The 576,716-nt window shown below is 35.7% G+C and overlaps 1 protein-coding gene and 1 pseudogene across 1 annotated transcript; both read right to left on the bottom strand.

The window, feature by feature from the left end:
• Positions 1 to 191,296: 191,296 nt before the first annotated feature.
• On the bottom strand, positions 191,297 to 564,053 carry FSTL5 (follistatin like 5). Its single transcript, XM_088132701.1, has 15 exons — positions 563,630 to 564,053; positions 532,358 to 532,498; positions 488,112 to 488,145; positions 418,685 to 418,933; positions 358,381 to 358,577; positions 350,019 to 350,139; positions 310,174 to 310,340; positions 279,921 to 280,041; positions 259,806 to 259,967; positions 255,708 to 255,842; positions 240,760 to 240,878; positions 226,683 to 226,832; positions 214,222 to 214,329; positions 212,620 to 212,744; positions 191,297 to 193,878 (listed from the first exon to the last, which is right to left on the bottom strand). The coding sequence occupies exons 2-15, from the start codon at positions 532,478 to 532,480 to the stop codon at positions 193,176 to 193,178; spliced, it is 2,514 nt and encodes an 837-aa protein (XP_087988827.1). The 5' UTR covers positions 532,481 to 532,498; positions 563,630 to 564,053; the 3' UTR covers positions 191,297 to 193,175.
• On the bottom strand, positions 483,884 to 484,453 carry LOC103063582 (glutathione peroxidase 1 pseudogene; annotated as a pseudogene).
• Positions 564,054 to 576,716: the final 12,663 nt, after the last annotated feature.

Here is a 576,716-nt window from a genome sequence, read left to right as displayed (position 1 = left end):
TCCTTTATAGTATATTGTGTCATTTACAGTCCTGGAAATGAAACAGAATAAAATATAACATGGCAATACTGACTAATGAAAAACTTCATAAAAACATGAATATTTATGTAAAATCATAAATATTATTCAGTTCTCAGATATGAATTCAGAGCAGCCGAATGTAAATGCAATAACACCCAGCTGCTGTCTGATGATATGACTGGGAGTGGTTCTGGACATACACATGAAAAAGCAATAATAAATTTAATTAGCCAAGTTATGGTGTGGTGGTAATGATTTCAGGAGATTCAAATTGCCTGATAATCAATTTCATTAGAGAATAACAGATGGCTTGGGACCGAAGACAAGCAACTAATTCATCGGGGAGTCTGAGAAGTTCATAAAATTCAACAGCACTATTCTTTTGGAATAGAAAATGTTTCTAAGTGGCAATGTTGCTGTAAAAGAAGATACTTTTGAGCTAAGCATGGCAAAATAACATATGGAATAAAGTTATGAACTGGGAAAAAAGATTGCTGAAAAGGTATTCAAGGAAAATTTTCCAGTACAATAGTGATTTAATGAATAGGAAAGATGCTACCTATAAAGTCATCTACAATAGGTTTGAGTTAGCTTAAATTTAGTATAGTTTTTTAAAGTTACTTTATCTTTATAATAGTACACAGTTCCAACTCTATATATGCTTATCTAATACAAATGTTATTCAAGTACATAAATATTTCTAATAGACTTATATGACTATCCTTTTCTTTTTAACCCAGTGTATTTTGTAATGGGGATGACTGTCTCATCCCCATTACATCAACCTGTCCCACCCGGTCAGGCAGAGAGGGCATGTTGCGGACCCCGCCAGTGAGAGAATGTTGGCTGGTGGAACCCAGGAGAAGAGCCTTCTCTGCCGTTATCCTCACCCTTTGGAATATTCTCTCCCCAGATGTGTGGTGGGCCCCTACCTTCCCAGGGTTCCAGAAAGGATTAAAGACCTGGCTCTGCCAGCTTGCATGGGGCGATAGGAGCTCTAATTGACCCTGGGGTGCTCCCTGAATCATTCACCAATTCTCCATCATTCTTGGAATTTCTTTATTATTAAGATTGTTTTTATATTGTATTTTAATTAATTTTATCTCTGTTGTAAACCATCCAGAGTCATTCAATGAGATGGGCAGTGACAAATTTGATATATCAAATAAATACTTGTCCATACAAACTCTCTGTCTATAGGAAATCTGCTCATAAGTAGCAAGTGTAATCAGCTCTTCAGTCCATTGATTAAATTGGGCCATACATTTATCTTTCCTACATTGCAATATCAGCCTTTTGGCCATAGGAAGGGCATGGAGAATCCATTTACGTTGTCCAGTTGTCAAGTTCCATGTATTAGGTATATAGTTCAAAAGAATATTATCCTCTGAAAATTTTAGCTTTTGTCACATAATCATATTTATATAGTCCAGTACTTTCTTCCAAAACTAAGTATAGGACATTGTAAAAACAAACAAACAAACAAAATTGATGATGATGATGATAATAACAACAACAACAAATAATAATAATAATAATAAAATAATAATAATAATAAAAAATACTTTTCCAAGCAACTGACTCTACAGGTTGTGCTAACAATGTTAAAAAATTCTAAGGACAACTGATCTTTTTTGTCTTGTTGGAGATCCTTTTAAACTTGAATAGCAAAGGTACAAGATTTCCTCAGATGCTATTTACACTTCTTGCCTACCTGTCGGCCACCTTAAGCCTTTCATCTCTCCCTCTGTCCCTGCATAGCCTATACAGTTCTAAGGAGCCACACTCCTTTTACCTTCACTCTAGCTGATTCTTAAGCAATAACACATAAACTAGGAAGGGTGTCCCATCAAATATTTCTGCCTCCCATATTGTTTGCATTAAATAGATCCTCTCCTTGTGCTATCTGGATTTAAATGTGAGAAACCTCTGTGCATAGCGTTATGTATAGGGAAGCCTCTTTTCTGTATGGCTGTACATGTCTGCACCATACACACTGACATCAGGGGAAGAGACATATTGAAGTGCATAACATTGCTACTTGGTATAGCCCCTTCTTTATTCACATGTTACATTGAGATAAGCAAGCTAAACAAATGCCTGAGGATAGCAATATTCATAACATGGACGTTGACCGGCCTTGACTAGAATTCAAAGTGACATGTACCTAACATAAGACTAAAAGAAGTATCTGGATGTTTATCTCACAAATTGCAGCTCTGTTATAAGACTACCACCACCACCACCACCCAAAAATCAAGCACATCTGAAAGCTATGTTGGGCTATTTCACATGAGAGATTCTGTTTAAATCAATAAATAAAATTGAAAATTTTGAAATTATTTTTCCTTGAAAATAGAGGAACCCACTAAAAGAATACCAGTCAAGCATCTAGAGTAAGACAAGTTTATATTTTTCATGGATCTAATACAAATTGTACATGAATATATTTAATATATATTTTGGTCTCATATTTAGCATTGTATGTATGTATGTATGTGTGTGTGTGTGTGTGTATAGATATAGATATAGATATAGATATAGATATAGATATAGATATAGATATAGATATAGATATAGATATAGATATAGATATAGATATAGATATAGATATAGATATAGATAGATATAGATATATAGCCACATTCTACTTTTTCTTTAACTATAAATCATACTTCCAGGAAAATTTTCTGCCATAAAGATGCAACTTTTTCACAGATCCACCACATATGAAGAATTGTATCCTTCTGTTTACATTCCCTCCTACATTCTGTTGAGTAATTACTAGATATGTACATTATTCCTATTGGGATTACATTCCATCTATGAATTACCTTCAACTGCAGTTCTTGCATGTAAGGTGATAGGTATTCCTCTGATTTCCAGAGATTCTCCTACTCTCTCTGTTTCATTTGTTTACTCAAATCTTTAGCCCACACTCCCACAGTGCAGCTAGGGAATCACCTGTCCTTATTTCCAATAGCAGCTTGTATACTCTGGAAATTGTTCCTTTCAGTTGTGAGTGATAAATATCTATTAATTTCTCAAAATTGCTAAAAGGATGATTTGTTATTTCTGTGACCATTCTATCTTTTAAAAAAGGTTTAAGTTGAAGATGTGTTAACCAAGTTACCTACATTAGAGTCTATCTCTTCCTTACTGCATAACAAACTGTTGTTATAATAACCTTTCATTCTATATAAACCACATTGTCTCCATAATTAAAATGGAATTGTTCCAGATGTTTTATAAAATCAGGATTAACCATCAGAGAATGGAGAGATGTCCTTCATCAATTCTGGACTTCTCTTCCTCCAAAACTAAAAATAGCTTTAGTAAATGCTGTGTGTTATTTATATTATTTACTTTTATAAGATCCTTTGGAGGGAAAAAATAACATTTGACTTGTGTAACTATCTAACTCTTGTACATCTACTATCTGTATCCATTGTTTTGCTCCGTGTTCCAATATGAATGGAATCACATGTCGCAAATGAGCTGCTTGATACTGTAATATAGTTTTAAAGATGGGATCCCCAATTTCTCCTTATCTCTGTGATCTGTAAAGAATTTTCCTATTGACGCTTGACTTTCTAGCATTAAAACAAAGGATTTTTTTAAAAAAAAATTTCTAGCATTAAAACAAAGGATTTTTTTTTAAAAAAAATTCTCTGCCACATTGATAAAGATTTTTTTCTGAAACTTTACTTGTTAAGACTTGGAATAATAAATTTATTTTTGAAAGTGCTATTATTTTAACAGCAGTAAGTCAACCCAGTATATGCAAATATTTTTTGTGCCATCTTTTCATTAATTTTTTTTTCCAAATAGGAATAAAGTTATTTTTGAATAATTTATTAATATTTTAGCAATATTTGAAAGATGTTTATGCCACTAGTACACAGGATTTAATATACTGGATTAAACTCCTCTTTCTGCACTTTAGGAGATATGTGAAAGAATATAAACTGAGACTTCTGAAAGTTTACTACTAAGTCTGATACCTCTGCAAATTCTTCCAACTTCATTCTAATATGTTTTTCAGAATACCAAGTATTTGAAAGAGACAGAATCATGTCTCAGCAAACTAGTTTAACAAATACATTTTTCTCCTATTTTTATTCCTTTCATTTCCTTGTTATCATGTAATGCTACCATTAAGGTTTCTGTAAGAAGATAAATAACAATGGTGATAAAAGGCACCTTGTATTGTGTCTCTTGAAAGTATAAATTATTCTGAATCATAGATATTAATTCCTATTTGAGCTGAAGTATGATTATAGATTTGCTCTATCATGTTTAGGAAATAATAAAATTCAAATTTCCACAATGTTTGCTTTAAAAAGATTCCTTCAGCACAGTCAAAGGCTTTGAAAATGTCTAGTGAGTATAATGATAGAGATAACGTATTAATTTTACAATTGTTAATTATATCCAACAATTTCCTAATGGGGACTGATATATTCCTTTTGGGGATAAATCCTGCTTGATCAGGATGTATAATTTTTCCTACAATTTATCTAATTAGCTAAAATCTTAGTATATAATTTATAATTTAAATTAAATAGAGATATTGGTCTACAAGAGGATAGTTCTTGTAAATCTTTATCTGATTTGGGGATTAAAGTTATTTTGGATGTCTCCCTGGGATTAATTATGGATGAATGTCAATCTCTTAATAAGGTTGAAATACCTTTCTAGGCTATCCTGCGGATTCATGTGTTGCTGAACTGTAGTAACATCTACAGGAAAAAGGAGAAAGCTCAACATAAATGGCATCATATGTGGCCTATTAATTTTTCTCAAATAAGCTGTGCTACCTTGACTCTTCATTTTAGTAACCCAACTTTCCTGCACTCACTATAGTTAGATGAGGTGTTTGCTATGGATTACACCACTGCTAAATCTTTCTGTTATGGGAAACTTAATGCATTGCTGCCATCTCAAAAGAAAAGAAACGAAGTGTAAACTTGCAGTCATAGGTGTTAACACAGAAGTCAGAAATTTAAGACACACACGTAACGTTGCAATAACATATTACCATGGAAAGACAAATTGTAAGAACTTTGCACTAGAAAAAAATGGGTCTGCAGGGGATTTATATTTCTCAGTACAAGTAATAAAGAATTTTTAAAAGATAGATGTACATTGGTAAATCTATGTAAGAACTTGCATTTTGAAAACTTCCACTTACAGTATTAGCATAGTAATACATTATTTATTCTATCTGAAAATATAGACTTTATGTACTGCAATTCCATATAATACTTGATGTGTACTGTTGCAACCACGTTGGTTGATTATCAGCCTGTTCATTTTCAACTGAATGCTGCAGCCATCTGTAATGTGCTACTAGAAATGTTCACCTTTCTATAGGGACAGTTATTACTCCATGGCACTAGGTACTCTTTATGAATATCAAGACTGGTCTAAAATTAGTGAGTAAATGCAGAGCTGAAATTTGTAATCCAAAGAACTGAAAACTTTATTGATTGGAATTTATCATTATGGAAATTGCATGGACAGCTTAAAGTGATCCCACAATATGCCTATGTATGTAAGTATATATGTACTGTATAGCTATGATTTATTTATTATCTCAATTTATATAACTCCCCATTTCTAATACATGACTCTGGATGGCTCACAGCAATTAAAACTATACATATAAAAATATAAAAACAAACAAAATAAACCAAAACACACACACACACACTTAAAAAAAAAAGATTACAATCCGTAGCTGAGGTATACCAAAACCACCACCAACAGTCTACATAGCCACTATACAGGGTCCACCATACACTTGAGTTTCCAAGTCCAATAGCAAAACCAAGTCTTAAGGCCTTACAGAAAGCCAGTAGAATCAGGGCCAACCTGATCTCCAGGGAAATGATTTCCAAAGGGTAGGTGCTACAACAGAAAAGGCTGCCTTCCTGGACCCCACCAGATGGTACTCCCTGGCAGATGGGACCTGGAGCAAGCCTCTCCTGCCAGAGCTAATGAGAAGGGTAGATATAACTGGGGAGAGGCTGCCCCTCAAATAACCCCAGTCCCATGAAGGTCTTTACAGCTTATCACCAGCACCTTAAAATGAACATGGAAGCAAATTGATGATCAATGCAGCTCACAGAGCAGAGGTATAACATGCTCTGATCTGAGAGCACATATAACCACCCACACAGCTGCATTCTGCACTAGCTGAAACTTCCAAATATTCCACAAGGGCAGCATCATGCTACTACATTGCAGTAGTCCATATGGGAGGTGACCAAGGCATGAGTGACCATGAGCAGGGCCTCCCAGTCCATGAACAGGCACAACTGTTGCACAACACACAGTTATACAAAGGCCGCCCTAGCCACAACTGCCATCAGTTCCTTGAACAGGAGCTTTTTGTTCAGAAGGACCCCCAAATTGTGCACAGGTTCTGTTTGGGGTAGTGCAACCCCATCCAGAACAAGGGATGGAACCAGGGGGCCTAAAATCCAAAGCTACTCTGTCTTACTAGGGTTGAACTGAAGCCTATTGTTCCCCATCCAAACCCCAAAACCTTCCAGAGAGCAAGACAGGACCTCCACAGCATCACTTACTTGGCCAGAGTTAGAGATGTAAAGCTGGGTATCATCAGCATACTGATGGTACCTCACCCTATTATGTCAGATGACCTCACCCAGATGTTTCATGTAAATATTAAGCAAGAACAGAGAAAGTACTGAACCCTGGTACTCGGGTTTCATAGAAAACTTGGGGTTGTTTCTGAGCCTCTGATTCATGGTTTGACTGAGACTTTAGTTGCTGCTTGAAATGAAGGACAAGCAGTGATCCTAGAGTGAACCACATTGGCATGGATTCTCTCTCTGGGAAAGCTCCCTGGTTTTCAGAGAAACTCCTGAAGAAGAAGTAGAAGAGATGCTAGAGCACTGTTGGAGGAAAACAAAAAAGGAATCTGATCGAGCAACTGTAAAGGTCTTTATTAAGGATTACCTTGCAGTGATAAAGTGACAAAATATAATTATTTTTCCATTCTTAACATGTCTGCGAATTGCCAGCCAATGGCTCTGTTCAAGATGACTAGTCCCTCCTGGGCAGGAATGTAAAGAGCCAAGGAGATGACATTGGAGAAATGAGGCAGAGATTATGGTTGAAAAACATGCTTTAAGCCTGGGAAACAGAAAATATGAAAAAAAAGCTAAGACTGAAACCTCATTAGAGTGTAAGAAGGATGAAGGGGAAAGCTCAGTCAGGTTTTCAAGAGTATGTTGCTATAGTCTATATCAGTAAAGGTCCAGCAAGACATGTAGAATCTGGTTCCTGACCTAACAGGGTCTGAGGAACATCAGAAGACTATTTGAGGCATGTGTCAGATAATCACTTGGATCCACTCTGAGTTGAATTCAGGCTGTGCAAGTCCTTTGGAGTTGACCGAAGAATGGTCTAGTGTGATTATTTGGGAAGAGATGGAATTTCTTGGTCCCCAGGAAGTAGACAGTGTCCTCATACCTGTACGTATAGGCACTTGTGTATTAGATCCATGTCTTTTCTGGTTGGACAAGGCCTCCTGGGAGAAGATGTGAGGTTGGATCCAGGCAATGGTGAATGCATCTTTGAGAGAAGGGGGTAATTCCACTGGTTCTTAAAAAGGCAGTAGTCCAGCCCTTCCTATTTAACATCTACATAGACGATGGATGGTGAAGTCATCCACCAACACAGGGTTAAGTATCATTAGTATGCAATGATATTCAGCTATATATCTATACCCTAGACTGGCCAAGTTATGCCATCAAAGTTGTTTCTCAGTTGTCTGGAGGCTGTGCTGTCTGGATGGAGAACAAGTTTTGGTTCAACCCAAGTAAGACTGAGCTGCTCTGTTTTTTAGGTTCCCACAGAGGGCCTAAAGATTGAGGTCTAGAGACTCTATATTTAGTACTGTATGGAATTGCATTACCCAAACAGAACTGGTATATAGTTTGGGGGTTCTCTGGACTTGTGGCTCCTGCTTGAAAAGCAGAGGAATTCAAAGCTTTTCAGAAATAATAATGTATGCATCAAAAGTCTTCATTTGCTTGCTTTCAAAGCAATCAGAAAATCGAATTGGCTGTCCACATGGCCAAGAGATTATTGAAAAAAGCCAATAAAGCTCAGTCTGATCAATAACACACTGTTTTGGATAATTGGAACACCTCTCCACAAGATATGGTCAAAGTGTTGTACAAGGATTCATAGGCTGATGGATGGAAACATTGTTGAAAGAAGAGTCAGGTAGCATTCATGACAAAAAACAGACTGTGACAAGACCAAGTATTTTAATCAATTGACTAAAGACCTTCCACACTAGTCAGTGTGGATATAACTCAGAGAAAAACCAAGAAAGGAGTAAAAGAAAGTCTAAAAGTGTACACATGATTTTTTTAGGTGGTAACCCCAGAAGGAATTGGTGGGATGGGATATTGAAGAAGAACCTTTGGGGATTGCTAAGGAGCCTATAGAAGATTGTGTCCCTTCATCTATATTTGTCAAGGATCAGATTAGATCTGTTTTTGTTTAGTCTTTGTTTATTTGTTAAAGTAATAAAATAAAAGATGTTCAATATAAGTGGAACTGAACAATGCAGGCAGGAAGATTTAAAGTAGTATACAGAAAAAATATGCAGACTGAAGGAAATGTTACAAGAAAGTACTTTTTGCAGACACAGAAACAAATGACAAAACTTAGACTGTAAAATAATATAAACGTTAAGTTAGCTAATAAAATAAAATACTGTATTTCAATTTAAACTGGCCTAAGCATTTTTGACCTAAAACAGCATTCCATTTGAAACAGAGGTGCCTATAAATACTGCATATTAGTCCTTCTCCTTCCACTCAGTCATTGCTAGGTTTGCTATTAATACCTAGTAAAAATGAATGTGAGCATCTGGGACCTAGAAATCTGGGACAGCCAACTGATGTTAACACCTATTCTATAAGTTGGCTTACAGGGTGATTGTTAGAAGGATGGCTAATAGCAGCATATTGTTTTAATTGTGGAAAATGATGATATAATTCCACAATGGTTATTAAAAAAAATCCAATAGTGATGTATCAAACTTCTTCCTTCCCAATCTTTGCTAAATATATGATGAGGTTTAAGAAACTCTATTATTCTTCAAACCATTAAGAGAGTTTATTGCCAACATTTAACAGTGATTAAAACTGATTGATGGCACCAACAATCAAGAGAGGTGTAATGTGAGAAAGCTATTATAAGAGACAGAAGCACAGCAGTATATTGATTTCCTTCAGGTTGTCTCCCAATTGAAATCACCTCTATGGCCTTGATAGTTATACTCTGGATTGAAGAAAAGAGATCTGTAAATGAGAAAACAGTTGCTATCTCCCAGCATTTGGTTTTGACTGAAGGTGCTGATATAGCTTGCCTTACAAGTGGGTGGCTGAAGAAGACAGAATGAACAAATCTCTCCCAGCTTTGTAGATTCCTCTTACATCTATAGGTAAGATTAACCCCATCCTCTCTCATTGAACTTTGAATGTCTACATCTGAATTTGAAAGAATACAGATTTTGTTGATGGATTGCCTTCCTTATTTCCCTATATCATCCCTTAGCTACCTGGAACGGGCTTAGATGTGATATACTTTGGTTTGTTCATGGCCTCCAAGGCAATTAAATCATCATCAAGATCTCTCATTCAACCAAGCATGTTGGCTCTGTTTTTTTTTTTTTTTGTCTTAAATAGGGGTAATTTTCCAGCTATCCTAGCAAATGATTCTGTCAAAACCATGGTTGACCATTGGAATGGGATATATGATATAATTAAGTACACTGGCCTGTAGGTACATTCAAATAAAACTGATTGGGTTTCCCAAAAGACTTTACAGAAATGAAACTAGAATGAGCAAAAAGCCAGAACAAATCAGACTGAACAAGAACTAACGTTCATTTGAGGTTCATGCTTTCAGGGTAATGGCAGTGAGAACATTGTTTTCCCTTATGCTTGTATTTGTAGAGTTATCTAATTGAGGGTTTTGGAGCTGCCAAAATCCTTTTGTATCTGAGCTTGGAAGAAGGAAATGTTAGCCACCCAATAATCTGATACGAAAAAATTGCATAACGCTTAGCAAATAAACCTTTTGCAGTAGATAATGCAATTTTAAAAATCATGGTTGGGCCAGTTCATTACGTTTCTAACTTAATGTAATACAATACACTTTCTCCTGTCAGGAACTCTCCAGGGACCAGAACCAATGCAATGCCAGTAGGAGAGGACATTATAAATGAAGATCCTGGTGGTTTGCCCACATATATGAGCACATTTGCAACATGATGACAAGTATGGCAGATGGCATAGCAAATTTCCAAGAGTTCTTTGCCAGTTCAGTGTTGAATATATTCATCCCCTTCTTTGTTCAGTAAGCAATTTTCTACATGAAGGATTTATTGGATGATTTATTATGGAGTGTGTTGTGTATTACTGAAAACTACTGTACATGCTAATCATGTGGGGCATTTTATATCATAAAAGAAGTGACTAAATGAACCATGGTAAGCTTTGGACTGTCAGGATTGGTCATTTCCAAGCATAAGTAAGACAGCTGCTGATCTATCTATAATAGCAGAAGATTTTTAATCAGGAAAGTGGGCAGATCCTAAGTAGCATTGGCAGTCAAAGATGGGCATGTCCCTTCCCCCCAACACAAATGGAGCATTTATTCAACCATTAATTCCAAATGCTAAAGACCCCCCCCAAATAATAACTTTAGCTCAATTACAGGGAGATTTATGGGGTAGAATTGGAATGCAGAAAACTTTCAAAAATGTTTTGGTTTTATAACAAAACATTTTACAATCCTGGAACAAGAAAAGATTCCTATTAGAAGGCAATCATGCTGCTTAAAATGATGCTAATTAAAAGGAAATGAGTGCTATCAATATAAAGGAGATATCTCCATGCACTCATTGTACAGTTGGTTTGCCAATTGAAATAATGTGCAAAATCGCATACTGAAAGTCCAAACATTTATTCAAATTATAGAATTAAGCTGGGAATTGCATTTATTTCTACTTTGCCCGTTCTTCAACATTTTACAGAAGGAAAACATTTACATTTGTTTTACATAAGGGTTCATTTCACAGTAATGGAAACATTATTTCTGTCCACGAGTTTTATTTTATAACACAGTCTGTGCAACACACAAACATAGATTAACAGGATACACATTTCAATATACAGAAAGTTATTTTGCATTGTTGACAAGTAGTTCAGTTCCCAAAAATTCATTTAGATACTCCAATTAATCTTTGGAGATTAAAATACACAGAACTATAGCAGCCAAATCCAAAAATGCTAGGGAATTCCTGGAAGCTTGGCACTCAGACACATCAGCCATCAATAGACACATAGAGATAAACCACATTTACACACCGTTCAAAACGAACAACAAGAAAGCTAAGAAAGAAACAAAAAGATCAGAACACATTCTCTCCAGCAGCAATACCCAGATAAGCAGAGATTAACACCAGAGAATCAAGCAGAAAACAATGCCCTAATCAAGGAACTCCCAAGGAGAAAACCACACCTCCAATCAGCACTGGAAAGGCAAGCTACTATATATAAAAAGGGAGCAAATCCCACATTCACAAGCACTGAAGATGCTACCTGGTCAGGTAACGAAATGTTTGCAAGAAAACAACCAAGCTCAGAGAACACCAAGGTCTCCACAGTTCAACCCTGAGCTACATATATTCTCTTCTATTGATACATCAATCTACTCTGAAAAACAACAGCAACAATCAATGCTGATTTGTATTAAAATGGCCATCTCACAGTTTTTTAAAAATTATTTCATAGTTAGTATTATTCTCTAGAATCAAACCCGCCTTGAAATAAAATTGAAATCCAATCACTTGATATTTAAAAAGGCCTTTAAAATGCTACTTTATATCCACAATATACATTTATACTAAGGTTATGCTAGTGTTAGGAATGTTTTATATTGATTAGCATACTGTATTAGAGAATGTTTATATTGATTATTGTACTGTTTTATTGTTATGCTGGATCATACTGTATATAATCTTTATCTACTTGCAGTGCATTTAGTTAGAAGCACACACTAAATAAAAGTATAACCATTAATGCCATGAAATGTATTTTCAATTTCTTTATAAGATTGGACCTGAAATACTCCCAAGTTATCCATAATTTTATATCAATTTTTGCCCTCTCTCTTAAAGAAAGATGGAGAAAAACATTTCACTTCTAACTTATTGCCTTTCAAAGACCAGTAAAAGATTAGCTACATCCAATCCACCAGGAAGGGGAGAGTAAGGGTAGAAGACAGTGGAGATCGTTGGAAAATGGATGGGATGAAAGTAGTCAGCAACTAATCCAGCAACACAGCTGCACAGAGAAAGTAGTATGTGGTGTTGCTGTTATCAATGCGTTTGTATGAAAAATGATTGCATTATTGGTAGGACGTTACATGGCCTGTTGCCAGGTATCGATACCCACTATTAGTGAAGCAAGTTGATGGGGATGATAAAAATATACAAAATAAATATGTTAGATATGAATTTGCAGTTGCCTTTTTTTGAAAAAAAAATTGTTAACTTGGTCTAGTTACAGTCACTTATTAGTTTAATTTATTCATTTGTTTTGCTATTTTTTAAAAATAAAGCAAATAATACTAAGTTATACTGATGTTCCTGAAATGCAGCATACACAATACAGTACAGAATGAATGATTTTGCTTTGTTTTCTAGGAGTAATATCTTGGGACATTCTGCGAACAGTTCTCTTCTGAAACACTGTTTCAGAACACATATCTTCTTGACACGATATTGTTTTTAAAAATGATGTTGGCTAGATCTTTTATATCTAATTAAACCAGTGTTCCAAGTAATGAAACAATTTCATAGCAAGGTAATTCACAGGTAATGAAAAATAGCAATTAACCAAGTACAGAACAAAATCATGATAACCTGATAGTTGTTCTAAATGAAAATATATATTTTATATATTCTAATCATTGATTTTATTGGCTTGCTTGTAAACTTTGCTCCAACACTGCATAACCCAGTTTCAAAGATCAGACAGATTGCCTTTAATTCCTTTTAATATATGACTTTGGTAACATTCTGAAGAAATCACGAGTCAAAGGAAATATATTTTTTTCATTAATACAATGGCAATTCTCTGTTGGCCTTCTTTGCAATCATTGCCTAGTTTTTCATAGACAGCAGCTTCATTAACACTGAAGTTTTTAGATAGTAAACAATGGTCTGTAATAATTTGCTAATCTTAACAACTTGCTAGATCTTTGGAAATAGCATGTAGGCAAAGTACATATATTTGTTATTCCATCTGAAATAAAAAAGAAAGCTTTCTAAGTTTGTTATTTTGGCGGGGGGGGGGGGGGGAAGACATGCAAACTGTCTGTATTTTGCTCTTTCACTTCCAGAAGAAAAGACAAACCAAGACAGCTGGAGCTTAAGAAATATTTGGTAGCATCCATATAAAAAATGACCAAAACATTCATAGTATTTTTTTAGCTACACGAAATGGGGATGCACTGCCACCAGCACACACAGATTATGGTGGATTGAGCCCCAAATCCTCCTGGTGTGACCCTACTGAGCCCTTTTACAACTCCTCAGGAAAAATTGACCAGGTATTACTGCCACCAGCCACTTCACTTCTTAGAATAGTCCTAGTTTACAAGGACACAACAAGTGGGAATACTCTTTCCTCTAGAAGCCTAATAAGAGAGTTTGTTGTCATGGATGGCAAAATATGGACTGCAACACTGAGCAGGAAGATTACACAACTTAATTGAAGCTATGACCATTAGGTTCCAGTTTACAGAGGAAGAGAAACGTAACTCAATAGAAAGGTAGGATTTTTTATAGAAATTTCAAAGTGTACAATGGAAAAATTTTGCTGATTTTCTGCCATAATTTGGAGACCATAGAAGTAAAACCAGATTTATTTTGTCTATGTAAGGAAATCCACTTTATTGTTAAAGAAAACTCTCGTAGCAGCACTGGAAACAGCTAACAAGAAATGAAATCTTGATGGGATTAGGCATGTGTCTCCAATTTACATGGAGCATTTAAGGTTTTGCTGAGTTACATTGTTCACCTTCCCTTATTAAGATTGCCACAATTACATGGTGATGAATCTCCACTGACTTTTGGGGAAGTGATGGCAGATTGAAGATGGCTCTGCTGAGAGCAGAAACGACTGCTGTGGAACAAGGAGCCAGTGAATGGATCGGCTCCTTGAAATTCCTCTCTGGATAAAGGAGAGGACCTGGGATCACCCACAAGTGCTCCATACAGTGGCTTCCCATGAGGAAATTGTAAGACAGTGGTGTCCAGTGGGTTTCAGAACTCTGGGAGCTGAGAGAAAGTCACCTTTGCCCAAGCCATGGTTTGAAGCCTTCAAAAGGACACTGAGTTCACATGCTTCCTTTCTTAATCATAACTGCTAATGGCTTTTTGGATATTAAAACCTTTGGAAAGGTAAGTTTATTACACCTTATTACAAGTATCTTTCAATCCTTGGTGAAAGAAGTTTTATGCAAATTTAAGGACTTAAAAATTCTTATTTTGGAATAAACAGCAGAAGGGTGATTAGAAAGTTGATTTTAGAAAGTTATGAACAGACTAAGGGGTCAGATGGATTTGAAATAAGATTTTGAAATAAATTATAAGAATCCTTCCTGTGGGTTGTTTAAAATTCTCAGTTCATTGTTAAAGGAGGGAGTGATTCCACCATCTCTCAAGGAGGTAGTGCTGTTCCTCCTCATCAAGGGGCCTTCTCTCAATCCAACTGATCTGGACAACTTTTGTCCAGTTTCCAACCTTCCCATCTTTTCAGGGAAGATGGTGGAGAGAGTGGTAGCGTGGCAGTTGCAGTGAACTCTGGATGAAAAGGATTATCTGGACTCCTTTTAGTCAGGGTTCAGGCTGGGGTTTGGGACTGAAATGGCATTGATCACATTCTTGGATGAGAGTAGGATGGGGTAGTGCATCCATCCTTGCTCTTCTTGACCTCTCAGTGGCATTCAATACCATTGATCATGATATCCTTCTGAATCAGCTTTCAGGAGTTGGGGGTAGGTGGCACAGTGATGTTCTAGTTTTCTTCTTTCCTCCGGGGTCAATTTTAGTCAGTATTGATGGGATGGGGAGAGATCCATCCCATAGCCCCTATTGTGTGGGGTGACTCAGGGCTCAGTCCTTTCGCCACTCCTGTTTAACATCTACATGAAGCCACTGGGTGAGGTGATCTGTCAGTTTGGGGTGAGGTACCATCAATATATAGATGATACCCAGGTATACAGTATATCTCCACCCCAGGCCCATTGAGTGATGCTGTGGATGTCCTATCCCAATGGAGGCTGTAGGGGCCTGGATGGGGTGCAATGGTCTCTGACTCAATCCAAGCAAGATGGAGTGGCTCTGGGTATTTGGTCCTCCTGGGAACAAGGTTTTTTATCTTTGGCATTGGATGGGGTAGCACTGCCCCAGACAGACCCAATGCACAATCTGGGGGTCCTCTTGGACTCACGGCTCCTGTTCAAAGAGCAGGTGGCAGCCATGGCTAAGAGGGCCTTTGCACACCTTCAAGTTGTATGCCAGTTATGCCCATTCCTGGACCAGGAGGCTCTCCTCATAGTCACTCATCCCCTTGTTACCTCCCATTTGGATTACTGCAATGTGCTGCACATGGGGCTGCCCTTGAAGAACATTCAGAAGCTTCAACTGGTGCAAAATGCGGCTGCACAGGTAGCAAATGGTGCTGGATACAGCACGTGTAACACCACTACTATGGGAGCTGCCCTGGTTGCCAGTGTGTTTCCAGGTGCAATTCAAGATGCTGGTTGTCACCTTTAAAACCCTGCATGGCTTGGGAACGTGTCACCTGAGGGACCGTCTTCTCCCAATAGTTCCTACCTGTCTAATTTGGCCTAGTTGATTGGGGATGCTGTGGATCCCATCAGCCAAGGAATGTCAGCTGGTGGGGACCAGAAGGAGTGCCTTCTCACCAGCAGCCCCTGCCCTTTGGAACACTCTTCCTTTGGAGCTCAGGGTGGCCCCGACCCTGCTAGCCATTCATAAGGCTTTAGAAACCTGCCTATGTGCCGGAGCTTGGGGTCCTGAAAATGTCAGGGGCCCTGTTACTTGGTTGCACTATGTAATTATGATGATAATTCTCAGCTGCCTATATGTATAATTGTAATTGTTTTAATGGCTTTAATGATTGTGAAATTGTTTGCCACCCAGAGTCACTTGGATTGAGATGGGTGGCTATAGAAATTGAATGAATGAATGAATGAATGAATGAATGAATGAATGAATGAATGAATTTCTATTAAAAATATGAAGATTTTGAAACTAAGAAGTTTTTCTGTGGGAAAATGTTGTAGATTAGGGAAAACCATGATAAGATGGGACTTTGAAGGTTGGACACTAAAGGGAATCAGAAAGAGCTAAATATAATTAAAGGAGAAGACACCCACTAATGAAGAATGGAGCAAAATATTTTAACTTTGGAAGGATTTAAGGATGTTTGGGAAAAATGCATTCAGAAGTTTCTTTTAAGATTGTGTGCTTGAAAGGAAAGGAGAGGAATACAATGGTTTATTTGATTAAGGTTAAAATACATATGTTATTAACTCTGAATGGACTTTTGCTGATTAGGATTGAATGACGAGGCTTTAAAATTTGTTTAAAGATAAGAGATGAGATATGGGAAGAAGATAACTTTTACTGAAATGTTAAAGAAGGTAATAAGTTATTGAAATTTTTTTGTACTTGTCTTGATGAAGGGGGAAGTAATTTCTTTATATATCTTTTTTCTTTACTATTTACTATTTATTATTTTTCTTTTAATTTTTTTTCTCCGTACTTTTTCTTTTTTCTTTTTAATTTTACATTCTCCTTAATATGCATAAGTTTTTTATCTTTGCATTTGTAAACTTTAATCAGAATTCTTCTAAAAAAAAGGTCTCCACTGATTCAAGTCAGCTATGTTCAGCCTTTGTTAAGGTAAGTAATATTTATTTGTTAAGCAAAGGATTAAGAGCTTGGTCTTGGGAAGGGAGTGGTTTCTTTAGACATGTGTTATGTAAGGCAAGAAATGGAGCACAACTCTCCATTTCTTGCCTTCACACACACACAAGATCACACACATTACTGAAGCAACAATTGTTGAGTTCCAATGTACAAAAAAGAGAAACAGAGAAAATTAGAAAGGTAAGTGTTGAATTCTAGAGAGGGAAATTCCATGGCTGTGATTTGCTGCCCCAATTTTAGGACCATAGAAGGAAAACCAGACAAGTTTTGTCTAGGTAAGGAAAGCTATTTCATTGTTAAGAAAATCCATGCTTTTTAGAGGTAAGAGCAATGTTGGAAATATCTATTATATCTTTGTTAATGAGTGGTAGAATGTTCATGGGATTAGTTCATGTCTCCAATTTACAGAGAATGTTTGCGGTTTTGTTAAAGCTGAGCAACACTTCTTTCTCTTCCGCGAGGAAAGGATTAGGGGGCTTTGTTCTAGGAAGTAAATAGTTTAGAATATGATGAGATTATGCAAATAGGGAAGCTGAACCTGGTCTCTGTCACATCTACAAAATTCTCTTTTTATTTCAGCCTTAAGAGTGTGCCAAAGTATCCCTTTTACAAGAATGAGCAGCACTGATTCATTCAAAAGAAAAAAGTAAAAAAAAGTTTACCATGGCTTCTGAAGATAATGATCTCAGACAGTTGCTCCATCAGCCCCAAATCACCCAAACTTGCAAAGTTACGCATTCCAGATTACTGTTCACCAAGTAAAACAAAATTTTTATCTTGTTTAGCTTCACTGATCCTAATTTGTGGTCTAATTTTCTAGTTTCCAACCTGAATTTCTAAAGGTTGTGTGTGTGTGTTATATCTGGCTTTTAGCCAAGCATGGAAGAAAAGAGACTATCATCTGTCTGTCTATCTGTCTGTCTATCTAATTTTTTTTTCACCAACAGCTGTCTGAATGCTGCCTTTTTTAAAGAGAAAGGTATTGCTCCGTCACTCAAGGCACAATTTGTAACATTCAGGATCCAACTGGCTTTCCCCTCCTTATTAGATTAATAAATCAATATGGGTAAGTGTCAAGAATGCAAGAGTTTGGGTAATTCATGCAGGGATCTTTTATGCATCATCAGGGCTGAAGAAGTAAGATGTATCCAATATAAACGGACATGACTGTGGTATGAATACCTCCATTAATTAAAGTACACTAAAAAACCCACCAAATATATTTTTAAATAGCAAAAGAGCTATGATGTCCCAGTACTTCAGTGTGAACATGTAGACATCACACATACTTAGGCATCCCTATATACTTCTATAAGGGGGGAAGGATCAAATATTCAAGAGATGGGTACTGCCCTAGTTCTTGATGTGAACTGGAAGGCTTCATTTTAAAGCCTCTGGAATTCCTAAAATTAGCTTTAAAATAAGAAGAACATTTCAGACCGGTGAGCTTACTTCATGAAATACAGAATATAAATTAGGAAGTGGCCAGTATGTGAATCTATGGTTTTTAGGTGCAACTGGAGTTCATATACCTCCAAAGAAAGTTATATTGTGCAAAATGAAGAAATCATATTAAGAATGTACAAAATAAAGAACAGATTCATGCTTTCCCTATCATCTTGTTTAAAGTTTTTAAAAATATGCATGCAACATGAAAACAACACTCACATCCTCACAGCTGGAGTATTAAACTTGAACGCAATGGATAAGTAAATAATTTATATCACACCAAACGTAAATCCTAAGCTGTGATTGAAATATAGGGGTGTGTGCATATTTAAACTGCACTACATTCATACAATGCTAATATTTACAAAGTTGTGTGCTGCGCAGAAACAAATGTTTAGCAAAATCTGTTCAGCTCAGACAGTATGATGCAGTATGAAGAAACACATCCCCCAGACATACTTCTGGTCTAGCCAGGAACCCTGCAGTCATCATGCCAAGAAAATGAAAGGAGATGGGAAAGGAAATGATATTAGGAATCTGGTGCTGTGCTTCTGATTGGGAAGCTCGGCAACTGGCTCAGGTCCTTTTCCCACAGCTTGTGCTATCAGTGTAAAATTTGCTGTCCCATTGCCAATACCTATCCTACTTCTAGTGCTTCTGTTCTGGCTTGCCCCCTGGGGCTGGTGTTCTGATATGTGCAGTGTGCACCAAACAAAGCCATTGGTTAAACCCTCTGGTTTTGTTGCATTCATCCTTTCTGAATATTATCACCCATAAGTCACAAATGATTTTGACAGATGGCTGGACCCACAGGTATAGCCATTTATCCAAGCTTGGTTCTTCCCCAGGTCCACCAGATCGGAAGGTCATAAAGCAGGAGAAGCAGTCAGAACAGGCAGTCTCTCAGCCCTCTAGACCTGCTGCCTAACTCATTATTTTTTACAGCTGTAGTGTAACACTGTAAACACTCACCATCAAAACAAGCTTGTTGGACAGCTGGATGCTAGATTATCATCTGTGTGGTGGCATAACTTTCCATTGAAGCCAAAAGAATTATAGCTGAAGAGAGTGCCTAGGGCTCAAGGTTAGGAGGTATGTCCTACTGGCCTGAAGTGGTCAATAGGCATTGGGCTGTTCCCATTTCCTACAAGTCACCTACAGCATTGCAACAGACTGGCTGGCTAAGCATGTTGAATTTTACATATTTAAAACTCCCTTGGGTTAATGTTAAGCCTGTCTCACTCGTGGGCTCAGAACAAAGTTTCAGAGTTCTTTTAAGTTGCAGTGACAGTTAACAGAACTTAAGAAGCACCATGCTGAATTGGACCAAAGGTTTAAATAATCCAGAATTTTGCTTCCTGGAGAATCCCAAAATTCTGGGAAATTTATAAAAGGGTACAAGTGACATGGCACTCTCCCATTCACATTTCCTAACAACTGGTGTTGAAAATAATATTTCCTTTGATTCTAGTTATAATATGGAACCAACCTGAATAATAGCCATGGATGGGCTTATTCTCCATGTAGCTGCATAATTCTCTTTTAAAGATATTGAAGTTGGAACTTGTCTGCCCATCATGTAGTAACAAATTCAATAATTTAACTATGAACTCAGAGAAGCCTTCCTTTAGCTATTCTGAATTAATCAGAATGTTTATGACATGGTTGTTTTTTGTTTGTTTGTTTGTTTTTTTGCCATTGTATATGCCCTTTGTCCCTCCCTCCCTTCCTGTTCATCTCATAAATACACAAACACACATTACTTTGTGTGGTTCATTTTTTTTTCTAAACTCACTTTGCATAATAAACATTTCACTAAAACAGAGAATCAAATAAATCTTACCTCTCTTGAGTGTACTCAAAATATTTGAAACCAGGGAAACAGGGAGCTGCAGAATCCCTGTAATAAATACTTTTCATGGCTACGGATGAAACACTCTGTTTTTTCTGTTGTTTTACTGTAATCTCCTCTGAACCTCTGTGAGCCATCCTTGAAATCATTAGCTTCTCTGGGACAGGAATGTGCAGAAGAAATGAGAATATAGCCTCCTTTTCACATCATTCCTTTTCAGCAAAATGAACAAGGCTTCAAGGATCAGATTAACTCAGGCAATTCTCTGGAGCTTTCATCTGCACCTGGAAATTTTAGATTAAAATAAGGATGAATATGAGTAGGAATGTCATGAGAAGAATTATCTATTCTTTGAACAATACTTTTCAAACGTATATTTTTCTCACAGGTTTTTCTACAAGGCTGTTTAGAACCAGACCATATCAAGACAAATACAGGGAAGGATACAAGCTGAATATGTACTATATGTATCAGTTTCTAGGTAGAGTTTTTATGGCTTCTTAAGAGTGAATGCATTCTGAAGCTTGTACTCGGTGCTAGATAAACAGAGCAAGATGTAATGAAGGTTCATTTTGATAAGTGCATAAACTAATTCAGCAGCCATCCTGCTTTCTATTGTAAAAATATGCAGTGGAAAGATATCTGCACCATTCACTTCTAAATGGAATCTGAAGACTGTAAAATCAGTATCATCCAAGATATACATTTAAGAATCCCTGAATAGTCTGTTCAGACATCAATGTTGGATTCAAATCTTGATTTTTTTTTTCCTAATCTATACCATTGTAACAGATGTGTCCCCTTCGGGGTTATTTTGATATCATCTATTCTTCCTGTGGATTTACTGAATGTATGTTTCACTCAAGGGAAACAAACTTGAAGGGAACTGCATACATCTCAGATTCTATTCAAAAAGTAGGAAATAGCAGAAGATAATATATTTCCAGATCCAGTTGGAATGTTTGCCTAATTCTAATTAGAATGTGACAGAAAATTCAGAATATCACCAACATCAGCTTGTTCCACCTCAGCTCTACAAATACGGATCCTAAGGTCAATGAATTGAAGAAAGTTCATAGAAAGAAAGATTCCTACTCTTTTCTACCTCTGGAAATTATATGAACCTTCTGTTCCCACCCCCACTCCCCCCAAAAGTTGTATCTCTGAACAAAATGAGATTTGTCTTGAAAAGACATAGAAAGAAAACGGTAGAATCACTCTAAATTGGGATTTGGTGTTAAAATAAAATAACTTTGAGTCAACATCTCTCAATTTTAAAATATAGGCATTCACATTTCAGTGCAAGCTACTTAACTCTCATTTTGGCAGCAAGTGTACCACTACTGAGTTAGGGAAACTGCCTTTAAGTAAATTTAACACTGTCCCCAGAGTTATACTTTTGGGATGTTTTAGATAAATAACAAGCAGGCAAATTAAAAATGTCCTACCTCAGACAAGTACCAATTATTGTTTCATGTTTCATTTATAAATCTTGTGGGCGGAATTAAATAATGTGATGAGCAGCAAACATGCAACATGCTGAACATCACATCATTTGATGATTCAACAACAAAGTACTCATTGTAAAGTACTTTGTTGCTGTACTCAAAGTACCCTGTAACAAACTATAATTTTGTAATGTCAAAATGGTGACACATATGTTATTATACAATCATGCAAATGCTGCAATTACATACTTGTTGCAAATATATAAATTGAGGCACTTATGTGATAACTTCATCCTATGTTGTCATTCTTCCCCCCCCCCCATTCCACTTTAAATTTTGCAATTCAGAACCTCGCATTTTTTTTCAGTGGAGAATCATAAAAGTATACAACTATAATAATCTCCCACAAAAAATAGGGAAACCTTTTGGAAGGGATTACTTCAGAAATATCTCTAAACTTTATTTGCATTCGGAATAGTTTCCTAGATCAGTATTCAGTCTTTTCTGTTAATATATTATCAAGAATGAAGTTTAAAGATATAGACAGCCAGTTTGTAGTGGTTAAGGCACCAGGCTAGAAACCAAGAGATGGTGAGTCCTAGTCCCACCTTAGGCGCAAAGCCAGCTGGGTGACCTTGGGCCAGTCACTCTCTCTCAGCCCTTGAAAGGAGGCAATGACAAACCACTTCTGAAAAACCTTGCCAAGAAAACTGCAGGGACTAGTCCAGGCAGTCACCAGAAGTCAACATTGACTCTTAGGGACAAGATAAATAAATAAATAAATAAATAAATAAATAAATAAATAAATAAGTGGTATAATCATTCATTGTTTGTTTTTAAACTGTTTTTTTTTTTAATTCACAGATATTAAGCTATTCTGAAGGAGGACCTGCATCTTACACATTACATAACATTCCTAGCCTATCCTGACATCAGACTGTGAGCTGTATTTTTTATACAGATACAGGCATTTCTCATTTTTCATGTTCTGTCTTCTAATTGTTCAAAGAGGCGAAATAGAGTAGGAAGGCCATACATAAGAAACACGGTCAAAGAAAAGCAACAGCATATTCGATCAACATTTAATTTCTTCAATGTCTATACTTGTGTAACAAATTTCTCATTAGATATTTTTCCTGTCTAACAGATGGCGTTATGCTGTTATGTAGAAAAATAACAATGTGCTTGGAATGTGAGTATTTTGGGCATAATAATGCAATACCAAATGAAGCTTCCCAACTCAGACAAAATGTTTTCTCTGGTAAGTTGAGGAAACTGTATGGCAAGATCAGAATTTAGATTTTCTTTGGATGCTCCAACTTCAATTCTTAACTGCTCTGCTGATATCCATATCTCATAATAAAAATGACGTAATTCAAAACATTAAAAAGAAACATATTTTTTTCACTATGAATAAAAATCAGCTTACAAAACAACACACTCTACAGAATAGCACTAATCAGTGTCTGTAAATTATGATCTACATAATAATCTACTTTAAAATTGACCAGTGTATAAGGCATTAATAAAAAATCTTTATTATCAGAAATGATAACAAGTAATTTGACACTGAGAGCCTTATCAAAACAACTTCTGCTATCCACTTATTTAATCCTGTTATTTGAAACAGTTGCTTTAAATTCTTCCTAAAAATAATCATTCAAATGATTTAAAATAATTATTTAATATAAATATAGAAGAGGGATCGTGAACTGCATTTTTTTTTCACTGCAATAAATTATTCTATATAACTAATTCTCTACCAAATTGAACACAGCCAGACTATGTATCATGGTGTCTACCGTTCTTGTAAATCTCCTGATTTTGCAGGCTCAAAAGATGCTATGTGCATATTCCTCCTAATAAGTTCAGCAAGCATATTTTGGAAAATAAATTAATATTAGATCAACTTTAGAATTGGCATAAATCAAAATTAAAATGTTGCTTAGGGATATCAAGCCATGGTAAAATCCATGGGGTACTCATATTAAACTAAATATTACTGTTTCATATGTTAACTAGCAAAATACAATGCACAGATGGGGAGGGACGTCCTTCAGAGGCAAAGCACATGCTTAATTTGTTTTTAGTTATTTCAAAACTTGCCACTTCCAATTAGGAGGATCATCAAGCAGATACTGGAGAGATCTCTGCCTGAGAGCCATTTGCATGTAAAGCAGTTAATAGAAGAAGAAAAAAAAGAGGTAATTTTCCTTTTACATTTTTTATTTGTTTTTTCATTTTTCCTCTTGCTGGCCATTATTTGGCCCCTTTATTCATAAACTCAGTAAGAAAATTTACTGAAAAATGTATATACTAATTTGTGTGACCTTCCAATTACATGTCAGTTTTTTAATGTGAATGAAACAACTCTGAATAGGATTTAAGTTCTGTCAGGTTTACCTCCAAAAACCTGAGGTCTTGACCTCCTTTTATTCAGGATGACAAATGCTCCTATCAGAAGTGAGATTCTATGCCTCAGAATATCTATGGGCTTGATTTATATATACGAATGAAACCTTTTCCTTCATTTCAATTATTTTCTTTCAAAAATAGGATTAGGAATAAATGCAATGGAAAAGTGAGAGCGTAGAATAAAAACTAAAACGAATCAAAGATTTCTTTAATATAGTTCCACTAATATATTCTTTAGAGAAACTTGGTTATCTATTACAGCACGTGCTTGGTAATAGCAGATAAGGAAAAAGTAAACTTTTTTTTTTCATTATCTTTATGCCCCCTCTCCTTGCTTTTTTAATCAAAAGGTCACTTCGGCCACTTTTTATCTTCCAAGGACTGGATTTAGTCTTTTCTGAAAAGCAAATTTCATGTTCTGATTAAAAAGCAGGGCTTTAGAAATGGTTTGGGAAAGGTCCTTTTGAGTGCACTGGAGCATGAACAAGCAGCTACTGTGGGCAGAGATTGAAGAGTTATCATGTGCAGCTGCCATGGAATGCAGGACATGATGCAGCTGTTTTAAAGAGAAATAGATGTTACAGTCACATCCTCACGTTTTAGTGCACCTTTTCATATAATATCTAAACATTTTACACTCCTGTGTAACAGGAACAGTTCCTCAAGTGCTCTTAGAAAGTCCATCTAGCACAGCATTGATTGATTGATTGATTGACTGATTGATTGATTGATTTTCTGTCTTTATTTTATACAACTTCAGGGAATGTGGAATGGGCTGAGAGTGACTGGTCCAAAACCCAATCAGCTTTCAACAACATTATTTTGATGTAGCGGGCTTCTTCCAGTCTTTTATTATGCTAAGAAAAAAAGAAAAGGAAAAGTGTCTAAGTGTCACAATCCTAAATCTATCATGGAGTTAATTTCATTTTCATTTTTATCAATTGCTGCTTAAGGCAATTAGATTATTATTCATCAGTAGCTAGATTTAATGGGGCATAAAAGCATTAATTTTCTTATGCAATGCTTCAAGAGTAAACTAATCTTTTCCAATGTGTGTAATTTTATATCTATTTTTGATATTTCTTTTCATTATAAACCATGTTATAAAATCCTGAAAAGTGTGAATTTTGGCCTATGCCTTTCACAATTTGTTTATACATTTGGGTCTGAAATTAATTTATATGTATAAAAATAGCCATGGATAGAATTTCTCATTCGGTCTCATTCTCTATGAATACTATCTTGATGTTATGTTAGACAACTATATATTTTTTTAAATTGTGATGCAAAAATGTAAACTTAAGAACAGCAACAGCAAGAAGAAGCTTTAGTGGCTTGGGTTCAAAGAAGATATAAGCAATTATCAAGGTGCCTATATAGCTATAGGCACTGTTGGACATGATCAATTGTTCAACTTTCTATATTCTGCTTCAAACCTTTAACCCTTTACTCTTAGTTATCTCCAATACTACATCCTCCAACCATAGCTGACCAATTCAGTACATTCTTCCCATTAGAAGCCATTAGTAGTTCTTTACTTGCCTGAGCTGCAGGGGGCTGGGCCCAGAAACAGTGTTTTTCAGTGATAGCAATTGTTTTATGTGACAGAAGTTATACTGGCAGCTATGATGATGGCATTCTGGAAATTGGTAAAGTAATTTTTTTCTGGACAGCTTTTGGAGAATGATGGGGTTGGCATTACTTTGTTACTGCAAGTGATTATTTTATTATCAAGATGTACGTTGTTCTGTTCTATTGATGCGTATTTCATGTTTTTATGATGTTACCTGCTGGCAGTTTGTGTTGATTGTGATGGTATAAAAAAAATAGTAAATATGGACATAAAGAAATGGTTGCCTATTCCATTCCACAGCATCATTCTGAGGGCAAATGATGAAGGCAGGGGAAACATATTGGTGTAATGGTGTGTGGGAAGGACCTTGAGAGACAGGGGGAAGAGTCACAGCTAGGGGAACATTTGGATGAGGGAGATCAGCCTGCAGCAGGAATATGCACATGGCAAACATCTCAGAAGGGACTGTCCTTAGTTTCTTGGGCTGAAAAGGTGATGGGGGAGAAATGTACTTTCAGACTTGCAAGATTCTGTTAATATAACCTTACAATAAAGTAGAATTAATTCATCCGGGTGTGCTTCTTGACTGGACTACCTCACAAGGCTGACAATAGGGCTATAGTACAGATAAGGGAAATTCATTATAATTGTAGAACTCCATTGTATTATATCCTGGAGTCAATCCAGCTATATTGATATTATATTTAATTTATTATATTTAATTTATTTTAAACTAAATTTAATATTACATTTAAAAATTAAAACAGTGGTATTCAGTCATAGTGATGTATCCTATCAGTTCAAGTATGGTTTTCACATAGGATGGACTTTCATACAAACCACAAACTATACACAACACACACACAAATTACTGGCCGAATTCCATTATTTTTGCGCTTCCAACATTTCCCTGAATATTAAATTGTTGAATTGTCTGAACTTCAGAAAATTGAATTTAAAATGGCTGTACATAGCTTTGGGCACTATAAAGTAGAAGGATAATTTCTAAGTGATATAATGAACTTAGTAAAAAAAGAATTTTATTGTGTGATATAAAAGGTAAATAATATGTAACAATTTATTTTTTCATTGTTTGATCAAAATATTTGCAGTGTTTATCTATGGTGTGATGCCACTGTTATGATGGGGCAGAATGCCTAAGGCTTTGTGTTACTTAGCTTCTATCCATTTATTTTATTTTTCTGAATAATGAAATGCTTCATGTTCTTGTATCTGGATTGTGGGTAATTAACAGAACAGTCCAAAGCATATGTTTTAGTGCTCTGACTAGCTGTAAGCCCAGCTGGATACATAACTATGGGGCAGGGAAAATTGTTTTCAGTTAGAAAAAAAAATCTGTCCAACTTGGCAATCAGAAAAATTATTGAACAGGTCTAAATGTTACCGTTAGAGGCAAAGAGATCCAGAAAATTCATAGACTTACCTGACTTATCTTGACCATTCCTCCTTTGAAGGTCTTGGAAAAAGATGACCTCACTGGTCATCTGATGGGAAATATCCAAGTTTAAATTTTCTTTCCTAGGCTGAAGTTTTTTTTCTGACTTTGGTAGGAAAAAGCTGGCCAGACATATGTTCTCTGGGTCTTAGCTCAGGAACCTTAAATGGTTCTGGATGATGGAGCTTCTTTAAAAATGGAAATGAGGAGTTGTCTAGGATGACACACAAAAGATGTGTATAGAATAAGTAAAGAAAGAAATATTTTTTCTAGTTGTCCCTGCATGGCTATGTATCACAGTCTTAGAAATGACTTTGCTGAGTTTAACAGTATCATTAGACCTGAGTAATAATTTGTGATAAATATACATTCTTTCTTAAACTGAAAAAAGGAGAGCATCATCGCTAAAAAGACCATATTTCAGTCATTTTTTGATAAGCAGCCAATATGGGCCATTGTCCTAAGCGTGTATCTAGTTGCATATTGAAGATTAGTCAGAAATTACAACAATGTACTGTATTTGTACAGTAGTATCGAATTATACAATAGAAATAGTATTCATTCATTCATTCATTCATTCATTCATTCATTCATTCATTCATTCATTCATTCAAACTTGTATGCCGTCCATCTCCCCCAATGGGTGACTCTGGGCGGCACACAATGATAAAAAAGAAGAAAAAACACAGGTCTCTCCAGACATGAATACAATCTATAAATAATTTAAAAGCATATATTAAAAATGCCCTAAAACCTCCTATGATTTTAGCCCTAAAAAACCTGTAAGATGCTTTGGGGGGGGGGGGGCAACCCATCACCCCACCAGCCATCTCCACAGGTATAGTAGCACTGCAAAGTAGCAAGAGCATATGAACCTGGATATATTAATGCATTTGGATGTTCATAGCTCAACCTGTTAAAAACAAATTGAAAACAATCTCTTCACATTAAACAACCATGTGTAAGGTTTTTTTTTTTTTTTAAGAGTTATATGAGAAATACCATGCACAAGCCAAAAAGAAGAGTTTCATCAACTGGCAGGACTGACACAGAAGGTCAGCTTAATATTGTCACCCTTTTTATATGAAAAAAAAAAAAATCAGAATGATTACTCAAGCTGCACATCATATTGTAACAGGTACAGTATATGACAAAGAAAAGGAGCATTAACCTAGAAATAGGTGCCAGTGATATAACATGTTCACTCATGTTTGTTTGGAGCAGGTGCTGAGGTTAAGAAAGGATGCATCTTGGAAATTAAAGACAGGAAGTGGTGGCATAAAAGTTTTACTATTCTGTTACAACAGCATCTGTTACAATTGTCACACTTTCCATTCTAATCCCATTTCGAAAAAAAATATGATCTGGTATTAATCCATATTAAGTAGAAATCTACTAAACAAAGTAGATACAGATACAAACTAGATACTCTCAGCTGCAGTACAAGTGATTGAGAGCTGGCTGGTGTGGGTCTTCCGGGCTGTGTGGCCGTGGTCTTGAAGTTTTGTGAAGGATCCCCTCACCGCCTCAGGAGTATACCGCATACCATGCAGTTGTGGGCAAGTATACATCGGGACCACAAAACTCAGCATCCATACCAGGATAAAAGAACATGAAAGACACTGCAGACTACAGCAGCCAGAAAAATCTGCAGTAGCTGAACATGCTCTCAAGCACACTGGACACAAAATCCTATTTGAAAACACAGAGATACTGGACAACACCAACAGCCACTATACCAGGCTATACCGGGAAGCCATTGAGATTCACAAACACCAGCATAGCTTCAATAAAAAAGGGGAGAGTCTAAAAAGCAACAAAACCTGGCTACCAATCCTGAAAAATACAGCCTGCAAAAGGTCAACGAACTCAGCTCAACCACCAGGACATGTGAACAGTTCACGCAATGAACGTGCTAATCACCCCCAGCAGCCCCTTGTTAACAATTCAATAGAAGAAAAAATCCTGCCTAATCCCCAGGAAGATACACACAGATGCTGACACCAAAACAAGCAGCCACTCAGTAACCCAACCCCACCCACACACACCCAACCTCCCCCCCTTCCTTCCCCCCCACTCAGATCTCTATAAATACCCACAAAAAAGGGTCACATCACCCTGGGCACAGAAAGAACTGCTCCTGTCTGTGCTCCTGCACTCTGAAGATGCCGGTCACAGGTGCTGGCGAAACGTTAGGAAACAAAACTTCAAGACCACGGCCACACAGCCCAGAAGACCCACACCAGCCATCATATGCCGGCCGTGAAAGCCTTCGACATGATTGAGAGCTCTTTGCAGATTTACACTAACATTGATTTGTTCCCTTATTCCAGAGGCTTTTATGAACACTGATTTGGCATCGGTACTTGCTGTACAGCTGAGTTATGCACAATAAGACACATATTTTTATTAACCTCCAATTTTAGAAATGTACTGTATTTTACTTGAATATATTGGCAAGTGCATAAAAATGGAAATAGTTTTACTAAAGAAAAACTCATGTACTGCCAGCAACTCTAAAAAAAGAGCAATTTTGCTAAACACAAAATAATTAAAGCTACACATTCAAAAGTTAAAAAAAAAAATTTTTTAAATTATCCTTTTAAAATTAACATTTTAGTTTAAATGTTATGATATGCTAAGTACAGTAATGCATGCTTTGCACATAATGTGGAAAAATGCTTTAAGAGTAGATTTTTTAAAAACTGAATTTTTTAGCCTAGAACAGAAGCACACACGCACACACACACACACACACACACCGCACCCAAAAGGTCTGGTTTATTTAATGGATAACAGATAGGAGCTGGGCTTGTGCTCATGTGGGACTGAAAACACTTTTTCCAAATTGTTTTCATAGCGATGACAGCCCTACTATAATATGCAATGAGCGCCATGAGATATGGTTAATTTAAATAAGAGTTTTACAATACTGGTGATACTTACACCCATGCCAATGGATGACCTTACCCAACAGCATTATGCAAATGTTAACCAAAACTGGTGAAACAGTAGAGGCTCTCCACACAGCAGGAAGCTGGAGCTGGCAACAGAGAAAACAAAACAACAACTGTGACATTGTGCCTCCCACTGCCAATCAACTGAGCCAGTCAAGAAGGATCCATTGAAGGCCACCGAGAGAGCAATGAGACCCAGAAGGGATTCACTCTACCCATCCCTAGCCTTCCACAGGTCATCAAAATGTGCAGATGGTGCTTTCTCAGTGCTGTATCTTGATTTAAAGTCAAGATGAAAAGGATTCAGGTAATCTGTTTTTCCATGTCCATTTGAAGCTGCAACCCAATCACCTTCTGTAAGAAGGGAAATTTGAAGCTTGAAAAATTTTCTAGCTCTGGCAGATACATTAGTGGTTTTTGAGGAAGGAGCAGACCACCATCTTCTTCAAAGCTACCTTATCTATCAAGGATGCATTCACCACCAAATGAATCTAAAATTTTCGTCTTCAGGAGTCCCTGACCAACCAGGAGCAGCATGGATCCCAAGCATAGGTGGCTGCACTTACAGCTCCAAGGACCTTGTCCACTTCCTCAGAACTAACAGGCTCAAACTCATAACCAAGTTAGACAATGCCTTAATTCTATAGGACCCATGTAACTGGCAGTCAACTCAGAGAAGATCCAAGCAACTTTATCTGCCAGATACCTAGAATAATCCTTACAACAGCCCTGGAAGTGCTCCCTCATGCCTAGAAGTGATTAAGTCACCTTAAATAAGCTACTGACTGGCAATATTCAGACACAATAAAAGCAGAGAAATACTTCTGTTTCACTGGTCATATCTCAATGAGCTGATCCTCTAATTCCTGCTTGGTTGGGTTCATTCTTCATCTTCCACTAGCATCACTCTAGATGTCTTTCTGTCATTTCATCTCCTGGAGCTCCTCTGAAAACCAACGGGCATTCAGGGATCCATGGATAAAGAGAATCAAGTTGGTGTGACCTTATCCAAGACAATCATTGCCTCTCATTCCAAGTAGTGGCTCAGGTTTCAGTTAAATTGTACACCAGGACTTCAGGAACAACTCTATGCTCCCTCTGAAATCCATCTGGGTCCCTCTGTTGGGGACTCAGTTGCCAGTCCCTCACTGGCATCTAGGGAGGACCAATGAAACAGGTCCTTCCTCCTTGAGGTAGGAAGCAGCCACAGAAAACTTCAAGGCTAACAGGGAGTGATCTGCCCATGACAAGGGACTAATAATAATATCCCCAGTTCTAGTTCACAATGTTATTGCCACAAAACAAATAAGGTAGGCTTTATGACAGACCAGCCTGGCACTAAGTCACAGCAGCTGGAGACCAGGACCGCCAAAGTTCTGCTGAACAAAGGCAAAGGGGGCTAAAGTACAGAATCTACACTAAACACTGAGACACAATAGCCTGTCCCTGGCTCCTACCATATCTCTCCATGCCCATCACTGCTGTGATGTTACTGCCTACCCTTAACCTGCCTGGTATACATTTTTTCTCCAACCCCCACCATCCCTCTCCCATGTCAATAGGACCCATCAATCCTCCCTCTGCTGATGGTCCAGGTATCAAGGACACTTCCATTTTGTATTTAGTGTCCCAAATCTGGCCATTAACCACCATCCACACACCAATATATCCTCACCAATATATCCCCTTGATTATCTGTACTCTCATTAAGCCAATCAGGGTAAGAAGAATCGTAATCTATAATAGGTTAACTAGGTTATGCCCTTGATTTCCCTTCTATCTTCCACCCAGAGGGAGAGCAAACAGCAATAATCCCAGTAGCCCCAAATCCACAACAACTTCCTCTATTGCCCCACCTAAAACAAGTTGATTTCAGTTCATGCATCTTGTTGATCTGCTTCCTTGGAATAAAATTTGAATAAAATTCAGAACCACAAACATCTGTAAATAAGCAGTCCAGATTCTGTCTGTCCTCCAAATCCTGCTGAAACACACAAGGAGCATGGTGGCTATTGCCTCCAAAGAAGTTCATGTGCCAGCTGAAGGATGCTGGCTGGTCCTCTAACAAGACCACCTGCCAGTTCCTGCTCCTGCTGACACCCAGTTCTGGCACCCATGTAATCACACTCTCTGTAACATTAAGGGCAGACATACCCAGATTGCCATCGTTAACTCCACCCAGGTAGGAAACTGAGGTATGACAAGCCTGTTGTCATTTCTAGCTTCTGTGAGATATCTTCATGCGCTCTACCATCACAGCTGTGTTGTCATACTTCAGCTGTAAAGTGTGTGGTGGGGAAAGGGACAATCCATCTTTGAACTGCTCTCAGCCAGCCATAATTGTCAGCCCTTCGAGATAGTTCAGATGAGAAACCAGTACCATGAGCACTAACCTTCATTGTAAGGTTACAGCAATGTTTCCCAACCTTAGTAACTTTAAGATGTCTGGACTTCAACTCCAAGAATTATCCAGCCAGCATCCTGCATGGGGAATTTTGGGAGTTGAAATCCAGACATCATAAAGTTGCCGAGTTGAAAAACACTGGGTTACAGTAATAGAATCTTGCAAGTCTAAAAGCACTATTCCCCTTCCTCACCTTTACTTTCCAGAGAACTAGGGAGGGCGCCTTCAGAGATACTTCCCATACCCCCATTCCTTCTGTGGGCTGAGATATCTCTTGTCTGACCATTGCCTAGGCTGTGACTCCCCCTCCTCCTGCCTCCCAAGGTCATTCTCACAGACCGTTACAATAACCCAGACATTCACCTGTATAAGTATAAAGAACAGTGTACTACACAATTAGTGAAGGCAACGATCTATGGGCAACAGTGATACCCCATTCATCTCACAAGATACACTTCCTTGCTGCCTTGACCTTAATATTCTACTAGTGCAAGTGCCTTCACTACACCCTGATTGATACATGTATCAATTGTGGAATGGAGTTTCTGATAATTATATATAAGGCTTGCCTGACATTCCTCAAGCATACATGCCAATTGACAGACAAGAATTCTGAAAGAATGGATACATATTATTACTTCTTCATGAAACTTGCTACCATGATTCTTCTTTTGTTATCTTTAGTTTCCTGTCAAGTTGAGAACTGTTCAGTCAGATGTGAACATGAAAAAGGAGGTAAAATCATTGTGAAAACACAGAAATAGAGGAAGAAATAGACAATGAAAGCAACATGGTAAGTATCAATGTGCCATTTACGGCTTCTACCACTGTTGGCAAAGAAATGTCCTCTTGTTGTATTGCTGGGAATTAAGCCAGTACGCTCTCAGAATTTTGTTTGTGTGTGTGTATGGGGGGGGGGGGGAATGTTTGCCTTTTCATTATTTCTTTGCTCTTTGCAGTTAGTTTAATTTACTACTCTTTTTTACCTATGTAAGATATTGGTGAGACAGATAGGGGATTAGAAGGAATTCAGGAACATTGATTTAAAGCACCTTGATCTGTTTACAAATGCACAAATGAGGAAAGATATTATGCCATTAAAAGAGTTTGTTCCTTTGTCAAGAAAGAGGTAATCTGCCTAAATAATAAGATTTTTCAGCTTGAATTTCTTAGAATAGGAGAACTATAAATGAGCTATTTCCCATTTTAAACTGGCTGCCAAGGTCAGTAGCAAAGCAGCAACATGCAGTCAGTGAGAAGTTTTACTTCTTGCCCTCGTTATATGCACCAGGATCAAAATTTAGTGCCACTATACATTAGTGCTTTTTTTCCTCCTTATTCTGACAAATAATATTCATCTGTACAATGTTTAAAAATATAATAAAACATTTCAAAACCAAGATACAGTTTGCCTGAATCCTTCTTAAATTATATCCAGACCTGCACCCAGTAATCAGGGTGTACATCACATGAACCTGGGCCTTGACATATTCCAACTCATCCATGTTATTAGTGACAGTTTTAATAAACAGTGACCCTGTACTTCTCTAAGCCAAAAGATAAAATGTACCAACTGTTGAGATACAAGGACAAAGGACTGATCTTTATCTAAAGAGTGGTATATCACAATTAATAATATAAGAGCAATGAAAAAGTTATAAATAGGTGTGTTCCATTAAATTCTCTGCTTTACAAAGCATACCTTTTCATAACTTATTGCTAAACTAATACATTTTGTAGCACTGTGTCTGTGTCTACTAGGAACATCAGAAATAACAGTAAGCAAGGCAACACTTTTATAAGGCAATATAGTCCAAATATTGTGATTTGAAAAAGTGGCTACTTCAAATTATACTACATACACAGCATTGCCATTTGGCATTTTTTTTCTCAGAAAATCCCTTATTACTTCATTTTAGCCTGTTATCAAGCTTAGGGTAGACTACAGTCCATCAAAGTTATGCTTACTGTGCTTTCTAGGGTAACAAAATAGTAATGTCAAAATAGCTATATTTCTATGTCATTTTACATTATTCTATTATGACAGTAGTAGATAATACAGAGATAATATTGTGCCTTCTGAAGGAATCATTCCATATTCTTTCTTCTTTCTTCTTCCTTCTCTGGTCCTTAGAATAAAATGAATAATGACTTACTCTAATTCTCCAACTGGTACTTTCAAAGAAAGGAAACTTTAATTATGAAGCTGTAACAATATGTATCTTATTTTATTAAAAGCAATTAGGGATTGGGGAAACAAGAAACTGCTAGGCAGCCATTTTCTTATTCATTGAAGCAAATTACCCCTCCATGCATGAATCACAGAGGTGGCATAGTGTGATTGCTACGTTGATGGCAATACTATTCTCAACCCAAAATGTTCACATGCTGGTTTGCACTGTCTGCATCCAGAAACCTATGAGTAAGCAGCTACTCATATATAGATTTTATCAGTTCAGATATCTATACCAAGACATGGATACGTAGCAATGGGACTTGAGGATTGATATCAGAGATAATTCAAACATAATTGCATCGCTGGTCCATCTTTTCATGCATAGAAATTACTTATATAGCATGAATGACTAAGACTTGATATTTTAATTTTCTTAGATTAATGCAAGTAGCTCAGTTTACATACAATTCATCTTAGAAGACATACATAATTTAGAAGATATCTCTTTACCTTTCTTTGAGAAGTAAGCTATTATAAGAACAATTCATCAGTTGTTCATAATGATGAAAGGTTTTAATATAGATTTTGGGAAGTATAGAGGGAAAAAGATTTAAATCAATACATATGTATTGTATTTTTAAAATGGGATGTGTATTTTGTTGCATGTATGGCTTTACAAACAGGTTGGACATTAACTCATCACTGCAGCACAATTCAGAAGTTGGAGAATTTGCCAAAATATAAATCTCTATTATTACTGCTGCATGGTACTTGCTTAGACTTGCATTATGTTGGATATAACAGCATATTATCATTTTATTTTAGAAGCAATGGGAAATGATTATCAGATAACTTATAACTGGCTTTAATAAAATAATTTAACATTTGACTGTTTTTAAAGCTCAGGCACAACTGTGTCTATTTTGTTTCAATATTCTGAATAATATTATGTGGGTCTTTGCAACTGATGATGCATCTGATCAGCCTGAATTACCTAATACATCCCATCCCCACCAAGAAATGGTGTTCAATTAAAAAAAAAAATCCATTTTGAAGAATGTTATTAATAAGAGGATAAGTCAGAGTAGCCAAAATCTTCAGTGAAGATAATTTATTTTGGCAGTTTAAAATGACATTTTAGTCAATTACCTGGTAGGCCTTCCAGATATTAAATATTAGGTTTTTTGACCAAGTAAAAGGAATCAGTGTTAGCGACACAAGGGTATTTGACACACCTGAGTATGATTTCACTTCCCTTTCCGCTGTGCTCCTTACATTGGTTTTTAAAGTAACATGCAAGAAAGGAATAGTGTAAGAATGCAAGAATGTTAAATAGACCCATGTTACATCAGGCCATACGTATCTGGGGGGAAGAGAAAAAAGTCAAAACATGTGTCATTTAATGAAAATTGGTGAGAAAAGTATTAAAATTACTCAAGGTAAACTACCAGAAACCTTTGATTTGATGGACAATTTAGGGTTGGTTGGTATATGGAAACAGAAGAATGATAATTCAAGGGAGTACACCTATTTTTCAGAAAGACATAGATCCTTTTCAAGAATAGACATGATTTGTACTTCAAGAGACTTGGCAACTAAAATTTCTAAAGCAGAGATTTTACCAAAGATCTTCTCAGATCATAACCCTGTGAGTCTGGTTTATAAAAGAAAATCTAGCTCTTTCAGATGGAGCATTATTACAGAAAGCACATATTTTATTCTTGCCTGACAGTAAACTTTTATTTCTGACAATTAGTTTCAAGTGCTTGGTGAAAACTGTGTAATGGCTAAGATTTTTTTTCTGTTGCTTCATGTTTTTTCAAGTAAAAAATTAAAAATTTTGTTTCTTGGATTCTCGTAACCCTTTTACATTTAAACAAAATAACTTCATCCATAAATTTTATTTTGGCCCACGTATCAATATTCTCCCAATACCAATTCATTTTATGACCTGTACCTAGTAATACCTAGTAATAAACATTTCTATATTTAAATATTTAACATATTTTCTAGTATTGCTTAAAGATGTAGAACCTTCATAAAGACTCAATTTAAACTTCAAATACTGTTCTTTTACATATATATATAGAATCTATACTTAAAAGGAAAAAGCAAACAAAATGTAATTTTAGCATATTTAAAACCATTAAGGGCAGATATTGCTTATCTACAAGAGACTCATTCAATCAATATTAAGTAAAAAAAAAAAAAGTCTTCTCAGCCATGTTATAATATTTATATAACATGATTAGGACGTAAAGGAGACCTTTCACTCAATTTGGAAAAAAAAATACTCACAAAAGCCAAGTCCAAGTTTTGATTAAGCAATCCATAATTTTACCTGGATCTGATAAAAAAAAAAAAGATACAGATAAATGTGATTAGCATACATTAGCAAGAGCAGTTTAAAGTTTGTAATTGTTGCAGATCTATATCTCAGAAAGAAATGGTCTGATCATGATAAAGAATAGAGGTAAAATCCCACATGTTCAGGCCACAGCCTAGGTCCATTGAGCACCTAGTCAAACTCTGGAATGCGAAGGAAGTTAAACATTTGGCAAAATTGCCCTGGGTGAACATTCTCTGTTCAGTGGTAGAGTGTGAACAGCTGGATCTGGGATGCAAATATCCCTTTACAGTGGTACCTCTAGTTACGAACTTAATCCATTCCGTGACTCTGGTTGCAACTCAAGTTGGTCTCAAGTCAAGGTAAAGTTTCCCATAAGGTTCAATGTAAATCTGGTTAATCCGTTCCGTCCTTCGAATTTGGTCGCACCACGAGGCAAATTTCCCCATAAGGTTCAATGTAAATACGGCTAATCCGCCCTCCGAATTTGGTCGTACCCCGAGGTAAATTTTCCCCATAAGGTTCAATGTAAATACAGCTAAACAGTTCTGAAACATATGCATTTTATTTTTAAATCTCAAAACCCTTCCAAACGCCACAAAAACCTTCCAAATGCCACAAAACACACCACAAGCCTCACCGAACGTCTCCTTGCTACCATGATCTCACCCACAGGAAGCTGTGACCATATGGCAGCAGGAAAAATGGCCATGGATCCGGTTCATAAGTAGAGGCAAGTTCGTAAGTAGAGGTAAATTTTTGGGGCTGGAGCTGGTCGTATCTCGAAAAGTTCGTAAGTAGAGGTACCACTGTATATGAAGAGGTGCCAATCAGCTTGGAAGAAGCAGTAGGACACTTGGATCCAGGTATTTTAGGCAGCTATTGCCCAGTCTCTAAACTTCCCATTTTAGGGAAAGTTGTTCATTGTAATCTCCTAGATAAAGCAGATTACCTGGATTGCTTACAATCAGGATCCAGGCCTTGGCATGGGATAGAAACTGCTATAGAACTGTTGAGTCCTTTGGGAGTCCTTACCAATGATTTTAGCTTTCTCAGTGGCCTTCAATACCATCAAACATGGTATTCTTATGAGACACCTACAAAGGTTGGGGGTAGGACACTGTTTACTTTGGTTCCACTGTTTCCTGAGTGGGTACTTGCAGTTGATGGTGGTGGAGGAGGAAACATTCATCCAGCTGTTAATGCCTTGTTGAGTGCCACATAGTTTCTTCAACTCAGCTTTTTAATATCAATGTGAAGCCACTGGAAGAATTATCTATCAGTTCAGAATACATTATCATATATATTACAATATATTACATTATAGTACACACAGACACACACACACACACCCCTCACACATCCCTAGCCCAAGATGTCAGCCTTGACCTGCTACATGAAAGCTGTGAGGCCCTGGCAACAGTAATTTGAACTGTTCTCATCTCTAGGATTGATTATTGCAATGAGCTGTACACCGGGCTGTCTTTGAAATCTGCCCAGAAGCTGCAGTCAATGCAGAATGCAATAGCACAACTATTGGCGAGTGCCTGCCTCCATTGCCAAAATGCCCATTCTGCAGTGGTAGGATTGGCTTCCAATAGGCTTCTTAGTACAATTCAGGGATCTTTGGCACTGCTTCCTTCAGGTAGAACTAATCTAGGCAGTCTGCACCTCCCAGGAATATTGAGGTTTCTTCTCATATGTATGATTCATGGTTCAGAAGAAAATGCTTTTTAGTCTTCATTTCATCTCTATACCGGGAATTTTGAATTAATCCTACTCTGATGGCCTTATAAAGGTGATTAAGGCAAAACCATTACAAAGGGCATTTTAATACTACATAGCAGACACCAAGGTTGCATGATTTCATAATGTTATTTGTTTCTTATGTATCTGTCTTTTTACTGATTTTGTACAGAATATTATAAACTGCCAAGAATGGAGTTGGTGGTATATGAATATGGTAAATATAAAAGAAGGAGGAGGAGGAGGAGGAGGAGAAATAATAATAATAATAATAATAATAATAATAATAATAATAAAAATACTACTACTACTACAGTGGAACCTCGGTTTACGAACTGAATTCGTTCCGTGACTCTGGTCGCACCCCGAATTGGTCGCAACCCGAAGGAAATTTCCCCATAAGGTTCAATGTAATTACCGTTAATCCGTTCTGGCGTGGAGGACAGGGAGGCGGGTATTGCTTGGAGGGAAAGTCCCCCTCCCTATGACCATGTGTCAGGGGCGGAAAAATGGCTGCGGAGCACATGTCAGGGGCGGAAAAATGGCCGCGGACCACGTGTCAGGGGCAGAAAAATGGCCGGGGACCACGTGTCAGGGGTGGAAAATGGCTGTGGACCATGTGTCAGGGGCAGAAAATGGCCGCGGACCACATGTCAGGGGTGGAAAAATGGCCGCGGACTGTGTCATGGGAGGGAAAATGGCCACGTATCCTCTTCATACCCCGAGGTGGAGTTTGCAAACCGAGGTAAATTTTTGCGGCCAGAGCTGGTCGTAACCCGAAAAGTTCGTTAACAGAGGCGTTTGTAACCTGAGGTACCACTGTAATAATAATAATAATAATATTATAATATAATATTTATATATAATATATATATATAATATATATTTATATTATATAATATATTTATATATGTTATATTTATATATTATATTTATTTATATATATTATATAATATAAATATATATATATAATATATATTTATATTATATAATATATTTATATATGTTATATTTATATATTATATTTATTTATATATATTATATATTATATATAATATATTATATATAATATTATTATATATAATATATTATTATTATTATTATTATTATTATTATTATTATTATTATTATTATTATTTTCTAGATGTGGGAAGGACCTGTACCTCAGAGGTGGACCACATGTTTTGCATGCAAAAGATTCCCAGATTAATTCGTGGCATATCTAAGCAGAACTGGAAAAAAATCATGCTTAAAATGTTGGAAAGCTGTTTCTTTAATTCTTGGTCTCCAGTTGGGTTTTAATCTATATCAGGGGCACAGGAGCTACTTACAATGCCTGAAAGGAAGGGTCCCATTTAAATACGCAGAACTTGCAATTGTGACCTTGCAATTGAAAAAAAAGTTGATCCCTATTTCCATACAAGGTCTCTGGTTTAGTTGATTTTGTTGTCGTGGCTGCCACTGATGTTAAGGCAAAAGAGAAAAAGGAAGAGAGACAGATTAGACAACATTGTTTAATACTATGAATACAGAAATAATGTAGTTGTTTTGAACAGCAGCTGCAAGGCACTTACTATAGATATATTTTTAAGTAGCAAGCAGAACTATAACAGTCTTCTGCCAAATGAAATGTTATTGATTACTCTTCAGTGTTGTGAACAGATTTAGGTCCATGAGCTGTCAGTTGTACCTATCATTTGCCCATGACCAGAATAGATTACATTTGAGGGAATGTAGTCCTTGGCAGAAAAAAATGGCTCCTACCTTGGTCTAAATTCTAGGCCAAATAATAAAATTGCTCTTCAGGGCCGTCAGATTCTCAGCAAAAAAAAAAAAAAAGATTATTTCTATCAAACATGAAGCCTGATCAAGCACTGCAGTTTTATCCCTTTCATTTCTAAAAAAAAAAAAAGATCTCCTTGTATGCACATTTTATCTCTAAATATACATCTTATGTTGAAATTTTGAATGATCTACATAAATGTAATACTGTATCATTTCCATCTATTTTTACGAACTGCCCAGTTGATCGTGTTTTGACAAGTCTGCTTTTCTGCTTTACTACATGTAGCCAAGAAGGAAAGGTACTTCAGCCACATGTCAAAATTCACCATGTCTGCATATCCCATTTCTACCGGATTCTGCATATGGGGTAGTAATGCAGATGATTTCCTGTAAGCTGATTATATCCAGAAAGACGGCTGTCAATAAAGCCAGAATGTTTAACAAATTATTGTGCTTAAGAGGATCTGTATCCCAAATCAGGGTATCATCATTCTATGGAAAGCTAAAACAGAAATAATATATGAAGGCTTAGGAATCAGTAACAGGAGTAGTATTTTTTAAGTTGATACAGCCAACTCAAAGATTAGTACATAGCATTTCAATCTAGCAGTGTGCATATTTTCATTACTGATTCTGCACCTGTTCAGCTCTGTCCACAATGTTAATCTGATATGCACTGACCAAATCTATTTATAGTATTCTGGGTACACACACACACACACACACACACACACCCTATCAATTTAATCAAGAATAGGTCAATGCCTAGAAATAGAATTCTATGCTGAGCTGAACAACTGGTTTCAATTCCATAAGCACTTTCCACAAAATGGTCATTTAGTTTTAGGCATTTCATTTTTGAATGGCTGAAATCAGGAGTTTATTTGGGCATTCTGTTCCATTCTTTCCTATCGGTCCTTCACTTAAGAATCCTTCATAATCTCCATTGAGATGACCTTAATCCTCTGGAAATAGAACAACCAGAATGAAAGTAAACAATGTTCTTACATCCCAAAGAAAATGCATTGTAGCAGTATATATAAACCTATACTATATGTTTGTAGGATGCCAAACATCTTGCATTCAGAAAATAAAAAGTTAATGAAAAATAAAGTTTGCAAGATGCAACCTTTCTTGTAGACTCCAGGAAGGAAGCTGTCAGTTTCTTAATTCAAATAACCATGATAGTGTAGCTATCTCCCAGCATCCCTCATCACTGGTTACAGTGGCTGGAGCTTCTGGGAATTATTGTTCAGCAACTTCTGGAGCGTAGGCATACAGAGAGGCAAGGGACAGAAAATGATGAAAAGTGTGTAATCTCATTACAAAAATTCTGCTACATATATCCTAGTGTCACATTCAAGATGAAAGTATGTCATGAAGACATTTACATGATGATATCACTGTGTGAGTGGTATCATTTTGCGGTTATTGTTGCCTGCTGCAGATACTTGTTGATCTGGATGACCGCAAGTTGCTCTTCTTGAACTAAGATATCAGGTTAAAAAATTTCATCTATTGCAATATACTGGATTTTTGGGAGTATAACAAGAAATGTGTATTACAAATCATTTAAGCCCAAGGGCACTTCAACAATGCAATAATCTATAAGAAATAAATCAGGAGTTTTCACATTTTAGACCATGGAACCTGTTAGTGGAGGAAAAAACAAGAACAAAAAACCCTGACTCCTCTTTTCTATCACTAGGCAAAGCCTTAGTGATAGAAAACCAGCTGCATTTGGATGAACATTTTTTTGCTTTTCTCCTTAGTCTCTCATGAAACCCTAAGGTTCTATGGAACACAGTTTGAAAAACCCTGGTATAAATAACTCCAAAAAATGTTTACACTAATATGTGGCTGAAATGTATGAATTTTATGTGAGAAACATATTTTATAAGTTGAGAGGGCCATATACAACCCCCCCTCTTTTTTCCACTACACTACTTATCGCTACTTAAACACAATGTAAAACAATTCACATTGTGACTGATGATAATGCCAGTTTGTGTCAAAATATAATATATAACAATTTATACAGTAATGGATCCTGAACCAAAATGTTGCAATACATCCTTGGATTAACCTGTTACCTTTATTTCTCCAACATTTAATATTTTTACATATAATTATGTTGTCCTGTTTAGTTAATAAGTTAGTAAGTTATAAAAAAAAAACAAAAACGAATTCCTCACTTCTATATACCAACACAGTATAATAGGAATAGCAATCCTCGCAATAGGAAGACTATGTTGTACTTGCTTGCCACAGAGCTCCTGTCTTAATGAACAAATGTTTCACCTTCTTTTTCTATATTTAAATCTTTTTAAAATGTATCCATTAATTTTCATCTAAAGAGCTCAGGTTAGTAGATATGGGGTCATCCATCATTTCATCTTCCCTGCGACACTGTTGAGTCAAGAGAGACTAGTCATCAAATCATCTCCATGGTATAGTGGAAACTGAATATGGATCTCCTTAGTCCAGGTCAAACAGTCTAACCACCACATTACACTGGTGCTCTAGGATTTTTTAAAACCCATTTAAAATATATGTGTGAAATTAGAGAAATTATAACTAAACATAAACCAAATTAATTAATGTCATTCTTCTTATTTTTGAAATGCTTATTAAGGCTGTCATCCATTCATGCCCTGATTTAGCAATGTCGGTTCACAATGGGCTACTCTGAAAAGATTTGTCTCTAGAGAGTTGGGGATTTTTGAAAACATAGGTTCCTCTAAGGAAGAAGTTCCTTTGAATTATTTTTCAGTGCTACTACTTTGTTCAGTTTCCATTTGCTGTCATCACCTCAAGTCACTATTAAAATATGTCATTTAATTATTAGGCATATACTTATAATGATTTACGGCAGCTGTTAAATAAAGTATTTTATTTAATCTAAAATGATAGAGTGCACATAGAATTAGAAATGACATTATCACTACTTTAATAAAATAGCCACACATGTAGTTTTAGTTAGCTAAAGTTATCAGAAAAGAAGTTTAATTCATGAAGAACTTAGAAGAATGTAAGTCATCTTGCAGAGTAGAACTGCCATAAATAAAAACAGCAAAACTTAACATTCATTTATATAGTTTCAATACATTACTGAACCTTCAAAGGATATTTTGCTCTGTTTTAATTGAAAGAGACATTTCTAAATTCCAGTGAAGATGAGTTTTCATTCATTTATTTATATTTTCTAGCAATCCATTAGGTACATAAACAACAACAATAACCTTTCTGAACAAATCTGCAGTAGTTGATTGAATGTCACTCTGTAATTGGACAGGCTCCTAATGTACTATAGCTAGGTTTAAATCCAGCTGGAGAGATTGTTTCTACCTCTTTAAAATTTATAATGCCACCAATGTTATGACTTTAAATATCTTATATTTTCATGTGTCACAAAATTAATCTCATATTTTATTCACAGAGCTTTTGGCTGATTCTATAATTTGGGAATCAGTACGTGTAGGACAAGATGATAATGAAGCATTGGAGAGCGTGCAAAGTAAGTAATGTATAATCAGAAACAGAAGCAGCATACACTTGGCATTTGAAAATGGCACACATGCTGAACTGCTTAAAACATACACCTATTTATTTAGATGATTATTTGTGATTTATGTCACTTAATTAGGTTACTTGAAAGTATCAGCACCAGTTTCTGTTGTGTTCATCAGTGGAGATTATTGGTACTCCCATTGATTTTCCATGGCCCACTGAACTAAGCTTTCCAGTTTATCAGTTTCTGCCTTTTGTGTCATCCAAGCTTCATTCATACTCTTCCCTACTGAAACTTTTGAAAGAGAAGCAGTCAATACAATTTAATGATGGTATTACTAATTATTGCTGTAATAAGTGCTGTCCTAGAATCTAAGAGAAAATATATTATTTCAGCATAGATCCTTACAGAGTCAAAACTGTACATCTATGGCCCAAGAATACCCAGAGTCATTGGGAGTTGAATGGTGTACAAATTGAATGAATGTATGAATGAATGAATGAATGAATGAATGAATGAATGAATGAATGAATAACAGACATATTATAAGAATGGAGAAACACCAAGATTTGCCAAACTATGTAAAGTATTTAGAAAATATTGTATAGAAATGAGGGGCACTTGTAAACATAAATCCAAATACTGGTTGTATTGTGTGAAGACTAACTGAAGAATGAAAAGATGTGTGGGAAAGGAAATGGATGGGTATCCTGAAAACAAGCAAAATTTCCTGGCTGGATAGAAGCTCAAAAAGAAATACTGTGCATGTTAGCATTTTGTTGCATGTTCTTTCCTCCTTCTCCTCTCCCTTCTTCATTTTAATATGATTATTAATCATTATTTGCCTAAAACTTTCTAAGCACTATTAGAAAGTCAATAAAACCAGAATGACTACGAAGATTCAAGAAAGCAGGCAACTTTATTATCTCATACATGTAAAAAGGCCACTTTTAACAATTTTGTCCTGTAACTAGGAAATTTGACTGGAGTCATCTTTGTGATATTAGGTAAAAGCCAATTATATTTCAGAGAAATAGGTTCAAATTACCTATATTAAACCTACAGTTTAAAATGAACAGTTCTGTTGCTACAGTATTTCAGCTTTATAGTCATAAAGCCATTCTAATAGGCGCTCATTCTAGACTTAGTGTTCAGCAGCAAAGACTAATCAATTTTGATTTTTCAGCCACTTTTCCTATGCAATACCTTTAGCTGATTCGCCAGCATCAACAGAACCAGATAAATTGAGAAACATTTCAAGGATCCAAGTAGGCCAGTGACTTTGAGCCAAAGGCCAAGAGCCCTTTATATTTGCCCCAATAGCATATGCTAAAGGCAGTGCAGAGGTCTTATAACAAACTAAAAGTAGCCTCATTTTGGATCCAGAAAAAAACTGGTCATGACCCCTTCTGATTCAAGCCTTCTCCAAATTCCTTAGGGTATTTATTGCTTTATTAATAAACAAACAAACTTATACAGCTGCTCATCTACCAGAATAAACTTTGTGCAGCAAACAAAATAAATACACAGTATAGTTAAACAATTGTTTAAAACAATAAACAACACTGAGGCCCCAATAAAACTCATGTACATCCACCAACCACCCTGTGCTAGCAAAATCCTGCTATAGTCAATGAAACGCATGCAAATATTCAGGGATCCATCTCACATCTTCAAGAATGATTCTTGATCATTGACCTTTCTTAACCCTGCTGGAATTTCAGACAGTTCTTACTCCAGGTATGGTTTTAGTTTCCTTTCAATGTTCTTAAGCAGAATCTTGCTTGTGTGTAGGATCAGGGTAAATGTGCAACAGTTTCTGTAGTCGGTTAAATCTCCAGTGTTCAGTATTGGTATGAACACTGATCTTTTCCAGTCAGTTGGCCATGTGATTATCTTCCAAATTTCCAGGCAATTTCTTGTAAATACATAACAGCTGCATCTGATTGTATAGTATTTCAGTGAGGATGCCATCAATGCCCAGAGCTATGTTTTTTTTATAAAATATAAAACTTTCAATGCCTCTTTATCTCTTTTTTCGTCCCCAATGGTTTCTGACCATAAGGTACAGGTTGAAACAGCTATTGATCCACTTTACAGTTTAATGACTTGCTGTATTCTTTCCACTTTTTCTTCATCTTCTGAGTATCATACAGCATGGAACCTTGAGCCTTTTTTTAGCATTCTAATTTGAGGTTGGAATTTTCTCTTTAACTCTCATGGCTTTTGAAAAGCTAATCTTGTCCTTCCACTAATATCTCCTAATTCTATTTCCTAGTGTTCATTCTTGTATTAGTTCTTTTTGTCTCATCTTGCAAGACATTGGGAATTTTAGTTCAGTTTTGCAACTGTCTCTCCTGCCTTTTTGGTTTTTGCTTGTCTATGCTTCTGAGTAATTTTGAGTTTCTTTGGTCATCCATTTTGGCCACTTTCTTTAAGCACAATTTTCTTGATGTCTTTCCATAATTCTTCTTGCACCCTGTGGTTAATATCCAGGGCAGCAAATCAATTTTTCAGGAGGCCTTTAAATTCTGATGGTATGTTCTCAACATCATATTTGCTACATTTATGGTTGTCTTGCTCTTTTTCAAGCTACCTTGATTTTGCATATTAGTATATAGTTGGTGTCTGTACCACAGTCTGCTTCAGGTTTTGTCTTTGTTGAAGTTATAAAAGGTTTTCCATCATTTTCTTCCAGAGATGTAGTCGATTTGATTTTTGTAGCGTCCGTTGGATGAAATCCATGTGTGCAGTCACTGCTTGTGTTATTGGAAGAAGTTGTTTGTGTCATGAACAGATTGTTGGTCCAATTCAGTCAAATATTTTCCAACTTCATTTCTGTTGCCAAGGCCATATTTCCAACCACATGGCCTTCTTTTTTATTCCTAACTTTTGCAGCCCAGTCATCCTTAACTATCACCATATCTTGTTTGCATGTTCTGTTAATTTCAGCTTGTATTTGTTCATAGGCTGGACAATTTCATCATTTGTTGTGGGAGCATATACCTGAATAACAGTCATGTTGATGGGCATTCCTTGAAGCCAAATGAAAATTAAGGATTTACTGACTGCATTGTATTTCATTGCAGCTCTTGCAAGCTTCTTAATTATGATTTGTTTCATTTCACTGTTTTTTCTCTGTCTTCCATTTCCAGATAAGTATACTATGTGATTATCAGATTCGAAGTGCTCAATCCCTATAGAATTTTATCACTAATTCCCAACTTGAGTGTGATCTATTTTATACTTGACAATTTCCAGTTCTCCTTGCTTCATCCTTCGTTCATGCCAAGATGAGGGGCTCATCTTCCAGCACTATATCACAGTTTGTTTTGTTGTGATTGTCCATTGAGTTTTTATAGCAAGATACAGAAACATATTGCCAGGCATTTCTTCCACACAGGTAATACAGTGTTGCTGCCCTTGTCACAGAAATGTAATCCTTCACTGCCAACTGTCCCATATTGCTGCTGCCCAGATGGTGGTTTTTCTTAGTCTGGCACTTCAGCTAAGACCTATTCACTCTGAGAGACCCTGTCAGTAGTCAGTAGTCTGATGGCATATCTCTCAGCATCTCTAATACATGCAAGCTCTTGCGGTGTGTCAAGCTACAAACCAACTAAGGGAAATTTATAACTTAGACTTTCAGACTTCTCTGAAATACATAACACTTTTATTCTTTACCTAATACATTTACCCTAAATTTCATTCAAATTTAAAAAGGTAAATTGCCTGTATTTTATAGGGGATATGAGTGTTTGAGCTCTTCTAGCAGAAATTCAGAAAGGAAACAGACATGGTAATATTCAGGCAAATTTTAACATGTGTCACTTTCTTGATCAATAGCAACAGAATTGCCTGCCTGAGTCAGTATAAAAATGGAGGAAATTCATGGTCTTGAATGTTGTAGAAACCAAGGCAGTAGAAAAGTATCATGTCTTCCCAACTATATCTCAATCTCAATCAATGTACACAAAGAACTTATTTTTATTTAGAAATAATGGGAATGTTGGTATGTTGGTACTCAGATGTGATTCATTGCATTTTCTTTTATTTTTTTAAATAGAAACTTCCAATATAAAAGTCCTTAATTTCAAGAGAAGAATTAAAAATTAAGTTCTGATCAGGCTAGCAGTGGATGGCATGCACATCTCTACCCCCCACCTCTTTCTCTCTCTTTCTCTCTCTCTCTCTCTCTGTCACACACACACACAAACACACGCACACCACAAATCAGAGGTGTCTGATAGCATTTCTCTTTGCATTCTCTGATCTTCCCTGTTATATTAGCATGGCAGAAAGATGACCAAATGATTGCAAATCAGCTGGATTGCAGGAAAAAGTAGACAGGCCTGCAAAAGCTGCACAGAGAAGAGCCATGACTTATTTGGTGCTGAGGAAAACAATGTGTGATTTTATATGAAGAAAATGAAGGAAGAGAGTTCAAGGCAAACAGAATAGCACTAAGGTCTTACATTTTAAGCAAACATAACTGTTGATGCTGTCTCTGCTAGTTACCTGCTATGGATATAAGTAACTTTATAGCTAGGTTATCTTAATTTCATTATGAATTTTTAGGAGTCTTTCTTTGAAAAAATAGCTAAAATGCTTTATTCTACTTTCATATTGCATGAAAAAGCTTAATTCCATAATTTCTTTTAAGGAAATGCCCATGCAGTGCCTTTGGCATTTTGGCAACCTTGCCATTATCTGCAAATGCACATTCAAAGACATTTATTTGCATTTCTGCAACATTTGTTAGCAACTTCAATCATCATCACAAAAGCATAAATGTCAGCTGAGAATTCCACAACAGCTTGTTGCCATGGGTAACTTCAACAAGAATGTTCCCCCAAAAGTCAAGATGTAAAATAAATCTGAATGGCAACATTTCCATCTTTATGGCCTTGGTAAAGCTACTTTGTTCTTCATAACCTTACCTAGTTTGAACAGAGCACTGTGGAAATTCAGAAACTTCAGTATAATGTGCATGCAATATTATACATTTCTGGGTTAATGGAATACGTCCAAGTATCTAAAAGGTCACGTTTGCCTACTTTATTGGATTTTCTAAAAGATTTTTTTTTTAAAAGATAAAGGCACTTTCAAGTCAAGCTTGATTCATAATGATTGCATTCATGTGGTTTTCATGGCAGCGTTATAGAAATTGTTTGTCACTGTCTCATTCTGAATGTTTAGCTGGAGAGATGAGAAACAATGCTGCTAATCACCCACAATAAAAAAGAATGTGACATATAAGCATAAAATGTCATCTTATCCCCTAACTTATACTCTCATAGGCTAGAACCAGGACTCTGCATTCTGAATGTCAGAAATATTCTTCTTCATGATTTGACTGTTTTCATTCAACTTAAGGAAAATAAAATGCTTAGAATTTTGTTCAAAGGAGTTAGATCTTTTATTGTCATGTTGGAAGACTTTAGTATGGAAATTATCAATAAAAAAGTGAGAAAAAGTTTATTCTTTACTATACAAAAGTCCCAATACTTTTCAATGGATTATCTCTATCATGGCTTAAAATAAGGAAACAAACAAATGAAACTACATATTTACAATATATAAAACAAGTTTCAAATGCGCCTGAAATAAACATGAAACATACATTAATCTATCTAGAAATCTAGAAAAAACACATATACATATATATGTATCCAAACGAAGGAGGAAAAAGAAAAGGAGAAAAATGAAGAGACTGAAAAACAAATGCAGAACATAAAAAGGCAAAAACACAAATGACAGATCATTTTCATTGGGAAAACAGTTATATAGAATATACCAACAAGAAACAGAGTTTAAGTTGAAAGAGAGAAAGAAAGAAGAACCATGAAATTTGAATAACCATTGCAAAACTGAGAGTTACAAATCCCTGAAAAATATAGTGACATAGAAGAATCAACATTGTTACTATGGTATTAAAAATCTATAGTATTAAAAGCCACAATAAACACACCAGACAATCAGCTAAAAATAAAATAAACATAAAGTAGAATGAAATAAAATAGTTTGTAAAGGATAGAAATACTCAAACTGTGAGCTGGAAGAATACAATAAATTGATAATAGAAAAAGCAACCAAACTCTTTGTACATTTGAAATTACTATCTTAGAGTGGATGTTAAAGACATTGATCCTGTAAGTAATGATATGCATGAAAGCCAGCTGGATGATTTTGGGCCAGTCACACTTTCTGTGAGGCTAACCCATCTCACAGGACTGTTGTCGTGGGGAAAATAGGAGGCAGGGGTATTAGGTATGTTTGCTGACTTGAGTTTTATATAAAAAGAGGTGGGATAAATCATCATCATCATCATCATCATCATCATCATCATCATCATCATCACCACCAATTCTTGCATCAAGCTATAAGAACCAGTAAGAAAAAAAGGGAAATGGCCAGCATTCCATAATTCTTTTATCTCAAAAATTATTAGAGTAATCAGAGTCTAGAACCAGGTGATCCAAAGATCTTCCAGATTTGTAAATTTCAATGTGATGGAGAAGTGAAAACAAAAACATATTAACTAGACATGAGTGATAGTATTAACTGTACTAAATGAAATGAAAATATAATACATCAGTTTGATTATGAATTATCAACTTTTGGAAGTTATTTAAGGTTAATGTAAACTAGTCTCTGTGCTGGCATCCTGGGAAACTTTCTAATTTGCTTGCTGTTTCAAGGTAATTTAATTTTCTTGCCCTAATTCTACTCTACTCTTGCTGGCAAATTTCTTTCTACCATTGGCAGAACATGGAATCAGCTGGCAGAAAGTGCTTCAAACTGACAGTAATGGTTTTTGCCAGCAAAAGTGACTTGTGGTTTATCTTTATCCTGTGCAGATGGCACATTTTAAAATTAGGATCACACCCTAAGCATCTGGACTTTATTTTTAGTTTTTCTTGGTGATTAAGCTGTGTTAATGAGCTCAGAACTTTGTCCAGCACCCAGCTGTCATTTTCTCTCCTCTTTCTTCCCTCTCATCACGTCTGGTGTCTTTGTATGTCTTGCTTAAATATGCGTATATGAGCTGTGGTAAAAGATTATCCCATTCATAAACATATATAATTATCTGTTTTGTGGACAGACTGTTAAAGTGCCATGCCTTCATTTAGGCATTCCTCTTTTTTGGATTAAAATACAATATTTAAATAGTGAAAACACAGAGTTTGCAATTCCCAAAATATTGAAGTGGTGTCTTACCTTAATAATCCCCAGCAATTTAGATGCTTGCAAGTTATTTTGCACCTTGCTATAAAATGACACTGCTACAACTTTTTAGGGTGTTAACAAAAGTGAGCAACACCAAACTGGCTTTAAAGTGAACCTGTGTGTGCCCTTCAGCCAAAACAGAAGAGTAAGGTTTCCAGCAGCACAAGCAAATCTTTAGCTTGTGTGTGTGTTTCTTTCTGCATTTGATAACATAAAAGTTCCTCTTTATAATGACTTTATTATTGTTTAAACACTGAACTCTAGAACAGTGAAGACAGGAAAAGGAAAAAGGCGAAGAAGCCATTCAATAAAATATTGCTTCTCAGGACAGAGTTAGCAAAAATTCACAACTCAAAACATACTTACATAGGCAAGCAAGCAAGCTGGATTTTGCTGAATTCTCTGTTCTTTACATTAATTTAAGGTACTTACATGTATCTTCTTAACCTAGCAATTTCTGGCAGTTGTCTAAAACAGAAAATAAAACCATAACAAAGCAAAATAAACAAAGTATGTCAGAGTCCTAGGTTGCTTTCAGACCAATGGTCATAGTGATACTTACTTTTCTGTTTATTTTGAGGGCAAGGGTAAAAATGATGCACCTATGGGAAACATAGCATTGCTCAATGGATGGAATGCATGGAAGAATGCATGGAAGACAGGAATAGATGGCAAGTAAAATTCTATGGTAGGGACACTGAGTAACAAAAAGACATAATCTGGAAGGTTTGCAACCTCCTCCTGCCTTAGAAGATTATCATTTCATGTTATGTCCATCATAATTACACTCTTACATCAGATGGCAGCATTTAGCTGATTTTGGCTGACCTAAAAACACCAAGGAGGCTTGCATATCATGAATACTTGGGTGGGTGGTCAACAGGGAATCTGAGAGCTAAAGACTAGTCTGGGAACTAAACTGACAAAAATGGACATGTCATGTAGTATCTGGGTGTTGAGTTAACTTTAGTTAATCTTACCCTTTTTTATTCACAAAAATAAATAATGATGATGAGATAACATTCTGAGAAATTATATTACAAACTATTGTATTTTAATTCAGGAAGGCGATTTTGAAATTTTTCCTATGTAAATATAAACCCACATTAAGCATGGATAATTTCTTGGGCCAACAGAGTTGCTATATGAATGCATACATGTAAGACCAGTTGCATATTTTAAAAGAGCTCTGAATATAATGGGAAAGCCAAAAGCCAGCTTTTGGAATTTTGTGAATATGATTTCAGCTTAAAGAAATATGCACAAAATGCATGTTAGGAAAAAGCACATACAACAATGCATTTCCATACAGAAAAATGGTTTTTTTAAAAAATACATAACTAGGAAAAGGACATGCAAATATCCACCCATTTTGAAGAAATATGCTTCAACATGCATACAAATATTTAGTATCGCTTATTTAACAAGTTTTAAAAAAATAGAATGCATACATCAAAAGTACATTAAAAAACAATAACCCTATCCACCAGGATATCTTTTAGTTAGTAACTGTAAATATTCCCTTTAGGCAGCTTAAACATCCATTGTTGAATGGCTGTTGCAGTGTGAAGAATCTAGCAATTCTTCTTTTATGCCACTGTTATCTTGATCCAAAAGTAGATAATTGCACACTGCTCTCCCAGTTTCCCTATCCCTATCCATTTATCTTGAATCAGAATTATGCAAGTCAACCAATTTAAATCTTTCTGCCAGATCTATACACCGCAGGTGTGTCTGGAAATCTGGTGAAAATAAATGCATAAAACTGCTTATTTCTAAGCCAAAAGCCCAATATAGTAGCTCTCTTCCCATCATGCTAGTTTTAACATTGCTGAAAGCTTTCAGTAGGAGCATACTAAGAACCTTGATTCTCACACACAGTTGGACCAGTGTGCTCTATGATTTTACCTCATTTCTGGCTGAAAACCAACTGCTCTCAAATTGATGCCATCCAGATATTTTTCATTACACTCTCATCAGCCCCACGCTGACGGGCTGATGGAAGTTATTGTTCAACAAACATTGGAAGGTATCAGTCCGAGAACTCTTAGACATTAACAATTAAATGCCAACATACATAATTAGTTTTTATTTTATTAGTAGTCATATACTATTTGTATGTTTAATCATGCCATTGTCTTGTTTTTAATCTTCATTTCTATTTTTTCTCTTTTTAAAATACTGTTAGTCATGTACAGTCTTCTTTAAATGGAAAAGAGACACAACAAACAAGCAAACAAATTAATAAAATAAATTGAAAGTGTTGGGTTCCTATATATCAGGCTTTCCCAAACTGTGAGGCGTTCCTTCCTTTGGGGAGGTGCAGACAAAGTCCAGGGGAGGTGCGAAGAACCTGTTAGTTACATTGTTGTAATAAATCTACCTTTCCCAAAGTTTTATTGTATTGTTTTCATTGTTCATTTGTGTTCATTTTGGTGTTTGGATTTTTAAGGGATATATGTACATAAAAATTGCACTAAAGGGAGGTGTGATGGTAGAAAGTTTAGGAACCCCTGTTTATATGATTGCTTTGCTATTAGACTATTACCAACACATTTCTTTCAAATTCCAATCAATGGATCTTCTTCTTCCTCTATCCCCTTTGGAGCATTTGTCTGAACGTACAGAAAGCTGAAAGTAGAGAAAGAAATTGATTATGAACGTAGTTGGCCCCTTTCTCTTTCTAACCTCTGTGCATTCAGGTGGTTTGACTGGAGAGGAACTGCAAGACACAAATCAAACAGGAACCTGGAGAGAGGCTGAGGCCAGTTCTTTTTCCATTTTGAACTGAACAGAGTTTAAAAATTGGAGTCTTTCTGTCTCTCTATATTGTATAATCTAAAACCATCTGATCTGGGTAACAAATGGGATCCTAAGGTGGAAATAGCTGGTATTATCTTTTTGTCACCATTAAGTTCCTAATGGAACCTATTGACCATGCCTACCATTTGTGCTGGGAAAGTTCCTATTAACATCAATGGATGCTAACAGTAAAGGCAGTTTTGGTGGGATTTTGTCTAGAGCCATCTTAAAGGGAACTAGTTAAACTGTGTTTCCCACCACATCACAGTTCCTATTTATCTCTGGAATGGGTGTTGATAAAAAGAAAAAGAAAGAATTCATCCACCCAATTCTAAACCATGATACAAAATCACATCTGCTTTGGTTTTATATAGGTGAATAATAACAAACAATGGTTAGGTTTAAATCTTATGTACCTCCTGAAAGTGGAATAGTGGAAGCAAGTTCCAAGTCAAAATGTAGTGGAAGAACTTGTCACTTATTGCTTAAAGGAACATACGAAAGAAACCTTGCCAAGCACAATATTCTGCAACCAGAAACAAATGCCCTAAACCAGCAGCATCAGGTATATTAAGCATAAGACTTAAGAAAACTCTAAGCAAATAATATTCCTCTGTGTGGGGGGAAAAGAGGGAAGAATAAAAGGGGTGGTGATGGGACAGACTAGCTTCAATATTCCCACGGAAAATAAATTATTGACTTTAAATTCTCTTTCCATTTTCTCTGGTTAGTTTCCTACTTATAAGGATATCCAGACAGATCGATCATTGATTTGGGCTAATTTGTTTCTATTTCTTTTGTGTGAGGTCTAAGCTTGTGTTATTCTTTAAGAATGCTACATCAATATGAAGACCATTTACACTGAGTCTGCAGGATGTCAAGACGTACATGACTGAGAATAGTTCGGAAAATATATTTTTGTTTTGCTCTGTCCTGGGTGGTACTCAATGTAATTAATTCCTTCACAGGATACATCTCTCAATCTTCAAATGATTAATATCTTTGGGGGAAAATACAGAGTGACTGCAAACATGGAAAGATTTAATCTCAGAGTGGGTACAAAGTACATTATACTTCTAAAACATTTAACAGGAACAACATGGAGAATCAGTGGGAAAAATTGCAGAAGGGTAATGGTTGAAATCCTAGCAATAAAATTACTTCCTGAGTAAGATATACATGTACTTTTCCTTTAATATCTTGCTTCTTGCTATATAAAGTAATGCTGCTTTCACAGTCTCAAATATTGTTTTTTTACTTTGACAGCTTTTAGCTAGGATAACTTTGGAAGTAAATTTGATACAATGTTATATTTTTCTGCTGTACAAACACCATTTCAGTTTCTTTCAGATGAAGCACTCCAATATCCTGTAGCTGTCAAGGCAGTTTTTCTAGAAACAGATAAGAAAACAAGTAAACACACAGTATAATATTTTTATTTTTGAATGAGGGGAGAACACATAGATACATTTGCCATAGATCTGACACCAGTCAAAAAGGATAAATAATAATTAAAATATTATTTGTTTGTCCTTTGCACTAGTGTTTGTCTAGTGGAAAATCAACAGTTAATAGCTTACTTCATTATTTAATAGTAGGTTTCATTATTGCTGTCACCAAAAATGAAAGATGTCTTGTTAAGTGCCTTATTTATGAAGTGAAAAACAATTACTCAGGAATGACATGTCTAAAAATGGAAGCCCTTGACCTGTATTACTTAAAAAAGAAATGTGTATAAAATAATTTTGCTCGTTGCTTTCATGTTACTATAGACTAATCCATAACATCACTGTTCACTAAACTCTGATATTTTTCCAGGCTGTGATAGTCACTAGTTTCATAAAAGCCGTCACTTATAAACTTTTATGCAGGACCAGCTTTAAACTAAGGCTGAGTAGGCACTGGTCTAGGAAGCCAAAGCTTAGAGGGCACCAATGCCACTCCTCCTTCCAAATCATTTTAAAAATGCAAATCTTTACATCGGTGGGAGGTGGTGTTATCAGTCAATGTTGTCTAGGGGCACTTTATACCCTAGACCGGGCACTGCCATTATGGATATGGCTACCATTAACCGTTATGATAAACCGTACATCCATTAACCATTATGGATGGATATGCTGCACTTTCAGGGAAGCAATGGTGAACTGAAGACAGCTTTGTGAAGTGCGGAACTAACAGCTGTGGTGGAAATAGAAGCCAGTGAATGGATCAGCTCCTCAGAACTCCTCTCTGGATTAAGGAGAAGACTAGGATCACCCACAAGTTTGCTCCATGCAGAAGCTCCCAACGAAGAGATTGTAAAATAGCAATATTCAGTGGGTTTTAGAGCTCTGGGAGCTGGAAGGAAAATCATCTTGCCTAAGTCATGGTTCAGTGCCTTCAAGAGGGCACTGAGTTCGCCCACTTCCTCTCTTATCACCTTAGGAAATTGCCTATTATTGATTTTTTTAATATTAAGAACCTTCAGAAGGGCAAGTTTCATTACACTGGGAGTTTCCTTCTATTCTTGATGAAAGAAGTTTCATGTAAGTTTAAGGATTAAAAAGAAACTTTTTACTTTTAAAAAACAACAAAAGTGGGACTAGAATGTTCATTTTGAAACTTAACAGACCAGATGAACTTAAAAGCATATTTCCTGTGGATTGTTTAAAATTTTATAAAAATATATATGAAGAGTTTGAAATGAACTGTAGGAAATCCTCCCATGGGAAAGTTTTGCTGCCTGGAGAATAAATATAGGATAAGGTTGACTAGAGGGGACCAGAGAGAACTAAAGATTATAATTAAAGGAGAAGACACCCACTAATAAACTGGAGCAGTACTATTTGACTATAGAAGAAATCAAGGATATTTGGAAACATTGTACCCAGAAAGATTTAAGATTGTCTGCCACTATAAAAATGGATTTAACAGAGGCTACAGAAGAGGAACAGATTTTACTGGACAAAATAGAGACTGAGGCTGATCTGAATATGGATCTGAAAATGAATTTAAAAATGCTAGACTACAAGAGTAATATGAAAAAAGATGCCACATTGGATTTACAAATGAAACTGGATGATGTCTTAATCATTAAAGGGGCATACACATAATAAATCAGAAGAGTGACTTGCAAATTAAATTTAAATTTAAATATTTTAAATTAAAATATATATGTTGTGGTTTCTGGTAGCTATTAAGGGAATTTTTTTTAAAAAAAAACAGGACTGAATGACAAGGCTTTAAAGATTTATTTATAGATAAACAGATAATATATGGGGAGAGATTTCTTTTGCTTTTTTTTTTTAAGTGATAAGTTGGAACACAAAATGGATTTATTTGATTAAGGTTAAAATATGTTATTATTCTGGTAGCTCTTAATGGACTTTTGCTGATTAGGACCTAATGACAAGCTTTTACAATTTGTTTATTGATAAAACATGATATATGAGAAGAAGAGGTTTTTTAGTGAAATATTAGAAAAGGTGTTAAGTTACGGAAGTTGTTTATACTTTTCTGAGGGAGGGGGGAGTCATTTCTTTATATATCTTTTTTTCTTTTTTTCTTTTATTATTCTCTTTTTTCTTTTCCTCTTTTTTTATTACTGTTTATATTCTTCTTAGTTTGTATTAGTCTTTTATCTTTGCATTTGTAAACTTTAATAAAAAATATTATTTAAAAAAATGGATGAATGTCCTGCACAAACACAGATAACCAATAGATGGCAGCAACGTGTTAGTTCTTTCTACTGAATAGAACTCTAAATAGACTTTCTACATCAGCACCCTCTTCCACAATGGCTTTCTCCTCTTCTGCAATAAAGCAACCCAAACCAATATTATATTCATTTAGTTCCCAATAATATATTTCAAGAAAAATGATCAGGTTGTATACATAGAACTACTGAGACTAATACACGCACACACAATGACTCCAGGCTTAAAGATTGCTCTTACTATTTAGCATTCCATTTTAAGAACTGCCTCTGAGAACATCACAAACTGGGATTGCAAATCACCATATTTAAAACTTCATCCACCAATCATTGTCTATCCCCACTCACTGGGCATTCACTGAAAACATAGATTCCATGTAGCTGTCATAGCTAAGAGTCATTGTTCAAACTCCCTTCCATAAATCCATTTATTCTAGAAATGCATTTCTTCCAGTTTTCAGTCCTACTATAGCCTATCCAATTTGTCCTGCAGAATCTCAACTGAAGCATTTCTCTCCTCTTAAAGTCCCTATTTCCTACCTAAAGAACACCTTAAAACAGTTATTCTTCAGAAATAGGATGATATCTGTGCAAGTTAGGAGGGGCTTAGAAATTCTCCTTACCCTGCCATCCCAGGAAATGGTCTGATCCTGAAGTCAGATCCCGTTTTTTCAGATTAACTAAACTTTTATACACAATTTTAGGATCATTCCCACTTCAATCCCACTGATAAAACAATTTGGCCAGTGACAGTTTACCATCCTTACAAAGCTATACTTATGAATGTGGTGACAGCCAGTTCTTATTTCCCTAGATGACACAAATCCTCTAAATCTCATCAGTATGGCTTTGTCTTTAATTTTTGCCAGTAAGTAAATTTCATCATGTTTGTAAACACCAACAAATGGACAGGAGAGGTTCAACCCTCTGGATTCATAGTCTTCCAATTTTTATGCTATAGATCCTTTGCCATGTTGCGAATTATTACTATTTTATACTGTTGATCAGCTATTCTGGGGCTACTAATCAATAGAAAGGTTAAAAGGCAAATTACCTGTGAACGTATAAAAAAACCTCTTTCAAAATGGAAAGGAAGATCCATAATAAACATTCACTGAATTTATCTATGTTTATATATTTCTAGACAACTCCAGAACTGAGATCAGTCACATTGGTAGGCTATAGTCAGAAGAAGGGTGAAAATCAAAATAAGCAGCAGCTGTTTTTGTTTTTGTGCCATTCAACACAGCTGTTTTTGGTCCCTTTTTGTTTTGTGGCAGGTGTGAATAGTCCTATTAGCTTCATGTCAGTATAGCTTTATGTAACTGTACCTTTGCTGCTGAATGTACATTTCTGTGAGGGTCAGATTCCTCATTTTGATATATATGAAATGTATGACTGATCTTTTCATTTTGTTCATTTATTGGGAGGAATTCCAAATGGAACATCATGAAGGAAGTTGAAGCTTATCCATATGCAGTTCAGAATCCATCTAAAATTAGGCAATTATCATTCGGTATGCATGTATGTATTTATTTATATTTCAAATTTAGGCACCGCCCATCTCACAAAGAAGTGACTCTGGGCAGTTCACAATAAAACAACAGTAAATATTAATTAAAATACAATAAAAACAGTATAAAAATACAGTAAAAATAGAATAAAACCAAACACATACACAAATAATAATATCTTCCAAGACATTGATGATCAGTAATTTAGGTCAGAATCCATGGCCTTACAATAGTGTTTTCAAAAAGTGAAAAATTCACCTTAGTAACTTTTATTACAACATTTCGTTATATGTGAAACATATGTCTGACCCTTTCATTTTATTTTATTTTTTTGTTTTGTTGAAACTGCTTTTATTAAAGGAATTCTGCATGGCAGGAAAGAGAAATTCCAAATAAAGCATCATGGAGGAGGTTAAAGCTTTTCCATCAATATGCAATGATTCCAATTTAAATCAGAATCCATGGTCTTACAATAGTGTTTTAAAAAGTGAAAGCTTCACTCAAATGCTCATACATAATATAATGTATAGCTTAACCCTGAGATTTCATTCAAGAACATGTGTGTGTGTGAGAGAGAGAGAGAGAATATACATATATCCTCAATGCTTTTCTCTTTTCATATTGTCAAAAGTATTCATGGCATTAAGTAATTGCTCTTTAACACTGAGATAAGTCTGAAAGGTTTTATTCCCCACAGGGCTTCAAAACCTGTCTCACATTAAATCCCTACACAGTTACCTGACTTTTGTCATTTCTGGTTCAGGTGTTCCTAATTGAAGGAAATCAAACTAGCTGAAAAAAAGACTTTGCTTTGTAACATGAAGGTCAAACAAATTAAGCAGAAGAGTCCAAGAAAAGAAAAGAAACAACCTGCTCTTTGCCCTATTCTTTAAAAATTAGGCAATTATCTTTTGGTATGTATGTATGTATGTATGCGTGTATTTATTTATTTATATTTCAAATTTAGGCACCGCCCATCTCACAAAGAAATGACTCTGGGCGGTTCACAATAAAACAACAATAAATATTAATTAAAATACAATAAAAACAATATAAAATACAGTAAAAAATGGAATAAAACCAGACACATATGCAAATAATAATATCTTCCAAGATGTTGATGATCAGTAAGTTGTTAACATATGGGGGCATCTTCAAGGTGCTAGCCAGCCCCAGGGTTGGTTGCCCCTTTTTTCACTCCATGCCAGTTGGCAGAGCCAGGTCTTAACGGCTTTCCAGAAGGACAAGAGAGTTGGGGCCTGCCTCACCTCTGGGGGAACAGTATTCCATAGGGCAGGGGCCATGGCAGCAAAGGCTGTTTTTCTGGACCCTGCCAGTCAACATTCTTTCATTGATGGGGTCTGCAGCATACCCTCTCTGCTTGACTGGGTGGGATGGGTGGGAATAATGGGGGTGAGACAGTCCCTCAGGTAACCTGGTCCCACGCCATATGGGGTTTAAAGGTGATAACCAACACCTTGAATTGGACCCGGAAGCAAACTGGGACCCAGTGCAGCTCACACAGCAAAGGTGTGACGTGCCATCTTTAGGGCACCTAAAATTGCCTGTGTGGCTGCATTTTGAACCAGCTGAAGCTTCCAAATACTTTTCAAGGGTAGCCGCATGTAGAGTGTACTGCAATAGTCTAAACAAGAGATGACTAGGACATGAGTAACTGACTGGAGGGACTCCCAATCCAGAAAAGGGCATAACTGGTACGCAAAACGTAGTTGAGCAAAGGCCCTCTTGGCCACGACTGCCACCTGCTCCCCAAGCAGGAGTCATGAGTCCAGGAGGACCCCCAGATTACCCACCAGGTCTACTGGGGCAGTGTGACCCCATACAGAGCCAAGGATAGTAAACTTCCAGATACAAAGGAGCCCCCAACTCACAGCCACTCTGTCTTACCAGGGTTCAGCTGAAGCCTGTTGTTCCCTATCCAGGTTCCCACAGCCTCCAGGCATTGCAAAAGGGTAGTCACAGCATCACTCAGATCACCTGGGATGGAGATGTATAACTGGGTATCATCTGCATATTTATGATACCTCATCCCATGGTGGTGGATGATCTCGCCCAGTGGTTTCATGTAGATGTTAAAAAGGAATGGGGAAAGTACTGAGCCTTGTGGCACCCACAAAGGAGGGGCTGCAGGCTGGACCTCTCAGTCCCAATCAACACCGATTGGGACCGGCCTTGGAGGAAGGAGATAAACCAGCACAAGACTGTGCCACCCACCCCCAACTTCCAAGCCAACCCAAAAGGATACCATGGTCGATGGTATCAAAAGCGGCTGAGAGGTCAAGAACAGCAAGGATGGATGCACTACCCCCATCCTGCTCCCACCAGAGATCATCCAAAAGTGCAGCCAATGCTGTTTCAGTCCCAAATCTGGGCCTGAAACCCGACTGAAAAGCGTCCAGATAATCCATTTCATCCAGGATCCTCTGAAGCTGCAATGCCACCACCCTCTCAACCACCTTCCCTAAAAAGGGAAGGTGGGAGACTGGATGAAAATTGTCCAGTACGGTGGGATCCAGCTATGGTTTCTTGAGGAGGGGGTGTACCAATGCCTCTTTAAAGGCTACTGGAAACACTCCCTGTCTCAAGGATGAATTCAACATTGCCTGGACCCACCCACACACCACCTTCCTAGCTGCCTTAACCAGCCAGGAAGGGCATGGATCTAATTGACAGGTGGTAGCATTTACAGCCCAGAGGACCCTGTCCAGTTCCTCAGGTCCAACAGGATCAAACTGTTCCCAGATAACAGGGTAAGTATATACCCCAGGCATCTCCACAGGCCATGCCACATGCTTGGCATCCAACTGGGAATGTATCTGAGTGATTTTATCCACCAGATGCCCAGAACACTCCTCTGCGAGGCCCTGTAGGTGGGTCTCTGGGCCCACCTTTCCCAGAAGAGATTGAATGATCTTAAACAGGGCTGCTGGGTGGCATTCTGCAGATGCAGTAAGAACAGAGAAATGCTGAATTACCCCTTCAGATCACATTGCCACTGCTCAGACAAGAAAACCAAGTCTGGTGTGAGGCCACTGTCCTGAGTTGGGTCGCAAATAATCTGGGATAGGCCCATGGATGCCATGGTGGCCAGGAACTCCCAGCTGCCTCCGAGGCATGTCCCAGGGACAGCAGATCAAAGTCCCCCAGAACCATACGTCTGAGGAACTCTACCACCAGCCCTGAGACTGCCTCCAGCAGCTCAGGCAGGGAGGTTGCTATGCAGCAGGGAGACTGGTACAGTAACAACAATCCCAACTGTTCTCATGAACCCAGCTTCAGGAACAGGGTTTTACCACTGGCCACTTGTGAAGCAGCACCCCTGAAGGCCAATAGAGAGTCCTGGATGACAACCACTACCCTTCCTCCCCTGCCCTGGGATCTCAACTGGTGCCAAACTGTAAACCTGGCTGGGCACATTTGTGAAAAGGGGACCCCCCCCTTCAGGGCCTAACCAGGTCTCAGTAATACATGCCAGGTCAACCTGCTCCTCAGTGATCAAATCACATATAAGGGGGGGCCTTGTTAACTGACCTGGCTTTAAGCAGCAGCAGCCAAAAGCCAGGGACACCACGGATCTGCTGTCTGGAGCCTGGGTCTGAGTCCAGAGGGCTGGAATATGCCACCGGTAACAAACACCGGGGGTGCCTTCCATGAGAGTGGCCTGCCTTTTGACTCCCATCATAACATCCCCTGCTCATCACCCACCCTAACTTCCCCAGAGCCTCCACTTCCCCCCAATCTCTAGCCTCCAGTTTCCCTGGTTAGGGGGCCTTCATTCCAGTCATACACCAAGACACACCTCAATCAATCAGAGGGTGGTGGTGGGCTCCTTAGCACTTCAGCTACTGCTCTCAGCACCGTCAGAACCCTAACCCTCACCCCCTTCACCCACTATCATCCACTGTGCCCCCTTCACTGGCCTCTGTCACTAGCTGGCAGGGGATACCCAATCCACTTTCCCTCCCTCCCGACTCTCACTTGGGGGGCAAGTATCCTCACAACACTCACACTCTCATTTACACACTATACATTTACCGTTGGGCTCCCCTCCCTGTCTCTTACACTAAGGAGGGGCAACCCAAACTCCTACACACAGGAGGGACCCCCACCCCCCTCTGCCCTCTCTGCATAGGCTATAGGGCCGGTTGAGTTAACCATCTAGGCTGCCCGTCAGGTTGCACCTCAGACTGAGTCTCTGGCCAATTTCCTTGGGCCATTGCCGCTAATTCTTTGGCTATTGCCCCCAGTCCCATTTGAGGTATCACTATTGCTCCAGTGCCAGTCTGGTAAACCTTCAGTCCTTTGAACTGTCCCGGCCCTACTTCAGCTGTTCTCCAGACTGCTGCAGACCAGGCCTCCCTTTGGGGGACTCGCTGCATTGCTCATCTCAGTCTGCTTGCTCTGGTGTTCCCAGTGCCACTCAGTTGTGCAGCCTGGCTCTATCAGCCTCCAACAAGCCCCTGCCAGCCTGTGCCGAGTCACACCAGCCTCCACCAGCTCTGCCAGGCACAATCTGCCATCCCGAGCCACACGTCATGCCACTCAATCCAGGACGCCTGCTGCGCTGTATCTTTAGGATTGGGGCCACTTGCCACACCCCTGTTGCGCCATTCAGCTACTCATCTGAGTATTAGCTACTCTGCTCTACCAACAACCTAGAAAGCAGCTGAGTTGATTTGCTGAACAAGATGATTGTAAACCAGAAAGAGAAATAGTTATTTTGTTCACACTCCCTACACTGTAAATCAGCACACATAGGAAAAACAAAAGCCAAAACAATCAACATAAGTTAGCTGTGTCCCTTCAATTAAGGTGGTGACAATGTCAAGATACTGGTGGGAAGGAACTCTATTCTGTGCCAAAACAATGCACCATGCTGTGAATTAACTCATTTTCTATGACAAAATATGAGGTTGAAGGTGCTGTGGATCTGAAAACAGTACCGCCCACCATTTCATTTTCATACTGCAGAAAGATTTTGGGAGATGAAGAATCATCTAATGCAGAAAGTTGGGAAATTGGCCCAATTTGCATCCTCATCCTGTACCAGCAAAATTAGCTAGATCAAGTTAGCAACAAAAATCGAATGGTTCTGTTGAGTTTCACTCTAGGTTACTTGATCCTGAATAAAATCATAAAGAAAATTAAAACTGCTTTAAGGCCAGATTGAACTGTTTTTGTCCACTGAGCATTTGTAAAGTTAATGATCTTTTTTAATCACTTTTTGAACAGGCATCATCTAAGAATTTTTATAAAATGATGCTCCCATCAACTTCCGTATAGACTAGTTGTCATAGGAAGATACCATAATCAGTGGTACTGAATGCTTTTAAGAAGTCTGGTATAACATAAATATATTTTCCAAATCCTATGATAGGGTCTTCACTAAATATATTAAGTTTATCTTTCAATGTAGAATGTAGATTAGAAAGAATCAAAATAATTAGTTTCATCTAATAAAATCTTGATTGATGATTCCAGAACTCACTGTACGACTTGACTCAAAAATTAAGAACGGTCAACTAATTTTAAATGAATGAAGTCATTCGTGGAAAATAATAGAATGAGTCCAATCAAGACAATTGCTTTGCATTTTGCCAAAAAGCAGCTATTTCTCCATAAGTAGCTTCATAGGTGTCCACTGCTAGATGCAGTGATGAAAAATGACATGTGCTGTGATATTAGGACACAAATCTTCCCTTTTGTTCTTGCATGCCAATATCAAGCACAAGTTCATAAATCACATCACACACATGCTTTTTCACTTGTCCTCCTCTGCAGATTCCTAACAGTAACTTTGGAGTTATGCAGTGTTGATCTTTCCTATAGGGTTTTAATCTTTACAATTCATAAAAAGTGTATATCTCTTGTAAAAAAACAATTGGTAAGTTCACTCAGATCCCCACAAAAAGGCACTTTCCCCCTTTTAATTTTGTAGATTGTGTGATATGTCTCAGAATCTGCCTCTTCACTCTGAACTTCTGAATAGGAATTTTGGATATCTACCACACTGAAGATCTCAGGTGCCATGTAGGTGTAGTTGCAGGCTACAGTCTACTTTTTTTCTTTAAATTTTCTGAGTCATATGATATATCTATGAATTCATGTTTCCTCTGGAACCTCCTGCTGGTTTTTTGGGGAGGACGGATCTCTACTATTCAGGTGCTGAGATACCTAGATAACTGTTTTTCATAGCCATATATGGCTTGTCATACAGTGCCCAAGCCACTCAGGAGGAGGACCATCTGGATTAAGGGTACCTGATAGTTTACACTGAAAAGCAACATGAAATCCACTATTTTTTACAGTATTATAAACAAAGTTTTAATTCCTTTCCCTTGATGCAAGGCTTCCTTTCTTGACATTCTTATTGTCTTTGAGGACAGAGCAACAGGATCAGCATGGAATTTTCTGTGGTGGGTGGTCACTCTGCATAATATTAAGAACAAAAAAGTAAAAGAGGCAGAAAAGCTCAGCATCAAGAAAGCCTGTGGGGGGGGGGGGGGAGCAGCAACTGGATGGCTTTCAAATTAGGATGGTTAGATGTGCCATAGACCAGCCAGGTATCTAACCTTTTGAAATAGCATCTTCAGGACGTATATCAGTTCATTAATCTGTGCAATCTATATTCCAATAGATATACTGATGCTTCAAAGTGCAATTTAGAGAAAAAGATTTTAAAAAGAAAAAGAAATAAAGGGAACAAAAAAGAAATAGAAAAGAAGTTTGCAGGCTATTCAATATTGAACAAGAATAAGCCAGTATGATAAGAATCATCAGTAGAAATAAACCATTAATAGGCATTATAAAAAATATGTCCTTATAATGAATCACACAAGTCCTAATATTTTAATATTTATTTTCTCTTCAGAGAAACCAAAACTTCAGATGTGGCTACAAGTCAATGTGCAGTTAAAGGCCATAAATGGTTTCCAAATTAAATTTAGTATCCAATTTATTTTTTCAAAATACATATTTATGACATGGAAGTTTCCTGTCATTCTTCTGAAAAAGGAATTATGTGTAATTTCCAGTAAGAAGTATAAATTTATCTTAGCAGCTTTTTTCATACACGGAACTAACTTCACATATTTTGCAGAAATATGAGGCTTAGTAATGTTTAACAGAAAACCAGGGAAGAAAAAAATGTATATATATGGTGATTTGATGATTTGTTACAGAATAAAGATATATATATATATCTGTATATCTGTATATATATATACAGCTTTATTCTGTAACAAATCAACTTACATAATTGTTTAGTTTTATGATATTGCCCACAGTATGAAAAGAATAATCTTTTTTATATAAAAATTACATATTTTGGATATCAACACTAGGGTAATATACCAGAGAAAAAAATCTTATATTACCTTCAATCTTTTCTGAGTATGCGATTTACAGTAAATTTAATATTTATCTTCTGTTGATATTGCCGTTGTTCCATATCAATTGTCCTGTTCAGAATCTGCATCTTTTTAATCATATAATCTTTGGCTTCTTCGTTTTTCTTAATTACATTTCAGTAACTACTTATAAATAAGTCCTTGCAGGTGTTCTGAATTTGTATTATAAGCTTTTTAAATTTGGTTAGGTCTCTAAGTAGTCCACTTTGTTTTTGTAATTCCTTTTGAACTATATTGTTTATTTGAAGATAAGTGAGTCATTTCTGACAATTCCTCCAAAATATTTTTCTAAAATAAATAATCTTCGTTTGATTTAAAAAAGAGATCTCGCAGTCTACACAGATTATTATTTCTCCACTGATTATTTTTTGTATATTTAGGTTCATGAAAATAATTTTTAGTATTGAAGCAATAGTACAATAGTACACAGTAATGAGTTCACAAAAGATTTTTTTTCCCTTTACTCTTTATTATCTAGTGTTTGCTGATTTTATATTCAGCGTTTGCATATATTATCTCCTCTATTCTTTCGTTTCATCATTCCTTTTGAAGATTAGAATATGCTGACAGGAAAAGCAGTGAGAAATGGCGTGTGTGTGTGTGTGTGTGAGTGTGTTGTAGGGAGCTCTGCCAAAAGAATTCAAGTGTTAAAAGCACCTTTCTAACAAGTCTGACAAATTTGCGAGTAGGAATATTATTTTCTATAATAAAAATCTGACAGGAAAATAATACTGTTTGGAAACAGATGCCTGCAATACTTGGCATTAATATATAAAGCATGGCATAGTGTCTTTAAATCTCATCTTTCCCCCCTTTTTTTATCACATCTTAGTCTGTAGAAAATGAAACTACAGCATGGCAAAATGATAGAGTCTGATGAAGTATGTCAGGCCAACATGATGCAGTGTGAAGTGACTTTAATCAATAAGATCTTAGCACAGAAACACATCAAAAGTTACAGGACGTGATTTTAATATGATCAGCTTATGAGGGAATGCAATGCTTTGATATACCAAGTGAATATAATTTTTTTTTTTATGTAAGAGGATTTGATTTTATCAACAAACAGAAGTGTTCAGCTTTGTCATGACTGAACATTAGATTACAATATAATATTGCATTACACAACTATTTTCTATTACCGATGAGTAGCAAGGATTCTGCTACCCAAGAAAATTGCTGGGCAGGGGACAAAAGAAAACATGCATGAGGGAAAAATTCCAGTTCATGAAAGAGGTCTGGACTCAAATGGCTTTCCAAAAAGGATAAAGTCTGGCAGGAGGGGAAAGAGCTCAAAGCTGCTACCAACTCTTCAGTTCTCCTTAAGAGACTTCAGCTACTTTTTCTTCTCTTTTTGACTGGCCAAAAAATCAGGGTTTTTATGCTGCAACTACCCAATAAGGCCCAGGGGCAAGTTCACAAAACATTATCCAGCTCATATTGTCCTAAAAAGTAGCCATCTTCTTCCTTTTGTATTCAGGATAAACAGCACAGATGAGATAATCTACTTTTTAACAGGATCCAACATGTTTGGTCCACCTTGCCATAATGGAAGTTTCATTCCTATAGGTAGCACTAGTTTTAAATTGAGCACTGTGGGGTTCCCCAGGGCTCAACACCCCTGCTACTCTGTTCAATATCTACATGAAGTCACTGGATGAAGCCATCAGATGGCACAGGATCAGGTATCACTAATAAGTTGGTGGCTGGACATGTTGATTACCCATTTGGGTTCAGGTACCTCTTTGCTTCTAGGATTTAGTTTGAGCAGTTTGGTTTGGAGTTCTGTTTTCCTTTTTTCAGCTTGTCTTAAAGATGTCAATTGGATGGTGTTTGTCAGCATTTTTGGGTGTTCTGGAGTCATGGTTTGTTCCATTTGCTCCTTGAGCTTATCTATGGTGTGCTGGTATTTGTTTAGTCGGAGGTGAGCATCTATGATCATTATCCATATAATTTTTTAGCTGCTTTGTTCAGCTATATTCCATCCAGCTGTGCAGTTTATTGGAGGTTTGTATCTGACACTGGTGGGCGGGGCATGTATGTTGTAGGCATTCATGCAGAAAGAATAGTTGTTCCTTGGTGGAGGTTTGCCTAGATGCAAATTTCTCCCATCTGCATGCTTTCTGAAGCATTTGACAACCATATGTGGTTCCAATGGAAGATAATTGTTTAAGTCTGTTTAAGTAAGTGTGTTTAATTCTGTTTAAGTCTGCAATGGTGCTGTACTGGGATTGATAGAATCTCTCAAGAAAAGCTGAAAGGGAGATTTTTTCTTCTTTTTATCATACTGGAAGCTTCATCACAAAAATGAAAGATGGATGTAGTATATGGTGTCCATATTTTCTTGGAAAAAATAAAGAACAACCTGAAAAGGGGCAAATCTGAAAGAAGTTTATAAGGGAAAAAAATTGTTTATGTTTATAACTTTGTTTTACAAAGGGAAATTCAAGAGCAAAACCAAGAAAAATGTTACAAAAATACATATTCTATTAAAAATAAAATCAAAGGCAATGTAAATTTATTTTAAAAAGACAATTCAATTTCCATATTTTTCACTTGCATGTGAAAGATTGTCTATTAAGTGGTATGATTTGTATGGTAAAAATTAAATGACCGAAATAAAGGGCAAAAGTGAGTTTTTGAAAAATAAATAAATCTAAAGGACGGCTTTCTGAAATAAAAGACTGTCCTTTGTAATAAAGGATGTATGGTCACTGTAGTCTAGTAACAACCTCAGACTACATACCTACAGTATTTCTTCAGAGAAAGTGCAACCCCCTGCAGAGCAGATTATCTTTTCTAATTCTTGCTACAAAATACTTTGATATCTTATTGGTCCTCAATAATACAGTATGAACCCTGCTTGTTCTCATATGATGAATCCATAATCTTCATCAAAAAGCTCTGTTATGTCCCACAACCAAGAATGGTCAGGTTGGTGGATATTTGGTAGGTCTATTTCAATAGGATCATCCTGATAATAGAACTTTATGTCAAAGGAGAACAAAGTAAATTTGAGATATACATTAAAATCTGTATAGTTTAGTCATAACTTCAATGGATTTTTATTGATCTTTATTACATTATTCTTCTTATTAAATCTTATTAAATCTTATTAAATCTTATTAAATAATATTTATTATTATTACTACTGATCTTTACCTTCCTATTGAGACTTCTTTTCCTTCTAGTTACCTGAAGCAGTTGCAAAAATCCCTGATACATTTACTCTTGGAGATTATGGTATCTCACAATGTCAGATGTCACAGCAATAAGTAAAAAATAAATCCTTATATGGTTTACACATAGTTTCACTAAGAGAAATCTGCTACGATTAAGTCAGATAGACAGACAGACAAACAGGACTTTATTTGTCAGGGAAGATAATGTCAAGACAGTACACTTTCACATGATTTCCACATGCACTTGTCAGTGTCTCCTGTCACGTGCATTGCTTTTTAAACAGAATAACTGTGAGTTTAAAATATGAATCAATAAAAGATTCAGTTCACAATCTGTAGCCAGCAACTGCCAATAAACAAGACTGCCAGCTTTGAAGAATTCCAACTATTTGTTAATGTACAAGAGAAGGAGGAGTATTTCTCATGAGCAGAAGGGTATTTGATCAGTATGCGCATACACTGTTTCATTTTGCAAAGTCAATTAAAGGACGTTGTCACCCCAACTGATCTAACACTGGCATTAATTGGAATGCAGCTTTAGCAGCACCGAAAGAAACCTGATAATGTTCTGTATTTTCATTCTGACAAAGAGCTAGGTTGTGCATAGGAGAGAGAGAACTGTGGAATGCATGTGTTAATTATACTGCTATAATGAACAGGAAGAAGTTAATAGTAACAGCTTCACCCCAATGAGCCAGGCATTTTATTTAAGAACTTTCTGAATGTTTAAAATAAAACATTCCCTCCCACATGTATTTTTCTGTACCCACACATTGCTCCCCCCCAGCTGCACCAACTGTTGACAAATGTGATGTTCTCCAAGTTGTCTGAAAAACAGACACTAGCATTAATCACACAAAAAAGCAGCTTTGTTAGGGATAATCCAAAGAATCATAACTAGGAGAGCGAGTGGACTCTGCAGCAACATTAGGATTCAGAAGCCATGCTCAAATTATTCCTGCTTTCACAATTTAGTCAAGGGTAAAAAGAAGTTTTGAATGGAAATAGGAGGATTGTTTCATAAGAAATATTCACTCCAGTTAACAGCATATGTAGCTACTTTGTCCCAGGAATATTTGGTTAAAATGAAATTCTAAGGGAATATGAAATGTTCTTCAGATGAACTACCTATGGGATTTTAAGGAAAACCAGTGGCATGTTGATAACTGTAGAGAAATTCTCAGAATTTTATCAGGAGTAGGTAACATTTTTGGGCTACTGAACATTTCCTAAATTCCGAGTGGATATTCTAGGTGCTGTCACAAAATGGCTGTCATAAAGAATTGCCTATTCAAGTAGTGACTGCCAACTATTTATCAGAAGGCAAACTCCTGAGGATACTCTCTACTACCCCCTTAGCTTAACTTTGATATTTTCAACAGGTAGGCACACTTCTAAACATAGGGCTAAAACCATCCACCACTTCTATTTTTCAAGAATACCTACGGAAACAAATGCAGTTTCGCTTTCAGTTGTTAAAAATGATAAAATCAAAAGGTTAAAATATTAGGCAAGGCAGATAGGTACATCCAAACTAATTTCTAATCTGAAGATAAAAATCAGTTCTGGGGTGATTCTTTTCTTTAAAGAGGAACAATTCATGTTGTATTCTTTCCAATAAGTACAATTATACTTGTGGTGTGTAAGTCTGAAATCAGCAGACATAGCTACTGTCTCCTTCTGCTATCTTCTTTTTCTTTTACTGGCATATTATCAAGCTCCAGGTCAAATGTTGTTCACTTCTGCATTTTGTGATAATGAGCAAATCTCAGGAAATCTTCCAGTACCCAAACTCTACAGGAATGGTTTGGGCTTGTAGAAGTGCTCAAGTTACAGAGGAACAGAAAAAACCATTTTTTTTAAAGTGAATATTGGCTACAGCTTTTAGAAAGCCATGGGTGACATAATTCAGTAAAACTGAGACTCGGTTGTTGATTATTGTGAGTGTAATTAAGTTTCATTATCAGCACTATCTTTTCATAATTCAATACAATTTCCAGCCTTCTATCATCATGACAGTGTAAATTAGCAGTTGCACTAAGTAGCTCAGTTTTGTCAAGAATCTTGGTTCATGCTGCAGGTATCAATGTTAAAGAAGGACACAACTGACAGCTGTGGCTTAGCAGCGTGCATGTACATGGAGGATGAAGATTTGACTGTTACAGGTCAAGAAAATTGATCTTATTGAAAATATGGGGCTCTCAAACCTATAAAAACTTGCCGATAAATTATTAGTATTACTACAGGAGGCAGAGAACTATTTTAATATAAAGTTGCATATGATCAAAAATATAGGAAAATAAAAACAAATAAGAACAATGTTTTAGACTGTTAGCTATACCCAATTCCATGTGATTTATTTCTGAATAGATATATAAATGATTGCACTGTTATTAATGAAACTGAGATGTAACTGTTATTTGTCCAGCAATTTAAAATAATATACAGAGGTGAAGAAATTAGTGTAATTCATTGAAAAGCCTGGATGAACATCTATCAAATTCACTGAAGTAAAAGTTGATGGACTTGTTTCAATTAGGACTCATCCTCATATCCCCTTAAGTGCAGGATGAACACACACTGTTAACTGTTTTATATGGCATGTTCTCATGACACTGCCTTCATCTCATCCCCATCCCAAGGAAGACAGCATAAAGTCATATTTAACTATTCCAGTTTAAAGTAGTATTTCCCCTCTTCTCCTGACACAATTTTTGTAATAGACATGATTTAGTACAGTTCATCAGTAGTTAATGATGCAGTCTGGAACTGGAATGTAACCAGATCCTATTTAATTCTTTAGGTGCTACAGGCACATGGTCTCCCATCTGGTTGCTGGGTGCTGTCCCCAGGGCCATCAAATATCAGGGTGTAATATTACTGATAAAATAATCAGTTACCTGGGAATTTACTTCAATATTATCGAAGAAGAGCCAGTTTGGTCTAGTGGTTAAGGCACGAGGCTAGAAACCAGGAGTCTGTGAGTTCTAGTCCTACCTTAGGCATGAAAGCCAGCTGGGTGACTTTGAGCCAGTCACTCTCTCTCAGCCCACAATGTCAGGCTCAGGTAACAAGCTGGCCAGTAAATTCCTGTCACAACAAATGGATCAACATTCGGTGGAACCGGAAAAAAAAAAAAAAAAAGCGGACCCTGCACCTGCAGGAAAATGCTAGCAAGAAAAAAAAAGTTTTTTGAAAAATAACTGCTCACAGAAAAACATAATGTCTGATATTTTAAGATAAATAAAGTTGAATTTCTGCTGCCTAAGCATAATATCAGCAGCGAAAAGGAATATTTTACCAGGACTCAACATTTTATTTCAAATTATTCCAATATTAATTGAATATAACATATTAAATATAACTAATTTATATGGTCAAACAAAATACTAAGATTTACCCTAAGAGGTCACAAGACATAAATGAAAAAGCTGGATTGGTAACACCAAATTTTAAACTATATTATCAACCCAGCTGTCTAAACTTGGATTACAGATTGTATTATATAACCTTATGGCTGGGTTACTTCTATTGAAGACAGCAAGATTCCCAGATAATTTTGTATAAATATATTTTGCTGGACACAAACAGAAATGCACAACTTATAAGATATTATTCAGTCATAAAAGCACATTAAAAGTATGAAAGACAGAAAATTAATTTGCTAAGACTCATCACTGCCATTTTAATATAAAATATTCATTTTCATGAAGATTAATGTACAAAAAGATTGATCAGTGGAGAGATAAATCATATAGATTGCAAGACTTCTTCCTTAAAACAAAGATGAAATCTGTAGAGGTTTTTTCTTTGAATGGTCAGAATCACCTCACTGGTTTCAGTATTTTCAATTAAGTACAATAGTGCAGAAGAAATTAGAAAAACAAGGCTGCATACTTAGACACTTTACTGAATTAAAAAAAGAAAAAAAACACCATTATAATACATAGTTTAGAATATCTCCTGGGACTTACTGACAAGTTGTTATTGAAATATGACTCAGAACTGAACAAATTAAAGACTTTAGACAAATTAGACAAATTAAATGGATGTAGAATCTAAACAAGACAATTGATATTTAACAGTGGGAATGTTAATGGAAGACAAATATTATATTTACTGTTAATATCATGCTTAAAAACTGGAACAAGATGTTTTACCATTGCTGCATTACTGCAATTACTTAAAATATGTAATTCATTCTCTAAAAAACAGTTGGGAATACAATAATCAAGTCAGATAATTATTTCACATTTGGTGGCAATGTCATAAGGATCAAGAATTCTGGAATTTGTTATAGAAGGAAACCAAATTTAAAGATAGAATTTTCTTTCCTGACAGATGTTCTTCTGTCAAACATCACTAACCCTATAATCCTACAAAGTATATGGAACTGGTTTTGTATATCACAACAGCTACCAGAAAGGATATTTAACCTCACATACCTCACATTTAAAATGTGAAAGATTTATATGATCTGAAGATAACCAGAATATTTAGTATATTTAAGAATCTCAGTGTGATATTGAATTATATTCCTAAAATATACATTTAGTTATCTTATGAAGAGCTTTGGTTTTATTGAGCTTGGGTAGAACAAAGGTGAAAATTTTACCTAACAGGAAAGAAAGTGTAGAGGACTACAGAGGCAGCCTGAAAAAGACATGCAGCATCCATTAGGAAGAAAATGAACATAGCCCGGGAAAATGACATGGGTGAGGAAGAAACTCTGCCCTACCTTGACTCTCTTGAGTATAAGGGAGTGAAGAAGAAACACTGCTAGTTTTTTAAGATTATGATATTATAGCCTCTATCAGTAAAGACTTGCTGGGAGTTGGATGGTATATAAATTTAATAAATTATTATTATTTAAGTAAAGTTCTAGTATTAATGGTATTTTTCCCAAACTGCTTCCTGCTCCTATTTGCATGAGTTCTCCAGTGCTGGAATCCAAGGAGGCCACAGGGAGAGAGGCTGGGAGCTGAGGGTGACTATAAAGGCTCTGTTACACATGCTGCTCCCAGGTTCGGCTTATGGTCACTCACTCACACACTCACAGCCTGTTGGGGCATGTGGATCTTGTCAGCCCCCCTTGCTTTCTACCTGGGTTTTCCAGATAGATGCAGTGGAGCAGACAGACACACAGCCCTGGTCAACAGCCGGGAAATAATTAGGGATACACACAAATCACTTCCAACCGAACACTGAGGCACAAGAGGTTCTTTATAATACACTGAGACCCAGTGAATTTAAAATAACAGCAAAACTTTATTGGTTGCAAGGTACATTTGCTCTTTCTCATACACTCACACACGCTCATCCACACTTACCCAGGTCCTTCCCAACTAGGCTGCCAGGCACTAGCTAGAGGGATGGAAGCCGCCAAGTCTGGATCCAAAGGTGACTCAGAGGACTCAGAGTGGGTGGGCTTTGGGACCCCTTTTATCCCCAAAAGTCCTTGCTTTGTTGATTCACAAGTCTGGCAGTTGTTGATGGGATTGGGGTTTCCATGTGCTCAGGCCCAACTTTTTTTTTCTCTGGTTCAGGTCCTTTGTTTTTTTCCTTAACGACTTGCTTCCTTCTTATCTACCTCCCTGAAGGGATCTCATAGATAAGTTTTCTGGCTTTTGTCCTCTCTGCTTACCTGCCTGCTTCATCTTTAGGTTATGGCAGCTTCAGCCTAGTCTCACAGCTCCTCTCCTTACCATTTCCTTAAAGGGCTGACATCAGTCTTGAAAGCTTCAAACTCTCTTTTGGAGAGGCATTAAATGGCCTTAGATTGTGGTGATGACATGCAATCCTTGTGACATCCCACTGTCCACTGAAGAACTTGCTGAAGCATATTATTACAATACCAACAGCAAGTGGATTTATACATAACAAATTTGCACAATGCCATGGTACAACTAATACAGCATTTAGGACAAGGCTTGCTTCAGTCAGCAGCAGTACAGAAGCCAGCAGGCCAGTCAATGTTTCTCTGCTGTCATGGAATGTGCCAGAGAAGTTCAGAGAAGCCTAAGATCAGTTTCTAGCTTTCATAAATCAGTGTGAATTGTTTATGGTGGGTTGACCAGCAGAATTTCCTACAGATTGCACTTTTGTTCTGAGTCTGCTAGAAGAACAACCAAATAGGTTGTGCCCATCATTGATGACAATGATCCATTACCAAAATTCCTTGCAAAGATTTAGAGCTGCATTTCACAATTCACCAGTTAGCAATTTGAAACTTGTCGGTAAGCAAATAATTGGTGCTGCCCCTTTTGCTGGATCTTTCATTATCAAGTAGATTTTGCCAGATGTTAACCAATATTCAATTCACTTCCTTGCAGTATGTTGTTAAACTGGCTGGCAATGAGTGGGTGCAGACCAGTCAGATGATTCAACCAAAAACCATGCAATTTGTCTTTACCTGGTGCTGACCAATTCTTGATCTTACTTGCCCTTTTCTCTATTATTATTATTATTATTATTATTATTATTATTATTATTATTATATAATTCAGTGCTAGATGAAATAAATTTTCATCAGATAATTAGTGAAATGACATCCATTAGCTCTAAAATACTCAGAAGTGACTGACTGACTGAACAACAATAATCAACTAAGGGAGAAAACTTCAATTTTCCAGCTGATTATTGTTTAAACTATGATTATGGAATTGCCAAACATTTCAAGTCTTTCCAAACAACTTCCTCCAATGAAATAATCATGGGTTTAAGAAAAGTTCCAAGATGTTGGTATTGTCAGATATATTGACCTACAAATTCTATCATTTCTGGCTGGGATATATGTGTGTTAAAATACCTGGAGGAACCCAGGTTCAGTGATTACTGACCTAAAAACAAGTTAGCTCAAAGTTCTTTTGAAACTCCTTCACTCAGACTCTATGAATAGATTGAAAACATATCATGAAGTACTCAGTGAAGGCTAGAAGATACCATGGTTGATGTACTTACAGATTGCTGGAAGGATAAATTCAGATCTCAAGAAGGAAGGAGCGATATTAAGAAAAAAGATAGAATTTGAAATACTCGTACACAACCAATGCCATCTATTAGAGCACATATATAAACTTTTACTTAGATATGATACAGAGACAGAACAAACAAATAACTGTATGAAAAAATGGATACAAAAATTTAAAGAAACAGTTACAATACAACAATGGGAAGAATTATGGACTAAATCTATAAAATTTACATGAAGCCATACCTTAAAGGAAAATTTGACTTCTGGGTGGAAACATGGCAGACTAGCCCATCTCTACAAAACAGCAGCAATGACACAGAGGCAAACACTGAAAGTTGGGTGATATGCCTGAGCTAATGGAGCTTCTCTGGCAAGGAGAAGAAATGAGATCCCCCACATGTGCTCCAGGGGGGCAGCTCCTTGTGAGGAAGCCTGCAGGGTCCCTACAGACCCCACGGGTGACCTGCAAGTAGAGCACAGGGAGCCGCAGCAGAAGACACCATGCTCACAGCATCACATGGAGCCTGCTTAAAGGACACTGAGTCTACCTGATCCACTTTCTAAAGCACATTTAAGTGGAGCAAATTTAAAGTGCAAAGAGACCTGCAGAGCAGCAGAGTACTGTGACAGGTTCTTTTTTAAACCATGCCCAGTTGGATTGACTCAGACTCAAAGGAGACACAAAAGCACTGGTGTTTTTGTTTTGTTTTAATATCTCCCTACAAGGGTTGGAGAGATGTTTTATTTTGTAAAAACAAGCATATAAAATTGATATACGAGTGCTTCCTATATTCTGTTATATTGTTATCCCTATGCTACTTCCAGTAGTAATGTATGGCTGTGAGAGCTGGACCATAAAGAAGGCGGAGCGCCGAAGAATTGATGCCTTTGAACTGTGGTGCTGGAGAAGATTCTTGAGAGTCCCCTGGACTGCTAGGAGGTCAAACCAGTCAATCTTAAAGGAAATCAACCCTGATTGCTCATTGGAAGGATCGATAATGAAGCTCAAGCTCAGATACTTTGGTCACCTAATGCAAAGAGAGATCTCTTTGGAGAAGACCCTGATGCTGGGAAAGATTGAAGGCAAAAGGAGAAGAGGATGGCAGAGGATGAGATGGTTAGATAGCATCACTGAAGCAATGAGCATGAAACTGAGCAAACTCAGGGAGGCTGTGAGGCCTGGACAGGAAGGCCTGGCGCAATATGGTTCATGGGGTCACGAAGAGTCGGACACGACTTAACAACTAAACAACAACAATACTATTACTACAATAATTACTATAACAATGTTTATACTATTACTATTGCTCTATTACCTCTTACTCTGTTACAATTACCTATATACTATGCTCTATACCATACTAAAAATTGCTGCTTTACTGGCAACTCTGTCAGTAAGATGATGCTGGGGGAAAGGCTTAAATGGGAGGGAAAGAAGGCAGCACAGCTGCCTGTAATTTTGCTAAGCAGCCTGTTCTTCCACAAGCATCTAAAGCCACCTGGGTGAATATACCTTTGATTCAGGGAGGATTAAAATAAAAAGGAAGGAACCAGTTATAAAAATTTAAGAAGAATTAAATGTGAAAAGCTTACTGGGATTTTGGAAAAAGAAAGTCAAAAAATGGACTAAAGGGACAGTTCAGTTTGGAATATTGCCTCATTTAAGATATTTTGTGAATTAAATTAAATTAAATATATATATTTCCATGGAAAAGAAGAATGTTTAAATTTGTTAAGGAAGCTGATTCACTGACTGTGTTAAAGAGATAAGTAGAAAAAGAAGGGAAATTGAAATTCTGAGAACTAAAATGTTATGGAAATGGTGAAAAAAGCCTCCCTTTTATTTTTTATTCTCCTTTTATGGATTACAAATTTGAAATAAAGAAAAATGTATTACTAAAGAGTGAAAAAGGGAGGAGAGGATTGTTGGACCACTCCAGAATAGATTTGTTTACAACAGACAAATTCATAGAAGTGGATACTATTTTATTGGCCAGCAAGATATTATTATATGTGTATAAAATGGAGATTTGTTTATTTATTTAGTTATCACATATAGCCACCCATCTCACACAAAGCGACTCTGGGCAGTGTACACAATTGAAGGTACTGCGCAGAACCCTCAAACTCCCAAGCCTCTGGTAGAAGACACAAGATTGAGAAAGACGCATACCACCCATAGGGTGAGAGGGCATGTGTGTGTGTATGTCACAAAACTGTTTTTATTTCCCAGTAAGACCTTTTTTCTAGGTTTAGAAATTTATATTCAATGAAGAGTAGACAATATTAGGCACGAAAGACAAGTCTGACAGCATCCTATGATGAAAATATTTCACTTTGTGGTAATCAGTTATAACAATTACAAGATAATATATTAAAGTTTATGGGACTTAAACTAAAAGCTCTGACCTTTGATAAATTCCACCATAACCTTACAGAAGACCATCTCTCTTGGGTGAATGAGCATTTGTGAGCATGAAAAGAAAATTTCTAATAAGCAATAATCTTTTTAAGAAAACCGAGTTGTATTAAACTTAGGTGATGGTCTCATAATTGGGTTGTTCAATATCCACTCTAACAATCTTTCCTTGCAGTGCTGATTTTTCTGAACTTTATGAGAAGGTAAGGTCATTTAATCAGAATTGTTAATCAGAATTAACTTTGTGATTAACAGTTTGTGTATATCTGACAAGCTGTATCCAAATTGTTTCCTTTAAAATTTTATTTTTGTATTCCCTCATTTGACAACAAAAAAAGCTAGAACCTTGGTTACTTGAATTGCCTGGGATATAGCTAAAATATTAGAATAGCAGGAAGTTTATTGAGATATTAGTAGTATAAATATAGTATTATACAAATGTTACTCTATGTTCACATTTGGAAACTTAGAAATGAATTTTATTTGCATCACATTTCGGTAAATGTGGTTTGGAAAATAGCAGCTTTATTTTTTTAACTCAACTATTATTTCTAAATGATTTCCAGGGTGGATATTTGTAACTCTATATTCATCCTATTTCCTATCCATTAATTTAGAATGTAATCTATTTAAAAGTCTTTACTTAGCAGTGACCCCAAATTTCATGTCCTTAACATAAAATTAAACCTTGAAATGTGGATTTGATGCTAAGCATTTCAAGTAGAATCTTAGAATTATCTGCTTTCCTTCACAGCAGGTGACTAATATGTACTGATCCAGAATGCTGATTTTAGTCAAACAGCATGCACATTAACTTTTAGACAGATATTTAACAGTGCCCTTAATTTCTCTGCTTACTACTGCTGCATGCTGTTTCAAACAGTTATTTAATTAACTGATAAATGAATACAACTCAACTGCTTCAACCCACAAAATTTATGTGCACATTTTACACACAGACTCCCAGTGAAGCAAATGCCCTTGTTCATTATAGAGAACATGTATGTATGAATTTGCAAGTTTAGGCCTTAACAGCGATATTCATTCTCTTCAGTTACTGGTAACATTGCCCAGATTGTCCACTCAACTGGACCCCAAATGACAAATAACATTGATGTTACCTTTTCAAATCTCCCAATCTGGAAATCTCTTCTTTATGACAAGGCATTACCTGTCTCACTTTTTATCTTTTGCCAATAGGTGAAGACAATTGTGTTTTTGTCTTTGCTTTGTTGTTTAACTTGTTATCTGAGGCTGCCTCTGATATATTAACAGACTGCCAGGCTGTTTCTGGTAGGTTTTTCTTTGTTTCTAATTATTTTACTAGAGTAACTTTAGATATTTATGTTTTTTTGAAATACCATGTGCTGCCTTGAATACTGTTCCATTTCCTTTCAATACTCTTATTGAAAGAGATTTAATGTTGAAAAGCCATGTGGATATTCCAGTGATTTTAAATAGGAGTTGAAGACAATTCAGGAAAGTTGGGAAAAATATTAATGTTGTTATAATTGTTATAATTGTAATAATAGTATTCTGTTTCAGAAAGAAGATATGTATACAACTAGAGCAAAAATAAGTTTGTTGAGTATCAAATTGAGAATTTATATATAGCATTTACTGAACAGTCAGTAACACTTTTATTTTTCAGAATAACTTGGCTAGCCCTCCATTCCCATCCTTCAGATGCATTGATTTATGAATCCCATAATTGTCTTCAGAGGGCATGCTGGTTAAGATTCAAAACAATATAGCTCTGCATATCTAGAGAATACTACATTGTAGAAGGTTAGAAATCAAGTGAAAAACTTTATTGCAATGAGATTATCAACTACACCAGTAACTTTTCTGATATATACAGTAGATATACTGAAAAATGAATAAATTAAAATTCACAAATTGACTGAAGAAGGCATACACATTAAAGCCATGAAGAACAATTCAGGCAACAATGAGATACATTTCGTTATTATGTAGCATCATTTACATTTGGGAGTAGAATTTCATAGCACTTAAAACTTGAATTGCTTTTCAATATGTTACATGAGCATATTTAATGTCTGAAGAAATAAAAAGAAAAGCAATATGGAGGAAGCTCTTGAATTACTTTCTGAGGTGGGACCAAGTGGAGGCACACAAGAACCAGTGCCAATACATTTTAATTACAGTACTTTTGAAGAACAAATAACTATTTTTTAGCACTGAGTAATTCCATTTAAAGCAGGTGCTTAATTTATTTCTTAGGCATCTGCATTTTCATGGAGACAGTGCATAGAAATGTTGCAAATTACTAACATTTTTCTAGCTCTCCCAAGCATGATGCTTAATTGTGAGAGCTTTGATCTGCTATGCTAATGCATTATGAAGTTTGCAGTTTCTGAGATGTATCTTCCAGAACTGGGAGGACTGTCATATGAATTTATATTTTTGAACAGATCACAGAACTGATCATTCAATAACTCTTTAATCTATACAGTACCTTGTAGTTTCATCTCAGGTTAACTTACTTTGGTAGCAATGTTATATTAACTAACCACTCATGATAATTGAGCTATATATGTACATCCCTTCAAAACTGAATAGCTATATTTTATGTGGAAATAATGGGGAAGTTCAAACAGTTCCCTTGCTGAATCATCTTATTCTGTATCTATGTTGAGCTCCATATGTTACAATAAAAACATGTTTGTAAATAAGTCATATGCATGGTGATTAATGGTTGACAAGTATTTGTCAGGTCTGGATCATCAGGCAGAAATGGAAAAAGACACTCACTGGTGCCCTAGATGGGTTCATTCACACTCCATAGGAAGAGGGTAAAAAAACTAAAGATGGTGTCTGTGATTGTGCCATAGAGCTTTATTCTGTAATAAATAATTTTATTTATTTATTTATTTATTTGTAAAATAGAGTACAGTTGTAGGTGGTGAGTTCTGTGTAAGCATCTGAATATTCCTATTGGCAGGACATCTGTAATCCCAAATCCCAGACACAAAAAAAGTTCCAATATTTTCAGCATGGATAAATCATTGAATATTATACAATAGGTGAAAGATTTATACAATTTGAAGAGAAACCAGAATATGTATTATAGATTTATTCACATTTGGGAATAGAATATATATAGATATATACATATCTCTTCATTAGTAATTGCAAATTGCGCACAGAGGGCATCTTTACTTTTTATGCATCATATAAATATTCCAGAAATGAAATAGCTGAATGACTTGAAAAATAAGCGTTTTTGCAAGTCTTTGCAAACTTCACTTTCAGAAAAATTGATATATCGTGAACAGAATGTATCTTGCTTTTCTATTTTCTTCTGATCTGAATGGTAGAGATAGTTCCTCAAATAGAATAATATTTCATTATCGCTCAGCATTTATTGCATCATCTAAACACTAATCATAACTCTTAGCTTCTATCTATTTCTGGTTCTATATCTTGGATTGGAAATGCGGCAGACTATCATGTTGACTGAAATGGACACTTCAGTTGATTACTTCCTCCAAAATTAAAAGACATTCATAAATAGCCTAAATATCATGACATATCCAAACATAGAATCGCATCAAATGCCTTTGCTCCACTAATGTCTGTACATTTGATTTTTATTGTAAGGCCCATTGTGCATGTGTATGTAGGTCCTCATACACAGTATACAAAGGCTGAATGCAGGATTATTGGCTGTAACCAAACATATAATCACTGAAAACATAGCCAGCAGATATTGAATCTTAACCACACAATATGCATATACTTCTCTGTGAGAGAATTTTATAAACACGATATAACCCCTAAGAAGGCACTATTATTGTATGAACTGAACCTTGTCAGCTGATCTTACATGCAGCTTGGGTGATATTGGAGAAGCAGAAGCAGTGTGTAAATAAAAGTTGGTGCAGAACATTGTCTAGAGATATATGGATCAGTCTAAATCTATTCCACATCAGGTTCCCCATATTTACTTATTCTAGCAAGTGGAATATTAATTATTTTGTCCTGACAATTAAAAAATTCAAGAAAACCCACATAAGTTTTCATATGTAATATTCCCTAACATTTATTTCTTCTGTATCTTGTACAGAACTATTATAAATGTTGTTTCTGTTGGACTTTCCTTAATATACAGAATTTTTAATGGAACTACCTCAACATTTTTTTTTGTCATAAATACTGTTCAAATATTGCATATGCTGTTTTCTGTGAAAAGTTTGAGCTGAGAGCAAAGGACGTTCACATACCCCAAACATTATGGCACTCTATGAGACAACAGACTGTGTTAGAGGATGTCTCCATATCTTTTATATCATTTATTTACTCCATCAGGCTATTGTTTCCTAAGTGTGATTCACCAAGGGCCAAAGGAGTTCCAGAAGACATTGCTTATACAGACTTCTCAAGACATGAACTAATTCATAACATTTTCTGTGGAAATTCTAACAAAACTCGGTCTCTTCCAAAAGTTCACATTATTATCACAAGAGGCAAATTACTCAGTAAACAGCTGAGAGGTAATTTTGTTTTATAGACCAAAACAAGAAAACAAACAAAATAAAAACAAAATAATATAAAACCTTATGACTTAACTGGCCACCAATATCTATTATATTTAAATTAAAAACTCTACTTAAAATAGCTGGATTACTTGCAAAGCATTTTCACATTCCATAAAAAAAAGTTAATATGCATGAATGAATGAATGATGTGCTGCCTTAATGAGAAAGCTTGCTATCATGGGAGCTAATATAACAAATGGATTTTACTGCCAACTTCTACTGGAACAGTATTTAAGCCTTGGGAATATGTATAATATTAAGATTTCTGGTGGTGGTGGTGTGCATAACTGAAAGTTCAGCAATTTCTTTAACTGAAAACTATTATATCGGAGACCTACTGAGATTTTTTTCTGGAAGAAAAATTCTAGTTGTGATGTTTGATCTGCAGCTGTCCAGAATCATGACGGACTGCAAATTTCATAAATAAATAAAGCCAAATGAAAGTGGGGGGTCTTATGCACATATTATTTGGTTTAGTGCCTTCTTAGTGCCTTCTTTGGGACATATTTTTCTCCTTTAGCTATAGGCAAACATGCTCGGCCATCTCACTATTCAGACTAAGCAAAAGAAATTAAAGACAGGAGATTGGAAGTTTTCCTAGTATAAAAGTATGTTCAGAGCTGAGAAGGTTCCATTCTATCTGGATATTTCTCTCTTACCATTGAAAAGAATGTCATATTTGCCAGTTCACACAGAGGGTGTGGTTAAGAGGAAGTTCTCACCTGAGCAGGCTGGGAAATAAAATGGCCCTTAAAAGTAAATAATTTGGAGTTTTTAGATCAATGTCAACATGATTCCAGAAAATTTGTTGAATAAACAGATAAGCTAACTCAGCGGAGCAGAGGAGGTGATGAAAGGAAATGAAATAAGCCATTTTAGAAAAAGGAAACTACTACCAGAATGTCATTCAGGCCCTTGAACAGCAGATCAAAGTCCCAAAAGACTCTGTTTCAAGGCCTAAAGGGAGGGGAAGCTGCACTAATCCAGCTAGCTAGTTCATGGGAGATTTGGCACAGTGACAAGTGTGGCTAGTAGAAACTAAAGCCTTGATATCTGCTCTAAGAAAAAGTCACCAAAAATTGTGGAGATAGAGATGGATCGTTTTAAGGAGTCCAAAATTATTCAGCTGGCTGGTTGTTCTGGCAAAGGTGCAAGACTTCTTCCCTCAAGAGAAGATGAATGCATAGCCAGTACTGATAGAATTCTCTCCAATCCCAAGAAGAGGAAGAAGGAAGGATAATGGGCCTCCTGAAGTTCATCTATCTGAGCTCACACATACAATTTCTGCTTTTGCTGAGTTCGGATTCAGTCAGTACTCAACAGACTGAGTCAGCAGGGGGTTGCCATTCTGTCCCCAAGACTTTCTGGGTTTAAATCTTTTCAGGGGAGCAGACATTTAGCTGCTTTGCTACAAATTGAAACAGAAATGCATTTGCCTCATATTTACATTTAGGTCTGTCTGGATGGAGTCCTGATAGATCTCACCTTAGTAGCTTTAGCTTTTATGATTGAATAACATTTCATCCTTTATCATTAGAAGCTACTTTAAGACATAGCTTTGGCAGCTAAGTGTAGTTTGAATTGAGTGATATTTTTCAGTGGCCATTTGAGAAACTTATATAGAGTTAGGGCAGAGATATTGTAATTCCTGGTAGTGCTATGCAAATATTTCAAAAGGGATGATATGGAAATGCATACAGAATACATCTTTTTTAATTGTTAAAGCAATCACATCTTTTTTCAGGCTTTCACAAAATGCATGCATAGTCATTTTGCTTTGTATATCTTCTTGTGTACTTAAAGCATATCTTTCAAAGGATTTGCAATCCCTTAATATCGATATGGCAGATTCTCCCTCCTTCTCTTTTTCTTACATATACTCACACATTTAGCTACACTACAGTAGCAGTAAGACATTGCATGCAATCATGCAAGAGGCTCAGGAGAAACAATAGTGCAGCAAATAAAACAATATGTCAAACAAAACAGATGGAGAACATCTGGATGTCAGTTATGACAAGAAGAATTACATGGTGCCAAACCAAGCATTGGATTTGTGATAAATCCAGCAGAAATGACACCATACAACATGACATGCATGATGAGGGAAGTATCAGAATTTTACATGCAGCAATCAGAGTGGCAGGTCAATATATACATCAGCTAGAATGATTACTGAGTACAGCATGCAAGACATAGCAACAGTAATGACAGGATCACCCGTAGCAGTATGAATAATGGTAATGAGTGCAGGCAACACTACTCAAGCAACAGAAATAACAACAAATGTAACTGGGGGCACTACATGCAAATCAGGAAAGATGCCACAAACAGTAACCGAAATAATGGGTGCAGCAGGATGTCATGTATAAAAACAGAAATTATTGCATTCAGTACTTCTAACCAACACTTTCTCTTCTTCCTTGTTCTTCACATTCTAACTAGGACAGTTCAATCTCATACCATATCATCTATGCAAATGAAAGCCTATTGATGGTAGCATCATAATTTATTTTATTCTTTTTATTTGTTTATGGTCATGATCATTCTTTCTGTTGCTATTTATTGCTTAATTTAGTTGAGAATGATGAACCTGTGGCTCTCGAGATGTCTAAGTACAACTCTCAAAATTCCCACATCACCATCATTATGGAGTTTCTGGGAATAGTAATTCAACAATATCTGGCAGATCATTCATTCTCTACTCCGTCTCTAAAGGAAGAATAAGGATAGCATTGTTATTACTTATCCTGAATCATCAATTACAATGTAACTTCAGAAAAAAAAATCAGTTTTAAATGAAAGTATTGATAATATACTCTGTTGGAAGTGGAACTCTATAAAGAAATATTTGACTTGACTGCTGTCAACATTCTTGTTCAGAGAGTAGAGGAAGGCACAAAATTGTGAGTTGTTCTTAACGTGATACTAGTCAACAGGGAAGATTTAATTAAGAAAGTGGTTGCAGCAACATAGCCAGAAATTCACTACATAATGCTTAAATTCTTGAAGCTAAGAGAAACTGAGAGTAAGGGAAACATGATTTTAAGGGAAAGCTGAGTATAAAGGAATTCATTCTGATTTCAAACAAGTACATTTTAATAAATAAGATTCAATTGTACAAGAAGCCAAAAGGGAAAGGAACTATACACAATGAAGTTTAGCAATAATCTAAAAAGAAAACCCCCTTCATGGATCACTGCCTTGTCGTGGCGAAGGGGCTTGCGTAACTCAGTGAAGCCATGAGCTATACCGTGCAGCGCCACCCAAGACGGACAGGTCATGACAGAGAGTTCTGACAAAATGTGGTCCACTGGAGAAGGAAATGGCAACCCACTCCAGTATCCTTGCCAAGAAAACCCCATGGACAATGTTAAAAGGCTAAAAGATATGATGCCGGAAGATGAGCCCCTCAGGTCGGAAGGTGTCCAGTATGCTACTGGAGAAGAGCAGAGGGCAATTCCAAGTAGCTCCAGAAAGAGTGAAGCGGCTGGGCCAAAGCCGAAAGGACGTTCAGCTGTGGATGTATCTGGAAGCGAAAAGAAGGTCCGATGCTGTAAAGAACAATATTGTATAGGTACCTGGAATGTAAGATCTATGAACCAAGGCAAGCTGGATGTGGTCAAACATGAGATGACAAGATTGAACGTCGACATCTTGGGAATCAGCAAATTGAAATGGACGGAAATGGCTGAATTTAATTCAGGTGACCATTATATCTACTACTGTGGGCAAGAAACCCTTAGAAGAAATGGAGTTGCACTCATAGTGAATAAGAGAGTGGGAAAGGCAGTAATGGGGTACAACCTCAAAAACGACAGAATGATCTCAGTGCGTATCCAAGGCAAACCATTCAATATCACAGTCATCCAAGTCTATGCCCCAACCACTGATGCTGAAGAAGCTGAAGTTGACCGCTTCTATGAAGACCTACAACACCTTCTAGAACTAGCACCAAAAAAAGATGTCCTTTTCATCATAGGGGATTGGAATGCTAAAGTAGGAAGTCAAGGAGTAATCGGAATAACAGGCAAATTTGGCCTTGGAGTACAAAATGAAGCAGGGCAAAGGCTAATAGAGTTCTGTCAAGAGAACAAGCTAGTCATAGCAAACACTCTTTTCCAACAACACAAGAGACGACTCTACACATGGACATCACCAGATGGTCAATACCGAAACCAGATTGATTACATACTTTGCAGCCAAAGATGGAGAAGCTCTATACAGACAGCAAAAACAAGACCAGGAGCTGACTGTGGCTCAGATCATGAGCTTCTTACTGCAAAATTTAGGCTTAAATTGAAGAATGTAGGGAAAACCACTAGACCACTCAGCTATGACTTAGATCATATTCCTTGTGAGTACACAGTGAAGGTGATGAATAGATTTAGAGGATTAGATTTGGTAGACAGAGTGCCTGAAGAACTATGGACGGAGGTCCGTAACATTGTACAGGAGGCAGCAACTAAAACCATCCCAAAGAAAAAGAAATGCAAGAAAGCAAAATGGCTGTCTGATGAGGCTTTACAAATAGCTGTGGAAAGAAGGAATGCGAAAAGCAAGGGTGAAAGGGAAAGATATAAGCAACTGAATGCAGATTTCCAGAGAATAGCCAGGAGAGATAAGAAGGCCTTCTTAAATGAACAATGCAAAGAAATTGAGGAAAACAATAGAATGGGGAAGACTAGAGATCTCTACAAGAAAATTGGAGATATGAAAGGAACGTTTAGTGCAAAGATGGGCATGATAAAGGACAAAAAAGGCAGGGACCTAACAGAAGCAGAAGAGATTAAGAAGAGGTGGCAAGAATACACAGAAGAACTATACAAGAAAGATCTTAATGTCCCTGATGTCCACGCTGGTGTGATCACTGACCTTGAGCCAGACATCCTAGAGAGTGAAGTCAATTGGGCCTTAGGAAGCATTGCTAACAACAAAGCTAGTGGAGATGACAGTATTCCAGCTGAGTTATTTAAAATACTAAAAGATGATGGTGTTAAAGTGCTGCACTCAATATGCCAGCAAGTTTGGAAAACGCAACAGTGGCCACGGGATTGGAGAAGGTCAGTTTACGTTCCAATTCCAAAGAAGGGCAATGCCAAAGAATGCTCAAACTATCGCACAATTGCACTCATTTCACATGCTAGCAAGGTTATGCTCAAAATCCTACAAGCTAGGCTTCAGCAATACATGAACCGAGAACTACCGGATGTACAAGCTGGGTTTCGAAGAGGCAGAGGAACTAGAGATCAAATCGCCAACATTCGCTGGATCATGGAGAAAGCACGAGAGTTCCAGAAAAATATCTACTTCTGCTTCATTGACTATGCGAAAGCCTTTGATTGTGTGGATCACAACAAACTGTGGCAAATTCTTAAAGAGATGGGAGTACCAGACCACCTTACCTGTCTCCTGAGAAATCTGTATGCGGGCCAAGAAGCAACAGTTAGAACCGGTCATGGAACAACCGATTGGTTCAAAATAGGGAAAGGTGTACGACAAGGCTGTATACTGTCACCCTGCTTATTTAACCTATATGCAGAGTACATCATGAGAAATGCCAGGCTGGAAGAATCACAAGCTGGAATTAAGATTGCAGGGAGAATCATCAACAACCTCAGATATGCGGACGATACCACCCTAATGGCAGAAAGTGAAGAAGAACTAAAGAGCCTCTTGATGAGGGTGAAAGAGGAGAGTGCAAAAGCTGGCTTGAAACTCAACATTAAAAAAACTAAGATCATGGCATCTGGACCCATCAATTCCTGGCAAATAGAAGGGGTAGAAATGGAAGCAGTAACAGACTTCATTTATTTGGGCTCCAAGATGACCACAGACGGAGACTGCAGCCATGAAATTAAAAGACGCTTGCTCCTTGGGAGGAAAGCTATGGCAAGCCTAGATAGCATATTAAAAAGCAGAGACGTCACCTTGCCGACAAAGATCCGCATAGTCAAAGCTATGGTTTTTCCAGTAGTAATGTATGGCTGTGAGAGCTGGACCATAAAAAAGGCCGAGCGCCGAAGAATTGATGCCTTTGAACTGTGGTGCTGGAGAAGACTCTTGAGAGTCCCCTGGACTGCTAGGAGGTCAAACCAGTCAATCTTAAAGGAAATCAACCCTGATTGCTCATTGGAAAGATCGATAATGAAGCTGAAGCTCAGATATTTTGGTCACCTAATGCGAAGAGAGATCTCTTTGGAGAAGAGCCTGATGCTGGGAAAGATTGAAGGCAAAAGGAGAAGAGGACGGCAGAGGATGAGATGGTTAGATAGCATCACTGAAGCAATGAGCATGAAACTGAGCAAACTCAGGGAGGCAGTGAAGGACAGGAAGGCCTGGCGCAATATGGTTCATGGGGTCATGAAGAGTCGGACACGACTTAACGACTAAACAACAACAACAAAAAGAAAACAAGTCACATGTAAGAAATGGAAAGAGAGATGGGTCAGCCAGGCAGCCTGAAACTGTAGCATTGTGTCAGGAAATCCAAAGCTCAGAATGAGGTGAGTTTGATGCAGGATGCTAAAGACTTCTTCAGATATGCAGAGAAATAGGAATTAAAAAAGAATAGTATCGGTTGATAAGTGAAGATAACAAAATGCTAATGTATAACAGCAACCTCAGAATGATTTAATTCCTGTTTTAGCTTAGCATTCTTTAAAAAGAGAAGTTCAGCTAAGCAATTGTGAGGACTGAAATTTTAGAATGAAATGGATTTAATGCTCCAGAGTCAGATAAATTACAGCCTAGTGTACTGGAGAAACTTGCTAATGGCATGGTTGATCTTTTTTATACTATCTGATCCTGGAGAACGAGTGAATTGCCAGATGACTGGGGGAGGACAAATGTTGTTCCTATCTTCTAAATGGCTTGAAATGAAGATTGAAGGAACCACAGATTAGTCAATCTGATATAGGTATCTGGGCAGATTCTAGATTAGATCATAGACTGATCCGTAAGGGCCTCAAAACATTGCAGCAATTAACAGAAGTCAGCCTGGATTTATCAAGAATAAGTTTTGCCAGGCTAACATAATTTCACTCTTTTTGATCTGATAATTATCTTAAGGGAATGCCATAGACAACATATATCTTGATTTAACATTTTAAATCATTTTAAAACATTTAAAGTATTTAACATTTTCATTACCTAGGTGGTTAGTGTAATAATAAGTAAATAGATGGATAGCTGGTTCTAAAGTTGTACTTAAAAGTGATCATCAATGGTTCCTCATCAAATTGGAATAAGGTATCAATTGAGTGTTTTCAGTTTCAATAAAGGGCCTGTACTTATCAATATTTCAGTGATGATTAAATGCAGATATAGAAGGAATGCTTGCACAAACTCAGACATATTGGAGGCAGAACAGGTATGAAACTCTTTCAGCTTCTAGCCAGCTTGCCTGTGGCAACAATTGCTGACGTTCTTTACAAAGCTCTCCTTCCAAAAAGATAGATATACCCTTTAGTATAGTACTATGAATGTAGATTCTGAAAGGTAAAGACAATTAAAACATATTTCAGTTTTATGTGTTATAAAGGCTTGGATAAAAAAACAGGTTGATGATTGGGAAAGTTCTAAGTATTTATTTTTGTGGTTTCATTTTTCCTTTTAATATTGAGGTCATATTATCAATCTCTTTTTGAATGTGAATGAATTTATACTTCTTTTACAAAAATCTTTTACTAATGAGTATTTTAATTATGATTTTCCTCCAAAGTATTATTCTCATTATGAAGCAATAGAATGAATTTAAATTTGATTCATTTTCCATATCCCTATTAAGTATCAATAAAATTGTCATTAAAATAAAATCAGCAGGCTTTGTAAGTCATCCAAAAGAAAACACAGCTGAAGTATGATTAGAAGTTGTGTAAAAATATACGAAAGGTTTACCTTTCTCAAGAGTGCATACTTCTGATTTTTCACAACTTTTCTTGTGATAATAGAGACTTCATATGGGTGAAGTCACAATTTATTTTGAAACAAAATGGAATGTAGTGGTAACTAGAACAGCTCCCTGCTGTTTTGTAGACATATTTTAGAAAAATAAAAATAAGTACTTCTACTTAGCAGACTTTACTTTGTTAAATACATACCTTCTGATTGTCTAAATTCATATGAACTATGCAAGCAGTAAATTAAAATTATTTATTTAATTATTTATTTCTAATGGTTAAAAAAAGAAAATATTAATAATGAACTCCAATATGATGCAATGAGTAATACATGCTTTTCATTTTGACCTTTTGCATATCTTCAGGTTGTTAATGATCTTGTACAAAGGAGAGGAGTACACAGTGAAGACAACCTTTGTTGATAGGTGATATTGTTATTTGGCATGTCTATGATGGATTCATCTCCAAACAAATTATTATAGTAATTTGCATACAATTTAAACTGTAGCTTGTTCTTGTCACAAAAGATGACTAAGACCTTGCTATTCAGCAATGAAGTTATAGTTATTGTAATTAAACTGTACAACTTCTCAAAGGAATTCACATTACTAGAATCCTAAGTGTTTACATCAGTAGTTACACATTTGAATAGTTAATAAGCTTCCATTTATGACATACCTTGAAAAGATAGGATGGCACAAACTACTTTACACAATCATGGGTAGGATAGAAAAAATAAAGTTAAATTATAGTTAATTTTACTTTTGCCTTTGTTTTTTAAACCTCACATTCTTTCCATTGTATTTGTGTAGACATCTGCAAATTTGTAAAATCTTTATGTTTAAAAAAAACCCCAAATCAAATAAAATTTCCTTATGTGTAATCTGGAATTTACCAAAGAGTCTCTTCAAAAAAACCATCTTGTTTCTCATGTTTCAGATCTCGTTGCTTATATAACGGTTCTTGCCTATTTCCCTCAAGGTCATCTCCCTGATTTTCTATAGTGAAGCAGCTGATATTTTTATAAAAGCTCAGAGTGGATCATGGGAACCTGGAATAGCTTCTTTAATTTGCTTTCAGTTACTATAAATTGTTGTACAGTATGAATCTGATACTGCTAGAAGTGGTAGAGGGGGAACTCAGATAGAACAGTCAAGGCAAACTTAATAATGAGAAGAAGTCCCTTAATACATCTGCTGGTATATCTAAGACTGCCTGATAAAGTCAGACTAAATACATTACATTTATTACACAATATGTAAGCAATTCCCTTCTTTCTTTACTTCCTGAGTTAGGAACTCGTAACTCTCTAAAGTTTGCTAAACTACAAACCAGAATCCCCTCATTTTTAATCATGCTACCAGCTAAGGCTGTTGGAACTGATGATTTAGCAGCATATGGAGAATCAGAGGTTCTGATGGTCATCTGCAGCAATTGCAATTTTCATCAAACTGATAAAACATGTTCTGCTTCTTAAAAACTTGCACATGTTATCACAATGCACAAAAGACCACAAGTGTATGTTGCAGTATTGCAAAGCACTTTTGTCATTCCCTTTCTCTGTCCTCCTTCTACTGACTGTGGTGGTTCCTTCCCTTGACCTAAACACATTGTATAAGATTTTTTCTCAAGGGATGGGGGTTGTTCCAGAGCTCTAGGAATGACTTGATGCAATCTGAGTTCTTCTAGGAGTAGATCTAACTCAGTCCCCAGCTCTCAAACAATTTTCAGAAAAATAGAGAGCTGTTTTCTCATATTCTAACAAGGTTACCAAAGTTACAAAATTATGAAACTTTTATACAGTAGGCTTTAATGAAAACAAGATAAAATTAGTCTGTCAATTTTCATAGCTATTAATGGATGTTTTTAGAACTATACTTGCCTAAATCAGTATTTTTGAATGGCTTGTACCTTGTTTTGGGACATAATGTAAGGAAAATTGCAGCAATAACAATATGTATGGTCGAGAAAAATCCATGTCAAATTTCAGAAAGATCGATTTGGGAAGCTTTTTTGAAAATGGAAGGGGTATTTATATAGAACAATTAAGTCTCTTCTGAATATAGTAGAACTTATTTTCAGAGTTTCAATATAAGTATAAGGAATGAAGTTGTGGGTTTTTGTTTTTGTTCTTTTTCATAAAATGAGTCATCCAGTAAGTCAGATAAGACCAACTCATCTAGGTAATGCAGTTCAGAAAAAGGTCAGATTTAGAAACAAAGAGCCAGAGACAAATGTAAAGTCCATCTCTCTCTCTCCTTTCTTTCTTTTTTTAAACAACTTTTGGTTATGTTGTATTTAGGATTACCAGGATTACATTGAGATAACCAGTGGCAGTCAGATCACAACGTACATTCTGATTTGAGAACAGAACTGTCAGCTGTTGAAATGTAATATTTCTCAGTTATTTCCCTCATTCCCCCAACCTTGCATTTTATGTTAAAGGCAAAATTTGTTGTTGTTTTGCCACTGCTGCTCTATTGCCACCCTAGTTCCAGATGAACAGATTGGCAGTAGAGCTTAATTGCGGTCTGGAATTGGAATGCGATGGATTCACACTTTCCTGTTCCACCCAGGGAAGTGAACATCTATTCTGAATTGTCCTGCTCCCCCTACTTCAGCTTCAATGAAATTAATACAATAATAGATGCAATAATAATAAACATGTTCTAGTTTACGCCTTTGTTACTCAAATTTATAGAGGGAAAAGGCCTCCAATGGAGAGGAAATCGAGCATCTAACAGGGAAAGTATTTGTAGGATGACTTCCATGTTGTGAATCATTTGTAAAGTGAATTAAAGCAAATGGTTGGGTATAGGTATGTGCATGTGTATGCAGCAACAGTCATGAATCTATTAATGTAGCAATGATGTGGACAATGACAGCAAAAATGCTGCATTATGCATAAAGTTTATGATGGCAATTTGCATTTAGCTAATTTGTATAAAGGAAAATAAAACCCTTGGCCACACAATTATTTAGTATATAAATTAAACACAGAAACAAGTTTTATCTTTGGCTGTGAACAGCAGAAGGACAAACCTTTTAAGTAGGACACGTATAATATTACTCTGCTAAACAATTTTCTTTTCACTATATGCTCTCTCATGTACTGATGGATCAGGAAGCATCAGAACGAGCTACCTGAAGACTTACGCAACCCGTTCTTTGCTTAGCACATGAAAAAACATATGTTGGAACTGTTTGTATATGTTAGTGATTTAGAAAGCTGTAAGGACTTTCCATCCTAAGAACAGAAAAGACATCTGCATTGCCTTAATCAAAATATGGATTTTTTTTTTTTACAAACAATAGAGGTAGGTGTTGGATGTACCCTCTTAATGGAAGTGGTAGACTGTTATTAATTTTGCTTGTCATCCACATAATTTTAACTAGAATAACAAATTAGCTTCAGATACCCCATATCATGATTGAGATTTGGGTTGCTTATCTGGAGCAGCCAACATATTAGGCATAAGATCCATACATCCTATGAGAAAAGAGAAGTTTATAGTTACTTATTTGGGTGGCAAACTCATGCCCTTCTACTTCCCTCCTTCTGAAATAGAAGAAATATTCAAGCTCAAGATAAAACAACCTTACTTTGAACAACCAACAGATGAATAAAAATTTACTAAAGTTATTTAAAGCCAAACAAATAAATCAGTAAATCAACAGGAAGCCGAAAGAAACAAATAGAATGTAATATTTTTAATTTATTTACTAAAAACAATGTTACGTATGAATTACACATTCCAAGTAGGAAAATCATAGAGATACACATACTGGGATTTACATTGTTGTGTCGTTCCCTGCTCTTGCAGCCTATTCATGATTTCATCACTTGAATCAAGAAAGAGTGGGAGAGATACAGTAAAATATATACTACTTTCAGTGAGGGAAAATGCAACTTTCAGTAAAGGGTTATAATGAAATATTTCTGCACCAAGATTTCATTGAATTAAGATTTGGACTTAAATAAGAAGGAAACCATAGGCTACCTGTTGCTTTAAAAAGGGGGAGAGAGACAGATTTTGGAAGTTTTGTTTTGTTTTGTGCTTTCAACTCTTGATTTGTGACAACTATATGGACAAGTCCCTGCAGTTTTCTTGACAAAGTTTTTTCAGAAGTTATTTGCCACTGCTGTCTTTCTAAGGATGAGAGAGAATGACTGGCCCAAAGTCACCCAACTGGCTTTGTGCCTAATGCAGGACTAGAACTCGTATTTTTCCTGTTTGTAGCCCAGTGAATTTAACTACTATACCAAGCTTGCTTTCTTTGGAAGCAAAGTTATTACAAAATGTAATCTGAAATATAAATGTTATTATTTAATATTTTAAGTTCCTCTTCTGATGTACCAAAAATATTCTATACAACAAGGAATGAAGTAAATAAATATAGAGATGTCCATGTAATTTTCTTGGCAACAATATGAAGTCCTGGGACATTTCTGTTTCTGGGATGATCCTTCTCCCCCTTTTAATTTCCCAGTCCAACCTTATAACCCTGGAATTTCTGGGTGGACATCCTTCCAAGTCCTTACCAGGTTTGACATAGCATAACTTTCTGCGATCAGCCAAGATTAGGTGTTCTAGAAGGTGGGATCCAATATATGGTATGCTCTTGCCAGGAATCTCATCTAACTCCCACTTTACTATCTCTTAATACAAAGTGAAGACATCTTTCTCATCCAAAACATTTTCAAGTTTATTTCTTTAGTTTTATCATTTTCAATCCCTTTAACTTTATGGAAACTTTTACATATTTTTAATTTGCTGTTTATTATTCATCTATCCATTTATTAACCTGCCCATATAATTTTTGTTATTAAGAATATAATATGTACATAAATAAAATTAATATCACTGTATAACTGTTAATTAAAACTACTCAATTCAAGTGCATGAATTAATTAATTTAGTATGATAATCTACACTATAATTAAAGTAGAGAAATCCATGCACATAATATTAGAGTTCATCAGGTTGGCTACATTTCTCTCATGCTATCACATTATTTTTAAATTTAAACATAAATCATAATTGTCACTGTAAGTAACACAAGGCATACACCCATTAAAACTTGTCAGATCAGGACCATCAATTCTAGTATAACTTCTTATACAAAAGGTCAATCTACTATATAAAATTATGGACACTATAAATACAGTGAAACATGAACTTTCACTTGTCAACATTATTTAGAGAAATTCCCTTTGCTTCAAACACTGTTACTTTATAGCCATAAAACTCAACTGACTCCAAATATCTAGCCTCAAATGTATGACTTTGGGGCATATCTCAATTTCTTTTTTAGTGCCAAATTTAAGAATATCCTATATAGTTCACATTTTTTCTATGTTTCTTTTTTTCCTTCTTCTTACAGTGTAACCTCATTTTGATAAGTCCATAAAAAGTTATTTAAGTTTTTAATTTGCCAGTTTTTCGTCAAGCAGGATGTAGTACAGTTTTAATAACATACAGAACTTCTGAACAAAAACACAATGCCAATTTTTTTTCACAGCATGCATTTCTATTTTTAATTTGTTTTATTCAAATATTAAAACACTTATTTATCATTATATTCATATATATGGGAGTGGATATTCTATTTGTATTAAATTTTCCTTAAATATAAGAGAAAACTATGCCAAAGATAATAGAAAGGCATTCTATATAAATAAATCCCAGTAGCTTGGGTTTGACATAATGTACAAAAGTTCAGTGAGAATTATCACTAAAATAAATTTGTAAGAAGTTATTATTGTTATGGTTATTATTATTACTATTATCTTGATTAAAAACAAACATGGCAATCCATTAAATAAAAACCAAACTTTACCTGTGATCATGGAGAACATATGAATTGGATGGAGGAACGCCATTTATTAATTAGTCACTCCAGCTCATTATTATGTGGACTTTATGTTCCTTTGTTAGAATCACAAAAGACTGCATATCTTGCTTAATTGCATTGATTGTAAACTTTGGAATTTTTAACGGATGGACTTTCTGTTGTTCCGTCAGCCCCTGGCATCATTTAAGGGGACAATTTTAGGTTGGTAAAATAATCACATAGTTTAATATTGTGAAATACTTCTGTTTTTTAAAATTCACTCATAGACTAACTGTATTTTAAAGAGTTGTTTATTTGTTTATTTTTCATTGCCGCTATGCTAAGGTATTAAAAACATTAGTTGCATCCTAGTACTGGAGCACAACTAAATTATAGTTTGAAAGTAGGTTGAATGTGCAGCTTCTGTTCACAAATGGAACTTATTAAAATTAATTTCAATTGTACCTGGAAATTATTATTTTCTGACATTAGCAGATGTTGTAAAATATCTAAAGAGTGTAATAACAAAACAAAAACAAAGCAATTCAATTTTATTTAATCCAAAAATTACAAGAATGCCTCAGAAATAGAACCATACTATTTATGGTGGGCTTAGTGCTATTTTACCCCAGTATATATTGTGTATATACTGTAAGTTACTGGGGGAACATCCAGCAATGTTTCATGGGAGGGAGAGGAGAAAGTCAAGAGCAGCTGGATGGATGAAAAGAGCATTGTGCCACTGTGATGCAAGTCCCACCCTTTTGTACACGCATTACAATGGTTCCTGCATGCTCAAAAGTGGCAGAGTTTATGGCACAGTGGCATAATTCTGCTTTCATCAGTTTTATAAAATCATGAGGCTTTTGTGGAAAACTTCATAGTAGCAGATTATAAATAATCATAATTCGCTTGAAGCAGACCCATTAATCAATTTCTCATCATTTTGCTTGTAAATTCTTCTCATTATATTCATCTGAACCTAAAATGTATAGGAAGAATAGGGCTAGTAGTCAAAGACTGAACTGATGATTAGGAAATATGAGTATTAGTTAAAATACAAATCATCACAGATTCTTCCAAAGTTCCTAGGGCTCTACTCTGTTCCAAAATGATGGTATTTCCTAACAATAAGAAACTAAAGATATGTGATCTGGAATAGGAATTGCAGTAATTAAAAAATGAATAATGCCAACTACCTATGAGTATATGAACACAATAGTCTTGCATCCAGGCAGTCTTCTCAAGTGATTCTCTCTAAACCAGGCGTGAGTATTTGGATTTCTGGATGTTACAGAATTACATTGTGGTACATGATACATAGCTGGCCATGTTGAATTTGAGTTGCTGGAAACTGAAGTTCAGTGCCATCCAAAGGAATACAGGTTTATTTACTTTCTCTGTCTCTTTTCCCCCCCTACATTCAGCCATCAGCATTTTCTATTGTAAATGCTGCAAAATGGTCTTTTTACAGTTCTTTCTGCCCATCTGCTCGGTATTCCAGGATTCCAGGATCTCATGCCCAGACCATATGCTGTATTGCATTTTAACTCAGAGCATATCATTATTCATCTATAGTGCTCAGGAAAAGTCAAACATATTTTTAAGTCAGATCAGTAAACTGGAACTTATTTAACCTTCACAGGTTAACCTTGCTTAACCTTCACAGAACAAGGTTAAGCAAGGTGCTTCAGACAACATATTTTAGGGAGATAGCTGAAGGCAAGAATTCTGCATAGTACAGGAGAATAGGGGGAGTAGGAAGGCAACATTTGGTGTTCCAAGTTAGAGAGCAAGATGTCTTGACAGGCAAGTTAGTTATTCACGTGGTGCTCAGTGTATATTCAGGTTGGAAGAAGGCCTAGCCTAGCTCAATACTTCTTCCAAAAACAAACAAAAGCACCTTCACAAAATAAACTTCCATGTAAAAAAGGGACTTTTTCTGAAATGTCTATTTTATGTGTGGAATTTGTTTATACTACTGAAGAAGAATGTAATAATCTCTTTTCTCAGCTGCACACTGAAAACAGGGACAGGTTTCTCATTTTAATGGAAACTAGGTCTCAAAGAATTACATGGATCAGTCATCCATGTAAATCAGTTATTTGAAAAAGTCTCAGAGGGTCTTTAACTAGGGTCATTTAAATGGCATCAGTGTCATAAAAGGCAGGAATATGAATGAAAGGAAATTTATTTGGAGCTACAGTACATAGTTCTTGTAGAACTTCTAGGAATCTAAAGTGATGGTATATTACAAATACAGTGATCGATTTAAACTCTCTTAAAGTTCTGGTGAATAAAGGAATACATTTTTTCCAATAAGTTATTTATAATATTTCTCTTTTTCTGAATTCTCTTCTCTTCTCACCCACCCCCTTTTATTTTTTTGCATGATAAATACAAGAAAGACACTGTAGTTCAATGGCACATGCTCTGCATGGGGAGGGGGAAAACACCTCTGAAATTCAATTCCTGGCATTTTCTCATAGGATTAAGAAAGATATCTACCTGAAATGTTGGGAATTGCTCCAAATCAGGGTAGACCAGGTTAAAGAACTGATGCCTTCAAAATATTTTGGACTATGATTCCCATAAATCATAGGCAGTATACTGGTATAGAACAGAGACAAGGAAGGAATTCAAGTGGACCATTGATGGACCATTCAGTTTATTAACTTTGATGGACCATTCAAATTACTAAATATATAATCATATATTTATTAAGGATATGATAGCAAAAAATGATTACTTTTTTATGATGCAAAGACCATCACCCCAGATTTACTTTATTAGATTAATACTATGTATTCACTCCTTTCCACTGAAGACTGTTTCATGTTACTCTGTGTGGTCAAGTTTTAATGCTGTGTTCATTGAAAACTGTTCTATTTTTTCTATTTTTTCTATTCTAAAGCCTATAAGAGGCTTTCTGCTTATTTTTCCTTTTTCTGTATTTTTAAAATTTCTATCTTTGCTTTAGGTCATCTGAAAATTGTTGTGAAGTCAGAAAGTTTTAACAACACAATGGCAGAATGTCTTTTTTATTATCTAGTCTGTCTTATAACTGTACCACCCAAGATGCAGTAAAACCTTTGTCAGGCATACAAAGCTTACATCTTATCTGCTCAGTGTGATATTTTTCTGTAACTGCTTCCTTTTATACTGGTGTGAAAGGTAGCCCAAATGAACCATAAACATAAAACAGTTTCTACTTAAATTCTTTGTGCTAACTGGCAGCATTTAAATATCTGTAACTCTAACATAAGCCAGAAAATAAACAAGAATTACATATATTGACAATTTGTATGAAGATGACAAGGAAGAAAGACTTAAAGCCTTAAATTAAAACATTTCAGTGTGTAAAACAACACATCAACATGCAAACATGCTATTGTAAACAACACTAAAAGTCACAGGGCCAAGTGAAGTTTGACATATCACATTCATGTGTGTGTGTGTGTGTGTATCCATCCATCGAAAGACTAGACTTAGGAACACTATGTTGGTAATATATTGCTCCCATTAGACTTCATTAAAATTCCTAGAAAAACATTTAGATTTGTTCACACCCAGCATAGCTTTCAGAAAGAGCTAGTAGATATATCCAATCACTTGTCATAAACTGTGATTGTTTTCAGTTCCATCCTGTGTTTGAACCCCAAAGCTGAGTTCTATAAATCTATAAAACAATGCTCACTTAGCACCTGTGGGCTTTTAGCAAACTGTTTCTGGGGCTTAAATTAATGAAAATAAACAAACTGAGAAGTTTGTTGGTAATGAAGTGGTTATTTCTTGGAATTTGGGCTGCCTAAAATGAGGATGATATATAAAGAAAAGAAGCAGACATATGCAAGGAGTTGAAGATACTTAAAATTATTCAAGCAAAAGAGAACATTTTCTTCTCAACAAAGATTTATATCTTGCCTTATATAAGTTTACAATTATATAACTGTCTGGAACTTTCAAAAAGTCTGAATTCACCAACCTAAAAAATCTACAATTACTGCATCTAAATGTCTTTCTATTTTGCTAGACCTATTACATTTGACCTAGAAATTATAGAACGGTGTTATATTTCATAGTTCAGTTGTAGTCATATTCTTCCCATTATCTCCCACCAGCAGTTTTCTGGATTTTGTTTTCCCCATTAAATATTTTGACACTATAGGATATGCTCTTTAGCTGTTTGTAGTTGGGAAATTGGCAACTGCCCAGACACCTACACATATATACACTTCTGCAAAGTCTCTAGATTTTTTTTACTAGTTTCCAATGGCTCTATTTTGCTCCAATCCTATCAGCAATTACTAGTCCAATTTGTATTTTCAGGATTGATACTATTTACTATTGTTGCCACAGGCTTTCAGCACTGTTTCTTGAAGATCTGTCTGCCCTGAAGGATTTGGGTGGTCAGCCTGGAAACAGCAAACAGTCCTGATAGCGAATATTCAGGTGGTTTGTAAAAAAACAGTCTCTGTGAACATTTACCCAGAAGGTCATCAAGTTCAACAGGACTTATTGCCAGTTACATTTCCTCAGCACAGACTATTGTCTTTTGGTTGTCACAGGAAGCAAGCATTTATTGTGGCTATGGGTCATAACAGATTGTTGTGTGCTTATTTCTAATATACACAGTGGGCTTAACTTAACTAACTATACATACATTTCTTGACATATTTTCTTTGTAGAGCTTTTCCACTTTCTTAATTGTCTCACCTCCCACTACTCTAATTCATACAGATGTTCCTTTTTACAACTTTGATTTCCTCACTCCATTAGATGTTTTCAGTATATTCACTTCTTGGGCTTGCTTTTAGTCAGCAATAATAGGAAAATAAGACAAAAAGTCATTTGCTAGTCTAGTATTCTTTTTTTCCCCTCACTGACCAATGAGATGCTCCTGAAAAGACCAGAAAAATAAAATCAAGACCTTTCCTTTAGGTATAGGCGGCCCAGCAACAGTTTTCGGTATTGTACCACCACTTAAGATAACGGTTTCATTTAGTCACTGTGGTAATGAAATAAAAACTGATTATTTTTTATATCATTATAAATTACTCCAAAGGATAATTGCATATAACTTCAAGGGAACTTTAGTTTAAAGCAATAATTCCAAGGAAACAATTTCTATCAAATCCCTTTCTTGGGCTCAAAGTACTAATCTATGTATTATGGGTTAAGTCTTCTCCTGTTTCAAGCCCAGCACCTATGCCTTTCTTGCCATGCCAGCATGAACATTGATTACAAGTTCGTTTTATGGAAGTTCTCTACATATTTATATAAAGGTATGTCTGAGAACCTTTTTCATGTTCACCAAATGTGTGGCTGATTGCAGATATGATGAGTACAAAGTAAATGAGCATAACTATTAAACTAGTTTTTTTCCTTGTCAATGCATGAGTGATGTTTTACTGAACATTTCTATAAGCTAACTGTGAAAATACATGTATATAGGGTTCTTCTCATTGAAGCTTAGTGTGTGAAAAGCCCTGCCAGTGCATCAAAATACTTCACAGCCTTGCTTTGCAGTTAAAAATAATTTTTTTAAAAAAGAGTTGAAGATTCATGTCAGCAGCAACATAATATATCTAATTAGTATGAAATAAATGCAATTACTGAGAATGCTACTGACCATTTTAAATAGTTTCCTTTCTTTACTATCTAGTGTTGCTAATTTTGCAACCACACAGATGGTGCATGAAAAGAATATGATGACACCTTGGCTATTTGTAAAAAAAGTGGAGCCAAGGACTTTTTCTACTCTCTTCAATCACATACGTAACTGTGATCTTAGGGCAACAATAAAAGACAGAGACTTTTCAATTCCCAATGGGTATTAATAGATATTTTAAATGCAAAGCTTTCATTTTACTAACTATGGCCTAAGGCGATAATAAATCATTTTCAAACAGTGCTTTGAATAAAAGATAAGTATAAACATCACTAGGATCAATAGCCTAGGGTTTTATCATTGTACTATAATTGCCAACATAATTTAACTCAAATGCTATCTAAAACTGAGTTTAATTGCCTAAAGAGAACTGAACAATAGGACATAGAACATAAGCTAAAAGTTATTTTTTTGGACAGAATAGAGACACAGCTGGAAATATTTAGAAATCTGTTTAGGACTTTTTAAGAGCTACTTGAATTCACAATACTATTTTCAAAGCACAAATGCTGCAAAGGCCAAGGAATTAGCAACAAAATGCTAAAAATGTGTAGAGAAAAATATTAATTGTGCCTATACATTTTATATCTTAGAATAACCCAAGCATTAGTTCGTGCAAATTCTTGAATGTTGTATCTTTAATTTTCACAGTAATTACTGGGAATATTTGTATAGTTCTGTTACATATTTTAATATAAACAGAATGAAAACATCAGGATTCAGTCTATGTTGCATTCGTTTGGATGCTTACATTATGTATTTAATGTTGCACCGCAATGCAGTAATGCTTTGGATGTTGCATTCACTGAGTTTGGATGCTGTAGCAGCTAAAACAGAAATGTAAACATTTAGGTTGAGATCTGCCGCCCTTATAATTGGTCAGATGTACAACTGATGGATAGAATTATTTCCAGATTATACCTATTTAGGTTTCAGAGCTGAAAATCTAAGCAAAAATCTAAATGTATAGCAGTTTGCACAGAATGCCATCTTACATATACCGAGCCACTATCATTTAGTCCATAGAGTTCTCATATAAATATATCATGTTGTTGATGATGTTGTTATTTATAAAACAGGAGTACTCATGATCATAAGTAGGATCAGCTGAGATACTTTGCTGCCTGAGATCAAGATGGCATTCCCTCTGCTATTCCAAGTATAGAAGCTGACTGGTTTGTCAATTCAATCTTATTTCATTTCTGGTATGGAGCTAATATTCACCACTATATATGAGCAAAATAAAGGAAAAGGACCGCCCATGTTATATATGTAGTTTTCTCTTCTAACAGAAGAGAAGTCCAGAAATAACTAGGAAGGCTATAATTATTTCTTCTTCAGCTTCTGTATTTTGAGATAGTTACCTTATTATGCTTAATGAGAGAGTGAGTTCTGACCACAGAGAACAGGGAAGAATATCCTTTTGGGATTCCAGATCTAACAAAAGTGACCTCTATGGAATCTGCCGTTTGCCTCCAGAATGAAGTTCTTGTTGGCAGTACTCCCCATTCATCATGATCTCAGTCCTGCTTTTACTGCTGCTTTTTTTTTTTTTAAATACTTAACATAATTGCACATTTAAAGTAACATGTAGCTTAGTCCTAAGGCAATACAACCATGAATGAAAAGAAAGCAATTGTCTAAGAATACATATTTGGCACTGAAAGGCTGTTCAGAGATGCCGTAAGATTGAAATTCTAAAGAGTATCACAACATGATTTACATTATGATTATATCTATTCGAGTTTTGAATGGCTGACATTTTCTGACGTCTACTTGCTTGGCTTTAGGAAGCCTAGGTATACTGAGGAGACTTTATAAAGCCTCTCAGTAGCATGCTACTCTAGTTTCTATCAAGTATATGTATATAATACTAAAGATACTGTACCGAGACATGGTTTATGACCCATCACATACCTCACAAAAATACTCTATAAAATCTAGATCAGAAAAAAGCAACTGGATGTTCTTTATAAGCTTTGGATTGCAATTCCCACATGATGGAGAGAGAGTCCTGATGCCTGCAGCTTATGGCGTTTATAGTTCAAAATATATAGAACTTATCACATTATATAGCTCTTACCTAGATGCACCATAGCAGCTAAAATAAGAATTTCCTGCTAAACATGGGAAAATTTAACTTCAAAAATTGTAAGAACTGAAGTGGGAGGGGTTTTTATGGATTTTTAAAATATTATTTTAGTTTATAAACAACTGAGAGAAAAGAGACTGTTTCTTTTTGTACTGTGATTAACTCCAACCTTAGATAAATATTTTTAATAACTTTTATTGAATTAAAAAAGTAATAAGAGACAACACAAACTAAATTCAGAAAGGAAAAGAAAAATAAAGCGAAAGTACAGAGTGCAAGAAAAGAACAGGGAAAAAAAAGGAAAGAATGAAGAGGAAATGAGAAAAAGAGAAAAGAAATATTTAATGAAGTGACTTTTGGTTTTCATCACAGATTCTTCACACCCTATAAGGTTAGATAAATATTGAACAATACCCACAAAATATAATATCCACATTCAGTTCAAATGATCCTTTCTATGAAATATTCTCCATTTACTGTTATACATTTAACGTAACTTGAAATATGTGTCATTTTGTCATAAAAATACTAGACATTTCATCTGAAAAGGAACATATGAAATACATACAAATTTTTATTACTTCATAGAAATGAAAGAGAATAAAGACATACTAATTTTTATTACTTCATAGAAATGAAAGAGAAAGATGCAGACAGATTGCATCAGCTGTAGCTGAACTGTTATTTTAAGAACTTTTTTTTCAAGCTAGATCATCTTTATCAGGAAATTAATTTTAAAAGGTCTTACTTTTTTGAAACATGCATTTACCTATAAAATGCTCTATAGGGGGAAAATGTGCCTTTTTAATTTCTCATGAGCACAGATGGCTGAAAGCTTTAAGTACATCCCTAGACAGACACTAAACCCAAATAAATGGTCCATAACTAAAGGGTTGAGGTTGTCAAATGCTGTATTGTCATAATACCTTTCTAGTCTAAGATTACAACAGTTATGTTATTGCACTAAAAAAAATTATCATAGAGAAATTCTTAAGTTTATAATTGGAGCAAAAGCATACTCGGATAAAAATAATCTGATCTAATCACAAGGACAGAAGAAAAAGACTTTATGGGAGCTGAGTAAGACCAATGAGGAAATGACAGTAATACAATGAACCTCAATTCTGAACAAGTCTTATCTTGTACTCTTCTACTTCTCTGCTTCACGTATAGGTGTGGTGAAAATTAAGGTTTAGGACTGAAGGACAAACCAGAGAATCCTAAATCTGCTTCTGTTATATATACATCCAGAGTTAAAGCTGTAGTCCATGATTATCTATGTGTTTAATCCAAAATCTGATTCCATACATATTATGATATACATGTTAAAATATAATAGGAGTCAAAAATGACTCAATAGCACATAATCAATCAAGCAAATACTAATATGTATATTATTATATTATATACTATAGTATGGTATAATAATATACATTTTATAGTATAGTATGTATAAATTGCAAACTTTGAGAACAATGGCAGGGAATTATTGCTTTGGAAGGTTAAGGTCTTAAGCTTAACAAAATGATTTAACTATAAATTTTATATAAATTTTTAGCTAAAGGAGATGCAATTACAGCTACTCATTTTCTCTATCATCACTGTAAGAATTATTTTACAAGGTCAAGTTATGGGCTTTTCCATATAATGCACTTTTCTTGGGTACCTACACAAGCTTGAGACATTTAATTTAAGTCCCTGAGATGAAAAGATAGCCTACAGTATACACATAATGTTTTTCTTATTATCCATAACCAATCCACAGATTAATTTACTGTAAATGAGTTAATTGATCAATGAATTATCAATATAATGTGTATTCAAATCATATCGCAGTTGCTAGTGGAACTAATTGCAGTTTAAGGCTGCCAGGAATAGTTGCACTGCTTATGAGAAGCATACAGAAATTTACTAGGAGCCTCAGCATGAATGTATATTCATAAAAAGAATTTGCAGGACAGCGGTGTTGGCTTCATTAAACTTAAAGGAAGATATATTCAGAATATACAGTACTTTGAAGAACTATTAGCAGTTGCTGACTTTCAGTGGCTATAGCTTCGCTAGTATCTATTTCTGAGTTTTTAATTATCATGCTGACCTTTCATCTCTTGACTTTTAGAAAGACTTGCCAGATTATGCTCCTGGCTATTAACTTCTATATTGCACAGTGCAACTTTGTCTTAGAAGGCTTACTCTGTTCATCAGTCAGGCAATTTGCTGTTTTAATATATCATCTTAATTCTGTCCTCTAACAATATACATTCATGCCAATCATATATTCACAAAATATCATTTAATTACTTTCCACCTGGTTTTAGGTTTTTAATGACCGTTCCTGCTATGCACTTCATATTTTTCTGCTCTAAATTATTTTTTTCTGCATAAGCACAACTATCCTAGCAAAGAATAGGTCTTTTTAACATAATTAAGCTTCCTCCAATGTATTTCTTAGATGAATATAACAACTCTAGCCGTATTTTTATTTCATAAAGAGTGAAAGAAAAGTACCTGTGCGCGCACACACACACACACACACACACAACAATCTTCTTAATTGTTTTCCAGACAAATGATTACTGTATAAATTAGAACTTGATTACTGTATGAATTAGAACCAGATAGAGAATCCAAAGGTCTTTCTCAGTGTCCAGCTGAAAGTTTTCTCAATCTTTGCAGTTACAATAAGGAAAAAAGATGCTATATTTTCTCTACTAGTTATAGGTATAGTTCTTTATTATGGTTACTGACCTGGATTCTGTAGGTTAATAAAGTAAATATAAGTTTGTGTTTCAAAGAAAATAAAAGATGAATATAAAATTGTAACTATATCACTGTGGCTATCGAGACATGACAAGTTTTAGAGGAAGTATAACAAAATGTTGCCACATTCAAGGAAATGTGGTACTGGTCTGACAAAGTCAGAATTCCCTGGGTACTTCACCAAATGGAAAGTTATAAAGTCCTTTCTGTCCTTATAGAAAATGGAATATAAAAAACAAGGGCTATAGAGTCAATGGATCCTCTAATAATTAGTCATATTTATTCATACTAGTAAAGTATTAAATGTTGGTTAAAATACCTTAGAGCTATTCAATCTTTGAAATTAAAAATATAGCTTACCTCTGTGCACATAACTTCCTAAACTCCAGTAGTCATTTCATCTTCAGTGTTCCCCATTTTCACTGAAAAGAAAAAAAAAAGGGGAGTTTAAAATTAAGAAGAGAATTCTATCCTCATATTTTGTTATCTACTAGTTTTGTTTTGTTTTGTTTACACAAATGCTTGCATTATATCATAAAACTTTATAATATGGAGTTTCATGATATAATGATAACAGTTGTTAAGTTGTAAAAATTATAATTTCTCTGGAAAATGGCCAGGTGTTCGCTAATGCCTTATATATTCATTCTGTCATTTAAGAAGTTTCCACTTCAATGTCATTTATTGAAGGACTTTCTTTGCTAGCCTAGGACAGGTAGCTTCTTTCAATTATCTATAAACCCTAATGTAATATAATTTATTATTTTCTTTAAGCTACTCCCTGTGGAATAAAAGGCATTTCTCCCATTCTAACGGAAACCAAGGTTCAGGTTTCCTATTAAACTCCAAATATAATTCTGTAGACCTGCTTCCCAGAGAAGTTGGAAACTATGAAAAGTTTCAGTCATATCCATAATGTCCTGTGCTGACTCCAAATTCCCCAGCACCTGTGTTTATGGCCTATGGCCTACATGAGTTTGTATTGACAAACTACAACTAGGTTAGCTAAATAAGTACAGGTAGTTATCATTTGGCAACCACAATTGGGACCAGCAATTCAGTTGTTAAGCAATGCTGTTACTAAATGAAACTGTGACTGTGCTTACGAGCTTCAGATTTTCTTTACTTTACAGACCTGTGAAGGTTGTAAATGTGAGGACTGGTGGCAAAGTTACTTTTTCATTACTGCTGTAACTGCAAACAGTAGCTAAATAAGATATAATAAACAATAACAATAACAGTAGCTAAATAAATATAATAAATAATAACTCGCTAAACAAGGACTATCTGTATTCATTTTTGGCACCTGATATCAGGTGATGGGAAAAATAAAATTGGAAAAAGGCAACTGCCTGCATAACTTGTTTGTTTCTTAGTGTCTGCAGTGTGAGTGTTCCTTGTTAGTTTTGTGTAAAATAATTAATGTCACACCAAATTCTACTTCTTACAGTATTTTGCTTCTTTTTACTCTTTGTTAGAGAATTGAATAATTCTTTAAAACTGTACTATCACAGGACAAGAGCATTGTATTTAACTTACTAAGTTTATAAATCTTCTTTATTTACAATACCTTGGATGCTCACAGGACTCAGTTCAAGCCTTCTCATAGCACTTCCTAGACTGTCCATGTAACCACAGCATTTCATGTAAAAAAAGAAAAGAGACAGGGGAAAAAAAGCCTCATTGGCTACCTAGCATACTTAATTTGCAACTTTTAATAAAATTCTTCTACTTCCCATTCTCTTTCACTATTCTTTTTGTCTTACTCATATGAACAGCTGAGGGAAAAAGCAAGGTGTGAAATATTCATATACCATTATGGAAAAGTGACTGATTTGAAAACTACCAAACTCCCTGTGCCAACTCTTTCCCTCTTGCATCCAAGCAATTATCTGGATACTATGATGAGGAGTACATTAACTCAAGTCTTCCTTAAACCCTTAATATAAATAGGCATGAGCTTTGATGTTTTCAGGTATAAGTATTGAAGCTGGTATAATTCTTGGGCAGGAAGTCCTTGCTCAGAGTCACTCATGACTTGGTCAGTTCCCAGTTGGACTATTGCAATGTGCTGTACATGTGGCAGCCCTTGAAGACCACCCAGAAGTTACAATTGGTCCAGAATGTGGCAGTGCGCACAGTGTTGAGCGCCTCTCAGTTTGCTTATATCACACCTCTGTTGCGCAAGCTGCATGGGTTCCTGTTTCTTTCCTGGTGCAATTCAACATGCTAGTTATCATCTTTAAAGAGCTACATGCACAGGGCCAGGTTATTTGTGGAACTGCCTCTCACTGAGGGTATCTATCCACCCCACCAGGTCAGATACAGTGGGCACACTCCAGGTCCCTTCACTTAAGTATTGTCATCTAGTGGGGACTAGGAAGCATTCTTTTTTCTGTAGCAGATCCTACCCTGTGAAATACCCTTGTCCCAGGGATCTGGCAGACTGCTACCCTTCTAGAAGGCCTTCCAGAAGGCCATAAAGACCTGGTCTTCCCTCAGGTTCTGGGACAGAATGAGATGGGAGCCTGCAGATGGTTTGATGGAGGCATCCTAGAAGGAGAATTAAGGTGCTGGACTTTTGGTTTTTATGGTTTTTTTCCTACTTTGTGGTTTTATTGTTGTGAGCTGCCCAGAGTTGTGCTCTGACGGGCAGCTATACAATTCTTATCAATTAATAAACAAATAAAATAATAAGAGAATATATTAAATATAAAAATAACTCTAGTCACAAAAGGAAGAAAACCATTTGTGTACCTACCTACTATTAAAAAACATGATATATGAATATATATGAATTATATACATTAACATGCAAAATTTTAAGAGCTAGACAATCAAAGCCATTTCCCTGGATGGATGGGTTTTTAATTTCAACATAAGAACATAAACAGTGCCCTGCTGGATCGGATTCTTGGCCCACCTAGTCCAGCGGTTTGTTCTCACAATGGCTGACTAGCTGCACAAAGACATTCGCTACCCTCCCAGCAAATAGCTTTCAGAGGCAGTCACAGCCATCATGGTCATTTAATAGTCATTTAAATTTTGCTGGTACACATGTATTTTTAAGTCCTTTCCATCCCATTTATGAAGACATTTGTACATTTTGACAAACTCTTATTTTTTTAAAAAAGAAAGAAATGAATTTGTCACCATCTTTATTACCTATTGCTGAATTCAGAATAGAAGTGACATATTGCAATAGACAGTGCCTTTATTTCTTGGGGACAAAAAAAAAACCCTGATGATTGGGTCCTAATTTCCTTAACATTGGAAGAATGAGAAAGATCATCCAGATGTTTCAATGTTGTTGTTATATAATTTTATCCAGATGACTCCTAAAACTTATTCACCTAGATCAGTGTTGTCCAAACTTGGCCACTTTAAGATGCTGGCTGGGGAATTCTGGGAGTTGAAGTCCACTCATCTTAAAGTGGCCAAGTTTGGACAAGATAGTTGACCTAGAAAGTTCATCCTATAAATTGTATCTTTCAGTAACACAATTGCTATTCTAGGTTGGGCTAGTTCTATGAATGCCATAGCAATAAAGTAGTAACTGCAAACAAGAAGCAGCCTCATGGTTCTTATCATTCATTTCCTGCACAAATGAATAAACCCTCAGTGCTGCTTTGTGGACAATTCTTCAAGAGAGATGTATGCACTATATAAAGTAGATTTTGGGAAAGTGTTGATGCAGAATGATACTTAAAGTTGAGAGTGGAGACCAACATCTGCTTTGAATACTATGATTCATAAATCAAGATAGTATTATATATATTTGTATTTAAGCATGATATACCTATTGAAGATTTTGCATACAGTGGTTAAGAACATTCTTTTACCATAAGTGTGCATTATTGTACTCTGCTAAAACACATGGCAGATTGGAAATGATAGTGCCCCACATGATACACCAGCTGATGAGGTTACTGGTTGTGTGTTGTTTACTACCTTGTATGTGTTATTATGGAGCTGTGGAAGTTTTACCCCATCATTTGCAAATCCTTCCAAGTTTAATACCATCCATTATGGACTTGCTTACTGTCTTATTTGTCACTGTGGATCCTTGTATTGACCATAATTGCATGATGATCCTAAGCACTATTACAATAGTGTTTGAAAATCAATATATGCATATTAAGCATTCTCCAATCTTTTGCTTTTGGTCAATTTTGGTCAATTGCTCTTACATTTTCTTTTATTTCAAACAAATGTAGATGATGCTCATTAAACAGATTCAAATGTACGTCCATCACAAAGTATAAACTACTTTGTGACCAACCAAATAGTGAAAATAATTAATTAGAATCACTAATTAACTCACACATTAAAAGTTTGAGGTTTTTTTTTTTAGCAAATAGCATACTACATCTTGGTCACCTGCAGATCAAAAATACCTTATTTCTGATTGCTTTATTCTTTCACCTTTTTAGGTGAAAATTAAGTCTATACCTTGCAAAGAATGGTCTAGAACTAATATTTCCAACTTGCTGGATATTTCTCAAATCTATTTCTTAAAAATTAAGATTAATGCTTATTTAGAGCAGTGTCGTATGTTAGTTTCATTTGTTTATGACACAGGAAGCATAGAATATCATGGTTCCTCTTTAAACTATACTAAGCTACCAGTACAGCTGGTGTCCAGTGAGGGCTAAGACATGCTGAAGTGTAACATCAAAGATCCGTAGTTCAGTTTTGGCTCAGCCATGAGCTCACTGGATTCCATTAAGGGAATTGTTATCCTCATAGTCTCAACATTAAACACTGTAAAAAAGAAACAAAAACACTGTTAATTCCAATATACTTGAACTACCTGGGATGAATGTCACCTTACTTCCCTAAGTTGTCCTGTACTAAAACTCCTAATCCCTTCGCTGTTATTTATTTATTTTTATTAAATAAACTTATATAGCTGCCCACTTATGAGAAAGAACTCTGGATGGCAAACAAGAATCAAAACCATAATATAATTAAAACCAACCAACTAACCACAACAACATAAAACATTTAAAACAATGTTGAAGCCCCAACAAAACTTCCATCCATCAACCACACCATGCTGGCTCCATCAACACCCTGGCCCAAGTGCTTGAGGGGAAAGCCAGTTCTTCATTACTTTCCTGAAGGTCAACGGAAATCATCTATAGAGGGGAGGCTGTTTCATTATGTAGGTGCCATGTTAGACAAGGCACACTTCTAAGATCCCACCAGGTGACAGTTTCAGTGAGGGTCTCAGAGCATGCCCACCTTACTAGATTTGAAGGACAGGCAGAAACCACAGGGGATAGACAGTCACCCAAGTAACCTGGCTCCATGCCATGTAGGGCTTTGAAGGTAATGATCTGCACCTTGAATTGTACCTGGGATCCTAGTGGGAGACCGTGCAGCTCATACAGCAGTCATGTTACAAGGGCTTATCACAATGTGCCCACTACTGACTATGCTACTGTATTCTGGACCAGTGATAGTGTGACAGAGATCCAGGGTTGGGAGAAATAACCATCCTTTTGCATATTTCCCTGTTCTCTGTAGTAGGTGAAAGAAGCTTCCTGACTCCCACTTCAGTGTGATGTGGACAAGGCATTTATGACCGGCTGGAAAAATAAACTTTAGGTGTTAGAGAGTAATAAACCTTTGTAACTAGATAAGATCGAGGGAAAGAACCCCAGTTTGTATCCTGCATTGTAACCTTTACAAACTGTGTTAAGTAATTCTAAGTGGGGCTCTAAATTGTTAACACCTGTGGAGAGGGGTGGAGGCCAATCTGGGGGAAGGTATTTACGATTAGCCCTGGAGGAGTGAAAAAGCAGATGGGTGGTGAAGTGAATGTCTACCTTGAGTTGTTGCTAGTTTGCCTTGAACAGGTTGCCTGAGAAAGCTGTGATCTCAAGCCTTTCCTTGGCCGTGTGAAGGGAAGTTTCTTTGTGCACTCCTCTCGCCACCAAAGCACATTTATGTAAGGCTACTTAGGTGAAGAGGGTTCATAACCCAGCTTTTACTTCTATATGTTGACTGTCTGCTCCTATGGAGAAAATTTTAATTTGCAGCTTGCTTTACCATAATCCTTTTGAGCATTAAGTAAAGCCTTGGTTGAAAAATTTTCTACTTGCTTCCTGAGTTATTCTGTCATCACGATTGCACACAACCAGAAATGAAAGAACCCAGAGAGAGAGAAAGAACTAAGGATACTTCACCCTGTGGGTCTCTGTCACAGATAGCTTCTGAATGCTCTTCAAAGATAGCCCCATGTAGAACACGTTGCAACAGTCCAATTGGGAGGTGACTAAGGTATGAGTGACCATGAGCAGTGCCTACTGATCTAGGAAAGAACCCAACTGGCACATAAGATGTATTTTGCAATGTATGCAAAGGCTCTCCTAGCCATAGTTGCCACTTGTTACCTGAGTAGGAACTGTGAGTCCAAAAGTACCCCAAGATGGTATATCAGCTTTGACTAAGGGAGTGTAATCTCAACTAGAGTTAAAGATGGTAAACCAGTAGATATAGGGAACCCTAAAACCCACAGCCACTCAGTCTTGTCAGGGTTGAGCCCCCATCCTGAGCCTGCCAGAGGTCATCCACAAGTGCAATCAATGCTGTCTAGATACTATATCCCATCCTGAAAACTGACTGTAATAATCTACTTTCTCCAGAGCTCTTTGAACCTACAGGACTTCCAGCTTGTCAATAAACTTTCTCAAAAAGGGAAAGTTGGAGACTGGGCAAAAATTGTCCAGTACTACCAGTGATGATCTCTTGAGACAGAAGACCACTGTTTCCTTTAAGGCACATTGAGCCACCCCAACCACAAAGAAGCATTTGCCACCACCTGGACCCAGCTACATGTCACCTCCCACCCATCATAAAATATGACCACCAGATACATTTTCCTGCTGTGGTTTGAAAGTATTGCTTTCTTCTTATGTCACCTTGAATGCTCTTTTTCATTTTGACTTCAGTACTTTACCTCTTTTCAGGCCAACCCCATTCATTCATTGGCTACTTCTCAAAGGAAGAAACACTCTTTCACTTCATTTTCAAAGCATTTCTTCAAGAAGGACTTTAGCTGCCTCTGCTACAATCTTTGACCTAGCAGATGTTTTCTTTTTAAAATTACTATTTTTCTTTCCCTCTCTTGCCTAATTTCCCTTGGGCTTTTTTTTTCTTTTTTCTTTTTAGTAAGTCAAATAGTACATGTGAATGAAAAACAGTAATCATTATCATCATCAACATTGTCAGTGTGTCATGTTTTGTCAGTAACCATTTGTATGCTAGGCAAGGGTCATGGCTACTGCATTATTTAAGTACTGCTGTTAATAGAAGCTCTCAAAGATCGAGGAGGCAAGAAAGGGGTTTTTGTTTTTAAGGTAATTGTTGTACTTCCATATTGGTGTATGTTGACGCTTTAATTTTCTATTAGTAAATTTAACTTGATTTTGTACATACACAAACAAATCTTTGTTTATTTGTCAAATTTATATGGCCGCTGTGGAAGAACAGGCTGCTGCAACAAAATTGGAGGCACCTGTGCTGTGTTCTTTCCCTCCCATTTGAGCCTTTCCCCCAGCATCAGCATAGCAGAGTTGCCAATAAAGCTGCAACCTTGACACAGATGTGGGAGGAGATAGGAGGAGACGAGTGTTTTGGAGCTCTGCAGCCACCAGCAGAGCACAGCAGCCAAGGCATTTTTCCTTCTGAAGGAGTGAGTGATCCAAAAGAGAGGAAACGCAGCCCAGCAAGACAAAGCACAACATAAAAAAGATGCAAGAGCTCTACATGCTGGCCATTAACAAAAAAAGAAAAAGAAATCTCATAGATAGGGGACTTAAGACAAAACAGGCTGAAGAAAGAAACATATCAATCAATTTATTCATTGTTCTGACCACTGGTTGTAACAAATAACATAAAACCTGCACAGAAGTGGCTGAGCATTAATAATGCTACAAAACAAATTAAAAACAATAAACATGAATAAAAACAAGACCACGACAGGGAAATTATTACATACAATGCAGCCAATGTGTGGGCTCCCTATTACCAGGGAATCCCCAGGCTTGCTGAAAAAAATGTTTTGAGGGCTTTGTGGAAGACCATGAGGCTTGGGGCTAACCTTACCTCAGGAAAGATGATGTTCCAGAGGGCACGTACCATGGCAGAAAAGGCTCATCTCCTAGGTCCCATCAGGTGGAACTCTTTTGCAGATGGGACCGGCAGCGTGCCTCTCCTGCTGGACCAGATGGGAAGGGTAGCTCTGTCCCTCAGACCGAGATATATCTCTCCAGTAGAAACTGCCTACAAGAGGGAAAGCAACTGGCAATTGCAGAAAGGTGGGAGTGCACAGTAGCAAGGAAACTGCCAAATGGGAGGACATGGTAGCCTGCAATCCAGGCTAAACATCTTGCGAGCTTGTCTGGACACCTTAGTCCTGACAAGATTTTCTTAAGCTGGTTTATAGGATAGGACATGAGCAGTTTAAAGATATAGTGTGATATGCTCCTAGAAATAAAATTCTATGGTGATACACAGAATATGACATTATAGATTGCAAAGAAAAGAAGGAATATTAATAATCTGGGCTAAAAAATCAAAACCATATTGAAGAATACATTGAAGTAAAATTGTACCAAAAAATAGCTTTTGTTCCTGCAGATAGCATAAAATATGACTGACCTGAATTAATACAAGTATAATATTACCCTCAGGGTTATATACCCTGTTTCTACCCACAGGACATAACCAACAGTGATATCTCGTTCAATATAGGATAACTAGCCGTCTGGATAATGCAATCCACCATAAAATAATAAGATCATAAACAATGAGAGAGAGTGAGAGGGGGGAAAAAACATTCTACTGCATGAGCCAGCAAACAGTTAGAATCAAAAAGGGGCATTTTCTCATTAAATAATTATTACCAGATTTGACACTGAGCCACAACAGTTAAATGACAGAATAAATAGGAGTCAGAGGAGCAATGTGCTGAGAAGGGAATGAAGAACTATGAAAAATTAAAAATCTAGTAAGCTTCAGCAAACCCTTTACTTTTTTTTTTTTTACTTTTTACACTTCAGTTTCCATTGTGCTATTCTGGCAATACATGTTTTAATATTTAATTTGGACATTTTAACCTACTTTTCCTGATTTTTTATAATACCCAATGCAATATAAACAAAATAATTCCTACACGATTATATAGATATGAAAGAATTATAAGCCAGATAAAGATGTAAAACTGTCAAGCTATATATTGGTCTGATAGCCTAGGCAACATTTCCCACATTTTTTCTGGAAAAACATGCCTTCCTTAAGTTTACTCCAATTGACAGAACAACTCTACTGCCTAGCTGAAGTGCTCTGAGCCTAGAGAGCTCCAGCAATTCCAAATGTCCTGCTGGAAACAAACTGAAAGGGTCACAGTAGGAGGGAACAATATTAACTGACCTTCCCATGTGCTATAAAATAAAATTCATCCCATTTGTGTGATGGGAAAATAAATTTAAAGCTGGACTTCATTTTTCGGGCATTTCAGGGTGTGGGAGAGAGCAAACAGACTTAGCATCAAGTCAATCTTCAGCCTTAGTTCCCCTGCTGCTGCCATCCTTACAATATCCCCACTTGCAGATTCAGAACTGTAGGTTATCAATTTGATGTTATAAGCCTATGCTGCATTTCTCAAGGGCAGTAGCAACATCACATTCACATTGTAATATTTTTAATCTACTGTACATAATGTACGCACCATGGCCTGAAATATGTTTCCATTTCTTCTGCCCAGAACCACTGAATATTTTTCTCTAGTCAGAATTTTTAAAACATGCTGTATTTTATTCCTGTTTAAACTATAATAGAAGAGAAAAGAAAACAGTAATTCATGATACTATCAAAAGTCAAAATATATAAACTAGATTATGACTAAAATGTAGAAGGAAAAAAAGAAAATTAAGACATTTGTTTTAAAATAAAGTTAATGCATATTGGAATAATGAAATATATATTGGTACTCAAATCTTAAACAATAAAATAAATTTTGACAGACTCATATTGATCAGATTTCTCAAAGTATCAAATCAGTCTATTAGTGTAATCAAGTCTTCCAGCCAGGGTTTAGATTCTTTCTATGAAGTAAACAATCTTCTTAGCTGCTGCCTACATAGAACAAATCCAAAGTTCTTCATACTTTGATAGGCTGCACATTTTAGGAGCATAATTCACATTTTGTATTATTTGTTTTATGAGCACCTTGTTTATAAATTTATGACTATTAGACTAAAACAATGTCAAAACAGAAAAGAACAGCCACAGGGAGGTAAAAAATTCAGTATAACAGCAAACACCATGCAAGTGAAGTTCTGCCCCTTTTTGACATGCATCTTCTGTGACACACATAAAAAAGGGATAAGGTTACAACTGTGTGGTCATGGCTGCAAACATGACTTGCTTGACCCTCCCCCCACAGACTCCACTGGACATAAGCAGACCAAAAACATGAGTCAGACACCTTTTCAGAATATTGTACTTCCAACCCAAGCCTTCCTATTGGATATCCAATATATTCAAAAAGAATAGCTTGTTGAATTAATATCATTTTAAGATCTTATAATATTAATGTAACATCATTTTGGACCCTAACCCATTAAACAGGATATTCCAAATCATTTTTCCAAATTTCCCCTATATATCTTAATATACAGTTGTTGTTGTTTTCAGTTGTGAATGAAATTCCAGAATAAATAAATAAATAAAACTATAGGTTTAGGAACTTCAAATACTTTTTCTAGTATTAGTAATTTAGAAATTTTAGTGACAGCTAATGCATCAGGTCCAAACTGTACAGTCAATATATGTTTTATTTGCCATACGTTGCTATTGGACTATAAGTAGTTCAAATTGGTTTTGCAATGAAATTTTGCAATAAAATATGTGTGCCTTTATTTCACATGAATTTCAAAAAAAATTATTTGCCAGCAGTCTTACTTGGTTGAATTATCCTATAATGTCAACTTCTCATAAGAAAGTGGATCAAAGTTAAATGTTCTTCCCAACATATTCCAAATGGTCTTACAGCTTTTAATGTGAGAAAAACAACAGAATTACATCTAAAACCAGAGCCAAGAATTTGTCAAAATATAAAAGGGCAATATTTCTAATAGTGGGCATAATTCTTTTTAATAAATAAGTTGAATTCCAAGAAGCAATAAAAGTCAGTACATAAGCCTGATGTTATAACTGTAATGGAAAAATTAAGCCCATCCAAATCTTCATGTGAAAATAATAATTTTGATAAGGAAAATCTAGGTGTCTGACTTTCTTATAAAACTTTATCAGTAACTTATCTGTTTAAAATATTTTAACATAAGGATTACTCCTAAAGATATTTATTTTTACCCATGAGAAGATTTTTTTGATATTTTATTTACAGAAGCAAGTTGTCTGAACCTGCTGAACTGCTCTCTGAACTTGCTGAATTGCTGTAAGAGCTTTCCTAAACAAGCACATGCTTTTTAAGAAGCCAACTCTCCAGTCCCTCTAAAGATTTTTGGAGCACAAATTTTAAAACATGGTAATGTACAATTAAGAGTGGGGGAAAAAATATTAGTTTTTCTTAGGGATAAAGAAAAAAATCCCTTATATATTTATTTCAAAGTAAATTTTCTAATCACCAGTAAGGATTCAGTCATAGCATTGACTGCAGGAGTACAGAGCCTACTGGCACCATTTACTCTCAGTTCAAATATCTGAAGAAAGAGAGAGAGACAGAGACAGAGACAGAGACAGAGACAGAGACAGAGACAGAGACAGAGACGAACAAAAGAAGCACAAATCAGGAAGACTGCATACAAAAACATATTTTGGGAATAAAATTTAGGATAGTTACAAACAATGTATTTTAAAGAAAGTTGCCTCCCTCCCTCCCAAATTAATAAGAAAATTTTATGGAGACTTATTATAAAGTCAGTCTAAAAACTGCTATACAGAGGTCATATAAAATATTACCCAAATAATAAATAAAGGCCTGAACATTTCCCCACACCATCTTCAATATGGCCTCTAAGAGGATTTAACTGTGGGCCCACTGGAACCTGAGATACTCCTTTGGCTTAGTGCTGTTAAGAGTTCTTTTTTTCTGCTCTTGACAAGAACCAAAGGAGCTTCATGTTGCATCAGCAAACAAAAAAGGAACAAACCTAAGAGCAATGTAAATGAGCGAAACAACTGGCAAATACTTTATTACAACACTAACAGCCATTGCACAAACACTAAGATCCATTGTATAGCTCGCTTTTCTCTGGGAGATCACTATTTAAAGTGCCACAGGGAACCTCTTCAAATACTTTGCCGAAAATATCCCTATGCCAAAACATTTATTAATAGCTGCATGGAGGGCTTTGGATTGGCTTTTTCATATCCATAGCTATCTCAACCAAATAGATACCAGCCTTTGAGCGCTTCTAAATGTTACTGAACTAGAATTATCCTTATATTGGTTACAGCTAATGTCAGTTGTTTATAGAATTTTAAAGGGACACTAGACAACCTGTGACCCATTGGGTCATCATTTCAGAGATATTTCTTTACCTTACCTAAACAGAGGAACAGAATGACCAAGGGAAAAAAAAGCAGTGGGAGTGGCAGTGACTTGTGACCTGTTGTCTTTGACGATCCCTTGAGAATGCATTGACGATGCCTTGAGAATGCATTGACATTGAATTTGCTTGTGGGAAGCTGGAAGGGAGCATCAGAAATCTCCCTCCCTCCCACAGACCATGAGGAAAACTACCCCCACTCCCCATTCCAGCAAGGGGATTTACCAAGGGTCGCTCCCTCGAGAGAGGAAGAGGGCTCACCCATTGACCACCAGTGACCCCAGCCAGCCCTACCTGGCCAACAGGCATCCAAGTCACTCCTTTGTCCTTCCCTCACCACCAACTGCCTTTAAGAGATTCCAAATTTCTGCCTTGATTCCAAAGCAGCCAATTGCCATTGAAAATAAAGCTTTGACTGAATGCCAACTTAGTAGTGGTGGTAGTGGCCATAGACAAAAGCAAGGCTTCCAGAATGAAGTAGGTAAAGTGAAATCCCACCCCACTGCTCACACACTGTATCCATAGATGTTCCTAGCTGTCTGGTGGAAGTTAGGTTTTGCAGCCAGCAGGATGAATGAATTTGGATCCAGGCCCAATGTTGTACAAACTTTGCCCTAACTCACAAAATTAAGGTCAATCTATTTTCAGTTCTCCCTGTTCTCCTCCTCCTGCTCCTCATCCCCTTGTCCTTCTCCTCCTCCTTCTTTGACTTGTGATATACTGATATTTTTTTGCATCCCCTCAGATGCTGGCTGCATTTAGTTTGATCCTTCATAAACTATTAGGGCCAAGGGTATATTATTATTATTATTATTATTATTATTATTATTATTACTACTACTACTACTACTACTACTACTCCCTTGTCAAGGCATGGTATATATTAAAAAAAACAAAAACACCACAATAGGTGTGGATTTATTTTTCCAATATTGTATGATAATTGTTTTGCTGCTCACGCCAGGTATGAAGACTCCAAAAACTAGTCTTAATTAAAGAGTATAATTATGAGGCCCCATTTGTTGTTGTTCAGTAGTTAAGTCGTGTCCGACTCTTCGTGAGCCCATGAACCATATTGCGCCAGGCCTTCCTGTCCTTCACTGCCTCCCTCAGTATGCTCAGTTTCATGCTCATTGCTTCAGTGATCCTATCTAACCATCTCATCCTCTGCCATCCTCTTCTCCTTTTGCCTTCAATCTTTCCCAGCATCAAGGTCTTTTCCAAAGAGTCCTCTCTTCGCATTAGGTGACCAAAGTATCTGAGCTTGAGCTTCATTATCAATCCTCCCAATGAGCAATCAGGATTGATTTCCTTTAAGATTGACTGGTTTGGCCTCCTAGCAGTCCAGGGGACTCTTAAGAGTCTTCTCCAGCACCACAGTTCAAAGGCATCAATTCTTCAGCGCTCAGTCTTCTTTATCGTCCAGCTCTCACAGCCATACATTACTACTGGAAAAACCATAGCTTTGACTATGTGGATCTTTGTCGGCAAGGTGACGTCTCTGCTTTTTAATATGCTATCTAGGTTTGCCATAGCTTTCCTCCCAAGGAGCAAGCGTCTTTTAATTTCATGGCTGCAGTCTCCGTCTGCGGTCATCTTGGAGCCCAAATAAATGAAGTCTGTTACTGCTTCCATTTCTACCCCTTCTATTTGCCAGGAATTGATGGGTCCAGATGCCATGATCTTAGTTTTTTTAATTTGAGTTTCAAGCCAGCTTTTGCACTCTCCTCTTTCACCCTCATCAAGAGGCTCTTTAGTTCTTCTTCACTTTCTGTCATTAGGGTGGTATCGTCTGCATATCTGAGGTTATTGATGATTCTCCCTGCAATCTTAATTCCAGCTTGTGATTCTTCCAGCCTGGCATTTCTCATGATGTACTCTGCATATAGGTTAAATAAGCAGGGTGACAGTATACAGCCTTGTCGTACTCCTTTCCCTATTTTGAACCAATTGGTTGTTCTGTGACCGGTTCTAACTGTTGCTTCTTGGCCTGGATACAGATTTCTCAGGAGACAGATAAGATGGTCTGGTACCCCCATCTCTTTAAGAATTTGCCACAGTTTGTTGTGATCCACACAATCAAAGGGTTTTGCATAGTCAATGAACCAGAAGTAGATTTTTTCTGGAACTCTCGTGCTTTCTCCATGATCCACCGAATGTTGGCAATTTGATCTCTAGTTCCTCTGCCTCTTCGAAACCCAGCTTGTACATCCGTTAGTTCTTGGTTCACGTACTGCTGAAGCCTAGCTTGTAGGATTTTGAGCATAACCTTGCTAGCATGTGAAATGAGTGCAATTGTGTGATAGCTTGAGCATTCTTTGTCATTGCCCTTCTTTGGAATTGGAACGTAAACTGACCTTTTCCAATCCTGTGGCCACTGTTGCGTTTTCCAAACTTGCTGGCATATTGAGTGCAGCACTTTAACAACATCATCTTTTAGTATCTTAAATAACTCAGCTGGAATACTGTCATCTCCACTAGCTTTGTTGTTAGCAATGCTTCCTAAGGCCCACTTGACCTCACTCTCTAGGATGTCTGGCTCAAGGTCAGTGACCACACCAGCATGGACATCAGGGACATTAAGATCTTTCTTGTATAGTTCTTCTGTGTATTCTTGCCACCTCTTCTTAATCTCTTCTGCTTCTGTTAGGTCCCTGCCTTTTTTGTCCTTTATCATGCCCATCTTCGCACTAAACATTCCTTTAATATCTCCAGTTTTCTTGAAGAGATCTCTAGTCTTCCCCATTCTATTGTTTTCCTCGATTTCTTTGCATTGTTCATTTAAGAAGGCCTTCTTATCTCTCCTTGCTATTCTCTGGAAATCTGCATTCAGTTGCTTATATCTTTCCCTTTCACCCTTGCTTTTCACATTCCTTCTTTCCACAGCTATTTGTAAAGCCTCATCAGACAGCCATTTTGCTTTCTTGCATTTCTTTTTCCTTGGGAAGGTTTTAGTTGCTGCCTCCTGTACAATGTTACAGACCTCCCCATCAAACTTTCACACAGATGAAGAGAAGAAGGGACCTACAATTGATGACATGCAGCTGATGTCCAGAGTCAAAGGGCATAGTCCCCCAAAGCATGGAATCTGGAGTTCATGACCCTGGAATCTGGGACAGAAAGAAGATTCTAACCAGAGGAACATAAGGAACAAACATGGTTGTAGGGAAAATAAGGATTGACAGATACTGAGATTGTGACTGAAGAGTTCCAAACAGAAGAACCAATAGTTTGAATTGGGCTCTGGCTTGAATAGGATGCCAGTGAAGAATCCTGCAGTGTAATAAACCATGGTAATAGCATGCAAGGTTCAGAACCACTAGACAAAGATCAGGGAATGGAGAGAGGAATCAGGAACATCATCCAGGAGAATACTGCAGTAAACTAAATGTTACACCACTAAAACATATACCAATGTTGTTGTAGTTTCCTCCATCAAACACTCCTGGATTCTATGAATACTCATTAGATAAAAGACTGTGACCCTTGCTGTAAGACCAATAAATGAGTGAAAAGTCATCAGTCAAGACCCTTGATTATGGGTCTTGAGCAAAGGTATCTGGAACAATCTAGGAGCCTTGGAGACATAGAGGATAAATCCAAAAGAGAAAAAAGAAGATTTATCAGATGAAAACATGACAATCTCCATCTTATTCATATTCAACTTGAAATGATAAGAAGATCTGAGATGAAACACTAATGAGACATTCCATCATGGTTGACCATGCTATCATCATGAAGAACCATAAAAGGCTTACGCATCATTGGTGTAATAAAGGGTAAACAAAATAGGAGCAAGGACTGATCCATGACTGACACCAGCTACAAAAGGATGGGGTATATGCACATAATAACTCTGAAAGTGTTCTGTACATGAAATGCTTTAATGTTCACATCCTAACAATTGTTCAAATAAAGGATCACATACTCAATTTCCCTTCATTGCTTTTGCTTTATTTTCATGCCTATAGATGGAAATAAATGTATGACAATTTTCTCTGTTATCCCTTTCTAAGAGGCAAGTAGCATTAATATGTGTCTAGCTAAAATAAAAGCAATTCAGCTTTACGTGGGCAGGCATTATTTTGCTGTCAGAATGTGTTGCTTCTATGCCTCATTTGCTGTTCTGAATCAGGCTGATCAAAACAGAATCTATGGCCTTAACATGTAAATATTCCAATACTACGGATTGTTGTTTGATGTCTCAATCTGCTTCATTGTTAAATGTTTCTTCTTTTCCTTCCTTAACAGATGCCTTTTGAACAAAATTGTATCATTATTTGTTATACCACAAGAGTGTATGTTGCTATTAAATACAATATGGATTTTTTTCATTCTTGAGATACTACAATTTTTTTAAAAACCCTTCATTTCAAAGTGCTGAGTCCAACAATTGCTTACCACTTTCAAGAAACCAACGTGCTCTCTTTTAACCTGTTATATTTGATACTTAGATTGAAAGTAAAGCTAGTAATAGTTTAATAAGGTATGAATGAGCCTACAAAAGCCTTGGGTGCATGAACTTTTTCTCTACTCTACCTACAATGCAATTAGAAATATCAATTTCGTATTTACCCTAGATATACTCAAAAAGACAATATTTTGCTAATATAAACTTTGTTTTATAATTCATGGAGGTCGTTAAACATAGTTCAGTCCTGGTTTGTTTCAAAAATCTTATTTACCTTAAACAGAGTTTCCATTCTTTAAAATAATTATTCATATTAAAAAAGGAAGAAGAGAAGGAAAATGAGAAAAGATTGAAAAAAAGAAGAAAAATAGAAATAGAAATAAAAAAAGTAAAAACATTCTGTATTATATGCAGAGAAAACCATTCAGCTCATTTTTTGAACACATATTTAAATTTTGATTATTCTTTCTATTGAAAATGTGAGGTCACAGAATGAAAAAGCTACATCTGTTTGTACAAGCAACTCCTAGCCAGATGGTTTTACCTATAGGGGCATTAATACTTCAATTTCTTCTAAACTATTTGCCAGCCTTTACTTGCCTATTTTTCCACAATGCTAGGCATTACCTATAGAATTGTAAATTGGTGTTAAACCTTTTGCTAATTAATAGTTATCTTCCTCTCTACAGACTTCAATGGGATCTGTCTGAGGAAGGGCTACTTGACTTGATAGTTCAATATTAAAACTCAAGAATGGTCCTACAAGGTGATTTTAATGCCAGGAGGGGCCCAGATGATGAATCTCTTTTTCTGACATTTTAATACCCCATATTTCACTCAGTCCATTTTTCTTTAGATCTTGCTGTTCTGAGAACAAAGGCATTAATATTGGGGGATGGACAGATGGGACAGTCATATTTGGGTTACTGATTCTAAATGATGTGACATATTTCAGGTTTAAGGAAGAACTCACTTTCTAGGGAGGGGAGGATAACTATATAAATTTAATAAATTATTACTATTATTATTAATACTTGATTGCATGCTAATAACTCATAAACTGTCTGCTTATTTCTGTTCTTCAGTATGCTGATGATGTCATAATCTTATTTGTCCCTAATCAGCCTCCAGTGAAATTTATGTGCACTAGCATCATACTGTTATAACATAAAATTAGAAAGTAATCTAAAATGAAGGTGATTGCATTCTCTAAGTATTGCACCAAGAGTTCCCATAACTGGAAAGTTTATTAGTCAAAGTGAGTAGATTAAAGTGTTTAAATATCTAGGCATTTACATCTAATTTGCTACCAGTTGAAAGAGCAAACCTGTGATCTTGCAGAATGGATAGAAAAGGCTATTAACGGTATTAGATATACAAATTGTATAAGCAATAACTGTGTTCCTGCAGCCAATTATTTAAGGTGAAGGTGGTAAGCCTTGTGAATTATAATGTTAAAAACATTGCACTTATAATTTAGAAGGAATTCAGTTACAGTTCTTGAGGACTACACTCATGTCCCTCACTCAATAGAAAATGCATTTTTTCAGGTAGAGTCAGCTATGCCCCTGTAGAGATCCTTATGGGATTCTGTTGTCTGAAATATTGGTTGGAATAATTATTTGGAGGGCAAATCCCTGGCTCAGCATATTCTGGCAAACAAATAGATACATAGAATAGGTGACATACACCCAAAGATGCATTGATTCTCTCTTAGATCCAGCCACTCGTACTCTACATTATAACCAAACTGGCTTGTCTCATTTTAGAGCTTCAAGAAAGACTGTTTCTAGTACTACCAACTGAAAAACATTACGTAATTAGTTTACTTTTCCATCCTTTGTGTTTACCAGAAACAAAATTCTCTTTTTTTAATAATAATTTTTATTAAAATTTAAAAATACAAAGATAAAAACTAATACAAACTTTAAAAATATAAAAAGAAAAAGCACAGAGAAAAAAAAGAGAAAAAATATAAAGAAAAAAGTATATATATATATATAAAGAAATGACTTCTTCCTTCATCAACATAAGTACAATTTCAATAACTTATCACCTTCTCTAACATTTCACCAAAGGATCTCTTCTTCCCATATCTCTTATCTATAAGCAAATGATAAAGCCTCGTCATTTAGCCCTAATCAGCAAAGGTCCATTAAGAGATATATTAAAATATATCTATTTTAATCTTTATTAAATAGAACAAATAAATCAGTTGCATATTCATTTCCTTTTACTTTTAACACAGTAACTCATCTTTTTTTCTAAAAATACAACAAAGAAATATCTTCTTCCATATCTTATCTCTTATCTAGAAACAAATCTTTAAATCCTTGTCATTATCCATTCAGAGCTACCAGAAACAACATATTAAGATTCTTAATCTTTAATTCCTTCAAATAGTGTCCTACTATTAATTTGTTACTTATCATTTTTTTTGTCTCCTCTCAGAAACTCCTTACATACCAGAAACATATGAAATAACAACACCTATATTTTAACCTTAATCAAATGAATCAATTTTGTAATCCTTTCCTTTCCTTTAATATCATAGCTTATCACTTTCTCTGAAGATACAGCAAAAAAATCTCTTCTTCCCAAATCTTTTCTATAAACAAATTTTTAAAACCTCATAATTCAGTCCTGGTCAAGAAAAACCCATTAAGAGCTACTAGAAAGAACATCATATAAATTTTAACCTTGATCAAATAAGCCAACTTTATATTACTTCTTTACTTTTAAAAATCTTGATGTTTAATCTCTTTAAATAGTGTCCCAAAAGCTGACTTCTTTTTAATTTTTAATTTTCTCTTTGTCTTTTCTCAGGAACTCTTTAATGAGTATAACACATCTCTTTTGTAAGTCCAAGATAAAAGAGTTTCCAACTTTTGATTTATTATTTGTGTGTCCCTTTTGGTTATTAAGACATCAGCCGGTTTCATTTATAAATCCAGTGTAACATCCTTTTCCATATAATTCTTGTAACTTATCATTTTTAAATCCAAATTCTGATTCTCTCTCCTATCTCCACTTTTCACCTAATTTTTATGGTGGCAATGCACTCAATTTCTTAGTGCATTGTTCCTAAATATCCTTGAATTCTTCAAAGTTAAAATACTTTTCTCCATTCTGTATTTGTGGATCTCTTCTCCCTTAATTATAATCTTTAGTTCTCTCTTGTTGCCTTTAGCATTGAGCCTTCAAAGCCTCCTCTTATCTTGTTTTTCTCTAATCCACAACATTTTCCCATGGGAAGATTTCTTACACTAAGATTCAAATACTTCATATATATTTAATAGGATTTTAAACAACCCACAGGAAGGATTCTTAAAATTAATTTCAGAATCTTATTTCCAATTCATCTGGCCACTTAGTCTGGTTATAACTTTCCAAAATCAATGTTCTAATCACCTCTTTGCTGATTATTTCAGAATAATAATAAAAAAAAGTTCTTAAGCTTATATAAACTTCTTTTGTGGAGGATTGAAGGAGAATCACCCAGTGTGATGAAACTTGTCATTCCGAAGGTTCTTAATGCCCCAAAAGTGGTTAACAAGCAATTTGCATAAGTGATTAAGAGAGGAAGTGATTCAACCCAGTGTCCATTTGAAGGCTCTGAACTGTGACTTGGGCAAAACTGATTTAATCTCGGCTCCTAGAGCTATAAAACCTGCTGGAGACCACTGCTTTATGGCCTCCTCATGGGGAGCTTCTGTATGGAGTGCTTATGGGTGATCCCAGCTCCTCCCCTTTATCTGAAGTGGGATTTCAAGGCACCAATCCATTTGCCAGCCCCTCATTTCACCCAGTCATCTTCAGTCCATCATTGCTTCCCCAGAAGTCTTGGAAACAAAATTTTCCATTGCTTACACCCATTGGTCCCAAGCTGGCTCATTTTATAGAAAATAACAAAAGGAAAAGGCAGCAGCACACCAACCTTTTAATGTAACATAATTTGCTCCACAAAACTTTATTTTTTAAAGTATTAGGAAAGTCACAAGAAATACATTATTCCATTCAGCAGTTTCACAGTGATAGTATGGTAAGCCTGCAAAAACAATCCCATATATCCTCTGAAGGTCTTTTTGAAATTCTCATTTGCTCCTCACCCAAGAAATAACATGAAAGAAGTGGTCACAAGTGTTCTATGTTTATCACAGCTTTCTGCATCCTCATTCCATGTGTCAGCTGTCAAGTTATATTAACTACACATTGTAGCAATGCACTCCTGTGTAATGGTACATTAAAAAAAAAATGCTATGCTTAGTTCCCTGTCTCACCATTTTCAGTAATGATATTGAAATCTGTCTCATAAACCAGGCTTTATGAGAAGGATTAAAAATGATTTTAGATTTTAACTCAGTTTTAAATATATATATATATATTTTGTCAATTGGCCACCTTGAGCATCCTAGGGATGAAAAGACAGGATGAAAATTAAAATACTAAAGATATCTTGTCTCTTAGAACAGAATTATTGCTACAGTGTTTAGCACATACAAACTCCATCAGCAATACTGCAATTTTTGTATGCAGATATGCAGACCCTTTCTGAAAATAATTAGGGTAGAATTCTGTATCCATGACAGAATGATACAGTAACAATACAGTTGAAAACTCTCCCCCCGCTCATTCTATATGTGTGTGAGATAGACACAGAGAGATAAAAAGTCTGCTATCCCTAAAGATAAATCTGAGGTCTCACTCTTCTCCAGATTATACATTGGAGGATTAATGTTTATATAATATTTATTTTTTGTATTAGGCTTGGAGTTATTAAAAAGCAACATCAAGTTTTATCATTAAACAAAGAAGAATAGTAATTGTCTCTACCAGAGACGTTAGATCTCTTTCTGCTTAACTGGGATAGTCTTCAAAGAACATGTCTGAAATTGTTCTCACTTTCAATTCCATCATCTAGCTATTTCAAAAGCGTAAGCTATTTGTCATGTTAGAAATGAAAGCAGACACCTATCAAACACTCTGCAAATGGAACTTTGCCCCCAAGGCTTTCATTTCAGTTTTTCAATCTGATTTTCTAGTATCTTGTACCAATTTTGTGCTAGTCTGATTTTCATTGCACTGTGCAAATATCAGACATACCATTTAAATAGCAAGTCTGCCATAAAATCATCAGCTTTAGGCACTCTGCAACTATGTTCCACCTGTACAAACTGTCCTGTTTCTATTTTATATAAGCAACTAGTAAGCAGAAAGAGAATGAAAACACAAGAAAATTGAAAAAAGTATTAGAAAAGGTAGAAAAGGTTCTATCTTTCCATAACATTTGATTATAATTGCATAATATAACATTTTAACATCTTAACCACTGAACATTCATTATTGTTACCTATGTTATAATATTTAGTGTCATGTCATATTTTGAATAAGTATTCCATTACAAGCTCAATATGTATAATACGCTGGATCTGAGTACTAGATATTTTTATCCCTGGACTGAAAAAAAGAATAGGTTCTGGGGTATGCAGCATTTGTTATAGAAATTAACTTTGCACATACAATGTTACATTATTCTATTATTATTATTTTCATAAAAATTAACATCACAATCTAATTGAAGCATAGTTGATACCAATGATTCCAATTAACCAAAAACCTAAGAGTATGCATATGATTGGATAAAAATTATTGGATAAAAAAGTAAACCAACTGGTGTGAGAAGGAGTGGAGAAATTCATTTGCTCCAGGAGGCATTGCTTGACAAGTCGAGGATCAGATAGTGAGAGGAGTCTAACCCAATATTTAAATGCACCCCAATTTTTTTAGCTTTAATTCAAAATGTACCCATTTCTGCACAGAGAAAGGGAATAGGAGTACCATTGGGTACACCTAAAATAGTTCTGAGAACCTTATTTTGAATAAATATCACAAGGGGTAGAAATTCCCCATAACTCTGCTGCGTATGAAAAATAAAGGACTAGCTTGGTTTTTAGGAACATTAGGATTGGGGCAATTTTTTGGCTACTGCTTGTATGCCAGAACTTCATTATTCTTGCCAAAGCTTCCTCAGTTTTTTTGGGGGGGGGCGGGGCTGGTAATGAGAATGCCAACTACCTGAAGTGATAAAAATGATTCCCAAGTATCTGTAAGAGAGAATTTGCTCTATATATGTTCTCCAATTCTCCACTTGTGTCTTTTCCTTTGTTTTTTCAATGTTCATGATTAAACAAATTGAGGAGCAATAGCTGTCCAGTGCTCTTAACCGTCTGCACAAGCCTATCTGAGAATGGGATATAAGCAATAAGTCATCTACATAAAGTAACATAGAGAAGTTACTATTTTCCACCATTACTGGAATAAAAAATCCACTCAGGGCTGGAACAATACCAGTAATAAATAGATGAAATAATAGAGGTGCATGTACACATCCTTGTATTACCCCTTTTAAAAAGTCTTGATCTTATCTGTCACGTGTTCTACTGAAGTGCACCTAACCTGAATTTGGGTATTTGTATATAAAGTCATGATTGAAATTAATAACCTTCTATCCAAATTCAGCTGATCTAATTCAATCCATACTACTGATGAATCAAAAGCTGCATGGAAATCCACAAAGGCAACAATAGTTTCCTGTTGGCGTGTTTTATATATTGATTTATCAGATGAGCCAATACAAAACCATGATCAGTTGTTGAGTATCCTCCTCTAAACCCTGCCTGTTCCTCTCCAAACACGTTATTATCAATGGCCCAGTCCTCTAATTTATTAGCTAGATGTTTTGCATAAATTTTATAGCCGTGATGTTAACCAGGCAAATTGTTCTATAGTTCTCTGGTCATCTTTTTTTGCATATTGGGATCATTATGCTTGTATTCCAGCCTTGGGGAAGTTGACCAGAGGAATTAATGTTTTTAAAGAGTATAATCAGAATAGGCTTCCACCAAACAATATTAGCTTTTAATAAAACACTAGGTATATAGTCTTCTCCTGGAGCTTTGACACCACCAGGATCAGAGATTCAATTTCTTTTAGAGAGACGGGACCAAGACTTAGATCAATTGGAGAATTAACAGGAGTGAGATAGGGACGAAACAATCTAGTGTAATGGATCTCTAATTTCTCTTGGACACTCTAGCTTGTAGGATGTTCCTATCTTCACCCAAATTGGCATATTCTGTTCTGTTCTGTTCTGTTCTGTTCTGTTCTGTTCTGTTCTGTTCTGTTCTATCGGTTTCCAGAAAAAATGTTTTATCTTTACAATCTATGGCAGTCAGCAGTCAGTACCAAAGAGTCAATAAGTCATAATGTCTTATTGTGCTTTAGGAGAAGCTTATATTCACTTTTCTTCCTAAGCAGTTTCATGATTACCTATGGGGAACAACTATCCTTTGCTCTCCTTATCAAATTCCTAACCATACAATGTGCTTTTCTACATTCTACATCAAATCAGTGGTTATGTTGTTGAAATGAACTTAATTTAGAGCTGTCCTGCCTTAATTCTGATTTTAAATGTTCAACTATTTGTTGACTGTAGTTTAGTATAACCAGAGAAGCTGAGTCAGCATTAATCAATTTAAGCTGAATATATGTCTGATGGTTTGAGTGAAGTATTGCAGATTTTATCAGCTAAGTTAACAGACCATTTATTCTTTTTTGGCCCAAAACTTTTAGTGCAAGTATGCGATCATTATATATTTTCAGCTGTCTTCAAAGCCAGTATATTGGAATGTGATAGGTTAGTGGATCACTACAGCCTCGTGGGATAACCTCCATATTTTGAAATTTTCCTATTTTGGCAGAGGGGATACATACATAGTCAATTATTGCTGTTCCATTTGTTTGTAAGTATGTAAAATTATGGGAAAATCTCTGGGGTGAGAGCTATTCAAAATTTAATAATTCCATTTGTAAAGTAGTTTTAGAAGTTTAAGCCCTGCCAGGTTTACTTTGGAGTCCTTCAAAGTATGAGGGAAAGTAAGGTAGAATTCATCAATGTCAAGTTTCAACCATTTTGCAATTTTGTGCTTATCACCCCTATTAAAATCACCCACTAAGATAATAATATCTAGTGGGAATTTGTCCTCTAGAGCATCAGTTGTGTTTTTGAGCATAGTCCAGTGGTCCTGATTTTGAGATTTAGCATCTCTGAGAGCCATATAAACATTTAATATTATTACGGCAATTTTATTCACTGTAATAAATCTCACTATCAGGAAAGAAGGTTTACAGTCCAGATTTATTTGCACTGCCTCCAGATTCTACTTCCTATTTAATAAATAGCTAACCCTCCAAAAGGGCACCCGATAGAATGTAGTTTCCTTGCTGGAGTAACCCATGATGTAAAACCAGCTAAATAAATTGTGTCAGACTGGTTTTCTGGGGTCCAAGTTTCTTAAAACACACTATGTCATATAATTTTAATAACTTTAGGGAATCCTTGTCAGTAGCTTGAACATTCCATCCTGCTATATTCCACACTAGGATCGATAGGCTACCTACAGATTCCTGACCCAGTTGTCATTTATTATGTTCAGGCCTCCTGCTGTTTATAAAACCAGAAGGACATTTCTCATTTATAACTTGGGCATTATTATTGTCAGTTTGATTTAACACATGAGCAGGTTTGTTTTTATTTATTTTTTGAATACCAAAAGTTTCATGTCTTGGGTAAAATCAGCCATTGGATCAGGGCATGGTGTTATTTCATCTGAGATGTTTCCGGTTAGTGTGACCACATTTGGTCATTTCAGCTGTAATAAATCAAATGACCACCTAATGGCAAACTTGTTAAAAACCTCATGCTGTTCTCCGAAGGCTTCCATAATCTTTTGCAAACAGGAATCCTGCGATTCTCAAATCATTTGCCTCATTTGCCAATAAGGAATCCCAAGTTATATGGCTGGAAGGGGTTGAAACTGCCTTGGTATGGGCCCTTATTGTTACAAATTGAGTTGTTATTGTACATGGTTGTATCACAACTATGCTATTGTCCATGTGTTTTTCTGTAGCCTCAGAATTTAGCTGTCTGTCAGCAACAGCTATTTCCTTGGCAATATTTCCAACATTGGAGGTTCTCTTATCTCTAATGTTGGTAATATCTGTCCAAGAGTGATAAGGAGCAAAAGACCATTCACATGGCATGTTGTTTTCCTTTCCATTTTCTTTCATGTCACTGCTCTGGTCATCAGAATTTATTGGGGTTACACCTCTGGAGAAAAAATCGGTAATCCTTGATTATTTTTGAGATTTAATGTACACCTCAATATCTTCAGTTACTGGGCACAGCCCCTTTTGTTTGTAGCCATCTCTAGTGAGGACCACTGTTTCAGTGCCTGAGCCTTTCCTTCATTGGCTCAGTTTATAAATATCTTTCCATAAGTGCTTCTACAAAGAACTTCTACAAAGAGGTGAGTATTACTTTAAAAGTGTGGCTTGAAATTGCAGATTGTCTCATAATATTTCTGTATAAAAACCTGTCCAGTTTAGGTAGCAAACTACAGAAATTTCCAATGTCAGTGTTCAAAAAAAAAAAAAAAAAAGTGTTCAGTTGTAACCTCCAAAGGGAGTGTGTAAGTATAACCTTCAGGTATGCTGATACGGTACCAAAACTAGGTTTTTTTGTAGGGGCTTCAGTTCATTTACAAGCCTTTCTATTTCTTTTACTCTGTCCTCCCTCTCAGCAACCCAGGACAAATTTTCATAAATAATTAGCTTTAGAGATTATACTCCAAAAGAGGATAAATATAATTTAAAACTCGAAAGCTCGCATAAACTCTGGCTGTCTCTTCCTCCACATCCACTGGCTATTAGTCCCAATTAATTAAAGTGTCCAAAGGACTGCAGCAGAGAAGAAAAACCCTAATGGGAAAACAGAATGGGATGGAAATCTAAAGTACTCAAAGGATTTCTGAAATATAATTTAAATTATAATTAAATATTCTTCTAGCCTGGAATGAAATGGAGAATAAAAATAAAAATAATAGACTATAGAACAAAAGTAACAATGTTAGATTAATTAATTAATTAAACTTTTTGTTATTAATAACTGATAACCACAGCAAGTTTACCAAGAAATTTCAAAACTGAATGATATAGCCAGTTGTCTTCTTTATGTGTTTAATAGTGGTTCGACTGATAATCCAACAGGAAACCAGAATAATATTACAATCAGGATGTTCCTGGCATATCACTTTTTTTAAAAAAAGAAAAGGATCTAAAGAATTATTAATAATTAATCATAAACACGGAAACTACATTGAATGAAACAGCAAGAGACTGAAGTTGTGTGTATTTTGTTGTATACACACATTAAGGCTCTTATAACTGATGGGAAATATTTAATCATCTTGTTCACCTTTTCCTCTTGAGATGAGAAACAAAGATGAAGAAGAGGAGAACTCTAACTAAATATAACATTTTGAGAAGAAATATGGACTATAAATTTAATGGTCTTAACTTGCATAGAATGAATGAAATTAAGTTGGAATCCATCTGTAATTGATTTATTAATATGGCTACAGACCCTCATTGCTGCACAATATCATGACAATAATATTCCTTCACTGAATAGTCTATTAACAATTGGGGCTTTTCCAGTTTGTAAGCATTTTATCAGAATGGGATTCTTGTGTCTCCAATAAAAAAGGAGGATAAGCAAACTTGACAATCAACAATATGCTTCCTACTTTGTATAGTAATATCAAACTTACTCCAAATTCTCTACCCCACTATTTAACTAACTTTCCACGCCACAAGTCTTGCATCAGGAAATATGTGATGTTGCAAATTGTTCTTCTCAACAAATACATATTTTCTTTTTCAATGAAGAACTGAATATTAAGCCTGGTAGTCAAGCATACATCTCATTTCTGTTCTTTCAAATCTTCCTTTGAACAAATAATACATTCAGGTCAACCTTTTAAAGGTTTACACTATAATGCCAAAACAAAAGCTAAAATAATACACAGAACATATGCCAAGATTTTAGATTCAATAGAAATAAAAGTCTTTAATATAATATTAAAGGTGGTCACACAACAGCTTCAAAGGATCCTGGAGGAAACGGATTATCTGGACCCCTTTCAGTCAGGTTTCAGGTCCAGTTATGGGACAGAAACAGCATTGGTTGCACTTTTAGATGATCTCTGGTGAGAGAGGGATAGGGGTAGTGCGTCCATCCTCGCTCTTCTAGACCTCTCAGCAGCTTTCGATACCATCAACCATGGTATCCTTTTGGGTCGGGTGCAGCAGTTGGGTCTGGGTGGCACAGTTTTGTGCTGGTTCAGCTCTTTCCTCAAAGGCTGACACCAATTGGTGTTGATAGGGAGCGAGAGATCCAGCCCATGGCCCCTACTTTGTAGGGTGCCTCAGTGTTCAATGCTCTTGCCTCTCCTTTTTAACATCTACATGAAACCACTGGGTGAGATCATCTGGCACCCTGGGATGAGGTATCATTAGTATGCTGATGATACTCAACTATATATCTCCATCCCAGGTGACCTAAGTGATGCCGTGTCTACCCTTTCACAGTGCCTGGAGGCTGTAGGGGCCTGGATGGCAGACAACAGGCTTCGACTGAACCCTGGTAAGACAGAATGGCTGTGGATACAGGGAGCCTCAAGATCTAGGAGCTTATCATCTCTGGTTCTAGATGGGGTTGCACTACCCCAGACAGACCCGTTGTGTAATCTGGGGGGTCCTCCTAGACTCACGACTACTGTTCAAAGAGCAGGTGGCAGTCGTGGCTGGGAGGGCCTTTATGCAGCTTTGTGTTGTGCATCAGTTACACCCTTTCAGGGATCAGGAGGCCTTCCGCATGGCACTCGTGCCTTGGTTACCTCCCATTTGGACTATTGCAATGCACTCTACATGGGGCTACCCTTGAAGAGTATTTGGAAGCTACAGCTGGCACAAAATGCAGCAGCACAAACAATCTTGAACGCCCCTAGGGTGGCAAATATAACGCCTCTGTTACATGAGCTGCATTGGTTGCTGGTTTGCTTCCGGGTCCAATTCAAGGTGTTGGTTATCACCTTTAAAGCCTTTCATGGCACAGGACCAGTTTATCTGAGGAGCCGTCTTGCCCTGGTTATATCTGCCTGCCCCACTTGGTCCGGCAGAAGGGGCATATTGCGGACCACACCAGTCAAGGAACTTTGGCTGGCGGGGTCTAGAAAGAGGGTCTTTTCTGCCATGGCCCCCTCCCTGTCGAACAGTTTGCCAGCTGAGGTGTGGGCTGCCCCCACTCTCCTGGCCTTCCGAAAAGATGTAAAAACATGGCTATGCCGGATGGCCTGGGGGCCTGATGGGGACTCACATCGCTGGAGCTGGCTCGTGGGATAATTGATACTGCTTCCCCCACCTTCTTGATTTGTATATTGTTTTTATAGATTTGTTATTTGTGTTTTAATCAGGGGGTATTTATATTTTTATTGTTTTAATGTCTTGGTTTTTAATTGTAAATCTCCCAGAGTCACTCTTTGGGGGTGATGGGCAGCACATAAATTTAATAATAAATAAATAAATAAATAAATAAATAAATAAATAAATAAATAAAATAATATTCTGTTTGGAAATGGTATAGTTATGAATCCAAGACTGATAGCATGCATTCAGGTTTAGCCAAACAAAAAACAAAAACAAGACCACCTTGCCATAGAAGAAAACTAAACCTCTAAGTACATTGAGATATCCTGTGCTTGCAAATCTGGCAATGGCTATCTTGGCAATTTACAATAAAGGAGAAAAGTAGATATAAAACTAGAGCAAAATGATACATTTAAAATCAAAATGAATAATCAAATAATTATGCTTTCTCCATTACCATGGGGAGAATTGGAGTTAAATGCACCACAGTGACATTCCATAGCCTGGGAGCTACACAGGAGAAGGGCCTCTACTGCATAGAGAATAGAATAGAATGAAATGGAATATTTCTCCATAATATATTCCCCTTATAGTGCTGGCAGGGTTTTGACCAACAGACTTGTTTGACGTATGAATTTCCTCAAGAAAGAAACATTTAAATGTTCTATGAAATGCTATATTTCTTCAAATGCTTCACAAGGAAAAGAAACTATTATATGGAGAAGAATCCTTGGCTTAGAGAATTGCAATGCACCACCTCCTAACTGCCCCTCTTTCCTTGCTTCCTTTGAAATTTCCTCAACATTTCCTCAATGTTTTAGCCTCCATCAATATTCTTGGATGCCTTGTTCAAGCTAGATTTCAATAGTCAGTTCAAGCTAGATTTTAATAAATTCATTAGAATTTTAAAGGCAATATTTCCTTGAGATAAGGTCAGGATAAAGCTTTTTGTTTGTTTGTTTAATGAACAGGCAATTATTGTGGCATTTAACCAAAAATAATTATTTTTTATCTTTTGTATATAATTGTGGAGCAAATTCTGTAAACTCTCCCCAATCTGATTTATCCAGCTTTTTTGCAACATCTCTACCAAATACTTTTATATTTCTTTTCTATGTAAATGTTTCTAGAAAACCTAATAATCTATTTCATCAATGACTGATAGTGCAATAACAGCTTACTGGAATGTGCTAAAGATTATTATGATTTATGTCACTATTTAAGGAAATAGATGCCTCTTTCAGAAATATGAAATAGGATTCATATGAACTGGGATGGTTATGTGTTGCAGTATGTCTTTCTGATTTACTGCTAACATTAAAAAGATACTTTTTCTCCTAAATGCTCTACTTTCTTTGAGAAGATTAAATAACTGTCTATCTAATTCATTTATTGTAGCGACATGGTGTTGTAGATCCCATATATTTCTCTACAGTAAACATAAGATAAATTTATTTAAAAGATAAAATATATCTTTGTGCAATTTTTAGAGGCAAGTCTACTTGCATGTTTAAATACAGAATTAATGTTTCATTTTTAACAATGTTTATGGAATAGAGTATTCTTACTAAGATACTTATATCTTAATCACCATCCATATTGCCTGACTGACCCACTGTGCAAAGATGCTCTGAACCTGCAAATACCTTCACAAAAATAATGTCAAGTTTATTTCTCAACTGAAGCCAAAATACCATTGGAGAATAATACTGGAGGGAAGAGACATGCCTACAGCAGCCTGAATCAGCCAATAGAACCTTGGTGGATGCCTGACCTCTACTGTATCATTACCAAGATTGTGAATTGTCATTCATTCATATACCAAGACTTTTGTTGGGACAAAAATATTTTTAGTTTATTTTAAATTTATTTTAAAACAGAACAGATAAGGATGAATTTAAATTGCCTCCATGGTTGGGTCGAGACAAAGGGTGTGTTGTGAGACATCCTGTCTAAAAATGCTTAATTTTTGTACTGCAAGTTAGCAGGATGTGCGTATGAGCCAACAGTAATAGCCACAAGCACTTCATGAAACAGAATAGGTATCCAGTGAGGGTGGAGACACAAGGACACACTTGTCAGCCTTCTTAAGATCTCAGATGCCTGCAGACTTTTCTAGAACTGTCTTTCTTCATGAGAGAAAATGCTCCAGCAACTCTCTTCTGTCGTATGTTGTCTGAGTCCCTAATCATTCCCTGCCTTGTAATCCTGATGTGACCCTGCTTTACATTACTGACTCCTTTTCTTCCTGAACTCTGAGTCAAGCCAGAACACAAACAGGACCACAGATTGAATCACTGCACATTCTGTATAACATACCCAAGGACTGGATGAATCCAAGAAGTAAGCACTTACAAGATTTCAGGTTCAGGTTGAACCCCAATGATCTTGATCATAAAATAACTTGTTAGTTAAGACAATAGTGGGGATAGTTCACACACATGATGTACAATTGAATTTGTGGATTGCCTTTAAGGGGTGAAGTTTGCACTTGACAATGGATGGTTAGATGTTGATAGTGTTTCAGAAGTTCTATAGCCAAATGTTTGAGGAAGATTCTTATAAAAATCATAATGTCTGTTTGAGGACATATTTTTTTCCTGACTAAGCCCTTTGTACATTTCTAAGTACAGAAAAACTCCATTAAGTTAAATTAAATTAAAACTCCATTAAGTGTGCTTGAATTCATATTCAGCAGAAGGAAAAAGAACTTCCACTGCTTTAATAGGATGCCTTCTATTGTACAGGTGACTTGTCCAAGACTGCTTTGAGATGCTGAGATAAGGCACTTCAAACCAAGAAGGTGATAAAATGCTTTTTTTTTTTTTTTTTTGCTTTAATGGATTACCTTGTTTCCTCTCACAGCTGGCACTTGCAGTGCTTGAGGAGGCTGCAGAGGACAACTTGGTGCAGTGTGAACATGGTTGCTTCATTTCACTGTTAGAAGTGAGGACCGTATTGCTTTATGAAGCAGCTTCAACAGAATGTTTCAGTTAGAGTTTTATTGAAGTGAATCATAACCTCAATGGTCTGCCAGTCCTTATCAGAACATTGATTTCTTTGGGTGATGGCAGCATAGGAAGCTAGTATGTATTGAGCAGCATTACATTTCTAATATCATACTGTCCATCCAAACTGTCTTTTTATATATTTGGCACATAATGAATCTCCTCCATCAGTCCATGTGGTATTTAGGCTGAAGGAATACCACAAGAAATGAAAAAAACAAAATAAAACAAAACAGGACCTCATTATTGCTTTGAAAGTGGTTTTAATATGGTGGCACAGCTTGGTATTAGTTTTTAGATCTCTAAATTCTTACCCTTGGTTCTTTGTAGAAATAGGGAAGTATGTACAAAATAATAGTAGACTTGGGAAATAAAATTAAGGTTACATATTTACTCTAAGGTAAAAGAAAGACATATTTGTGGAATGCTAAAACAGAAAGAATATTTAAGGGTTCCTTAAATATTTTTTGTGATAAATGAGATTAAAATTTATGTGACTGCTCAAAGTTGCTGTATTAATTTGTTTATTGGATTGCTTTCCCCCTCCTTTCTCCCAACCTATCAACCTTTTCTTTCAGCACTGTGAGACATTTGCAACTTTGTTTTGGTCAGCCACACTTCATACTTCTGTATATTCAGAAAGTCCCAAACCTTATAATAGGCTAAAGAACCTAGCGAGTATTACCGTTCAATATATTTGTTTTTAAATGTGATTTTTGACATGTAACAGCCAGGTATTCTTGAATAGGAATAGATTCTGTTAGGTCATAGTTGATGTAATATTTTACAGTATTTTAACTTCCTTTAGTTAAGCTGGCCTCTTAGTGACTACATGGACATATCCATATTGTTTTCTCATTAATAATGGGGAAATGGCTTGTTGCTGCTTCCTTCCCTTCCCTTCCCTTCCCTTCCCTTCCCTTCCCTTCCCTTCCCTTCCCTTCCCTTCCCTTCCCTTCCCTTCCCATCGATTTTTGTTTTGTTTAAAATTTTTAAGTCTACTATCCTGTAATTTTGTATTAGTCTTCTATTTGTATACAGACCAAGTTTTGTCCCTGCTTTTGAGATTAGGAAAGGTTGATTTGGTGCTACTGATAATTGTGACACTTTCTTTATATGAAAATAAAGGTTTTCCTCACCATCTTTCTGATGCTCACAAGATGGGCAAACCCTGTGGCGTTTGGTAGGAATGAATGGAGCATAATGGCATATGTGATCCAAAGAACAAAAAGTTTCATTTGTGTCTGTCCCCTATAAATTTGATAATTATTTCCTTATATTTTATTCAAATCACTTATAAAGACAGTAATAAAACTGGGCTTAGAACAGAACTCTATGGCAAACAGTATAATTTATCTCTTGGTTGGCATAGACGCTGTTTGGAAAAAGTCTAACTGAAGATTCACTTAAAGTTAGCATACATTTATATTTTATTTATGTGTCAACAGGAATAAAAGGTGGAACTTGTTGAAAGCCTTTCCTTGATCCACCAAGCCAGTAAATATTATGCAATGATATAAGAATAGCTTAGTTATTAAAAAAAAAGCATATGCCAGGTATTTATAATTACACATTTTTAATAGATGCAAAATACTGGCTGCTTAATCATCTGTTCTAAAATCATATTAAACTGACATGCCAGTAGCTACATTGGATCTTCCCATTCACCCATACTGTGTTGCGATTTTTAAATTGGGAAAATATTTGTCTTTCTCCAGTTTCTAGGTATTTTATTGTCCAGAGAATTCTCAAAAATTAAAAGACAGAGGTTCCGAGATAACATTGTCCACCTCCTTTACAATATGATTAATCTAATCTTATTTCTTGTGATGAGTGAAAGTGGGTGTGTAAAGTGCTTTTGTTCACTTTATTATACGGAACTGAGAAATGGGAATATGAAGAGATACATAAACATTGAATACAATAGGAATGGGGTACTCACGTATGTGTGGTCTTACAGAGAGATGGAATGAGGATCAAATGTGTGAAGAAATAGTCAATGGGTTGAGAGGAAGAGGAAGACTTAGAAAGTCATGGCTTACTACAGTCAATTCTCAAAAGTAAAAAAGTGAGAAGTAAAGGTAGTGCATGAGCTGGTGTATGGATTTATGAAAGCAAGGATAGAAAGAGTTAAAGAGGTATGGTGAATGGTATTTGTGCAAACTAGATTTAGTTACATTTTCTTAACTTGTCTTATGCCTTTAATTTCTTTGAGTTACTATTTCTCACTTATTTTCTGTGCTTTGCATAGAAGAGCACATTGGGTTTGTATGTATGAATTTATTTCTAGAGTGGCTGGAATATCCTGTAACAGCACTTTCCCTATCTTGGGCTCTGTTCCTTGAACTATTTAAGTCAGATCAAACCTGGTTTCATTTGGGGGAACATAATAAATTCATAGAGTTAGAAAAATTATTCTTGTGGGAAATAAGACCAAAAGTTCATGCTCAAACATAGTACAATATTGCAGAGGTTAAACCAAGTTTTGTGATCAAAATAATAATAAAAAATTATAAAAAGGGCAAACTACACAAACTCCTAATAAATATCCCATGTGAGTGCATTGCTAAGCTGCCTATTTCTCCAGAAAGCCTAGTTTAGCTAGCCATAACTGTTATCATGGATAACATTTTCTCTTGCCACACTTGGAAGTCCCATAATGCTTATATTTTTCATAAATAATTTGCAATAATGCACACTTGCTATAATAGATGTTTATGCATGCCTACAATATTAAGGCTTTATGTTTTGATTTATTGAAGTTTATACCTAACAGGGAATCATATTTTTATATTTAGTTAAACTGCTTGTCATAGTATTTCCATTTTGTAAAAAAAAGAGTATTTTCTGAAAGCTAAATATCATAGAATTGATTTGTAGCCCTAGTTCTGGAATTAATTTGTTTCAGGCAAAAGGGGATGAAAACAGTACCCAAAAGACTCTCCATATTTATCAAGCAGTCATAAAGCTAAAAGGTTTAACAGCTTTGATTTTATTAGTCAACTCAGACTACATAAAAAGTTCAATTTAATCATGGTATTTTTTCAAAAATGTGTACAATATTATTAGAATGATGGTGCAATCAAATCATCCCCAATTCACTGAGTTTATTCTTTAGGCAGGATTGAATGTCTTTTTGGAACAAAACCATTAAACATTTTTTTCTTAAAGCCCATCACAAAAGGATCTAAATAAACTTAGCAGTCATGGTCCAAGAAGACAGGTTTCTGGTACAATAAACAATTGTTAAGAATAGGAAATTGACTGTGAGGTGAATGAAACACATTTACAATAGTGAGAATGATATTGGGAACCATGCTACTTATTTATAAATTATCCAGAATGAGAGGTGAGTACCCAGGAGAAAATTATTCAATATAGTAACAATTAAGATGAGGTAACTATATGAGAAGATGGAATCTGAAATGAAAACTGAGCTTTCCTGAACATGATGTCCTGAGTGTGAATCACATATTGAAACTGAGGTTAACTTCCACCGTATCTACCATCAGGATCTGCTATGAAACATAGGAACAACAGTTCCAAATGCAATTCCAAATAAAGTAGCATGGTGCAGATAACTTTAGCTGTTGTAGAAGGAGAGATGCTGGCCTGGGCCACCACAGCATGCCTACTTTGTGTGAAGCAGCACCAAACTATAGAAAAGGCTATGTTCTAAATAGAAAGATGAATGTCTTCTCTGCCACCTCAGCTGCCAGTATCCAAATGGTTGGGTCATTCTAATCGCAAATTAAATAACATTCAAGGCACAAAACTGACCTACTAAAATGCTGTCTAGCCCTTTGAAGCCCTACAGAGAATCATAAAGTATAAAGACTAGAAGCAGTCTTTAAAATCATCTTGTCCAACATTTTACCCAGTGTAGGAATTCACATCAGTGGATGCTATCTATTTACTGGTATGCCTCACTGGTGATTGCACCTATCTTCCATTTCCTATACATGTCCCTTTTAACTCATTTATTTATTTATTTCAATTTATATAGCCGCCCATCTCGCATATGTGACTTGTAGCCTAGACAAAGGCTCCCTATGCATTCACAGTGTTTTCCTAAGTCCCTCCTGCCCTTTTTAAAAAATTTTTCATTGGAACGGTATACATCCAGTATCTTATTTTTGAGAAGTTCTCAAACCTGCTGTACTCCCTTGACCTAAGGATTTCTGTTTATGGGATTCCCCTAGTTCTCTCTAATCTGTTATCCAGATAGCCACTTTTATTTGCACTTTACTATGCAAATTATATACTATTTCCATGGCCAAGCTTCACTGCAGCTCAGCAATGAGGCCATCCCATACCACTGATCTTACCATTTTTAATATGGGGTAATTTTAGGGCAGGAATTGATGCATTTTCAGCTGTCCTTTCCTTTTCCATTCAGCATCACCTACCAGTGGGAAAAATAACTACCAGTTGCTCAGCAGAATGCATAAAACAGGGTTTGGAGAACTCAGGATTTTCCCTTCAAAGCACTTTTTTTGGGGAGGGGAGGTAGTTTCTCCCATTGGTTTATCAATTTCCTTTTAAATCAATAGTTTGGGGAATGGAGGACAAAAAACACAGATACAGAAAAATTGAAAAGCAAAGCCCCCCAAGATAAGAGAACAATTGAACAGAAAATAGTGCAGATGCTTCAAATGTGCGGAATACTTCTCTGACCCATTCACCAAACCTCCCCCCCCCCCATATTAATAGAGATGGAGATGGAGATGGAGATGGAGATGGAGATGGAGATGGAGATGGAGATGGAGATGGAGATGGAGACAGAGATAGATATCCTGCTTGAAGCCAGCAGTCCATTTGAATTTGAAACATGACAGTCTACCATGAGATTGATAGACCTATGTTTCAAAGAAAAAAGAAAAAAGAAAAAAGAAAAAAAAAGGAGGGGAGAGGAGAAATTTAGTACTGGTATAAAATTGTTAGCTAGGGATTTCATGGGAACATTGGCCCCTTTTCTAACCACCAAAAGTTCAATATTCCCAGTAAGAAAAGAAAAGAAAAGAAAAGAAAAGAAAAGAAAAGAAAAGAAAAGAAAAGAAAAGAAAAGAAAAGAAAAGAAAAGAAAAGAAAAGAAAAGAAAAGGCTGACCAATCTCTTTCAAGGCCAAGAAAAAAATGTCAATAGCATTGCAGTGTTCAGTGACAGCAGAGATGTATGGCTAATAGGATTCAAGTGGATCACTGTCCCAAGCCAGTTCATCCTCAGGCCTATTATGAATGCATTCTAGATTGCTTTATCGCAAGTTTTGTGTTGGAAGAAGGAAAGTGCCACTTTCACACTGGAACAATTAACAGTATCTCTAGATGAGATGAAGGCAACATCATGAGAAAATGCTTTAATAAGATTACTGAACCATCTTCATACCACTGTTGTGGCAAGCAAAATGAATGTCTGGTTCTATGACATTTTTTACTGACACTGGAAATGTGACAAGGACTGGGTCCAACTCCCCACTTTACATAATCCTATTAAACCCAAAGGAACAGCTCTGTGTCTTAGACAAAGCTCCCATTTACCCCTCTGAGCCAAAGAACAGGGAAATATTAGTCATCCCAATACAGTCAGGATAACAAAAGTGGTGGAGATTCCCCATGAAACTGCCTGAGGCAAGTCGATAAAGGGAAAGGCAATAATATAATAAGACCACAAATGTTCCATTGTCAATTAAAGACACGCAAAGCTAGAAGTGATGACTATTTCTAGTCTCAATGCCATGTCAGAAAAGTGGTTTTCTCAAATAATAAAATGGTTCTGTTTGCATAGAATAAAAATATTCCAGTTATTGACCCCAAGATCCTAACAGCAAATCAAGTCCTAGAAATTCCCACTCTATAGTTCAAAATTCCTGTAAAGAATCCTACCTTTCTACTAGGTCTCCTCCTTCTCCTTCTCCTTCTCCTTCTCCTTCTCCTTCTCCTTCTCCTTCTCCTTCTCCTTCTCCTTCTCCTTCTCCTTCTCCTTCTCCTTCTTCTGAAAGTTGGAACACAATGATCTTTGTCTTAATAAAGTATGTGTGTGATCTTCCTTCTCAGAGCTGTGCTCCATCTTTCACATCCACAACAGTATTCTGATCTAAATGGTCTCAGCTCAATCCTAATGCTCAGATTCTTGAATCTGTATATTTATGTACTTTCTTCACATATAATACCACTCCTTCTCTATTCTCACCTATTTCTTTAGAATAAGTTATATTCAACAATCAAGCAGAAAACAATACTCTAATCAAGGAACTACCAAAGAGAAAACCACACCCTCACCAACACTGGCAAGCTGCTGTAAATGAACAGGAAGCAAACCCCACACTCACCAGCACTGATGTTCCCTAGTTAGGTAATGAAACATCTGCAAGCAAACAACCAAGCTCAGAGAGCACCAAAGACTCCACAGTTCAACCCTGAGCTGCATATATTCTCTTCTATTGTAGTTATATCCTTTAATCCTTGCTTTATGCTTGTGAATATTGCCTGATTGGTTTTAATAAAGGGAAGTTACATTTGTGTGTAAATGTTAGTTCAGTCATGAAATTATAATTTTTTCTTAAATAACGTACAATGGATCTTTCAATAGAGAGTACACACCCAGAAGCACTATACATGTGAGATTAGACATGGACTACAAGTCTATTTATGCTTATTTGGATTTAAGTCTCATTGTGTTAAAAGGAGCTTAATCCATAATAAATTCTTGCAGCTGAAAAGAAACACAAATCTTTCACTGAAAAGCCTGACAAATACTAACATAATTCTCAAGGAATTTAGAAAGGACTAGTGCCTTGTGTGATAGCACTTATTGGAGAATGAAATGAAAGAATGCTACTGATCCAAGTGCCCATGTATCTTATTGCGTGCTTTGAAGTAGAACATCAAATTCATTACACAGAGTTTAGATCATTTCTTTTTCTTTCTTCTTTAAAAATTTCTTCTCAAAAGCAATTATGTAAGTTCATAAGAAAAAGATGATATTTAGCTACAAATAACATTTGGTAACACATAATTCTTGGTTTTCAAGAATTCAGTGGTCAGGTCTGAGTGTAAAACACACACCTTAAGTGACAACAAGGTGGCAACAAGTTATTAGAGGAGACTAGTAGTTGCTTTTTGGCTCCTGCAGATAGCCTCCAACCTTCTGAAATGCTGCCCTACCAACAGTATTCAAGACATATTTAACCACCAACAAATTGGTTTTGACTCATTGAATGGAAGAGGCAACAAAATATTTCTGGACTGGCAGAGCACGCTGTAGCAATTGATCAATAATGTTAAAGTCCAGTGGCTCTCCAGGCAGAATTAACATTTCAGTAAGTTAATGAGATAGAGGAGCTCCAAGACTAACTAAAATCTCCTTGTCCTCATTCCACACAGAAAAAGAAAAAAGGAACACATTTCTCTACCCATGTTTAGATGTCCAGTTCATTTATCTGGCCATTTTGCAAAACACCTGAGTTGTTGGGGTAAGAAAAAAAAAAAGGCTGGTCATCAAGACCTCTGCATATAAATTATCATTGGAAGTTGAGATGATGGTTTGACATTTATGGTTTACCTATAAAGATAGTGATAGCCTTGTATTTTTTCCTACAACTGCAACCATGGTTTAGAGCCTCTGTTTTTGTAGGTGGATTGGAAAATAATGGATTGGAAGCTGCTTTTCTCCCTCTCTACCAGTGACTACACTTCAAAAGACTCTTCTGTTAAAGTTTTGAAATATGCAGATGATACCACTGTCATTGGTCTAATTCGAAATGGAGATGAGTCAGCATACAGACAGGAGGTTCAACAACTGGTCTTGTGGTGTGGTTATAACTTGGGAACTGAATACACTTAAAACTGTGGAGATGATTGTGGATTTTAGGAAGAACCCTTCTAATACCCCTTCCTTACCATATTCGACAGCCCAGTATCAGCGGTAGAGTCCTTCAAGTTCCTGGGTTCTATAATTTCCCAAGACCTGAAATGAACACTTAACATTACAGCCATCATTAAAAAGGCACAACAAAGGATGTTCTTCCTGCGTCAACTTAGGAAGTTTAAATTATCTCAGGAGCTCTTGGTACAGTTTTACAGGGGAATCATTGAGTCTGTTATCTGTTCCTCTATAACTGTCTGGTTTGATTCTGCAACCAAACAGGACAGACTCAGACTCCAACAGATAGTTAAGTCTGCAGAAAGGATAATTGCAACCTGTCTGCCTTCTATAGAAGAACTGCATAGTGTGAGGGTCAAAAGGAGGGTGGAGAAGATATCTGCAGACTCTTCACATCCTGGATATAAACTGTTTCAATTTCTTCGTTCAGGGTAGCACTATAGAGCACCGTATGTTAAAACATCTAAACACCAGAACAGTTTTTTTCCCTCATGCCATGCCTCAAACACTACATGATATGATATATGCTGGACAGTGGCTTCTCCTTTTGAAAATGAACAGGTGTTGGTCCATGGTGGTAGTGTTATTTTACTGTGTAGCATTACTGCTTATTATCATTCCTTCTTTTTGCCATTATCCAAACACACTGTTGCTCTTGCTGTTTGTTTTTTCACCGAAGATAAATTCCTTGTATATATTTTATACTTGGCCATTAAAGTATTCTGTATTCTGTATTCTGTAATGGTTTGCTTAAGCACAGAAACAAGGAGCCAGAATCAGTAAAAAGTCAGTCCCGGCTGTTTATATAAACAAGGAAAAATTCCCTAAACCCCAGAAAGCTCTAGTGTTCCAAAACACAAATTTTGCAACAAAAGCCAGACAGTGAGATCACTGTTATGACAACACAGAGCACAACACTAATGCTACCATTTTTGATAGCATAACAGAATAGATCACTAGAACTGCAACAAAGAGGATAAGGCTATATGCAGTCCATAAACTGTGGATTGCCCAGGCATGTCTTACATTATACAGTCTTTGTGACTTGCCTTCCGATTTCCTGAAAGAGTTTTTTTTTCTCTGAAAAAGAGATTCCATATTCTCAACTTCATTCTCTACATGTTTTAAAATTTCTTTAAAACTTGACTAATATACTTGATATAAATATACCCCACACATAATAATTTGATTGGCAGTTTTCTCTGTGAAAAATTATTACCCAACAGATTGTTTTTTGTCAAGCTGAATGAGAGCAGTCAAAAGAAGTGCAGAAATACACCTTCATAGCCACAAAGGTGGTGTATATTTTATTGTTCCACTAATATGTGCTGTACAACATTTCCTTGATACAACTTTTAACTCTACGTATCAAAGGAAGAATTGTTTTTGTGTTTTTACATTTGACAAGTAACACCAAGTGAGAACAAAAGCAAATATGTGCTAGAGAATAAAAGTACCTGCTTGTGAAAAGTGCTTATGGGAGAAGTGTTTTTTTTTTTATATAGATCTAATGAATCTCCTTTGTGTGCTAAGCATGTCAGAAATAAAGCTCTCTTGTAGGATTGTGGAGTTGCTCCCTTATTCCCCAGTTAGCAGGGGTCAGAACTGACAGCTCACTTAACTTCTTATGGAGACAGAGTATCTCTGACTCCTACAACTAAAGAAAGCCTTCTGGCAGCGTATAGAAGAAAGGATCCACCAGGAGACCAATCCTTTCCTACCTACCTGATCTCTCTCTGATGCAAACCTTCAAAGGTGGCAAGATAAAAACAGATAAAAGAAAATGCTCCCTCCTGAGCTTTCCATCCGATGAATAGAGACAGACCATATGTTGAATCCCACCTTTGATTCAAATATATAGCCTCAATACCTGATTCAACCACATTCATGCATTGTCAGTCCTAGATGACACTTAAAATTGCAAATTTACATATAATTCATTTTTAAAAGGGGAGAAAGAAAGAAAGAAAGAAAGAAAGAAAGAAAGAAAGAAAGAAAGAAAGAAAGAAAGAAAGAAAGACATTATGTCCTTATAGACTATATATAGTCTGTAACTACAAGAACAATATCTGGTTAGTGGCATTTACATATAAACCATTTACAAACATAATTTTTAATATGGAAGAATCCTTTCATTATTCTGTCTCTGTATGTATAGAGTAAGATTAGGAATTTCTCCAGAGGCTGGCAAAGATATTTTACTATACACTAGAGAGTTTTGTCATTAAAAATGAAGAAGATTTGCAGTTTTATAGAAACCATTAGGAAGAAATGATTGCCAATCAGAGTCATTTGATGAGAAGATGGCACATCAATCATATTTCAGATCTCTCATGAAATTTAAAGATTCATGTTTTTCACACTCCTGCATTTATCTTATGGACTTTACTCTGGAAATGTACCTGATTGGATTTTGTAGAACTAACTTCATTTTAGGGGTCATAGTCAGCCTAACTAGGTAGCCCAAACCAGGGAGTCAACTTGACAGGAAAGTAAAACTACTTTTATTGAGAATGGCTATAATAACAGAATCTTGCAAGTCTGTGCCTCACTTAGTCCCCCTTCTTATACTCCAGTGAATCAGGGAGGCATCTACCTGGGCTGCTTCTGAATGTCACCCCATTTCTCTGGACTTAAAAAATGTTTGAATCCTTTTAGCCTAGGTAAAGATTCTTGCATATTTACATCAAGGTCATCTTCCTTACTCTTTATACCACCTCCCCTGTTAGCCTCAGTCCCCATTCCCACATGCCCAGAGAACTCTGGATCAGGGTCATGGGAACAAACTGCAGATTCGTTTTTCTCTTATTTTGCTGGCAACTCCCAGAGATCACTAGACAAGTCCTGTAATGCAGCTATACAATAAGTGGTTACTTCCCCCCTGCCCTCCACTTCCTGCTGCTGTTTTGATTGAGTTTCTTCATTCCTTTCTGGCTGTTCCTGCATCCTATTCCAGTCATTGTACAACCCCAAAGTAGATGGAGCTGGTATCCTGATACTGCCCCCCAATATTTTATTTTAGCATTAAAGCAATTCTTCCAAAGTTGAAAGTTAATGAAACTTTCTGAAAAATCTTTAAGTCAATAGTTGAACTGAAAGTTACTGACTCAAAATCTCCCAGTGACTCTTGCGGTCAGATGAGGATTGATTTTTCTCACCTACAGCTGTACCTTTACCAGTCAGAATACAACAATTGTTTGGTTCAAGACAAGGTTCTCATTTACTAGGTGGTATTCATTATAACCTGTGACTCTGCAGTTTGGTTCAGTTCAAAGATCAGCAGTCTAAGTTTGACAAGTTAATTCCTAGAAATTTTTCCAGTTGTAAATTCTACCAGCATTTTGTTTTACACAAAGAAAATCGTACAAGCAAATAAACTGAAATCTTAAGTCTTCACTGTAGCTGATATAGCGATCTAATCAAGTGCTTCAGGAACAAAAGCCAAAGGGAATTCAAAGAATTGACTAAATTTTTAAACAACTGAGTAAGCTTTACAATGGAAAAGAAGGTGAAAAAGATGGGATCATGAAAGTTTATCACCCCCTTTTCCTAGGGCACATTAAAGCATATATGGAAGGCATTTGAATAATACTGTACGTGATGTTGCTGTTGTTCCACATAGAGGTTCTAATGCGAGAAACAGTGATTACCTCCAGTATCTTGTGGGAAAAAGAATTTCTCTAGACAATGGGAAAATAAGTCATCTTGTCAATGGTGTGGACTGTTTAAAATCTTAACTCCTTTATGATAACTGATACATGATAGTCTTCATATGCACTCTGCTTTGTGAGCACTATTCTTTCAAAGGAGTAGAGTACTTTTATCTTAGCTGGTTTTCTTTCCTCAGTGCATTCTGTACATTTTGCCTCCTGCTGTAAAAGGTATGCCCCTTAATCAGAATTTTAAAAAGAACATTGCATGTACTATGGGAAAAATGCCACAAGGAAGCCTTTGAAATTATGTATTCCACCTGGGATATTGAAATATATTCTTTAGTTGCTACTTCCTTTCTGTAGTATAAAAAGAGAAAGCGAGGGAAAGCCTATCAATATTCTGTAGAGGACATTGCACATTTCCATCATGAAAATTTAAAGTTCCAATAGAATATATTTCAATACTAGCTATTCAGTCCTTTAAGGGAAGAAACACAATAAAAAGGAAATCCAATTGGTTTCTTGGCTGGAGGCAAATCATTTGAAAAGAGATTTTTAAAAAAAAATGAAGGAAAGAAAGAGATCTCTACATTTTAAGCCCAAATGGATGCTGCTTAGGAATAGCATAGCCATATCCAAGACCACTAAGAAAATGGACAAAATTTTGGTGTAGTGAAGTGTAATAAAGAATAACTACAAGCATACAGTAAAAATAAAAATTTGCTTTAAAATGTTGGAAGAAAATGGTATTAAGGAGCAGTGTGTCAGCAAAGAATACCAGGAACATAGTTGTTTTTAAGAGAGAAAATGCTGTTGCCAAGTTATGTCAATAACTTTAGGATTAGGATTAAATTTAGTTATAGTTCAGATGTCAATGCTGTTAAATTCACATGAAAGAAAAGCAAGCATACTTCCTAAATTTTACCCTAGGTGACCTTCATGCCTATCATCAGAGGTTGTTGAGTTTTTTTAAAAGCAGGAACCACTTGGCATCTGCCTCTTTCAATTGAGAGCCACGTTGAGTTTATGGTGCTCCACCCCACGCATTTACACAAATAGTTTGGAAGAGTTAAAAGGTATTTTTGTAGTTCAAGAAATGATATCCCCTTTAAGAAAGAAAGAGGTTCTTGTGGGATCAGAAGATAGGCTGCCAACATCCAGCTTGGACAAACAAAACAGCAGAAAATACAGCAACAAAAGTAATTTAAGTTACTTAAAGACTGCAGTTGCAAAGGCTGTACTTGAAAGTCTCTTAAGATAGCCCTCAGCTCCTCTTCCAAAAAGAAAAAAGTGAATTGTATTTTACCATACTGTATTTTTTCAAGTCAAATCACAATTCATTTAAACTCCTGCCTTCCCCTGGTTTCATGATGTTCCACAACATTCCCAAAATATTACTTACAAGTGATTGTTGATTCTTCAACAAGAAAAAGTTCTCCCTTCTGGTTATCACCACAGCCTTGACATCCTGATCTTCAGTTCCTTCTTTCTAATCATTCTGGCCTCGAATAAGAATCTTTTTTCTTCACATCTCAACTTTCCTCAATAGCAAACTTGTCATTGCCATCTCTTCTATTTCATTACTTCATTTTTTTTTCTTTGAAGATACAGATTACACAGCCAGTCAATGTAAGGCTGTACTAAACACTGGGGCACTGTCCTGTCCTGGTCCATAACCACACTACTGCAGTAGACAAATATTTCATTTTCACCGCATTCTATTTCATGCCTGCCCATTTACTGAACATACAACAGAACTAGAGCTTGCAAGAAAACAGCAAGAACATCATTAACAAGTATCTGGAAGACTGTATTGAATGACTGATATTAGTTTAAGGAAAACTGAAAAGGAAAGAGATTGGCCATGTGGAGCCACCCTTGAGCAGATTGGCTGCTGTTTTATGGAGACCTCAAAATAAGGTAAATGCCATTGTTCTTGATAATTAGATTCAAGTGTAACTCTACCTGCTTGAAAAATGATAGAACAGCTAGGCATGAGGCACTAAAGATTGCTTGTGTTGGCTATATATATGGAAGAGTTTGAATAGAAACTACAACTGAACAAATGATATATAAAGAGATTGGAACTCAGAAGACAATATATGGACATTGCACATTCCTTAATTATTCTGTCTTAGCAATTATTATTCTTTGTATGTCTCTCTTTGTGTGTGCTTTGCATAATATTGCTTACACCAAAAACAAATAATGTGATAGGTATGTATGGTGTTCAGAGTTAAAAAGAAAAACATTTGAAAATTATGGCTGCCTCTGAAGATTATAGTCTTTTACTACTAACAAAGATGTCATCAAGTTAGAACTCTGGGACATATACAGTACAGGTAGTCCCCCATTTAAGAATGAGTTCCATTCCCAAAGTCTGTCCTTAAATCAAATTTGTATGTAAGCTGGAACAGTATTATTGTATAATACTGTATAAGTAGTATTGTGTAATTAACTTGAACCATTGTGTATTTAATTCAAATTTTGCTACAATAGGCTCTGATCTGAACAATTGGGTCATCCTTAAACTGGATCATCTTAACCCGGAGAGTACCTGTATTCAAAAGTTATTCCTTTCAACAGAATGACCCAGCAGAAGCTTTAATAAATCACTATAGCGGACATTACACTTCTTAGTTTACTCATTTCCAAGCATTTTCAGTGACGCCACTGTTATTCATGAAGTATAGGATGAAAGGAGATGCTAACCAGTCAACATTAAATAGTAAAAACGCTTATACTTTATTAATTCAAATCAGTCAAACTGCTTGTTTAGCATTATAAGCAATTTAATATTTGCAGATTTTTCTACAACCACTCTATAATCTGATAATTCTTTCCAAAAAGGCACAGGGCACATCATGTTCCATCATTCAGTCAATCATAAAAGCTCTAAATTTCATCATATATTCTCTCATATTTGTACTTACATTAGATATCCGTTTTCCTCCTGCCAATATAGTTATGGACAACTTGGAGAGTCAGGGTATTCAGCCCTTCTTTGAGAAGGGATTCTTTTTACTCTCTTTGAAAATTTAACTTTATACAATGATTGAAACAAAGAATCAACAAGGCAGATGGAGAAAAATGGAAATTAGAATTAGGAAAGCCAAAAATAGAATGCTTAGTGTAGGAGACAAAAACAGTATCTATGAGTGAGGAAAAGAGACTATTATAAATTTCAGTCATACTTACTATTAAACTTTGGGATAGAAGAAAATTCCAAGGGACATATCTGCAGCTTGTCTTTGTAAATAGGCATATCTTGGTTAATAATGTTAAAGTCTAGCATGAAACATTCTTCTGGGTGTCCAGAATTCTTTTAAAATTCCCTGGCAGACAGCTTCTGTAGAAACAGATTCTCTTGTTGTCAACTGTATTACATTCTCTCTCCCTGTTTTTCCCTCTTTGAATACCAAACATATATATTTTTCTTACTTCAGAAGAAAACAACTGCTGATTCTAGCTATTCTGGAGGGACAAAATTCTATCTTAACTAATCAAAGAACATGGAATAAATCAAGAGTACTTATCTGTTTACTTCCTCTCTTTCAGCCTCAAAATTTAACCTGGGAATTTGTACTCCATGACAATAAGAGTCCTTATATATAAGAACAGAATTTAAAATGCATACCATATCCTCAACTTTACAAATACTTCAAAGACAGGAACAAGTTGTAACACAAAATGCTTTTCAAAATTCTTCTAATCCAAAAGTTATTCTCAATTTTTAAATTATCTGATGTCATTTTCAAAGTTGTTGTTATTGTTGCTGTTCAGTCATTAAGTCGAGTCCGACTCTACATGACCCCATGAACCATATCGTGCCAGGCCTTCCTGTCCTTCACTGCCTCCCTGAGTTGGCTCAGTTTCATGCTCATTGCTTCAATGATGCTATCTAACCATCTCATCCTCTGCCGTCCTCCTTTTGCCTTCAATCTTTCCCAGCATCAGGGTCTTTTCCAAAGAGTCCTCTCTTTGCATTAGGTGACCAAAGTATCTCAGCTTGAGCTTCATTATCAATCCTTCCAATGAGCAGTCAGGGTTGATTTTCTTTAAGATTGACTGGTTTGGCCTCCTAGCAGTCCAGGGGACTCTTAAGAGTCTTCTCCAGCACCACAGTTAAAGGCATCAATTCTTTGCCGCTCAGCCTTCTTTATGGTCCAGATCTCACAGCCATACATTACTACTGGAAAAACCATAGCTCTGACTATGCGGATCTTTGTCGGCAAGGTGATGTCTCTGCTTTTTAATATGCTATCTAGATTTGCCATAGCTTTCCTCCCAAGGAGCAAGTGTTAATTTCATGGCTGGAGTCTCCGTCTGTGGTGATCTTGGAGCCCAAATAAATGAAGCCTGTTACTGCTCCCATTTCTACCCCTTCTATTTGCCAGGAATTCATGGGTCCAGATGCCATGATCTTAGTTTTTTTAATGTTGAGTTTCAAGCCAGCTTTTGCACTCTCCTCTTTCACCCTCATCAAGAGGCTCTTTAGTTCTTCTTCACTTTCTGCCATTAGGGTGGTATTGTCTGCATATCTGAGGTTGTTGATGTTTCTCCCTGCAATCTTAACTCCAGCTTGTGATTCTTCCAGCCTGGTATTTCTCATGATGTACTCTGCATATAGGTTAAATAAGCAGGGTGACAGTATACAGCCTTGTCGTACTCCTTTCCCTATTTTGAACCAATCGGTTGTTCCATGACCGGTTCTAACTGTTGCTTCTTGGCCTGGATACAGATTTCTCAGGAGACAGGTAAGATGGTCTGGTACCCCCATCTCTTTAAGAATTTGCCACAGTTTGTTGTGATCCACACAACAGAAGGCTTTTGCATAGTCAATGACATTTTTCAAAGTAGAACCGATCAATTAGGAATCTTCCCTTCTTCCACTTTTAAATTATTCAATGTCATGCAAAGTATTTACAAGTACAGGATGCTGTCTTTTAAAATCTTTCTATGCGTTTGTATGCTTTCCCTCTTTATCACTATGTTAATATTGCAAAACTGAAAAAAAAAAGTTCATGCAAATGCTTGCATCACATTTTTCTTTATATAATGTGTTACAATTTGCTGAACTGCTTAAGTACGTTAGTAAAATTCTGCATATAAAGAATGTTGATACAATTGGAGTAGATATTCATGTCCAGAAATGGGTCTTGTAGGTTTAGAAAAGCCTTCTGAAATGAAAAGTGAATTTCAAAAGTCCATAAATCCTCCTAAATGCAGGAAAATCTCAATTCGCAGTTAATGCTGGCCTGTGACTTGAAGAACACCAACCTTCCACTTGGTCCTCTGGTCTTCCATACCAGCCCTGCATGGCTTACCTTCCAAACAGGAAAGTAGGAGGTAAATTTCCTTAGAAACAGGAAGGTGAAAAGTAGGTTTCCTTCTTCTACCTTTCACAGCAGTCAATCCCAGTAAGTGAGGAATGATGAACTTCTGAGGAATTTATAACTGAAGCAAATCTAAGCTCATGTTCCATCAGCCACAGCTACTGAGAAAATAATGCATCTTCATCACAAGGTTTATACTCCTAGAAGCTGCTTACAAGATGGAAGGTGATGGGTGTATTTTGACTGGTTGGCAGGTAAAGAAAGACAGTGGATAGAGTAGAACACACTGTATGGGCCCCATCTCAGAATAATAAGTAGGATTTTCCTTCGGGTGGCAAAGATCTCAGATCACTTCCACTAAACCAATAAAGAATATCTAGAACATCACCTTTCTAAATATAGAAATTATTCATAAATAATTAATTCTTACTGATATTAGAGGATTTACTCCAGATAACTGTATATAGGAATACAGCTGTACCACTGTAATTTACTGACCATCCAATGGTACATCCTAAAGCGAAATTCAGACTACAGACTAAAATAGAGAAAATATATCTAGTATCTCTATTTTACTTGTTAACCATTATGCATATTGGGTGTTGTTTTTATTCAAACCTCTGCAAGTGCCACAAAGGGAAATCTTATGGTTATATCTTTGTGATTGTGTATATATAACTGTATAAATCTCTAGTAGCATTCTGATATATTGTTGTTTTCACTAATAATAAACAAATTGTATTTTGAAAACAGAATGTTTTTAATCAATGTGCATGGACTTGCTTGAAGGCTAGAAATATGGGGTCCTTTGTATGGCTAATTATTTTTTCATCATTGGAAAGTTTATCTCTAAGGCACACTCATCTATTTTCAAGAGATCTAATTTTATACAGGAATTTCTGACAAAACATCTAGACATTAATAATTATATTGTTAGGGAATAATAAATAGCAGTCCTTTTCAACAGATAACCAACATATTTTTAGCTGTGTCCAAATTGCATAAATTTTTATTTTGATAAAAATTGCAATTGCTTTACATAAAACTTAGTCTTTCTTTTTATACTGCAGGCACAAAATATATTATGGCAAAACATACAGGAAACAAATTTGTCTCCAAGACAAATGCAAGTTATCCAACTGATCCTGCTAGTTAAATCAGAGGGATTATCTGAATGGCTTGTTCTGATCTCAAAATTATATATATATGTATGTATGTATGTATTACTGTAACTTGCCTGCTATTAGTTTTGAGTGCATTTGTTTAGAAGACTATAATATAATTAATGAAATCTGTCATATGACTAGTCTCGTTTGCTAAGCATGTTAAAACTTTGCTATAACATGTTAAAACCAACATTTTCTCAATTTTGTCCTCACCATCTGTAAATCTAAATTACTTTAAATAGGATGTTGTGTATATCTTTTTGTGTTTGAAGCTCACAGAAAGCACTTTCAGGCAAATATTTCTCAGTGTGAGCTAGTCAATATCTGAGAACAGAGAATGTCAGCCAATCATTGCTCATTGGTGTGTTTCCAACCGGCTAATCATTGAGTGTGCTATCTCTAAAGTACTGTCATGAATTAACAAATAACACTTCCACCTTCCTTCCCACAAAGAGAAGCAAATCATTGTTTCACACTTCTTCCTCTCACTGGATACGCATTTATCCACATGTGTTCGTCCACATTTCTCCTGATAGGTTGCTCTGGTGTTGATTTCAAGGAGCTAACAGGCAATCTCTCCAAATGAAAACAAATTTCTACAAACATGGGGTGAACTTCTGGGAATTGTTGTAGGCAGTTGTATCTGCCTCTGAGGAGAAAATGCAAATATGCTTTTTTGAGACTGCTGAAGAACTGGAGGTTTTGGAAATTTGTTTCACATCAGTGTGTACTAAGAATATGGTGCAATTGATGCCGATGCCGAAAAAACCAATATAAAGAAAAGATGATTAATTCTAATGTACAAACTATGATACATAGTACTGAACATTTAACACTGTCATATTGCATTACTAACGGAATAATCATTTGTTATGATAAAATAAAGGTAGATGCCAAGGAACCAGAATTATAGTGTTTGTATGTGTATAATGCTGCTCAGACTATAAAACAGCAAAATATAAAATTGGGCAATTTCTTGAATACTCGTTATCTAAAGATAGCTTTTAGACATCAAAAGGTCTACCTTTCTTTCTGTTTTACATCAGGTACATTTGCACATAAAACTAAGCATTCCTGGATTGTTTCAGAAAGAAAAAAAATGGCATTCCTGTCGAATGAGATTGGCATGAATAAATACCTACTGTTATTTCTTTCTTTATTAATTGCATTAAATGGTTTTAAAATCCATTTGGATATGTTATTGTTTCTTCAACAATATTAGCCTTTTGATTTAAGAATTTATTTTTTTACTGAGATAATTTATGCTTTGAAATTAGTCTAATCTAATCGTTAGCCAAATTACGTGAGAAAGAAGTGGATTGCACTTAGAGCTTTGCCACTTATTAATTAATGTCTTCTGTCATAGAAGTGAATGTAACCATGAAGAAGTACACTATTAAACTGGAATTCCAAACAGTATTTATCTTGAATGAAATAGCTTTTGGAATCCTATTTTGTAGGAAAAACCTTACATTTAAATGTTCCTGAGCAATGGAATACAGCCAATCTCCCCTATCCACAATTTGATGTGATGGCTAAAATTGAGACGCTGAAGTTTACATGGGCTCACATTGTAAATTAATCAGGGCTGTCTTCCAATGCTACATCAAACATACAAAAAACATTGTCTTGATTATGCAGAGATGCTTTTGGTTAATGTAGTGGTTGTGTTATATCCCCGGTATTTATATCACGAAAAAGTTTAGACCAGATATTAAACTTATTCTACATGTTGAGAAAAACATTTGCATGATGCAACCCTTTCCAATCCAGAGGCTTAAGTCTTTCTATCGTCCATCAACAATTCTATGAAAACTAAACAGAAAGGGGCTAAATTTGATATGTCGGCATACTTAGCAAAAATCACATTTGAAAGTATGCTTGGTTCCCACTTGGGGCTGTGAAAAAAAATATGCCAGGTATCCTATGGGAAAGGAAGTTGAGCAGCTGTTTGAACACTGATAGCTCCTAGGCCACCTTCTCTCTTCCTTCCTGGACACATACCCTAGAACAGAGTGGATGCAGCCAATCCCATGCAACTCAGTGCACACATGTACACAAAAAATGCAACACAAGAGGAGAACATGAACCCATATCGAAAAGGTCATCATATACACACATATCTTTTTTAGTTTCTGGAGATAAAGTTCATGTATATATACATATTGTCCACATGTGCACACAGAGATGCAGCACATTGCTACATTACACACAAATATATATATATATATACCTCTTAAGCTGTTGCTATAAAGGAGTTTAGAAAGAATTCAAGTAGCCATGCTACCTCGTTATTAGTTCAATTCAATGGAACGTTGGGAAATAAAAACAGATAAATATAAATATATCAATGTAAATATATATAGGGTTATGACCCAAACTGCCTGTCTGTCCATCTACAGTATCACTCTCTGAACACTGAACAAAATGGGACCAAATGGGGAAAGAAGGCAATAAATTAATGACTGAATCTGAAAATGAATCAGATCATGCTGGTGCTGTGGAAAAAAAGAAAAGAAAACTCTCCAGAAAAAAAAATATTGTCCAAAGTATCTTTATTGGAGAGGTAATTAAGCAGCAGCTCAGAATGCATCCAGAACAGTGCTATTATTAAGAAATCGGGGGGGGGGGGCATACAAAACATGCTCTGCATGCTATTCTGATCTTGTTGAAAACTAGAAAAGCCAGACAGAAAACTAATTATTTCCTAGCCTCGTCCATTAATTTTGCTCAGATTTGAAATAGGTGGGGTTTTATACAAGAAACTCTTTAATAATATAGTTATTCTCTATAGCAGGGTTCCTCAACCTTGGCAACTTTAAGACGGGTAGACTTCAACTTCCAGAATTCCCAGAAAAGCTGGCTGGGGAACTCTGGAAGTTGAAGTCCACCCATCTTAAAGTTGCTAAGGTTGAGGAACCCTGCTCAATAGAATCAATCTTCCTTTCTGACAGCAAAGAGAAAATGAGTGTGCAAAGAAAGCCTGTAGAAGACGATGAGGTGATCTCCGAGTCTTTTTCTGGCCAGTAGTAATAGTGTATACTAACTTTAACAGTGCCTTATCTGTTTGTTTAATTAGTGACATCATAGAAGTAAAGAAACCCCACGTGACGCAGATGTCACCAGGTCATGACCAGAACTGGATATCACGTGCATACTCCCTCTCCATGTGATGTTGGAGTCACAAGATCATGACACCTACCACACATGACATATTGAACCTAATTTCATCAAGAAAAGGGTGACAGTCAATCCTGGAGGGTATGATTAGCTTAACCCCAAACCTAGCCCTAATCCTATATGGATTCAAATCAAAACTAAGTAAAGTGAATAAGGAACAGAACCCTAGACTGCACTGCATTTGGGAAGCAAACCCTATTTTGTGGATTGTGAAATAAATAATAGCCTAATGATGCTTTTAATTTTTGTAGAGTTTTAAAATCAGTGCCTTGAATGCTTGGACAGGAGTCCCTAAAATGTAGTCACAGCCTGCATTTGTTCCCTTTTTTAAAGGTTTTATTTCTATCCAGTTTTAAAATCACTCCCTCAAATGCAGGAAAAAGTACATTTTTTAAACCACAGCAGCCCCAGAGTGATTAATTTAACCCTAATCCTAACCTTAATCCTACAGGGATTCAAATAAGGCCTACATAATGTGAAAACTGCAGACAGCTTTACCTTTTGTAAAGGTTAAAGACACACAGTCTGCAAATTTTAACCTGAAAATACACATACACATGTGTGCACACACACACACACACACACCCAACCCCAATCCTAATTCTATATGGATCCAAATAAGGCCTAAGTGAAGTGAAAAAAATATATCATTTAACAATAAATAGTTATTATTCTGCATATAATTATCTAATACAAATATTTGTCAAATACATATATATTTCTAATACACTTATATAACTATCATGTTTTCCTAACCTACTGTATTTTGTATCAATGAGTCCCATATTTCATTATACTTGTCCATACAAACTCTCTGTCTATAGGAAATCTGCTCATAAGTAGCAAGTGTAATCAGGTCTTCAGTCCATTGACTAAATGGGGCCATACATTTATCTTTTCAATGTTGCAATATCCATCTTTTGGTCATAGTAAAGGCATGGAGAATCCACTTATGTTGTTTATGTTATGTTTTGGTCAATGTTGCAATATCAGTCTTTTGGTCATAGTAAAGGCATGGAGAATCCACTTATGTTGTCCAGTTGTCAAGTTCCATGTACTAGGTATATAGTTCAAAAGAATATTGTCCTCTGAAAATTTTACTTTTTGTTACACAATCATATTATATAGTCCAATACTTTCTCCCAAAACTTGATAAGTATAGGACATTGTAAAAACATATGTTTTAAAGAAGCATTGTCCTTATTACATCTCCCACAAAATGCTGTTTTTGACAGTCCTTTTCTATACATATGTAGTGGAGTCCAATAAATTCTAAATATTATTTTTTGTTGTATAAGTCATAATTTAAGGTCCATTGACACTCTTGGTATAGAAGTTAAGACACTCTCCCATTGTCTAGGCAATATAGAAACCTCTAATTCTTTATTCCACTCATCCCTTAGCATCTGCATGTCAAACTGATTTATTGATAACAAATATCTATGCAAACTAATAGTAGGTTTTTTTAGTTTTAAAGGATTTAACAGGTTGTTCTAATATCTCAGCTGTCACAGAAGCTGAAAATGCTGCTGATCCAAATAATGTTGTTAACAAAAGTAATTGTAAATATTGCCATTGGGTTACATGTGATAGATGATATTTATCTCTTAACACAGCATATGTTAAAAATCCATCTTCATAATCTATCAGTTGGTCCAAAGTCAATATCCCCACTTCCATCCAATTTTTTCATATCACCATCTTTTTCCCAATTTTTAAAGTTGGGTTTCCCCATGAAGTCAATTTCCCATGGGGAAAAAAGGGTCCAATCTCTTTTTACTATAGATTACATTCCATAACTTTCTAACTGATGTGAGTGTTTCCAGAGAAACTAGTTTTAATGTATTTAGTTCCTAATACTGTCCATCCAAAAAAGTTGCTACATATGCATATTCCAAAGTTTCCCAAATTGGAAAATTGACACCAATTGTTAGCTTCCAATTTTTAATACTTGACAGTAGGTAAGCATGATAATATAGTTAAAGATTCAGCAAACTGAATCCTCCCTAATTAATTGGTAATTGTATTTTCTGTAAAGATATTCTCAGAATCGAAGAACCATACCAATTTTCTAAACAAAGAATTTATTTTTTGAAAATATTTTCCAGATATATATGAACCAGTGAAACAGAGCTTATTGAAAGCCTATGCTGTAGACTTTCCAGACCTGAGGCCTTCTGGATCATCATAAGGATTTCCAAGAAACTGGATAATTATATTTCATGTGAGACACCCTTGGTGAATCCAATGCCTTCATACGGTGCATCGAGAAGAACAATAATTCACTTTCAGCAATGTCAAATGTTGAGGCTGAATTGCCTGTGGCTCTGAAGAGGGTCATATCAGAAGAAAGGATAACAAATATTTGATTTACAAAACTTCAGGCGAAGAATTTAACTTAGCAGACTAAGAAAAAAGAAAAAAGAAAAGAAATGGGGTTATTTTGTATATTAACCCCCAACTAAAACCAGATCTTGTACTGACTAATGAGCATGGTAGATCTGTTGGGGCTGAACTTAATCTACATGGGGCTAAGACAATGGTGTTGGGAACTTATGCCCCAAATGAGGACTTAATTAAATGTTCTACAAAAGACTTATGGAAAGGCTAATAGGTTTTTCCTATGAAAATTGGTGTTTGATAGGGGATTGGAATGGAGTGATTTCCCTGCAACTAGATAGAATGTCTGAGAAAAATATTTAAATCACTCAGGGTAAATTACCAAAAGTTTTATTTGGTCCCATGGACAATTTAGGGCTGGTTGATATATGGAGACAGAAAAATGGCACTTCAAGAGAATATACTTATTTTTCAGAAAGACGTAGTTCTTTCTCAAGAATAGATATGATTTGGATCTCAAAGGACTTGGTTACTAAGGTTTCCGAATCAGAGGTATTACCAAAGAGTTTTTCAGATCATAATCCTATGAGTTTGCTTTATAAAAGTAAACCTAGTTCCTTTATATGGAGATGATCCGTTGTTACAGATAGAAGGAATAGCGGAGGATTGTAAAAAGAAGTTAAAAGAATTTTTTGAAACTAATTTAAATAAAGGCACTGACTTAAGAATGGTATGAGATGCAAGTAAAGTAAAGAGTTAAAGAAATTCCCAGGGAAGATAAGTATCTCCCAATAAATTAAGCTGTTACAGCAACAGCTATCTATGTTAAGAGTAAGAGAAATGGAAATAAAAATGAACGATGTAAAGCAAAAAAACTTTGAATTTGCAAATAAACCAGCGAAATGGTTGGCATATAAAATGCAAAAAGAAAGGGAAAAGAAAATGGTATTGAAACTTCAAGAGAGAGATTTGTTTATTTATTTATTTATATTTCAAATTTCTCACCACCCATCTCACTACAGAGTGACTCTGGGCGCTTTACAGTAAAAACAGAATAAACATTAACTAAAATAGATAAATATTGATTAATTAATTAAAATATGCTAGAAAACAAACTTCCTAAATGATACTTCCAAAAGGCTGATGTTCATTAGGTGTTAATAAACTCAGGGAGCATCATCAAGGCACCAGCCATCCCCAAAGTCGGTTGTGTCTTTCCTTGCCCCACGCAAGTTGGCAGAGCCAAGTCTTCAATTCCCTCTGAAAAACTGGGAGGGTAGAGGCCCACCTCATCTCTGCAGGGAGAGTATTCCATAGGACGGGGGCAACAGCAGAGAAGGTTCTCCTCCTAGGACCTGCCAGTTGACATTCTCTCACTGACGGGATCCACAACATGCCTTCTGTGCCAGACCAGGTGAGACAGGTCAATGTAATGGGCCTGAGATGGTCCCTCAGTTAACCTGGACCCCTGCCATGTAGAGTTTTAAAGGTGATAACTAACACCCTGAATTGGACCCAGAAACAAACTGGAACCCATTGCAGCTCCCTCAGCAAAGGTGTTACATGTGCCATCCTTGGGGGACCCAAGATTGCCCGTGTGGCCACATTTTGAATCAGCTATAGCTTCCGGATACTCTTCAAGGGTAGCCCCATGTACAGTGCATTGCAATAATCTAAACAAGAGATAACCAGGGTGTGAGTGACAGACCAGAGGGACTCCTGATCCAGGAAGAAGCGTAACTGGCACACAATGCAAAGTTAAGTAAATGCCTTCCTGGCCATGAGTGCCACCTGCTCCCCAAGCAGGAGTCATGAGTCCAGGAGGACCCCCAGATTACACACCGGGTCTGTCTGGGGCAGTGCAACCCCATCGAGAACCAAAGATGGTAACCACTCAGATACAGAGAAACCTCCAATCCACACCCACTCTGTCTTACCAGGGTTCAGTTGAAGCCTGTTGTTCCCTATCCAGACCCCTACAGCCTCCAGGCACCACAAAAGGGTGGTCACAGCATCACTCAAATCACCCAGGATGGAGATGTATAATTGGGTATCATCTGCATATTGATGATACCTCATCCTATGGTGGCATATGATCTCACCCAGTGATTTCATGTAGATGTTAAAAAGGAGTGGAGAGAGTACCGAACCCTACGGTACCTCACAACAGAGGGGCTGTGGACCAGACCTCTTGCTTCCAATCAACACGGATTGGGACCAACCTTGGAGGAAGGAAGTGAACCAGCACAAAACTGTGCCACCCACTCTTAACTCTCTAAGTTGGCCCAAAAGGATACCATGGTCAATGGTATCAAAAGCTGCTGAGAGGTCAAGAAGGATGAGGATAGATACACTACCCCCATTCCGCTCCTGCCAGAGATCATCCATGAGTGCGACCAATGCTGTTTCCATCCCATATCCAGGCCTCAAACCTGACTGAAAAGGGTCCAGATAATCTGTTTCATCCAGGATCTCTGGAGCTGCAATGTCCCCATCTTCTCAACCACCTTTCCTAAAAAGGGGAGGTGGGAGACTGGATGAAAATTGTCCAATATGGTGGGATCTAGGGATGGTTTCTTGAGGAGGGGATGCACCAGCACCTCTTTAAAGATGAATGGAAACATTCCCTCCCTCAAGAATAAAGTCATCATCACCTGGACCCACCCATATCTCACCTCCCAAGCAGCCTAGGGGCATGGGTCTAGTTGACAAGTGGTGGCATTAACAGTCTGCAGGACCCTGTCTACTTCCTTGAGTCCAACAGGATCAACCTGTTCCCAGATAACAGGGTAAGTCCATAACCTGGGCATCCTGGTAAGCCATGCCCCATGCTTGGAATCCAACTGGGAATGGATCCAAGCAATTTTATCTCCCAGATGCCCAGAAAACTCCTCTGCTCAGCCCTGTAAATTGGCCACTGGGCCCTCCGTTCCCAAAAGGGATTGGCTGATCTTAAATAGGGCTGCCAGACAGCATTTGCGGATGCAATAAGAGCGGAGAAATATTGATGTTTCGCCATTCTTACCACTACAAGGTAGGCCTTAATAGCAGCTCTAGCCTGTGTTCAGTCGGGTTCGGTCCTTGTTTTCCTCCAGCAGTACTCTAGACATCTCTTAATCCTTTTCAAGACCCTCAACTCCTCTGTAAACCATGGAGAGTGTTGGGCTTGATGGGTCAAGAGAGGTCACACAGGTGTGATCTTGTTCAAGGCCTCGGCTGCCTTCCGATTCTAGACAGTTGACAAGGCCTTCCCTGGACCATGCAGCAGATCCTCAGGTACAACCCCCAGCTCCCTTTGGAATCCAGTTGGGTCCATCAGTCACCTGCAGCAGACCAGTTGAATAGGTCCTACCTCCCTGAAGAGGGGGGTAGCATGGGGGCATCTCAAGGTTACCAGGGCATGATCTGACCACGACAATGGGAACAGATGGAACTCCCCCTTCAGATCATCTTACCACTGCTCTGACAAGAAAACCAAGTCTGGTGTGAGACCACTGTCCCAAGTCAGGCCCCGAATAATCTGGGACAGGCCCATGGCCGCCATGGTGGCCATGAACTCCCTGGCCGCCTCCGAGGTATATCTCAGGCATGGCAAATTGAAGTCCCCCAGAACCATGAGTCTGGGGAACTCCACCGCCAGCCCTAAGATGGCCTCCAGCAGCTTAGGTAGGGAGGTTGCTATGCAGCAGGGAGGCTGGTACAGCAGCAACAATCCCAACTGTTCTCACAAGCCCAACTTCAGGAACAGGGTCTCACAACCAGCCACATGTCAGTAGGGGACAACACTCACACATTCACCCACACATTCACACATCCACCCATTGGCTCCTTCCCTGTCTCTCATCCTCGGGAGGAAGACCCAGCTAACATCTACTGGTAGGACCCAACACTCTGTTTGGAATTGAACCTGCTGGCTTCCAAGTCCTTCAGGTACCCTCAGGGGGCCAGAGCCACTGTTTGGGTGCCAGATGCCAAGCCAGTTGTTAGGCCAATGCCAGGCCTCAGTCTTTTGCCACTGGTTCTACACAGACCACTCCAGCTGCAGCACAGGTCACCACTAGTGCTCCAGTACCAGTCTGGCCAATTTTCAGGCCCTGTGCAGTGGTCCGGCCTCAAGCTCAGGTGAGTTCTAGGCCACTGCGGCCCAGATCTCTCTTCGGGCTGCACACTGTCCGCATCGCCTGGCACAACTGCAGAACTCCTCCCGGCCCCCACCACATTCCAGCTAACCTCCACTGAGCTCCATCAACCTCCATGAGTCTGGGACTGAAGCATCAAGCACCCCCAAAGATCCCAGACTAGAGAGAAAAGTTCTTTTTGTAGCCCAAGCTCTCCTTGAGCTCATGCCACTTGCCTTGTGCACTTCTTGCCTTGCATGCTGCTTGCCATGCCTCTTGCTTTGCATGCTGCTTGCCACACTGCTTGCCTTGCGCACCACTTGCTGCACGGAATCTGACTTAACTGCAGGGGTCTGCCCAGCCACGCCAGCCACACCAAACTCTACCATAGGGCACCCCCAAAATCTACAGTTACTGTAGGTATCCAAGCTTCAGGGCACACAGGAAACTCTCAGGGCATTCAGGCATTCGGGTAAAGATTAAAAAACCCATAGCAACCATCCTTTCACCTGGACTAGCACAGAGGCCGACGCTCACCCACTCCTGGTCACCATCTTAGATTTAGAGATACTGTATTAATCGATAATGTAGCTATGCAAAAAGTTTTTCATCAGTATTATTCCAATTTGTATATAGGACAGGACATTTCTTTGGAGATAATAGATGAATATCTTCAAAAACAAAATTTACTGAGTATTACAGAGATAGAAAGATGAATTATGAATGGACCTATAACAATAAGGGAAGTTTTATAAGCTATAAAAAAGATAAAACCAGGAAAGGTGCCTGAACTAGATGGATTATTGGGTTTGTACTGTAAGTGTTTTGAAGACAAGTTTTTGCAACCTCTACAAAATAGAATGAACTTTATCCTACAGAGAGGTAAAATGTCACAGATTGGAAAGATGCCAATGTAACATTAATACCTAAAGAGGCACAAGACTTGACCTTAACAAGAAATTATGGGCCAATATCATTATTGAATAATGACTATAAATTGTTCACAACAATTCTCCAGCAAGATTGAAAATTATTTTGCAATAATTTATTCAGGAAGATCAATGTGGGTGTTTACCTAATGGGAGGATGACCAGATCTTTGCAGCTTTGCCAATGCCCACAGATTGGTGTTACATTATTATGAATTTTGCGGAAGTTCTAGTGCTTCTGTAGTTTTATCCGGAGCCATATTGCAAAAAAGCAAAAATGCATAGTGAGGGATTTCCTACAGGCTCCCCAGATAGTGTTACCAGTGCAGAATAGTCTATGCCAGAATCTGAACCAACAGAGGAGATAAACTATTCTATGCAACAGTCAGAGGGGCCAAACTCAGTAAACACACAGAATCTGTTGAAAGGATACAAACATGGCAGAGACCTATCCCAAATTACAACACAACAGAATACTACCAACTACAGATTCATAAACCTTGGTTGTATCTGTTCATTCACACATGCTATAGATGTTATTTGTAATGAGATACAGAATCTTTGGAATAATGTTTCTAGAGACATAAGACCAAATGATTTTTGTCCAACTCAGAATGGATACAGATGGTCTAAATCAACCTCTCTTTTCTATTAGAAGACATAGGGAGAATTTAAATGCTGATGAATTCCTATGTTGAAAGTGTGCTACAGAGAAATGTTGATGTGTTGTGGAGTGGTGATTTACAATTAGTGGTCACCATCATGAAGAACAGAGAGAGGGGTGGACTTAGGAAGTTAAGTACAGTGATATTCACCCAGGTCCTGGAGAAAAAAAAGACACCATCTGTTTTATTTCAATGTAGAGGGAGAATTTCTGTGTTTTGCTGGCTGGCTGCTGTCTTTGTTAAACAGTGGGTCATTTACAAAGCAAGAAATCATAACTAGAGCCAAGGATCTCACATCAGACTGAGTATTTCCACAGAATACAGGATTGACTTTTCACAGATATATATCTTTGAAGAGTATCTCGGTATAACCATAGAGATTTTGTTTTATAAGGAAGGAGGATGGCGGGTTTTTTTTTTTTTTTGGTCACAGGTAGATCCCCAACAAGAAAAACTGCTGTTTATATTATTACACAACAAATATTACTACAGAATCAAAAATATCAAGGAAATCCTGTGCGAATGCTATTTCTGTGAAATCTGTCACAGAGCCTACCACCACAAATTTAGCCATGGTTTTCAATACTCCTGTTATGCATGCTTGAAGCATGTGTGTCACGAGGTAGTTGTAGAGCAGACAAGCGGCAGTAAGTACAAATTGTTTTGTCATTCTAAGGACTACCTTGAAAGATTTTGTGACTTGTGATCACGTGGGGAAGGGGAATGCACATCATATACGGTCAGGGTCATGACCTGGTGATGTCTGCATCATGTGGGGTTTGTTTACTTTGATTACATCACTGATTAAGCAAACAGACAAGCCACCTTTAAAGTTAATATGCACTATTACTATTTTGGCCTATACAACATGAGAATCTAAGTGTTGATACTGAAATTAAAAAACAACAACAACAACAAGGGAGAAGAATAGAGAAGAAAAATAGCACTGTTCTCTTCCATATCCCCTGCTTGGACTGTAAGGTTGAAATGACATGGAATAGTGTTGAAAGCAGACAAATGATCACTATAAATGGGTTATTAAAAACAAGATTGAAATTAATCTTTGTACAACAAAATATAATTTCCATCTGTTCATGAAAACCAAGTAATAGTGAAATGAAGCTTGAATTCAAAAATGTTTTATTAGATCTCTGGCTTGGAAAAAAACCCTTGCTTAATTGAAAAGAGGATTGAGCCAACCTACAAAACTCTTAAGAGATTAGAATATTAGTTTATTATTGTAGTATTTGAAAACTGCTCATATTTATTGAAATGGTAGCCTAAAGAAAGTTGAAGAAGTATTCCAGAATAATATGCACTGAGAGATAATTATGTAGTTCATATAAATATTCATAATGTTAGGATCACTTTAACAATGTTACAAAAACAACATAATATTAATATTCAGAATGTTCCTTTGGGACAGCCAAGTTGAAATGTTATTCATATTCCGAAGAGAGTTCACACAACCATTTTTGCAACTTTATAAGAATCCATGTTTGATCCAGAACTTTTATCTCAGTACTTGGGGTATTATTAATCTATAATGAATGAAATGAATGGATGAAATAATGAATGAGATTGAATGAAAACTAATGCCTCAATCTCCATATAATAAATGGGGATATGTTAATAAATAAAACAGGAACATAATTCTTGAAATTAGTACTTTTTGTTACCCATATTTACTTCTCCACATATTATCATCATTCATTACCCCTTCTGCCAACAATGGACAAGCCACTTAAAGCTGTTACAACTTTGGGTCTTTATGGGCCTTTCCACCTCTTTATTTGAGTCAAAAAGATGGCCACAATGGTATTCTTTCAATTCTGGGAAAATATAGGTTGTATGGTCCTACATCTGGACTGTATGGTGGATAAGATAAGATGGTGAAATCTAACTTTTCAATTGTCTCTGTGTAGATTATGAGCTATGAGACCTAGCATTATCATATTGCAGCAACATTTCCTTATTGTGCTTCTGAACACTGCTTAATCATTGTTTCAAAATTGCAATGTAGTGTTTTGAGTTGATAGTTGTGCCAGGTTCAAGATAGACCATGTGAAGAGCACAGTCTGCATCCCCAAAAAACGGTAACCATGAATTTTCCTGCTGAAAGCTAGGTTTTGTGAAGCTTTGTAATGATATTCCATGGACTGACTTCATTTTTGGGTCATAATGTTTTATCAGCTGTCATGATGCTGTGAAGAAATTCTTCATGTTTACTCTCATAATATGACAAAATTTGCTGACAAATGTCAGCTCTTGAGAAGCTTTCATCTCTGCCATCAGCATGCTAAGTACACATCTTGCACAAGCCTTCTGATATTGAAGAACATCAATAATGTGACCCACGTACTCTTGTAAAATGCCAAACAATTTCACTTTGACAGCAATTTCATTTTGACTGATATGCTGATTTTCCTTAATCAGTTCATCAATCTTCTTCATGTTAAACTTGTCTTTTGCTGTCACAGGTCATTCGCTTTGTTCAGATCACACAAATCAGCTATTCCAAATTTACTATATTTACATTTTTTGGCTCAGCACTGCACAGTACTCATGTCAACACAGTCATCACCATAAACAACCTATGAAGTGTGAATTTAAATTGGAAGGCCTTTTTCAGCAGTCAAAAATTCAGTCACAGTGTGTTACTTAAAGTGCACTGATGAATACTCACTACAGGCTTCCATTTTATGAACAATAACAACAATCTTTTCTCACAGCAGCTTCCTGCCAACTGAAATGAAAGAACAGATGCTGAAAAGCTTTTGGTGCATCATTTGGCAACTTATAATATTGGATGCATTGCTTTTCATTCCACCTTATATAAATAATATAAAAAAGGATAAGAGAGGATAAGAGATAAATAGAGATTGAATATGGATGGCATTTTATGCAAAATTTTAGTCTTCAAAATAAAATAGGAATAAACAATCCAGCAAGTATTTCTTCATAGAGAGAACAAGTAGGTATTAGTTACCTATTATAGGCGACTTGTCTGAGCCTAGAGTGGGGGGTAAGGTTTTCAATCTATTAGTTAAAGGATGATATACACTTGTTCTTTTGTATTGCAATGCAAGTCTCTTTCAAACCTTAAGTTCTTATTTAAGCTATCTATACTGATTATTAAGGAGAATCAGAAGCACAGAATGCAATTCTGCAACACACATATATATGCAAACTTTAGTTGTTTCTGGAAAAAATTGAGAGGAAAAAATATCTGTGTCCCCCAAAACAGCTGTCACCAGTCTGGGTTAATATTTTGATCAGACGGATACAAATGGGTTCTACAAATACAAACAACAATGTTTGTGTTTAGCCTCTTTTTTTATTGTATGCATTTGTGCGTGTGTGTGTATGTGTGTGTGTGTGTGTATTACCCTTTGAATCAATGCTGACTCCTGGCGACTGCCTGGACAAGTCCCTGCAGTTTTTTTGACAAGATTTTAGAAGTATTTTGCCATTGCTACCATCCTAGGACAGACAGAGTGACTGGCCCAAGATCACCCAGATGGCTTTGTGCCTAAGCCGGCACTAAAACTCACAATCTCCCAGTTTCTAGCCTGGTGCCTTAACCGCTACACCAAATTGGAGCTTTCACTTTTAAAATTGTATTTATGAATTATTCTGTCCATTTTGGTATCATTTTCTCTTTTTAAAACTTTTTGTGTTATCCCATTGACATAGTGATATATAGGTTCCTTTGTACATATTTGTCCTAATGTACAGTTTTATACACCTTTTTTTCCTTAACATGCCTATTGTTTGCAAGCTATTAATCTGATATTTTATTTTAGGTGCTATTTTGTAAGTGTTTATGTTTCTCTACAATATATATTTTGGACCTTGCTTTATTTTTTAGAAATGCAGTTTTGGAATACACATACTTTTCAGACCATCCCTTGATTCAAACCAAACTAATTTACACTACACAGAGATATTTAAATCAAAAAGCAGTCTGCCTATAGGGAATTTTCCATTATAATTCTTTATAGGAGAATGTTCTGCTCATCTCAATTCAATTATGCATCAACTAACAATGATCAAAACTTACCTATAGAGATATATAAATAGTTATCCTAATTAAGTCCTTCAACAGGGATGTAGAGGAGTTAGACCATGGCTAATAAAAGTTGTCAAAATTTGTTTACTCTTATATTCTTAGTTTCGAAAGTCACTAGGTTATGCATCTTTTGCAATTCAGAAAATGGATAAAACCTCTACTAAGTCATTTCCCCCCCACTAAATTTATTGGTTTCCAAATGTTGGATCAGGATGGCACCTGATCTTAGCAGAGTGTCATGTTAGTATGAGATTAAGAATCTGACTTGAAACTGCATGCTAGCATATTCCATGACTCTCAACTAGCAGGAGATTAGGTAAAACTGTATATATGAATACAGTTACATAGCAGGAGATTATGAAAACTGTATATATGAATGCAGAATATCAGAGTTTCAGAGAGAAATATTCAAAATTAGTCTGTTAGGAACTGTGGGAAATGAGAATGCTTTATGATAAAAGCTAAAATTATGGACACATCCACGCAGTGCAGACATACATATAAACACTAGGCATTTGGGTTAAAGAACATTCATAGTGTGACAAGTCAATGCCCAATTAACATCTGTGGAACTAATCACATCTAAATCAGAATGATATGGGTGTGTGTGTATGTGTGACGTTGTCATACCATATAAATGCTCTCTAATTTGAATGCATGTTTTCCTGGGAATGCATGGAATATCATGTGAACCCAGGAAATGTGTGACATTTTTAAGTAGGTGATGACAAGTGCAGCAGTCATGCCAATGCCCCCTCTGAAGTATCTGTTTTAATTTGAACCCAATAGCTGCACACTACTAATTAGAATCCACACTTTATCTTCCAAAGCAGTCCTCATTAAATAAAATAGTAATTAAAAAGATAATCAGGCTCTGTCATAAAGATTATATCCCAAAATGTAATATTCACAAGGAAAGCTAAGAGGAAACAGAAGATAAATTCTTCAACCAGAATAAAGTAGCAAACCATACAAATCATTTATATTTAGTTCAGATAATGCAAATCTTCTTTCCCTTGCTAGAATAATAATTGGTAAGTTTGTTCTCTTGATTATCAGATTAAGACAGACATTCCTTCATTTCAGGTACTGGACTGAAATTAGTATACACTATTTCCATTTTGTAATTGTGTGCTGAATTTAAGTGATGTGCTTTAAGTGATGCCAGTTTAAGTTTAAGATTTATTCTTTGACTGCCTTTATTTTTTATTTATTAATTCATTAATTATTCCTGTTTGATGATACATTACAGTCCAAAGTTGAGAAAATAGAGAAACCCAGAATCATGCCCACCTCTTTATCTGAGCATGTACATCTTCTCAGAGGTGAACACCCAAAAGCTGAATTTACTCCTGACCAACAAGAGAATGTAAAGCAACAGGAGAAGAAAATTATGTGGAGTTGCTTATCTCTTTAAAAGCTCTTTTTCATGATATACACATGACCATGTTGTTCATCTAATTGCACCATTCAGGAAATAATAGGTACTATTAAATCTATATAAAAAAAGAAAAGCTCCTGGTTTTGATGTTATCCTAGTATAAGACATATATTGAACTTTTTTTTCTTCCCTCTCTTGTTGGAGGTTTATAATTATGCTTTTCTCATTTATGGGTTTTTCCAATGTCCTTGAATTATGCCTACTTATATAATTGTGATTTTGTAGGCTTGTAACAATTCTGATTGTATAAGCTATGATCTGATTTCCTTGTTAAACATTGATGCCAACATTTTAACAGCAGCCCTGGCATATACATCACGTGCAATAATATATTTAATTATCTACTCTGCCCAACTGGGTTTATAAAATGGTGACCAGTCTTGGATAACATTAAATTGCTAGTTGGTATTTGTTATGTGCATTAAAAAACTGAAATGATGAGCGGTGGTTTGTAAAATGTGGAAAATGTCTTTGATATGGTGCAGTTCAAACTTTTGCGACACATTTTGACTAAATGTGAATTTCCATATTTTTTTGTATTAATTAGACTACAACAGTACTCTAATCCCTCATTTAGGATTACTATATGTGGAATTATTTATTTACATTTCAAAATGTCTTGTGGCATTTAAGGATAATCTGGTCTTATATTTAATTTGACATTTGAATCCTTTATCTGATTTCAGGCAATGGAAGGATATTATGGGCATAAAAGTGGCTGCTGTTGACCTCAAGTTATTACATGTGATTATTCTATAATATATTATTGATAACCATGGATGTCCTTCATCAAAATGTATTGATATACTCCCACAGTTTGGTCAAATGTCAGGTTACTCGGTTAACTGGCATACGTCTCATATACTTCTTATATGCTCTTTTGTGTCTATGAAAACAATAAAAATTGGGGCTTTGTATTATTTTAAAATATATTGGAGTGGGTACTGCTGTCAATAAATAATTTATCTGTAGATGTAAATATTTCAAATTGCATATCTCACATTAATACTGATATAAATAGATGGTTAAAAGTCCATGTCATTTTATGGGGAAAGATAAATACTATAAAAAATGAACATTATTTCAAGATTGATCTATGTATTTGGGATTTGCATGTTAATACCTTTTAAGTATTTCAGACAGATAAATTATTATTAAAGTCATTAAGTACACCTGTTCCTTCTTTGAACATCCCCTAATTCTTTGGCTCAGAGCAAAATGTGTTGCCTTTCACAAATTCATGACACAACTACTACTTCTTTCTCTCTTTCTTTCCACTTTGATGTAAGATCCTTTGGAAGATAAAATGTCTATGATAAATGGATTCATGGAATATAAATTATGAATGAATGAATGTTTCTTTTTTCATTTAAAAAAAAAACTTAGGCATATTCCAAATGGCATAAATGTAACGAAAGTTTAAGAGTAGAGATGGATGTAAGAAGAAACTACAAGGTATGGCATTTTTACTGAGGTTTTTCTTACTGTCAGAGAAACAATGTGTTATTTTTAAACTAGATTGAAATTTGAAATTTTGAGGCTATAACATTCAGTGAGGTGTTCATAATTCTGTGCTGATATGTTTATTCTTGTCAGGGAACTGATTACTTTTATAGGGATTTTGAAATAGGGCCAGGGCAAGGGACCTGAAGGGTGCTAATTGCACACCGTTGTGCTATGTACATGTGTTTATAATCCCCACTACGTTGGATACTTCCTGCCTTTTGTCAATAAAGCAACTGTGTATTTATTAGGTGGTATGATTTTCACCCTGCTTACTCCAGAGTTGCTGTCAATACTGTCTTGCCTTTGTCCCTCAGCTTGACTATTTTTCACTTCACTGCTCTGATGTTTATTGTTCTCAAGTCATTGCACTTATTGCACAAGACTGTAGTTAATTTTCTTCTTGGGCAGCAAATGGATTTCATTTTGCAAAAGAAAAATAAAGCCATTCTGTCTCAAGAACCTTCAGCAGAGAAATACGTGCTTTTCATTATACATTCAATGGACATTTAATTAAAAGGTAGAAAAATTACTTCAGATTTAATTATGCAGGAATAAATTAGAATGAAGGCAAGCCAACAGTGATAGATCTTTGCTCATTTTGGATCTTCAAGATATATAACAGGTATGGCCATCAGGAAGATTAAAAAATAGGAATAATAATAATCATCATCTAATAGTAACAGTATTTTTCATTTCTACATCAAGAAGAATGTAACATTCATTTAGATACTATGGTCTTTCACATGCTGATTCTAAATATACTAAAATGATGTCAGTTCACTTCAAGCTTCTATTAGAAAAAAAGATTGCCAGGCCTGTCAAGTGTAGCTCAATTGGAAGTGTTCATGTGGAAATAATCTTTCATATTTTTAAAAGCACTGATGCAGTCAATAGTACAAGAGATATAAGTTGACTAGACAAATGGACTTAAACATAATATATATGAAGGGGAAAATATTCAGATCTTGACAATGAGTTTTATAACAATATTTATTTGGTTTTTTTAAAAAAGTAGATTGTATTTTTCAATAACGAGATCTTCACCTTAACAGGTGGAAAGCAGCTGTCCCATATTTTTATCTTTAAAATAAACGAGCTCAGCACTGAAGTCAAACAACTGCATTCATTTTAGTATCTGGAATAAGAGTTGGGCACCAGTTGCCAGTCAAGAAGTAGGAATATTGAATGTGACTGGTGCTTTAGAATTTGTTGATATTAGATCTCACCTTCTCATTTCCCTCTGTTTTCAAACTGGACATCCATAAAACTAGAGGCTAAATAATAGGTTTATGTCTGTCGTTGTTTCTTAATTTTGTCATATTGATTAATATTTTATTTGAATATTTACATACTAGTATTCCTTTAGTAATCTAGAATAAGTTGCCAGCTAGTGGTCAAATACATACAAATTGAGCTTCAATAATGCTGCATAACTGAATATTCTTAGAAGTTACATGTGTGGCTCTTTACTGATGGTCTGGAATCTTGTATACTCAGATAGGTAAGTATATAACTATTGATGAACTATAACTATTGATGAACTACAATTTCCAGCCACCCCAACTGGTATGGTCAATGATTAGAGATGTTGGGACTTCTAGTTCAACAATAACTGCAATGGTACAGGTTGTTTTCCATTGTCATACCATGCAAGTAAATTCAAAGTACTGGTTTTAAACTTTAAGATTGAGTTTAAAGACTATTTGCAAACATATTAATTTGCTTGGACTGGTCTTTGAGGTGGTCATGAAGGTTCTACGCAAGAATCAGGTGAGTTGGGATAAAAATGAGATGGGAGATCTTTTTATGGCCCTTCACTTAAGAAACTCCCTTCTCTAAGAGATATAGTTAATTCCATTTTATTTTCTTTTTAAGAAATCATGAGTTTATACTTACTTTAGTCTATATTTTCAGTAGGATGTGGGACTAGTTTAATTTTTATTGCATTTTTGGTTAACTATTTTACAGTGTTTTATGAAACAATCTGTTAGTTGTTATAATGTTCTTCATATTGCACTTTTAATCTTTAGATTTTATAATAAAATATAGCTATTTTAGTGCTTTGTGAGTCACTCTGGAAAGACTTATAATCTTAAACAGAGGCACGCATGTGCTTTAAAACAAACCAAGAAACCAACAAACAAACCCAAACTTTTGATCTAAACACAGACTCACATATTGTACATTTATTCCCTTTGTATATAAATAGCTTTTAGTTTCTGATCTCTTTGTAGATGTTCTTTTTTAACTTTATTATATTTTAGCTTTAAATTGCTCTCAAATGGAAACTTACTCCATTCTTCTCTGGCCATTTTCATAAAACAAAAAGTAACATTGTTTTCAGCCCACAGTCATGCAATGTAGATATTGGTACTTTATTAACTGACTGTAAAATTACATCACAGTTTGGTTTTGCCTTCGTGTGTATGTGTGTGTATGTGTAAATGTGTGTGTGTGTGTGTGTGTGTATATATATATATATACTGTGTATGTATTTGTGTGTGTGTATGTATGTGTGTGTGGGGGTGCATGTATATATGTATGTGTGTGTGTGTATATATATATATATATACACGGACACACACATACACACATACATACATACACATACACACACACAATACTCTTTCTAGCTACACTATTTAAATTACATAATTTTCTTAGTTTTCTCTTATGACATTTTTTCCCATTACCTCTATTCTATTAAGGAATTGTTGATCTCCAAGAACCAAGAGCTTAGCAAATTACTGAAATAATTGAGATTTTCTCCAAGAGCCATAAGAGCTCTTCAATGTATCAAGCACTGCCTTTTTATTCTGCTGCAACATGAAGATACGAAGAATGTTGTGCTATAATATTTCTCTAACATTTTGATTTCTATCTATTTGCTTCTTTACAATTGGCTCACTGTTGTTGGATTACTCTTTTTGGCTTGATCTGATATTACTTTGGCAAATACTGGAATAAGATGGACAGAACAGAAAGATACAGGATTATCTGGTGAGAATAAATCATATACCCTTACACAAATGCAGCTGACCTTCTGAATATATTGTTGAAGTATGAAAGAAAATGCAGAAAAACAGTTCTGTTGGAACTACAAAATCTGTGCTAAAACCCAAAGTTGTTTGACCAAAAGCCTATACGATAAGACCTTCATGTGGCAAATATTAGTGCACTCTTGTAATATGCATGGACTTAAGATGGTTCGATGTTGCTGCCCTCATATGATTAGTATGTAAAATGTTTTGGTGTGTGATATGCCATGTTTCTGCTTCCCACTGTTTATCTGGGTCTCCTAAAATGCTTTGTGTTTACAGGTTGGCCCTAAAGAATCCAATAATGATATCTTTTTACCAGGATATTTATTACTAATCACCAGGTAAAAATGACTGAAGCAGCACTTGCTGCCAACCTGCTTAAAATGAAAATCAATAGGCAAAATGAAAGAGAAAAGAGAGTTCAATAAAGCTTGAGCGATTTTCCAAAGAAACGAAGGTTATTTCTTCATGTGAAAAAATAATAATGATACAGTAGATTGGAGCCAATAGTCAGTTTACAAATTAACTTTGAAAAATCTTCTGCTATGTTAACATTGATAAAGAAACTACTTCCAGATGGATTTAGATATTTTGGAGTATTTATTATAAAAGATTGGCAACAACAAAATAAAGCATTTTTTAAAAAATCATAGCTGAGTTCAAATGACTTTCTGCAATCCTATTTTTATACAGTCTCAAGTCATTGCCATCTACTAGGTTTCATATATGACAAACAGGTTTTTACCCCTTATTTATACATACCTATAAAATCAAGGATTAGGCTGGTAGCATCAACAAAAGCAGGATAGGGATTTAAGCATATTCATTATTTAATATTATTTTGATGTGTTTTAATTAAGGTAATTCATATCATTAGGAACTCTAATTATGTTTAACGACTGTTGAGTTAGCACTGGATTTCTTATCAGCTAGTATAGGAACACTTATCCCTGATAATAAGAAATTAATATCTACTAGTTAAATATTTATACCTTTCTTTTGAAACTTGGGGAAAATGTGGCTAATTTTTTTCCTGTCCTCCCATTCTTAAATTATTTTCTTTTTAACAGTGTGTGTGTTTGTGTGTGTATATTATAAGATAGATGGATATGGATATGGTATGGATATAGATATGGATGGCTTCTGGTGGGGACAATGGAGCCTTAGTCATCTCTCCATGATGGAGCCTTAGTCATCTCTCCATGAGAGGAGAGACAGCACTGCAGCTGTCTGGATTGGTGGCTGGCAGCAAGTGCTGGCTGCCCAACTTGCTCCGGATCAAGCAGGAAGCGAGAAATCAACCCATTTAGTCTCTAGGACAGCTGTTCCTCATAAACTAATTGCAGAAGTGGAAGCTTCTGCAAATGGCTTGCAAGTGAGCGGTTGGGAGGCGGGGAATCCATCTTCGTTCATAGCTAAATATGGTCGCTAGAGCCAGCTGAACCCATTTCTAACCCACTTGGGAATATAACTATTTTTTAACATAAGAGAGACCTTCCTTTGCAACAGATAAGTAATTATCTTGGTGTTTGTTTGTTTTTTCAATATTTCTGGGACTATACATTTTTTTAAAAAATTATATTTTCATTTGAGCAGCTTGCAAAATCCTGGAAGATAAGGAGAATACAAAAAAGAAATAAAAGTGACTTATGGTGAAAGGGAAGATTTATTTGTTATAAGTTTAATTTTATGAAACCAGTCTATATTAATTGGATTTGATTTTTCCATGGGAAAAAATTTTTTTTCTGTGATATGCCTGTTAATTGGCTGGATTTTCAAACCAAAGAGAGTAATTTGAGCTTTCTGTGTATTCCCTGTTGGTGCATGCTTCCAATTATAGCTTGAAAGGCACAAAAGGTGTGAACTGTCCTCTTACTTTCACTTGTACAATACCTATGGTTGCTTCCTTTGGGGGAACAAAAAACACGGCTAGAAGAGGCCTTTCGGAGCAGCTGTTAGAAGATAAAATGACTTCTTTAAGTTTACTCCAATCAGTGTTTGATGAATTAGAAGCTAAATTCAAATCCCTTGAAAAAAAAGATAGAGGAAAGATTGAATAAGATGATTAATTTTGAAATGGAGGTAGAGACTGACTTGAATATGAATTTGGAATTCAAAAAAATGCTGGATTATGAAAGTGGTATGAACAAAGATGTGGATCTGAAAATGGATTTCAAAATGCCAAAGGATAAGGGTGATATGCAAAAGGATGACAGAATGGATTTACAAATTAAACTAACTAATGTTACAATGATCAAAGGGAACATACAAATAATGAGAAAGAAGAGTGACTTGGAAAGACTTCTTATTTTGGATTTTCAAAAGGAATGTGTTGAATCAGTGAGGCTGTCCTGGGAAGAGACAAAAAGAAATTACTGGGGCTGTTTCTAGGAAAACACAAGGAAAGAATGATGGGGAATCAACTTGTGGGACACTATTTGAAAGGATTAAAGAATAAGCTCTTTAAAAATAAACAGAAGGTTTACAAAGTGAACTTACTTGATTATAGTTTATATATACTTTTGGTAATTATTAAAAGGATCTTTTTCTGACCAGGCTTGAATCCTGAGGCTTTAAGGATCTATGTGAAGAAGGGGAGAGATATCATTTGATTTTTTTCTTTTTAAGAAAAAATGATAAATTGGATTATAAAATGGATTTATTTCTGTTCAATGGTAAAATATATTTGTTATTAAATGTATGGAATTTTTAGTTCTTATATATGATAACTGCAGTAAGATTTTTTAAATAACAAAGGTGGAAGGATATTTACCTAAATTAGAGCAATGGATAGTGAAACTGATGGAGTTGGCTGAGATAATGAAATTGATGGCTTTGATTTGAGAAAAGATATTGTGTAATTTTAATACTAATTGGAAACTTTTTTTGGACTTTCTGTGGGAAAAAGGAAAAAATGAAATTATGTATGGATTTGATTATTAGAAATAATATGGGTTTATAGTATTGTTACAACTTAGTTTATATAAGTTATATATAAGTTATATTACAGTAAGTTATATTATAAACTTAGAGCAAGAGATTGATATATACTGTTATTTATATCTGTTGTGAGCTGGGTCAGAAGTCAATTCTTTTTCTTTCTTTTTCTTCCTTTTTTTTTTTTCACTTTTGACCTTGGTCATTCTTTTTTCTAATTTTCCTTGCTTTTTCTTATTTTCTTCCTTTAATATTAGTTTTTGTTAGTTTTTACTGTTTCTACTTTAAAATTTAATAAAGTTATTTAAAAAATATGGAAATGGATATGGATATGGTATATCTATCTATTTGTCTATCTGCAGTATATATCTATTCAATATAAGGAATGGAAAGATAAATTTTTAAAGAATTAGAGACTTAATTATAGATGAAAATCTTGTTACAACTGAATATATTTTGCAAATATTTATAAGCATCCAAATGATGTTGAATGCATTATCATGCCATCAATTTGTTTCTAGCCTAAGAGAGACATTTGGGAGCACAAATATGAAACTAAGGAATTTGGACTGAACAGATTCCAGAGAACTTAATATGGAACATAATAGAATATGGACTGAGGGCTGCTCCAAATAATAGTTGTGCTAAAGCCTTTGCCTGATAAAATCTAATGGCTGCGGGTAAGTACCTATTGCCTTATGCATTGTGGGATCACTGCAGTAGACTGGTAGCATAATCAGAATGAGCACTCCTTCTGCTGCCAGCAATAAAACCCCAAGATATTTAACTATTTTAACTTGTTCAATTGTATGGCCATTAATTGTCCAACTAATGTTTAATTTTTTTAAAGGATTATTGTTGTTGTTGTTGTTGTTGTTGTTGTTATTATTATTATTATTATTATTATTATTATTATTATTATCTGTCGTACATTCCTTATGACAGAATAGGACCAAGACAGTAATACCATTCTTAAGGCCAGTATTGATTAACTGAGAGCAAATTGCAGCATAAACCTCATAGACAAAGATTGAGAGATGCTTATTTCTCATCTAAGGAGCCAAAATACCTATAAATTTTAACACCCGAATAAGAGAGTTAATATAAATATTAAAGAAAGTGGGTGCTAAAATAACATCAGCAAACAACCTGAATGTCAAAATTAGTTTAGACAGAAAAGCAGCTTGGTTGTATTGAACCCAAGAAGACCCTTCACATAGCTTGTAGACACAGCAGAAGGCATTTGCCAGTTGAAGTGTTACTCAGTTTGGACCATAGCAAATTGTGACAGATAGAGTCAAATGCTGCTTTAAAATCTACAAATGTGGCAAATAATTGATTCTTAGATTTAAATACATATTTTTCAATAAGATGTTGCAAGACCAAATAATGATCCATAATTAATCTGCCTGGCCTAAAAGCAGTTCTTACTGAATGATCCAGTCTTCCAGCTTAGTTACTAGATTCATGACATACAACTTTACTGATGATGTTGAGCAAAATAATGGACTTATAATTAGTGGGGGTCATCCCTGATTCCTTTCTTGTGTAATAGAATAATAATGGCTAACCCCCTGTCACTGAGGATAGATGCTGTTTTATTAATATATATAAACAGGGAGGCTAGAACTGGCATCCACCAAGAGAAGTTTGATTTAAATAAATCAGGGGGAATGCTGTCAGGCTCCAGTGCCTTACCTGAGGTCAAACATTCCATTATCTGTTTGATCTCAGTGACTGAAACTGTTGGCTATTGCTATAGAGAATCAAGTGCTAAATTTAGTGAAAAGAAATAGGTGTCCTGAATTTCATAAAGAGTGGTAAAATACATCTCCTTTTAACCTTTTAAAAATATATTTTAACAAGTTATTTGGAAGTGACCATGATTTCAGTAGGTAAAGCTATTCTCTCTTATAAATTTATAATTATGTTGATAGAAGAAAATTCACACATATTATAAACTTAGGTGCTAATGCCCAGCTAGTCAATCCCTAAATTGCATCAGCTTCTAACTCCACCTGAGCAGAGCTCAGTTTTCTTGTTGGGCTTGCAGAGAAACAAAACACTTTCTTGACTGATGACTCTGAGAAGTTAAAACAGGCTATTTGACCTCAGACGTTCAGTAGGGACCATGGACTACTTGGTCTGTAAGCTAGACTTGGAAGTATGGCAATCTGCATCTGTACTGTTGCCAAGAAAATTGCATGGATATGTAGTTGAGGTCAGTTTGAAAGATATCTTAAATTAGATACAAGTACATAGTGTGGCTATGTCTTCATTTTTGTTTTATTATTCTCTTTAACTGCAGAATTTAATAAAAACTGACAGTGTCCTAGTGTAACTCTGTATAATGTATAACCAATTTGTAAGTTTGAGATGCTGATTACCTCCAAATTTTCCCAAGCAGGCTCTTTTTCAGCTCTTATTTATTCTGATCAATCTTGCTGACAAAAACTTCTACTACCAAGGGGTCTCTAAGGTATGAATTCTCTCCTTCCTGGAGCATCCAGTAAGAAAAAGAAAAAAAAATCTAATCTCTTCTTACAGCTTTACTTACATCATTAGCAAAGACCACGCAGACACATGAACAGTATTATTGTTGGAGGTTGAAGGATTCTATGTGTATGTATGTGACAGAGAGAACATTACTGAGAATAGGAGTCCCACCTGAGTACTGATTAATCAAGCAGGTGTTATAAGTATAAAATAAAGGTTATTTATTTACAGGAAATACATTTATAGGCAAATCATAGCATCTAGCAAACTACATGCTAGAAGAAGCCTGGGAAGAAAAGCAGAAGTAATACAGGCTAGATATTCTTATACAAAGAACAGGCAAACTGATAAGCAAAGGGGGAACACAGGACAAATCTTTAAGATTTTATCAACATTTTACTAGATCAAAAGGTGTAAAAAGTCAGAGTCATTGCATTCATACATCCAGTAATATCAAGATAGAGTGAAAACTTTAGACAACATTAAGCAATATATAGATTTCAGTAGGAAAAAATTATTCAGTGTTCTGAAGGGCTTGAATTAGCAGTTGTCTTCTCACACTACAGACTGTGCCCTCTCCTTAAAGATGCAGTACATTTCAAATGCCCAGTATATATTAAATCAAACTATCTCTCTTCAGTCTTCCACACAGTCTGACATAGCTGTTTTCTGTTCCTCTTTTCCTGGCACCTTGTTCCCCCATACATGAGTTTGACTGCCTTCCCTCTGGCCTTTCTGAATTCATTTGCTCTTTCTCCTCTTGGTTATCCAAGCCTTGATTCAATCCCAGTTGATTCCTTTATGGGTGAAAATTCCAGCTTCATATGTTCCACATTGGCTAAACTCCAGAATACTTTGTACCCCATGCTTTTTCCTTAATAACTACTGCTTAAACACAACAGTCTTGCTGCTTGGTGTGTGTATGTATGTGTGTGTGTGGTGGACGGGAGATGAGGGGATTCCAGTGTCTCCTTCAGATGAGCAGCATATGAATGATTCTTTCACTCAAAGAATCACTAACAATCTCCCAGATCAAAGCAGTTATTTCTCCACCAGCTTCTCACAAGCCAGGATGAGTAGGGTTGAAGACAAATAGTGAAGGACAGCACCCTATCCATTTCCTGAGAGTTCATGGGTTACAAGGAGTCCCAGATAATATGGTAAGACAGTGCCATAGCCACATTAAAGACTCTGCCTATGAGGAGTCAAGGCCAGTAAATCTAAGCAACTTTACTGGCAAAATTACCACTGCACTATATGCCTTACTGAGCCCTAAAATGCAAAGAAAATGAGAGCTTTGGGTGAGATTGCCTTCAAGTGGCATTTCTCTTTACCCGTCCCGAGTTTACTGAGAAGCTCCAGTAGGTGAAACAGAACACGCAATGTCTAGAGCACCTAAGTGCAAAAAAAGGAAATGAATATAAATGAATATAGGTACATTCTCAGGTTCGGGTTTATACTGTAGCACAGGGTTCCTCAACCTTGGCAACTTTAAGATGGGTGTAGTTCAACTCCCAGAACTTTGCAGCCAGCAAGGCTGGCTGGGGAATTCTGGGAGTTGAACTACACCCGTCTTAAAGTTGCCAAGGTTGAGGAACCCTGCTGTGGCAATAAGAACAGTAAAGCATCAGTACTTCTCTGCTCTAATTGCACTGTCAGAATGTCATCCAGCAGCTCTGTTTATGGTAGCCTGTTCCCTGTTGTGGGAAGATAAGGCTTTGTTCCTCACAGGCTACTGTGACATGTTGTTGAACATTTTGCTGATGAAATCTCTTATATTCAGCCTAACTTAGATTCCACTTGGACACATTCCATTCAGATGACTTTGCTAACTCATTTGGGTTTTGTCTGAACTTACAGTCCTATGAAGTATTGTGGGCCACCCATGCCTTCAGATATTTTGAATGGCTGTGTATGTATGGTTGGATTTGAGAGGTGGTCAATGCGTAAGGTCATATTACTGACTGGCCTAATGGAGTTGATAGTGTGTCTCATCCTGAAGAAGGTTCATCTTGGATTAACCATATTGGATAACTTTTGTCCTCCAATCTTTCTTCTGGGGTAAAATTTTTGGAAAAAGTGACCTCTCCTATTGTTTAACATGTATATGAAATGTTCTGAAATGGTATCTTGTCAGTTTAAGATGAGATACAATTTATATGTATCTACATGCATCCATATAATATTCATCTATAATCTCTGCCCTGAGCTGAGCTGTACAGCCAATAGATGTCTTATTTAACCTAGTATCTTGAGGCAATGAAATGGAAGTGGTAAAACAAAATAAAACTGAATATGAACAGTGGAGTCCTTGGGGTTCTCTGAGCTTGGTTGTTTTCTTGCAAATGTTTTGTTACCCAGCTAGGTAACATCTTCAGTGCTAGAATGGAGTTTTCTGTCTGTTTATATACAGTGGCTTGCCCTGCCTGTGTTGGCGGGTTTTGTTTTGTTTTTACTGGTAATTCCTTGATTAGGGTAATGTTTACAGCTTGATTGTATGTCTGATGATAATCTTGATGTTAATCTCTGCTTATCTGGGTGATGATTGCTTGATTGCTGGTATGGAGACCTTCTGGTCTTTTGTTTCCTTTTTATTGTCTCTTTTGAATAGTGTGTAGATGTTGTTTATGTGCCTGTTGATGGCTACCTTGATTGAATACCAAGTTTCTAGGAATTCCCTTGCATTTTTGGCTTAAGCATGGAATATGAACAAAATGAAGTACTGTTCTTTCAGAAAGTATCTGGCTCCTGGTTAGTTCCTACTTACAGATTGGGAGTGGGTGTCACACACCTCATGAAGAATCAACTCTACAATTTGACCTCTAGGTAGGACCACATGCCCAGAATCATGTAGTGTATTAGTTGTGGAATGAAAGGCTAGCAACAATAACTCATGTCCTTATCATTTCAGACTAGACTACTGCAGTGCACTTCACTTGGGGCTGTTTTAAAAAATCTTCAATTTTCAAAATATCTTCATTTTGTATAGCATGTGGCGTTCTATACACATTGCTTCCTGACATGTGAGAGCTACTTCAGCACTGTAACACCTATATTGTGCATGCTACATTAGTTACTAGTAAGTTTTCTGTTACAATTCAAAATTCTACTTTTGATCTATAAAGCCCTATGTGGCTTGATTGCCTGTTACCTTTGGGACTCACTTCTCTAAACAGAATCTATACATTCAGTCAGGGAGGGCATCCTTTTGATCCCCTGCTTGAAATTGGTGTGGGAATCCAGAGGCAAGCCTTTTAGTGTCTGTCTCATCTCTATGGAATGCTTTGCAACTCAAAGCGTGCACAGCCCCCACACTATTAGCATTTAGGAAGGTGGTGAAAGATGGGGAAAAAAAACTACCAGCAGTTATGGTTTAAACCCATCTTAACCAATTATTAATTTTAATTTTCAACCCAATTTTGATTTTAATTTATTTTAAGTCCATATTAGTAAACTATATTTTTAGATTGTTGCATGAACTATGACTATCAATAAATGTGTACATCTGAATGGAGAGTCAAGTGGCATGTCTGCAAGTATTTAGAAAGGAGTAATGCTCAGGAACCAGATGGGGTAACTTGTTGGGTAACTTTATGTAGTGCCCCTTACTCCAAGCTTTCAGGGGTACAGGAATGCTCCTCCTTGGTTGTTTGGGAAATGGGATGACAGGTCATCTGTCAGAGCTTTTCCTTCCCTGTTCTGGTCTGTTTCCCAGTTAAATCAGTGCCATGAATGCCTCCATCCAGGTACAAACAGTACTCTCTGTCTCCTCCTGGAGAAAAAAAAAATCAAAGGTGAAGGAAAAAAAAAATACAAACTGCAGACTGTTTTCTTACACAATTGCAAACAGTTTTATTAACTATTACCCTGTCAAAACTCCCTTATTCCCCTCCCCGGAGACAGGTCTCCTTGCTCACATATTAATATCTATTTCTCTACTCCTCTTTTGTGGGGCTGTGTTTTTTTGTTTTTCTACAAGAAAACAACTTCTATGCTCCAATTAAAATTCCTTCTTTTCACACTTTTCCTGGACATTTATTTCCCCTCTGGTTTGTATTTTTAGGTTGTTATAAGATCTGTGAACCTTCCAGAGCTTTTGCATAGAAAGGGATATCATTTTTTGCAATTAAAAAATACCGCGGTAAATGTTAATTACTGTTCTGAAAATAACCTTTCTGATCTTTCTTTTTAAAAAATCAAACTCTAGCAAATTTAAATTATCTTATTTAAATTTTAAATTGTTCTAAAGCAAAAGGAGGATGGACATTAGAATAGTACAATGAAGTTTACATTCTTCTTAACTGAAAGTCAACCAAGCAGTCTAGCTATAGTTCTTCCCTCCATATATCGAATATGTTGGATTGCTCAGATAGATCAAAGGGATGAGACATTATTGTCATTCTGGAATTATGGTTAGCATTTATAAGCCTATAATCTCATAATGTTCAATTGTCATGTGAAAAAAACTTTTAGACAGCTACTATTGCTATAGAAAATGGTGCTGATATATATTGATAGAATCATAGATTTAGAACAGGTTTAAATTTTCAAGTCTAATCCCTTGTCCAGTGCAGGAATCCAAATTAAATTATTACAGATAGCTGTCTACTTCCATTTGAACTCATCTTGTGACAGGGAACCCACCATTTCTTTGGAGAATTGTTTCTATTTCAAACTTCTCTTACTGTTAGGAAGTCTTCTTTACAGCATTCAGTTCAAATTCACCTTTCTATACTGAAGATCAAGCATTCTGTTTTGGTCCTTTGGAATGATGGAGAATAGATCTTGAACTTCTTCAGTGTGACATCCTATCAGGTATCTCAGAAGTGCTATCATATTTCTTCTCATTCCTCTCTAAATATTTCTAATACCTTTCATCTCTCTTTATAGGGCATAGTTTATAGTCCTCTAATTTTCACCAGTGAATCTGTCTGAATTTGTTCCAATTTGTAAGAATACTTTTTAAAATATTAGAATTGGACAAAACACTTGAGAGAGTTTGACTATCACAAAGTAAGGAGGTACTGTTATTTCCTATGATTTTAAAACTATACTTCTGTTGATATAGCCTAAAATGCATTTGTTCTTTTTTGCAGTTATTTTGCACTGTTGACTTATGTGTTTTCAATCAAAAACTATTCAAAAATATTTATTCACAATATTTGTTACTAACTGGTGGAATCATAGGGTTGAGTACACCAAGCCAAATACCTGCTTCTTGAAAAAAACAGGGCAAAGCACTAACCATTATCAACCGTTACCAGCTCTTTTCTGGATATTCATCTGGGTTATTTCTTCTGAACTTTTAGCCAGATCTAAGTGTGCACTTTGGAACAGTAGAGAAAAATGTTTTTATTTTTTTCTACAATATAGAGCTATATATTTGAAGACTTCTTTATAATTAGAGAAACTCTGACATATAACAGTGTAAAAGAATGTCATTAATGTTACTTCTAGGACTGTATTAGAGTTTTGCTTTAATTCATTGTGGGGAAATAAACAGTGGCCACCAAGAAGGTGGTATACCTCAATTTCTTTTTTCCATCTCCTCATTTTAGTCTAGATAAATATGGAGCTACTAAGTATGGTAAGGACTGTTTTTCAACTAGTAGCGAATTCATATAATAATACCTAATAGTATAGATGTAAATAATTTGCTTTTCAAAATATCATAGATATCTTTGTTTAAAATAAATTACATTCACTATAATCCCACCTGAAATAAGCTCCTAATCCAATAAAAAGAGGTGTTTGCTACATAGATGTCATTGGAAAAAAAGGTAACTTACTTGACAGGCATACTATCCATTTCCTCCATATAAGGAGTTCTTATTAAAAACCTCTTTCAGAAACAGTCTAACATTCTCTTTGTTGATATATCAACTGAAACAACAGTATTTAAAATGTAAGAGGTTTATTCTCCTTTCATCAAGCATTTTCTACATACAGAACATTCACATAGTGTAGGATAGATCAGAAAAATGTAGAAGAGATGAACTACTCTAAATCATAGAATAACAGGCTGTTCACAGAGTCTTTTATTTTGTAGTAATTACTGTTATTTATCACAATGGGGAAAATTGTTAAAAGGATCCAGAAGTGAGAAATTTAAAGTAATTTTTGTTTTTCAGTTAAATCTGCCAGTTTTCTTAATCTAAAGAGAAGTCTACTCTTTCACAGTCCAGGATACTAATGACACACAAGAAAATACAATGCTAGAAAATTTCAAATTCCTAATTAGCTTTACACACTGGAGTAATGTTTGATTGCATTGAATAAAGAAAGATCAGTTTAATAGTTGCAGGTACAGAAACCCAGTTTTTAAAATTATAACAATAGTCAAACCCATCTATGACTTTCCTGAAAATCTGAAGAAAAAACTTACTACTGAGCACACATATTTTCTCCTTTTTTAGAGGTTACAACGATTCTAAATTTTAGAACCTTAATCATTTCTATGAACATATAAACAATACTCTTTGCTAAAGTGGCAGTTTATAAACTAAAAAAACAAACAAACCCACAATACCTTGATATAGTAAGCTAATGGCAGTAATAAGCTAGAAAAGTACTGACTTTTATCAAAAGTATTGACAAAAGCCATATATTTCAGATATTGTACATGTAATATCTAGCAAGAGGATCCAAAAACATTTATTAGCCATGAGTTTTATTAACTTCAGTGGACTGTACTTCCAGTAAGGGACTTGGAACGTGCAATCTTATACACAACTAGAAAAATTGTACTCAGTGTGATTTTGTAGACATAGTACAATTATTCTTCATTTTAAAAGGCTGGAGTTCTTTGCTTATGTAGGACAAATCCCTTTGAATTCAGTAGAACTTACTTCTAAATAGACATATATAGGATTACTGTGTAAAATCTATTATTAAGCAGATTGTTTTAAAATGAACTTCTAGTAAAACATTGTTTATTTTTTTTAAAAAAAAAAGAACACATTTTTGCCAATTTAAATAAAGTTTAGTATTGGTTTAAAAATAAACATATTCTTCTAAGAAGGTAGATATTGTGTTTCTGTTCAACACAACTAAACTATACCATGTTATATAACTGTTTTACAGGTGGAAAAGTGAGGATTAAAATATAGGAACAGCTAACAAAATTCTAACGTTAAACTGTAATAAAAATAACTATACCTTCAAACTGTAGTATTAAAAATGATAGCACAAGATGTTTCAAATATACTTTTTCCTTTGACTTAAAACCATGCCTTACCATCTGATGGTGATGAAAAACTTTGAGATATCAAAAACTTTTCACAGGATAAAGAGAACTTATAACCACAACAAGAATACAATTACATGTTTTGTAGGCTTCTCTTTCCTTATGAGACATTTCCCTTCAAGGCACAAAAATATTAAATAGTGGTCGGGACAGGCCATAGTGTTTTAATGGAAAAACCTAATTATGCACATGGTGTGTAATATTAACAATTCAATGGATCTGATTAAGTATTATTGTTGTTGTTGTTGTTGCTGTTGTTATAATGTGGCATCATTTTGTCATTTACCCAATGTGTTTATCATAATTTAATATTGTCAAAAATTAGCCACTCTGCCCTATGGAGGTTACCAACAGTACATAGTATGTTTTCTCACAATTTTCTCACAATTTCAGCATTTTATTTCATCAAAATTCCATTTCAGTCAACCACACAACATGTATAGAAGGGTCTAACATTTTTTTTTTTTAATAAAATAATGACAATTTGGAGTATGAAGATAAGTGCAATGTACTGTAAAACTATCCACTTGGGTGTTATCTAATATGGTTCCTTATGCTTCTCCAACCCAAATTACTGTGTTTCCTCTCTCAACTTCAGTGATTTCACAATTAAGCTTATTCAGTCGTCCATCTAAAATAAACAAGGATTCCTTGGAAGGTGTCATCAGGTACTGACCAAAGAGCCCACTGCCCTCAATTAATCGGTTCTTATTGTTCCAAGGCCATTCATCTGGTTTAAGAGGTTCCTTAAGATTCTTCACCATCTTCACCTTCCCAGAGGACAGTTCTACAAAAAGGACATCAGTCTGTGTACTGGAACTACCAAAGACATTATATTGATGGGCTTCAGTAAATGATGCTTGAAAAGCTACATCAGATATGTGCAAGTTTGTGTGAATGTCAAAGGCATCTTGTATTTCTCCTCTTAGTGTAATTGTCTGGACCCTCATGAGACCTTTCACTTCATCAATGCTGACTATATAGTGACCATCTGGAGAAATATATGGAGATCCTGTTACATCACCATTATATCCGATAACTGAGTCAGTAACACTATCTATTATTATTTGTGGGGGAATAGCTCCAGTAGTGTCAGGCTTACAGTTGACAAAATAATATCCTCCAAGATGTGTATATGCCAGAGTCTTTGGAACACAGTTGTAATCCTTTAAACTAATTGTCTTGATGTATGACATTGTTTCAAGATCAATTTTCTGGAGTATAGGCTCATCCTTGTGAAGAATAAATCCAAATCTAGATGAAACAGAAGAATAAAAAATAAAAAAATTATATTGTATAGAAACTTAAAGGTTTATACAGGAAGCATACATTCTCACATGTCTATACTCTAGTTTAGGGATACATGAATTCACTTGCTTAAACCATATAAAATGGTAGCCATAAAACCATATGAAATCAGTATGATCAGGGAAAATATTCTGCCTGCACTATCATATCTGTAATGATCAAGTTACAAAGGTAAGTTATGCTTCAGGGTTATAATCTTTAAGAAATGAACATAGAGCCAGTTTGGTATTGTGGTTAAGGTGCTTGCCTAGAAACCAGGAGTCTGTAAGTTTTAGGCCTTCCTTAGGCATGAAAGCTGGCTGGGTGACTTTGAGTCAGTCATTCTCTCTCATGGGATTGGTGTGAAAAAATAGGAGGTAGGAGTATTAGGTATGTTCACCTCAGATAGATAGATAGATAGATAGATAGATAGATAGATAGATAGATAGATAGATAGATAGACAGACAGACAGACAGACAGACAGACAGACAGACATGAGATGTGTTTTAAAAAAAATCAATGCCAATACACAAAAAAAATTACCAAACTGTTAATAAAATATATAGCTTCTCTACAATTATGCTTTAATTCAAGGAGAATAAAAGATTTCAAAAACTGCTTTCAAGTTTAATTCAAGAATATGTTTACCATATAAATAGAGGGAAATGGGACAGTGTTTTTGAGGCATATATTTCCAATGAGATTCTGTTTATTTTAAACAAAACAACTTGCATAATTTAGGAGAAATAAACAGCTTCAATGACTCACATCATTTTATTCATTTCATGATAGTAATTATTTACTGCTATTTATATATTTATTCAATCCTCATTTTAATTCAAAGTAAATTTCATAAATATTTAGGATTATGTCTTCAGATGTTAATGCATCATCCCTTATGTTCTGAAAGTACCTTTATACAGAACAATAGAAGAAGTGATCCCAGAAATTAACTATATGGATATAGGTCAGAAAACGTACAGTTAACTGGATATCAAGCATTAAAAGCATCCATCTAAGGACTTATAGGGAATGCTAAAGGACAATTTTCTGGATGTAGCTGAAATATATAATCAATGCATGAATCAATCAAAATGACATAATTATTAATTTTAACAAATCATACTTGTCAGAAATCTCAATAATATACATGATTTGGACACGAAAGAGAAAGCTATTCAGCATTTATCACTGTTTCAAAGAACAGTTGATAATAACAGCTGCATCCAGAATTAAGCTGAATTGGAAAAGGAGGCAGTTCATGAAACATAAGTACCTAATTTAAGAACATCTGAGCAAGATACTGATAAATCACTCTATGAACTAGAGCTGGAAGAATCTGAAATGCCTCTAAGTCGATGAAAGCAAAGATTTTTATCCATTAGTAGCCAGAGATGGAACCTGAGAATTCCTCTTTAGGAAAAAAAGAGGAAGGATCAGACTTCCTGAAATTACTCATAACTGAATGAATTGGAATGAAGTAAGGACAAGAGATGTTATAAATACATTTCAAAATTTGATTGGATTGCTGGAATTCAAAAGAGTATCTTGTTATTCTAAGGATTAAGTCCATTGATATTTAAGATTTTGATTTGTGTCTTGGTCCTTTTACCTTTTTTCCTGTTTTCCCATGTTCTGTCTGTATGATCTTAATAACAAGTAATATAATACTTAATATAATAATTATTTAAAAACAAATGATTGTACACACATCTTCATTATTTTCTAAAGTTAAAGCAGAGGCCACGGTGGCACAGCAGCTTAATGACACTGAAAGTTGCTGGCCAGAAATGGTCGACACTTCAGGTTCGAGCCCAGCTTCATGCAGCAGAGCGAGGTCCTGCTTCCTCCCCAGTTCCTGCCAACCCAGCAGCTTGAAAACTTACGTGAGTAGATAAATGGGTACTCTCACTCCGGTGGGAGGAAAAATGCTGGAGGCGCCTTGTGAAAGGAGACGGGAGCAGTTGCCAGTAGCGCGGAAGCCGCGCACGCCTGAAAAAGGTGCAAAGCAACGGAAACCCCGCCTCCTGCGCTCGCCAGCTGGGCTCTGCTCTAGGAAGGAGGCAATGGCAAGCCACTTCTGAAACACCTTGCCTTGAAAAACTGCAAGGACTCGTCCAGGCAGTCACTGCAGAATCGGTAACAATTGAGTGTGGATTAAAAAAAAAAATTAAAGCACATTTTATTTTCATTGTCCTTTTTCTTAGCTGTACACTTTAGCACATAAATTACCCCTTTACTGCCTTACTTAAGGAGGTTTGACTGTGTTAACACTGGGTGACCTCTTCTTCAGACCCAACACATTTCAAGGCAATGAGTTAACATAGTTAATTATCTCTTTTGAGTCTGGGTATTTTCCAAGGAAAATATGCTTTAAAATATGGATGTGAGACCAATGGTATTTGGATGACTACTAGAAGAATTTTATTATGAAGGATAAAATTACAAAATTATTAATTTTGTGGATGCAAACAATTTTAGCATTTCCCCTTTTCTTTCAGGTTTAAGCCTTTCGTTTAATGTAGTACTTTATTTCTTAGAGCATTGCTGAGAGTTAACATATTATTAAAATATGTTATTTTGAAACTGATAATTTTCACAAAAATAGAGCTCTGAGAATTAATAAGTTAATAAACAATAAAGAGTTTGGGAACCACTCATGTATACTTTTTAACTCAATAACTGTATAAAGTAATGACGTACTGTATTGATTGATTGGAAACCAGCAAAACATAACAGTAGTTTAACTTTTCCAGAAAATGACCTTTTAGTATTTGAGGTAGGACATTTGTGAGCCAATGTTTTTACTGCTGTCTGGCATTCCAGAACCTTGTAAAATATGTATTGATTTGCACTGCTTCTGAGAATGTTATCTCTCACCTATAGGTGAACATAAGTTGAGCCCTTCATGGATCATCTTAAAACATTTTCAGTCCACGATTGAATTGGCAAAGATTTCACTGTTCATAATGGTTAACAGTCTTCTATTGCAGTTACAGCAAGTGATGCTTACATGGTTATTTTTAAGAAGTCTATGCATCACTGGTCATGCTTCGGCTGGAGTTTTAACTGAAGACTTTAAATCAGAACCATTAATTTGGTACCTTTCATAGGAATTTAATTTTTAAAGATTGCACAAATTTTCTTATATACTCATAATTATGTCATGAAATTACCTGTGATGTCAGTATAATAATTCCATTTTATGACTAAGTCTCTAGTAAGACAAGCGATATAACAAAGTGATTACAGTTTGGGCTGTTGATTTATATATTAGAAGTAGTGTGTTTAATACAAAATTCTATTTCATGCAACTGCTTATCAGTAGCCACCCAAAATTCATTATTCCCTGACTAATATTATGAGACTTCTAATGTCTTCTCTGTACAATAATGTCATGCACAGAGCCTGGCATGGAATCATGAAAATGATTTTTGACCAATTAACATTTGTCTTTTTTCACTATTCAGTAGTGAAATATGGGGATTCAATTCAAAATATATTGTGACAAGGTAAAACTGGCAAAAATGGTATAGGCAATTAAATATATAAAAATGTATCAAAAATGGCAAATGGCATTGTATTGGTTTATTATCATGCCTATTGAACTGCAAAAATAACATTGTTATTATTTTTAAAAGTAATCTAAGTATACAGTGTTGGTCTAGAAGACAGACTAATAGCATTTCATGGAGTACTTGACAAACTCATGATGTAATCCTCATCCTTAGGAACAGAATTTACAAAAATACTGAATTAACCCTATTTCAGCTGGAAGATTTCCTGGCAGAAACAGAAAATTAAGCCTAAACTTAATACTTATATATAGTATATAAATTTCGGGATGAAATAGGAGAGAGAGAGAAAAAATGGAAAGTAAATCAATCAGTTCCACTGAGAAGCCAGCTCTGTAAGGCAAGGCTTCATCAGGAAAGGTAGCAGAATTCAGACAGCTGAGACTCTATCCACTTCTACAGCTTTCAGATTATAACAAAGGATACTACTTCATTCATTCAACTGATATCCAGTTAACTGACTTTAACTATTAAGAAACCCCCACATTAATCTGGCATGCTTGCGGATCTTTTGTCCCACTAATTTTCCTTTAGTTTTCAGATGGAAGTCTGAGGACACAAAAAGTATGGAAAAGAATATGTGTTTAATTATTGTCATAATCAATGTTATTGTTATACTGGTATAGACTTTCATGACTGATATCTGTTGGGCAGTGTTGAGCTTCAGGGTTTAATGATTATGATCTAGACAGTAGATTTCCTGATATTTTGTCAGCAACTATGGCTGGCATCTTCATCAGTCTGAGCCATCAGGACCATCAGGAAGCAACATCACCAAAATGACCAATCAGGATCGGCACAAAGAAAGAACTAGAGAGTTGTACTGTTAATGTCAGATAATACTTTTTTTTCTATAGAATTCATATTTTGTTCATGAGATTTATGAGATTGAAGGTAGAAAGTCTGAAGTCCTCAACAAACTATAGTCCAGGAAACTTCATTTTGTGACTTCCATTCTGTAACTGCATTCTCAGAATTTAGTGGCAAAGAAAATCTTAGTGACATGGCTTTATTTTGTTTTTTGATGTGAAATTATGTAACTCTATTGCTTAAGCATAGGCTAAAAATATAGATACTTCCTAGATAAGTCCCTCCAAAACCTGTAAAATCTTCCCTGCCTACTAGAATTATTATCTGATGTTGCCTAACACACATGGGGAGAGATGTAAGTACAACCTCTGGTTTGTAAAAGATTGCATTGTCCATTTGTGACTCAGATTTGCTTTTCATGCATTATCTATGCAGGGTAGGTTGGTTGTAGACAATGTTTTTGTTAGAGGAAGTGTGTTTATCTAGAGCCATGGGATTTACTTTTTTTTTTTTTTAATTGGGGAAAGGGGAGTTTTTCTTATTGCTCTTATTTGATGTAAGCCACCTAGAGTCATATTGGCATTTGGCAGCCTCTAAAACTCAGAAATAAAGACCCATACTTACTAATATTGATATATAGCTACACATTTCAGTTGTTGATACCATGTGTCTCCCTTCAGTAAAGTACACTTTTTGCATTATATTGGTGTCACCTTAATGTGCAAACTGATAAGATTGTTACAAAACCCAACGGTGTAACTATCAAATACTACTGTGTAATATTGGAAATCTTTTATTGCTGCTGCTGTTGCTGCTGCTGTTACAAATGCTTCATGTAGGTTTCAGACAATACCCCCATGCCTTGAAATACAACAATCTGCTATAAATACATGCACCCAATTTCCTCCTTTTTCTCAGTTTCCATTTCTATTATTGTTGTTTTTGTTGTTGCATCTTATAAAAGGAACATTTCTGAACCCTTTTGGCCTCCAGAACCCAGTAATCTAGACAACTTTATATAATTAAAGAGAGAGACAGAGAGAGAGAGAGAGAGAGAGAGAGAGATTAAAGAGCAGTCATTTTGCTGGAGGTTAAAAAAACAGAGTATAAAAGATAAACTAATTGGTGAAGGTGATCTGAAATCAGGAACTTTGATTAGAAATGATGCAAAATAAAGTTGAAAATGCATTTTGGCAAGAGATCCAATTAAAAACATAAGATTTTGCTCTTAGCACAAGAAGAACAGAAGATAACAGAGATGTTAATACTCTGTGATGCATAGCTCTTTTTTTCAGGGCATTTCTGTAAGACAGAAGAAGCCTGCTCAGACCTGATCTGAGATATCACACTCAGATTTCTTATCTGGAAAAAATAAATTCCTGTAGGAAATGTCATCTTCAGGCATACCTATATAAGTAGCTACTGGTCAGAGAAACCCTATGCTGCTGCTGCACTTTCATTTTTTTTTCTTTTTTGCTTAAATAGCATTTTTTGCAAAACAAAAGGGCCAAGACTATATAGGACTTGAAACATTTCAGCTTCCTAGTCATTTTTTTTTTATTAAGCAGCATTCTCAAAAAAGCCAAACTGATGACCAGTGGAGCTGACTTACCATTTCAAATATATTTAAAAAACATTTGTAAAAGCCATAATGATTGGTATTCAGAAAAGCAAACAGCAACCTTGGGAGCTTTAGCTACTGCATCTATGCCTCCTTTTTAAACGTATTGAATCTAAACTGCCTTCAGCTTATCTTGGCTCAGCTGAGTTACCTGATCTATGCAGTGGCTCATGCTTCAATTGCTTTACTTTTATATTCCAGGAAAGCTAACTTTAACTTACTGTAATTTCATATGGGTCAATTCTTCTTTACCTTTACTAAAACTCTAATTATCTCAAAACATTATCTCAGCAACTCTTAAAAATATTCTTAAGGTGGTTAAGGATTTTTTCCAAAAGTACCATAGAAGAGGCATTTCACAATCATTAGGCTATAAGAACAACTCTGTATGTTACTGTTACAATGGGGTCTTTGGTGATAAAGGCATGTTCCATACTAGCACACTTGAAAGAATGATCCATTTCAGATACAGCCACATAGAAAATGCAGATTCAAGCAGCCATCACAATTAAACCAAGCACCAAAGTGACCTTATTGTTTTCCCCAAAAAATATTCTATAGTAAGAGACTCATGTTTTTTTAAAAGAGTACAAACAGCTATCTTCAGCAGTATTTGCAAGAAATGATCAATGACCTGCAGTTTTACAAAATCAATGCTCAGAGTTTGGTATGGGGTCTTCTATTGACATTTGAAAGACATGTTGAAGGCTGTGTACTAAGACATGTACTTTAAAAATAAATGAAGTTATTTCTACTGTTGAGTATTAAAATGAAGCCCATTGCATTTGTGCAAAGTATTAATTTGGTCAGCATCACTTTCCTAATGGGCCTGTGTTTCTGACATGATGACATATAATCACTTCAGAAGCTAAATAATGCAAAGAATTGCACAAAAAATGGAAACTAATTATTTATTCAACTAAGACCTTACTTTTTAAGCAACAATATTTGATAATGTGTGATTTACTATAGTATCTTAAGAAAGCAGCAATTTCATGCAATAAGGCTTCTAAAGAAAGTCCAGTAGCCTTAGAAATGCTGGGATAGGCTTCTCCAGCTCAGTGCTCCCAAGTGTGTTGGAATATAATTCTCATCACCTCAACTAGCATTCCATACTGGGTAGGAATGACTAGGAATTCTACTCCCACCCACTGGAGTACACTAAACTATTCTAGAATAAATTATCTACTTACCTTGGGATTTGGTTTAGAATAATGATGAGTTCAAAATTAATTGGTTTATTTCAAATGGTTGTCTGAACAATATCACAATTACAGCAATACAGAAAAATAATCAGTGCCTTCTTTTTTGACCTAAATCAAAATTACTGCACAAGCTTAGATTCATCTATGCAAAAGCAAACACTGTGTTTGGTTCATAGTATTCATTCCGAGCATTATTCCCTATCCAGAGAATCTCTGATAGAAAGTAAAACTACAAATGTTTAATGAAACTGTAAAAAAAGAAATTACCTCTGCAATATTAGTCATTATTGTTACTTTGTGATATCTGTTTTTTTCTGCATAAAATGCTTTCAGCTTAGGAATATTTGTGAAAATATGCATGATAGACTTTGCTTATTTTATACTTGAAAAAAGTTATAAAAAATATATTCAGGGGAATCCTCTATTCACATACATACACAATGGCTGTTGAATATCTTCTTCAACGCCACCTCCTACTCCTCTCTGGGTAGGTTCCACAGGGCAGGTGCAGCAACAAAGAATGCACATAAGGGAGGAATCATGTCAAGATCAAGATTTGGGCCACTTCTTCCCTGCCTGGGTATAACTGGATATCATCCACATACTCATAATACGTTACCTGAGGGTGATAGATGATCTTTCCCAGTGGCTTCATATGATATTTAAAAGAATAATGGAGAAATCTGGATCATGATCAACCTCTTCTCCCCCACTGATACCATTTAGAACTGCTCACTGGACCTACTGCAGAACAGTGCCCACAAATCCTCAACCCTTGTATGGTCAATGATATTGAATGTCACTGAAAAATCTAACAAAACTAGAAAGAATCTCCACACGCATCCAGATGCTGCAGCAGGTCATCCACAAGAATATAGTTTCCCTCCCTTGCTCAATCATGACTGGAAGGGGTAGAGAAAATCTACTTTATCCAGGAGTACTGTACTTGTTATCCACTATCTTCTCTGCAGCTTTCCCTAAAACATGATGCTTTCTTAAGGAAGGGATATAGTACTGCCTTGCTCAAGGCCAGTGGCCTTAAACTCGCCCTTATAGACATGTTCATCATCTCACACACCCAGCCCATCATTTGCTTTCTAGTCATACATACAAGCCAAGAGGGCCACAGACCTAATTTACAGGTATCAGAACTCATCCTGCAAAGACCACTTTCTACTTCCCAGGTGCACAGGCTTGAAAGAGTCACAGATGAGCTTGCAAGGTCTTACTTTTGTCATTTCATGAGACTCTGCCCATTTGGTATCTAGCTTTGACTAGTTATGAACAATTGCAGTGAGGGACACAAAGCACTGCTCTGAAGAACTTGGACTCAATTTTAATACATAACGATAACATCATACAGTATTAGGCTTAACACCTTGGCCAGAAAAAGTCCAATTCCACTGAGAACATAACTGTTTTCATGGTGTTTGGCAAATCTAATTATTGCATTGCATTGAATTTTTTTTTTTTTGCATGAGTTGAGATAGCTTCCCCTCCTCCCTTTCTATTAGAGGATTGGAACACAGTTCCTAAATAGTAAAAGTTTTGTTTAGTATGATTGCTGTTAGCTTTCCATTTATGAAGGCCATTAGCACATTTTATGAATACAACCACTTTTTTAAACTTTTTTTTAATAATATTTTATTAAAATTTTAAAGTTACAAAGTTAAAAGTTAGACATGAAAAAGAAAATTGAAAATACAAATTATAAAGAAAAGGAAAAGAAAAAGTGAGATAAAGTAAAAGAAAAAGAAAAAAGATATGACAGATAGATAACTTCCAATCTATCTCTGGTCTTAGGAATAATAAGTGCTAGTTTTTAATACATTAAGTAGAAATAATTCTTTGTCAAAACATATCCCATTACATTTATAATCTAATCTTCAAATCCCCATGTAAGCTTCACCCCACCTGCATTTTGCAAATAGTCCATAAATGGTTTCCATTCTTTAAGGTAATAGTTATTTGAGTTTTCTTTTAATAAGCAAGTCAATTTATCATTTTCTGCCTACTTTTTTTTTTTACTTCCGATGACTGCCTAGGCTAGTCCCTGCAATTTTCTTGGTAAGATTTTCAGAAGTGGTTTGCCATTGCAGAATTTTAATTAGGGGGAAAAAAAGTTCATTATCATAAAAGATCTCATTGTGATGAAATTTCCAATATATATATTTACATTTTTATATTTTAAATAATTTGGTTTATATCTAAATAGAAACTAATATGCTAATGTTCTAATAACTTCTCTTCAGGAAGTTAGCCCCAGGGAATTCAAGGGTCACATGTACATGTAAACATGTGAATTCAGATTTATGATGGCACTGAAGGTTGCTATTCAAGAGTTCCAGAAAATTAAGAATTGGAATTTGTCAAAGTGTTTTTATTTCTATATGAATTAGCAGTACGTTGGCTGAGAGAGCTTAAAATTTATGTTGAAAAAGTATCCTCTACATCTGAAGTTCTAATGGAAATGATAAGACAGAATGATTAAAACAATTATTTAACACTCACAGAGAAGTTTTAGCTTTGAAAATACTTAAAGGAATTGCATTTTTAATTGTTTGTGAATTAATTGTCTCCTATGACCAATAGTGCTTCATGCAAACAGAATGAGCTACTTCACAGATAGGCTAATTAATTCTATTTAAGTTCTAGGCTATCGCACCAGTAGGATGATTGTTCATTCTTGTACATGGGAAGGTAGATGCTGTGTGATGTTCAGAACACCTGCTAGAAATATTAAAGGAGCTGAAGATCAGGAATGAATATTTTACAATTACTTAATTTAACACTGCTTTGAAACACAGTATAACATTATAATTACAGGCTTTAATTTATTCCAATTATCTTTCTTAGATTTATGAACTGCCGATTTCTAAAATATTTTTCTTTGGGTATTCTTTTCTCTCTTATTCCCCACAGCGATGGAATATATCCTTTGTTAAAACATAGGCTCTTTTGGTATAATTGAGGACCTCCTGCTGTTTTCACAGATATAGTTTCAATTACTTTAATATACTCCCTGCACTAAATTAATGGAAATTAGAGATTACCCACACAAAGAGAAAGTTCAACCAACTCTATACCTGTTTTTCTTTTTGTTCGGTGCCTTTAAGCTCTTTCATTAACCCACACAGCACAGAATCCCTGTAATGAGTTACAACCCCTACAGTCAGGGTTGGATACTTGGTTTTGGTAGGTAAGGATGATTTTCTGTATCCCTGGTAAGCTTTTCGTGTGGCTGGAGGAACTGCAGTGGGACAGGAGGTACCGGATGCAGAGGCAGCATTGAACTGGGGAGTACTTAGCCCAACTGGCTCTGGCTTATTGCCCTCTGCACTATGGTCTGGGCACTGGCCTATGGGGATCATTCTCCTAAATTTGGGGAATGAGGTTTTTGTTAACTCATCAGCTATATGTGACCTTACTGCCTACCTGGATGGGAAGCAGGGGTCGTTGCGGTCTGAAAAGATGCAATAGGAGCTAGGCACCATACCAGCATGAGAAATTAATATACAAAAGTCCCTTTTGAATATTTTGAGCAAAATATATTCCTCTGCTCATTTACCTAAAAAAGCTGGGTCTTTTATTTTGCATGCCTTCTTCCCCAATTTTTCCTCAATGAAATATAAAGGACCTAAGACCTAAACCAGTCCTTGGTTTAGTCCCTGATTGACCTGATATAAGGAACAATGATTATGATTTATACAGGAGGCTGGATGAGCATGGTTTTAAAACCGAAGGAAAAAGTATCAATAACTTCTGCTATGCTGATGACACTACTCTGACTGTTGAAAATATAAATGAATGATGCTGTAGTAATGAAAATCAAGAAGCACAGTGAAAAAAATGGGACTAAGATTAAAGGTCTTAGACACCAAACTAATGTCAACAGCTACAGCAACCATCCTTAGAATTGCTAATGAAGATATTGAAGTAGTGGATAGAATCAACTATCAACACTAAAGGAACCAGCAGTCAAGAAATACACAACAGACTAGCACTTGGTAGGGTAGCAATGAAAGTTTTGGAAAAGATATTCATATGCCTTGATGTGTCTATACTTACAAGGATCAGAATCATGCAGGCAATTATTTGTTCTGTGACACTCTACGGGAGCAAAAGCTGGACTTGAAGAAGTACAGTAGAAAGGGTGTTGAAGCTTTTGAAAAAGAGAGCTATTGGAAAAGACTCAAGAGAATGCCATGGAAAACCAAGAAAACAAATAGTCTCTTGAACAAATCGATCCAGAATTTTCACTTGAAATACAAATGATCAGGTTCAAATTATCATATTTTGGACATATTATACAAAAACATGCCTCCATCAAGAAGCTTATAATGCTGGGGAAAGTGGAAAGAAAATGAAGAAGATGACCAGAAGGAAGGTGAATGGGCTCAGTTATAGTGGCGATAGATATATCTTGAACTTCTTAAGGATGAATAAACTTGTAGAAGGATCATTCTGCAGGATTTGACATTATTATTATTATTATTATTATTATTATTATTATTATTATTATATAGTATTATATAGTAGTAGTAGTAGTAGTATTAGTATATGCATTTTTAATTACATTTGAATATATTTCTTAGCAGTTGTTTAATATTCCCCATAATGTATGTGCATTGTAAAGTATTTGTGTATATTTAGTTACTGACTTGATGAAATCCCACCTTTATTCTGTACAACTCAAGGTGGAGTACATGTTGCCTTCTATTTTATCCACAACAGCTCAGCCCAACTGTGAGGTGGGTTGGGTTGGGAAAGAATGACTGGCCCAAAGTCACCCAGCCAGCTTCTATGCCTACAGAAGGACTAGAACTCACAGTGTCTCAGCTTCTAGTTCAGCACCTTATGTACTACTATGTAAGCACTACTATACCAAACTGGCCCTCATATATTTGCCATGATATACTGTAACAATGTAAGAAAACTACCTTAGCTTAGAATGGAATGGAATGGAATGGAATGGAATGGAATGGAATAGAATAGAATAGAATAGAATAGAATAGAATAGAATAGAATAGAATAGAATAGAATAGAATAGAATAGAATAGAATAGAATAGAATAGAATAGAATAGAATAGGCCAAGTATGATTAGACATACAAGGAATTTGACTTTGGTGCAAAGAGTTCTCAGTGTATTTGCATAGCATGAGGAAATAAAGAATAGTAAAAAAATAATGTTATATACTAAAGCTATGCATACTGCAGCTATTGACTAACATATATTCATTTTTAAAAGGAGAAGCTATTATCCAACATATATTCACATTTAACAGAGCATTATCAGTCACGTCTTAGCAGTCATATCTCATCATGCAATGTCAATCAGTATGTCATGCTGCATTAATTAGGCATTCAACAGAGCAATGGCACGAGGGAAAAAATTGTTCTGGTGTCTAGATGTTTTAACATACAGTACTCTGTAGCACCGTCCTGAGGGAAGAAGTTGAAACAATTTATGTCCAGGATGAGAGGGATCTGCAGATATCTTCTCTGCCCTCCTTTTAACCCTCACAGTATACAGATCTTCTATGGAAGGCAAGCGGATTGCAATTATTCTTTCTGCAGACTTAACTATCCATTGGAGTCTGCATCTGTCCTGCTTGGTTATGGAGTCAAACCAAACAGTTATAGAGGAACAGATAACAGACTCAATGGTTCCTCTGTAAAACTGTACCAAAGCTCCTGAGATAATTTAAACTTCCTAAGTTGATGCAGGAAGAACATCCTTTGTTGTGCCTTTTTGATGATGGTTCTGATGTTAAGCATCCATTTCAGGTCTTGGGAAATTATAGAACCCAAGAACTTGAAGGACTCTACTACTGATACTGGGCTGTCGAGTATTGTAAGGAGAGGGGAATTAGAAAGGTTCTTCCTAAAATCCACAATCATCTCCACAGTTTTGAGTGTATTCAGTTTCAAGTTGTTATGACCACACCACAAGACCAGTTGCTGAATCATTGGTCAAATGAGACCAATGACAGTTGTATCATCTGCGAATTTCAGAACTTTAACAGAAAAGTCTTTTGAGATGCAGTCATTGGTGTAGAGGGAGAAAAGCAATGGGGAGAGCACACATCCCCGAGGGTTGCCTGTACTGATTAACTGGGTACTGGATATAGTTTTGCCTAACCTCATGTGTTGTTTCCTATCTGTTAGAAAGCTAATTATCCACCTACAGGTATGGTCAGGCACAGTAAGCTAGATCAGTTTGTTGTGAAGGATTTCTGGAATAATAGTGTTAAATGCTGAGCTGAACTCGTGCGTAAGACTCCGGAGATTCAAGATGTTGCAGAATATAGTGTAAGGCCATGTTAACAGCATGATCTACTGACCTATTTCCTCGATAAGCAAACTGCAATGGGTCTAACAGGGGATCCGTGATGGCTCTCAGTTGAGCCAGCACTAACGTCTCAAAGGTCTTCATAACTACAGATGTCAGTGCAACAGGTCTGTAGTCATTCACCTTATGCATGAGGAGCTGAATATCTGAAGCATGCATGGATCAGAATAACATCATATCAAGATGTTTCAGAGAAGGAAAAAACATGTTTCAGAACTTTTCATTTTCTAAAGTATTTGCTGGAACCTATGGCTGATAAAACACATGCAGTCCTTTGGGACTTTCATGCAGCCCACAAGATGCTTAACCTACCCCTTGTACCAATACTGCCTTTTCTGCCCAACACCATCATCTTGCTCCTTGCTTTTCTTTATTCAGCCTATGATAAATTTCTGAAATTTTTTATGCCATCTCCTTTTGCCAGTATATTTCTGTAGAAGAACCATAAAGTTGGCTTTCCAAATATGGAATCTAGAATGTCCTTTATTGTTTGATTGAACCTATATAGCACATTGTGAATTCTTTACTGTGGGATGGACAAGCCTGTTCAATTTCATTTCATACAGTCTGTTATTTTTCTATCCTTAATAAAATCTATCTCATTTCCCAATATTTTGGATTTTTAAGATATTTGTGGGTACCTTTTCTTAACATAAATATTTTCCATATACGTTGGTTAATATACTCATATTTGTACACACTTTTTCTTAGTATAGATCTATATTTTAGTTGAAATCAAAAGTGTGGACAAATGTATGGATTTTGACATATAACTGTGTTTTGATTCATTAAAAAGTATCAGATGCATAACATGGCTTTATATTAAAATCTTAACTAAGGTGGTGGTGCAGAATAAGCTGAAGGAAGGATTATGGAAAAAAAAAGTCTCTGTTTTACTGGACTTAGAAGTCAAAGAAAAATGATGCTTTTTAACCTGCATCATATTTGCTCTGCTTTTTATGACTGAACAGACATGTGTTGAAATGGGGACAATTTTGCTTCTTGTCATTTTTATCTCATGGTGATTGAGAGAGAGGAACAGAGCTATAGAAAAATACTGTTTTTATGTTTTTATATATGGGAAGGAAAGATGTTCTTTAATGAAGTCTGTGTGTGTGTCAGAAAAGCTGAATCATGGGCCTGAGAGATGTCCTTTCGCTTGTCAGGAATGGCATGGGAACAAATGGCAATTCAGAAGCTGACCTTACAGATAAAAAGGCTACACTACAAAATGTCAGTGACAGACTTTTTAATATTCCTCAAGTATTTCCATGTTATTTTCATACTATGTCCAAAATCAATCATTTATGTGTTGCTATTAACCTTTTATATTTATTTCCAAGTTTAGCTTTATTAAAGATTAGTATTTTGTTTTGATACTTTTAATCCATAATAAACAGCCAATAAGTTAGTCTGATATCTTACATCACTTATTATTAATTCAATTATTTTAATTTTTTTGTATTGTATTATTTGTTATGAGTGTCACATGATGGTAGGTGATTTTATGTTTCACATGTTATTATATTTTAGAAAAATGGTATTTAAAATGAACTATTTAAAAGGAAAGCCACATTTCATTTCTTAGCTTTGCATGTAGTCATACACAATCTAAGGTCCACCATGTTTTGTGACAGTGAAGGAAGTCTTAGGGAGCTATGTATTTTGTTGTGCAGTATTACTATCAGATGGCATCCAAATACTTTGATCTAACAGTGTGAAGGTCTGCCCTCAATTGTTTATTAAAATAATAATAATAAAAATAAATTATTTATTGAACATGGATGTTTGCTTTGTAATATCCTCTCTCTATACTGGTATTTTCATCAATGACAGATGGTAGTCTGCAGGTTGTGCTTGCTTAGTGACTATAATTGGCACTAAATGCCATGATCGCTAAGTGGAAAATTATGTGACCATGATAGGCTTATGACATTACTTCCCATTCAGTTGTTAAGGGAATCACTGTGGTTGTTAAGTGAGAAATTATGTGACTGCAACTTGTAATTTCACTTCCACATTCTCCATTAATTCTGCTTGTCCAAAGCTGGTTGTGAAGCACACAAATGGTAATCACATGACTGCAGGACGCTGCAACAGTCATAAATGTGAGGATTGGTGGCAAATCTGTTTTGAACGGTCACTAAACGAGGCAGCTGGCAAGTGAGGACTATCTGTAGTTGTATTTTGTCATACTTCTGCTAATAAAGCTGTAGTTAATGTAAAACTTTGTCTGCTGTAATTAATTTAAAACATTTCCTGACATATTTCTCAAATGGTTCATATTTATTTAAACCATCAATAAAAATTCTTAAACTAAGTTATAATTTGTGAAAATAGAATTTCCTAATTAGTGAATAAATTGAAAATTTAACTATCTAAAAGCCCAAGTTCATAATTTAATATAGTTTCATTTATTGTCTGGGGCTAGTAAACTATCTGATCTATAACCAATGCAATACAGTGCAATGTTCAAGTATGCTTCTTTGGAAGCTGAATTATTTTCTGTAAAAATGGAGACCAAGGACAATATACATGTGACAGAATAAGCTATACTTCTTAATTTGAACTAATTTTCAGAAGGATCATTTTTAAAAGTTAGCATATTGAAAATAATTGCAAAAAACAAGGAACATATTTGTTAGGACTGAATTCTGAAAAGCAAAGCAAGAATGATGGTCCGTTTCTTTGCATATTCTGGTAATTAGGGACAGATTTACTTAAGCGCTAGTATTCCTAACATGAGAACATTGATAAAACACCACCGAAGTATCTATAGGCCTACAAGGGTCTATAAATTCAGAAGATAAAATCTTATTTTAGGTTGGTTGCCTTTACTGAAGCTTAGGTAGAAGGTGATTATTGGATTTTCATGCTATTGTTCCTAGGCCTTATTTTGCAAGCAAAACATATACTTTGTGACTGAGCATTGAGTCATTTAACCAAGCATTCAAAATATAATCACACCTCAAAATAATAAAGCCTACCTGCAAGAATTGTCACCTTCAGTACAAATGAAATATACTAAAAAGACTAGCAGGAATATAATAGCCTCCAGTTCAAATGGAACAGAATATTGGAGAGGTATTAAGGTAGAAAGCAATTTACAATAAAAACCACCTCAGTTCTATTCTGCAGCACATTATACCACATTTGGAGGTCCAAGTGTATATAGGATTGGAACTTTAATATCCTCTAGCTAAAATACTCTTTGTTCCATTTGAAATTAGTAGTCCTGCTCATCCTTTTTTCACTCACTTTCATGTCTGCATATTTTCCCCCTACACCTAACTGCGCAAATAAAATCTTGTCTACAATAATAATAAAACGTCAGGGGGAAAAATTAAAACAACATGCTTGTTTTTCATAATGGTTTTTACCCCAGGCCATGCTATACTGTGCCTCTGCTTGGACTGCAAAGCAATTGATCTTTCACTGGCACTACGGCGTGTGAAATAACAGTATTATTTAGTCTTAGCTGTCTCTTTTCATATACTGAATAATACTGAGCTTTGGATGAAAGGTGTGAGGAGAGGGAAATATTCCATTTGTAACTAATTCAGCAACATCAAATACAATGTTTCGAGACTGCGTAGGAGTTTTAATGAGTACCATGGCCTTGAATATGTGCTGTGAAAATATGCTAAAGAAAGCCTAGCCTGCATTATATAAGAGCAGGATTGGTGGTAAATCACTTAAACCCATACCCTAAAAGGCATTTTTGTCTACAAACTGAAGCTAGAACTATGCCCGAGCTCTACATACATACATAAGCTAACGTACATATGTTCAGATTCATGGATGTGAGTAAAAAGTCAGCAAAAGGTCAGAGGTAAAACAGTATTGAAAATATAAAACTCTTAACAATATTTTATCCATTTCATTAATTTATGTCACAATAAACAACCTTCTGAATGCCTTAGTTGATTCATATGATTTCTCCCCAAAGTATAGGCAGGTAAAGCTCTAGTGGCCTTACATCCTTTATTATAAGTCCTTTATTTCAGTAAGCTGTCCTTTAGATTTATTTATTTTTCAAAAATAAATAAATCACTTCTGTCCTTTATTTTGGTCACTTAACTTTTACCATACAAATCCTATCACTTGATACACAGTCTTTTACATTCATGTGAAAAATATGGAAACTGAATTGTCCTTTTAAAATATATTAACTTATAGTCTTTGATTTTAGATCTTTTATTAGAATATGCTGTTCTGTAAACCTTTTTTTTTTTTTTTTTTGGTTTTGCTGTTGAATTTCCCTTCGTAAAGTAATAAACAATTTAAAATTTATGAACTTCTTTTCAGATCTGAACCTTTTTCAGCTTTGCCTTTTATTTTTTCCAAGAAAATAGGCTCACTGTAGGTAAAGCTCATTTTAAAAAAGCTAATTTTTAGCCTAAAACTTAGGCTAAAAAGAGGTAGAAAAACACAACAAACTTAGTGAATCCATTCACTAGAAACAGGATTCAAGTCTGAGAAGGAATTTAAGTTATGTTTTTATATTTTCTTAAATTTCATTTATGCGTTATGGGGAACGATGCGGTCATTACATTTAATAAGAATACAAGAGATATGTTGAATAAGAAAGAGTCCCATTTTGTCCATCATTCTATTTCACAATGTCCAAATAGATGCCTATGCAAACCTGGTGAACAATGCATTAAATAAGTAGCATTTTTATGCAACTCCTGTTACAATAAGAAGAAGACGAGCTCCAGGACTAGAAATGATATACAAAGATAGAAATTACTGAATGGAAGAGTCTACTTGCAAACTTAAATCACCTTACGCAGAAGTGAATCCCGCTGAGCATTGGATTGGATTTCAGTAAGATTACATTTTAGGAATACTTAAAAAGGGTTCACAATTGGAACAATAATAAAAGTTAAATTCATATTTATTCTAATACCCATGAATATAGTATAAAGTATATGGTGCTAGCCTTAGATTGACTTGATCAGTCATGAAGCTCAGAGAGTGACCCTCAGCCTGATAATATTCTTAATGCTGTTATGAAAATAAATGTGACAGACTGTTTTCTCCTTACAGGAAGGATGAATTATTAAGAGAATAAATACAAATAAAATGTCTGATTCAATATCTAACACCGACCTCAACAATATTATAGTTTGTCACCTACCTTATGTGGGTAATAAGGAGGGTCGTAGATGGAATGAAAAAGTCATCCACTCTGTCAAACTGTGTCCCCACTGGTTGAGTGTGAATAGTATGATGAGAAATACTTCCACTGGCCTGGGTTATTACCTGGAAAACATATTGTACATTTCTTTACATGTTTGGTAACTTTAGTTATCATTTGAGTGTTTAAATTATCAGGAATAGCTAGCCTTGCAACTCTGAAAGTCCCCTCCATCCAGAAGGTTTTAAAGTAATAGCCCAAATACATCTGGAGAACAGCCTATTGGGGAATGTTTTATTTTTGCCATGTTTACATTATTGTGACCCGCTTATCCAAAATGACGCCTTTGTAATCTAAAGCCTTGAGTGGTTTAATTTTTGATGAAATAGTTTATTGCATAATACAAAGAATGGGCAGTCTTATTTAGTCACCTGAACAAATTTAATATATGTATAGATTTCTGGAACTGGGAAAACTTCGCTTCATTCTTCTAACTGAGATAACTTTCATTTGACTCATTATCTTTGTGTAAATGGAAGTATGAATGGAGATAGGCAAAAGGAAAATACAATATGAATGCGTATTAATTAATAACATGTTAAATGTTTGATGTTTAAAAGTAAATGCAATAATTTCCACTAAAGTAAGTAAAACACTTATTTGTACAGAAACAGTACTCCTATCCAACCAAAGGAGATTCAACTTTTCTACGAGATGCAGCATTACTTAAGATAGAAGTCAGATCCATCTGTCCTACCATGATGAAAATAGAATTAACATAAATATGTCTCTATTGTTCAACTTCTTATACTCTAGTCATGGAAAACCTATTTGTATATTCTAGTCAGATCTTGCCATTCAGTGCAAGAAGGAATTAAGAAGGGGTGAGGAGATAGGAATAATCAGGGCACACTAAACAAATTATCTAACCAAATGGCAAACCCCTGGTTAGATAAAAATAGCCTTGAATAATGGTAATGATATACCAAATATTTTATTCAGGATCAAACTAAGTGCCGTATTAGGACATGAAGGTTATGGTGAAATTTCAGCTGAGAAGTTTATGATTTAAATTTCTTCACTGTATCAATGGTCTCCCTAAATAAGGCCCATCTGATTGTAAACAAAATAAACAACCCAATGTTTTTTTTAACACATTATAATTGCTATTGATAAGGTACTTGTAATTGGTCTCACATGTAACCTGCATCTGTATAACCAAACTGTTTGCCCCCTCCCTTCCACTTTGCCTCACCCTAATTTAAATCCTAAATCCATCTGGCCACTCTATGCATCTGATGAAGTAAGCTGCATGCCTTCAATAAACTTGTTAGTTGGAAAAAGTGCTACCAGACTCCATCTAATTCTTTGCCACCATAGACTAACACAGCTCCCTCCTACTATGTCACTGGTAGTTTCCTATATATTAAGTGTTCATGTATTTATAACTATCCTCCCGATAGTTTTGTATGTGAAGTTAGGACACTGTCAAGGAGCATTATATTTTCTAGCCAGTGTACATGTCTATATTTAATATAAAAATATTTTATATTTTATAATATAAATTAAAATATATTTTAATATAAAATTAAATAAACTTACTTGTAGTGTAGGAGAATTCTTATCAAAGCTTCCCCAACTGAGCACCCATACTTGATCATGTGATTTGTCATAATGTAGTTTCACTGGAACTGGATCTGTACTTACAGCCTAAAGAATATGAAGAATTAATAGTTACTAATTTAAAATGGTGGAAATATTGCAATAGAACTGGTGAAAAGTAAATACAAATCAATATTTTTCAATACATAAAATATTAGTTGACAATCTGAAGCCAGATTACTTTTGTTTAAAAATGTGTTTGCTCATTATTTGAACAAGAGATGGATATGTGTGCACTATGTACTTTACTAAATTGTAGGCCGTAGCAGAGCTATTGAGACGCTCAACCATTTATTTGTCCTTTTAGTACACTGCATCCTTCTAAATGTGGGGAAAATTCTTGTTTTGTACAGTTAACATAAAAAAGTTAAACACATGAAATTCCTTGTAAACAGATGCATTCCATTCTAACAGAAAAGAAACAGAATAATTTTTAAAATTTTCAAGATACAATCGCATAAATTAATGCAATCATAATTACACACATATACACACACACATATACCCAGTGTGTGTGTGTATATAAACACACACACACACAAGCATACATATATTTCATTCTAGCTATTTCATTTTTTGTTTGCTGTTTTGGTCACACTATTGCAGAACTGTGAAGCACAGCTTGTTTATCAGTTTGACAAGAAGAGTACCAGCTGGCTAATTAAGTGAATCTAATTTAAAGTAATGATGTAGATCCTCAAGATAATGTGCAAATGGCTGGCAAAGACCACTGCTGATGTTTAACTAGACTCCTGAGGTGTTACAAAAGCCTCTGCATTCCCCAGAGCAAAAACTGTTTTTCTTCCAGATTCAGAGGCTAGTTGTTTACTACTTTTCTTTTTTAAAACTTTAGTAGAGAACATTTGCAATAGTCCTTTATGCTTGGATTAACTGTACATTGTAAATATCATAATAAAGAATTCAACTAGGAGGTTTGAAAAAGAGCCACTAGAAATGCAAATCTAAACAGTTTTTTTTAAAATAATTTTATTGAAGATTACATGTACAGATAAAACGAATGCAAACTATAAAAAAATAAAAGCGAAAAAGTGAAAAAGTACAGAGGAAAAAGGAAAAGAAAAAAGAAATTAGAAAGAAAAAGGAAAAAAAAACTTCTCCCTTTGTCCCAGCAAGTGTAAGCAACATTAACAACTTATCACCATCTCTAAACTACAACAATCTCTTCATCCCCTAGCTCACCTCATTCTCTATAAACAAATCTTTAAAACCTCATTATCCATCCTAATCAACAAAAGTCCATTAAGGGTTACCAGAAATAACAACCTATCTATTATAAACTTGATCTAATAAACTCACTTGAATTCTTTCCTTTTACATGTATATCTCATTTTCTATCATTAAATAAATCCCCCAAACCTCATCATTCATATCTACTCAGTTAAAATCTAATAAAACTTACTAGAGATAACAACATAACTATTTTACCCTTCATCAGATAAATTTAAAATACCACAAATGAACTCTTTCCCATAAAACTCTTATCTATAAACAAAACCTTAGAGCATCGGCATCTAGACCTGGTCAAAGAAAATCCATTAACAATTTCCAGAAATGACAACCTATCAATGTTAACCTTGGTCAAATAAACCAACATTATATTCCTTCCACTTCCCCCAGCAATCTTATCTTTAGTTCCTTCAAATAGTGTCCAAACATGTGGTTTCTTTTCATTTTTTCTTTCTCTACTCACAAAATCATTGACAACCTTAACAAATCTATTTTGTAAAACCAATATAAAAAGGTTATCCAAGTAATTCTTCTGGTCTCTTATTTATACATCCTTTTTGGTTATTAGAACATCAGCTGGTTTCATTTATATGTTCAATATTTTGTCTTTTTCCATATCCTTCTTGTAGCTTATCATTTTTAAGTCCACATTTAAATCAATTTCAGTCTTGCCCAGTAAAACATGGTCCCCTTCCATAGCGTGATCTAGTCTATCAAGAATGGTAGAGATCTTTAAAACTAATTTCTGAGTGTATTGTTCACAAATATCTCTCAATGCATCCATTGTTTTATTTCCTTTTGGTGCCCTCTAGTGTCCAATATTCAAAGTCTCATCTCCTCATGTTGTTTTTCCTCTGAATGTAAAAAAATATGAAAATTTTCCCATGGGAAGGATTTTTATAATCAATTTCAAAATTTTATTAAACCAGTCTGGACCCTTAGTCCATTTATACCTTTCTAAAATCAACCCTCTAATCACCCTTCTGCTGTTCATTAAAAAAAAAATTATAAATCAAACATGTACTTAAGACTTCTTTTGTAGTGGTTTGAAGTAAATTCACCCACTGTAGTCCATAAAAACTTGTCATTCCAGAGGTTCTCAATATTAAAAAGCAATAAAAAGTTATTCCAAAGTGATTAAGAAATTAGAATCAGCCAAATTTTGAGTCCTTAAACACTACATTACAACTATGAGCTTAGATGTAATTCCTCAACTAACAGCCACTCAATTCACAAGCCGACTGCAAAAACTTCTATTCCTGCAGGTTACTCATGAGGAACAGCTGTCCGGAGTACGTGTGGGCTATTTCATGATCTCTCTTTTCTCTGGAGTGATTTTGCCAGTCCAGATCCTTCATCCGGCTGTGGATTTCAGCTGTAATGTTGTCTCTATTTTTTCAGGGATGTCTTCAATTCGCTACTCACCGAAAGTCGCAAATCTAAATACTCTCAGTTATTTATTTTTTTATTTGGACGGCCTAGGCTTCCTGTAATTCTCCTGTAATTTCTTTGATTAACTTTCTATTGATTTATTGTTTACATGGAACTTTAATGTGTGAGTTCCATGGATATAAAATGCTTTCCTATGAAATACCAAAACACTGTATCTAACTTAAAATGTTAGACATACATACAAACAGTTCATTTCAGCAAATGTAAACATTTTAAATAATGTATTTTAAAATATGTATTTTTGCAAGCTATTTTCCAGAATATGTGCATTTTGAAAGACAATTGTCAAAGAAATATACCTTGTGTACTTTGTACACTTTTAACACACAGTTGCATCAGAAATTCTGAATACAGAAGCCAAAGAATGACTGCATTTTGATTTGGGCATTAGTTTAGTAAGTGCAAATCATGTCATTTCACTATAGAGGAAATGAATTCCCTATCACAAGATACAGCATGTCCAAGAGTAGTGATACTAACTTAGAAGTCTAAAAAAGCAACTTCTACAAGGAGACAACATTGGGTTTATTTAGCTGGGAAGGGAAGGGAAGGGAAGGGAAGGGAAGGGAAGGGAAGGGAAGGGAAGGGAAGGGAAGGGAAGGGAAGGGAAGGGAAGGGAAGGGAAGGGAAGGGAAGGGAAATGCAAGACAGTTTGGTAGCCTTCTAAAAATATCTGACAGGCCTATAGGAGCAGGATTTTAAAGGTCTTTTGCTTATATAACTAAAGAAGGTTTTTACATATGGAAACAAAAAACAAGGGCAGATATATTTTATTGCTCATTATAACAAGCATGTGTGTTCTCACAATGTCATCAAACAAAGATTATATGAAATGCCCATTACGGAGGAAAAAAATGACAACATCACAAACTGATGGAAGAATGGCTGAAAAAAATAATTCAAAGTCGATTTCCTTCATGTTTTTCATACTGTTAGCATCCTGTTGATTATCTGGCACAACACTGCTTTTCTTTCTCATGGGAAAGGTTATTTCTCTCCTGATCACTTCCCCATTATTTTGGAATACCGGTTATCTTCACATTTCATCTCTGACTTCTTGTTAATATTTAGTGTTGTCTTAATATTGAATAGATGGAAATCCTAATTTTGATGAATTATCACTAGGTCTTAGTTACAGTCAGTTCATTATGTCCATTTCCACATCAGTTCACTAATAATTTTATCACCAAAATGGTCCAATGAAATGTTTCATATATGTACTTTGGTACATATTTTATCAAACATAGATATTTTTGCAATCATTTTGTGCATTATTTTAGCAAGAAAATTCAATATTGTGTACATGTCTCCATTTTTTCTTGAAATAGTATATATGGAGAAAGTTAAACTGTGCAGATAGAGCTGGGCATGTCCAACAGAGAACAGCCACAGAGACATCAGCAAGAAGCATAGCAGAGTCTAGATGGGGCCACTTTCAAAACACAGGTAAATAAATTCAATATAATCCTGCTTCAAATTCTCCAGTGAACAAAGCAAAGCATCTTCACCATTTCCCACAAGAAATAAACATATAATAGCATGAAACCAACCAACCAAGTAACAGGAATTTGCATACAAAGGTACAAAACAGTAAGTTCTGGAGCAATGAATATCAATGCATGTGTCACCAGAGAACAGGTTCATCTTCAAGGTACCAAAAGTGTATTATATGTACCTATGTGTTTTGCAATCAAGGTATTTCCTATAGAGTATTTTTTTTCAACATATTCCATTTCCCTTTGAATTCTAAGTATGAACAACATAAGGCTCTACTACAGGCCTCATCATCTGAGCTGTAGTCTTTCTGTGTTATATTCTGCAGGGAGATATCCATGCAGCATATATATTTTCTGCAGTGACATGGCAGGATGGTCATTGACATGAGTGAAGTTCTTTTTCAAAAAGATTTATTGCCTTGGTGGAAAATTCTTTGTCCCTTTTCAGAGCTGGTGTAAAGTTGTATCATAAATAATGGAATAGCCCACTACATCGCTCTTTTTCAGCTCTTAGTCATATTTGTTTTCCATAGCAGTAAGACAAAAAGCTCCCTTTCTGGTATGATCTACCAATGCAGCTATGTGTTCCAGTGGTTATATGTAGCTGACCATTGTTTTTATTTTGATTTAATTGGATTTGAATCTTATAATACATCTCTCTAAGAATTTGGGAGAAGTAACTATAGGGGTAGCCATGAATTTAATCTGACATAACAAGTATAACATTGCATTCTATAACATATTTTCTTATGCATTTAATTATGTTTTAACTTTATCTTGTAGCATTGTTTAAACCTATTTACCATGGCATGCATATTTGGGGGTAATTTTCACTTTCACAGTTAGATGCATATTTGAAATCTTTTACCTACCTGTACTAAGACATGTTATGTGAAGGGGAAAATACATAGTTCTAATCAAACTGGTCTAGAGGAAAATCAAAATACTTCATATATCAGGACTACAAATTCAGTGATTTAGATCTAAAGAAAAAGCACTCATTCTTGAAAACTAAACTTGCAGTTGGATATCATTTCATGATAACGGAGGTTTCTATGATATTACAAATAATATTAAGCCAGTTCTTTTTAACTGAAACTGCCAAAGTACTGCTGAAATCTCAACTATAATATGGCAAAGACAAATTGATATTTCTTCCATGGCTGGCAACTTTCTGTAGAAATTTTTACAATTGATTTTATAAGCCCAGGGAGAGAAAAATCTTAAAACCTTTCTAGTTTTCATATAGAAATTAATTTAGTGTAGCAGAATGAAAGGTACATAACACTATTTTTTAAGAAAATGTCTCCAACTTTGAGAACCGTGCATGCAAAAATGTGGTGTGCTATTCAGGGAGGGAAAAGCTGTGAGCACAGCCAACATAAACTGCAAATAGACGCTATACTGGAATAATGATATATATTTCAGTACTGACTGTTCTGCACTTCAGATTGCATAGCCCTTTCTGGCCTGGACTTCACAAATACAGTGAAAAATAGAAACAATGTATGTTATGTATAATTACATAATACAAATAACATGCATGATTCTTCTTATAAATTAAAAAAAATCCAAAATGTGTGTATATTGCTGAATGGTATGATGCCTCAACTCTAGAACTTCTATTATAAATAATAATAATCACAATGCTAATCTGTCATATTAAGACTTATTAAAAATACCCAGATCTATTTGTGTATAAACAGTTGCTATACTTTACTATGTGTGATATTATAAAGAAAATTTTTGAGCATTGGAAATTTTGGTAAAGATTACAGTTTTACTAGCAGCAATCCTGGACACTTTCAATCAGATTCAGATTTCTTTTTTTCTCTCTTTTTCCTTTTTTATGAGGATGACAGCTTTTAATTAAATGTTTAATGCCTATTCATGAAGTGGAAAAAAAAAACAATAGTTTAAAGAAAAGTTATGCACATATTTATATTGTTCCAAGTTTTAGATCACTATTTGTGTTTCAAAACAAAGTGATAAAATCATTTTGTTCATTAGAGCAAAACTTTGAACATTTGCTCTAGATGGTTGCAACTGGTTTACTTTTGTCATGGATGACAAAACCTAAGCTGATATAATTATACTTTTAAGGATTTGTAATTGGTTTCTGTGTTTAAGATGTTATATTAATAATTTGTCTATGTATGTATCTCATGTCTCATATACAGTACACGAATTGCATTTATTTATCTAAACACATAAAAAATGCAGAACGTATATTATGGACAAAGGACCCAAAGGAAAAAAAAATCTACAGTTCTGAATTTTTAATACTTAATTCTTTATAGTTGTTTATACTTTCTACTGCAAATGCATTTGTATTTCTTTCTTAAAAAAAAAATATTTTACTGTAATAATCTAAACTGGTTCTGAGGAGGAAAATCCTGCAGTGTATGTGTGTGTGTGTAAGTTTATATTATATTATAATAGACTTTGCTTTAGAAATTATTTCAAAGGAGAATGGGTGTAGTGTGGTGTTCTGACATTTGATTAGCTGTGAAGGGGCAAAGGATTTACATGAATGGCCAGTTTTCAGTGCATAATTCTCTCTTGCACAGTCTCTCTGGTTTCCCATACTTTCATTAAATCCTAAGGCAGTGTTGTCCAAACTTGGCCACTTTAAGATGAGTGGACTTCAACTCCCAGAATTCTGGGAGTTGAAGTCCACTCATCTTAAAGTGGCCAAGTTTGGACAATACTGTCCTAAGGAACAGATCATTAAGGATATTCTACCCCTTTAAGGTCTTCCTTGAGCTTAGCTACTATCAGTGCTAAGGAAGAGGTTTGCCCATAAGAATTTCAAAAGGCCGCCTATGCTCAGCAATGTGTTGTGCTCAAACAATTTCACATACTTCTATGCTACTATCAAAAGCAAAAATAAGTAAATCAGTGCATTGTGTTGGTGCTATTTTTTTCCAATTTCCAATGTTTCCACTCATCCCAATTCATACTAAAAAAATGTTTGATTTTCTCACAGTGGATGTATTTTGGTTGGCAATTACTTAATGCACTGTAAAGAGTAAGGAATAGGACTTTGACAAAGTTATGAAGGATCTGTTGCCTAGGCAAAGGGGGCCAAAGCATTTTTCAAGCCCTGAAAATCAAGATAATATTGCCTCCCTGATTCACCAAACTATAAGAAGAGGGCAAAGGGTGGAAGGTGGTACAATACAATTAGACATGCAAGATTCTGTCATTACAACAAATCACAATAAATTATGTTTAGCCTTCTTGTACAGTTGATTTTCTGCTCTGGTCTACCTAGTGGGGCAGACATGTACACAGTTTGCAAAGCATTTTCAGTAACAAAATTGTTATGATTGCTACCACACTCTAAATAGCTGAGCAGACTTTTCTATAATACTTAGGTTGCTACTTTTATAGCAGAAGTGCTTTGAAAAAAAGGGGGAATTCCGAGGATAACGGAGAGTAAGAGTCTGAGTGTTGATCAGAATAATGCTAAGTTAGATAAATTGATATACAAATATGAAGTAAATTATTTTCTCCTTAATTCATATTTGATATGCAGTTCTACGCATATCTGTACATATATAAGCCACATTGAATTCAGTAGAATTTACTCCAAAGGAAAGATGACATGGTAATTCAATTTGTATTTTAATGCAAACTGAATTCTAGAACAATGAGCAAACTAGGCTATAACAATATTTTGTCATTTATATGTTTTGCAAATTTTTGTGAGGCATTTCTCCAACAACAACAACAACAAAACCCCACAAAAATGCATATATTCAGAGAAATAATATAGAAAAATATTTTTATTAGAGAACATTTCTCAAATATATAATAGGAAATTATATTGTATTGCATTGCATTGCATTGTATTATATTAATGCATATCTTACCATAAATAATCACAAAATACAAATTAGTTTTAACACTGATTTTCAAAAGTTAAATTGATAGGAAAATGGAATCAAGGTTTTTTTTTAAATGAAACTGTTTCATCATCAAAAAAGATTCATCTGTCCCACTGATTCCCAGCAAAATATATATAGATTGGTTGCCTAAAATAAATATTTATTTTTATTTAAATTTCAAATTTAGTCACCACCCATCTCATTCAAAGAGTGATTCTGGGCAGTTTACAATAAAATAAGAATAACTATTGATTAAAGTTCAATAAAATAATGCTCATAAATAATGTCTTCCAAGGCACTGATGGTAAATAAAGGTTATTAAACTATGGAAAAGGAAATCAACCCTGACTGCTCATTGGAAGGATTGATAATGAAGCTCAAGTTCAGATACTTTGGTCACCTAATGCGAAGAGAGATCTCTTTGGAGAAGACCCTGATGCTGGGAAAGATTGAAGGCAAAAGGAGAAGAGGACGGCAGAGGATGAGATGGTTAGATAGCATCACTGAAGCAATGAGCATGAAACTGAGCAAACTCAGGGAGGCAGTGAAGGACAGGAAGGCCTGGCGCAATATGGTTCATGGGGTCACGAAGAGTTGGACACGACTTAATGACTGAACAACAACAACAACAACAACAACAAAACTATGGAAGCGTCTTCAGGGTGCCAGCCACCCCCAGGGTTGGTTACCCCTCCTCGTGCCCCACACGAGTTGGCAGAGCCAGGTCTTCACCCCTTTCCAGAAGGTCAAAAGAGTGGGGGCCTGCCTCACCTCTGTGGGGGGAGTGAAGAGTATTCCATACGGCAGGGCAACAGTAGAGAAGGTTCTCCTCCTGGGCCCTGCTAGTTGACATTCCTTCATAGATGGGTCTGTAACACATCTTTTCTGCCTGACTGGATGGGATGTGTGTTTGTGTGTATGTGTGTGTGTGTGTGCACGCTTTGACTTATTAACTCCCCTTTAATCACATAAAGGGAATTGATAAAGGAGTTTAACTATTATTCTTATACCAGAATAATTTCCTAATTATATGGATTTGCATGTGAGCAGCATTTATTGTCAGTATTTCTGTCATGACTGATTTGTATATATTTTTAAGCCTGCAAAACATCTATGCAATTCTCTAGGTATTTGTGATCCCTTATCAGGAGTTTTTTATACTTTGACTAGGGATAAGAAGAATGGAGGGATTAGAAGAATGGAGGGATCCTAAAACACGTGGTAAGGCACAATATATGGCTGATGAACTGCATTCAGTTTGTTAGGTTATGAAGTAGAGAGGTGATTTTTCTTAAACCAATAGAAGAGACTATATATAGCTCAGGGTTAAATTATGGAGTCCTTGGTGTTCTCTGAGTGGGTGTTTTCTTGCAGATGTTTCATTACCTGGCTAGGTAACATCTTCAGTGCTAGAAAGCAGTGGGGTTTGCTGTCTGTTCTGCAATACAGTAGTTTGTCCTGTTAGTGTTGGTGAGGGTGTTGTTTTCTCCTTGGTAGTTCCTTGATTAGGCTGTTGTTTACTGCTTGATTATTTTTCTGAGTTAGTAGTTTGGTAACGTTGGTAACAGAAAACATAAGGCAGACAATCATATCATTGATCAAAAGGACACAGAATCAGAACCAACTCAAAGCAGAGGATAGAGCAGCCCTCAAAAACCTAAGAAGAACCAAAGTATCATCATCCTCCCAGCAGACAAAGGCCAAACCACAGTTATCATGGATAGATCACAACACTTACAAAAAGCCATTACTGGAGGACAAAGAAACTTATATCCAGTAAACACCAACCCAATACAGAAACTAGACAACCTGATCAAGAGGATCCTTAACAACATAACCAAGAAAGGCCAAATCACAAAAGAAGAATAGTGACAGATGAAAAGCAGTGGACCCATTCTCCCATGCTTCTATGGACATCCAAAAATACACAAGTCCGACATACCTCTCCGTCCAATTGTATCATTACCAGGGATCCCAACATACAACATAGCAAAAGAACTTACTAAAAAGCTTGGACATATCACAGAGGGAAGCAAATATTCTATCAACTCCCCACTACAGTGCCTCCAGAAAATTAAAGACCTAAAAATAGATGAAGATGAAATTATGGTTTCATTCAATATCACAGCATTCTTAACATCCATAGCCCCAGAACTAGCAAAATAATCCTTGTCAACAGTGCTACACAACATACCCAACCTAACCAAATACACTAAGGTCGAAATATCCAGAATCATGGACCTCATCAACCTCTGCCTGACTACCTACTTTCAGTCTGATGGACAAATATACCAACAAATCAGAGGAACACCCATGGGATTGCCACTTCCAGGACTCATAGCAGAGACTGTAATGCAGCATCTACAAACTATAGTACTTCGACGCATACAACCAAAAGTATGGATCTAGTATGTAGATGACATCTTCATTATAATGTGATTCCACAGAAATAAAAAAGGAACAACTAGAGAAGACACATGAAACAATCAACAACATCTTCAGAGGAATACAATTCATAATAGAAGAAGAAAATAACACCCTATCCTTCCTGGATATCCACATCAGCAGAAGAAATGACGACAAATTAGAAACACAAGTCTATCAAAAAACAATCCGCACTAACCAAGTGCTCCATTACCAATGTAACAATCCAATCTCCTGTAAGAGGAGCTGTGTAAGAACATTATTCAGATGCACACTGCAGCAACCCTGACAGCAGAAAAATGAAACAGACCACCTATATAACATCTTCCAACAAAAGGGATATCCATGCAACTTTATCAAAAAGTGCCTAACTATTCAACCTACCATAGCACAACCAATACAAGCTATGAAAAGGATAAAACTACCCTATGTAAAAACATCTCAGAAATAACCAACAGACTATTACAACCATATGGCATCACTGTAGCACACAAACCAACTAAAGCCCTCCAAAACATCTTAAGTAAACCAAAAGACCCAGTAGTCCAAGAACAAAACACAGGAGTCATCTACAACATGTAGTGTAAGGACTGTAATAGCCACTATGTAGGACAGGCAGAAGACAAGCCATGAACACCAACTGGCAGTCAGAAGACACGATGAAAACTCCTTAATCTCACAACACATGGACAGACTCAAGCATAGTTTCAACTGGGAAACTGTGAGCATCCTAGCTAAATCCAAAAACATGAGGGAATTCTGGAAGCTTGGTAATCAGACAAGTCAGCCATCAACAGGCACAGAGAGATAAATAACATTTACATACCATTCAAAAGAGACAATAAAAAGCTAAAAAGGAAACAAAAAGAGCAGAATACCTCCTTGCCAGCAATCAACACCCAGATAAGCAGGGATTAACACCAGGATTAACACCAGACAAACAATCAAACAGTAAACAATAGCCTATTCAATGAAATACCAAGGAGAAAACAACACCCTCACCAACACTGACAAGGCAAGCTACTGTATGTAAACAGAGAGCAAACTCCAGTCTCTTCTAGTACTGAAGATGTTACCTAGTCGGGTAACAAAACATCTGTAAGAAAACAACCAAGCTTAGAGAACACCAAGGACTCCACAGTTTTCTTAAACCATTATATTTGCAATAGGCCTGAGTAAAATATAGAAAATCTAATCATACTTGGCTGCTTGGATTAAATAACTGGGCTGTGAGTATACTTCCGGATACCTAATGTTGTTCTTTATTTTAAAATCCTGTTTTACCTAATATAAATGAAATCAATAATCAATGAAGACAAATTGTCTTGTCTGTCACAATAAATACTTGCAGGAGGCTATTAACACACTCTCTACAGAAAAGGATATCAGCACAGTACACTGCATTGAGTTAACTCTGAAAGATATAGGATCTTTTGCACTTCTCAGGCCATATTGGAAACCTTATGACAATACAGTAGTAAAAACTTTTTGGAATATCAGAAACCAGATTATCCTGACAAAGTGACCACTGCTTAGTCATAGAATACAAGCTTTGCATGAAAAAGCACCCCAAGTTCAATCTGAAGTATCTCCATTTAAAGCTGTAAAAACACTGTGGTATGAGTTAGTATAAAATAACTTTTTCCAACCCCCAAAATGTTTGAATCTACAGCTCTCAGATGCATTTATATTGGCTGGAAATTCAGGGTCCCAAACATCTGAAAAGCACCAGATGATGTAAACATCATCTTCGTTTGAATATGGGTATATACTGATTGGTATATTATCTGAATAATATTTTGAATGCTACTAGTGCTTTGTGATAAGATATATTTCTTAAAATGTTGGCATTTTATATTAGTTAATTACTATACTTAAGATAACTTACCTGCACAACCTTCTGAGACTGTACATCAACAATTAGCACTCTGTCTAAAGTCGGCTGAGTTACATATATGAATTTATCCTTTACATTGGCAGCTGATGCCCAGACACATTGCTGTACTTCATTCCTATCAGTTTTTGGACAGACTTCATCCTAGAATTAAAATAAAATTTGGGGTGAGTGGACAGAAGGGGAAGAATGCAACTACTTTAGAAAGCAATCATTTTGCAGGAACTCAGACATCTAGAGAAAATGAGATCATATCTGCAACAAGATAAAATGAAATTTAGTTATTATTTTTCTCGTTTCAGATACAAAATTATGTTTTATGCAACAGCATCAGGATGCCCTCCCTCCTTAAACAAACTAGCTTTCTTTTAAACTTACTTTTAAAATGTTGGTTAAATAATATTCCTTTTTATCTGAATAGATTAGGCAATAGATGTGAACTTTTTAAGATTTTAGATATACACAGAATGCTACCTTGTAGTTATATTTCTATTTCAGGTAGCAAGATGTGAAAGATACTGAAAATATTTGCCAATCACACCAGGCAAAACTGGACTAAATAAAAAAATAGATTAGATTCCAAGAAGTTTCTTGTATTCCAGGAATATATCTGACATTGTATCAACACATTGTTAATTATCTTTATACTTCATTTTAGAAAAAGAAAAGTTATGATGCCCTACTTCTAAATAAAAATGTAACAGTTTATAAAATGTTGGTAACCTCAGTGTGTTGGATTTAAAACAATATTATGCTCAGGTAAATCCACAGAAATGAATAGGAGTTCAGTTAGACATTTATGACTGAATTTCTTTTTGATGTAAATGAGTTCACCTAAATATGACTAAGGTGTTCCATGTGGCAGCTTTAAGATGGAAATTAAGCTGGCTTAAGAAAGCACTGTCCAGATTTCAAGTTTGGCAGATTCTGGCTAGACATTCAGTCCCAACAGCGGCTACTGAAGCCCATGATTGATGAATTTCCCTGCTTCCTTACCCAGCCTACCCCTGGCAAGAAAGCAAGTGCCAATTGATTTCTTTTCTGTCAGCAGATCTTCGAGGGCAGGTGGTTTCTATTTGCATGAACAAACAACATTCAGCAATTATAGAATCATAAAATTGGAAAGGACTTTAGAAACTTGTAGTTCTAATGCAGGCTGATGAGTACATTAGCTGCTTGCTCAGTGAGTATTTCACAGGTCTGCAGGTGGACTGGTAGAAAAAAGGCCACATTGCCTCATTTCATCATTCTCTCTGTCTGTTGAGCTAGAAGGGGAAACTGGCAAACACTTGCCAAGTTCATTCCAGCCTTTTTGCTCAACCAAAATACTTTCTCTGAGTATTCGGCTTTTAAAGCCTATTACAAGAACTTCAACAAGCCAGAACATTACTGGATTCTAATCCAGGACACCTGGAAGGTATAACTGCTCTGGGAAAGAAGGCGGGGTGTGTGTGTGTCTTCCTCTGTTTTATGATTGTCAGGAGCAAGTTTGGGGTTTGCTTGCTGTACTTGCCACGCAAAAGCATCACATAAACACACAGGATCCTTTCCTCCCAAAATCCCTCTCCTTCTTGAAGCCTTCCATTTCTCCATACTAGCCATATCCAGACTCTTGTACTCCATCATTTTTCTACTTTTAAGACATTTTTGTGGAGGCAATTTAAAAAGTCATATTTTATCAGTTCACTGGCTAAAAAGAAAAAGAAACTAATGCCCACTGCTTCACTGTTCCAGTAGCCCAGGATGAAATAGCCTCGGAGACCAGCAACTAGAAGGGAGAGGCTGTGCACACCATAACACATACTATCCAACCTACATTAACATGAAAGCAGACAACACAGCATCATTTTTGCTGGCAAAGGTTGAAGAACATTACCCTTGACACAAACAATAAAACATGGCCAGAGTTAGCCTTTATGGCAGAATAGAAGGAGGTTCATAATAACTTTGCATGTTCATGATGGGGCCTTCCTTGCACCAGGGCAAGTGGGAGGAGCATTAACCCTGCATTATTACAATATTACGAGATGGGAAAATACATATTACCAAAAGTATAGTCATGTTTATTGTATTTGCTCAAGTAATGCTGAGAATGCTTTGCAATTATGTATGTCATTCTTGTTAATGTAGTAACAGGAACCAATAGAGATCCATTCTTTTAAATTGAAGCATAATGTTAATAGAGTTTTCAGTTGCTATATATATAAGAAATGCAAAAAGAAAAAAGAAAAAGAAAAGAAAAGAAAAAAGAAAAAGAAAAAGAAAGAAAAAAGAAAAGAAAAGAAAAGAAAAAAAGAAAAAAGAAAAAGAAAAAGAAAAAAAAGTTGTGTACAGTTCTAATTTAATGACTAATATGGAGAGAAAGATACTATCTAACAATTCATATATGTAGCATTGGATCTGTATGCATGTATTTATGTATGCCTTTATTTATGTATTTGAAGGCAAAAATATACTTCAGAATTCATGATCCTGGGGAAAGGTGGAGCTACCTTAAGGTGATGACCAGATGCTCCAGGAACATCTTTGGATGCTTCTAAGCACCTTTTAGTTTCCAGATGTATTGGCACAGATTTATACAGCATATTATGTAAATACCACACTCCTAACAAGGCATTATACACCAACTACCAAATATGAAGAGAAATAATTCTAATATGCTAATATTCTAGTACTAATAAATGAAGAAACATAGACCTATACTACTAATTTAATTTTATGTCAAATAATGTAACATTTTAACATTTTTGTTGTTGTTTAGTCGTTAAGTCATGTCCGACTCTTCGTGACCCCATGAACCATATTGCGCCAGGCCTTCCTGTCCTTCACTGCCTCCCTGAGTTTGCTCAGTTTCATGCTCATTGCTTCAGTGATGCTATCTAACCATCTCATCCTCTGCCGTCCTCTTCTCCTTTTGCCTTCAATCTTTCCCAGCATCAGGGTCTTCTCCAAAGAGATCTCTCTTCGCATTAGGTGACCAAAATATCTGAGCTTGAGCTTCATTATCGATCCTTCCAATGAGCAATCAGGGTTGATTTCCTTTAAGATTGACTGGTTTGACCTCCTAGCAGTCCAGGGGACTCTCAAGAGTCTTCTCCAGCACCACAGTTCAAAGGCATCAATTCTTCGGTGCTCGGCCTTTTTTATGGTCCAGCTCTCACAGCCATACATTACTACTGGAAAAACCATAGCTTTGACTATGCGGATCTTTGTCGGCAAGGTGACGTCTCTGCTTTTTAATATGCTATCTAGGCTTGCCATAGCTTTCCTCCCAAGGAGCAAGCGTCTTTTAATTTCATGGCTGCGGTCTCCGTCTGCGGTGATCTTGGAGCCCAAATAAATGAAGTCTGTTACTGCTTCCATTTCTACCCCTTCTATTTGCCAGGAATTGATGGGTCCAGATGCCATGATCTTAGTTTTTTTAATGTTGAGTTTCAAGCCAGCTTTCGCACTCTCCTCTTTCACCCTCATCAAGAGGCTCTTTAGTTCTTCTTCACTTTCTGCCATTAGGGTGGTATCGTCCGCATATCTGAGGTTGTTGATGATTCTCCCTGCAATCTTAATTCCGGCTTGTGATTCTTCCAGCCTGGCATTTCTCATGATGTACTCTGCATATAGGTTAAATAAGCAGGGTGACAGTATACAGCCTTGTCGTACACCTTTCCCTATTTTGAACCAATCGGTTGTTCCATGACCGGTTCTAACTGTTGCTTCTTGGCCCGCATACAGATTTCTCAGGAGACAGGTAAGGTGGTCTGGTACTCCCATCTCTTTAAGAATTTGCCACAGTTTGTTGTGATCCACACAATCAAAGGCTTTTGCATAGTCAATGAAGCAGAAGTAGATATTTTTCTGGAACTCTCGTGCTTTCTCCATGATCCAGTGAATGTTGGCGATTTGATCTCTAGTTCCTCTGCCTCTTCGAAACCCAGCTTGTACATCCGGTAGTTCTCGGTTCATGTATTGCTGAAGCCTAGCTTGTAGGATTTTGAGCATAACCTTGCTAGCATGTGAAATGAGTGCAATTGTGCGATAGTTTGAGCATTCTTTGGCGTTGCCCTTCTTTGGAATTGGAACATAAACTGACCTTTTCCAATCCCGTGGCCACTGTTGCGTTTTCCAAACTTGCTGGCATATTGAGTGCAGCACTTTAACACCATCATCTTTTAGTATTTTAAATAACTCAGCTGGAATACTGTCATCTCCACTAGCTTTGTTGTTAGCAATGCTTCCTAAGGCCCACTTGACTTCACTCTCTAGGATGTCTGGCTCAAGGTCAGTGATCACACCAGCGTGGACATCAGGGACATTAAGATCTTTCTTGTATAGTTCTTCTGTGTATTCTTGCCACCTCTTCTTAATCTCTTCTGCTTCTGTTAGGTCCCTGCCTTTTTTGTCCTTTATCATGCCCATCTTTGCACTAAACGTTCCTTTCATATCTCCAATTTTCTTGTAGAGATCTCTAGTCTTCCCCATTCTATTGTTTTCCTCAATTTCTTTGCATTGTTCATTTAAGAAGGCCTTCTTATCTCTCCTTGCTATTCTCTGGAAATCGGCATTCAGTTGCTTATATCTTTCCCTTTCACCCTTGCTTTTCGCATTCCTTCTTTCCACAGCTATTTGTAAAGCCTCATCAGACAGCCATTTTGCTTTCTTGCATTTCTTTTTCTTTGGGATGGTTTTAATTGCTGCCTCCTGTACAATGTTACAGACCTCTGTCCATAGTTCTTCAGGCGCTCTGTCTACCAAATCTAATCCTCTAAATCTATTCATCACCTTCACTGTGTACTCACAAGGAATATGATCTAAGTCATACCTGAGTGGTCTAGTGGTTTTCCCTACATTCTTCAATTTAAGCCTAAATTTTGCAGTAAGAAGCTCATGATCTGAGCCACAGTCAGCTCCTGGTCTTGTTTTTGCTGTCTGTATAGAGCTTCTCCATCTTTGGCTGCAAAGTATATAATCAATCTGGTTTCGGTATTGACCATCTGGTGATGTCCATGTGTAGAGTCGTCTCTTGTGTTGTTGGAAAAGAGTGTTTGCTATGACTAGCTTGTTCTCTTGACAGAACTCTATTAGCCTTTGCCCTGCTTCATTTTGTACTCCAAGGCCAAATTTGCCTGTTATTCCGATTACTCCTTGACTTCCTACTTTAGCATTCCAATCCCCTATGATGAAAAGGACATCTTTTTGGTGCTAGTTCTAGAAGGTGTTGTAGGTCTTCATAGAAGTGGTCAACTTCAGCTTCTTCAGCATCAGTGGTTGGGGCATAGACTTGGATGACTGTGATATTGAATGGTTTGCCTTGGATACGCACTGAGACCATTCTGTCGTTTTTGAGGTTGTACCCCATTACTGCCTTTCCCACTCTCTTATTGACTATGAGTGCAACTCCATTTCTTCTAAGGGTTTCTTGCCCACAGTAGTAGATATAATGGTCACCCGAATTAAATTCACCCATTCCCGTCCATTTCAGTTCGCTGATTCCCAAGATGTCGATGTTCAATCTTGTCATCTCATGTTTGACCACATCCAGCTTGCCTTGGTTCTTAGATCTTACATTCCAGGTACCTATACAATATTGTTCTTTACAGCATCGGACCTTCTTTTCGCTTCCAGATACATCCACAGCTGAACGTCCTTTCGGCTTTGGCCCAGCCGCTTCACTCTTTCTGGAGCTACTTGGAATTGCCCTCCGCTCTTCCCCAGTAGCATATTGGACACCTTCCGACCTGAGGGGCTCATCTTCCGGCGTCATATCTTTTAGCCTTTTAACATTGTCCATGGGGTTTTCTTGGCAAGGATACTGGAGTGGGTTGCCATTTCCTTCTCCAGTGGACCACATTTTGTCAGAACTCTCTGTCATGACCTGTCCGTCTTGGGTGGCCCTGCACGGTATAGCTCATGGCTTCACTGAGTTACGCAAGCCCCTTCGCCACGACAAGGCAGTGATCCATGAAGGGGTTTAACATTTTACAGAATCCTTAATGTCTATAAATTTTTTCAAAAAGCCTTACTCAGAATTGTAGCACATATGTATGGATTTCTCTTCATTATACTCTTAGGGACAGTTCATCAAAAATATTTTAGCATACTTATAATACTTATTCCTAACATAACGCCTCCCAGAGTTATATTGTGGCTATGTAAATGTGATATGTAAATATATACATACATACATACATACATACATACATACATACATACATACTTAACAACCTCTGTTTGATGCATCCTAGCAGGCTGTTATAGCAATACTTATGAAGTATCAAAGAATTATGATTTGAAGTGAAGAATAAATAGCAGGCACTGATGAGTTTTTAAGCAACTATCTTATTTCCATTCACAGGAACTTCTTTGATACAAAAAAGAAGAAAAAACTGACACCTGTCACATGCACAATTGAATATTTTAAGAGACACAATGTATAGTTTATTCTAGCATTTTGTAGCCTCCATGTCTGACAGTTTTGCTCTGATGCACAGCAAAGGCACAATCTGAATCATCACATGTCAAAATGAAATAGAACTAAATTTCCTAGCCCTACTTAGAATGTGCCTGTGTATAAAGAAAAGGCTGGCATTAAATATAAAATTAAAAATTTATATAAATTTATTTTATATAAATTTATATTTATATCTCAAGATAACACCTATCTGTTAGAAATAATTTAACATTATAGAATATATCCTCTAGATTAAGTTTACATTTATTTATTTTATTTGTATTTACTTATTATTTGACTTGATTTATAAGGCCACCAAACTCATCACTAACTCTGGATACGTACGGATTAAAATAGATGCAATATCTAAAAATACATGACAGTAAACGCAACATGCCAGTTGGGCACACCTTGACTTATTCTAGAGCTTGGGGAAACAAGGTTTCAGAGATTATTTAAGGACTTGCGGGGTCAGGGCAGTCCAAACCTCCGGGGGAATGCTATTGCAAAGGGCAGGTGTCATGACAGAGAATGCCCTGTGGAATAGCATTTCCATTATTTCACATTGCAAGTATTACAGCTAGGATCATGCCACAGTGGAATTTAGCTTAAATATATAGGCCTCATTGCCCATTTTTATCCATTTATTCAGCAGCCTCTGAAAGGACATGAAAATAAAGAAAAGGATCATTTTTCTTGGATTCTCCTACTGATCTTCATGAACTGAACTAATGGGGAATGAAGTGCCTATAGAAATCATTAATGAGAGTAAAAAACAAAATACTTGTGTCTTATTGTTGAGTCTATGCCAGGCACTTCTCATATAGACAGCAGTGCATCATTTGTCTATATTATCTTAATAAAGAAATAAAGGAACATTTTGTGTTTATGATCAATTGATAAACATAGTTTATCACATAGTGTTTATCAATTGTGATCAATTGATAAACATCACAAAAAAACTTTTGCGAATCTGTCATTGACCTTATTCAGAAATATAACCCTGATATCAAGATTTAACAGGACCTAGAGATATAAAGAGACTGCAAGCTATATCAAAGTATGATATAGAGACTGCAAGCTATATCTAAGTATGAACAATAAAGTTTATGTTATGTGATGAATATTCTCTGAATGTGATTGGGGAAAGTAATATGAACTATAGCCTTTGTGCACTGATGTTCTTCAGTATGGTTTGCATATTTTCTTTTCAGCGTCTACCAGAAGTAGAAAGTGTTTCAAGAGAATATAAAAGATCACCTTTAAAAATTTATCACCTTTAAAAATTTATCACAAACAAGATGGCTCTGCAGAGATGTCACCAAATACTACTTTTATACTATGACTGTATTTTGGAGGAACTGATTAAGGCTGTGACTGGTTCCAAAGAGAATATGGTAGTATAGTTAGAACAAATAAAGCTAGTTAAATAAAGCTGAAACATAGAAAATGGTTTTCAGATATTAGACTGCCAGAAAAATCTTGCAAAAATCAGCTTTGTTGTGTCAGGAAGGGAACTACTTCCTTCTCTCATCCCTTTTTGTGATGTGGTGTGTGTGTGTGTATGCTTTCATATATGGGCTATAGGAATAACCTTGAAGAGGAAGAGCTGCAACCAAGACAACAGTCAGATAAAAAAAATCTGAATCCAAAGCAGGAATGTAATTTAACAAAGTGTCTTAGACGTTACCCTCCCTAGTTCTCAAGAAGATAGAGAGAGCAGAGAAGTGTATTCAGACTTGCAAGATTCTGTTACTGTAACAATATAATAAAAGTAGTATTAGCAGCCATAACTTTAATTGTCTAGTTTGGACTACTTCTAAGGGCTGACAGTACCTGTAGGAGGGCAAAGACACCATATGATGAAATGAGCATTGTAACATCATGATGTAAATTGTGTCTGTATTATGTATGCATTGTGACTTCATGTGCCAGCATGTAAGGAGCAAAGGGTGCTTTGCAACTTTGCAATGCACGTTTTTTCATTTGGATGAAACTGTTGCTCTGCAGAGGCCTCTGAATGAGGAGGTCTCCACTCAGAAAAAGTACTGAGGGCACCCTCTGCCATTATCCACTTTAAAAAAAAAAAAAAATCCCTCTCTCTGCCAGTTTATTCAAGAGAAGGAAAGTGGTAAATCTCCCGTCCTTTTATAAGATTTCTTTAAACATTTCCATAGTGGTCACATGATGGGATAAAATAATGATTTTTTTCAATCCTTTCGCCCCCCCCCCTTTTTAAAATTTTTAAAATTAAGAACATCTGATAACATTCCAGGAATAATGTTAATTCATACGAATGCTTCTTGACATTTCCTTGAGCAAAGTTCATTTCATATTTTCTGAGTTACAAATTCTCCCCCTAAAAAAAAAAAAAGAAAAAAGGAAAAGAGAAAAAGTAAAAGAGAAAAAAGAAAAAAGGAGGAAAAAAAGGTTCAGCCTAATTCAGCAGAGTAGAACGGTTTTACTTTATTCAAGGTTCTGAAGTCAGTATAAACAATTTCTTTTATTCCAATAGAGGGGTTTTTTTTTTATTATACACTAGCTTATATAAGTTGCTAGACTACTTCTGTTCAGAATACAATATCAGAAAAGTTATAATGCTAGAAATTTCTATTCAAAAAAGATGCCATAGCTTTTGTGTTCAGAAGTTCTGTTAGAATGATGTATCAGATTTAGATAAATCCCAAATCCAGAGGCAACGGCGAGTAAGTTAAAGATATCTTGAAGGGGCCCATCTGATTTGGTTTCTGCACTCTTCTTGTCCATCAAACTCTGACCCTGATCTATAATCACTTATTCTTTACGATAGGGTTTTGCTTTGTTCCCTCTCTGATCATCAATTAATAAAGAAGAAATCATCCCACAGAAGCACTTAAAAGAAAATAACTTTTTCAGCCAACTGATGGGAAGGTGATATTCAAATTTCATTGACCAGCAATGTCACTACAATTCAATATGCACCCAGTACTAACAAGATTGACAGAATCTCATAGTCATAATGATGGGATGCAATTATTTTATTATGTTTTGTCCACATAACTCTCTCTTAATTAACAAATTATCAAAAATGGTTGTTTCTTCCAGCTCAGGCTAGCTATTAGCTATTTTGGCTTGCTTCATTGAGTAACATTTAAAAATGTTAAATTGATTGCTTGTTCTGTTGTACGTCTCTCCCTGATTACTTGATTGTAGTTGTCCATTGAAGATATACTGTAGGAATAGTACTTTTTGTTCTACTATACCACTTATTTCTAAAATATATAAAATATAACATTGCATTAACAATTTCTATTGTTATTGCTACAGGAACTGTCATTTTATACAGACATTTTGGCCATACAATGTAGGTTTATCTGCATTGAGTTTTGTTCTAATTTTGTTCTAAATTTCTGTAATAACTTCTACTTGTGTATGTGTACAGCTTGAATTTGTGTATTGTATACAGCTTTGTATTTCATTCATTCATTCATTCATTCATTCGGTCTTTCATCATCATCATCATCATCATCATCATCATCATCATCATCATCATTTTTTGTCTATAATAAGGTCAAATTACTGAAAAACTACATGGAAACTAACTTTAGTCTGATTGTACAAAGAATGCAACTATATTATGACTATAAAAATCCAATTAATTCTCCTGCTGCTCTCGGAATAAGCTTTGTCACTTCTACGATGCCCCAAATACCCTATTATACCTTATAATATTACCTTAGGGACTGTCTTTTCCCAGTTGTTTCTACCTGTCCAATCCAGTCCAGCAGGATGGGCATGATCCGGGTCCCATCAGCCAAGGAATGTTGGCTAGCGGAGATCAGGAGACGTGCCTTTTCCGTTGTGGTGCCTGTTCTCTGGAACATCCTCCTTCCTGAGATTAGGATGACCCTGACCCTTTTGGCTTTTTGGAAGACCTGGCTTTATGCCCGGGCCTGGGGCCACAAGCATGCAAAGGGCCCTGTTTCATGGTTGTGCTGATACTGATGGTTTTTAAAGATCTCTTGGCTGTATTTATACTGTATTTATATTTAATTTTCTATATTGTTTTAAGTGTTTGACTGTTTTTATTATTGTTAGCTGCCTAGAGCCACTGGTCTGGGATGGGCGGCTATATTAATTGAATGAATGAGTGAATGAATGAATGAATGAATGAATGAATGAATGAATAAACAAATAAATAAATAAATAAATATTAAAAAGTTCAATATATCTGGAATCAATCTATTTTCAGCAGCAGTGGGCAGAGATGTATTTGAAGAACAAGGTTGAAAGTTTCATTTTACAAGTTATAATTTGCAGACAAAGGATATAATTCTCTACACAGGATTAAATCTCATTAAGTTCATATTGGTGTATTCCTATGTAAGGCTATAGAGAATTACAGATTTGAGAGTATTTCTGTTTAAGGGATTAAAAGTTTCTGGTCTTAAATCTCCAAAGATGCAAATCTATACCCAGTTATCTAGAAGTAAATATTATTAATTTCAACAGGACATCCTTTTAAGTTGGCAAAGTTGTATACAAAAAGAATCTGAGTAAAAAAAAAGTTATGTTTACATGTCCAATCTTATTTATTTATTAGGAAGGCAGATAGATAGACACGCAGACAGAATTTATATGGCTGCACAATTCAAACATTACAACTCTGGGTAGTTTACAGCAACCCAAAAATCCAAACAAAAGTACAACTTGAATTAAAAGCAAGCAATCATTCATAGACGACCTGGCTCACATTAATAACCCTTCCCTTCCAGATAGGAACTCTGGTCATCCCATTCCCCAATGCCTGAGGAAAATTATGGTTTGTTTAAACAAATGAATACATGAAAAGCATATATTTATTTAGTAGGTACTATATTTCACAATGTGCGGCAGTATGTGAAGCACTTGACTCTGAATCATTAAATCAACCACATCTTTTTCCAGGCTCACTCAGCTGCTTTGAAAAGCTACTCCTAGTAATTTTTGCATGTGTGCACGTTCATTGCCACGTCACTTTGATTTTTCTCAAGAACCTAATTGGCTTTGCATGCAGGCATATGTGGAACTGGTTAAAACTGGTTTCATGAGCCTGGAAAAACAGGTAGATGCTTGATGATTTGAAGAAGAATATTATGGATTATCACCATATATTAGAAAGTAGAGCTGTGAAGGGCTTTGGATTGATTCCAAAAGGTGCTTCAGAACACTGCTAATCTTTAACATAGCTGTGTCTTTCCATGGAACTGCACAATGAACTTTTTCATAGGGTATAATAGGGTATTTGGAGGATCTTAGAAGTGACAAGGCTCATTCCGAGACCAGCAGGATAATTAATTGGATTTATATCTATTTAATATCACATAATTAATTGGATTTATGTCAGTTTCCAACAACAGTGAACAGGTATGTATTTGAAGAACATGGTTGAAAGTCGGCACCAGGTCTTTTGAAACTGGATATCTGAAATCCTGTAGATGTTTAGTTAGGAACAAATATAATAACAACAACAATAACAACACCTTTAACAACATTAAATGATACCTTTTAACACCATCAAACAACATCTGCCTATCCCAGGTCCTTAGGGAGGACTTGATAGATGGATAAAAATGCCAAATCCAGTCTAAACATCTGGCTGACTGTGCAACCCATCATCATCATCATCATCATCATCATCATCATCATCATCATCATCATCTTACATAAAACCCTCCATCCTTGACATTTGCATTCAATAGCTAGCCATTACAAATCCATATAAAATAAATAAAGAATAAAGAAACAGAAATAGAAATAATAAATGACTGCTTACTTATTAGGCTGGTTACTACTACAGTTTTATGGTCAATTGAATCATGAATCTGACTTCCATATATTGCAAAGATTTCCTTTGAAATTTTCTTTCTCTACCATTATGTAGTTACAAGCAGCATTAAGAACAATTCTCATGAACATGTTTGTATCAAAATCAGCCAAGGGTAGACTGCCGTACACTGAGAATGTAGTTATGCAAGCCTTGGAATAAATGCCTTTGACTGTAATTCCAAGTAAACCCTAATGCAGTACACTTTTCTTTTCTTTTCTTTTCTTTTCTTTTCTTTTCTTTTCTTTTCATTTCTTTTATTCATAATTCAGTTTTACTATTTAGTCATTGGCCATAAAATATAAAACATAAAATTTATCAGAAAATTTAGGGTAAAAAAGTTGTGTTATTTGTATAGCTAAAGTTGTGATGCTAAACATGCTTATCTGGGAGCAAGCACAATTGAACATAATGGGACATAGTATGTGATTTCACAAAGTTAATGTATACTGAATATCATTTATGGAATATTGTTCTGGAGAAGATGAAGTAATAAAACAATATAGATCAATGACCAATATATTTAGTTGGCATTTTATTTGAAAAGAATAAAGAATTAAGATTGGCCATACCATTACTTTCTTTTGAAAGAGTATTTTTCTTGCAAGGGAAGTGAAACAATAATATTTATAGTTTACATTTCTTGCTCTTGATCCATAATTTTGCTTCTGTGCTCCCCTCAACACTGAAAGGAGCAAAACATCTCCACTTTGTATGCTGCTAAAATTATTCATTTATGCACATATAGCAATGGACACATATGTATGTTTTTTAGCAACACAATTTGTAATAGTAGTAAACTGATGATTCGGGTTCGTTCCTGAACTACAATGCTCAGAGATAACATCTGAATTATTAGAACTATAATGAGAATATTATGCATTAAACAGTTGGGAGAAACTTTTTCCATCCTTGTTTTCTTCTTCCTTTCCCACTCCTTTTGTGTCAGGAATCTAAGCCTGCAGTTGTGAGCCTGAAGTCTGGGAATATTTTAATATTTTCATAACACCAAGAAAAATGTTAGTGTTTGCAAATGGAAAATGAAATCTTACAGTACTGACTCCAATTTAAATTATTAATAAAATCTAAACTTTAGGAAGTGATTTGGATCTAAAGTGACACTGGGAAAACTTATGTACAATCTAGTTTTACAGAGCACTACAAAATGACATGAGAAAAGTGACCATAAACTTAGAGGTTTTTGTCTGTGTATGTCGTTATGAGAAATTAGGGACAAGACCTTATTATGGCATACTAGAATTTATCAATACATATATATCAACCATAGCAAACTATTTAATTTCATTCTGTTTAATTTTAGCTAATATAAATTTTAAATTAAATCAAATGTAGTATTTGTTCCAGATGTCTAACTTCTTTGTTCTGCCATATCCATATCCATATACTGTATATGCACAACACCCTGACATGTCATTCAAAGGCCAATGATAGCCCTTAATGCTATTCCAAGCTATGCTCCCACACTTTAATACTATCTGATGATATATTATAATATTTTGTTGTGATGCATCTTCTGCAAGGGCTTGAGGAAGCCTGCATAGAACATAGCTATTGATATAGCTATTCTGTTCTCACTTGTTTGGATCCAGGATTTTCTCTTGGAACAGAGGACTGATAAAACCCCAAACAAAGAAAACATTAAAAAAAATGCAGTGGTAATTATTGTCTTATCAGGATGTTTAAAAGAATATCAGTGTTTGGCAGAGTTCATTTCTGAGGTAAAAAGAAAAACCCAGTAACTGTATTTTAAGAACACTTGCCTGAAATCCAAGGAGCTTTTCATTAGGCTTAATGTGCCTCTGGAATTCACACTCTACTGGTTGTATCACTTTGATTCCATCTTCATAAAACACATAGAACATATTACCAATTCCCAGACCTTAGGAACAAAAAACATGTTAAAAGTACATTAAACCACCTAATGGATAGTGATTAAACAGAAGCCTTGATTATTTTAGCTAGAGGTCAATTTGTTAATGCATGAGAAGTTAATAAGTTTGATTATATAGGTTTCTTTTTAATGTAGATTCAAGAGTTCATGTAATACCCTCAACGAGAAACAAATGACTTCATGAATATCACTCTGGAAATATATGTCACACTTGGGAATTAATTTTTAAATAAAATTGAAATAATTTCCTTATACCTCTCATTATCCTATTTTTGAGGTTAAAAGAGATTAAACAAAGTTCTGTGATGACTTAGAAAAAATAATGGAAGAATTGTGCCTTTTTAAAATAGCATGTTGTACACAAACATATATTACGTATTGCAGCCAATGGTGGCTTTATTTTAGGAGAACATAATTCTACCAGTATAATTATTAAAGGGCATCTGTATAATTACATGGGTCAGATCTGAAAGCTAGAGTTTAGGTATCACATTCTTTAAGATAATATATCTCAAAGGATACCAACATGACTAGTACTGAGCAAGCCATATACTTTTAGGAGTGGATTTCTGACCTGGTAAGTTTTTGTACATTTTTTCTAAACTTAAAAATCTGTACAAAAATGTCTTAGACCAGATCCAACAACAGAAAAGAATTGAATGTAATTTGTCAGAAGGCTATAGAAAACACCAAGAGAAAAACTTCTGCCCTCCAAAAAAGATTGGGGTAGCTGGATGTAACTCAAGCTTTTTACATTTAAGAAAGATGGAATGCAACTCCTGCTCACAGTAAATTTTAGGAGGTTCCACTTTTTTCTGATGAAGGAAAGACATTAGATACCCTTTCTTCTGACTAGCACCTGTTGGTACTAGTCAGATACAGGGAAAATGACACACCAAATCTACTTCCTGTAAAACCCTTTTTAACCTCTTTTGGTGAAAGGATATAATGGAAACCTCTCTGCTTCATAAAGAGATTTACTTTAAGTCCCATATAATTCTTCAGAATTTCGCTGATATAGAAGCCAGAAATAGCTATAGGTAATTTAGCAGGATACAACACTCCTGTTGCATTTCTATTGCCATTTAGAAATCCCTTGATTTTTAAACAAAAGAAGGTGAAGCTAAGGATAGAGACATATTTGTATTCAATTCTACAGCCATTCATAAAATCTAGCAGAATGAACCAGCAGAAACATAAACACTCAAGCAGTTTTTAAGGAACAAAGCAATTTTATCATCATTTGGAATTGGGTTCTTGGCATTCTCTGGGCTTGGATATTTTCCTGTAGATGTTTCATTACCAGGCTAAATAATGTTATTAGTTCGTGATCAGAGGTTATTTTATTTTCTCTCAAATATTTATAAACCATTTTCTTATTCAAAGATGATAACCAGATACACTTTCAGAAACAGAAGTATAACCCCTACCATCACAATAATAAATAGCTGAAGCAGAATTTAAATACAACAATGCAATATAAAAAGAGACTTAAAGAAAAATATATACAAAAGTAATAAGGCTTACAGTTTATTGTGAATCCTATAAATAAGGGTGCAAATACACAAGTCTCATTCAGAAATCCATACATCCCTATTACTTTTCAATCCACTACTGAAATATATTTGGTATATATATTCTATATTCTATACATAGCCCTTTTTGTCCAATCTGCATATCCAATAATTAAAAGGATGCGAGTCGTACCTCAGACATTTCTGGCTATTTGACCTATTGTCTCTGTTCCAGACTCAAGGAGTAGTAAAGCAGGTTTCTGAGAGTAACCTAACTGGATTCAAGTGAACAAGAATACAAACTTCTATCAAGCCTTGCCATAAGTATTGATATGAGTATAAAGTTAAACCCTCAACAATTTAACCAAGAAAGCACAAATCACAAAAGAAGATCAGTGGCAGATAAAAAGTGGTGCACTAAATGCCTAAACATCCAAAAGCCCAACATACCATTTTGTCTAATCATATCACTACCAAGGCCCCCAACATAAAACATAGCTAAAATCTCACCAAAAAACTTGAACTAGAGGGAATACTCTATCAATTCACCACTATAGTGTCTCCAGAAAATCAAAGATAACAGAAGAGGATGAAATTATGGTTTTTATTTGATGTCCAGCACTCTTCATGTCCATAGATACAGAATAAGCAATAGAATCCATTCCAACATTACCATACAACACTTCCAACCTAACAGAATATACTATGATTGAAATAACAAGACTCATGATACTCATAGGCTGACCTTTGCCTCACCATCTACTTTCAGCTTGATGGACAAATATACCTATAAACAGAGGAACATCACTCTCAGGATTCATAGCTGAGACCATGATGCAATGTTTAGAAGCAATAACATTTTCACGCATGCAACCAAAAATATGATTCTCCTATGTAGATGACACCTTCATGATAATAAAAAGGAACAATTGGAAAAGACACATGAGACAATCAACACATCATTAAAAGAATAAAATTTACAAGAGAAGAAGAAAACAACACACGACCTTCCTAGATATTCTCATCAGCAGATGAAATTATGGCAAATTAGAGACCCATGTTTATTGAAAAACAACTCACATTAACTAAGTAGCTTCACTATCAAAGTCAAAAACCAACAATCCATAAAAGAGGCTGTGTAAGAATAGCATTCAGACAAGCACAAATACACTGCAGTAACCCAGAACACCAAAAAGAGAATACAGATCATCTACAGAACATTTTCCAATGTAATGGATACCCGCACAACTTTATCAAAAAGTGCCTAACTACACAACCCACTGAAACTCAACTGTTACAACCTACAAAAAGGATAACACCCCTGTGCATCAAAAACTGGAGTGTCTATTTGAGTGGGTGGCTATAACAAATTTAATGAAATAAATAAATGAAAATATCTGCAAGACAACCAACAGACTACTACAACCACTCAACAGCACTGTAACACACACAAACCAACAAACTGCCTCCAAGCAAACCAAACTCTATCTTAAGCAATCCAAAAGGACCAATAACAAAAAGAAATAAAAACAGGACTCATCTACAGCATACAGTGTAAAAACTGTACATGCCATTATTTTTGACAGATAGGCTTAAGACTAGCAGACTGCATCCACACCAACTGGCAGTCAGAACACATAATGAAAACTCCTTAATCTTGCAACAGAAGGACATGCTCAACCAGTTTCAACTGGGAAACTGTTAACATTTTAGATCAAGCCAAATCCCAAAATGCTAGGGAATTTCTAGAAGCTTGACATTCAGAAAAATCAGCCATCAACAGACACATAGAGATAAACCCCATATGCATAACTATTTAAAAACACAGTCAAAAGCCTAGAAAGGAAACAAATAGCCTAAAATACATCCCAGCTCCAGATCCCCCATCAGCCAACACCCAAATAAGCAGGAAACAGCACCATATAAGCAATCAGGGAGGAAACCATACTCTAATCAAGGAACCATGAAGGAAGAAGCCACATTCTCAGTAAGACAGGCAGGGCAAGCTACTATATATGTAAACATCAACCAAAACCCACTCCCTCTTGAACTGATGGCATTACCTAAACTGGTAATGAAATGTCTGCAAGAAAACAACAAAGTTAGAGAGCACTAAGAACCCAACAGTTCAATTCTGAACTACATATATTCTCTTCTATTGGCCTATAAAAGTATAAAATCTTCACCAATAACAGACATGCATAAAGGGGGAATGTGTCCTCAATCTTTCTCCCTGCTTCTGTGATTCATTTTAACATATCCCAGTCTTATATTAAATGCAGAAATCTGCTTTAAAATAGTAAAATACTATAGTTAAGGATTAGCATGGGTTGGAGGAATCTAGGCAGCTTCTATAGCTTTATTCTAAGAAATCAGCAAGTGAATATTTTCATATCACAGAACAATGCCAAATAATGTCTGCAGATCAAACTGCTGTTAAATGCAAAGGAGCAGGAGACAATAAAAAGAAGATGACCTTGTGAATGTGTCTTACTATTAGACTCAATAAAGCATGACATTTCAAAATCACAAATCTCTTAAAACATAATAAAATATTTTATTTGTGTTACATAGGTTCTCTGTTTTATCTCTACCACTTTCATTGTTATTTAAACTTTAGTTCTATTCATCAGCTTTTGGGAATCTGTTGTTCCAAAATTTTAACTAGTGCTTTGCTATATCCTACACACTTAAGGTTGAATGCTGAGGCTTAAAACATTTCATTGGGACAATCCAAGTAGATTTTGCATGTGAGGAACATCTCTTTTAAATTTTGATAGATAACAATTCTCATCTGACTCTCACATATGAGTAGAATGAATGTTTAATTTAAAATCTTAAATAATTAAAATGCTAGCACACTTTTAAAAAATTAATAAATACAGAAATTGTTATCTGTAGGTTTAAATTTAAAGTGATATATTGCAATATAGATATAAGAAATATTCTACTATTTTCTATTTTTAAAATAACAATTCTATTTAAGTTTTAATTCGATTCTTATATGTCATTTATCAGAAGCAATTGATTTAGTCATGAAGATCTCCAACTTCTTTGTTATCTATTTGCAAAGTTTGCAGGGTTTAATGATCCACAGGTTTGTAACTTCAGGGTATCAGACAACACAAATTCTGTGCTGCTCTGGAAGATTCACAAGATAGTGTCCTTTACAAAATATGGATGATTTATATCCCTCAGTCAACATTCTAACAATAAATAAGATTTATGAAAGCAGCAGGACAAATTTAGGGGAAAAATCCTCCATTGGAAGATTTAGCTGAGATAATGCCTATAATATGGTTCATAGATACTACATTTTTCTCTGAATGAAAATAAACATAACGTATTTCATTATTCAAAATGACAAGCTATTTAAACTGAAGCAGCAATTTAAGAAGATGAGAATGAGACATAATTAAAATATAATAACTATAGCTATTGTCTTCTATAATAACTATAGCTATTGTCTGCTTGAAAGAAATGTAACATATATATGAGACAAGTTCATTATTACAGAAAGGAGAAAAAGTTAATAGTACCTTCCTCTCTCCATAATATGTTTGCAACTGCAGCATGTAAGGGACAAAGAACAGAAGAAATAAATGAATACAAAAATTAAGTGCTATAGTGCACCAGTTTTTTAAATAATGAGTCTGGTTTTTTTTCGTTCATGTGTATTATTTAAAAAATATGTATATTGTTCATTAATGCATTTTTATTACTAGCATTTAATTCATTCTGGCAATTTTCAGTAAAGATGATATTTTGTCAAATGTAAACATTACTTTTATTTCGTTATTTTCCAAGTAAACACATAGGAATACTTATGCTGCCTCTTGCTTTAAAACAGCCAGTAGAATTTAGAAAGGAGGATTACATTACAATTTGCAAAGATAACATTTCTACCTATGAAATTATATTTCAAACTGTTGCAGATGAACAGGATTTATTTGAAGGTCTTTGGATTTTTCTGATGCAGAACCTCTACAGCAAAATGTTTTTATGTGTATTTGTGTACATACACAAATTAATCAGATGAACGAAAGAAAGAAAGAAAGAAAGAAAGAAAGAAAGAAAGAAAGAAAGAAAGAAAGATGATAGATAGAAGATAGATAGATGATAGAAGATAGTTAGATAGACAGACAGACAGACAGACAGACAGACAGATAGATAGATAGATAGATAGATAGATAGATAGATAGATAGATAGATAGATTTCTTATCCCACCTTTATTTTTATAAATAACTTAAGGCAGCAAACATACTTCCCCCTCCTATTTCCTCACAACAACCACCCTGTAAGGTGAGTTGGGTTGAGAGAGAGTGGCCCAAAGTCACCCAGCCGGCTCTCATACCTAAGGTGGGACTAGAACTCACAGTCTCCTGCTTTCTAGCCTGGTGCCTTAACCACTAGAGCGAAATGGCTCTGAGTTTGTTATTCATGGTGTTTGGGATTTTACATTTAGCAAAGGGAAACAAAATAATTTAAGTATACCATAAATTTACCTTTCTAACCTTAAAGCATAATTGCATTTATTGATTGATTGACTGAACTCCACACAAACAACTTTGGGCAGCTCAAAATACATCAGACAACATAAAAGCTATATAATAAGAAACACCAATAAACAAACAAAAAAAGCCATATTTATTTAATATTCTTTAAATACAAACACACGTACACATGCATGCACAGAGAGACTGCTTTAAAAATGGTTGAAAATAGTGTATAACTGCTAGGAATGAACAGACAATGAACTGCTGGTTATCCTTGACATCCTTCCGGAAGTCCCTTAAAATATGGCCGTGTCAGCAGGCCTGGGGACCTCAAGGAAATGGCAATTTGATGAGAGGGCTTCATTGCTTTTGACATCAGTTTTCTCTACTATTTTACTATTAATAATATTTTTGATGTCTTTTAATTCTGGTTTTTCACAACTCCCTAGAGTTGCTTTACTGTAAGATGAGCGGATATATGAATATGATAAATAAATAAATAAATAAATAAATAAATAAATAAATAAATAAATAAAAAAACCAGAAAATAATGCAGTACATAATTCCTTTTTATTACATACTGGTCATAAGAGAAATTCTAACCAAAAAGATAATGTATCAGTTTAAGTCTACAATCCTATGTATACAAATCTGACACTTATTTTCAAACAAACATTTACAGCACTCAGAAATATTCAACATAAATGTATAGAAAGCTATGCATGACCTACATAATGTAACAGATAAAACTTAATCCTAAACTCCTGTCACATAACATAAACTTAGGCCAATGAATAAGCAAATACACTTGTATCATTGCACACATATCTATCATTTGGAATACATAATGAAAGCAGCTGATAGTCCTTTTTTATGAGAATTCTTAAATTCTTGTTTAAGATGGGACTTTAAGTAACGATATTGGCTCAGCTTTGATGCACTAATATATAAATAGTGGGATGCTCTTGGCTTTATGGCCCAAGAATTATGCATCTTTGGTTCAGGATGTATACCACTGTAATACATCATTACCAGCACAACTACCATATCTCAGTTGCAAAAATTTGCATAGCTATTTGATGACAAACAAGAGAATTTCCTGTATCATTTTGCTGCCATCTAATGTGTATCCAGATCTTCACAACCCAGATTTGGTAGTTCTAGTTACTAATGGGACATGCAACACCAATATTGTACCCAAAAGATGGTGAAGGATCCAACTTGCCAAGGCATGTATAATGTTTTCTGAGCCTCATAAAGATTTATCAGGTGGCCAAAAAGGGGTACCTGCTACTATAATATAATGAAAGAAAAGGTTAGGGCTAGCTGCCAATTCTGAACCTGTTTATCTCTATCTCTATCTCTATCTCTATCTCTATCTCTATCTCTATCTCTATCTCTATCTCTATCTCTATCTCTATCTCTATCTCTATCTCTATCTATCATCTATCTACCTATCTACCTACCTACCTGCCTGCCTACCCACCCCTCTCTTCCTTCAAATTTACAAATATCTAGAATGTGCACAATATGCTATTTCCTTTGTTGTGATCTCATTTTGCTATTAGAATAGGTGGTCAACCACTAAAATTCTGTATGAGAAGAAACAGTAGCATGTGCATTTTTGGGATTAAAAAGAAATCATATCATTTAGGTTTCTCAGACTCAGGGTAATAATGATGTTAATATACAGAAACATATTTAATTAGAGTTGCTCTGGAATAACATTTACCGAACAAGAGTTATCACTATTTCCTGACTTCTGCTTTAAATAGCTGTTCAATTGGGAAATTTGCATCTGTTAGGATTTGATATCAGGAAATAATTAAGATCCAAAGAACACTACAAGAAAGAATTTGCATCAACCTCCCTCAGATATCATTTATAACTTAAATAATTTAAATATCTTTCCACGTTCAAAGTTTAATTTAATTTTAGTTAAGACTGATCTTCCAGAGTCTTAACTCAGTTGGTAAATTTAATTATACTGAGTGAATTGGTCCAGATTGTGAAAGTGGAAGAGAAGCCAACTTGGAGCAAAGATAAGAGAGTAAGAAATGTATATCCCCTAAGATAAGAGGAATAAAATTTTGGAGTAGCCTAGACATTTACAATACATAATAAGATGGTAAGAAATATTCTGGGAAAAGATCTGCATTTAGCAGATTTCATGGAAACTCAAATCTTCACAACTAAACAGACGATAAGGGAAAGAGTTAAATATTGTGAATAGAAGAATTGTATGAATCTATTGATCTCTTGGAAATAAGGCCCTTTTAGTTTTCTTTGTTTTTTGTTTCTCCAGAAGCAGCTTCTGGTGTACTGAAATTGCCAGCTCTTTATAGCATTATCTGGAAAGCTGACTGACCTATAGGAAAATGAAATCAGTAAATGTGATTGATCCATTTTCAGTTCTCGGTCTGTTGTAAATTAAAGCAGAACTAATACTGGATCAACTGCAGTTAGCAACTGCATTTTCTGTTGCTGGGCAAGACCGGGGAATTGATAATAAAGTGATCGAACTGGCAGACGTAGTATTTTGCTTCTGGCCATCTGTCACTTTGGTTTAATAGGTATGCAAGTGATGTATATTTCCCTTGACCAGTGAAGGGAATATGTGATACCTTGCATTTATTTATATATAATATTTGATATCATTAATGGATTTTAGGAGCTTAATTTATAAAGCAATCACTTTATATTAATTGTATATATAAAGCAATCTCTATAATCACTCAGACTGAACAGTAAAGATGTATGGATAAAATCCCTTTTCTCTGAAAATTCTATAGCCCCTACAATAATTATTATTAATAATTCATAATAATAATCTTAGGATCATCATTATCATCATCATCTTAGGATATTAAAAGCTGCTCTTTACAGAAATCAGTTAGTAACCTCAGATGTAGATCCTTGTTTAGCTCTGCATTTAGGCATGTTATCAGGTTGGCAGCCCAAATTATTCCTTTCTGAATGAGACAAATAGATATTGTTGAGATGAGATGCAATGGAGAGTTTTGATATATAAAGTACTTTCACTACATGTTGCAGAAGTCTTTTATGTACTAAATGAATCAAAATAGCTCTTAGCCTCATGCTGCATTACATGAAAGAAGGATAGTTATAACCTAGAGATTCCTAGCATTCAGATCACATAACCTCTTCCTAGGTGATAAGACTTTGAGATGAAAAAAAAAGCCTTTCCATTAGAAAATTATCTGTTGAATAGAATGGAAGAAGTAGATCATTTCTAGCTTGCAGTGAGTTAATAGATGAAACGATTTATAGAAGCTACTTCATTAATATTACAGAGTCACAGTTGCTGAATCGGGCAATGTGAGGAACCAAATGTAATAGGTGGTAAAGAATAAAATATGTATGATCAATATTAATTCAGCATCAGATATTAAAGCTATCTAGAATTTAATGCAAAACTTTTGCCCAACTGTTAGCAGGGAAATAATTTGAACTTTAGATTACCTCTGTTAAAACAAAGCCATAAAAGTTAAAAATGAGTTTTTGAACATTGTCAAAGTAATAAACATACTCCTAGACTTTTTAAAAAGAAAAAAAAAGTTTATTTGCATGCTATAGTTCAGTGAATATTGTAACATCAGGAACCATACTTTGTCACTAACATAACAGATATATTGAAAGTTCTTTACTCATTCCTATCAAGCTGATACTTCCAGACATACGGCTGTTAAGACAATCAAAGGTATTATGAAACTATTGCCCAATGAAAGCCTAAACTAAGAATATCCTGAATGTGAACAGTAATAATGAAATTTATAAATAGACTGTAATTGTTTTATGTATAATATCTTTCTCATGCCTTCACATGATCTAGATGATTTATACTTCAGCCACCTAATGGAAAACATTGTTGTTCAGATGATCCTTTGGAGACTGATGTTGGCACTTTGCCTGTTATCTGTTTGGTGGTGTGCTATCTTTTTTGAGGGAAGGGGTGCAGATTGTTTAATGAATTACATGATGTGTCTTTATAGTTTTACTATTTTATTATTTTGGTTTGTGAACCACTAAGAATGTGTACCCTGTGATGGTGTACAAGTGAGAAAGAAATAAATGAGTCAGCTATGGAGTGTAATGGTTAAGGTGTTGGGATAGTACTAGGAAAACCTAGGTTCATGTTCCTTGAAATTCACTGAATAATTTTGGGTAAGTCACATTTTCTTGCCCCAAACTTGTAGAGCTATCGTAAAGTTAGGGAACTCTTTCATGAACACTGCCTTTAATTCCTAGAGAGCAAGTGGGATATAAATGCAACCAGTAAGCAAACAAATAAGGTGAAATGATTTTTGAGCCTTTAAAAAACAAAAAGTAAAATATGAGATAGAGAAATGTATTCATGAGATATCTTTAAAAAAGTATCAATTAAAGATTAAAGCTAACTTCTAATATTCATTTTGATAATGTATTTTTTATCCATTACTACCTCTGAAACCACTGACACTTTGGAGAAATACACATATATCATCCCTAGAAGTTGTGTGTTTTTCACACAAGACAAATTCTTTTTCTCATCAGACCTCATCAAACAATAGAACTACAAACCACTAATGACTCATCATTTTATGTTTTGATGAATGAATTTCTTGGGAGCACTTGTTAGGGCTATATTTTCTTTTGTGATTAAACTAAATTATATAAATATAGCATCAATGTATACTTTCACTGATAATGTGTAAGTGTAATAAAAAAATGGTGGTCAAAGTTATGAAACAGTAGGGGTGCATCCAATGTGGTCTTCTCATCCATGACAGTGGGTGAAGAACAGGGCTTTATAATACTTTATTAGATGTGCTTTTAGGCTTATAACAAATATGCTAAATATAATGTTTAATTCAAACTTTACAAATGATTGCCATTTGATCTGGTTAACTTACAATTTGTATGTTAAAATATCTGATTGTCATTTAGTCTAGGAAGATTTCCTTTGTTGTCAAGGGACTGACAGAAGATGCATGTTGTTTGTGAGGTAAAATGGAAGTTATAATTAGTCAGATTAAATCCACACTTAGTTCTGAGTCTAAGGCTCCAAGAAATTGTTTATAGCATTAATTATTATGCTTCTGAATCTCAATTTACACTATGATTTCTTAAAGTGTGTGTGTGTGTGTATTCATAGCTTAAAAAAGAAGCATGTTAGCGGTCTATGTAGATGTTATAAATTAATTTGTGTGTGTAGTAATAATAGTGTCTGAAAGGTTTACCAGATTACCAGATTTTGTTAATATTATACAAAGCTGACAAATAAATTTAACTCATTGTTAAATATAACAACTATTCAGAAAAAAATGCTTTAATGTTGTTGTTCACTTATTTTAATATTGAATTTTTCTTTGGTTGATGAATTATTGTCATTTGAGGCACACTGGATTATTTTTGTGGACAAAATTTGTCACCAGTGTGTTTTCTACAGGAAATCTATCTACTTACCTTTCTAACAGCAACAAGCATTTTGCTGTTGGTCTTATCACCTTTTTTTCAGACTGCTAGGAAACATTGTACATTAATCCCCAACAAGCAACTTTGTAGTATATTATTAAGCTTTAGAAATCTAATCTCAACTTTAAAATATAACTTTAATGTAAACACTTCAAAGATTTGTTTCATGTTAACAGATTCAATTGTTGAAGAAATCAAAGGGATAAGAAATTAAAGTTTTATATCTTTCACTTCAGTAAATCCCAGTGAAACATATGGTAAGAACCTTTATCACAGTCAGCAAAGCTAGGTTTCCATGACCCACTTTAGGAGCAAAATGAATGATATATATACTTCAAGCAAACATTTCCAGGGCTCTGGTGAGAATGTAAGTCAAACTGGCACCCTTTATTGGGAAAGATTTTGCTATACTACATTCTGTAGTAAGAGAACATTTCAAAGCATAAAGATCATATCGATAACATGTATTAATCTGCCAAGCAAACTATAATTAGGGCCAGTTCTGTAGAAAGGGCCCTCTAATAGTGGCAAGAAACTTAAAATTGTGACATAGAAGATACATTGGGGACTTGTAAGGTAAGCTGGCCATCAGTATTGATGGATCCTGCAAGTACATTGGGAAACGTCGCAATTGTCCAAAAGTGCTGATGAGAGGCCTATATTGTTGTTTTAACTTTGTACATTGCCTTGAGTGTTCTGATATGGGTAACACTATAAGTCACTTAAAAATAAAATAAATAAAATAATAAAATAATATAAAATAACAAATAGAATAACAAAATAAAAATAAAATAAAATAATAAAAGCAAACCTAAGATTATTAACATTTTTTTTAACCTGCAATGTTATCTATTCAAGTTGTAAACCCATACATGGATAAGTACTTTGATCACAAAGATACTGAAAAGTTATTTTTAATTTCTATGGTAACTAAATAATCCTACAATTTTCTGTACAACGATCCATTGCTTTAAGATGCTGACACAGCAAGAAGAAGTAAATAGCTGCAGTTTGTAGTTTATCTTGAGTTAATCACTATAAGATATTATCATTTTAGACAGGACATAATGTTGCTTCTATGAAATTTCTGTGCCTGGACCATGACTGTGCCTTACCCACTTTGTCTAAATTAAGAAATAAGAAAAGACAAATATCCACACAAATGGAAGCTGGGGTGGAGGATGGGTGTGGAATGCTTGCATCAACCTTTATGTCTTATCACAAGCTGTCAACAAATACCCAAAGCTTTAGAAGAAGCTTGTAATCATTTTACATCATTTGTTATTTGTTTCATTCTGATTCTAGTGGAATTTTGAAATATGGGGACTAGTTTTTATATATTCATAGTTATGAGTTCAGATTTAGGCATGATTTAGTCTGGTGGAACCAAACTTGCCTCTCTCCTAGTTCCCACAGAGAGGCAATTTTAGTGGTTCTTCAGCTTTTTCTTCACCTTTCTGCAACACCAAACCAATTCAGCAGGCTCTCCAACCCTCTGTACAATGTGTGGAAGGTCAATGCGGCTGCTGATAGTAGGCAGGAAAAGCCTGAATCTGCTAGATCCCTTGCTCATGCCTACTTTTAGATGCAACACATTGCCTGTGTCATCTGCCCAGTTAGATGGCAATTACTTCACTTAGGGTAGGAGAGGGCAATTTATGGCTCACAGACTACTTGCAGGTACCAACATCATTTTTGTACTTTTTTGTACATTTTTGGTTCCCACTATTTGCACCACCATTATTTGTGGCAAAATGCAAATAAACAGCTGAATAATTTTCTATCTTTTTAAAACCCAAAACACCATGCATGCCTCCAAGAGGAAACAAACAAACAAATAAACAAACAGTAGCAGCAGCAGCAGCAGCAGCAGCAATATGCAAGTGCTGAAGGAAAACCAAAAAACAAACCCCAACCAATTCTGTTCAAGGGTGTGTAATTTCTGGAGCCTGATTATTGAAAGAGAACTCTAAAATAAGCAATTTGTTGTGAATATTGCTGAAGGGACTCAGAAAATCATGATATCATTTGTTAAGAGAAAACAATGCATTACGTTTACATTATTGCTCACCATGAGAATAATTCATTCATTTAACATGGGAGAATTAAACATACGTAGGTGGGAGCACAGAATCATCTGTGGCTGAGAATAAAAAGCTAAGCAGGGTATAGTTAATATATGGATGGGAAGGCATGAAGAAATCTCAGTTCTGTAGATTAGTTTGGGAACTTGAAAAATACCCTGGAAAGCAGCACTATTCACTTCTGCATAGTTTATTTATTTATTTATTTATTTATTTATTTATTTTTATTTATTTATTAAATTTATCCCCCGCCCATCTCCCCCCCAATGGGGGACTCTGGGCAACTCACACAAAACATTAAAACCATAAATACATATAAATACATAAAACATCAAAATTAAAAAAAAACATTACTAAAAAAGAAAAGAGTCCAAGAAGAAGATAGTTGCCAAGAAAACAACATGAGTGCCAGTAACTGGATTTAACCCAGAAGAGAACTTTACTTTTTAAAATTCTCTATGAATCAGGTGGAATAAGTTTAAAGCCTTTGACATAGCTTGACTATATCACATATTTACAATATATTAGAAATTCTGTCATCTGATTTAACAAAAACAGAGTAAATAAGCAACTGAGACAGTTGGCATGTTTTAACAAATGGCTCCTTTAATCAATAATACTTTTCAGATTTACAATCTGTATTTTAATCATTTGCCATAAAAGTTGGTATGTGTCTGACTTCCATTAACAAGCAACTAAATAAATATAGAAGTCTGAAAACTGCAGACTGAACTTCATCTGCTAAGTTCTCTTGGAAACTAAAATATTGAGACAAGAAAATGTAATGTTATCATGTCTGACCTTTATAATAAAAGTCATATACTATAGGAAGGTCCTTATAGCTGATTTACAATGTATATGCTAACTGGTGATACTTCAAATTAGTTTCATATATGGATAGAAAATGATTGTGGGATGGAAGTATGTCCCATATCCATAACTTTCTACTATGTTCACTGAACTTCAGGGGTAGGTGGGTGGAAATCAGCACTTTTACTTTTTATGGCCTGTATATATTGAATTACTTATAAATTTAGACTTTACTTTAATTCATAATAATAGAGTAAGGACTATATTCTCTTTCTGTAATCATATTATTAATTTATATTAGTGAGGCACACTGAGAAAGAAGTTTCTTAAATGTTTCTTCTGAATCAAACTAACAGAAAATATGAAATAATCTGAAACAATGTATATTGTTATATATCCTTCCTTGTACATGAAATGAAACAAGAAATACTACATACGGGTCTTCCGAGCAGAATCCTCTACAAAAAGAGAAGAGATGTCTTCATCAACTCCTGCTTCATTCTTTGCAATACAAGTATATGCTCCTGTATCTTCATAACGTACATTGCTAATATGGACTTCGCTGCCATTTGCTGTACACAGAATTAAAAATATGAATATATATGAGCTATAATTTTAGTAATGTTATTGTGGTTCCAGTATTAAATATATGGCTTTTTACATAATCCAACCCATTTAAAATGTTTGCCCTTTCTTATACAGGTAATTCTCACTTAACAACTGCAATTGAGACTGGCAACATGTCACTAAGCAACACGGTAAGAAAATGAAATGTCACAAGACCATGATCGAATTACAACATCAGTTCATCAGTTCCAGCTGCAGTCATTAAGTGAACTACCGTGGATTATTATGTGTGAAGTCACATGACCACAACTTGCGACTTCCTGCCAGCTTCTCCATTGACTTTGCTTGTTGGAAGCTGGCTGTGAAGGTTGTAAATGGTGATCACATGACCATGGGACTCTGCGACCATTGTAAATGCATGCCAGTTGCCAAGCACCTGAATTGCAATCATGTGATTGTGGGGACACTGCAACAGCCACAACTTAAAGGATCAGTCATAAGTCTCCTTTTTCAGCAGCATTGTAACTCTGAATGGTTGCTGAATGAGTGGTGTATTTTGTTTGGAGGAATATAGAATTTGGCTACAATATGTGGTTTGTTAGTGAAAATACCCTTCCTCTTACTATTAGGATTTGGGAATAAAAATAAATACTGTACTAAATAAGTGCCAATATGCACATTTCAACATAATTTAATATAAGTATCAACCAAATAAGGAAAGCTATGGCAAGCCTAGATAGCATATTAAAAAGCAGAGACGTCACCTTGCCGACAAAGATCTGCATAGTCAAAGCTATGGTTTTTCCAGTAGTAATGTATGGCTGTGAGAGCTGGACCATAAAAAAGGCCGAGCGCCGAAGAATTGATGCCTTTGAACTGTGGTGCTGGAGAAGACTCTTGAGAGTCCCCTGGACTGCTAGGAGGTCAAACCAGTCAATCTTAAAGGAAATCAACCCTGATTGCTCATTGGAAGGATCAATAATGAAGCTCAAGCTCAGATATTTTGGTCACCTAATGCGAAGAGAGATCTCTTTGGAGAAGACCCTGATGCTGGGAAAGATTGAAGGCAAAAGGAGAAGAGGACGGCAGAGGATGAGATGGTTAGATAGCATCACTGAAGCAATGAGCATGAAACTGAGCAAACTCAGGGAGGCAGTGAAGGACAGGAAGGCCTGGCGCAATATGGTTCATGGGGTCACGAAGAGTCGGACACGACTTAATGACTAAACAACAACAACAATCAACCAAATATACTATTTTAAAAAGTGTAGAATATTCCCCTACCCCTGAAAATATTTTTGAGATAATAAAATAGTCTAGTTCTTGAATGATGATATAATTATATTTATAACCCAGATTTACAGAAAGAAAGCTGAATTCTACTATTGATATCTGACTGAAAGTGTGGGTGCCTCACATTCACTGCTTCAATCAAGTCAGACATTGCAGACATTTTTTGTAAGCATTTTTAGTTATTGTTGTTTTCAGAGATTTAAAGTAGAAATGGGAATAGGAACCCTTCAGCAAACTTCTATCCTTCAAAATTCTCTAAACCTCATGTCTAAATGAAAATGCATGGCCTCTCTGTGCCAGCAGTTCCGTGTAGATAGTAAAGGTGAATGATGAGAAACCCAAAGCCTGAGACACCCTGCACAAGACAGGCCTAGGCTTGGACCTCTCTCTCTGTCATCAGACACCAACTGGAACCAGCCAGTGAGGAAGAAAGAGAACCACTGCAAACAACTCCTCACTCCCAACTCCCCAAGCTGGTTCAGAAGGAAACCATAGTTGATGATATTGAAAGGCATCAAGAGATGCAGGAGGGCAAGGACAGCTGCACCACAGCCATCCTGAGCCTTCTAGAGGTCATCCACAAGCATGACCCATGCCTCATAATACTGTAACCCAGCCTGAGACCAGTCTGAAAAGGGTCCATGCTGCTATGATATGAGTTTAATATTTTTTTGCTCTGAACTGAGTTTCAGGTTTGTTAAATTTTTTTAACAAAAAATTTGTTAACATTTTTTAAATGTTTTTAAATTTATTCCAGCTTAAAATCCAGAAAGAGAGAAAAGAAGATGATCGTTTTACACTCACAACTGAAATACTGCAATATGGTGCGGCACCTCTCCTCAAGAGGCCATTCTTGGACCCAACAGTTTTCAACAACTACCAACCAGGGTCTAACCTTCCATTTTTGGAGAAGGTTGTTGGGGGAAGGTTGTTGAGAAGGTGGTTGGTCCACAGCTGATGATAACCCTGGAGGAAATAGATTGCCTATACTGATTTCAGTCATGTTTCAGGCTAGGATTTAGTTCTGAGAAAGCCTTGGTCATGGTTGTAGCAGCATCTGTCCTCTGGAATGAGATTTCCCCCAAGATCCAGATGGCCCCCACTCTGCTGCTGTTCAGAAGAGTGGTGCAGTCCTGGTCTGGTTTGGCAAGGAAAAGTGAGACCACTTCATTCCATCTGGTCTGTTACACTTGCCATCTTTTACATTTATTGATTTTATTGCAGTTTATTGTTTTGATTGTTTTGAGCCACCTAGAGTAGTTGAGAGTTAGGCAGCATACAAGTTTTATTGCCATCATCTAAGGAGAAAAAGGATACCTAAGAAGTTAAGGCCCAGATCTTCTGACTGTCTCGTGTTAATGAAGAGCTTGTAATGATCAGCATTCATGTGAAAATGCTGTTGCTCTTGTGGACTGGTAACTCTATATATGGGAGGCTGCATAATTAAGTACTGTTATTTCTTCATTCTTGATACCATTGTATAAAAATGCAATTGGTAAAAAACAGATCTATTTTCCTATGCTCAGCACAAATTATTGGTGCTCAGTAATGAAAGAGTTAAGAGTCTTTTCTAATTTCCTAAGAACTGAAGGGCTATCAAAAAGTCAGTCAACTCTGCATAATACAGAGAAACAGTAAAGGCACTAGTAAGTTTTTTAGAAAATCTATAGATCTTGAGATGTCTTCATCAGAATGTATCTCAAAAGGTCTCCCAGGGAAGTTCTCTATTCATTATCTTTACGATATATCACTAAATCTCCCTAAATCTGATAGTTTGAGATTTAGCACTGTTTTTTTTTTTTTCCTGATAGCTGGGTAACTCCTAGTACTGTCAAGTATCTTCAAGCTTTTTAAGTGGACTAAATTGTTAATTAAAGGAGAGGATGTGTTTGTTGCTAAAACCATTCGAGTAAGATATTACTGTCACTTATAGTTTCACTGAACTGGAATTCACTCTTAAATAAATGCCATGCTTGAAGCTACAGAGTTCTAGATATTCTCTATACGCTAATATTTCATTTTAAAAAATATGGCCACCTGCATTTTTTGTCATGTATGTGAAAATGGGCACATGTTCAGCCCATGCCAGGAAACCTCCCAAAATGATTATGCCTATACAGGAAATATAAGAACACTGATTTTTCTTACAATACCAATAGCCAGTGTAGCATAGTGGTTTAAAGTGCTTGAATAGGATGAGACCCACATTCAGGTCTAGTTTCAGCCATGGATGGTCAGTTTGAAACAGTCACTATTTTTCAGCTAATCCTATGCCATAAAATTCTTTTTATAGGGGAAAAAGGAATTGCCCTGTATGCCTCCTTATCTCCTGGGACAAAGGCAGGGTTACATTGATCAATCAAACAAACAATAGCTAATTCAAGTAACTGAGTGCAGAATAATTTGGAGTCAATTCCAAATATCATACCATTCTAAAGACCATTACATATACCCCTAAAGAACTATGGAGAAATAATTAAGAAATATACTTGTTTAGCAGACCTCCAAGGTGGCAATTTTACTTCTGAGGTAGTAGATTAATTTATCATACCTGTTACTCAAGGTTGTACCTGAATTACATGAAAATAAACTTTCATATTGCTCTCTGAGGCCTTTGTAATACGTATTAGACAGACATGTCTTTTTGAAAATAATATTTCAACATGTTCCTTTACCTTGAAGAGTTAACTGTTTGGATAACTTTGGAGTTATATCAATTCCATTCTTCAACCAACCAAGCAATGGATTTGGAATACCCTCAGCATGGCATCGAAGACTGGCTGTCACTCCTGGTTCCCTAGCTTGGCTTTCAGGAAAAACTCTTATGACAGGTGGAACTGTATAAGAAAAAAACAAACAAACATAATACATCAAATGCAAAGATGATAGTTATAAATAGAAATATATCCCACAATAATCAATTATAAGAACCAGGTTCATATATCATGTCAAAGAGAGGAGCAATGGAATATTTTCCTGTATGATAATTAACCTTAGACAGTCTGTCAAGCAATCAGATATATGATTTTTAGGTCTGCAAATCAGCCTTGATTTGATTTAGATCAGAGATGCATGATTCATGTTTATGACTGAGAAGCAAACTTTCTTGATCTGAGTTCAGATTGGGAAAATCATTCTTAGGATATAAATAGCTACATTCTGTAGCTATTTCATTTTGGGGAAGAATCTGGTGAAAATAGCAATGATTATTTATGCCAAGCTTCAGCTAAATATCTCTAATAGGTTCCTAACAATAATTTTGATACATGTCCCCTGTACTTGCTAGGGAGAGCTAGCAGAAATTAGGAAAGAATAACACAAATTGTTCAGGAAACAACCTAAATTGTATTGAACCAATGTAGGAAGTTTCCTACTCCTACTTTCGAAACCTGTTTAACAAGTAAGATTTTACTTCTCCTTTTGCTATTCTTAAGTCATTCACTGACATAACCCCTGTGGGGCATTGGGCTCTACTGTCTCTGTTTATTGGTTGGTGAGCTTGGTCTTTCTCATCATTACTTCAATGGGGCAAAATTAAGCATTGAGTCATTCTTATGCAATATGGAGTTTTGTGGCTTCTAGTACCTGGTTTCTTGGTGATGGGGGACTTCGGGTATGTGGTTAGCAACTTTGACCCCTTTGGAAAAAACAATTTTACCCTCGGGAGGACTTTGTAGTGTGAAGTTTTCAGCTGGCTGGCATAACTCTATGTTAATTAGCTAGTTAGCAGAGGCAAGGAAGCAGGTCAGCACAATGAGATACAATGTGACAATGAAGGGATGGCATGCAGAAAGTGGCAGTTCAGCTTTGTCCATTCCATTTTTATTCCCTCCAAAACTGTCATCCATTCATTTATACTCCTTACCTGCCTTGAAGAATTTAAAAGCAAGAATACATCATAAATTAGCCATGAGACCATATTCTGAGTGCTGAAAACTGTGCTGAACATTGCAGGGATAGCATGGAAGTGTAACAATTCATTAGAATCCTGCTCAGAAGATATTGATATTTACTGTAGATAGGCTTATTCTGAATCCTCCCACAGCAATTAAGGATGCTGAGCAAGGCTTAAAGATTGGACAAATCTGGATAAATTGTTAGCAGGTCCAAAATAAGCATGATTGGGAAAGGTTCTAACCATAATTTTAAAACACGAAAAAATCACTTTTACAAACGAGAAGTCAGAGCATAATAGAAAATTGAAGAGTTCATGGTTTAAACACAAACAAAAGCTATAACTGGGAAACAAGCAATTTTTATAAACCAAGAGAAACCTGAACAGAGAATACCTACATAAGGAGACCTGAAATCTGTTATCAGTCTTGAAACATAACCCCCAAAGGTTAAAAGTAGAGAAAGACTGTTGTATAACATATGGTGAGATTGCATGGAATTGACAAGAATAGGCCTTAAAGTAGTCTTCAGGTTGTCAGAATTTCCAGCCAGTGGGTTGATTTGAGAAATTTAGTCTCAGGAAAAAGCCACAGAGAGCTTATTTGCAAAGGAATATTCTCTTAAATAGTAGGAAATTTACCAAACATATGTGTCTACAGTTTGCTATAGACATATATACATAGATAAAGAGCCATCATACTATTTTCTTTCAGGGTAAGCTTCATGAAGTGGGCAGGAAAAAAGGGAGACGCAGAAACACACAAAAGTCATTAAAGCTAAAAAATAGCTTTAAAAAGTGATAAGAATAAAAAAGGACACAGATCCAGTTTATATTAGCATCATTCATTATATTTCTCATTACTCTTTGTAATCCTTGAAAATTTTACATTATTCTATCACGTGCATACTCTGATTAATGTATGTGTATGTGTTTATCTGTGTGTATTTATGTGTGTGTATTCTTTAAACTATTCACTTCTCTCTTCTAGAAGATTTTTATCAACACCTCCCAGTCATGACTTTTCTGGTCTTCTGCTTCCTCTGAACCTATTCAATCTTACTTCATATGTTTGTTTTGCAATTCAATGGTAATTCAACAAACCACCTCGACGTAATTTTTTTGTAATGGTCACTCACCACATTCATTCATCACCCATGTATTCATGACACTATCGCTTCTTGTTTTGCTAGGCCTGGTTTTTGGAACATTAATTTTCAGATGTGTGCTTGTCATTGTTAGGTACAGCCTGTTGGCAAAATCATTCTGATTATCAGCTAACAACTTGGCATTATCTGCATGTAACAGCATACACACATTCATATTCCCAATCAACACACCTCTAATAATCCCACAAGCATTCCTCATATATAAACAATCAACAGGATATGACACATTCTTATCTTACTGCCTGCTCAATGCTGAATCATTTAAGAAGAATTCCATTTATTCTCACACAATTACATCATATTCTGCTTGTAAGTATTCACCAACCAATTTTGAACTCTATATTCATGCAATATATTCTATAATTCAAGCCTATTCTGTCATGTTTCCTCTATATCAACAAATACATTAAAAAAAAACAACGTTCTTTTTCACATTCACACATTTCCTAATTACCTGAAGAGCAAAAGTCTGGGTTTAGACCACTGCATGGAATAAAGTGACACTGCACTTCCCAAATTTTGCTCTTTTTCACCCTTCCAATCAGAATTCTGCAAACATCTTGCCAGATACACTTAGCAAACTAATACCCATTATAGTTTTGACATTTACTTTTACTGTTTTGCTGTAGATAAGGGAATAATGGCATTCTTCTGTCATCTGTGAGCCATTCAGAATTTGGCTTTAAGGTGGGCAGCTATTCAAATGTTTTAAATAAATAAATAAAATCAGGTGGACACACAGTCTTCATACACACATTTTAAAAGTAGCACAGCCACCCACAAGCAAACCACACCCTTATTTTAATATTTTTCCAGTTACACCATTTATATTTGCAGCCCTACATTTTTCAACATTCTCACAGCATTTATGACTTCCTTGTCAACATTTATTTTTCTTGCTGATTAATATTTATCGCTTTCATTTAAGTTTCACTCTTTGTCAAATCACTACAAATCTTTAAAAATACAAATCTTTAAAATATGCTTTCCGCATTTCCTCATTTTAGTTTTATCCTAAATCATATAAATAGTTTTATTTTTAATTTATCCTAAACTTTATCCTAAGTCATATAATTATTTTTATTTTTAATTCCATTCACTTAGTTTGAGTGATGAAACTTCATCCTCATGCTGGCCCTAGGGATTCCTTGCTTAGACCTTTTTTTCTTCTCATAAAAATCACACTGTATTTCTCTGCCTCTTTAAACCATTCTTGCTCTCTTTCATTATTCTTTGCAACTTTATATTTCTCTCAACTCTTCACCATCCAGTATCTTTCTCTCATTGCCACTTTTACAGCAGCATTATCTTGCATGCATAACCAGACCAGGTGTGGGGGGGAATGTTCCATAGGACTGGCACCACGGCAGAGAAGGCCCACCTCCAGGGACCCACCAAACATACAGTCATGTGAAAAAGAAAGTACACCCTCTCTGAGTTCTGTGGTTTTACGTATCAGGATATAATAAAAATCATCTGGTCCTTAGCAGTTCTCAAAAGTAGGTAAATACAACCTCAGATGAACATCAACACATGACATATTACACCATGTCATCATTTATTTTGCAAAAAGAAAGCCAAAATGGAGAAGCCATGTGTGAAAAACTAAGTACACCTTTCCTGCTTCCATAGGTATGAAGAGGCTAAGTAGCAGCCAGGTGCTGCTAATCAAATGCCCTTGATCAACTGATCATCAGCAAGTGTGACTACCTCTATAAAAGCCAAAGTTTTAGGAGTTTGTTGGTCTTGAGTGTTGAGGTGTGTGTTAACACAATGCTAAAGAGTAAAGATATCAGCAATGATCTTAGAGAAGCAATTGTTGCTCCCCTTCAATCTGGGAAAGGTTATAAGGCCATTTCCAAACAATTTAAAGTCCATCATTCTACAGTGAGGAAGATGATTCACAAGTGGAAAACATTCAAGACAGTTGCCAATCTTCCCAGGAGTGGATGTCCCAACAAATTTACCCCAAGGTCAGACTGTGCAATGCTCAGAGAAATTGCAAAAAATCCAGGAGTGACATCTCAGACTCTATAGGCCTCAGTTAGCATGTTAAATGTTAAAGTTCATGACAGTATAATTAGACAAAGATTGAACAAATATGGTTTGTTTGGAAGGGTTGTCAGGAGAAAGCCTCTTCTCTCTAAAAAGAACATGGCAGCATGGCTTAGGTTTGCAAAGTTGCATCTGAACAAATCACAAGACTTCTGGAACACTGTCCGTTGGACAGATGAGACCAAAGTGGAGATGTTTGGCCATAATGCACAGTGCCACGTTTAGCGAAAACCAAACACAGTATATCAGCACAAACATGTCATACCAACTGTCAAGTATGGTGGTGGAGGGGTGAGGATTTGGGCTTGTTTTGCAGTCACAGGACCTGGGCACCTTGCAGTCATTGAGCTGACCATGAACTCCTCTGTATATCAAAGTATTCTAGAGTAAATGTGAGGCCATCTGCCTGACAGCTAAAGCTTGGCTGACATTGGATCATGCAACAGGACAATGATCCCAAGCACGCCAGCAAATCTACAACAGAATGGCTAAAAATGAAAAGCATCAAGGTGTTGCAACAGTCCAGTCAAAGTTCAGACCTCAGATTGAAATGCTGTGGCGGGACCTCAGGAGAGCTGTGCATAAACAAATGCCTGCAAACCTCAATGAACTGAAGCAATGTTGTAAAGAAGAGTGGGCCAAAATTCCTCCACAGTGATGTGAGAGACTCATAAAGTGATACAGGAAACGATTACTTCAAGTTATTGCTGCTAAAGGTAGTTCTACAAGCTATTAAATCATAAGGTGTACTTAGTTTTTCACACATTGTAGGTTGTATTTACCTACTTTTGAGAACTGCTAAGGACCAGATGATTTTTATTATGTCCTGATATGTAAAACCACAGAACTCAAAGAGGGTGTACTTTCTTTTTCACGCAACTGTAGGTCCCTGGCAGATGATACCTGCAACATGCCTTCTCTGCCAAATCTAATAGGACAGACTGATGCAACTGGGCAGAAGCAGTCCCTCAGATAATCCGGTTCCATGTCATGAAAGGCTTTAAAGGTTAGAACCAGCACCTTGAATTGGACCTGGAAGCAGACTGGCAGCCAATGCAGCTCACGGAGCAGAGGTATAATATGTGCTCTTCTGGGAGCACGCATTACTGCCTGTACTCAATTGGCATTCTATACCAATTGAACTTTCTGGATGCTCTTCAAGGGCAGTCCCATGTAAAGCACATTACAGTAGTCAAATCTAGAGATGACTAGGGCATGAGTGACTGTGACTAGAGCCTTCTGATCCAGGAAGGGGCACAACTGGTACACAACATGAAACTGTGCAAATGGTCTCCTAGCCATGACTGCGACCTGCTCTTTGAGCAGGAGCCATGAGTCTAGGAGTACCCCCAGGTTGTGCACTGGGTCGGCCTGGGGCAATGCCATCCCATCCAGCACCAAGATGGCATAGTCCTAGAACCAGTAGGTCCCCAAACCCAAAGCCACTCAGTTTTGCCAGGGTTCAGCTGAAGCCTGTTGTCCCCCATCAAGATCTTCACAGTCTCCAGGTATCAGGATAAGACGTTCATCATTTAATTCACCGGGGGCAGAGATGTACAGATGTACACCACCCCATGGTGACAGATATGTTCACTTAGCAGCTTCATGTAGATGTTGAATAGGAGAGAGGAGAGCACCATACCTTGTGGCACCCCACATAGGAGGGACTGAAGTCAGGATCTCTCCTCCCCAATCATGACCAACTGGAATTAATCTTGAAGAAAGGACGAAAACCAGCACAAAGCCATGCCACCCACCCCCAATCCTCTGAGCTGATCCAGAAGCATACTATGGCTGATGGTACTGAAACCTGCTGAGAGGTCAAGTAAGTCAAGGATCAATGCAGAGCTCCCATCCTACTCACACCAGAGATCATTCAATAGTGTGACCAATGCTGTCCCACACTTGGATTTGAATCCTGACTGAAAAGGATCCAGATAATCCATTTCATCCAGGCCCTCTGAAGCTGTTGAGCAACCACCTTCTCAACCACCTTCCCCAAAAATTGTCCAGTGTGGTGGGATCCAGAGATGGCTTCTTGAGGAGGGGGCAAACCAATGTCTCTTTAAGAGATAAAGGAACAACCCCCTCCCTCACAGAAGAATTAACCACCACTAGAACCCACTCACATAACACTCTCCAAGCTGCTTTCACAAGCCAGGACATGGATCTAAAGAGCAGGTGGCTGAACTCACAGTCAGTAAGGATCCTATCCATTTCTTCAGGTCCTACTGATTGAAGCCATTCCCAAATAACCAGGCAAGACTCCACCCTAGGCACATCTTCTGTGCCTGCAACAAGGCTGGAGTCCAACAGTGAGCAAATCCAAGTAATTTGGTCTGGCAGATACTGAGCACATTCCTCCACACACCCCTGCAAAGGTTCCCCATGATGCACTCCTGACACTACCAAAGAATGGCCTGTCCCATATTCAGAACCTATTATCAACCTTGTATCCTTCTCTAATTCCCCATTTATTTTAATCATAAATACTCAGTTATATTTTTAAATGCTTTCCTTTGTCACATGTACAGGGGAAATGACTTGTGCATTGAAAACAAACACTTTTTTTCTAAGCTAATCATGCTCATTCATTACTGGATTTCTGAATAGCACAATAATGTTTAAAGTAATAAATTAAGTGTTTATTTTGGTACTTTCTCATTTTGTTTCCATCCTTCCGTTCATGTTGTTTAACAGAATGTTTCCCTCCCTTCTTCCTATATATTATATAGGCTATAATAACAGAATCTTGAAAGCTTGACAGTCCCTCTTACACCAAAGACAGTTATGGCAGGACAATCTTTAGTTTCTTTCTCAAACATTCATATTTCTCCAAGGTCATCTCTGTGCTCTGCCACAAATCTGCAGACTACCTTGCAAACCAAGATATCGTTGCTTATATTCCAAAAATTAGGTGGTACTGCCACACTTAAGACAATAATAATAATGTAATAAAATAATAATAATAATAATAATAATTATTATTATTATTTATATGCTGCCTGACTCCAGCAACTCATACTAACATCACAATCACAACCTTTCTAAATTAAAATAATTAAATATCTGAGAAAAATATAAAATATATTTAAAAAATGATAAAGCTGTTCAATAGTAGCTAAATGCTTACTGTCAAAAATGTTTACTATCTTTTCTGCTAATTGTCATAAGTAAATACATAATTTAACCAATTTATTAAAATAATTGATAGGGCATACTTTAGTCCTAAATTACACTCTTAAAAGGGGGAAAACATTGGCTTTAATGATAAGTTAGCTAATGGAATACATCTTTGTTTTTCCCCAAACCAAAATGAGTCCCTTCCATAGAGAAGCACATGATACTGGAACACAGAAGCAGCCTCTAAAAAAAGCCCAGTTGTTGATATTTATTCAGTTCTGGAAATGATGTGCTAGTCACATGTTCAGTTCAGAAGTACTGGTCTATTTTCCCCATTCAAGGCCAAATGCATCTGAAAAAGTGATTTGCATGCTGCTAAATATTGTTCCATTTTGTTTTCTCCAAACCCTTCTCTCAATAGCAGCAACAAACAATGATTCTCCTTTCATTTCTTAGACATGCACCACAATAGCCAGGAACTTGAAGCTTTATATATGCTTCCAGTACTGTATGCTCTATTACAGTGTTTCTCAACCTTGGCAACTTTAAGATGTGTGGACTTCAACTCCCAGAATTCCTCAGCCAGCCATTTCCTTTCTGCTAATAGCTTGTGCTATGGAGGGCTACACCAGTCAGGACTGCATTCAATAAACTATGGCAAGTATCAGTTTGTTAAGCGTTAGTTTATAATAGAGTTTGTAGGAAAATTGCTCTCTAGGTTTGTATGAGTAAATTAAATTCTAAGAGTCAAAGCCAATACAAGTTATGGAACAACAACAACAAAAAAATCTTATTTTGCTGAGTGGTAATCAGAGGATTATACAGTATTTAGTTATTTATGACTACGCTATTAGAAAAGCTGCTTTCATATTGAATGACAAAGCTATTGTGTGATATAATTGCAAAATACAACTTGTCATATACAAATGAAGCTCTGCACTATAATACAGCTTCCTAATTAATACCGATGGCTTACTCAGATTAAAATCGAATTTCTGGTACTGTAGTTTGCAATATAAAACAGGGATAAAGCACTTCTGGCTACTAGGCCAATCCGGGTCCTGTCCCCTCCACAAACCCCATTTTTTCCACAGCTAATGAAAATAAGCAACTGTTTTAGAATGAACCGTTCAGAAGTGCTGAAATGTTATTTAATAGATTATATTATAAATGAGATTGCTTTCTTCTACTCTCTTTATTAGCAGAGGAAGGCATTTTAGCCAATACCCCATCTCTGATCCATGGGATGTTAAAATGCACACATATAGTTCTTTGCAAAAATGCAGAAACTTGCAGGCCTTGCATCAGACAGGGCAGGATGAAATTTTTGTAGATCACAGGGAGAAGGAAATTTGGCAAAGTAGGGCTTATCTCTTAAATTTCACTTACACTTCTGTGCACACACACACACACACACACACATGCACACAGATAGACATACAAATGTATATGTTTGTTGTGAGCCTTTCACATGGTTCTCAAATGAAATTAATACTGCATATTTTTGAAAGTCCTGAACTAATTCCCACTGGTGACTTTTGGCCAGTCGCTCTCTCTCTTTCAAACCATCTCATAGAAATGCTATTCTGGGAACAAAATTAGAAGAAGTCATCATGTACCTGATGGGTTCATATATCAATTATTCTGCATATTTTAAAATTTGAATTAATGTGGCTTGAAATATATTTCAGGAGTACCAAAATGATCTATTGTTCTAGGATCAAACTCCTTTGAATTAAGAAAATTGTTGCTTGTAATTGCTTGTAATTATTGCTTGTATTTATTTATTGCTTGTAATTGCTGCCAGGTAATATGTTTGGATAATCCAAATCATCTGTTTTAGCTGAGCTATAGGTATATATATAATTTTCAGTGTTACCATTAAAAAAGTCACTACTAGTTGTGTGTTAAAAAAAAAAAAAGATTTCTAGCAGAACATTTATTTTTATCACAGATACTCTATCAAGACACAATATTATTAACCGAATCCAACTAGCCAGATCTTGTTTTACTTGCTGAAATTGTTTGTTGTAGCTAATACTGTAGTAGTTTCCAAGTTGGGTTGAATCCAAATACCTAAATATCATATTGGTGCTTCTCTCCAGGGAATAAAAGAAGCCTCTGATGTTCTATAATTAATTTTATTTTCTGTATTTAATCCGTTCCTTTCATAGCTAGGTATAGTTTTAATTAGATATTTGATCAAATATTTAAATAGGCTACTCACATTAACAGATATCTTTCAGGTTTGCTTATAAGCAGAACTACATTATCTGTGAATACATTATCGTAAATATTTCTTATCATCTTTAAACTCCTTTTAAACTGACTTTTATTCCACATGACCTATAGCAAGCAAAATGGGAACTAAGACTAAAAAATCATTTTTGTTTACCACTTCCTATTATTGTTGCAGTAGGATTTTTAAAGATACATTTGCTGAGCAGTAAACAATTGTTGTTCAGTCATTAAGTCATGTCCAACTCTTTGTGACCCCATGAATCACATCACGCCAGGCCTTCCTGTCCTTCACTGCCTCCCTGAGTTTGCTTAGTTTCATGCTTCGGTGATTCTATCTAACCATCTCATCCTCTGCTGTCCCCTTCTCCTTTTGCCTTCCATCTTTCCCAGCATCAGGGTCTTTTCCAAAGAGTCATCTCTTTGCATTTGGTGGCCAAATTATCTGAGCTTGAGCTTCAGTATCAATCCTTCCAATGAGCAGTCAGGGTTGATTTCCTTTAGGATTGACTGGTTTGACCGTCTAGCAGCTCAAGGGACTCCTAAGAGACCTCTCCAGCACCACAATTCAAAGGCATCAATTCTTTGGCGCTCAACCTTCCTTATGGTTCAGCTCTCACAGCCATACATTGCTACTGGAAAAAGCATAGATTTGATTATGCAGAGCTTTGTCAGCAAGGTGATTTCTCTGCTTTTTAATATGCTGTCTAGGTTTGCCATAGCTTTTCTCCCAAGAAGCAAGCGTCTTTTAATTTCATGGCTACAGTCTCCATCTGCGGTGATCTTGGAGCCCAAATAAATAAAGTCTGCAGTAAACAGTACATTTCTCTAAAGCCCACCTTATTTTAAATATTTAATATAAATTGACAAGAGGGTTAATAATATATGAGCAGAATTTTGCAAAGAAACCAATCTGTAAAAGAATAATTTCCTAATTCTTTTATATTTATTTTGCTTTAAACAAACAAAGATTGCATTCACCACTCCAATTCCATCTTGTAACTCATTTGTTGAAATGTGACAATATGAAAGATAAAAGATAAATAATCAATACTGCCTCTATGAAACAGAATGTTCAGAACTTTCCCAGCTGTTTACAGGCTCAGCTTGATGCCTGCTTTAAATATGTAATTTTAAAAATGAAATTATTTTGATGTATTTTGAATCTCAGTAATAATTATACACAAAATGATAATAATTTTTGAAATATCAAAATTATGAACTTTAATACTGATATTTACTAGCTCTTACTAATTACCAAGCAATGACATTGTTTCACTGCCTAGAAGTTACATTTCAAAGTAGGAAGTAGTCATTTGTAAAGCAGTTATAGATAAGTGCTACGGTACCATCAAATGGGTTCCTTGCCATTTCATCTTATGCTGAAATGGCAATATGTGGGGGACTGTTGATTATATATGTTAGAAGAAATATTTTTCTAGTGTATCCAACTAAGTCAATGGAAGAGGTACAGTATACATGAGAATAAATTAAAGTACAGAATGTAAAATACTACATTCAACAACATGTGTTTTATATCTTTAAGAAATGGAGAACTTTAGCAGCATGACTAAATTTCATTTTTTTAATATATGCTATGGTGTTCCTTTATATTGTAATATTTAACTTGTATATGTTCTTTTTCTGGTTCAGTTCAGTTCTGTTATTATAGTTTTTCTCCTGAATTCAATGTGCAAGAATGGAGGAAAACATATTTTAGATGTCAATCATATTGAATGACTGTAGACAATTTGTACTGAAAGATACACTGAAGAATTATTAACTGAAGAGTTCCAAGGAAGGAAATTAATAGTTTGGGAAATAGGAAACTGATATGCTTAGAATTTAAATTAATGGGTTTATGTTGTTCTTTTTTGCAATCACAATCCTCTGTTATAAAATTTGAGAACAGTGGAATGGTAGTCTGCTTATAATATGTAATAAATCCTAATTTGAAATCAACTCAAATGAAAGTATTAAAATAGGTAATTTCTGAATTAAGCTGGAGGAACTAATCTTTCATTATCTCAGATTGTCTTCAGAAAGTAAGACTTATTTTGCTTATTGGACTAAACAATTATTTGTTTTTGACTGTTAAATACCAGATAGATCATTGATGTAATGAGGAATTAACTTAAATTCTCTCTTTACTTGGAAGGAAAGACTCTAGTTAAAATTTGGCCTTTACTCTAGTGTAGCATTATTAGAACCTCTGTATTTCTTTGCTGCTCTAATAGTACTCCTAAGTAAAATGTCATCTGTATTTTTGCAGCCCTGATACAATAGTTCTAACAACAATATATTTCTGAATGATATGAACATTGTTATGTCTTGTACCACTCATTGGGATAACTATCCAGATTGGGAGATTTTTCCTGTTTTCATAGATTTAATGGTATCTATAATTTCTTAGAAAAAAATAGTTGTCATATGTAATCTTAGAAAAAGCTACTTTTATGTCATATAAAATTGATTCCCTTCACCACCTGTTTACATTCAGTACTATACAATAATGAGGATATATAAGGTCTAACTGTAATATACTGCTTTATATACTTCTGTCTTATTTGTTCATACAGATGACATTCAAAAATTATATGGACTAAATTTTCCACTCTACTTTTAGCACAAAAATTTTCTCAGTCTTTCACTCAGTCCCAATATCTTTGCTTTGTATGATTCACTGACTATTCCTTTCAAGTATATAAAAGGAATTAACTTGCCATTGTCATTCATAAAAGCTTTAAGACTTCTGGTACAGGTCATCTTGTACTCAAAAGTTCCTTAATTCCTACCCATTCCCATTTTGTTGTTTAAATTATGAATCATTGCATCACTGAGTTGTCTGAGCTTGGTGTTTGGGTTGCAGACATTTCATTCCTTACTAGGTAACAGCATCAGTGCAGGTGTTTTGGGGAAGTGAGGTTAATTGGTTGAGTATGTTTATATATCCTGTCTTACCTAATTTGCACGATTGGATGGGATAGTCATATGGATGGATTATGTTTTGCTTTTTTGTGGGTAGATTATTTATTTGGCTGATAAGTTGGAGGTTCTGTCATATCTCTGTGTTGACTGTTTCCTGTGTGATTAGTGGTGTTGATAGTTATTATTTTTTATCGTTGCCACAATTTTTTTTTTACATGAAGCATAAACATATAATAACACTCTGTGTGTATGTATCAATTGTGCCATAAATCCACACCAAATAATACATCTGCAGAACATCTATATGTAAGAAAAAAAAAATCTTAAAAGTCTTGTTGCTTTTTATTTTATTTTTTGGTAAAAGTGGATCCTTTAATTATTAAATGCCTGGAAATTGGATGTCCAAAGGTTTTTTTTGTGTGGTGCTGTGGAAATTTCTTAAACAAGTCTGGCTAAAATATGAATTTTCTCCTTTTTTATTACTTAGATCAACATGCACTACTTTACTTCGTTTGCTAGGGTTATTACAAATTGAATTAACTCTTCATCTCTGAAGGTGTATCATGGACTATATTAAGGATGTATTTTAAGTCCTTATATATTTAACTTATTTGCTCTGTTTTATTAGACAAAGGACAACACATTATGGAACACCTCCTGAGATATGGGAATCCTTATTCATCTTTTATAAGATGATGAAGACATTATATTTTGAGGAACATTTAGTATGGATAGTGGACCTGGGCTGTCTGCCTACCTAACTATTAGAAATATATATTTTTTAATTTAATGGTTTTAATTATATTTCATTTTAAACTACTGTGACTCCTTGGAAGTAGACCAGTATATAAACTTGTGTCTAAATAAATTCAGGTAAAACAGTGGCCAAAGTTGAGTATAAGTTGTTACTATATGGCGATATATATTTGATTGATAAGCATTATTGTCTATACAGTAGAACCTTCTAGCCACAGAGCTTGTGAGCTGTCCATTTTTGGAAGATTTTAAGAACAAGCTGTACATATACCTCCCAAGAATGATTTAAATGGTTTTCCTGCATATTACAGAGGGTTGGACTAGATGATCTTTGTGGTCCCTTCCAATTTCACAATTCTATGTTTCTATACCAAACTTAGTATATGGTGATATAGTGTTGATATAGTGCAATGCTTTATTTATCAGGTTATTCAGTTAATTGGAATAAGTCTCATTTATTTTCTATAGTCTCAACATCTTGATCTTTGGGTAGGGAAGCTAATTGTGGCTTAATTTATTTTAAATATCTGGGAATAGTTATTCCAAAGGAAGTAACTTTTGTAGATATAAATATATCAATTTTTAAATCTCTGATAAAAATAAACTTCTTACATAAAAATTGATATAGAGCTTTTGGGCAACAGTAAGTATTGTAAAAATGAATATTACTTCATGATTCACATATTTACATAGAGTATTCCTATGCTAATACCTTTATGGTATTTTAAGTAGATTAATCATTTATTAAGATTATTTAATGGACTGAATAAACCCCAGATTTTAAAAAAAATCAAAATTATGACTATTGAATGATTGCGGGGGGGGGGGGATATAATTTTCTTGGTTTTCAGCTTTATCATTGTGCTAATGTATTTCAGACTACCAAGTCTGGAAAAAAATTGGATAATGTCCTTTTTGACTGGGTTACAGGACTTTTGGTAGATTTCAAATAACTGGACATCTGTTGACAAACCAAATTAACCAAGACTGCAGGATCCTCAACACTCCTCAGTGGTTTTGCTGACCATTTCATTTTCCAGAAGACTGGAGAAGATACAAGTAAGTGGTTTTCCTACATCTGACCGTAACTAATAACGAAGCAACAGTTGAACTGAAAGCAGTGGGGACCTTGAGTAAGTGATTGTGTTATCCTGCATTTTATGATATTACAGAATAAGGTCATAGTTGTACATGCACACTAAATTTCAGAAAAGCCAATTTCAGAAAGCTAAGAGAGGTTTTAGGCAAGATCCCATGGATGAAAAGCCTCTGTTCAGAAGGAATGCAGAATGGTTGGGGACTTCCCCAAAATGAGATACTGGAAATATAATTGTACACAATTCCAATGAGAAAGAAAACTTCAGGGGCAGTTTAGGAAACCACTGTGAATACAGAGAGTGTTTTTGACTGAGCTGAAGGAGTCAGGTATAGGAAATGGAAGATCAGTATACTCACCAGGGAAATGTACCAGAAAGTAATGTATGTTAATGAATAGTCAGGAAGTCTAAAACACAGATGGAATTTAGGCTCACAAAGGAAGCTAAAATGAATGAAAAGGCTACCTTGACTATGTCAGTAGTAAGAGGGAGAAATGAAAGAGACAGCCCTGTTGTTGGAGAAAATGATAAGATGATAACAGGTTAGGAGGAAAGAGCAGAGCTTCTTAGCACTATTGTTTTGGTCTTCTCATTGAAGGCAAAATATGTTCAAAGGAAATAAGTGGAACAATTGACAAAGGATGGAATGGCAACAAAACTTAAACAAGAAGATAGTTAGAGATGTTTATTATGAACAAGTTCAAGTCTCCAGGACTAAATCGAGTATCCAAAAATCTAGAAGGAACTTGCAGATATCATATTGGAGGCTATTTCTGTGAACTTTGAAAATCATGGAGGAGAGGCATAATGTCAGAGGACTGGAAATTGTTTGTATCATCAAAAAAGAGGGCTGTCTCAGTGCTGTCATTACATGGATGCAGAGCTGGTTGAATAATCTAACCAAACAAGTATACATCAGTGGATTCAGATTAAGTTGGATGGAGAAATAAGTAAGGCTCATTTCTAGGCTTTTTACTGTTGGATATATTCATAAATGACTTTGATTTGGGGTTACAAATTCGGTTTACAAAATTAATAGATGACAAGAAGATAAAGATATGGATAGAGAACAATGTAAGTATTCAAGAGGATCTTTACAAGCTGGAATGATGAATAGAGGTCTACCATATGAATTTCAGCAGAGAAACAAACAAACAAACAAACATTGTTAAGAAAAATCAAAAGCATGAGCAGAGTCTGGCAGAAGTGGGTCATGCAAAAAAGATATAGATGACTTAATGAATCAGAAATTGAACTTAATAGTGTGATACAGCTGCAAAACAAAACAAAACAAAACAAAACACTGCCACCACCAAGTACATAATGCAGTTCTGGCTGTTTAGGGCCAAGTTGAAGAATATCCCTCATTCCCTTCTATTTGGTGTTGAACTCCTTGAAAAAAGGAGACAGGCAGACTAGAAATATAGTTACTACTGGATTTTCAGTAGTCAGTACATGTGCTTTATGCTTTTACCTTGTCCAGTGTTCTAGGAAAACTGCACTAATTATGCATACCATCTTCATAAAAACAGAATTTTGAAAGAGAATTTGCAGAATTGCTGCCCAGCAACATGTCTTTCCTGTGAGGCAGTAGCAACTATTTAGCAACTATCTAGAGAACACGAAACATATGTTCAACATAATAGCTGTCTTCAGGTATTAATTGAATGATCAATCTTATATTAAGTTTCAGGGATAGCATATTATCTTTATACCGTTACATCACCCATCACATGTAGAAGGTGTGCTTATTCCCATCTATCATGAATATAGGAGATAGTCTTTAGTTTGTATAACATTTGAAGAATGAAGGTAATAAGTACATTCATGCTCTGCAAAGTTATTGTCATTGCAGCTCACTGATTATGTATCAGTCAGTGTAGAAAACTATGTTTATTATTAGAGTTTGGCAGTATGTGAAGTAAGACAAGAAGAAAACCATCCTCTTTTGCTGTACAGAAAGGACAGTTGGAGGGATGGGAGGCAAGGATCCATCTATACAGTACTCTCTAATTATGACTCTCTTTCTTAGAATGGTAATTATGAAGAATCTTTTCAGTTACAAGTTGAGGTTGATGTTCCATAGTGCTTGGAGGCTATAAACTGCCTGGCTGGATTAATTCCATTTTAGTACCAGAATACTGTATAAGAGATACCATTTATCAATGTTCTTGACGCAGTGAGCCACTTTGATTCTATCCCCCTTTCTCTTGTATGTCAATATGATGAAGTGATAAGCAAAGTCTGTAGTGAGAAGAAATCAATGAGAAAATCCCTTTACAGCTTACCTTTGCATTATCTCATCATTACCATTACCCTCCATATACATGGAAGCTAGTGGAGAGCTCTGGGTAAATATGACATTTCTGCTGTTTTTGTTTTAACCAGAGTTAACAATATTTAATGACATTAAACTGGCACTTTTTATCTCTCATGTATCTTATTATTGCTCACACATATACTTGCTGAAAAGTTAATATTTCATTCAATATTTTTTCAACTAATTTTATTAATTTTATTTAATGAAAAGACTAAAAGCCAATACAAAATACAAAAAATACAAACAGAAAATACAAAATGAAAAAGGGGGTGTAGAAAAGAAAAGAGGACAAAAAAAAAAAGAGAAAGAGAAAAGAAGACAATTTTCATAGCTTTTCACCATTTCTAAATGCAATATAAATTCTCTTCTCTCCATAGCCCATCTCTTAAGTAAAAAAAAAAAAGAAAACAAAATCCAAATGTTTCATCAATCATTATTTGTCAGCAAAAGTCTAGTAAAGGCAACCAGATGTAATTATTTTCCTCTTTTAGCCCTGATTGAAGAAATCAACTTTGTATTCTTCCCTGAGTTTTAAAAAAAATATTCTTTAACCCCTTCAAAAAGAGTCCCAGAGGTAGTTTGCTGGTCATCTGTGTCTCAAGGCAAAAATATTTATTGTATATCCAGTTAATAAAGTTTATTCTGTTGCTTGTCATTTGGAATAAAGTCCTTCAAAACCTTAACAGAGCTCTTTTATATATCCAGCAAGAAAAACATATATCCAACTCAGATTCTTGGTTCGGTATCTGTATATCTCCTTTAGGAAATAAGTCATCCATCAGATCCATTTGTGTTACATTTAAGTCCCCCCTCAAAGTAATTTCATAGATATCCATTGCAACTTGTTCTTGTTCTATAACTTCATTATATCACGCTCTGTCCATCTTATCAAGCAATTGATCCATTCTATCAAGAAGCTTGGTAGTGAGATATTCAAGAGTTTGCAATATAGATATCAATATGCTTCATATTCTTTATCCTCTAACTCCTTTTAGGGTCCAACCTTCAAGGTCTCCTTATCATAAAACCAAAACAATCCAAAGCAATTGCCATTTTCTCACAAGAAAAAAATCTAATTCATTCAAAGCTATAATTCTAAATCCCTCTGGCCCCTTAATCCATTGTTAAGTTACCAAGATCCATAAACTAAGCACCCTTTTGCTGCATAGTCCAAAAAAATAATAGATTTTTCAAACATTTTAAAATCAAATTTATACCATCATCCTCTAAGGAGGCGAAAACTCACCCAGTGAATAGAATAAAACCTTGCCAATCCAAAGAGTCTTAATCTCTCCAGTCAACAAGAACAAAATAATAATCCAAAAAGGTGATTAAGAAATGAGGCTCATTTGAGCTTAATGTCCATGAAAGACTGCTTTGCAAGTGGGAGCTTGATAAAATCCCAACTCCCAGCCACTCCACTCATAAACCAACCCCAAAACGGTAGTTTTCATGGCCTACTCATGAAGACCGGGTGTCTGTAGTCACGTGGATAAGATCAATGATCTCTCCTTCTTCTGGAGAGATTTCGCCGGCCTGGATCCAGCATCCAGCCGTGATTCCCCTCACAAACGTCCTGCTAACGAGCAGGATATCAGTTCACCATGGCACAGGAAGTGTGTCATTTCATTCAATATTTTGATTCATCAGAAAAATATGAATATCTAACCTCACACTGAGATACAAGAGAATATAAAGTTACAGTGCAAAAGGGAAAATATAGAAAAAAATAAAGGTAACAATGAATGATAAAATATTAGCACTTAAAATCATAAAAATGGTTGCTGATTCATGTCAATCAACAGATATACATACTGAAAGAGTGCTTACAATCCAGTCTAGTCATTTTAAAAGTATACCATATTAGATATTAAAATCAACTTAACCTTATTAACTCATTAGCCTTCTGCTGACTCTTCTATTATACAAATGTCTTTACCTTAATTAATCATTTCCATTGGAATAAGTACTGACTCACTTGTCTGTCTTCAGAGGCAGAATGGCTAAATTACAAACATAACCCATTGAATCACCTTTATCTGAAAAATGCATTGATCTTCTTGTGGTCCATTTTAGCTGAATATATACATCTTTTAAAAAACGTTCAATATGCAAATTATTTTTCAGAAAAGTATTAAACCAAGTAATTAATAAATAATACTGTAAATTGCACGTTGCTTACTTTTGTTTTATTTTTCATATTTTTTCCATCAACAACTATTTGGGTGGCATGCAAAAAGGTAAATGAGTTGCTCCTTTGATCTAAGGACAGGTAATAGCACCCTCTTCTTAGCATTCCTTTAGAGTATCAAAGATCTAATGACTCTTGATTGCTTCCTGCTTTTATAGGAAATTACAGTGATTCTGATCATTTTATCTAGGAAACTAATATGCAAATTAGATAACTATCTTCTATGAAAGATTTTCAAATTCTAATCTAAACATTAACTTTAACAGAGAAGAAGACACTGAGTGCTTTTAAGTTACAATAGCTAACATTGTTCACTATAAGTTTCCGTTTTTCTTTAATTGAGAACATTTTTAACGTATAAAGCATATTGTGTAATAAAAACCCATCAGAGCCAGAAACAGATTGTTCATGGGCTATGCAATCAGATGATTAAGTCATTATCCAAGGCAACTCTTTCTCATAAATACCTATAATTCTAGAGATGGTATACTAAGTGTCAGGTTCAGCCCAAAGAACTCCCCGAGACAGTGCAGATACAGTTCTGTTGCGTTTATTAGCTTCCACCTCAAAACAGAAATCTCTCCAGACTGAATCTAACTTCCCAAGCCAGCAAGCCAAAACACCGTGAATTCCTTAGGGTGGTGCCAGTCTCATCTTCTTAAACTTCCCACGCTTCTGTTGAGGGCTAAGGGAATGCTTATCTCCTCGAGTGCGGCCTTCATCCAACCATTCCTTCACACTAAGAAAGGATATTGCTTACTGTGTTGAGAACGCAAGGTACATAGTAAATAAACTATGTACTCTTCCTTTCTTTTTTCACCAAGTATTAATTGTTTTAAGAATGTTACATGTACTAATTAAGTCATATTTTCTGCAAGTTTCTAATAGAAATTATTAATGAAAACTTAGTATCCATGTCTCTTTTTTCCACATTGCAATTAAGAAACCCAGTTAAATGTACATTTACATATTAAATGTAAGTTTACTCCACAACTTAGCAAAAAGAACATCTTTTTCTTACCATTCACTTGAAGAATATGAGTCTGATAGAGTTTATCATAGCCATCTGCATAGCAGCTATAATTTCCCATGTGAGTTGTGGTAATCTTAGTAATATATAGGGACCCATCATCTCCAAAATCCTAAAGAAAAAGAAGAAGAGGGGATCACACTTACCTTGGGAACATTATCCTTTCTACTGAATTTGTCTAAGAAGGACAATGATGTGTCAGAGTTTATAATCTCTTTATTATAAATTATACCAGAATTAAACCACCTTTAATTCATAAGGACTTCAAAACATACAAGCCATACAAACCTGATTCAGTAGATATTGACTGCATTTTGTCAGAGGACAGTGTTTCACCCTCCATGATATTCATGTCCCCAGTCAGACTACAATATTCATTATCTGAGCTGTAGATGTTGGATGACTAGTGTGATCCACTATATATTTGATATAGTGTGTTGGACAACAAGTTGTTCAGACCCACCTTTAAATTCATTTAACTCTTTATTTGTTGGATGTTTTATGCTTCAACAGGGTCCAAACCACACAAAATTATATTAAAAATAATAAGTATATAGAAAGCAAAATAAATACTTGAAAGCTTCAGGAAGTTCTAACAATTTCATCTTCCCATTCTATATTTTGTTCAGACCTTTATGAGCATGTACTATTGTAAATGAATCTTCTTTCAACTAGGTTAGTATTAAGGGATTGATTGAAGTAACTTTTTAGCTTGTCACATGTAGCTTGTCATGATGTAAGTCAACTAATGCTGTACAATTTATAATGCAATATTAAAATTCCACTAACACCAGAAAATGAAAGTTTTCAAAAACAGTGTCATAGGTTGTGTTGAGAGGTTCTCAGGAATGAACAGGCAAAATCCCAGCACACAAAAACCTTCTTGTGAAACATTCCAGAAGAACTGAACATATATTTTTTAATTTATTCATAACAATTCAAGATGGAAAAACTTTGGTTTCTCTGAAAATTTATTTAGTTAGTTAAATGATTTATATGGCTGCCCATCTCACAACAGTTACTCTGAGCAGTGTACAAAGTTAGAACAACAACAACAACCAAATTTGACTTTTACAACTAGATACTTCTATAATGGGTATGCAGATTAAATAGATAGATCCTCATATATCCTCTTTTCAGCACTGATGTCTGCCATAGAAAGTTGGAATTATAGGAACAGCAGTAAATCACTTTATGATTCTAAGTGTTCTGCCATACAGCAATTAATATTTTCCTGTCTGAAAGTGATACTTTTTCCAAAATCAGTGCCCCTTTTTAAGATATTGTTACATTTGTAGCTACAAGGACATTTGCCTTAGTGTTAGTCAATCAATTGCCATCTAAGTTTAACATAAAATTTAGCTGGCAATCTCGCGTGGCTAGCAGAATCTTCTCCTTTAGGACAGGGTAGATAGATCCCTCAAAGTTGCCCTTCCATCTTTGGTGATCTTCTTTCCTTCAGAAACTGTGGAATTTATATACAGTGCATCAAAGGGTTTCAGGCATTCTCAGATGGCCTCAATAAACCCAATGGGTTTTTAACACATTCTAACTGTTAATTGATTAAGTACTTCTAATCTGTCTCACATGTGGACTAGCACAGATCAAAGAGCAATTTTTCAATTGCTTAATAATGAAATTGAGCAAATTCCTGTCCTTCATTTAGGTTTTTGCTTTTTTGTACGGATATAAGATATTTTCTAAGACATGCATCTTCATGAAATCTCAAAGAAATACAGTTTATTGTATATCAACTGTTTCCTCTGTTCATATACATACTTTGTTTCTGCAAATCTGCAGTTATGAAATACTAAAATTCCATTATTATACCCAACTGCATAATTTGCAAATAAAAGAAAGGAACAAAAGAAAGAGGAAAATGTAGATCATGTCATTGCTCAGATCAGTAACAAATTCTTACTCAGAACTCATTATGAGTCAAAAAGTAACAGCAATCCTACTTTGATTTATTGGTACAACAAGAGATAAGATGATTGATTGATTGATTGATAGAATCCTCTCCCAAGACTATATACACAGACTAACTTTCAGTATTATCTAACAGACTGTTGCTGATATCAGGGTAAATTTATGTCTTCATGCCACCAGTGTAAAATCTGCTATTGGCTCTTGGCACAAATGATCATTGGTACCTACAGTCTATTCTCTGTCACTGACATATAGGTTGTCTGATGCTCTATTTTGTATTGTGTTTGTGTTTTTACACAGTATCAAATACTCATGTCAGTTCCATATGATCCATTCAGTTTTGATGGTCAGTCATCAGAAACCGGATGTGTTCTTGTTCTCACATCTTCACAGTAAAATACTGAAATTGCCTTTGTTGTAATTTAGTAGAGTTCAGATCAGAGCTACCGACATGAAAGTTAAAAATAAAAAGCTAGCAATCCAACATAGCAACTATTTTATTATGGCTCTGGAAAGGTTAAACAATCATTTTCACAGGACAATCTCATACCATTATTGTTCTCTGAAGACTGCATTGAAAGGTTGCACTAAATGTACAAATAAATACAAGGACAGGAGGTGGTGAACCAAAGGAAGTTCCAAGGCAACTAATCAAAGCCAAATAGAAGTTAAGTAAATTGGGAAAGTAGATCACTGTTTTAACGGAGATATGTGTAAGCCCATAGCAAAGAGATGCTATCTCTAACTTCTTTCTTCTACCCATTCTCCTTTGATTAAAAAAAAAAAAAATCAAATGCATGTCACAGATAATTCAGTAGTGAACCCTAATACATGTTTTAATTTTGTTTAAATATAGATTGGTATAAGACAAGATGTTTTATTTATCTATATAATAAACTCTATCTCACTTTTCCAATACATAAGCATCACACTGGATGTCTTACAACATTTAGAATAAATGCAAGATTTAGAACGTTTCAAAGAAAAAACACTTTTTAAAACAAAAAAATAAAAAATAAAAAGCAGGAAGAAGCAAGGGATTATGCAGCCATTTTAATGAATATTTTCCTAAAAAGAATCTTGATTTGATAGTGAAACACCATCAGAGAGATTACCAGTCAATCTTCCTGAAATAATGAGTTCCAAAGTTTAGGTTCAGCACTGAGGTCTTTCTTGGCTCTAACCAAATGTACTTCCACTGTAGCTGGGAATAGAAAAGGGATTTTCTTTTAGATATTAGGAAATAGGCAAACTGATGTAGGAGGTTCCTTGGACTTGAGAGCTTTGGAGCTATAAAATGTCACACCAAGATTGTATCATAGTGAGAAGCAACTGATGGCCTCTGTAGCTCTTATAGTAACACCATAATATGTTTAAACTTGCAAATTTAAATTAGCATTCTTGCTGTTATGTTATAAATTATTGAAGTTTCTAAAGATTCTTCAAAGTATTCCAAAGTACACTGCATCATAGGAATCCAACTGGGAAATAATTAAGTATATTTAACTTGCCAGAAAAAAGAGAGAGTTTGCAGATCAGCTTAATATGGACAAAAATCTTATGAACACAGTAAAAATGTCTTATGAACACAGTAAAATTGTTCTTCTGAATTCCATTCCTATAAAGCAGTCAAGAATGATACCAAAGTCAGTGATATTAAGTATCTCTAAAAGGACAACAGAATCAACAGTTCGTTGTAGGTTCTGGGTAGATCAACGAAGCTGTGTCAGTCTCAAACCCAGGCCTAAAGCCAGGCTGAATGGATCTACATAGTCTATTTCATTTAAAACCTCTGGAGTTTAGACAGAATCTCATGCTCAAGTAACATGTCCAAAAAGGAAAAGTTGCAGACCAACTAGAAATAATTAGGGCTTTGCACAGCTTTGTATTCAGTTCCAAAAAAAATGTTTTGGGGCATGAAGAAACATCTTTCTGCATCTCTTTAAAAACAGTCTTACATTTTCCCAGGATCCTGCTATTATCGCCATAAAGAACTGAAGTACTTTATCATTATTATCATTATCATGCTTCTAGCACTAGACATAACAACAAGGTAGGAACAGCATGCAGACCATGGCTTTTGGAATTCTTTCCAGCCCTAATACCAGCACTTACTACTGGAGATATCTGTATTTTCTTCTGTGTAACAAAAGAATATTTTATTTTATTTATTTATATTTCAAATTTAGATACCGTCCATCTCACAACAAATATGTTGCATCTCACGTGTATGTGCATTATGGCCAGCATGTGTGTGTTCGGAAGGGGGAGAGAGAGAAAAGCATGCAAAGCATGATTTCTGGAATTCTGGAATTCTTCCTCCCCTCTTTTTCCACTTTTATTTTATTTTAACAGATATTTAAAAGCACAGTCAAGAAGAAAAAGAGGAAAAAAAGAAAACAAAAAAGAAATAAAAATGTATTAACAGGCTGCATAAAACTGAATAATAATTTTCAAAGTAACATTAGATTAATACAACATATAAAGATAATCTAATGTTGATTTTAATAATTATTGAAACCAAATCAATAATTAGCAAAGGTAACCAATATAAGAATATTAATAAGAACAATTGCTAGTCTATTATTATTATAACAAACAAACAATATCTAATGTTTTAAAGCTTTATGTTGAGAGAAACCAAAGCAGTTGTAGCTGGCAGATTCTAGGAACCATGCCTTCTCGGTTATGGTGCATGCCCTATGGAACAGCCTCCACCTAGAGATATGGATGGCCTTGACCTTACTGGCCTTTTGTAAGGCAATGAAGCCTGGCTTTTCCCCCAGGTACAAGTGCTGGTGTGGGCCTATGGGCATTGTGTATGATCTGAGATTTGTAAGGGAGGGTTGACTTAGATTTTTGGTTCTCCTCTCCTCTCCTCTCCCCTCCCTCCCTCCCTCCCTCCCTGGGGGGATTGTGGATTGATTATATTTTTATTCTATTCACTGCCCAGAGTTTCACTGGATAAATGGGCACACATATAAATTTGATTAACAAATAAAGTGCAGAATTATTGGGCTGTGGGAAGTCAGCAGTGGCAGCTATGGGGTAGAGAAGATTGGGAAAACTAGTCAAGCCCATGACCAATCCTCAGCCAGGACATGTATGGCCTTTGGCCATACTTTTCATACTCCTGAGGTAGGTAAAGGATGAGGGATTCTGTTGTACTTCCAGTCCAGCTTTCTCTCTTTTTTAGTTGAGCAATGTGACTTCATATTTGTAACTGTGGCAGGGACAATGCCCAGGGACAATGGCAGCACTCCTCCAGATGTGAATGCCAGGTATGAGATAAGATACTGCCAGTTGAGACTATGACAAGGGAAAGATTTAAAGCAGTTGCCCCAATACTATGGTTCCAATGCCAAATACAATTAACATAAAGTTAACTAGTGCCAAGCTACATAAAAGTTCATTTTTAATGGGTGAAGTCAGAAGTTAGAAAAGAAGGTATTTCCTCCCTCTCTCATCTTTTTAGACTCATCTTTTCTTGGTCATTTCTTCTTCTTCTTTGTGATTGGGGATATATCCCAGATTAGATATCTGCCATTCTGGGATATATAATTTCAGACAGCAAGTTTCAGTCTGAACTGACCCACAGAAACATTCTGACTGCATGCAGAAAAGATAATTTATATCATACACTTTGCTGATTCCTATGGCTTACATGCCTACAGTTGCGGCGTGCTTACAGTTTAAAGTGTGGGTAGCGCTCTGATATTACAAATTCTAAGCTAGAGAAAGGTTGGATGCTAAATTTGTTACCAACCTCTGTATCCTATTATTCCATGCAAACACTCTTAACTATAAAGTTCTCTGTTATGTGTATTATATATATACTAGAGTCTAGTAGCTACATTTTTAAAATAATCTTGTTTAGAAAGCTGAACATCCTGTCTGTTGGTACACAGTGCAAAAGGGATCTGAAGAATGAAACGTCCTGCTGAGTTATGCAATCACACTTATCTGACTGTGCTTAAGAGACCATGCAGGATTTACTTGTGCTAAATCCTTCCAGTGCATGTTCTTTTTTGGAAGGAGAAGAGTGTGCTTGTGAATGGGATTCAACCTGTGATGTTTCTTACGGTAACTCTTCTTAAAGCTACCTTTATGGCATGTTTATGATTTTGTTTTTATTAAATGATTTGGGCATCCATGGAGAAAATAGCATCAGGTCTACATAGCAGAAATAGCATAACAGAATGCTTAGATTTCATTTCATTGCATATCAGCTAATTCCTTTTTGAAAATTCCACAACAAAATGAAGTGCCAGAGAGTTGCATTTTCCTGTTTTTGTTCATTTTAAGCATCTGTCAGTTCTATTGTTATCTCTCAAAGGAGAACAAGTCCACAATTGGGGGTCTTCCTGGATTCATATTTCTGGATGTACAGGTAAAGGCTCTAGCCAGGTGGGAGTTTGAAATGTAGGCCTACCTGGAGGAAGAGACCTGGCTACTGTGATTACCTGGTGAACTTCTATAATATGCTTTACATAATGCTACCTTTGAAGACCATCCAGAAACAGCAGCTGGTTCAAAATGTCAAAGGGTGGGAAAAACGGATGAGAACTTTCCAGACACACAGATGTTGTTCTTGTCTACATTACAGTGCTAATTATTGTGGTGCTTTTAGGTAGATAATCTGTGCATATTTCCAATGGACCTGGCTTAACAAACTATACATACAAAATTCTACACAGACACAGCCTTTTAGAGTCTCTTTTATGTTTCACTCCTTCCCTTTCTTGATAGATGCAGCTTCTCTCAGTATTTTCACTTTAGGCTTACTTCTGGCTTAGGGGGACATATGGAAAAATAACTCTTTCCTGAGCTTTTAGAATTCTGGCATCTTTCTCAGGCTATCTTCACCACTGTTCTAAAAATGCAATTCTTGTCACTAGCCAGTCTGTTTAGCAGATCATTCCCTTGGTCCTGTTTGTTCCTGCTGGGTTCGCAAGTGCAAATTCTTCCCCCAACCTGTTCTTTGATGCTCAAACTATCTGCAGGCCACTCTATACAGAAATAACTCAATCAATGTCCAAAAATCTCCTGCTCCACCATTTAATATATCTTTCATATATTTTCAAATATAGACAGACGTGCCTGCATCCAGTGCTTAAGTGACACTGAATCTGATGTTGGTACACTAAAACATCCCTTTAAAACCATTACATCAATCCATGCCTATCAGGTCAATTCACCCTGGCAGAGACTCACTTATTGGATGGCACTGTGGCTTGAGCACACTACACCTATTTTATAGGCCCTGCCTTGGCTGCCAGTAGGTTTCCAGGAGAAGTGAAAGTACTACATGGCTTATAAAGCTTTGTATAGTATATTCAAGACACAATCCTGGGAAAAGCTGCCACTTTTGCCTCATCTTAGTTAGGTGAAGTAGGCTAAGGCCAGAAAACATTGTTAAGTTATGCCACTGATACTTTGAAACCCCTTTCCCATGGAAGGCAGTTTTAGCCTCTTTGGTAAAGTCCTTCCAGGAAGTGATGAAAACAGTTTTTCTGGAGTACCTTTTGTGAGTAAAAGTTTGCCACTGAATTAACAATTTTAAGTTTCATCATGTTGTTTATGAAGAAGTCAGTTTGTATTCTGTTGTTGTTCTGGGGGTAGTTAGGTTGTTTTGGGTTATTATCATAGACAATTTAATATACATACATGCATACATTCTTCCAGAAATGAAGCATAGTGCCCTTTTGCTTTTACCCATAAGTGCAGGAAAAAAAAAAAAAGGAAGCCCAACTAAACTAAATGTGTTCTAAGGGAATATCCTTGGATTATGCCATGTTTCAAGGTTATGTTGCCTTCACCTTATCTAGTAAATCTTTAGGCTATGCACAATCTTAAATCATCTGAATAAACAGTTTTGAATCCTCTGGTTCCATTTTGCAAACTTTGTGTTCTTAAATAGTACTGGCAGGACATTATTATTTTTATGGTTGGTTGCACAGTTAGCCAGATGTTTAGACTGGATTTGACATTTTTATCCACCTACTGAGTCCTTCCCAAGGGATAGGCAGATGTTGTTGTTTCATGGTGTTAGATATCATTGCAGGATATAAGCTGTTCCAAGAAAAGCTACCTTTTGCAATTGACTGATGGTGACTTTGTCAATGCCGATGGTCTTCAAGTGGTGCTCAAGATGTTTTGGGATTGCATCTAAGATGCCTATAACTATTGATACTATCTTTCCTTTTTTTGCCATAGTTGTTCTACTTCTATTTGCAGGTCTTCATATTTTGTGATTTTCTCCAGTTCTTTCTGTTCTATTCTGCTGTCTCCAGATTTTGCAATGTCTGCTATCCAGACTTTTTTGTCTTTCTTATCAACAGTTGTTAAGTCTGGGGTGTTGTGTGGCAGGTACTTGTCTGTTTGAATTCTAAAGTCCCAGAGCACTTTAGCTTCTTCATTTTATATTACTGGGTCTGTTTTGTGGTCCCACCAGTTCTTGCTTGCAGCAAATGGGATTTCTTGCATATATTTCAATGTACCATTGTTGCTACTTTGTTTGTCTATGCAATCTTCTTGCAGCAGCTAACTAGGTGGTCCAGTGTTTCTTCAGCTTCTTTGCAGAGACTACATTTGCTATCTGTTGCTGCCTTCTCAATTCTGGCTTTATATGCATTTGTTCTTAAGGCTTGGTCTTGTGGAGCCAGAATTAGCCCCTCTCTCTCTTTCTTCAACTTTTATGTTCTTAGCCGTTGCCAGGTCTTGTTATTATCTGCTTTGCCTGTTAGGGGTGTGTGTGTGTGTATACTGGCCATGTAATACTTTGATGTGCCATCTCTCTTTTCCATTCTTCACTTAGTATTTTTATAGGCCAATATGGTTTCTTTGGTATTCATAAATCTTCATGGTGTACTAGCTTCAGTGCATCTTCTTCACTGTCCTTCAGGTATTCTTCCTATGCCCTTTTGCAGGTAATTGGCCTGTAGTTGCCTGGTGCTATCCCTTTTGCTGGATCTTTAATTATCAGGTAGGTTTTGCCAGAGGTTAACCAATCTTCAATTTCACCTCCTTGTAGTATGTTGTTAAACTACTTGGCAATGAATGGGTGGAGAGTAGTCAGATGTTTCAACCGAAAACCATGCAGTTCATCTTCACCTGGTGCTGACCAATTTTTGATCTTCCTTGCCCTCTTCTCTACCATTTCTGCTGTTATTACAAGTTCTTTCAGCTTCTTTTTTATTGTTATCTTCCTCCTTTATCCAAGCTGCATTCTTGTTGTATTTCTTTGGGTGTCCCATAGTTGCACTCAGAACTTCACTGTTTCTTCTTTGTCAGGTGTTGACTGGTTCACTGCAGTCTCTCCATTGATGGATTGGTAGAAATATTTCTGATTCAACTGAAATTGGAGATACTGCCTGTAGTGTGCAAATTTCGAGCTTCATATCTGCTGATCTTCTTGGCTATGGCTGCTATTTGTTGCTTTATTATTTCCAGCGCTTCCTTGATCTTCCTTGTTTCTAGGGGATATTTCTTCATCAGGTATTCTTTGGTCTCCTTGTTCTTCAGCTCTTTTCTTTCATCTGCTCTAGGTTGCTTGCATCTGATTTTAGCACATTGATCTTATTTTCCAACCCGATCTTCCATTTTGGTGGTGCACTGTTTTGCTTTTTTTTGTTTGTTTGTTTGTTGATTTTGCATCCAAGGTATTCAGTTATAACTGCAGCCATACTGTATGTTAGTTGGTTTGTTTCTTGCAGTGATCTGGTGCTTATATTTGATATTACAGTATTGGCATTGTTTAATACTTGTGCTAGCTGTTTCTTTGTTACAAGGTTCAATGCAGGCAACCTTATTCTGTTGTTTGTGCTGTTCTGAATGCTCAGTTATTCTTTGTTTCCTCTTGTTTTTTAGTTAGAGGGCTTTGTTCTTTCTGAGGAAAAGGCTCTACTGTCTGAGCTACTTCTGACAAGGCTTTGATTTCTTTGCCCTTGGTAGACCTTTGCAGTTCTTCCAATTCTACTTCTATGAATACTTTATTTCATGTTATAAATCAGTGTTGATCTGCTAGCCTCTGCTCTGTTATTTCTGATTCTGGATGTAGTTCTTTCCAGAAGTGGTGCATTCTTTTCAGATATCCTCTTCTTGTTGGACTTGATTTGTATTAGTAAATCATTATTTCTTTGTTTTCAGTCTTTCTATATTTGCAATGGGTAAACAACTTTTCTTCCAATAGTCCTGTAGCTACTGGCCCTGGTTACTCAGTCCTGAGTCCTGTAGCCCACTTGTCACCAGATGTCCAGGAATTAGAATATCTAGTACAGTCCTTGTTGACCCAGGCGATAACCAGTCCAGTATAGTTTTCTGTAAATTACGTCTCACCATATTGTTTATGGGAGAGACACTCTTCGTCTGGCTCCTCTGATAAGATTTGTCCAGCATAGTTGAACCTCTGGCACAGCTCTCATCCTCCTTGGAGCATGCAAGCCCCACAACCACGTTAAAATAGTGCCTTACTGGGGGATGATGATGATGATGATGATGATGATGATGATGATGATGATGATTTTGATTTTGATCAAGACTTGAATAGGCACACACTTTTCTGATCTCTATTGACTTCACTGGCATGGAACAAAATTTATATATATGGAAGTGAGCTAACAGTAATAGATTCCAACTTACTTCTGGCCTTTGAAAATGGTATCAAATCATGTGACACTAGTGAATGTAGAATGATGATGCATGAAAAGGATAATTGAAACCATGTATGGAGCTGTAAGTTCCAGAATTGTTTTGGTGATTCAGTTCATCTTATGAGATACTCTGTTAACCCTAAGATTTGTCAGGTCTCAATAATTTTGTTTTAGGTGGTGTGTAAAAAGTTGACTTATTAGAACTAAAATGTTAGTTAAGCTATTATGCTTAAGTAATGTTTTTAATAAGCTTATGACTTTGGGGGTTTTAAATATTGTTGATTTGGTTTGCCATCTTGAAATGACTTTCAGGGAAACAGATGTGAGAAAGCTTTGAAAACTAACCAACTAAGCTCTAAAATAAAAAAAGGCATATTTTCTCCAGATTGTTCCCAGAGTATCCAGTTAAATGCCTATGTTAAATCCTACAAGTAGGACAAAGTATGTAATTGGATCAATCTGCTCATGTTTCTTAGCAACTTGCACTGAGAAGCATGACATGCAGCTTGATACTGAAGGTCACTCTGATTATAACTATTAATACCCTTATTGCTTTTATACAAAGCTAAGCAGAGCTGAATTGGAGAACACTATGAAAGAGCAGGCTGTAGGCTAGACTATGAAGTTGAAAAAAAAATCAGAATAATAAAATTTTAGAGCAAGAACATTGTATAGATGTGTCCATGAAGTATCAGGAGTGAGGCTTCGTTAGAAGCAGTCTTGATTTTACTTATCATGATTCAGTAAATATAATTTTAGATTTGATCAGTTTGTAACTCTCTTCCTCTAATATGGTGCATTTATCCTTTTTTTTTTCTTAGAATCTATATCACTGATCCACTAACTTTTCACTACTAACAGCCTCCCATAAGTATTGTCTACCAACTGAGAATATTACTTCAAATCAGATCTATAATGGGCCGTAGGGCTGTAGCCCTGTTTTTTGTGCAATACAATCTTGGAGCATGCACATACATACATTTAAAAGAAGAATCTATTTTACATACAACAACACTACAAAATCATTTTGCTATAGAACAGAATGGAAAATATATTCTGTCCTTTCTTGTGAGCAAATGATTAATGTTTTGTATCAGTAAAAATACAGCCTTGAGGAGGGTAGACCAAGCATTGTGTTTAAATGAAAAGCAAGTCCCATCTTCAGACAAGTGGTTCCTCTGTACTTCTCTTTGTGTGAGCTACCTACACTTCCCACATCCCAAACTCTGGATGGGCACTGCAGCCCCTTTAATGGTTCTTTAGTTTCACTGAACCCCAATATCAAGTCCAAGGTATTTTCATATAATATTTCTGTGTGCAGTTTATAATCTATATCTCAGTAATCCTTGAAATCCTGCAAACACAAACTTGATTTCTTTTAGCAATCGTGTTCAACTGTGGAAATTGTAACTTGGTGATAGAAGCTAAGACTTTCCAACACAGAATGTATACTAACAACCAAAATATAACTCTTTATCTGGGAAAAGCCATGAAACATAAATAAGTAAATATGCTTGCAATGCAGGGATATTGTGGGATGTCAGGAAGAAAAAAAACTTGTTTCAGATCCTTTAAATTATACTGCATCATGAATTAGTGTTATGAGTTTCTTTGGGTTTGTGATTTACCCTTCTTTGCTCATCTATTATTTAGTCCCCAAACTATGAATTGTTTACACATGTATTGCAACATTATTAATCTGCAATAATCATAAATGGGCATCTTGTGATAATTCAGGGTGCCTTATTTTCCAAAAACCAAAATATTACAGAGTACAACAGTATTGTTGAAAATATATATTAAAAAAATTCTATTAAATATTGGCAATATTAAATACACGGAAATGTTTCCACTGTTAACATTAGCCTTTTCTTATGGGAACCTTCTCTCATGCCCAGAAAATAGTGGAAAAAAATATATACAGTAGCCTGGATACTTAATTACATTCAGGACTTATCCAGATCTGACACTCATTATAACTTTCTTCTTAGGAAAGAATAACCAGCTCGAATGAATGGCTTAATGCTCTTCAGTGAGAATTAAGAAATTGACAGCAGTAAGAACCATCTAGTTGTAATATAAATGCAAAATCCAAAGCAAATTCTGAATATACCAATTAAACTTCGAGGGTGCTAAATATAAATGTTTAACTTTGATCTTTAGATTAGGACAACATGAATAGTTCTTTTGTCTAATTTAGTGGCACAATGCTGCACCTTACTGTTCAACTGAATGGATTTAATATTATCTGTTTTATTGGTGTGCTACAATGGTTTGGTTTGTATCTGTTAATAGAGACTAATATATTATATGCATTTAAAACATTAACACTAGCTCACAAGTTTGTTAACAAGTCTGAATAAGACATCAGATCACTCTACATCAAATCTCAGATGTCCTGAAGGCAACAGCGTAATTTATTGATGATGATGATGATGATACCCTCCCATTTTATAATGCTGTGTTAAATACATTTCATCTATATCTTTAATTGGGGTCACAACTTATTATTATGATAAATGACAATTTTTTAATTCTTGAGTTTTCTGTTTCAGGTTGAACAAAAGTTGACAAAGAAACACCACCTACAATTACTGGAATGTATTTATCAGACTCCCAATTCCCAATTAGCTAAAGAAACTGAAAGAATGTCATGACTGAAAGTAACAAAAGCCACAAAAAGACAAGGAATCAACAAAGCTGCACTTGTTCAATCTTGATTCCAATAAGTTGTTCAGTTAAGTTATTATACATAGGCCGTATGTGAATCCCTTTATTCAATTTGTTGGTTTTCAAGGGAACTCATGCAAAGCATACTTTGAATTGAATTCCCATTACCTTTTTGGTGCAATGTGAAAACAGAGAAACTGAAATGTGAACGATAGTTTTAACACTTTAGCAGGAATGTAATGCTTCTAACTATGATTCCTCTTGAGAAGAATACCTTTTGACTCTGAAAAAATGCATCAGGATGTAGCTATTAAGGGGCTGTTTTCTGATCGACAGGATAAAGTAAGACAGGCATCAGAAGTCATGTGACATAGCTGTGAGGTGGAACTAAATACTAAGGCAGAGACAAAGGACAAATGAGAAAGCATGAGACCTGAACTGAGGAGTGAGATATGAATAAGAAATCATGACCAACACTGGTATTTAGGAACAAACCTAAAAAAATAACCAAGTCTACGAGAACATACCAAAGCTCATGAAATCCTTGATGAATTGTAAAATGAAGTTCTTTTTTAAAAAATGTAAAAGCATTCAAATTACAATTCTCCATAGGAGTGTCATTCATTCCATAGGCAATGAAATTAGGGAAATATGGTCCCTGCATTAGATTTCATAGCATGCAAAATTCTCCTGATTTATCAGAAAAGTCTGTTATCTTTCTGTAAGTCAGGGTTACAATATTTTAAACTCAATAACTTTCATAAAAACAAAATATAATCTACCAATTAGTGTATGGGTATGGTAGTAGCAAGGATGGTTAGCAAGAATAGAAAGGGTATAGTAATATCCAATGAATAGTGTTGACATAAACTCTATATAATTAAATTTACTTTTCTCATATCTTCTGCTTTTAATTTCCTGAGCTTACTACTTGTTACTCATTTTCTGTGATTTGTATAACATTGTTTATCACGAAAGGGAATATGTGAGATAGTCCTCATTTAGTGACCACAACTGGGAACAGCACCTCTGTCATTAAGCAAAGCAGTCACTAAATGGGAAATCACAAGATCATTACTGTGCTTTCCTTTTCTCCACTCAGGGGCCCTTTGATACTGGTGGCACTGGGGTAATTAACAAGACGGGAATTAATGTTTCTATTTACATTCATTGGAGAAGAAGGGATTTCAAGAGAGTAAGCAGGCACGTAATGGGGAATACACTGGACTGTTTGTATTGCATGCTTCTGAGTCCCAATCCCAAGCACACTCTGGGCTTCCAGTGCCACCACATTCCTTTTAAGGTGTATTCCCCATTGTGTGTCTACTTCCTCTCTTGTAATCCCCCAAAGGGTTGACATCAGTGAAGCATTTTATACAAGTCTCACCATGGGTAAATTTAATATTGGTAGTCAATTCTGCTTCTTTCTGTGGTGAGGCATACCATGGAGTAAATTACCATCGGAATTGAAGCTTATGCCCTCCTTATTACAGTTTAAGAGGAAGTCTAATGCATACCTTTTTATTTACATATTGTAGAGTTAAACGTATGCTGCTGACTGTGGAGTTTTGAATGTTTATATTTCTGTAAGCCACTATTTGGAGATACAGCTAGGTGTAGTAGTTGAGACACCAAACTAGAAACTGAAAGGCCGTGAGTTCAATCCCACTTTAAGCATGAAGCCAGCTGGGTCCAAATATTTGCCAGGGAAAGTGCAGGGACTCAGAGGAACAAAACAAACTAACAAACGAACAGCCACCACTTAAGTGTTAGCAAGCATATTAATGTACAAAGCAAACAGATAAATTAAACAAAAATGACTGACTGCAGTGTAAACCCTTTTCTATCCATTGAGGCCCAGCTAGTACTACAAAATTAGATGAATTTATATTAAAAGATTAAATAAACAACTTTCTCTCCAACCCCAACTGTTACTAGGCAGAATTGAGGGACAATTGTCATTTTTGCTTTTTAAAAAAATGGGAGGAGGGGTGTCCCAACAGGATCAAAGCAGCAGTTAAAACAGGGTTATTAAATCACGGTAAAGAATCATGTTAGAATGCTTTTAATCGATTATTATCTCAACATTTTACTTTTGCTCCCTGAATGCCACAGCACCTAATTGAAAATGATCATTATGGAAGAATAAAAATATTTAATGCAATGTATATTTGGGTTACTGAAATGTAGACAAACCAACACATTTAGCCTAATCCTTATTCTGTACAAGAAAATGCAGACATTTCGTTCTATTCCACGATGTCATTTAATAACCTCTCATTTCAATTACATGTAATTCTAATTATATTCCTAACAATAATACTTTCTGATAGGTCATGTAACTCATTACAGCATCAACCTTTCATAAAGTGAAATAATATAGTAGGAGAGTTGGTTTTAAGAACTTACTTTTTATCCCACAAATTATATAAAAAGTAATATATAAATGCATTTCACAAAGCCTTATAAGAATTTTATCCTAAACTGATTTACGTGTGGATCAGCAAGTCATTGTATTTGCTTGACTGTTGGGGCAGAAAGTAATTTGATTAGCACATATGGCCTGCAAGAAATAACACACAATAGATCTGTGAAAGGCTACCCAACCAACATCATGGCCAGATCTTTAACTCCAGACATAGCTAACATTCTTGTGTTGGTATGGATTCTATAGGTCATGCTGATCTAATTTTAATTTCTCAGTAAGTTGGAAAGAACAGGTCTCCTTCTCCTTAATATCTATCATGGGGAAAACATAAATGCTAATGGTACCCACAACATTTTTTAATTAGGCAGGGATGAACTTTAAAGGAACGATAGACCCATACAATGAAGTATGACTACAGTAATATTAAATATTAATCCCCAAAGGCTTCCACTATGAAAACCAACTATGTCTTTCTGATGTGATGACTGACTTGTTGATCCTTGAATCAAATCCTTCTATTTCCATTTCCTCTCTCTTTCTACTGCTGTACATCAAGTGTTTTCTTGAGCAAATGCCAAAAGTTCTTCATTTTTTCCCCTGCATTGGAATATGGCATCACCCAACATCCTGAGCTCAAGGACTTCATATGGAAGAGAAATTCCATGAAGGCTTTGGAATCAAGGGCAGGCTTGCTAGATATTCTGCCTCAAGCCATTCTACACCATGTACTTCACACCCAATAAGAGCACATCCCTAATATTCAGTGTTACTGATAAAATGAATTAAACAGACATGAAAGAAAACCACATATCCCATAGTACCTTGAAGACTAATAAACTTTGTATGCATATGATTTTATGGATTAGAGTCCATTTTATCAGATATATTTAAGAACATAAAGTAACCTTGATCTGCCCAATGACCTATCTGGTCTTGCATTCTGTTTTGCATAATGGTCAACAAGGTAACCCTAAGAAAGTAACTTATAACATGAAGTCAACAAGTGCCCCCGCAATCATGTGATCAAAATTTGGGTGCTTGGTAGCCCATCTGCACTTACAACCCAGGGGTGCTTCAACTCCCTCCACTCACCTTTCTCCGCTCATCTTTGCTCTTTTGGGCCCCTGAACTGTGCTCCACTGCTCCTGCCACCCTGTGGGCCCCTGCCACCTTGTGCTCCACTGCCCCAGCTGACCTTTGCCATCTTCTTCCTCCTATTGCTGACTAAGCACGCTTGAGCTGGCCCTTCACGAGGCAGCTTATGTCTTCATGAGGCTTTCTTCCCAAGGTCATGCACAGCAGTTTCCTTGTGAGACCTGGGGAAGAAGGCCTTGCAACTGCCTCGCAAAGGGCCATCTGGGCATGCCTAGTCAACAGCAGGAGCAAGAAGAGGGTGAAGGTCAACTGGGGGCAGCAGAATGCAGGGCATCAGGGGTCTTGGAGCGCAGGGTGGCAAGGGTGGCTATAGCTAGGGCTTTGTGCTGCTGGGCTGGGGTAGGAAGGGGTGGCTGTGGCTTCATGCTGCGCTGTTGGGTGGCCTAGGCTTCCAGGAATGGCTGTGGCTTCTTGCCGCACTGCTCTCAGGGGCTTCTTCTGGCCCTAGAGCCGCAGTGCAGCAAGCAGCCCCAGGGTAACTAAAAGGGCAGAGTTGGGGGGGGGGGAATAGACAGTAGGGGAGAGTTGAAGGGGAGGTAGTCCCTTACCTTGGAAGAACTGAGGCTTGGAGCTGGACGGACCAAGCTGGGAATGGCTTGGATTGGGGTGGGTCCTCAGCTAACGACCAGTGGGATTTGGTTAATGAAGGCAATGGGGAGTGCTAGGATTGCCATCACTAAGCGATGTGGTCACGTGATATCGAGCTTTATAACTACATTGCTTAGTGATGAAAGTATGGTCTTAATTGCCATCGTAACTCAAGGACTACCTGTTCATGGAAGATTGCATACAAATGCATAAATTAGAAGAAGTATGCATATATAAGAGGTTTTAAAGGATTCTTATCTATGTTTTTATTATTTTTCTAATAAGTGAAAACAGTAGTTAAGTGAACTAAACTTTAGAAATTTAGTTCATTAGCTGATTTTATATAGAAGTTAAAGGAAGAATGGGTAAAGTTATCTCTCTGAGTAATAGTTCTTCCAATGGTTTTTTAAAACTTGCAGTTTTTTTCTCTTCTGTCTGTGTCCTTTAAAGCTGAAATTGCATCCAGCCATACTATTCATTCTGTAATCTCCTCTTTCCCTCATCTTGCTGTACCTGGGAAGTCTTCAAAAGCCTGCTGTTCAATGGAACTTAATTTTCTGGAAAAAAAAGTTTGTTGTTATATCTATTGATCCTTAAGTCCTTTGCATTGGGCACTCCACTACCTACATGAAAAGTGCCTTATTATACATTCTGGCATCCTTATATTCTGATTAGAGTGCTGATTGCAGGAGCAACTATACTGGAGAAACAGCAGCTTGTCCTCCAACAAAATAGTATGAGGGTCACAATGATACAAGGTTGCCTTATGCCTCCTACCCTTATTATTAGGGATTTGTATTTCGAGATAAATTATCCCCTAAACATGGAGAAGTACTTTGCAAATGTGATTGAAAACATGTGTCCTACATAACTATACTAAAAATTTCTCCATGGGACATGCTTCATAGGTACAACTGATTCAATAAACATGAACTTTAAAGACCTTGACTTCATTTGGCACACAATGTAATTCCAAATTAGCCTTCCAATTTTCTGCTTTTTCAACTTATGTGCAAATTATGTATTAATGCAAAATTTTAATATGGGAAGCTACCCTCACATAATTCAGAAAAACTTGTGATCTATTATCTATTTAATAGTGCTATGTTAAGAAAAAAAAAGTTTCAGACCATCTTTCTCTAAACCCACCCTAAAGATGTAACAGGACTTATCTACTTACTTTTTTATAACTTGCTTTCAGAGGAAGGAAGGGCAATATGGCATAAATTACTAACATTTTTTTTTTAAATGCAATACTTGAAACTGACTAAGCATAACACATAGACTATTATCAAACTATGATTCAGGTACTCTATATCTTGTGGCAGTTGAGCTTGGTAAACTAAACAACTACTTTTAGGAGAAGAAGGAACCAAATAGGAAGCTGAGATGGGGCCTGCTGAGATGTTAGCAAAGCCATATGTAGGAAATAATGGCAGAGCTGACATTTATAAGTTAGCAGGCAGTATTTGATGACAATATGTGGAAAAAAATGTGTCCTGTGATGAAAATAGACTATATTGGATTTTTTATTTTTTTTTGTTAATGTAGATTCACTGACTTCTCAAGTGCATTTCTGAAGTGAAGGTCTATTTTCAGTTTTCCACTCCCAGTCTGTTATATAAATTGGTATTGTACAAGTAATTTAATTTACATTCTGAGACATTTGGCTATATGAGATCTCTGTATACAACTACAATGAAATGCTAACCTGATACCAATATGAAAAGGAAACTCCAGTAAATATGATCTATCATTAATAGCATATTAATGATCTATTGATCATGAATAACTCATCATGGATGAGTTATTAATGATCAATAAGGCCAGTAAATTCCTGGAAAAAAAACCTTGGCCATATTTGAATCAGGATATGTTTTCCTTTCAAAAAATGTTTGCAAACTTTTTAAAATTAAAAAAAAAAACGTTCTTATTTGAATGTGATATTTAACACATTGATCTTAAGCATAATATGCAGCATTATATTTATACATATTATTTTTTTTATGTGTACTCCAGTACTGTAAAATCTTCCTTGTAATACAGCACCAAATATAGTTTGCTCAAGAAAAAGTTGTTTTATTATGATATTGGAAGTACACTTTCTTCTAGCAGAGTTTTATCCTAGTATTTTTTCATTGCAACTGGACTCAAACAATATCATGTGTAACTACTATCAATATATGGAGGCTGATCTGCAGCATATGAAGTTTTTCACAAGCCCATATTGTTATATAAAATTTGAAAGAAAGTATTAAATGGTGATAATTCAATTTATGTAATATTTCAAAAAATCACACTAACACCTCAAATCTAATCATATCCATTTAAATCCAAATGGAATGAGAGCCAGATGGATGAATAAAGGAACTACTTTGGGAATTATTGCACATATCCTGAGAGTAAACTGGAAAATGCAAACATTTTCAATATTTGTTCTGAGAAATAATTTGTCATGTAAACTGAATTTAGGTTTCCCACAGAGAACTGGTCAATGCAATTAAAAAATGTATATCCAGACATTTGTTTGTTAATAGTACTAGATGAATTTGAACTGAATAGCAAATGTTTTAAAAAATATACCATTCAGAGAAATCAAGGTATCAAAACCATGCAATGGACTTGGGTTTTCCCTCCATCCCTTTACCAGAACATGCATATGAGAAGTTAGTTAACAGAAAGTATTTGAATATGGATGGCATGCTGTCACTGAAATAAAACTCTGCCTATGAATGAAGCCTGTTCAAAATTGCAAAAAGGAAAAATTAGTACTATGGTATTTAGATGGATTTTAACTCAGTACAAAAATGACAACTAAGAAAGAATGCACAGGAAACTGATAACATTTACATATGCTGGGGAACTTGGATTGAAGAAAGAGAAATCAGTTGAGTGAAAGGTGATCATCAATAATGTTTAAAGCAACTGGAATATGTCTTACTAGCAGCAGAGACAGATCAGTGAGCAGATTAATTTAGAAAAATGTTAAACACCATACACTGAAAAGTATGCCAGATATTCTGTCCACTTGAGCTACAATCCTATCAAAACTTGCAAATTAAGCATGGATTAATCTAGATAAGTAATTCATTGTGTGTCAGTCTTGCAAAGCCTGATGCTGTTGATTTTACATGCATTCTTCCTGAGTGTTAATTAATGGTGGGTGAAACATTTGTGTGGGTGACCTGTAGCAGTAGCTAAAGATTGCATGGTGGTTTGGAAATATTTTTAGAAATGTTGATCCTGGCCACGTTCATGCATAAATTGCCTCTGTATCTTTGAAAATACACTATAATTTTTCTATGGATACTTTTAATTCCATATTTTATTTCAGATTGTTGCTATGCTTAGTAAACTGTGTATTCTTGTTAGAAGACCTACTTGAAAGTCTGCATTTAAATATATTTAGAATTAAACAGCAAAGCAGGCAGGGCTCTCAAACAGTCTCTTATTGGAGAAAGACCTCAGAGATAACTCATCTAGGCTGAATATATTTCTGCTGGATGTCTGTTTGATTACTAGGAAAAACAAAAATAAAAATACCCATATCCATGCTGACTTGGTTACCATAATTTGAAAGGGTCCAGCTGAAATAAGTCTCTTACTTGTCCAGTTATAAAGGATAAAACCTGCAAATGTGAGTAAGGTTATTGTAAAGGTGAGACATTTATGTGCTGGTCCCTTATACTTATAAAAATGACCAGGTACTGAATCAATGAATATGACTAGTAATTTTTTTTTTTTTTTAATGTCAAGGTGAATTACATAATGTCTAAAAGCAGCGGACATGATGCTTAAAAGTTACCTGTGAATTCTACTATATCGAATTAGACTTTAGAAGATCTGGTGACATTTCAGATCTAGCAGTTTGGCAATAATGTTCATTATTTAGTTTACATTCTATTTACATATGGCTTCAGGCCTGATTATGGGATACAGGAGAATTCGCTTTAGTTACTTCAGTGGTAATCCCTGCCAGGAATTTGATAGGAAGAGTGTTTCCCTATTACTTTTGCTGGATCTTTTCACAGTTTTGATACTATCTCTGTATAATTCTTCTGGAGTATGAGGCTGGGATGGAATTTAGAATTGTTTTACAGTGATATTGCTGATTTGATAAATTGGTGCCAGGGTACTTCTGCCTGAACCATGGTCATTAATCTGTGGTGTCTCACCGGGTTCTACCTTGTACCTGAAGCAAATTAAATACAAGATACAAAGATACAAAATACTTTAATGACCAAGTATAAAATATATACAAGGAATTTGTCTTCGGTGACGAACAGCAAGATCAACGGTGCGTTTGGATAGCAACAGAAAAATAATAAACAGTAACAATAGCACTGCCCAGTAAAATAACTTTTTCAAAGGGAGAAGCCACTGTCCAGTACATATCAAGTCATATAGTATTTAACAGAGCAATGGCATGGGAAAAACTATTCCGATGTCTAGATGTGAATATGGTGCTCTGTAGCGCTGTCCTGAAGGAAGAAGTTGGAACAGGTTATATAAATAGATATTTCATAGAAGTTTTCTCCAGATGTTATAGTTTTATAAGAATAATTTGGATGAAAGTAATCCTGACGGGGAAGTGACTGTTTGATCCTTAACCCCTTATTGGGGAAGGAATCGCCACACATTTCTACTGAAGCAAAGCCAGCCAATTGTTTTCTTTCCTGGACTTAAAAATAAATAGAACAGGCATCAAAATAACATGAAATTGCCTAGAAAACGATCTACATAAATGCACAGAATCAGAAGGCAGCTTTTGCTTTGTTTAAGAAAAGGACAAAAATAGATCTAAAATTGCCCAGAGTGTCAGAAACTCTTTTAAACAAAATGAAAAGTTTAGTGAGAGCGAGAGAAAGGGAGGGAGAAAGAGAAGTCATCTTTTTCTCCCATCTCATGATTCAGTTATTCCTTTCCACTCCCACTTTTCTTCCCTTCTCAATACAACTTTTGTTTCTGCTGGAAGTAGAGAGGGGGATGTGTATGTCTGCTTGTGTTTACATGTGGGTTTTTTCCCATGTGTAAGAGAGAGTATGGACAGTTTATGAAGATGTGAATCAGTTAATTTTATAAATGGGGTACCCTAATTTAAAAGCAATTTTAATTGATAATTTCTTTATATATATTTATACTTTTCTGGCTATATAATTTTTGGGAGTGTAGCTTCTGGCATGACTGACTGACTGAAATACACACACACACACACAATGTAATAAGTGAACATATAATACCAAATGTATTGCATTTGGAGTGGATATCAGAATGCATAAGCCTCCTCTTATATGGAATACAGGCCACATTGTGTTGTGATTAGCAAAGTAATGTAGATTAAAGTTATTAGCTTTCCTAGAATGGCATTAAATATTCTTGAGGTAAAAGTGGGCTTTGCTTGCACTTGTGGCATACTGGATGAAATGTGCCCCAACTTTTTTTTACTGTTATTTATCACAAAAGCTAATAACCTTGTCTACATCATCTTTATCTTATGAAGCAATAGTATAGTATGTGAAAGTCTTAATTCACCAAAATTATGCCAATGGGGAGGGGAGAAGGTAGAGCTATATATCTATAAGCTTATCTGGGAAAACAATGAAATATGGGAGATTGCGATTTGGAACATCTATTAGGTGGCACAAATAGATGTGTGAGAATGAAATGCAGCAGTACAGAAAAAGTGACTCGGAGATCCATTAATAAATGAGATTGGTAACTAGTATCTATCTGTGTATAAAAATGTTTTGAATGCATGGTTTAAGCATGTCTATTCATGCAAAGATATGGGAAATGAATAAGCGTAACTCTAAAGAGTGACTGATTTGATCATTTATGATAAAAATTCAGTAAGGATACATGGGTGATGACAGGTTCTGAATGTGGAATAGACTGTTTTTTGGTCTGATCTTGAGAAAAATAGATATGGATGAAAAGGAAAGTGAATTAAGATAAAACGAAAACAGTGTGACTGCAGGAAAAGAAAATACTAGTCCTGTATGAAAAACTATTAGATTAATATCCTAACAGAATGAGTAGAAAGTGGATGTAAGAATATGATGTGTAAACTGCTTGGAACTGAGTGGGAAAAAATGCCACAGAGGGTTGCAGAAATATGTAGAGCTACACTAATAAGAAATAAACACACACACACACACACACACACATACATGCACACTGTGTGTGTGTCTGTGTGTGTATATATATATATATATACGTACACATACACACACACACTGTATGTGTGTGTGTGTGTGTGTATTTATAAAGCAATGCTTAATAGATGTGAAGGGTGAGCTACCCAAACGGACATTGGTGGAGGTTTGCTTTCTTTCTTCCTCTAGTTATCCATCTCTCTCTCTCTCTCTCTCTCTCACTCACACACACACACACACACACACACAGACATGGACACATGGACACACACACACACAGACAGATCAGATCCTTCCATTTCCCTCTCTCTTTTTTCCTGCCTTCTTTTCCTAGCTATCAGCCACTCTGCGTTTCTGCCCCTCCTGCTTTTAGGTCAGTGCACTAAAACCAATGGAAAAAGAAATGGAAAAGCTCCACTATTTCCCTGGTTCACAAAAATAAAGGTGCATTGTTTCACCAGTTCACTATTGGATCAGTGGTCTGGTTAGGAAAGAGCAAGAGCAAAGCCAGGCCCCAAAAATCATGGGGACCATGTTAGTAAAGCAACCCAAGACAAAATGTCCATCAAAAGCAGCAACCAGTGGCCGGAAAAGACAGGAGCTTGTCAATCACGAATGCGCTAGCCAGCTGGAGTGGAAGCACAGCCTACAACAAAGTGAAGCACAGCAGACAGAACATGTATCATCGCTTGTGCTGGCAGCAGTGGAAACTGCTACTTGATGAGAAGCAAGCCGGGGACAGCTTGAGAAAAATGTCTTGCATTCATGACCTCCAGAATCAGAAAGTGGCCAGCAGGATTTATGGGTGAGCCCTCGGTGGAATTTATATGCAAATAGCCCTGCATAGGAGTGGAGTACATGTCATGCTTTATGATAGCTATGAACAGAATTTAAATCATAGTTGTAGAAATAAAGCAAAATTAAAAAATAAAAAGGGATGGGGTTACGCAGAAAGGGGTAGGCTCAGTTTCATTCAGCTCCATGAAAGAATGTAAACAGACTGCACCATAAATAAAAGAAATAAGGATTATCTTCTCCAATCAAATGGATTTGTTAAAATTAAATAATTAAATGTTTATCAGCACTTGAAGTCCAAGCCTAATTTCGATAAGGGAATATAATATATTTTCACTTCGTATCCCTAAAACAATCTAAGCCACTTGCAAAAGTTCATCGAGTTCTTGTGGATGCTGCCCACTCTTTCATCTGTGGCAATACAGGTGAAATAGCAAAACAAAAATAAATCACCTTTCTGTGTCACAGAAATGTTCTAGAGTTCATTCTTCATCGTCTATTGTCTGCCTGTCTTTTCTGATCATTTGCCCTGATATGATTACTATAATTATTTCATTGATGACATGCTGCACCTGACAATACAGTTACATGTGGCTTTTGTTCTGTGATATAAAGTCAGCTGTCACTGCTAAACAAATGTACCATAATTCATAATATAAGTAGAACTACAAACAAAGGCTTCTAGAGACATAAGCAGTTGTGCTAAGGCTGAGACTTTTTAAGTGCTGAAATTGCCTTTGAAAGTACAACAAATGAATAGGTATTTAAAGTGCTGCATAACCCACTGCATAGCACATTCTCTCTGAATGCATTTATTTGAAGTTCTGCATCTCTAACTGTTACATATATGTTCCACCGTGCAATTTAGAAGCACAGTTCTCCTCAGTGGTCTTATCCAATTACTCCGCCGCTCCCTTGGGCTTTAATTTCTATTTAAGCGAAAAGTAAAGAAATGATTTCATCACAGCTATGTGCACAAAAGTTCAAAGCTGGACATTTTAATAGGTGTCAAAATGTAGGAGGGTATTTAATTTATAACAGAGCTGCAACAAAAGCCACCACTTCATACAAAAGAAACATTACAGCTACACTTCCAAATAGCTTCACATACTGTAACAAGGGCATCCACACAATAATGCTTCGGTTTAACTTATCTGGATCAGCTATACTCTTTGTTCAAAAACCCAAAAGCAGATTGTATCTCAATTCATGGGTATGCACTATTTATAATTCATCCATCTTTCTGCTTTTTAATATTTTTTCTAGCAACCACTACATGATTTAACTGTGTTAAAGACAAAATAATCAACATCAGACTGCACTCCTATGCTTACTTACTAAGGAATAATCCCCACTGAAACAGGATTAAGACTATTCTGTCAATTAAATTGTGTATTTTAATAGGAGAGAATTTTGAAAAATTCTTCAGGGGACCTTTGATGATACAAATCTGACTAGCAACCTTCCCTGAGGGAATAATTTACCCTATGGTGGAATAGTTGTCCAACATTTTTGGATCCAGGGCAGGCCACAAGGAGGCATTGATTATAGCCTGTGTCCAAATTCTTGTTCTCTTTACTACCCAAGAAGGAAAGGAATAAAGTAGATCAATGGCAAGACAGAGGTCAAATCTACCATCATAAAAGACTCTGCTTCTTTAAAATATGCAGATTTGAAAAGACCAAATCATAGTTATCATTGCCATTCTTGTCATAGACTTTTGATTCTGAAACTGAAGAGGAGAACCTGGTAGACTCACAGCTGGGAAGTCAATAAACTGTTAGACACCTGAAAATAATGCCTGAGACCCCATACAGTTTACCAGTTCAGGGAATAAAGAGTCAGATCCTGAACTTGGGAGAGTGCCAAGGCCAAAAATGCACCATCAACTAAAAAGGGCTAAGCAGTGGAGCACTTTACAGGAAAAAGTGCCAACTCCTCTAATTAGGAAAGGCATCACACTCCAGCTATTTAAGAATATTTCCTATGTTCTGTCTTCCTGTTAGAAACAATTCTGCACAACTGTTTCTCTTTCATTCCTAATTTCTCCAATTCCTTATCCTGAAAATGGAACTGTGGCCTGCATATCATGAGCATCTTTGGCCCCAGACTAACAAACTGCAACAGACTTGCTCTTTTTGGCTGTATTTAAATCACATCCACAAGTTTCAGGGTTTTTTTTGCCTAATTTATACTCCACAGATCTGGTGTTACCCATCAATGGGTTTGCCAGTCCATCTAGAATAGGACAGAGGTTTCCTTTATTATCTCAGGAAATCCTATCTATCCAGCTTCTAGCTCAGACTGAATGTGAACATTTTTATCAAAGAAATGATGGAGATCATGCACAATTCTTGGTAGATCTTCCAGACAGTCCTTTGCTAATATGATCCAAATCAGTTTAAACAGTACAAGTGTCTTAACATTCCACAGATGCAATGAATTTCAGCTTGTATCTGTTTCTGGTCATACTCATTCTTCATTTTCAAGCATCATCACTCCAGGCATCTCTTCATCCTTCATTTCGCAAAGTTATTCAGAGAATAAAAATCCTCTTGCAACTGGTGGATGAGGAGAGGCTACTCAAGTGCAATGCTGTCTAGCACCTGAGTCATTTCTATTCTCCAGTGGTTAACCAAGCATCCAACAGAGCTACCCTCCAAATGATTGGGAAGCTCACATCTGGAAACCCTCCATCAGGCACATGAGGTCAACCATCATTAGCCTAGCCTCCTTTCAGGAGTTGGTGGCTCCAGTTAACCCCATGGTCATAAGCAAGTGATCTGTCCTAACAGATCACTTACTAACAGAAATCAGTACTAACAGAAATTTGCCCAGAACCAGAATACATTTCATTTGCTCTGAGGTAAAACCCAGACCTAATGTTTCGCAAGTGACATTGTCAAGATTGTCATGGCAGTCATCAATTTATGAGCTACCTCAGATGACAAAAATAGCAAATCAGAATCACCCAGGATTAAGAACATTTAATTTTTACATGATCCTTGACAGCATCTTTTCTAACTTTATGCTTAAATCATTGCTTGAAAACACAACATGCTTATAGTAGTGCTGAAATCTGTGAAGAGGAAAGACTATATGGAAAATAATTGAAATATTAAGGACATCCTAATGTCCTTACATTTCAGAAATGCTAAACCGGTAATATAAGCTTCATTTTGTTTATACATTATATGACTTGTCCTGGGTTTGCACTCTGTTAAAATGCTACCATCATTTTTCAATGTCTTTTTAAAAGTCCATTATTGCATTGTAAACATTTGCAGTTTAACTCATATGATGCTTATAACACCCAAGACTATTTATCATCTCTCTCCAAGCTCTGATAAATTTGCAAGATTTCACTGAATGATATTGAGCACAGGGCAAATAAACTGCAATATGGAATAAGAATTATTTATATTTGCATCTTTGATGCAACACTCCATAATTAAGGGTTGTAGACAGAAGAAATGCTGTGATGGCCTTGGAATGTCCTATGTTTCCAAAGTTCAGAGGTGTTGTTTCTCCATGATGGGGCCACTCCTTTGAAATGGCCTCCCTTGGACCTCTGTTATATGATAATGTCCAACATTATCAGTTTTCTAGAAGAAGCTGAAAACAGAGTTTTTCCAGAGGACTTCCATAGTCTGACACCATGTATTGTTGTGGGTTGTTTTAATGTATTTTTAAGATTTTTTTTTTTTTGCTTGATTATTGTGTTCTGTTTACTCTGAGCTGCTGAGAATCTTCTATGATTGAGTCATATGATTGAGGCATAGATTAAATAAATATAAAGTTTAATATGTTTTCATAGATAAATATGCAAATATAAGAATAGTTTATGGAATTTAGAAACTTTGGAAGTTTATCTTAATGGGCAAACATCCAACCTGGCTTATTATATAAATCAATCAGGAAAACTTCTCCATCATCAGGACGGAAACATAGTTTGTCCAACAACAATATGAAAACATGGTGTCTTGGACAGGTCTTGCTTTTATTCATTAGATAAAATGGTAATATTAGGCTAGAAAAACTTTCAGCAAAATGTTAACACAGAGAATGGCCCAGAACTATGCATACCATTGTATCTGGCAGCCATCTGCTGTGCTTATTGAAGTAAACCGAAAAGAGTGTGGCAGAAGCAAAGAGTCTGCTCTTCTGCCTGCTGGATGACTATTTATTTATTTATTTATTTATTTATTTATTTAACTTAGATACCGCCCATCTCACAAAAAAGTGACTCTGGGTGGTTCACAATAAAACAACAACAAATATTAGTTAAAATGCAATAAAAACAATATAAAATACAGTAAAAAATAGAATAAAACCAGACACATATGCAAATAATAATATCTTCCAAGATGTTGATGATCAGTAAGATGTTAACATATGGGAGCATCTTCAAGGTGCTAGCCACCCCCAGGGTTGGTTACCCCTTTTTTCGCCTCCTGCCAGTCTTAACGGCTTTCCAGAAGGACAAGAGAGTTGGGGCCTGCCTCACCTCTGGGGGAACAGTATTCCATAAGGCGGGGGCCACAGCAGAGAAGACTCTCTTTCTGGATCCCATCAGTCGACATTTTTTCATCGACGGGGTCCATAGCATACCCTTTCTGCCTGACCAGGTGGGACAGATAGATATAATGAGGGTGAGACGGTCCTTCAGGTAAACCGGTCCCATGTCATATAGGGCTTTAAAGGTGATAACCAACACCTTGAATTGGACCCGGAAGCAAACTGGGACCCAATGCAGTTCACACAGCAAAGGTGTAACATGTGCCATCTTTGGGGCACCCAAAATTGCCCGTGCAGCTGCATTTTGAACCAGCTGAAGCTTCCAAATACTTTTCAAGGGTAGCCCATGTAGAGCACATTGCAATAGTCTATGTGGGAGATGACCAGGGCATGAGGGACTGACTAATCCCAGGAGAAGATGAATTATATGTGTATATCCAGGCAGTTCCATAGCTACTTCCATTTGACCCAGGACAAAATGATCCAAGATCATTATGAAAACAAGAGCTGTATCATGACAGTGCAAAACTCCAGATCTAACATAATAGGCAAAGGTGCGATGTGGCTAGAATACTCTAATTTTAACAATATCTGCATATGAATTTGATTTTATAAAAAAATATTTATAAATTATCATAAGAGTTTTAGAGCAATAGTGAAAGAGTGAGATTTTCCTTAGCTATGGAAGGCACTACAACTGAAAGGTTGATGGTAAATATTCTGTAACTTGATGTTAAACCTGTAGGACAAAATAATATGAATGAAATCTGAGGACCACTTCTTACTTTTTCCTATCTGCTGAGAATAACAGCCACAGCCTATTAGCAGGCAATAAATATAAGTTTATCATTCTGTGATGTCTTGGTGCACTTCTCATGTGAAGAATACTTTTATATTGGCAATACTATGATTCCTGAAAGCCAAGTAACTCTTTAAGTAAGTTTAAAGTGTGTTTCTCTCATAGCAGGATTTTCCCATCCCCATCTCTGAAAAATGGGGATCCATATAGTAGAAAGAGTCACATAGTAAAAGTTGAAAATAATACTGCTTAATCTGTTCTCAAGTTTGTTACTTGATGCTATGAAATGAATCCACCTTTTTCTTTATCCAAAATCCTTCATCTTCTTCCTTTTGCTTACAACTGAAATGCAATATCCATTCTGCCAATGAACTAGAATTTATATTTTATGTATATAAATTACCATATAGCTCTAGTAATGGCCATTTTATTCAAGAGCAAATTGGAACAAGATTCAGGACCACATGTCAATTTAACAAATGTGATTGCTCTAGTTTGTATGGCAAAAACTTTATTATAATTCTGTTAAGTAGCTCAATTGTCCTTAATCACTTACATTGATGTCTTCTAAATCTAAACTCTTCAGAGCGACATTGTTCCGCTTCCAGATGATTGGAGGTCTCAAGGTCCCCTGAATGGCACAACTTAGAACTGCACTTTGTCCAACTATCGCAGCTGTAATGCTTACTTTCTGATCTTCTGGTAGGCTCAGTTGTATTACTTCTGTAAAAGATATGTTGCATTTAATGCCAATTTGCATGTAGAGTGTCTACACCTAAAGAATTTGGAGATTTTAATTTGTACCAAAGGCAAAATAAATTCCAAATGAAAGCAGGAATGATAACTGTTTCAAGTACAGTAAATGTTCATCATGCATTCCATGTTAGACTGAATGACTAATAAGACTAATAAAAGAAAATTTCCAAGAAAAGAACATTATATTCCGCTATAAGTGTATTAAAATTTTGTCAAGGATAGTGTCCTTTGTATAATGTATGCATTTCCTTTTTTCATTTCATAGGAAGAATCTTTTGGATTCATTCATATGGCTCCAGAGTGGGTTGCTGAAATCTCTATAGCACCTATATGGAAAATAGGCAAAAAAAAAAAAAATCTAGTATGGAGCTCTACCCCACCTTATTTTTTGGCGTCTACAATTCCAGGCACCGATTTACTCTAGGGCAACCATATCTGGGTTGTAAAAATGACTAAATGGCAGCAAAGCAATATAAAAATGTTAGCATTTAATTGCCCTCTAATAGCTGGAATTTTTTTTTTTTTTTTTTGCAGTCCAGAATTTGTATCCCTAGCTTACATCCAGGATGCAAGGTGAACTTTAAGGGGAACAGAAGAATTTAGAATAGAGAATGGTATGCAGAGATATAAGGTCCTAGAGAATTGTGTTCCTATGACCTTTGTATACCTTCTGATATTAATATTAGACCCACTCATTTCCATGAGAAAATCAGATCTATAGACAGCAAATTGGCTGCAGTTCACAAGCATATATTGAACTCTAAACTCTCACCATTATGTTACACTTACTTCTATAATTTAATGCTTTTATTTTGGTAATGTTTGAAGGAGTAAAACAGATACCTGAACCCAAACCTTCAACTACCAAGGCCCCTGAACTCCAGTAAGCCTCCTTAATAGCTTACTTAGGCATTTGCAGATGCTGGCTCACGAGTTATCTTAGATCAGCACTTTTATTTTTAAACAGGAACTAGGAAGTAACTAACCACAAAAACTAACTAGTGCTGACCTCTATTATTCTGCTTATCTCACTATAAGGAGAAAATCTAACCCATGTTATGATCTGACACTGTTACTGGTCAGCATTTATTATACAACTATATAACAGTTGTTTGTACTTGTAATGGTATGCGAGAAAGACCTTGAAAGACAGGGTAAAGAGATGCTGCCTAGGGAATAATCAAATAAGAGAGGGCATAGCCCACAGCTGAGAAATGGGTGAAGAAGGAGGCTTAGAAGGGACCTTCTGTAACTTCCCAGGCTGTAAAGGAGACAATGGGACATTTGTACTTTCAGACTTGCAAGATTGATGTCAGCCTTCCCAGATAGAAACAGGAAACATGACCAGATGAGCTAATATACTTTATTGTAAGGCTACAGTAACAGAATTTTGTAAGTCTGAAAGTACCAATCTCCCACTGGCTCCTTTACAGCCTGGGAAGCCAGGGAGGGTCCTTTCTAGGTTTCTTTCTCTATCCATTATGCAGCTGTGGGCTATGCCCTCTCTTATCTGATAGTTCCCTAGGCAGCATCTCTTCACCTCATCTTTTAAAGTTTTTCTCACATACCATTACAGTATCCTCCTTCACTGGACAGCACCTTATGGTCTGCTTCCAGCACTATTCAAATAAACTTGGCGCAAGCAGATTGTGTGATCTCCACTTCTAAATTGGGTCACGGGGATTTTTTCCCCTTCATTTTATCACAAGTTGTTTTGTAACCAATGTTAAATGGAACTCAAAGAAGGGTGGAGATTACCAGAGAAATTATGATGCAATGAAAATTCTTTCAATTTTTAGCTATTTTATAATTTAAGTAATAACTAGAATTTCTCACCCAACCTATTTAATTTCACCAAAGAATATTCTCTTTGATTTTCCCCCAAAACCATTTCTTTTTGGTAATTGAATGAGATAGTTGGAAAATATTCAGCATACTTGACCAAAATCCAAAACATAGGTCCTGTCATGATACCATAAAATGTTATCAGCTTGTTGTCTTACAGAGATATAACAATGAAATTAAGCTTACGCACACATATTAATTCATAGCTTTATCTTCAAAACCTTTATTATATTTTCTGTAATATCTTGCCTACTTGATTCTAGGTTTCAGTCTGAACTTTAAGAACTGAGCATAATTTCAATTGTACATATGTGCAATCCCTTCACGGGCCACCCCAAAACTCACATATGATGCCTTCAAGGAAATCTATCACATTTTTTTTTCTGTACATAAAAAACACATTTATCAAATTTTAAGGATCAAACTACTACATACCAATAAATATAAACTTTTATTTTTATTTAATTTCCCCCTCCAGTATTACAATAAGAAAGAGAACACAAAAGCAGGACTTACTCATCATTTAACCAAAGAAAAAGAAAGAGAGAGAGAGGAGGAGGAGGAGGAGGAGGAGGAGGCGGCGGCGGCGGCGGCAGACTTGATTCCCCCAATTGGAATGGTTCTTAATATTTTTACATTATCTTCTTTAATGGAGTGGGAAATTGAGAGAAACATTTTGAAACCATGTAAACCAACAGAATGTACATTCTGATTTTTGCAAATGAAAAGTAACCAGTTGTTTCAGGCTCCTTTCATCTTGTATACCCTGGTTTATATAGCAAGAGAACTACAGTTGCTCCTTCTTTTAGAATTAAGAATAAATCCTTTGTCTAGAAATTGAATACATAAGTACTACATGGTATTTTTGCATGAGAATATCCATTCCTTTTCATAGGTTTATTTAGCTATCACTTTAGCTTTTTTGTCCTGTAGTCATGGTGAGAGCTGATCAGTGGTCCTTCATATCTCTGCATTGCAAACAAAGTGCAGAACATTGTATGAGAATCTCTGTTTCATTTTAATCTTACTCCTAAAGCTGAAAACACATGAGCAGGAGATGTCCTAAGAATGCAAAGAATGGTATGTGAATTGGCCCATTTTAAATATATACAGGACTTTTTTTTCCATTAATTGTATAAAAGAAGAGTGTTTAAGATTACATGACAAAGACATCCATATTTGAAAAACTCTTAAGGGAGAATGTTCTGCAGTAAATGTTTTGTGACAATGGCCTAAAGGAATCACAAAGAGCTTGAGTGACTTCATTATTGCTTAAAGAACAAATTAGTCTCAAGAAGACAACATTAATCTTTCAGTTGGATGAAGCACATCTATCAATGAATGTGCAGAGATCTTTAACAGACACTTTTTAGCCAAATTAAGAGACAATTTCATAATTAGTAGAATTAAAGAGAGAGCACATTTGTTTAATGTATTTCCAGAAGAAACATCAAACAAACATTTCATTACAACTGGCAGAGACACAGAGTGAGGGAGAATTCTGTTGCTGTTGCTGCTAAAACTGAATAATTGATCTTAAAATATAAGAAATAAGAAATAATATAAAAATATAAAAATATTTCAGAGAAAAAAAGACAAATATTGAAGTAGCATAAAATTCACTTGCCTTTACTGTTGCATTATATTTGCATATAGTATATGAACTTTAATTATGTATCATAGAAAATAAATCGAAACCCTGTTTAGTCATAATTGTTTGTAAATATTATACTTAATAAGAGCAAGTGGTTCCAATAGGTTATGGGATAAAGTATAGATCAGATTTGTCCTTCACAAAAATATTGAATCAATGCCAATTCAAGATACTGTATCACCTATTTTACAATAGGGTATGTGTGTGTATATGTATGTATGTATATGTATACATACACACACAAGTATATGCATATGTGTGTATGTATATATATATCTCTCTCTATATATATATACATGTGTGTGTGTATATATTTATATGTGTACATTATATATGTGTGTATGTATATGTATATACATATACATATACACATACATACATACACACATATACATACATACACACACACACACCCTGAAATAATAGAACTTATTTCAGTGACATATAGGTTACAAATGTTGCACTTAATGCAATAAATGGAGATGTTAAAAGAAACATCCATATATTCATTGCTTTGAATCAGAAAAAAAAATCTAAAATTGTATCTGTAAAAGGAGTAAAATGAAATTTTGCAGCACAGTTTGCTAACAATGTATATTTTTATTGATTAATATCAATCAAATTTGTATTGGTTATGTCAGCCCAAATAGTTATTGCAGGATGAAGTCATCTTCACTGAAGGTTGTGGACCTACTAGTCCAATGTGAGGTGGCGGGGATAGATGGGCAGGCTGAGTGTCCCAAATGGCCATGCTTGTTCACAAGCATATTATTATTATTATTATTATTATTATTATTATTATTATTATTATTATTATTATTGATGTATATTAACAAAATACCCTAGTGATTACACAGTATTAATCACTACATATAGCATTAAAAATACATATTTTACAGTGATTAAAATAAATTATACATAAAAAGAAAATATATTTTTAAAAAAGAGATCCATATAGGAATGAAATCATTCTTTAAACTCAGGAAAATAAATTTCCTTCTATTTACATAAGATACCAGGCTTGATAAAGCCAATGTTCTTTATAAAATTATAAAATTCATACATTTGAAATATAATTTAACATCACATTTACTTCTTTAACTATTATATTTCTTTCCAAAATGTATTAACCTATCTTATAACATGAAACCAAAATGGAGCAATGGCTAGACATATATCCAATCTTTTAAAAATATTATTTAGTGGTCCAATAAATATACACTAATATTTTCTGAAGAATTAACTTCATTATTAAATTACAAGAATTATAATTTATGTTCATTATACCTGTACGCAACTGCATATATTCATGAAAATAATATATCATTATATTTGAGTAAAATTATCTGTAATTCTACATATAACAGGTACATGGGATAAATGATGCACAAAATGCTTATAGAATTTAAAGGAATTAAAAAAAAAAAAAAACCTCAGGTTCGATGAACCAAACCTGACATATTTGGAAGAAAAAAAAGGAAAAACTTGGGTAAATTTGTACACCTCTGTCATAAGACAACTATATAATATGGGAGAAATACATATGAACAGAAAACTGAAAATGCAGTCAGACTTCCTAAAGGCTGGAGGAAAAATAGCATGAACATTCCAGGGTTCTCCCCTCCCCACCCCCCACCCCCCCAGTGATTGACAATTCACTGAACAAGTAATGAAGAGAAAATGGAATAAGTATTTTGACAAAAACAAGAAGAGAACAAAAGGTATTATAACAACATTTCCATATATTACATTTCAATTATTAAAATATTAAAACAGGAACATATTATACAGAATATCTAATAGCTATGTTTTTAAATTAAAATTTTGAGCCTTTTCATTCCACTTACTTATTTATTCACTTGCAACCACAAAATACCCCTTTGTGTCTCAACCAGCAAACATTATCCAGATTGGAGCTGACTAGATAGAATTAAGACCACATTAAGCCTGAATCCATTTAGTTTGCCTATTTACAATGTAATTTAAAAGCAATCACCTCCTCAAACGATATAGAAACAATCCTTTGCACATAATCTACAGCCAGATTCAAACTCTTCACGGGAAGACCATAAAGGCCTGAAATAATAACAACAACAATAATAATAAACCCACAGAGTATTGTGATGGGATAGCTCTTATCTTTCATTCTGTGGTTTTAGTATCATTTTTCATATTGTAATAAAGGTGTAGTGTTACTATATATGATCTTTTTTCCCTTGTATTGTTCCCTTTTGCTTTTAGCTCCCATTTTGTTCATCTGAAATTTAACATTTCTAAACATGTTTAGAACAAAAAACAGACTGCCATCAATGGAACCCAAACATAAATCCTGTTGCTTAGAAAAGAAAGTGATAGTAATCTATTTTAAAATGTAATTGAAATGTAGTTTTAAAATGGCAATTCAGGACAACTCGACACTTGGAAAAAAAGCTCAAAGAACAGTAATAGCTTTGAAAATATTGTCTGCATGCCAGTTCTTGATCTTGTTTATCTTTCAAAATGTGACCTACACTATAATAATACAAGTAGTTTGGAATATCTATATATCTATATCTATATATAAAAAATAAAAAAAAATAACAGATTTCACAAAAAGCACATGAAATGCATTTGAGGTTTGCTTTCTCATTCTTGGTAAAGGACTTTGATTATGTGGACCCATTTATTAACGATATGCATTTAGGAATGAAATTGAGGACCCTGCATATTAATACAGAGCTATACAGAGATAAGCAACATCTGCACTGGGCTCTGAATGTAGATAAGGTGCTGTGTGGAAGACAATAGCTCTATAACGCTATGCCCTGACCACCACAGATGAGTCAAACGCTTTTAAGGTAGCAAAGTAATAAATTACAGTGGAACCTCGGGTTACGAATGCTTCTGTTCACGAACTTTTCGGGTGACGACCAGCTCCGGCTGCAAAATTTTGCTTCGGTTCGCGAACTCCGCCTCGGGTTACGAACAGGATCTGCGGCCATTTTCTCTCCCGTGACCTGGTCCGCGGCCATTTTCCCGCCCGTGACACATGGTCCATGGCCATTTTCCACCCCTGACATATGGTCCGTGGCCATTTTTCCGCCCCTGACACGTGGTCCGCGGCCATTTTCCGCCCCTGACACATGGTCCGCGGCCATTTTTCCGCCCCTGACACGTGATCCGTGGCCATTTTTCCACCTCTGACACGTGATCCGCAGCCATTTTCCACCCCTGACACATGGTCGTAGGGAGGGGACTCTCCCTCCAAGCAATAACCGCCTCCCTGTCCTCCACGCCAGAACAGATTAACAGTAATTACATTGAACCTTATGGGAAAATTTGCTTCGGGTCACGACCAATTCGGGTCACGACCAGAATCACAGAACGAATTAAGTTCATAAACCGAGGTTCCACTGTACATTTCCACTCTCATGCCCCTTCTTCCTCACACACAGGGGTTGTTTTTTTTCCCTTTTAATCCATGATCATGAGTGCTGTATATTATCTGGTCTGGCAATTAATGGAGTATGACGTGACATTTTCTCCCATGTTATTTATTTATTTTTGTCTGGGAGAAATCCATTTTTAAAAATGGATTGTTCCACAGAAGCCTTTAATAACCAAAAATAGATATCGATACAATATTAAGCAAGCATGGGAGTTTCAAAAGCGTAACTACTGTTTCTCCGCAGTATCAGTGGGCCAAAGTCTGTGATGTAAAGAAAAGGAAAATATACAAAATAGTATCTCTTAGAAATCTATACATGAATTTAATTCTTAATCCATATTGGGCTTCAAATGAAAGCAAAACTAAAACTAAGACATTACTTTCAGTTAAGCCAGTGTTGTCCAAACTTGGCCACTTTAAGATGAGTGGACTTCAACTCCCAGAATTCCCCAGCCAGCATGCTGGATGGGGAATTCTGGGAGTTGAAGTCCACTCATCTTAAAGTGGCCAAGTTTGGACAACACTGAGTTAAGCAGTGTGAGAGGGCTGTTAAAAGTATAAATGTTTGTTTAAGAAGAAGACAAAATAAGAACACAAGGTGAAATACAAGGCTTATATTGTGAGATATATTGTGCCTCTTCCTAGAAAATGCCAGGGTGGGACTCAATTATCACAGGCAGCTGGAATGCCAGGTTGGATGCTTGTAAGTAAAGTTTGAGTTAAGGAAATGAGGGAAATGGGGTGAGAAGTGTTTCTGCCTGGCTGCAGCTACTTTTCCCAAGCACAGACAGCGACCCCAACTTCACTCCCTCACAATTTCCCTTATTATATTTCTACTAATTTTGTATGTATGCGTGTTGCTTCTACAGTGGGGCAAAAAAGTATTTAGTCAGCCACCAATTGTGCAAGTTCTCCCACTTAAAAAGATGAGAGAGGCCTGTAATTTTCATCATAGGTATACCTCAACTATGTGAGACAAAATGGGGAAAAAAATCCAGAAAATCACATTGTCTGATTTTTAAATAATTTATTTGCAAATCATGGTGGAAAATAAGTATTTGGTCAATATCAAAAGTTCATCTCAATACTTAGTTATATATCCTTTGTTGGCAATGACAGAGGTCAAACGTTTTCTGTAAGTCTTCACAAGGTTTTCACACACTGTTGCTGGTATTTTGGCCCATTCCTCCATGCAGATCTCCTCTAGAGCAGTGATGTTTTGGGGCTGTCGCTGGGCAACACAGACTTTCAATTCCCTCCAAAGGTTTTCCATGGGGTTGAGATCTGGAGACTGGCTAGGCCACTCCAGGACCTTGAAATGCTTCTTACGAAGCCACTCCTTCATTGTCCGGGTGGTGTGTTTGGGATCATTGTCATGCTGAAAGACCCAGCCACGTTTCATCTTCAATGCCCTTGCTGATGGAAGGAGGTGTTCACTCAAAATCTCACAATACGTGGCCCCATTCATTCTTTCCTTTACACAGATCAGTCGTCCTGGTCCCTTTGCAGAAAAACAGCCCCAAAGCATGATGTTTCCACCCCCATGCTTCACAGTAGGTATGGTGTTCTTTGGATGCAACTCAGCATTCTCTCTCCTCCAAACACGACAAGTTGAGTTTAGACCAAAACATTCTACTTTGGTTTGATCTGACCATATGACATTCTCCCAATCCTCTTCTGGATCATCCAAATGCTCTCTAGCAAACTTCAGACGGGCCCGGACATGTACTGGCTTAAGCAGGGGGACACGTCTGGCACTGCAGGATTTGAGTCCCTGGCAGCGTAGTGTGTTACTGAAGGTAGCCTTTGTTACTTTGGTCCCAGCTCTCTGCAGGTCATTCACTAGGTCCCCCCGTGTGGTTCTGGGATTTTTGCTCACCATTCTTGTGATCATTTTGACCCCACGGGGTGAGATCTTGCGTGGAGCCCCAGATCGAGGGAGATTATCAGTGGTCTTATATGTCTTCCATTTTCTAATTATTGCTCCCACAGTTGATTTCTTCACACCAAGCTGCTTGCCTATTGCAGATTCAGTCTTCCCAGCCTGGTGCAGGTCTACCATTTTGTTTCTGGTGTCCTTCGACAGCTCTTTGGTCTTGGCCATAGTGGAGTTTGGAGTGTGACTGAGGTTGTGGACAGGTGTCTTTTATACTGATAACAAGGTCAAACAGGTCCCATTACTACAGGTAACAAGTGGAGGACAGAGGAGCCTCTTAAAGAAGTAGTTACAGGTCTGTGAGAGCCAGACATCTTGCTTGTTTGTAGGTGACCAAATACTTATTTTCCACCATGATTTGCAAATAAATTCTTTTAAAATCAGACAATGTGATTTTCTGGATTTTTTCCCCCATTTTGTCTCTCATAGTTGAGGTATACCTATGATGAAAATTACAGGCCTCTCTCATCTTTTTAAGTGGGAGAACTTGCACAATTGGTGGCTGACTAAATACTTTTTTGCCCCACTGTATATTGTGAATCGGCTAGCGAGTCAGGTTCCAAGCTGGATGGCACTGAAGTCAAAGTAAATGAAACAAACAAAGAAAGTTTTAATGAACTAATATACACAGAACTATAACTCTAACTTTTAGTGCTTCAAGGAAGAAACTTTACCTAGTAGATATTCAAGACAGAACAATTACAGTAACACTGATGACAGAAAGGAAAGGTGAATTGACTCTTTGTTTTTATTCTGTTGAAGCCCTTCCACTGTGTACGGTTAACTTTTTATAACTGTTGTCCTAAAAAAAAGTATTAGTATTTTAGCCCCCAAACAAATACTTCTGTCCCCCCCCCCCAATATTTCTTTATCTTTAAATGCTTTGCTTCCCCCCAAATGGAAAATATCATTTTATGAGGCTTGAACTACTGAAGATTACATTTCAAAATATAATTCCCCAGTAGTGATAAGTGACTTACTAGAAATAGTAATACTAAACCATCCAAGATAAACCAGTATTTGTTAATAGATAAGCAATGCTAGGAATCCAAAAACCTACTTCTCCTTTCCCAAAGAGAAAAAGATAGCATAAGCTTTACAGCAAATAATAAAATACAAGTCCAGCGAGAAAAGATGCATATTTGTTGTTTGTGCTCTACTAAATGTTGATCTAATTTGTGCTCTACTAAATGTTGTTTCTGGATATTTGGAGGTGGGGGGGAGGGCATTCTTATTTTATTTTATGGGAATTACTTTCCAAAATCCTTTTTTTTCAATAGAGGATAAACATTTGAAGAAATTATCAGTGATTGGATGCCCTGTTATTGCGCTTACTTCACTTATAAGATGACTAAGGAGTGTATGGAAGCAAATTCTCTTCCCCTGAAGAATTTTGCTCTAGCAGTATGCAACTTCCCAGGCTTCAATTCCATCCCAAGGGAAGACATCATGAGATAATTCCCATTGGGCCTTTTGAAATCAAGAAAATGGGCAATCGGGAAGGCTACAGAGTAATGGAGAGTGGTGAAAGAAGACAAGAAAAGCAGCCCTTTTGCATCTGATGCTGAAAAGATGCTTTGGAGTAGGTATGGGCAAACTGCCATACCTGTTGATGCCTCTTCAAAAAAGCTGCATCTTTTGTTCAGCTCCCATGGCAGCCACAGGATCCCAGGAAAACATGCATTTGAATTAAAGAGATGTTGACAGCTCTGCTGTGAAGTACCATTTTGGCTTTGGATTCAAAGTACTTCACATCGCTGTATCTGAGAATGATGCTTCTTTCACAAGGAAATACAACTTTGGAAAACTGATAGGCAGACACTGGCATGATGACAATGTACAAGTATCTTTGTACGCATAGCTACTTCATCTGGGCTCCATTAACTATAAAGTTTATATAATGACATAAGACATAAAACTACATTTACCTCAAAGGGAGAAGGTCCTGAATTTAAGATGGCAATCCCCATTAGAATGTCCATCTAAATCTAAGACAACTACTGCATTTTGGGGGTGGGAAATTAAACTTCCTTTCACTGTATTATAAATTCTGTATATGTTTCATATATAAAAGCATTACCTTCATATTTATAGGAGCTTGAATACTGACATATTTAACTTTGAGAGCAACTGTTGTTTTCTGTGCACAAGGCCAAATAGCTGCTCTTTTTTTTTTTTTTTTTGGTTAAAACTCTGTTCTTTTTGAAAGTAATAGACAAGAACTGTCTGGAGTAAAGAAACAACAACACTGATTCTAGTTAGATACTGTAGCTCCTCTTTCCAACATGTCTGATAAAAAGTGGGCTAATACAGAGGAGGAGAAGAGATAAGGTAATGTAACATGCTCTCAGATTCAACCTGTACTGAAGTGGGTGTTTCCCCCTCTTCCCATGAGAGGGAAATAGGCATTTTTATCAGTGTTATTTAGCAGAGAAGACATAAACAAGCCGCCTGCAACATTCCTGCCTGTCTGGCGCAATAATGAGAGTCAAAAGTTAGACAGTTCTGCTTGATATAAATAGAAAATGTGTTTCAATATGGTCCTCTCAAAATTCAGTGGTTTCAGTCTTCTGACATTAAGGTAGGCTACCTTGTACTCCCTTGTCAGATGGCCAGTTTTCCCTCCTAAATCCTATAACGTTGTTCAGACAAATAATTGAAAATAGGGCTCAGAAGACACAGCTTGCAGCAATTTCCCCCTCCCTTTACTGGGGGAAAATAGTGAAATATTCATTTGAGATTGCGATTCCTGTCTTGGGCAGGGAAGTAAGATAGGCTGGATAACTCAGTTTTGGTTTAGCAAGGTTTACAGAAACACTAGATAGATATAATCCTCATCATCTGGATAATTTAAAGCTATGGTAAATGACAAGCATGAATGGCATCTGGGCAGATCAGCCATGACTAAAGATGTTGAAAATGTCCCATAATTGTGTTGCATTAGAATAAATTTGAGTATTTAAGGAAGTTTCAGGAAAAAGCAAATAGTTTTAGGATATTCAGAAATCCATTCAAGTCTAACATCTGGGTGCTTTTTTCTGGCTTATGCTGGAGGCCCTCTCAGCTGTCCTGAATTACAGCTTGTACTACAACTGACTCAGCCATGAGTTGTGGAGTATTTCAGAATGTGAGTTGCAGGCAGTCAGCCTAAAACTCCCATAGTGTCCAACGGGATGTCTCCCAGGTTAACCAATTTCTCCCAGGTTAAGCAACTCCTAAACCCACCAAACTTTCCTATTTGGAACTTTATTTGGAAACTCTTGTCAGAGCTTCTTTAACAAGAAAAAGAAACCTTCTTATTAAATGTTGGTTGTCTCTCCCAACTACCTGTAAAAAGAATATGGCAGAATGAGAGGACATGTTCTTTTGCCCTACTGGCCTCCTCCCATTGGAAAGAGATCCTTTTGTGCCACATGCCTTCAGCCAGCCACTGCCAGAGAATGATAGCATCTACTGATATGGAAAAGCTCCTTTTGACAACTCATCGATGGCCAGCTGATTAGAGGCTAAGAGACTCCAGCAACTTTACGGCCTTGTGTGACAAAGGCATCAAAGAGTCAACATATCTTCTTCAGGGTGTGATGTGGGAGAAATGAAAGGACATTTCTGCAGCACTGTCCAATGCTTTGAGATTGGGCAGCACTGAAGTTGTCCAGTTTGGACCCTCCTTGTTGTGCACTGAAGGGCTTCCAGCTGATCAGTGAAGGCCTTGGGCAGCCTGAAGCACTCTGTGAAGCACTAGAGAGAAGGCTGACTTTGAAGTCACCTGAACTTCATTGTCTTTTCTTAAAAAAATAACTTGAAGTACATAGAAAAATGGCATAATGTTTTACTGTACACAACAACTTTCAAATATGTTAAATATTTGAATAATATTTATTCAATAATAAATAATACAACTGAGTAATACAATGCTCATTTAAAAAAAAACTGAATATATACATAATTATATATTATGGAAGAGGATAAATTGGTGCCACTTTTGCATACTCAATTAAACAATGTCAAACTGTTAAGAAATAATCTGGAGCTAAACCAAACTTCCTTCTCCCTCCCTCTACCCCCAACTCTCTTTTTCTTTTTCCCTCAATTTCTTCATTAGGGCTATATGCCAACATAGTTGAATCCAGATTGATATTGAAATATTATTCTCTGTCTTCCTAACACAGTTTATAAATTGTCTGGCAAAAATATTATCAGTTCTTTATGCAGCAATTTTTCATTTGCTTCCTCAAGAGCTGATAATAAAGCTAATTAAGATCTAGCACAATAACTTCATTAGTCATTTTCCCTTTTTCACTGAAAACTTCTTTTCAAAAGCTTTAACTTTTTGGACAAATCCACCACTACAGCTCTAACTTCACCTATATTCAAACTATTCAATTTGATCTGAACTCAATTTGGAAAATGTTCCACAGTTATAATAAACATATTTTTCAACTGTATTCATTATAGTAACATTGTAAGTTAGAAATTCTTATTCCTTCCTTATCTGGGTTGCTATACAAAAATTTTAGTTTTAACCCATGCTCTTTTACCTCCAAACATAGTTATTCAGTATTTTCTGCCATTTCTGGATAATTTTTTTAGAGAGATCCAAAGGAAAGGTTTGAAATAAGAAGTAGAAAAAGTGGTAAACAGATATTTTGATTGCAAGTTTTTTCCCAGCCAAGATAATTTTAATGACCTCTATAAATTAAGCTTTTGTATAATATTCTTAATAAATTCTTTATACTTTAAAGAATATAGCTTTCCCAGATTTGTAGGTATCACCACTCCCTAATAACTGGGGCATTTTCTATTATATTTTTCCCAGTGTTAATGAGATGGAAAGATTTTATTCCCAACAGCCAAATATCCCATCTGAGCCCTTTGTCTCAGATGATTAGAAAGATGATGAAACAGTGCACCACAGAATTAAAAACAAAACATACACATGGAAAAATGGGAAGCTCATGAAAAGAATAATGGTAATTTTTAAAAATGGTGAGTTTCAAACCTGTGCCATTGTGGAATTCATGGTAAAAGACAGCTTAAAAAGTATTAAAGAGCATGGTAAACAATAACTTTGTTAGCAGGGTGTTCTTTCTTCTAAAAATATGTAATAAACTGGTTTCATCTGGAATAAACTGAAATGAGCAAGAGCACTTGATATAAAATAACATGGAAAAGTTTATTTTGAAAGTGGAGTAGGAAACATGCCTTGAGATCACTTTGACAGGGAATGGGTGATTAATAGAAAGTGGCAACATTCATATCTGCCCTCCAGAAACAGTTGCTTGCCTGTTCTGGTGATGGGGCAGCTACACAATAGGGATAAGCTCTTTGTTAAGTTCCATCAGAAAGAAGACAAACAAGAATGATTGGTTGCATGGAAGAAAGTGTTTCTCATTACTCCTTTATATTTTTATAAGCCACTCAGAGCTATTGGAATGAGCATATACAGGTGAAACTCGAAAAATTAGAATATCATGCAAATGTTCATTTATGTCAGTAAGGCAACTCAAAAGGTGAAACCAATATATGAGATAGACGCATTACATGCAAAGTGAGATATGTCAAGCCTTACTTTGGTATAATTGTGATGAGTATGGCGTACAGCTTATGAAAACCCCAAATTCACAATCTCAGAAAATTAGAATAGTGTGAAAAGGTTCAATATTCTAAGCTCAAAGTGTCCCACTCTAATCAGCTAATGAATCCATAACACCTGCAAAGGGTTCCTGATCCTTTAAATGGTCTCTCAGTCTGGTTCAGTAGGAATCACAAGCATGGGAAAGACTGCTGATCTGACAGTTGTGCAGAAAACCATCATTGACACCCTCCATAAGGAGGGAAAGCCCCAAAAGATAATTGCAAAAGAAGTTGGATGTTCCCAAAGTGCTGTATCAAAGCACATCAATAGAAGGTATGTGGAAGGGAAAAGTGTGGTAGAAAAAGGTGCACAAGCAGCAGGGATGACCGCAGCCTGGAGAGGATTGTCAGGAAAAGGCCATTCAAAAGTGTTGGGGACTTTCACAAGGAGTGGACTGAGGCTGGAGTTAGTGCATCAAGAGCCACCACCACAGATGGATCCTGGACATGGGCTTCAAATGTTGTATTCCTCTTGTCAAGCCGCTCCTGAACAACAAGCAATGTCAGAAGCATCTTACCTGGGCTACAGAAAAAAAGAACTGGTCTGTTGCCCAGTGGTCCAAAGTCCTCTTTTCTGATGAGAGCAACTTTTGTATCTCACTTGGGAACCAAGGACCCAGAGTCTAGAGGAAGAATGGAGATGCACCCAATGCACGATGCTTAAAGTCCAGTGTGAAATTTCCACAGTCTGTGTTGATTTGGGGAGCCATGTCATCTGTTGGTCCACTGTGCTTCATTAAGTCCAGGGTCAAAGAAGCCGTCTACCAGGAGATTTTGGAGCACTTCATGCTTCCTTCTGCAGACGAGCTTTATGGGGATGCTGACTTCATTTTCCAGCAGGACTTGGCACCTGCCCACACTGCCAAAAGTACCAAAACCTGGTTCAATGACCATGGGATTACTGTGCTTGATTGGCCAGCAAACTCGCCTGACCTGAACCCATAGAGAATCTATGGGGCATTGCCAAGAGAAAGATGAGGGACATGAGACTGAACAATGCAGCGGAGCTGAAGGCCGCTATTGAAGCATCCTGGTCTTCCATAACACCTCAGCAGTGCCACAGGCTGATAGCATCCATGCCACGCCACATTGCGGCAATCATTGCTGCAAAAGGGGCCCAAACCAAGTACTGAGTACATATGCATGCTTATACTTTGCAGAGGTCTGATATTGTTCTATTTCCAATCCTTGTGTCATTGATGTCATGTAATATTCTAATTTTCTGAGATTGTGAATTTGGGGTTTTCATAAGCTGTACGCCATAATCATCACAATTATACCAAAGTAAGGCTTGACATATCTCGCTTTGCATGTAATGCGTCTATCTCATATATTGGTTTCACTTTTTGAGTTGCCTTACTGACATAAATGAACATTTGCACAATATTCTAATTTTTTGAGTTTCACCTGTATAAAGCTATAAATAAACAAATAAATAAATAAACAAGGGTAACAGTAAATGCACTTTTAATCTGCTTAATGTGATGAAATATGCTAAATGTCTACATAATTTTTATTTATTTATTTTATTTATTTTCAAATTTGTATGCCGCCCATCTCCCCCAATGGGTGACTCTGGGTGGCTCACAATAATAAAAAAGAAAAAACACAGGACTCTCCAAACATGGACATAATCTATAAATAGTTAAAAAACATATATAAAAATGACCTAAAAACCTCCTATAATTTGGCCCTAAAAAACCTGTAAGATGCTGGGGGGGGGACAACCCCTCACCCCACCAGCCATCTCCACAGGTGCGGGCCCCCCTCTGGCCCCCAGGCCTTCTGGCAGAGCCAGGATTTGATCTCTTTCCTGAAGGCCATGAGGGAGGGGGCACACCGCACCTCAGGCACCAAGATGTTCCATAGGGTGGGTGCTACAGCAGAAAAGGCTGTCTGCCTAGACCCCACCAATCAAAATTCCTTGACAGGTGGGGTCTGCAACCTGCCCCTTCTGCTGGACCGAGTGGGGCAGGTTGAAATGACCGGGGCGAGGCGGTTCCTCAGTTAACCTGGTCCCATGCCATGAAGGGCTTTAAAGGTGATGACCAACACCTTGAATTGGACCCGGAAACAAACTGGCAACCAATGCAGCTCACGCAACAGGGGTGTTATACATGCCCTCCTAGGGGCATTAAGAACTGTCCGCACCGCTGCATTCTGGTACCAGCTGTAGCTTCTGGATACTCTTCAAGGGTAGCCCCATGTAGAGCGCATTACAGTAGTCCAACCTGGAGGTGACCAGGGCATGAGTGACCGTGCGGAGGCCCTCCTGATCCAGGAAGGGGCGTAACTGCTGCACAACACGAAGTTGTGCAAAGGCCCTCCTAGCCACGACTGCCACCTGCTCTTCAAGCAGGAGTCGTGAGTCCAGGAGAAACCCCAGATTACGCACCGGGTCTGTCTGGGGTAGTGCAAATTATAAACTATATAATAGTTTACTAAGCAATGTCTACATATAATAGTTTACTAAACAATATTATCAGGATTTATTGGTAAGTCATATATCTGAATTAAATTAGGAATCATTCTGAAACAATACAAATAATGCACAATATCTCCCAGTGCTGTTTCATCATCAAGGCAAGCTTAGGTCAGTGGTGCTCTGTGGCTTTGTGTTGTGGCCTAATACCACCAGAGTTATTGAAGAGAAATGCTGATTGGTGGGCCCTGTCGTGGCCTTCCTTTTCACCCATATGAACAATTCAACACTCTAAATGCTAGGTGACTAAATCTAATCTACAATTGTTCCCATCCTTAAGAATCCCAACAACACAAATTCCTTACATTATCATCCTGTTAGCCTATTAAGTGTGCCTAGTAAATTATGAGTCCACTCATTATAATAAGTTAACGGATTGACTGGATCAAGAGAAACTTCTAGCTGATGAGCAAACAGGATTTAAGGAGCAGAGATCTACAATGGATCAGTGTACTATATTTTAATAGAGAAATAGACGTGTGGGCAGCACTATCCCTTGTATATTGCCTTGGTTGACTTAAAATTGTCCTTTAATTCTATTCTCTTGGGAAAAAAACTGGCACAAGCTGTTCCTTATATCTATTGATTGGCTCTTCCTAATTATGATGCTGTATGAAAACATAGTAATACAAGTGAGAAGTGGTAGAGCTGGCTTCTTTTACTGCAGTCATTCTAATCTGTTGAGGACTATATTGTAACTCGCCTGTTGCTTAATATCTATATGAATTCAGTGGTAGGTACTTAGCCCAAAAGAAATTCCACCCTCCTAAACTTAGCGATAGGCATTTGTCAGTAAAGCAGTATGCCTATGATAAAACAATTCCGTCATTAATACAGGGGGCATCAGGATGGGCATCTATGGGATTTAGTGGAATTCTGTAATGAAGAATGGCTTCAATCAATCACTCTAAGACCAAAATTATGACTTTCTTGGAACATTATCACAAATATTACTACCAAGCCATATATCTCCCAACCCATCTGTTTGTTTCCTTTTCCCATTTCTCTCTCTAAAATTTGAACAATTTGAGTATACTTGAGAAAATATTAATGTTTATTATTTTAATCCCCTTCATGGATCACTGCCTTGTCGTGGCGAAGGGGCTTGCATAACTCAGTGAAGCCATGAGCTATACCGTGCAGGGCCACCCAAGATGGACAGGTCATGACAGAGAGTTCTGGCAAAATGTGGTCCACTGGAGAAGGAAATGGCAACCCACTCCAGTATCCTTGCCAAGAAAACCCCATGGACAATGTTAAAAGGCTAAAAGATATGGCGCCGGAAGATGAGCCCCTCAGGTCGGAAGGTGTCCAATATGCTACTGGGGAAGAGCAGAGGGCAATTCCAAGTAGCTCCAGAAAGAGTGAAGCGGCTGGGCCAAAGCCGAAAGGACGTTCAGCTGTGGATGTATCTGGAAGTGAAAAGAAGGTCCGATGCTGTAAAGAACAATATTGTATAGGTACCTGGAATGTAAGATCTATGAACCAAGGCAAGCTGGATGTGGTCAAACATGAGATGACAAGATTCAACGTCGATATCTTGGGAATCAGCGAATTGAAATGGACGGGAATGGGTGAATTTAATTCAGGTGACCATTATATCTACTACTGTGGCCAAGAAACCCTTAGAAGAAATGGAGTTGCATTCATAGTCAATAAGAGAGTGGGTAAGGCAGTAATGGGGTACAACCTCAAAAACGACAGAATGATCTCAGTGCGTATCCAAGGCAAACCGTTCAACATCACAGTAATCCAAGTCTATGCCCCAACCACTGATGCCGAAGAAGCTGAAGTTGACCGGTTCTATGAAGACCTACAACACCTTCTAGAACTAGCACCAAAAAAAGATGTCCTTTTCATCATAGGGGATTGGAATGCTAAAGTAGGAAGTCAAGGAGTAATCGGAATAACAGGCAAGTTTGGCCTTGGAGTACAAAATGAAGCAGGGCAAAGGCTAATAGAGTTCTGTCAAGAGAACAAGCTAGTCATAGCAAACACTCTTTTCCAACAACACAAGAGACGACTCTACACATGGACATCACCAGATGGTCAATACCGAAACCAGATTGATTACATACTTTGCAGCCAAAGATGGAGAAGCTCTATACAGACAGCAAAAACAAGACCAGGAGCTGACTGTGGCTCAGATCATGAGCTTCTTGCTGCAAAATTTAGGCTTAAATTGAAGAATGTAGGGAAAACTACTAGACCACTCAGGTATGACTTAGATCATATTCCTTGTGAGTACACAGTGAAGGTGATGAATAGATTTAGAGGATTAGATTTGGTAGACAGAGTGCCTGAAGAACTATGAACGGAGGTCCGTAACATTGTACAGGAAGCAGCAACTAAAACCATCCCAAAGAAAAAGAAATGCAAGAAAGCAAAATGGCTGTCTGATGAGGCTTTACAAATAGCTGTGGAAAGAAGGAATGTGAAAAGCAAGGGTGAAAGGGAAAGATATAAGCAACTGAATGCAGATTTCCAGAGAATAGCAAGGAGAGATAAGAAGGCCTTCTTAAATGAACAATGCAAAGAAATTGAGGAAAACAATAGAATGGGGAAGACTAGAGATCTCTTCAAGAAAATTGGAGATATGAAAGGAACGTTTAGTGCAAAGATGGGCATGATAAAGGACAAAAAAGGCAGGGACCTAACAGAAGCAGAAGAGATTAAGAAGAGGTGGCAAGAATACACAGAAGAACTCTACAAGAAAGATCTTAATGTCCCTGATGCTGGTGTGGTCACGGACCTTGAGCCAGACATCCTGGAGAGTGAAGTCAATTGGGCCTTAGGAAGCATTGCTAACAACAAAGCTAGTGGAGATGACAGTATTCCAGCTGAGTTATTTAAAATACTAAAAGATGATGCTGTTAAAGTGCTGCACTCAATATGCCAGCAAGTTTGGAAAACGCAACAGTGGCCACAGGATTGGAAAAGATCAGTTTACGTTCCAATTCCAAAGAAGGGCAATGCCAAAGAATGCTCAAACTATCGCACAATTGCACTCATTTCACATGCTAGCAAGGTTATGCTCAAAATCCTACAAGCTAGGCTTCAGCAGTACGTGAACCGAGAACTACCGGATGTACAAGCTGGGTTTCAAAGAGGCAGAGGAACTAGAGATCAAATTGCCAACATTCGCTGGATCATGGAGAAAGCACGTGAGTTCCAGAAAAACATCTACTTCTGCTTCATTGACTATGCAAAATCCTTTGATTGTGTGGATCACAACAAACTGTGGCAAATTCTTAAAGAGATGGGGGTACCAGACCATCTTATCTGTCTCCTGAGAAATCTGTATGCGGGCCAAGAAGCAACAGTTAGAACTGGTCATGGAACAACCAATTGGTTCAAAATAGGGAAAGGAGTACGACAAGGCTGTATACTGTCACCCTGCTTATTTAATCTATATGCAGAGTACATCATGAGAAATGCCAGGCTGGAAGAATCACAAGCCGGAATTAAGATTGCAGGGAGAAACATCAATAACCTCAGATATGCAGACGATTCCACCCTAATGGCAGAAAGTGAAGAAGAACTAAAGAGCCTCTTGATGAGGGTGAAAGAGGAGAGTGCGAAAGCTGGCTTGAAACTCAACATTAAAAAAACTAAGATCATGGCATCTGGACCCATCAATTCCTGGCAAATAGAAGGGGTAGAAATGGAAGAGTAACAGACTTCATTTATTTGGGCTCCAAGATCACCGCAGACGGAGACTGCAGCCATGAAATTAAAAGACGCTTGCTCCTTGGGAGGAAAGCTATGGCAAACCTAGATAGCATATTAAAAAGCAGAGACGTCACCTTGCCGACAAAGATCCACATAGTCAAAGCTATGGTTTTTCCAGTAGTAATGTATGGCTGTGAGAGCTGGACCATAAAGAAGGCTGAGCACCGAAGAATTGATGCCTTTGAACTGTGGTGCTGGAGAAGACTCTTAAGAGTCCCCTGGACTGCTAGGAGGTCAAACCAGTCATTCTTAAAGGAAATCAACCCTGACTGCTCATTGGAAGGATTGATAATGAAGCTGAAGCTCAGATACTTTGGTCACCTAATGCGAAGAGAGGACTCTTTGGAAAAGACCCTTATGCTGGAAAAGATTGAAGGCAAAAGGAGACGAGGACGGCAGAGGATGAGATGGTTAGATAGCATCACTGACGCAATGAGCATGAAACTGAGCAAACTCAGGGAGGCAGTGAAGGACAGGAAGGCCTGGCACAATATGGTTCATGGGCTCACAAAGAGTTGGACACGACTTAACGACTGAACAACAACATTATTTTAATATCATCAGGAAGTATTTTTTTTAAAATATTATTCTTCCTCGAAGAAGCCGAAATTCCAGAGTCCTGTAACTCAACCATTTCTGACTAGTTCTGGACAATATATAGACCTCTATCCTGAGGCAGAATGTTTTTTGTGGACAAAAAAACACATGGAAAAAACTATTCATTTTGAAAAATACAGGAAAAGAAGTACAGAAAAATCTATATGTAGATTTTGTCAGGAAAAAGCAGATAGACACGATTCTAATAATAGTGATCTATTAACACTGCTATTTCTATTTAATGATTTTAAATGTGTTTGGGAGATGGCATATGAAAAAGTTATCATAAGCATAGAGTCATTTTCCTAATAAATGCAATATATTGCAAATGTTGATCTTACAGCTAAAATTCTCTTACATTATTGGTAACTATGTGGCTTCTGTCACAGCTTTTTACCTTTTGTACTTTAATTTCCAATTTCTTTTGGAGTTCTAGCCCTTTCACACTACAATTCACATGATCTCCATGTTATTCACAGTGCACTAAATACCAAACCTGTTCTTCTTCCATGTCGTTCTCATCACCTATATCAAGACAGGTGGAGAACTACTGGAAGTTCCTATGGAGGCAGTTGCAAGTTAGTCATTAAAGCCTTCTTTCCAATTTGTTGCCAATAAATAATGTTACTACTTGTAGCAGCCTAGTTTATGATTCTGGTGCTTGTCACTGGGCTGGGCAAGAATTGGAACCTGGAGGTAACAAAATGTCAGGTAAGCTATCCAGTTAAAAAAAATTGAACCCTAACAAATGTGAAGAAAATATCCAAGTGTCATGTTCCATTTAGCTGTAGAACATAGGGAGCAATGTAAACCTTTTTTCTAGACTTTAAATTTTCCATGGTTCCAATGCACTACCCTTGGCTTGCTAACAGGACTTGTGATCAGTGTGTTGTAGTAGTTAAGGTAGGACTTGTAGACACAGGGGTCAAGGACTTGTAGTAAGACTTGTAGACCCAGGGCTCAAGGCCACACTAAATCATGAAAGCTCAATAATGACTTTGGACTTGTCACTCCATCTCAGTCCAACCTACTTCATTAACACGTTTAGGAAAAAATGTAGGAGGGAGAGCTCTGTATGCCACCTTGAGCACCTGGATGAAAGATGACATATAAATCTAACAATCAAATAATAAATCAGTGGGATGTATTTTGTAGGGCTGTGCAGAACATTCATAAGGAGACTTTAATTGAATATAGCACTCTGTAATGCCAGTGTTTGAAGATCTGAGGCAGTCATAGCCTCTTAGAATGACTGTTTTGGGTCATATTTTCAGTATTTTAAGAACAGAAATGTAATTGAACAGACAATTAAAACTTGATTGAAGGGCTCTGACCCTGAAGACAGAAGGTCAGGCTACTTAAAATTCAGTTTGGTGTAACTTTTATGGTAAAATTAGGATATAGGCTACAAGCAATTCCTTTTTAATGGCCCATCAAAGCTTTGATTTGCCAAGAGAAGAAAAAGCTCTTGTTAAAAGCCATACTCATTAATTTAAAGCAATTTGTTGCACTTCAGAAAGCAAAAGGATTTTTCTTCAGTAGTTTCTACAAAGAATGCCATACTTCAAAACAAGAATAACAACAAAAGATACAATTAATAGGTGTAATGCTTAAGGATAGCTGATCTTAAACCCACTTGGGAAGGCAGAGAAGAACAACATCCTTCAAATACTAGCACAGTGCAAATTCTTTGAAAGAGCTGCTTTGGAACACACAAATTGCTAAAAATGCAAAATCTTTTTTTCCAAGCTTCTGCAGCTGCTTTGAAGGTTATTCCTATCTATCTCTGAATGCATGCACATAAGCAACAACTTCATTTTATTTTATTTATTTTTATTTATTTATTTATTATTAAACTTGTATGCCAGCTATCTCCCCCAACGGGTGACTCTGGGCAGCTCACAATAACAAAAAAGAAAAAACACAGCAATCTTTCCAACAGTGGCTAAAATCCATAAATAATTAAAATACAAACATACATTAAAAATGTCCTAACCCCACCCCCCCGTATGTTTTAGCACTAACACCTTCAAGATGCTGCGGGGGGGGGGGAGCCAGAACCCATCACCCCACCAGCCATCTCCACAAATGCAAGCCCCCATCTGGCCCCCAGGTCTTCTGGCAAAGCCAAGATTTAACCCCTTTTCTGAAGGCCATGAGGGAGGGGGCACACTGGACCTCGGGAGCCAAGATGTTCCATAGGGCGGGAACCACAGCAGAAAAGGCCCTCTGCCTATTTATTAGGGAAATATGAAATGAAGTGGCTATTCCAGTGACTGAAAAAAAATGTAGCTGCTCTGATGATTGTTTTTTGGGAGTGGGGGAGATGGAAACTGAATGTTTACCTGCATTCCAAAGTACCTTGGCACCAAAGCACCCACTAACTCTACAATACAAAGATTTGTTTTTAAATGTTGCTCAGAATGTATATGTTTAAAACTTGCATTTATGTTCTTACTACCCTTGATGGCTTTAAAAATGGATTAAGCAAGCTCAAGAATAGACCAGTTAGAAATCCATGGACAACTTTTTGTCTAACCTGAAAGTGGTAAGAGTAATGAAGTTTGAACATTTCTTAGTGTTTGAAATAAATGCACTGCCCTCCCTCCATCTTCTTCTTCCACTTCAAAATTTACTGCAAGTTAGGTAGATATTTATTGCTGATATTTTTTAATACTACTAGGCCTCAGGGAGAATGCAAAATGGTATTAGGGAGATGCTTATAACAGTCATATTATCAGTATGTGAAGTCAACTAGAATCTGAGGAAGTAGTCAGAGTAACCTGAATTTTATGACTTGCAAACCTGATCCATGCTCTACGTGGCTTATTCAGAAGGCCAGTGAGGACTGAGAGGTGATTGTTTCTCTGAGAGAAGGGATCATACCTTCTACTTCTACAGGAAGTAATGGTGTGTCCCCTTCTGGAGAAGTCACCTCTAGATGAAGTTTATTAGACAAATATGTATCACCCAATATCTAATCTTCCCAGCAAAAGGGAAGATATTGGAGAAGGTCATGGGACATGAGTTACTGTAAAGGGCAAAGGGAATGGCCCTTAGGGACAGGAGGAAGAACCACTATCAAGGCAAAGGTCAGATAAAAAGGGCCTAAGTCCAGGCAAGAATGTAAACAAGCTCCTCCTTACCTCAGACAATGATAAAGAAAGGGATGGAGGGGGGAAGCACATTCAGACTTGCAAGTTTCTGTTACTATAGCTTTATAATAAAAGTAGTACTGACTTGCACAGCATTGGTTTCCTAGTCTGGTCTATCTTGAAAAGCTGATAATTATAATATTTCCTAGACAAAGTTGATTAACTTGATTGTCACTAAAGTTTCAGCCCTGAGTATGGTCTCTTCATTGGTCGGTCTTGTGGATTACCTTTGTTGGTCCTCAGATGAAGGGAGTGCAGCCCTTGTGGACTTTATAGCAACCCTTTGGGATAGACCAGATCAGGAAATGGATTCCACAGGAATAACTATACAATATTGAGATAGGCTATAATAAAAGAATTTGCAAGGATGTTTGTGCTTTACCTCCCCTCCTTCTTATATTCCAGTGAATCAGGGAGGAGCCTCAGTATCTGCTGAATACTACCTTGTTTTCTGGGACTTAAGGAATGTTTTATCCCTCTTGCAAATGGGAATGGAGGACACTTTGTAACAATACTTCTACTTCTTCCTAAGTGGCTAATTCACTCAGTAGTTATGGATGACAAGCAACTGAGCCCTTGACTGTTCCAGTATGGGATGCCATAGTGCTTGGTCCTCTCACCCATGTTATTTAACATCTACTTGTAAACTTCTGGAGAGGTCATCCATCAATTAAGGATGAGGTATCCTCAGTATGCTGATGAGCAAGCAAGATGTACAGGAGATGTGCTTGGAGGCTATAGCAGATTGGATGCATGAAACAAACTGACACAGAATCCTGGCAATACACAGTTGCTATTTGTTCAGAAAACATTAGCTCACTGTTAGCTCTTAATTTAGCTTTGGATAGGATTACGCTTTTCCAGAAGGAAAACATCTGAGACTTAGGAGTTCTATTAGACTTATCGCTCCTGCTAGATAAGCAAGTGAAAGCTGTGACCTGGAATGTGTTTGACTAGTTGGCATGACTGCTGTTCTTTCCTGCAACAGGAGGTCCTGGCAACAGTAACTCATATCCTTATCATACCCATATCACGTTACTGTCATGTGCTTTACTTGGGCTTGCTTTGAAGATGATCCAGAAACTTCAATTAGTACAGAACACAGCAGCTCACTTACTTATATGGTATATGAGAGCCAGTTCAGCAGTGTTACATCTGTATTGTGGGTATTGCATTAGCTGCCTATTTGTTTCCACACCAATTCAGAGTGTGGGTTGTGACCTACAAAGCCCTACATTGTGACCATCTTCTCCATTAGTTTCTGCCCATCCTATGGAATCTACTTGGAAAGGGATCATCCTTATTGTGATATTAAAAAGGCAGAAACCAGGCAACAGTTTCTTTCCATGGCTGCCCCAGTTTACGTTGAACTCTTCCTCATGGCCCTCTCACTCTGGCTTTTAGGAAGGCGGCAAAGACTATGTTCTTTTGCTACATATTTGGATGTACAAGTCATTTTTAACTTTACTTAGTATTAAGTAAGTATGTTTTTACTGTTAACATTAGCTGCCTATTGTTGTTAGTTTATTTAATCCATTGTGCTTACTGTGTTGAATTTATGTGAACCACCCAGTACTGATTAACGAGTATACACATTTTTATAAGAAAGAAAGAAAGAAAGAAAGAAAGAAAGAAAGAAAGAAAGAAAGAAAGAAAGAAAGAAAGAAAGAAAGACAGACAGACAGACAGACAGACATATGTCACTAAATGCAAAATATTTGGCTTATGTTTTAATACATTATAAAATATATTATTCAAACCTCCTATTAAATCAGTTTGATTTCCTCTGAACACCTTCTTCTGGTCTTAAGCTAAAAACATAGATGGCTACAAATTAAGTACAGAAGGGACAGCTAATTTTTCCTCACAAACGTTTTCCTGACAAACTTCCACACTTCCATCAGGATGACTGAAAGGGAGCAAAACTTGTGTTTGCATGAATGTGCAGTTAGGGCCCTGTACCTTTGGAGCCGTGCTTGAAGTTCTTGGATCACACAGAAAGCTGTACTCAAGTCCAAGCAAAGGTAAGTAAAACTCTTCCCAGGATCCATAATTCAAGGAGATTAGACAGCAGGGTTAAGTCTGATTTTTACTGAGTTTGAAGTCCTTCCTGTTAACTGAATGCCTACATGCCTAAAAAACACTTTTTAAAATTCTGTTTTTACTATTTTTATGATAGTACAAATAAGAGCAGCTGAATGTAAAACTTCTAAACTTCATTCTAAACCAATCAAGCAAAGCTCCTAATACCTTTTCAGACATGACTATGCTATTTTATGAACTGCAGCTCACTTGCTGTTTAATAAAATGTGTTAGTTTGAAAAGGTGTACCAGATTTTGGGATAGGACAGATTAACATGGCTCTCTTCTTGCAATATTAAAAAAAGACTATATACTTTAAAAAGCTAAACTAAAAAGAAAAAGAAAAAAAATAAACAATTCAATACAATGCAATGCAGTTAAAATGCCAATTTGGACAACAGGTTTAACTAAGACCATACAGAATAATATGGTTCAATTTTGCTTCTCCAGTAATACCAAGCCAATTAAGTATTAGCAAATTTCAGATGGCTTTGAACACCATTTCTTTCACTGTCTGTAATGGCGCCAGGCATTCTCAAAACACATTTTGGCAGCCTTTGGCCTAAAAATACAAAAACAGAAAGAAAATCTTTTGATTTCTTTTAAATGAAATATAACTAATTAGAATGCTTACTTCTGCTCCTTCCAGATCGATTTTTGTATGCATGCAGTGTGATAATGGAATCACGAGCCACAAACAGACTTAGGCAATCAAGTTTCAAGAGTTCATATTTCACCTGACAAATAGAGCAGGTACTATTGAAGAAACCCGTATACCAATAGAATCCATGCTTTAAAGCTTCTGCTCTGCAATTATTTATAATAGGAAAAAGGAAAGTTTCCTTGATACAAAATTCCGTAAGGATAATTGTCTGTATTTTCTGCCTGTAAGTATAAGTAGAGAAAATAAAAAAGGGGAACTTGTATATCTCACCCTTTGTAACCTACTATGAAAAGTACAAAAAGTAGATGTGCTAGTCATTTATGTGTCGATTTCTCAACACTTTTCTATAATGAGTTCATCTACCCAGAGTCAACAAGACTAAAAGCCTGAAATTTCTTACAAAATGCAGTGTCTGCTTTACTTCTGCTTTATATCTTGTTTAGGCTTTAATGACAGTGTAAATTGGCTGAATAAAAACTGTCACATGAAGAAATTTGACTGCTGCTTTGCAGTGTTGTAAATATTTGTACCAGTGCAAGTATTCAACATTTTCATCTTCTGGATATAGGCTGAAGTTTTATTGTGATTAAGAAATAATTTAAGAAATGTTGGGATTGAGGAATAGAAACTATCTGAATTTTCTGTGCAAGTATTGAAGAAATATCTTTAAGCACAACATACTATAAGAACAAAATCACAAATTCACAAAGATTAATCTATAGATTATTAAAAACTTTATAGTTCAAAGTCACATAATTTCTCCCAAAGACATGAAAGGTAAACCCAGAAGTAGGACAAGAAATCCCAAAAATATACTGCTAAGAATGCTGAATAAATTGATAACAGTGAGATTAAAGGTGCTCCTTTGTGTAGAGAGGACCATTCATTACTAATCTAGCTGTAAAACTTGGCAGATTTTTTAGCCTTTAATAGAAAGTTAAATCTGCCAAACATAAGAAATGTATTTAAAAATAAATATTGTGGGTAATCTCAGAACTAGGGGATAGAAGAACCAGACAATAGAAAACTTTTTATTATGAGAACGATATGTACATCTCTGGTTTCTCTTCCACTGAAAAAAATTCCACATAAAATAAAGAAGTTTCTGTATGGGAATGGAGATTTTTCAGTTCTAGAGAGAGAGAGACTTAAAGAAAAAGAGAAACTCAGAACTGTTGCTAAGAAAACCCAGGAAGATTGTGTTTCTGTTTATTGATCATCTGATTTCTAGAGAGAAAAAAAGATTTTAAAAAGTTGAAGGTTCCCTAGCCTCTGTATTGGTAATATATGTATGGTCTGCAGAGCCAAAAATTTTCAGAAGAATTATTTTTCTCCCTGTCGAGACATATAAGCTGATATATAGAATTCCATACAAATATTTTCGACCACTTTGTTTATGGTAACCATATCCCCCACTAATGAATTAGCAGCAAAAGTATAAGATGGCAGCAAGGGAAATTATTTGGAAAATATAAAGCATTCATTAGGATTAGGAAACTGTTAAAGGTCCATATTAATTTTAATCTGTACATTGATTTTATAGACTTTACAAAGAACACAGCTTTGTGTCTACCCTGCATTTAAATGTCAGTTCACAAAATAAATAGCAATAATTGATTTTAAAAGGTAATAATCTCCCACAAAATGTATTATATATTTTCATGTATTTATTCAAGTGGAAAGGTGAATTTATGCAAAATTCAATTCCATTATATGTTTGTTGTGTTTGCACATGACTAATTCAGGAAAATAATTTCATTTAAATGTCATCAGTTTTCCATAGTTATTCATAGTTACTCTGACTTAAGTATAGTCAGCTGCTTAATGACTCTATGAATCCCAAGTTAATTTTTTTATTATGTTTATGTTTATAAAGCATATCAAAACCAGATATCAACATCAGCATTAAAAATTCAATCTAGAAGTTTTTCCCCCCCAAAAAACAGTCAATAACGAAATGGGAAGTCTAAAAGAACCCATGTCACATCTTAATAACACATAGCTTTAAACAGAGAAATAATTAATATATGCTTAAATTGGGGTGGGGGGTCCAAATATATATATATTGTTTCTTGACTTTAATTATAAAGGCAAAATCTTCAAGCCACCTATTTAGAACAGTTTTCGCTAGAGAATTTCTCATATGAAGCTGAATCTCTCCATACAGTATATTTCCAGCAATGCTGAAGACATTCTTTGTGAAAAAGTGCTGAATTTGGACGGGAGGGGCAGGGATCATTTGACGGGAATGAGAAAAATGGAAATAGTGCTAGCCCTGCAGGCTACTAGCAAAAAGAACCCATGGAATAACTCAACATCACACTTGCCATTCCTTCTTGATCTCTTCACATACATTACACAAGTCTGCTGTAGTGAAAAGCTGTAGTGAAAATACATAAGTATTTGTATGTTCAAAAGACTTTCTAATCAGAGACATCCATGCTATGTGCCCAGATATCTCAAATATATTAATCTGCAATATTGAGGGAATAGAGCTTTAGGCATCTATGCTTGCTCTCCATCCTTCATCCTTCTTATATGATGCAGAATAAATTGTTATTTCACACAATAATAGCATAAGCCCAGGACTGCAAACCTCCACCAATGCAGGCAAGCCACTGAGAAAGTACACATTGCTGATCAATATAATCTCTGTGAATAATCTAAATACTTGGGTTTTGAGTGATCTGAGATTTTGACTATTCTAATAAACAAAATATTTCCATCTCCTCATTTGGCAGGCTAGCAGGAGAGGAGACCCAATCTATGTCAGAACTGGCAACAGAATATCAAACTGTTCTCTTAGAACAATCTGCCACTCCTTGTGAGCTTTTAAATTATTGTGTCGGTAAACAGTGACTTTTGACTGCTCGCATAGTGATTTCTATCTCTTAACTAAATACAGAATGTAATGAAGTTGGTGAGCTGGAGAAGCTTTTTCATGAACATGTACAAAAGTATCTTAGCAAGCTGGGCAAAGGAGTGAGTCCTGATCAAGTGAAGGGGGAAAAAAAAGGTCCTAGAGAAGAGAGAGAAGAAAGTAGATGTTCAAAAGAGAAAGAGTAAAGAGAAGGAAAGTGAAGTACATATAGACATTTCCACCCCTATACCTCCTATCTCAAAGAACAACAGCCTTAAATTGTAGTGTTCTCTTCAATTAAATCAAGACTTCCCACAGAGATGCTTTGCTTTCATCGTCATAGTTGATGAGCCGGCATCCATACTGCATTACTCAAATACACTTATTACTTCAAAATGAATGTCATTACTTTTGGAAATGAACTTTGTAATGAAATCATTTAAAGTTGTATATTTGTGTTTATTAAACTATAGAATGAAATCTCTTGTGAACCTTCTAAGTAAGGTTTTTTCACAAAGAAGGCACGTTTAAATCTATGTTCTCTAAAATGTACACATATTTTATTTGCATTTGTTTTCTGCAACATTTAATGAAATTGTTTTCAGTATATAAAATACAGATGGTTTGACCTTTGATTTTTGAGAGAGCACATCCCCTCTCTCTTTCTGATCTAGAGAAGATATACCTCACTTTGTCATCAGAAGAAATAGGCATTATGTAACAGATAGAAGGAATTGCACAAACTGGCTAGATGAGAGACTATGTATTTCCTGAGCAGCGGCCTCCTATCAAAGGTGGATGGTTGTGAAAAAGGCTTCTGCATTAACCTATTTCTTGACTCAGTTCTGCATATTTGCATATAAATCAGTTGTGTAAAACACACATCAGAAGTCACTACCAGTGAACTGACTCCTTGAAAGTTGCCATATGGTTTCTTGACATTCACAGAAAAGACGAACTTCAAGCTTCTTTCTATTCTGAAATCCTTATCTGAGATGACTAGCATTTAAAAGTGGACAAGAATGATTATAAGCAACCTCTCTTCTGAAAAGCATCCCAAGAGGCTGGCCTCTTCAGCTTAATAATGGCAATACATAATTGTGTAAATATGTCAGAATTGATAACAGTGCATTGGGAAAAACAAACAAACTTTAAGCTATCAGATTTAGTGCATACATATAAGATCAAATGAGATGAAGACTAGTGAGGGAGTGCACCAATATATTATTAATGGATACAGAGACTAGGAATTATGGATAAATGTATGAATTTTAGGATTTTAGGATTGAAATATATCTCAGGTCTGGATGTGAGAATTCTTTGTTGATATTCTTGCCTTGAATCTTTACCCAATATTCAACTTAAAAAGTATCTAAATTACTGCAATAGCAAAACGTTGGTTGATTGTCAACCATTCTTATTCAGTTTTCTGGAAAGAAATATTTCCTTTTTCTGTTTTTTTTCTTTTTTAAGAAGAACAAAATTGAAACTCTCATGGATGGGATGTAATTCTGGCATTTTATTATACATTTTTTAAAATTGGCACAAGGACGAACATGAGTATTCTGTATTTTTTTTTAAATGTTTCCCTGGCTTTAATTAAACCTCAGAGCGAAGGCACCATGAGAGAATTCCTCCCATAAAGTTTCTTGTAAAGGTTCTAAAGTGTAAGTAACTGGTTTTTCTGCAAAATAAAGAGCTATGCAACAGAACACATACACAGACAAATATACGAGCATATACACCTGCACATACATAAACACACACAGTTATACACAAAAGAAATTTTAAATGCTGCTAGAAGAATTTCTGAAGGAATTCAAAATACCCTTCAGTGAGACAGAAAAATAAAAACTGAAAAGGAAAGGAAAAGAAAAGGAAAAGGGGGAAAAAGCAGCCTTTCAGAAAATAAACGACAGGTTTCAGGGCATTATTCATATAGAATTCTCAAAATTGTCTCTGTGTGTGTGTATGTGTGTATGTGTATGTGTATATATGTATGTGTGTGAAAATGAATATTATGCATCACATTTTAGGACTGAGGCCAGACTCCCCCCCCCACCAAAAAATCACATGAAAATGAATAGAAAAAGAAAAATCATTCTATATAAAAATAATAATGAATGGTATTTTTAAAATACCATATTTTTATCTGACCACTATCTGTTTTTCCGTCATAGGGAACATAATATGAAATAAGTCGTATCAGTGCATAACTAAAAACAAGAACAAACAAAAAACACCCAAGTAATACAATTTGTTAGGGATCTGATTTTCTTCAAAAATAGACACTCAAATCACTAGACATCGGAACATAAGAGGAAGGATTGCATTTCAAAATCCTGACGATGATTAAATTGAATTTTCAGCCATTAGCTCTAATCCGATATACATTTGCATACTTATAGATCAAGTCTATAGGTCAGAGGAAGACCATAGAGTTCCCAAAGGCATGGATGCACCATAGATACCTCCCTTGCTGCCTCTGGAGTCCCTGGTCTACTTTTTTTTTAAAAAAAATAGGAATATGGCATGCTGTAAAACAAAGCACCATCCTCCAATATCATGTTTATTTTCAGGAATGCCCTTGGGCCCATAACATTCTCAGTGGGACAATAGGATAACATTTTATCTGAATCACATTTTGTCCTTTGAATCTATAGCCTTGTACACCACTCAGAAGGAGAATCCTGGATGCATACAGTAAATACACAATTTGGTTAATGGATGTCTTGTGACTTGCCATACCCTCCAGGTCAATTTTGTGAATAGGCAATTTTTCCATGACAGCCATTTTATGCATGCCCACTACATGTTCTCAAATTTCTAAATGTCAGCCAGGCTGAAAAGGTCACTTAAAGATTTAAGGTCCCTTTTCTGAAGCCATATCCAGTCATAAAAGGCTGGCAACTAGCCTTCATTCTAGTCAAATACATTTTTCTCCCCAAAGCAAAAGAGAGCAAAATATAATCCCATGACATCAATTTCCAACTGCCTCAGATCATGAGTATTTGAGGTTCACTTTGAAATAGTTAAAACTCTTACAAGTGGAAAATTAGCATCTACCTTAATCATATGAACTAATCTCGATTACCCAAAATGGATAGCTTATCAAAATAATTTCATCATGTAGTCTGAACTATGAAATACTTCACTCCCTAGTAAGAGAGGCCTTTCAGTAGTAAAAAGATGTTGACAAAACTAAAGGGAAACGTATTTGTAAATACCTGGTATAGGGAAAAACAAAAAACAAAAAAAACAATGGACCAGTGCCCCTCTGAGGGTTAACAGCCACAGGATAACTGTTAAACATATGAGCTTTGCTAAAAGAAAGATGGTTTGAAGACTTATTTCCTCCCTTAGTAGAACAAATCTGTAAATACACGTGGGCTAAGGAGTGATTTTATTTTCTTTTACCAAACATCATATTGGGCAGAAATTCTCAGGCTTTATTCTCACATTCTCTTCATACCACAAAGGCATAAGTAGTTAATCAGGAGTTTCTGGAGTTGACATGTGGGTGAACAAAGTTAAATAGAGTATCATTTTTTGAAAAGCTTGGATATTCTGCTTGAAAATCCTTTGGAACATTTATACTGATATTCATTTATGGATAGCTGGTTCCTATGCCTTATATCTTCAATGCACTACACATATATAAAATTCCCCTCTCACCTCTATGGATAGTACGTGTTTTCCTCAATCTTGGGTCCTCTACCAGAGCTTGGGAATTTGAGGGTTCTGCGCAGTATCTTAGCTGTTCCCAGCACTGCACTCTTCTGGACAGAGAGCTCTGATGTTCCTGGGATCTGTTGGAGCCATTCTCCCAGCTTAGGAGTCATGGCCCCGAGTGCTCCTACCACCACTGGGACCACTTTGGCCTTTACTTTCCACATCCTCTCTAATTCCTCCTTCAGGCCCTGGTATTTCTCCAGCTTCTCATGCTTCTTCTTCCTGATGTTGCTGTCACTTGGCACTGCTACATCTATCACTATCAGTGTCTTCTGGTCTTTGTCTTCTACCATATAGTCTGGTTGATTGGCCAGTACCTGCCTGTCCGTCTGGATCTGAAAGTCCCACAGTATCTTAGCCCTGTTATTCTCCACAACCTTCTGTGGAATCTCCCATCTGGACTTGGGAGGGACTAGCCCACACACTGTGCAGATGTTCCTGTACACAATGCCAGCTACTTGGTTGTGTTGTTCAGTATATGCTGTTCCTGCCTGCATTTTACACCCTGCCACTATGTGTTGGACTGTCTTTGAGGCCTCTTTGCACAATTTGCACCTTGGGTCCTGTCTAGTGTCCAAGATCCCAGCTTCTATGGATCTGGTGCTTAGTGCCTGTTCTTGTGCTGCTTTGATCAGTGCCTCAGTGCTGTCTTTTAGTCCAGCCCTTTCCAGCCACTAATAGGATTTCCCAATGTGAGCCACCTCAGCTATCTGTCGATGGTACATCCCATGCAGGGGCTTGTCTTGCCATGGTATTTCCTCCACTTGAACTTCCTCCCATGTCTGCTGCTGCCTGAAACATTGTCTCAGCAGCTCATCTTTGGGTGCCATCTTACTGATGTACTCCTGGATGCTCCAGGTTTAGTCCAGGATAATGGCTTTGACACTCATCAGACCCCGCCGGCCCTCTTTGCGGCTGGTGTACAATCTCTTGGTGTTGGACTTGGGGTGGAAACCTCTGTACATTGTGAGGAGCTTCCGGGTCTTCACATCGGCAGCATCCATGTCTTCCTTTGGCCACCTCACTATACCGGCAGGGCATAAGTGTTGATGGCATGGATCTTGTTCTTCCCATTGAGTTGCCTCTTCAGGACCTGTCTTATCCTTTGGTAGTACTTGGATGTTGCTGTCTTTCTTGCCTCCTCATCATGGTTCCCATGTGACTGTGGGACACCAAGGTATTTATAGCTAGTCTCTATGTCTGTTATGTGGCCCACTGGTAGTTCCACTCCATCGGTCTTAACTACCTTCCCTTTCTTTACTATCATCCTGCCACACTTCTCCAGTCTGAATGACATCCCAATGTCCTTGCTATAGATCCGTGTCAGGTGGATCGGTAAGTCGATGTCTCGTTCTCTCTTAGCATACAGCTTGATGTCATCCATGTAGAGGTGGTGGCTGATGGTGATTCCACTCTCGAACTTGTACCCATATCCAGTCCTTGTGATTATATGGCTGAGGGGGTTTAAGCCTATGCAGAACAGCAGTGGGGACAGTGCATCACTTTGGTATATGCCACACTTGATAGCCACTTGTGCAAGCTGTCTTGAGTTGACTTCCAGTGTTGTCTTCCACAGTCCCATTGAGTTCTTAAGGAAGGTCCTTAGTGTCCTGTTGACTTTGCATAGTGCAAAGGCATTCACAGATCCATGTGTGTGGCATTGAATCATACAGATATACATATTTAAAAGTACTATTTGTTAAATTTTCTCTCTGTGTGTATATTTGAGAGAGAGAGGGTGGGGAGAGATTGTTTCATACAATGGCTAAAAGTATTTCCTATTGTTCTCCAATGAATGACAGAGAGTGGAAATCCTGTTCATGTTTTCTTCACTTTACATGGAATCATTTAAGGACCTCCATTGTCTATATACTACTAAAACTCTCCCATCTGTAACCTTCAACTGGGTGAAATGGTGCATCATACGGCAACAATTTTTGAGCCAAGGTACCTCAAGTGGGTACCATAACTTACAGAATGCATCCAAAATCCAGGACCTATTACTCCCATGGGATTGAAATTTGGGAAATTTGTGGCTGTTTCAGCACTGTTGTGCTGCTGCACCGCTGTGGTCAGCCCAGGTCATGTGATCATCATGGGTGTATCCCTGACCTCTTTCCCGCTTCCCTCTGTCCCCTGCGCCCAATTGGCTTGTGGCAAGTCCCAACAGATAAGCAGAAATTAGCTGCTTTGGAACCAAGGCAGAACTTTGTAATCTCTTAACAGAAGGAAGGAAGGAAGGAAGGAAGGAAGGAAGGAAGGAAGGAAGGAAGGAAGGAAGGAAGGAAGGAAGGAAGGAAGGAAGGAAGGAAGGAAGGAAGGAAGGAAGGAAGGAAGGAAGGAAGGAAGGAAGGAAGGAAGGAAGATTTATGACTTTCCCTGCCAGCTTCCCACATGCAAAGTCAATGGGGAGGCCAGCAGCAAGTCGCAAGTCGCTCACACTTCCACTGCTTTTTTGCCCTTGGTCATTTTGTTACTCTGTTCAGGTAAGGAAATATCTCTGAAACGATGATCCAATGGGTCACAGGTTGTCTAGTATATGATAAAGTCTTCTTGTTTATATTCACTGCATTCAATCAGTTCTGTTCTTACAGACCGTTTGTTCTCCTCTACTTCTGTAGGTGTATGGAGCTATACATTTCCAATGTGTTTAAATGATCAAAGAGGTTATACACTTATTTGTTGCAAGCATGGTGCATTTCCTTGCTAAGGTCCACTGAGGGTTACTTTAGATCATTACTGGATTTTTATTTTATTTTATTTTACAAAGATTTACTGTCTGAGATCAGAGATTGCTTTTCTGTCACTATCAAAATGACTGCACTAAGATACCATAGGAAGCATTCAAAGACTGAGCAGACTTACAAAATGAAGAATTAGTATACATCTATTCAGACATGAAATATAGTAATAAAAAATACAAGAAGATCTATTCTTTTAATTTCATATGATAACTGTAAGCATGGTGGTTAAACATAGCATTCCCTGTCTCTCTGACATACGTGGATTCCGCAGAAGAATATCCTAAGAACCTTGATCGCGCAGATTCCCCAGTCTGTGGATGGCTCTATTTACATACAGCAATATATTTATATAAGCTACATTTATGCTTTGTATTGAAAGAATGGAGTTTGAGAATGGAGCTAGAGTAAGAACAAGGATGAGGGTAGAGCTACTATTGATATTCTCTATCTCTGTGATAGAAATACATAGAAAAAACAACTTCCACACCAACATTGATTTAATCTACACCCTCTTTATTTAATCCAAAGTAAAGCCCTGAAAGAAAACTAAAACCTCTGATTTCTCTGAAATCTTCAGAGAAAGGTTCAGGAGGAGGGTTTGCTTAAAATTTTCTCTCTCAGTAGTTTGTGTACTGAACATTTTTCTCCAAAGTCTTTTCAGTCCACACAGTATGGTTCTTTATATTTTTCAGACGATTTTGATTGGAAATTATTAGCCAGATGACATGTCAGCTATCCCAGGAAACTTCTCTCAGTGGCTGCTTTTCATTTTTAAAAGGGACCCTTCCATTTATGTGTTTATTACACTTTCAACTCACCATTCATTCAAGGAGCTTAGGGCAGTCGCCTTTTCCCCCTTCTCTGTACACAACATCACTATCTTACGTAGTGAACTATCGCTATTTACAACTGCACCGCTAACTGCTGATTGCAAAATACAGAACAAATCGCCTCATGTAGTTTTTTACCCTTGCAAGGTGCATATTGGAATAGAAAACTATATGAATTGAGTAGACCCTGATTAGCTGCTTCATATTATTGCTTCTGATGTCTGTTGAGAAATGCATAGCTTCTCCTGAGAAAAAATGGTTGATTGAACTTGTCAGGCAACAGCCTAAAGGCATGCATTGCATATGATCATAATATATGCTAATACATCATAATATATAAAATAAAGATTCACTTGAGTTTAACATGCATCCTTCATATAGATTCCTGGGAATAATATGAAAGTAGCTTGCCATTTCTTTCTTCCAGGATGTTTCTCAACTTCCAAATCTATTGTATAGGTCCTGGAATTTCCTAATAGTCTCTCATCCAATAGTAACCAGGTCCGCTTTCCCCCCCTAAATAGACAGTATAATATAGTATAATGTTAAGATGATTCTCTTTAGCTTCTCTTACCTGGTATCCAGATACTGTCAGTGATATATTGCTCTGTGCCTCTGCATAACTACAAAGGCTGAAACTTTGTGTGTGTGTGACCTATTTTCCTTCATTCTGAAATGGTTTGATTTGCCCTCAGTGATATTATTACATAATAGACTATGATTGCTTTTATTACATTTCATCCAAAAATGGTTCTGAAGATTTAGCTAGTCAGGACTAAACAGTAATGAGGTAATATAAAAACTATTGTCTTTGGGTGATATTCTGGGAGTTTTCCTTTTGGGAGTCTCAATTTTTTTCCCCCTTTATTGCACTGCACATGCTGTCTAGGGAGGATTTAGCATAGTACCATATAAATCTCTATTTAAAAGTTGATTTTTCATCTGCAAAATCTAAAACCCTATTGCTTAAGAGATTCTAAATCATGATACTCTCAAAGTAATTTTCAGTTGTGTTTCCTTGTGAACGTACTATCTATAATCAATATACAAGGTTGTAACTTCATTGTTTAAAAAAGTATACCAGTAGGAAACATTAGTGAAGCAATAGTAATGATTAATCATGCCAGTTTTACATTCCAATCATGTTTAAGACAGAATTTAATTGTCTAAGATTTTACAAAATATATGTAAAAATGAACTGAATTCTTAAAAGTTCCGAATTTTTTTTTAAAAAAAAACTCTTTTATGTTAGCAGACTTCATATTTTTCCACAGACCACTTTTTTTCAAATATTTTTCAATCAATTCTTTTTCATGCTACGGAACCTTCTTAAAGCAATGACCATCAAAAGTAAACAAAGTCTTGCTAAAATAAATATCATCTTACATAAACTGTGTACACTGTAGCTGTTGCACGGAAGCCTAAGCCTAAACTCAGCACCTACCACTGTTAGGCAAAACAAAACAAAACAAAAATAGCCTAAGGCTAGGTTTATTTTTCTTCTTTTTAACCGAAGAATGAGCATCATCAACACATAGTAGGGAGATAATGACCATTATCTTTCCCCCAGCAAATAATTGTGGGTCCTGTCCTCAACGTAGTAACACTATATTGGGAGAAAGGAAAATGATAGCTGCTGCACTGTGAAATAGTTATTTACCTAAATGATGGGAAGAAGAATGAAATGGTAGAACCTGTACTTAGAGAGAGAGAGCTCTTGGCTTGCTGGGAAAGAAGAAGGAAATAGCAATTAAAAAAAAAAAATCTGCTGGGTTTTGAAATAGCAACCTTTCACATACAAAGCAAAGTTATTAACCTCTGTGTTATTTTTTAAAAATGATAGTAAACAGAATTTCATTCTTAGAGATAAGGTTATTGCCTCAGTGGAGGGAGCATTCCTTCCTTGAAAAACAGTTAATGAATTGCTGGGGATAGACTATAAGGTACTAAGCATTCCAGCCAAAATGTATTAGAAGCAACATCAGAAAAAGAGACTACTTTCAAACTGCAGAAGGAAAACACACCTAAAGGTTGAATTTGTAATGGGAGGAAGGTGAGTAAAGGCTGATGTCTTTCATTTCTACTCAACTAAATGTTGCTGCCCCATTTTGGCAGCAGGACAGCTAGGCTCTGCAGATAAGTACTAAGACTTAAATAAAGGAGGGTTTCCATTACAGTGGGATTCATTTTCAATATAAGATTCATAATTGTATCTATACCATTTCTAAAACCAATAACTTTGTATGGAATAAAATCAGGAATCATACTCACGAAATGCTCTATAGAATTCTTCCAGGCCAAGATGCTTGTCACTATTATAATCATCATATTTCAACAGATCAAAAAGAGAGCAGTCAGACATATCCTTGCCAAGTTCATCTTGTTTTATTACCTGACAAGAGAATTTGTAACCATGAAATTACACTGGAGCTCTAAGAGTTGAATAGTATAATTAAGTATTTCTAATATCATTTAACAGATCATTTTAAGGATGCTATAGGCCAATGAACTAGACTTGTGAAAAACCAGATATTTCCAGTTATTTTGTAAAATATAAAGTGTAATTCATACATTTTCATTTAATATATATATTTAGATTTAGAATTCTGTGCCCATGCAATAGGAAAAACAATGAAATACTAGAAATATTCTAAGTGGTTAAATCCCCCTCTCCCCCCCCCCCCCATAAGTTTTGTCTGTATTCATACATAAAAAGAAAATCTGTATGTGTACAAATTAGCAAGTCTAACTGAAACGAAATATTATGGACATATTCACACACTTTTTTTTGCCAACACTCCAAAAGTGGTTTGCCCCTTCCCCTTCTCCTCTTCCTCATTCTCCCCCTCCCCTTTCTCAGGCTATTTTACCGCTCTGGTATTCCTTGGTACTATCCCATCTAAAGATTGATCAGGCTTTACTTAGCTTCCAAACAACAGTGCCACACACTGAGATGTCTGTCTACTTATATATTTGGAAAATCCGATCAAATCATAGGTTCAGTTGGAATTTGTATACATTTTGATTTGGATTTCATATTTGATTCAGAAAAACAGTATAATTGAATTGAATTGTAAAAGCAAATTGATTTGATTTTGACTTTCGCAAGAAAATCTTCATATGTGCAGATCATCAAAATTATCCAAATCAGTTTGGAGGTATCCAATTGATTGAATTATTTGACTTGCCAGTTCATGTCAGAAATCTGGTTCAAAATGATAGAATCATTCTTGAGTCAAATCTCATCATAATTCTATCAAATATTCATATAATTCTGGTATTTATAACTTCAAATATTCTAAATAGTTTCAAAGCTTCAAACAGCATTCATCAGATTTGATTGTGTAATGAAATCACTGAAGGCAGAGAAAGCTTTTAGAGAAAGCTAATTCTAAAAAAGCATATATCTGAATAAGGCTGTGCAGTCGTCTGAATTTTAAAGAAAAAAGGGTGCTTTAGAGTATGTCAGTATGCTTATATAGCTGTATTAGTAACTTTTTAAAGCAGCTGCTTCTTTTCCTGGGATTTCACAGTTGCCCTCTATTACTGCACACAGTCAGGAAAGACATGGGTGATTTAAGGAGTTGCCAACAAGTGGTACATGCCCTTAGTAAGAAAAGCTATATACTCTGAATGTTGTTTATTTGGTATAAATTATCATTTTGTTATTAGTGGCTCTAATGTATTGTTTCTGTTTTAAATCTTTGTAAGCCACTCAGAGTTGTTGATGAGTGGGCAACCTTTGAATAAATGGAGACATTCTATTTTTTTTATTTCTCCTTTCAAATCAGGCTGCACAGCCATACTTTCTTTTAACAGGACTGACTAGGAATTCTCCACATTGTATTTTGCCCCGTGTACAGGCCACTGTTCCACAAGGTCTCACTGCCAGTAGCTCTTCTAAATTTACCATCCCTCCTCATCCCAAATCACGTAGGGCTATTTCCAGAATGCTGGTAACTGGTAGTCCTGCCAAGATAAGTTCTGCCAGATGAGTAATTATGGCAAAAGAAGAGGTGATCCTCACATCCAGAATTTCCGAAATTCAGCTAAAAAATATCAGTTGAGGTTAGATTTTCTTTGGTAAGAATGGGAAAGAAATGTGTTCACGATTGAATATAAATTCATGTAATTCACAATTTTAACAATGTTTGAGAATGGAGTTATATTTCAATATTCAGACTGTTTCAAATGTGTGATATAATTCTTCAATAATTCTGATTCTATACCATATTATTGTAGAGGAAAACTGCTTGAAAAATAAATCAAAAGCAGACTTTACCATCCATGACATCATCATATGCACACATATGATTTTGGCTAAGAAAACTGGTAATATTGAAACAGCAATATAGCATTGAAGCTGCAGTTGGAGCTAAAATGGCATGTGGGCACTAGCAAATGCTATAAATTAGACAACAAATGCTTATAATCAGTTTTATTTTTTTAATTGTTCTTACTTTTAACTGCCCAGAGTTATTAGGAGTCAAGCAGCCTCTAAACTATATCAAATACATTCATACATACTATTTGGTTTGATTTTTTTTTTTTTAATCCCTTTCCTAACCCCCTTTTTTGCATCAAAAATGTTTATTAGAGAAGAGTTAGCCAGTCCCAAAGACTGTCAACATCTTTCAAATAAAAGCAGCTGGTTATAAGCACCAAAAGCAATGACCATATTTACATTGTTTCTGTTTTCAAATATAACTGTCTGTCAGCCAAAATAATCCAATAAACAATGCAAGTCATTTTAGATTACTAAGGATGTTTTCATTATAGGAATTAAGGTTCATTTATATAAGTACGTAAGCCTGACTGTTTATCAAGAGACAGACTGTTTGTTTAATGATTTACTATGGAATGAGAAAAGAGAAGTTGCTGATTCAGTTTCTGCAAATGGATGTTTCCGTTGAGTTCAAAAGGACCATTAAGATTGTGCAATTTTGATTCAGAGTGACTATCTTGTCTGTCCAACGTGGCCTGATAAAGACATAGCATGGAACTGCTAACATGGGTAAATCTGTTTTCACCTGATCACATGAGGCAGAAGCCAACTAGTGATATGGCTGTCCTACTCCAACTCTCTCTCTGCATGAACTCTCTACCTTCAATTTCAAACTTTGCAGTATTGAGCAACATGACTTCAAGAAAATTCAACTTACATTCATCTAAACTTAAGGAAAATTGTAAATCCTGATTAGGTGATCCAAAGAAGCTGGGTATGCTTGTATATGAGACATGTCTTTTCTTCCAGAGGCTCACTGCATATTACAACATGCTGCTAAAGAATGTTGTATTTTTTGAGGGGAGGCTAGAAAACAACCCAGAAAAGTGACACTGATATTTCTTATTTTTTGGCGCTTAGAATCCCATGAAAATGATCCAGTACGTAAAATAATGCAGGTATTACTACTGAGTAGCACTCATGATCAGTAGTTCAATATACTATGATTTTCCCCTCAAAGAAGTCCTCCAAGAATCCACCTCAGAGCATTAAGCAGTTCGCATTTGGCACCTGTAATAATAATTGAATGTACATTTATGCAAGAAATTGTAACTGCTTCTGTGCCAGAAAGCATGCAGGACAATTTTTTTACTGTAACAAATAGTCCTGCATGCTTTCCGGCACACATTCATAATGCACAGTGAAGAAGTTTTTCAAAATGATTTGCCATACAAATAATGGGAGTAACCATTACATTGAAGGTCTGATTTTAGGGCCTGTAACATGTCCTGATTGTCTGCTACTTAATCATATTATAAGATCTTTGGGGGATTTCATTTTAGCATTGCATCTGACTAGAAGAGATGACAAGAATCATATTACTTAGACCATATAACTCAGAATACTTATTAACCAACTTCTTAATAAATTGTGCTCCACAATTAATTTATGGTAGCATATTGCATGTAAAATGGCTCATTTCTCACTGCACAGAATTCTAATTTATACAAAATAGGCAATTATAATTCAGATGGTTATTTCTTTTGGAAATATTCTTTGTAAGAAATAAGTTAAAAGGCAGTATGGCCTTATAGTAACAAAACAAATCTGAGTCTAGATCTTGGGTTTGTGATTTGGCTATTAGAATCTAATAGCCAAAATTCAAAGAAGAATCCACAAGAACAATTGATACCAATTAAAATGATCAATGGTTCATAGACGAGCATCATTTTCATGTGTCACGATGCCTGTCTCCAAATCTGTCATCTTATAAATAGCTAGCTCAATTGTCCTTAATTCAGCTTAGGACTGAACAACAGGTACTAAAATTTATATCAGTTCTCTTGATGCTCTGAGGACTAGTTCAGTCTGGACTCTTTACCTTATAATACAATCCTCTTTTAACATGCTTTTCCTCTCCACCCCTCCCGCCCCAATTTTTTTGGTACATTACACAGAGTTTACATTTTCCACTGTTGAAGAATTATATAACTTTTCTGCTCATTCCTTTTTAATATGGCACTTGTACTCCAGGTGACATAATGGCTTGATTATCTGTAGTCGCAGAGATTTTTTTCTAGGCCCACGAGAATTGAGTCAGATTTGCCTTGACAAAGAGTTTTTTTGCCTCATATAGATGAAAAGGCAACCCAATTTGTTTCAATCAGGTGCTTTGTATTGCCTTGAAAGCTCAGCTGGCACTTTCAATAGCCAGAAGAGGCTTCCATACATGCATTATACCTGAACAGAAGCATCTAATAATCAGAACTGTCACTTGGAGCACGTGAAGCACAACCATATTGCTTTTTCACTTCACTCTTGGAAGTGAGATGGCCACACTGCTTCATGAAACAACTCCAAAGGGAGACTTCACTCAAACCTTTATCTAAGTGACGAACCCTTTAAGAAATCTGCAAAATCCCAATATTTAGTACTTTCTATCATAATTTCAACTCGTGACTGAGATCTCCAGAACTGCTTAATATTGTAACATGTAAGTTTGTTTGAATTGAATCACCCTGGGCACAGAGAGAACTGCTCCTGTCTGTGCTCCTGCACTCTGAAGATCCCGGTCACAGGTGCTGGCGAAACGTTAGGAAACAAAACCTCCAGAACACGGTCACACAGCCCGGAAGACCCACACCAGCCAACTTTGTTTGAATTTATTTGGCCAGTGGATTTCTTTCTTTCAACTGGCTGCTATTTCTGCCAGAAAGATTTATTTTCATTAATCATTTTAACATTTACTTATTTATTTATTTAACCATTCTTATAGATCACTACACTCCAATCAGACTCCTGGTGGCTTACAGCATTTCCATTTATAAAATGAAATCATATTGATCGCTTAAACACCATTGCAAAAAAGAAGAAAAACAGATTTTATAAACACAAATAAAAGCATAAATAAAACAATAAATCAATAATAAAAAAAACCAGACAGTTCCCAATCATCCATTAATAGCAACAATCTGTCTTTGAACACTCTACGAAAGAACTTTATCTTCAACACTTTCCAGAATGACAAAAGAGAGGATCTCATACAAATAACGGAGGTAAAGAATTCCAAAGAATGGGACTATTCCTGCCTATCCCACAAACCTCATTTGAGGGGCAATCCACACCTTTCTGATTATTGATGGATGGACTAGAGAGGTTGGTTCAACTTGCTAGAGTCCTGAGTGTACTCAGGTCCAAGCCATGAAGGCTTTTTAGGTAATAACAGGCATGTTATTGGTAGCCAATGCAGCGTACAGCATTTGCAACACTGCTGTTATATGGTTAAGGCAGTTCTTACCCACCAATAAGTGCAATTCTGCATTTTTTTTTTACCAGTTAAAGCTGTATTTGTCAGTGGCAGGCCCATGTAAAGTGCAATTGATGTCTCTATATGGCATCATTCAAAAGAGACAATAAAAAGGAAGCAAAAGACCAGAACACCTCCTCACCAGCAATCATCACCCAGATAAGCAGACATTAACACCAAGATTATCACCAGACATACAATCAAGCAGTGAACAATATCCTAATCAAGGAACGACCAGGAAAAACACACGTGCACACACACACACACACCTACACAGGCAGGGCAAGCCACTGTATATAAACAGAGAGCAAACTCTACTCCATTTTAGCACTGAAGATGTTACCTAGCCAGGTAACAAAACGTTTGCAGGAAAACAACCAAGCTTAGAAAACTCAAAGGACTCCACAGATGAGGAAAGGCAAATTAAACAGAAATGTGTCCCATTTGTATGACAAAAGGTAGCACAGGCAGTGTCAACCACCCAGTGACCACCTGACCAAAATTGTATACAGCCCTAAATCAGCAAAGGAACAATCCATGTAGCTTGAAGTGCTAAATGGAATAACCCTGAGTAGGTAACAATGACTGCAACATGCTTTTAAGATTTACTGTATTTTTGTTCCTGTACCAGATTGGGTGGGGGATGCGGTGGTACAGCGGCTTGATGCTGAAAGTTGCCGGCCAGAAATGGTTGAAATGGTCAGCGGTTTGAGCCCATCTCCGCGCAGCAGAGCGAGCTCCTGCTTCCTCCCCAGCTCCTGCCAACCCAGCAGCTCAAAAACTTACATGAGTAGATAAATGGGTACTCTCACCCTGGTGGGAGGAAAAATGCTGGCGGCGCTTGCATGGGAGACGGGACCAAGTTGCCGGTAATGTGCAAGCCGTGCATGCCCAAAGAAGGTGCAAAGCAATGGAAACCCCGCCTCCTGCACTCGCCAGCTGGGCTCTGCTCTAGGAAGGAGGCAATGGCAAACCAATTCCGAAACACCTTGCCTTCAAAACTGCAGGGACTCATCCAGGCAGTCGCTGCAGAATCAGTAACGATTGAGTGCGGATTAAAAAAAAAAAAAACCAGATTGGGTACCCCCCCTTTTTTTTTTGCCTTGAGTGGACCATGAAAACCATAGGATGTTATTCTATGTAATCTATGTCAAGTTTATTTTAAACTTTGTACAGGGACCTATAAAAAATTGCATATTTTCAATTTCCTCTTCCAGGACAAGAGTTCCGAGAAAAGGGTATACAGAAGGCCAAGGCTCCCCTTCCCAGAAAGTAAACAGTGACATATTTAAAATTCTTCAGATTATAGATCCATGTAACAGCTCTCTCAGTACTATGGTTTCATAATAATGCGCTCACTATGAAGCAGTAGGAGAGAATTCTAAAGGACACTTGCTTGACCCAGTTATATCTAAATTTACCTGCAATGCTCAGCAAACACTTCTCACTCTTGACTTTTAGCATTACCACTGATTTTGCTCTGTTATTCTGATTGTATAATGCTGCCAATCATGCAAAATAATACCTTGGATTTGTAGTGTATACCCTTGGGCAGAGGTGGAATGACTATCATTTGTTTGAGGAAATAAAGAGGGATTTATTCTCTAGTGCTTTCAGTGAATTAATTATCCACAGGACTTCCCACTTCTTATGTGATCAGAATATTTGTATAAATTCTATTTGCTCCAATCAAAGACATAAGAGCCCTGATTAAATTCCCACAGACAGTTAATAAACAGAATAATAACATACTAAGAAAAAAATGTTCTATTTTCAAAAATGTTGAAACAATAACTGGAACATATTAGTGTACTGATTCAATAAAGTCCTATAATTAAGAGTATAAAACATGTTATCCTGAATCAAAACATAGTTTTGGATTTTGGCTTGTTTTCCTATGATAAACTAGATTGTCCCAGTCTGATGCTCTTCTGGTATATTAGGTACAATTCTTATAATCTGTAGATATCCAATGGACAATTGTGTTTAATTTAAAAATGAAAGTGGGAACTTTTGGGAAAGTAAGCAGTGAGAACCTAAACAAATGAACAGCATAATTCATCAGGCTCTCTGCATGTATTTATCAGTTATAGGAATAATATGCACTATGTCCTTCTATGTTTCATTTGGTATTATGTCTTAAAAACTTATAGTCACATGTCCTCATCCATGCAATCCTTTCACAGAAAGAAGATTAATAAAATCAAAAATATTACTGGACTGAATTCCCCATATTTGGTTTACTAATACACTGAAACACCTTCCACCCAAAATAAAATGAAAGGAACAAGCAAAACTCCAGCAAAGCCTAAACTATTGCAGCAAAAATAGCAAAGATTCTTGTGACATTGTAAAAATGAACATTAGCTGTGTTATTAGTTTTGTGTACCTGTACCTTTCTGCAGGAAACATTATTTTTAGCTGACGTTTATAATCTCTCTCCTCTCGATCGTTTACGCCTACATTAAGTTTGAAATGCTCCGTCAAAAAGCATAAAATGCAAGCAGTTCAGTAGGTTTGTGACATCTCTATGCAACTTTCGAGAAAAGTGACCATTTACAACAGAGCACCTTTATACTGATATTGCCATGTTACTTACTTTGTTAGGTTATCAATTAAAACCCAGAAGACCAAAATCAGAAAGTGATAAATTTGAAGTCAATAGTTTCACTTGAGTTTCTTTCTGAGACATTTCAATTTTTCAATGTTTTATTTTATCAATCATTATTAGTATGGAAAGTAATATGTTGCTTCATTAAGGTTCCAAATAAATAGTGCTCCAAAAGTAAAATGAAGATAGTAACAGATCTCACTACTAATCTCATGTGGCAAAGTCAAATTTCTTCTTTATTGTCTTCTGTCTAAATAAGATAAGCATTTACCTGTGTTAGTTCATTGCTGTCTACAAGTCCATTGTTGTCTGAATCATAATATTTAAACATCTGATCCACCAATAATTTCTTCAAAGCCATTTTATCTTCAACAATGCTGTCTTTTGTTTGTAGAATATATCTTCTGTTCTGTAGATCCAGCAGGAAATTTTTCATCTTGTTGTAGTCAATGGAATTGCAGTTGTCCCCTGTCAAGATAATACCGTGTTTGATAATAATCATACCACTTTAAAAAAAAAAGAACAGCTTTGTTACAGTTTCATTAGGACAAATATTACCACTGGATCCTGATTCTTAAACATGCTTAAAGATATTCAGACCAATACTTATGAGGCAGAAATGGAAGCAAAGACAAGATGATATGACTGCTCTGATCAATTTTACAATCTGAACTGCATTTACAGATTTGGATGGACCAGAATCCAAGATATCCAATCAGCAGTTCATCATGTGCCAGTGGTACTGTTTGCTAGAAAAAATTAGGAATTGGGCCACAACTTAAATGACATTCAGAAACATGTCTGAATCAGAGGTGCGATTGGCCCCCTCACTCCTGGCCTTCCGAAGGGCTTTGAAGAGCTGGTTCTGTCACTTGGCCTGGGGTGCGGAGGGAATACCTCAAGCATGGGGAAGGCTAGCCCCATAGAAGCCTGCTGTCTTTAGCCCCAGATTCTTCATCTTCTTGGACTCTCCTTTTCCTCTTTTTTAGTATTTTTTTTTTTAATTTTGATGTTTTATGTATTTATATGTATTTATGGTTTTAATGTTTTGTGTGAGTCGCCCAGAGTCCCCCACTGGGGGGAGGTGGGCGGGGGAGAAATTAAATAAGTAAGTAAGTAAAATAATAGAAGGTCAAACTATATAATGACACCCACATTTAAAGAATTAGAAATTAAATGCAACTCACAAAAAACTTCACCTCTACAAAACAACATAACTTTTAAAGTTGAGTTGGAATGATAAAGCTTGCTAAACAGGCGGAAGAGAGATTCAAAATTATTAGTATTTACATTAAGCTTTTTCACTTAAATGATTTCAAATGGAAGAAACAGAAGTATCTTAATTAAAAACCAGTCAGTAACATCCATTTTGTTAAAAACACCAATTACACTCATACAGAGAAATGGATGCTAATTTAAGTGTGGTCAATAGCCACCAATTTTATTTAGTTGAAATGGTTTACAGTGATTATCAAATGACTTTGTGAACTTGTGATTTTGCTAAATGGATATTTGGTCACCAAACATAGCGATTTCACATAGGTAGGATATGCAAAAAAAAAAAAAAGTAGCATTTTTGGAAAACTATTCCTGTTAACTATTTAAACTCAGGTTTAGAGCCACAACTCTTATAGATTCAGAGATTATAGATGAGACCATTGTGCAAAAGTGTAGTTTGCCCATGCAGATATCAAGGAAACCTATGATTGTGAAACAATTGATGGGCAAGTTTTTTTGTGATGGTCCTTCTTTACAATGCACTACACATTTGCAATTGACAATATGGAATCATACAGAATTCTTAAAGCCTATGTTACAGCTTCCTTACGTCTACCTTTAGTTCTAGGTATTATTTGACTGCAAAACGTATTATAGACGTTCACCTTGGCATAATTTCTTTTCCATCCCCAACATGTCAACAGCATTATTTGAAAGCACCACACTTTCACCCTTTATCCTCTCCAGATTCTGGCTAAGAGACAATATCCCATGTCTATTCAAGAGTTAGCCACTTTAAAGGCATTTTTGAATGACAATTTGAAGAAAGTATTTATTCATCTCTCTATCTCCAGCATCTGCACCTACATTTTTCATCTCCAAGAGGGGTAATTCTTTTAGGACTGTGCATGATGCTTTCGAACCATTAGGGATCACTACCCATTGCCTCTTATTTCAGAATAAGCCACTTCACAAGGCATACATTTTCACAAAGTTGGACTTAAGAGGTGCTTACAATGTGATCAGAATGAAAGAAAGGCACAAAAACTTCATTTGACACAAATATGGCAAATATGAATACGGAATAATTCCATATTCATGAATGAAATATTTTCTGAACTTTAGGATAAATGTGCAGTGGTATACTTAGATGGTTTACTGATATCTTCAGAAGACTCATCTCTGCACTAGACTCACATTAGAAATGTCTAGAGAGATAAAATCAGACTATTTGCTAAGTTAGAAAAAATATCTACTGATCTTCCCAAATCTGATTATTTGGGTTATCAGATCTCTACAGAAGGAATACAGATGGATCCTGCAAAGGGACAATCCATACTCTCATGCCAAACACCTAGAAATGTCAAGGATGTCCAGTGTTTTCTGGGATTTACAAATTTTACAGAAAGTTCATTTCTAACTTTGAAGAGTGCCTAAGACCTGTCAACTCCTAAAGAAATGACATGGATTTAAATGGTTTACTCAAGGGCAGCAGCATTTTAAGAAGTGACAGCACATTTATCCTTACAGCAACTGCTCAAATATCCAGACCCATCTTTCCCCTTGGTGGTGCAAGTAGGTGATTCAGAAGTTGGTGTAGCAGCTGTTCCCCAGGTAGAGAAGGGAGATCTCCTGCCATGTACATTTGATTCCAGATTGCTTCTCCCAGATAAATGGAACTATGACATTTTCAGTAAAGAGTTGCTTGCAGTAAAGATAGAGTTGCAACAATGGAAGCACTTCTTAGAATGAACGATCCATCCAGTACAGGTATGCACAGATCATGAGAATCTGGGCCCTACAGAAAGGTTGGGAACAGGGAAACATACAAGGAATCTTTTAAATTGCATTAAAGTGCATAACGACAGGGGGCATATGCCAGGATTTCAAGTGATGACCTCCAGGGAGTCCCATGGACTGCTCCTTTGCCTTTCTCTCTGAATGAGAGGCAATTGTTTTACAACTTTCATTTATATGTTCTCCTTCTTTTAAGGTACTGAAACCCTGCCATGACAATAAAACTGCTCGATATAGAGATGTGTTTAAAACAATGCATCAGGTACTCAGAGTGCTACTGGCTGAGGGTGGGAGCACAGTGTAACATGTCATGCTTGTTGCCAGGCCAAGTCTGTTTCTGGAAAGCCATCTGGCTTGCTTCAGCCCAGGGGATTCAACTAAGGGATTATGTTTCAATGAATGTTATTATAAGAGTCATAAGCATTTTTGTGGAGGTGGATTTATTCACCAGGATGGCTCATTTTGTTGCTGGCAAGGGCCTTCCATCAGCTCAGGTAACAGTGCAGCTTTTTCTAGACCACCTTTTAAGATACAGGGGCTTGGCCAATCATAAGATCTTGGATCACACTCTCAATTCACATTCAGGTTTTAGAATACCTTCTTCCAGGTATTAGAGTATAAGTTTCATTAGTCATCCTTGAATTATCTGGCTTCTAATGGCAAAATTAATTTATCATCATCAAGTGATCTGCACAGAGAGAGTGAACCAATTATTAGAATAGTACATAAGGTACTGTGTCTCTTATCAACAGGACAATTGGAGTGAACTGTTGCCTCTTGCAGAATTTGCCTACAACAACTCAGTGCATTCCTACATATAGTCTTCAGCCCTGAATTTTGCCTTCCAGAACTCTTGCATCTGCTGTTCCTCACACCTTGGACATTATGCAGGAAAGGCAAGCTGCTTTTAAAGGGATAGCTAGATCTGGCAAAATCTGCATTCAAACAGGCCACTGCTTATTGTTGAGGAGTCCCCTCTCCCCTTTGCATTCTACAGTTGTTCTTCCCCCACCCCAAAATCTAGTGGATGTAGAAAAAGAGTATTAAGTATAATGTATTCTTGACTCTAGATACAGTGGGAAATGATTGGAATATATATTTCAGTGGAAAGACTACCTTGAATCCAGTGCCCGAGTCTGTAGTTTCACCCTTCTGTAGTTCCACCAGCTGACTAACTTCTCTCGGAGTTGCCTTGATCTTAGCTTCCAACCTCATTTTCCAGGGGAGAGGGGGTTGTACTGCTGTTCTTCTTAATAATGTAGCCAAGTATTTCCAGGATTACAGTGGCTGTAGTGTATACCAATTCATTGGTTTGAGTTATGGTGGTAGTAGGGATTGTTGTGAGGGCTCTATTGGCATCTTCTAGCATACTATCTGATGGTACTTCTCCACTTGGTAATCAGTCTCAAGGGCTGACTGTAGCTAGTTTATCCATTATCTTATGCTTCATATCAGCTGCTGTACTCTGTAATCGAGGGGGTAGCAGTGACATTCCAGCTTCAGGTATTGGCTGCACATCCAGTTGTTCTTCCAGATCTTCTTGAGTCCAGGATGTAATGTGTAGTTGGTCTATCTCAAGTTGTGAGAGCAGCTTCTTCTTCACTATATTGAAGTGTTGGGTAACTAGCTATTTCTCAGTTACTGTGGATTCTGTTCATCCATACAGTAGTTCCCTCGTATGTTCATATATCTCCTCTCATTAGGTTTACTGTTGTAGTAACATTCCATCAATTCCAAGTTCTCTTGTCTCATCCATGTATGGTTTGTTCCAGTAGCCCACTTATCATTAGATTATCCTGGTTTTCCAACATCTGGTGTGGACCTTGTTAATTCAGGTGACATCCAAGCTGGCTTGATTCTCTTAGTTCCTGTCACTCTCATATCTGAGGTAGGTGGGTGAAGCTTTAAAGAGTCTTTGCCCAAGGACCCATACTGGTAAAGTAGGTACCAGCCATGATTCAAACCTGTCTCCCACATCAAAGAGTGGTGCTCTAACCACTATACTATCTAGCCACTATGCTATCCACCTGCTACATAAAAATATCAGGAAAAATAGGGCTGAGTCTGGCAGCAACTCACATTGGATGACCCCAGCACTTATTGTCCTCCCTTCCATAACTGGATCTGGTCACTTGAGAAACAAACCCATTACAACATAGTGACCCCACCTCCCAATCTTCTTAGCTGGTCCAAAAATATACTATGGTTGAACATAGTGAAAGCCGCTGAGAGATCCAGCAAGACTCCATTAAACCATTCCTGAAAGTAGATATGTGATCCAGATTAAAAACTTCTAGTGCCCTTACTTTTACTAACTGGAAATTTTCCTAATATTCCACCTGAATCTTATTTTAAAAAATTAAACTTGTTGATCATCAACTTGATGTGCAAATTTTAAAGACTATCTAAACAATGGGAAGATGTTTTAACCTTAATACCCAAATTCTCAGTAGATCTCAGATTATAGTTTATACAACAAAAATAATATTCTAGGCTTAATGGACACCACTGTGTTTGTAGAAAAAGGGAATTAGTAAAGATTATGTTGCTGGAGATGCAACTAGAAAAACATTTCATTAAAGCACATGTTTTTACAATGTCATAAAGTTATGTTCTGGGAAGAAGCAATTACATATATTTAATTTGACTCTGAGATAAGCTTAATATTTCCAGATGCACAGTCTTTGTCTAAATATGTACTACATGGAAATTGACTGCTGGACCTCAGAAATAGATTCTTTGTGCCCTTCTCTGTGCCCTTCTTATTGCCAAGAGATTAGTTCTTAAACACTGGAAAGAAAAATTTATGGTCCCAATTACTCAGTGGATTGAAGACCTGATGTTATTTAAGATTTATGATTGAGTTGCCTATATACATAGATTATGTATGGATGATTACAGTGAAATATAGTAACCTTTTACAGAATCTGTTACATAAAATTTCAATATATGCATAAGACTTTATATATACATATAATATAATATATATTTCATTTTTAATCCTTTTCTCCTTTTGTTATTCTTTGTTGATCCTTATCCTGCCCTTTATTCACCAGAATACTTTATAAGACAGCGTCATATAATAATCATAATTAAAATACCCTCATTCTCTTTTCCAATTCTTTTTTCATAAAGTTGAATGCATTCCATTTACCAAATTGTGTTATTCCCCCCCCCCCTTTTTTTCTATAACTCACTTCTGTAGTACTGAAGCAATATTCAGCTTCACAGGGAAAAGACCCTTAAAATTTATTCATTCAATTTTCAGGTTTCCAATTAATGAACTTAGTTTCAGAGGCAAGAATAAAGAGCTAAAATGTGATATTTAGTGACAACAGTCTGAATGCAATTCTTAGATACAAAGAATAGGGCTAAGCATATTCAAAAGGAAAAAAAGTGCTTCAGAGTATGCTGGGGTCAAACATAGCCCCTAACTACAACTTTTTAACACAACTGAGCTCTTCCTTAGGAGAATGCAGCAGCAGAATACTGGGGGAAAAAAACATATTTGGTTTAAGAAGATGCAAATATATAAGTATGTTTCCATACCTGTGTGCTCCCTACCAAGTTTTTGGCTTTGTATCTGAAGTGTTGCACAGCCCTAGTAATGAATGCTTATATCCCGTTGAAATTATTAGAACTGAAAATCCTGGCAAATCTCATTGTTATGTAGTCCTAAGCATTTCCCACTGATATGATGAATTCTGAATCCAAAAGTGAAGCAGCCTAAATTAAAAATCTTGAGATGAATCAAGATTACCCTGTTCAGCTCTGTTTTGTGTTTGAACTGGAAATCTAATCTTATTTCTGCTAGCACAAGTTGTGTGCCATGGAAGAATTCTTTAAAAACTCAGTTTCCAGTACAACTGATAAGGAGAGGCATAAGGACCAACAGAAAGGGTATCTGTCACATATCAGTGACTGGATGTCTACTTTTAATTCAATGTGCAGCTAGTAATAGGTGAAAGGGCCAACCAAACTCAATATTTCAGGGATGGGTAGGATCCTTTTATTAGCTCTTCATAGGAAGAAATAATAAAACACATTTTTACAATATATTTTAAAATCATGAATGAAAGTTTGAACTGTTTCATTTAAATTTTATCTACATCTACAAATTTCATCTCATTCTGCTATAAAGAAAAAAGGTTAAAATCATGTGAGTTTCTCCTATACTACAGAATGCAATGAACCAACCTCTGTTTTAATTAATTTCTCTTCAGATAGTTCTGGAGAGAACTGAGCATTTCTGACTCTAGATTAGAACCCTGATGTTATTTTCTAATATGTTCACTTATCTTTCTCTGTGTTCTGCATAACATATGTTATGTATGCTACTTCTGGCAAAAGGTGTTAACTATCCATACTTGATTTGGAACTGGCAATCTGTACACAGACTATGTTTGGATTGCCTAACAAGGGGAGATCACTTTTTCTCCAAACAACTCTGCTAAAACTTACTCTACATAATCCCAGTTTTATTAAACACAGCCAGTCTCCTGCCTCACCAATAGGATCCTCAGAAGACCAAGATCTCCTGTGCTATTAGTGGACAGAGATGGAAGGAGGTATTTGTCTTGAGTTAGAAAACTATGATCCCAAATATAAAAGTAATACAAGATAATAACTGGAAAAAAATAGATAACATCAGTGTTTTAGAAATGCCAAGTAAATGTCCATACAGCAACCACAAAGAAACTTTTTAAAAAAAGTCATGTTGGAATTTTTGCAGTGTTCTACCATTAAGGAGTTTGCCATGGAAAAATGGGCCAAAATCCCTATACAGCCAATGAAAGACTGGTATCTAATTATAGGAAACACTCAGTTGCAGCTATTGCAGCTAAATGTGGTTCAACCAGTTACTGAAGGGGCGATTGCTTATTTATTTACAAAATTTATATAGCTACCAACTTAAATGCATAACTGTGTAGGAAACAGAAGAATGTGATTAATATTTCACACTGACATATCTTTTTTCATTTATAAAATAAATGGTTTATATTATAAAATAAATGAAAAAAGCATGAACATTGGCATTATCTGTTCACTCAGACTCCCTTGTTCTCCAGATTCACAGGGAGTTGAAAATAGCAGAAATATGCAAAACTCATAAAATCTGTAAGAGGCAAGTATGTAACTACAGTTCTGGTTGTCATTTCTGGAAAAGAAATATGGTGTAAATGTAGTGGTTAAGGTGCTGGACCAGAAGTGAGGAGACTAGTACTAGTCCTCCATTAGGCATAGAAACCAACTTGGTGCCTTTGGGCCAAGTCATTCTCTTTCAGTCCTAGACTAGGAAATCAAAAAAACAACTATCTCCCAACCACACTGGGCCAGTGTGACAAATCATGGTCCATAACCTTCAATGAAAAGGCCTTCATCCTGTAGTGGATTGATTCAGGCTGATACACACACACACACAACGTGGGAAAATCTAAACTATGGTGATGATATGGAAACAGTGAAAAAAATGGTAATAGATCCATCACATGTTTTTTTCAAATAATTCACAAAACTAATTTATAGAAGCTGTTGCCTGAAAATCTGATAATGGCACTGGTTAGATGGATTTAAAAGAATAGTAAACAAATTCTCAATAAATACATTAAGACTGAGAACCTCATCATACCTTAATATTCAGAAGTATTATTACTCTGAATAATATCAGTTGCTGTATTCAAACAATGGAAAAGAATGTCACTTTCAGATAAGCCTCCGAGAAGAATCCCATTGGTCATTGTTGGAAACAAATATGTGACTCATTGAAAATGAGCTGGATCCATCAACTCTACTAATGTGCTTCACCCATCACTGAGAAACCCTGCATTAGCTACAGAAGTTCCTAGTGCCTCTTGATGGCATACACTCTTTTTTGTGCCTATTCTCATGACTTATTGCTAACTACTACCTAAAATCAACTAAGAACTTCCTACAGCTGTCCCAGGTGATTTCAGGTAGGTGGTTCATACAGCAAATTGGAAGAGGATCTTTATCCCAGCAGAGGTGAGCAGTCATCCTGGCACTGAATTGAAATAAGAAACATTCCAGGGTTTATTACATCAGCAAATATGGAGATTAATTTTAGGTACAGCACACGTTAAAGTCTATATTCATGTCACAGTGTCTTTTATTATAGGTATAGTTGCTATATTGTTTCCAGAAGCAAGACATTATCTGTCATTTAACTTAACATACAGCAATGTAAACAGATTACTACAAGAAGTAAGGAAAATGTCCTGTTTAATGTGATTGCTTTTGCCAGCTGTTCATATTTTTCATCCTTTAGGGAAGCCAGCGATGTAAATAGCCGAAAGAATGGCACTCTAAAATAATGGCCATTTTCAAGTCCCACTTCATGTCCCTTAGGAAGAGTCCACATGCCTTGATAATTGCTTCCTGAAATACATGGCCAGAAAACACATTTAGGAAGTATGTCAGGCATGCTCACTGGCTGCCCAAAAAGCATGAAAGTGAATTCCTGCTTGTTCAAAGGACTGAACGTCCTTCTCCTTTCTTTCTGCAGTGTCTGCCATTCCCAAAATCTGGTCCAAAATTTCACATGCACAACTTCTGAGCAGATTTTGAGACCACATGTTGGCTTTAGCAAAAAAAGAGAATAACTACCTTTCTAATTAATTAACTAATGAAATTAATTCAATTGAAACTTCTATGTTTCCATTACGAATATTTATTTGCTCTGCATTAAATCTCTTTTATGCAGAGACTGCCGTATTTGGCATTTAAAGTAATAGAAACAAGACAAAACGCTATTATCAAATGGTGGGATGTACAACATTGCAGATGGGCAGATAACAGTGATCTTGGCAATGACTAACATGCTTACTATTACTAGAAGTGTGGTTGGTTTTTTTGTGTTGTTGTGTTTTTGTTTTTTGCCTTTAACTCAGTCTTGACTCCTGGTTGAACTCCAGGGATATATAAAAAACTCCATACAGTTTTTTTCGCAATGTTTTTGAATGTGGTTTGTCACTGCCTTCTTCCTAAGGCTGAGAGAGAGTGACTAGTCCAAAGTCCCCAGCTGGCCTAACACATGGCTAGAATTCAGGTTCCCCATTCCTACTCCAGTCCCTTAGATACTACACCAAATTGCCTCTCTATTACAGAGCTTGTTCTATTCATATTACATTTCCTGAACATATTACATTACTGAAAATAAACATCTAATTACATTGCTGATCATTAAACATCTGTAAAAGAATGGAAACTCAGACAAAAAGTCCTAAAACTATTCTAAATAAAAGAGTAGTTTTAGGACTTTTTGTTTGAATTTCCATTCTTTTACAGAATGGCTGTGTTAAATGTTAAATGTGTTAAACTTCTAATGGAAAACAACACTGCTAATGTTTCCATTTTGTATTCTTTGTCCATATTTTTCATTTTTTTCCCCAAATTATTCAGGATTTCAGAAATGTGGGGTTATATTTTTTTGCTTTTTAATCTTATGAATCATTTTTCAGAACTTTTGTTTCACGTCACATTTTTTATCACCTTAAAATAACAATGGGGATAATAAATGCTTTTTCCCATTTCTTTCATATCCGGAAACAAAAATATATCACTGAATGACTAAGAATGTCATTTGTTTCATACTATGTGTATGAATGATTATTTTAAAGTACTACTCTTATATCATAGTATAAATATGTTGCAAAGTATTTCTCTTTTATCAAATTTCACTTGAATGTTGTTTTGCAACATTCAGCTATGCTATATGAATATTACAATTATAGCTAAAAGATGGATATTTAATGTATTTTTCATAAGTCTTCATTTCAGTTTAAATATGGATATGGTTGCTGTATTAAGTTTAAAACATAAGGAATAAATCATGAAAAATGTTGGAATTGAACACCATTCTAATATTATAATTAGGTATACAGATTAATTACTGATAAGATAAAAGGAAATTTTACCTAAAATTGTTTTTTTAATTGATAATAGCACTGAATTTTAGGTTTGGAGGCCTCTTTGGGTGCATTGTTGCTATTTAATTAAGTCTTCTGCATAAATCACAGGTGATAGGCTTTACAGTACAAGCCATCTTCATTCCTTGTCAGTACATTTTTAAAAACTCCTAACTCTTCTCCCTACAATGGTAGATAAATCAAAGCAGTCTTCCTTTCAGAATAATTTTATTTTGGAAAGAGATAGAAAGATTTGGGGTGATGCTGAAGAAAAATCTGTCTACTTGCTTAACTGCTGAGAAAGAAATGGTTGGGCAGATAACAATAAAAGGAGAACATACTATTCTTACGCATGTTCAGAGCATGCAATATGCCTGACCAAATAACACAATATGCAAGGCAATCCTCTGAATCTACTCCTTGAAGCTGCAAACAGTCACAGCTGCTCAAAGACTCAATGAAATTGTTTTGAAGCCCTCCTGAGGTTCTGAACAGCTGCTGCTGCTGCTGCTTTGCAACTTTGACCAAAAGATCCAGAGATGAATCATTTTGCCAAATGATTTGCACAGATCTTAGCAACTATTTTTGCTAGGAAGTGTGCCATGATGTCCCTTTCAAAGCATGAACATTTAAATTATTTGATTTATTCATTTTTAATGGCATATTCCATTGGGCTGACCAGTCTAGGCCAGGTTTAGGTTTACTATCTAATCACTTTAACTTTAAATAATGATGGGGATTTGATCATGTGTAGATGAAGACACACAATTTCACAACTTCTCACATTGCACCAAATGCTTCCACTGGCTACCTTACTGTAAATATGTTACACATTCATCTGAAAAGTGGTTACTCTTCAGTAAGAGTTCTAGAGGCCACACATCATAACTACATATGACTAACCACCAAAGGATATAGAAAAGAAGCTTTTAAGTAGCATGCATAGTTAGAGTTACAAGATAATACTGGAAAATATTAGCAAAGGCTACCAATTGATGGGGTGACTCAAATGATCAAATCTCCTAAATAACTAAAACAGTCTGCTATGAATTCTAATATAGCACATCAATAGAATTTTAGAGAGGTGTAAGCACAAGCAATCTAATAAAACCTGTTTATCAATAATCTAAATTAAAAACTGAACTAAATTGAAAATGTGGAGCAATCAATAGAATAATTATGCAATTTTTTAAAATTGATATGCTTTGCCAAATGAACCAATTATATGGCATCTATAACATTTTTTTTTACTGTGAGGAAAATAGCCTGAACAATTTTCAAAATGAAAAATATTAGTTCATTCTGGAAAGTGAAAGTATGATTTGTGTATAGTGTTTATTTATTTATTTATTTATTTATGTATGTATGTATGTATGTATGTATCTATTTACTTTCATAATTGTTCAGCACTGCTTTATACAAGTCTAATCATCTGAAGTGGTAGTGCTATAAAAATAAGCTTATAGATAATTTTCTATTTCTATTCTTATTCAGTTTCTCTCTGGAAGTTGTAATAAGCTTTTTTGGTTAGAGGAAGTATTCTTTGTATTTTAATCAACTCCTTGTGAAGGGAAGATGATGGATAAGTTGGGTAGCTGGAATTAAAGAAGTTAAAGGCCTGTCCTTGGAACAGCTATTATTAGACGGGTCAAAATGGCAATTGCCTGGCTTCAGCATAGTTTCATATATTTAACTGACTAGGAAAACATATGGACTTATTCTTTGAAGATTATATCAAATATATACTTGGTAGAATTCAGAGTTCTTAATTATACTATAAATCCTGAGGAAAGAAAGAACTATCAGTGTCCAATTAGAATTTTCTGGAAGAAATAAGTGAAGTGTGAATAGTAAATGCACAGAGGAATACTTACTGCACTTTTCCACAGTCTGATATCTTCCAGATCTATTTGGACAATTTGCTAACAAAGAATTCTGGAAGTTCTAGGGGAGAAATTTACTTAAAGGAAATACATTACCAAGATATATTTATCTGTTAATTTTTACTTGCTACATTTTTATACTATTTTTCAAATCATGATCTCATGGATATATACTGCCAATATATTCTATTTATTTATTAAGAGGAAAGATAAAGCATTTCTGTTGATACAGCTGTCAATGACAAGAGATGTAAACGTCTGTATATTTGATTCTTAGATTGATTGTGCTTAAACACATTTAATTCTCACATTATGTATTTAAAGTTCTGGGAATGAATATCAGAAGAAATGGTGCTCCAATGCAGACAAGGAAACTTTTTAATAAGTTATATTACAGAAGTTTTTCAACTTTCATTAATGTCAGAATAGTGAAACTAGTTAGACAGAAACAAGAGCTAAAATAATTATTCCAAAAGAAAAAAAATGGGAAGAGATAGTACTCTTCTTCAACTTAAACTCCTTTTTAGAGATATGACATTATTAAAATCAAATTTTAAGAAGTCACCAAGTGGTCTATTAAATACAAAATTCTGAGAAAATGTTAAAACTGTACAGGCGATACAGAGTGTAATGCAATACAAAGAGGAAAAAAAGAGATTATGTTCAACTAATATACTTTTCAACCTGAACACTTATAAAAGCAGGAAAAAGAAAAAAAAGGAAAGATGTCATACTCTTAGTGATCATAAGTGATATTGCCTTAGCAAACAAAAATGTCCATCTACTTTATTGTTTTGCTTTGATTCTCTGAATAGAAAACAAAATTCCATTATATAAAAAAAGATCTCAGTTGTATTTGTATTACTATAAACCTAAATAATGTTCCACTTCCACATTCAAAGTATAAACAACAATGACATTTCTGTCTAAAATCAAACATGAAGCTACCTTCTTGAAAGTTAACTTCTAGGATCACAAATAAAAATAGTAGTGAATTATTCTTTGACTTCTGTCTCATAATGTATGGACAATTAATAAAGCTGTTTTTACAGTCAGACCACTTTTACCACATTGTCACTTATACAGTGTAATGGGATGTGAGAATGACCTTGTAAGATGGGGGGGAAGAGATGCTGCCTAGGGAACGATCAGATAAAAGGGAGAGAAGCCTGCAACTGAGTAATGGGCAGAGAAGGAAACTAAGAAAGGACTTGCCCTAACTGATCAGATGGTAAATAGGGATGGCAGGAGATTTGTACTTTCAGATTTGCAAGATTCTGTTAATGTAGCCTAACAATAAAGTAGAAGTAGCTCATATGGTCATGTTTCCTGTCTGGTTTACCTGGGAAGGCTGACGTGCACAGAGCCAACTCCTATTATAGCCCTGATGAAGATTAAATTTATTCTCTTTAATTAAATAATTAAATGAATTCAAAGTAGTGATTAATGATTATGAAACCTATTAGGGAATTAAGTTTCATAATCATTAATCACTACTTTGAATTCATTTTGTTTTAACAACAACTTTTAGCTTCTATTCTGTCCTTTTCCCTTCAGAAGTTGATTAAAGATGGGATGAAACTGGAAATATAAAAGGCCATCTCTTCCAAAGATGTTATTGTTAAAAAGTGAAGGCCAAGACAAGAGTTCAGATTAGTTTTCTATTTCCATCCACAGTGGAATCACCCCAGTCATTGATGTCAGATCTAGTTAATTTTTACCAGTCACTATTTATTCAGCTAGATAACATAAAAGAGAAAATGCAGCAGTTGTGTATTTCAAGATAATGAATGGTTACATTAAATCAAACTACCTTAAAGTTTTCCTCTAGACCAGGGTTTCTAACCCTTGGCATCATTAAGACACATGGACTTCAACTCCCAGAATTCCCCAGCCAGCATATACCAAGGTTGAGAAACCCTGCTCTAGACCTTGGATGTTCTTGAGTTTTTGGTTAACTGATTTGTCTGGATGAACCTACTTGGATTAGGTAGCTTGTGTTTTATCTTCTTGCAGCCACTACCAAAGTGTGATCTGATTAGCAAAGCAAACTAGTCTTCAAAACTAATAGTTAGTAGGGATGCACAAGAACTGCTTAACCTGTTATGTGACAGATCCTTAGGCCCAAAAGTAGCGAGACTTATCGTAGCTCAATCCCAGAAGATAGCTTATTCTGAGAAATACGTAGTTCTGAGTAGAGTCACATTTCTACTCTTCCATTATCTAGTTCAAAAACATATATAAAAGCCTAGCTACTTACCTACCTACCACCCCTTTTTTTTTTTAGTGCCTTGAGTCAGTGTTGACTCTTGGTGTCCCTGTAGTTTTCCTAGCAAGGTTTTTCATAAGTGGTTTGCCATTGCTGCCTTCCTAGGGCTGAGACAGAGTGACTGGCCCAAAGTCATCCAGCTGGCTTTGTGCCTAAATTGGGACTAGAACTTACAGTCTCCTGGTTTCTAGCCTGGTACCTTCACCACTACACCAAACTGGCTCTTACCTACCTTGTACTACATTTCTCTTCACTATATCTTTGTAAAAGGAGACTTTCGTTCTCACCAAAAATAAGACCAAACATCAAAATAGGCTGAATATTTCATTGACTCTAAAACTTTACCTAGGCACTGATGATATTTGCCATTGTATGAAAACTCACATATCATTTTAAGATTTGTATTTGATGTTCTAAAACTATTTCCCCCCTTTTTAAAAGAAATTATTTTACATGGAGACAGGAAGGAAGGAAGGAAGGAAGGAAGGAAGGAAGGAAGGAAGGAAGGAAGGAAGGAAGGAAGGAAGGAAGGAAGGAAGGAAGGAAGGAAGGAAGGAAGGAGGTTACCTTGGGTAGGTCACTCTCCCTCAGCCCTAGGAAGGAGACAATGGCAAACCAATTCTGAAAAACCTTAACAAAAACTGCAGGGACCTGTCCAGGCAGTTGCCAGGAGTCAAAACTGATTCAAAGGCAAAAATTAAAAAAAAAAAAAATTAATTATCAGCTGCCTTTTTAATCTATTGTATTTATCCATTTGTGTTTTGATGTAGAAGATTTAATTTTAAAAATAATCCCTAGTTAAAGAGAAAAGAGGCAAGCAGAAATTGTGCTTTTACTCTGCCCCCCCTCAGCCCCATTTTTCAGCCATATACACTTTCAATTATTCTAATTGCTTTTGGAAGAAAGCAATTATCTCTAATCCTGTTTTTTTATTACCATCTTTTTACATCTAAAAATATTTCTCACTGCATATTAAGAAAAGTTATATTTGCAATGCTTTTCTATAGATTAATGCTCACTTTATCAATATCACCCCCAAATACCTTATTCATAGACCTTGCTATGAATTCATGATCCCAGAATAAATGTTGGCTGGAAAACATGGGACCAGGATTTAGGGTCAACCAGGAGGAACCCCATGAGATATTCCTTGATGAATCAAGGGATCTACATAGTTAAAGTTGTAATTATTCTCTCTATGCTACTATATCCCCCAAAATTGTAGCATAATGATCTGACTGACCCAGCTACTGTATGTCTACTTGCCCACCAAAACTTTTTGTCTTTTTTTTTCATAGCCAAAATATTACAGATAACAAGATTATAGTTTTACATGGGTTACTGCAAACTATTTTCCTATAATTTTTATATTATTTTTAAGCAATTTTATTAGCTACTACAAAATAGATATTTCCTTTTTCTCAGCTTGACTGAACTAAAATCCTTCAAGCTGCTTTCCAGTTTAATCATGTAAACACACACTTGAAAATATATATTTTCACACATATTTCCAATCACATTGGCATCACATAGGTATTTCCTTTAGCCTTCCCAATAAACAATAAGCTCTTGTTAACTAGTTGGCTAAATTACTTTAGTTTTTCAGATAAGAATTAATAGTAATAAAATTTATTGAGTGATGGCATATGGCTGGAGGATTTTGTAGAGGTGTGACTCATCTAATTTACAGCAAGACTGAGTTCAACCTCTTGCTATGGGTAAAAGTTTAGTTCTGCCTTATACTAAGAGCTTTCTCCTTGATTAACTGTCAGGAGAGAAACAGAAAATGCTTTTTGCTTCTCAAATATCACTATGTCATCTAAAGATGATGCCTCATTGATTAAAAAAAAAACAGAATAGAAGCACAGTTTGCTTAACCATAAGACTTTATAATACTTCAACTTTTCCAGCCTTATGCTTCCATGAATTCCATGTATTCCACCTAAATATCATTTGATTACACATAATCATGTATACTGTATTAAGTTCCTAATCTTGGTTAATTGACACTTTCTCTATCTAAGGATACAACTCATGCTTTGACACTGGCCTGTCTGACAAAGTTATGAAGCTGAAAAATGCTGAATAACTCAGAGAGGAAGCTGAAATAGCACAAGTCCATCAATTAACAGATACCCAGGTGATAGGGAAAGGAACTGAAACAGCTTCTAATTCATATTCTAGCAGCAATTATATATTTTTTTCTATGCCTAGGGTTCATATGTATGGGGAAGAAAGACAGATCATAGTCATGAGATACTGTTTTCTTTATTCATGGTCTTAGTTTGAATTGGAATCTTTCCTGCTATCTACTTACAGTCAAATAAGAATTCCCATAAGTGCCAATAAGAATTTCCCTGCCATTGTGATTTATTGGTGCAATACTTCCTAATCTGAATTAAAGACAAATTACTCTAAATTCACATTGGCAAATATCATCACCAGCAATATATACCACAATCCCAGTCTGCCTTCTTGTTATGCTGTCATTAAAAAAAAAAAAAAAAATCATGGATGTTGGCATGAAAGATGCAAATATTACAGTTAGTTTAGCCCTAAGGAGACTCAGCAAAATAATGAAGCATCGTGACAATTAAGGATTGTATCTGCCAAATGTATAGCCAGAATTTAAAACTACTATAGGCTTGAGAGATCAATGACTCTGCTGTGATAATCACAAATGGGACACTACTTCACTGCTTGGATTGATTGAAGTTCCAACAAAGCAAAGCACAACTTCAAAGTTCTGCACAGCTCTTATTACTTCCTGTTTATGTAATGATTTTCATTTTCTGTCCCATTACAAACTATAATTTGTGCAACTTTCAGGCCAGGAAAAAGTCAAGAAGCAATAAGAAGTCAGCCTCTTCATGATTATTCAACCCTTTGTCTCAACCTATTTTACTAGGTGCCTTCCCTAATCCACTCTACCATATCTGTCTCCTGACTCACAATAACCCTTCAAAAGCTTTATGATGTGACTAGTTATGAGGCATGGTTTTGTGAAGATACTGAAAATAGAAATCATAAATGATGGGAGGTGTCAGGAATGATCAGTATCGATGTGGTCCTTCCAGTGAATCAAATATTGAAGCCAGAATATCTTACATATTTTAAATTAAGTTACAGAATTACTACAATCTACTATAGTTTTAATGCCTTGAATTTATATATTAGTAAATACAATTTCTAATTTATTTATTGTCAGATTTTGTTGATGTTGTCATTGATCATGTGTCTATCATATACTTTCCATCTCAAATTCTTAGATATGATACTTTCCATGTAAAATGGTCATAACTACACAAATATATAACAGTCATACTGAAAAGCACTTTGTTATATAGATTTATATAAACTGTAACAAGAGAATATTTAATTGTGATTCCCTTCCAATGTGATGGAACACCATTATTTTCCAACCCAGGCATTAGAAATTAAACAAATGATTTTTTCCCATTTTGTAACGTATGGTTAAATAACTTTTCTAAATGGTTTTAGATGGTGTTTCCACAATTCATTTCCTGTTCAAATGAATCTAGGCTCTTTAAGCTCGATTAATAACTATGCTCTTAAATAATTCAGGAAGGATAAAATATTACAATGTGTATCAAAATATTAATGAACATTAATATGCCTTGTGAACTCCCAAAAGAGGGTGAACGTTTATTTTGAAAACTATCTCTCACAGTCAGAGTTGTACACTCAGATATGCAACCAGCAGTGGGCATACCATAAACTGTGCATGAATTCTGCACTCTGCACTCACAGTTCACTCAATGAACTTGCTAATCACCCCCAGCAGCCCCTCGTTAACAATTCAATAGAAGAAAAAACCCTGCCTAATCCCCAGGAAGATACACACAGATGCTGACACCAAAACAAGCAGCCACTCAGTAACCCCCCCAATCCTCCCTTCCCCCTCAGATCTCTATAGATACCCACAAAAGGGTCCCATCACCCTGGGCACAGAGAGAACTGCTCCTGTCTGTGCTCCTGACTCTGAAGATGCCGGTCACAGGTGCTGGCGAAACGTTAGGAAACAAAACTTCCAGAACACGGCCACACAGCCCGGAAGACCCACACCAGCCATTGTGCATGAATTAGTTTGAACTTGCCATCTCTAGAAAGTATTGGGGGATAACTATACACACATGGTATGTGTGTATTGGAAATAAACTAACATTATGTTGCTCACTTTTTTCAGTGTATTTGAACAGATTTTTAATGTATCATTATTTCAGTTTGAACTAAGGCTAGATTCACTCCCTGAAAGACTCAATGGATTTTTTTTATCCATAAACTGAATATTCAAGATTTTCTTGCATTAATTTGGCTTTATTTCTTATACTAAGTGGAGGTTCTTCAACATTTCTTAAGGTTTTCAATATTTGTAGAATCAAAGTGAAATGTTATTCTTTATGACTGCTAATGTCATATAAAATATACAAAAATCTACTTCCAATTACCAGCTTCCCAGCATTTAGTATTCATTTCCATTATCATGTAAGTCATGTTTATTCTGAACATTATTTGGTTTGGATTACAATCCAAGTTTGTTTTTCACTCTATTTTGCCTTGGTGTCATGAACAGTAATTCATGCAAGAAGCAATGGGAAATATTAGGTTCTTGTGGAGCAGAATCTACAATATGAAAGAAACACAGCTGAAACTATTTGTTTCACTGCAGAATGCCTTATGTACTACATGATCATCTTCCCTGGTGGCGGGGGGGGGGGGGGGACGGACTCTCTCACAGTCAGAATGCTACCCTACCAGCAGGGAAATAACCCTGTTTCAATTGCCCTATGATCTGAACCAGGAATGTGGAAATAGAAATGATGCATAGAATAGAAGATAGCTATTCTATCTATAGCTATAGAAGATACATAGAGAAACTAAAAATGAGTAAATGTTTGAAACTTACTATGTTCCTTGCTACTAGGCCCAAATTTTGAAACTATTCTCAAAGCTTCAAGTTACTGTCTGATTTTTTTGGTGTGGGGAAGCAGCTAAATGTGTCAGGGTTGGCTCCACAATCAGCTAAAAAATTCATCTATAATTGCTTTGTTTATTTGCCATAAAAACAATTTGTATTTCATTGTAATGAACATAAGAAATAAAAGTTCTATTTTTTATAATGGGTTTCTACAGCTTTATGTCAATTTCCCACTGATTCTCAACATGTAATTCCATTTATCTTATAATGACTGGCATCATTATTTGTAAGCATTTTTCCCACTCTGACAATTATTTGCATGAAGAAGGGTCAGAGATGCAGGGCAGGGGAAACACATCAGCTGTGAGAAAAGCTGCATTATTCATGCTATTCTAGCTTTATTATTGAAATGTTTATAGAATACTTTATTTTAAAAATTAAACACATCGTTTAGACATATGAATTATGGATAGATTATTGGTTTATGTCATTCAGTGAGCAGGTGCATGCAGTAAGATCAGAAACACATAATTATTATAGAACATATTGATAATAGCCTTTAAAATAATTGAATAGAAATTCAATTATTTTAAAGGCTATGGAAAGACTAGGAAATGAGTTATAAATGATTGATATTCTGCTAACACAAGACATTGGTTGTATGGGAAATCATTGAACTTGGCATAATATTGTGGATTACAGAAATCATGTATAAAAAAATTCTGAAAACATATAAGAAATTTTTGAAAGCCTTCAAAGGAGCACTTAAGTGATTAGCTTTCCTACTGATTATAGTTTAGATAATGGATTTCCAACTACATCAATTTTCAGGAAAGTTGTTGAAAGAACTTAGACCCTAAGGACAGTAAGATCAGCTGAAAACAGAATCAGCTAGCAATAATTAAATGTGAAGGCAGAATGGAGATAATCTGGAACCCTGGTTTTTAAATAACCTTTTAGAAAACAATTTTGTACTTTAGATCATGATTTGGCAACACCAACAATTACAATGATATGAAAAAATTCAATGTCAAACTAAGTTTTAATGCCAATGTTTTCATCTTCAAAGCAAGTTGTATCTGTATACCAATAAAAGCATCACCACCTTATCTAATAACTTATTCACCAGGCAAAAGTAAACATGTTAAATGTCAAGATAATGTTTACAATTTTAGGTAGTTTTCTTTTAAAATTCTTCGGTAGTACTTTTCTTTTTTTATATATATATATAATATTTTTATTAAAGTTTTACATAATTAAAAGATAATACAGAATTAGAAAAGATATACAAACAAAAAGATAAAAGGCACCAAGAAAAAGAAGAAAAAAGAAAAAGAAAGGCATATAAAAAGTGACTCCCCCCTCCTTCCTGACAAGTATAAGCATTTACAGTAATTTAGCACCTTTGCTATTACAAAAAAGATACTCTTCTTCCCATTTCTTATCACTGAATAATAATCAAGTTATTCAAAAATTTATCAATCTTACTCAGCAAAAGCATTAAAGTACCAATAATAATAACCTATATGTTTTGAGCCTGAACAACTAAATCAGTTTTACATTTCAACTTATAACTTTCTCTAAGTAAAACATAAAATAATTATTCCCATAAACATGAATAATATTAGTATTAATAACATATATATCTTAAACTAAATACAATACATCCCTTTTACATACTAACCGCTAATTTTCTCTAACACATGGGAAACAGAAGATTGATCCCTAGAAAGAAGAATCTTCACATCATCTTGCAATCCTAGTCAGAAAAGAGATTCCAGTAATAACAAACCAGAATCAAAGCTTATAAAATTTAACCCTGGTCAAATAAGTCCACTTTGAATTCTTTTGTCTTCTTCCTACGAGGCTTGATCTTCCATTGGTTCTTCAGATAAAGTCCTACATAATATTTTTTTATCACCTCCTTGTCTATTTTCAGAAGCAATTTCAAAGATTTAACTTGTCCCTTCTGTGGATCCAGAATAAAATGACTCTCCAACTCACTCTCATGATTTGTAATATGGATATCCACTTTAATTGCTAAGTATCATCCCACAGAGTTTGTATATCCATTACAACTTCTTTCTCCATGTTACTCTTGCAATCAAACATCTTTAAGTCCATTTTCAGGTCTTTTCCCATATATTCCATATCTGTCTCATAGTCTGCATTTCTTTAAAACCCATTTTAACCTCCTTATTCAAATCATCCTCAGCTTCTATTTTATTCAATGGATATTTTTCTTCTTCTATAACCCAATTTTAAAAATAAGTCCTGGACACATTGTTCTCAAACAGATATAATTCTTCTATATTGAGACAATGTTCCTCCATAATGTTAGAAATTATCTTTTCCTTTAATTGCTCTCTGGTTCCCTCTAGTTACCCTTCAAAATCCAGTTTTATCTTATGTTTATTTTCAGAACCAATACTTTCCCACGATAGGTTTTCTTACAATTAAGTCCAAAATCCCTTGCTGTATTTTTCTAAACATTTAAAACAGTCCATAAAAAAAGCCATTCTTTCAAATCTGTCTGGCCCCTTAACTGTCCCTAGTCAGAATTTTTAACTCCCTTTCACTGTTTCCAAAAGTTAAGGTTTTCTTTTTAATCTTTAAACTTACTTTAATCTTCTTTCTTCCATGACAGAAGGAAATTCTCACAGTGTGCAGCAGCTTGCCTTTCAGAAGGTTTTTAATTTACAAGTAGCTCACAAATAGGCAGTTTCCAATGTTAATTAAAAGAGAAAGTGAAAGCAAATCTAGAATCCTTTTGAAAGTTCTGCACTGCAGGTTGGGTTCGATGTTTCCCTCAATTCCCAGAACATTCAACCAGCTGGAGATCGCTAAATTGCGATCTCTTCACAGAGGCCTCTGTAAGGAATACCTGTGGGTGATCCAGTCATCTCTTTCATCCAGATTCTGAAGAGCTAGTCCAATCACCTGCTTCTCTAATTACTGTGGGTGTTGGCTCCACAAAAAACGGAGCCATCTTCAATCTGCCATTACTCCCTGGAAGTCCAGTGGTATTTTTCAAAAACTTAGTTCTTGTATTGCCAATAATCTTGAAATAAGCAGTTTTTAAAACAGCTTTAAATGAATCTGCAGCTTCCTATATTTGGTTTTCACTTCATCAAAGTTTTGTATATATTTAGAAGAAGTATTATTTCCATTTTTTTATAGATTCAATGATAGATTTTGTAAGGAAATCAAAAAGATTTTAATTTCTTTTGAAAGTCTTACAGCTTACTGTTTTACTTGTTTAGAAAAGTGCAGCATAAAGTCAGAGGTGATTTTGATCAGACTTTACTAAAACGGCAATTACATTATCCATGAAAAATGAAGGATAAATGTTATGCTTTAGAAAATTGCTCTTTCAGTACATAACACTTCCCATTATTTTTAACCCACTGTATAACTCAGAAATTCTAATTCTTCAAAAGACAGATGAGAACAGTCATGGAGAACTATTTTCCTACCCTAAGTAAATCTATTATACATGAAAACATGACCTGGGAAAGTTTAAGGGCTGAACTTTAGGACTTTGATTGTATTATCCCCTATGCCACCATTACCAGCAGAGAAGGACTATTCTAGACTGAGACTTTATCATGGAAATAGTTCAGTGTCACCAAATCTAGTGCAATCCCATGTTACAATATGAATAAACACCTGCCATCTTATTCTGTCCTTAGTAATAATCAATAGCTGTTCCAAGAACATTTCAGTGAGCTCCTTGACAGAGTCCATCCTTATCCATTAACTTCCCCTTTTATTGCTCTTATCCTTGCCAAGCATAATAGTTCTTTTTTCCTACTTTTTAATCTGTTTATACCTCATACCCAAAGTATGTCAGTTTCTGCTTGTTGATTAATGTCTCAAGTCAGTCTTTATTTAGTCCACAAACAGCTGGGTCTTCTTGCAAGAAACTCTTAGTAAAGTTCTCCAAATTCCTTTCAGTGTGCATCTTCTTTCTCTTGCTTTTTATCAATATCTGGTTTGCTGTCACCTTTGTAAAAACTGCTTTAAGTATTCCAATCTTTTAGTTCATACAAATATTATTTTTAATTTTTTTTTCTGAATTTGTTGTTTATTTCTTCATGGAATTAATTTCACCAGCTTTTCCCTTCTACGCTGTAAATGTTTATCAGTTCTTGAACTGAAATAAAGAAAATCAACACTTTCAATTCTCTGCTTCAAGTCTGAATTCAGTAAGTATCCTAGAGGGCATTACTTTTGTTTTCTTAATATTTAGCATTATTGTAGATTGCAAAAGTATGTTTTGGTCTCCAGTTTTGATGCTGGCTGATATCTAATCCAATCTTGCCATCCGTATAATATACTTGCTACATGTGTTAAACAGATATATAGAATGTGTATCCTTGTTCCACTTCCCTCCCTATTCAAAATCATTCTGTCTCTCGAAACACAGCTCTTACAGCAGCTTATTGCTCATTGCAAAATTATCAGATGTTCTGGCATTCATCAGCCTTAATATTCTGACATGATCTAAACAATTAAAAAAGCTTTAACTCTCTTCATTGTCAATCTTATTTAACTCTGTGATCTTATGTCCTTCTGCCTTTTCTGAAATCTGTTACTTCTCCCTCATATATAGCTGTATTTTTTCTATAGAAGATATCATTAAATGTTGTTTACATGTGGAATTTGTACAATAGTTCCATAATTTGCACATTCTCTTGGATTTCCCTTTTTTCAGGATATATACACTAATATTTTCCAGTATATAGGCCTCCTTTGTTTGATCTACATTTGTTGACATAATGATGTTAGCATGTTAGCTTTAAACATTTGAATGGATACTCCATCTGTGTCTGCTGATTTTGTATATCACAGCTGGTCTATTGCTTCTCATACCTTACTTTCTCTCAGAATCAGTTCCTGAACATTTTTGTTTTCACAAATTTATCTTATTACACAATACTATTTGTAAAAGTTTTTTTTTTATGGTCTTTTCATATATCTTTAACTTCATTTGGCTCTCTTACATTCCAAAGTCTTCTGAAAATTGATGTGATAGATGCCTTTTCCTCTTTGAGTATCACAAGTATAAAATACTGCTGCTCATATTCTCAGTTAAATCCCAGCTGGTAAGAGGTATGGCTGAGCTGTGTTCATGAAAATGAAAATGGTTTATATTGAAAGTGTCCTTTCTTAGTATTCTTTTATCTCTCTCTCTCTCTCTGTCCATGCCATGCCATGCCATGCCATGCAGGAGCCAGTTTGGTGTAGTGGGTAAGGATCTGGCTAAAACTGGGAGTCTGTGAGATCTAGTCCCACCTTAGGCACAAAGCCATCTGGGTGACCTTCAGCCAGTCACTCTCAACCCTAGCGAGGAAGCTATGGCAAACCACTTCCAAAAAACCTTGCCAAGAAAACTGCAGGGGCTTATCCAGGCACTCTCTAGGAGACAACACTGACTCAAAGGCATCCCTCCCCCCCCCAAAAAAAAACACTATGCTACCTCATTATGAAAGGCATGGACAAAGAACACCAGTCTGTATGCCAGGAATATATACTCCCAGCAGGATCACCTAAGGCATGAAGATCATCTCAGCTGCCCAGCTAAAGCAAGCAGGCACTTACATATACCATGACGCAGCAATATAGGAAAATGCTGGAGGCAGATGATCATTTTAGTGATTATTTTAGTGACAATACACAGGAGAAGGCAATGTTAACCCACTCTTGTATTTTACGAATAATATTGCATGGATAGAGAATATAAAATGGCTAATGGCCAGCAGAAATTATCATAATCTGGACACATTCTATGAAGACCCAGCTTCCTTGAGAAGTCCATAATGCTGAGAAAGGTGGAAGTTTTAATGAGATGCATTGCATTGGTTGATTATGTTTTCTTTCTTTCTTTCTTTTGTTTATCACCCAGAGTCACATAGTCTGAGTTGGCAGTCACATAATGTAACTTTAGTAAATAAAATTACTTAATAAATAAGAGGAGAAAAATCAGCAAGGTATATGGATTTGATTACAGTGCACAGTTGGAAAACCTGAAGGCCAGATTGGAGCAGATACATATCGGATATGCATGCACACACACAATACAGACAATAAAGTAGGGAAAATGGAGAACTCACCAATGTTTTTTTTTTCATTCTATAGAATAAAATAGGGGTTTATCTAGCCATCTACCAATATATCTATCTTAAAGTGTTTTTTTAACTGAATAAAAAGAAAAATCCTAGGTGAATTCTCCATTTTACTTATCCTTTAAAGTTAAATATTGAAGCTTGTAGTACATACTATTTCTAGTGTTTGAACAATTCTCCAGAGAAAGCAGCTGCTATTTTGTCTGAAACCTATGCAGAAGATCATTAAGTTAAAGGAGAAAAAAATCAGTGAGTTATTGTGCACAATATTTTAAGCTTTGATCTAAAGAAGTTAGGGAGATTGAGTGGTTTTTCATGAATATCATCTATAGTCTTGCAAATACATTTGAGGAATAATGAACAAAAGTAATATAAACAGGTGCAAAATAATAAAATATAATGCAGTATAGAATACTTACATTGGAAGACCTTTTACTAATGGAACGGGACTTATTTCTGAGTAAATATTTATGGGATTGCACTTGAAACACATAAATAGCCATATATATAATTATAGGATAATTACATTTTACAACTGAGTGGGTTTTTGTAATTCACATCTATTAACTAGATTAATCTGTCAGTTGAAAGCAATGAATTAAATTATTTTAAATTTCAATAATGCCTTTTGGGTACAATTTTTGTTTTGTATCTATGAATCTGATGGTCACCTCCAAAGTTCTATGGACATTTAATTGCTCTATGTTCTATTGTTTTCTATGAGTGTGATGTAGTAAAGGGCTGGTCTAAGTCAAGGGAGTCCCAAGTTCAAGTCTACCCTCAGCATGATAGTGCACTGAAGACTTTGAGTCAGTTCTTCCCTGTCAATCCAACTAATCTTACAAGGTTGTTGTGGGGAAACAATTGGAGGAGACATGCTATGTGTACTGTATTGAGCTCTGGGAAGAAAGTTGGGAAACAAAACTATGAATAAATTAAAAATGAAAGTTAATTATATGTAGTGATTCACTGTCAGATTAGTTATCATCATATTTCCTAAATATTTTGTGATAATTTTATGGGTGGTTTACCATAGTACACAGCATTAAGCAAGGGATTCACCAAACAATTACTCTAATTTTAAATGTACTAGCATCATTAAAAACAAATATTGTATACATACCAAACAATTGTGTGTGTGTGTGTGTGTGTGTTTCAAATTTGTCTGAAAATATAATGGCTTTTTAACTACAACTGAGCAAAAAGATTGGATAAGTTAACAGGACCAAAATGCACTTGATCTCTGGCATCCTGGAGTGAGTGGATCTTGTTTCTATATTCAACAGTCAGTCAGTCATATAGTGTAGCACAAAACAGCAGGAGAGCTCTAATGTCTTCTAGTTTTGGTACATGGGGGAGTGCAAAGTGTGGCCATTTGGATTTGGGAAAGGGCTAGGGAGCATATCTTTTTATTTATTTAGCAAATTTACATGCTGTCAGTTCCTCAATAGCTCCAGGCAGCTTAGAAAAATACATCCCTCAAAGAAGAAAAAATAAATGATTTTATATGGTTTTACATAGTTTTTAACTGTTGCATTGGTTGTCTGTTTTTACACTGTTTTTTAATTGTTTGTGAGTTTCCTGGAGTCCTGTATGGAGATGGATAGTTATATAAATTTGATTAATAAATAAATAATATATAAATCACATTGCTCACATTGTCCACATTCATAATTGCAGTTTCTATTAAGAATCCATGTTACTAGTACTGTTTGTTTGTTTAGAAATTTATAAAGCCACCCAACTTTACTATGACTCTGGAGAGGGTACAGTAAAAATGATAATAAAATACAACTTCAAAAACCCAGTCACTGGAAGGAAAAGCAATTACTGAAAAACAATCAAGCACATAAGAGCCACCACCACTCTGATTCAAGGCCTGGGGGAAGAAGCAGGTTTTAAAGACTCTTTTAAACATGGCCAAGGTGGTGGTGGGGGAGATGTATCTTCGGGGGACTATGTTCCAGACGGCAGGTGCTACAACAGAGAAGATATGTTCCTAGGTCTCCTCAGGTGGCACTGTTTAATGGATGGGACTAGAATATGCCAATTCTGCCCAATTGTACAGGCCAGGCAGAAGCCATGGAAGATAGATAGTCCTTTAGATAGCCAAGCCCTATGCCATGAAGGGCTATTAGGCTGTGTTTCCATAGTGGAAATTATATGCTGCTGAATAAAAAAATTCTTCTAAAGTTAGGTCACTATAATGCAATGCTCTAGATTTCTGCTGCTTATTCTGCTGTATCTTCATTCTTCATGTTTCAATAAGTCAAAGGCCAAAGCATTGGGATCTGAAATGAAATAGCAGCATCATAATATAAACCTACTGTCTCATCCTCCCACTAGTTTTGAGGAACAGTTGGATTTACTGATATTGTCAAAGATTAGGAAGTATGAGAACTGGTATTAATACATGAATCAGTAAAAAGTTGCTATGAAAAACCAGGATCAATAGGGTACATTTGAATTTCTATTACACTCATACAAACATTCAGTATGTAGATAACACCTTTGTTATAATAAAAAAGGAACAACTAGAGAAGACACATGAAACTATCACCAACATCTTCAAAGGAATAAAATTCATCAGAGAGAAAGAAAACAACAGCATGCTACCCTTCCTGGATATCCTCATCAGAAGAGGAAATGATGGCAAATTAGAAACACAAGTCTACCAAAAAACAACCCACACTAACCATTTGCTCCATTACCAAAGTAACAACCCTACCTCCCACAAAAGGAGCTGTGTAAGAACATTATTCAAATGAGCACAAATGTAGCAACCCAGAACAGCAGAAAAAGGAAACAGACCACCCATACATTTTCCAACAAAATGGATATCCACGCAACTTTATCAAAAAGTACCTGAGCACTCAGCCCACTACAGCACAACCCACACAAGCTATGAAAAGGATCTCACTGCCATACATCAGAAACGTCTCAGAAACTACCAACAGACTATTACAACCACATGGCATCTCCATAGCACACAAACCAACTAAAGCCCTCCAAAACATCTTAAGCAAACCAAAAGACCCAGTAGTCCAAGAAGAAAAAACAGGAGTCATCTACAACATATAGTGTAAGGAATGTAACAACCACTATGTAGGACAGACAGGCAGAAGGCTTTCAGAGAGCATCCATGAACACCAACTAGCAGTCAGAAGACATGATGAGAACTCCTTAATCTCACAATACATGGACAGACTTAACTATAGTTTCAACTGGGAAACTGTCAGCATCTTAGACCAAGCTAAATCCAAAAATGTGAGGGAATTCTTGGAAGTTTGGTATTCAGACAAGGCAGCCATCAACAGGCACATAGAGATAAACAACATCTACACACTATTCAAGAAAGACAATAAAAAAGAAAACAAAAGACCAGAACATTTCCTTACCAGCAATCATCACCCAGACAAGCAGAGATTAACACCAAGATTACCACCAGACATACAACCAAGCAGTAAACAATACCCTAATCAAGGAAATACCAGAGGAAAAAATAAAACAAAACAAAAACAACAACAACAACAACAACAACACTGGCAGGGCATGCCACTGCATATAAACAGAGAACAAACCCCATCCCATTCTAGCACTGAAGATGTTACCTAGCCAGGTAATGAAACGTTTGCAAGAAAACAACCAAGCTCAGAGAACCCCAAAGACCACAAAACAGCAACAACAAATCCCATTTACCTAAATTAGACCTTGGAAACTTATCAGGCTTTACAGATATGATTAGAGTACATACAGTACTGGTAAACATGGAACATTGCCAAAGAACATAACATTAAATGACAAATTGCATAATCAGATCTAAGAACAATTTGAAATAACAACCCTAGCTAATGCTTTTCAGTTTTGGTTGGATATTTTGGAAAACAGGATTATAAGTGATTGTCTTTGCTGGCCACTGATGGCAACGTAAAAAGTAATATGAAGAATGAAATGGGAAAAAAAAATAAAAAATTCCCCTCTCACCCCTATGGGTGGTACGTGTCTTCCTCAATCTCGGGTCCTCTATCAGAGGCCTGGGAGTTTGAGGGTTCTGCACAGTATCTTCGCTGTTCCTAGCACTCTGCTTTTCTGGACATAGAGCTCTGGTGTTGTTCCTGGGATCCGATGCAGCCAATGTCCCAGCTTAGGAGTCACAGCCCCAAGTGCTCCCTTCACCACTGGGACCACTTTGGCCTTGACTTTCCATATCCTCTCTAGTTCCTCCAGCTTCTCCTACTCCTTCTTCCAGATGTTGCTGTCACTTGGCACCACCACATCTATCACTACCGCTGTCTTCTGGTCCTTGTCTACTACCACAATGTCTGGTTGATTGGCCAGTACCTGCCTGTCCTTCTGAATCTGGAAGTCCCACAGACTCTTAGCCCTGTTTTTCTTCATGACCTTCTGTGGAATCTCCCATCTGGACTTGGGAGGGTCTAGCCCATACATTGTGCAGATGTTCCTGTACAAAATACCAGCTACTTGGTTGTGTCAATCAGTATATGTTGTTCCTGCCTGCATCTTACACCCTGCCACTATATGCTGGACTGTCCCTGAGGCCTCTTTGCATAATCTGCACCTTGGGTCCTGTCTAATGTGGTAGACCTCTGCTTCTATGGATCTGGCCCTTAGTGCCTGTTCTTGTGCTGCTATAATAAGTGCCTCAGTGCTGTCTTTTAGTTCAGCCCTTTCCAGCCACTGGTAGGATTTCCCAATGTCATCCACCTTAGCAATCTGTTGATGGTACCTCCCATGCAGTGCCTTGCTTTGCCAGGTATTTCCTATGCTTGAACTTCCTCCCATGTCTGCTGGTGCCTGAGACATTGTCTCAGCAGCTCATCTTTGGGTGCCATCTTACTGATGTACTCCTGGATGCTTTGGGTGTCATCCAGGACAGTGGCTTTGACAGTCATCAAACTCAGCCCGCCCTCTTTGTGGCTGGTATACAATCTCTGGGTGTTAGACTTGGGATGGGAAGCTCCATACATTGTGAGGAGCTTCCAGGTATTCACATCAGCAGTCTCCATGTCCTTCTTTGGCCAGCTCACTATACCGGCAGGGTATCTGATGACTGGCAGGGCATATGTGTTGATGGCATGGATCTTGTTCTTCCCACTGAGCTGCCTCTTCAGGACCTGTCTTATCCTTTGGTTGTACTTGGATATTGCTGTCTTCCTTGCCTCCTCATCGTGGTTCCATGTGACTGTGGGATACCAAGGTACTTGTAGCTGGTCTATAGGTCTGCTAGGTGGCCCACTGGTAGTTCCTACCATCAGTCCTAACTACCTTTCCTCTTATTACCATCCAGCCACACTTCTCCAGTCCGAATGACATCTCAATGTCCCCATTGTAGATCCATGTCAGGTGGATCAGTGAGTCGATGTCTCATTCACTCTTAACATACAGCTTGATGTCATCCGTGTAGAGGAGGTGGCTGATGGTGATTCCACTCTTGAACTTGTACCTATATCCAGTTCTTGTGATTATCTGGCTGAGGAGGTTTAAGCCTATGCCGAACAGCAGTGGGGACAGCGCATCACCTTGGTATATGCTGCACTTGATTATCACTTGTGTGAGCTGTCTTGAGTTGACTTCCAGTGTTGTCTTCCACAGTCCCATTGAGTTCTTGAGGAAGGTCCTTAGTGTCTTGTTGACTTTGTATAATGCCAGGCATTCACAGATCCATGCGTGTGGCATTGAGTCATAGGCTTTCCTGTAGTCAATCCAGGCTGTGCTCAGATTGGTCTGCCTAGAACGTGAGTCTTGTGCAATTGCTCTATCTATAAGAAACTGGGGTTTTGACCCTCTAGTGTTGTTCCCAATGCCCTTCTGAGCAGTGCTCATGTACTGGCCCATATGGTCTTAGCTTGGTGGCTATGATGCCTGATAGCCTTTTCCATGTTGTGGGGAGGCAGGTTATTGGCCAGTAGTTGGATGGTGCTATTCCCTTGTGAGGGTCTTTCATAATCAGCACTGTCCTTCCTTCTGTTTGCCAGTCTGGCATTCATACACTGCTGTTAGTTTTTTTAGCTAGTAGGTATGGAGCTTGTCCAGGCCAAGTGCTGTCCAGCTCTTCATGTTCTTGACCTGCTGTTGGATGTCTGCTACTGTGATGGTGACTGGTTCCTGTTCTAGGAGATTGCTGTGGTCTGCTTTCAGGTCTTACATCCACTTTACCCTGGTGTTATGTGTCTTCTCTTTCTCCCATATGTTCTTCCAGTTCTGTTCAGTTTGTACTGCTGGTGGCTCTGCTGTTGTTGTGTGGTCGCACCGCAGTTGGCAGTACAGCTTGGATGATTCTTTGGAGAATAGGGCATTTATCTTCTTGGCCTGTGCTTCTTCAGTGTATCTCCTTAGCCTGGCAGCCAGTGCTGTGAGCCTTTGTTTAGCAGTCTCTAGGGTTCAGATGGAGTCAGGCCCATATATTTTTTCAGTAACCAAGTCTTATCCTTAATCTCCACACCCTTGTGTAGTTCTGCCAGCTGACTGACTTCTCCCTGAGTTGCCTTGATCTTAGCCTCCAACCTCATTTTCTGGGGGGGGGGGGGGTAGGTACTGCTGTTCTCCTTGATCATCTAGCCAACCATTTCCAGGATTACAGCAGCTGTAGCATATACCAGTTCATTGGTTTGAGTTATGGTGATAGTAGGGATTATCATGAGGGCTCTACTGGCATCTTCTAGCATACTATTTGATGGTACATGTGCACTGAGCCTTGGTAATTGGTCTTGAGGGTTGACTGTAGCTAGTTTATCCATGATCGTATGCCTCATATCAGCTGCTGTGCTCTGTAATGGAGGTGGTGGCAGTAACGTTCCAGCTTCAGCTGTTGGCTGCATATCTAGTTGTTCTTCCAGGTCTGCTTGATTCTGGATTGTAATGTGGAGCTGGTCTAGCTCAAGTTTTGAGAGCAGCTTCCTCTTCACTATGTTGAAGCGTTATGTAACTAGTTGTTTCCACTAGTTAGTGTGGAAGTACATCTTCTTTCCATCCATAGTTCCCTGATATGTTTCATATATCCCCTCTCATTAGGTCTACTGTTAGAATCCATCAGTTCCAAGTTCTCTTGACTTGCCCATGTATGGTTTGTTCCAGTAGCCCACTTATCATCAGATTGTCCTGGTTCCCCAACATCTGACACAGACCTTGTTAATCCAGGCAATGTCTGAACTGGCATGACTCTCTTAGTTCACGTCACTCTCATTTTTGAGGTACGGAGGTAAAGCGTTGGGGGTCTTTGCCCAAGGACCCCTACTGATAAGGTAGGTACCAGCCAGGATTTGAACCCCGGTCTCCCCCTCAAAGGCGGTGCTCTAACCACTATGCTATCCAGCCACTCCTGGATATATCTCTCTCTGGTATGCATGTGTGTGTGTGTGTGTGTTAGGCAATGCACATATACACCATTTTCCATTAGCAGCATTTAAAAATAGCTTAAATAAGCACCTGATGTGCACATTTAGATAAAATCAATCCTGCTTAAAGAAGGGATAATCAACTAAAAGATCTTGCAACTAGGATCTTAATTTGAGTTCTAATAATGTGATATGATAAAATAATCAGTACGTTTTAGCCACATAAAAACATATCAGTAAATATGGCACAACTGCGGCCTATTCTTATTGTAATAGACTGGAATAGAAATACAACAGTTGCAGATATGCTAATTTCAAGTGAAGCTCAACATTTGTCTTCAGTTAGAAATTTTCTCTGACAAAGAAAAGAAGTCTTCCTTATAGAATTATGGCATCACAGCCTCCACCAGGGCCATCCGTCTGAGTTCTCAGCAAGAGAGGGAAAGATATCAGATCATGGCATCATTCCCTCTGGTGCTTCCTTTGGAAAAAAAGAGTTTGATCCTTGTTTTGTGGGCCAGTGTATAAACAATAGATTTAGAATAGATTTTTTTTTAATCCCACCTTTATTATTTTTATAAACAACTCAAGGCAGTGAACATACCTTATATTGCTTCCTCTTCCTATTTTCTCCACAACAACCACCTGTGAGGTGAGTTGGGCTGAGAGAGAAACTGGCCTAAAGTCACCCAGCCGGCTTTCATGCCTAACGCAGGACTTCAATTTACAGTCTCCTGCTTTCTGGCCTGGTGCCTTAACCACTAGACCAAACTGGCTCTATAATTTCTATAAATAAACGAATTTCCACTGAAACCCAGATTCTACTGGGACTTAAAAGGAGCTAATCTTGTTTAAATGATCACTATACAATACTTGTTTACCCTTTCATCAATTTCCTGTAGTTAATGTGGCTTGCGATTAGCCTTTACTTAGTTGATTGCCTGTGGACTTGTAATAAGGTTTACCAATATATCTCATAGTGAATCCCTTCAATAAAAATGTGCATATATTCCTTAGTTTCAGTTAATTTGTTATTCTGCTGAACTGTGTGTCAGATGAAGCCATGGACAAGTATTGCAGCTTTGCAAATACTTGTGTTTTATCATGAAAGGATTGTAAACTTTCTGTAGAAAAAAGTGGGCTGCAATAGTGTCTTATAATATTTATTGTCAAAGTTATATAAGTTGTAAGTAATAGAAGACTGAGGCCTGTGTTTAACCTATTATGGGGTAAAACAAAAGCAAAAATGCTATAAAGATACAGCATGGAGCTATATCTCAGCTTTTGTTTTAACTAATTACAAGTTATTTGAAGCAGATGATCTTTACAGGAGTGAAACATGAGAACTGATTTATGTCTCTGCAAGTCCTTCTAAACACAATTGGATTTTAAATCACTGCCCTGTGGAAAGCTATAATGCAAAAAGAGAAAAAGTAACCTTATTGGTAGTGATAGGATTTGTTCTAGTTTTTTGCTGGCAGGAGGAGCACTTTAGACATTTAGTATCCTGGTGAATAAAATAAAAAATTCTCCTTCCTCATCATGTGGCTGTTCTGTCATTCATAATCATTAATGCAAAAATTGGGCAAGTGGCTGTTATTATTCACGTTTACCCGAATGTTTCAATAGTCCTATGGTTCTTCCAGAAGCTGTAAAAACTATGTATAATCTATCTGAGCAGCACCAATCCAGACAATCCAGATCAGTGTTTCTCAACCTTGGCAACTGGAAGATGTGTGGACTTCAACTCCCAGAATTCCCAGCCAGCATGCTGGCTAGGGAATTCTGGGAGTTGAAGTCCACACATCTTCAAGCCTCCAAGGTTGAGAAACACTGATCCAGATAATAGAAGGTAACAAAGAGTCAGTTTCCTGTAACTGCATTCTGCTATTTCATGAACATCTGGATTTTTGCAGTCTATATGTTATATGCCTATTAAAAACTGTTATTTCCATTAGTGTTTAGGGAAGAAAAACTTGAAAAGACTATGCAGAACTGGATGGAAAGAAAGTCTATAATCCTTGAAAATCTGCTTGTAGTTATTTATACATTTATTAGATCAAGAAAGAACAGAAAGAATACGGTCAGGGAAGACAGGCATTTATTTCTGAATTTGCTTTGAATGGGAAAAACCATTATATAAATGAATGAATGAGTACTATCTATAAACAGTATAGGAGTGATCACAGAAATTTCAACATTTAATAAGAAGATAACGTATCTCTATTCTTAAAAATATCAACATAAAACATCATGAATGGATTATATTGTTTCATGAAAGACAGGAAGCCATACACTTTTTTAAAAAAAAAATGAATAATTAGCTAGACTAGTTTAGTATAACCACTGAAAACATAGGTAATAATTTTAATGCTGGATGATCCTAATGCATTGCTTATTTAGCTGGAAGATACAGTAAGACAGTCAAAAGGCCAGCTTTTTGAAGTCCCAAATGGGGAAAGAGAGATGGGAAGAAAACTCAAATGGTCCCTTGAAGAATGCATTCAGGACACAGCTGAAAGGCAGTCTGTAAATCACATACCACAATAACAATTAGTACTTTCTTGTAACTTGGGATACTTGTTTAAAATTCTTTGTAAATAGGCTAATGAGCACCTGTATGCATCTGTATTCCATGACTCAGTATGGATCATTTCTTAGATACAGAAGTAGCCTAAACCTAAATGACCTTTCCAACTCAAGCCTTGTTGCAGCTTGATCCAAGGTACAGGTTTAGAAGCCTTTCTCCAAAAAGCCTAGTTGTGCTGCACAAACATCCTTACATAACTCACAATTTCAGAAGTTATGGGATATTGAGATAAATAAATGTGCCAATTTTCAAGTCATTTAGTTTCTTAGATCTTCCAAAATAAATTTTATTTGTGCCAATTTTCAGAACAGTTTGTGAATTCTCCAAAAGTCAGCATGCAAATTAATATAAATATTCATGCACATTTCTGCTACTACATACCACGCAGCCTGAAGCTCTGCCAACTTATGTCATCCATGCTGCCAGGGTAATATAGCTGTTGAAAAGGACTAGGTTCTTTACTGCTGCAGGAAAATATGAATTGAATGATTTTGCCAAATATCCTATCTTGAAGAAAAAAAAAGGATTATCTGGATCCATCCTAGTACACATTCAGGTTTAGATTAGGAACATAATCAGTCTTGGTTACCTTCTGAGAGGAGCATTATTTGTTTGTTCTGCTAGACTTCTGAATGTCATATTATTCCATCAATTATAGTACCCACACCAGGCTAGGACTTGGAATCACTATGTTTTTTAAGATTCAGAAGAAATCACCCAGAATTTGAGAAAGAGGTATCATCTACCAAACTCTAACTTCTTTTTCATTTCAATTATTGCCAAGAGTACACTAAATTATTGTCTGAGATTTGGCCACTTTGCGGGTCCAAAATGGGACAATGCTTCCTCTAACCAAAATGGATGTCCAATTCGTTAGAACAAGCTACTTTAGTTTGAGCTTCAATTCCTCTAAAGGAACAAATATGACATTTGGATATCCTTTCAACCCCTATACTGGTCCTGAATGGTCTGCTAGTAGGCAAAGATGTATTTAAAGATTCAGCAGGTGCACCAAAATAATGCAATCCTTATTTTTTGTATGGAAAACCCTACGTATTCAACTTATTCTAATCTAGACACATAAATTACTATAACACACTCTATTTTGGTTCCCTTTCCAAGAATGCTTGGAAAACATACTCATGACAAAACAGAACAGTCATTATCTATTGTTCATTATATAAACTACATAATACTGGTCTTTAAAATGTTTCCATGATTTCCTTTTTATTTCCAAGTGTAATTAAACATTCTGGTTCTCATTTATAAAGTGATAAGCTGCTTGGGTCAAGATGTCTGAAAGAACACTTCCTTCCAAATGAACTTTTCTGAAAATCATAAGGCACTGTTAGATGACTCACTTCTTAGAGAGTTGAGGTTGGCAGAGATCCAAACGGCTTTAAATGGCTAATAAAAGCTATATTGTTTTGCTGAGTACCATGCTGAAATAGTTCAGGGTTAAAATCATTCTATGATTTTAAAGAGTTATATTTTATTCAAATTTCTGCATTTTATCTACCTTGTTTTAATTTTCTGTCTCTCCTGTAGTATAAATCAGCAAAAACACTTAGAACAGTAATTAAAAATTATATAACCAGTAACTCTTAGTATTTGGAACAAGGCCTAAAATAAGCTTCTGAAATAAGGACTGGGATTTCAACATGTATTTTTTTTCCCCATGTGTCAAACAGGACTTTTTTGTGTAGTACAAGTATTAAAGCGGGGAATACAGATATGATAGTTTTGATATGGTGCCACAGTAAGCCCTAAAACATCAGATAAATTGACCTCTGTTGAGAGCCCTGAATAAATGAGATTTAGCTTTTGTTTCCAAAATATCCTCACCTATGTAATCCCATTTACACAAAGGCAGAACTGGTGAAAAGTAGATTTTGCTTTTATAATTCCATCATTAGCATGGGTGTCCATGAAGAGAGGCAAGGGGGAAAATATGACACCATCATGCACAAATTCCGCAATTTACATAAGACATCAGCATTCTGAAATGCTGTAAAGGCTATAATACATATGGGTATGTGGAATATATAATGGCTATAATACATATGGGTCATCCTTTAACCATCATCACAATTTACTACAGATTCTTCTGGTTATGAAAAGGTGGATTTAGTCACTGAATATTTAGTGGGATCCATGATGTCAAAGATCAGGTGTTATCTTTGATAAGGCAAAGAGTGTGGCTTTTACTTTTCCTACACATTTTATAGAACTGGAGGAAAGTGCTCAGAAGCTGGCAGAAGAGAAGAACAAGGAGTAACTGCCTACAAATGTTTAAGGAGAACAACCTACTGATCTCTTGCAAAGCATTCTCTCTGCTATGAACACGTGATATTCAAGTTACTATTCAAGAAAATAATACATAATTAGTTTAGCTAAGCTGATGTACTTATTTTAGTTGAAACATGTGGATTGCTCTCTTTGAGAAACATGTCTGTCTTTGTTTTTCCTATGTTCCCCTTTCTGCATTAAATCCCTTTTTATATATGGAAATTCAGCTTGTTAGGTTTTATAAGGGAAATTCCCATTAAAACCTTTCTGTGAGGTTATATAGCTATCACCTGTGTTTCAAAATTATTAAGAGCTTTGGGCAAGAAAAAAGAGTCTTACTTCTGAAAATAGTCTAAGAACTCCTGAGCTGGCAGTCCAGGGTAAATTAAACCATTCCATCTGAATAATCAGTATCAGTGGTAGAGTCCTTCAAGTTCCTGGGTTCTATACTTTCCCAAGACCTGAAATGGATGCTTAACATTACAGCCATCATTAAAAAGGCACAGCAAAGGATGTTCTTCCTGCGGCAACTTAGGAAGTTTAAATTATCCCAGGAGCTCTTGGTACAGTTCTACAGGGGAATCATTGAGTCTGTTATCTGTTCCTCTATAACTGTCTGGTTTAATTCCGCAACGAAACAGGACAGACTCAGACTCCAACAGATAGTTAAGTCTGCAGAAAGGATAATTGAGACCCGCCTGCCTTCTATAGAAGAACTATATACTGTGAGGGTTAAAGGAGGGCAGAGAGGATATCTGCAGACTCTTCCCATCCTGGATATAATCTGTTCCAACTTCTTCCTTCAGGATGGCGCTACAGAGCACCATATGTTAAAACATCTAGGCATCAGAATAGTTTTTCCCCTGTGCCATTGCCCTGTTAAATACTATATAACTTGTGGCTTCTCCCTTTGAAAAAGTTATTTTACTGGGCAGTGTTATTGTTACTATTATTTTTCTGTTGCTATCCAAACGCACCGTTGATCTTGCTGTTCATCACCAAAGACAAATTCCTTGTATATTAAAGTATTCCTTGGTCATTAAAGTATTTTGTATCTTTTGTATTTTTGTTTTTGTAATGGCAGTTTTTACTAGAGAATCAGTGGAATAAAGTTGTAATGACAGGTTTGTTGAAACTTTTGTACAAGGCTAGCCAGAGTGGACCATGGAAGTGACAAGTAGGATTGCTTGAATTAGCCCATATAAGCTCTCTGTATTTCTGTAATTCCCAAAATATGAAGTTGATGCAGATTCCATCTGTATTATTCCATATGCATTTTGTAGAGAAGCACTTCATAATTTTTGCATTCTGAATACATCGGAGAATTGTCTCTTTTGCTCTTGCCATTCATTCCTTGTTCTATTGTTGTGGATCCTGAAAGAATTTGATCTTCATTAATCTCACTGTTAATCAAACTGATCCACACTTTCTAGAATAATGTGCTAATGAGGACAGAATTATTTCATCATATTTGTACCTTTCTTCGTTTTGTAATGCAACTGTACACTAAAAATGTACTGAGGTGCATAAAGATAAAATGCTTTAGAAAGTACATATTTTTGTGAGCTTTATAAACACATATTTATATCTGTAAAATGGACACAGACTGGAAATAGATCAGTATCTGTGGAAATAGATGGTCAAAGGCTGACTGGAAATAGATCTTTGGCTACTGTACTGTAATTGCATATGAATATTTCTGATCATATAAGAGAAAAGCATATTCTCTTGAATCTTTCAACAGTCAGTGATTAACCTTCTTAGCTCTTTCATAAGAGGTTCTGAGTGGATGAAAAGAAACCCACACATAGTGTTCTCCTTCTTAATTCTAGGTAGCTTAAATGACAGTGACAAAAAGAATATGAAGTTAAATTCACTGTGAGGGGTGATTTGCCCTTTTGAAAGAGAATGCAAATTAACATTAGCCTTGTACAGATGTTCATGTTATTTGAATAGCATAGACTATTCAACCCTAAACAGTGACGGAAAAATGCTTTTTCAAAAACCTTTCCAGTATACTTACGTTTCTCATACTCAGTCTTTCCTTGTATGTCTTAGAAACCTATCAAAAAGATTAACCATCCTTTTAAATTCCCTCTGGGAACCAGATATTCTATAATTTATTTATCTATTTGTTCTATACCTTAGTGACAATTTTTGCCTTAAGACTCAAGCAAAATGTGCATAATACTGTAATTGCTCTTAAATCCTTAACCTTTGGTCTTTTTCACTAACAATTTAGTAAGACAGAGCTTTTAGACTTTAAGTTATTCTATATCTTTTATTGTCAGCCTTTAACAGAATAGGAGATTCTTGCGTGTAATGTTTGTGTTGTGCTATTTTGGTGTTTTCTGCTCAAATGGCCATAACAAATTGATTGTGATGGATTTTCATTTTCTTTTTTTTTTTTTTGAAGAACCCTTAAAACAGAAACAGATGTCACAACAACAACGACAGCAACAACAAAAACTATCGGTTAGATTGAGTGCAATATTTTTCAATCCCACCCAATTTATGAATTTGAAAATTCCATATGAAATTGATTTTTTTTTCCAATATGGACTGGTAGGAGTAGGAAGAAAAATACAGCTATGGATGACGTGTAGCACGTCTAAACTATAGGAAAGATGCAATTAGATGTCAACACCTAGCCAAACGTGACTAATCTCAATAAGCGAAGCATGGGAGACCACTAGAAAATACCAAGGCTGTAGCCTAAATTAAGAAATTAAAAAAAAAAAAACCAGAAGAAAGCAATGGCAAATCCCTTCCATATTCTTCTCAAGAAACTTATATGGACATAACTGGAAAGTCATCAGAATCAACTTCAGCTTGCAAGAAGTTTTACCTTTTAAATTATAGGAGAATTTGCATATTTACTTGAAATTCAAGCAATAGTTGGATATCATGTCTGAACCAGCCCAAGAAATATTTAAGGATGAGGTTAAGATTATGGAACTCGAAAATACTTTATGCAAATTGGTAAACTATTGAGAAAGTTTTTATGAAGTAGAAATACTTCCTTCTAAATTGCAGGTTCTGAATAAAAAAGCAGAGGTCATTTTTTCAGATTTTCAAGTATATAATTAGCCTATATTTTGACTTTGGTTTATTTTCTGGAATTAAACAGGAAATTTATTATCTTGGCAGGAGTCTCACTCATCAGTCTTTTAGATTAGACTGATTTTTTTCTAGCACTAAAGATTGCTAGGCACATTTGGAAGACTGTGGGATGGAAGTTCAAGTTCAAATTCCTCTATACATGAAAAACTAACACTTTGGTATAATTCCAATTTAAAGGCTGGGGAGATGGCTTATTTATTTTATTAACACCTTAAACCAGAAAATACCGAAGCTGTAGCATAAACAGTTGCCCAGAGTCACTGGGAGTCAGGTGGCATATAAATTTAATAAATAAACAAACAAACAGCTTAGATATTTAAAAAAAAAAACCAGAAGAAAGCAATGGCAAATCACTTAAATCATCATATTATTAATAATTATTTCAGCACATTTAATAAGTTACAAGAAGAATTTGGATTGCATAAATCTACAAAATGGAAATATAACTAATTAACAAATCTTTTGACAGTTCAGTTTGGTCATGATGGAGTAATAGCTTCTGAAACACCTAAATTATTTGTTATATTGGAAAATCTGGAAGATTCTAAACTTACAGAGAAGTGACTTATAAGAAAGATATCAGTAATTTGCAAGAACGTTGGAATAATGAGGTAGAATACCCTATTTTAATAAATCAACATGTTTTATAAAATGTTAAATATGTCTCACAAGGTCTTAAGATGAAACTAATTTATAGAATGATGCTTTTTCAACTTAATTGGACATGCTAGGAGATGGTTAAGGACTGAGGTCAACTTTTTAAGGCTATAAAAATAATGTATTTGAAGGGACTATAGTCCTATTTGGGACTAATATTCAAAGTACTGTTAAATTTGCAAAGAGAAATAAGGTTGAAGCATGGGGTTTTTTTTAAAAAAAGTATTAATTCGTTTTCTGTGGCTTATGTGACACTTCAGTCCTGGGGATTTTGGGTGGTTTACATTTTCTTATTTCACTAAGATAAAAATAATAAACAAAATAACAACTATGAATAACAAAGAAAACTTTAGCCATCAAGGAACAATAAATATACAAGCATAACCCAGAAAGGGACATACAAGTCATCCAAATTTCAGTTCCAGGACTCTCTAAAAGAGCCATGTTTATGTAACATTGAACTATATATACCAAATTTGATATTCATCAGTTTCATAAAAAGTTTTGGTACATAACAAAAAAGATGTTTTTGCTTTGTTGGAAAGAAACTACTTTTCCAGATTTAAAATCATGGTTGGAAGATGCTTTTGAGTTGGGTCTTTATCTATGAAATAAAACAACTGATCGATATTATTATGTATAGGCAATATCTAAATTGTTGTTTAAAAACTGAGCTGACATAATTTACACACTCTCTCTCTCTCTCTCTCTCTCTCTTTCTCTCTCTCACACACACACATTTGTTTTGTATGTGTATTTTCCTACTTTTTAAAAAAAGTTTCTTTTTTTCCCCTTTGTATGTGCTTTTCTTCTGTGTATATGTATAAGTATGTGTGTTTGTGTGTGCATGTGTGTATTTCCATTTGTTCCTAGTAGTTTGTATATTATTTCAATAAAATAAAAATAAATAAGTCATCAAAAAAAAAGTAAGTTTGAACCAGCCCTGTTTTTTAAAATATTTTCCAACACTCTTTATATACAATATATAGAACACAAAAGAACATTGGAGGTTTTTATATATAAATCATGAAACTTTTGGCTAATATCTAATTGGAAAGGGACCTGGGAAATGTAATATATGGCATGTTCCATGTCTGTTGGGTGTTATAAATCCTACTTTACAAAACAGCAGCCTAAATAAGTACCTTCCCAAGCCATTATATCAGTTTCTTCTGCACCTAGGAAACTCCCCAAGGAAGTGTTATGAATATTAAAGAATTAGCATATATCATATTTTGGAGGATATATCCCACATTCTTTTCCTTCAGTCTTTACCAGAGAAAGAAATGTATTTATGTTTTGAAATAAAATAAACAGTTACAGTCTACAATTTATACTTCAAATTACAAATGCTCAGAAGTATTTGTAATATTAATTCTAAAAGCCACACCTTCCCCTGCTATTGCAAGTTTTATGAGAAAGGAAAGCCACCCTACTAACAAAATTGGTTTTGCCATATTTAGATTAAAATCACATTTTGAGTTGCCATATTCATATTAAATTCAGGTAAAAACACAGTAGTTCAATGACCAGTCTATATTTATTTATTTTAAATAAAACCAATTTCTCCTAGTTTGGGGTATGTCACTCCATAGAAAGGGTACCTTTCCTGTGTGTTCCTTGTGAATTTAAATAAAATGTATATCTGATATCTAAGGGACAGTATATACTGAGTATGAAAATCTATATATATTTGAAAGAGTGTTACTGCAAATATTTAATTAAAGTGAAATTAAAAGTTAATTGATCTGTTTAACGTAGAGGTTTTATTTTAGCTAAACATTTAAATGGGGACAAATTAACTTTAGTAAGACTTGTAAAATCTCTCTCAAAACCTTTTATTCATATTCCCAACATAACTGGAAACTTTCCAGACAAAATATAAATTTGAAGCTTCTCATATAAATCATCAGAAGGATTAATAACGATGCAAAGCTATTTCAAGAGTAACCTGAAAATTATCACAGGATTTCCACACATCTCTAATATAAAATAGATATTTCTGTGCGTAAATAGGCTACCAGAAATGGGTTGCAAAAATCCAGAAAATGTTAACTTCTTGTTTCTGTCTAGTGATCTGGATTCTTTCGCAGCTCAGATCTCACAGCTCTAGAAGAGAAGGGTATGTCTTTCTGTAATAGGTTTTAGGATGAGATGCATTTGTTTGTTTATTCATTTTACCCTGGTCTAAAGGATAATGAGATCACCAATTATATTTAATGTGATGCTCTTGCGTTTGCCCTTTTGCTAGGGTGATGGAGTGTTATCATTTCTGTGCACCACATTCCAAGCAGTTATTACAGAATTCTTAGCACCTGGAATTAACACCCATGAATTTTGATTGCAACACTACTGTCATGAAATAGGCATATGAATTACAGGATATCCTTTCTTACAAATAATCTTATATTGTGTTATAACCTAATATAGGAAGTCAGAAAGAGACAAAGAATAAAACAAATGGGGCAGCAGTGACCTCAGATTGAAATTCCAGGGATTCATAGTAGTAGGCAACAGGATAACAGCATTAAAAATATCTCGGGTGAATGCATTAAGTAGATGAGGGCATGGCAAGTATGTCCAATCTGATAATCATAAAATTATTTCTTCTAGTTACATGCAGATCATGAAAATAATAACAATTCAAATACAACAATTAAAATGTCAAAGGATTAAAAATAAATATCAAATCATATGCATGAAACGATGGAAAGGATGGGAATAAAACCTTCTTAACATTTACAAGGGAAAGACTTTAGTGAAGAGATAAGTATTTAACAGTTAAATAAAAATATACTAGTGGGGATGACCTTGCTTAGTATTACTGAACCCTATCAAGAATAGAAATGATGGTTATACAGTACATAATTCCTGGGCTAATTAAGGTTGTTATATTGAGAAGAATTGCTCTGCTATTTCCAACTTCTTCAAGAAAGAAAAGCATGCTGTTTAGTTTGTCACACATTTCTTGTATGCCCAGTGCACAACGGTTGAGCCTTAGATGATTTCAGGCCTGAGTATTAAGTAATTTACTTCTAACTGGTAAATCTAATCCTTGAGTCATAAAGATTTCCAGGTGAATCTTAGTCAAAAACAAGGCAGTAAGTTACACAAGATTAATCTCCACAAGATTTCTAATACATTTCTGTTCTGTGAATTTTGGAACTTCCTCTCTATGGGATTATTTAAAAACATGATACAGCATTTTTTTTTTAAAAAAATACTAATTTAGGTACGATATAGCAAAGGGTATTGCACCATGCCACCTCATATCTTGATTTCCGCCCTACCAAAATGTTGTGGAAAATGAGGCGCTATGGATTCTGAACTATTCACAAACATAAGCCTATTATTAGGCATTATGTGCAGTGGCGTCCAGTAAGGCATGGAGTCCAGGAAGCCAACATTATTAAAGAAAAAAATCAAAGCAGGAAGCTTTTAGGCTTAAAAGTAGTACTGCCATTAAGTATTTTAAGAGCAACTATTCTCACATAAGTTCTGTAAATATAATTGTATTGTATTCCAATTAGATGTTTTCAGGATTCTCATAAACAGAAATAGTGATATATGGTATATGTGGTAAACTATATACTTTTATGAATGGATCAGTGAGATCTTCTGACCTGCCTTTGTGTGTTTTCATTAGGCCTCTGTGAGATAGCTTTGATTCACTTCGACAACGTGCTTTGTTCTGTAAAGGTAATAAGTATAACCTCAAAGCTTCCATCATTTGTAGTACCTAGAAAAGTTTCTCTACATTATATGGTATTGCAAGTACCATAGGAGGCTGAAAAAGAGATTGAAGTGCAAAGTGAAACAGTGTGACCCCTTGGAAATTAAGAAGACACACTACTTTGTGATATATATTTCAGAGAGTGCTTCACATGAGCCTTTATACTGTTGAAAGAGACTTTGATTTTTGACAGTCTTGAAAAAATACAGGATTATAAATTGATTCCCCTTTTTATTTTCTACCATTTGTGCTGTCCAGAGTCTAAATCTGGAAGCTTGGATGATTTTCCAGGGTGTAATACAGAACTTAAAGGAGGAAATCGGATGAGAATCCTTCAGAACTGAAAATGGCCTAGCCTTTGTTATTTACTGAATGGCACTTATTCTTCTTGCCATAATGAAATCCAGTTTCTCTAACTGATAATCCATCTTCATGTATATGCCTAAATGCCCTCTGGTATATCAGCTACTAAAAGGCCAGAAGAACTTTTTACATACTATTCTGCAGCAGGTTTATATTTGTAAAAGTTGGCAGAACAGAAGGAAGGATGGAAATGATCAACCCTAAAGATAATAATCAAGTTACTGGAAAACAAATGAACAAACAAACAAATCTCTTCCTTGAGACAGACTCAGGGCTGTTCTGTGCTGCAGCCTTCAGTTGCTTCTCTTCCATGCATGAACCAGTTAGAAATGAAGCCAGATACATTTGAACCCCTTCCTTCATATGGAACAGTGACGGAAAGGTAGTTGCATGGACTGCAGGTAACAGAGTTCCATAGATTCCCCTCCTTTTCCACCTAAGCTTTCCCTACTGTAGACATATTTTCTGAAGAGTACTGAAACAACAACCACAATTATATAGTTCTTATTACTTAAGGTAGAAGGGATAACTTGTCAGAACTCTTGTCAATTTCACCAAGTTAAGAAAGACAGAGAGAGAAACAGAAAGAAAGAAATGGCCAATATCATAAAAACACCATTTTTGTTCATGTTTGTTGTGGCAATGCCTCAAAACCCATAAGTTACAGTATTGCATATCATAAATCATATTCCTAAGGAGCATCCAAACTTCCAGTCCTACTCTTTGAAGGCTAGCCTACCTTCAGGATTGAATTCTGAAGGTAAATATAATGTGACTGAGTAAAGCAGAGGTAGAAGGAACACTAGGTTTTTACTGACAATGCTTACAATGGCTGTGATGAGACTGCAACTAGAAACATAAACCAATGATAACAATAAAATATAAAAACATCTAATTATTTTAAAATGTTTGTTATGCATGACACATAAACATATTGGCTATTACTTAAATCTCCAGAAATCCATTTCTTCAAAGATCAAGCAACAAAAGCTGAAGTAACCATTAAAAAAATGTAAATCAGAGGTCTTATGAAACCCAATATTTATCTTATTTTCCATCTCATGCAATTGGTACTTCTACTTAGGCATATCTCAACCCTCTGTTGTTGACCATTAGAAATCAATATGTTAAGAAATAATGAATTGAGCTCAAATTTGGATGGGGCATTCAGTTAAAAAAAAAACACGACTTTGCTCTAGTTTCAAATAAAGTGGTACAGAACCATAACTAAATTGACTTACCCATCAAATTAGTCAATATAGTAAGATCAGGCAGATCTGAACTTGTTTTGAAAGTCTTTGTGGAAATCTTTGTGTGCAAAGTCTTTGTGTGGCAATGCTCCAAACAGTTTTAAGAAGTTAAATTTAAAATGGCATTCTTAGTAAACATAATATGTTATACAATTCAAACTTTTAAAATAAGAAAAGACAAAAATGCTTGCACAATTCTTGAAATCACTGTTTGCAGACACTCAATTTTGTTCGCTGACTCAGTAGCTGTAACATTATGTTACTGTCATAATAGCAAAGAACGTATCTGAGGAATGATACTGCTTGTCAGCTCAGGAAATTGAAAACAGGGCAATTGATGGGTGCCTCTTTTTAACAGGTTTGTGCTCCATTTTTTAAAAAGTTGAGGCAGCAATGTTGTTATTGAGAATGGAGTTTTAATATACCGTTAAAATGCATACAGTCTGAGGAAGTACAGCACAAAGTGGCCACATTATTATTATTGAAATAATCCAGATATCCCAAACTAAATAAGGATTTTTAAACTATGCCCTGCCTGCATTTTTTTTTAAACTGTCCTCATGATTTTCTCTATTCAGAAGATATTCATCATATTGGAATGCTTTTATTTTGTTGATATGTTTTTTTTGTTGTGTTTTTTCCAGCAACAATACATGGCCACCATATCAAGGTAATTTTGGGTGTAACACATAATTTCTGACCTAATCTATCTTAGATTTTCTCAAATTGGTGTCATCCAGATGTACGTAACGGAAGGCATGTGTGAAGAGGATACTGGAATAGAGGATCAATGTTATCAGGAGGGAAGGGGAGCATTCCAGGAGAGGTTACAGAGCAAGTACTTTCTCAGCCTGCAGCAGGACTGTGAAAAGATGAAGAAGCTGAGACTTGCCCCTCCCTAGAGCCACTGGTTGCTTTAGCATAGGTTTCGTCTGGTGAGATTCTGTCTATTCGGTGCAAGCTAATAAAGGAACTATACTGGACTGGACTGCCTCGTTATTGTTCTTGGGCTAGGCCTGACAATGTGTTAGATTGTGATTCCCAGGCTTTATGATTACTTAGAAGATACCAAAATGAAAAAAGCTGCTTTACCTTCTTGTTCCAGCTAGAAGAGTCAAACCAAAGGGGAGAGATTATGGCTACTCACCATAATCTACTTTCAAAGCCTTCTTGGTCTCATCAATTGAGACCAAGCCCACTTATTAGAGTGGGCTAATCAGAAGATTCTGAATAGAATCTTAAAATCTTAGATTAGCCCTTAGGGTGGGCTAATCAGAAGATTCAGCCCAGTTATTAGAGTAGGCTAATCAGAAGATTCCTAATCCCAGGATATAACTGTAACCAGCATGTCTACTTCTTTGCAAATTTACAATGTTCTCAAAGAGCCAACAGATGAGCATGACTCCCCTAATCAGAGCTCATCTGCTGACCAGTAAGGAGTGCTTCCTCCTGTCCTTTATTTTATTTTATTTTATTTTATTTTATTTTATTTATTTATTTATTTATTGGGGGGGGTAATTTTTTTTAATTCTATAAAAATAGCTATAAGCAGTTATTTCATATACTTTTCTTGAAGACATCTTGCCAAACCACTTCTGCACTACCCTATGCAGAACCTTGCTTTGATAAAATTTTAAACAAAAGCTGAAGCTGTTTCATGAACCTATGTAACTCTTACAGTGAAATAAAGAAGTTTTTAAAAATAATGGCTAAATAAAAATCAGTGAGGTGAAACATTTATTAAAATATTCAATAATGGTTATTTTCTCCCTCACAGAAAAAGTTAAAATAGCAGTTGCCATACTTTCATAACCCTGACCACAGCTGTCAAATATTCAGTTTCCAGTGTCGACAGATTTACAAAAACAGCCACAATAATGGTTAGTGATAAATTCATTTGCTGCAGATAACATTAACAGTAGAATTCTATGTACAATTCTATAGAGAAACAAACCCAACTAAGTTCAGTGGGTTTAACTCCCACGTAAGTAGTATAAGATTCCAACCTAGCATGATAATGCAAGAATCCATAGCAAATGCTATAAAATCGCTACTCCTTAAACCAAAAGGATTAAGTTAGTCTTCAGAAAGAATGCAACAAAAACTGTAGCTTCAGATAAAAATCCTCTGCAGTGACCAGTCTTCCCAGCTCCAGCTAAAATCAGTCCTGTAGATTTCTCCCCATCACCAATAAATATGTGACTATGACTAACTTGTATATGCTTGTAGGTAATATGTGAGTGCATATACCTGCCAGAAGCTGCATTCCAAAACTTTTGATGAAGATAAATAAACAAACAAACAAACAGTGTCTTCTATTCTCAGAGAATATAAGATAGCCCTCCCAATTTACAGTTAATTATTTATGTGAAAATATGTTTCTTTATATCAGATAACTATGGTATTATATCACTATATTAACTTTTGCACAAGCCTCACAGCCTTTGGAAGCACCTCTTAGAGAAATCAACCTAAAGCCATCAGTAATTATGTGATAATACAGAAATTGCTGACTGTAGTGCCCTTTCATTGGTGATAGTCTAGATACAGAAGTTACTTCCACATGGAGCTTTTAACATATAATCATCTCATCCCTCACTCACATTATCTGATCAGTGTTGTTCTCCATTTCCCCCATAATTTAATCTTTCCCCATACAAAAATCTATTAAGAATGGGAAAAAAAAGGGAGCAAATGCATAATACATTGTGATTGGTACAGCGAAGACTTGTTTGAAGCACCATAAAACTATTAGTATATGTACATCTGTGTGTTAACCATTCAGGAGGCTTGATTTGTAAGCAAAGCTGAGCATCTCTAGATTATTAAAATGTTAAATTATTACTACTTTAAATATTAAATCTAAAAGTTCGTAGACTGAGACCAAGCAAAATCTATAAAGACTTCTTGGAAATAGCTAGCATACAAGGCAATAATTTTGGAAGTGTATTGAACATCAGTTTAAATGAAAGTTCAGAATGAAAGATTGTGCCTTTGCACATGACTTCATAAGAACAGTAATACTTGAAAGAACCTTTAAAAAAATCAGTAGCAGCTTAAATTAATGCTACTCAAGGCATGTGCCTTTTATGTCCAATAAAAAGTGTGATACACTCATAAACATAGACACACAGGTCCAACATAAAATTATACTGTATATTTAGAAGCATTGCTTAATATGAGATACAAAAGAGCTGAACCATTTATTTTTTCCTAAGTGGAATAATCAAAAGGTTTTTCAGAAATTGGAAGTAAGACATTTACAGTACTGTTACAGACTTTATAACAAAAAAAAAAGTCTTTTTTCTTCAAAACTTTTCCTGAAAAACTCTAAGATATGGAGATGCCTATGAACATTCACAAAGCATTTTGTGTATATGAAAAGTTGCCAATCATGGGAGAAGTTGAAAAGCACACACTGAGATATATGGTCCATGTGATTTGAATTCCAATTCATTTGTTTTCAGCATTCTGTTTGTATGCTGACTTGGGCCGTCTAGTATGTAGATTGCAAATGTTTTTACCAATACATATTTAAGGAAAAATTTAACGAGGGGTATCGCATGCACATAGTGAAATAGGTGAGCAATATGAATAACAGACTGTTTCACAGAAGGTGGTAATGGTCTAAATTAAGATCTAGATCAGGATAAGCAATAGAATTTTGCCAAGGAAAGAGAAAGAAGTTCATACATATAATGAGTTCTAGAAACAACAGTATTGTGATGGAATGTATCTACGAGGAGGAGAGTTATATGGGAGATCAAGGCTATCAGGGAGGAGGGGGCACATTCCAGGCGGGGAAAGGATCCAAGAGGCAACATAGTTCGCAGGGGGAGCGTGAGAACAGAAAGAGGTTCAGGATAGCCATGCCCTAGAATCTTCCAGGTATATCCACTTGTTGCAGTAGTATAGATTTAGTTTGGCAAGATTCTGTCTATAAGGTGTAAGCAAATAAAGGAACTGTACTAGACTGGACTGTTTCATCGTTGTTCTTGGGCTGGGCCTGACAAGTATAATAATCACTGCAGAGATTCAGTCAGCAAGACTGACACTAGACATGTTGCTGCTTGAAGCAGATGAAATAGTCTTCCATTTATTTTATCTACAGGGGCTGACTAGATTTGAAGCTTAAGCTGATCTTAACACTGTGATATGACAGTATTCCCCATTTTGCATAAGGCAGGCCATGTGGACACAGATATCTCTCCTTTAAGAGAAGGCAACAGGCAGGGTGTTGCCATCACTGGTCTTCATATCACCTTTGTTTCCTTTCTGAAGTTCTGGCAAATGATAGGGTCGGTACCGCCAACTGAATTGCAAAATAGGTATCTAATCCTTCTCCCTTTTTCAAATCTAATTCACTTCAGATTGCTTTACAAGATTATGTAGCAGCAACTGTAGTTTTGAATTCAGTTTTTATATTCATCAACACTAAAGTGCTAAAAAAAACTATGATTGCTAAAAATGCACAAGGAAGAAAACAAGCCTGTAAGTTTTTGTGAATCTCAGGGCCTGTTATGGCAGCTTCATTCATTTAAATGGGAAATATACAAACAAATGTCCTTACATCTTCATTCAGAGCTCTACATGTAGAGTTTTGTGAAGATATCAGGGTCGTCATTTTGCTTTGCCTGACTTTTCATAATAATGCACAAAATGATAACTAAGCCACTGTATTAAACAAAAAAAAAAGACAGCAACTGTCAAATATGAATTGCCCTTGATAGTTGGACAAAACATAATTACTATTTTTGTAATATTATATGAGACTTGTATGTGGTTTATTAGTCCAAAAGATAACAAAAACTGTTTAGGAAGCTAACAGTAATGACTGATAAAATCAAAGAAGCTTCATGGCACAAACTCATATTTTTTTCTCTCTCTGTATTTGTTATATCATATTGGTGTTAGATACCATAGCAATTTGTTCATACAAAATTGATTATGCAGAACTGTATTTCCCATCCACCATTATGAAAACTTCTTTCTTAAAACTTCATCATACAATAAAGAAGATGGATGGAGTCATTCACCATCTGCTTAAGCAAATACACTTAAAGATGCTTCCACAAATGTGATTAAGTTAAAGCAGATCTAGGAGCAAAAAGTCCCCAGACTTCAGAATGATGATTGTACAGCTGTAGCCAGCATCATTAGGGAGCTATAAAAGTTTATGTTCCATTTGGATAGCAAGGACTTTTGTTGAAGATTCAGTGGTTGGGCAAATCAAGAAATGATCCATTTAGTGGTTGTTGTAAATTTAGAAAAAGCTAATGAAATGAGGATCTTGAGCTGTAATTACCATTTGCTATCCCAAAAGGTTTTTCCTCCTTCCATATTCTGCATTATAATACATTTATGCTAAAAAAAAAAAAATTGTAGTACAATATCTAGGTTCTGAATGGATGATTCCTGGACCAGAGCCACCAGAAATAATAGCAAACATTGATAACCTAGCATCATCTGTAGCTCTATACTGAAGTAAGAAGTAATAGGTTTATTGTTATAATGATAGGTCATAATAATATAGCATAGCACAAAAAACAATAACATGAAATAATCATAAAATAAAATGAAGAAATGAAAAGAGTATTGGATGCAATGATTTTCAACCTTAAATATTCACTAGAGATAAGGTACCATAAGTCCTTAACATATTGGAAAGCAGAATTCTGCTGTTTGATTCTCAGATTCTAAATGCATACTTTTCGTTGGTTTGGTGTTCTGTTTTGTGTTTACTCTCCAGACTATTAGAAATTCTAGTCTTTAACTCTCACCCACCTGTTCAAGTATTCAGAAAACAATCTTTCAAAAGGATGAATACAAAGTATTTCCAGTGCCACTTCGTAGTGAATTAAAGATTTTGCATGGTTCTGCCGGAATCAGTTTTATTTCCAGGGACATCCTTCTTAACTTGGTTATGACTCTTCTCCCCCGCCCCACCCCATTTGGGTTGCTTTTAGGGTATGCCAAACAATTTCAGTAAATCAATTTTAGCATTACAGAAGAACCGAAAGCCTATAGATCTAATTCGTTCTTTTTATTGGCCCAATTAGTTATTAATTTCATTTAATACAGATTTCAAATGAAGAGATAGAGATTCATTGGCAAGAATCCTCGTAGAGAAATGTTTTCTTGGTCTTCAACAATAGCCAAACTTTATTAGAGTTAAATAAAAAGAGAGTCACTGATTTACAATTGTATGGGCAATTTCTTTTTATTCTATGCGCAGATCGAAGGGCCATAAATAAATTTAAAAACTAAACTTTTTTAATGACTACAGCAATCTTAAAGCCTCATATAAGCTGCTTATATAAATAGATATACTGTAACTTATATACCAATGGGATTCAGACCCAAAAGGGGGCTGTTTCGTCTGGAAGACCGTATGAAAGCAACTATGAACCACTCCTTGTTTATAAGATTAATTTTCAGAAAGCAACTAAACCATTCTGGAGATGGAAACCAGTGCATCGAAATTCTTCTGAAAATCCATCCTTATATACCTGCACAATGAAAAATACAATAAATCAAGTTTTTAATCTCACTACAACCAAACTGGTACAGTGTGGCTGTACCATCATCATAAAAGAAACACAAAGAAAGCCTTTCCATCATTTATGCCTCTAGCAGTTTTTGAGGCCAGACCAAAACTGAATTAAATTTCCAGCATAAAGATGCAAGTCATCAAGGCTACATGTAAGGTCAAGCAATAATCCACTGGAACCTCTTTAAATGCCAGCCATGACTTTCCTTCCAGTTCCTACCTAATGTGTTTAGAGTGCAGCTCTTGATGACATTCACAGTTTATTGTCACAGGAAAAAAATAGTTTAGTTCCCAAGATAAAGTTTTCAGACTCAAGTTTCTGAATGTTTAAGTCAGCCATTAGCTGCTGACAAAACATACAGTTAAGGATGCTGTCACAGAGTGGAACATTTTCTAAATCATTTGCAATCTCTACCCACAGCAGGTTGTTAATGGCACACTGGCACCGATCGACAGCATGTGGCTTATTACTGCTATCACATACTTCTCTGTTCTCTCACTAGACTAGCCAACAAAAATACTGGAGACAAATACAAGGCTGAAAATCAACTGAAAAAATGTCCAGGGTGGCTTTTGCATAGAGTCAGAATATCTGTCTTCTCAGCTGACGATAGCTAATGTTGCAGCTTTTGCATTAGAGAAAAATATTGCAACTATGCAGAACTCAGTTTTAGTTACAGCAGCTAAGTATTGGATCTACTTACTTATTCCCACTGGAAGACTGCAGGAGATAAGACTTCAACCAAATGTTCTACTTACTATACAGTATGCATGGCATTTTGGAGCAGAGAAGTCAATGGTATGGGAGAGGATAAATAACAACAAGGTTTTCAAGGCAGTATCTCCTGAATTAACAATATAGCAGATTCTATGCAATAGAGCTTCTTCTGCAGTATTTGCTGAAGACAAACATGCTTTCACCCATGAGATATTAAGAAATGAGAAAATCAAGTTATTTACATGGATTTGCAACCCATTTCTTAGATACAGAATACAGATATGCAAAACATCCTTTATAAAGCCCTTGATTCTCCATACCACTATCGTTAGTTGCAAGGAATTATTTTATAAGGGCTTCCCTGACTATAAGCCACTCCTAGTGACAATCTGCTCTTTCTGAACACATTAAAGTTCCAGCTTTAGGTAGCTCAGGCACCCCTTGCTCCTATATAGATAATCTGGGGAGTTTTCCACCATACTACTACTATTTAATTATTATCCCTCTATCAGAGGTATGGATATTTAACAAGATATCTGAATAGCTATAGATTTAAAAATTTCACCCTGTATGCAGACTGTTCTTCTCCCTCTCCAATCAATGTAAAGATGTGAATAAATATAATTTTGTTCAAAAAGTACAGATGGTGTATTTAGCTTTTTCATTTTATTTAACTCCTACAAGGTATATACATTCCCCACTACTTTCCCCTTCACAACACTATCTATCTTCTGGCACTGTTTTTCTGCAATAGGATCTATCTAGTTACAGGTATATGGTATACAGGTAACCCAACTTTGCAAGGACTTTCTTTACACAGGACTGTACAAATAAATTATCTATAGTTGACTTGAATTCTCTTTTAACATATCTATTTGGTTTTTTTTCCCCCATCAACTTTTATATACTAATAATGCATACTAATATTTACATATTACTGCAATGTCCAGAAATAGAAATTAATTTACTCCATATGTTTTGGCTTTAAATTCCCATAAGACTCTGCCAAAGGTCAGGAATTATCCAAATTGCCTATCCCTGCTTAACAATGAATATCTATCACTTTTCAATATGTGTGTGTATGTTTGCATCTCTATGTGTGTGTCAAGGATGTACAATGCGTTAGAAAGAGGTGGTTTGCCAGGCACACTGGCAACACGTTTCTATGAAGCATTAAAGCAGCTGTATCTTCTAGACCAGTTAATGCAGCTACTTCAAAAGCTTTTTCAGGCTGTCTGCAAATGCATGTGTGTGCACAGCCACTTCATTTCTGTTCCAGTGGCGCTGTTGTCTATGCATTTGCACACATGCACAGAGAGCCAAAGAGAGATTTTGAAGAAGCTGTGTTGCCTCTTCCAGAGGATGTAGCTGTTTTAACACACGAATGGGTTTTACATTATGTACCTTATGTTTTGCACAACCCTAACACATGTTCATCACGCCTAGATATTTAAAATTTATATTTACATCTAGAGAAATATGTAATCTAAATGATAACTACTTCCTGTGAATCAATGCTTTTATATGAGCATTCAACTCATTAAGAGCAATTTAAAGACACTTGAAAATTCCTGAAAAATAAACTTTCGGCTCACAAGATAAAGATTGCATTTTTGTATATTTTGCATAATTACTGCTTTTAAATTTCTGCATTCTTCATAACACATTTGGAATTCATTCAATAATGCAATGCAGTGCAAGACTACATTCATATGTACACACTTGGTTGCAATATATAACAGGATCCAGGATTTTCTTCAAGTTCAGTGGCTGATTCATATTGTTCTACAAGCCAGCAAACAAAGGTGATAAGAAATTTTGCAGTGGAAATGCAAATCACAATCTACATTAGTTGGACCATATCTCCCTTATCTAGATAAGTGCAGTCCAGTAACTCTGTATGTCATTGAGTCAAAATTGCACAGGAAAAAAAAATCAGGTTAGGCACTAGAGACAGACAAGGAAGCAATTTATCATCTTTTCTCCTGCTTCAGATACATTGTGTACTTTACAAAGGAGGAGGAGAGATACAATCACTCTTCTATTTCTAAATATGGGACTGGAAGAGAGAATGTAGCAAAGATTGTATAAACAGCAAGATTCCAGACAAGTCCCCTAAAGAGCAGAAGCTGGGCACATTTTTGCTTTTCTTTTATTTGCTTCAAAATTCAGACTGACCTGATGTGATCATCCCAGTGCAGAAATACCCGTAAAACAATTCCTGCCATGTCTGTTGCCATAACTGGAAACCCCAGAAGCTCTAAAAAGCAGCATACTTGAATAGCTGGCCTTCTGCTTTCACTGATAGTGGAAACTGATCCCCAGTGTGTCTTCAAAGATACCTTTCATGTATTTATCCTAAACATTGTCATGTATTATATCCTGATAATTAATCCAATGTTTCAGAAACTTCAGGTATATAACCATTATTGGAACAATACAAGTTTTAATTTCTTTCCTTCCTTCCTTCCTTCCTTCCTTCCTTCCTTCCTTCCTTCCTTCCTTCCTTCCTTCCTTCCTTCCTTCCTTCCTTCCTTCCTTCTTAATAATGTGATGTACTTATAATTTTGGGTGGCTATTACACACACACACACACACACACACACACACACACACACACAAATATATGCTAATGAACAAAGGGCAGAACACTTTACAATTACCTGCCATTATTTTAGAGGGAATAGAGAATGGCCTTGAAGGATAAGAGGAAGAGCTGCTGCCAAGACGATGGTCAGATAAGTGGGGCCTGAGCCTGGGCCAAGAAACTAACTTGAGTAAAGTCTCAGACAAGCCCCTCCCTAGTTCACATGAAGATATAGTGAGGGAGGGGAAAACACATTCAGATTTGCAAGATTCTGTTACTATAGCTGTTACAAAGAAAAGTAGTCCTGACATATATGGGTTTGGTTTCTTATTCTGGTCTACCTTATAGGGCTGAGATCTATAAAAGTCAAATATTTAATTGTACTTTTTTAATTTAAAGAAAGACACATAGAACATAAGCATAAAATTCCTGAAAAATAATATTCTATTGCTGTGACTGTTCCAACAGAGTTTACTTGTGCACAGTCATGTGGTATATACGTTTAAATAATAACAACAACAACAACAACACTTTACATGGACAATCTGAAGCTGTATGGGAAAATACCATCTGAGATCGAATCGCTACTCAACACTGTCCTGATATACAGCCAAGATATTGCAATGGAGTTTGGACTGGACAAATTTGCCACCTTTACCATCAACAGGGGAAAAATAGTGCAACATTGTAAGATGAAGATGCTAGACTAGATAGGTCTTTGGTCCTATCTGGTAGGTCCTTGATTTGTCTTTTTTATTCTCAGCAAATTGCAAAGGAGTTATATTAAATGACAGGCCTAATGATAAGCTCTATAGAAAAGAGTATCCATCTAAATAATGCACATTAATAGCATTTACAAGGCTTCCTATTTATGTGTTACTTCTTTATTTGCTACTGCTTCTGTGCTGCTCAATTCTCAATGTCAGTGAGCAGCTTACTTAAAAAAAAGATTAAAAATGAAAAACATCATAATCTAGTAAAATATCACCTGTCTCATATTACTGTCATTACCTCCAATGTTTTCCTTTTTTTAAAGCAATTTTTAGTGAAGTTTTCAACAGAATAAAAAAAAATACAAAAAAGTGAAAAAGCAAAGAAATTTTAAAAAAGGAAAAGAAAAAGTAATAAAGTGGCTTCAAATCTCCTTAACAGCAGTTATAAGTACATTTATATTTTAATCTCCTCTAAGATTACATCACAATTTCCTTCTTTCCATAATCTATCCTTTCTAATAATCAAATCCATAAATCACCAGTTCATTTTTTTTTTACCAGAAAGTCCATAAGGGGTTTCCAATCACTAATAAATGTAGTCATTGATCTTTCTCTAACCAAACAAGTTAATTTTGCCATTTCTGCTAGTTCAGTTATCTTCACCAACCATTCATCCATTACATCCAATGCTTTCCTGAAGACCAAAGTCTTTAAGGTTCTTTGGAAATCCAACTGAGAAGAAGACAGACTGGATAACTGGAGCAAAGTAGTCCAATTATGAGTCTCTATAGATGTCATTTCTTTAGAGGAGATCCCCTAATAAATCTTTTCTGCCAGCTCTTATTGGATGGGCAGACTTAACCTGGAGCAGACAGTCTCAAAGGTATCTATGAGTCATGTAGGACTTTGAAAATGGCAACCAGGCCACAGATGAGAAAGGCATCTGTGATAATACAGAAATTTTAATTGCACCTTTTCAGTAATTCCACATTCCTTCTGAAAGGACATCTTACCATATATAATTGATAAAAAAGAGATGGATTTCTTATTATTCTAAAGACATAAGGAGACAAACATATATTTGATGTCTACATGTAACTCATTGTTATCCAAAGTTTCGTATCACATCTATTGCTTGGATTTCATGGATATGAATTAGCATCAGTAGTGCAGGTACAATCCTGGCATAATGTGCTCATGCAGTTTTAATGACATAATCAAATACTGAGCAATAGCAACCATGTTGTTAAAGTTACATGTAAACAAAGCCTTAGAAATATATCTCATTCTTACGCAACTGGCTGCCTTCCCAACAAACAATTCTGTACTGACCTTTCCTTTAATTCATGAGTCGAAAACTCATCTCTGAAAGGCTGTATGCAGCCATTCAAGTCACTTACTGTGGCCTGCAACAATATTTTAGAAATGATGAAGATGGAGAAAAAAAAAGTAACAACCCAGTAATAATCCCAGATACTGGTCTTCTGATTAATGAAAAATGCTCTGTTTTACAGTTCCATTTGTAGTTGATTTGTTCGTTTAAGAAATAAATATATATTTAATGACATATTGAGATTCTCTATTTTCTTTATTTTTGACTCACTAGAGACTTCAGTATCAATGAATAAATGGCTTTAGTACTATGGCCCTCAGGCTAGTGAACTAGTCTTCATGTGGCATTTGTGATAATTTGTGACCCATAATTTAGTTCACTGCAGGAGTGGATAACAATCAGAATTCAGCATATTATTTGTTAATTTATTACTTCCCTTCCCAGCTGTCAGGGTGAAATCCGTGTGAAGCAGAACAATTAGTTAAAATGCCTCCATCTATGTAGCAATTTTTCTGTGGATTTCTTCCTGCTCCTCTGAAGTTTTCTTATGTCTTGTAAAACTATCAAGTACCCTCACTCTTAATTTATAGCTTTATAAAGCCCTCAAGGCTTTATATAAAGAATATAGTAGAACCAGTTATTGAAATAAACATGATTACATTTGCTAAAAAAAAGTAAGTAGCAGAATCAAAATAGAGACAAAAAAGAAAAGAGCAGATAAAAATGAAATAAGGACATTTAAAAGTTATTAAAAAGCTAGGAACAACAGGATGGCCTATGATGCTTACTCACTACAACCGTACAATTCAAGTTTCCAAGAAATCTCTACATGTAAGCTGTTCCACTGGGATTTGTAGCTGCATCACTTATAACACAACTATGATCAAAGTGGCTACCTCTCCAAGTTGAGGTCATAGGACTCCTTGTTCCAACAGACCTTTCAAGCATACAATTTTTCTGCTATCAATCTTTTCCAAAGAGATAGTTGGAGATTGAACACAGCTGGACGACTTCTCCAGAGAAAAGAGCTTTGTCATATTAAATTTCGTTATCATTTCTTCACAATACCCTCCACAGTGTTTCCCAGAATCTTAACATAATTAATTTCAAAATATGTAACTGATTAATCTTTAAGATATCATCCCAAAAACTTGCCTTTGAAGAAGCAGTCTTCATTGTGGACAATAGTAATCTTCTCCTTTTTCAGGCAGGCGGCCCGGTGTACTTCACAGTGGTTTTCGTAGAATTCACCATCAGAGCCACAAACAGGCTTGTAATGAGGCTTGCAATTTTCCATGCAGGCACATTCTGCTTGTCCTGTGTCTCTGTTGACAACACAATGCCTTCCCAAGCCACAATACTTATTTTCACACGATCCAAGAAGAACACCATGATTCACAGATCCTGAAAAGAAATGGAAAAGACTGTTAGGTTGCATGCCACAATCCCACAAGTTTGTCATATGCACAGTACCTGTGGTGGTGTGAAGACTGCTCTACTGGAAAGTGATATATTCCAAAGGGAGACAAATCATTCTGATGATGTCACCATACATAGAATAGGAAGATGATAGATACTTGAAATCTGCAGTAAATTGGGTCTTGAGACAAACTCATTTGAGGAGTGATACATTAATCAACTTCCCTTGACAGGCAAATAAATCCCTTGACATGTCATTGAGAATTTTCACCTCTTTACCAAAGATTCTAGTCCTCATGGGACCAGGGAAAAACACAGCAGAAGTGCACAGTCTAATGAACAGTAAATTAAATTTGATAATATTATTAATACACTATGAATTCTCTTAGGTACTTTTAAGGACCATATTACCTATTTTTTCTGACCACAATAGCTGCTTGCTTGGGATGAAGGTATTTTTTGATCCAGAACTCACTCTATAGCTCCTTTTATACCAGTTTATATCCAGTAGCCCTTACTAATAGTTGAAATGAAAGTAAGTTCATGATTATTCTCCCCTACTTTATAAAATCAAAGTAGGGAACAGAAGACAACAGCATGATGGTCCTTACCAGATCTGTGTACAAACAAAGGTGGTTGGACTGCTTGCTTGCAGTAATCTTCCATGGTAAACTCTTGAGACAGCTATATATAGCAGACTTCTTTTGCCCCAAAATAACTAGGCCAATTTTAGCTTCAGATAATGAGGTATTTGGGAATAATCTACCAGAAGAATTGAGTGCTTGTATTTACCAGAGCTGGAAATGCCTGCATGTAATTTAACCTCTGAGTTGGGTGGATTTTCTGCTCCTGAGCCTTAATCTTTGGTAAACCCATCATAGCTTCATTAGACCTCCCCTAATACACCAAGGGCTTCATCTCTCCTGGAAGTCCATAGCAACACAGCCAATTTTCTTAAACTGATTTAGTATCACTTCTTCCCCCTAGTCAGCAACTACTAGAATCCAACATTATTTCTTGGCCTTTGGGCTAACATCAAATGTAGTAAATCAGAATCCAATTTATTTCTAATATGTGAACACTGGAAAAACAGCTGGAATACTGAAATGCCCTTAATGAAGGCTGATCTGGCTGAATGTAAAAGTAGTTTAATAATGCATTCAAAAGATTAATACTTGAAAACTACCCTAGACTTTGGGAGACAGAAGAGGAGTATGGGGGCTTTCATATGGTCAGTATTTTGCCACAATATGCCACAACCACTAAGCCCACTTTTATTCTAAGCAAACTCACACTGTTCTGTGCAAACTAGATCGATAATGTAAAGACCATCTTGCAAGTCAACATACTGTTGCCTACATCTGACTAACTAGGAACTATGTACAGTGATCTGTCACATGCTCAGGAAAATTTTATCTAATGAATGTGAGTCCTTTACAATAAATTACATGGTACAGTTTAGATTAATGTAACACCCTCCATATGGACCTCTCTTAAGTGTTTGGAATTTTCATCTATAAGTAGTCTCCGGGTTAAGAACACCTGGTTTAAGAATGACCCATAGTTAAGAACAGAGGCTATTGTAGCAAAATTTGAGTTCAATACACAATGATTCAGGTTAAATACACAATGGTTAGAGTTAATCGTACAATACTACTTATACAATATTATACAATAATACTGTTCTGGCTTACATAAAAATTTGACTTAAGGACAGACCTTGGGAATGGAACTCGTTCTTAAACTGAAGGCACCCTGTATTGTAAAATAGATTGGTGTTTGTGGAATATATTACAAGGATTAAATATTAAGTTTACTGGCTTCCAGTTTGTTTTTGGTCCCAATTCAAGACACTGCTTATATTTTACAAAGCCCTAATCACTACAGTCACAATATCTAAAAGAATTTTGCCTCTTGCATAAACCTGTGTATTATAGGGCAATGCTGAAGGTTCTATTATTAATCTCACCAACTACATATGTTACACTGGTAAATGCTCAAGACAGGGACATTACAGTAGTCCATTCTTCCTGATTTAAATTATAATTGCAAATCCTGAATTTAATTTAATAAGTAATTTACTGTTCTAAAATGTTACTTTTTAAAATAACATTTTAATTGTATATCAGCCTGGACATACATATTTATGAAGACATAACCTTTTTTGAATAGTTTGATCCTGCTCAAATAAGTTTTTATTTCAAAGTAAACTATCTGAAGATCTATAAGCAGAAGCTTTCATTTTTTTGAATGATATGCTAAAGGCATACTCCTAGAGTGGGTGGGCCAGAGTAAGAAGCTGGTCAGGACAGGATACAAACATAATTTACATTTATTTTAATTATGTTTTAAATTAACTAAGCAGAGTCATTCTGATGTTTCATTAAAATTACAATTCAGTGGGAAATTTTGGAAGAACTTGGCAGGAGCTACACCTATGTTTCGGAGGAATCATAAGCAGAAGTAGGACTATAGATTGTGCATTCCTCTAAAGTTGCTCTTTATAATTTGATACTAAACAGCTAAGAATGCCTAGTGCCTTCCCAAAATATATATAATCTTCATCTAGGCTGTTAATCCATGATTTGCAGACTTTGACATATTCCTGTTCTTTACTTTTTAAGCATGATATACCCATTTAAAACATTTACGCTGCCTATTGTATAGCAATAATATGACTTTTAATTTTCCATATAAAGACAGAAGCAATATAAACATTTTTCTTTATTAGTGCAGGGTAAGTCAGATGATAGCTTTGACAAGCCTCTCCAGCAAGGCAAGCTTCCAGAGATCCCTGTTATATCAGAATGCACACCCATTTACCATCATCTATTCCTTTCTATCTCTAGTAAGAAAGGCCAGGAGGGCCTGTTTGCTGAATCCCTAAGTGAACACAACTCCCTTGCTCTTGAAATTAAATAGCAAAGAGAGAGCTAGAGACTTCTTGTTCTTTGATTCTTCCTGAAAACAGCATCTGGAAACAGCATCTGGGGAAGGAAAGAATGTAAGGTATCCCTGGGTGGGTGGTGATTAAATCTTGTAGAATTTAGGAAGCAATCCAACCCACCCAGAGAAAATGCAGTGAGTCATCAGAGTGTGCTAGACTTCTGGTCTTACAGTATTTTGACGCTTAACCCTTGCTTACTTTTAAAACTCTTCCCTGCTTTTTTCTATCTGAGGCTAAGCCTCCACTTTGTATTGCTATCTATTATTCCTTTGTTTAAACTTGCTGAATGAATACTAATTCTTTTTCTGTAAGCCTAATACTTGATTATGTGCCATCAAGTCATTTTTAACGCCTAGTGACCATATAGATAGATTTTTTTCAATGAAAGCCTAATACTGACGTGCCTTTTTATATTGTGTTTTCCAATAAATTAAATACTATTTTAAATCAACATTTTTGGTACCTTTCTACGTATTTGTTTCTTCAGAAAATTTATATAGCTACCCATTTTAAATGCATAATTCTGGACAGCAAACAATCCATATTAAAGGGAAAAAAATCCCTTCTCACCCCTATGGGTGGTATGTGTCTTCCTCAATCTCAGGTTCCCTACCAGAGGCCTGGGAGTTTGAGGTTCTGTGCATTATCTTAGCTGTTCCTAACACTGTACTCTTCTGGACAGAAAGCTCTGATGTTATTTCTGGGATCTGTTGGAGCCACTCTCCCAGCTTAGGAGTTACAGCCCTGAGTGTTCCTACCACCAGCAGGACCACTTTGGCCTTTACTTCCCACATTCTCTCTAGTTCCTCCTTCAGGCCCTGGTACTTCTCCAGCTTCTCCTACTCCTTCTTCCAGATGTTGCTGTCACTTGGCACCACTACATGTATCATAACTGCTATCTTCTGGTCCTTGTATACTACCATGATGTCTGGTTGATTGGCCAGTACCTGCCCATCCATCTGGATCTGAAAGCCATACAGGATCTTAGCTCTGTTATTCTCCATGACCTTCTGTGGAATCTCCCATCTGGACTTGGGAAAGTCTAGCCCATACACTGTGCAGACGTTCCTGTACCCAATGCCAGTACTTGGTTGTGCCTCTTAGTGTATGCTGTTTCTGCCTGCATCTTACACCCTGCCACAATGTGTTGGACTGTCTCTGAGGCCTCTCTGCACAGTCTGTACCTTGGATCCTGCCTAGTGTGGTAGACTCCTACTTCTATGGATCTGATGCTTAGTGCCTATTCTTATGTTGCTATGATCAGTGTATCAGGGCTGCCTTTTAGTCTAGCCCTTTCCAGCCACTGATAGGATTTCCCAATGTGAGCCACCTCAGCAATCTGTTGATGGTACATCCATGCAGGGTCTTGCCTTGCCAGGCATTTCCTCTGCTTGAACTTCCTCCCAAGTCTGCTGCTTCAGGCATTCTCACAGCAGCTCATCTTTGGGTGCCATCTTACTTATGTACTTCTGGGTGCTGTGGGTTTCATCCATGACAATAGCTTTAACACTCATCAGACCCTGCCTGACCTCTTTTCAGCTGGGGTACAGACTCTGGGTGTTGGACTTGGGGTGGGAACCTCCATACATTGTGCGGAACTGCTGGGTCTTCACATCAGCAGCCTCTGTATCCTCCTTTGGCCAGGTCACTAGACTGGCAGGGTATCTGATGACTGGTAGGGTATATGTGTTGATGGCATGGATCTTGTTCTTCCCATTGAGTTGCTTCTTCAGGACCTGTATTATTCTTTGGTGGTACTTGGATGTTGCTGTCTTCCTTGCCTCCTCATCATGGTTCCATGTGACTGTGGATACCAAGGTACTTGTAGCTGGTCTGTAGGTCTGCTATGTGGCCCACTGGTAGTTCCACCCCATCAGTCTTAACTATCTTCCCTCTCTGTACTACCATACGGCCACACTTCTCGAGTCCGAATGACAACCCAATGTCCTCCCTACAGATCTCTGTCATGTGGATGAGTCAATGTCTCATTCACTCTTAGCATACAGCTCGATGTCACCCATGTAGAGGAGGTGGTTGATGATACTTCCACTCTTGAACTTATATCCATATCCAGTCCTTGTGATATCTGGCTGAGGGGGTTCAAGCCTATGCAGAACAGCAGTGGGAACAGTGCATCACTTTGGTATATGCCACACTTTTGCAAGCTGTCTTGAGTTGACTTCCAGTGCTGCCTTCCACAGCCCCATTGAATTATTGAGGAAGGTACTTAGTTGTGATGGACTGGAATGGAAGAAGGGGGGTGAAAACGGTGCTCTCGTGTCCAGAGCAACGCTCTGGAGATAAGCGGAGAAAGCTGGCGCATCCCTAAACATTCCAGAAGATAGTAGAGAGTTGTGCCTGGGAACTACTGGTCAGTCTGAAAAGATTCTGTAAATAAGCGCTAGCTAATAAACCTTGCTGATCGAGCCTACACAGTCTCCCGGAGTTCCTTGGGCTAGGCCTGACATTAGTGTCCTGTTGACTTTGTATAGTGCCAGGCATTCACAGATCCATGTGTGTGGCATTGAGTCATAGGTTTTCCTGTAGTCAATCCAGGCTGTGCTCAGATTGGTCTCTCTAGACCTTGCGTCTTGGTCTCTATGAGCAGCTGATGTTTTGAGCCTCTGGTGTTGTTCTGAATGACCTTCTTAGCTGTGCTCATGTACTGGCCCATATGGTCCTGTAGTTTGGCAGCTAAGATGCTTGATAGGACTTTCCATGTTGTGGGGAGGTAGTTGGATGGTTCTGTTCCCTTGTGGGGGTCTTTCATGATCAGCAGTGCCCTTCCTTGTGTTAGCCAGCTGGGTGGGAACCTGCTGCTAGCAGCTAGTTCATCTGTGCTGCTAGGCATTCATGCGCTGCTGTTAGTTTCTTTAGTCAGTAGGTGTGGAGCATGTCCAGGCCAGGTGCTGTCCAGCTCTTCATGTTCTTGACCCGCTGTTAGATGTCTGCTATTGTGATGGCGACTGCTTCCTGTTCTGGGAGATTGCTGTGGTATGCTTTCAGGTCCTACAGTCACTTTGCACTGGTGTTATGTGTCTTCTCTTTCTCCCATATGTTCTTCCAGTACTATTCAGTCTCTACTGTTGATAGCACTGCTGTTACTGTTGCACTGAAGTTGGGAGTACAGCTTGGATGGTTCTTTGGAGAACAGGGTATTTTATCTTCTTGGCCTGTGCTTCTCTAGTGTATCTCCTTAGCCTGGTAGCCAGTGCTGTGAGCCTTTGTTTAGCAGTCTCTAGTGTTCAGATGGAGTCATGTATTTTTTCAGTAGCCAAGTCTTATCCTTAATCTCCACACCCTACTGTAGTTCCACCAGCTGACTGACTTCTCTCCGACTTCTCTTCTCTCTTGCCTTGGTCTTAGTCTCCAACCTCATTTTCTGGGGGTGGGGTGGGGGTATGTACTGCTGTTCTTCTTGATCATGTAGCCAAGCACTTCCAGGATTACAGCAGTTGTAGCATATACCAGTTCATTGGTTTGAGTTATGGTGGTAGTAGGGATTGTCATGGCTCTATTGGCATCTTCTAGCATATTATCTGATGGTACTTCTCCACTGAGCCTTGGTAATCAGTCTTGAAGGTTGACCATAGCTAGTTTATCCATGATCTTATTCCTCATATCAGCTGCTGTGTTCTGTAATGGAGGATGTGGCAGTGATGTTCCAGCTTCAGGAATTGGCTGCACATCCAGTTGTTCTTTCAGGTCTTCTTGAGTCTGGGATATAATGTGTAGTTGGTCTATCTCAAGCTGTGAGAACAACTTCCTGTTCACTATATTGAAGTGTTGGGTAACTAGTTGTTTCTTAGTTAGTGTGGATATAGGTCTTCCGTCCATCCATAGTTCTCTCATGTTTCATATATCTCCTCTCATTAGGTCTGCTGTTGTAGTAGCATTCCATCAATTTCAAGATCTCTTATCTTGTCCATATATGGTTTGTTCCAGTAGCCCACTTATCATCAGATTGTCCTGGTTCTCCAACATCTGGAGTGGACCTTGTTAATCCACATGATGTCCAAGCCAGCATGACCCTCTTAGTTCATGTCACTCTCATTTTTGAGGTAGGCAGGTACCTGTTAGGGTTATTATAGGTAAGTGTTAGGGTTATTTTGCCCAAGGACTCCTACAAGTAAGGTAGGTACCAGCCAGGATTCAAACCCCAGTCTCCCAAGTCAAAAAGCAGTGCTCTAAGCACTATGTTATTCAGCAGCTATCTATATAAGAAAAGATGACTAATTATATAAGTACAGACATATATAACAATTCCATGAAAATAGACAAATGAAGATTGGTTTCCTTAAACATCCTGGTTCTGAGGTCTGGGGAAAAAGCCAGGTTTTAACAGCTTTCTGGAAAACCAAGAGGGTCAGGATCATAGGCAATCCTATATAGTGCCCTTGTTGCCTCTATATTCAAGAGGCTAACAAAGCATTGAACAGAACTGCTCTCTTGATAACTGAAGAATTTCCCAAGTTCAGTCTGGAAACCAGTCTGAGTCCATTAAGCCCCAGAGTTGGGCCAACTTAATTGTTCCTTTTTTCCTGCAGGTTAGAAGTTCAATTTAATTCCATTCTTTTGAGGAACTGGTCTATCCATGACAAGGATTGATGGAAAATTGTCCTACTTCCATAAGTTCACATTTGTTGTGATGGAAAGGCCAGATCTTGTGTGTAGAAGCTACATAAGGTAGGCCAGCGAAGAACCGGGACTAGTCCATGCTTGTCATGTTAGCCATTAATTCTCCAGATCTGTCAGAGAACATGAGTGCAGTTTGGAGGTGGAAAATGGCTTTTTTTAATCAAACGTGCCTCTTTTTGTGAGTAACATGATAGGGCACAGAATGAATTATATTCTTCTAATGAATCCAAAAGCAGGAAAAACTCACATGTAGAAGAAATAATAAATCTCAAGCTCAGATACTTTGGTCACCCAATGCGAAGAGAGGACTCTTTGGAAAAGACCCTGATGCTGGGAAAGATTGAAGGCAAAAGGAGAAGGGGACAGCAGAGGATGAGATGGTTAGATAGCATCACTGAAGCAATGAGCATGAAACTGAGCAAACTCAAGGAGGCAGTGTAGGACAGGAAGGCCTGGTGTGATATGGTTCATGGGGACACGAAGAGTCGGACACGACTTAATGACAGAACAACAACAAGAAGAAATACCATTGAATTTGAAATGAAAATGAGCCCCAGATACTCCCATACAATGTCCTTAGTATTTTTTTTTCTTAATCATCCTTATGGTATAAGCTTTTATAAAAATTAATGTCTACAGTATGAGTACAAGATTATTTTAATATTCTATTATTTTAAAAATGTTTGTATATACATGGATTCTAATGCTAGATTATAAATGAAATATGACTCAGAGTTCAAATAAAATCTTTATTTCCTGCTTGGTATTTTCCTAATTACATGGAAAGATATACATATTTACAAGGGGACAAGAGAGGCATAAACCTAGAACATCAAATGAACAGATTTTTCAAAATTTTATGTATATAAAATTAGGCCAGCCTATGAGGATGAAATAAATAATAGAGCAATAAGTTATATGAAAACAAATATTCAGCATGCAAATAATTATACTGATCAAGTAACCTCAGGGTTGGGGAAAATTGAAATAAAATCATTTAAATTACCCAGACTGCAGTACTAGAATGACATTTAATATATATACAGGAGGCTAGATAAAGCAGGCCAAGAATGATTCTTATTATTATACTAAAACTATTAAAACACAGGCCTTGAAAACATTTGGAAGTAAAAGAAATTGAAACAAAATAACAAAACACAATCCTTTCCTTCTAGTAAGAATGAATTAAATATTTTTAAAAAATGGTCATGGAAAGCAGTAACGTATAACATATATTGCATCCATTTTAGAATGTGCAGAATGCTGCTGTACATTCATAGAAGCTTAAAAGTCTAGATATAACAAAAAAGATGTTTCAAGGCAACATTACATTCAACTAAACCATCTAATACAAGAGCCAGTTTGGTGTAGTGGTTAAAGGCACTGGACTAACAATGGGGAGATCAAATTCTAGTTTTGGCTTAGTAACAAAGGCCAGCTGGATGACTTTGGACCTGTCATTCTCTGTCCTAGCCTGGGAAGTTGAAATATACTCCAGAGAAGCTGCTAGCAAATTGCTTTTGAAAATGTTGCCAGAAAACAACAACAAACCATCTAATAAGGAAAGCTGAATAAAACATATATAATATGCATCTTCATGGAGCACCAGCTTATGTAATGTATGCATTGTATAGTGAATGCTAAATGGAAAACTGGTTGTTGTTTTTATTTATATATATATATATATATATATATATATATATATATATATATATTTCCTATTCATCCGCATTAGGATAGAATTATTTATGTTTGAGTTCAAAATCTACAGATAGTTGTTACTGAATTTGAAGCTACAGAATAGATTAGAATTATTATGCAAATTTTGTGAGAAACATAAGCTTAGTTGTCTAATCTCTGAAAACCATTCAGTTAATGAATTATTTGTATGATTGCATTACACTTGGGGGTATATACTGTATAAGCAAGAATTTTTTCATTTGGACAACTGAAAGAGGTTGTAAAAAAGGCAGGAGGAGGGTTAAAAATACGAAGTCCTTCATTTATCTTATGGTGCAGATAAAGTTTGAATACAGTTCTACATATGCCCTACTCCAGCATTATGTCTTTTGTGGACATTTTGTCAATAATATGGTTAGGCAAGAATGTTGAAGTGGAAATGAGGATGATATAATTTCACCTGTTCTGTGTCCCTAAACAAAATGCTGCTGTCCAAGCCTACAATCTGAACATCCTGCTTATTTCTTAGTTCTCAGGCAGAGACTAGTGTTCAGTCTGCATTTTTAAGTGAACCCAGTTACCTTTGAATTGCTCACATCTCAAGTTTTGAAGTTCAATTCTTGGTTTAAAAACTGTACTTAAAGATGCATTAATAAGCAATTTTTTCTTATAAATACTATGTGTTTGAAAAAGTTGCAGAAAATATGAATTCGGAAGAAACTGTTCATGAATTATATATCTTAGGGGGAAAATGCATTTAACAACAATAGTATATTTCTTCTTTTTTTAAAAAAAGATAAATGTAAAAATTGAATGGAAATGACATACAAAGATAGTCTATGAAATTCACATGGCTTGACAACATATTTATTTGATCTTTAGATAGATGGATGAATTTGTCAATTTTATTTTCTACCAAGTTCTGTTCTTGCTTTTTTCATCTGATTTATGAATAAATGGTTAAATGTTAGCAGAGTCTTTCAAAAAATAAAATAAAAACTAACCCATTTGTAAGACAATTAGTTTAGATAATTTAAAAAGTAATTTTTAAAGCTAATTTTAACAATGACAGTTTAACATTATTAGCATTGGCAGTTCATTGGTTAAGCAAGTATTTACAAAATAAAACAATCACAAAAATGTAAGTAAGACTGGAAAGATTCCATATACTGCCATTTTTGTCATTTTCCCATCCATCCAAGTTTTTATCCCTTATCCCATAATGAACAAAATGCTGTGTGTTTTATCTGAGAATATTGCTCTAAACAAATGCTTTATCTCAACCTTTGATATCGGAACAGCAAAGTGGATTACCTTGACAGCCAAACACACAAATGTTTGGGGATTGCTGATAACAAAAGTGTCTATAATGCACATATTACATTGCTTGTATGTATGTCTGAAAACTATATGTAATTTTAGCTTACCACAGAAAGGATTTGATACTAAAAATACAATAAAAAAAGTTATGGAACAATTAATATGTTTGTATAATTAATATTTTTGCTAATACTGAAAATAAAAAGAACCTAGTCCCATTTAAATTCCTTATATAGGGAAAGCCATGTTGTATAAATAACACTGCAGATTATTAAATCTGAAGTAACTCTCCAAATGGATTATAACTCAAGATGGTAGTCTAGTAATTAATACACTTCTATCATCAACAATTAGCAGAATGCAGTTATGTTTTATTATTAATTTACTTCAGAACTGATAAAAGGAAAAAAAGGAAAAAACTACATTGGTTTTACCCCCAAATTTTCTTTCCAAAGTTAAGCTATACCACCACACATTTCTAAATTGAACAAAACTAATTAAATGTAGATGTAGATGTAGATATAATGAAATTAATTAGATACAGGGAGCAGCTTTAGGTATCAAATTACAGCCATTATGCAGGTTGCAAACTTATACCGAGTTTTCTACGAGGTACTTCTCAGTGGTACGTAGCTTTAAGTAGTTATGCATAGGATTACATTTAAGAGGAGCGAACCTCTTCCTGCAGTGTAATGTTCTTAAAATATTCATACAAAGTGTTAGCTATTATTTACTTCCAATATCAGCTAAGAGGAAGTATGGAGATTCCACTGAACATTCCAGGAATTGTATGTGTGTTGTCCCACTAGAGAAGAAAAAGGGATAAGCCTTTTATCTTACGATGCATTTGGAGACAACATTTGCCAGCCAAAATTATCTTTCTGTGGGATAGGCTTGTAAAGTTTCAGATGTAACATTTTCAGGATGTTTTGTGCAACAGCATATTTACCATTTAGGAATTTCTGTTTTACAGGATATGCTTATCATCTTACATATTTAGTGGACCATGTTTTATGAAAATAACATGGAGCATAGGAGCCGATCAGCAACCTGAAAAACAATATTAAGGGAGTTCCCATCCCTCCTTCCATGTTTTCATTGGATTTTGTTTTTATTGGATTTTTTAAAAAGAGAAGATGTCTCTGTACCATAAATATCTATGAAGCCCATTAGCTAGGTCAGCCCCTTCCAGCAATGTATGAATTGTACCTAAGTGATAAAGTAGAAATATTTCAGAAGAATAAATGCAGGCTTAGGGAGCTATGATGAACGCAAAACATTCAACATTTCCTGTTGTTCTGGGCAAGTGATAAAATGGCATAGAAAGTGTATTAATAAAGGGCACATGAGAGAACAAACTGACAGAGATAGAAGCACCTGAACCCAACCATTTCCAGGCAAACATTGAATGTTATATCCACCTGTAATTCACAGTCTGTGTCAAAATTTAAGACACACACACACGTTTATTACAACCCTAAGGCAAGATACAATAAAAGTATACAATAACAACCATCTTACATTTATATATATATTTATAAAACAAAACAATTAATATTATTTAATCTAGTAATTAAAATAACAGTGCTAAAATATATCAAAGTAAGATACTATGTTGTGAAATTTTAACTCTAAATAATGGTGGAGCATATTGTGCAGATGGTAGCACAAAACCGGGCAACTTGGGAAGATATTTCCAGGTCTTTGTCTGAAAGGAATAACATTAGATGGATATCACACTCCCTGCCAGGAAATCTCTTCAATATCAGATATATATATCTGTCTAGAATCCTTATATAGGAGCAATATAACAGCACATGGCTTAGTGTTTCTATTGAGCCATCTCCACATGGACATAATTGAAGGTGCATAGGAAAATTTAAAACAAAAACAAAAGAGAACCAATAGAGAACTAATGTGTGCAATGCATTATTTTAATAATTTCCCACAAAGCTTTGATGTAGAGCTTTGCTACAACTATTCACTAAGGCATAAAACAATAGTCACAAAACTACATCCTCCAACTCTACTCTCTTCCTTCTCTCTGGAATATTTTTTCCATCCATCCATCCATCCATCCATTGTAGAAAAAGATATCCATTTTCAGAGGCATCCTATAGACTTTTCTCTCCAAATTCCAAGTCACTAGCTGAGCCTTAGAAGGCTTCAGATAAAAATTTTGTGTGTCAGATACAGCCTTAATTTGAACATTTTTTTAGTTTGCACAATTCAGCCTGATTCCATGTACGGTTTAGCTAGGGTTAGCAGATCTCCAGCAAAAGGAGGACATGTCCTCCTTTTTATCCTTACGTCTTCTGTCCAGTAGGCATAACCTTAAAATCCAATATTGTTTGGCTTTTTGAGTATCTTGATTTTTAAAAAAAATTTTGGATTGTTTTCACAACGGTAGTCATTCAAACTTTCATGTATTGTAACCTTGTAAATTGTCTGCTTCTTTCTTTCCCTCATCTGCTAGACTCAACAGCATAGATTTTACATTATTTAATTCATTTCCTGATTCCAGCAATCTACTTCAATCCAGCCCTTTCAAATCTATGATATCTGTAGATCACATGCCTCATCATACAATTCTACGGTGAAATTTAAAAAGTGCATCATCGTCAATTCTATATTATTGTTAGCATACATTCTTGAAAGTAAAGATTTGTTGGAAAGAGACTGTGATTGAAAAAACAGTCTTTCTAAAGGTGGAAAAAGTAAGTTCATGTACATGTAGACCTAAGTAATTATTTTCTTTTTCTTTTTCTTTTTTTTTGCAGTTTTTTGCTGTAATTTTTATCACAGATGCCAAAAAAGTTAAACCATTAGTGTGTCCTCCTTTACCCCCATTTGTCCTCTTCTAATTGTTCGTGTCCTTCTTTGCCTATTCAGATAGCTTCTAACCCTAGATTTGGCGCAATGGGAAGCATGCCCCCAATACAAAGCCATTATATTAAAGAAAAACACCATACACGTTCTCATTTTATCTTAAATGGAACTGATTATTTGCATAGATACAGACTGCAAGCCCATTCTTATCCACAGTTAAATGTTCTTAATAATCTCAATGAATTTAATGAGTGTTAATGTATTTTGTGCTTACAAAATATTCTTAGAGTGGCTTTTGTCAATGTGTGTCAATGGCTCCCATTCCAAAACTGAAGAGAAGAAAAACCAACAGGATAATTTTGTTAAACAATTTATTTTAAGCAAGTATATGCTGGTCTATTGTTTTTATTTCAATGGATGTTATTTAGTAAGCTTAGGTTTACATTTAGTAAAACGAAACTTCAGTTCCTTGCCAATCAGTCCTTTATCACTTCCTAAATCTTGGAAACTATTTTGTTCTATCTCTTTGCTACTATTTCAAAATGCGTTTTGCTTCCAAATAAACTGTTATTTTTTACATCTTACATGATATAGAAAAAAGGGGCTAGCTAAACCAGAGACAATCCATGTTTAATCAGAATGTAACTTCTTCCTAGGTTTGCCCAGCAAATGAACTTTTCTAGTGATCATGATAACTAATGAGTTTAATGGACTATATGATAAATGCTCAGTCTAATAAAGTACATACAGTCCATCTGAATGAATAAATGCATGGACATGCAACAATATGCTGGGGAGACTAAAATAATGATGTGCCAAAGACCAGGAAATCAAAGTATGGCAGATGGGTCAAATACAAAGAATCAGGACTTTTTACCTGCTACTGTTCTTGATCTCTTTTCTACACCTGGAAATCTGTCTTGACTCAAGCAACGACAAGACATTTTTTGTAACTACCTAATTAGTAATTCAGATACCCTCTCTGTTTACATTAATTGAGAAAATCACACTAATCAGTGAGGTGTGCCTCTAATTAAGTGGAATTCAGGAATGTAATAAAGAAGCATCTGTATTCAAGTTTTGTTCAATAAACCTAAGTAATTGTACTGTGTACTGTTGCCTTCTGTGGTAATTGTGTCCACTGGGGCAAAGATCCTGAGAGAGGAGGAAGGAAGTTCTCTCTGTTTTTCTCCTCACCTCCCAGACGTAAAGCAATCTTTTTTTTTTTTTTTTGGCTAGCTCTTGTGTTTGGCTTCCTTCTTATTCTAAACAGAAGTTATTTCAATTACATGGGAACTTTGCTGCTAATCAGCATAACTTTCTACCATGAAACAGTCTAAACATGTTTTAATATGTAGCTGAAATTTAGGGCTGTTTATTTAAGGTAAACAGTAGAAGCCTAGATCTTATAATAGCATTATTGAATATCAATGTTATTCACTTGGAAAGCCATGTATTTATTTTTCATGAAAAATGAAAAAGAAGCATGACCTTATAGAAGATACTTTTCCCAAGTATACATCTTGCACATTCACTTCTAGCGCTCAAAAAGACATTAAAACTTTCCCTTCTTAAGTAGGTATTCAACATCTAAGCTGTATTGGGAGATGCGGATATCATTGTAACTTTTATTGCAAAGGAAGTTTTAAATTGAGTTTTAATTGGGGTAATTGTTAGATGTCTTTTTAATAATATTTGTACATTACTTAAAATCTATAGATTGTCCAGTATAAGAATTACAGTAATAAATAATAAAATATGATTATTAAAAAATGTCCCTAAATTATTTTTTTAAAAAGAGAACAAGCAAAAAAGGAAAAAGGAAAGAAGAAAGAACTGAGTGTCAAAGTCTAGATTATTTTGTTTAAAGATATTGTTGTTGTTCAGTCATTAAGTCATGTCCGACTCTTCCTGACCCCATGAACCATATCGCGCCAGGCCTTCCTGTCCTTCACTGCCTCCCGGAGTTTGCTCAGTTTCTTGTTCATTGCTTCAGTGATGCTATCTAACCATCTCATCCTCTGCCATCCCCTTCTCCTTTTGCCTTCAATCTTTTCCAGCATCAGGATCTTTTCCAAAGAGTCCTCTCTCCCCATGAGGTGACCAAAGTATCTGAGCTTGAGCTTCATTATCAATCCTTCCAATGAGCAGTCAGGGTTGATTTCCTTTAAGATTGACTGGTTTGATCTCCTAGCAGTCCAGGGGACTCTTAAGACTCTGCTCCGGAACCACAGTTCAAAGGCATCAATTCTTTGGTGCTCAGCCTTCATTATGGTCCAGCTCTCACAGCCATACATTACTACTGGAAAAACCATAGCTTCGATTATGTGGATCTTTGTCGGCAAGGTGATGTCTCTGCTTTTTAATATGTTTAAAGATATACCACCACCCAAAAACAAGAAGAGATAAGAACCACTAAAAATGTTATAGGTTAATATTTAGTTTCTAATTTCTCTTTGTTGTACTCCAACTGATATAAACATTTATAAACATTTAAAATTTACATATTTCTGATTTCAGTTTGTTGATCTTTTCTTTTGTTCCCTTAAAACATACCATAAATGCTTAAATTTGCCTTGCTGCATAATATGTAATATATATGGAAGCCATTCTTGCTGCAATTGTCAAACTTCTATCAAGCTTTGTCTTATAATATGACCTTTTAAAATGTTGTTCTCTTTCATGTCTCTGTACCATAAATATCTATGAAGTCCATTAGCTAGGTCAGCCCCTTCCAGTAATGATGTTCTACTGTTCGAGGATTTTATCCATTCTGTTAGCCACAACAGACAGCTTGTTCTATAATATAGTTTGGAAGAGCAAAACCACCTCTGTCTTTTGAATCTTGTAAAATTTTGAATTCTCTCTAGGTTTTTTCCCACTCCATATACATTTTTTGACAGTTGTTTGACAGTTTTGGAGAGTTCTTTGTGGAATTGGAATTGGTGAAATCTGAAACAAGTAGTTTATCCTAGGTAATGCATTCATCTTAATAGTCACAATTGATCCTAACCAAGAAAGCTCTAAGTTTTTCCACCTTTCAAGATCTCTTTTAATTTATTCCCATAGTTTAACATAATTGTTTTGATATATTTCTTGATTTCTGCATGTCAGATTCAAACCCAAATATTTCACTGAATCTATTATCTGATAGCCAGATTCCTTCCACAGGAAATCTTTTTCTTCTTGCATTAGGTGTTTTGTGATCATTTTGTTTTTTCAACATTGATTTCATATCCAGAGAATTCTTTAAAAGCTTGGACTATTTTCATCCAATGTCTTATTGCACTGCATGGTTTTGTGATAGTTAATACTATAACATCTGCATAAAATTTAAGTTTGTATTCCTGTCTACAAATTTTGAGTATATTCTTCAGTAGTATATTAAATTATTTCTAATTTTGCTTCCCTGCCTGTAACTTGGTACTTGCAAAATTTCTTGTACTATCTTTTTTTTTTTAAGTGTGACCTTCTTTTTAGTCGTGTATTAGCTATCCAATAAAGTGTTGTATTGTTTCATAGGCTATTGAATAAAGTGTATTAAAATTAGGTATAATTGTGAATCTCTTCCATCCAAACGTTTTTCTGGACTTTGGGATTCTGAAAACATATTAGCAGTCTTCCATCAATTCTTTTTAATTTCCATCCTCTGACTACAGTCAGTTTCCTCCTTTTTATCCAGTTTACTGATGCACATAAAGGATTGGGTACATCAATAACTAGAAAACATGGGATAATAACAGAATGAAAAACAGAACATAATTAAGTTATAATCAAACAAAAACAGATTCATGAGAATCATTAATATTAGACCACTGCAAAGCTCTGATAGTGAGATGAAAAACAATCTCTGATTGCAGTCAGGACTTAGTTGCTTCCACACATCTTGCCCTACATTCTGCATAACATAAAAGTTCATCACTTCTCTCCTGATGCTCTGCTACTTAGGGAGATTTCCAGGAGGATGAAAATGAGATCATGGAAAAGAGCAGGATTTGTTTATGATGTACAAGAATAGGCTACTTGAAATGCTTAATGGTTATTATATTTCATTTTTCTGTTTGGTGTATACAAGGAATTGTAGTGTTGATTCTATTAATATTAACTGTTGAATGTGTCAGTACATCACATGAACCTCATAGCTATTACAATATCAGCAACAATATGTTGCACAGCTTTCCTAGATTAGCACAAATACGATTGGGGTAAAACTGGGCTTTGCTTGACTTGGGGCATACCACCCAAAATGTGCCAAAACTCTCCAGTACTATCCTTATTGTTAGAAGAAAATGCTGCATATTGCACAGATATAATTAATATTAATTGGTTTATACCATAATTATTTTACCAAAAGGTACTGTGCCTCAGTTGACCAATGTCATAATGAATGACCCTGCATGGAACAGAGTGAAAAGAATTATGTTAGAGAGTAACAATATGTAAATTTACATTAATGAGCAGCATGAAAAAGCATGCTTGGTGGAATGATGAAGGGGAAAATGATTGCTGCTAAAAATAGGGGTGAAAGAAAGGAAAAATAGAAAAACTGAATGCAAAAACTAAGGGTAAATATAACTGTAAAAATGCTTTTGCAGAACTGTGATTGAAAGGATGTGAAAAGTGACACTGAACGACATCTGAGTTCAGTGCAACTTTCGGCCAGGCATGGGACATGCAGATGTGTCAATGTGAAAAAGTTTATTGTGTATTTGTTGATTTATAGAAACCATTTGATAAAGTGAATAACCTTGAACTGGGGAATGCTTTGTGAATATGGAGTTGAACATTGTTTGCTGAAAGTGATAAAAGCAGTATACAATGGAATAAAACATGCATGACAATAAATAGATCAACACTGAGCAGGGAGTAAGATGAGGATGTCTCCATGGTTGTTTAGTGTATTTATGGATAAATGTACAAGGAATATTTATGGTAAGGTTGAAGGCATATGGGTTGGGGATGTAAAAGTCTGTGCACTTTTCTATGCAGACAATGGCATATTGTTGGCTAATAATCTAAATGTTTTACCATGACTATTAAAATAGATTGCATGACAAATGACTATGAATCTGTGTGTGGTAAAACCAGAAGAGATAGATTCAGGAAGGAATGGATGCTGAATGAATGTGGATTGAAAAAAAAAAGGTGGGGGGAGTGACCAGTATAAAATAAATAAATTGAGATTTGGTTACATAGACAGAATAAGTGAGAATCAAGTTGCCTCCCAAAAATATAAGGGAAGAGTAAACAAGCTGAGATGATGGGAAAGACCTAAGAGCTGTGATTCAATGGAATCTTCCAAAAGAGGCAAAAAGTTTAAAGAATAAATGGTAATGTATGAACTGGTGTATTTACATGTCTCCACCCACAATAATTTCAGTTTCTATCAAGATCACTGGAGACAAAAGCTAAAGCATTTCTATCCAGCAATTTCAATACAGTTGTCAATACTGAGAAGGAAAAGTTGAAGTCCCCCAACCATTTTCCCACTTGCCTTCTGATTCCTAATATATTGTTAATGTAGTTACCAATATTCTGCAAGGCCTAATTCCTGCAAGCTGCAGAGACTGTGAAATTTTCTAAGTACATAAATCTGTCTACCTGGCCTTTGCTTTAAATGTGCTTTCTTCATTTGGAAGGAACATGACTCATTTAATTATTGATGGAATGCATATATTTCCAACTCTATAAGGACTTCCAATGGTTTACAAATCTAAATATAAATCCATAAAACAATTTAAAATCAATAAACACATAATAAAAGCATAAACCATGGTGTCCATGCTAAAGTGACCATATCAAGATATGTAACAATTCAGTATAACTCTAATTAATTAAAAATTTGGGGAGAAATGGCTATCTTCCTGAATGTCATCAGAATGGTCACTATTCAAATTCCTGGGTCTACTTCTTCATTGAGATGGAACATAGGCTGAAAAATAGTATACTCCCACCCCCCTATCTCATTTTGATGGGGACTCTCAATATTCAAAATCAGCAAGAATGCACTGATAGCTCAGTTCCATATGAAAGATGTGGTCTGTCAAGTAGCTAGGCACCAAGCCATAAAGTGTCTTGTAGGTCAAAACCTGCACTTCAAATTGTATTCTAAAATCTACTGGACGCCAACTCATGAAGTAAGTAATCTGAATATATCAAATTAATTAACTGCCCACAAAATCAGTGTTATAATGGCATTGGTACTACAAACTGGTACTACTTCTGCTTCATTGACTATGCAAAAGCCTTTGATTGTGTGGATCACAACAAACTGTGGCAAATTCTTAAAGAGATGGGAATACCAGACCACCTTACCTGTCTCCTGAGAAATCTGTATGCGGGCCAAGAAGCAACAGTTAGAACCGGTCATGGAACAACCGATTGGTTCAAAATAGGGAAAGGTGTACGACAAGGCTGTATACTGTCACCCTGCTTATTTAACCTATATGCAGAGTACATCATGAGAAATGCCAGGCTGGAAGAATCACAAGCCGGAATTAAGATTGCAGGGAGAATCATCAACAACCTCAGATATGCAGACGATACCACCCTAATGGCAGAAAGTGAAGAAGAACTAAAGAGCCTCTTGATGAGGGTGAAAGAGGAGAGTGCAAAAGCTGGCTTGAAACTCAACATTAAAAAAACTAAGATCATGGCATCTGGACCCATCAATTCCTGGCAGATAGAAGGGGTAGAAATGGAAGCAGTAACAGACTTCATTTATTTGGGCTCCAAGATCACCGCAGACGGAGACTGCAGCCATGAAATTAAAAGACGCTTGCTCCTTGGGAGGAAAGCTATGGCAAGCCTAGATAGCATATTAAAAAGCAGAGACGTCACCTTGCCGACAAAGATCCGCATAGTCAAAGCTATGGTTTTTCCAGTAGTAATGTATGGCTGTGAGAGCTGGACCATAAAAAGGCCGAGCGCCGAAGAATTGATGCCTTTGAACTGTGGTGCTGGAGAAGACTCTTAAGAGTTCCCTGGACTGCTAGGAGGTCAAACCAGTCAATCTTAAAGGAAATCAACCCTGATTGCTCATTGGAAGGATCGATAATGAAGCTCAAGCTCAGATATTTTGGCCACCTAATGCGAAGAGAGATCTCTTTGGAGAAGACCCTGATGCTGGGAAAGATTGAAGGCAAAAGGAGAAGAGGACGGCAGAGGATGAGATGGTTAGATAGCATCACTGAAGCAATGAGCATGAAACTGAGCAAACTCAGGGAGGCAGTGAAGGACAGGAAGGCCTGGCGCAATATGGTTCATGGGGTCACGAAGAGTCGGACACGACTTAACGACTAAACAACAACTACAAACTGGCCAGTAGGTGGGCTGCCACACACTGCACCAACTGCAGTTTCTATGTAGCCTTCAAAAGAAGCCCCATGTAGCGTACATTGCAATCATTAATTCCAGAGATGATAAGGGTATGAGTAAGTACTGCTAGGGTTTTATATACCATAAAGGGCTGAAGCTGAACACCAGATGATGCTAGGCAAAGTACCCTCTGTAACCAGTCTCCATCTGACTATATAGCACTAGTCCTAAGACTAGGAGGAGACCATAATCATGAGCTTGCTCTTTCAGAAGGGTACTATCCAACTATCCATCCAACCACTAGGACAGGTCAGAGCTAAACAATTTCTGGAGAAGCAGCCCTTCTACCTTGTAAGGAATCTGTTTCAGCTTGTTTTTTTACAATACAGTCTCTTACAGCCTCCATGTCAAGACTTCTACCGCATTCTTGGTTTGGTCCAGCGTTAACAAGTATAACTAGGTATCATCTGCATCCTGATGATGCTGTGGCACATGAGTTTCTGTGGCTTGGCATGGCTGCTGTTCTGCTGGTGTGAGCCAGCCATTGGGGTGAGTAAAAGGGGGAAAAGAAGCACAATTCTAGCCTTGAAGGGCAGCTGCACTCTCACAAACCTGATGAGCTGACCCGGCTGCTAGCCAGAGCTGGTGTGGGGACATGTTGAGACCGCAGTCCCATTGGTACAGCCTGGTATATAAGTGTTGGGGACTAGAGTCCTGAGGGGACACCCATCTCCTCAGTTGCTGGGGGACATGCTGCTGGTCTAAACTAAAAATTGGAGAGAGAGAGGAGAGAAGAGAAAAATGTGTTCACAGATGTGATGGTATGTGGGAATGACCCAGGACACAGGAGGAAGACCAGCAGCCCAGGCAAGAGTCTATAAAAGGCAGCTTAGTCTGCAGAAGGGGAGAAAGCATGGCAAGCATTTCAGAAGGGATCTTCCCTAGTTTTCTGGAGACTAAAAAGAGAAGAAGGGAGAAATACCATCTGTCTTGCAAGGTTTTGTTTAATATAGCCTTACAATAAAGATAATGCTGATACTCCTGGTTGTACCTCTTGTCTGGACTACCTCGAAGGGCTAACTACACCAAACTGGCTCTCTTATGGATTATTACTTATTGGGGAAAGACACATAACATCCTAAACATCCATATTAAAGACTTATATTTAAAATAATGTGCTCTTAGAACTAACCTCCCTTCCTCTCTCCACTCCATCTTTTGGAGATAATGTCAATAAAACATCCAGAAAAGAACAGGGGGAAAAAATGGGGCTGATTACACTTTATTAGAAACTGAATGATTGTAATTTAGCTGTTTGATTATCTGACCATCAAACATTTTGTGAGGAGGGGAACAGCCAAAACTTAATATATGCTTGTTCTCTCATAATTCCTAATAATATGACAATTACATTTTGTTTATTAATTTATATTTTTCCATATTTCTCTTTAAAATGATGTTTAAGGCAGTAATTAAATACTGGATAAAATATGAATGTAATAACTAAAACATAAAATGAATCAGTTGGAAAAAAATATTTTTTAAAAAAAATTAATAAGCCAATTTGAAAGCCAAAAGTGAGTACTTTTTGCCAGTAAACTATGGAACAAGAAGAAACTACCCTATCCTTCCTTGGCACATACAAGGATTAGTAATAGTACATATTCCAAAATATGGACATCACTAGCACGTCAGTTTTATTTGCCACTTATGGGAAAAATGTTGATGAGAAATTTTAAACTACATGGTCCCTACTTAATCAAATGGTGTTGAAGCTTAATATATAGCAAACAATGGAAAGCCAATAGAAACCAGAACACTGGTTAAGCAGAAGTATTGTCTTGCGGGATTAAATAAATCCTTTTCAAAATCCACTTAAATTTTGTATTAATATTTTCTAAGTGCACTTAAGGAAAGAACAAGCCTTTACCTGCTCAGAGTTATAATACTTGGAAGCACTCAGGGAGCACCATACAACTCAGTTACTCATCCAATTATAATTCTGTATGAAAACTCAGAAGGATCTAGATATAACAACAAAAATATGGTGTTTATACTTTTCAGTGTATTTTAATCTAAAAAGCATCAGTCACCATCTTAATCCTTTCAATACATAGGCTTCTATTGCCTGTTGCCAATATGTTTTGCATTGCCCAGAATAATAACTGGTGGGAAGGATACTGCTCTGCTGTGCTAGAACCAGAGTTATATGCAGAAAATCAAATTCCATTCTCCCTTAATTCTGGAGCTATTACAAGTTCCCTAAAATGCAACTATGACAAGTAGTGTTGAATATTATCATGCTTGTAATGTATTATCCAATAATATAGCTTACCACAATTTATAGAAGCAAATCTAGAATTAATCAAGCCAAGATCTGCATGAAAAAGGGGAAAAAGTCCATTCCATTTTTTGCTGCATTAAATCATGCTTATATCAGGAGGTTTACTTATGCCATGCTGTTCCTGCAATTACATTAACATGAAGATATGCAGAAATATTCTGATGCTGACAGCTGGTACTTATGCTAAAAATGCAGCTCCATCACTCAGATAAAATCAAAATCCATCTAGCTAATGAAGCAAAGTTGTGTTAACATGAGATATCTGAGGGTCAGAAAGACTTACAGCATGCAGTTTTGTTTTGTTTTTAAGAAGAACCCTGTCTCCTAATATAAAAATTCAGTCCTAATATAAAAAACTGGTTGAGAAGCCAGACAAAAACATACTGACTATATGGAGCTGGTTGCTCATTCTAGGAATGTGTAAGTTACATATATAACTTGAGGTTTATATCTAAAGAAAAGCAGATAATAAATCTCCTCAAGATGTTTACAAACTTTGTAATTCCTTGACATTGTCCATGTTGTTGGGATTGATGAGCTGAAATCCATACTGCTGAAGACCAAAAACTTCCCTTCATCAGATCTAAATGAACCGGACCCCAAACTTCGCAATTAACCAGTAGAACTAAGCAAAGACCTGGTTACAAGCAAACCATTGATAATCACATTTCACAAATGAGGAATGTTCAGGTTCAGACAGAAGCAGTGGAACCAAAGGTTAACATTGTTCAGGAACTTTTTTCTTCAGTAATTTTTCAATGAAGAGTGATTATCATACACACACACACACACACACACACACAGATACTATGTGCATTAGCACATTCAGTCATAAGTTATATTTTACACTGGAAAACAATGAGCTATGCCACTTGGTTCTGGTTTACCCCACACTGTATTTACTTCCATTGCAATTTAGGAGTGCGTAACTATTTAATGTTAAATAGTTAAAAAAACAATTACTTAGCAATTCACCAAAAGATTGATTTGACATAAAAAGCATTTATGCACTGTGCACCATTGTAACCAATCATAGATAGTCATATTTAACCATATAAGTTGCAACATTTCTGCCCAGAAAGACTCTCCTGGACATACTGTACATCCCAAGCAAGAGTAGTGGAGGAAGACTGTATAGTCAGCCATTTTTAATTATTTATCATGTACTTATTAAAGGATATTTAAACAGTCTACCAGGGTAAATTAATCTCCCAAGGTTGCTTACAAAAAAGAAAAAGAAAACACATTTTCAAAAATTAGACAACAGATAAACTGGAAAGCAAAATTAATGTGATCATCGAAAGTAAACAGGGAAGGGAAGAGCACATCACTAAAAAAGTTTTCACTCTATAGTTGTTGTTATTTTGTGCTTTGCATCTTTAACTTTATAAAACTCTGTTAAAACTTATGTTAAAAAAAAAAAAAGTAAAATCGTTCTCCAAAAGCAAAGAAGAAAATAGCTTCAAGACATAATGGAATGAGGACAAACTGATTTACTTCTTTCAGTTTTGTGGAGTGGGAGAGAAACACTAATCTGGTTTCTTTAGGTTCCTATAACCTTTTTGCTGCTTGGCACTGCAATTTGTTTTCCTCCCAAATACAAGTGCCTTGAAATAATGCTATATTGTACTATGGCATCGCTCAAACAAGCATTCTAAGAAAAAAACTGACCTATGGAAAAAAACAGTTCTTCAAAATGTTATTCCACCCATAGTCCATTTATATCCCAACTCTACTGAGTGATTGCTAATATTTATGAGGCCAAAATATTATTAGTAGAAGCAGTAGTTATCATCCAGAGCTAAGGGAATAACAAAGGGAAGGGAAGGGGAGGGGAGGGGAGGGGGAGGGAAGGTCTTTTCCATATTGAGAAACACATATTGTGCAGAACACATATTGTGCTGGATATCCTTTTCATATGTCATGGGATACCAGAGACCCAGTGCGGGAAGAAATCCAGGACAGTCCAAATCATCCAGAGAGTGGCACTTGAAGGAGACAGGAGTATATCAGCCCTGCATCAATACCTAAGCTGAAATTGCCATACTGGAGCCCATCAGTGTTAATGCTGCTCATCCCAGTATATTTTATTTCTTACTATACACACACATTAGACAAATGCATACCATACACACATACATAATTGCAACTTTGCCTCCCTCCATTATACTCGAGTTTGACTCAACATTAATGCTATAGTCAAGCCAATAGATCAAAATGGCTGATTGTTGAAAAATAAGTTCTCTTCTACAGAAAAAAAATGACTCCTTATAGGCCGTCGTAACTTCTAACCATTATTACATTAATGGTCATTAAGTGAGGACTACCTGTATGCTTTTTAATTACTTATTAGCTCCTTTGTGGAACCTCATTTGTTATACAAAAGGTACTGTAAAATTTTTCAGGGCCATCAACCTTTTGCCAAGCAAAAAGCATACAGGTAGTCCTTGCTTAATGACCTTTTGTTAATAGCCAGCCCTGAATATTCTCCTTCACTTGTCAATCTTTTGCAGAGAAGGCTGCTTGAGGCCTCTGAAGCCAGTCCCCCTCATAAACTGCACCTGAGCCTAGCCAGTGTGACATGAAAACAGGCAGAAGTCTCCACGAAGTTGGACTTGCAGTACAGTCCCAAGGAGGTTGCTGGGCTCATAGGAGCTAAAGTAAACTGTTTCAGTATATTGCTTTCCTAAACTTTGGAACAACATTCTTTGGAGGTTCCCTAAAACAGTCCCAGTGAGCTGGGGTTTACAGCCCAGAAGAGCCAGCCACCTTCACCAGATCACCTAGATCCAGAATCAAACAAAGGAAAAGGGTACCAGTGCCAACTCTTTGAAGTGGTGTAGCTGAGAAATTAGGCAGAGACAACTCTGAAAACTTTGCGGTCATTTTAGTTGTTCATTGAACATTATGTTGTACAACATGAATAGATTTGTGAAGTAAAACTTTTTAAAAAATGAAACCTGCCCCCAGAGCTCACTTGCACTCCCTTTCTCTCTCAAGGCTCATTCATCTTGCTTAGTTGTCCCATCACCAAAACAGGACAGCAACCATTTTTGAGGGCACATACATCAGACTTTACTCACCTTCTTCCCTTTACAAACGTGATCTCTGGCTGCATTTTCCTACTGCAGTTTGAAAGCAGTCTTTCCTTTTTTTGGTGTCTATTTCAGTTACAGTGTTTTATTCCATACAGGGTAGAGCACTTCACTGGCTATTTCATAGAGGAAGGAATTTTCTCTCAATGGAGGAAGTAGTTGTTGTGATCTAAGAGCTTCTAAAAACTTGATTTCACCATTAATATTAAAACGGCATGATGTCTGAGAGCCGTTCTTAATAGGAAAGAAGTTGCTGGTTTGAAACTCAGCAGAAACTTTTTTAAATTACCATTTTTCCTTCCTTCAGCTATCAAGCTTTCCCTCGCTAGCTGAAGAGGGTTATTTTTTTTAACTGTTTTGCTGGTTTGTTTGCTTGTTTGCTTACTGCAAGTTTCCAGTGCTTTATTGTTTTTTCATGCACTTAAGGAAAAGTTACTGGAGAAATTATAAATGATGGAATCTTGGACCTTTAAAAACAAAACAAAACCTTCAGCAAACTAGGGGATCCATCAATCACAGTCTTGTTAACTATAGTCCAGACACAAATCTTGGCCACTGCTGTGTCTAAAGTAGAGGAAGATGGGGAAATTCAGAAAATAATTTCTTAAACTGTTTCATTTTCAGATGCTTTACACAACGAAGTCAAGCAGCTTAAGCCCTTAGATACTATACTTGTCAAAGTGATGGATTATCTGGCAGTGATTTAAAAAAGGAACTGTTGTCCATATGGGTTACAATAGCATTCTACAAAAGGGCATTCAGCTGCTGATTTAGCAAGTCAGTAGTGTTGGCAAATGTGAGCAGAACTACCAGTAATCAAAAATGATGATAATAATAATGCTGTTACCATCAACATCAGTTATGTTGCAGTCATTTAGACAATGGGTATTTTCCAGTCATGGAATATTGACATGTAATCAGATGCCTTCATACAGGAAAATAATTTTGTAGATTAGGACAACAGCAACTTTTGCAGAAATAAGTAATTTCTAAACTTACCCCAGTACAGACTGGGCAAGGAAACCCAAGGAAAGATTAGTTGCTCATATCTTTGAGTAAGTGCCATATCTGACTAGCTACTTCCCCCTTCCCTACCCCCTCCAGTTTTCAAAGTGATACATTCTGAAGCACAAAGATACTAAAATACATTTTAATAAGGGATGCAATTCCTTGTTCAGCAAAGAATAGAGGAAAACATAATTGGAGGTGAAACAGTCATGACCTGCAGTGCTTATGATAGTTTTGTGTTCCTACCTGAAAGTAACAAAACATACTCATGCAACAATGCAAACTCACTTTCACTTTCATAGTGAAGGAATAACAAGATAGAAACAACACGTGGTCACTCCATCTCTATAAGAAAATGAACATTTCTCAGATGCAATGAGATAGACTTGACAATAGAAGAAACTCATGGGACTTTGTCTATTTTTCCTTATCTCCTCTGTTATGAGTTCAAGGATTGTAGAAAGCCAAAACAGGATGGACATACATCTGTTTTCTTTGGAAAAGTGTTTTTCATTATTTTGCTTTTATTTGAAAATAATATGTACTATTCACTTTCTATTTACATTTACATTTATCTTATAATCATCTTAACTATTCTATTTCCCTTTCTTAACTTTATTCTAGCTTCTGTTGTATTTTATTTATCTCTCTACCTATAGCTTTATCTAAATACTGTCTCTCCTTAACTCCATCTGCAGCTTTCTAATCTTCTTAGACTATATTATAATCTATAGTCTCCATACAATATTATATTCTGCTTTTCAGCTCTATCATAGTTCTATTTATTTTACAGGAAACGGCATGGGTATTTTCCCCAAAGAGGCTATCCTTTCAGATTCTGCCAGCTGATAGCACTGGAATTTGGGAGAAAAGAAGTCCCTCCTCCCCCACCTGAGTTATCACATTCCAGATTGTAATTACTCACTGCTAATACCAGTAAAAAAGCAAGAAACTACAAAAGATCACCAGGAAATAAAGGAAGTAGAAATGAGAGACAGGAAGACAATAAATAAGTATAATTGTCAATCAATATTTGGAATGTTTTTGTTTTTCTTCAGCTACATAAAAACTATAGAACCAAACACCAAATCCTCTCATGTTCAAATTATTTAGTAGTAGTTTTATAATGAGTATAATGGCTTGTCCTTGAATATGAACACACTGGGTGGACTTGGTCCCTGATTCCTATGAGGTTTTGATGATGATGATGATGATGATGATGATGATGATGATGACGACGATGTGGAGGAGGAGGAGGAGGAGGAGGAGGAGGAGGAGGAGGAGGAGGAGAAGAAGAAGAAGAAGAAGAAGAAGAAGAAGAAGAAGAAGAAGAAGAAGAAGAAGAAGAAGAAGAAGAAGATTATCCACTTTTTACACTGGTTTACTCAGGAGAAATAAAATGGCAAACATCCTGCCTTTAGTTCCTTTCCTTTTCTACAGCCCAACCAAGTAGAGGGAAGTACTTAGTCAAAGTTAAAATGCTTTCAGAATCAGAGAGTGATTTCAGTAGAAAATGAAGAGTTTATTACATATATCAAGTTAAGAAACTACCAGTAGTTGAATCACTTCCGGTGAGGAATAGCGAACTGATGTTCCGCGGATTGCGGGAGGCATTACAGGCGAAAAGGCAAATGGGTGTTGGATCTGCAGAAATATGAGATTACCCATATGTACTCTGGAGAGTTGGTTTTTTTGTGTGTGAGTAGACAACAGAAGCTGATGTTTTTGCGGTTGCTTGCAATCATCTGGGAGTTGCGGGATTCCGTCATTCTCAGAGCTATGAATGTGGCCTTTTATGGACTCAAAGTTTGACCAAACCCCATCTTTTTAACCACTTTGGAGGGGGTTTTTCCCCCCTTCTATTTTTTTTTCTTCCTTTTTTTTTCTTCTGTTTTGGTTTGGTTTTTCCTCTGCACATATGTATACAATGTACTCCTGTATTGTTGTTATATTAATTTTACTTGTTTTATATAATCATCACTAAAAAAGGTGTGGATTATAGGAAAATGGGAAAAAAAGGAACTACCAGTAGCTGAAAACTAAAGGGAGAAAAGGAAATAAAAGAAAATAACAATGGATTCCTTAAGGTTTATCCCAATGGCTGCTCTTCCAACAGAAGTGCAAAACATAGAACACAATAAAACAAAGCATAACGAAGACAAAGGTCAGATCATTTTCTTAAAAACAACATTAAGTTTTTAATTGCATCTAGCTTCCACTAGTTCCTAGATTGCTAAATATTTTTGGGATCTCCAGTTCCCAACTCCCTGGGAATTGAGGCTAACTTTCCTGGTTTTGAGCCAGCTAGTAGAAATGTCAGGTCCTCCTGTGAGAGAAAAGCACAGAACACAGACTAAATGGACCTGCCCACCATCTCTGCTCTTTTGAATCTCACCTTGAAAAGCAATTTTCTAGCTCCTGTTTGGTTCCTTAGCATTTGGTTTTCCTGGACTCTATTTCTACAACTACTTAGATTTATAGGTACAATTCTGGTTTTCACGTAACTCTTATGTCTGAACCTTTTCAGATAAGGTTTCTTCCCAATCACTACAGAGTTTAAAGATTTATAACAATTTGACACCAACTTTACTGGAACATTCAATTTGCAGATGTTTAGTTCACATACAAGGGGAGCCAAGCTTAATTGCCTAGGGACTCAATATATTCAGTCTGTTCCTTTTCAGGATTTCTTCTGTTAATAAGACTATGTAGTAATTTTTTTCAATCTATACTTACCCAAAAAAAAAAAAAAAGTTGATCTAATCCAGTTCTTATTGTAAGCAAAAACAGAAAGAATATATTAAACTACCAAGAAAGCAAGTCTCTTTTCAGCAGAGTAGAATAGTCTATACCTCCCACCATCTGTAACTGCACAGTTTGCATTTATAACAGCTGCACTCAGATAAATAATCTGCATTCAGATGAAATTACAATGCTGTTCTTGTTTAAACCGCAGATTTTGCTTATCTGAATTTGAGCAAGCTTGTCCAGTTGATAACTTTCCCAGCAGAAATGTCCATGAATCTTTTCTGTAGCTGGTGAAAAACAAGATGCTGATCCTCCCCATTCCACTTGGGGGAATTGACTGGACTTGTACTTCACGGATTTCAATTCTAGACCACCACAACATTCTTCACTAAAATTTTAACAGTAGTCTACCATAAATGTCTTTTACACAAAATATCCTGATCTATTAGTTCATTGGCATTTGTCAGTTTTCTCTGCCAAAGTTCATACAGTATAATACATATCTAAAAAAGTTACATTTTAGCAGCATACATTAGGAAAATATAAAGGCAAATATTAGTTATTTGCAGTAAAATAAATAGCATATTAGGGAAAATAGTTTATGGGCAGACATGAATTTGCATATATTCATGGATGGCAAAATGTGCTTGTGTGATTGATAGCTAGCTAGCTAGCTAGCTAGCTAGACAGACAGACAGACACCTAGATAGATAGATAGATAGATAGATAGATAGATAGATAGATAGATAGATAGATAGATAGATAGATGAACATCTACCCAAATGTACAGCAACAGATTTATTTATTTATTTAGACAATTTCACAAAATACCAATTTGTATGTATGTATGTGGGGGGAGGGGAAGCAAGTAGACAGAAGAAGGAAAGAAGTAACTTTTGAGTGCTTGCAGCACCAACACACATGGGATTTTCACTATTCTATGTATTCCTATTCTCTACCTCACCAGAGGATGATGAGTTCTATTAAGAAAATAGCTATAGTCATAAATATTAAAGTCATTTTATGCATAATGGAAAGAAAATAGTAAATATATTTGAATTCTAATATAAAATGAAACTATGTTTAATGACAGTTGCAGAGAATTGTTTTCTAAAAAATATTTTGTCGGATGCATAGTACTGAATATAGGCAGACAAACTGGTTTATCTCAAGTCTGTGCCACTTTTGCATGTGTCCAGTCATATATAAATTCATTACATTAATCTATTTATTTTTAATCTACTACATTATATATACAATGATTGTCCAATTCTAATTTCTGTAAAATATTAATTCAAAGGATAGTTTGAGAAACACCTCTAAGACAAAAACAAAAAAAAATTACCTGGAACTTGCAGAATATATAAAAACTGATGAATAAGTAAATGTTGTTTTGCATATTTATATAAGATTTGTAAATTCATTTTAAACTTCACTTTAAACTTCACAAATAATAACAGAGGTAATTTCAGGGTCACTGAGTTTGTAATTTAATTGACAGAATGCTGAATAAAACTGTCATTAAGATGTTCTTACTACAATTGGTCCAATGTTTTGAAAAAGAAGCTACTGAAAAATAAAATGCAATCATATGAATCTTGTATTATTTTCATCTACAAAAATGCATTTAAGTTATATAAAAGGTCTTGGTTATATGGAACAATAACCCAATATTCTCTAGAGTGTAAAATATGTTGATCCAATCACTTCAAATTATTTCCAAGGTATGCACAGATGCTAAGACTTCTCATGAGTTCAGCTTGTCTTAAGACCTCCTATATAATTCCATTATTATTATACTTGGGTTTTCCTCTAATAAGCTCTTAGGACAAATTCAATATATGCATATTTAAGCACCAGTCAAATAGCGTGCAATGAATGCATGCAAGAATACGTATTCTGAATTCTGATGTTAATGAAAATGGGCTCTGTTTGACTGCCTACATTAAAATAGTATATATCTAATACTTAAGCAATATGAATACCTCAGATATATAAAGAGCATCTAATGTGTGGTCTAAAGGACATATACATATCATTACCCTTCTCAAAAACACTGAGGTTTATATTATAAAAAAACAAATTATACTTGAGAATTGATAAAAACAGAAATATATATTTTGACTAGATTTGGTTAGGATATGAAATCTGGGGCTGACCAAACTTTTTCATTTTTGGTGATATATCTGAAACATTACTTATGCATCTTATTGACACAATTATGTGAGTCCTCTGGAATCCAAAAATATTTGAAGACCTATTTATAAAGAACAGCCCCCAAAATAGTATAAAAAATAATTCTATATTTAAGTATATATAAAAAAATAAATTTCCCTTTGAGTCTTCTACTGATTTTGAGAAGTCACCCATTACGTTTCCTTTGCAGCAATACAAAAATGATCTGCTATTGCATTCATCTGGAACATTTTGTTTTTTGTTTGTTTACTTCTAAGTCTGGCTTACCGTCCTTGTATTTATTGGAGATCTTCCACCCAAGAACTAACCAGGGCCAGCCTATTTCACTTCCTCACCTAGACGAGGTCAGCCAGATGTTGCTTCCTGATTATGTCTGTGTAGAGCATTCTAAAAAGAGTAGGCACTTTTGAATTTCTTGTAACTTTTGAGCAAGTATCTTGTCACATCTCCACTATTGAATAATTCCATATTTAATAACAATGTCACATGATAATACAGTTTGTAAAGTCAAGCCAATATTCTTAAATAATTGCAAAAAAAAAAAAAAAAACCAAACAAACCCTGAATTCATCTATGATAAGTTCTGTTTACAAGAATAGGTAAAATGCCTAATAATTCTTAATAATCATTACAAAAAAAATAATCAATCCAGAATGAATCCACTCACAGAATGACAAAATTCAGGTTCTCATATATATACTTTTCCTCCAAAATCGAATCTCATACTAAATGACAGTTTGTGTAACAAGTATCCCTAGATATGCATATTTCTAGGAAACTCCAGAATGCACCCTCAAACGACCTGTAAATTAGTTCCTTTTAAGGTAAATCTATAGGGGCTGGTTAGCCAAATCTCTGAGCAACTTCAACTTCCCTCTTCTTGAGTTTAAATACTGAGGAAGGAGTTTGCTAGAAGCTTTTTTCTATCAAATTTTCCCCAGTAGTAGCATATGGTTGTGTGAAAGGAAAGAAGGTAATCTACCCCACCCCCAAAACTTTAGGGTGATTCCATAGGAAGGAGTCTAATCCATCTGGATTTCTCAATACAGTCAGTAAATTGTGTGGTAATAAGGTTCAGTTTTATTTTCTATGTTCTCATCAAATGTCTTCCAGTTTCCTCTAAGTTAGTCTTTTGCTGATTTTTAACTCCTACCTACATGGGCATATCCATTGTTCTTCTGTTTATGCATCCTCTTTTGAGGCGTAGCCCTTTTCGTTAAGCCTATATGCTTTTCTTTGTAGCTGTGTGGTCTTAAACTCTAAATGCTGTTTTAAACAGATATCTTAGGTGCCAATTTAATATTTTATAATATACTTATGTCTTCATATGGAGCTGCCTTTGAAAATATCCCAGAATGTTGCAAAAACATCAGCTGAAAAGAGACTCACAGATGAGATTTGTAAGTCTAATACATGGTGGTTTACATACATTTTTAACAACATTTAAATGCATAGAACAAAGTATGCAAAAGAATCCCATGCAAAGTTTCTTTGGCACAAGTTTTGGACTTTTTGGCAGAATGAACATTAGTCACAAGTGAAGTCCAGCTGGTATTCATCCTTCCCTCGTTAAAAAGCTGCAGTTAAGCCAGACAATTATATTCAATTTATTTTAATTTATGAGATAATCAAGGGATATTTTCTTTTTAAACCCCAGCATACAAATAGCACCATTGTGTTGCTGCAGGAGACTTTTTATTTTTCTATGCTTAACAATTCCCACCTGGTTCAATGAACTTTTTTGTTTTTTTTTAACTCAAACAACAACAAAAAGTCCTGTTGAGAAGTGCTGGAGCTAAAATTAGTCTGTTAAAGACGCAATAGAAAAACTTGGAACTGCATGACCCTAACAGTAACAATATATCTTAAAATTTGTCTTCACCCTATAGGAAATGTAAAATTAGGGAATAATTGGTAAAAGTATAACCGGACAATCTTTAATCTTAAAGAAAAAGACTTAAAAAAAATTAAAATACAAACTGAAAATACAAACTAAGAAAGGAAAGAAAAAAGAAGAGAAAAAAATCTACTTTATATTTTATAATATGAAAAATACAACTTATTATTCTAAGATATCGCAAATTCTCTGCCACAATAACATGCTGTATTATTTGATTAGTAGAAAATATGGCCTTTTCTAAATTACACATTTCTGACAACCATTCCTTGGCATCTGGAATAATATCACTTTTCCAATTTCTCAATATAATTCTTTTATTTTCCCATAAATCAGTTTATGTACATTAATACTATCCCAATAAGACACCACATGACCATATCATATGGGCCAGTGAACCCTCAAATTTTTTACACCTCCAGCATAGAGAGTCTGGTGTCCATCCTTTCAGAAATATTCTTAGAGAAGTCCAATACACTCTAAAGTATGATTTTTTGATGAATCAACTTTAATCTCAGATCTCATTTTATCATTTTTAAGGATGTGAATCCTTAAATAAAAACTTGGGGAATTTTAGGCAAAAGTGTAACAACCAAGTAATATTTATTTATTTAATACATTTATAGGGCCACCCAACTCAGACAAGTTACTTTGGGCAGTGTACAAGAAATCATGAAATAAAAATAAACACACACACACACACACAACCTTCAAAACACACCACTGAAACTCCACTAAGACAATAAAAAGGTGAACAGAACTAAAATATGCTGTAATTCATCAATTCGGAACTATGTTCATCCTAAATACAGCAAGCAACGAAAAGAGCCAGGTCTTAATTGCTTTTCTAAATGGCTACAGGGTCAGGGCCAATAGTGTATCAGACAGAGATTCATTCTCAAGAAGGCATGTTTCCACATGATGACATTGTGCCAAAGAAGGGATCCAGAGTATACCTTCCCTATTGGAGTACATAAGATGGAGAGGTACCCTTGAGAGCAGGCAGGCATGCTGGCTTCCATACCTGAGGGAAGACTTGAACTCATGATCTCCCAGCTTCAAATCCAGTGCCTTTAATCACTGCACCAAACTGACTTTTATTGTATGTGTACACATGCACGCACACACACATGCACACACACACAGATACATGGGGGGTGGGGAGAGGAAGGAAGGAAGGAAGGAAGGAAGGAAGGAAGGAAGGAAGGAAGGAAGGAAGGAAGGAAGGAAGGAAGGAAGGAAGGAAGGAAGGAAAAAGTTTATTGGCTTTGAATTTTTGAAAATGTGTATTCTGTACCACTTTCATCTAAGTTTTAATTGTGGTATTTTGGCCCCTGATTTTCTTAATTTTTATGTTAAATGTGTTGAATGTAAACTATAGAAATGTATAATATAAATTAAATCACAATAACATTTCTCCCTAGAACACCAGCATCAACACTTTGATTCAGGGCTTTCTTCAGTAACTACAGTATGTTCTCCATTAAAAGTATAGTATCTGTACTGGGAGTATTTCAGATCCTGTTCAACACACAGAATGCATCTCATTCCTTTCCAAATATGTTAACCATGCCACAGATGGCATTTCTTGTTTCAGGAAGAAACTGACACTGTACAGGATCTTACAATGTAGTATACCCGCTGTTTACATTCATCACACTAAGAGAGAAAAAAAAATACAAAATTTGCCCTTATTAATCTTGGCTACCATGTTCATTGTATAATAAATTGATTTTTTTCTGAAATCAAAATATTCAAGGGGTGTGTAGTTAATGTCCAATAAAGAATGTATGAGAAAACCAGTACAAATTTATATTGCAAAATCTATATTTTTACCATACATTCTGATATAATTTCTGGGCTTAATTTGGTTTTAATCTGATTTTAAAGGGGTTATTTATTGATTCTGGTATTTTGTTTATTGGTTTGGTTGTTTAATTATGTGAGCTGCCCAAATGTGAGATGGGTGGCTATACAAATTGAATGAATTAAATAAATAAAGAATATGATATTTGCCAATGGCTAAATGTTCTTCAGATAGCATTATTCTCTCTTTTGAGAAAGGATATTTCTATAAAATTCAATATTTGATTTAAAATACGAATGTGTTTTAAATTCCCACATTGTTGTTAACATCTTCTTAAATGCCACATTTTCCTAGTCTTGTTAAGGATATAAATATCCATAAAGAGAATTGAAATCAACATTTCCAAACACTTTATAGTGTCATCTGGATTCACTTGAAAAGGAACAACTTAGTGGCATATGTGTATCTACTGTTTGAAACATTTTACGTTCTTCAGAACAAAATATTTTTCATTGAAACAACTCTTGTTTTTTATTTTGGGTTTTAATAGTAGTGGGTAAATAAAAATGTTCACTGTGAAAGCTTACATCTCAAGTAATTCAGCCCTAAGAGCCATATTAAATTAAATGTTATATCCATTGTTGCACATTTTCTAATGTACATATAGCAGCCGTGTTTCTGTATATGTTAGTGAAATTTTTGAGGCCAAGTGACTTGAGGGGAAAAAAACCTGCCAAAGCATGTAATTTAAGAGGGAAAATAAACTGAAGTCACTGCCAGTCTCAGAAAGTTAACTGGAAGCAGTGTGGTTTACAGACAGGAGAAGTACCGCAATGGTAAACTGATCTGAAAATTATTTGTAAGGAATTTCAGAGTATTGTGAGGAAATAACTGTGTTTGCCACCAAGGTATGGTATTAATTCACCTGCAGTGTGTTTGTTCTCCCCTTCCATCCTCAATATTTCTGTAACAGTAACCAACTAGACACTAGCTTCACTTGAAGTACTTCTGTGCTTTATTATGAATAAAGTTCTATTTCTGAAAGGCTCACATTCCATCTTATACCATCCTACTCCATGTCTAATAATGTGTTATCAAGATTAAAAAGGATAGATTTTGAGTATCATCCTACGCTACTATCAAGTATTAGATTTATTTTTTCATATAACAAAAGAAATTGGATTCAGTGGTAAGATCAACAATGTTAATTTTTTGTAGTATCATGGCCATATTGGAGCTATTTTCATTTAGGTAACTTTAAAAAAAAAAAAAAACTTTAATCAAGTTTTATACAACTTCCTACCATGAAAACCAGAATGTAGTATTCTGTAACAAAAGTTAAATATGTGAAACACGTAATGTACATTTTTCAAAAATATTTAGATTGTCCCTCCAAAGCATGCTCTGTATTAAAAAATGGAAAACATGAGTAAAGTGAGAAGACTGAAAATGTATCTACAGCTTTATACCAACTAATTCATTAAAAAAATGAGTCAAGATCATCTTGAGTCAAGATCAGTAATCTAAATGATAGCCCATGCTATCTAGTATCAGAATATGTGACATATTGCCATAATGAAAAAAACTAACGTATGGTAGTCAGTTATGGCAGGGCCAAGCCAAACCCCTACCTTTAAAAAATCACATAAATTTCTAAATATTTGGACTTTGCTTCCCAGAATTCCCCAACCAGCATGGCCATTGATGAAAATTCTATGAGTTGCAATCTAGACGTTGTCAAAGCTGGGAAGCACTGGTTTATATGATCTCTACATAATCTCCCTTTTGCCAGAAAACCTTCGACTTTAACTAGCTCAGTAATCAATTAGACTGCACAAATGAGGTAGTTAATATATGGCAATAATGTTAATAATAAACTATGTGATAGTTATGGGTATTTGAACAAAGAGCTTGGTTTCCATTGTAAAACAGCCAGCATCCATGTCTGAATACATACTGAGTTTTGGGACAGAGGCACAGAGAAATCCCTCCCAATCCAGTATCATAAAAAAAACTGTGGCTGAAGTGGCGGGATCAAAGAGAGAAACAAGTGGGATTTAATGTCTTCTCACAGCCTCAGCATTAACTACCTCAAATTTCCAGGAATAGGATAATGGGAAAGAGGAATACCTCCTTCAAGAGCTTTGTTTATTTCTGTCGAAATAGATTTTTTTTCTTTTTAGCAGGAAACTGCATTAGACTGTACATTTATTTTGCTGTGGGTGCTAGAAGGCTTATTCTTTCTTATTCTGATTCTCTGCAGGTGACAGCCTGCACAGTACATATATTCTGTGTAATTTCAGACTGAGACCATTAATTTATGGGGAGCTGATGAATACCATGAAAGGCATTTCTTTTCCAAGATCACTAATTACAGTGAAGCACCATTGATTTATAGTCTGCCAAGGGCATTGCATACATTTTTGTATATGTCAAATCTGTTGAGTTTTCCTTCCCTCCTCCCTCCATCCCTTCCTCTGATTTTGTTTCTCTCTTGCAAGATCTTTATCTCTAAGAGAAGAATGACTGGGTACTTCTGGTCACACACCTTGACACAATACAGTCAGGAGGAGGAGCTATAGCAAATATGTATACACACACATACGTACATGTGGACCTTATGCTGAATAAGAATAAAAATTTCTCACAGCAAAAAGAAGGAAAAAAGCTGACATATAAACAAGAGAAATAAATCCAATATTCATGCTTTAAGAAGAGAAATAAGCTCAAGTTTTATACCAACTTGAAATATTATATTTCTTTTTCTTCAGCTATACTATAACTAGTATATAAAAATATGTCCAAAAATGAAAATCCATGTCATTTTCATTACTTCCTAGATTAACCACCCTACAGCTTCTGTGAGTTATTTTATACTGGATCACAAACTTCCAGATTTTGGTGATATAGATGCAATGCTGTTATGTTACCAGAATATGTATGGGTGTATGTTTACATACACACACATGTACATGTAATCTGTGATGCTGAGACTTTTTACCATGTCTGATTAGTTTAAATAATTATATTTTTAAACAGAGTATTAGTACCATAGTGCCAGGCTTCTACCTTTTTCTTCATGATTCAGTGTGTGCAGCTTTCTATTAAGCATGTTTTATTACTGTTACAGTTTGCAGGAAAAAAAAGTATTAAGCAGTACAATGAAACCTTTCAAATTAAGGAGCTGATATAATTTAAATCAAATATCCCAAACAAAAGATACCAATGCTACCACATTAGGTAACCAGTGGCTGGTTAGTAGAAAAAAATAATTTTAAAGCAAAACAGCAGAAAAAATCCATTTTTTATTACAAGATATTCAAAACAAATTGCATATTTTACTTTTTTTTTTTTTTTTTGGTCAGAAGGGATGTATGGTTGCTTTAAGTAATAGTATTGTTTAACTGAAAGCATATGCTGCTTCAGACTGCCAAATAATTCAACACAAATAATTCAATGGTATCATCTAACTTCATGTAAAAGTACATAATGTAATTTGGAAAACAAGGATATGTCTGAAATGACAGGAAAGCTGCACATATTTAAGTAACTAGTTTTCATTTTTAGTACCCAAATTATATATTATCTCTTTGTCAAAGTGTATTCTCTATTTACTTTTAAGTGTCTATGATTTATTTTCATCAGATTAGCTGATAAATATACCGTGGTGGTTGTTGCTTAACATTGTTAACTGATAACTGGGTAGCATCACTAGTAGTTCATTTGTTAAATCTTATTCTTTTTCCAGAATATCTATCTGCTAATTGGAGCAGTGTGATGGATGAAGTGCAAAAGCCTTATGCACAGTAGGGCTGTGCCAATATTCAAAGGAACTTGTTTACAAAGCACATTAGCAAGATTGAAGCACCGCTCTTCAAAGTATTTAAGCAGCAATCATCATAAAAAAGAGGTCTACAGTTTATTGGAGCTAATGGTAGGCACTGGCTCTGTTGAAGAGATGCTTTTCCTCTGCAAAGTAGGCAATGAGCTGAGGGAGCTAGCTTGTTAGGAAATAAAGCACTCCAGATGAAACAGTAAACAGCACTTGAGGTGGAATAGGAGGGGGGGTGGGAACTATTTTCAAACTGCAGCAGGAAAACACAAAGGAATGCTGAATTTTCAATAGAAGGGAAGCATCTAACGACAGACATCATCCAGTTTTGTTGTTTGTTGTTGTTCAGTCATTGTGTCCGATTCTTGTGTGACCCCATGAACCATATCGCGCCATGCCTTCCTGTCCTTCACTGCCTCCCTGAGTTTGCTCAGTTTCATGCTCATTGCTTCAGTGATGCTATCTAATCATCTCATCCTCTGCCGTCCCCTTCTCCTTTTGCCTTCAATCTTTCCCAGCATCAGGGTCTTTTCCAAAGAGTCCTCTCTTCGCATCAGGTGGCCAAAGTAACTGAGCTTGAGCTTCAGTGTCAATCCTTCCAATGAGCAGTCAGGGTTGATTTCCTTTAAGATTGACTGATTTGACCCCCTAGCAGGTCAGGGAACTCTTAAGAGTCTTCTCCAGCACCACAGTTCAAAGGTATCAATTCTTCAGCACTCAGCCTTCTTTATGGTCCAGCTCTCACAGCCATACATTACTACTGGAAAAACCATAGCTTTGATTATGCGGACATCATCGGCAAGGTGATGTCTCTGCTTTTTAATATGCTGTCTAGATTTGCCATAGCTTTCCTCCCAAGAAGCAAACGTCTTTTAATTTCAAGGCTTCAGTCTCCATCTGCGGTGATCTTGGCACCCAAATAAATGGTCTGTTAAATGCTTCCATTTCTACCCCTTCTATTTGCCAGGAATTAATGGGTCCAGATACCATGGTCTTAGTTTTTTTAATGTTGAATTTCAAGCCAGTTTTGCACTCTCCTCTTTTACCCTCATCAATAGGCTCTTCTTCACTTTCTGCCATTAGGGTGGTATTGTCTGCATATCTGAGGTTGTTGATGTTTCTCCCTGCAATCTTAATTCCAGTTTGTGATTCTTCCAGCCTGGCATTTCTCATAATGTACTCTGCATATAAGTTAAATAAGCAGGGTGACAGTATACAGCCTTGTCGTACTTCTTTCCCTATTTTGAACCAATTGGTTGTTCCATAACCGGTTCTAACTATTGCTTCTTGGCCTGCATACAGATTTCTCAGGAGACAGGTAAGATGGTCTAGTACCCCCATCTCTTTAAGAATTTGCCTCAGTTTGTTGTGATCCACACAATTGAAGGCTTTTGCATAGTCAATGAAGCAGAAATAGATGTTTTTCTGGAACTCTCATGCTTTCTCCATGATCCAACGAATGTTGGCAATTTGATCTCTAGTTCCTCTGCCTCTTCAAAACCCATCTTGTACATCCAGTAGTTCTTGGTTCACATACTGCTGAAGCCTAGCTTGTAGGATTTTGAGCATAACCTTGCTAGCATGTGATCATCCAGTTTTAGCCTGCAAAAATGGTTGTTGTCCCATTCTGGTAATGTGGCAATCAGGCAGCGTGGATACATTTTCCCCTCCAGACAAGACAGAAATGCATATTTTTGGAGAAGGATAGTGGAAGTTCAGCAGATAATTGGAGTGGGAAGGGCTTCACCTAAAGCCCATAAATATTTGGTTATATTGGACAGAATACTGTTATTTCTATAGCCCTTGACCATTAGTCATTCTAACTGGGAGTTATATATTTAAGAGGTGCCAGTAGTCTACTTGTGTTTTAGCAATTATCCTAGCAGAAATCCAGAAACATCTGAGGCTTTTTACATTCATTTAAAGCTAGTCATTAAACAACCTCACTCGTTGTTCTGAAGTCATTGGAGAATTTGAGATGATATCGCCTAAATGTAAACAAGATAATCATGCAAATATAGATACCAGTAATGTATTTTTTTCTCTCTTCTCTCCACTGCTCCTCAGATAATACTGCTGGGCACATGTATATTTAACAGAATGCAAATATTGACTTTTCTGATAAACACTTGATCAGATTGCTAACATGTTTGATAGGAGACTATGATCCTCTTGTAGTAAAAAATACTGACCTGCTTGGCTTGTGTGGCTAGCATGCCATCAGTTTGCATTTATGATTTTCCTAACCTTTAAAGAGTTGCCACAGTTAAAAGAATGAAGGAGACATCTGCAAAAGGGCAGGCTCTGTCAGTACAAGAAAAATCTTGAAAGAAAGTAAACAGACTTCATGTCTCATAATGTCTCTCCAGAGGTGCATAGCTAGGGAGAACGGCAGGCTGCAACTGACTACTTGGAATGGCAAACCCATACATGAAAACGTTCTTCTTTCAGAATAAGCAATAATTCAAAGGTCAGCAAAGTGTATGTCCACTGATCAAAACAGACAGCAAATATAATGGCTCTTGCCAACACATTTAAATATTTAACATTAAGAAATCCTAACTAGCTTTCCATGAAGGAGTTATGTTCCTTTTCTTGCAGTTATGTTCCGCAATACTGGAATAGAAAAGTGAGCACGACAGCATAGTTTTCAAAGCTGTCTGAAGGCACATCCAGAGAAATGTGCATCAGTTTAGAAGAGTATTTATCATGCATCATCGGAGTATGCTTCATCCAACATTCACAAACAAAATAGCTTTCAACAGATGAAGGTAGAGATTTTCCATTATTTATTACCTTTCAAGAATAATTGTCAATGGTTAGAGAGAAGCGTCATTATATATTAAAAAAAAAAGCTATCTGACATTTTTACATGGGTCTGCAACAAGGATGAAATAATCTATGCCCTGGATTTTAAGTATTTACCTTACAACTATAAGAACATCACCGCTTCAAGTGTTTCCATGTGTTGCAATCAGTATTAGAAGGTTTGGTATCTGCTGAGCACACCATTCAGCATAATAGAAGGAACAATAAAACAACTAGTCAGTGTTCCCTATGTACCAAGGATCAGCTGATAAGGCCTGTTTGTGGTCCTATTTGTGGATCTGGATTACAGTTTTGTGGCAAGGGGTTGTCAGAATTCTGTAGCAATAAGCAGGATTGTAAGAGAACAGCCAATGAAGTGAATCTTCTGAGCTCTGATTATTTAGATTTATTAAAGAAAGGTTAAGATGACACTACAAGAATTCTGAGTAGTACCTTTGTTTTTAAATACACACACACACATACACAGTTAACATCAAACATTCTTTCTCCTGTACTTTTTTGGTGTAGGGAGAATCCTGAGGCAGCAGCAGACAGGGGAGGAAGTTCAAGTGGAGGAAATACCATGGCAAGACAAGCCCCTGCATGGGATGTGCCATCGACAGATAGCTGAGATGGCTGACACTGGAAAATCCTACCAGTGGCTGGAAAGCGTTGGACTAAAAGACAGCACTAAGGCACTGATCATAGCAGCACATAAGCACCAGATCCATAGAAGCAGGGGTCTACCACACTAGACAGGACCCAAGGTGCAGACTGTGCAGAGAGGCCTAGTCTAGCCCATAGTGGCAGGGTGTAAGATGCAGGCAGGAACAGTATACACTGAACGGCACAACCAAGTAGCAGGCATTGTGTACAGGAACATCTGCACAGTGTATGGGCTAGACCCACCCAAGTCCAGATGGGAGATTCCACAAAAGGTCATGGAGAATAACAGGGCTAAGATCCTGTGGGACTTCCAGATCCAGATGGACAGGCAAGTACTGGCCAATCAACCAGACTTTGTGGTAGAAGACAAAGACCAGAAGACACCGGTAGTGATAGATGTAGCAGTGCCAAGTGACAGCAACATCAGGAAGAAGAAGCAAGAGAAGCTGGAGAAGTACCAGGGTCTGAAGGAGGAACTAGAGAGGATGTGGAAAGTAAAGGCCAAAGTGGTCCCAGTGGTGGTAGGAGCACTTGGAGCCGTGACTCCTAAGCTGGGATAATGGCTCCAACAGATCCCAGGAACAACATCAGAGCTCTCTGTCCGGAAGACTGCAGTGCTGGGACAAGCTAAGATACTGTGCAGAACCCTCAAACTCCCAGGCCCCTGGTAGAAGATCCAGGATTGAGGAAGACACATACCACCCATAGAGGTGAGAGGGGAATATACACACACACACACACACACACATACATACACACATATATACATACATACACAGTTAACATCAAACATTCTGTACTTTTTTGGTGTAGGGAGAATGCACCATCTCACTTTTGGGACTGTTAGCTGGCTTGTATTTGGGCAAGGTTATACAAAGGTTACCACCTTTCTTATTAGTGTACTAATTCATTCTTAGATGATCAGGCTTGAATAGGACTATCAACACTACTATTATCACAATACACAATTCAATTTAATGTTTTATCTCATGCAAAAATTGAAACATGAGGATTGGGGTAGATTGGATAGTTTGTTTTGTACTCTCTTCCCCCTACCCTTTAGGTCAAATAATCCAGAAATACATTTAGCCAAACTATCTGCATAGATCTTACTTTCTTTACTTCAAAGTGATTTGTTTTCGATATCTAAATAATTCAAATGGAAAGTTGCAATGCTTGTTGATACTGATACCATAGGTGCTTGGCAATAAGTCAGGTTTACAGTGGATAAACAATGTTTCTTCTTTAGGAAATTGGAGAGCACTGACTGGTTCAATATCTATAAGGCTACCTGCAGCAATCCTAAATCAGTAGCTAAGGACAGCATGAGAAACTGACATTATTACTATTTTAGGCCACTGTCTAGCCACTGTATTAGATGTGGATTGTTTCAATTTTCCATTTTAGTGAAGCAGACATATCTTCCTACCCATAATTTATGTACCTGATGATCTGTGTAGATTGGTGAATACTTTCCATCTTCTATCCCCTGCTTCTTTCCCCAGTGTTGTTAATGCAAGCCACAAATATTACATGGTCATTGTTCTTTGCTATTAAATTAGTGTCTAAGTACTGACTATAAATCCAGGAACATCCACAGAAACTGTATCACTATAGTTTACATACACATTTATAGGACACGTTTTGATGCTTATGATCACTGAACACCATTTTTTGTTTGTCTGTTTTGTTTTTGCATTAGGAGTGGAATATTTTTGATGGCCAGCTAAGAAAGCACAAGACTGATAGCATGGTTTTTCAAAAGCAATACTGAAAAGTTCTAGTTGATTCTTTCAGGGAATACGGAAAAAATGTGGGGTCTAATATTCCTTGTGGCAGGACCAGATTTACTCAGAGATTGATGTGAGCTGCAGAATGGAGAAGGGAATCAAAAGAACATAACAGTGCTTGGGCTTGAAATCTTACATTTAGCCAGACTGGTTTATAAATGTTTGGACAGTATAACTGGCTTATAAGAGAAGCATTTTCAATTGTACATCTTTTTCATTTAGCCTTTTGATGATTTTAATACCTCAATATCCTGAAAAACATGTACATTAATTAATGGGGAAGTACTACTGATATCCTGCAAAGTATTGTGATTATACTACATTATCTCTAGAAAAAAATAGTTAAATCAGGTATGTTACCTTGCTTTTATAGGCATGGTTGCAAAGATGAAATAGAAAATATCCAGCCAAAGCAGTATATTCAGAATTCGTTCATGTGTATCTTTGCTCTTTTATCATGGAAGACCTACGCTATATGAAGATAGGCTATGGCCTTGAATCAGGAAAAATACGTTTGAGATTCTGGCACCAGATTACTGTAAACTATTATAATTTGAAAGACCTTATAGATGAAGTCACAATTTCAGTTTTCCAAAGATTATACAACAATCTTTGGAAAACACAAAACTTTTATATTCAATTATTAAAGTGCTTCCATGAAATGTTGTTGGAGTTTCCAATGTATAAATGAAATGTATTTCCTTATGATACACTGTACATATCAATTATGGACAGACATAATATCAGTCTACAGAAATAATTGGAAATAGCAAGAAAAGAAACAATAAAGAACTCTACTAACACACATACTAACACACATACATATGTTTATGAATCTTTAAAAACATTTTCACAAAAACAGCAATACCATACTACGAAAGAATACTATAAAACAAATTAAAAATATCACTACATATTATTTACAAAAGTCAAAAGTAACAATATCTTCAATTTACTGTCCATTCCATGGACAGAAATGGTTAGAAGTCCATTTATGCAACTAAATTTAAGTGTCCTAAAAAAAAATCTACAGAACGATTTATTTAATAGTTTTGCTTTTAGATTTCCCTTTAGATTCTATGATTCAGTACCAATTCTGCCAGTTATTTACATTTGCATAGTTACAGATAACTCTTTTATTTTGAGGTGTTTGATGACTTAATTATAAGCTGTAGCAAGAATTCTTTATTGTTTGGGAGAGGAGAAGGTCAACAAACTGCTAATTAGATCATATTGCAAATTGCATAAACAAACCTCAATGGATCCAAATTATGATAACAAAATATTATTTTTATAGGTTTTCTCAATTTGTAGTCCATTTTAGTGGGCAATTATCCTTGTGGCTATGAAAACACAGATTCTAATTTAATAGGAGAAAATCAGTGTGTGTACTAATTAGAACCTCCTTAGCATATGTTATACAAAAAGGTTGATCCTGATTATTTTTCAAGCTATAAACTTATGCTTATATCCTATGACACTTCATTTCTGCACTACAAAATACCAATTATGGGAGCTAATCAAAATATTAATAATATCAAATAAATAAGTAACCTGTTACATAAATTATGTTTATCTTTATCTTTGCTTGCTATGGAACCATTTATATTAAGGAACAGATTTTTTTCAGCGTAAATGTATCTTATATCAGGTGTGATATGAGGAGTACTGAACCCTATGGATAACTGGATGACTCAATTTCTAGCCTTATGGCTGTAATAAATGATTTGATTTGGTTAGGTTAACCCCATAGCATGAGAAAAACTAAAATGTAGATCTATAAATGGCACACTACCAGTTCTGATGATGAGATTCTGTCAAATATAAACTGGATCAAAATCTTTCTACTTGATCAGAGATCTAAAGAATAAATGTTTTATCTAAGTTGAAAAACATTTTATAGTCAGGCTGAACATCTGTGGCTTTTAAGCTATGTTTTCGCACCCTATTGGCTTCCCTCCAGCGCTTAAGATTCTGTTGCTACAAAAAGAGACAATCCAGCACTACATTACTTTTCTGGTTTTGTTTTGTTTTATTTTCCAAATAAACTGGAAAACTACATGGGAGACCTTTGGGAGATAGAATGGACTGAAAGTATGCCAGCAAAATTCAATCAATTTGCCACTGAATTTTAGTGAGAAAATTTTAGATCATTCTGTCCAACATACACACAAATGTATATAAAAAATACCTCTATCTCATATACATTCCTAAACTTTTACATCTCTGAACATTTAATAATACAAAATAGTTTGTATATTTAATGTATGAAATGCTTAACAACAGAAATGCTGATTATTTTCACATTTTTCTTGTGAGATCAGAAATATTCACATTATTCTCATTATACAAAAAAAAAGCAAAAAATATTAGCAAAATATTTATAGTCTGACCTTACAATCCATTAAATTGATAAGTAAAATAAGAAATACAATTAAAATTAAGAAAGTTTAAAAAATTGTCCATAGAGATTTTTGGGGAAGGATAGTGGACAGGCTATAAATATTTTGATATGTATAGATATCTACCTATCTCTATCACTATCTCTATCATCTATCCATATTGATATTGTAGATGATAGAGATAAAGATTTTGGTAAAATAGATAGAGATAGAGATTTTGGTAAAATGAAAATAATATGGGCATTTGTGATCTCACAAGGGAGTTATAAAAATAATCCACATGCCTGCTTTAAAGTATTATGAACATTAAACTATATCATTAAACCTTGCTCCAAGAAATAAAGTTTAGGGATATAAGTGAGATAGAAGTACTGACTGTACATGTGGTGCGTGAGATAGAGAGACACATAAATGACCTAAAACTGTGCCACTGACATTCATTGGCTATCACTGTGTCAGATAGCAGCACTGTAAGTAAATGTTCAACTTAGAAACATTTGCATACAAAACATTATGATATAAAACATAACAAATTTTCCCATGTGCAAAAGCTCTATGCACAATTTACCCCCTCTTTTCCTTAATATCAGTAATAAGGTTATTTATGTATTAAATACCAGTTTTTCAGCAAATTTATTTTTAAAATAATTAAAATGTATTATGTGAAGCTTCAGGGTTACATCATTGAATGATATTAAAGATGCAGACATTTCAGGACAAAAATATGTTTATGTTTGTAGAAGTTGTTTATAAGTTTTCCAAAGTAATTTTAAGTAGTCTGGTTTTAAATATCACATACAATACTGTTTTCAAGTATTCACCCAAGGAATCACCACCACTACTCAGAATAAAGAATCCAAGAGTCATATGTTCTTTGTGAAAAACCAAGACAAAATTTGATTGATGTCAGTTATCAGATTAGTTCTTTCTAAAAAAGGGCTTTAGTATTACTGATTGAAACTGCTAGTCAGGCACAAATGCATTCAGCCCTTGTAAAGTCTCCCTAGAAACACCAGCCTTTAAGCAGAATGAAAACAGACAGTTAGGTCCAACCTTTATGCTAATGTGCCATGAAGCTTTATTAATCTGACCTTTGGAAAGAAGTGAGAAATAGAATAGTGTCCTGTTATAATTGTTAGCAGCAGCCTTTAATTTGCACTTTGGTTTAGTATTGCACTTAGTTATGATGTAAGCATTAATAGGATGTGACACTTTTCTTAGTGTTCCAATGTATTAGTGGCAAACAGATTTTGAAGTAAACAAAAACACAGCTTAAATGGATAATGAAATGCATCACCTAAGCCTATGGAAAGAATAAGTACTAGAAATGAATATATTGATTATTTCAAGAGGCAATTATATAACGTGCACTCCTACAATTCTGGGATCAAGAGAGAGAAAGAGAGAGACAGAGAGAGAGAGAGAGAGAAGGAAACATGAATTTCAAGGTAACTTGAGTTTTGATTGTATCTACACCATTTGACAGAAGTAATGTATTCATACACTCCTTTTCTGCATGTAGATGAAAAACTGCATAATGGACACATAAATGTTACCGTATTTTTCTGACTATAAGACGATACTTTTTTCTAAAATCCTTACCCTAAAAATTGAAGGGCGTCTTATTCAAGGAAGTCAGCCAAGGAGAGAACCGCGCGGTGGCAAAACTGCCCATACTTTGTCTCTGTAGACAGGCTTCCTCCTATTGCTAGTCTCCAATCACGAGTGAAATAGCTTGTCTCCCAAACAGACTTCCTCCAATCACGAGCCTGATGTAACTGACGTCAGCTGATGCTGAACAAACCAATTAGAGGAAGGCTGTTTGCAGAGACAAGCTATCTGCAGTTTCACTCGTGCTTGAATATAATCAGTTATGCAAAAGAGCCTGGAAATAGAGCTGCAGAGAGATGGTTTGGACCTCCTCCCACTGAGTGTATCAGGTAAATGTTAACTAATTACTAAATAAAAATGTGTTCTGCACTATCTTTAAAATATTGATTTTTTAATTTTGGGCTGGAAAAGTGGGGGTCATCTTGTACATGGGGGCATCTTATTGTCGGAAAAATACGGTATGTTATACAGGAAACCTACACATTACCATGCATACTTAGATCCTTCTTGCTACCACCAAGAACATACCACCAAAACCATCATCTGTAACCAGGATCTATGCTATAATGGTATTTGTTCTGACCCACTTCAAAGAGATACTCATCTGATGGAATTAGCCCAGGCATTCAGGAGACTGAAATACACACCCAACAAGATCAATAGACAGATCAGTAGAGCCAGATTGATTTCCAAGGAGGAAATCTTTAAAGACAGACCACAAAAAACAAAAGCAAAAACAAAAATAAAAATCAGAACAAGAAGACAGCACTGGTTGTCACCTACAGCTCACAGCTCAAGCCATTCAAACACATTATTAAGAAGCTACAGCCTATACTGGACAATGACACTATCACCCAACCTCAAGCAGATTCTCACAAGCAGCAAGAATCAAGACAATTATGCTAATATGGGGATCAAACTCTGCAACAAACCCAGATCTGTCCATGCATCTACACCAGCAGTACCATCACACCAACATGTACATACACAAGATTAGAGGCACCTTCACATGTGCTTCCTCTAATGTGATAATCATTTGTCAGCAGTGCCTCTCTGGATTCTATGTAGGGCATCTTGTCTCCTGTTTAATACTTTTACTTTCAAACAATGAAGATGTGCAACCAATAGAAGAGAATAGGTGTAGCTCAGAGTTGAACTGTGGAGTCCTTAGGGTTCTCTGAGCTTGGTTGTTTTCTTGCAAACGTTTCATTACCCGGCTAGGTAACATCTTTAGTGCTAGAATGGAATGGGGTTTGCTTTCTGTTTATATATTGTGGCATGCCCTGCCAGTGTTGGTGGGGGTGGGGGGTTTGTTTTATTCTATTTTTTCCCTCTGATAGTTCCTTGATTTTGTTTATTGCTTGATTGTATGTCTGGTGTTAATCTTGGTGTTAATCTCTGTTTATCTGGGTGATGATTGCTGGCAAGGAGATGTTCTGGTCTTTTGTTTTCCTTTCTATTGTCTCCTTTGAATAGCGTGTAGCTGTTGTTTATCTCTATGTGCCTGTTGATGGCTGCCATGTCTGAATACCAAGCTTCCAGGAATTCCCTCACATTTTTGGATTTAGCTTGGTCTAAGATGCTGACAGTTTCCCAGCTGAAACTATGTTTAAGTCTGTCCATGTGTTGTGAGATTAAGGAATAGCCACCAGAGAAGGAAGATAAAGAAGATAAAACAATCCTTTTAAGCTTACTTCAGACAATGTTTAATCAGTTGGAAACTAAATTGGCTGAGTCACTTGAATCCAACTTTAAGCCTTTGGGGGAAAAAAAAATAGATGAAAGCTTGATAAGATTGAAAATTCTGTAAAACAAATGTCTGGAGATATAAAACAAGTCAATGATAAGATGGAAATTTTAGAGAGTAAGACAGAAGTTATGGATAGAGAATTGGAGAGATACTTGGATAATGTGGCTTTGCTGGAATAAGGGAGAAGGAATTCTGTTTGAGATTTAGAGTCATTCCAGAGAGATCTGATGAAAATATTAGAGAAAGAATTATAGCACTGCCAAATTTTTTGGATTAGGAAGAGGAGGATACAGAGGCAGAGACTGATAAGGTGTATAGAATAAACTCATGTTTTGCAAGAACAAAAAATGTTCCATGGAGTGTTTTGGTGCATTTTGTGAGGAAAAAGGCAAGGGACCAAGTTTTGCAACAATACTTCAATATAAGACTGAAAATTGATAACACAGGTATAATCATCTTAAAAGAAATTCCTATTAGAATTTTATGAAAGAGAAATGAATATTCCTTCTTGACTGAGATATTAAAGCAGAAAAGGATTTCATTTCATTGGGACAAATTAGAAGGCATGATTTTTACTTTTAAACAGCAAAGATTTAGACTGAATTCTTTTCAAAAGGTGAGAGAATTCTTGGAAAAAATTAAAGGAGAATTGGAAGAGAAGTCTGCTCCAAAATTACAACAGTTGCAAAAGGACTCTGAAAAAGATGATTCTGAATTAGTTGCTATAGGCATTGACTTTTCTAAACAACTAGCCTGATTATGGATTATAAATGTGGAATACAAATGGAACAAATGCTCCTCCAAAAAACAAACAAAATTTTTTCATTACTTAAAAAATTAAAACAAGATATAATTTTCCTACAAGAGACTCATATTAGAAAAAAAAAAGATACAGTATTTGATTTAAAACAATTTCAGTGAAAGATATATTTTAACTGGGCCTAAAAAAATAAATGGAGTTGTTTTATATATTAACCCCCAACTAAAACTTGTATTGACTGACAAATATGGCAGATTTGTTGGGGTGGAAGTTGAATTACATGGGGGTTAAACTATGGTATTGGGAATTTATGCCCCAAATGAGGATAAAGGAACTTTTTATAAATGACTTGTGGAGTGATTGACAAGTTTTTCTTATGAAGATTGGTATTTGATAAGAGATTGGAATGGAATGAACTCCCCACAATTAGACAGAACATCAGAGAAGCATATTAAAATTACTTAAGGTAAATTACCAAAGGCTTTTCTTGATAATGATGGATAATTTAAGCTTAGTAGATGCATAGAGACAGAAAAATGGTAACTCTAGAGAATATACTTATTTTTCAGAAAGAAATAGATCTTTTTCAAGAATAGGTATGATTTGGACCTCAAAAAATTTGGCTACTAAGATTTCTAAAGCTGAGGTTTTACCAAAGAGTTTTTCTGATCAAAACCCTGTGAGTTTGGTTTTTAAAAGGAAACTTACTTCTTTCATATGAAGATTAAATGAAGTGTTATTACAGAAAGAGTTGATAGTGGAAGATTGCAAAAAGAAATTAACAGATTTTTTAAAAATAACTTAAATAAAGGTATTGATTTAAGAATGGTTTGGGATACAAGTAAAGCTTTCACCAGAGGTTATTTCATACAATACAGAATTTAAAAAGAAGACCCGAGAAAAAAATATAGGCTATTTTGGATGAGATAAAAAGAGGAAGAAATAAAGAAATCTCTAGAGAAGATAAGCATTTCACATCAAATTAAACTTTTACAGAAACAGTTATCAATGTTAACAGTAAGAGAAATGGAAATAAAAAGAACATGCAAAAGAATTTTGAATTTGCAAATAAACCAGGGAAATGGTTAATGTTTAAATTAAGAAAAGAGATAGAAAAGAAAATGATTTTGAAATTTCAAGAAGGAGGTGAGGAATAAAGTTTAAAAAGTTAGGTTAAGATCAGAAAATTACAATTGTCATTGCTGGGGGAAATTTCTGTGATTAAGATCAAAGTTTTGCCTAGAATATTACTTTTGTTTTAGACAATACCTGTTTTGGCAACTGATATACCATTTAAACAATGGCAGAAAGACACATCCAAATTTGTGTGGCAAGGGAAAAAAGTACCAATCAAATATAAGATATTACAAGATGTGGAAGTTTGAAAGAGAAGGTTTAGTTTTACCTGATTTGAAATTATATTTTGCAGCTTGTTTAGTTTGGATGAAAGAATGGATGATACTGAGAAATAGATGATTGCTGAAGTTGATTTAAATTTGGGTGGCATGGTTATCTATGGTACAATAAAGCTAAGATTAATGTAGATTTCAAAAATCATTTTGTCAGATGTGCTATATTGAAAACATGGAATAGATATAAACCCAGGTTGTATCTGAAAATACCTTTGTTGCTTTCACCACAAGAAGCATACTATACAAAATAAATTATAACTAAACATAAATGGATAACTTATGGTGTTATATTAAAAATTTTGCAGGGAGAATCCAAAATAAAATCAGGAAAAGATTCAACATTATAAGGATATACATGTCAATGGTTTTCCTATGTACAATTACTAGAAAGATTTAAAGTAGATAAAAGGACTTTTGGTTTTGAATATTGTAAGACTGAATTTGAAACAGAATTATGTACAAATGATGAATATGTTATTGCTAAAATGTATAAACTTTTATTGAGATTTAAAACAGAAGAACAAGTAAAAGAATGTATGATAAAATGACCTAAAATGTTGGTTATTACATACAAATGGAACAATGGGAGAATACATGGATGAAAGAACTGAAATTTACATTATTATAATCTTAAAAAGATTTTTTATAAAATGATGCATTGTTGGTATTTGTCACTGGAAAAATTGTCTAAATGTATAAAGTTACTTCAAATTTATGCTAGGAATGTGAACAAGAGGGGACTTTTTATCATGCTTGGGGGACATGCAAAAAAACTGAAAAATTTTGAAACCAAATACATTAATTCAGAAGATTTTAAAGATTAATACACAACTGAAGCCAGAAGTGTTTCTTTTGGTACTTCTGTCAAGGATTGACAAAAAGTTGGAAAAAAACTCACAGAACTTTGCTTTGATATATAATAATTGGAGTGATACTTTTTTATGCACAATGGTGGAAAGACTTGACATTACCCACAATGGAAGGGGGGATGGTGAAGATGAGGAGGTTTGCTGAGATGGCTAAATTGAGAACCTTGATCAGAGAAAAGACTCTAATTAGGTGTAATGCAGATTAGAAAGCCTTTTGGACTTTTTGCATGAAGCAGAAAAAAATGAAATCTTGATATGTGGTTTTGATGACTAGAAAAAATAGTACATGATAGAAAAGTTATGTTGTAAACATAGAGCAAAGGTTTAATTTAAGTGTATACCTATAACTGCTGTAAAAGAAAATCGGAAGTCACTTCTTTATACTTATTTTTTCTTTCTTTCTTTTCCTGCACTTTTGGCTTTGTTCTTTCTTTACTTTTTGTTGTTTGTTGACTTGTTTGTTTCCTTTACCTCAAATATTAGTTTCTGATAGTTTTTTATCTTTTTTGTTTAATGTTCTAATAAAGTTACGGATTCTATGTAGGGCAAATGGGATGAGACTTAACGGACAGAAATTATAGCAGAGCATTTCAACTTATCAGGACACTCTGCTACAGATCTCAAGGTGATCATTTTCAGAAAAATGAGAGGTTAATAGCACCAGTGAATGAGAGACTTGGGCTCAGAAGGTTTCAAAAAATCTCAACAAACAGAATGGGTTTTTAATACATTAACAATTATTAACTGATAAGGGTCTTTTAATCTGTCCGACTTGTAACCTGCACCTGTCTTCCCCCTATGCTGCATCCCAATTCAAATCCTAGACCCATCAACCCATCTATGCATCTGACGAAGTGAGCGCAGCTCATTAAATCTTAAATGGATGCTGAATGGCTTCCATCTGGCACCATTCTTTGATTTCAGAGATAGATAATTATTCAGCTGAAGCCTGAAGAGGCACTAGGAGATAATTCAATTGGTCAAAATTAATTCTGATAGGTGGGTTCTTCTTTACATTCATTATCTTAGCTTCTAAAAGATTGTGGTTTATATTTAATAAACGCAAGAAAGATACATCACTAAATAGTACCCAATCAATCTTTTAAACACTAGCAGCAACTTCTATGCCAGGCATTTTTACTGGAACGATTAGATTGGTTGGATTTGGAGAACAACAGCAGGATTTAGAGCTGGCCTTTCTATAAAGGACTGTATTATCTAGTAGAAAAATATACCACAGCAGCTTAGCACCACAGTTTCAGCAGTGTTTTAAACCTTCAGGCAAGCTATTGACTCAATTTCTAAGGAAGACCTATGACAGAAGCTTATGACCTCAATAGATCACAGTTTGCTTTCTCTCATCTACAAATTACATGTCAATAGTAGTTAAGAATAAGATGCAACACAGCAGAGCATCTGTCAAATGTGATAGCAATTAAAAGAAGAGTAGAGCAAGGATGTATCTTTGGTTCACTACTATTTATTTTTATATAAATTCTCTACTAGACTCTTTAGATCAAGAAGAACATTGTCCCCTTAAGGTATGAATAAACACAGTTCTGTTTTATGGGATGACATACATTCCAGCTAGGTTAATAGGGGGAAGAGGGCCTCTGTTTTCTTTTGTAATGACCATTTCCTGGAGATTATCTTTAAACCAAGTTTATTACCTTTACAAAAAGATCAAACAGGATAATCTGGCACAATGGTGGACAGAGTATTGAACAGGCAACATGTTTTAAATACCTAGGACTGATCTTCCAAGCCAAAGAGAAGCACAAATGCTTAAAGGAACATACCCATGATATGTACCTTCTTTTATGTTAGAAAAACCAAATATGTCACCCTATGATTTAGCTATTTGAGACAAAAAATCAGTTCAGCTGAACATCAATTGTGCTGTGATATTGTTCAGATCAAATTTTTGAGAAAACTGATTCAGGTAACATATTGTATCCTAAATGTGGCAGTATACATTTTATATAGTTTAGATAGGGACATACATAAATATCCTCAATTGTTGATCCAAGTTGCATATTGCCACAATTAACCAGGCCTTGCTAACTAATGAATAATTATTATTCCTCTGATAGGGGGAATGAAGGGTGAGCTTCTGAATTATGGATACTCTCCTGACTAGTTGTTGGTTTTAGGTAATACAAACTAAAGCAGAATTCAGCAAACCAAAGCAGAACTCAGCGTTGGATATGAAAACTCAAACTGAACATAATAGAAATCACAGTGAACTTGTCAGCCTCACTAGGTAGACCAGACCATAAAACAAATTCCACAGCAAAACTAAAATTGCTTTTATTGAGATTGACTAGAACAACAGAATCTTGCAAGTCTGATTTTACTGTATATCATCCTCCTTACAGTTCAGTGAATCAGTGAGATGGCTGCCTGGGCTGCTTCTTATTGTGATCTGGCTGTTCTGCCCTTAAAAACATTTTAGCCCCTTTTGCCTAGAGAACAGCTTCTGCATATCTTCATCAAAGTCATCTTCCTTACTGTCTACAGAACCTGAGCTGTAAACCAATTAAGTAGGCTTAAGCCAGCCAAATATCTTGAAATCTTACAGTATTTAAATAACTTGGAGCCGAACTGACATTTTATCTTTAGCAATTCTACAGATACATTCGTGCATATTACCTTTTATCTGATGATACTTTTAAAAAAATGTAGCCAAATTTTCTGAAAAACCTTGTATAGTTTGTGGAATCCTTGGGGCTCTCTGAGCTTGTTTGCTTCAGATGTTTCATTAACCAACTAGGTAACATCATCAGTGCTAGTGAGTGTGGGGTTTTAACCCTGAGCTACATATATTCTCTTGAATTGGAACTTGTATAGATGGCTGAAATTAACAGCTGATTAATTTCATATTGATTATCTTAGCTGGCAGTTTTAATAGCTGTCTATAGGAAAGCAACTGCTATAGTTGTCTATATGGTGACTATAGTAAATTATGAACGTCAAATGGTTGTGTTTTTACATTCTCTTTCTCTGTCCTTGACTGTACAAACTTTTGTATTTTCTATGTCATATTTCATGTATGGTCAGTGACCATAATAAAAATCTGTTAAGTGCTGAACTTTGAGTATTGATTTTAAGCAGTTCCCTTTGTTAAAACAACAACTGCTGAGCAATTTCTGAAGACTATGTGTTGTCAGTGATAAGCTCTGCTTTTGCCCAGTAGCAGCAACAACAACAACAATTCTTATTATTTCAAGAGAGCTGATCACACATTCTATTAATTTGGCCATAATGTAAAAGGCAATATGGAAGACAATAAAAGAAGCAATTGTTTGGCTAAAACTGAAAATCAATCAAGTTCTGAAACTATAGGTGATGTTGGTAGTATGCTAATAATTTGCCACCAGTCTGCCTTTTCTGTCACTTCACCTGTCCTCTTGAGATCTGCACAGCCTGACTTATTTTAAATTGTCTATACTGCTGCTTTTAAACCTTGTAAATTCCCCGGGGCCTTGTATGAGTGGAAGATCATAGAAGTTAAAAATATAAATACTTACATATGTACATAAATACATAGTATTTCATGACCACATTCACAATGTTGGAGCAGAATCATGTTAGTCTATGGTAGTCAAATATCAGAAGGAGTTAGCACTTTTCCCAAGTAATACATTTTATTTGAAGCATACAGTAAGCCTTTGTGAGCTACAGAATAAAACTGAATTTAAATCCTATATCAGAGCTCTTCGTAATATTACTGAGGAAAAGGGGAGTGGGAAAGCAATTCAGAATTTATAAAGATGTAGTAAGAAACAAATTTGCTACTATAAATTAAGTCTCCAGGGCCAGATGAATTGAAACCTAGGATGGGGAAGGAGCTGATAAAGTAATCTTTGAGAACAATTGAAGAATAGGCAAGGTACCAGAAGACTGGAGAAAAGCAGATGTAATCTCACAAAGTATAAGACCTGGGAAGCTACAGATCAATTTAACATTTAGCTTAATATTTATACTGGAAAAGACTGTCAAGCAGAATAACTGTGAACATTCAGAAAATAATGCTACTATTAACAGCAGTCAACATGCACTTGTCAATAAGTTGTATCAGGCTTTTCATATTTATTCTTATGACATAAAATAAAATAAAATTTAATGTATTACATATTGTATCTAAAAATGCATAACATTTTAAAATAAAAAAATAAATAAATTCACAATTAAGAGCATTGAATGATGATGTAATGGACTAGTGAATATGTTGAATATACCACTACCATCCACTGGGTTCTGCTAGATTTCAGCTTGGTGTTGGCAGCAGAGTTCCCCAGGCTAGTGGTCCTTTGAGGACTTCAACTTGCCTTCCTTGGTGTAGAAGTTAGAAGTAGCTCGGGATCTGAGTATTTATGGGACTACCTACTTTCAGTAGTTTCTGTGCATGGAGTGAATCCACATGGAACTTAGAATTAGTCAATCTCTCTCACTGGCCCATTTTCTGGAACAGCATTCCAACGATATCAGAGAGTGTCCAACTTCCCTGGCATTCCACAAAGTTATTAAAACCTGTTTTTTTCCATGGAACTTTGGGGTTTGAGCATTGGCAATTGTCTTGACCCCTGTTGGGATTGAATGTGAGATTAGTTTTCAGTTATTGTTGTTATGTAGATTCCTGCATACTGTTTAAATTTTTCTATTGTTTGTAGGTCTATAGACCTACAAACTCAGAGTCGGTTACAACTGGGGTGGCATATAGTCTTAGTAAGTAGGCAATAAATAAATAAATACTGGGAACATTCACAGCAATTCAGCTGTTGACATGGTAGAAGCCATGCCTTTGCTAAAAAGTGTAAATGAAAAATAAATGTTTTTCATTTATATATTAATGGGTAGGCCTGGTTAATTTAAATATTTTTTTAAATATGCTCTCTAAAGGAAAAAAAAGGTAGGGGGGGGGAGTTAACATCTTAAAGTAGTATCCATTCTAATATTTGGAAATAATCTTTATTCCCCAAGATATCTTTGAGTCCCACATGATTTCCAGAGCATTTATGAAAAAATGAAATAGTAATTGGCTGCAGTCCAGGGGTAAAAAAAAAAAAAAAAAGACAGCATTTACCTGATGTGTTAGTGAGCATCCTGGAAAGCCAGAGGTAATGGGGAGCAATTGGTAAACACTCTCCCTTCCCCAAAATTGAAAATTCTTGCAGTGACACATTCTGCAGTGTGTTGTACAAATGTAAGAAGCAGCAATACGAGCATTTCAACCTATAATTCTCAATAATATGTAAATTATAATATAGGAATACAGGGTAGAAAGGTAATACTTTCTTCCTTTATATATAATTTTACATTTGCTCTGATATCCTTTTAGCACTAGGGCATTCTTTCTCTATGAAAAATAATAAAATAATTTCCATCAATGTCCATGAAATTATAAAGAGCTTAAACAAGACATTGTGTTATCTCCTTCTTAAAGAACTCACATACGTCTTGATGATGTTTCTCTGTTACTTTTTCCTGCCATGTGATTGTACTTTTATTAAACTCCATTTTTAAAAAAATCTAAGACAGATGTTTGACTATACTTGGCTTTAGTTTAGCCTAAAAATCTGTCATTAAAAGGTCATTTTACCAAATTTCTTTCTACTACTTCCACTTCATGAACTCACTCTTCCCTACCTGTTAGTGTCAAATCAAGTATAGCTCATTCTCTCTGATATTTTCCACTGTCCTAAGGAAAAAGCTGCAGCTAAAACAGGTCAAACATTTCCTGGAAGGACCATACTTGACAGTGTTTGTTTCCCCATAAATGTCAGGGTAATTAACATTGCCTGATTAGAACCTTACAACAAAATGTCAGACATAATACAATTATTGTGATGTGAAGTCCTAAAGGCACAGAGTAGTTATGATTTAAATCACTAGTCAAGAACATAGTGTAGTCACACTTTCTAGCAAAAGTGCTTTCTTGTGTTTGATACAGCCTAAATACATATTTTGGATATTTAAATACAGTTCCCTTGTGCTGGTTAATGACCACAATAAAGCGAATATATATAGCTCAGTGGTGAACTGTGCAGATGTTGGCGCTCTCTGAGCTTGGTTGTTTTATTGTAGACATTTTATTACCTGACTAGGTAACATCATCAGTGCTTTTGAGACATTAGGTTGTTACTTTGTTAATGGAGCCCTTGGTTAGTGTGGGTTCTTTTTGATAGACTTGCGTTTCTAATTTGCTGTCATTTCCTCTGCTGATGAGGATATCCAGGAAGCATAGTGCATTGTTTTCTTCTTCCCTTGTTAATTTTATTCCTTTGAAGATGTTGTTGATTGTTTCACGTGTCTTCTGTAATTGTTTCTTTTTTACCATGACAAAGGTCATCCACATACCAGATCCATACTTTTGGTTGTAAGTGTGGAAGTAGCATAGTTTGTAGACCCTGCATTACAGTCTCTGCTATGAGTTCTGAGAGTGGCGATCCAATTCCTTTGATTTGTTGGTATATTTGTCCATCAGACTGAAAGTAGATAGTGAGGCAGAGGTTGATGTGGTCTGTGATTCTGGTATTTCAATCTTAGTGTATTTGGTTAGGTCAGGTGTGTTGTGTAGTACTGCTGCCATGGATTATTTCTCTAGTTCTGGGTCTATGGATGTAAAGAGTGCCATGATACTGAATGAAAACATAATTTAATCTTCTTCTGTTTTCAGGTCTGATTTTCTGGAGGCACTGTAGTGGGGAGTGCATGGTATTGTATATAAACAGGAAGCATACCACACATTTACCAGCACCAATTATGTTATCTAGTCAAGTAACGAAACATCTGTAATGAAACAACCAAGCTCGGAGAGCACCAAAGACTCCAAAGTTATTTACAGTATTTATTTATATTTCTCAGTACACAGAAATAGTTGAAGATTTCATGTTTAGAATATATGTACCATATAACACAAATTATTTAATCAGTTTTTTTTCATTCCCCTAAAATAAAGGTCCTATACACTCTGTGATATTAGGAGCTGAGCCAACTCCTGTTCAATTAGCTGTTCTGAATGTTTGAGAAATATTTTCCCCATGATATTGAAAAACAACCATCTCCAAGATTAAAAAAAAAAAATTAGTATGTACTGGTGTTGTATTAATTACCTTGTTTTTCCTGAATATCCCTCACAAGCAATAATAATTTATATTTAAAAAGGGAAAAGCATTTTTGAAGGAACTATTTTATTTGTAAGATTGTAAAATAGGCAAGTTCAGGTAAGTCAGGACAAGGAACTTAACATAATAGGTGGGAGATGGTTTCAGTTTTTGTGCCTGCCTCTTTATCAAAAATCTGTAAAATAAAGACAAGTTTTCCTGTTGTTGTTTTTTTTCAGTTTACAGGTTGTTTTTGAGTATTGAATGAATTACTCTGGAGTAAAAGGTCCATTCATCCTATACCTGCAGAAGACTATACCACTTTTTCAGGCTACTAAATATAATGATCTCTGAATCCAAACACTTAAATGACAATCATTAAATCCTTTAAAATATTTCTTGAACTTTGTGCTTATTATAGTTATTTTTATTATTGAAGGATTGCATAGCATTGACCCTGTCATGGCATTGAATGTGTATTGAGAATACTAGCAAGAAAATAAGATGAAAGGACTACTTATTTCATTATTTGTAATGCCTGCAGTTTAACTCTGTCAGGGCTTATTTCTCTTTTTAAGTTTACTTTTTGTGCCTTCAGGGCCACAATATTGGCTTTAGGAGAGCTGCTGAAAGCTTTTCTTTAGAATTCTCACCCTGCCAATTCTGTTTATTACTACACGATTTTGTTCACAAATTGCCATAAAAATGGCAAGCCAATTCATGACACAATGTTCTAAAGTGTTCCAGTAGTTTGGTTTCTCCTGTTCTTTTTTTTTTTTTAAGAAGAATTACTGCAAAATGATTATTGCAAGATGTGTTGCAGTGTCTCCTTGAAAGAGAGGCTGAGAGCCATATAGGTCATTAAGACAATATCCTGTTCATTGCAGGAATCCAGATTAAAGCCCCTTCAATAGATGACTGTCTAGCTTCCAGTTAAACCCAACCCAACCATTTAGAAACTCACTACCTTTCTAAATAATAGATTCTACTGCTGAATTGCTGTTACTGTTAATAAGTATTTTGTTATTATTGTTTTCCTAAAATTTAACCAGAATTTGCCTTCCCATAATTTGAATCCATTATTATGTGTCCTACATTTTAGAATGAGGAGAACATGTCTTGACATTCTGTATGGTAACCTTTAATCACACAAGAACTGAGCTTGTATAAAGAGAATACAGTATTTATTTAAAGAAAGCTATCATATCCACTCCTCAGTTTTTTGTTTTTTTCCAAAGCTAAACATTAACTATTCCATCAATTTCTCTTCATACACCTTTCTTTCTAGTCTCCTGGTAATTCCTTTAATGCTTTCTCTTTTCCATTTAAAGCATTAGTATCTCCTATTCCTATTTACTGATTAGGTTAATACTGCATTACACCAAGAAGAACCAACACTGGAAATGTATGCATTTACATAATAGCATAATCATGACATTTCTATGCTAAAGCAAAGGAGATACATTTTCTTTAAAGGGATCAAATAGTCAGAACTCTCAAGTGACTCCTCAAGCATTTCTACATAAAGGAGAAACACTACTAAACTATAAAAGGATAGGACATGAGGTGACTTAATTTTCCTTTGTGTTTTCTAGTTAGCCCCAAGCATGCTTTGCTAGCTGACTTATATGAGGAAACATCACTGAAAGGGCATCATGTTTTCAAACAAATGATTGTGGTAGATAGCTCCCTGTAAAGCAAAATTTAAGAGTGCTATTGGAATTGAAATCTTTTACACATAGGTCATTTTAAAAAAGTTATTTTAAATCCACTCAGAGGTACTTCACTTTGACCAATGTTTATATAGGCTTCTAAAATTATCCACTCACACCAAGGCACAACAAATTACAACAAATTTTCCCCACATAGTAATAAGAACCAAGCTTTCATAGTTTATAACTAAACAAAAGCCCCTGCATTGTATTATGTGGAAAGGGGATAACTCTCTCTCTCTCTGTGTATAAAACACTGCAATTCAGATTTTTGTACAGTATGAAAAGAAATATCAATGATTGCCAGTTATGTATTGCTTATATAGTATATTGTTCTTAACACCCTTATAGTTTCAATGATACTAGAGCACTGAAAATCATTAGATTGGACTTTTTAATATTCGAGGCTTAAAGAAATACTCATTGGTCCAAAGTCTAAGAGATCACTTGACGTGTACTAGCAATCTACAAGAATTATAAAGGACTCCATAATTGGAGTTCATATCCTATCACACATTACCATGTTATGAGAGAAGGATGTCCATTATATCTGGACATTATTATAGTTTATTATAGTTATGGAACCTTTGACTCAATGTTAAGACAGAATATTAAAAGATTCAATTTGAAGACAGGAATTGTTTCAGTGTTATCCAGTTTTCACAAGATTGACAGCTGCTTCCCAAACAGAGAATACACATTCCTGTGTTTCAGGCAGGATCTTCAGGCACACTTTTCAGGAGGAAAAAAAGTTTGTTTTGTTTTTTTAGAAGCTACTGGCAGAAAGAACGAAGCTGCGTGCAGAAGTTTGCCTATTGTCTGGATGAATAGGCAAAATATTAGATGCATTTCTTTTTCTGTGTTTTTAAATCTAATTTATTGTCTCTGATAATTACTGTCTTTACACAAGCTCAGTTCTTGTGTGCTTTGCTCAGATTGTCATCTCTTTTTGTGAGAGTTGCTTCAAAGTATTATCTTTGGATCCTTTCAAAACCTTGCTTTCTGCAACTTTTTCTATAGGATGTTCTTGTGAAGTGTTGCCTATGATTTGAGCAGCCCTATACATTTTATTTCTTCCTACTAATTGTTTTGCATGTGACTACTTAAAATTCAAAAGTATTTTTTCACACACACTTTTCCTTTTTCAAAAAATAAAGTCTATTTCTTTTTTCTGAGATTGGTCTATTTGCCCATAAAGGAGAACAGGGACCAGGGACCGATTTCCCTACACATGCCTCAGTTTTACAGGCAGAAGATTGAGCTATATAATTTATTTCCTTTTGATCCTTTTTCTTTTACTTCCTTTTACTCTCTCATATGCTGGGTTTAGCGGGGAGGTTGCCAGGTAAAGCATTTCATAGGATAGAGTAGATACAGTAGATGGTGGCAGTGAGAACTATCAAGCCACTATAAAGGAAGGTAGTGGTGGAGCAAGGATTCCAAGGATTTCTGGCAAAGTGGTTTGAAATTTCCAGATTTTCACTCCACAGGCTCAACCATTCCACTATAGGAATACTTATTAACTTACATACTAATGATCTTTTACCTGTGTTGTCAGATCCATTTAAAGCAACTAAGGTATTAAAAGAGAAACTGGTAGACTGTGAAGGTATAATATTGATTTTCAGAGATTAGACTAAATGTGTTTAAAGTTTTGTCATAATTTTGGAGAAAATTAAATGAAATACTGGATGTTATTATGTGTACTAAATAGGTACAGATTAAAAGGGTAAAAAAGACATGCATTATTTCTCTTGCAGAAACAGTACTCTCTATCTCTGCAAGGGATTGTTCTTTCTTGACTGGAGTGAGGCAGTATCAGAACATTTCTTTAAAAAAATAAAAATGAAATAGTAGAAGCAGGGAGCAGCACTTAAACAAAATTTGAAAGTATAATTTAAATATGGTAAATATATAATATTAAGAATGTATAAAATGATACTCTATATTAAGATGAGGAATTCTAATATCTTAACAGAAATATGAAAGATAGATTTAGAATTTAGGAATAGAAAAGTGAACCAAACTGTTGCTGAAACTTCCTTATAAATAAATATTGTCACAAATCAAAGAATTATTCCTGAAAATTATTCATTGCTGGCATAGTGCTGCAGTTTGGCAACCACACATTGGTAATTAGTTAACATAAGATTCGTGTAGATGAGTTGTCTTTTTTTTTTTTCAATTTTGTAAGTCAAAGACAAAACAAATAACAACAACAACAATAAATAAATAAATAAGTCCTTCACTCTGAATGGGATGGTCTAGATTTATAAATTTAATTTAGCATGGAGAGTTACATTTAAACCTACAATAGCCTTATATATTTTTAAAAACCTAGGTGAAAGCAGAGAGGTAGGGAAGTTTTAGTAAGATTTTATCTGGTCCAATCTAAATGGTTTGCTGAAGCAGCTTTTCAATGTCATCCTGCGTCAGGTTTCAAATTTCCTGTTGTAATGTTTGAAAGGCACCCCATCACGACCAATGAGGAACTTTTCAAAATTCCAAGCGATGTCACACAGGAGACCAAATTATGAACTTTGGATCGATCATCAGAGACACAGGATCATCAGGTGGGAAAGGCAATGATTCTTTCAATAACTTGAAAAGAGGGTGAGCATTTTCCCCATTGACTTCACACTTCTCAAACACAGTGAAGTTGGGCTCATGTCCATTGCCTGGGCAGACATATTTCAGGGATTTCAGGATCTCTCCATTGGTGGCATTTTCCTGGTGACCAAACTGGTTAGAGGGGAAAGCCAGCACCGTGAGCCTCTGAAGACCGAAATGCTGCTGCAGTTCATGGAACTAAGTGAAGTCCTGGGTCATCGTGCCTCAAAGAGAAGCCACATTGGAAATCAGCAACACCTTTCCCCACAGCGAGCCCAGATCAATGGGCTCTGACGCCCCCAGCGGCCACACCACAATGCCAGCCAGACCATACCTTGAGAAAGCAGCCATCACAACAGCACCAAAAAACCTGTAGAAACTGCCAAATGGGATGGAGAACACATGCTCCTGTGTGCAGCACACCAACACCAACGCTTGGAAAAAATGTAAATGTAAATGTGTATACATCAGTGTTGTCCAAACTTGGCCACTTTAAGATGAGTGGACTTCAACTCTCAGAATTCCCCAGCCAGCCATGCTGGGTGGGGAATTCTGGGAGTTGAAGTCCACTCATCTTAAAGTGGCCAAGTTTGGACAACACTGGTATACGTGTATGTATGTGAATGTGCTTATACACACTCACACACACACACATTATTATTTCATAAAACATAAACAGAAAACCCTTCTTTAATGGACAGGAAACCCTTCCATGGACAGTCTTTATTCAAAACATGTCTACCAAATCACCAAAATTATTTAATTTACCAACAATAGATGAAAAAAAAAACATATTGGTAAAGAGAAAAGGACACAAATACATTTAGAAAAAGAGAGTACTTTTGAATGCTAAACTGGGAAATCTAAGTAATGTTTGTCCTTTTGATAAAGGAATTAAAAAATCCAAATATCAATTTACAAACTGAGTGACACCTATATATTTTCAGAGCCTACAAACTCCTAATAGCTAGACATCGAAACATGTTGTCAGATATATGCTGTTGTAAATGAATTTTGAGTTTATTTTGGGGGATAAATTGTTTATTATTTTTTAAGAGAAAGAACAATAATAAATATATAGCTTCCCCCAATTTTGTTTCTGAACAATACCCTCACTGGGAGTTGCTCATGAGCTCTGTATATTCCCCAAACTCATACATCCCCAATGTGTAGCAGCCACCTAGGTCAAAGACAAGCAAGCAAATAAGTTTCCAACATATCAGTCAGTATGAACCATTAGCTTCCAGAACAAATAATAAATAGCAGAGGCCAGAATACAATAAAAGAATATTGTGTAAAAACCAACTTTTTTTTAATGCACAGATTATATTAAAAGGATAGAAATTGTTTTTAGATATTGTTACCATGACAGAGAGGGATTTAAGACATTATTTCCTTTTTGAATCTCTGTATATGATAAATCCAAATACATTCGAGATTTCTGTAAACTTTATTGATACCACTCATCCATCCAACTCTACCTGTAAAGAGATTTAATCCACTTCAGTAATCTAATGGCATCTCTCAGATCTCATTAAAGGCAGCCAAATTTGGACAATTTGTATGACATATTCTCCACAAATCTACATTTCTGCTAATATTTCTAAAACTCAAGAAAAGCTTTTCATTTCTTTTGAGAAAGCTTCATGGTAGGTTCAGAGAAAAATATTTAAGAAAATAGTGAAGAGCTTACAGGAAAACTGTGGTCATAACTTTCTTTTTTATGCAAATCCATTAATTCCTTGTAGGTATCAGTGCTCTGGTGAGCATATGTGTTAGCATGAGTTTCCATTAACTTCAATGAGTGGAACAGCTTTGCATATCCAAAAAGATGAAAACACTGAATTTCCCTATAGAGGGACTTGTACTTGACATATTGAATTACAGAAAGTCCACTTGGTCTTAGACAATCATAGTGTCTGTCTTGTTTAGTTTTTCACAAATAGTTAAGCAGAAAATTATTATTAATTGCGGAGGACTTCCCAAGGCCATTTGTTGACTTCACATTAGTTGTTTGTGATTTCTCCCCCATTGCTAATGTATACCAAATATGTTCAAGAGCTCTTTTTAGGGATCAAAAATATAAGTCAAACTGCCATTAATATAGAGAAGTATAAAATTTCTTGACAAATCCTAAAAATAAAATCATTAAGTGCGTTCAGAAACATGAGAGAACAAACAAAAGTTGGAAGTATAGTTCATCTGTAATATTCTCTCATCAACCCTGATTGCTCATTGATAATGAAGCTGAAGCTCAGATACTTTGGTCACCTAATGCGAAGAGAGATCTCTTTGGAGAAGACCTTGATGCTGGGAAAGATTGAAGGCAAAAGGAGAAGAGGACGGCAGAGGATGAGATGGTTAGATAGCATCACTGAAGCAATGAGCATGAAACTGAGCAAACTCCGGGAGGCAGTGAAGGACAGGAAGGCCTGGCGCAATATGGTTCATGGGGTCACGAAGAGTCAGACACGACTTAACGACTAAACAACAACAATATTCTCTCTCTCTCTCTCTCTCTCTCTCTCTCTCTCTCTCATCTGTCCATCCATCCATCCATCCATCCATCCATCCATCCATCCATCCATCATCTCTTGCTGGATTTTTAAGGTTGTCTGAGCTTGGTTTTCTTCTTGCAGCTGTTTCATTATTAATGTGGGAGAGATAAGGTCTGTTACCTGCTTATACACAGTGGCTTGTTCTGCCAGTTAGATTCAAAATGTGCACAATTTCACCTGGAAAACTGTACACATTTTAGATGAAGCCAGGCCTAAAAATGCAAGATGATTCCTAGAAGCTTGGTGCTTTGACAAATTATCCATCAACAGGCATAGAAATAAATTCAGTTTATAAGTCATTCAAAAGGTACAACTAGAGGTCAAAGAAAGGGCAAACAGCCTTGAACACATTCTCCCTTATCACACACTCATGAACCCAAACCTAAATAAACAGGAATAAAGCAAATAAGAAACAATACCATGCTTATAGGAATAAGCTGCTATTTATAAACAGCCAACAAACCTAATTACCCTACATCAGAACACTGATGATGTTTTTTAGACTGGTAATAAAATGTCTGCAAGAAGACAAACTCAGAGAACTCAAGAGCCCACAATTCAACCCTGTGCTGCATATATAGTATCTTCCACCACTGAATACACTTCCTCTGTTTTGGGGCAACAAAATATTTTATCTACATTAAAGCTACTATACTCAGGCTACAAAAATCTAGATAATCATTAGAAGGCAGCAAAGATACAGAAAACTCAAAAGTATTTGTTTCCCTCTTCTGGAAGGAAAAGTATTCTGTATTTTTACAGCCCAGATATGCAAGTTACAGCCTAACATTATTATGAATGCCTACAACTAATAGCAAGCATTATATACTAATCCAAATTAACCAGATGAATATAACGAGACATCAGTTCAAACATCTTGTATACTTTACTTCATGAAACACTTTATCAGTTATTTCACTATACCATTTTTTCTATCATAGGTATTGCTAGACCAAACCTATTTGAACTTGTGATCATTATTTTTGTATCTGTATTTGTTTTTATTTGTTGCAGATTTGGAAAACAGATTATACCACTGTTTATACATTATATCATACAGATATGAAGAGATCCAGGCTGGCATAAGAGACAGAATTATGCCCAGAGTCCATGCTGATTTGGGCAGTCTTTATAAATCTAAGTTATAAATAAAATGAATTAATAAAGCCAACTAATATATACATACATAAAGCATAGGCAAATGTTTAAAATCCAGAATTAAAACATTTTATAATTCCTTAAAAGAACATATCTTGGTATCTTCACACATTTCTAAGTAAAACTCATATTACTCTGTGCAGTACTTAAAATGTAATGTTATAATTGTAAAATTGCAGTGTAAAATTACAGTTGTAAATTTGCAGCACATTTGTCTTTTATTCATACTGATTTGAAAGGGACAGAAAGCAAACGCAAGTATACTTTGTGCTCCAGTTAGTGATGAACGTTACCTTTATTTCTTGAATTCTCTGAACTCCTTTCCTGCTGTAATTGAAAACAAAGAGAAAAGCAATAATTACTTCACTTATATTGTTTATAAATAAACACTGTTGATAAATATGTGTTTAAAAACTGCAGTATGAATTTTACTGAACTCATCAGAAGTAGATCATTTTAATAATATGCACAAAAACATTGGGGCTGACCTAGTATGCATAAACCATTCCCATTAGAGATGTCTGACTACTTTGTAGGAGGAAAGCCATGTTAGCCTATGGTAGCAAAAAATCACAAGTCTGGTAGCACCTTTTCCAACAAACAGATATTTTTGAAAGGTATAAACTTTCATGAACATCTGATGAAGTGAGCTGCAGCTCACAAAAGCATGTGGCTTTTAATAAAATTTGTTTGTCAGAGAAAGTGCTGATTTTTTAAAATAGATGTTCAGAATCCCTTGGCTGTATGAATGAATGAATGAATGAATGTCAAGTATTTTTAAAGCTACTATTCTAAAGCACATTTATTGAAAAATAAACCTCACTGAAGACCATTTGATTTACTTCTGAGATAAAATTATATACAAATATTCTACATTCTATGTTGTCATTGCAATTCAGTTCATAATGCTAAAGGACAGGGACAGGGACATAATCCAGGGAACAATGGGGAGGCAGATGCGGACATCTTTGTCTTTCTCTTGAATTTTCCATGCAATGACATTTCCAATTATTTGAAGAGTTTCCCCCATCCCTAACTAGATTATGAAATACAATTTATAAAATGAACCTGACTGAAAAGCAAGGAAAATCAGAGGCTGAAGAAAACTAACTCCCTTCATTCCTTATGAGTTCAGGATCTGTACAATCAGGAACATGCTTTTTCTGAAATAATATCTAGTTTAGTAAGAAGAACTAAACTATACCCCAGAGTTAGTTTATATAAACTGAATTTCTTTCTACTGTCTTTTTTTTTTTTTTTTTAATGAATGGCTTATAGTCCTTTTCTCATACTGGCTAGTTGGTTGCACCTGGACTGTTTTTACAAAACAGCTCTATCTGGTCACAGACTTTCTATTTCCTGCCTTGTCATCTCTATGTGTACATAATGAAAACACAAATAATAGGGCAGGTAGTATGTGAGTGATTTGGGATTTTTCATCAGCTTCCCAAGGGGAAGTAATATTATCTAAGAAATATTTTATCAGCTTGACTGAGATCTCTAGAAGCCACACTTTGGATCTACTCTGAATCTATTGTTAAATCCCCCATAATTCATATTATTGAAATTCAAAGGAAACCACTAAAATGAGAAGCAATTTATCATAAATTTTCAGAGTAAACCAATGCAAAAGAGGTGTTAGAAAGACATATAAAATGTCACACATATACATACAACCGGAAACCACACCATAAAATAATGGATCTGCCGAAGTGTATGATATCTGTGTTTCGTTCCACTTATTATGGTCTTTCCCTCCACTCTAACAATGTTTTGATGCCTCATTGATTTCCCATAATAGTCACACAGCATGCTTATGTCTGGGCTGATATGATATTCTTGACCATTAATGAACCATACATGTTGTGTTACGCTGAATGAAAATGTGATTAGTTAACTTGTGGTTTAGTATGTTACTCAAATCCAGCCATTATTTTCCAGAAAAAATAAACTTGCAGATTCTAAATATAAAGGAGTGCCATTCACAGGCACCACCATGATATTTAATGGTTATAAATATTTGGGAAAAAACTATTTCAAGGACTAGTTTTGTTTTATTTTGTTTTGTTTTTTTAATATGACCCTGCACTTTGCTCAACATCTGTTAATTAGCCCAGGGTCTCTAAAGAATAAAAAGGTGGTCATACAATATGAGCAAGTTCTTTGTTGACCACAGCGCAAAGGTTTTAGAAAGCAGTCCTTGAAAACATTCTGTTCCTCAAGCTCTTTGTTGCTTACCATAGACAATCTTAATCTTTAATCTAAAATAATTTTTTCTGCTGTTCACTAAAGGTTTTTTTTTTTTCATACTGTTTAAAAGTTTCACCAGTGACAGAGATGTGATCTTCTGTGCAAATTATATTTTGCTGGATAGCTATTACAGCCAGCAGTAAACATTCAAACCACAATTACCATTCAAATATTTTCTTTCATTTAGTATTTCATTGCACTAAATAACATTATTACTGAAAATTCATCTTGTAGTTGATCATTTAAAAAATTCACTGATGTTAGAGATATGATCGTCTATAAAAGCAGCAGCAAAACCTGACTGGCCTGATTTACTGAAAGTAGAAAGAAGTGTTTAAGGGAAAATTACCATTCAGTGATTCCATTTTCACTTAGTATTTTATTATGAATATTTATATTGTAAACCACCCTGATCCTTAACAATATGAGATTTGATTTTTAAAAAGATCCTAAGTGAATGAAAGTTAAACAGAGAAGTTGAATAACTATTCCAAAGACATGCAAAGTACACTGATTAATCTTGCATGCCATCTATCTTACACACCCTTACCCATGCCCTTATCGCAGTGTAAAGCTAAAGCTGACAACTAATTTGTTCATTCATTTACATTTCCATTCCTCTATGACACACATCTTATTAGTATCCAGGCAACCCTGAGAGTATTATTTCTCATTGAAACATCAATTGACATCATATTGCATTCTTCAAGTTTAATTTCTAGGCATATTTTACTTTGATAGACAAGCCAGTTCTATATAAAAAAAAGTCATGTTGTTATAAGAATTTGGAAGTACACATGCAAGTCATGTGAAGTGAATCATTCCCTTGGTGCACAGCAATTTAAACAAGAGAATGTCACTCTATGTCATATTCCTCTTCGCCCTGTGCCTTCCATAGAAGTAAATTCTGTCACTTTGCCACTTGTGTTCAAAATAGTAACACAAAAATCAGTCAGTTTAACATCCATAACACAGTGCATGATTTCAGCTCTGCTTTTTGAAAAGAAGTTGATTATGATTGTAAATAAAACTAGCAATTACTCCGCTTGTAATTATTTTTTAAAAATTGCTTTAATGTTATTTTATGTTGCAACTTACTTTGAGCTTATTGTAAAAACAAAATCTAGATGTTTAAAATAAATCAATGAAGATTTCATGCAAAAGCTGGTCTGAGGCTTGGGAACTTTGGGCTCAGTCTTTTCAACCTCTCATCTGATTTAGTATTTATTATTAATTTGTTCACAGTAAGCTTACCATAAAGGTTTTTGGCTGTTGTTCCATACATTTGCAATGGCAATAAAATAACATATAAATACATTCTATCTATCTATCCATCCATCTATCTATGTTTGTATGTATGTGTATATATATTGTGTCATGGCAACAATCATATAAAATGGTATAAAAATATCAGTAGGAATCTGCTAGAACCTTTTCTGACTATAAATATTAAAAGGTATATGCTTTTTCATTAAACTTTTAATAAAATTTGTTGATTGGAAAAGTTGCCACCAGATTCCTGATTTCTTGCCACTGTAGATTGACATGGCTACCCTCCTACTACATCTATAAAAAAAAAAAAAACCCTTTCTGAACTATCATGCCACTTCCTATTTATTTTTTCACACATTTGGCATAAGTTTAAACAGGCTGCACACATGTGTGGCATGCAACATGCCAGCAATCTAGCTTGCTATGTTATAAATAATTTAAAAACAGAAACTGCCTGAGTGTAGATCAGATAGTGTTAAAGCTCACACCTTATGCTAAACCATGTGTTGTTTTAACTATGATTTTGTGAATATTGCACAGTGGCCGCAGATACAGTACATTGCACAAAGCCATAATGTGGTTTGGTTTTGGCTTATACAAAACATGAATATGGTTTACAAACCATTATTTATTTCATTGTATTTGTGAATACAGTGGTTGCAGTTTATTCAACAACCTATGGTAAAATGAATAATTATTTAGCAAAATGCACAAAGCCATGTTACATAGTGGTGAACCTATCCACTCTGCACAATGTAGGGACACATTTCAATTATGGCTTAGTTATAATTGTGATTTACAGCTCTAATTTAGTTTTTTAAAAAAGTAAAAATCATGACCTACTGTGCTAGATAAGCCAGCCAACTAAGTCATAAATCATTTTTAACCCAAAATCTTGGATTCATACAACAAATCAACACAAAATCAAACATTATAATAGTTTATCATGCTATGTGAACTAAATCAGTGGGTAATAAGTAAAAGATACTACCTTTTCTATCCTATTTTTATTACTTGAATAGTTACACCATGAGCTACAGCCTAGAATCTCTCCCTGCCCCATCTTGAAGTACTTCCAACTGAATTCAACACTTCTGTGTATATGCATGTAAGATACAGCTGTAAACTTTAATCAGGATTAGGCAGCAACTTCTATACACTTTACATAATTTTAGCAGATGTGTTATAGATATGCTTCAGGTGATAAGGTTTTTACTTATTTTGAGCCCAGTGATGGGAAAAACGGAGTCTCCTAAATATCTGCCTGAGAGATAGAAATCAAAGGATACGAACCTACCAGAAGAAAAAATCCAATCCACAGTTCACAGACCAGGCATTTACTCACATTTACTCGTAAATGAGCTTGTGAATGACTTGAATACACAGTTATCCATCTTTGGACTTGGTAAGCATATCAAAAGAAATTAGTTGTTTGTAGTTTCACTGATCATTATAGGATAACTATAATAAGCAGACTATAACTACAAAGAGCAGAAAATAAGTTAGAAGTAGACTATCCTCCTGGCATCTACCTACAAACCAACCTTAATCTTTTTTTCCTCTCCTACTAAATCTAGCAATAATATACTTTTATTCTGGTATTTGCTAACCAGCTTCTTTCAGTTAGCTGAACAAAACAATCAAAGCTAATTCTATGTGTTTATACATTAGGCTGACTATATAAAGATAACCAGAAACAATAATAAAAGCACACTGTTCAACATAGTTAAAGTTAAGAAAAGAAACACATATATTATTGCATGATAAATCTCTAAGTCAGGGATGAAGAACCTGTAGCTTTCAGATGTGGTTAAACTATAATTCACAGCAGCCCACTGGCAGTTATATGGGATGGAGAGGTGGGCAGGGAATGAGATAGATTCCATTCTGTCTCTACTTTAAGAAAATAAGATTTTCCAATACACTTGATGATATTGTTGTTCCTAGCGGGTAGTCTGTAGGACAAACAAACAGGCGTTCTCATTTTACACTTTAATGACTATAAAGTTTCTGGCTAGCATTAGGTTAAATTCTCCAAGACTCTGTTCAAGATGTTCTAGTTATTCTCCTTTGAAAGTTGGGGGGGGGGGGGGAGAGAAAGGAATAATTGTTCTAAGCCATTCTGAGTGTCATAGAAAATTAAACCTGATGCTTTTCTCACTTTCCTGACATCATTTCAGCAAACAAAGAGGGATAAGAAAACCAATTTTTTGTCTTCCAGACACCTCTTTTTTGTCTTCTCTGTTTTCAGAAAAGTTGATCATACAGCAAAGAGAAATCTTTCTCTAATAGAACATTCCCCAGATCCAAAACAGTAGAAAAAAATAACATTGTCTCTATACAAACAATATATTTATCAATAGCTAAGTTAACCATGCTTTCTCAATAGCTGCATATCCTGGATGTGTACAATACATTGAAACATTAATTAAGCACATAGGTTATATTCACATAAGACATTAGAATAAAATGTAGTTAGGTAGCTTATGGCTCAGTGTATCATGCAGACACAGGCAATGTCTATCTCAGAAGGCCAAACTGCCACTGCCACAAAATTCTTCCAACAGACAGATGGCATCTATTTATTTATTTATTTATATTTATTTTTCAAATTTGTCACCCCCCATCTCACTGTGGGTGACTCTGGGTGGTTTGCAGTAAAAATAGAATAAATATTGATTAAAATAGATGCATATTAATTAATTAATTAAAATATGCTAAAAACACACTTCCTTTATAATATTTCCAAGAGGCAGCTGTTAATTAAGTGTTAATAAACTCAGGGCGCATCGTCAAGGTGCCGATTGTATCTTTCCTCACGCCAGGCAAGTTGGCAGAGCCAAGTCTTCAATTCCCTCCGAAATATTGGGAGGGAAGGGGCCCGTCTCACCTCTGGGGGGAGAGTATTCCATAGGGTGGGGGTAACAGCAGAGAAGGCTCTCCTCCTAGGACCCGCCAGTCAACATTCTCTCACTGATGGGATCCCCAACATGCCTTCTCTGCTGGACTGGGTGGGACGGGTTGATGTAATGGGGGTGAGACAGTCCCTCAGGCATTACATTTTTGTACCATTTATACTATCTAACAAAATGTATTTTCAAACAAAGACTATTTGAAATATTTTTTTCACAGCAATTTCTAGCATTGAAGTTATATTTACTGAATTTTAATAACTCTGATCATCAAAAAATTACAATAGTTTGGAGTGGTGCCACACTGTTATTTTATTTGCAAAAAACTTCCACCTCTTTTAACTTTGCTTGTCATACAATTATTAGATACTGGGCCTTTGCCACATAAAAAGGTGCAGGGCATCTTGCATCATTAGAGTCAATTGATGGTTCAGCCTAGTGTTAATGAAATCAGAAATAGCTTCTCAAGCTTCCAGATTAATATTTCAGATCCTTAATTTCTACATAGGTCTGAAAAGCATATTCAGATCTATCTTACTGGTATATATTCAGAACCACTTTAGTTAAGTCCTACTCAGGATCTAAAACCAGCAGAAGAATGTGAATGGATTATGGTCCACTGCCAATCAAACTCTGTTTAATGAAAGGAAATGTTTAAACTAAGTCTGCCTAATTTAATATAGTAGATTTTCTATTTCACTTGGCATAGCAAAATTAGAGTTTATACTGTAAGCAAAACAATATTTTAAGGAAAAATCGATGAATTGCCTTATTGTGTTATATTCTATGGCTTTAATTTATAAAAGTAAGATAGTTATAAATGTTTCTAAAGACATTAATTTTATTTATTGTTTACTTAGGGATGTTTCTAGTACCTGTTCATAATATATATGACCTGGGGAGGGGGGGGGAAGGGTTACCATAGGATATGAACCCAGTCATTGTAATTTCTAATCACACTTTATAATCTTAATAGTACCAGGAAAATACTATGGTTTATTGTACAAAGCATGGTAAACAAAGTATGGCATAGGGTGATTTGTTAATTCAGGCACATGGCATATAATAGTTGTGTATGTGTATGTGAATATTCTCTCTATCTATATCTATATCTATATCTATATCTATATCTATATCTATATCTATATCTATATCTATATCTATATCTATATCATCAGCCAGAGTCAATCCACCACAGGATAAAGGCCTCTCACTGACTGTGGCTCAGATCATAAGCTTTTTATTGCAAAATTTAGGCTTAAATTGAAGAACATAGGAAAAACCACTAGACCACTCATGTATGACTTAAATCATATTCCTTGTGAGTACACAGTGAAGGTGATGAATAGATTTAGGGGATTAGATTTGGTAGACAGAGTGCCTGAAGAACTATGGACGGAAGTTCGTAACATTGTACAGGAGGCAGCAACTAAAATCATCCCAGAGAAAAAGAAATGCAAGAAAGCAAAGTGGCTGTCTGATGAGGCTCTACAAATAGCTGTGGAAAGAAGGAATGTGAAAAGCAAGATTGAAAGGGAAAGGTATAAAAAACTGAATGCAGATTTCCAGAGAATAGCAAGGAGAGATAAGAAGGCCTTCTTAAATGAACAATGCAAAGAAATCGAGGAAAACAATAGAATGGGGAAGACTAGAGATCTCTTCAAGAAAATTGGAGATATCAAGGGAACATTTAGTGCAAAGATGGGCATGATAAAGGACAAAAAAGGCAGGGACCTAACAGAAGCAGAAGAGATTAAGAAGAGGTGGCAAGAATACACAGAAGAACTATACAAGAAAGATCTTAATGTCCCTGATGTCCACGCTGGTGTGGTCACTGATCTTGAGCTGGACATCCTAGAGAGCAAAGTCAAGTGGGCCTTCAGAAGCATTACTAATAACAAAGCTAGTGGAGATGATAGCATTCCAGCTGAGCTATTTAAAATACTAAAAGATGATGCTGTTAAAGTGCTGCACTCAATATGCCAACAGGTTTGGAAAACTCAACAGTGGCCACAGGATTGGGAAAGCTTAATTTATGTTCCAATTCCAAAGAAAGGCAATGCCAAAGAATGTTCAAACTACCACACGATTGCACTCATTTCACATGCTAGCAAGGTTATGGTTAAAATCCTACAAGCTAGGCTTCAGCAGTACGTGAACCGAGAACTATTGGATGTACAAGCTGGGTTTCAAAGGGGCAGAGGAACTAGAGATCAAATTGCCAACATTCGTTGGATCATGGAAAAAGCACGAGAGTTCCAGAAAAACACTGCTTCATTGACTATGCAAAAGCCTTTGATTATGTGGATCACAACAAACTGTGGCAAATTCTTAAAGAGATGGGGGCACGAGACCACCTTACCTATCTCCTGAGAAATGGTGATGATGGGAAAGATTGAAGGTAAACGGAGAAGGGGATGGCAGAGGATGAGATGGTTAGATAGCATCACTGAAGCAATGAGCATGAAACTGAGCAAAATCCGGGAGGCAGTGAAGGACAGGAAGGCCTGGCGCAATATAGTTCATGGGGTCACGAAGTGTTGGACACGACTTAATAACTGAAGAACAACATAGACCATAATGTAACATGCTGGTCCAGTGCACATTGGTAGATGTTAAGATGTTTTTCCATTTCTTAGTCTAAGACTGAGAAAGAATTACTGTCCCAAAGCCATAGCCTGCTTCCATGCCTAAGAGAGGACTAGAACTTGGGTAACCCTGCTCCTTTTCTAGCACTATATCACATGGGTTTTCATATATATGTAATTACATATCTCTATCTCTCTATTTAAAAAATCAGAAATTGCTATTAATTGCTATAGTCTCTCAAGAATTAGCACAAATATTTTTCTTACGTATCCTAAACATATTAGAATTCTGAGTAACCCGCCAAGTTATTATCAAAGGAATTGCAATGTGTTACATCAGGTTGTGTTTCATCATCTTATGTCAGCCGAAAGCAGTGAGAAATAGCAATTCACAGCATATTAGAACTGAAAAGAAGGCTCTTTTGTTCATCAGGTAGGTTGCATTCATTCCCGACTTTTCAATGCCCTGTCAGTGAAAAGGAGAAAAAAAAAATTCTGCAAGGTTTGTGATGAGAAGAGATTCTGGATGGCTGACCACGCAAATTGCTATTTTGGCTTATTCCAAGCTTTGAGTGACTTGCAATATATCTAACCTGGCACTGTAAAAATAGAATGGAATTAAGTGTATTTTTTTGCTTTAGCAGAAGTAAAAATATAATAGTTCTTTATTATGTATAAGTTACCATCCAGAGCACAATTACTTGGAAATAAATTACATTAAATCAAAGGAAATCACTTCCATGGATTAGGGCCATGCTGACAGACTTGACATAAAGATGCATAATATGTATTTTAGGATGGTTTATATATATTAACATTACATGCAGCAGTGATCTGCTAAAAGAATACCACAGGCATGGTTTAATTTTTTCTTTCTTTCTTTCTTTCTTTCTTTCTTTCTTTCTTTCTTTCTTTCTTTCTTTCTTTCTTTCTTTCTTTCTTTAATATATGCAACCTCTTGGCATTAAAAGGATATTTCACAGTGATTAAAGCCACATTCTTTTATACAGATGGCTGCTTTGAAGACTTCTCATATTGTCAGTAAACATTTGAACAAGGGAACACTGCATTGCTCTTAGCTAATTGGAATAAACAATGTCTTCAATTTTTGTTTAAATTCAGAATTGTGCTATGTATACTACACTGTTGCATTGTCTCCTAAGATCTAATTATGGAATATCTTTCCTTGAAGAAAAGGATGGTAGAACCTATATACTTAGCAAGGCATAATATTAATTAGCAGACCCCATAGTTCATTTCAGACATACAGATGAATTATTAGAATGTTACTAACATAAATAACTGGTTAAAAGGAAGTTAGTGGAAGAGGATAACAAACTTATTTTGTTGATTAAGATACTTTTGATAATAATAAAAGCCAGTTGTCAACCATACTCTACAGTTATGACGCAAAAAAGAATTTTTTGTGATCATTAAATTTTATTATTTTTACTAGAATTTACATTGCTAACTTTATAACAAAAATGCTCTATTTTTTTTCCTAGTTCTGCAAGTGAGAAATACAAATGGAGCACTGAGCCTAGATGCCATTATTGGATAAGGAAATGTGCACATCGTTTATAGAAGTGCATTTCAATTTTCTTCTTCAACATACACAACACTGAACGATAAGCTTTCATAGGCAAACAGCTATTTTATCATTGCTAATGTCAGGTAGTAAATTATGAATGTATTACATACACAATATGTTATAATTAAAAGTGAAGCTGCAGTATTATAAATATATTAGATACACAATAACATTATAATTAAAAGTGAATCTGAAAGATGCAACAGCATAACGTAAGTTTTCTTACCTTGGAAAGGACAAATGCAAATGAGAATTAATTGAAAGAGGAAGGAGATCCAATCAGATTCCATTAAAATCAACTCCCAATGGTCGTGAATCAGTGAAGCAAAGTGAACAGTGTATACATGCTTTCTGCACTAAGCTTTCAAGCCTCTATTTAGCTCATGTCAAATAATACAAATTCTGCATATGAATTCCAACAACAGCTTCCAATTTTTTAAATATTTTCTTTTATTAAAGTATTGTATTTTTTACTGAATATTCAGAAAGCTTCACTTGCTGCTACCAATGTGTATTCACATCCATCTTGCAGTGAAAATAAGAATAACTGACTCTACATATCTTTTGATGTGGCAATATAATTATTACAGAGAGCTGGAAAGTATTCTTGTGTATTTGTGTGTGTTAATCCAGAGACTTAGATATGCAGTGACAATACAGATTTGCACCCTTTATTATTCTAGAAAAACTAGAATCTCCACTCATGCATAAATCCAGGCATACATGCCCAACTCCAAAGCCTGCTGGCCAGAAGAATTAAGGCAGAATGCCCACCATGCATAGTGCTTCATTTTGTGTGATGGCTTCAAAAGACCATATCTCCCATACATTTTTACACTTTCCAATAAAGACTATCAAATGAATAAGTCTTACCTGTAACCAGGCCATAAAAAACCTTTCACAGTGTTTTTAAACTAATGTCCTTACAATGTTATCCTCCATGTCATCCCCAGCCCATTTTGAAGGCATTATGTATTTGTCTTAGCTGTTCATGTTTCTTCCCTCTCCTCTCAATATAAGACCTGCTGAATGAATTGTATACAACACATTCTTTACAATACTGTTCATGACACAGGGGCTGATATTGGCCTAACTCATATTGGTAAGCAGCACCTTGCTGGTTGGTTGACACTGCCCTTCATAGTCATTTTGGCTTGGGGTGGATGAAAAACCAGATGCTTAACCTTCACAAATGCAGCTGTGGGGAATGGGAAAAAGAGCCTCAGAAGGATTTGTTGAATCAATAAGGCAGCTCCACTGGGCATAGTGTGTGTTCATAGGATTGCATGTTTCACATGGGAAGCAAATTTAGCCGTCTAGATCAGGAAATGTTTCAACTGCTGAAGCTCATTCTCCATAGAATTTAAGGGACTTGCTCTTGACTAATAACTTCTTTGGAAGGCATTGTTAGAAGTTAAACTCCCAGTAGCATTGTTGGAATCAAACAAGCTGATTGTCAGTTGATATTTCCTGTTTCTGGGTTGCTATATTTATTCATTTCCAGTGGCTAGAACTATAGCAGTCTGGAGTAGGCCATTTGCCCCTTTCAGGCAAGGTAGTATTCAAAACAACAGCAATATCAAATAGTGCACCATTTCTCCTCTTTCTCTTCAGCAATGAGTCTACGTATCCAAAATAATTGGGACTTTTTTCAAAGTAATTTCCCAAAGACTTTCTCATCACCATTTGGCACTCATTTTTAATATTCTGCATTATCAGGGCTTATAAAAGGTGTTCTCTCTCACTCTCTCTCTCCTGGTTTTTTTTTTCCCCCTGTCTTTCACACCACAGATTTAAAAGCAATCATTTGAAAATTATTTTCAAACACGGGATTAGTGGTACTTTAGAACATCCGTATTCCAGAATATAACTACTTTAAACAGACCCATGCAAATATTTGCACAATGAATTTGTGCAAATTCATTGAAGTTTTGACAATTGCTAAATCCACCAGTCTAGCCACCTATTAAAACTCACTACTTACTTCCCAGTTCCAGCACCATGTAAGAAGAATAATTGGTGGTGCTTTTCCTGCCAGCTGTTGAGGTCTGGTGAAAAGGCAAATAAAACCAGATGAATTCACCTGTTACTTCCCTGAACTGGTCCCACATTAAAACTGTAAGGTAGCACCATTCCCTGACCTAATCACTGAAGTGAAAGAGGGTTCAACATTGAGGACAGTGAAAAGTATGCTGAAATACTTTTTCTGCTACTTCAAGGACTGGAGGAAAGGATGTGAAGAAGAGCCCAATTTAACCAGATCCATGTTAGTACATTTCTCACTTTTCTCACTGATACTTTTCTACCAGAATGCCATTCCCTCATCCAGTTCACATGGCAACTATTATGACTATTATTCAGCTTTACCCCCCCTTGCTGCTTCATTAAAAATGTAACCATTGTGAAAGCCTGCTACAACAGCAAATTCTATAAGAATGCTTTGAGAGTTAGGATAAATAGGAGAAGGAAGTATGCCAAGTTCTTGGGAGTCTAGAAATCTGTATTCCACCCAATTTCTTCTTCTCAGCCTGTGACAAGAAGAAAGTAGGTGTTGGAAAGCACTTGCTGCCTGGATAGCGGAATCAACATTTCCAACATTCCTTTCATGAGGAATGATAAAGTACAACCAGAAATACAGCAGTGCTAATAAGATCAGGGGAAAAAAATGAATAATGAATAAATGAGTGACATTTATAGAAACTAAAAGTATATCCATAAAAATGTTAGTATAGAAGTAGTTCAATCCTTTAACATATTAATAAATCTAGGCATATAGACCATCTATTGGTCCATCTTCTCAGTTTTAGTACAATATGTTGATACAATGGTGTTTATATAACATGCTTAGATTCTTAGTATTCTGTTATGTGGGTGCCTTGGAGTATTAATTGTAGATTTGTTTGTCTTGAAGCATAAGAGTACCATTAGCAGGATCCACTCACAACTTTGCAGGGACTGTTACTTGCTTTTCCTGAGAGTCTGTCATCCTCAGATGTTTTGATTGTCTATTAAGCAGCACCATAGGCTTCAGAGGATGTATGAATAAATAGGAGTTTTGGAAAACACTTGACATTACAGTGTTTTGGTAAGTATAGTCTAAAGGCCTCCAGAGCAAAGAAAAGAAAATGTTACTATTGCTTGGTGTGCATTGTGTTTGTAAGGTAGGAAGACTTTGCAACATCCTTGAATAGGATAACGAATATGGACAGAGAATGAATAAGATGGAGAAAGTTATCCTTTGAGTCACTCTGAGTTAGGTAACTGCTTAATTTTGGATAATTAAATTGGATAATTATTTTTACAAGCTGTAAATGCTGGACAGAATTATTTGCCTCTTTCAGAGGGCAAAAAGCAGTAGAGGTGGCAAGAATTGGAGCTCCACAGTGAATTTTTCTGGTTTTCTTCTTTGTTGTTTAAAAAGCTGCTCTCTTAAGTTGGTATAACTCAGCAAGCATGGGGTGATTTTCATCTCTCTATTTCTTAAACCAGTCTCAAGCTGCTAGGGCAAATCCTGATCTTCATGATTGGTCACTAGCCTTCTGGCTTTCTTGTCAAAACTGAGCTTACTTTTTGCAAAATCACTTCTTCATACAGAATATTATGATCTATTTAATCAAATTATTTTCAAAATATGTAGATTAGCATGATATGCGAACCCAGGCAATGTGTATGTTAGTTAACTTTTGCCAGTGAAGCTAAAATTGATTCTCCTTCCTACTTCATGTGCCATGTTCATGTATTGCTAGTGCGAAAAATAATGCAATATGTATGCTAGAGCTAGGTAGCACTTCAATTTGATTCCAAAAAGGTGTTTTAGAGATGTGAGAGAACAAGCATAGCCAACCAAACCTTTCAGTAACTCTTTAAAGCAGCTGCAACTTTTTGCAGGCTCTGCAATCCACAGCTACTCTGTTTCCTGAAAAAAAATGCCACTTCTATAAAAAAACTACAGAAAGAGTTCATGCTCCAAAGTATGTTTTTTGAGGCTGAGTCCAAAGCATCACACAGCAGTCAATGTGAGTTTTATACTAAATAGTATATAACCTCTTATGTAAAAATAATCTTAAATCTGCAGAACTGAGATCATAAGAAAAAACTGGTTAAATAAAATAAAATAAAATTTTGAACCCTTCTAAGGCTTTAAGCTGAGCTATGTGCCATATGCCTAAAATCCTGTCCTGGAACAGCATTACAAACATCTTCCTAAAATTATATTGGATTTACAACAGAATAAGCTTCCTGGAGAGAAAAAAATAAATATATTCTTCTTTCATCTAATAGTTAACAGAACACAATATTCCTTTACTTCTGTTAGTAAAGGTCTAAGTTTCCTTTCCTCATTTTATTTTTGGTTGGACATAAAGAGCCAGATAAGAGAAACTTAGTTTTTTTTTTTTTTGTTCTTAACTGAAATTCTTGATTATACAACAGAACAAACCATACCACCCAAACAGTGCATGAGAGCTAGAAAACCATTTCTTCTGGAAGTACTGCCTAGGTGAGGAAACATAATAAGCTGTAGGCTACCAGAGTTCCTGAAGGAATTGCATTTACCAGCTGCACTTACACTCATTTGCTCTGATTAACTCCACAATTAAATGCACCTGCCACCATCTCCTATTTTTATCTTGTTTTTAAACTCTAAGGTAAAATAGCACTAGATCACTCCAGCATCTCATGTTGATTTCTGATCATACCTTATATCTAATATATTCAAGAGGATGGACAATATTGGGGGGGGGGTGTTACTACTCCTTTATTTATATTAACCATTACCAGTGCCATGTCTGAGACTGAATAAGCTACTTAGTTCCTGCAGTGTTCCGAAACAGTATTACACTGGGATAAATTTAAAATGCCAGCTTTTGTAAATAGCCTAGAAACTGAGTAAACAAACTACTAGTAAACCTTGCTGTGGCCTTCAAATGTTACGCAGTACAGACATCACTGTCTGATACTGATATATTTTAGTGCTATAACAGAAAAAAAAAAGTATCGTGTCATACAGTTATGTAATTTCTATAGGAAGGACATTATTTTTAGGAAAAATGTGAATATTATTGACAATACAAAAATGACATAAAGAGGTGAACAAGAGGCTCAATGTTAATATAATTTCACCATAAAAATGCATACATTGTACTGAATTAAGTCATTTGGAATTTATGTATGATGGAATTTATTTATTGATTTCACTGCCATAAGGCTTCTTCTGATGCAGCACAGAAGAAATAAATTCACTCAATAAACTTGACCTTGTAATGAACTGAAAGTTCTTTATACAGACTCTACAAAGTGATTCATTATGATTACTCATGAAATCCTCAAATAGTTTAGATGATCAAATAATGATGTACATTAATTAATGAATGCTTGCCCACCAAAACCAGATTATATCTCAGCTGCAGGAATTGCTGTTTCTGGGCACCAACTGGTAATTTCTTTAAAATCCCCAAATGGAGTATATCTAAGAAAAAGTAAAGAGATGCCTCCTTCTGCATAGTTTGCACACTGTCTGAGGTCTAATAGAAAGCCTGCTTTTTATATCCCACCTACCACTGGTTTTAGTAATAAGATTTTATATTAGCTGCATCAATGAAACTTAAATAGTTCTGTTCTCAGGATACTTTGCCACATAGAAAATAAGGGTTTCTTCTGGAGTGCTTATTTCCTTCTTGCCTCTCCTGTACCATTACTTACTGCATTAGGGGTGACATGAAGGGTTTCAAAGAAGTAAAGTAAGTTGAATCATGAAGTTTTAGCACACATTTTGCATTAGTTTTGCATAAAGGATAGAAAATTACATTAATAAAAATCTACAATTTGTTACTAAGTTTTGACAGGGCTGTGTAAATAATGCTAACTGGTATAGAGTCCTTGGTGCTCTCTGACCATGCTTATTTGATTGCAGACATTTCATTAACTGACTAGGTAACATGGTCAGTGCTAGTGAATGTGGGGTTTGCTCCCTGTTTATACAGTAGCTGGCCCTGTTAATGTTGGTGGTGGTGTGTTTTTTTCCCTTGGTAGTTCCTTGATTAGAATATTGTATTTTGCTTGATTGTTTGTCTGGCATTAATCCCTGCTTATCTGGGTGTAGGTTGCTGGAGAGGATGTGTTATGGTCTGTTTGTTTCCTTCTTAGCTTTCTTATTGTCTCTTTTGAATGGTATGTAAATGTGGTTTAACTCTGGGTGTCTATTGATGGCTAATGTGTCTGAGTGCCAAGCTTTCAGGAATTCCTTAGTGTTTTTGGATTTAGCTTGGTCTAGGATGCTGACAGTTTCCCAGTTGAAACTATGATTGAGTCTGTCCATATATTGTGAGATTAAGGAGTTTTCATTATGTCTTCTGAGTACTAGTTGGTGTTCATGGATGTGCTTTGCTGGTCTTCTGCCTGTCTGTCCTATATAGTGGCTGTTACAATCCTTATGCTGTATGCTGTAGATAACTCCTGTTTTTTCTTCTTGGGCTACTGGGTCTTTTGGTTTACTTAAGATGTTTTGGAGGGCTTTAGTTGGTTTGAGTGCTAATACCATGTGGTTGTAATAGTCTGTTGGTTGTTTCTAAGATGTTTCTGATGTATGGCAGTGTGATCCTTTTCATAGCTTGTGTTGGTTGTGCTGTAGTGGGTGGGTGCTTTTTGATAAAGTTGCATGGGTACCTGTTTTGTTGGAAGATATTGTATAGGTGTTCTGTTTCCTTTTTCTGCTGTTCTGGCTTGATGCAATGCATTTGTGTTTGGCTGAATAATGTTCTTACACAGCTCCTTTTGTGGGAGGTTGGGTTGTTACTTTGGTAATGGAGCAAATGGTTAGTGTGGGTTGTTTTTTTGGTAGACTTGTGTTTCTAATTTGCCATCATTTCCTCTTCTGATGAGGATACCCAGGAAGGGTAATGTGTTGTTTTCTTCTTCCCTTGTGAATTTTATTCCTTTGAAGATGTTGTTGATTGTTTCATGTGTCTTCTTTGATTGTTCCTTTTTTATTATGACAAAGGTGTCATCTACATACCAGATCCATACTTTTGGTTGTAAACGTGGAAGTAGTATAGTTTGTAGACCCTGCATTACAGTCTCTGCTATGAGTCCTGACAATGGCAATCCCATGGGTTTTCCTCTGACTTGTTGGTATATTTGTCCATCAAGTTGAAAGTAGGTAGTGGGGCAGAGGTTGATGAGGTCTGTGATTCTGGATAATTCGATCTTAGTGTATTTGGTTAGGCTGGGCATGTTCTGTAATTTCATCTTTATCCATTTTTTAGGTCTTTGATTTTCTGGAGGCACTGTAGTGGGAAGTTGATAGAATATTTGCTTCCCTCTGTGGGATGTCCAAACTTTTTTGGAAGTTCTTTTGCTATGTTGTATGTTGGGATCCCTGGTAATGATACAATTGGATGAAGAGGTATGTGGGGCTTGTGTATTTTTGTAATTTCTTTACATGCATCTCACAGAGCAGAGGAGTAATGTGCACTGATCTAGGAATACAGATATCTGCCACCTCATTTTGTACCAGATGCTCTTCAAGGACAGCCTCATGTACAGCACATTACAGTAATCCATTTGGGAGATGACTGAGTACATTAGTGACTAAGACTAGAGCCTGACAGTTCAGAAATGGGTACAACTAGTGCACAACCTGAAGTTGCACCAAGGCCTTCCTAGCCACAACTGCCACTTGCTCACTGAATAGGACTCATGAGTCCAGAAGGACCCTTAGATTGTGCACAGGTTCTGTTTGGGTCAGTGTCCCCTCCCCATACAGTACCAAAGATGGTAAGTTCCCATAAACCAAAGCCACTTAGTCTTGCCAAGGTTGAGCCAAAGCCTGTTGTTCCCCATCCAAATCCCCTCAACCTCCAGACATCAAGACAGGACATCAAGAGCATTGCTCAATTTGCCAGGAGCAGAGATTACAGCTGAGTATCATCAATATTAAGTATATAGGATTCAACATGATGCCACACTTTCCAGAAAGGTATCAATTGTTTGGAGCTATAGAGGGTTTTCCTTTCCTTGTCAGGCTAAGAGATTAATACCATTTTGTTTTCCTTTGCTATGTGTCCTGAATTTCTTATCCACTTATCTCCTTTTCTGAGATGTATAATACCCTAATAATCACTATGCTTAATTTATATCGTCGTTCTGACAAATTATTTTCAGTTGTGAACTTTCTCTTTCTTGCCTTGATCTGCCACTGTCTATGACAAAAAGAGATAAGGCAGAACTGTAATACAAATTCTATGATATACTGAACATTTGTAGGGTTTGCATGTGTGAATTCTTTTGCATGGAGAAAGGAGATGTATTTTTGTTCTGATCCATGCTGAAGTTTTCCATCACATTTTTTTTTACATAAAAAAGTATACAAATATCAGACGACAGGGATCTTAATTATATATGAATGTCTTTCTTTAGCTACATGACAATAATAGCTATTTTCAGCACAGCATTAAAGAGTTGCAGGAACAAGAGGGAATACTGAGAAACTTGAGTGAAATAGAAAATCTTAGGCACAGTTTGGAACATTTGTTGATCCTGATTTATAAATTGCTGGTGAAGTACAATTCAAAATCTAAACAAGTCAAAGACTATACAATTAAATGGATGCAGAATCTGAATGCAGTAATACAACATAGGAATGTCAATGGAAAAAGAAGAATATTTAATTTACTCAGAATATAATATTCAGAGAAAAGATATTTTATCACTGGTATATCATTCCAGTCTGGACTGCTAAAATGGATATTTCATTCTTTAAAAACGATTGGAAATATTATGAGTAGGTCAGGGTTTGTTTGTTTTTCTTTTTCATATTTGGTGGCAATGTTTTAAAGATCAAAAATTCTGGACAATAATTCATACTAGTATAAAATAAATTTTAAGGGTTGAACTCCTATTTCAACCTGCAATATTCTTATTAAATGTTATTAAACTTATATTTCCTCTAAGAATTGTGAATTCACTTTGTTTATGCTGTCACAAGGACATGATATGCTTCCTACTGGAAAAGCTGTCCAATTCCCTCTTTCGCGGAATGATTAACCAAGTCCTGGGAATATGCTTCAACATCCAAAATAACTTTGTACTTTAAACATGGATCTGACATAGAATTTAATTCAAATTGGAAACCATGGCTGGACTATAACTTATTTCATAGATTTTTACTCCATCCCAAATTTAGGTTCTATGTATAGAGTTTATATTTTAATTTCATGGTATATTTAAAGCTGAACAGATCCTCAGTTTAGATCCAATCTATGGTAGCTTATAATTTTATTCTGTGATTTATACTGTGTTGACCATGGTTATTAATACCGATCCTTCTTCAAAACTTAGTAGTAATTTTTAAGGTGATACGTTATATTCAATTATTTCCAATTAAGTAATGATATGTTGGAAAACTACAACCTCCTTCACATTTTTAGACTCCTTGCTTTCTTATTTGTACTTTATTCTTTTATTCTTTTTACTTGCTTTGTGTTTCTTTATATATTTTCTCTAAAAAGCTTAATAAATAACTAAAGTAGAACAAATAGCTACTTTTCACTGGCTGTTAGTGATATATAAAATGGATTTAATATCAGAAATAATATGATATATTGTTTTTCAGTTAACATAGAGTTTTAGTCCTCATCTGGTCTGTATTATTCCATTTTTTTAGTTTATTGTTTTTTCTGATTCCTTTTATACTTCTTTCCCTAAAATTAATCATATTTCTGAAACAAAAAGTAGTACATTGGCTTCAGTTGTAGGGTTATTTTCTGTTTTTGTTGTTGTTTTTGTTCCCTCTTTCTAAAATTTGTAGGAAACTATAAAAACTACAAATGGGGAGGGAAGTATTAAGGGTTTTTTTTACCTCATATGCATGGGTGGGAGGGTGAGACAGCATCAGTAATGTGCCATTTGAGCAGTTTTTTGTTGTTGTTTTTTAAAAGGTATAGCTTTTAGTTTTGTATCTACTGTAACATTATTTGGCTTCAAGTCTCTGAACAACAGTCCTAAGATGACCAGCTAGCTTTTCTACGGTAGGTTTTCTCAAGCTGCTGCAGATGACTTTCACAGAATTCATAGAAATCACAGCCCTGAATATATCTGCTGAAAAATGGAAGGAATTTACCAGGCATTTGGTATTTAAAATCCAGTAAAATTAGTGTTTGGGTAAGCATGGATAAGTTTGAGATATTTTCCCCTCCTAAAACTTGGACAAGGCATTTTCAATCACTGAAAATCATTAATATTTCTTAAAGCATTCTAATATTACCCTATTTACCAGATGGAACTCAACCTGCCATCTTATTAATGTAAGTTATTTCCCTAAAATCCCATTATGAGAGACTGTTCTCAGTGTAATTTTCTTTCATCTTAATTCATGTAAGTTGTACTTTCTCCTCCTTTACCACGAAAAACTGCCACATCTTATCAAGACAAATGTAGCATTTTAAATAAAATCTATTAAGGAAAGAAAATAAAACTAGTCAGACTACTGTGCCCAAAAGAATAATTATTCGGAAAATAAATCCAACTGAATAAAAGCTTTACTAGCAACTATGGTCTCCCTAGTCCAAGGTCTTAGGATTATTTGAGCTGCTTCCCGATATAATGAAAATATAATTATAAAAGTATGTACCTACATTGATTAACCAAAATATCTAGAAAATCATCTTGGGGCAAATTATTATTTATGCCATTGGTCTGTGAAAAGGCTGATAAGATAGTTGGAAGAAAACTGCATGCTATGAATATTGATCAATATTTGTCCTTTGAAAAAGCACTGTATAAAATGTTAACAGGGCGCAGACACATTCTAATATAAGATTTGAAGAGAGATTGCATTACAATATTATATTGCTTCCTCTGACATTTCAGAAGCCAGAATACAAAGTTAAGATGATATCTTTTTATTAAGTCTGAACATTCCCAGCTTTATTTCATGTATGAAAGCTGCATACTAACTACCAACCATTTAATACAGATGTAAAAAAAAATCTGCCATGGCTTTCTATAGGAGAAAATGGTGTATCTGTCAACCTGGACTTCACCGAGGCTTGTATTTATTGCATCATTATTTGCAGTATCACACTGCACTGAAGCAGTAGTGGAAATCTCTGTGCCAACAATTCAGGGATGCATTGTGTTATGTACCAGGTGTAATAGATTGCAAGAGATTATCTTAAGGGCTCTCAAAAATTCTATTTCAGCTCTCCAAGCAGGAAAGAAATCTCTGTTGATAAACTATCTCTGTATCAGTGACCAAATTTTCTAAAGGACAATGTTTATTTTTAATTAATTTTATCATGCTATTAATTAACAGAAGAAAAGGAGGAGAGATGTATACAGTAATGTAATGTAATAAAGATTCAGCATAATAATTATGAAATTTAAAAAGGGAGAAAGGTCTGGAAAAGTATGTTATAAACAAAACAGCTCCAAAAGATTTGACCATATTCTTGAAAACATTCTTCTTTGTCAAAGAAAAAGCAAACAACCCACATTAATCCACCACAGCAGAAGGATGTTTCTAAAGAAGAGATTCAGGACAGTCAACTCTTGTTTTCTTTTATATACCCTAGGTTTTCAAATAAATAAGAGCTGTCAGATATCTAATGAATTGGAGATAGTGTCAACATTCTGTGAGAGGTACAATTTTATCTAGCAATAAGGATATAATTTTTGATCCAAGTGTCAATAAACTGGGGAAATAAAGTATATTAAGGAGAGAATGTATGGTCTGAAGGGGTGGCACTCACACTTACCTACAACTGCTGAAAATTGATATCCTGTGATGTTTAGTCAATGGAAAACCATCCTAGAATATTAAGATGGTAGGCCCTTTAGTCTTTTTGGGACCTTAAGAGCCAATGAAAAGGACAGGCTAAGAGCTAATTAAATACCTAACTTAAATGATTGTTTTACAAATCAGCTGAGAAATGGCTTGCTGAAAAAACCAAATAAAAGACAGCAGTAATTGAGAAGCAATGGAGGTCATCTTGAACAGATTAATGTACGGCTTGGAAAAAAGACAGGAGCAAAAGGAAGCCAGTCTTGAAGGAAAAAAAGCTGAAATCATGTCAGTATTAGGTAGGCAGTCAAAAGCAGTGTGGTTTTTTGACAGCTAAATAACCTGGGCTGGAATTCTGAGCAAGTTGTAAAAGAGGAGACTTTTACTCAGCAGTTGTGAGATTGGGAGGAAATATTTGTCCCACCAAGATCCTTCAAAATCAGTTTTAATATGAGTGATTTTGTGTGACTATAAGGTGAACAGCAAAGCTTAGAAGGAGATAATTTGATTTTGGAGGACTAAAGTGGAAGAAAATACTAGACAATTTAGAAGGAAAAGCTGCCCTATACTTGAAGTAGAACAACCTTCTTTCAGTTCCACTTAGAATACTTGCTATTATAACTAAGCTAATATACTTCCGGGATGTTTGAACTGCAGTGTGTTATATACAGTGGTGTGAAAAAGAAAGTACACCTTCTCTGAGTTGTATGGTTTTACCTATCAGGACATAATAAAAATCATCTGGTCCTTATCAGTCATCAAGTCGACCATGAACTCCTCTGTATATCAAAGTATTCTAGAGTCAAATGTGAGGCCATCTGTCTGACAGCTAAAGCTTGGCTAACATTGGGTCATGCAATAGGATAATAATCCCAAGGACACCAGCAAATCTACAACAGAATGGCTGAAGAAGAAAAGGATCAAGGTGTTGCAATGGCCCGGTCAAAGTCCAGACCTCAACCTGATTGAAATGCTGTGGCGGGATGTCAAGAGAGCTGTGCATAAACAAATGCCCACAAACCTCAGTGAACTGAAACAATGTCGTAAAGAAGAGTGGACCAAAATTCCCCCACAACGATGTGAGAGACTGATAGTCATACAGAAAACGATTACTTCAAGCTGTTGCTGCTAAAGGTGGTTCTAAAGCTATTGAATCATAAGATGTACTTAGTTTTTCACACATGGCTTCTCCATTTTGGCTTTCTTTTTGTAAAATAAATGATGACATGGTGTAATATGTCATGTGTTGTTGTTCATCTGAGGTTGTATTTACCTACTTTTGAGAACTGCTAAGGACCAGATGATTTTTATTATGTCCTGATACATAAAACCACAGAACTCAAAGAGGGTGTACTTTCTTTTTCACATTACTGTATCGGCTACCCTTGAAGAAGATCACAACACTTATATTAGTACAAAACACTGCAGCAGGTGTACTAATTGGAACTGGGCTTTATGAAAATATCACCACAATTTTATATGATATTCACTCACTCTCAGTTCATTTCTGGTGCCAATTCAGGATGCTGGTGTTAATCTAAAAAGCTCATCATGGTTTGGGAGCATACAGTTGGAAGAAATGCTTCTTTCCATATATTCCTACTTGATAGCCCACAATCATCTTCAAGAACTCAATATTCCCAGGTTGAGGTACAGAAGTAATTGTTCAGCTGCAGTTCTGTTCAGTAGCTCTCCCCAGTGATACATTAGTTTTTCAGTGCAAGGCAGAGCCTTTTTTCTTTTTTCTGTCCTTAGTAATTAATTTGTTAATTTTAATTTCACTCAGAATTTTTTCATTATTCTGATTGCTGCCTTCCTTGTTTGTTATTTTTATTTTAATTACTGTATTTTATGGCATTTAATTATTGTTTAAAAAGCTAAGGCGATTTAAAATATTGTAAGCTATAGGGGGGGAAACTCAGTTTTGACTGGGACCACACACATTTTAACAATAAATAAAAATAAACCTATTTATTTACTTATGTGTGTTCTCTTATTTTTCTGGTTTCTTTCCTTGAGGGAAAAGTTGTCATGAATATTGGGTTTTAAAACTTGTTTAGGGAAAGGGAATAATGAAAAGGGGAATGGAATTCCCTTGTACTGTTTTCTCTTTACACCATTTTTGCTGACTTGAGTAAAAACATGTATTTCTCAGGTCCATTGCCACAAACCCCTTGAAAGAAAGGAGGGATATGCACCCGCAAATGTATTCTTATCCATTTTGCACCACTTATTTTATGTATTTCTTACTTAACACCATACTTAATTCTTTTCCAGGGAACATCTGAATACCTCTCAACCTATCTATAATTCTTGCAATGATTTTCACTATATTGTTTGTAGATTCCTCACATGCTTGCATTGTTCCCAGTGAAGTATTTATTTTTTGTTATGTCCTTTAAAAACATAATAAAATAAATCACTAATTTTGCATTAGGTATTTTCTAACATCCTGGAAACTTGTATTTCAATTTTTAACCCTGCTTATAAGTATCACAAGGTCATCACACAAATATTGCATTATGACACAATTAAATGCTGCATGTAATTTATATAATTTATGTCATGACATCATGACCTAAAGGGTGTTACCTGTTTCCCTTTCCCTCCTCTGCAGATGCCTGTGGTTATTAGGTACATTGAAAATTATCTATACATAATTCATTTATTTAGAACTAGTCCTTTAGTTTAGAATAGAATCTATAGATCTAATGCATAAATGTTTTTATAATCAAAGATATTCAAGTTTATAAATAAAGCTATAGACTTCCTTGAGTTAAATTCAAATCCTGGGGCTACACAGACATAGCCATGTAATTTTTGGGGGGTTACAATATGGAAATTGTTTACCATAGTGGGTTTGTTGGGGGGGGATGTATTTCTGACTTTCCAGTCTAGCCTACAACAGTGATGTGTTTGGCTGATCTCTTAGCCAAAACAAGATCTAACAAGATCTAAACAAATCTAAAAAACAAAGCAAGATCTAATTCTCTGCTTAGCTTTTGAGAAATCAGCCAAGATTGGGCCCATACATATTATCTATAATCACTAGTAAATAGTGATACTATTGCATAACCTCGCAATATTATAGGGGGAATTGCCTAGCTGATGTCATATTATAAATAGGTAATGACAGTAGACAACTTTAGAGAATCTAACAGTGAGGTGTTTTATCCAGCCATACTAACAAGTCTTTGTCAGATTTTTGTAGAAGTAAAAGAACAAGGAGATGGAGAATACATATAGAAAATTCAGCTGTTAGTATGAAAACCAGTGGAGCTACTGCTGAATCCAAAAATTAGAAATTACATAGGATAACTTCTCCAAAACTGAATAGAATTCAACCATTGGCCAAAAGGTAGGAGATTTGCTGGATGCTTGGTGACATCAGCACCTGAAACTTGCCCAGAGAGTTTGAGAACCTTAATACAGTTCATTAAACATTAATAAAGGAAATGGTTAACGCACGTTTCTCTCACTTTGCCTGAATTCACTATTCTGTGATTGGTAAGTTCATCCAATAATTATCTTTATGCAGGAAAAAAAAATGCTATTTTGGAATATGTACTAGCATAGTCAATTTATGCCAATCTCTGGAAACATTGCCAAGACTTCTTTCCACAAAAACTGCTTGAACGCTTTCTCCAAAACCACTTCTGCCCTCACTCACACATTTACCATTGTACTTTGTGGTTGTTCTAGTTATGCATTCCGTGTACCACTTATTTCCATATCTGAAATAGCTACTGTATTACTGTTACTATGTGGTCAAAACGGACAGCAACATCTTGTACAAACCCCTTATCCAAAATGGAAAACCAACCAACCAACCAACCAATCAGAAATAAAGTTGGACATATATTGTGCCAATGCTGGTGATTCTCAGCCCAAGGGTGAACACATGGTTTTAACCTGGGTACAACATAATGAAGAATGCTTTTAGATAAGTAGTGGAATGACGTATTCTATCTCCATCTGCTATGATAACAACACACAGAAATCCAGCTCTAGAAAAGGCAGAGAAGACACTTTTACTGTACGTGGAATGTGAGACAAGGAAGAAAACATGTTTCAGTAACATAGTGCTTAAGTACAAGGCTCAAAAAATCTATGAGCACATTTGTCAATGCATTTGGGTTACAACATCTGACATCATACCCTACAACCCCTTTTTTCCACTGATTTAGTTTCTCACTTTATGCAAATTAACTTTATATGAGTTTGGGAGGGGAAGCCTATATTTATAATGCCCATCACATCCTGATTCTGAGATAGCATCAGAAAATATAAAATGAATTTGGGGTATCTCCACTGAGATGGACTATCCAAATATCTTTCAACTGATACAAACAGAAATAAACAGTTTGTACATGATTGATTGATTTACATAGATTTAAAAAAATAATAAAAGAACAAAGAGATGTGCATTCAGAAAAAAGAATCATACAAAACAAAAAGTCTTACAGAAGCTCACCACCACTTCACCCCAAGGCCTTGGAAAATAATCAAGTTTTCAGTCACTTTTGGAACACCATCAGGATAGCAGCCATATGGTTCTCTAGGGTTATTCAGTGATAAGCAGCATATTAAATGTTTGGGATAAATGGAGGAAAAGAATTAGTACATGCTTGTCATTTCTTACCTTGTTATGGAATATAACACAGAGGTGAGGCAAGAGTACATTTTAGCTCCTTACTTTTCAATTTGTATATTAATTCAATTATCCAGCCCCCCTTAGGTCCTCATTATCACCTTCCTGTATTAGCAGGTAAGTGTCCCAGCTTTTTGTACCAGATAATTTTGTAATCATGTCTGTCTCCCAGGGTGAAATGAGAAGGACATTGAAGTCATTGGTCTCTTTCATGTTATAAATCATCAGGAAATTGAAATTCTAATATTTGCATAAAACTACTTCAAAATTCAAAATTGGAGGGCATTCTATCAGCAGGCATGTACCTATAAATGTCTTTGAGTGATGTTGCAAGCCTCACTGTCCTGGAGAGAACATTTTTCCTATATGGTTGGTGTTTCAGTTATCCGGAGATTTTTCCACTCAAAGGGTGCACATTTCATCCCTGCAGTTTACAAGATCTCCCAGATTTTCTGTGGCATTCAAGTGAGTACTTTAGAAAGCTTGACATCCTTGAAGTAGTACAGTCTAAGTTTCTTAAAGCTATCTGGCAGTTCCAAGATATATTAAGAATGATACTCTATGTTTAAAGATGGGCTTGGTCTCTGTAGATGCTAGAGTTTGATATTATATTCTTAATTTCTTAATGGCTTAATTAAAGCCAATTTCCTTTCCAAGGGGTTTGGCCCCACTGGTTCTTTGATTCCATTTTAAGTTAACCTGGCTAAAACAGGCTATTGGCAAACTCCACTCCCTTGGACCCTTATTGGAGAGCCTTTACCCATTAGGCCTAGAAAGTTCCAGAAATGTTCTAAAGCAGCAAATCTGGGATATTGATTTTCAAATCAATCTAAGTCTGGTTCCTTACCTTACAGCTCATGCAATATTTTTAAAAATAAAAATCAGTATGCACCAATTTCCTATCTTGCTTCTATTATGTTTTTGATGCTCCAACAGGCATCATGTTGGTCAGGTAGGATACATTGCCCTTGGCTGTTTTCCTGGAACATTACAAAAACACCCTTTTATATCAGCACATATACTGTTGTGGAGATGGTTCATTAGAGTATTTGAGCTACAATCTTCTTTTCATTCATCCAGTCTTGATGAAATTCCCAAGCAGAGAACAGGACTCCTGTCTGTTTCTTCTTTAATCTGATCAGGATTCAGATCTATCCTCCAGGTTTGCTCAATTTTTTGCCTTCATATCTACCATCCATCTTTTGTTGTGACTGAAGAATTGTAATAACTTCTACCTATTACGTTTTGCTTTATCTTATTTTATCATACCTTTTTATTTATATCTTTGTATAATCTATTTTATTTGACTTCTGGGCTATGGCAGTAATAATAAACATTTGGTTTGAAGTCCTTAATCCTATAAAATCTTTTGCCTTTTCATTCTTTTTCATCAGAAGAGAATGATTGTGGTCAGAATGTGTTTCTACCTTTTCCAAACTATTAAGGTTAAATTTTAAATATGGAGTTGTGATAATTGCTTAATTTCTTAAATCAGGAAGAAGATGTACTGCTTTAACAAACTGAGCATCCAGGCTAGTTCAATTTGTAGCCATTGGATATATTTTGAGATCTGAGTAATATGAAGCAATTAGCTTACTTAAAAAATGCTCTTTAGATAATTAGAGGAGAAGACATTCCCCAAATTTTTGTTGCATTCAAATTCCCACCATTACCTCAACAAGTCTTAGATTGGACTCCCTTTCCTTTTCTAAACTTGCCAGTGTCAGAGTCAGGACCCCATAGGCATTTCCTTTGGGCCTGAAGCCAAGAAGAGAGAGAAGGTAGCACATATTTTCACATACGCACACAAGCTGTCAGTAAGATGAATAACATATATCTATCCCCATTTTGACTTAGCTAGTACAAATAAAAGCAAAAGTAATGACAACTTCTCCCCTTCACCCACATTTTAAGATTGTCTTCATAATTACAGTTCAGCAAACACTCTATTAAACTCTAGCCTGGGTTTAAAAAAATATGTGACTCTCAGGGTTAAATAATTTTTAAATGACCGCACAGTATAGATTTGGAAAGGAATTATTTTAAAAATGCATGGATTTCAGAGTGAGTTTATAACTCAATTTTGGGAGATAAGGATTGAAATACATATTTTATCCAGGGCAAAAACATTTAAACAATGACAAAATGCCAGGTTTGTTCTTAAAAATTACAGCTTTGTTATGGTTCATTTCTCCAGGCTGTATGCACAGGTCTGATAGTAAATCTTGCTCTGAATTTCAGGGACATGGGGTTTACTTTATTACTATTTTTGTTTTAATGAGTCAGAACATGAATTCAGATACAAAAACTATAATTATCAGTTCACATTTATTTTTATTTTATTACTATTTTTTTTTTACAGCTTCACATAGGTAGCTAAGTATACACATTAAATCTGTAATGCTTTATTTCAATAAAGCTTTATTGATTAGTCTTGCAACCATATCAACCAGGAGGAAAAACATCAGCAAAAGCAAAACAAATATCTAATACACGAAATCCATAATAGATTAAAATATATAATAGTAAAATGGGATAGTACCGAGTTTAATACTACTATAAAATAGTTATGTATCACTAAAATCATAAGTCAGATTCATGTGAGACCATCCCCCCTACATGATACTCCAATCTGTTCTATATATTGGGATCTCAACTGAGCTGCCTTGTCCACAAACTTGGCAGTCCTACTCACAATAAAGATATTTGTGCCCAAGAGAAAATAGGATAATCTGTATTTGGAGTCCCAATGGACTGTTCTTTTCAACAGAGAAGACAGATGATTAAGCATGAGTGAGTCATAAAGTTTGCAGTCGAACAAAACATGGCCAATATCTTCTATAGATGGGTCCCCACAGAGACATAGCCTCTCATCATAAGGCACATGATGGAAACGACCATATTTGACCATAGAGTCCAGTAATTCGAACCTAGCTCTAGTGTAGGCCCTTCTCAGGTTTTGGTTTAAACTCATCGATAGGTATTTTTCGGAATTAAAGGTAATTTTGTTCTTCACCAACCATTTTAATGACCCATTTTTGGCCAATTCCTCCATGTCCAATTGGGAAAAGGAGAATTATATATAGGGTCTCTTCCAAATATAAATATATTTATTTCATTCAATAAAGGTTAGCTAGTAAACAGAAAGAAAATGTAATCATGAACCTTACTTCTAAGCTGCTTTCTCAATATTTAAAAACTACTATATTGCACCACAAATATAATATTATTCAAATGGAAAAGCTGAAGTGGTTTATATATGGAGGTGTGTGTGTAGATACACAAATCATAAATACTGTACATACACACACATGCTCCAGCAAGAACACTTGGTGCTAAAATAATATTTTGCACAAGTTTTAATCAAGGTTTAATGTGAAAAATATTAAAGCACAATTTAAATTGAAGAGGCCTGTTTTTATTCTGGCTAAATTTATGATACAGGGAATACAAACTTATAACAATTTTAACAGCAAAGAAAGCAAATTATTCACCTTTAAAAACATCTATTTCAAGAATCAGTTATGCTATCAAACTGCACATTTGCTTGGGGCCCCCAGTGGCCCAGATATAATGGAGTTAATTGAAATGCACATCAAGGGTTATATTCTTATGCTGCTGCTCCCATCATAAAACTAAATCAATGGAGAATGCCTGAAAGTTAAAAGACAACCTAAAGAGTAAAAAAGAGTGAGCTAGATAAATAATTTGTAGCATAACTGAATGGTCTTTCTATGACTGGAGACAGGTATGATCAAAGTTGTGGCAAGAGTATGTCTTGCTTCCATAAACCTTTGGTTAAAGCTTAAATTTTATCCTCAAGTCCTAGCTCCATTACTTCTCCAGGACAACTTTCAATCTATCTAGATTAAGGCTGTTGAATCACAACTTCTAAATCTGGACTTCTCGTTCTCCTTGATTCTTAAGATGGAATATGGTCAGGCAAAACAAAATCTGATTCAGAGGATAAAGGATATTGAGTGATTGAGTGACTGATGCAGGCAAAGTCTCAGCCCGCCTGTCATCAGCATACAATAGATATATTGTCACTGGCTGCTGACTGTCTCACACGGCTAGAAACACCCAGCCATCGGAAAGCTTTCTCTCTTGCCCGATGTCATAATCTCTCCTCTGCAATATTGGATGGCAAATATAAAAAAGTAACATTGGCTGAAAGGCTCTGCCTCTATGATTCTGGAGAGATTGAAACCACAGAACATGTTTTTCTTCGTTGTTCCTTTTACAGAGACACCTGAACCAAATATATCCTCTCTCTGATCACCAGATATCTTGGCCACTCAGATCAGCGTGTGCCCAGATGCCCAACAAGATGAACTGCCATTTGTTACAGCACATGTGGCTAGGTTTTGTGCAGCAGCATGTAAGACCCACGGGATCTTGACAGGCCAAGTTCCTGCTACACAAATGTATTTTATGTAATCTTAGATATTATCACATTTTTGTAATTTTAGATGTTATCACATGTTATATAATTTTAGATATTACCTCAAAACCTAGACATAGGTTGTTCCTTTTGGACTCCACTCACGGATTCTAGTCAGGTTGTTTTATAGAAGCATTTTAATTTTGTCTTAAATTTTATTTATTGACCCTTAAGAGAGGTCTAAGACTGTAATAAACTGACTGACTGATACTTACAGTTGTTTTTTCTCAAGGCTGAATATGCCAAGTGATCATCCCAATTGCTATTCTCTTTACTTCTTCCAGTTGGTTTGAATCCTTCTTAAAGAGTGGTACATAAAACTGGACATGGGACTTGAAGTGTAGTGGACATGGTGGAACTGTTTAGTTCCACATGATCAGGAGGCTCTGTTTTTATTGCTGCAGTCTAAAATTGCATTTGCAACTCATTGTCAGCTACAATTTCAAGAATGCTTCTAAAACATACTAATACTAACATTGGGATTCCCCATTCTGTATAGGTGCACTTGATTTCTTTTTCCACAGTGAAGAACTCTGCGTTTTTCTCTATTAAGATAAAATAATTTTCTGTATTGCTTTGTCTTCTAGGCTATTAATTAGCCCACCTAGTTGAATATCATCTACACAATTAATAAGCCTCCCTTGCACTTCATCCAAATCATTAATAAGAACCACATCAATAGGCAACTGAATGTAGTTTCATGGGAAACTGTTAATGAGGACTTCCAATCTTTTTTTTCAGTCTTCAGATCCAGAAATCACCATTTCACTTTTTTCCACTTCAAAATTCTTTGTATCATCATATGTATTCATTTGCCTTTTTTTTTTTTTTTGGCTTTTTCACAAGTCCATGCATGTAAAATGTTCCCTCATGTTTTTCTCATTTCTAATATTGACTATAAGTACCTTTATACACCCTAGATAATGTGTTTGGTGTCTTATACCAGCGGTACATCATTTTGTAAAAGTTCTGTCTTAAATTATAACACAGTGTGAATTTCAGTCCCTTTATTCACATTCTCTCCCATTGATCCATCTGCATATTACAGCCAAAATTCTTAGCCCATTTTTATCATGTGATCTTTAACTTGTTCCTTTTCTGTTTCAAAGTTCAACAAAATTATATCTTTTTCCAATCGACTGTTCATCATTTGTACACAGTTCATTTTCAAATTGTCTTATGTTGTTCAATCTCCATTACCTTTTTTATCTATATTAAATCTTTCTCTTAATTGTGCATATGAAAACCGTTGAAAACTAAATCCCTCTGCAATTAATTGTTCTCTTGACTTCATCTTGAGCTGTCCATCTTCCTGAATTAATAAGTCTTGATATGTTAACTATTTCTCTTTGTCTGCTGTTTCTTTTCTAGTTCAGTTCAGTTCAACTTTACTGATTTAGTCTGTTGACCATATCAAGTATAAGGGAAATAAGATAAAATAAAATAAATGCCATTGTAAACATACAAGTCAGAATTAATAAGAATGTAAATATAACTAAAACTATGATACAAGTTCATGTCAAGCCATCACCCCTGCAGTCAACACCAATCTGATCTAAATAATCTGCCCTCTTTATAACTGCCTTTGATATAAAGAGTGTAGTCTTACTGGTGATACACAGGTTCTTGCCCTGTAAAAAGTAGGAAAGTTTTTTATTTTTTAAATATAAATCTAAATGGTCAGTCCTCTCTGCTGAATATAATCTACAATCAAACAGGATGTGTGCCGTATCTTCAATACCTGGGGCGCCACAAATACATAGTCTTTCTTCATATGGGACTCCTTGAAATCTCCCATATCTTACCATAGAGTCTAACTGGTCGAAACGAGCTCTGGTGAAAGCTCTTCTAAAATATTGAGGTAAAGGAGTTGTTAGATACTTTTCTAATTGGAAGACTGATTTGTGTTGGGCCAGCCACTTCAAGGACTTGAGATGTTTAAGGTGTGCTATATCCTCTTGGGCCGCCACATCCAAAACCCTTTGTTTAAAACTTTTTTTGGCCTTCACGTCTGATTGTACTGGGAAGTGGGTTGAAAATCCATATTGGGAGATTGTATTGGTAAGTCGGGCTGCCCAATCATGAGGAGGCTTATTGTGCAACTGTTCTTCAAAACAAAGCTTTGGTAATCTTTCTGAGTCCATAGATAGGATCTTCAGCCAGTAATTGAATACTTTTGTTACCAAATGGCTTTGTATGGGGGGAATGTCTAACTCTGCTCTTACAGCTCGGGTTGGGGTGGACTTATCCACCCCCAAAATACATTTCAGAAATGAAGACTGTATCTGTTCAAACAAAGGGACATTTGAGCTTCCCCACAGTTCTGCCCCATAGGTAAGCATTGGGATGATTTTACTGTTATAAACCTTTATGATTGGTGTTAACAATCATGGGTAACTGTGGTTAGTTAACTGCCTTAAGGCATTGGCGCAGGCCGTAGCTTTTATGGGGCTTCTCTTGTAGTGGGGGAGCCATGAACCTGTTTCAGTAAAAACAAGCCCTGGGTATAGATGGGATTTAATCTGTTCTGTATGTTCCCCGTCCAGGGTCCAATTGTATCTGATCCTCCTTTTCCCAAAGTTGACTACCTTGGTCTTAGATTTGTTAATAGACAGGTAGTTACATGTGCAATATGTACTAATCTTACGTAGCAGCCTTCTCATTCCTACTTGGGTGTGTGACATCAATACCATATCATCTGCGTAAAGCAGTATATTTACGTGTTTGTTTTTATTTTGGGCATGTGTGTGTCTGTTGAATATAAAAACTTTGGGATGTCACTTATATATAGATTAAGCAAAATGGGGGCCAATATGCATCCTTGTCTGACCCCTTTGTAAGTACTAATGGTTCCTGTTAGGGCGCCATTTGCTCCAGTACATACCCTTAGGCAGGAGTTTGAATATAATGCCTTGATTAATAGAAGGAGTCTGGGTTCCATGTTCATATCCATTAGTTTCTTCCAAAGGAGGTCCCTATTTATTGAGTCAAATGCTGCCCTAAGATTGATGAAGGTAGTATACAGTTGATTCCCATTAGCTGAATATTTGTCTATTAAGTGACATAGAGTAAAACAGTTGTCAATGGTTGAGCGTCCAGGTCTAAAAGATTGCTCTTCAGGTAGTAGGTCTTTTTCATTCACCCAATCCTCAATCTTATATAGGAGATATTTAGCATACAGTTTGGCTACTATGTCTATTAAATTAATTGGTTGGTAATTTGAGGGGTCACCCTTGTCCCCCCTTTTATAGATGGGGATCACAATAGAGAGCTCCCACCCAGCTGGAATTTGGCAGGAGTTATTTATGTGGGTGAATAAGCCTGCAAGTAGGGGTGCCCACCAATTAGCGTGTCCTTTAAATAATTCAGGTGGCAAGAGATCTTCACCAGGGGACTTGTTAGGCTTCAGAGTCTGTATAAGTCCTCTAATCTCCCATTCGGACACTGGGGGCCAGAGTGGAGGAGAGATACAATCCTTCTGTGTTGCATTTTGTGTATCTACCATTCCGTTATCACTTGGGATTGTGAAAAGATGGCTATAATATTCCTCCCAAGCATTTCTTTTCTATAAAATGCTTCCTGTGCTAAGACCTGTAAAGATACAACCTGGGTTTATATTTATTCCATATCCTTAATATGGCACTTCTCACATAATGATTTTTAAAATCTACATTAACTTTATCATACCATGAAAATCCATGCCATTCAAACCTTATATTATATTCTTCTAACATTCTTTTATTTCTCAGAAAAACCTAGTCTTTCATCCAAACCAAACAGCAGGCTGCAAAATAGTTCCCAGGGTTTCAAGCCAATATCCATGGTGACTGTGATTATGGAAGATATTATCTAGCACATTTGAAAGGTCTTAGGTTTAACAGTTATAATCTAAGGTTCAATAATGAATGAATTAATGAATAAATAAATAAATACATAATCTGGGATGCTTGTATATAGAGTCTTAGAGTGTAATTCTAAGTAACTCTAGGCAGCTTACAACACATTAAAAACAGCATAGAATCCAAAATCATCAAAATCTGAAGGATAAAAAGATAGAGGCTAGTCTGACCTCAGAGGGTAGTTGTTCCAAGGGGAAGGGCCTGCCTTAAAAAATGTTATCTTTTGGGGTCCTTCCTCCTTGACCATCCTGAGGGTGTAACATTCTATCCCAGACTGATTATGTAGGGTGGACAGATTTCTCCTAGAGACAACTTGAAAGTAACAAGTGACCAAACCATAGATATAAAATGTTCCTAATACAATTCTCATCCATCTTGGATAAAGTCGTAGAAAAATATATTTCTATGTTTGAAAGAGACTGAACACTCACTGCAGAGTTATCTGAAAGTTTATTTCATTATATTCACAGTTGGAACAGTTTAAGCTAACATCTGTCAAGTTAAGGTAGGACAGACTGATGAAAGTGGACATTGTCCTGGCAAGGCAATCATTTATACCTCAAAGGCAACCAAAGAAATGGAGAAGAAATGGAAGTAAGTCCTGGGAGAATGTAAATTTGAAGCAAGGCTATTGATAAAGAAGTCTAACATAAGTATCATAAAGAAAAAAGGAGGGAAGAGAAATCTTGACTTCCCAGTGAAAACTGGAACCAGGAATGTAGCCTGCCACCCTCCCCTCCCCCGAATTAATCTTGGACAGTGTTGATTTCTGAGGCCACTTAAGCAACAGAAAGAATATTACATAACAGTTAATAGATTTAGTTTATTATTGCAGCAATGATGGTGTTTTGAAAACCTGGCTCTTCTCCCAGCCTTGGAGTAGTATGGAGTATGATTTTTTTGTATATTTTATACTGTATGTCAGATATTGTTGTTTGTCTTTGTGAACTGCCCAGAGTCACTTTGCAATTTGGTAGCCTCTAAATCTAATGAAATAAACAAACAAATACAGGAATGTAGACCTCAAAGTTTTCTTGTATGTGTGATCATAATTTATAGTACTGCTTAAATAAAAATAAATAGATACTTAGAAACAGTAGCACTGAATGATTTGGAAGCAATAGCAAAAAAGGCAACTCAGGCAGTTAAATAATTCATATAACCTATAGAAAAGTTCTCTCTTTTCTTTTCTCTTAACTTTAGAAACATAAATTGTGTAGATTACAAAATTTATATATATCACCTTTAAGAATGTCGCCATAATAATAATTGTGATTCCTAGATTCTGAACCCACAAAGAAGTAAATGGCGTTAAGGGACAGTGAATGTCCTATAGGGTTCCTTCCTGCGTGTCTTCTCCTACTTTGTCCTACATAAATTTCTCCTTTCCTTTTCAGAGTAAAATTTATTTAGGATTATGGCAGCATGAACAATATTCTTAATCATAGTTTCAAACAATATATATATGTGTGTGTGTGTGTGTGTGTGTGTATATATCAGCTATCAAAAAATTAGCTTTGCAGACATTGCTATAATCCATTATTTATGTGAAAATGAAAGGTAGGAAAAACTTGAAAAGTATAAATCAGCATCTGGCCATAGCACTTTATTTCAGACTACATGCTATTGAAAAGAAGAAGGACAGGATTCTAAAGTCCGAAACTCATTCACTTTCAAAGTAACCTAATATTTTTCTACAATCATTGAGTTTATACATCTATAAAGCACTGGCATGGAAGATTCTCATGAGACCATTCTTTTTGACTTATTGGGTTTCTGACTCACTTATTTACAAATGAAAGTAAACTTTAAAAAGAGGAGGGAGGGTTCTTCTCTCTTGGTGGAAATAAAGGCAAAATCATTCAGCTTGAAAGTTGGAGGTATAGCCTCACAGGACTTTTGTTCCAGTACTAAGGGAAAAACAATCTGTATGTAAGAAACTGGCTGTTCCTCTAGCATAGAAGAAATGTTTTAATTGACTTTTTTCAAAAGATACTTAAAACAAATCCACGTTATTCAAAATCAAAACAAAAGTTCAAAGCTACATTTTTCAAAAAGTACATCATTCCTAAATCCTAAGAAACAGTGCTCAATGTTGGGTATTATAGTAGAGTTTTAAAAAGCATTGTGTTTGGTTAATCTGAATAATAGGAAGGTTTATACAATGAAAAGTATGTATGCTGGACAGCTCATCATTAATTTATATAGAAAAAGACAAGGAGGGAGAGCAGTTTGTCAGTAACTGCCGCCACCATCTACCATAACATTGCACAGTTTCATTCTAAGGCTGTCGCTCTCTCTGTCTCCATGTTTGGAACCAAATCATAATCATGTTTATCTCTTGATTTAAAAACGTTCACTCCAAACAGCAATATCACCCATTTCCCAGCTGTATATAGGAACTTAGCAAAGGTATTATCTTTCCTTTGTGTTATCCAAACATGTATTTTATGAAGAATTACTGTGATGAAACCATAGTAAGAAGATTAGTAAAGGTATTATAATGGATATTTCTTGTAACTTATCGCTATTAGAAAAGAAGCCAGTTTTTTTTTTTTAATATATTTATTTGAAAACACATCCTGATAAGAAGATGTCTACAGCTATCACAGCCATGTGTTCTGATGAGCAGTTAGCATAAAACAATTCTGTAGGGTCCCGTCATATGATGATTTTCCCCTGCCACTCATTTTGCACTGCCCCAGTTAATCACATTTAACAGGAAATCAGCAGTAATAAGTTGCATAGGAATGAAAACTCTGCTTCCTCACCAGCCTTTGAAAACCAGTTGTTGTTGTCTTTTCGCCCCCATCTCCCTCTACCTTTTCCTGACAAAGCTTGCATTTCATCTGGTGTTCACGGGCATTGAACAATCTGCTAAACTGCTAGTTATGCTCTTTTCCTAGCACGGCACATTCATTCAGCCCAGATCAGGAGCAGAATGCAGGTTTGCTGACATGCTACATTTTCATGCTTTGCTTGGAGAATGGGGTGCCCAGGCTGGGATAGCACCTCTGGTGGAAGGACTTGCCATGCCCTTTTTAGGGCTGCTTGTTCACCTTTGGTCCCCATCTGGGGCTTAGTTCTCACCTGTGGCTCCAAGTAGCTGGAACACACTCCTATTCTGTTAGACTCTGAACTTCCAGACTGGGAATGCAGAGCCACCTCCATGTCCACAGATGAACTGCACGACTGGGAATGCAGAGCCACCTCCATGTCCACAGATGAACTGCACAACAGCATGTCTTCTTTGAACCTGAAGGACTACCTGCATCAATATATGCTGGGGGCTTCTCGGAATAGCACAATGGTGAACTGAAGAGTTGTCTGCTTCTCTTTTGTCAAGGAAGAAAGAGGGGTTGTTTGCTCATTCACACAGCATTGGAAACCCTGTGGGAGTGGGAAGGAAACTTCAAGATTGAAGCAGAGTGCTTGCTGTTTGGCTGACATTCTCAAAATTCAGTTTTTGGCTAGCTGAGGCTAAACAAGGATTGGCTGAATGTGTTCCTTGTGCACATCAGACCCAAGCTAAACGTATAAGGGATATACAGATGGTGAAACGAAATGGAGGAATTGTGACTTAGGTTTAAACTGCACTGGGGATTATTTGCAAATGATACAGATGGTACTGCAGCAGAATTCATAGAGAATCTGTCTGAGTTTGGCAGGAAAACAGGTTCTTAACCCTCATTCTTGTGAAAACTCAGACTACAGATAGTGCCATCTAAGAGTTCATAGAAGTCTGTTTAAAAGTAAATAATACAAGGCATTTATTATTTTTTTTAAAAAAAAAACTTCTCAGAAGGAAGCAAAACTGAGATTGCATATATAAATATTACCATATCAATCACCACTCTGTATTGTTTTTAAAGTAAGAAGCCATTGCTGCTGGCTGTTTAGTATTCTATTCTAATGAAATTCTGAACTCATTCCCTTCAATCTGAAAATCGCACAGCATGTGCCTGGTTCATTGAAGTAATGCTTACGCATTGACACAAGCTTTAAGTGGCATCAACAGACAATTCAGACGGATGCCAAAAGTACTTTCTACCTATTTCAGGAGGGAAACGTTTTAATAAATGATCTGGAACAAGTCATTAGCAATTCAAACTATTAACCAAATGGAAATGCCCTTATAAATGCTTTCACAGTTTTAGTTTCTTTCTGGAAAAGCAAGAATAATTTGCAAAGCCAAAATGTATTTGATCAATTGTATTCACATATTTTTTTCAAAGGTGGTCTGAGTTAAGACAACTTGTATCGCAACTAGACAAATGTCTTTATTTTCTATTGTTGTTAACGCTAAGTTTCTCTCCTAAATTATATTAATATTTATATTTCATAAATGAACACGTGGGCTCTGAGATAAAAAAAAAAGCAGCTTTCAAGGGGAATTCATTCAATAAAGATCAATTATATATTAGAACTGTGCAGAGATACGGGGAAAATCTGATTTGGATTATGCATATAACTGCGCCTTTTCTTGAACCTAAAACAGTTGCTTTGGGATCTCAAGAAAATATGCATGTAATATAGGGTGTTCCCAGATACTATGCATATCCACATACATGTTTCCAATCACATTTTACCCTTCAAATTTATATCGATCCACAGCCCTATATATTCATACATATTCCTGTGTAGGGATCATAGAGGACCCAATAGTGCAATGGCAGTTTTAAAAACATGACACATTAAGCCCAAACAAACCTGAATTTAAAATTAATCCAAAGCCAAGCAGACTAGAACTGTGTCATGGCCTTTCTTAGGCTGAATAGATATGGAGCAAACCTGAACTCTTAGTCAAGGAATTCCACAATGAATGTTCAGTTGTTCAGATACATTCATTCCAAATAATTCTGGGATTTATCAATCTGAATTTGCATTTGGCCCAGAAACAAATTGGAAGTTAAATTACAAGATGGGGGTTATTCAGTACAATTTCCCTGTAACATTTTGCATCCATAGCAGTAATCAATGATTTTGAAATATATTATGTTTTTTTTTATTGATCATCTCCACCCTATTAAGTAAAATGGAATGAAAATACAGTTATTTTAGTACAACTGTGTTATGTATGATTTGCAGGTTATTTGAGATAACCACCTAACCACAGTCTAAATCTCTGAAGGGACTAGAATATCCCACATTGCCAGAAATAGGATTTTTTTTCTGAATTTCTTATATCTGAAATTAATATAAACTCAGTGGAGCTTCTGACATTTTAAAGCGTTACAAATCAAAAATCTGGGCCCTTACTCCTGATTATTTTTACGATTATTATAGGCAATATTAGTTTAATTCTGTAGAAAACATTTTCTAAAGCAGAAGTCCCCAAACTCTTCAGCTCATCAACCCCTTCATGAAGTTGCAGATTGTTCATTGAACCCAAACATTTATATGAAAATAATGTAATAAATACTACTTCAACTAATAGTACTATGAATAATAATAATAACAACAACAATAATAATAATAATAATAACAATAATTGAGAGTCAATGTTGACCACTTTGGGGGACACTGTTCTAAAGACATGCATGAGGAATTTGTGAATTGTGGTTTAGACTGCTTTGATTTAGACATTAACGGGTGGATTAGAAGAGAAAAAATAATCTAAATGGTATGAAAGGCATCATTATATGGATATCATTATATTATTACTGCTATTTATTTGACTTGCTGCCTGATTCCAATTGACTCTGGGAGGCTCACAGATAAAGATAAACTATATACAATCCAAATAAACCGCAAACAAGCTGGTGAACAGTATCTTACATGTACCCTACAAGGGATTTCAACCACCCTTCCCTAAAGCCTAGGAGAAGAGCCAGATCTTCAAGGTCCTCCATATGGCCCTCAGGCTGTGAGCCACATGGATCTCAAGGTAACCTCATTCCAGAGGGCAGGCACCGCAAAACAGAAGGCATGTATCCTGGTCCTGATTATACTGCTTAGTTGAAGGGACCTGGAATGTGAGAATCTTATATGTGAGAATCTTGGATCAAACTAGCCAGATTAGGCGTCCCCACAAGTAACCAGGCCCTATGACATGTAGGGCTTTATAGGTCATAGCCAGCTTCTGGAATCATATATGGAAACAAACTGGTAACCAATGCAGCTCTCAAAGCAGGGGTGCCACATGGGCATACTCAGGCATGTCTGTCACTTCCTATGCCACTGTATTTTGGATCAGATAAAGTTTCCAGGTGGTCTTCATGTGGAAGGTCTCATTGCAGTAATTGAGCTGTGAACTGATTAGGGTGTAAGTGACTGTCTGAAGGGCCTCCCAATCTAGGAAAGGGTGCAATTAGTGTTTCAAATGAAGCTGTGTAAAGGCCTTCCTGGCCACAGTTGTCTCCTGCTCATTGATCTGGAACTGTGAGTCCAGAAAGATCCCCAGATTGTACTCCATTCTTGCATGTGGAAGTGCTACCCATATAAGGTTAAAGATGGAACATAACCAGATTCAGGTGGTCTTAATATGCACAGCCCCTCAGCTTTGGTAGAATTAAGTCAGAATCAGATCCTCCCTATCCAGGCTTGCGCAACCTCCAAGCACTGGGACAGGACCTTGACAGTCTCACTTGATTGGTCTGGGGTTGACAGATGTAACTGGGTATCATCAACATGGTGATGAATGGCTCACCCTCTATTCCTTCGTTACATCTAGATTGTGTTACTGCAGCGGATGGTACTTGGGATTATCTTTGAATAATCTTTGGAAACTACAGCATATAGAATGATGGTGATTGCTGCTATGGCAGCAGTGATTGCTAGCCTGTTTCTAAACACAATTTAATATTTTAGTGATAATGATAAAGACTAAATAGGTTTAAGTCCAGGATGCCCAAGGACTGCCTCCTTCCATCTTAGCCTGCCCAGTAGCTAAGATCTGAAGGAGAGGCCTCTAAAATTGAAGAGGCAAAGGTACATTTGACTGGGAAAAGAAATAGGGTTTTCCCAGCAGCTGCACCAAAAATTGGGAACTCCCTGGCAATCTTTGTAATTGCAACAGGATAAGAATTTCCTTCTTGGAGAAGCATTCACTGCCCCAGCCATGTAAATTGTGGAAGATGTTTATTTCCTACTCCTGCTAGCTTTATAATTCTTATTAACCATTTCATAGATTTGTGCCTCTTTTTTTCTTTAAACACTTTGAAATCTGTACCAATTATAAACATTGTGATGCATATCCTTTAGAAGGATGCTCTGTTAAATAAATAGAAACTATTATTTGAATGCATATAGGACCTCTTCTATATTACATAAATGGAGGTTGAAATTTTGTTCAGACCCCCTGTGAGAGGCATGGAACTGAATGGGCAGAATAAGCAGCATGAAGAGAAGGCTGAGAGTCAGGGCTAACATTTACAAACTCATGGCACAGTTTTCAGTCCTCACCTGTGCAGGTAAACACCTAAAAACAGTTAATGTGACTCTTTAAATGATAAGCTGCCATCCAATAATCATAGTCTTCCAAATTAATAAATCAAAACTCTTGATTTTTCTATACATATTTTCTTCTTTTAATACTATTTATAATATAAATACAACAGTATATTATATTTCTAAATATATGAAAATAGATAATTATTGATGAATACGTACTAAATTGAAAAAAGTTATCATAGTGCATATCAAGTATCACTCAAAGATATTACTTCCAGTATGAATTCATGCATAAATATTGTGTATAGGGGTTATGATCAAGTCTTAAAAGTTCTCTCTGCTTCATTTGTGCAATTCCATAACATTGAAGATACAGCATGTTGAATATTTAACAAGCATTCAATTCCACTGGTTATTTGTAGAAATAGATTTCCCTCTAAGTCTTATACACTCATTTTAAGGAGACTAAAAACCACTTCTTGTAAATTCTTTTTTGTTTAAAAGATTTTACATCAGTTGTCCCATTTTTAAAAGGAAATAAAAATATTAAATATATGTTCATGCTACTATTTTATATCTGATAGGAAACAATAAAAATCATTTCCACCTTGTAATTTTATTTCACTAGTAAGGCACAAGCTGATGCAAGAGCTGACTGTCGCTTTTCGAATCTCATTATTTTTAAATCTTACGTGATTCTGTATATAACCGATATTTGATATGATCTACTGAATACTACAATCAGAAAGATATTTCCATACTTAATTACATTTTTAAAGTCTAGAAATTAACTTATCAGGATCACTTCTATATTAAAGATTAATTCATAATTCTCTACTGTATTTTCATGACAAATGCATTTCCAAAAACCCATAGTAAGAATGCAAGTATGGAGATCAGCTATTATTTGATTTAAGACTTTACTTAGTTGCTAGTCATGTGCCTTCCAACTACATGATATTGTTGTCAGCCAAAAGTTATGTCATATGTAAGACTCATATTTTGTATAACAAAATGTATGTTCTCTACTGGTTCCACATGATGAAATGAGGCATTATAAACTAGGACCACCGTTTTATAAATAGAAATTATTTTCAATTGATTAATACAAATTATTTGCAATTGCTACTCATATTTAAACATCTTAAGATTTTGGGTGATGTCATCCTGACTCTATACTTCATAGTAGGCACCATGTATTCCCAACTCCACACAGTTTACTGTTTCAAGGAACCAAGTAATGCCAGACAGCCTTGTCCATTATAGTCATTCAAATTTTGACATCAATTAAACTGCATGGAAGTTTCTTCAGTTCATCTAATCCTATTATGCTAATATATCATACCTTTCACACACCCTTCCAGCTTATTTTATCTGTGGTTTTGTTTAGCCAAAAACAAAAAACAAAAAAAACTCAAAAATGAATCTGGAAAAAAATGTGATATTCTTCTTTCTTCTAATCTTAGAAAAATAAATATGCAATTTTTTTCTAAGTGTTACAAGTACTTTTTAAAAAAAAGCAATTTAAAAGAAATATCTCATTTTTCTACTTTTAATATAGAAATAGAATGTATTGCAAGGATGCATACATATCACATGAAACACAGTGTTCTCCAATCTTGATTTTCTAAGCAGTATTGTACCATCTTACTCTGTACAATTACAATTAATGGGAAACTCATAGTTCTCAATATCTTTTTACCATTTCCAAGAATGAAATTTAGATTACCAAAGCCAATAATGTTGATGAATTAACAATACCTTGTGGCGTAATCTCATAAGAGGTTGAAATGATCTGAAGTCATGCCCTTCCTTTGCTGGCCATCCTTCTGCACCCAATAAAATGCATCCAAGAGAAGAAACAATCATCCACCACATCAGCATATTTCCAATGTTTTCTTCCTAAAGGAATAAGTAAATTGTTACTGCCAGAATTGCATATATAAACAAATAATTATTTTAATTTGAATGACATGTCTTCCATCTGATAAAAAATAATAGTCCAATCATGCAGACACTTAGAATAATAGAATTGGGATCTAATATAACAGGTTTACATGATACCACATATCTTCTAATAATATTCAGAATCTGTATCCTAGCAAAACTAGAAAAAGCAAACCAATGCAATCACTAAAAACCAACCAATTAACCAAGAGAGACATGAACTGCAAAGGGAAATGTTCTAGAAAATATGTGAGGGATAGAGAAGATAGATAAGGGGACTTAGCCTCTTTTGTATATAATCATATTCTTTTGTAGTAGTCTTCTCCAATACTACTGATAGAAGACAATGCAAATATTTAGGAAAGAATATAAGAGATTTCCCCTGTCAAACTGTTGCTATGAAGATTTTTAACAGGGGACTCATTTATGGGAGATAGCTGAATTTTCCAAGATAATAAGGAATCAATGGAAGTAGCTACTGTAGATTGAAAGTGCCTGTGTTTCCAGGAAAGAGCATACATTTAAACTTCTACTGTGCAATCCTAGTATAAATAGCTTCCTCAATGGCTTCAGCACCCTAATGAGGTGGTTTACCATGTTGATTAAAATGGTGAGACAGGCCAAAGCAGAGAAGCTGGTGTCAAAAAGGAAGGAGGAAGACAGCAACTGAATTGTAGACCAAGATATATCATCAAGCCAACCCCAACCCACATACTTTTTGGGGGTAGTGTGTTAATAGTGGAGTGTGCAGAGCATTGCATACATTCCCTGAATGGAAGGGCAGTCTTTAGCTAGGTATAAGAGCAGTTGGCTCTGACTGCCCAAGAGTAGCTATTATCTCTGCCAACCAACAACCTAAGTGAAAAGATATTTCAGTGGTAAGTGGCATCTTTATACTTTGCAACAGCTACTTGGATCCTAAATAGTTAGCTAACATAATTAATTTTCATTAAAATAAAAGTTATTGCCTTGGCTTCATCATTCTAAACACTTCTTAGTGAGCATTATATCCCCTCAGTTTCTGCTGATTGCTTCCACTGTGTCTCCCTCTCATATTCTAGTCAATTGTTCAGTTTTATTTTATACAGTATTTAAACTGATGCAGAAACTCAGGTCTGTCAAAGAAAGGGAAAGAAGTTGCTAATTTTCAGTTCAAGAACTGAACTCAGGACATCAAGAGTAACTTAACAAAAACTCAAATCAATAGCAATACACTGTAAGTATAATAGTCATGCCCCAGCATGTTAGTAAGCATGATTATCAGTAGAGTTATTTATGTGCTTCTCATTTAACTTTAATATCAATATTCATAAATAACATGATTCTTTTCATGTATAAGGCATTATTATGCAAATGAGAAACCTATAACTTTCCTGAGCAAGAATAATGCAGGTTGCCTTGAATATACCCTGAAATTTCATATCAGAAATGTTGGATATAAATAGAATATGAGATCAAATTCTTATTCCCCAATGCACGTTTGCAGCAGCCTTAGGCCACCACCTTCTCTTAGGCCCAGTTTCTGATCTATAAAATGGGCATATTAGTGATTGTCCCTCAGGTACTTGTTTGAAGAAAGATTATATAGTTACTGTGTAATGCCTCTGCACATTCAGAAATTCCATAAAAACAAGCAGAACAGATTTATCTTGCTAGTGTGCAGGATGCTAACACAACTCTATTATGCAAGCCACTCTATGCATAACTATAGGATCAAAGTACAAAATGGATTTTACAGACCACTAGATAGCTTATTTTCTGGAATGTCAAAAACAAAATTTCATTTCAGCTAATGATACTTAGCTAGTATGTTTCATTCTGAGGAATAATTGAAAAAAAAAAAGCAAAGCAAGGAAGGCAGCTTCTTTTTAATTTAAAGTTCACTTACTAAGTTTAGTAGTTCTTTTAATTAAAAGGTGCCTGATACAAGCCTTTACAAAGCTGAATATAGACAGCTATTTACATAAGTAATTGGCAGCTAAGCCTCTTAATAACAGAATTCTGACAACCATGTAAATCATCTACTAGAGCTTTTCCCAGTGTACTAATATGCCATTGATACAGTTTAAATTATTTTTGCCTTCCTCTCTCACTATACAAAGATTATATTGTTTTGATCCAGAATAGTAATTAGAGTCAATATATTTATTTTAATTTTAATAGGCTAGTCAAAATGATTTGCACCTTAATTAATTATGTTCAGGCTGTTTGATAATTAAATTAGAAAAAACAAGGCTAAATATAATAATGCAACAAGATGTAAATATATAGAGAAAAAAAGATCCTTGTTCTCATCCCTCAAATGTTGAGATGAGTGTTAACAAAGGGATACCAATTTAGATAAATATATAAAGCTCAAATAATTCAAATAGGCTTTCATCTGCAGAGCACTACACTATGACTATGAAATATAGATCTGCAAAGGTACAAAAAGTGGTAGAACTCTTGAATTTTCAAAGAGTAAAATGTGAACAGAAGTTCAATACTTTTTAATTTAAATGTTTGATCCAGGTACCTCTCCTATTAAAACTTATAAGGTGGTCAGCTGCAAAAACATAGCTACTGTCCCTTTTTTCTTTTTCCATTTTTTAAAATTGCTTTAATATTAAAAAAAAAAGATGAAAAAGGTTTTAAAAAATCTTTAAAGAGGATTTAACTTTTCTTCAGGAGAATAGTAGATTGCAGGAAGCTCACAACAGCATGAGTTGGAGTTGTTTCCCTCACAAATGGAAATGGAAACCTACATGTAGCTTCAATTTCAAGCTTGTACTATGATTCCATAGATAAAATCTCACATATTTTTCCACAAAAATTGCTAAAGGTTGATCTTGTTCAAAATTGGACAACAATGCAGAAATGCTATAGGCTACAAATACCATATTTGAACAGCAAGAGTTATTATCTTTACCGACTGAAAGAAGCTGCACGTACTGGGCATCTCTGGAGAAAAAGGAAGAGAAGATTGCTACTGAACTTCTCTCAGCAGTCACAGCACCCTGGATGATATGAGTGTGTTGCTTCTCTGAATAGTGTAGCATGTAACCCAAATACCAAAACAAGGTATTTGTTCCATTTTGTATCCTTCAAGGGTCCAGTGAAATTTTTTGAAGTCCATCACAAAATGCATGCCCTTAGTTTTCTTGTAGTTAATCTGTAATGAATGATCTCTACAGAAATGAACCCCAGCTGCCATGGCTGTTTAAGACCTACTTAGGGCACCTGAGTCTTTTTTCTTTCCCTTCTTCCAAACAGCTCTAATTTCAGTACCCACACAAACCCAAAGAATCTGGCCACAGGATGATATTTCTGCTGCTGCCAAAGATTCAAACTCTGAGGAGAAGAAGGGTTTTATTAAAGGCAGGAAGACAAATTTATACAGCCATGGACCACTGTACAGAAACTAATTTCCTCATTGTGTCTTAAATGTCCACCCCAAACTGAGTAAATCTGCAACATCTGAAAGGAATAGCAAATTCACAAGTCCACATGACTGCATGTGAATCTCAGTGTCCTTCCATAAATGAAAGTCTATTAATGACTCCGGAAGCGGTGTTTTTCCTAACATCTTGCATCAAGTCACTGTGTGCAGGGAATGTTGGCCACACAATATGCCTCAAGGAGCTGGCTTGAAATGCTGCATTCCATGCCAGCAATATTGTAACTTCAATCGATTATGCTGGTTTCCTGTTGGACCAACTCCTTCAGTCTGGTCCTGACGTCTTAATCTGCTTCCCTTTTGGCTGGAACTCTGGCTTCTAGAACTTTTTTTTTTTTTTCCCATGGGTTGGTGAGCGGTTGACTGGTCAGCCTAGAGAATTTAAAGTTTGAAACTGAACAGTCCATTTCTGGCTTTGCATGTGTAATTGAAATGGCTCAGTTCTTGTACTTTGTAGCTTGCTTGCAAAGAATTGTCTTTCTGGTGGCCATTGCTTCCAGGGAATCTCTGGCTCCTCACTTCTTCTCCTCATATAATATTCTTAGGGTTGTTTACAATTCGCACACCGATCCCTAAACTCTTTCTCAAATTCTAGCTCTTCAGCAGTATTTACCTACTGGCTGCATCTTGGCTGTACAAATTGGATGACAACTAGATGGCAGCCAAAAGATACCAAAGAAAAAAACAAAACAAGTCTAAATGTTTGCTATTACCCATTGTTTGGTCAACCCATAGATGCAAGGATTTAAAAAGAAAGACAAGCGTTCAGGGGTCAGAAGGTAAAATGGGAAAAAAGAAAGAAAAGAAAATGCAGTGCATGGAATAACCTTAGCATCTGTTGGGCCAGTTGGAGAGGTCTTTCATGTGCCGGTTGGCATTGGGTGGGGCTGGAATTCCAACTGAGGGAACTGCCAATGGCAGCCCTTACAGTGTTGCATGTTAAAGCTGTATGGACAGCGATGCCAGCCAGATGCATTCCAGGTGCACGATAAGGGTGTGCTGTGGAGGCAGCAAGATATAGGGCAGAATGTTTTTCTGCTGGCTCTGAAATGGAAGTGTAGTATGGCAAAGCAGCTATATGGATGTGGCCAGCAAAAGAGTTGTAAAATGTTGTGTGCCCCTTTCCTGCTGATTGAATGATGAATAGGTCAAGTCCTTCTAGATGCATGTGAGGGTGGAGAAGAGGTAAAAAAAAAAAAAAAAGAGGGGGATGATGTAAGAGTTAAACTGTGAGCCAGCAGTAACTGTCATCTCATTTGTTAACCCTCAGGTTATCTGGGAATTATCTGACCAATGGATATTAAGCTCTTCTCTAGAATACAAGGGAACAATGAAAAAACGTTCCCTTGTATTCTAGAGAAGAGCTTAATATCCATTGGTCAGATAATTCCCAGATAACCTGAGGGTTAACAAATGAGATGACAGTTACTGCTGGCTCACAGTTTAACTCTTACATCATCCCCCTCTTTTTTTTTTTTTTTACCTCTTCTCCACCCTCACATGCATCTAGAAGGACTTGACCTATTCATCATTCAATCAGCAGGAAAGGGGCACACAACATTTTACAACTCTTTTGCTGGCCACATCCATATAGCTCTTCTCTAGAATACAAGGGAACGTTTTTTCATTGTTCCCTAACCCATAGATGTTTTTCTTCACTACAATGTCCCTATTGGTTTGCAGAGCTTCTTTCTTACTATAAAGCCATTAGAAACTATACGGAGACTAGCATTCATTAAGGCATCCATGCATGTAATGTAATAGTATACTCTCCTGTATTTGATGTAGGCGGCTCAATATGGATAACATCAGTGTAATGAAGAGTTCTAAGAAACAGAATGGAATTCTGCCTCAAGATATATTGTGGATATCTAATCTTAGAACCTGAACATTAGATCAAATTACAACGTGGGAAATGTCTAATCACGGAATAAAATCAAAGTCAGGACTTATCTTTTGATCTTTGCATTTTCTTAGATGTGAAATGTTAGCATTTAAGAAAACCAGCCCAGATCTGATCATTAGATAAGTTCTTACAGCATCTTCTACACCTTATTTCCAAGAAAAAATATACTCTTTTATAGATTTTATTTACTGATGATTGTAAGTTTGTATTTGGTAGAATGACATCTTCTGTTCCTGAAATCATATTGTCATATTGCGCAGTTAAGGCAGATGCTGTAGAATGTAGATTCAAACAACCTGACATATAATGCCCAATAACTACCTTGTGTCTTGCTATTTAAATTGACTCAGAAAAACCAAGAGACTAATGGGCATAACATGTCTAGAAAATTCTATTTAGGTTCAGCTCACTCATCTATCTGTTCAGCTTAGATAATTTATTTTTGCCGCATTTCCACAAGAAAGGAGAGTATTATGGAAAAGACAGTAACTACATTTGTTAGTGACTGGAAACCCTTTATGACTTTTTGCTAAAAATGGGAAAAAATGACCTTGTGATTTATGGGTTTGTTCATTAGAAAGGGTAAATGATGGAAAGAAAAGAGCCATGATCTACCCTTAGAGAGAGAGGATAAAATGCATTTATAACTGCTGTAAAGAAGATTGGGAGTCACTTCTTTATATCTTTTTTTCTTTTTTCTTTCATTTCCTTCCTATTTCCTTATTGCTTTTCTTTTACTTTTCTTTACCTTCTTTTTTCTTTAAATTTGTAAAAAAGTATTTAATAAAAATTGATTAAAAGAAGAAAGGATTACAAAATGTATTCAACAGGAAAAAGTGGCAAAGAACAGCTTATTTCATTAATTTTTTTTTAAAAGGAAGTTCTATCATAATAGAATAAATAAAATTAAACTTTATATACCATAAAGAGAACATACATTCTGTTTGTTGACAAAAGTATTTTTGTCTTAGCCACAAACTATTTATCTGAAATCATTCTTCTTTTAATTATTTTATGACAAGAAAAGACTACAGAAGGCATAGTGATGATAGCATGATTACTATCATCTATCTGTCTACAGTGCTAAGACAGAAGCACTGGTTATATTGGAGGCAAGCTACTTTTAAAATTAAAATACCAACAGCTTTGTTTACTTTGATTTTCAAAATGTGTTGTAATGTTTGCTTATAAGTTATTTGAAAAATTTATTTTATTGGAAAATATTTTAAAAGTACATTTCCTTTATAATTTGATGGTGAATGTTACTGTTTCATTTTGTAAAACAGTAATCTGCTTTGTTTTGCTTTTTACCTTAATAAGTATTTAATATGTAAATTAAAGAACATTCCTGTTAGGACTAAGTTTGCCTAAAGTCCCAGAGGTATGGTTTCTGCAATTGCTATTTGTTGCTCTAGGAAGTTCATTAATTCACATTTTATCAAAGTCATATTAAATGTTCCTTAAATTTATTCCATGCTTTAGTTTCAAGATGAAACTTTCTTCCTTTAAAAACTATTGAAAGGGAGTTCAGTTATTCCTGAAACAATATCCCATTTTTATTACATCTTTATTGTGTATGCCATGGCTGGCATATTAATGCTACTTCTCCTTAAGGACTGTGTTTCTTAATAAGAGAGTTATCCTGACTATATTAGTTACAGTGAGATGCTAAATTCAATTTATTTCTATTCCTTTCTGGAGGAATACTATAATTTGGGACTTTAATTTGGGGCTATATGCTGAACCAAAATCTTTCCTTGGCCCTGAGCAAATAATGCACTGCCAAAGCATTCTGGGCAATATTTTTATGATGGAGAATGGAACAGAATGGAGTGAGGTACACTAAGCAGCAGATATCCTGTAAAACATCCTTATTATTATACACTAAATAAAGCTAAAAACTAACTGATCAACACAATATAATTATTTTAATGGAGACCAACATTATAAACACTTATTGGAAAAAATAGAACTTAATTTTGCCCACATTCAACCTGAGCATCCTATTCTAGAGCAGTGACAAAATCAGTTAGAAGATAGGTAATATCACCAAGTACACAATCTTTATGTTGCTTGTTTATTACATATGAATGAGAATCATTGGGAGTGGGATGGTATAGAAATTTGATAAATACGTAAATAAATATTAGTCTGTCATATATCTGAAAAAATAACATATACAACAGTCCTGCTATGTTAAAGGAATTAGATCAAAAGTAAAAGTATATTCCAAATCATTCAGCAATTTAAAGCACGAACCGCCTTAAAAACAAAAATAAAGCATCAGATTGACATACAAAATCAGAAAGCTGTTTCATTCATTTTACCCTCAAACTTCCAAGGACATAGACAATGTATTTGTTGGGACCTAACAGTCAGATCTGGTATGGTTCCGTTTAGTTTAGTTTAGTTCTTTAATTTATTCTAGGTACTGCCTGACTCCAAAATGACTGGACACTATACAATAAAACCAAACAAAATACAAAGCACACAATATAATAACAAAGGGATAAGAAAGGGAATAAAGAAGATGAACAGATGGTGGGTCAACAGATATAATTGGGTATCAACAATGTGGTGATGAATTAAGCTCACTATTTATTTTCATATCATAATATTAAAAACAAAATTGTATGATACCAAGGCTAAAACATTAATGTACTGATTTCTTTCTTATAACACCAACTGATTGAAATGGAGCAATGATTTCACCCTAGATTCTTTATTCCTGTGACAGATTTAAATGGAGTGTAATGAAAGCAGAAACACTATAGACTTAACCCCTTCTCATTACACTGTTGCGATGTAATCTCAAAGCCGTTTTTCCAATGCTCTAAGGAGAGAAACATGATAAAAGTATTATCTTTCAGAGGCCTCAGGAGAGTTGTTTTAAATAGAATTGACTTCTGTCTGTTGATTTCATTTCCCCTTAAAGCTCTACAGCTCATTTTCATGAAACTGTAGTATTTAGCAGCAACAATACTTGTTATTGAGACCACTAGATAAAACCAATTTAGTCACACTATTAAACAGACTCCTTTTTTTCCTATTATAAACTAGGTTTCTTTTTGATACTTATATAAGTGATAGGATTTGCAGTCATGCCGTTGTAGCCAGCATATTATGTTATTAGAATGTTAATTTTATGGGTTCATACTTGATAAACATTGATATTTTTGCAATTTTTTTTCTCTTGCAAGGGCTGGCTCTGATGGAAGGAATAGCATTTTTCATACTTGTGATGGTCTAATTACATCTGATTTACAGACGGTACCTTTGTCTCTAATTTTCAGATATATTCCAAGTGTAAGAAACTGGAGATACAGTAAATATGGATGAAGTTCAGACCTAAGGAATATCAACTGAATTCAGCAGATACCAGGCATACAGTTTCTCCCATCGACATAGCAGTCATGGGAGAAAGGGATTCTAATGCTATTCATTGAAAGGCAAAGAGTTACAAACCATTGCTTATATTTTATAATCCCATTTTGGTTCTTTCTGTCTTTTTCTCTCATTACAAGTGAATATTGACTCTACATGAAAGACAAAATTTATACAAACTAACCAATTCAAGGAAAAGCAAAGAAAAACAATCCATCATAACTCTACACAAGTAAACCCCAATGTAGACCCTCGTGGGGGAAAAAAATGGTGAATAAAATAAGCCACTCCACAGAATGCTAAAATGGAAATTGGGATATAGACAGGGATTCATGTAAAAAGGAAAATAAATACTAAGTAAAGAAGAGGAAGCAGACCAAATTTCAGACTTAGAATAACCAAAGGAATGATTGAGATGAAATATAGTAATGAAAATTGTCAGAAGTGAAGAATATTTTTTTAAAAAGATCTAAGTATTGAACAACTTGTGTAAGAAAATAAATGCCATGAGAAATAGCTGAAGAAGAAAGATTAACATATCATAAAAGACTGTTCCTAAACGGCTTTTACAGCAGGACAGAAGAAATGCAACAATCCTCCACCCTCAAATTATACCACTCATTATCTGCCACTTCCATAATTCTTTCATATATTATCTGTCACTCTATGAGAAGAATATAAATATACACCAATGCGAGTACACACCAGAATGAAACATGAACTTGGGCCACCGTTTTATTTATTGTTATCATTTTATTTTATTGTACTTTTATTTAAGGTAAATAGATCCAGATTTGCAACACTCAGATTGCCCACTTCATACACAGTGCAATGTAGCACAGAACGAAGCTCATAGACCAACTATTTCATCAGGTAGTATCAATGATTCCATATTAAACAAAATGGCTCCAGGAGTTCAAACTAAGTCGATGCTACCATGTTAGTTTACCTATAGTTTGAAACTCTACTGAGTATAGTAGCTTTATACAAAAATAAAACATTTATATAATGCCCCTGTTAGTGTTAACAGCTTCCTGTGGATCATCACTTTGCAGGTACTTTTACAAATATTATTTGTTTTACAATTAATAGCTTATGATGCATGTACAAATGATGCAAGAGTAGATTTTACCACTTAAGCTGCTCATTTCAACCTGGGATTGAACTGTATTGTGCCACTGCAATTTTATTTATATTTTATTTCACAAGTCTATCACATTTTCTCTTTTATTTTTTTCTTCCAGGGCCACTGTTTATATAGTTTATATATCTGTGCTATTGTCTGTTTTGAAACAGTGTAATAAAAAAAAATGTAGCTAATCAATTTACTTTTAGTTTCATCTTGTATATTTCGGTTTAGTCATAAAACCAAGAATAGGTTATAAGATTAGGGTGTAATCTTAGATAGGTTGTAAGATTTCTAACAAACACTAAACTGCCAGTACCTTTGTCTGACACGTGCAACTATTTCAGTCACAATGAACTAAAACTATTCTTTTTTGAGATACAGGTAGTCCACAGATTAAGAACACCCAGGTTACAGATGACCCATAGTTAAGAACAGAGCCTATTGTAACAAGATTCAAATTAAATACACAATGGTTCAAGTTCATTACACAATACTATTTATACAGTATTATACAATGATACTGTTCTGGCTTACATACAAATTCAACTTAAGGAAAAACCTTGGGAACGGTATACGGGATGTATATTTTTGTGATATTGCTGTCTTAAAATGTTAAGACATTTCTGTGAATAGAATAACCAAAGCAGCAAGATTTTGATGATTAAGAATAATTAAGGTACAAGTCATTCTTCCACAGAATCAGCTAAAGGTTAAGATTATACTGACTGGAACAATTACAGCTTTATTGTTCTGGGAATTTTAAGATTAAAATAATATGCAATCAAGCATGCTAGTTGGAAATTTATTCACTAAAAGAAGTAGAATTTATTTTTAAAGATACCTAGAAGCATTTTATTCCTTATTTCATAAGTCATCCATGTTCAAATTATTCATCTAATACAGACTAAAGAACATATTTGTGTTTCAGTAGCTATTTTTTCCAGTGTCTGATGGTGACAAAGTAAAAAATATGAACAAGAGTATATACTTTATTTTTTCAGGTGCATGGAAGAAAATCAAATTGAAATTTTGGAAAGGTCAAATAAAAAACAGTATTTATTACATTTATTGGAAATACTGTCAGACAGGAGAAAAAGAATTCATAATATGTGTCAATATTCTATTACATATTCATCCTATAAATCAGGATTCAATGTATCATTTTGAGTCCATTATTCTTAGGCCATAATATGAACCTTCTTGTCATAACTATAAAATTTGCCTAAATCAGCACACTTTTTATACATGAAAGATAGCTTCCTTTGTTGATCAACCAGTTTGCAAAAACATCAGATGTTTCATGATAGGTTAGACATTTAATTTCATGCATCATTCTAGAAATGAAAACTCTTGCTCTAAACTTAAATGAAATACTAAGACTATTTCAGTCAATTTAAAGCAAATATATTACCCAGGATTGAACATAAAGGCTACATGTTCTTTGTGTGAAGTGAACCAACCTTTAGTGTTGCTGATATTTACACAAGTAATTATTTCCTTTATTTGCATTTAGCTTAATGAATGTTCTGTCTCCTTCCTTCCTTCCTTCCTTCCTTCCTTCCTTCCTTCCTTCCTTCCTTCCTTCCTTCCTTCCTTCCTTCCTTCCTTCCTTCACTCCCTCCCTCCCTCCCTCCCTCCTTTCTCTTTTGTTCTTTAAACTTATCACCTCTCTCTTTTTGAGAATTTAATCAACTCCATCAAATCACAGCTTCCTCAGTCTTCCATATCCTGTCAATCTACTCTTTCATATGTTTGATTGGCAATTTAATCCTCTTTAATTCCAAGTATGTGACTATCCAACTTGATATAATTCTTTTGTACAGGTCAGTCATTTTTGTATTCAATTCACATTCATTCAATGCTTATCTATTCTTGAGCCAATTTCTTCTTAGTTTACTTAAGAAGCATGATCCATTCCTATTGCATTTAGCTTACTTTTATGTTTCTTCAAATATCATACATTTTTTGCTTTTTAGTAAATTTTCTATCCAGGCTCCAGTTGCTCCAGTTTTTCATCATTTGTGTATCGCTTGTGGTCATACACTCAATTTTCTCTTCAAACACAATAGTTTTGGTTTTGATACATAGTGTTCAGATGTTCCTCTGTCATGATACAATCTAATTTAACTGCAGATAACTTGGCTTCTCAGCTAACAACATGGGATCATCATCATCATCTATCAAATACATGCATATTCCCACATGTATTCCTTATACATTTATCCATAAAAGGGACATTCCACATCCTTGTCTTTTACTATGGTATCAAATCAAAATCAAAACCTTTATGATGACCTCAAGGTAAGAGAACTTATACCATGGTATATGTTGAACTTTTGCTGACCATTCCATTTATTCTCACACAATGCTTTGTTTACTACTATTATTGCATTCAGTAATTAAACTTCAGCACATACAGTATTTGTGTAGAATATTTCAACATTCAACCTTATACACTTTATAATAAGCTTTCTCTAAATCAGAAGCACACAATAAATTTGCTCTAAATCAACAACACACAATACATTTGCATTCATACATTTCTGAATGATACACTGAGGAGCAAAAATTTGGTTGCACACTCCCTTCCAAGTATAATACCACACCATACATCCCATATTTTATCAGTCATCACTTTTCATATCATTTTGTTCAAAATTCTGCCAAACATCTTCCTGGACATATTTTCTTGTTGTTTGATAACAAGCAAATCCTTCTGGAGGAGGTTCAGGTGGTTCTTTTGCATAGGGGAACAATAATAATTCTCCTATACATTGAATAATTGCACAACCGTTGCATAAGCAAACCACATTCATGTTTAACAATTCTCCATTTATACCATGTATACTGCAGCTTTGCCATTTTTCAACATTCTCACAGTGTTCATGACTTCCTTTTCAAAAGTTTTTCTTTAGACAGTACCATTTGTAGCATTGTTTCAATTGTACTTTTTGACATATCATTATAATACCCATACAAATCTCTATTTTTTTCCCTTTCACATTCCCTCCCATCAGTTTAATCCCAAATCATTTCATCACTTTTCATTTTTATTTAATGTTTAGCCCTCATTTGTTTAATTTCTTTGCATTCTATCTACTCCTTTTAATTTAACCGTTCCTCTCTCTTTTACTATTTTTTTGGAGGGGAGGATTTTTTTCCATTCATATGCATTATAAAATATATTTCACCCCATTTTTCCAGCAATCATTTTCTCACATGCATTCTTTCACATCTACTGTTCATATTTCACCTTGTCTATACTCCCCATTGACATACTTCTATAATATTCTGTAACATAATTCTTTTCACTCTACTCAAGCCACTTCCTCTTCTTTCCTTATATCCACTTTCCATTAATATTGTTGGGAGAGTAATCTAGTATTTTTTCAAACAAGAGTCATTTTCTCTTCCCGCTGTCATTCTATTTTTATTCTATTTTGTTTTACTTCTTTCCTTTTCTTCCATGTTCATTTCTCCCAAATCATCTTTTGACATTATCAAAAATAGTTTGCACCTCTCAATCACCCTTGTATTTTTCATTAAATCTCTTAGTCTTTCATCATAAGCAATCAAATCAAGCATGCTTTCAGATTTTTTTTTTTTTTTTTTGCCGTGAGTATATACGAAAAGACATGCTTAAACCACATGTTATTGTTTCAAGTAACTATTTTCTATTTACCAAATACTCCTCATTTTCACTTATCCTTGGGTTTCTGTTCTTTTACATCTCTCCATCCATTCATGTCATCTAACAGAATACCTTTTTTCCTGGATTGCATTCATTCGGAATAGTGCATAATTTCCCTTGGAAGTCATTCCTACTTGTTCTACTATCACTCTTCCCTGGAGTATAGCATGGAAGTATAAACAATATATAGCTTCCACAGGATCAAAACACTTTCCAAACAAGTACATCCTTCCTTTTTTTCTTAGTTTCATAGAAACACATCATATGATTTTTAATTTTTTATTCATTAATTCACGTTCTTTATCACTTATTCCTCTTACATTCTAAGACACAATCTTCCACGTGCCGTACCCCATGACATATGCAGCACTCATTACTAGCAGTAACAATGGTACTAATCAGTTTTTGGCAAATTTTAGTCAATATGTAATAAGTGCATCCAATGCTATGTTTTATCCCAGGCATGCTCACACTATTCATTGAAAGCTAATCTAGGGACTACTTTGCAAGCCAATATACTGGTGTCTGTATGCCACAAGCTAGAAGGGGCATGCAGCATACTGACATTCTCTCAGAATGGGAACATCATTTAATATTCAATTGATTTTCATGGAATTCCGTTGTCTGATACTAAGTATGTTAGTGCATTTGGCATAGTGTCTGAAATGGGTATATAATAAATCACTTGATATGTGCAATTTTAATAGAGTTTAGTTTTAATGTAGATTTATTAGTTAAGTTTAAAATTTATTGCAAAGTACAGTTAAGGCTCCTGTGTTTAACCAACTCTAGGAAAAATGTTGAATGAATTCATACTGAATATGGAAAGATGCATTCTCAAAATATTAGATTCTTATTTTTTTTCCCTTAGTAGAATATATTAGTATCCCAAGTCACAATAGAGTCTCCAGACAAGTAAATCATCTATGTCACTATTATAATAAGTTTGAGTTCAGGACAAGTATAGTTTTATAGATAATAAAAGATAACTAGAACTATCAAGGCCATTGACTTCAGTCAATGACTCAGTGTAGGAATAAAAATTATGACATCCACACAAATCTCTAATTAGCTTTTAGAGGTAACCCACCACCTCTTTAGGAAATTGGCTCAATTTCACACTGTTCTTGCCATTAGGATTTATTTTTTTTCCTAACATGAAACCAGAATATGCTATCTTGTAATTTAAGACCATTATTCCATGTCTTGCACTCTGGGATAACAGAGAACAGGTTGTGATCTTTTCCAGTGTGACACAACTTTGAGTACTGGAAGAGTTCTATCATGCTATATCTGTAGGCTAAACCTACTTAGCTACTTCATTGTCTTATTTTGGCCTTAGTTTCCAGTTCATTTATAATCTTCATTGCCATTATTTGAGATGTTCCAGTTTTCCAGTTTGCTCCTTAGAATGTATTTCATGTCTTCCAGGATTTAGTTTGGCCAAAGGTTTTCAGGATAATCCATCTGATCCTAGAAATCTGAACTTATTCAACATATACTGTATGGAAACTTCTGTATGCCCAACCCTGCCCCCAACCCTGTCCATTCATGTATATACTGTTGTACTTCTTGATTTCAGTCTTAGTATATCAATTTATAGTTAATTTATACTAAACACCATATTTCAAGAACCAATGCAATTATCCTGACTACAGTATCTGGGATGACAAGTGATTATATTTTTAATTAATGATGTTAACTAGAGTACACAAAGACCTCTACCAATGATTTCAGCATAGAAGCTGAAATACCACAAATTAGTACTCAAGAATGAAATCTATGAAAGGTTGGGCAATTCACACCCAGCATACAGCCTCAAAGCCACACTACACACACACCCATCCCACCACAAAAAAGAGCCAGACACATCATAAATACTTTCAGAGGATTTCTTGGTATTTTATTATAGTGCAACAATATTTCAGAAAATATGTATGCGTAGGCAAAGGCAAATTATGTCTTGCCATTTTCATTAGATAACACTAACATAATATTGCTAGGGTACGGTTTCCTACATTGTGTACCTTATGGATTAATTTGCAAAGATCACATTAATTTTCTGATTTTTAGTAGTGGGTGAACTTTTTTCTTCCTGAGCCCAGTAGCAAATTTTGAAAATCATGCTTTCTTATTGAGAGCATGACATTTCTAGGAACTTTCACCCTTTCTTTCTCAAATAATTAAGAGGTAGCAGCAGTTATGTTTTGAAGGCTTCAGCAGCAACTTGACTTGCACATGTAATCCCAAGAAATGGATTTTCAATACTGAGTAGAATGATAGGGGCAGTGGTTACATCAAGACTGGCATCAATATCTTTGTTAAGATAAAAATGGATGTAGTGTAACACTATCTATGAGAAGAATCTTTTTTTATATTCCATCTTTATTATTTTTTTATAAACAACTCAAGGCAGTGAATATACCTAATGCTCCTTCTTCCTCCTATTTTCCCCACAACAACCACCCTGTGAGGTGAGTTGGGCTGAGAGAAAGTAACTGGCCCAAAGTCACCCAGCTAGCTTTCACGCCTAAGGTAAAACTAGAACAAGTGAAATCCTGTAATGAAAGAATTTGCCTCCTCTTTCTTCCTGCAGTATTCCTATTTCTTCTAAATTTATTCTGGGGAGTTGGAGAATCCCTAAGAGTTTGTTTTGGAGAGTACCTACAGATCTTTTAGTGTCATTCCATATGTGGACCTTACTACCTTTACTGAATCATGAAGTCTGATTCCATCTTACGTCTGTGATTGCAATATGCTATTATAAACTGCCTTGAAAAAAAGAAATAACTATAGAATAGAAATATTTTAAATATTATAGTTTTATAGAAATCAAAGTACTATTAAGTAATCAGAAATTACAATCCAGTATAATGGATAGAATTAACAACCTACCGTATATTGCAATGACACATCAGCCACATCCTATAAACTCAGATCAAACTAAAGTTCCAAGTCTACCAATTAAGAAAAAAACTCATGATATATTAGCCAATGGAGAGAGAGAATGATAGGAAAATGGGAATCAGAATCCAAGGTTGAAGCTGCTTGAAATACAATGGTACAACGTTCACCATAAGGAAATGTAAAAATCCACAAAGACCAGGCTTCTCTCCCTTTGTATATGTGTTTATATAAACTAATTACATGTTTTAGATTAACATGCTCAAACTAAGCAGATAAAGCCATATTCCTACAGCTTTATTTTTAAGTGGAATAAGGGAAAACCTTTAAGAATGGTTGGATTAGAAGTGTTCAAATCAGCCAAGATCCAATGTAAATGTGTGAATTGATTGGCAAGCCAACTCCTTTAGTTGATCACAAATTTGAATCAAAAGGATTCTTTTGATTCAAATTTGTGATCGATTAAAGGAGTTGGCTTGCCAATTATTTAAATTTGTGATGTTAATTGAAAATTTGAATTGATTTTATGATTTTATAAAAGTGCATGTACACATGTTTCAAAGGCCATCAAATCTTCCAATCAATTCAAAGACAGCCATAATTTGGTGGCTTAGTTTGAAGAATCAGTTTGAAGAGATGATTCAACTAAATTGCCTTCAGATCAAAGCTTCCAGTCCTAGTAAAGATGTTATTGGTTCAGCATACTCAAATAGGTGCTGAATTCCTACAAAGATCTATGCGGGAGTTGGGAGATAGGCACAGGATATTTGATACAGAAAAGGCCTCAGTTCTGTAAATTCCAGCAACTAAAATCAATTCACTGTTTCCATTCTATATCTTATATATCAAGCTGCTGCTGACTGAAAGCAGAATAGACATTAACTAGAGAGTTTCTGACAAAGCTAGAGATGTGTTGAATTTGTTCATTTTCAATCAAAACCAAATTGACTGGTCATACTTAAATCATAGCATAATCATAGCAATGATACAAAGTTTTCTTGAAGGAAAATCTCATGTAGTTTTCCTGCTCCAGGTCCAGGTCCAACCTAACATTCAGAATTTAAGATACATTGCATTTATACATCTACTAGTCCTATCTAGCTTCAGCAAAATAAACACTCAAAATAAAAATTATAAAGTTAACAAGATTACAAATTACAGGTTATAGAAAAACACAGGCATGTATGTGGTCCTAAAACAGAAATAACTGATATGCACAGGGTTCAGGGGCACAAGCAAGGTAGCCATTCCAGATAGTTAAATCAAGCCAATTCCATTCTTCAAATACTTTCTTAATAATCTACTTCCCTAAAACCTTATTTGGGAGAGCCAGTTTGCTATAGTGGTAAGGCACCAGGCTAGAAACCAGGAGACCATGAATTCTAGTCCCACCTTAGGCATGAAAGCCAGCTGAGTGACCTCAGGCCAGTCACTCTCTTTCAGCCCTAGGAAGAAGGCAATGGCAAACCACTTCCAAAAACCTGACCAAAAAAACTGCAGGGGCTTTTCCAGGCAGTCACCAGGAGTCAACAATGACTTGAAGGCAAACAAACAAACAAACAAACAAACAAAACCTTATTCAGACTCTGCAACAGAACATTTAAATTTCCTCTTTTTGAATTCATGTAGATTGCACATATGTTTGATGGATGTTGTTGAATTAGCACAATGTTTCTCTTCTAAACAGAAGCAATCTAGATGGGATGCCAAGTAAGTTCTTCAAACTCTCCTGCTGGATTCATTCCTTGATACATATACTAAGAGAACACACTTGGGTAGATCCTGGATAGCCTTTTTTTTTTACTAGCACATAACTCCTGGGGGAGTTGGTGGACCATTGTTGCTTTTACTCTTCATCTACCTTGCTTCCTATATACATGCTACCTAGTATGGCTGCCTCCTTCCAAAGAATAAGATGCAATCATGGAATTAGTTTCCATTGAAGTTCCCCAATGTGGACTGTTCGTGCCAACAGCAGGTATACTAAACAAAACTGAATAGTGTTTCCTTGGCCCCAAAATCTCTTTTCACTGCATTCAGAAAGCCAGTAATTTATCCTTTATTCTTCCATTTTCTTTGCTAGTATATGGTATCTTTGACTTCAAGAATAAAATCAGAACTCTTTTGAAACAATAAAGCTTCAATTCTTATATGCAAACAAGTTCTTATATGCTTGACAATAGCAATACAATATTAATGAAGAGTGAATACAAACTTTCAATAAACATAAATATATTTAACAGTGCCTAAATACACATGGGACTAACAAATTACAACTGGAAAAATGTTCCCATAAAGATAATGTGTATTTAGAATGTGTGGCAAACTTTCTAAAGATACTTTTGATAGGAATAGATATCCAACAGTTCCTTATATGGAAATAAAGCAGGTTCTCATCAGAAAGCAAGAGTCCCCTATTTGTGACAAGAACCACAGATGGACCACAATCTCATAGTGATCTTGCAGAAACTATGCAATGGCAGTTAGAAAAATAGAAAGAAAAATATTAGAAAGAAATTCAGATTAGCTCTGCCTTAACTCTCCTAGGAGGGAGGGAGGGAGGGAGGAAAAATGCTGTCAGGACTCTGTTCAAGACTCTGCTACTATAGCCTGTATTAATTATTGATAAAGAAGTGTTTCAGTCATTCTTGTGAAGTCTTTTTCCTGACCTGTTTCCTACCTCAGAGGGCTGACAAATTGAAGGCAACAATGCTTTTAGACTTTGAGTCATTCCCTTAAAGAGGATTTAGCATGTTTCACAGTATCATTCCTTCCTCTGAATAAATAAGACAATAATATGCAAACTTTTGAGGTCAGTGGACACATTTAGAATTTTCAGACCATTTTGTGGGAATTATCAAATAAGAGTCTTACTACTTGCAAAATTGTTACCATAATGAGTATAATCAAAGATACATTAACAGTTTGCCAGTCCTCCAGGTTGGGTCCCTCCCCCCCCCCCACTGCCCACTCCTGCTTACATTTGTTCAACCCTTATAGTGCCTGCATGCAACCCAGAAGCACTGAAGTTATGCAGAATGCACATTTCCATTTTTATAAAATGGAAAGAAATACAGACAATGAAAAAGAGAGAAGGAGGAGGAGAAATAATTATGATTTATGTGTTTATCATTCTGTTTTACTTGTTTTTATATTTATATAGTCAACCATCAGTAAACTATTAGGCAATTACAATGGTATATATATACTGACAAATAAATTACAAATCTGTCCAGCCATCAAAATATGCAGATAGGCTCTTGTGAAGATACCCATACTGTCAGAGGTTCATCTTTCTGGTATGTAGGAACCTTCCTTCATGGAGCATATCCCCTAAGGAGTCGTCTCTAGCTCCTTCTCTCTCCATTTAAAAGATCTATATTCAATTTTAGCATTTAATTTAATTTTTCCTTCTGTAGTTTTTTAAAAATTGGTTACTTAAGTTGGGTACTTGCTGATCCAAAAGGTGAGGTGCAACTCAGATCAAGTTTATTTTTGAAGTTTTTATAGAGACCTTTAAAACAAAGTCTTCAAAGAAAGTTAAGTCAGTTAACTGACTTCTTTTTTTATAATAGTTTATTTTTCTTTGTCGGCTGAAACCAAATAGCAATATGACTAATCCTGCACTCTTTAGGGACCTTTGGGTATACATGTTTTTGAAGAGCAGTCTCCCTCAGCTACATTGCAAATAGCTTTTGAAATTGGGAGAACTTTGAAAAGCAGTGCATGATACAACATAAAGGCATGCTGTTAAAAGAGGAAAAATGTTTCAAATTTCACAGCATGCCTTAAGTAGCATTTTGGAACCCAGCCATAGTTCTTATTTGTGTTTACAGAGAAAAAGAAATGCAAGCCTAGAATTCTAGATTTATAGGCTTACATTTTTACTGCTTCAAGTTTCACTCATCTTAATATTACATTTAAATCACACAAATGCAGAGTTGTAAAAATGGCAGTTTTGGGGCTTTTAACTATGTTTTATTACCTACATTTAATTTTTCATAGAACACAGTGAATACTTGGACAACAATAAAAATCAGTTATGCATTCTTATTACATTTTTACACTGGACAACCATTTATACTAGTAGTTTGGCCAAGGATGATCATGGATATCAGAATGATAACGTACTGCATAGTTTTAGTGTACTTCTTATATCTAACTAAATTAAATTTTATTAATGTACAGTATATGCTACTCTTTCTTTCTTTCTTTCTTTCTTTCTTTCTTTCTTTCTTTCTTTCTTTCTTTCTTTATTCTATTCTATTCTATTATATTCTATTCTATTCTATACTATACTATACAATCATGCTGAGAGTATTGGTAAAATAACACACATATATCTTTCAAAAATATTCATAAATGAGAAGTTAATTGTAGGGTTGTACATGCTTCAAAAATGATTTGGGAGGGGTGATTCAGGGCTTCTGCAAGCACAGCATTTCTCTGTTATATTCTGTACAACCCAGAAGAAAGGTGTTGCTTTAAGAAGCTGAATCACAAAAGTCAATATGATTCTTAAAGCAGTGACATTTTTTCCCTAAAGCTTGAAAAAAGCTTGAAAAAAAAAGAGGGACTGATTTAATGAATAGAAGAGAGGTGCTATGTTTGTTCTACATGAGGTCTGAAGCAATTTCTCATGTTATTGGTCCCCATAATTGCAATTTCCTTTGGGGAGAATATTTCTCTGTGCAGAAAGATGGGTATGTGAAGCTGTCTCTGTCTCTTTCACTGGACTGAAAGAAAAGTGAAATTTCTGGGTGACATATGACATCTAAATGGATTAGAAACATGCTTTTATAGGAATATGTACGAAAATTATGCAGCCCATTTTCTGTGTAGCAGAAGCTTAGTTAAATACACAAAACTAGTTTTTAAATTCTCCTAAGTATAAAATCAATTTGTAGAAACAGTACTGGAGCAAATAAGCAAGAAACTGAATGAGTAACGCTAATGCTCATTCTGCATCGCACTTGTGTATGTCAATATCCTTCACAAAACCAATGATTAAAACTACATGGAGTTACAATTTTTCAAAGATGGAGAATATTAACAAAAAGAAAGTTATCATGCTGTGCCTTTCTCTTTGTGTATTTGTGTGTGTGTGTGTGTGTGTGTGTGTATTTTAAAAAGAGTTTTAAATATGTCTTTTATGCAACAAAGGAAATTTATTAGCTAAGAGCCTGCAGCATTAGGTAATACCAAAGGAAGAAATAAAAATATATAAAGGGCACAAATATATTAATACATGAGTTACTTAGCCTACAGGGATGTCACTTTTTAATTCCAGTGCATAAAGTATTCAGTTCATATTTTAGAAGAATGCTGTAAGGTAGCTGTAATATCTCACTTCCCACTGAAAGCCAAGGTTCATGAAAATACAAGTCATTTCTCCTTCATAACAGTTGTTTGAATAATATTGCGGTTTGCACCTAGGGAGCTGAAAACCTAGTAAACAACAAAATCCCTGGAGACAGTGTCATCAGTTCAGGCACCATATAGCTTAATATAATGATTAAATGTTAAGTGTTAACATTACTCAGATCTTAATGTCTCGGGTAAAGGGAGAAATTGCACAAAAGATGTGTCTTAAATTAAGTATAGACTGACTATCAAAACTAGCAGTACAAAAACATACACAAATTGTTTACTGAAGCCAGCAAGAAGAAAACTATAAACAACATGCCCTTTGATTTCAAGCAGCATATTACCACTTACTGAACTGAATGGATCAAGAACTTTAATGTAGTGCTAATGGATTAGAAGAGCACGGGAAAACCAAGTCTCTAAAGATTATTATTTTGGAACAGCATTGTATCTAGTATTTTTTTTTTCCTTAAGTGCCCACAATGTTACTTTACTTGGTATATCTCTAATACCTTCTGAATTGCTTTATATATTAAAAGAAGATCTGGCAATGGATTTTATGTACAGGGAGATTAGAACAGGGATAACATGTTTTTCACATTTAAACAATTATATTTGTTTTACAACTGGGTTTTAAAGTCTCTGTAGCCAAAAATAATTCTGCCATTTGTAATAGCAGTGACAAAATCACAGGATCTGAATATAATTATTTTGGAAGATATAAATAAAAGTGCACTCCATCATTACCTAGTATTTCTAAGAGAACATTTATGTAATGAAGTTTGTTTAGCCTTGCTTCTGACATAGAAGTTTGCCTAAACATTCAAAAGTCAAAGCCAGGGAGCCAATGAGGAAGTACCAAATTTCCTGATAAGGTGGAAAAATCAGAAGCAGTGCAAGAAGCAACTTCTGGATGGATTGCAAAGAACCAAAACCTAAGGGAAGAAATGCTATATTGCGTGTTTTGGGTGCTTCCATAACTGATTAAGAAGAACTGTAGATGAATCTTGCCTGAGATGTCAAGATTTTACTGTTGGCCCTAGGAAGGGGATCATATCTCAGATACACATTGTGAGTGATTAAAGTAGAAAGACCTTAGGAAATGAGGCCTCATTTCTGGGCTGTTTTGAACAAATCATTTATATCCGGTCTACTTCCATCTGGGAAAGATTTAGAACATAGGGTTGCCACAAAAGGCTGCAAGTGTCTTCAAGTTCAGAAAAGGTTATCTTATGTTATTCCTCCCTGAGTTATCTTTGTTTTGACTGACTTTGATCTCTTGGGTTAATATTACATCATCTTTCATAAAAACACAAAGTCTACTAGAATCTGCTCCACAGAGATTTGTTGGAGACTGTATGTTCAGTAAGACACTCAAAAATTAAAATTAATTAATAGGTTACTCATTACTGAAAATGACTGGAAAAAAATGAATAACAAAGGGAGGAGGGTATAAAGGAAATGTAACAAAAAATCAATACTCTGAAAGAAAGGTAATGATTTTTCATTTTTTAAAGAACATTTGTCTTTTTTTTAAGAAAAGAAGGATAAAATTACTTGTTTCCATATATACCTAGTGTTCTTATCCATAGGAACACACTGTTGAAAAGTTGCAACTGCTTGCAGATAAATTCTTTCTCTCATTTCTGTGGTAGCATTTATCTCTCATCTATATGTCACTATTAAAAAAAGCTTCAGTTGTATAAAGGTTTTGAAGAACATGTTTTTAAAAGAACTGTAGAAAACCTCATTTGCATCTATGTATTTTTCTATCTAACATGTAATTGGAAGGTGCATCTTCATGGACAATTATTTTTAAAATAGATAATAAGCTTTCCAACCACCTCCTTCTGTACGCACACCCACACAGACACCATTATATGTTGCATTAAACTATAAAATGTTCTAGACATAAGTAGTTTTGATCATTACATTTAATAAATTCAATCTGGCTCAGTATCTGCTACATTACACTGATTCAGACAAAATGGAATAGAAAAACATCAGTGGATACTTATTGTGTAAATATGAAATAATGAAAATTTATAGTTTCACTGGCAACTTCATGTTGCTTTAAGATTTTCTAAACCTCAGCCAGATACAAATAAAGAACTAATTCTCTTATTATGCAGAACCTTTTGCTGTTCTAAAAAACAAGATTGCCTGAAGTGAAATGATGCATAAAATACTCAAAGCCACCCTATTTTTCCACTTCATAGAATAAAAAGGTCCATTATCTCTTGTAATTCTTCAATTTCATAGGAGTTTCTATATTTAGTTGATGTGTGAGTGTTTGGATAGGAGGAATAGGTGTCTCTATAATCCAGCAAATTATTATTTCTACTTCAGGAGTATTTTCCTTTTTTTAGAATTTTGTTTTAAAAAAGTATATCTCATCTTTAATTTGTTCATTTTTCATTCTGCTAAATAGTTACTTTTAGTGGAATCAAATAACAGTGAATGTTCATAATTAATTACAAGTTGCATAAAATGTACATTCTCTGGCATACTGGTTTTAGTGAGTTAAATGTCTTTTGTAATGTGAGACAAAATGGAGGGGGAAGGAATTGAATGAAAATGGGAAGAAGAAGAAGAAGAAGAAGAAGAAGAAGAAGAAGAAGAAGAAGAAGAAGAAGAAGAAGAAGAAGATGATGATGATGATGGTAGCATCCTTGGACCCATACCTTGAAAGACCAGTGATCTATCGTGACCGTTAATAGTATAACTCTTATTTAGTGGCAGGAAAAAATCCAGTTCCATTTTTGCAAGGTAGCTCAATGAAAGTCCCACTTTTCTGCCAAGCTGTTTGAGGTCCCTTCAGAAGGGAGAGTAAAGGATGGCTGATTTACAAGTCCATCAATTTCACGTTTAATTTACTTTAACTTTGCTTTTGCAAGAAATTCTGCTTTCATGTTTTTCTTTTATCAAGTCAGAATTGGTCATTAAAATTGCAAGCCTGGGCATGCCATTATCTAGCTGACATTATAGAACAGATAAAGAGATGCCCAACAATATTTTCAAAACACCACAATATGCTGAAAGATTATGCAGACTAAATGAAGTAGAAGCTTCATGTACAACCAGCCACTCACAATTCTTTCACAAAACTAAAGCCCTTTTATTTAAATAATGTTTTTAATTTCCACAATTTGTGTGTGTGTGTGTGTGTGTGTGTGTGTTTGAATATTTCAGCTCTTCAGTAACTTGACTGACTGCAAGGTCCTGACAAGAATAAACAAAGATTTTCCAGTACAGATCTGACTATCTTCATGGAATCAGACAAACTTTTGATTAGTCCATTTATGAGCCCATCAAAACTCATATGTGCCTTGATATCAACTTAGGACTAATTCATACATAAATACTTTCATATCTTTAACTTTTCTGTGAAACACAATATATTGATTACAATTCCTAAGGTAAGCATATTATTTTGAACTCAGCTGGCTCTTCTTGTACTCAGGACAACTGAATCATAAAGACTTATACTGACAAAGAAGGCCATACATAAATCAGAGAATAAATTTTATAAATTTAGCCACTTATAAGCATTTCTTCATTAACTTCAGTGGAAAGGACAGCTCATTCTGACAAAAAGCCACTATATTTATTCCAATGAAGTAAATTGGAAGGCTTGGATGCATAGGAATTCTATACATGCATCATATATATTCATCATACATGGGTCATGGAGCAACCATAATTGTGCAGAAACCATAGTTACAAGCATAGAATACCAGTTCATAGCAAACAAATATATTGTGGATAGTATACCTTCATCTTAAATAGCCATATACATGTATCAGAGAGCACTGGCCTAAAGAAGGCAACTTAAAATATGCACAAAAATGCTTAATCTTTATAGTGTCAAACTATGTTTTATATCTTACTGAAAAAATGTTGTGAATACACACACTTAGTTTAGTTTATTAGCCCATCTTACTTATAATCTTTATGAACCCATTCTTCCTCCCTTGAGTCTTGTCATGTGTCAGAGGACTATTAACATTCATATTGTATTCCATCTTATATGACATTTTTGCAAAAAGCATAAGCAGAGAAAGCCTTTATAACCTGGGAGGGGAACACCTCACCCATAGGCAAGCTAGGGAAGCAAATATTGGTATACCAGCAGCAATTGTGTCAACTACATAAACTATGGATTCCAAGGGAATTCAGCAAATAAGTCTTTTTTATCCCACTGACATAATGAATCCTGTAGCTATCGTGCAGAAAAGTGTGTCACATTAGGTTTGGTTCGGAATTTAAACATGATGATTATGCATAAAATACTATATTTTAACAAATATTTTGTTTTGAATATGTTTTCTTAGAGTTCAGTTCTAAAATGTGTACTATTTTCATTTTTCATATAGATGTCAATATAAGTATATAGTATTCTCAGGCTTACAGCTTACTTATAGTTCTATCTTTCTAACTCTTCATCCATGCATTTAACTCAATTCGGGAAATCAGTTTTGATGGCTGTGTTTCATACTTCTTGTACTTTGTGCTATCATGAATTAAAATAACAGGGCTATTTAAATCTGGCATGATTAAAAATAATCTAAATGAACTGAATTCACTGGGTAACTTTTTTATAGCATTCAAGTGTTCTAGTCAAACAATATGAAATTCAAGTTCAAATTTTGCTTTGAAAGGTAAATGTTCATTGCTGAAATTATGTAATACAAAAAATGGCATTACTCTGGTAAAGTAAACATCAGAATGCCCAATAATATAACATATTCAACAAGATTAGGCTGACAAGCTTATCATTGAATCATATTCCTCTCTCTGTTTTATAAGCAACAATAGCTGTAGTATGAAAGTTCCAGATTACAACCATAGGTGAACAATGGTTACTAGTCCTTCCATCCACACTATTTCCCAAGTAGAAATTCCCTCTAAAGCTGCTATTTACTGCTATTGACAAACTATTGATTATTTCTGGGGGTAAAGAACTGATAACTGGCAGTTGTGACCAACTGTTGAAAAGGAAGACATGTGAGATATGTAAGGTAAAATGCCACTTATATATGGTGTTATTTCTGTAATGACCTATCTACCTAGATATCATTATAATAGTGCAGTGATCAAGCAAAGTATTTAGATTGATACAATAACTAGCAATGAGGAACAGCTCTTGAATTTCTATAACAGGCCAACAATAATTTATTCTGTCAACATGTTTGCCTATTTTTCAGAATTCTAAGAAAGCCAGGCCAGAAATTCCACTATTCTCTCTTGGCATCACTTCTGAATGCCTCTTTTTATAGTTATGAATATAATGCTTATTTTGAGAATGTTTGAATGGGTAGTACAATATGGCCTTTTTATAACTTGGAATTCCAAAAGAACAATTGGATGTTAACATTAAAGCAATATTATGTATAGCTGTACTTGAATCTGATATTAGGTTTAACAAATGCTTGACTAAAAAATGTATTCAGTCAGATTTTAGACAATTATGTATGGTAGAGCCCTAGCTGCTTGAGTCACTCATACTGTATTTGCCATTGAGATAAGAATTAGCTATTAAATTAAGCAAAATTCCTAGTTATATCAAACTGTAGGTCAGGATTGGTTTCCTTAATATTCATTGTAGAATACCTATTTAAGAGAATTAAATTTTTAACAGAATCAGCCTGCTTTAGTGATCCCCTGGTGACCAAGGAGAGTAAGATTCAGACATTTAAGTTCACTAGATGACACTGAGTAACCCCATACTCTTTTAGTCTAATCTGCCTCACAGGATGGCTGAGTTAATGAAATACAAAGGATGTTATCATATTTGCCATTCTGATCTACTTGGAATAAGAATGTAATATAATATTAAAAGAAACAAAATAATAACTTATTTTGGTCCAGATAACAAGTTTATACAATGAGAACCAATCATAATTCAGCCCACAAAATTACCTTATGGTTTGTTATTGGCCTTAGCAATTTCATATCAATTGACAACTGATATGAAGCTACTGTGTGTAAAAGGCAAATATTTACCAACTCTTAACATCTCGGTGCCTCCAAAACATACTTCTGAAATTGTAGAAATAATTGAAGGAAGGTTAAAATTATTTAATGATTTGCTGAATCCATGAGCTTGCCTCACTCAATTTCAGTTCAATAAATGAAAAGGTGTGTTGAATACATTCATGTGGATGTGAGCAGAACAGTCATTATTAAAGCAGGTCTCCAGTAATGAGATTTCCTTCCTTCCTTCCTTCCTTCCTTCCTTCCTTCCTTCCTTCCTTCCTTCCTTCCTTCCTTCCTTCCTTCCTTCCTCTGTTGCTCAACATAAAAGAGTTTATAACTGGTGGGTAAATGGAAAAACATGGTGAATTTTGGAACTAATCTGTTCAGAGCCATATCCCTACACAGTATGAGTTCTTATGAGCCCAGTCAAATGCCTGAAGAAGGTTCACATATAATGTGCTTCTTATTTACACAGATATAATTTTAAATAATTGATGCATTCATATCAAACTTACATTCACAAGTTATAAGGTTAGTCCTCTGTTGAACATAGATTTCGGTATTTGTTCTACAATAACAGTATTATTTTCAGAAGTAAGAAAACTGGGCTTAGCCTTTCTTTTTCTAGTTCCTTCTAATTGGCTGAACATATTTACTGAAATTAAAAATCACAGCTGGTCAGAGTTACAGTTATGCAGGATAATGTGGCAATATTAAAGGATAGCAGATTTTTCAGTGTATTACTCTTAGCACTTGAAATAGTAGTTTATTACAGTAGAAGTTACTTTTTAACATATCCTGGGCAATCTTTGCAAGTAGAAACAAAGGAGATATTTCAGAATTGAATTTACAGATTGCTTTAATACTACATTCAACAGTGATGAGTGTAGATCAGCAGAAAGCCTTCAATACTCAGGGTGGAAAGGTGCTATAGTTGTTCAAATCTGTACCTATCAAAATAATTTCTGGAGCTTTTTTTTCATACTTTTCTAACTGCATTGTGTTAATAAGGTAGCCAGCAAGTCTAAGGAAGAAGGTTAAAGCTAGAAAGTAGGAAAGTACACTCTAGCTACAGATTTCTATTCCAGCTACCTAATTAATTAGACTGTACTGGGCAACCATTTTGTCTTACAGGTAAACTAATAGGAGAAGCTAAAGAACAAACTTCTTATGTTTTCTTTCTTACATAAACAGTAATATTACAGCCTATGCTCCCATTCACAAGAAAAAGCTTCCCTGAACTTCCCTGAACTAATTTCTGAGCAGTTACATATAGGATTGTGCTATAAATTCTTATTCTGACACCTGTAACTTTCTAGGTTATAGAATGTTTTCTGAAACTTATAAACATATAAATTAAAAACCATATTCAAGGACAAAGTGTATATTTTAACCTATAATGGCAAAACATTTAATCTGCATGAGAGCAATCATCACTGAAAAACATGCTTATAGGCTTGGGCCCTCTACATGTCTATAATGGCACTGCAAGACAGTGTTTGTATATATGTGTGTGTGTGTGTAGTGTGTGTGTGTGTGTGTGTGTGTGCGTGTGTGTGTGTGGATAGATAGATAGATAGATAGATAGATAGATAGATAGATAGATAGATAGATAGATAGATATTTTCCTTCCTTTCTTGAAAACAAACATCCCAGCATTTCATATTCCTTTCTCATAAGCAAATTAAGGGGTACTTCAACATTGCTGTTTTAATGTTTCATCTGGAAAGGTATAGAAACTTGGAAATAAGCCTGTTTTCAGGATTAAATAAGAATCCGTTTTAACACTGCATATATATCATACAGAAAGGAGAAAACTGCTATAGGAGGAGGAGCTAATATGCTTTTTTTTTTCCAAGCTGAAACTTCAGTATTAACATAACTCAAGGATTTATCGTCAAAACTTTTCTTCACTGAATTAAGCAGCTGTTAATCTTACTTCCTGCTGTTTCAGAATTGCTGACAACCTTGAAACTATTATTTTAGCAGATGTTTGATACTAGCAGCATATTTCAACTTTAATACAGAGCATTAAAGTAAAACAAAACAAAAAACAGCAAAAAAACAAACAAACCCTCATGTTGCTTTGGAACATATTGCAACTATTTTTTCCCATTCTTTCCAATGAAAACATTTTTTAATGAATTATGCAGAGGGGAATATATAAATGGTTTTAGTATCGTGTGTATGGGGGGAAATTATCAAATAATCTACAGTGTGATGCAATACTGGTTGGGAAGTTAATTTGCTTTTCTGTTCAATTTAGTTATCTGCCTCCCACCAGCTATAAAATCTTCACCCTTGGGAAAACATTAAAATCATATAAAAAATACTCCAGCTTTTGTTATGTGCAGAAAGAAGTCTGGAAACTCAAAGAAATTAGCTTTTTGGGGGATCAAAGCTCTGAATGAAAAACTGCTTGTGAGATGTAAAAGCATGAGATGTTCCAGCTGCCTCTGTTTCCAGTTCTCCTCAGTTACCTTACTAACTCTGTTACAGAATTGGGACTTCATATCTGCATCATCTTCTAGCCTGAAGGAAGGCCTGACACTGACCAATCAATATTGTAGAGCCAACAAGTCAGAACTTTAAATCTTTAGGGCTGACCTTGAGAACTGTAGGGTAAGCCCTTAATAAAACTGAGTTGTGTGAGTTGTGTATTGAAATATGTTTATTTACTGTACAGAAATAACAATCAGTATGTTGTTCCAAGCATCACCCTTCATCTGTTTCTGTCTTACCAAGATATGCACATAAGGGGGGGGGGGAGGGCAAATCAGGCATTTACAAACCCTTTTTAATTCCTGCTTTGCTCACAGCTTCCCCAACAGATTTTACCTACTTCTTTCCCCCCTCTCCCATGAAAATAGAAATGCATTCACCCCAAATATTTTCATTTGAATTTGGAGGAGATCTTTTAATTAAAATCCATAAACAAATTAATCTAGACCTCTTGATCATTCCATCTATTTGTTTACAATAAAATAACAAGATCACATCTAAAGGAGTGTATGTGGGAAAAACTTTGCCACCAAGTGACCCTCTCCCACTTCACCAGGGTTTTCACTTCAACCTAAATTCATCTGTTGTTTACAAATGTCCATTATTCTCCTTCAAAATTGCTGAAATAATTCCTCATCCCCAGGGTTGTCTTGGATCGATCAGAGGATTAACCAGGTTCTAACTTTCTCTTTTTCCATTGTGCTATCTCCAAACTTTGCTCACTTCTCCTGAAATAATATTTTGAATCAGAAAGGGGAAATGCGTTTCAAGTCCAGTTTCTTCCTTACCTGATTGAAGTCACTAAAGTCCACGAAGGAAGGGGAAAACCGTCCTGCCCCTTTTGTATTTCCCCTTGTGGAAAGATTGCACCTAATTATTGTCAATGTCTGTTTAAGAACAGCAAATAAAAATATCGAAATGTAAGAGGTTGCAAAGGTAGAGGGTGAAAGGAACCCAAGAGTCCAGGATAAACTCCGAAGAAATTTCCACGTTTAGTAGGGCATGAGGGAGCAGAGAATCTCCTTGACGTCCGATAAGCTCCTTTGCCAAGTTGTTTCTGTGTGGGGGACGAGAAGGGGGGAGGGGAAGCCTCCCGGCGCAGTCGAAGCCAAGAGCCCCGAGCGGAGTCCCGGATTCAGCACCAGCAGCCTGGTGGACAGCACCAGCTCCTTCCCTCTCCAGTTCGCCTCACGCACTGAAGCCGGCAGCTTCTCCTCCTCTGCTCACCCTCCCCGGCTCTGCCGCTAAGCCCCAGCGGGTCCCGCCTCACGTCGCCTCCCCGCCCAAGCCTCGCGTCAGCCCAAGCTCTTCCTTTATTTGCATAGAAGCCGAGAAAGGGGGCAGCTGCAGACGGCCCCGTGACCAGCCGCCGTGTAATGACAGGAAAGGGCTGCCGTCAGGTTCTGCAACTGGTAGCAGCAGCCGAGCAGGGAACCCGCTTTGGGGGATGGGGGACCGGGAGCCAGCAAACGCTGAACAATAAGCGCGGCTGTCAGAACTAGAACGGGCGATTATGTGCTTGAAAGAAAAGAAAGCTGACCGCGGCCACTTCTGTGGTGAACGCGGAGGGGGTGGGAGGAAGTAAACGAAACCTTTCCTCTCCTCCAGCAAAAGAAAGGAAGAAAAATAGAAATGAAGAGAGGAGGAAGAGATCCTGTGGACGGAGAGACGCTCGGAATCTCTCTCCTGCCTTTCCCTCTGACCTAGGCGCTTTGCAGGAAGGGCACGAAAGTGTGCGAGACAAGGCAGCCGCTGTTCCTTCCCTCCATTCTCTTCCTCGCTCCCTCCGGCTGAAGGTCCCTCGAAGGCAGAGGCTTAGACAGCCCCTTCGGATTCTTCCTTGCTCTCCCTCTTTGGAAGATGCAGAGCTGAAAACTGAGGGAACAGTTTCGTCTTCCTGTCCTTAACTTGAGTTCTTGATCCAATAGTATTTTGATATAGCCTGCTGTTGAGACAGTGAAAGGACTTTAATAAATAGAGGGTAGCAATGGATAATAAATAATCTGGTTTCTACACATGTGGAGCTTAACTAGCCTACTCTTCCATTCACCCCATGAAAGAGTCCAGGACAGCAAATTGAGATGGTAGCTGCTCTCCAAGCCACAGCCGCCTTTTGCTTCCTCCCTCCTTATGGATGAAGTCCATTAACCTCTGCCGTGCCTCAAAAGCTAGGTTTGGCACACAGCTAAACTATTCTAAAGGGAGAAAGGGAAGATGAGCAATAGCTATTATTTGTCCAGTGCTTTCTGTTAAGAGAAAGAAGAACTGAATATTGTATGAAGGTAGAGAATACTTCTGCAAGGAATAAAACAAATGTAATGTCTCTTATCTTATTCTGTGTGAACTCTCATTCTGTCTGAGTGAGAGTCTCTGCAATCAGATATGATTCTTACAAAGAAGAAATTCTACCATTTTAATCTCACTGTGCCTGACTGGGAAGTGTGGCAGGTGGACTGGCCCTCTGCTGCTGAAAAGAGCGAGAAAACAATGCTTGCTGCTCCTTCTAGGCATTACAATTTATGGCCTTGTTCATAGAAGGAGGAGCCACCAGATCTTATTTGCTCAACTGAATTATTCCTCTGGCAGCATAAAGTCAGGGATTCCTGCTGTGCTACCCAGAGATAGATGGTGATTGAGAGACAGAAGACAATGTTTCTACACAATCACCCTGTAAAAGATTGTACAAGTGATAGTTGCCAATGTTTATGACTGCTCTCCTTCCCTTTCTGTCTGTGATATGCAACTTGCCTCTATATCCATCTCTTTGGGTAATGAAATGTAAGGAACTAGACTTAACAGAGCAATTCAGAGAGAGCAAGTAACTCAAAGCAAGTTGTGGTCTAGGAGTTTATAAATCTTCTTGATGATTCCTCTTTATTGGTAGCGATAAGGATTGAGAATAGTTGATCCTATCTTCACTGCAGGACCACTCAGAAAAATCTTGTGAAATGAATGAAAAAACAGCCAGGTGCTCTTTCAGGTGGAAAGATAGGGATGGACCAAGTAAGGCCTTATATTTTTTTTTCTGAGTATCAGCTCCAACCAGTATAACCAATAGTGAAGGTGGTGTGAATTTCAGCAACATCTGAAGTGTTGTGGGTTATTCACTTCTGGTCCATAATGAGAAAAGAAATATATAAAGAAGTGATTTCCAACCTTCAAAACAACAAGTTTTTGTAAATCTTTATCCCCTCTTAGTTTACAAGCAGTGATTCCTTCATCTCATAATCTATCTCTTATCTATAGACAAATCCATAAAGCATTATCTTTTCAGTCCTAGTGTCAGCAGAAAGTCTGTTAAGGTTTACCAGAAATAACAACATATCTTATTTTAATCTTGAGCAAATAAATGAACTTCATATTCCTTCCTTTTACTTCTAACAGTCTTAATCTTTAGTCCATTCAAATTATGTCATAGAATTTGATTTCTTTTCATTTCTTCTTTGCCCCTTCTCACAAGATTCTTCAAAGTTTTTACAAGCCTCTTTTGTAAATCCAATATAAAAAATCATCCAGGTCATTCTCTTGATTTATTTCCCTTTTCATTTTTAAAACAACAATCAGTTACTTTTATATGTCCAATGAGACATCCTTTTCCATGTAATTCTCATAGCCTGTCATTTGTAGATCCAAATAATTTCAATGCCATCTCTGTCTTATCAAATTAAACTTGTTCTTCATCTGTAATTTCTTCCATAACATCTTTTGGACACAGTATATCGATAGAAGCAATCATCGCTATTGACGCTGTTGATACTAACTTCTGATTCCATTTTACAAAAGTGTCTTTTGGTATTTTCAATGTTAAAATGTTTGGCACCACTTTATATGTCCTTGTTAATTAGCTGTTAATTAAGCTTGTGTATTCTTCTCCTTTAACTAAAATCTTTAGTTCCCTCTAGTGTCCAATTTTTAAAATTGCTTAGTTTTATTTTGCTTTGCAAAATTTGAAACAAATCTATTTTCCATGGGAAGGATTCTTTATAATTAATTCCAAAATCTTATTCCAAATTTATCTGGACCCTTAATCCATTAATAACTTTCTAAGATCAATGTCTTATTTAACTTTTTGCTGTTTATTTCATTTTTTAAATGTTCTTAAGCTTATGATTAATTCTTTCTTTCATTAAGAATTGAAAGCAAACTCACCCACCATTTTCAGACTTGTCAATCTGAAGGTCTGTAATAGCTTAAAAGTAGTTAACAAACAATTTCCAAATGTGATTACAAAAGGAACTTTGCAAACTTGGTGTCCTTTAAAAGGTGCCGACCGCAGTTGTGAGCAAGGTGGCTATTCCCATTGTCTTCCAATGCTCAAAACTGCCAGAGACCACTGTCTTGTGGCCTCCTCATGAGAAGCATATGTTTGTAGCACATGTGTGCAATCTCCTGTCCTCTTCTTGTCTGAAAAGGTTCCAAAGAGCCAGTCTACTCACCAGCTCTTCATTCTTTGCTGCAGTTGTTGGCTCCACTTTTCATGGAGCTGTGTTCGGTCCACCATTTCTTCTTCCAGAAGTTGACATGTGTAGATTTCTGTAAAGGTACAGAAGGTAAAGGTAAAGGTAAAACTGTAAAGGTACAGTTACTTGATTTGATTAGTGAGTATCATGATAAACTCTTCATAAATATTATGAAGAACCTTTACAAAATATTTGCAAGCTTACTTTTAAACTTAGGTTGCAACTTAATACAAAACTTCTGCTACTTTTTCATTAGAAATTTGCACCTTAATTTTTAAATATAAACATTCATCTTCAAAGAAAAATATTTGATGGCTGATATGTTTTTTCTAGTATGATCTGAATAAGTGAATCAGCCTTCAGAAGCACACACTATCAACCTTTACTAACATTCACAATGTTTCTATCATGTTTTTATATCAGACAATTTCAGCTCAGATATAACACTTTACTGTGAAGAGTATTGAGAGTCGTCTAGTGATAGCACAATAAGGGATGATTGACCATATGTAGTTAAATCTGTTTTGAGTAACAGGTTTAAATAAAAGGAAAGAAATATTCTTAAAAATGCTAGTCTTCTTTGATTAACTAGAAGAAATTATATTTTAAGTAATCAGATTTGCCAGTCTTGAAATCAGCCATACAACAGTAGTAATATTATATCAGTTTCAGGGTTTTTTTCCCCAACACTCCCTCTTCTTTCAATGAATGATGTCTCCATCCTTTTATTGCTATTGTCACAAGCAGGTGGCATATTGTTTTCCCAGATGATGGTGGAAACATCAGCAGGTGTTCACCTGTCTAGATTCAAATAAACACACCCTGTAAGAATAAAAAGCTTGAGTAACAAAGAACATTATTAAGCATAAATTTATACCAAGCTGGGCTTTGCATTCTCTCAAAAATGTCTGTTCTATACTAAATATTACCTAATATTGAACATCTAAAATACATAACTCATCTGTTAAGCAAAGTTTATTAATGCACATGTCTGTACAATACGTATTGTATACTGAAACCATGTTTTTATTGGAAGTAGAAATAAAACTTTATTCTCCCCTTCGTATGAGTAGCTAACTTTGTTTCTCTGAGAGAAAAATGGAGAGATGTACTCAACAACAAAATGACAGTGGCTTATTCCTAAAAGCCAGTTTCAACAAATTCCCCCCTTTTTGAAAATGAAATTAACAGAAAATAGCAAATAGCTTCCAGCTCAGATTATATTCTGCTTTCATTTTATATTGAATGAAATGATAGTTATGAAATATTTGTTAAGATTACAGTAAAAAAATCAGCTGGCAAACTAAATACTCAAGAATGCAACTGGAGCATTTTAACATTATGTACTATTGATACTATTTCAATTGTACTGGGTATTTCAGTTCAGCATCCCCCTGCTGAATCTAATTATATGATGGCTATCTCCAGGTATGAGAATAAACTTATATTGAATATGAATTCTAAAAACTACAGGATATAACAATTATGTTACAGCAGAATTTTTTTTTTTAATGTGGTAACCATTTGTTGAACTTTGCTCAGTTAGAATAAACATCCTGGCATTGCTAAAGAGTGTGTGGACACATGTGTCTGAAAAGAAGAAAGTTGGAAGAGAGGCAGAGAAAAAATGATGTGTCTTTTCACTTGCATCGGCCAGACCTGTATTCACTTGAATTAGTGTCAGGAATTTTTTTATAATTATTTATAAGGATTGTCTCCCTGCATGTTTATCTCAACGGGTGTCCTGTCTCGGTCCACAGATACATAGGTGCTGCCCACACATTACAAAACTTGTTTGTTTCCCACTTTCATTAGTTAGTGTCTCTCTATCTTTAGGCACATTTTTCTTCTTTTTTCCGTCTTAACCTATAGCCACTGAGGATTTAATATAATGGTAAAACACTTTCGAGAAAGCAACAGAAAGTATGTGAAAGTATTCTATTCTTATTTTCCATGTCTGCTACAGTTTTTATCATTTTAGACAGTAAATTTACACAAGAAACTATAATAAGCATGAATTAAAAGAATTAATTCCCTATTCCCTCCAAATGTACAATGAATTATATTTCTCTACTAACCCTATTTTTCTTGTTTCTTTTCTATTTTGGACTCCTACTGTGACATCTAATTTTACAAGCTCTCATTTAATTATGATTATTTCTGCTCATTTATTATACACAAACTTTGTTAATCCTGTCCATTTTATGAATTGCTCACTATAATAAAATGTACTGCTGGTGGATAAAAACCATTATTATTTGTCATGTGGTAGGTAATGACTCTGAATATTACATCTGGACAGCTACGTACAATTTTTTTTTTCTGGCACATATTAGGAAAGCAAAAGCTGGAAAAATATGTTTATGCAAATGAATTAGTTGGCATGTTGGTGATTGTTAAAATCAAAGGCTAGCTTATACCACCATTATGTATACAGCTGAAAGCCTGAGTTCCGCTAAGCCCTAGCCATACTGCAGCGTTAACTTTATGTTGGTTATGTATTTGTACCTTGTTCTAATATAAGCATCTATAATGTATTTTCTGGCAAATATACATGGTGTTTTATAATTAGCCATTAGAAGGAATTTCTACTTTTTTTCATATTTTGTTTGTTTTTGGAGCTCTTTCATTTGGATTGTAGTTGCCAGTATCTTGCCAGATGTAATGTAATTTGCTACATTTTGTAATATTCTTTACAATTTCTTTTTTACAGCCCCCAGTGCACACTTTGGGGCTGTTCATGTTTGCTTTGTTTTTGCAATAGGTAATTGCAATTGCAATAGGTACAAAAGCAGTAGTAGTTCCATGCAATAGCTGATGAACCCTTTTTTCATGAAATTGTTTTATGATGTCTTATAATGAATATTATAACAGTTCTACTTCTCTGTTACAACAATTTATATAAAAATATAGTTATTCTTATAATAAATGTTCTATTTAGGATTTGTTTTTTAAAGAATTAAAGAAGCAGTAAGTCACTGATGATAGACAAATATAATGATTAATTAAACTGGAAGGCAGACAGAGCACTAAGAAGGATTTTTTCCCCCTACATTCTCTTTTCACTGGACTTTTAGCTGAATAAATGTTGGCAAGTATTTATAGGTCTTTTTTTTTTCCTTCCTGTTGGGACAGCTGATACAATATCAGCCTCAGAAGTATAGGAATATATTTTATATTCTTCTAAATCATGGCAACAAATGCCCCATGCAAGTCTTCAAGTTGTGTCAAAGTAGACACAACTACTTTGTTAACTATACAACTACACAGTTTGGTCTGTAGCAAAGCAGTAGTAGTCCCTAGTGGTTAAGGCACCAGGCTAGAAACCAGGAGACTGTGAGTTCTAGTCCCACCTTAGGCATGAAAGTTGGCTGGATGATGTTGGGCCAGTCCCTCTCTCCCAGCCCAATTCCCCTTACAGGGTTGATGTTGTGGGGAAAATAGGAGGAGGAAGGAGTAATAGCTGTGTTAGCTGCCTTGAGTTATTTATAAAAATAATAAAGGTGAGATAAAAAAAAAAAACTAAAAAAATAACTGGACATCCACAGCTCTGGCTGGTTCCATCAAAATGAAAAAAATCAGTGTTATACCATTATGCCAAAAGTTATGTCTCTTTTAGATGTGCGCACAATGTCACAATCCATGTACACTAGTGTGGGGTCTGTATTGCAATAGCACAGCACTGTTTTTGTCAGTTTCATGCATCTGCAAAGACACATCTAGTGCTGCCAAAATGAGAAGTGTGAAAAGTCTGAGTCATACTACACCTGTTCTCTGAGATTTGAATTAACCTATTTGATTCTGATCTCATTCAAGGGAATCAGCTCTAAATAGTATAAGGCCCTACACGGAATTTGCCTCTATCATGATGCATCAGCCATTCCTTTGGGAATTTGATGGATACTCTGCAAGTGGTCCTGTCCAAGGGGCAATACCTGGAGAGTGTTAAGCTTAGCAAGAACTTCTTGGCTTGATAACATTCTTTGGAACCTTCTACCTTTCAAAGTTTCTCAGGCATCTTCAGCAATCCAGTTTGGTCATCCAGGAGGAGAAAAGGACATTATTTACACCCCTGCTTCACTAAAGGGGGCATACAGTATTACATAGACTTTTCTGGTTTTGATGTCCATCTATTTTTTTTTTAATTGGCCTATGCTTGCTCTTTTTATTTCTGTTTATGACTCCCATACTGATGATTAAGAATAGTATATAAATGGAACTATAACAACAATTTCAGTAACAAGAGTAATGATGTGTATCAGAAACTTGTGAATACATCTCTGCAACCACAGATTCACTAATTCTCTGTCTGTCTGTCTGTCTGTCTGTCTGTCTGTCTGTCTGTCATCTCTATCTATCATCTATCTGTATTTGAATTATCTCTGGTGTTCTGATCAATGAGTGGGAAGAAAGAGAATTAGTAAACATTGATTGCCTGATCCTCCCACACACGTTCATGATGAGTATAAATGGCTGAGTTAAAGTGACAAACTTCAACCCTAATCCTGATTTTTAATTGTCATCATTTATACTAAAAGTTGGTTGCACTGATACATCAAGTAATGCAGAGTATGCCTCCTCACTCAAGACAACATTCCTAGCTCTATTGCATTTTCTCTGTGTTAGCCAAATCATACAAAATAGATGGAAAGCAGACATTGGACAGAAGATACTTTCCTCTTTTCAAAAAATCAGAAGAGGTCTGGTAGCACCCTTTCCAAATAAAAAAAAAAAAATCACTAAGGTATGTAAATTTTCATGAACTGCAGCTTGCTTCATCAGATGCAGAGTGGCTAGACTGATGTAGGGTTGAAATTGGGATGAAATGGGAAGGGAAAAGGAGGAAAACAGGTTGATTATTCAAATGCAGGTTACTGGATTGATCTTTTTACTGAGGAACAATGAACATATACTAGATGTGTGCAATGTAATTTAGCTTTATTTTAACACACATACATACAGGGACACAGAGAGCTAACTATTCAGGTTACAGAAGAAGAAATGGGTTTATTAGAAATAGAACCAACACACTAATTCTAATAATCTGAATTTTAAAGAAAATAAGAAAAGGATTTTTCCCCCATGTATGAAGTGGAAAAAGGGTTAGTGAACTTGAAGCATAAAGAAAACCAGAGCAAGCTTAGGTGCTATAGAAATTGGAGATTTTAGCAATGGAATTATATGTACTTATTCACAAAGCCTGTAGTTTGGGATTGTTTATAGTGAGTTTAAAAGATATGCTGGGTATAGTTTAAATATCTCTATTTACTTAGCACAATCCAAAGCTTAGCAGTCTGGAAAAAGCCTGGAGCAATTTTCCCAGTGTTTAGCAGAAAGGATGCTAAAAAGCTTGTGACTAAAGTGGAAGCAGGAAGGGGTCTGGGACTGTATAGCAGCCTTTGCTTGTAGAATTACACTGCATTTATAGGCAGACATTACAGCCCATGGAAGTGACTGATTATAATGCGTTGACTTACAGAGGAGGAGTCACTACTGCTTGTATAGTAGGTTCTATGTGTGTTTTTATTGCCTAAATAGAACTACAAGTGAGGAAACTCTGTAACAAATGTGCTACTGATGTGGGTCAGTTTATACAGCCAGTACTTCATATTACAAATGAAGAACTATGTGTTCAAATATTGCACCAAAATACATGTTTCAACATGTGAAAATGTTAAATATCGGGGAAAGAGTTCATATTAGTCTAAAATGCTTTATTATTTGACTGTGCTGTTAGTATTCAGTCTTTTTCATTACTTTTTTTAAAAAATGGAATTCAAATTAAAATTACAAGCAATTTACATGGATGAAATGGGAATGACAGGAAACAGCCTTAACTGAATCAAACATAAATTTGGGCCATAAGACACACTTTGGTTAAAGAACATTTGTTTGCTTGTTTGTCAATTTTATAAACTGTCCCAACTATCCAGTGAAACTATGGATGGCAAACAAAAAACAGAAAAAATAGAAAACACCAACAATCATAAAACACAAAAAATCCAGGTTGAGACTTCCTCATTAAAAATCCCAAAAGATATCCATGCTATATATTCACACCAGAGTTTCAATAACTCTGCCTCATCCATGCAGGGCTTTAAAGGTGACAATCACCACCTTAAATCACACCAGAAGCCTACAGAAAGCCAATGCAGTTGACATAGTAGTAGTAGCAGTGGTGTTACATGGATGTACTGTGGAACACCCAATGCTGTGCCTGACATTGCATTCTAGACCAGCTGATGCTTACAAATGCTTTTCAAGGGCAACCTCGTGCATTGCAATAGTCCAATCGGGAGGTGATTAAAGTATGAGTGACCATGAGCAGTGCTTCCTGATTTAGGAATGGGTACAACTGGCACTTTCAACCCCACTAAGTAGACCAGACTAAGAAATCAGCCCCACAGAAAGGCTAAAGCTACTTTTATTGAGATTGTCTATAATAACAAGACCTTGCAAGTCTGATTATGTTGTAGCTCCTAATTTATAGTTCTGTGAATTAGGGATGTGTGTGTCTGAGCCTCTTCCATATATTATCTGTCTGTGTAGACTTAAAATATGTTTTAACTTTTTGTCATCTGGCAACAGCACTTGCATATCTATATCAAGGTAAGCTTCCTTAATCTTCCTTTTTAGAGGCACCCAACATGAATTTGTGCAAAGGTCCTCCTGGCCACAGCTGCTACCTGCTTCTTGAGGAGGAGCTACAAGTCCAGGAGGGTTCCTAGATTACTTATCAACTCTGCCTGGGGGATTTTACCACATTCAGAGTTAATGATGGAAAATCACCAGATATGGAGGGCCCTGAAACCCTCACCCTTGTTAGGGTTGAGCTGAGACCAGTTCTTCCCTATCCAGACCCACACAGCTTCCAGGTACTGGGAAAGCAACAACATCACTTACAATTCTGCAATCTAATCCTAGCATTTCCAATTAAAGGGATCAAAAAGCTGAAATGGATTCTTCCTTAATAGCTTCTGCCAGCTGAAGCTGACAATATAATGTGGACTAATAATCTGACTTGGTATGACCTGCCACTCAATGTTCTTTTTTACTACAATCTGTTCATATCATACCCTTATTGAACATATGGCCAGGTTCTGACTTCTTTATTCAGAAGAAAGACCTGGTGATTTCAGTTAGGATTAATCCCAAGTAGCTTTTGGTTTATCATTTCTTTAAAAAAATGCAATAACACATGACTGGTTGTCCAGTACATAGCTGACATGAGTAAAGAAACAAATAGGATTAATAGAGCTGTCATTGATTTTCTTCCTCTTTTTCAGTTTTGGAAATAAATCTCCTGTTTAGAACAAATCCTTCCAAGGTAAAATATTTCAGTACAAAATGCTACATTGCTCATTTCTTGAAGATTTAGTTATTGTTCTGTTCTGATATAAGTTAATATAAATCTGTAGGAAACTCTGATTCTCTGGAGTATAAAGAGAAATTTCAACTGAAAGTTGTACTGTTTGATATGTGCATGCAATGAATCCTTTTGGTACTTTATGACTTTCTACAGGTGGTAGAAAACACATTATTTATTTCTTTAACATTATATCAATATTACACCTTTCTTCTTAGTGCTCAGGGATTTGCACAAGTGACTTCTGCTCATTTTATCCTTACAAAGTACAGCCTAGTGACGTAACCTAAGCTGAGAGCTTGTGTTTTTTCCCAAAGTCATCAATGGAGTCCATGGTTGAATGGGCCATGAACCCAAGACTCTTTGGTCCCAGTCCAAATCTTACATATAGAGCAAAAGTAAAATATCAAGGCTTAACTAAACCTGTCTCCCTGATAAACAAGTTCAAGGAAGATTCCATATGGAGAACTATTTAATAGTGTAACTCCTTTCATATCTTCTATTATAACTCTATTTTTTCTTTTTTAATCTAAATCTCTGGTGAGCACAAAACATCAACAGAAAGAGAGAGAAAAAGAGAAGCTACCTATATATTTGTAAACTTAAGGAAGGAAAAAAAACTGTAAGGATTTATATTCAATATTTCTATCCAAAAAGTCTTTATTGGCAAATTCAGGGCTACAACCCAGTTTCCCAGTCATCTGAAGAATTTATAGGAACATATTCAGTGGTGTTACAGAAAGACATGGGCAAAGATTTGGGGCTCAGGTTTTGGCTTTTTTGGAAAAATTTTAAGAATTGCAATGGGAATAAGAGGCCTTTGGGAAACAAATTGCTTTCATTCTCACCCTTAATCCCTGCCTAATTCCAAAAAAATGTCCTGAAATCACACTGCAAAATTTGACTCAATTTTTCCACTGAATTTCAACTGTGAGATCTCAGAATGCTAGGATACTTGAGGTCTATGGGTTGCAGCTGCCTTATCTATTGATGAACACAACCTATTAGGAAGTACTTTGGTGATATAATTAAAACATGGAGACCAAATGTGAATGAACAAATCCTTTTAATTAAAGGACAATTCAAACTCTTTGTTACTGTGTTGTTTTTCAGCCAGTGCTATTTCTTATATGTTTAAATACCATTGATCCAATGAAAAATGTACTTTGGTTTTCTAGTGCTTGCAATAGTAAATCTGAAAGCTGACCACAAAAATGGAATTAATTTCTTGTATTGCAACTTTTTATGACTCTTAGCATAAATAGACAAATACTTCATTAGTTATAATTATTAAAGGCTGTACTATAACCTTTACAATTCTCTCTAACATTTTTAACCAAAATAAGTAATTAAAGGATTACTGCCATCAAAAATGGTAATATTCAATTTAATTAATATAATTTAACTATAATCCTTCCAACATTATCAAAAAAGATAATATATTATAGTGTATAATGCATAATATAGTAATGTAATGTAACTTTAAAAGTTGCAGGATCTATAAATTATTTTTTCAGCCAATCTTGCTCACTGAAGATTTAAAAGAACTGTTTACCATAAACAACCTGAAGTTCATTTATCAAAACGAAATCTTAATTCTTCTTTCCTTATTTTAACACTTTCTAGATTAATATATAATTACCTAGCCTATTATCAGTAGACTAAATAAATGTTGTTTAATCTTGTTTTAGCATTGCAGCAGGCCTCTGAGATACTATAAGTTGGAGATCCTTTTTTGGTTCAGGGATAATCATAAGCTTAGTTTGTTTCCAATACTTAGGTCATTAAATCAAGGATCAGGTTACTAATCTTATTTTATTTTATTTTATTTTATTTTATTTTTTCTGTTCAAGGAATCACTACAATTAAATGCATAAAACTGAGGAAGACTCCTTGCTTTGGAGGCTTTCAATTGGAATGGGTTTGGGCTTTCATTTTTATTTCAAGTATACCATGAAACTTCTCCTAGTGAATTCCTACTATTTAACCTAAGACAAATCTACAATTCTTACTAAGCCAGGTAAAATTCCTACTATGTGTTTCAGCTAT

This window comes from Python bivittatus, unplaced genomic scaffold, assembly GCF_059951505.1.
Source record: "Python bivittatus isolate LINGU-HERP-01145 unplaced genomic scaffold, Pbiv_v1 ctg000070_np1212, whole genome shotgun sequence".
NCBI lineage: Eukaryota > Metazoa > Chordata > Lepidosauria > Squamata > Pythonidae > Python > Python bivittatus.
Note: the sequence above shows the minus strand (reverse complement) of the source record. Positions and strands in the feature narration are given on the sequence as shown.

Coding starts and splice junctions, on each gene's coding strand:
- FSTL5 (XM_088132701.1), bottom strand. CDS start 532,480: ATGCTGATGTGGTGGATGATTGTTTCTTCTCTTGGATGCATTTTATTG. Junction 214,330..226,682: donor AGTCTCAGAAGGTTGTGCAG/GTAAGTTATCTT, acceptor CATATTCTTTAG/GCTGTAAGTACAGATCCAGT. Junction 193,879..212,619: donor CTCCTTATTACCCACATAAG/GTAGGTGACAAA, acceptor TGTTTCATCTAG/ATTTGGATTTATTCTTCACA.